This window comes from Lathamus discolor, chromosome 2, assembly GCF_037157495.1.
Source record: "Lathamus discolor isolate bLatDis1 chromosome 2, bLatDis1.hap1, whole genome shotgun sequence".
NCBI lineage: Eukaryota > Metazoa > Chordata > Aves > Psittaciformes > Psittacidae > Lathamus > Lathamus discolor.
In genome coordinates, this window is record NC_088885.1 from 11,990,309 (window position 1) to 12,445,956 (window position 455,648).

A 455,648-nucleotide genomic window follows, 5' to 3' on the forward strand; every position below is an offset into this window, starting at 1 on the left:
TGGTATACTCGTAGGTCCAATAATCACAGTATTTTAGGAGATGTTTGTCCAATCAAAAGAGAAGCCACAGAGATATGCTGTCTTTAAAGGAAAATCAATTCACCTGTTACATATTGCAGGTGGCCCACCTTACAATTCCCAAAGGAGATTCGGTGGGTTTCTCTATATCCTGATTGCTTAGTCTAGCCAGTGGTCACAGCAAACACCTGGAGAAACACATCCTCCTACTGAAGAGGACAACAGGGCAAGCATCAATACCAGATGACATTAAAAATAAAAGCAGAAGGAACAAAGCACTACCACTGAAACAGTCCATAGTGAATGTAAAACCCAAAACATCCTCATCACTTCTCGGCCTGTCCGCTTGTTTTCAGCAGAATCTCAAGAAATTTCTTTGGCTAGCAGACTTTGGAGAGAAATTGCTTCAAACAGAACCATAATAGAGATGCAGTACTGTACCGAGTGTGCAGTTTATAGTTATACTACAAAATGAGTTTTGGTAACCTCTCCAGGTTCACGGCCAAAGGACAGAGAAATCCCAAGCTACCCATTCAACAACAAGCACAATGTTCAGCGTGGGCTGACAGTTCATCAGACATAATCCTAATCCTTCTTTGTCCTCTATTGCATTTCAGCATATCAATATAAAAGTGTTCAGATTTCACTTTTCCTTTTAAAAATCTTCAAATAGTACTGAGTTATGTGCGCTTGGGGGGGGGGGGGGGGGGCAGGGAGTGAGCTGGGAGGAGGAGGCAGCGAAAGAAACCAAAGAAAAGGAAAAGAAATGGAAACCAGGACACACACCCTTAGAAGAGAAACACCAAACCCTGCAAATCACAATAAAAACAAATTAATTTTGGCACCCAAACACCTGGAGATTGCAAAACCAAAAGAAAAGGAGGTGACCACTATGGAATGGCTTTAACCCCTGTTTGTACACACCTGCAGGGGGTGCGAACAAGGAAGGATGAGAGAAATTAATCCTGTTGTTTTCCTGTTTGCAAAATACAAATGTAAAAATTCATAACACAATTTTACACTCATAAAAGAGTAGATTAACAATCTAGTTTGCAATGCCATATTTCTGACTTTGGTTAATAGTTTTCATAGTGAATCAGCACTTGATACCTGAAAGGCTACAATCACTCCTCCAGGTGGCAGGCTTGTATTCTCTTTTAAACAGATAAAAGTTTTTTTTTTTTTTTGTCTTTTTGATTTCCTTTTATTTTTGTTCTTTTTTTTTGTTGTTTTGTTTTTCCTTAAAATGTGTTCATATTTTCATAATATACAGAAAAAAAGTAAGCAGTTATTTGGTTTACTTTAAGTCCATTTAAAAAAACTGGCTTTTTTTTTTTAGGAGGGGAGGAACTAATTCTACGACACACACATACACACACACACACTGAGTGTTGTGTAGTTTTTCATTTTGTTTTTTAAATAGGAAACCCCATGGACATTTATAAACTGTTCTGTCCTTCTTGTAGTTTTCTCAGTCTTTTACTTACAAGGGTGATGAACAGGTATTTTCACAGAGTTCAAATGGTTACGTTTCTGTTGGTGCAGGGGTTTTGTTTTGTGTGTGGTTTGGTTTAGTTTTATTTTTAGGAGTTTTCTTCCAGAGAGTCTGTTAAAGGCTCCATAGGAACTGCCGTCGCAGGCTCGTGTTGTTTCAAACGTTTAATTGTGTTCTTCAGTGCTTGCCTCTTATTGCAGAACCAAACTCTAACTACTTCCCGGTCATAGTTCAGTTTCTCTGCAATCTCTGTCATTTCTTGCCCAGAGGGGTGCGTGTTCTTCTCAAAGTGGGCATTCAAGATTTCAAGGGCTTGTGGCGTGAATGAGGTGCGCCTCTTGCGCTTTTTGGATGGTTCGCTTCCAATAAACTCGGTAAGGTTCTGCATACCTGCTCGATGGCGGGCCTCAGCCTCAGCCATCCACCGCTCAAGCACCGGCTTTATCTTCTGGGCACTTTTAGGGGTGATGTCCAGCTTTTCAAACCTGGCAGGATACAAAAGGCCAGGGTTCAGTTTGGCTGTCAGACTGCTAGCTATAGTGTTCTCTTGGGCTTCCTGTGGTAGGAAAAAGTGGCTTCTCAGGATGGTGTGTCTGAGGGAAAATTGAGAAAGAAGAGTCTTACACTGATGCTCTGCCAGGGTGGGACTTCCTGCCTGCCTGACTAATTGACTGGCAGAGGTAATTTACAATGGATTACGAAAACTAGCAGATAGGTTTATCTTTAAATATATATAGCTAGATATTTAAGCTAACACAAAACGAGCACTACAACAAAATTCTAAGTATAGTGAATAATACAGGTTATGAGTTGCATTTTCATATTTCATATTTCTATGATCTCCAAAACCCTTAATGCTAAGCCTAATTACAGGAAATGACATCAAAGGCAATTGCTCTTTCTCATCTTGTCTTTGTGATTAATCCTTTCGTTTCCCCTCCCATCCCACGTTGTCAAGAAGCCACAGCTTTAATAATACAAACCAATGGCAGTTACTAGCTTCTCAATATCAGGTTTCTTTTCCTTTCATTTTTCAGCAATTTTCACTGTTTGCAAGTTAACACTACATCCCTTTTCTGGGTCGGAAAAAGATTCCCATAGCTACGGTAGTGTTCAGCTGAAACAGCTGGACACTTTGCAATTATCTTGACTGCCCCCACAATGTGCAAAGACAGACTCATGTTTTCCGGATGAAACCCAGCATAATAGTCTACTAATATGCTGTGGCACCAAGCTGGGTTTATTGTGGGATTTCTGCAAACTGTACCAGAATGATATCATTTCCTGTAAATGAGGTCTCCTATATATCATTTTGCCATCAAAAAGTCTTTTGCCAAACCAGATTTTACAAGTATTATAAAACATCTGGAAAAGCAGACACACAAAGCTTTAATCCTTTCAAAAACAAGCAAAGAGCTGAGTTCACATTTCAAGTCTTTTAAGTACTTGTTTCTTTCATTTACCGAGTTCATCCTCTCTTGCTACACATTAAAATAGTCTTAACCCAAGTCCTCTGACGCCGCCCATCCGTATCTCCCCACTTCGCCTATGTCCACCCCTCACATTGTGGTATTTAATGTTGTGCAAGGACAACAGTTGCTGTGTGGTGCTGCTGCACTCTCCAGCCCAGCCAGTGCTGAAGCACTGCCGCTGCTAATCATGACATGCTCTGGAGATGAGAACAACCAAATCAATGCCTTTGCACAAAGCAACCCAGTGACTGGAGTTGGAAGTTTTTAGTATCTCTATTTAGCACATGGCAGCTGCAGAAAATACTCCAGCAAAAACCAAAGCATTTCTTAAAAACAAAGAGTAAGATAAGGAATACTTTCAGATAATAACACTCCAAAGAATTTGTGTCTGGTGCCTGTGATCCTAGCGTAGTTTTGACTTCAAGGTGTCCTTCTTTGGTGCCCATGATATTTCAGGCTGAAGCGTATGTTTTAGAACACATGGATTCAAGTAAAGAAAATGCTGTTATTTGCATGCAGAACACATCAGCAAGGTGGTATATTGCTGATATGACCTGCACAGGCCACCACGAGACTCTATTCCTGTCTCCAACTTGGCCGTTCCAGTTGCTTGCCTAACTGGCCCTTCCATTACCCTGGAGTTCGTATTGAAACTCTGTGGTTACCACTAGGAGAAAAGTTAAACCTCCTGTTTCTGAAGAACAGCATACTGCCACTGAAGCAGCTTGTCTTGGTGCTTAACAAGTCATAACTTGTTACCACACCCCAAAAGGATATCCATTTGGGGCAGTCAAAGGACAACCCTATAACCTTGCAAGTATTTGAGACCAGCTTCTACACCCAGTCCTCATGTTCTGAGCAACTTGCCCCTCTAAAGAGCCTTCCGTAAAAGTTCTCCACACTCCGGGCTTTTGTTAGTCATGTTTGTACCCCATCTTTTTGGGGGGGTTTCATGATAATCCATTAGTGGGGAACCCTTTCTCTTGGTAAAAATTCGAACCCTCCCCAGTGGTTTTCTCAGGGGTGAGGTAGCTGGAGGAAATGAAAGACAGTAAACTAGACAAAAGCAGAGGAAACTGCAATTGATCACTTTAAAGCATCACCTGTTAAATAGCAATTTAAGGCTATACAAATTGGCAATTGCTAAAAACTCCACCCATTTTAGGTATTCTTCACCAACTGACCACAGGGAAGGAAAAAAATTAATCCTTAGCAACAGGGAGCAACAGCATTCATATCATTGGCATCGCACGTTAGTGTTGATACTGCAGTACCATGTTGTTTGGTATAACGATATACAAGTCCTGAAACAAATTTTCCAGCAGTAGTATCCTTGTATAGACTGAATAAAGGTTATTTTCTACAGGGAGGTATCTTATAAGAAAAAACAGTAGGGGAGACCATAGAAGTGAGAGGATCCTATGGAGCTTTTTGTATTTAACAACAATCAATGGGTTTTATGGAAAATCATTGAGCAAAATGTGAGCTGCAAGCTCGCTACCCCATACTGATGTTATTTATAACCTTAGTCTTAAACTGCAGGAAAAGTACACTTCCGTTCTATGGGGAATACATTAAAAGTATAAAGAGCAGATAAAAAGACAGAGCATTTCATGGATCACCAAGAACAAAATCCACTTAAATGAGCTTAGAGCTGGTTTCTTAGCTTTCACTGATGGAGAAGAACTATAAGGCATTGCCCAAGAGGAAAAAGCTGTTACCTAAGTGTGTTTGTTACCTCATGCATAAACATGGGATTACTGTAATACACATACATGCATATACGATGTTTGCTTCTATCTCTGTCAAGACTGTGTTATCATTTCTTATGATTAGGACAGATTTCTCCTTCTGCTTTGCATATATGAGTTGTCTGGATTTTTAGTAAACATTTGGGCAATAAAAGATGAATAGCAGCTAGTTTGCAAGACAGCAGGAAGTATATTTTTTCCCCTTCTGTGTTCCGTAGGTATATCATCATTAACATCCTATATGTGAAGTGCTAACCACAGTAATATAGGTTTTAACTTAGCAGGGATGCAGCCATGAAATATTTGTTCAGTAACCCTATCTGTAGAAAATGGCACAGTATGAAGAGGGTCAGCTGGTGCTTATCCAGCATCAGCAGGGTCTCCAGCTCGTCTAGTGAATTAAATCTCAATGCCAGGAACATTGTTTCTCGCTTGTTTAAAGAAGAAGGACAAAAAACCACAACCAACTAAAGTACTTTAGGGGTAAACAACAAGAACATTTTATCTGCCAGTTACCAACATCATTGGCTAGTATAAGTCCCAGATCAAATAATACATTCTAAAGACATGAGACTCAAACACAAGCATGCTCCTTGCAATAAACTGAATAATTATTAAGAACAAAGGAGGGAGAGTTTATGATGTAACTTGTTACCTGCAGATGGCAGACTGGCTATAGGCTGGGCCTTCCGTGGCGCTTAGGGCTTGGCCAACTTGAGTCTGTGTCAGGCCAAGGGACAGGCGCCGGATTTTAAAAGCTTTGGCAAACTCTCGGATTTCTTCCAGATTCACCCCATCCACCTCTCCCGTGGCTGTCTGAGGATCTGTTGGAATATTTGTTTAACCATGTCAGTCCTTCATGTCACATAAGAGTGGGCTCTCTGGGTTTACACCAGCTTCCATCGTCAAGACGTTAATCTCTTTTCCTCTTAATATTTATCCCTTTCTCTTCTTCCCCAAACAGAAATAGGCTTGCCTTCTTAGGTTATGAGGCATGTTCAGATTGCTAAAAATGATAACTAGTTCAGTGTTTCCAGGTACTTTATTGTTGAACTCCTGAAAATGGCCAAGTCACCTCAATGAGGGGGTGCCTGGGCTCCTCACTGCCATTTGTGCCTTGCAAAACCTTCCCCAGCTTGACATGTCGTATTCCCTGTTTCCCCTTCTTACCACATACAGAAGGGAGGCTGGTGTTAATGTATGTATTTGCAGTTTGTGGGGAGGGCTAAATACATGCACAAAATGCTTGGGTTTTTAATCTGCAAGCAACAATTTCTGCTTTATCTACAAATAATGCCAAATAATGAGATTCACAAACCTTCCTTCCCTTTTCCACAATACCCAACCCAAACTGCCAGCCAAGCGTACAAAATAACCCAGCAAATGAACAAGCCCAAACAAAAAGCTGCCCTTAAAAACTCCTTAATTTAAAAATAATCTTTTAAAATATGCCCTTCTGAGAAGCAGCCTTTCAAGCTTTTCATTCTGCCTCCCATCAGGTTGATAATCAAGGAGCAGCAACATCAGCCATTAGGTTTTGGATGGTAATGCTCCACAGTTTTTTACTTTTATATTAGCCCCTCCGAAGATAATGCTTATGATGCTGTGAGAATAAATCTGTCCTTCCTCTCCATAGCAGTTTACTGACACAGAAGCCTTTGTCCCTGAAAGGGCACATAATAAAGCATGTCTACCACAGGAAAGCTCCTTTGGTGCTGGATAACTCGGTCAATTTAGGACTTATCAAGGGAAATGACACAACAGCTGGAGAATGGAACTTTTTTCCCCCTCCAAGCTACTGATCCCTGGCTAAATGAAAGCATTTGCCAAGTCGGAGACAGCATGGGACTGGGATGGTGGAAGATTTCAAAGTGTTGTGCAATCCTGCATGTAGTGAAGCCGTTCTCCCAGTGAGACATCTCTATTGTTCTTCACCTCATTCCTCAGACTTCTGAGGTGAAGAGTTTGCAGCACAATAACCCGTCAATTTCTGTAAATGCAAGCAGTTGTCCAAGGACAGTGCTAGACTACATTACTATTCTGAACCCTATATGAGAGTGGCTCCTGCTACTACTGCTGTAGCTAAGGGCTTATCAGCATTACAGTAACAAAGCTTTTATTCTCAGGGGTTTATAAACTTGATGTAAAATTCCCTTATAATGGAAATGTCCTATGGAACATCTTTCAGTCCAATAATAGAGAGAGGGAAGAGGTTTTTCTGCTATATAAATTTAAGCCTGTATCTATTTGTAGCTTGAGTGTAAGAAGCACATATAGCAATAGTATTTTAAAAATACTCATGTATGCAACCAGGGACCACATTAACTATGCATACAGGTAAACACACACATAGGCTCAATCTAGTCTTGACAACGCTTCACACTCAGAATCATCCCTCCTACTGTCAGTGCTGTGCTTGAGCTCACCTGTGCACCACACGTGCATACACTCATTCAGTGCAAAGCCAGGATGCGTATGGTTTGCTTTTAAGTAGTCAGTGCTGTGACAGGGGACACTAAGTCTGGAAAAGTAATTGCCTTTAGGGGTGTGAAATTTTCCTACTTACCACATACACAATCTACCTAGCATCCCAGTTCTGATTTTCAGGGACACAGAATAGAGCTGAGTATCTGCTGGGAAAGGGGCTTCATTCTTACATAGCATCTTTGGGAAGAGGAATGTACTTACAGAGGTGGACTGAAACACTAAAGCCTTTTATCCCTGAACTCTAGGGAAAACAGCATTTGTATCAAATCAGAACCACTTCTACTTCAGGTGTGATTCAAAGCCCTTTGAAATCTATAGTAGTCCCTTGATTTCTGTCAGCTCCATAAAACTCAAATAGTACCATGAAGACCACCATGATCATGTAACAGCACTGGCCTGTTTTACTCTATTGCCTTACAAAATGCCATCAATACATAATCTTGGACTCTGTGGACTATTACATACACATACATAAGCATTTATGAATAGATAATGGACTTTGTTTAAATATGTTCTGAGCTCTCAGAACACTAGAGTGTATAGTACACTTCACATTTTAGGAAGAGTAACTTATTGAAGACTGTAAATAAACTGGTGCTTTTAGAATTTACTGGATATCCTAGGGAAGGCAGCACAGTGCCAACAGGAAAATAAAGAATACCAATCTCACTGAGTGGTAGTAATCTACAATAAGAAAATTTAAAGACATCCAGTGTACATTGTGGCTGTTGTGTCAATGAAGCTACTGGGTGCTGGAGAAAGTTGTCTGAGATCATTTTAGGGGATAAGTGTACATATCCCCTAACAAAAGGGAAGCACCTAAAATTCCCCCAGATATCCTGGTGGATGGTGAATGTGGATGAGCAGAGTGGAAGAAACAGAATCCACAGGCTCTCCTTCTGCACTGAAACTCCCTTTTTCCTGCTGAAGGGAATAGTACTATCACTTTTGAATTCTCCTGAAAAATCCCATATGAGTTTGTTGGTGACTGCAAATATGCTGTGATTTTAATAGTTAGGGGAAAGAGTTGCTACAAAGAAATCAGTGCACCCTGAAGGAGAAAGCAAATTTCTGTTGCACAGAGTTCTGCTATAGGAGGGATTACAGGGGATGATTTCCCCAGTCACACAGGAGGAGAAATAGTTGGCAGAGGAAGTCCAATGGAAAGTAAATTGGATAAAAAAAAAAAAAGGCAGGACAAAACACTGTTAATGGAAAATGGACTGGAGCTCAGGGGAAAGGATGAAGAATAATTTGTTTGTGGAAGGCATTTTAATTTTATAGTAACAGATGACAGTAAAATGAATTTGGAAGGAAGAAAAGAACTTCATGGAGACAGAAGTGTAACAGCACAAGGGGAAAAGAGTGATTTCCACAAAGAGAACATCCGGTAGAAATGTTAAAGAAACGAACAGAGGGAAATATCTGAGAGGAGGAAAATGAACTGGAAAAAAGGAGGAATAATAATGTAGAACTGAATGAAGAGAAAACAAGACAAAAGAGAACAGAGATAGAATGAGACAATATGAAGAAATCATACAAAAGGGACAGGAAGAGGAAAGATGAATCTTGCAGTTCATGCTAAGGCAGAGCTTCTTTTTAAACGTCAGTCCTTTGCAAACAACCATGAATTTTTGTCTTTAAAATAACTAGCACTTGTTGCTGGGGAGGGATGAAGGGGTGAGGATGAGATAAAAGGAAGAAGCTATAAAGAATACTGCAATCTGGAGGGGAGGTGGGGGGCAAGGTGAGGAAAGAAAAAAATTGAGGGAAATTTAAAAAAAGGAAAGAAATGCACCTTTTAAAAAGAAGGAAACACGTTAAAGAAAAATGTAAAATCATAAATAAAATATGACTCAAATGGAAAGTAACACGAACATTGAAGTTATTTAAGCCCAATGTGATCCCTTTGTTATTGTACTTTAGTAATTTCCCTAATGTTAAGCGGCCTTTGTAAAGAGAGTTACTTTCTTTAGAGTAAGTGTGCAGCACCTTGCACCAAATAATTATCTACTGAAGTTATTATGTTGCTCTAAGCAATTCCATTAACAGAGTAAGGCAGCTGAATATGCCTGGTTTTACTTATTATATATTGTATTTAGCAAAAAATTCTGGAATATGGCAAATCTCTACCAGGGTACTCTACTCCAGGGCTTCATCTGAAGGACTGGACTACAGCTTTGGAGCAAATGAGGAAAAGGAAACGACACTATTCCTGCCTCAGGAGCAGAAAAGCAATCGAAGAGATGTTTGGGAAGCCACAAGTTGTTTCTTGTTGCCCTCATACCTGTGGGTTTCTTTCCCAACTACAGACCTGTTGAAGGCTTCATCCCACTAAAAGACTTTGAATGGACTTTGGCAGACACTAGATTTAAATTGCAGGCCTGTTAGACAAAGCTCTGCTGGCCCATGTGTAGGAGATGGGACATTGAGAAGGCTTTGCACAGTTATGAGCCATAGGCTTGAAAAAGTGGTGCTCCTGTTCCTTAGGGATCTGCACCCATGGGCTGAGTGGATTCTGCAAAGGAGCAAAACAGGGATGACTTTCTGTGTATTTATTTCCTTGTGAGCAGGCGCAGTTGTATGCAAATGGATTTTTAGTCACTTGAAACCATTTTCAAATTCGTGATGATCAATTAAGACCATTTGTCTAAAAATATGGTGCTACCAAAGACAATGAAAAGCCGCAGGGGATCCTGTCTGCCTTTTCATGGTTCATTACACATTACACAGGTGGTTTGATCCTTTCCCGCTGAACTGACCATACTGTATTCCTTCTTACAGGCTCTTTGGAATGCTCTTAATATCTGGATCACAGTGGGTTAATTCCCAAGTGCAACACCTTCCTCAGTCTGACTGTATGGGAAGTATTTTATTTACTCTGAGTTCCATGCTTGGTTTAATTGAGCTTTCTTCTTTTTTGTGCAAGGGAGAAGTACCCAAACAATCTTCTCTGTGTCATTCATTATCTTAGGTAGGGTACTATGGCTAAGAAGTTTCAGTTTCCTTACAACTTGAAGCATTGCCTTGATAGGTATCTCTTGTCAGTATTGGGCTTCTTGGCATCCCAAGTTAAAATCTGACTCCAACAAATCCAAGCAGGTGAGCCTCCAAAACTCCTATCTACTCAGTGGAGATTGGCTACACCTCTGTGTGGAATTTTATTTAAGATTTTGTCTGTACTGAGGATGCTTGAGCCTCAGGCTGAAATAGATGGCAAAGAACTGCCTTCCTATGGTTGTGGCTCTGGCCTGCTTTGCGCCAGGGCAGCAGTAAAGACAGATACTGACTCACCCCTCTTCTTGGTGATCATTTCCCACACTCTGATGGCTTACAGGGAGGGTGGGAGTGGTGTCTGCATGATGTGGATGCAGAGGGGGCAAAAATTAACCTTGTGTCTGAAGAAAAAGAAATGTTGGAAGGGTGAAAAAAAACAGCTGAAGACTACTAAGGAACAGGGATTTGAGTTTGGAGTGGAGGGAGAGAGGGTCTGACTGTGCAGAGAGTAGTAATTACTGTGGTAGAGGACAGAAAATAGGGAAAAAGAGGGTGCATGAGTAATAAAATAGGGTATAAGAGGACAGAAACTACCTAAAAAAGGCTGGTAAAAAGGCCACAGATACAGTCTGAGGACAGAGACTGACTGGGAGGTGGAGGGGAAATGAAATGGGAAGAGGCGTTGAGGAATCATGGACTGCGGGGAAAAAGACTGCAGGAGGAACAAAAAGCACAGAGGCAAAGGGAGTGCTGATTATGTGGAGAACAGTGTGAGGATGCAATGGGACTAGAACAGGAGTGGTGGAGGGATCCAAGCCTGAGAGGAACAAGTAGAACGTCTGTGTTAAGTAGTGTATCTCCCCTCTTGCACTAATTGATATTCCTGTGCTGCATACTCCTCTTGCTCTCAGCCAAATACATGACCACAGCATGTGTCTTACTCCTTTTAGAGCAGGACCAACATCTTGTTGATAACTGAACCTATTAGTTTTTCTACCTATTCAGCTGACAGAAGATCTCATACTTCCGACTATGAATATAAGCATTATCTCACCACATGACTGACTGACATTGCTATCCTGCTTTGTTACAACCTTGAAATTTATCCAAGCAAAAAAATGGAGCTAAAAAAACATCCTTAGAGCTGCACAAATAAACACTCAGAAGCTACAAAATGTTGGAGTTACAGTAGCCCAACACAGTGTAGCACAGACTTCAAGCCCTTGATTACCAGATCTTTTTCCCCAGACTCCTGGCTTATCCAGTGCATAGGATGAGTTGTCTTTCATTACAGAGGAACTGATTGATGTATTGCCTTTTTACTTGTTCAGTGTGTGGCCCCAGACCTCTATTAAAGCTCTTCACCAAAGACACTTCTTCTTGAGCTCCTCTGTTTTTCTAGATCTTAATTTATTTTCTTATGTTTCTACAAGATGAGGGTCTTCCCCTTCTCATTCACACAGAAGTGGACAGATATTAAGGAAAAAGCATTTTTGGGTGCCCAGTCTAGGTCAAGTAGCAAATTGGTTTTTTTAGACGGTGTTTTTAAATGGTTCTTTATACAGTTCCACAGTGAAAGTGCACTTAAAATTGTGAGTACCAGGTTCTTCTGTAAATTAAAGTCCAGAGTCTCAAGCTGGGTATTAAGAGAGTGCTTGTGAAAAATCTGTTTTAAGTGACTTGCCTGCCATTGCACTGGAATCATGTGGCAGACAGAAAGCTTCAGCTCCTGAGACCTCTACCACTTGAAGCAAGACCATCCTTCACCCTGCCACAGCTCCCTACCTCAAATGTTATGCAAACTGCAGAACAGGTTAGTGTATGAGAGAGGGAACAAACCCTGGGACAACAGCCCACCTGCTGCATTACTAATTCTGATGCAACCCTAGAAAAAAAACAACTTTGAAAGAAGGATGAGAAAACCATCTTGATTGTGTGATTTTAATCACAGTGTATATCGTTATTATAAAACACATGTTCTAAAAGGAACTGCGTATGGTTGAACAAGTAACTGTTTTTCTAGCATCTTGTAAATGTTGATGGAGCTACTGTGTAAACCTGAAAGGGCTTCTTCCATGTTACTTTATTGTGTAGTGGATTTATTCACATGGGGAAACTGACTGGAATAAGTAGTGTGGGGTAGGGTACCCCTCAATAGTTACTCTAGAATATTATTTTAATAAGAATGTACACAAGGGAGGCTATTCTGGACTAGCTTTTGAAAAGTAACTTATTCTGCACTCGCTATTTTAGTCAATTTTGCCATATAGACAAGGGGTAACTTCATGTATTTTTAACATAAAGCCTCTTATTTGTTTTCTTCCTACATAGAATGCTTGTCTACATGAGAAAATTTACTAGCAGAGCAATAGCAGCATATTTATATCACTATAATTACATCTGTATCTATATATTTTATGTACTCACAGCTACCAATGCAGGTATTTTTATTCCAGAATAGAAGTATTCACACTGGGAGTTATACCAGCATACATTTACCACTACAGCTCTGCTAGTGATTTCCCCATGTAAACAATCTCTGAAATAATCTAACCAGGATTTTTTTCACATCTTCCCTTGCATGACAGTTTCTCCAAGCCCTTCATAAGCTTGCATCAGTCATATATTTTATATTACCAATGTGGCATGAGCCACAGCTTTTGTTTCCTTGAAATATGTACATAGAGTATCTTTGAACGAGGTCATCTAATACACTGGGATTCTTGCAGTGTACAAGAACTGTTAATGCTTCTTATATGTACTTTTAACCTGTTGGGTTTTGCTATGTAAAAACTGAAGTTAATGCTGATAAAATAACAGCAAAGACTCTGAACTATGTAATCTGGAAGAAAGGGTTGCTGTTATAATCCTAACAATGAAACTCAGTTATTTCACAGCAGAGCGTGGTGTCTATCCTCTCACCCGTGTTACAGTTCGTTCTTGTTTAAATTGTGCAAGCCTTTCCCGGCACAAAAAGTCTCTTGCTCTAGATTTGTGTAGTTGTAAAATGCTTTGCTACACTAACTGCAAGCAGACAAGTAGTAATGAACTAGCAGCCTAACCACAAGAAGAAGGATCTGGCTGCCCACCAAATTCTGAGCGCTATAATTTGTTATATTGACCAATTCAAAACCTTCTCATTTCCAAAGAACATTAACTACATTTCAGTTATAAGAATTGCCCTCGCAAGAAAATGGACAGTTGCTACCATTTTTATGACCATTTTTAGCATTGATGACAATTTCTCTAGGCATGTTTACCTTAAGCCCCATCCATGCCAGCACTTAGCAGTTCCCACTGGTTAAGAGTCACTCTACTTAGCAACATACAATCTACTATATGAAACAAAAAAGAAGGAGGGAAAGCAGATCAGGAAACTCATAGTGATGAGGACAAACAGAGGGGAGAATTAAGGAGAGCCAGGGAGCAATACTTACTGCTGACTAACTGGCCAACACTCAAAGCTGAAGAGGAGGAGGATGAGGAGGAAGAAGAGGAAGCCTGACGCACTGGGCTTTGAGACATAGATGCTTGACTGTGAGCCAAATGCAGGAGATTGGATTGTGAGGCTGCTTGTCCCACTTGCGTCTGGGAGGGCTGATGGAGCTATATGTTAAAATGTAAAAATAGGTATTTAGAAAATGAAGCAGTAATAGGAAACTTTCAATGCACCATCTCACTCATCTACTTCTGGGGAACAAATCTCACAGGAGCATTAAATACCATGGACTTAGTTCAGGTGACAGAGTTACAGCAGGAGAAATCTGAGCTCTTTTGTATTCTGGCTCTCCATTTTCACTCTGTTTAACCAGATACTTAATCTAATTAGAAGGTAAGTATTTGTTTGCAATAGGTAATAAGAGACCTATGACATTCACAGCAGCATTCTGATTTAATAAACATATGTCCTTACCTGTTTTCTGACTCGTGGAGTCAGACTTTTATTCCCTACATGGATTCTCATACAAATCAGCATTGTTTCAGAGAGGTCCTTTCATACTGCAGGACCAGGACAAGGAAGAGCAGATAAACTGGGGGAAAATCCCTTTCCTTCAAAAAGGAATAATTTGGTTTATGACACTAGATCTAACAGATAACCAAACAAAAAAAAATTCTTATTTCTCAATTGATAAATTGTCCTTGCCTAAAACACACAGTGAGCCCCATTCACATCAGGACTGTGTTGAGTAAGAAACACCTAAACATTCCAACAGGTAGGACGGATGCAAATGATACACCTTGATACATGCACCTGCCTTTACATTTTTTCCTGACAGATTTTACAACAGTGTAGTCTTTGGTTGTTCATTAGGGAAAAGGAAAGAACCATCAATCAGCTTTCATGGGGGACTGAAAACAAGGAACATTCTCTGGTACTGTCTGTTACATAAAACTCCCAGCAAACTCAAAGGGAAGTTTCTCTGCAGAATGAAGGTACACAACTGGACATTGCAGTATTGAATTGGCTTCTAGTAGTCCCGTCCATCCCTTTCAGAGCTTAATGATACAGTAATACAGTCTTGATACACTCAGGTGACTGCTACTTGTTATACCTTTATTTTATGTTGATTCTTGATCAAAAAAGACTGCGAAAATGTACTAAAAGGCTTCACTTTTAAGTGATAGCTGTTATCTGCATTCGTAGAAAGGGGGAAAGATAAAGGCCTATTTGCCCTTGCTGGAAGTCAGTAATTTAAATCTATTTCTTGAATTCTAAGGCGTATGAGTTTTTCTCTTTTGATAGTTAACTGAACAAATGACTTCAGAGAAGGAGCTGAATTCATTAGTAATACTCAAATTATATATAATATGCTCCCAGAACACATAGAAATGCCTAAGTAGACAACAAATTGTATGGCACTGCAGATAAAGGTATGTGATCACGCTGAAGGTGACACTTTTCTGTGGAATACATATGAACCATTTTAATGACAGTATTCCTGTTATGGGTCTGTTTAAGAATGGAAGAAGTTACTACTCCTTTTTCTGCCTCCCACATGGAATGATATAGCAGAAAAACAAGCGAGAAACTTTGAGTTACCCTCAAAAACATTATTGACCTGACCAGTACTAGCCTATTCTGACTTCCCTGGGCATTGAGAAAAAAAACGCTTTATTATCTCAAGCAGCTTCTTGGGATCAAGCACATTTTCACAAAGAAAACCAGCATTTTATCAAAGGAGTTGAGCTGACTGAAAGGCTTCCAGATTTCAGACTTGTGCAAGCACTGGGCATTTTTAAAAAAGATTTCACTGAGGGCTGCATTTTATTCGTAGAGAGCTCCCAACACAGAATGTCTACTTTGATAATATCATCTCCTAGGGAAGCAGCCCACTAGGAGGGCTGGCCTCTGAACACTGCAGAAATGGACTGCACATCCATTACACCCACATTACTCCAGACAGCAGCTTTCAGAAACAGGCATCTGGGCTCTGGGCCTGTTGTGCTAAGGAATCTCTGACAACACTGAGTATGTCAGCCTAGGCACAGGAAGAAAAGTACTGTATTTAGATGAGTTAAGTGCTTTTGCGCTATCTGGAACAGTCTGAAAGATGCTAGTGCTTATCTCAAGAGAATGGAGGAGCAAACTAGTAGCTATCTTTAAAAAGAAAGATCTGCAAAATTATAGTCCAGTCAACTAAACTTCAACCCATGGAAAAGTACTGAAGAAAATAATCACACAATTTGTAAGAAAACAAGGTAGCAACAGACAACACGGATTGTTAGGAACAAACTGTGTCAAACCAATCTGATCTCCCTCTAAGACAGGGTAATTGGCCTCGCGGACAGGGAAAAAGCAGTAGGTGGTTTGACTTTACAAGTCTCTCGACACTCCCTCGTGTGACATTCTTTATAACCTAGGGAAACATAGTTTAGATGAAATTGCTACAGAATGAATGCAAAAGTGGCTGGAAAAAAAACCCTAGAGGACAGATACCTATCCTTGGAAACAGAAGTGTGCATGTATGGTGCTTCACAGAACTCTGTCCTTGTTCTGCACTACTCAATATTTTCTTAATGACCTGGGTGATGGAGAAGAGAATATGCTTAATAAATTTACATGTTGATGACATGCTGAGAGGGACTTCTTATAGGTTGGATGCAGGATTAGGATTCAAATGATGCTGTCAGTTTGAACATGCCACCAGCAATCCTGGGGTTGCAAAAGAAACCGCTACTCCCATACCAAGCTGCGTGAGCAGGAGTGACATCTGCAGTGCTTGTGAAGGATCTTCTATTCTACTAAGCACTGGAAATACCTCTTGGGAGGGTGGGGGGGTGGGTGGGGGTGGGGGAGTAGGGCACCATTGCCAAAGCTAGATGCCACACTTCAGAAAAAGTCTGGATCAACTGAAAGAGTGGCTGAAGGCCTGGGAGTTAACTGAGGCTTACGAAGACACCTGGAAAGAACTGGTCATGTTTAATATAAAGAAGGGAAGACTAATTGGGATATGATGCCTGCCTCAAATACAGGCAGAGCTGATGAAAAGAGGAGAGAATGAGTGTCTTACATATCATAGTGGAATGAATGAGCTACAATAACCCAGAAAATTCAAATTAGATGATGGGAAAAGCTGTCTAACATGCCAATGAAGCACTGGCATCAACTGCTGGGGGAACCTGTGGAGCTCCTTAGAGAGTGGTTAAGAACAAGTCTGATAAATACTGGAATAGCTGCTGTGCCTGAGAACAACAAAGTAGACTGGATAATCTCCTGAACCTTGCCCTTTCAGCCTTAATTTTTCACAATTCTGTGCTATTTGCCATCAGTATTTCTTAGGGAGAAATACATGATCATGTAAGAGAAATATGGCAAATCCAACATTTTCCAGCCATGCTACAGCTATAGTCCCAAAACAGTTTAACTGCTGAGCATGTGCACAATAACTCTGAAGCTTCCAGGAAGCACCAGAATGAGAGGGCATTCTGCATCTCCAGTTGTGCATGCAAAGTGTGTACACAGCCGCTACCACTCCATGGCGCATGCACAGTATGCTGGTTAAGTCTAGGAGATGTTTGATTCTCTGCACATGCATTGCACAATGCATTTGCAAATATATTTTTTAAATAGCTGGGATACTCAGAAGCTTGGCAGCTTTCTTGTCAGAAATCTTTGGACAAATAGGGGTATGGCTAGTGACGTCCGGATGCACAGTGACCTTAGGTGCAGTAGGGATATTTACAGATTGTTGGTTTCTACCTCACTGCTTGTGAGGGAAAAGGGATCAAATCGGGGTGGAAAGGCTGAAGTCACGGTAATGACTGACCAGGGACTGAGGGAGGATTTAATCTTTAACTCCCTGCATAATTTCTAGCACACCCCCTGTTTTACAGACATGACTGTTAAGCTGTAAATGTCCTGCTTAAAGAGCAATGATAGTTACCTATGACATAAAATTGCATTAAAATACTCTCTCTCTTTTCATCCACTATAATTTCCACTCCAGAAATAGCCTTAAGGAGAGGTGATGATTAGATTATGAATTAGATTCTGGATGACAGAATCAATTGAAACTTGCAATAGCTGACTTTCACCAATTTTGGACACGTATATATGATATGAATTATATTTATGACTGTTGTGCATTTTCCATCCAAAGACAGAAGGAGGCACAGAAATTACAGAAGCAGTTGCTGTAAGTGCCATTCTGTGTAGGTGGATATAGTAGACGAGCTGAGAATGATGACTGTATGCAACACTGATCACTGTCTGGCAGGAATACATGTATGCACACTCCAGCTAGAGGAATAAGATGAATATGAGAAGCATAAAATGTAGTATAATATTTTATAGGAATAAGCTGAAAAATGCAAAAGGCCTGATTCTTACTTCTTTTACATCAGTTTTACATGCTGCTGTCAACAGTGAATGTAGTATCAATTGATAATTGCAGAGGCAATGCATGAATTAGGTCTGTAAGACTAAATTTTGTTCTTAAGCTATGTATATAGGATATTCCTACACCCGGGATGGTTGACTGGAGTCCTGTATTAAGGTGGTCTTAGGAGATCAGGGATGTTGTTCCCTGCATCCAGAAAGTTACATGATAGTGATAGAATAAGAAGTTATTTTGCATAAGATAAGGAAAGAGAAAGAAACTAAGTGGAAATAAAGAACAAACTTTTGGGGAATATTGCCCTGTATCATAACAGAACTGCTACTGGTTTTACAGAGAGTCTGGACAAACAGCAAAGGCAAGATACAGCCATAATGGAAGGGAGAAGAAAGTAAAGGTTTTAAATTGCGGTAAGGGATGCTAGGGTCAGGCATCAGGAAGACATTTCTAATGCTAAGGAGAGTAGCCTAGGTTGCCTAGGGATGTCAGGGAACCTCCATCACTGCAGGTTTTTAAGAACAGGTTAGACAAACATCTGTCAAGAATGATACAGGGACAGTTGATCCTGCCTAGGGGCAGAGGATGGACTGCATGACCTCTTCAGGTCCTTTCCAGTCCTATTTTTCTATGATTCAGTGAAAAGAGAATCTGAGAGATGAGGAAACACAACAAATTAGGGAAGACAGAGGTGAAAAAGACAAGTATAACAAAAAGGACGGAAAAGATGAAACTAAGAGGAATGCTACAAAGAGCAAGATACATGTTTTAAACAATCCCCTTTATGACACAAATAAAGATTCTCAATTTTTTTTCTGATGTCAGCTAGTTCTTCCTGGGAAATATGGACATTAGTTCCAGTAAAGACTAAAGTCCATGGAAGGAGCTGAAAAATAAATACCTTGATATAAAAAGACATTTCCAAACACTTTGAAATGCCATGATAATGCCTTGCAGAAGTAGTAGTTTATATGTTTTGTGCTTCCATTTTTCCTGTAAATGTAGTTCTCTGCTCCATCTGTGTTTCCTAAAATGTGCCATACATTAGTTCTTGAGGAGTGCTGGTGTGCATGTGGAGCACTATGGCAGACAAAGCCTGTCTTCAAACCTACTGATACTGCATGACCAGGCATAAGCTTCCAAGCCATTTTCTTAAATCATCTGCCAAATAGAGAGAATGTTACTAGGCATATCCACATACTTCATGCCCAATCATGCCAGAGTATTTCCCAAATACTGTACCCCATCACCCTAATTCAGCTTACTCAACTAAATGCAAGTAAGTGAATATATAGAATCATAGAATCATAGAATAGTTAGGGTTGGAAAGGACCTCAAGATCATCTAGTTCCAACCCCCCTGTCATGGACAGGGACATCTCACACTAAACCATCCCACCCAAGGCTTCATCCAACCTGGCCTTCAACACCGCCAGGGATGGAGCACTCACAACCTCCCTGGGCAACCGATTCCAGTGCCTCACCACCCTAACAGGAAAGAATTTCTTCCTTAAATATGAATATGAATCTGAATATGAAAGCTATTGATACTTAATAAGTATCTTCTCTCTCAGTATACTATAACGTAGCATATACAGTATAACGGACCTCTATACACACTGCTTAGACTGACAGAAGACATACATCTTGAAACTAGTATAAAAAAGCTCTTTGGGTTCACACCGGCTGTGCACAGAAATGAAGACTACAGCCAAGAAGTGCTGGTGTGCTGTGGACATAACTCATGGCAGGACTTTGACAGCATCTGCTGAAACTCTTTCAAAGCCTTTCTGTGGGATCAGAGCTATGTTCAAAGTATAGGCTGCAACTGAAGGTCTCTCAGCTTGCTAAATGAGGTTGAGGACACAGCCAGGCTTCTGTAGAAGAAATAATTGTATATGCTAATCAGGTGCATCGGTCATCTTTCTGTCCCCTATAAAGACTGATATAATGTCAATATTACAGTAGCAGACTTAAATATACAGGTAAGTCTATAATTCAAGGGCAGCAGTAATGTTTCTAGCAGTGACTAGTGCTTTACTTTCTCTATGCCTCAGATTCTTAGAATGACACAGGTAGTGTAGTGGTATCTTCCTATTCCCAATGGTTTCGTGCAGTTATATTGACTTTGTGAGATATCCTATTCCTACAAGGGCAGATGCCATAAAGAAACTGGTCAGGAAGAGATGTAAATTACAAGTCAAGTATTCATGTTGTTGTATGGAAAATGTGATGTAGTCCCTTGTAAATAGTCTGGTAATCTTGACTTATAAAAGCTACTAATTTTATCCATGGATGAAATGGAATTATACAATACTGATGTTAAAGGGAAAGAGAAAGAAGTGAGAAAAATTGTCAGCCTCATTGCTGCAAGTCATATATAAGGCAAAAGGAAACCAAAGCTGGATTTAGTGGCTGTATTCAAACACAGAGAAAGAAGGGTGCATTTTTCATAAAACATGACAGCATTAAAGCAGGAAGAACACCGCAGAGAAAAAAATATTGAGAGCTGGTTAGATTTTAATGGGAGAGGATAACAAGGGATTGCATGGAGTTGTGGTAATGAGATGGAAGGGTATATGTGGTAGGTTGAGAATACAGAAAGAAAATGTCTGGCATGAAATTTGGAAAGCAGATGCACAAGAATGACCACAGATCCATCTGAGAGCTATCTTTGTCTTTTCAGCAGTTAATCTGGAGCATGATAGCCAATGAGAACAAAGATGGGGAACTGACTATGTAAGAAAATGCTGCCTAGTAGCTCATTTTATTGTGTTAAGAGTTGGCAGAAGCCCAAAGCTGGTAGTGCTATAAGACACGATGAAATATGAAAAGTTCTGGCAGGCAGTGTAGATAAAACAAGACTGAGGACAACTGGGACTACAGGCCTGATTTAATGAGTCTGGTATGTAGAAGGAAAGAACCAGACAACAGCAAGAAGGGAACCCACTTGATGAGGTACACAGAAGCATAACAGAAAGTGTAGAATTTGCTTCTGTGTGGGCAAGCAAATAGTTACGTAAACACCAGTTATTAGGAAAGCTGATTAAGGAATTTATAAACAAGAATGTGTTTTGAACCCCAGTAACCACTGGCAGCTGGATTCTTCTTACCTAATTTCACTCAACTAAGAATTAATCTTCAATCCTTAAATAGGTACCCTAGCCCCCTGTCACATCAATGGAGACAATAGATACCTTCAAATAGCTATTAGAGATTCAACCTATCTAAAAATCATTCCATTTTGACAGCTTGAGTTGCCCATTAGATATTCATATGTCTCCTAGTTGATGTCTCTTTATTTGCACAGGAAATCTAGTTAAGGAGCATCCGCCAGATACCTAACTGCTCTATGATTAAATTAAGCAAGATGACTCCTTTCCTAAATTTCTTAAAACTCCAATTAATGGTTAAAGTTCTTCTGTCAGTTGTGTTGGTATTAATGTGTGTTGTTAAAGAGACGAAAGAACACCTTAAAACAAGGTTTTCCAATCTGATAGCAAATGACAATGCTAACAAGTTGTTACCACAAGCTCATCTGTGCATTTAGCCATACAACCTGGATTTTGACAAAATCCCTCCTTAGAGGCATGGAGGAAGTGCAGAAGTTAAGGTTACAACGTACTCTTCTATAAAGAGATATAAACAGCTTTTAAAAAAGGAAGAAGCATAACATTAGGAAATACATTGTCCTTTTCCAGGGAAGGAGACAGCAAATAGAGAGTGAAGGACTGATACAAAACTTTTGTAATGGTTTTAGCAAGCAGTAAGACAAGATGGTGAACAATAGTGAAACTGAATCAATAGAAGGAGCACATGAATTTCTTGAAATACCATGAACAACTTACAGATCCTGTTTCCAACATGCGGGGGGAGCATTCTAACAGATGAAGTAAAGTAGATAGGTGCCAAGTGATTCACATTAAAAAGAACCATTTTAGTGACTCACACGGTAACAATCAGGGAAGCAAAGATGTACCATGGTGGATACATCTGCTTATTGAAAAACCTGCTCAATGAGCAGAGATAGAGAGAAAGCATAAAATAAGATGAGATAAAGACAGAAAATAATGCTGAAAATAGAATCTAAGGTTATTTTGTAAAACAGTGATGCATCCTCACTGTGTTTGTGGCATTCAGTTCCGATCACAAAATCTTGAGGAGATTAATGTGGAAAGTGAAATGGTTGGGAAGATGGGCAGTAAAAACTATTAAAGGCAAAGAAAAACTTGTTTATGGACAGAGATAAAGAGGACACAGACTGCAACAGGAGTGCAAACAGGGGCCTACTTTAGAAAGCCATTACAATTTCTAGAAGAATTCTCGGTGCGTGCATAGATGCTGCTGCTTAAATTAGCTACAACTTGGAAAAGAGTGAAAACACTGAAGCTTTAACTACTCAGGGTAATTTAAAGAGGAATGATCCCTACTGTGGGTATTTTAACATAAATCAGAAACATCTACTTATTCTTAAAACCAAGAGGAATAAGACTGCAATAGGATTGTTTGTGTACATTAAAAAGCCACCTATTTACAACACAGAAAAGAAGCAGTGCTTTACATTACACGAAAGTAATGTACGAACTGATTTCCATGAAGAGACATTGAGGTTTTAGTCTGTCAAGTTTAGGAAAGTTGTATGAATAAATAACACGTAGTGTACCTAAGTAAAGCTGACTAAAAACAGTATCTGAGGAATTTAAGTCTTCAGTCTTCAGGCAAAAAAATAAGCACCAGCACACATTACTTAGCAACTGAAACACGTTCAATTACTGTGACTAAACTAACAAGCAGCAGCTTACTACCATTGCTTGCAATCACTTCTCTTTCTCCTGCAGTACTTAGTTTCCAAGCAAGTGACAAGTTGAAAGTTAAACTGGGATCATCTGCAGCTGGAACATTTTACTACATTATTTATTTCCTCATTTATTTCTCTGGTGACATTCGCAAAACTTCTCCCAAACTTGTCTTGTACTGTTCTTTCCCTCTTCTAAAGCTTCTTTCGTCAAGTTACAAGACATCAAATGCCATGTGACACCATTTAAAAAATATTTTGAATTCCTGAGCTTGAGCACTCAGTTCTTCTGAAAACAAGGTTTTAAAGTTGTGACTAAATATGTTGTCATTAGCCAAACATTACTTAGAGTTTGGCTAAGTCTTCACCCAGGCAATAAGATAAATTCAGGATCTCCTTATCCTCTGTGTAACTCTATTTACTTTTCAAATGACATGGCAGTTTGTATAGTACTAGCTCCACTGCTTCTGACTCTCCGTCAGCACGATTCTTGTGAGGAATATCTGGTTCTCACACCTCTTTTCTGCTCTCACTGAAACAAATGGCAAAATTTCCCGACTTCTTTCAGTAAAAGCAGAAAAGCCAGCAGAGGGAGCACAAATACACAGAAATAATTCTCTGTGGTTCCTGTATAAATGATAATGTCTACTATTTTTTCCTATAGTATTTGCACTTTTTTTTTTTTCCCCCGATCAAAAATGCTGTCTTGATCAGGCTCCAACAAATGAGTGTAAGGATGTTGTTCGATGACTCTTCCTGCAGCCCCTGGGATCTCAGGACTCTTGGACATAACAAGAGATCTGCTGACTGATGATCTCTGCCAGCTGATCATTGCACAGGAGCACACAGGATGGGTGAATCAGTACAATACATCATAAGATGACTAAACACCGACTTTCCACCTTGAACCCCTGCTCATTCAGCAAGCTGCAGCCTTCAGCAGCAATCTGAGCCTTTATGTGAGCCCAGTGCCACTAGCTGTGCAGAGAAGGGTCACACCTCTGTCCCCTCTCTGTCCACTGATACTACTGTTGGACGCTGCGTGGAAGAGGTTGCTTTGCTGCAGGACTCAAAGTGTGTTGCTTTGCAGCTGAGAAGGTCTCAGGGAATAATACAGGATCTCTATCCTCTTCTTCAAAAATTCAGGAATTTCAAATGGGATCTCAGGATTGCTGTGCTTGTTGAGAGCTTCCCTCATAAAGGAGGGAAAGATCTAATCTCTTCATGAGACTGACTCAGAAAGAAACACCTCACACACCCCTAAGAAACCAAATGTAAACTGCTGAGTTTCTTCTTCCATTGTCAGGCTTTTCCTGTGCTGGAGAACACAGAGCCTTCCCTCCCCTCCATCCTGCTTTGTTTGATACCACGTACATGCAACAATTGCAAAAGCACTTGCCAGTAGCATAAGTCTGCTCCCATTAAAGAAAAACAGAGTTAGATAAATGACAAGTGCTTTGGAAAATGCTACACAGGAGAGGATAGAAAAAAAGAGTATGTAAGCACTTGGATGTGAATCATTTTCAAAACAAACAACAAAGTCATCTTAGAGATTCACTGGCTCTACTAAATTTGGGGGGGGGAAGTCATCAGTTTGGAGTTCAGGGAGGCTGAGATTCTCAGAAACGTAGGAAAGGCTTCTACTGTGACTGGAGGTGTAGGCAGGACTAGCAAACAGGCACTATGAGTAATTGGAATGCTAAACTGAATGTTTAAGTGTGCGACATTAAGTGTTAAGTACCTTTTTGGTAATCACATTTGATGTCTTTTACATCCTCAATTTCCCCTCTTACACAGTAAAAAAGGTGACATGATGAGTCTTTGCTTTTGCTCTACAGACAAAACTAATGCATTTGACTTTAGAGTACTATGAAGAGTACTATAAAAAGAACTACAGAAATCTTTGTGGACCTTGGTGAAGTTGCCGCACCCATCCTGAAGTCTGACACCTACCTGGTGCCTTACATTGATTAATAATTACCCTAAAAATACTTTCTGTCTGCAAATAGAATAATATAATACAAATGGCTATAATATAACCATATCTAATATTCCATTGAAGACAACTTTATATTTTTTCTTTCTTTTCTATGCATGTTCCAAAACATATCAAGCCCCAGCCTAGTAGATGACTGCTAACCGAGGAACTGAGCTGGACAGGCCGAACGGCCCTCTCCTGTCTCATATTCCTACTGTGTTTTCCCTGCCCAAAAGTTCTCAGTCGGCCCTATACGGACCTTTAGAAGAAAAAAGAAAAAAAAAAGAGTAACTGGATAACTCCTGAATGTACAAATAAGTGCTGTAGTACAACATTAGATAATAACTACATATATAGTATGCACCAATATACCATGTACGATAGAATTCATCTTTTGTTATTGAAAATGATAAAGAGGGATTTTTTAGAAAGAGTCCATGAGGAGTAGAAGATTTGCGTGCATCTGTTTTGATAATCATTCAGGCTACAGACGCTTTACCTGCTGGCCTGGTTTGAGTGGTGATAGTGTTATTCCCTGGGTATTGATCACTGGGAGTATCTGGTTGCCAATGACGGTAGCGATGATCTGACCCTGGGCATTGGTCAATAACTGTGGAGTTATCGGCTGCACCTGAAGTCCCTGAGCTCCACCTGCCGCTTGGCTGGAGGGGACTGGGTTAGGCATCAGTGGAATTGTTCCAATAATCTGGAAAAAAAAGACATAGAAGGGGAAAATGCATACATACTGCATATACTCACCATATGTGATTACTTGTTTCGTGCACATTACATCAAACTTGGGTGAAATAAGCACAGAGAAACAGATATGATGGGCTGAAGGCCTCATCACCATGTTCCTTTATGGGGGTGATGAGGACTTTCAAGCTCATTTTGTGTGTCCCATATCACCTGTAGGCTTTACCACTGTCCACTGTTATCCCCAACAAATCTGCTGTCGCTGAGAGTGTCTGAAACAAATGCTGGGACATGTTCTGGTCCCTGGACGATGCTTTGTTCCCACCTCTCATTTGAACACAGAGTGGAATAGATGCACATACCAGTTTGTTCATCTTGCTTTCTTCATCTCATCCATACGACTGTGATCTTATGGTGCTTACGTAATTTTCCTTGGTTAAGTGATGCCTAGTACTCCCTGACCACCTATTACTCCCATGTGATCTCAGGAAGGATCAAAGAGATACTGGTGCCTTTCAGGATATGACTTATTAAGATACGTTCATAAAAATGTAGCTGCTTTTTGGTGACAACTAAGTAGTACAACACAACAGGAGGGCTGGTGTTAGATAAAACAGCTTAGCTAACATTTCTGGGGCAAGTACTTGCAGAAAGAGACATTTGTGACATCTCAGACTTGACAATACAGTGATTTCCTAAAATGTGAACATGCCTGTAAAACTTACATTAGGATGAGATGTCAAACAGATGCTGTAAGAAAGCTTGTCAGTCAATAAGCCACTAGGCTGAAGAAAGTTCCACTGTTGGAAGACTGTTTTTACAAGTATTAGAGCATCTGAAACAAACTTCTGATGAAACTTTGGAATAAACACAAACTTTTTGTTTGGTTGGTTTTGCAAACAATAGCCAATGAAGCTACAGTCACAGGATTATTGCAACAGGAAAAGGAAAAAACCCAGCAGTACACATCCCCATCTCCTTCACTACATCTCTGACTTTATCATAGTGCCCCAGAAAGCATCTATCCCATTGTAAGGCTTTCAGTCTTCCCTCTCCAGAAGCCTTGCTTCCTCCTCTTTATCCTCAGCATCCACCACACTGCATGTCCTTTTTTCCCCCCAATAGTAGGATCCCAGTGGCCCTTATCACATTCATTGACGAGCGTAGATCTTCTTGACTGCTGAGAAATAGGATCTGTAAAATGATATCTATAAAAATATCACTTAAGTTCTTCTTATTAAAAGCTAGACAGATCGATAGAGAATATTATCCCTGTTTTGCAGAGCAGGAAAGTGGAGCACAATGGAACATACTCAAACAGGTGGTGATTTAGCCTTCTAAGCTGGAACTTTTGCGAGGTTCTCTCTGCAGGTCAAATACTTCTGTTTCTTTTTAAGGTGTCCCTAGCTGAACCGCAGCTGCTTTGCTGTCCACGTGAGAAGGTGGTTCTTCACTGAGGAGGGAGGCGTTTATTTAAATCATTATCAGATTTCGGAATGCTCTCTAAAATCTCAATTTCAGCATGAATTAAACGTGACTTTCACACAGTGCAACATGTAAATTTCTCTCAGTTTTTGGCAACCTAAACTATTTATGTGTCACAAATATATTCTTTTAACGTATCACACCAAACACAAGGAATAATACTTTTTAAGTTTATCAGCAGAAATATAGCAAAGGCCTCTCCTTCCCTTGCCATGTCAGTAAAGGACATGACCTTGGAGTGTCATTACTCCAATGTAACTTTAACTATCAAGGTCCTATTCCCAGCGAAGCAAAAAATGCTGCGCTGGTGTTATCAGTAATAGAAATGTTTGCATTCACATTTAAAATGCATTTCTTGGACTGCAGTTGGACATTTCATAGAATGACAATGCTGAAGTGGACAGTTTGTAAGGTCAGAAGCAGAAGGCTATCTATATGTATTAATGTGTGTCACACGCCATTCTGTACATGGCATGCTGTACATGCACACAGGCAGAAATGGAGCAGGGGAAACACAGCTGGGAGAGATCTTCCACAAGGACAAATGAACAAATGCTCTCAGGGTGTTACCACAGGAGCCAAGGGTAAACCTGAATGGGAAACAGTTTTTCTACTTTCTGAAACTTACTGAGATTTCAAGATTTTATTTTTTCCATTTTATACCAAAATAAAATCTTCTCTGGTTGAAAAAAACAAAAGAGACAGGCACTTGTTTCTACTTAACCAATAGGGCTACTCTTTATGGCATGTATCTTTGATACGGCTAAACCCAGATTCAAGTTTTCTCTTTCAAGTTCCACCTTCTCCAAGTACCTTCTCTGAAATAACCTAACAGCTCCCTGATTCACACACAGGGAGTAGTACTGAAATGGGATCTCCTCCTCAAACCACATGCCACTGTCCTGATGCTGAGCCAGATCCCTCTTCTGCTAATTTTGGTATGAAATTTTACCCTGGGCCTTGCTAATCTGTCCTGTTGAAGTATGATAAAGGCTGGCACTTGGCCAGGGTGATTTATAGTTTTGATACATTTAAATTTTCTAAAGAAATAAAACAAGATCATGCCACAGGCTTGAGACACTGATGTGCCACAGTACTGAGTATTTAATTGCCAGTGGTTTTCCTTGTGTTGAAGCATTGGTCCTTTCTAGCAAATGCTGCTATTTCAGATTATAGTTAAGGAATATATACAGTTCAGGAATAGCATATGACAGAGACTTATCCCACAAGATACTTACAGAATCATACAATCATAGCATGGTTTCGGTTGGAAAGGCCCTTCTAAAGCTCATCTAGCGTCAAATAATCCCCTGCCATGGGCAGGGACACCTTCCACCAGACTAGGTTGTTCCGAGGTCTGTCCAACCTGGCGTTGAACACTTCCAGGCAAGTGGCTGCCACAGCTTTGAGGCATAGCAGAGGCTTCTTACTCTGTCAATGTTTGGACTCAAAGCCATAAACAATCCTACCTGTCAAACACCTGGTTGTATCTGTTGGAGGTACAGGTTCCAGATATAAGCACAAATTGTAGTGCAGATATGACACTGGAAATAGTACCAAGATATTTAGTGGAAGTTCAGGCCCCAGCTTCTTTTACAGAGACATGGTTTTGGTCCACCACTAATTAAAACACCAAGACTGTAACTGTGACCATGTTCAAGTGATAGAGTGTTGTGAGAAGCCTTGGTGGATTCAGACTTGCACTTCAAGTATTTAAGATTCTTTCATTTTGTTTATGCATTACTAGATGCATCAGTTGCATCTTGAGGGGCTTCGAGAGCAGTGTTTACAGACATTAATTTAGGTTTTTATGTTTCCCAATGTTAACTAAGTTTGTAAAATTGGTATTTGTTTCTAAGTTCAGAAGACATCCAGGGTGATTTTTAAGAGCATCTGAACATTTTCCATTGATTTACCTGTTAGCGTCATTTTTTCACCCTAGGATTTCAAGATATCTCAGATCAGGCTTCTCAAATCTTACAACTGACATTGCCAAGACAACTTCCACTACTGAGTGTTATTAATATGAGATACAGTTATAAGGCTTGGCTTGCACAGGAAGTTAATTTGTTGATCTGCTCCTACATACCATCTCTGGGCTCAGTGGTCTTTGCCTACATAGTCCTGCAAACTGTAAATTCATCTGCAATGAAAGAATAAGCACACAATCAAAGTGAAGGTAAAATCCCAAGTAATGGAGCTGACCATGGAGGGGAAAAATTCAAGCCCTCTGCATATCAACTGTATTTGTGTTACCCCCAGTGACAGGGTAATGTCCTAGCACTGATGAAACGCTAGTCACTGTTGTGCTGTTAAACAGATTTTGGTCCCTTGCCTTGCTCAATAAAGGTTTCTTCTCAGAAAGGAAATAAAAACATCTGAGCCCTTAAAAATGATCCTTTAAACAACAGATCTTTAAGAAAGAAGAAGGTTAAAAAATACCCATTCTTATGCTTTCTTGACTGACAACACATCTTCATATTTAATTGCCTTTGTGGATTACTTTTCTGTAACTCACAAGCTGAACCTGAAAGCAGAAGCTGAGCAATTGCTCAGAACTTCTGGGGATAAATGCCTAATTGTAGTCCCATTTGTGCCGTAGGTATAGAAACCAGATGCGGCATAACTGTAAGAAGGACTAATTGCTGATTTTCCAGCAGTGACTCCTTGTGGCTCCTAATAAGTCAAGGGCACCAAAACACAAATGCGTTTTGACATTAGGTAAAGTTCCTATGATACTCTAAAATAAAGCACACAACTGTTTTTTATTAAGTTCTTTTTCCTCTCCCCTCATCAGAAACAGGGACACTGCCCTGCTTCCTTGTTTTCTTAGCACAGCCAAAGGAATCTTACTGTATCCAAATGGGTGGTTCAACAACTGCCTTTGTTTCTGCTGCGAAAAGGCTAAGTAAAATCAAAGACTGACTACGCCAGGTTGTTTCTATTGTCAGCCAGGGCTGACATAAAGCAAATAGTGCCATTTTATCTTTATAGTCTTTAACTATAAGAAGGAAATGGGGTTTTTTTTCAGTATAATCAAAATGAAAGTATCTGATTTTATCAGTGCTGCAGCCCTTTAAATATTAAAGGTTAATTATTTCAGTTTTGAACAACAGAAGAACAACATAAAAATAAAATAGAAAAAAACCCAGGGAAGAAGTAAAAGGCACAACAGAAAAATTGTTCAGTGAAATGAGGCAAACCACCATATACACATAAGCTAATTTAATATCTCAGACTGTGAACAGAATGCATGGAAGTTGTACTCCTATGTAGCAACCCAAAAGATCACTGAGTGAATGTCTGCTGATTTAAATTTGCTTCACTCATCTTCATTTTCTAGTCTTCAGAATATAATCTGAAATAAAAGCTCACTTTGGCTGCCCCTTTCTTAATCATACGTATATATACACACAACTTCTATAAATTATAAACACAGTCACATATTTTTTATATATATATATGATTTATTATCTACCAATATCAATAAACTCAGCTGTTTTATACACTATACTATATATACTACCAATCTACGCACTGCTGGGAGCATTAATACAAGCTCCATTTGCAGACTACTTCTGGAAGAACTGCTGCTCCATCTCATTCTTTGGAGTAGCAACAAAATGATTCTTCAACCTCAAGACAGGATGAGGCTAAGGCTGCCTGTGTCTTTCAAAGTAAAAGCAGTATTAATTTATGTAATGCTTGCAAATTTCCTTTGCTGCATTATACTTCCTGATGAGAACTCAAAAATACGGCACAACAAAATGCTATTATGAGAACAAGGTATCAAATAGTGATATTAGAAACAGGCACCTATGAAACAGTACTTTTGAGCCACCATTTCATCCACGGGATTCTAATTTTGAAGGTTAAGCGTTGTTCATAGATCACACAATATACTGGATGGCATTACGGTTTGTAGGCATCATAATAGAACACTGACATTCTGCCTGACTTTCTCAGTGCTTTATTTGTTAGAAAATAGTGTTTGTATACTAACATCAAACTATATAGGACTTTATTTGTCATCACTGTAGGAATTATGTGGTGAAATTTGTCTCAAGCAAATAGTTACGTTCTGTTAGTAGGGGCATGTATACAGGCATGAAAAAGAATGTCTCTCTTACCCAACATCCTGAATAACACAACATTTTCTCATTAGAAAAAAACTAAAGATACATAAATAAAGATTAAAATTTATATTGATTGTCTGTTGAATTATTCTTTCTAAGCAATCTACATATCAAATTTAGCTTCCTCTTAAAATCAAGAATTAAGTCAGGCATAGAGACCCTTAGAGGTCACAGTACTTTGAGCTGGGCAAAGCAACTGTTGATTTTAAGTATGTTTAGAGGTCCCAAGCATTTCTGAAAATCACCTAGCTAGATTCTTATGAAAGTGTTCATTATTTAAATGGATGATTTGTTCGTTATTTGATGGTTGAGTAGTACGAAGTATATTAGCAATATTTTTGTTTGTTGCAACACCAGATCCCCGATACTATGTATGACAATAGCGCCAAAACTGTTGTAACAGAATTGTTATGACAAACCAACCATAATTCCTAATAATGTTTGATGATCACAAAAGAAATCACAACTTAGTGGTTTTAGCATTTGACTGCACAAACAGCTTTCCTGATTGCTGTGCAGATCTTTTTAGGGTGTAGACAAGCAAATACACTTTTGGATGTATGGTCTTGGTATCTTTTCTTTCTGTAATACTCTTGAAAACAAAAATGCTTTGGTTTTCATTTTCTCAGGAAGCAAATACAAAGCGACTCAGCCACCAGATTTAGTTACAACAGAAATACTTTGGTAAATATTCATTTGCCTCTATTTTCTTTTCATGCAGGCTGAGATTTTCATAGTTGCCTACAGAAGTGTAACTTCTACTTGACTTCTCTGAAGCTTTCAAGTATCAAGCATCTCAGAGACAAGAAATCCTTGCTCTGAAATAAAATTTTTCAACATTTGCCAGCTTTGGATACAAGCTGCATCTGCAAACCCTACCATTACTTTGTGTCTTTAGATTACAAACCATTTAGAAGAAGCATTGTCTCTTTTGGGCATTAATACAATATAAATATATACTTTTCCTTCTTCCTCATAGCATAAACAGTGGACTTGCTTTTAGCCGTATCAGTATCTACCATACTGGCCATACAGCAAAAGCAAATGTAGGCATCCCTGCACTTTGCAATACATGCCATGCTGAGCCATTCAGGGCTAGCTTGAGAAACAAATTGTCCTTTCTCAGCAAGCCTAATTAGGCCCAGCACAATGTGTGCCAAGGTGATTAGGTTGCTTCCATGCTACGGGGACATTATTGGCTTGTTTAGAACAAGCTTTGCTACTTGGTGTTGTATTGCACTGTACTGGCCTACTACGGAGATGCTATCTAGAGGTCAAGAGCCAGAATAAGGCAGGGTTTAGTAACTGCTCTTTGATCCTGTGGTTTTTAAATAAGAGCGGCTACTGAGACAATCTTGTGTAAATATGAACAAGATAATGTTCTGTACTGCCACAACAGTGCTCACTGAAACAGTGCTGGTTTCATTTTTCAAGTTGTAATATTACTCTTTTAAAAAAGGGATGTTGCACATTACTGTCAGTGTATACGGGTGAGCAGAATTTCTGGTGTTCAAGTTTGATTTCTTTCTCTTGGTTACTCCTTTCAACTTGTTCTGCATGGACAAGAAGGTTGGTTACGGAGATGGCATGCTTGTAACTGCCTTCAGTAGGCTCTCACTACTGTCAGTGCTTCATCTTCTGATGCCATTCCTGAGAATGTTATTCCAGCAGAAGTATCCACTTGCAAATACATGTTAAATTTAGAATCCTCAAAGAGTTATTTTTCTTTTTAATTTTCATTGATGAATTTTCATTGTTCAGTGATAATTTTCATTGTTTCCTGAGAAAACAGAAGCGTATTCTGGACAAACGACTTTGAAGGCTAAATGATATTTTATTCTAGCCTTGCCTTGTGTGTTTAGAATAACAATATATATGTTTTGTCGGACACCTCCCCATGATAAACTGGGCCGAAATCATTAACCATCAAATAATCTTCAGATACAATCTTTAGGACCACAGTTCTTTAATTAGATTAGAGGTCAAAGAATTTCTGGGCCATCAGTATATTCTTGAGTAATCTCCTCTCATCTTCTCACTATCAAATTACATACACTATATAAAATATTTACCAGAGATCACTAGATTTCTCAGTCTGTAAGTCTTAAAGGTGAAATCAGTCAGGTACGCCGATTCATTCAGTCCTTTAAGACTTAGCCAAAATTCATTACAAGAACGCTAATAGATATTGCAATCAATCAGTAGCAGCAATACTCAACATTGTTGTTAGACAATCAGATTTCTCCTAATATTGTGGGAAACCTTGAACTTGCTGCCCAGATGCAATGACTATAGATGATGACACAGTAGTTGTCTGTCAACCCACCACTTCAACTTTGCACATGTGCAGCAAGACATTATTTTAAATACAAAGTCATGTCCTACTTCAGCTGGTGTTTCTACAATTTTAGATGATTTAGACTTTAGTTAATATAAAACATAAAACTGTTGGTCCTATTGATTAAGAATTACAAGTTTTAACATGATAGTCTACAAAAGCTGAAGGCAAGGCTGAGGTGAATCACTGTGCAAACCTGGCCAGGCAGAAGTACTACTGAAACACTTTTAGATTTTACAGTGCATGCATTTTTTCAACAAGTGATTTTCAGACTACTGAGAATTAACCACAGTGCTGATTACCACTATGACTATGGTGGAACAAACCATCCTGGATTACCTCCCTACCATGGATAGCCATTATGGAAGCCAGTATTCCAACCTATAAAGTGGAATTTTGTTACAATGCAGCACAACCATATGGATGTTTAGGAGAAGAAGGAAAAATTCCTTTCACCGAAAGGAGGTGGGAAAATTTAGGTGGGTTATATACAAGTGCTTGGATGGAAAACGGTCATGACTCTAACTCTGTAGATATTAATCTCCAGGAAAGAAATCCTTCTTGAGATCAAATATAACTTCCTTTTGCCACAAAATCACCAGAAAAGTGTTGATTGTTCATTTCAGTACCAAGGCCTCCTCAAAAATTTGCCAACCAAATGTAGCCAGACTTGATGCTTCTTACCTTGTGAAATTTGGTATGGCTGCTGGCTCCATGTCCTGCTCTGCCACTCAGTTCACCTTTGAATGTCATTAAAATCCCAGTCCTCCATTGAACCATCTGTAATGTGTTTGTATAAATACTATTTATCTCCCTGCCAGTACTCCTATGAGCCTTAAGTAATTTTTGCAAGCCTACCTTAGAGCTATCAAGAAACGATACCACATAAAGTAAGGGGGGTTATGTCAAAGGTGGCTATCTCACTGAAAATGCCCTTAGCTGGTTCTTTTCTTGAATGTTAGTAGTTGGAGTATATGCTTCACTGCATGTAAGTGCAATAGCTAAAGTATCTCCCATTATCAACTGCATCATTAATCCATTTCACCTGAGCTGACAGATAGAAGGGAAAGAAAGGTGTTCTGCTCACATCTTCACAGCTTGACTTAAATTTCCACTCTGGCCACCACCTGATACAAATCATTATTACAATAATTAGTCCTGTGATACAGATACTTAGTATGTGTGATGGTATCTACCACAAATGACTGGTCCTAGCACCTCTTTCAGGACAAAACATTCTCCTGATGCAATGGCATATAACTCAAGAGGTAACTGTCTGTAGATATGGTGATGAATATCCAGCACTCAGTCACTGCTCCATTTCCCTTGGCCAAAACACATTTGTTTTTGGTAGCTTACATACAGATTTGAGTTCCTCTCAGGGCTATCAATTTATTTTTGTATATTCAAGATGTCCCCAACAAAGTAAATACTCCAAACCTGACAGTTAAATCTAAGTAAATTATTCTCAAATTTGGGGAAGATGTAGCAGAAGATGGCATTACATGAATCTGTTAGGAGAACATGCTGCTTAATTATCAGTTTCATTCAGGGCTGGTCTGTAAGTTTGCTTAAGAAGAGTTATGTAACTATGATTTACTTATTAAAAGCAACGATGGACCCAAGGTAATCTCATCTCCTACATTAACCTAAATGTAATCCCAGCACTTTACCAATGTAAACCCTACATTGTTACTGTACTGATGCAACATGCTCCTGACAGAGACAGGCATAATGAAATTTCTCTGTATGTATTTTGATATTAATTCAAATTACTTAATCTTTCTCTTCTGCTGGCAGCAGAACCCCTGCCCTTGAGACCAGTTCTGTGGAAGGTGGAGGATCACAGACACTGTGCATTTTCTGTCTTTGCATGTTTGTCTCTGTATCATTCCAAAAAGATTTCTTTTTCAACTGTGAGCTGCAGAGGACCAAAGGTGAGGAGCTCCTTTACCTTCTTGCCTCTAGTGTCAGGGGAAGATAAGAGCAGAGATCAGCTCTGTCCAGGATCCCTTCTCCATCTGTGCATTTGTCACTTATTTTACACTTAAAGTTTTTTTGGGCAGGCTATTGGTTTTCTTTCTATGTTAGAGCCAGGCTCTAGCACAGTATTCCAGTCATGATTACAGTGGTTCTGTAGACAGTAAATAGCAGCAATCATATTTGTTACTAAAAGAAAAACTACATTATGTAATATTCTCATACTTCCTCAGCTAAGGTAACTGAAGACTGTGATGTGCTCTATTAAGACTTGCAAGTGGGATAATATTGCTACATTTTCTGGTAATGTTTACTGGGATTACAGGTTCCCAAGGGAAGAACTAAGGGAGTGCTACTTTACCTTCATCGGTACTGAAACACTCCCAATACAAAAGGAAAATACATCAAGCTCATTTTGCACACTGTGGAGGATGTTTAAGAAGATGGCTACAAGAAGGGAAAAATGACACGATAATGCTAAGAAAGACCCTTATGCTTACAATCTAATTTAGGTATTTCCCTAGAGCTATTGATTTGCACACCTTACCCCAGCACCTGTGGCAGCTGGGGTGTCAGTGGACCTTAATGAGGTGCACTGACTAAACAGATCCTTCCAAAGTTCAAAGGACATCATCCACAGTTACATCTACAGCCTTTCTCTTCTCTTGCTACCCCAGATGTTCCTTACCCCTTATGTTCCTCGCCAGGAACATCCAGAGCACTTCCACAGCTTGGCTTTGCCAGTCCTCACTTAGAATCGTAGAATCACTCAGGTTGGAAAAGACCTTTAAGATCACTGTGTCCAGCTGTAAAGTTAACACTGCCAAGTCCACCAGATTAAGCCTCTCTCTCCTGGCATGTAATACCTTACTGTGGAAATAAGCCAAATGAAAAAAGAAGGCTCCTTATGGAGTGATATACTATACTCAGTGCCTAAAAGAACTGGACAACCTAACCACAGACTTCTTTAGTATCTGAAAATTTAGAAGTATTACTAAAGACCATTAGATCTTGCTTCTTTCATTCAGGCTTTGCCTTACTTTGAGTAGTCTCCCTGATGCCAATCCATGGAGCCAGATAATAGTTAATAAGACTAAAAATGGTGGAGTCTTCTGTAAGAACAAAGTTAATCTCAAAGGAGGAAAGAGCAAACTGAAAGCTAGTTTTAAGTATTGCCAAAATGCATATTGCACAAATGTCCTTGTAATGCATTATTTTAAAAACAATGGAGTCTCAGTAATATGAACCCTCAGTAAAGCACTTTTTAAATCTTGGAGCAATAGTGGAGAAGAATCCTTGGTGTATGTGAATTACAGCACAAGAGGATGAGTGAAGTGCAAATGCCACAGTGTAATTTGTATATGGAACATTTTAATTGTGTGTAATGGCAGATTTTCAATTGTATAAGTCAAGGAATTGTGCTCATTTCTGAGTCATAACAGAATATATTAACTGCCCTTGAAACAGTATCAATATTTCTTCCTGTGCAGAGCACAGCATAGTAAAATGCATTAAAAGATGAAAGCTCTTTGATCCTTTTGAATACTTAAAGATACCAGAACAGTGCCAATAAGTTTTGAGGAAGAGCCTAGACAGAAAAGAAATATTATTAATTGCCAAGATAGCACAATATCCCAAAACAGTGACACTGAGTGTACTAAGGACTACAAAAATATTTATTCTTCATAGTTCTACCCCACTGAGTCTCTCAGGACACAATGGATTCCTTTTTTTTCCCCTCCATTCAGGTGAAGTCATTAGTATGCAAACATATTTGATCTTGACATACACAATAGCTCTATCTTTTTAGCCCCCAATATTAGGGGAAGAAAACTGTCTGGGGTTATATCAGTGTCGATCTTACGAGTGAGGAGCAGACTGAATAACTGGAATCCCAGACATCATTTACAACAGCCATTGAGCTTCACTCAATAGCCTGCTGGTTCTGCTGCACTCAATGGTTTGCCATGGAGCTGCTGCCAATTGCCAGGTAATATTTTCTAGAAAGATTTCAGCTCTTGGCTTCTCATTCATTGACAATGATGCCAATTATCTCTGGACTCCAGTTTCGAACGACATTTGCGCAATATTATCAGGCTTCTCTCTGACTTCCACTAATAAAAATCAGAAGTAAATCCACTGACCTGAATGCAGTGGCCCCTGGGACTTGAATCAGCACAGGCTGATGCTTGGGTCTAGCTGCAGCCCGTAATTCTTTTTAAATTATAAATGTCTCAGGCTAGCATGTACCCTGCACAGCATAGCTCTGGTTTTGACTGGTTATCTTGGGCTTTGGTTTCAGCTGAAGGTAGAAAAATGCAGGGATTCCCTCTCTTTATCCCTGTTCGTACGGAACCCATTTTGCCCAATGGAGCAGCCCCATGTAAACTCTGAAGTTGTTCTGGAAAGAAAGTGGGGAATTATGTTAATTTTTGTTTTCACTTTAAAATGGAACTTCTTAAATTTGAAATTAAACACATCTGAAAAAACCTCTTTGGGGTTGATTGAGCCATTCTGATCAAAACTGAAATATTTCATATTCCTTTTAACCTTTCTAAACTTGACAAAAACTCCACTAAATTTTCAAACAGAACATGTAAAAATGAGACACTTAAATCATACCCAGACACTATACTTAAAAATTTTACTGAACAAAATTTGTCAAAATGACACATTTGTATTTAGATTAAATACCATTTTTCCATCAGGAGTCAGCAATGAAAAAGATGTCATTCAGTTCTGCTCACAATGCTGCAGGAATTTATACTAAAAGATTGATAAATGAGGTAGTAAAATGTAATTATACCTCAGTCGTTAACATAGGTTCAAATGCAACACTAGAATCCTGAGGGAGGCTTCTGGATACATTATAATTTCCTTCTTTAGAGCCTTTTGCTTTCATTGTTGATACAGTCTCCAACAGCATTTGCACTAGGGCAGGTTCCCAGAGCTCAGAAGCCTGATGTGCTAGGTACTGAAGAAAGAAAAGGTTGAGGTAGTCCCTCTTTTGAAAAGAGAGAACTTTTAACAGGGAGTCTTTTTTAACCTCTTGGGACACGGACAGCCTGGCCCCAGTTTGAGAGTTGCTGCTCAGCAGAGGAAAAGGTAGAAGACTGTCCCTGTGCTCTGAAAATGCTTGTGTTCATTTGTCACCCATTGCCCTGTCCTGAACGATGCTTGGAAAACTCAGCGATGTCTGACATGACAGTTAAAAGAGTCTGTGCATCTCCCAGGCTCTCCTTCCTTCTTTCCCCTTCCCCCTCAACCCTCCCCCAAAAGAAAAGGAACCCATTCCTCAGATTAAAAAGAAAGTTCATCCAGGCTCAACGTGCATAACATTTGTCACCCAGGCTGCTTCGCTCAGAAATGAAAATGTGAAGATGTGTAAACAACAAAGAACCTCAAAAAAGAAATGAGCATCAAAAAAAATAAAAAGAAGAAAGTTATCAAATATGCATTGGTTTATCACAGTCAAGTTTCATGATTCAAACCTGATTCATATATATTTTATGAAGAGAATATCCATTGTGGTGGCAAAATTAAATGTATTTTGAAACTTGTATGTGACATTTATCTATCTGCTCTATCAGAAAAAAGTTGTCATATTCATTCAGACATATATTACTTTTTCAATTTCCTGTCAGTAATGTTTTTTTAATGTTCTTTAGGGTGAGACCACAGGATTTCTCATTTCTCACAACAAAGACAAACATTAGAATTATGTTGATGAGTTTATACCTTAAAAAGTTGCATTAGTTTTTTTGAGGTGACCAATTTGCACTCTTCCCCATGAAAATTGTCTTTTTTCCTTTGTTTTTTTCTTTATAGATACAGAGTCAGTTAGAGAATTGTTGGCTCTTTATTTTCCTTCTTTTACAGAAGTTCATCATATAAACCACGAAGTTATGGCGCAATTTTATGGTGATTCAGGTTCTATTGTGAGCCACAAGAGATAACAAAGATAGCACAAGTATTGAAACTCCTTATCACATATCTTCCCTTCCAAAGGGATGATTTTGATAGAAAGTTTCATATAAACCCAGTGCTTAAGAATAAACAGCGCTGTGCAGCAGGCAAGGCCAAAGGGTCATAGTTAGACAAGAAACAGAAACCAATTAAAGTGAGTTAATTGACAAGATGCTCCAGCTCCCATGCAGAAGACTGGCTGGAGAGGTGCAAAGTGGAGATGGCAACTTCTTTCTTTAAGTTGCTATTAAAGTGACTCCCTAATAAAAGCCTTATCTTGTGTCCCATACGCTCAGTGCAAGTCCTGCGATGGATGTTGAAGTGCAGTGGGTCAAGCCCTGGGTAGAAAGGCCATTTGATTCTTATGGGGATTTTTTGACAGGCTAGCAATGACACCATCCACAATACAGACTGAAATATGCTCTTTGTTGGTATAAAATGAGGAGAATTCCATGATCAACATTCAAGTTTCATTTCTGAAAAAAAGCAGACTATTTGGAATCAAATTAAAGGATGTGCCTCCCTTTCTAAGCAGACATAGTATTTTGGATACAGCTTTAAATAGGATTTGGTAAAGCCAGCAATAATTATAATGGCCATCTTCAAAAGGCTGTTGATCAATTTGGCTTCGGTATGTACCTAAAATCACATGAACGCTGGCAACTTAGGCTACTTTGCAGGACAGAGATTCTTTTGTGATAGGACTTTCTCATGCCATTTATGGCACCTGCTGGTTGGAGCTGTGTTGGAAATACTTTCAAACTGGCCTGTGGTCTGAGGATTTAGTGCATCCCTTTCCTATCCTACCAAAACAGCAGGGTAAATGCCCTGTAAAAAGTAATCTGCCCCAGGGAGGGATTTCTTCCTCAGTATTACAGGCTCAAAGGGTTTTTTTTAAACCAGAGAACCTCAGAGATGTGAAGTCTTCACTTATGCACAACTGATTTTTAAATAACAACAGAGATGGAATACTAATCTTACTTGAAAGATACTCAACAGAAAGACCCTCCCTTCACATTGCTAACTGTCATTTAGTTAAAGTATCATTAAAGTTGAGTACATTTTAAATAATTCAAACAGATACCATTACCTTGGTCTCTGGGATGCTAATTCCCTCTTTATTTGGGAAATCAAAGAAGCAATTAAGCAAAACAGGAGCACAATTTCACAAAGACTGAAAAGCGCCTTTAGCCTTATCCCAAAAGTAAGGTAGGTCAGTCGGTGCTGAGTTCTGCCATCATCAGCTGCACCCAGGACCTGAGTTAAAACTCCTGTGACTGCCATGGGGAGCTTAAGGATAAAATTATCGAAAGGACTCAAGTCCCATTAAAAATAACTGGTGTGCGGTTATTCTAAGGATGGAATTTGTCATTTACCGTTAGCCACCCAACATCAGAAGTCCAGTAGTAGACTGCCATTCAAGCTCTATCTAGTCAACATAGAGAATGAGGAACCTCTGCAAGGTGATTCATCTCAGCCTAAAATGCATCACCGAGATGTTTTATTCTTCAAGAGTGCCTGTTTCTTTCAGTGATGACAGAGAATGCTAAGCAACTAGCTGAGATTTGATGCAGCTTCAGCTAACTTTCATGTGGTTAAAATTAGGGAAAAGGAGTTTGAAGTCAGGAGTCTAAAGAGATGTAGGACTCTGATGAGGACCAGTCATTGACCTACATTGACCGACAGCCTCTAAGTCATCTGGAAAACTGTTGCCTTTTTATTGACCATCTGAGTATCTCAGCTGTACAAAAAAGAAGGATAAAATAACTTCAAAAAATCCCACAAAACAACCAAAGTCACAGTTACTTTTTCAACAGAAGGGGCTAAATCTATTTTTTTTTTCTTCCTTCATAAGTCACTATTAAAATAAGACGAGGCTTTGAGAAGACCTCATTGGTTGAAAAGCTGTTCAACACATGCACAAAATTAAACCTGTCTGACCATGCCTGTCTATCACAAACATAAACACAGAGGCAGAGATGATTCACTTAAATGACTTCAACTTGACTGGTAATATCTTGACACATTTCACTGGGGAGGGTATAACTTACACAGCTCTTAAAAAGTAAGTTTAAAAAAAGGACACAGCAGTGACTGGACTGAAGATTTATTAGAAAGATTCCCTAACCATCTCTTGGAAGTCAAATTTCCATGTTCTGTGCAAACTCAGTGAGAAATTGCTTTCTTGACATGATACTCATTTATCTCCCCTCAGTCCGTGTTCTTTGAGGGCTCCTTTTGCATCATTCGTTGGGTAGTGTAAGGCCGATTTAAACATTTCTACATTTGTGCTGTTGCCAGAGACCATAGTGATTTAGTGAATCAGATGTGCATCATTCATGTTTCTTCCCTGTTTTCACTGCATATGATTTTAAGGAGAAATAAAAGGCAAGAAGGAGCCAAGTGTACAACCTGCCTCAGTAAATGCTTTTTAGGAGGGGCCCTTCCCATTGATGGATCAGGCTATGAGAATTTTAGCTTGACTCAGTAATATTAAACATATACATTTTTAACTATATTCAGAAAAAAAGGCTTTTGTTGTAGCATGTTTACTTGTGACATTTAATTCTCAACATATGGGATGTAATACATTGTTAGTTAAGGACTTCCATGTAAGCAAAGCTCCCAACTATACATTATTGTATGTAACATAAGCATGAAGGTATTTGAACATGCAAATGATTCTGTTTATTACTTACAGTATTTCTAGGTCAGTACTCTAACATTCAGATTTTGAATAATCACCCTAACTGAGAAGCTGGAAAAAAGTTTGTCTATGTTTTGTCCTGTACTCCCGTCCAATGCCCCATGATACTTTGATGAAAACATAGCTTGTGATTGCCATTTCAGAACATTTTCAATCAGCTCTTAGACTTCATGGATGGGAATCGTATCTGGGTTTCCTTTGCCTTTCTGTATCTGGTGAACTGAGGGTAGTTTTGTTCTCTTTGGACCTTTGTTAAGCAAACTTAAAAATCAAAATCTTAACTTTTCTAAGCAGTCATTAAATATTTAATCACAGTCTCCAGGCAGGATTTTGCCTTGGCTGTTGTGGAAAAATTTCTCTGATGTGGAAGGGAAGAATGTGGTGTTCTTTGCTAGTGCCAATTACATGCTATTCTCAAAAGATGAGGACCTTATGATTTATCTGCCCTCTGTGCCCAGAGATTCTTAAACTTTCTGTTTTAGCTAAAGGGATATCTCTCAACAATGCCCATAAACAACTTCTGTTTTCAAATTCATGTATCAGCTTGAGAGCAGAGGTAGGTGACCTTCTCCTCCATGTGTCTCTATCTGAACAGTTGGTGTGGTAGTTGGGGCATTTCCCTGTATCAGAGTTACAAGAGACATACTCCTGGGTATAAATATAGACTACCCAGAAGAACAACATATAGATTTAAACATACAGAGTAGTGCACTGTAGATGCTAATAATAACAGTGCAAGACTGGACATATAAACTCCATACATCAATATCTGTACAATTAAAATTAGCAGATGCATAGTGCAGATCCCAGAAGATGCGATTTAAACACCTAAAAATGGAAGTCACTTCCCCACACTTCAGGGTGTGTGTGAGCGTAAGTGATGTTCATCAACGTAAGAGACGTGTCAAGAAGCAGGCAGACTGTGCCATCCTATGTAGCAGGGGTTGGGAAATCTTTCCTATGCAGTTCTGCTAACAAACCTTAGTTTTCTTGACCTTTTAAATACTTCACTCTGGCCTCTTGTGCAGAGCTGCTGACAGTACCAGTCTACATGGTACCTTCTGGTAGTGAAAGGATAGAGGGATAGTGTTAACACACAGTATCCTTTAACTCCCATTTTGCAGTCATTCAGTAATACTTACATCTTCGTAAGAAACTGAACCCTTAGGAAAATACAGCCTAGCTTTATTTCCCAATTCCTAGACTGCAGCCTATGGCCTGTGTACAGCCATGATCACATACTTCTAACATTATACTAGAGACAGATTTGAGGTACAAGAGAGTAAGTCCCTGACGACTTGTGTCTTTCCTGAGGAGATAATCACAGAGGTCCAGGTAAGTGAGTGTTCAATTGTGTATATGTGTATGTACACACGTGCATGTGCTCACGTCAGTGGTGAGCAGTTCAGTTGAAAAACATGTAGACAGCTACTCTATTTGAAGTGTTTTAGGATTTTGTCAGGATATGTCAATAAGACTTAGAGGAAAAGCATGTTTCTGCATTGGCAATGGAAGGCCTAATGGAAATTGTACAATATCTACAATGGGACTAAAACCCTATGTCTTTAGGCTACTGAATCCCAGAAACAGCACGTGGTAAAGAGCTGTTTTGTCAGGAAACAAAAATGGCAGAGACAGGGGAATAGAACAGGAACATGGGAATGGATACCTTGAGATGTCTGGGGATCTGTTACCAACACTACCACCGGGGATCTGTTAATCCATATTCATTTCCATGTGGTTTTGAGCTTCCACTTATGGAAGGAACCAAAAGAGCAAAACCAGGACAGGTGACAAGCTAAGACTAATAAAAAAAATTGAGAAGGAAAGAAATAAGTTTAGCATGGGAAATGGTGCCGATTCCCCCTCAAAGCTAGTGCACTGCATGAGCCTGATAGCATCTTTTCACTTTGAGGCTGTCTATCTATGCTATCAAATAAGACATATCTCAGCTTAACGCACAGCCTGCAACGGAGGGAGTGGATTAGGCCTCTGGAGATGATGACTAACAAGTTAAAATTAAACTTTTTTTTTTTTTTTTTCCCAGTTGGGCTGCAATGACCTATTTATACAGTTTCTTTCTTGCTAGCTAGCTTTTTTTAACGTTACGAGATGTACCTGGCCTCTCTCATCTCTCTCTAAACTGTCTCCCTGATGTCCTGATCACTCTCTGATCTATTTCTCTATCTGCTGGGTGGATGCTAATATGACATATCCAACCTCTAAAACAAACCATTTATTTTGAAACTTGGCTATGTCAGAGTATTTGATGCGTCAAACATTAAAATGAATGTATATTTGGATATTGGGTACATCGTGCCTTGATATTAAATTATCTCCTGAAAGTGGATTCATTCTTAAACTGGCAGGATATTATGTATTGCTTCCTTGAATCTCTAGCACAAAGCTAGACATGAGGGGAGACTGAGAAAGGTTGTCTATGAAGCAGAGACAGAATTGGTCAAGGGCTATGAGTGTTTTCTTTATATTAATAAATTCTTTTTTGTGCTTAAGGAAAGAGATTCTGTCATTCTCTTCCATTATTATGTGAAAATAATACATTAATCTTCAATGAGAGATACTTATCCTAGAGATAATATTTAATTAATGTGCAAAGAAGGAAGTTTAAGTGAAAAAGGTACTTTAAAAATCATATATATTTAATTACATTGGCGTAGATATTTCAAAGTCCTTTTCTTCTTTTTGATATCTGGGCCATTTGCATACATACATGCTGAAGCCTAACACTGTCAGTATCTGAAAAGAAATTACAAACTGAAATAGATACTTTTAGAAAGACAGATTCAGTGTCCATTCATGGTTAGGACTGTGATTTTTTTCTGGTTGAACTTTCCCTGCCACTGTTCGTAGATCAGCACATACAAGAAGACATTATACAATTCTTTTTAGTACTCTAGATTCAAACTACAAGGCAGAGAATCCTTCCTCTTACAGGACAACTCCTGTTCAGTGTGTTACTTGGAAGCTTGTGTGTCTGCATGCAGAAGCCCACAGCCCTGCATCTGGCTGGTTATCACTATGAACGCTGCACAAATGCAACTCAGCTGTTGGCTTACTATCAAATGAGTCCATCAAACACTTGTACAATTTTCTTCTCTTCATGTAAAAACTGTTCAGGGAGGACATATTCTTTCATTTTCAGATTCTTCACAAGATATCGCTAAAATATTTCAAATCATATACTTTGTGCACTGCAGACACAGAAGCCCCAAATCCCCTCTTCTCACCTGTATCTTGAAGACATGCACATACAGATGTCAAGATTGCAGTCCAACAAGAAAGCCAATGCCCTTCATTTATGCATGAAGACTTACGGCTTCTAAGAAATTCCAAATCTTTCCAATACAGCAGCAGTGCTGTACCAGTGACTCAAGGACCTTAAATACTCAGCATTTTGCATTAACTTCCACTTTTGACAATGAATCTGGCTTTTTTCCTTTTTGCCCAAATAGCCCTTTTTGGTTTCTTTTTTTTCTGGTATCAATGTCAGTTGAGCAGAAAATAAAATTCTGACATTAGGTAAAAGCATCTGACATACAGAGGATAAATGTAATAAAATGCATCTAAAACTTAGCACCATGCTACACAAAGAACTATAATCTGTGGCTTGGTTGTTTTTTGGTTGGATTTTTTTGGTTGATAAGGCATGGAAAGATAATTCTGATTCTCAGATTTGGTCCACTATTTCCTCTGCTTTCTTACAGCCTTACTATACTCCAAATGACAGAGCCATGAGATGATCTCGGACAGTTTAAAGGAGTAATCCCGAATTCAGTATAGTCATGGATTCCTGTCTAATGGAGTGGAATCTTATAGAGTGTCCTGGGTTTACCAGTAGCCATTTTTCTCCTTAGTAACTGGTGCAAGCTCTATGTTTTGACTTCCAGCCTGGGCAGAGAGCTGATAACACCGATTGTTTTTAATTGTTGTTAAGTAATGTTTATTCTGGCCAAGGACTCTGTGAGTCTCATGCTCTGCTGGGGACGAGGGGAGGCCGGGAGGAAGCAGAGACAGGACACTTGACCCAAACTAGCCAAAGAGGTATTCCATACCACAGCACGTCATGCCCAGGGAGGGAACTGGGAGTTACCCAGAAGGGCACACTCTCTCTCTTAGGGGGGGTCAAACTCGTTCGGCGGTGGTATCGTATTCTCTTGTTATTTTCTCTTATCAACATTATCATTGGTGGTAGCAGCAGTGATTTGTGTTATACCTTAGTTACTGGGCTGTTCTGATCTCAGCCCGTGGGAGTTACATTCTCTTGATTCTCCTTCCCATCCCTCCGGGAGCAGGGAGGGTCGGGGTGGGGGGCGGTGTGTGTGAGTGGATGAGCTGTGTGGATTGGTTTAAACCACGACATAGAGGAATCGCATAAAGTGGGATTTCCATAATCTCTGTTTGAACAATGATATGGCCTCAAACTGTTGTTTGTCATCTCCTGAAGGCATGCAGTGATGCAATAGTCCTGAGTATGACACACTATTTGGGAAACACCAGCAATTTTAAAAGCATATTTCTTGGCACCATTTACATGCGTCAGCTCTGTTCACTGCTTTGCTTATGTTGTCTTAAAGAATTTTCAATAAATTTAGGAAAAACTTCAGCCTTTGCATTCAAGTTCCTCTGTGGTCTGGTTCCCAGAAATCTAAATGGCCACCTAACGCTCCTAGATGAAATCTGTAATTACCCAATTCAGTCTTTCACGATACTAATGATGAAACCTTCTCTTTGCGCAGCAAAGTTTGTTTCTAAAGGAAAGTCAAAGACTTGGAATGAATTCCAAAACCAGCTGGGGAACATTCCTAGGCTTATCACCTCTGGCTTCACCACATTCTGCTGCAAAAGCGAAGTATATTTCTGTTGTCTGCCTTTCTCTACTGCAAATACAAGCAATATGCATCCTATAAAACCCTTTCATAAGAGATTTTTAAATCTAAGTGAAAACACAACTTTAAAAGCAAAGTGAAACAAAGAAATTCCTAACAAAACCAGACAAACCCAAATGCCCTTATCAAACATGTGACTATTCTACAAGCTTCTCCTCAGAGGAAGACCAATTTCTGACAGTCACTAGTCATGCTTCTTAATGCGTTACTGGAAGGTGATAAGATATGATGATAAGGAGAGCAGTGTAAGAACCTCCATAGAGCAGAAAGATTTCATTGACTGTGATGTATGTCACTGGTGATAACAATGAAAATTTTCCATGCTTATAACCACGTCACAATGCGAAGATGAGCAGATTATAGGAGTGGTATTTGCTTCTTCTATTTACTAGGTAGCTTTCATGTAAATGGTAGTTGAGCTGAACTAGTACTTAGTTTGGTTTTCTCCTCCATGCAAAAGTAATCAAGAAGGCAATGACAAAAGGATAGGTATGTCCTGTATTTCTGACTTGAAAGAATTAGCTTAGTGAATAACATTTTCAAAAGTACCTAAATGCTTCAGGCTTTTAGGGCTGTCTTCAAAGTATATTTACTCCACACAGTGCAGCGTGCTACCAAGACCCCAGAGCTAGTAAGTAATGAGCTAGATCATATGTCACCTTGTTGAGAAGCAGAATTAATTAGTCAAGCCATAGCACCATACTACCAAGGGTTTGGCTTCTGGGACTTCTGCTAGAATGGCACTGAGACATATAAATATATTGTATATTGGACTTTGCTTGCAATGCTGCATTGCAGTGCATAGACATGCCTCCAAGCACTAAGACTCACAACACTGACAGAAGGAAACTCAGCTCTTACAGGTATATAAGTTGCTTTTGGAAATAAGACTTGGGCACCTCTGAAAAAATCTGCATTCAAGGGCAGAGATCCAGGCATGAGGCTGCAAATCTGAAATGTGAAGTTTAGTACTCAAAGTAAGATTTGTTGCAAGCTAGATGAGAGAAACTTCAGCGGCCTTTCTGGATAGAGGCTGATTATTTTCAAGATGGTAGAGATTTCAATGCAGTTATCCTTTCCTTGGTAAATCTGTTTGGAGATTTCAGTTGCGGTCCAGTAGGACTCCAGTATGTCTTTTCCAATGAGGAAAAGGTTCTGTACTCTTGGTAAATAATGGTGTTCCCCTGGCAGTTACTATTTGCAACAAGTATCATTTAACATGCCAGCTCTTGTCTTGGGAGGTTTTTGGGAATATCAAGGGTTTCCTGCATTAGAGGTTTGACTTTGGCTCATCAGCTATTCTGAACTTCTCCTTCCTAGTCATTTTTCCTGGGGCTTTGGAGGAAAGTGGCCTCTGTCCAAGCAGGCTGTGAGTCAGTCATACTGGGGTGTGCAATGTTTTTGCAATGGCTGTTTCTTTGGATAATTAATTGCTGAATCTTTTTTACACTGCCCTTATTTTTTTTTCCTGCGAGAAAGTCAGATCCCCTCTGTTAAATGTGGTGGTACCACAGTGGTTCTGAACTTCTTCTTATGAACTGAGTACCACTTTTCCATGCTACAGATGGTAATTGTTCTAAATTTCACCACTGTTTTAAGAAATGTGGATATATATTTCACAATTGTGGATATCCAACATTTATCAGTGATCTCTGCCTTAAATATACAAAAGAACCTAGCTGGCTCTTGTTATGGTATAACGAGCCTCACTCTCTGCCCTGATCCATTTCAATGAAACTACCAATTTGCATGACCTGAGAGTCTGGTCCATACATTTTTACATTTATGCCACTGTGGCTAAAATTGAGGTTAGAGAAACAGAGCAGTAAAATAAAGGCACAGTCAGCAAAAGTATGTTAAAAGAATTACTTGTCTTTTGATTCAAATCCACCTGGGAGGTAATTAAACAAACAACCTCCTCGATGTTTAGCTGTGGGGAGCGGAAACCAATGGAAAATAGCCCCTTGCCTTATAACTGACCTTTTCTCATATTATGTGCCCTTTTCTTCCTGCAAACAGCAGAACTACATGTATTCAGCCCGGTGAAACTTTGAGAGGGAAAAAAGAGAGTCAGGCTCCACCCAGCAGAAATTCAAGATATTAATATGAAGGTTTGTCAAAACAGATTCTCCTGGCAAAGGGTTTTCCAAGGAATGTTCTTAAATGCCAGTATTATTTGAGCATTACAATCCTTCCTCTAGCCTCTCCCTCAACATGTGCCTCTTATTATCTTGGTCTTGCGTGAAATTCCCTTACTATATAACATTGTGATACCGTCAACTCAGACTTCTGTCAATCTTAGCCCTGGGAAGACTCTGTTAGCAGTCATTACTGAAACAATTATTGTTTAGATTTTTGTGAACACTGTTAGATGTTGTGAGGGCTAAAACGCTAATGGTTAGCACGGATTAGAGCTGCATAGCTGAACAGATGGAGCAATGATAACAATTTGTAACAGAAAAGGCCAATGGACATCGCACGATCATAACAGCACAAATCCCACATACTCAGAAGGACTTTGAGAAGTGTTACAACGTTACATGGTTTGGGCCTCCTAGAACTTCTGGGAGAGTTGAAAAACCCCAAAGAAACCCAACAAACATCCTACATTATCTTTTTAAGTCCCATGAAGAGGCTTGCCTTGCATTCCCTGTGATAACTGCCAATTTTACTAGTTGGTGTAAAAAAACTAGCCTAGGTTATATACCATTCTCAACGTATCTTCTTGGAGATGACTGCTAATATGATAATGCTAACTTTGTATTTGATCTGTAGCAAAGCAAGAAAAAGGAAGAACAATTCTAGAGCTGAATAAGAGTAATAAGAAAAAAACCAAACCCAAACCCAAGCAATGCATTAGTCCCTTTGTACCCATAAAAAAACTCTATACTACTGACAGTGACTATGTACTTCAGTGATTTAACATGAACAGTGTGAATCCTGTATTTCTATTTAGCTAAAACCTGCTCATAAACAGCTGAAATGAAACTGAAAGCAAAAGTTAATAAATAAATAATAAAACTGGGCTCTCCGCTCAGTTTTTTCTCACTTGCTTAACTAAACTGCATTAAAATCCACCTTAGATTTTAAAAGTGTATTTTCTTTTGGAGGGAAGATAGCCCCAACTGAATGTCATCAGAATAGACAGAAAATGGTACAATCACCTTTTTGCACACCAGTTTGTAATTAGCTCGCCCTCCAAAAGAAGGCAATGGCCTTGTCGATGGGAACAGAGCAGTCCTAGCACTGTGGTCTATCATGTATTTTCCATATTGTAGCCTTGGCCACTTTAACTGAGAGGGAACAGCTGCTATGCTTGGAATTATAAACTAATACACCAAGAAAAAGGTAGTTACAGAAAACAGTAACAATAACAGTACCTACATATATACATGTAATAGGTGGGAAGAAAGACATTTCTTTTGGAATGAAGATACTTTAGCACTTTCCAAGGCAGTCCACAATGAGGACAATGCTGTTTTTAAAAATCCTATTCCCTGTTTTTATTGCACATGACATATTACATTGTATTGTACAGTGTGTGGTGCTGAAAAATTGCCTGCTTATTTAATTGTGATCCTTCAACGAATCTGAAAGGGAGCGCTTTATTTCCATTTCTTTAATTTACTAGTTCTTTAGCTGATGATTTTATTAACTCTTGTGTTTGAGAACTGATGCTTAACAAAAAAAGAAGAAAAAAAAGGCCCTTGGCAGTATTGTGAAGGCCTGGAACTGAATAATGCACTTTAATAATGAGGGATAGAGCTATGGCTTTTGCTGATGGCTGTGACCGGCTCTGTGACCTGATTATGTCGCAGAGTGTCAGCAGCTGAGACACTACAAAAGGGAGCGCATCCCATCAAATCTATCTCCATTGTAATCACTCGCACTGCTGAGAGGCTTGTTAGGAACAGGGAATCCATCAGGCCTCATTAGCACCATTTACCATCAAGAAGCTCAAAGAGCAAACGTGTACCCTCTCATCAGAATAATGAGAACCAAAGTACTCCTATTATCTAATTGGATCAACAGTGCCTCTCTGTCTATTTAGTTTCTTGAGCTACTTGTGGACTACAACTCTCAAAAAGTAGTTATTTTTGTTAATTGCCAGGGTGGAGCTATATTCAAGGTTTTTTGTATACAGAAGGTTTTCACATCTAAAGAGCAAGTCACGGGCACAATGAAGCCCAAGTTCCTCCATTCTTAGATTATACTGATGCCATCCCAATTAAATTCAGTGTTCAATTAAAGTATGCAATGTACAATTATACCATACTTACTCAGTTTTTCCTATGAACTAACCAGTAAATGGAATGTACTGCCTCTTTAATCACAAGACAGTTTATAATACCAGCTCTCATCATGCTACTTTTTTACTTATTATTTTCCAATCACTGAATTAGGATGCATTTTTATCCTACCAGAAACTCCCATTTTTCCAAAAAAAAAAAAGCATCCATAGTTAAAATGTATTTGACACTGCTGAAGTTGAGGGACAAATGCAACTGATGACAATTAAGTGCCATGTTTTAGACAAGCAGAAAGCTGGCTTGCAGGTAGCACTTACAGAAACCAGAAGCATCAACCTTGCTTCTGTATATGTGGGGCTCATCTCCTTACAAAGATTAAGAAAACAGCCAAAATACAGATTTCATGTATTTAATAGACATAATAAACCCCACTCAAAACTTCTAATGTGTTTGGGTTTTTTTTTTATTTGCAATAACAGAGTGAAAAAGAGAAATGTTGGGTTGTTCCATCTCTGAAGAATCCAAGGGCAGCAATGGCACCAGGATGCTACCTGTCAAGAAGGACAGGGAATTGCTTGAAGGAGTCCAGCGCAGAGCCACAAAGATGATTAAGGGAGTGGAACATCTCCCTTATGAGGAGAGGCTGAGGGAGCTGGGTCTCTTTAGCTTGGAGAAGAGGAGACTGAGGGGTGACCTCATCAATGTTTACAAATATGTAAAGGGTAGGTGTCAGGATGATGGAGCTAGGCTTTTTTCAGTGATATCCAGTGATAGGACAAGGGGCAATGGGTGTAAACTGGAGCATAGGAAGTTCCACGTTAACATCAGGAAGAACTTCTTTACTGTAAGAGTGACAGAGCACTGGAACAGGTTGCCCAGGGGGGTTGTGGAGTCTCCTACACTGGAGATATTCAAGGCCCGCCTGGACAAGTTCCTGTGTGATGTACTGTAGGTTACCCTGCTCTTGTGGGGGGGTTGGACTAGATGATCTTTTGAGGTCCCTTCCAACCCTTGGGATTCTGTGATTCTGTGATAAGGGCAGGCTGAAGTCAAACAGGTTCTCTTTGAAATCAGTGAAATCTACTGACAGGGTGGAATCTGGCAATTCTGCTATCCTGGCCTTTAAATTTAAGATATGAAGCCCAGTTCTGCAAATGCTTCCTGGAAAGTGCTGAGGGCAAACAGAATGTGAGCAGCGTTACATGGGCCAATAGCTCTTCATAATATGCCTCTGAAAATGAAAATCTGATTTAGAGTCCTCTACCTGAACTGTATCAAATTAATCAGGTGAGCTAATCATATTGCTCCAATGGATTAGATCTCTTTGCAGCAGTAGTTTTGGGGAGCTCTGGTATTACAGTTCATATTGCCATCCAAAGCAAAAACAAATTAAAATCATCATACCATAATTGTGAATTCAAAAATTAAATTAATAACAAGCACACTATATAAATTACTGTTAATATATATAGCTTTGTTATTATGATTGTAAGAACTCCCACACTACTGGGAATTAAGGCCATGCCATATGTCCTTTAACAGATTATTTCCCTAAATTTGCCATAGGATCCTGGATTTGACCTATAGCTTAATGTCTCCAGGGAGTCCTGATCACCACATATTTAGCTAGACAGACAGACATTTACCAGCCCTGAATTTCTGTAACAGAAGCAGTGTATAATTACGGAGGTTGCACATAAAACCAACCTGGTAAATCATCCAGCCTTACATTTGCAGGAGTGAATTTTGGGTGTCCCACGTACAATTCCCTGAAAGGAGCAATTTACAAAAGGCAGATTCTTAACGTATGATGGAAATCTGGCTCCTTAACGAGTCCAAGCAGATCTTTCAGAAAGGAGTATCCCAAATTACTATCCACTCGCACCCCCACTTTTGAAGAAACATACCTTTCAGTTCTTGTTTAGGTGCTATAATTTTATCAGTTTGCAGGCAATGGAATTTAATTTCTGGAACGCAGTTTAGTTACTCTGAATAGTCCTGTTTTGTAGACAGATAGCTTCAGAACTGTGCTCTAAGCAACATGGGTTTCTACTGAATATTATAAAAATGGGTGTTATATTACACACTTATTACCAATATTTATCTGTATTGTGGCAAGGTCTGCAGTGCTGATTATAAACGAAGGAACATTTGTAAAAACAAGTAATAAAAAGACAGCTCTTCTTTAAAAGACCTAGGCAAACAGATAGATTCTGTAATTTTATCCAACAACAGAGAAGATTCTTCCTTTCTCTTCTCTTCCTCTGCAACCTGTGGAATTACTGGACTTTTTACATTATGTGTGGAATAAACGAGACTTAGCCTGAGGGAATGTACGGTTTCATTCAGTGGCATCTTTACAGTAGTATTTTTTTGAAACATACAATGAATGGCCACACTTCACTTGCATTTTCTGTGGAGAACATGTAAAGGATAAACTATCAAAAAACTAGTCTGGGTTTGTATCTTCAGTGCTTACAATGAACATCTTTGGTGCCAAGTCCCTCACTTGAGTGGCAATTGTGAACTATTTCTGGAGCACAGATAGAAACAAGCAGGCTTCTAGGTTGGAGCTGATCTGACTATGAGTTATAGGTATTATAACCAACTTTTCTTCCAAACCAATACCCCATCCCTCCAGAAATCTTAATAGGCTTTTGAGAGCCTCCATTTAAAGCTGGCTGCATAAAATGATCCTTTGATGAAAAGGGATTGAAACAAGGGTTAAAGTAGACATTGAAAGGTTATTGTAGAGGGCACATTGTTCATACAATCCTCCTTTAATATGTGTGGTGTGCACCTGCGATAAGATGATTCATTAGATAAGGCCTCACTTTGACAAGCTCCATCGTTCAACCCTCAGGGTAGTGATGGAACAATTCTGCACCCACCCAGTAAATATAACAAGGTCAGCATTTTTTTTTTCCTGGGACTTGGATGGTGATAGTGAAGCTCAGGATGGATCTTTGTTTACGTGTTATGATAAAAAAAAAGAGGGCTCCTATAAAGTGTTGTCTTTTATTTCTTAATGGGCCAAAATAAAAAATGTCACCCCTGTTCCAATTAAATCACATGGAGATAGAAAATGACCTGGGGGAAACCTGCTCTTCATGTTTTTTCTCCATAGTAAACAGTAAGAATGGAAACTAAACTTCAGACTCACATATCACCCAAGCTGCATCATTTCAATACCCGCTTACCGGGGCCTAACATCCACGTATCACTGGATATCACCATACATCCAATCTGTAGCATTTAGAATAATGATGTTCAAATTACTCAGTTACCAGGTCTGGTCATAAGTTATATTGACAGATTTGTTGCAGTGACTTTATGTGAAACAAGTAGTTGTGTTAATTCTAGTCCTAGTAAATGTAATAAAGAATGACAGTGGATACAATCTGAAAGCCACCTAAGCAGGCTGCATCAATGGAATTATTTATATACATATATATATATATATATGGCTTCAGATACATAACTTTCTCCATCATATTAAGAATGAAACAGTAACAAATAAGCAGCTCCCAAGTGCAGGTAACACAAGCTCTCTCTCTTAGACACACCATAAAAATTGTACAAGATTCTATTTGGAAATTTTCTTTAGAGTTTCTCCCAGGTTTGGCACTACAGACAGGCAGATTCATTGCAAACTGCTTAAATTAATCACCAAATGAACAAGCCACCCAGCTAAATCCATCCCAGATAGTTCATTACAATTTGTGTTCCTTTACTTGAAACATTTAATACTCTTTTTAGAAATTAAGTAATACAGAGATGCTACAATTTTCAAAAAAGGGTACTCTTAATAGCACATCAGCGCTTTAATATAGTTGTCTGTTATTGGGCATATGTAAATGGAAGAAGCTGCTATGTTTGTAAAGAATCACAGGGTTGCTGGACTTATAAAATACCAAATTATTGCACTATTTTGATCTTTACTAAAGGTTGAATTAAAACAAAACAAATCTAAGCTTTTTCTGGCTTGAAAACACCTTCAAACAGCTTCTAACTTCCTCCCAGTTCTCAGCCTTTCCATTTCTTACCTCGTCTGGCAAATCAATATTTATTTATCTTCAATATGTGCGCTTTTAAATTGCTGTCATACAAGCGGAACTCATTCTTGTCCCAAGATCAGCCTGCCATCAGAATTCACTGTTTGCTCCATCTTCTACTCACCTGTCCTTGTGCATTAGTGACGAGTTGACCTGTGACCCCCTGAAGACTGGAGAGGGCATTGCCAAAGGCTTGGGAGCTCGCTATTGAGCCCATGGCTGCTGCTGCTGCAGCCGCTGCTGCTTGACTTGCTAGTGGATTATTAACCAGCTGAAAAAGAAAGAAAATAACATGGTAAAAACCCGATAAACCCAGAAACACAGAGTGCTAACTGGATGACATAAAAGCGATTGTGCTAATGTGGGTAAAAACCTGCCTGCTCTGAGTGCTTGAGTAGTTCTGAGAGGCTCTTATTGCTGAGGCTTTGGTGTCTTTGACAAGGAATGGTTTTAAGAAAGCCAGAGGAAATTCCATGTTAATATTGAAGAACAAAACTCTCCTTTTTCACCCTTTATTCTTCCCTTCCCCCCCCCTTTTTTTTTTTGAGTTACGCTTGTTGTGTTTCTTAAGGCTCGATATGCTAATGCCGCAGGTGTAGCAGCCTAATCGTGCTGTAAACAGCAATCAGTGAAGGATTACTATTTGATTTAAATGGGAATGGGATATTTACCTGGGGATACTCAGAACAGAGACTACTTTACTAATGACCCCAGAAATGAGAAAAGCCTGCAGAACCTTTTAATTAATATCATTAAAGTATTGGTCTCAACATCTAGATAAATCACAACAGAGGACTCAACCCTGGGATTAAGTTCAGTAGAAACCAATTAATAATTCAAAACTTACTTGCAAAATATGATACTAAGCAATTTACTGCTTCTCAACTGCCACTGATTAATTGCAGGACTCTCTCATTTTCAGGAAGTGAGTTGTACTGCCCACTTCAGTCAGTTCTACCTGAGTGCTCCAAATAAAGCAGAGAGCACAGTCATGGCTTTCACCTTTGGAGACTATGGGAATCCCACAGAGGAATGCTCCTATCAGCATTTGGGTTTATCAGACACACAAAATGTGTGTTCCTCTGTTCGAATGAAACATCCTCTGGTAGATGGTTTGTTCTTTGGATTATTGTGAAGTTTATATTTTCTCATACTTTCTGAGAATGGCCAGACTTTGAACCAAGCACACAGGGATGACAGTAAAAAAAGAAAACCCACCAAAACTAAAATGCTGGGAAGCATCATGACTGGGACAGCTGTCCTCAGAACAATCAAACAAACTGGGTTCAACAGGCTGAAAATGAATTTTAGAGTGGGTTTGCCCCCTAAGAATCACCGCATTTTAGCAGAGCTTGCAAAATGTACGTTAGCAGGGTAAAACAGTCTGAGACGGAAAAAAAGTCTGGGGAGAGCAAAGGCATTTCTTCTTAGGCTGAGGTGTAAATGCTGAAGCTAACTCACAAAAGCCTAATGCTTGAGCTGGAATTAGTAACTCCTTAGATGACAAGTAAATTATCAATCCTATAGAAATGAAGAGTCACAGACACCCATAAGGGATGTACTGCACGGACAGGCTCTGCTTCAAAATAGGTTATAAAAAATTAATCAGTGATTAGTAGATGTTTTAAGCATGTTACAGATATGAGTAGTGTGTATGCTATAGATGTTTAGAAGCCCATCAGTAGAAGATGTCAGATATGGTTATAATCTATGCTTATAAGAAACCTACTTGTCTGTTGGACATTGCAAAATCTACAACAATTGATTGGTCATACATTAAAACATCTATTAATCATTCATTAGCCCTTCATGAAGTATTTATAAATGGAACCTTGATATAAAGTGTTGCCTAAAGGGGCGCCTTGGGCACATCCATTCCCTCTAGAAATTGCAAAGTAAATAACTAAATAAAGATTAGTAGCAATGCTGGAGAGAAAAGATGACATTGTTGGAGGAAATATTTTGATTTGGAAAAAACTGTTATATGAATCTCCAAAAAGGGTCTGTGGCATCCCATGGCAAGAAAATCAAGCAGGAATAAAACAAAAGGAGGAAATTGCTTGATTAGCAGTCCTGGTGAGCTGTGAAGAGAGTGGAGACAGGTACAATGACCAAGCTGAAGCTCAGTCCCTGAATGCAGAGTGGAAGCAGCTGCACTGACTACACAAGGTGTGAGCCCATGTGTAGTTGCATGCACTCCTCAGTGACGTAGGTGGTGATGCCTGAGCACGGCAGCGTAATGCCAGATAAACTTGTAGATAAACTTGTCAGTTTTCTGTTCAAAACACCAACATGTCTTTCTTGTCCAGATCAGAAGCTGGCAAACCTTGCCTTTCCCCACAGCACTTCACGGGCAGCACCTTGACTTGGAGTAATTCTCTTGTAGCTGTAAATACTTGGAGAAGAAAGGGGCAGCAGCAAATGTAAGACTTTCAGAAAAGGCTTTCTACAATCTTATTAGGAATCCTACAGCACCTGTCTGCAGGTGTAACTGATAATCTTTGCATGGCTACCTGACATCAGCTAATAAACCACAGTAGCTGCTACAGCTTATGGCTTCAGTTGTGTATAAGAACAGATGCTTGGGAAGTATAAGTAAGCTTGTAGATCTGGAAACTACAAAGGGTTAAAAACCTCTAAAAATCAGACTATCACCTCCTAGAATCTCCTTTCCATTTTTCTTGCTCCAGTTTTCAAAACCTGTACATTTTCAAATACAACAATAAAATTTAATTACAACAAACCCTGGAGACACTCAGGATTGCTTTTAGTTGCATCACAGAGATAAGCTACTTATTAAAAATGATGGCAGAGGCTATGATATGCATAGGTAGCCTGGGCAGTACCATGTTCCAGGAAAAATCACAGTGAATGGGCCAACTCACAGGGTAAGAGACTTTCAAGTGCATGTAAAAACATCCCTATCTATTCAGAAGTCTGATTAAAAAGGAGAAGATGCATCTTTCTTTGAACACTTTGGGAAGCTGCTGACTGCAGGATACACGCTGTCAAACTGACCTCTTTTATACCACATGCAAATTTGGGTTGGAGAAATAAACCTCACTGCATTAAGTCTGGACACCAAGGTAATTTCTAACACATTATATCTTGCTTTTTGTTGTAAGAATAGAGTCTCTGACTTGAGAGGTTTATGCCGTTTTTCAGTGCAGGCTGGATCCTGAGAACACTTATTGGAAATATTAGAAATATATTACGAAAGATCCCACAAAGGGCTTTTCCCATTTTGTTTCTCTATTTAAATGATGATTTAATTTGGAATGCTGAGACATTTGGGGCTGTCCATTCCAGTGCCCAAATTTCTGATCCCACTCAAAACACCGGCCATAACAGTAGGTAACAGTGATCTTAGTTTAACGTGACAGGCCAGCCTCTCAAGGATGTCTCTGCTAATGACATGATTATATGAGGAAGTGGATTTTATGAGGAAGAATCCTGCAATAACTGAGTAGCTTCAGTACATCCTCCTGACATCCCAAAGCTGAACTTTGAAAGGAAAAGCATTTGAAAGTTGTTCTGCCCTAACTCAGTGTAAAGCAGGAGCCGTCCCACTGCAGCAAACAGAACTCACACAAATAAAAGTCACCTGTAAAATGATGGGGGATGAAGATCCTAAAACTGTGTAATGTGAGGCAATTATTTCTAGGGTTAGGAAACAGTCTGCAAAAAGAATGATTTCAAGACAAGTGTGGTAGAGTCCATGTTGCAAGCAGCTTTCTTGAGAACCACAACTACTTTTTTCTTCTGGAAGAATACTCTCTTCCTCTCTTGTTTTTTCAGTACCTCAGTGAACTTTCAGTGAGAAACTGATCAAGCATTCAGGTATAGCTGAATACAAGATCGGATGTGATAGCCTACACAGTACTTCCACTTTTCTCTATAAAGGGCATATCCCACTGAACTGTCATTCCCCTCATCTGGAATCAAAGAGCCAGTTTTACTCATTACAATATCACCCATCCAACAAATACAAAGAAAAAAACCCAAGTGGTTTAACCGATGAAAAGCCAAGACATTTCAGGATGCCACAGCATCATATGAAAAAAAAAAGGGCCTGTAACCTGAACGGTAAGGTCAGTTTACGTAGTGCCAGCATAAGAATGAAGTTAGATGGTGTGTGTTTCCTAAAGGGCTTGTGGGAGAGGCTAAGAGTGAAGATATGCTATCTGAATGCAGCAGTGGGGATGGAGGGACATACTGTGGAGTAACAGAAGGCGTAACTTCATATTACAAAACAGTATTAGTGTTTTTCAGGAAGGCTGTTTAAAAAAATCACATTTCTGGATACCTCCTAGAGATTAAGCAGTGTAGAAAAGCAGTATATTTGATTAGGGACCAACAGATCCCCAGTCACCTGTGTTCTGAGACAATCCTATCTGTAGGGAGCATTACACTACTGGATCAGCTACTGATCAGCTGAGAGTGTTTGCCTAAACTAATGCTTTTCAGGGGAAAACAGAAAAATCCTTTGATTTCAATAACATTAAAAGTTGAGAAGAATTCAGCAATGGCTCTCAATCAGAAACAGATGTTTTCTTTTCAATCCAGACTATGTGAAAAAATGATCATAGAAATGAAAATTTTAGTAGTATGGCATTTGCTTTTGTAGGAATTTTTAACTGAGAATCTATGTGAATTTTATCTGTGTTAAGATTATGAGAGAATTGCACAATAAAATATAGTGGGTTTTATTCCCGTGTTTTCGCAGTGGTTCCTGAGACAGATTCTGAGCAGCTGTCACTTGGCCTTAATGGGAAAAGACCATTTCAAACTGAGCACAGGCTCCTGAGGGTATTCTGATACTTTCTTCATTACTGTGATGAGCATTATCATCCATACTGAGTGTAAATGGCAAGGTATTGTTAGCAGGAGAGCTGCAGAGAAAGGGGGAGAAAAAAGAGTGAACGCAACAGGGGGAACAGCAGGGTCAAAGAAAGGAGGAGGAGGAGGAGGTGGTCCACAGCACAGCAGGAATCCCCACTATAGCCCTTGGAGGACCCCACACTGTAGCAGATGGATATTTCCTGGTGAGAACTATGATCCGGGGAGCGCCCATGCAAGAGCAAGGGAAAAGTGTGAAGAGAAAGGAGCAGCTGAGAGGAACTGTTATGGACTGGCCATAGCCCCCCGTACCCCTGCACCACTGGGGGAGGGTAGAGGAGTCAGGACTGAAGGAGTGAAGTTAAGTCTGGGAGATTCAGGAGGAAAGTTGTTTTTATGTTTGTCTTTTTGTTTCTCACTACCCGAATCTGTTTTAATTGGCCATAAATCAGTTATCCCCAAGTTGAGTCTGTTTTGCCTATGACACTGGTAAGCAGTCTATCTTGATCCATGAGCTTTCTCATCCTATTTTCTACCCCATCCCACTGAGGCAGGGAGTGAGCAGCAGGGTGAGCATTATGCTGTTTGCCAAAGCTAACCCAGCCCACCATCCCGTTACAGTAACTGTAGACTATATCTAACAACAACAGTATGCAAGTGCCTTCAATACCTTGAAGACACAGAGCCAGACTATTCCAACCTAGATACCCACATGTTTGGTTTCTAAACATGAACAAATTGGTGCAGAACTGTTTTCCCTGAAGTCTCTTGTAGCTCTTCTAGGAAATTCTTTACATAGTATTAACTGACAGAGGGGAGACTGAGATCAGACATTAGGAAATTCTTCCCTGTAAGGGTGCTGAGGCGCTGGCACAGGGTGCCCAGAGAAGCTGTGCCTGCCCCATCCCTGGCAGTGTTCAAGGCCAGGTTGGACACAGGGGCTTGGCGCAACCTGCTCTAGTGGAAGGTGTCTGTGCTTGTGGCAGGGGGTTGGAACTTGATGAGCTTTAAGGTGTCTTCCAGCAGGAACCAATCTGTGATTCTATTAATGATTCTATTCCTAGTTGTCTTCAATACACATATATACCTCATACCTGTTGATAGCTCCCTGGACCTACACTGAATCTCAAAATCCTTGAAGGCATTTTTGAAAAGACGCTTCAACTTCATCCTAGAGAAGCCCCTAAATATCACAGTGATGAGTGCCAAATCACAGAATCACAGAATCCCAAGGGTTGGAAGGGACCTAAAAAGATCATCTAGTCCAACCCCCCTGCAAGAGCAGGGTAACCTACAGTACATCACACAGGAACTTGTCCAGGCGGGCCTTGAATATCTCCAGTGTAGGAGACTCCACAACCCCCCTGGGCAACCTGTTCCAGTGCTCTGTCACTCTTACAGTAAAGAAGTTCTTCCTGATGTTAACATGGAACTTCCTATGTTCCAGTTTACACCCATTGCCCCTTGTCCTATCACTGGATATCACTGAAAAAAGCCTAGCTCCATCATCCTGACACCTACCCTTCACATATTTGTAAACATTGATGAGGTCACCCCTCAGTCTCCTCTTTTGCAAGCTAAAGAGACCCAGCTCCCTCAGCCTCTCCCTCATAAGGGAGATGTTCCACTCCCTTAATCATCTTTGTGGCTCTGCGCTGGACTCCTTCAAGCAATTCCCTGTCCTTCTTGAACAGAGGGGCCCAGAACTGGACGCAATATTCCAGATGCGGCCTCACCAAGGCTGAGTAGAGGGGGAGGAGAACCTCTCTTGACCTACTAACCACTCCCTTTCTAATGCACCCTAAGATGCCATTTGCCTTCTTGGCCGCAAGAGCACATTGCTGGCTCATGGTCATCCTCCTATCCACCAGGACCCCCAGGTCCCTTTCCCCTTCGCTACTTTCCAGCAGGTCAACCCCCAACCTGTACTGGTACATGGGGTTGTTCTTCCCCAGATGCAAGACTCTACACTTGCCCTTGTTAAATTTCATCAAGTTTCTCCCCGCCCAACTCTCCAGCCTGTCCAGGTCTCGCTGAATGGCAGCACAGCCTTCTGGTGTGTCAGCCACTCCTCCCAGTTTTGTGTCATCAGCAAACTTGCTGAGGGTGCACTCAGTTCCCTCATCCAGGTCATTGATGAAAATATTAAACAGCACCGGTCCCAGCACCGACCCCTGAGGAACTCCACTAGTATCACCTAGCATTTATATAGAACTTCACAGCCAGATGTTTCAACTGTGGGTACCTGAGCTGTGCTGCTTTAATTTATTTTTAGGATCTTTAGCAAAAATAAGTCAAATTTTCAATAAACCTGCGAACATGCAGATCCCAAGAGAGCCAAGAGAGAATCCATAGGTAACATAAACCAAAAGAAGCCATTTTTATCCCAGAAGATACTATGGTCAAATCTTTTGGAAGCCCCGTATGGCTTAGACGTCAGTTTGAGTTTTTTTTTTTTTGTCTTCTGACCTCCCCTCCCTTCTTTTTAGTTTATGCAATAGGCTAATTACAACATTTAACTTTCATAAATGAACAGCAGGGTAAAATGTCTAATAAAATGGCTGTCATAGAGTCTAATCATGCATAACTCTTTTAAAACATGCCCCAGCAGGCAAATGGTTGAAGCTGATCCCAAATTATGAATAAAAAATTAAATCTGTCAGCATCTGTTTTTTGTACGGTGCTAGGATATGAGCAGCCTATGAACTATACAATGAATATCCAGACCTCTCCAGGAATGTCTGGTTATTTCAAAACTGCACAGGTCTACATTCGCAAATGGCTGTAGATGGTAAGAGTTCCAAATAGGCTGCTTAGACAGACATTTTAGTATATGCACATACATCAGAAATTTATGTGCAGAATATAGTGTAGAGACAAGGATACTGGAATATCATAAAGCACCAACCTGCCAGGGACACTTAAAATATCTGGTTCTCCCAGATACTTAATCTGCTCATTATATACATTTATTGTGGCTGAACTATTTGCTGTCTAAATCTATGCTGAATTTTCTATCAGGAATAAGTACTGATAGTGGTATCACTGATGCAACATGACTTGATTCAATGCAAAGCGACGCGACCTGAGGTGATGGGAAGCCCGCAGTGCTCATGTATGCCTTGATATGACATGGATAGAGGAGGATGCACAACATTTCTCACAGTATCTTTGTAAACAAGGTGCTGCTGGTCAAATTGGAACCAGCCTACAAAACTAAGATAACAATTTACAAAATACAAAGAGGTGTATTTTTAATAGAGCCATGGCAAAGCAAATAAAGAACAGACACCATTCCCAGGTCTCTAGGAGCAAACTGCTGGAGACATGAATAATGAAGAATGCATTAGGGCACAGCAAGAACTGAGTGGAAACCACCCCAGCCATTTTCATTTCTGCTCTATTAGTGACAGATAGAAAAGAGAGGAAAGGAAACTAGAGGAAATGGATCCTGCTTGGGTCTAATCCTACAAGATAAACTAAATCGAAGGTGTCAGCATGTCTGAGGCTGGGTCTTGTATGTTTGCCAAAAAGAAGAGTGGACATATTTGAATATATTGAATCTATTTAGATATAAATAACCACAAAGAGTATCTGAACGACTCCTTTATAGTAGGTCAGTACTTAAAGATTACCCAGAGACTTTAGTCCTGTGGGTTCCTAGCTGTCTACATTTATAGCTTACAAGTATGAAATGTTCCAGATCTGTATGAGTGGCACACACTGTTCCAGACTTTAATTAAACAGAGGCATCTTGGTTTCATCTGGCTTGTTACATTTATGTTTACGTAGCCTTTAAAATACCTACAAGTGAATCCACCTGATACCATGTGTTTGAGAAGTTCCCTCTCCATTTTCCAGGCTTCATGAAGAACACACAAGATATTCTTTAAGGGCCCTTCCAACTGAAACCATTCTGTGATTTTATGCATGATGTAAACATACTGTAAACAAACTACCTCATCTGACCTGATGGAATTTTGCATCACTGCTAACCATAAATTCTATTGGTGCTTATAAAAGAGGAAAGAGTATCAAGCAAATTATCTGAATTCTCCAGTTTTCCGGAGTAGTTCCCATGTGCACCAAGAATGAAAGCAAACAGTATTTCCCAAACTTTCTGAAAGGGGCTGCAACTCCACTCATTTCAGGTTGATTAGTTCCTCGGTTCCTGTGTTTGTCTATTTTAGAATGATTTATCTTTCTGAAAGATGCTTTCCCCACAAGAAAAATGGTTACTTCAGGGCTCCCTTGCTGCTAAAAAAATGAACTCTTATCAAAAGGAAATTGCCATCTGTCTTCTCGGATAAGAGCCTAGCACTTGGGTCTCAGTGATCGAGCCTCTATAGAAAGTGTGTCAACTGTGAGACACACTAAATTCATCTCCTTAATCTAAAACATTTATTTGCCTTCCTTTTGAATGTGTGAATGGCATGGGCACATGTAAATATGACCATTTGCATATATAGATGTTAAAAAGGCAATGTGAGGTCACACCATGACAAAATGACACTTCATGTTGGGTATTGGAGAAGATATTTCTGAAACAGTTTTGTTTTACAGTACATTATGCAAACCTAATATAAATGCCTGGAACTGTTTATTTGAATATTTGTATTAAAAATCAGGCTTTTGGCTACAGACCTTCTCTTCTGCCCCTTCAGAGAATAAATCCTACTTAATACTTAGGGACACATTGCTGATGGAAAACTTTTTGAAGCTGGAAATACATCTGGATACTTTAATTTACTTGTAATAATGTTAAGTAGCATCACCAAATAGGTCTGCTTCCATGTTAGCCAAGTGCTTACACTGTACTCTCATTGACTTGAACGTGAACAAGATCAGATCTAAAACTGGAACTATGTGGAATATTTTCACTGCTTTCAGCTCAAAACTTGACCTTACTTGATGTAACTGTCTGATACAAAGTTGAAGAATGATACACATGACTCCTGAGTGGAGTGGGAACGTAAAGGTTAGCCCTGAATCCAAATCTGGTTCTAAGTCCAGGTATCTAGGAAGCTGAACGAGTTAATCCTCTGCAATTATGTCAGTTGGGCCCAAATTCAAAATGACATAAACATCATAATTGATACCATGAGTTTGAGAAGTTCTCTCTGTTTCCCAGGTTTCATGGAGAATCCATGAGTAATCAAATCAGCTGAGACACTGACTTTTAACTAAACATTTGAGATCTGCTGAAATCTCTGCATACACAGCGAGATTTGAGAAGTGTGAACTAAGTTGAAAGAAGCATTTAGTTTTAAGACCTTGAAGTCAAACCCACAATTCTAATAAATATAAGAAGTGAGTGATAACTGCTAAAACAAGAAACCTGAAAATCAGTGTGAGAGGAAAGGGCATGCAAAAGAGGATGCTGGGGTCCCTACGTAGGATACTGTTAACATCTTCTTTGGGGCACGATTTTATTACCTTAGTACAGTGGCCAGTGGTGGCCAGGGCATGTGACATTCTTCAACTGTTTGCTGTCTGTGTGTCAGTGGGCAGATTACTGCTGCTACTCCTTTCCTAAAGATAGAGTAATGAATGCTGAGGAGCCCGTGCTCCCCCTTCTTGCACCAGCACCACGTGAGCATATTGCATCTCAGATGGTAGCAACCTCCTGCTGCATTCACCTTTAGAAGGCTTAATTTGACTGTAAACATAAAGAAGCCACCAGTCAGCCACACAGGGCTGACTACAGCACTTTAAAGCGACTGTTTATACGTAGGTACACCCACTGGTCTCACCAGCAGCCCTGCTCTGTACATAAAGCTACATATAAACTGGTAACAGTTGTGCATTTAACATGCCAAAAGTTGTGTCCTCAGTGCAGCTCCAACAGAAGAGGAAAGGCAGAAGGTAATGCACACACGTAACATCCCCACAGATAACTCTCTCTCCTTGCAGGCACTTCCACCTCATCTAGTGTCAGCAAGAAACCTGCTCCCCTAGAAGCAGCAGTGCCAGAGTTTGCTTATGCACGCTGTGTGTGGCTGGGCTGAACAGCATCAGTGAGGCGATTCCAGGTTTCATTTTGTTAAAGTTCTTCTCAGAGGTGTACCAGTAATTTTAAATGTAACGATTGCTTTGAAAGCTTTTAAAAATGTATGTATTTATTTATTTATCTATCTATCATAATCCAGCCATAATCCTACCTTTTCTGGGTTTTCTGGGGGGAAAAAAGCCATGACTGACTCTCCTTCTGCTTTTACCTACTTGATTCCTTTTCTCTGATCTCTTCTCTCCAGTCACAGCCACCTTGCTCATGTCACTCTGGATCTGGTCACAATAGGTTTTCCACATGGGAGTTCACACAGAGCTGCAAAAGCAGTAGTAAATCTACTGTGTCTGTAATGCTGCCATATTAATTCCTAATCAATTTCAAAGCTGTATTTGAAGCTCATATATTTCACCCCAGCAAAATCAAAATAACGTTGAGTTGCCAACAGCAAATGAAACTTGGAAATATAATTAAAAACATATGGGCTAGGAATGTATTGTTTCTGAGGTCTTTGCAATTGCCACTGTGCTAGGCACTATAAATTGATGGCAAGAGGGTATATGAAACCGAGATCCTCTTATAACAAAAGCATAGCTCCATATTGCTTGAGGTAACAGAAGAACTGTTAGCTGAATGTGAGTGATGACTGCAAGTATAAGCCAAAGAATTCCTTTTTTTTTGTGCTGCAAGGATCAATTCCAAATTGGTCAAAATCTGAGGCTGAGATGCTGCAAGGACTGCTTAAAGTTAGGCGGCGTGCAAGTCCTACCCCAGTCCTGGGTGAACTCGAGAGGGTTTGTGTTAGCGTATTCCTGTGACTATAATTTTTCTGCCTCACAGACAGAGATGGGCTGTGACATACCACACACTTCACTTGTCATTACATAAAATCACATGCAAATATTAATTTACCTCTATGCTGTTATTACTGCATTTTTAACAAAAGTCATGGCAAGGTTTAGCTATCATCATCTTTTTTTGTGTGTGGAGGCAGAATGTCAGAAATAATGCCTAGGTTATTAGTCACTATCTGCTACTGGCTGAACGCATAGCCTGGGGAAAGTCTAATTATCATTTACAATAAATAATTTCCTCCATATTTATTATCAATGGAAATCTCATAGACATTCAGCCAAGGAATTCTGCTATATGGGCAAAACTATGTACTATCTTTTTCAACAGCAGCTCAGCTTACAACCCGAATGTCTGTAGCTTTTTCATTAAATTCATTATTGCCTTATTGTACCTAGACTCTTGTTCTTCCATAAGGCACTGTCAATAGACAGACAGATGAATTTCTTCATGTTCTAAGTATTTTCTACTTTTATCTGCTGACCAGATTCACAAAATATTTATGGGCCCTGCAGCAATTCTTGTGCTGTACAAAACAAGGGATTTTTTTTTTGTGCTAAAAATAACATAAGTTCTAAGTTCTTGGTCTGATTCTGCTTTCTCTCCACCAGAATATAAATCTGGTACAATTTTAATGGGGTCAGCAGAGTTGCAATTGGTTAAACCAGAGGTAACTGTTGTCAGAATCAGTCCCTTCAATTTCTTACAGGCTTCAAATCTGCAATAAGGGGGGAACTTTGTTCTCATTTGAAATACTGGAATTAGCTAATTACAACGATACTTATTTAAATCAAACGGGCTCTTCAAAGGCTTACTGTAAACTAAAGAATCTATCCCCTGAACTCAGCAGTCAAAACATTTACACCTGCAGTTGTGAAACTAATGGATATTTCATCTGCAGACTGAAAAATTCCCTCAAAACATCTTACTCAACCCCTTAAAAAAAACCCCAAAGAGTTACAAAACACAGCTCAGGCAGTCCCGGAGTGAAAAAGAAAAAAGGGAAAGAAATAAATGTTAGGTCCCATGAAACATTTAGGTGAGACCAAAACGATTTCCTGAAAGGAAATGTAAAATGGATCACCCCTACAGATGGGTGTTTTATAAACTGCGTCAAAATACTTCATTTCAAAGAAATCATTCTTATGTGCCTTCTCTTCATCTCACCCATTTTGAGGTGGGAGGAACATATATCTGTTCCCAGCCGTGTGCCAAAACACACCTCTGGAAAAGGTGCAGCTGCAGACCTCTCTGCAGCCACTGGTACTGGTGGGTGCCACTGGTAATTCTGTCAGTAAAAGGGGTAAGCCAAGGGTCAAAAGGCAACCCACTCAGACAATGTCGCGGTTCTAACGCACTCCCAGCAAGGCAGAAACCAGGATGAATCCAGACAGAGCGCAATTAAGGCAAGACTACACCTATCACATGAAGGCAGGCACTACACCTATCACATTCCTATTACTTAAACATGCGATAAAATAAATGCTCCCTACAAAATACAAGCAATGTGCTGTATTTTATCCAAACTTAGAGCTGACTATATTCCCTTGAGAAGAGAACATTCACGGAAGGCACTCATATGGTTTCTTACCATGCCAGGTGATTAAACAGATCAACATGCATGGCCTGGCATTAAGTACCTATTAACTGACCACAAAATGAGAGTGCAGTCATTTTGTGTTGAGTTTTTTCCTCTTTCAACAACAGCAGGTAACAAACAACTTAGTTTCACTTCAGAGAGAAAGACAAGGACTCTGACTTGCAGAAGACCTGGTAAACATCAACCAGCCAGAAGAGGCAAACAAATCAACAGCCTAAACTAAACCTGAAGTTGTTATTTTGTGTAAGTCCAGAAGCCTCAAAGGTTCCTTGACATTTCTGCCAGTGAACCCCACACTATGGGATATCAGAAAGCTTCTCCTCCCCTCTGGTCTGATAAAGACCTAATTTAAAGCAGATTTACCTGACATACTGTTAGAACTCCAAAATATTTTCTTTCATGAAAAAAAAAAATAGGAAAAAAGGCTGCTTATTTAAATCAATGTCAGTGATAACAGACCTCTCTCTTTGTTCCTAAGTAATACACATCCAGTATCAGTGTGACTCTTCAGAGCCATCAGTGCAACAGGTCAGCATAATTGCACCAGCTTAGAGCAAGGCAGAAGTTAGTGCGCTGATGCTGACTTGTGAGAAATAAATCAGAAACTTTATGGATATTAAACCCAGTGTTAAACCAGGGTGTTTTATACAGTAATTATAAGGTTATTTCTCAGTAATTCAATCTACTGAGGGTGAAAATATCTTTTTTATTGTTGCCTATGATGGTAATAATTCTCTCTGGCATCTGTAAAAGCAACAATAGCTTTTCATTGATTTTGCTTAAAAGGAAAGTTCAGGGTTAGAAAATTAGTATTTCATGTGGAAACATGAAAAACTTTCCAAAGTGTATGCGATGGAAATAGCAATAATTATGTTTGAGGAGGAAGGAAGTCTTGTGATTAGGGACCCTGCATAGAGATCTGGAAATCTCACCAGGGGTCCAATTCTTCCATATATTTTCATTTCTTTAATTTCCTGTCTGAAAAAAATGAGAATAATAGAACTCCCTTTCTTTCACTCTGTTTGTTTGTTTTCTCTTTCGACAATACACCTGAAAGCCCATTAGGACTGTATGACATATACACATGCAGCAAAGTAAGGCAAGACCCAAATTAAAACCAATTTTCTTATTTCAGGGTAGATCTGCATGTGGAATATTTCTTCCTTTTTGCTGCACAGTACCTACTGGTTTATGTATTTATCCACTATTTCTGTAAGTTGGGCACTTAAGCCACTGCCATGATATATATACAGGTAATATTAATGTAGGCCAAAAAAGTGCTCTGAGGTACAGAAATGAATGAACATCTAATTGACTAGCAAAGCTGCTCATAAAACATAGGTCTTTAACTGTGAAGCACTAAAATGATAAAAATAACTACAAGGGGCTATTTCAAAGTAAAGGCTGACTTTACACAAGGAAGTAGCAGATCCAGGAGAGCACAGTATATATGTCTGGGTCTGCTGCTATTCATAAATTAACTGCTTCAGCTTTGTTGGCTTACATTATCAGAACACCCTGCATAAATAAAAGCCTTGTCTTCTCCCTGAATTTGTGATCTGACAACATACATATTCCTTAGAAAACACTAATTTTACCATTAATGCTCTGGACACTTTTCATAAGATGACTCAATTACTCAACTTGCCACTGCAGTGGAGGGGAAAGCCCAGATGCATCCTACTATTTCTTCTGGCTTTCTGTTTATTCACACTCTTGTAGTAAATGTCAATTATGATACCCTGTTTTTATCAAGTCCTATTTTAAAATGAATTACAGTAACTCAGATAATGCTTACTTGAGCTCTAGAACTATCACTCTATCTTATTATGCAGAAAAGATGACTCAGTTGTATAAATGACCCTCATCATATAGCTGTTAAAGATAATAAAATCAGGGGGAAAATTGTATGTCAAGCCACAAGAGCTGTACTACAGGACCCTTATTTATGATTGGCAGTAACTGGCCTCCACGTTAGTAGGAGAGATTAGTAGTCATGGATGCAAGGCCTCATCCACTCATCTCTAGAAGTAGCTCTTGTGCAAAAAGAAGGGTTGATGGTACAGTGGGCAGCACTAGGGAGCTCTTCTGCCTATCGTCTATCACTGCTGGGACACAGACAGTTTTGCCTCCAGCTGGATTTACCCTGGTGGCAGCCAGCTCCCCACATCACTGGCAGTGTCTTGGGGCCAGCTCCTGTCCCAAGGAGGACAGCTCTAATTGGTCTAATTTGTTTTCTTGTTTCTTGTTTTGTTCTGATGGGTTCTCTGTGTGTGGGATGGCTGAGCAGATAATTTTTCAATTGTTAGCAATCCTACCCCACTTCACAGTATTCTTACTACCCAAGATCTACTTTTGCTTCCTCTTGCCATTGCCTCTTCTTTCCTTGGGGAAAGAATCTGGAGAGTCAGTAGAGACCATATACTACTCCATGCTATTCTATGGAGTAGTCTCAGTACAGGGTGCCTTTGAAACTTCAAAATACGTTAATTAGCCAGAAACAAAACTGGAGGTGGTGCTTTACTCAGGGGAACTCTACAGATGATGTTGCAGGGGCATCTCAAGCTAAGATTCTTTTCTCACACTGATATTTATGTCTAGTGTTTACTACCTATTCTTTACTAAATGTCCTGGATTGGATATGTAGTAATAAAAGGAGTGGGAAAGGTGTGTTTAATTAAACTATCCTTGGGCTGACCTTTACATCCAAAAGGGTGTAAAAGCTTGGTAAAACTCATACATCTGGAGACCTGCTCTTTGCTTACCCCAGTGTAAGGCAGGTAGGAGTCAAGCCCTAACACTATGAATCCAGACACTTAAAAATAAAAGTAGACGGACAAATAATCACATTACAGTATTACAGAACAAACATGCAGTAATAAAAAGACAGAAATGCCACAGCAATGTTGTACGAGGAACATATTTGCCAAACCTGTATCAAAAATGTCCTTGAAACCAAATTACAAATGACAACAGGCATAAGAGGAAAACTGAGGAAGAAAAGAATACAAGAAAGAAATCAAAAAGCAATCACAGGTGAATTGGTTGCCTTTGGGACTGAGCCTTGGAAGTCCACAGCTCTGACGGTGTGTGCATGTATAAGAAATGCACAAGAGAAAATACGTGAGATGCAGGGTTGCTCCATAAACCTCAATGAATAAAGAACAACCTAATATAGGCTACAGTCTAATACAGGTGATATGCTATATCAAAATAAAACCATGAAATATGTTATGTATGCATTTTGGAACGTTTCCATTACCCAAGCAGAGCACAACTAAAAAAGTGCATATAGTGATTAATCTCACCAAGGATAAAGAAAATTACAGGTCTTGAATTATATTTACAGAACCAAAGCACTGCTGAGCTAATAAAAGAAATAACTAATTCTAACATATCAACACAAGAGTGCTGAAACATAAAAAAGTGGAATCACAAGAATGACTATTGAAATAATTATTTTAAATCAGACACATGATATATAACACATCATAAACCCACTAAATCCTAGATTAGGAAGAAAGAAGACTATAGGTAAATCAAAACACTTATGTATTTCTGTCATCTTTCTGTATCTCATGAAGCCTATACACCAGTCCTGCTGTGCAGAAGATCTAGGAGAAGAGATGATAGGCATACGTAAGTCATTGCATAAGAGACGAGCCTTTAATCTACATGTGATGATCTTAGGAACATGCAGTCTTTTTGACTAGCGTTCTTTTTAGTTTAACAAAATAGTGCCACAACTATTCTAATATACTTTACAGGAGAAAAAACCTTGCAGTAATGCTCCTCTCAAGCCCATATTCTGTCACAAAGCTATACAAATGGCCTTTGGGGGAATCTGGTTTTGCAGTTTTCTCAGGTTTTGGTCACACTGCACACCAGGCCTTGCTGCCTGACTTTGGGCACATCTGTGTGCTCCTTAGTGACTTAGATTTAAGCAGAGAGGTAAGAACCTGCATTAAGGGCCGGTCTCTGAGCCCTGACTATATAGGACTATATAGTCTAGCTCCCAAATGACACACTGAAGTCAAATAATCATTAAGTGACAGTGTGACTATCTCTGCATCTAAAGCAGAATGACAGTCAGGGCCTTGTAGCTCTCATTTTTGGGAACCTGTGACTTGTCTCTAAGTCTGTATAGTGACTACTTCCAATGAAAACAAACTACCTAGAGCAGCAACATAGAAGTGCTTGTCCAGGCCTTGAAACTCATTGACTGTGCTAACAGGACTGTCCCCTCCTCCCTGCTTTTCATTCAGCCTAGTTATCCTGGGCACAGTGTTAACAAAGCCAGACCTCTGCACCAGCTTCAGTACCAGGTTCTGTGTTGCACAGGGCAAGAGCCTTAGGCCATGGTACAGAAAATCTGCTGTTGTGCTTAAATTACTTTTCTATTTAATCACACACTCATTTCCCATGGACAATAAAGGTGCTGTCCTGAATGTACTCCTTGTACTCCTTATAAGGAGAATGCCAGTAATTATGCCCCGGTTTTATCAAATAAATACATAACCCCCCAACAAAATAATGAAAAATGAATCCTTAGATTATTCATTGGTGGCTGTTCTTCACTGAGTATCCCAGTTTGACGGTGATCCTGTTTTCTGCAGCTGTTGTACACTGCAATATTACAGTGGAAGAGAACGCGCAGAAAATCCTGACACCCCCTCCCCATCTTTGCTTTTAAACTCTACTTAGGCCTACACAAAAGTAAAGAAAATGTTTCATCTCCTAAAAAAGAACAGCTGAATTTATGCCCATTACGGTCATCATTACTAATAGCAAGACTGCTATTGGTACGTATCTTCTCATCACAGACTTTTTAAGCGGGGGTCAATAATCTCTCTAGGAGTTCATAAAGTGCTCAAAAGCAAAACAACAAAATTACTCCATATAAATCAGCGTGATGCAGATGAAATCACATTCCATTTCAGAGAGAATACAAAACAATCCTACAATCTTCTGAATGTTGCTTTAATGTAGACTTCTTTCAAGAACTTCAGAAACTAGCATTCAGACAGTAATAGCCCACAGAACATTGTAAACAGCTTATTTTAGATAGAAATCACATCACTTCTAAAATAGGGTTCGTATACTGACCGGCAATCAAATAGGGTGAACCAACTGAGTAACACTGTGGAAGTTTTCCCCTCTGGTTTCAGCTCTTTTTAGAGGATTAAGGTCTGGAAACTCAATTTGTTCTACTGTTATATTATCTATAAAGGGTGGTCTCTTGCTAGGTGGCTCACCATCTTGCCAAATCCCAGCACTTTAAAATACACCTATTTGATACCTAGAAGTTATAGGCCAAAAAAAAAAAAGGGAAAACAAAATCTACCTGGAATTAATCAAAAGGTTTTTTCCCCATCATTACTTTCTGAAAAAAAAAATCCTCCAAAAAACCCCCACACCAAACAATGATTCAAATATCCTATATTATAAAAGGAACTTGCGTTATTGTTGTGTTGCGAAGAATCCATTAATCTAACTGAAAGGTAAAGAAATTGCATTTTTACTTCTGTAACGTTTTAATACGAAATTCTTTTATTAAGAAACATAGCTTAGGACACTGTTTGTCAGAGTCTGATCCTTCCTTAGGAACTCAGAAAATCTAGGTCTGAGTTCTGTGCCTGTCAGGCTCTCTGAGTGACCTTGGACAAGCTAGTTAAATCTCTTACTAACTCATTTCTCCATCTGTAAAGTGGAGATAATGGTAACTCCTTTGTCTCGCTTGTCTGCTAAGACAGGAACATCTTTGGGAGCAGGAAGTGTTACAGACTATGTGCTCGCACTTCATGCAGCCCAGTGGCCTGTGATCTTGGCCTGTTCTTCTAGATCCTTTGCTAACACCCTCTCCAGCTCTGCATCTTTTTTATCAGCTTCATCTTTGTTTTACAGGAGCAGATGGAGCTGTGACCTGCTCTAAGACGGCCAGTATGACTGCTGATCACTGCGATTTGGTTCTGACACTCTGGTAAGACACAGTGTGATGGAGGCCAGGCAAAACTCCTGTGCTAAAATACAAACTAAGGCATAGGATAAGTCTGGATAAGGAAATCTTTCAGAAAGATAGTTTTTAAGGCTTTCTTTTCCTTCGTCTTTTCATCAGTAATACTTTAAAGCATACTCAGCAGAATTGGGGCAGTAATTCATACTAAATGGATTTATTTAATGTATTTTTGTTCTCAGTGTTGTCTAGATTGGTGAAAAGGAACTACCTGTATATTAAAAATACTTCTTTAATGACAGAATGGATAAAGCAGCAAATGATACTACCTCCTAGCTACCTTGAAGTGGAGTAAGTGCTGACAGCATCTTTAGAAGTTCAGAAATCTTCAAATGCCACAAGAACAGTGTGGGACTGAAAGTGAGCCTGACTATGACCAGAAGCAGGTAATACAACCCCATGCTATGCATACTACTCTTTCCTACCCAACCTGGGGTTTTATAATCCCCCATTTCAGCTGACTTGGTAGCCTGCTGTTTTCTGGAAAGACTGGCCTGATGGCTGCATGCGCCTTGGCTCTTTGGAAGGAATTCAGCTAATAAAAAACAATTACTGGAATAGCAGCAAATATGAGATTCCAGAGGGTATGTGTTGGGATGCAGGAAATGGGCTGAGAAAGGGACCCTCTGAACAAAAATATGAGGAGCAAGGTTTAGCTCCACAAGGGCACTCTGCCTGTGAATTTATGGCCAGGGAGGCACAAGCTGGCACTATACATTTATGGCACACATTCTTGGACGCTTGTGTGCATCGCTTGTTCTGCTGCTGTGCCAATCCTGGCTGGCAAATGGAGAGGGAAGAACCTTAAAATAACTGTTATAAACATCATTTGCATTTATGAGATCACACACTAAAGGTTTCTGTAGAGATGCAGAGCAGAGAGCAGTAGTGTCCTGGCTCTCCACAGTTTTCAGCAGCACTCCACTGCTTCCTGCAGGCTACAGCCAGGAATGAACACCATTGCCAATATTTATATATTGCTTTTATTTCTCCTATATTTAGATACTAGTTTTATTTTCCCTGGCTGCTCCTGCAGCCTCTGAAAGTTTAAGGAATTTGAGTGAATTCCTAACAGGCACAGGGAATGTGAGGACTCAACCTGTGGGGCCTGATAGGATGCAGGACGTGATGCTCCTCATCCTCAGTTTGGCAGCCTGGTGAGATTCAGCTTCTGCCACTTGCCAGTGGCAGACAGGACAGTCACAGCCCCTTTGTGCCACTTGTGTATCTGGGACCCTATATACACACATCTCATGTTCCTCCTAATTACAGCAGCCCACCCATAAGGTGTTCTCAGTATTAAGATGACCCCAAGTTGAGCATGACATCAATACTTAATGTACCCTAGCAGGAACTTCTCCACACATCTTAGACACTTCTGTCCCTTGCTTAATAAGCATAATTAAATCTTATCCCACTGCTTTGAGACTGGCCTACTGGCTGATGTGTTTTCACACATTTAGCTGGTTACATACAAAATAACAATGTTCCTTCATAATACAGAGCACACCAGGGAGAGAGATCAGGAGGTAGAACACCTTTCATTCCTATCTGGGTATGTTCTTAACCCAGTGATTTGTCACTGCTATCTAGGAGAGAAAAAACAAACACAAAGCTGCCAAGTGTATAATCCAAGTCCCAAAGCACTTGATGTGGAGACACTGCTGTTATTTATAAAGTTGGAGTATATCTTGTCTTGCATGCTAAATTTAATACAGCTTATGCTTTCCCACTCTAGTGAAGTCAGAAATGCTTGAGGGAGTGCTTCTCTCACCGAGAGCTGCCAGTATCAGATGCTGGTTTACCAGTCCTGGAACCAGGGTAATGCTTTTCTGTTTCTAGGATCAGGTCCTGCCTTACCGAATGAAGGTCTTAATGTGGTGAGGCAGGGAAGGCTCTGAACATGGTGCTGTGACAAGAACCCTACTGTTTCCCATGTGCAGAGGTTTTAAGGGAAACTCAAGGATGAAGACAAGTCACCATCAGAAAGCTTTAGTTGTGCTGTGAAGACAAACTTCCCCTAATTCACAGTCACTAAGACGAATCTTGCTTACGCTGCTTTCCTGCTGATGTATCGCACTTGAACTTCTACTGAGTTGGTCCTGATTTACACTGGCATGAAATGAGTATTAGAATTAGAGTTTGATTTGGGACTAGACACAAAATATGACTAAGGAATATTACGTGTTTGCAGTGGCTTTGCAATGAATATTGATCAGTATCGAACATCTTTGATTAATATGCTGCCCTTTTATGAAGTCTTCATAAAAGTTAGCTATAGATGGAAGTATGAATCAAACATCAAGCCACTGCAAACAGTGAACAAAGCAGGGCAGTGCTAGTTATAATAAGTGCTTCAAATTAGCAATCTATTTTCTGTAACTAATTTAGACAAAGGCATTATCTGAGCTCTGATTTATCAAGCACTGTTTGTGATTGCTGCCTTTCTCTACCACAAGACTATCTAGTTTCATTCATTTCACTTCCGAACGATCTGACAGATTTGGCCAGTTGTATATGAAGATGGAGAATGAGGGTTTCCTGAAAAAGATTAGATCCAAGTGTGAGGGCAGTCTACGCTCTTCTTTGCTCCTTTCTCCACTGTGTTCTCCTTTACTAGAAGGGAAGAGCCAGCAGATGTCTCGATCCACTCAGATTTTACTTTACCTTATTTCTATTCATTTTAGGATTGAATTCACATGATTCCAACCTTTCTTACTCACAGTAATCATGTATGTAAAGTACATGGAGTAAAGGGAATACAGACAGAAAGCAACACTGGCTAAGAAATAGGCTGTTGAGGGCTTCAAGAAGCACCTGCCTTGAAAGACCGGAAGAGAAAGGCAAGTATGATTGCCAAACAGTTTATAAATTAAGCCTCTTGTAATGCTCTATAGCAATGCAAAGGAAATGTTCCCTGCAATTTCAAGCATTTTTGCCCCTATTGACCTCATTCATAATTGATGAGCTGCAGACATACAGATATTTCTGAGTGAATGAGCAGATTAGAAGAAAGTCCTGTCAGGGCTACAGCATGCCACTAATGGGGAGGCTCCGGTGTGCCCCCTAACTGCAGTTAATGAGATATTGCACTCTTAAGTGTTACAACATCATGATGGAATTTAATATTCCTTCACTTTCCCCCATATTTTGGGCTATTAGCATGGAATTAAAACAATGTCCTAATATCATGGCTATAACATGGAAATATTAACTAGGAAAACGTAACTCCAACTTAATGAAATATGTTCTCCAGGCCTTTCAGATACTGTAAAGTTAGGAGTACAGTCAAACTGTTGAAAGTTTACAGTGTATTATGCAACCTTCTTCTAGAAATAACCATGAGACCTTCTACTCCTCTGTGGTGAAAAAAGGTGAAAAACTGTCTCCTCTGTGATATTCTGATATTTCTGTAGACTGTCCTAGCTATAACAAAGCAAAAAATCAAGGAAAGCTTATTAATTCCCTGAAAATACCTCTCAGCCTTCATAGCTGAGTGATTTGCAGGCAGAGATTTGATTCAGCTTGTCTTCTACTTGAAATGTTTTCACCTGTGCCATTTCCAGGAACTTCTGGATATTTTACCAGCACAGAAGTCAAGTGGCAGATAGGTCTACACTAGAAGCAGGAGCAGGTGGAGTCCAACCCAAGCCCATGTGGTTTCTGCCAATGCCACAATGAAGATGCAGCAGTATGGATTTCAGAGTAGGCTGTAAAAGCGTTCCCGGGATCCTACGTGTTTGCTTGGGTGGCTCATTGCATTTAATGTCCTGTCGTAGTGCCTTGACTCTTCCTGGCACTGAATCTTGCTTCACAAAACCTATCTTGGGTATATCAACACCTCTGCAATGCTACTTCTGCATTTGTAGGGCAGACCTTGTGTGGACCACCAGGCATTGCTAGAGGCCTTGGATTGCACAGGGAAAGAGGTTTACTCTGACACACCTAGAAAGAACCAGGAAACAACCTGTATTTCTAGCCAGATGTGCTGCTGTTAGAGACTCTTTGGACATAGCACTGATTCGTTTTGCACGCTAAAGCAGATTTTTCTCATCCTGCTCCTAAGAGATATATCAGCATCGTAGTACTGTAGCACAAGCCTCACAAAGAACACTCTGCAGATCCCTGTCCATCTGGAGGCTCCTCCATTTTCCTGGCCAGCAATGAATCTTAAATTTTCTGAAGATCATTGCTCATCACCTGAACAAGTACTGAAGAGTAAATGAAAATAGCCACCCCATGAAAAAAAAAATCATTTAATGGCTGAAACAAAATGCCATCAGTGCTGTGATAACAAAAGGTTTGGAGTGCATTACTGTCAGCTCTCTACACACTTGAGGGCTGGCTACTGGGTCAGATGGTGCAACAGTCCATGTAATCTCCTGAATGGAAAAAATTAGGCTCAAAGTGCCACATAGACGCCCACAACATAATATCAGGTAAAACAAACACATTTCTTCTATCCCCCCTCCTCAAATGTTAGAGAAATAGAGAGAAATTCCAGTCATTTCTCATTACTGTGAAGGTCAGCCTGGCTGGGAAAATTGTTTCTGCTTTACAATTCCCCAAACTGTAGAAAGCAGTTAGAGTTCTGGACAAAAACTAATGTTGCATTCAAAGGGAAAAGAGGCTGATATGGCATTGCTGCAGTAATAAGAGAATTTTTTACTCTTTCCACTTCCCTGTGAACCTAATCAACTGTGACATGAGAAAATATACTGGGCTCACCCAGCCAGAATCTGACTGCCACCTGAAAATGTCCTCAATATTCCACTGTTTGGGACTTTACAATGATCCTTCCGACATCAATTTTGTACATGTACATCAAAATGCCATTAGAAATGCTTACAAACACCTCCTGCTCACAGGCCTGCACTCAGACTCCAATCGAAGCCAGGCTGTAAAGACTCCCCAGTGGTTGACTAAAGGTTTCTTTCGATTACTCATATGAAAGCATCTGGTTATGGAAAGGCATCTTGGGGGAGCCTGGGGGATCTAAAGATCTCCCCCCTGACCTCCTATTGCCCTTGAATGTCATTAGGAGCAATATATACTGAAGGTACTTTAAAAACTGCCTTTAACATTTAATTAATATCTGTTGACTTATTAAGCTTCCTCACTCTTCTTGAGATTACCCAAATAAGCCATACCTTTCCAGGGTTGCAACTAGGTGGCAGGGAGAAGAAAGGTGCAACTGAAAGGAGAGAATGAGAACACGTGGCACGTACATCCTATCACACTCGGTTACATGGATGGGTATGTTTCTGCCTTCACATACATGAACTAATGTACACATACAGCACATACATGATACAGCTGTAAATTAATTTAGCCTTGGTAGTATTTAATGCAATTCTTGGTGACATTTTTATTATTTTTCAGTGATGAAAAGATGACTAAAACTGATGCAACTGAACACAATATCACCCTCTTCTTTTGTTCTAATATTTACAGGGAATATTACAAGTGTTTGACATATAAATTGAGCATTTGACTGACTTTAATAACCATGTGATCAATAAGAAGTGATATTTTTACAGTCTAAGTTCAATTTTTAAAGGGCCAGGGGTCATGGATCCTTATCAAAGCACTAAGGCTAAAACTTTATTTTCAGACCTTGTAATTCCTCTTTTTCTAAAGTCTGCATTGACCTAATATCATTAAAAGTCAAATTTTGCTCATAAAGTGTCAAGCTAGCATTTAGATATTTAGGGATCTATTTTAACTGTACTTTCTAGAACCATTTCAACATCTCCTTATATTAAAAGTAGTGTTGAGTGATAGGAAGTTACTCAATACCTACATCAGAAATTATTCCTTATCCTCAAAAGATTCCGATTCATCATATGTTATGCTCCTTATGTATCTTATATCCATCTTTCTGTATCAATCATCTTTCAAAAATGTCCTCTTAAAAGAGCTCAGGAAACATCATTTGCATGATTGCAAAATGAGAATCAGCCAGACACAGCCCAAGCACCAGGCAGCCCTCCCAGGAAAAGCAGTGCTCATGCCATGCTGAAGTGGCAGCTCTCCCATCCAAACAACTGAGAGAATATCATGTAACCTACACATTCAGCCCCTCTTCTCCCCAGAGAGAACAAAGCCAGACGAGTCTTGGCTTACATCTGGAATATTTACAGAGCTCCTTGTGGGTCTGTCTAGTACTTACAGAAATTGTTCATTAAAATTTCCAACAGGCAGTTCTCTAACTGAAAAGACACACACACTTAGACACAGTTAGAGGCTCACAACCTGTTTCTGATGCTATTTAGAAACGTTTCCTTTGTAAAAGCAACCATGCATACTGGGACATGTAGGAGGGTAAGTTTTCTTTCAGGCCTGATGAACAGCAAACTATTTATATTCCAAGAAGGAAAAGTAAAAGCCCTCAAGTGTTCATTATTCTGACAAATCAGTGCACTCAGCAGCATGTGGAGACCCTGGTGGAAGCCTCACATCTGATTCAGGAGCTGTGAAAGGGTTGAACCTGGGCCTGAGATACTGTTTCACGAGATGATTTCACCAGATGCCATGAATATACTTGCTTTTCAGTGAATATACAGTTTTCAGGAAAAACTAATGAAAAAGACATCTTCAGTTGTCCAGCTGTTTGAAAGAAGGATGCTAGGCATTTTGCAAAGGAATAAGTCCAAGGAAAATGAGGGTGGTTATTGCCTTGATGATTGAAAACCTCAGTCCTTGAGGTAAATCTTTGCTCAGTGCTGGACCATTTCACTGGCATGGCTGACTTTATTTCACAGGGCGATCCCTGGTCTGTCAGCTGTCAGAAGGGGGAAGTGCACTGATCTTTTTCTTTCTACCTTGTGAGGAGCCTCGTCCGCAGATCATTACTCCTGTTGCCTTGATGTGCTGAATCACCCCCTGGGAAACTTAAAAACAGCACCCTCATGTGAACATTATATTCAACAGTGTGCAGCTTTCCAGTTTACTGGAGAGATGTCAGACTTCGCTTTGCTAAGCATCAAGCAGTATTTTTGAAGCCTGCAGTGATTTCTAAACTAAGGATTAAGTTCAAATATTTTGTTACAATTTATTTGCAAATAGGTTCAAAAATTCTGATGGAAAAATTTATTGCACCATTATTATTTCCACTGGAAATGAAATCTGAATAGTAGTGGGCATTTTGATGGTGTTTAAGAAGCTTCTCTTTCCATAAGCTCCCAAAAAAAGTGTTTTGGTAGTACTGAAATCTCCCTGTCTGGGGCTCTTCATTTTGAAACCAATCTCTCAAATGGCATAGGGGTGCATATGGTAACCAGATGAAATTGGACTTCCCAGTTTTATTTTCTCCATGTAAACCTCTGTCAGCTACCCTGGTTTTTCTGCTTTCTTTTTTCTGGTTTGGAGTCCAATATTTATTGAGATCATGGAATATCCTTGGGTTTGAGTTTTGCCTAATCCTAGCAGTAAGACTCCTGTCCAGAAAAAAATCCACAAGTTTCAGTATCTGTTGGTCAATGAGGGGCAAATCGTATCTGAAAATAAGGTAGATCTATTGGACGGTTCTCTGGAAAACAGAGCAGCCTCTGGCTGGCCTCCCGACTTCCAAGTGAGGCTATAACCAGGACTGTGATCTTACTTTTTACTATCTGGAGTAAAGGATATTGTTATCCTAGAGAATCAGATTAAGACTTTCAAAACCACACACTGAAGACGAGGCCTGCATGTCCTTATTGATTCACAGAGGTAAGTGGAGATGATGTATACAAGTGTTGAAGCGTTGAGCATTTTGAAGTCCTGTTTAGGTTGATGCTTGTCTAAGAGTATAATGCCAGAGAGCTGGGAGATGTTTCCACATTTCACTAGATGGTTTGAGGTTTCTCTGGAGGTTTTTCATATAAATGAATGCTGTGCAAGCCATGGTTACCATGAAATAGGTACATGGTATCTAGTGCAAAACGGCAGTAATGACTTTTTTCATAAGTAATGGCCCCACCAAATGCATCTCACATGTATATGCTGACACTTCCAACTGCTATCCTCATTTTTATTTTGTGAATAATTGCTCTTTCTCTATGTGACTGCTTCTTTTTCTGCTGACTCCATTCCCCTTTTGACCTGCAGACCCCTCAGATAAATATCCCAAGGATATCCTCTTTGTGTTCCAAAACATAGGGTAGTTTAATGACTTGTGAAAGCGTCTGTTTCAGCCTTTAAATAATTTACATGTTACTGTGTTTTCCTCAGTAAACCGTGGTAATGTCCCTTCTAAAAATAATAGGTAAACCCTTCTTGTAACTTACACTTTATACAGCACTGCAGTTAGAAAACAAAAAAGGAATTATCACCTGCTTGACTGGATCAGTGATCTTTAGGAGGCACAGCCATCTCTGCAGGAGAAAAGAACTAAGGTATTTTGCTAACCAGCAACCTAAAAATTACTCCTATGCTTCACTCAGGTATGTGTGAAAAACAAATACGAAAAGGCAGGCTCCTCACTTGCCCACCTCTCTTAGGTAATTGGGCTGCTCTTGGGACTCTCAAGCAACAGCGCACCCCAGGGCAAAGCACACATGCATTTGCCTTCAGAAGCCTTTTATTTTTCTTCCACTTGCTCACCTGGGGCCTGGACAGAAACTTCCTATGGGTCAGACCTGGCTCACAGACCATCAGCTGCATGACTTTGATCTAAATGTGCGTTACTTCTAGCTTCCTTCTTGCTGGACCACTGACTGACGGTCTACACACAAGGTTTTGTTCTTTTCCCACTATTTTCCTTAGTGTATTTTTTACCACTGCAATCCTTAGTGTTATTAAACTAGTGTAAATACAAATTGCTTAGAAGACATATAAAGTATTTTTCATAATGATGATATATTAATATGCCTGTCTGTGAAGTTATACATTTAAGAGCTCAGTAACTCATATGAATACAGGATATTGCATGAAGCTGGCTGGCTTGGTCTGAATTTTGGCATTTGCAAACTGTCAGTTTCCTGGGACATAACCTATAGACACAAGCAAGGTTTTTCTAAGAAACCCAGGGGCTGAAATCTGTATTTGTGCTCCTTCGAGGGCTAAGTAATAATTTCTACAGTTCACATCAATGGGAGTGACTCAACCCTTCTGAAAATTAGATCAATGCCTATTCAAGAGACTAGCGTTAGACTTGCACAGCATTATTTAGTTGTAACTTGTCTACACTCCCTTTGTCCAAAGGCTAATAGAATATAATTACAGTAGCCTAGGAAAAATTTGATAATTCAAATTATCAGGCAGCCTCACATTCAAAACTCCCTATTGTCACTCTCCCCGATAGCTCTGTCAGTGACATACTGCTCTATCTCTCACTCATAAGCAAGTGAGATAAAATTATCCTGAAAAGTAAATGCATGAGCAAACAGGAGGTACACATCAACACAAAGGGTGCAATGGCCCACACTGTGCGTACTAAAGCAAAGGTCTTCACTGCATTACTGTCATAACCGTTGGCTTTAAGTCTTTCACAGATGTCAAAGGACATTTTAAATTAGCTTCAACCATTGCATGATGAGGCTTGATTAAAAGAGATGGTTTCTGCTGGGTCTCAGCATGCCAAGTAGTGCCAAATCCGGGAACAGTATAATGGAAAGAAAATGGACAGGAATGGGAATGCATTTGGTACTTCATGTCTAGCATGTCCTCATTCTCCTCAACTCTTGATGTAGTCAAATACCTTGATATTCACTTCTGAACAAGATTTAGGCTACAATAACACAACACAAAGGTATATGATAAGCATATTTAACCAGCACAATACTTTTACACAGATCTCAAAGCAGTGCCTCAAGGAGATGCAAACTTTTAACTAAATCAGTCCTCTTCAACAAAATGTTACAGTGGAATAATTTCTGTATATATACATAAGCCCTCCATAAATACTTTACTATGCATTTGTTTCATGGCATGGATTTAAGTTTGAGAAGATTCTCTCTCTTTTTGAAAAATTAATGTGCACATTTTAGAAGAAAAGAAAGAGAAAACACACATAAGGACCATTAAAATTCTGACTCTCCAGCCTCAGGAGTTGATCTTCTACACTTGTAGTTAAGTATGTAGCAACTCTCAGCTGTTTTCCATTGCCTACAGATTACTGATGTTGCTACAGGTTAAGACTGAGTTCTAAAGCTGTTTCTCTTACTAGTGAGCGCTTGCTTTTCAACATTTTAAAGTGAAGATGTGAACAAACCTTTGAAAAGTGACTGAATATTTCTATGCCAATATATTTTGCATGTAAAATATAAAAATCTCTGTGTGTTGCATTTGAAATCTGATAAATATTTATTATCAATGCTGTTTGCTTTTAATCTGTTCAGGATATCATTCCTCCAGCTCTTTAGTACTTAAACAAAAATGGCATTTACATTACAATATTGCTTGCCAACAATCTCATTTTCTGGTTTAGTCAGCAGCCTTCATGCTTGATTAGTCTTTAATTATACAAATACCTACATATTAAAAAAGTTTTCTTTTTTCCATACTTTGAGCATGTAATTATTTTCTCTTGCATGCAATAACCTTTAATTTTAGGATTAAGCAACTGATTCTCTTTAGTATGGATGGATTTTTTCAAGTGTTAAAGCAAATTTGGTTATTGTATTACGAGTAGGAAAATTAACTTTAGGAAAACCTTTCATTAGCGCATTTGACAGCACACTGAGCAGCTGACAGAACTTCAAAATATTCAATATGCTTGAAAACAAAATGGATACCAAGCCTGTGTCCTCTGAAGTCAACAGCAACACTGCTCTGAATTCAGCAAGAGAGTGACGGGGGCTACGCATCTTCCTCTTTTCAATATTCCTTGCTTTTGTAGTATTAGTGTTACAGCAGTACCTAGAAGCCCAATGCAAGATCAAGGCCTCACTGCATTATACCAAAAACCTGTAAAAGTTTGCAGTCTAAAGAGATCAAACAATGGTGGGAGAATCAACAAAAGAACAGAAAGACGAAGTGACATGCCAGACAGTGACAGTGCTGGGACTGCAGTCTTGTGCTCCTGACTCCAACAACCCATTTCCTAGAGCACTTCGCTTCCAGATGCAAATGAACTTTTCAAAGGTGAATTCAGTAAGCAAAGGCATAACTTGATAATGAGATTAGAGCTAAATATGCAGATGGTATGTGGCAGTAGCACTCCCTCCCCTCCCTTCCCTGCAGACTTCACTCATGAGAACATGGACTGCCAAGTTTGGGTCTACAGGACTGACGTATGTTATCTCTATACTTGCTTGTACATTTGAAGTACCAGTGATTTCCCCCTAGACATACTCTTTGAATGTCTATGGGGAAAACATCAAGGAATTTTAGAATGGCTTGGTTTTCTCAAGTTTTGTTTATTTTTATATTTGTTTTACACGAACTGAAAATTCTGTCAGACACATTTTGATTGCATGGAGAACATGTTTCATAGTCAGAAGACAGTTAAAAAAACAACCAAGGAAGCTGTAATTCTATAAAGTTGGGGAGGGAGAAGAGGGGGAAACCTTCCTAATGGCATACTAAGCTTGCTCCTGTCTGACTTGAGAGCTATAAGAAACCTCCTGCCAACTTCCCTAGTAGTGCTGTTAAGTCTCGTTATAAAGTGAAAAGTTGCAGACAGAGGTAGGACGGAAATGCACACAGCATCTCATTCTAGAGTGGTGATCAGTGATACAAGTTCAGCCTTTCACAATGCCAATCTCATTTTCTGTCTCTCTCTCACAGTGGGAAAGGTCAGTAGGAATAAAGGCTCTGTGAATAACAAAGACATTGTTTTTCTCCCCTCTCTTCCTCACAACATTTTCCTTTTCCTGCCTAAAATTAAGCCCTGTCCTTGAGGAATTCTATACTGATGGAAGCTGCACCCTCAGATGAATCCTGGGAATGAGACTGTTCCTTCCTGGACCTTAATCCCAGTACATCCTTAATCCTCACCATCTGCCCCACAGGCCATAAAGCACCCACACTGGCAGCTCTGCTTGGCACTCTGCAAGGTGTCAGCCATCTCCTGGAAAATTTCAAGAGGAGATCAGCCCTCTACCACCTCCAGTCCTGTTCCAGATGGAGCCACCAGTTCAACAAGCACAGCACTGCCCCAAATGGGAAGAGAGCAAGAAGAGACAGAGACAGCACTCTAGCTGAGGTTACCTATCCAGCAGGTTGAAAATGGGATTATAATGTTACTATAGTGAAAATCACAAGAGCATTAGCAACTAGCAATTTTAATACCACTTGCTATCACATTCATTCAGAATAACCTTCTGATATCAGTTTACTGGCCATCCCTACGACAAAGTACTGCTCTGTACTTTGACTGGGCCCATAATTTAGGGTTTTCTTTCTAGCATCTGTATTTTTTGCCGAGAGACGAGGATCCTCCAGGTCTGACTGCTTCCCTGGTGCTTGCTGCAAGCATGGAAATATTTCTTAACAGGTGTGCAAAGATACTGCAGCAGCAATTGCTGCTTTAAAGATTCTCAGCTCCTTGAAGAACCAAACTGTACCATCATCATTCCTTTAAATCGAAGGATAATCCCAGCAACATAGGATATGCTATTTTCATACATCAGTTTTTCTCTTCTCAAAACTCAGCTTTGCCTTCCAATCTCTTCTGGAGAACAGGCTGGTTCTCCAGCTGGAATCCTCACAGGATATTTGGTCATGTCTAAGCTATAAGAAATAAATCAAATTCTTGTCCTAATTTAAGATGTAATTTAATGTAATTATTGTCCTAATTGATGTAATTCCTGACAAGGATGTAATTCCTGACCTAATCTAAAATGTAATCTTGTCCTAATTTAAGATGTAATTTCTGTTGAAAATGCAGATGAAATATGGAATATTGAAATGTTACAGCAAACAAAAACTTGCATGCGAAAATTATGAAGTATTTCAGCAGATTTCACATCATCACCACAAATAAACTGTTTTGATTTCTTTTGTTAATTCACTCTGTTTTAGGCAATTTAATGTAATAAACTGTTGATATACAACTGAAGCTGATTTTAAACAAAAGCCATCTTCAGTTCTTTCCATTTCCCAGGCCTAAAGTAGAAAATAAAAATGGAATTTTGGGCAGGGGAGAACCCAGCTTTATGGAGTTACATCATTGTTGGAGAGGAAAAATCACTTAGAAAATGCCTGATCAGTTTAAGGTACTACAGTATCAAAATAAAAATTGGGTGTACTTCAAGGCTAAGACAATTTCTGAGGCTGAAAGTGTTCATCTGTTTCCTTCTTCTCTTTCATTTACTTCATTTCCTTTCCCAGCTGGTGGCAAATACTTTCATTTCTTGACTTTGTCCTGGATCAGGAACAAAAAGCGCAGTGGTGCTACAAGACATGTTGTCCTGAAAATCACTCAAACCTTGCTGGTCAAACTACTAGTAGGAAGCCTGCAGAAGATGTCTTTATGGTGGGACCCCGGAAGACCCACAACCTATCTCCTTCTAACACGGATTCCACCAGTGACTTTTATTTGTTTTTTCAAAACGGTTATAGCAGAATGTCCCATATTACAATACACAATGTACAAATTATTTTTAGGATCATCACATCTGTTATTTCCTACCTACTGGACATGCCTTCTCATGTGCTGCGATGTACCCACTGGCTTAAATGATCCTCATTTCCTTATATCCTTGTATCCTAACCCACTAGGAGCTCTTAGAAATAAACATTTTCTGACTTGCACCTGAAGTGGTAACCTCTGACTTCTTAATTTTCCATTTTCCACATAATTAATTGTTGGTTTCTTTAAATAAAAGCAGAAGGTGGCTGAAGAGAGGGGAAAAATGAAACAAGAAGGATATGGAAAGCTCATGTATCCAGTGCGACCCACTTGGATAAAAGGATATTTTCTTTCCTTTTCCCTAATTTGTTTCTACTTGCAGCGCTAAGGTCAGAATAAGCCAAGAGAATGAATGGGATAAACGTCCTGATGGGCTGCCCGAAGCTGCCTGGTGTTACGGATCAGCGTAAAACCAGCTCTCTTTCCTCTGCCTGGGCCGATGTAACTCACTGGAGTGGCAAATTACATCAGACCTACAGCTGTAACCCGACATTATGATTAATTTGATCAGTAATTTCTCCTGTTTTTCATTTTAATCGGTGTGACTATTCTGCTGTGGCAGGTCTTTCAGATCTAATTAAGATAAATTTCAGAGTAAAAGACTTGGCAGAATTTTCGAGTCAAATCCGAGCGTCAAGTGTGAAGACCTGCAGCACCAGTCAATCAATTTCCAGTAAAGACGGCAGGCTGTAACTCAGCAATCAACCCATTAACACTTAAGCAAATTTCATAATCTCCAGGCCTGTGCTTAGTCACTCTCTCAAAACAGTCTGGTTATCAATACAAAAGAGAAAGTAGTAGTATTTTTTAAACACCTGCCCTAAACTGCACCTGCTAAAACCACCCCAAGAGTCCGAAAGTGGACACTCGGATAGATCCCAGCAGCACGGCTGAAAAAGGCAGAATTTGAAACTTTAAAACACAGCCTGGAGTCGCCTTCCCCCCCCCCCCCCCCCTTTTTTCTTTTTTCCTTTTGAGGCAGTACCTAGAAGCTGATCAGCCTCCTTCAGGTGCTATTTGTAACAAGGAGCCTATAATAACATAACATCAGGGCTATACCCTTCCATAATATAGCTCCTCAATCAGATCCAGCGAGCCCACTAGCTTCTCTGGGTCCACTTGGTCCACTTGCTTGCAAACAGAAGAATTTCTTTGTCTCACAGAACTAGAAGCCTGTGGTGACTTGCATTTTTTTGGGCTTTATTACAAAGGTGTGAGTGGTATGAAAAATAGGGGAAAATAAAGTCATGCTTTGGCAGGTTTTTTTATCCCTATTTTTTAGAAATATGAGGGAAAATAAGAGGAATAAATGCTAGCAAAACAGATCCATTGGCTTTCAAACAGTGTCTGAGGGGCTGTGTCAATTTTTCCTGTTCCTAAGATCCCCAAGGGTCCTCCTCTCTGCCTAGAGAGGCTCTGGAAATAAAAGACCTTATGGGATATGGATCCTTTCCCAAATTTATCCTGGGAGGATATTATTTATTTATTTCCCCATTTATTAAATACTTAGGTTGCTTTAGGGAGTTTATTAAATGCTCCCATTTCAGAACCCAGAGCTTGCTGGGCAAACAGCTTCACTTTCCTCTCCTTCAGAGAATTCTCTAGCAAATGGTTTCCTATATTAGCCTCAGCTTCTGCCCCTTGGGTGCTAATAATGCCAGTTGTTTTGCTGGAAGATTAATTTCCTTTGCTTTAAATGTGAGTCAGACACCAGTACTCCTTGTGCTTCTGAAAATAGCAACACCTGCAGAGTATATCTGGATGGGCCAGGCAGACAGTGCTCCAACTGAGAGAAGGTTTCCTCAGGGAATGAAGAGACTTGCTTATAAAGTCTTTTTGAGAACCCTTAAACATCCCTTTGTTTTGTTTAAATGCAGTATTCAACAGCTTTACAGTGTGAAGTCCCAATGCCTCAAACCACCCCGCCACCCCACCTCAAACAGGGAGCTTCTGGGAGAAGAAAGACATCTGAGGACATCTGAAACTCTACTTGGTCCTGTGGATGGATGCAGTCCTACACCTCACTGAAACTTGCCTTTCTGTGGAAATGATGCCTATGCCTACCCAGGTACACATGAAGAGTGGAAGTCCTCAAATAAGCCAAGCCAGGAAACCAGCTGGCATGTCTGTGGACATGGGCACTGTGCACCTGGACCAGGGAGCACAGTAGAGCACAGCGCAGAGACACCCAGGTGCCCATCTATGGCAAATTGCTACACTGCCACATCAGAGTGGCCTAACTGGTGGCAGACCCAGAAGGGGTGAGAGAAAAAAGGAGGCACTGGATGCACTGAAACTCAAAGCAAATAATTTCTCAAGCAGGGTTCAATGCAATGCTTGTGTAGTTCACAGAACTACCGTACTGGCATAAGTAGCACAAACACGAGAGGAGGGGAATCACAACAGTATCTGCAGTGGGTAACAGGCACATGTGCGTGTGGTATACCAGTATGACCTTGACTTTCTAGGTAGTGGAAATTTTTACACAAGTATTTGCCTCTTCCTCTCACGAATTCACCTTTATCAACCCACAAGAAATCATTAAAATACTGTAAGACTACCCAGAAATCCAAAACTGTCCACAGAAAAAGATGTTTTAAACTGTCTGAAATGAGCAGAGGATGAAATATGCAAAATACTCTCAAGAGTTCACCAAGCTCAACTCACTTCAGCTGACTGCAGGGGAGTTCCCATGCTATTAGTTTAGAGCTGATACCTAGGTCTTGCCTGTAGCTCCCGGAAACCCACCTAAGATCAGCACTTCAACAGGCTCTCACTAAGCAGGTGATGGGCATGAATAAATGTCCACTGTACATATCTATATCACTTGTTGCCTTGCGATGTGCAATATCTCAATCCCTGTTGATACCAAAAAAGAGGAAATTCTGGAAAATGGATCCAAAGCACAGCATTTGTTCACCATTTATAAAAGATTTCTTTGTCAAACATTACCAAGTAACTTGGGAATAGATTCAGGCAGTCAGACATTGCACAGTGTTATATACAGGAAGAAGGCTGGGTGATTTTAGCAAAACAAGAATCCTCCTCAGTGGTACTTCTGGTGTCATAGTCTTGATCAAGATTTTTTGATCTCATGATTCAGTAAGCACGAGAAAAGTACAGCAGGTCTTGGCTGTGAACACAGACATAAAGACAGCCCGCGACAGTAGTCCTTGCAAGCTTATCCCAGATGCCTTTCTCAAACCAACAGAGACTTGGTTGTTTCTTCTGTATCTTACATGTATGTAAATTTATCAAAGGGTCAGTAAACACTGAGATTTCTGTAAGGCAGAATTTTCCTTAATGAGAAGCTAACCAGTGAATGAGGTGGGGGGGGGGGGAGGGAAAGGGTGGTTTTGGTTTTGTGACTTTGTGACTGTTGGAGCCTCAGGCATCTGTGTACACATTCTGCCTCATTTACAGCTGAGTGTTTCAGGCTTTCTGCTTTTCTTTTCTCCTTTGTTATAAAAGTGTTGAGGTTCCAAATACATTATTTAAGATTAGTATGAAAAATTAATCTGAAGGAGGTTCTGGTTTTGCTATCCTGGAGTTTGCTATTACTTGGAAGATTTTTCTGCTGTTGTCATCTCCTCACTTCCCTTCTTCCCTCCTTTTATTATTATTTTTTTCTCTTCATCATCTTCCGCCAGCTGCAGTTACTGCAGGCAGGCTTCTGTGACAAAAAGGTGCTTGAGGAAAGAGTTCTGAAAACGGCCAGAATAATTTTACAGTGGGGCAATCCCTGGGGGATTTCCTGTTTGTCTATTTGCACATGAACAGGGAATTCTTCTATACCTATAGTGTAGCTCTCCCTTTATAGATCTGGCTGTGGGTACATTCTTCTCATCCATACTGCTGAAAAGTACAGTGAGTGCCAGCACCAGAAGCTAACCTCTGTTTGGAGCCAGTTAAATATACGTTGCTGATAAAAAACGCCTTATTCTGGTAGTCAAGCAGAATAATTGGCTACTTAGTACTTGGCTCATGTGATTTTATACAGCATATAATCATGATATTGTAGCTCCAGAAATTTAATTGGATGGAAACTCCGTAAGTGGTGGTAACCATGCTTTGAAGTTGCAACATGCTGACCATTCAAGAACCCATATAGTTTGCCATGTAATACCATTAAACATTCACAGCAGAAGTGGATTTTCCCAGAAGTAAAGGGTTTAAAGTGCCCGGTTTACAACATGCCTTTCACCCCTGGGTTCCTTTGTCTCAGCCCATTGACACAATGGAAGTAAAAATCAGACTATGATTATCTGTATGAGGAATGTCACCATTCTAAAATGAAGGGATGAAATACCATCATCTACCTGACCCACCACCTCCTGAAACACAGCTCTGCTTTGGAAAACTCTCCCCTGGCTTGTCACCTTTTGCAGGTCAGCAATGACCCTGGTTCTGCAGAGGTTTGCTTTTACCAGTGTAAAACTGGAGCATCATTACTAATGTGAGCACAGAATCCAGGCCCTGGAACCTAAAGTGAGGCTTTTCATCTTTCTCCACAACCATTAAAAGACTTCCTAAACATAATAGTTTTGTAGCTACAATCCGGCCCACTGAACTGAGTAAAGCATAGGGATAAAATTAGAGCAGAGTATTGCAGAACAATCTGTCATGAATCATTCTGAGACTTTTAGCTGGTGTATGCTGCACAGGTATTATTAATTCCTGATCAGCCAGCACAAGTACCTCACCCAGGTAGACCTAAGCAAGTCGCTTTCATTTAATTTGCCTTCTGAAGGACATGACAGCATCTGTACATTTTCAGATGTAATTGCTGTTATCCTTCAGAGTTTTTTGAAACAAACACAATCATCCTCCTGAATTACTGACTTTCCATGACAATTTTTTGAGGTTGCATTGTTCTAAACTAATATCTTTCAGACAGATCCTGAATAATGTAAGAGGATAAAGCCCACATGAAAAAATCAAGAATTCAGAAATGAAATTTAAGCTGTCAAACTTTAACTTAGTTGATCTTTATTCCCTTAATATTCTTCAAACAAAACCCATTTCATTCTAGTTCATAAAGCACATTACCTTAGAGGCCATAATATTGCTGAATTTTGTTCTAGGTCGATTTTTAAGTCAAAGCATTAGACATTTAAAAACTCCACATTTAAAGCAGCTATTATGAACTGGCTCTACGACCTGCTGCCAAATGTGCGCTCCCTCCTTTTCTTAGTGTTTTAGTTTTTATATTTTTGTGTAGAAAAAAACCCCAGTTTCAGATCCAGTCTTGAAACCAGACGTATGGGGGTAAAACAGCTTTCCTCTGCAGGATTTACAATGGAAAGACAAATTTCACAGAAGGGATCTTACCACCGCTCTGCTTTAGTAAAGTACCTGAACACATCCTTCAACCACATATAAAGTGCAACAGCAGCTCCTTTGGAAGTATTTCGGAGTCTCGCTGGTTTGCATATAGAGAATCTCACCACTCTCTGCAATATGACGGAGCATGTTTCAAGTTCTTAAGTATTTCTTTGGGAAGCTTGAGAAGTGTTATACTTGCTGTAGAAATACTGCAGAAAAGGCTAGAAGGCCAAACTGATGGCCCTCCACACGCTGCTAAGGTGAGGCCTGAAATACTGTGCTAAATTGTGGCTTCTCTTCTGGATGTCCGCACATGGTGCATTTGTATCTGTCAACAAACTTTGGGGCTTCATAGAATCATAGAATAGTTAGGGTTGGAAAGGACCTTAAGATCATCTATTTCCAACCCCCCTGCCATGGGCAGGGACACCTCCCACTAAACCATGTCACTGAAGGCTCTGTCATGGCTATTCATGGCTATTTAAATGGTGAAGATCAGAGAGGAAAGAATGTTATAAATACTTATCCTCCAATTCCTAAGTGACTTCTTAATGCTGAGCCAGAGCTGACAGCTAAAGACTTTTAATTCCTTAACAGCTGCTCTGAAAGTGTCCCAGTCACGCAGCTGACTTAGCAGTACTGCAGAACTCAGCCGGGGGAAATGCCAGACCTCTCGTGCTTGTGTCTTTCATTAAATGTAATCCCAATTCCTAAGAGGTTTCATAGAAGCTCAGACTGGTTTGGGTTGGAAGGGACCCCAGAGCTCATCCAGTTCCAGCCCCCAGCCACAGGCCGGGACACCTTCCACTAGAGCAGGTTGCTCCAAGCCCCTGTGTCCAACCTGGCCTTGAACACTGCCAGGGATGGGGCAGCCACAGCCTCTCTGGGCACCCTGTGCCAGCGCCTCAGCACCCTCGCGGGGAAGAGCTTCTTCCTAATATCTAAGGAGATGCTCTCCAGCTGACCTGCAATCCCTCTCCAGGCTCTGGGCATCTATTTCTGGCATTGGCATCAAACTGGTAGGACTGGGATGGATTGAGAATCCCCTTCCCCTATCAACTTCAGTTTAAAGCCCTTTTCAGCAGCTTGTCAAGTCTTTGACTGAAGATGCTCTTCCCCTTTTCTGACATAGGAATAGTGTTTGAACTAAAATCACCTCAGAGTACTTGGTTCCCTCCTTCCATTTCTGTTGAGTCTACCACATCCAGACCACCTTCAGAAGTGAAGCTGTAGGACAAGCATGCTTAAGAGAAAGATGTGTCATGTATGTCCATGAAAACTGACACTGGCACCTTCCATGCAAGGAAATACTGGTTTTACTTACTTTTATTGTACTTCTGCAAGTGAGGTGTGACCCTGGAGAGCTAGCATTAGAAAGTGCTTCTACTGGCCTGTACCTGTAGGTCACAGATGAGACTGGAAGTACTCAGGTTCAGTTGAGATTTACATTAGGGTCAGAGGGCACATGAGAGTGAAGGCTTCAGATTCAGTGTTAGTACAACCCTCTTGAGGTGTGTGGACTGACATAATCCCTCTTTCTCCCTACCTATGTGTGCGTTTTCTTTCTTTGGAAAACTGAATGCCTTTTGAAGCATAATATACAGCAGGCAGTTTCAGCAACATACAGTGTACACAGTTAGCATGCATACATCACAGCTGCACCAAGACAATAAAATCTAACAGAAGCTCCTCTGGAAATATTCCTGTCTCTGTATGTCAGTAATCTGCATACTAAAGAGTCCCAAAGCACTCACTAGCATGACAGACTGGGCATTAAGTGGTGCCCAAGTAGCCCTTCAGCCAATACACAGAAGAAGAGCTAGAAACATTATGCTCGACTATAAGAAAAAGCTCAGAAAGCAAGGACACATCTCTTGTGGACTTTTCAGTCTATTATCTAAACCACTAAAAAATCAGATTTGATGCAATTTAGTTGAAGCTTAAATTAATGCAGGCTTAACTGACCACATGGCAAACACAGCTTCTTGTAAACCAATTCCCTTAATTGTCCGAAAAAGGATTTTTTAATTATTAAGCTAATGCAGTTTTATTTCTGCAGGAAATGGAGCCAGACCATCAGTATGGAGGAAACCTTTCAAGTCAGTCTTAAAATTTAGAGAATAAAGTGACTAGAGACTTTGCTGGTTTCTAAGTGCAGTTGAACACCAAAGTATTAGAAATTAGGACCACTGGATCAGAGCTCTCCTCTTTCTGCCCAGGAATTCTAAGACAGGCAGAGCCCAGCATAAGGGTGGGTGCCACAGCTGTAGGTCTATTAACAGGCATCCAGGCATTAACTGCATTCATAGCTTTGGAGCCTATACTGAGACTCTTCACAAAACTATTTGATTCTTAGAAGATAAACATTTGGATTGTGAGGAAGAGGATCCACCCCTTGCACACGACCACCAGCAGAAGATCTGTGTTTTTTTAGGAACAGTCGGGATTATCTACCAACAAACAGCTAACTTTGCTGTCCTTGTAAGTTACCATAAAGGGTGACAGCTGGGCAAACACCATTTGAGAAGGTCACATGCTGGCAAAAATCAGATAGTTTTCTATGGGGCTTATGATATGGACTTCAAGGGCAAAATATGTTTACTCTTCAGAAAGCGGCAGACTAGGACCATTATTAATTATGCTCTTCTGGTTTATCAGGTCTTTTAGCTGTTCTACTCTGCATATCTGTAAGGATTAACTAAGTCAAGGTGGAGTTTCTCAGCCTGTAGGGTCAGAAAGTATAACCTTCACTTGACTTCCCCTTGCAGTGGAGGGAGAGTGTGCATTTTCTGTTAGTCTTAGAGATTTGTACACAGCGTCCTACCTGCAATGGATTTGGTGAAGTAAGAGGAGATGGAAGGCCATGTCCTGGTGACTGGCTGGGTTTCTGAGGGGAGCTGGAGGACTGTGAGGCCAGAGGTGGCTGGCTCTGGCTCTGGGACTGTGTTTGGTTTTGCTGCGGTGGTGCTGATGGCTGTGGCTGCGGCTGCTGGGTCTGCTGGGGTGGCTGTGGAGTCTGTGCCTGCTGACCTTGCTGCTGCTGCTGGCTTTGCTGCTGCTGCTGTTGGTGCTGGAGCTGCTGAAGATGCTGAAGCTGTTGAAGCTGGGAATTCAGGGATGAGGTAGCTGTGAATTGAAGAAAGGAAAGAGAGTTATGTAGGTTTCAGTAATACTGTGTTAAAGATAACACTGGATTAAATTCTGGTTCTCTTACATTGTGGGACACACTGCCCATGGAGGTCAGCTGGCCTCACACTTCAGGCTGTTGCAGGAAACACATTCCTAACAATAACAGCCTGTAAGTCTGCCAGTGCAGTCCTGTGGTGAGAGTAGGACTTCACTGGGGGCAAGGAAGGCAAACCTTGGAAAGGCACAGGACGGGTGCCAGAGCTGACCAGCAGCCTGTGCTCAGACAGCTTACCAGTGAAGCCAATGGGAATTTTGCATGCCTAGAGAAGAGGCAAACAGGATATCATGGCATAGAGCATAGCAAGAACTCATAACATGAACTGTGTGCTGTTAAATAAAGGAGGAGAAAATCAGAGTTGTAAAATAAAGGATGCTCTGAAAAGAGCTTTGTCATGTCTTTACACAGCAGGTGTCAGGAAATAAAACATTCAGCTGTGAAATTCCTTGTGCAATGCATAGGTAACAAAAATACCCAATAAAACGTGTGTTTGTCTGAAATTAGAACTCTTTGTATCACTCACATCTAAAAGCTATAAAGTACTCTTGTGAAACAGGGTAGGTATCCTCTACGCTTGCACTGCTCACATCTGGTAGTAAAGGTCTGTTGTACTTTGCTAGCATGTGCTCCAAAGCTGAGGGTTGGAAATTGGTAGCTCACATCAACCTACTGGCACAGAGGAGGAAGCTTTATTTCCCAGAGACACTCTCAAATTGACTAGGGCATTCATTAAGTTCAGGAAGGCAAGAAGTGTGCCACAAGGATGTCAGTAAGGAACAGCTTTAAGCAGCAACCAGAACATCACAGGAATCTGGGGTAATGCCCTGAATAAGTCACATGGGTCTTTGGCCTTACCCACTGTAATCAGCATCTTGGGGGCTGTGATAGATGGCTGTAAGATCCCAAAAGGAACAGCTTACAAGGTCATCGCACTATTCTGCACTCTGTATACTGCTTTGCCAACTCTACTCTGTATTCTAATTTCTATCAGCAGTAGCCAAAGTAACCTGGGAATGAACCAAATTTATTACTTCTAAAATGCCATTCAGGTTTCATGGCCAGAACCTCTGCTCACCAAGTTATTTGTGGATTGGCAGATATAGCCAAGCCATCTCCACTTTCTTTCTATGCCAACTGCCCTATTTTAGCTTTCTAGATGTCTATGCCATGGGAATGAACTTGAGGTCTTGGTACAACTTATGAAATCAATGAGCTATAAACTGGAATAAGCAAAAGAAAAAAGAAAATAAAACGGAGAAAGATGAGGCAGAATGGATAAGCCAGAAAAGGCTGTATGAAGGAAAAGCAAAAGGCTTGGTAGGAAGAGCTGTTGGTCATCCATTCTTATATTCACAACTGCTCTAAATTTTCTCTCACCAGAGGCAGGAATCGTACCACAGATGTGCCTTTATTAGAGTTATAGTCATGTGTATGTGACTTCAGCAAAGGACCTGAAAAACGCAGGGAAGGAGGACTGGTACCACCAGGATATTCCATCAATAAAGCTACTGTGGAAGTTTTGTGTTTCAACACAAAACAGTAACCATCAGATTAAAAACACATATGGTATCCCACGCAAAAGAAATCAGCCTGGAGAAATAAGGGTACGCTCCCATCAATCCCACAATCAGGACTCATACCTAAATATCCCAGAGTCAAAGGTGAATGCAAATATAATCTAAGGAATATGAGAACTAAGAATGGAGAAGGTTTGTATACAGAACAGCAACTGCATAGACAAATATTTACCATAGCAGGAAGCAACTCAGACGGCAAGCAATAATATTCACCAGTTCTACCCTAAGGTATGTGCGCAGATGTCGTGGTTTAAGCCCAGCCAGCAACCCAGAACCACACAGCCGCCTGCTCACTGCCCCACTTTCCCCACCCTGCTCCCAGAGGGATGGGAAGGAGAATGGAAAGAATGTAACTCCCACGGGTTGAGATCAGAACAGCCCAGTAACTAAGGTATAACACAAATCACTGCTGCTACCAACAATGATAATATTGATAAGGGAAATAACAAGGGAAGAGAATACAACCACTCACCACCCGCCGACCGATACCTGGCCCAACCCGAGCAGTGATCTAGCCCTTCTGGGTAACTGCTGCCAGTTTTACATCCCGGGCATGACGTGCTGTGGTATGGAATACCTCTTTGGCTAGTGTTGGTCAGGTGTCCTGTCTCTGCTTCCTCCTGGCTTCCCCTCCTCCCTGCAGAGCATGAGACTCAGAAAGTCTTTGGTCAGAGTAAACATCACTGAGCAACAACTAAAAACATCGGTGTTATCAGCGCTGTTCCCAGGCTAAAGTCGAAAACACAGCACTGCACCAGCTACTAAGGAGAAAAATGACTGCTACTGCTGAACCCAGGACAAGAGTGGAAAGACCCTTCCCATTCCTATGAGGGAAAATCAGACCTAGACCAGCTCTTTATCTTGTGCAGGCCATTTCCTTACTTGTGCTAGTTTAGCAATCTAGACAAAGCATGGATAACCAGAACCAGGCCTTCAAACACAACAAGCCCTTACCGCTGCCAAGAAGCAGAACCTGTAATCCACACAGCTCAAGGACAAGAACAAGAGGTCCTTTTATATCCCATGTTCACAACTGGACAGTATGAGACAAACCTTCTCTGTAGTAGATTAGATACAGTGTTGTTTTTTTTCCTACTGTAATGGTCCTCAAACCCTTTTTCTCCTACAGGGCACTCTTAAAGGCCAAGGCTTGGAAGAATGGCTTTGCCAGAATGCCATACATTTGTATGTGGGGCACTGGGTCATGTAGTAAGGGACAGTCAAAAAACATTTGAGGTGTAAGTGAAGCCATCTATTGAAACATTTTTGGAGCACAGAACATGCTTAGCTCCTTGAGGAACATCTTTCAGCTAGAATAGGGAAAATAGAATCATAGAACACTTAGGGTTGGAAAGGACCTTAAGGTCACCAAGTTCCAACCTCCCTGCCATGGGCAGGGACACCTCACACTAAACCATGTCACCCAAGGCTCTGTCCCACCTGGCCTTGAACACTGCCAGGGATGGAGCATTCACAACTCCCCTGCACAAAAATCCACGCTTACTGAAATAACAGAATCCTAGAATAGTTAGGGTTGGAAAGGATCTCAAGATCATCCAGTTCCAACCCCCCTGCCATGGGCAGGGACACCTCACACTAAACCATGTTACCCAAGGCTTCATCCAACCTGGCCTTGAACACTGCCAGGGATGGAGCACTCACAACCTCCCTGGGCAACCCATTCCAGTGCCTCACCACCCTAACAGGAAAGAATTTCTTCCTTATATCCAATCTAAACTTCCCCTGTTTAAGTTTTAACCCGTTACCCCTTGTCCTGTCACCCCAGTCCCTAATGAAATGTGGCTTTACTAAATTTCTGAAACTACTTAACAAAGATTCCATTGTTGCACGTTTTGGGATTTACTTGCTAGAAGAGTTATCCTCATGGCGTAGGCCTCAGTTCTATTAACAAGTCATGCCTTTGATCAGCTGCTGAATTACATTCTTAAAAATTAAATCTTCATTAAGCTTCCATTTTCCACAAGACCAATACTTTGCTGAATAGGCATTTTGATTTGAGCATTCTTTCTTCTGCCAATACATCACCCAAGGGACAGAATCCAGACAGTTAAGCACCATCTAGCCAGTCACTCACTCCCCACTGGCTGGGATGGGGAGGGAAACTGGAAGAATGTAAACCCCACAGGTTGAGATAAGAACAGTTTAAATAACTAAAATAAAATATAGCAATAATAGAAATAATAACAGTAACAATATTAATAATAGTGAAGAACAAATAAGGAGAAATCAAAATCCAGGAAACGCAAGTGATGCAGAACACAACTGCTCACCACCAGCTGACCGATACCCAGCCTGACCTGAGCAGAGATCGGTTCCTTCCAGGTGACTCCCCCCAGTTTCTATGATGGGCATGACATGCTCTGGTATGGAATACCCCTGTGGCTAGTTTGGGCCAGGTGTCCTGGCTCTGCTCTCTCCTGACTTCGTGTGCCCTTCCTCACTGTCAGAGCAGGAGAGACTGAAAAGTCCTTGACTGGGGTAAGCACTACTGAGCAACAGCTAACACCAGCGGTGTGTTATCAGCATTTTTCTCAGACTGAAGCCAAAACACAGCACCGCACCAGCTACTAGGAAGAAAAATAACTATTCCGGCTAAAACCAGGACAAGAGGGAAAGAAAAGGGGAAAATACGCCTCAAGAGCTTTTTATCTTTAACCTAAAATTTTACAGGTTCAGGTCCTAGTGATCTGCTAATGTTGAATGGCCACCTCCAACATACTTCTGTGCACTGACAATGTGTGCATGTGCAGTCAGACAGGCAAGCTGACTTGTGTGGTGAATGAAGAGCGTCTGAAGCTGACCTGGAAAACACCAAGCTTATAAATTCTGTGGCTATGTCCAGCACTCTCAGGTAAGAGCTTGATATGGGGATTTCGTTTTCATTCCCCATCTAGGAGTAGAAAGCTTTGCATTCAGTACCGCTTAATACTTGAACGTCAGCCAATGCAGGAATAACAATATCTCTACCGTTCACTTTTGTACTGGAAGTGCACACATCCTTGATGGGGTGGAAGGTTGTCCCTCAGGGAAAAGAATTGTTGATGGAGAAAAGTTACTTTATGGAAAAGTTTCCAAGTTCATTGCCAGCAACTGCACAGAATTATTTAAATAACTTGTCTTTTCACATAATTCCTTTAAAAAGTCTCTCTGGAGCCCACTGTCACGCTGAGCTATAAATTGCATTGAAGTGGCTTAGTAAGGTATGACTGTTTAACATGCTGTTGCTAAACAAACAGATAGGAAATTGGTAGAAGGGCTGTTAGGTCAGACAAGGCTTTCCCAAAGCCACACAGTAGGTGTACTGCAAAGGTGGATTTAGGGCTTGGGATCATGCCTGCAGTCCAGTGTTCCTGCTGCCTGATTGCACTGCCTCTCACAATGTGTGTACTAGCCACAGCAGGGGTTGTGTCATATTATTGTTTGCAATCAAATCCAATCCAACTCCCAGAGCTTGCTTGCATAGCTCATCCATTATAAATCGTATACCTGTCTAGCATTTGTCACTTTCTGCAGAGCTTGGAGCCTGATGGAATTTCAGGTGGTACAACAGCGCAATGTCTGCATGTATAAAAGATAACATGCACTGCCTACCTCACAGGAATCTTTTTATGACTTACTGGCTAACAGCTGGGTAAAACTTTGACATATTTAAGAGAAAAGTGCCTACTTGCTTTCAGAATTGCATTCGAGAATTAAAAAGGCTTGTAAAAAAGTTGCAGAAAGTTCTTTCTGTGGTTAAAGAAGACAACATAAAGCGCATCACCTTGAAAGAGAGATAATTAACCAAAAATGCATGCAAGCTATGGAACACTGCGAGGAAAATCCACAAAAGCTGTGTGACATCTCAACTTGCCTTAAGAAAAATACATGCTGAATATCTACCCGGTATCCAAGAAGACAGTAAGAAGAACTAATACCTACAAAGAAACAATGGCATGAGGGTTCTTCAAACTTATGTTTTAACTGTTGTTTCTTGGTTGCTGCGGTGCCAGGGCAGACTTCCCAAGGGATCACCTCATGTTTTATGATCCTACTTTAAGCAGATTATACTTAGCCACAGTATTGGACCATTTACATTAGAATAAGAGATGTGGGGTTAAGTGATGCAAATGGATGGTCCAGATCTCCCCAGTCACCTGTTTCTGTCATAGACCTCAGACGTCTTTAAGGGCTTGGAGGAAGTTATGATCTAAGGAACACACATCTTCCTGACTCCTTCTGGGGGATGCCTTAGGCACAAGGCTGCCGTGCATTTACAGTATTTACATAAAATGTATCTTTTCACATTTTTCTTGTATCTTCTGTTCCTCTTCTGGTTACCTACACAGGAATCTGAAACAAAACTAAAATGCCGAGTGGTGCAATGGGAAAAACTTACCTCTGCTGCAGCCATGCTGAAAGAAGTAGTCTGATTCATGATAGGGGTAAAGATGCATGACTGGGCCTTTCTTAGTGGCAAAACTGAAAAGGCAAATCCCAATCCTGATTGTATTGACTGAGAGTAGTATCAACTGCCTGGTGCCTCTGGCTAACATTATCACTTAAGTGTGGGAATGGATCTGGCTGTATTTTAAGTAAAAATATACATTTTAATCACATTTCTCCAAAAAGCAAGGACCAGAAGAAAGCCCACAAATGTTTAGATAATGAAGAAATGTAAAAGAAATTGCAAATGTTTATATAATGAGAAAAATTAGGACTCTTTCACCTCTCATTCACAACATAAACTCAGACCTCTACAGTGCTTGGCAGAAGATCAAATTAATGTTCAGGGATTCAATTTGTATCTAGAATCTGCTCTTGTGGATAAGCTTCACATAATGTCTGATTTATTTCATTACTGTTTTGTGCATGTTTGTTTCTGTGTAAAGAGGAAGAAAGGGCAGGAGGAATGAGAAACAATTTTAGCCTAGAAACTATTGTGCCACTTTATCCTCTACCCTCTTATTTACATAATTGCATAGATGTTCTTCAGTGCCTTCTACAATGTACAATGGACTAAAAAGGAGAAACTCATACATTAAACCTTCTCCTGTTTGACTGAGCACAGAGCTTGACTCTTGCCATTTCAAGGGCCTAATGCCTTTTTCCACTTCCCCAGTAATGGAGAATGCATTTGCATTGCCTTAAACTGAAAAGTGTAACTAACTAAAGCATCTGGGCTTGTGTTCAAACTGACATGGCCAGCTTTTCTCTTCCACTCTGTTGTTTCTCTTCTAATGAGGTTTATGCCTTTCTTTTCTTTCTAACAGATCTCTAAGGATTGAATGCACAAGCTGAACAGTCTAATGCAAGCCCATCTTTACACTCTCTCCCTCCTGGGTAATGAGCGGTAGGTGAGCCAAATACCCAGTGTGGTCTTGCAAATGCTTGGATTTTCTTTTTGAGAGAAAAATGTGAGTTGCGTTCAAGCACCATCTTTGGGGGTGAGGGGGAAGGAAGGGTTGGACTGCTGGCTGAAGAGATTAGTAATGGGATACAGAGCACCTTACTTCTCAATCAGTGGTTCAAATCTAGTCTAGGTCAATACAGGGAACAAAAGTCACTGCACTTTAATAGTGCTTTTGAGTGCTTGCTACCTAATAGAAGATTTATTAGATGTATAGGATATGTATTCACACACAGACACCCACAGAGAGCCAGCATTGGAAGCAGTCTGTCACACAGTCAAGGTAATAAACTGATGGTCTCCCAGTACCTACTAGAAAGATCACTACAGCTTTGGATGGCATCAATTGACATCTTTATTTGTACTTTCAGCAGAGAGGCTAAGGATAGGAAAAGTAAAGAGACCAAGCATCTTCTCCTTCCTAAAGGTGATCTTTCAAGCTTACAGCTGCAGAACACAGATGGGGTTATGGGGAGATACCTGCATTGCCAAAACTCCTCTGTACCAATTTTGCAGAGGAACAGAGGGCTTTGCGTTCTACTGTTGTCATATGCAACATCTTTCATGAGCACTAAATTTACTTTAGAGAATATAGGCAATAAAAAGGAAGTATTAAGAAGAAAACCATCATAATTTATATGGTGCCTGTGGTGTCTCCACATTTTGATGAATACTGAAGCTTCCCTGAAAAATGATCCACTGCATGGAATAAATCTGACATTTTTTCCCTTATCAACCTTAAAATGTACAATAATCCACTAAAATCTTAAGGAAATAAAAAAAAAGTGAAAGGAAGAAAAAGTTGTGCTAGGTAAAGAGCTTGGCTAAGCATCAGGGAAAGCATATTTGGAATACTTTCCATTTTAAGATAATCTAGGGGCTATTTTCCTCTAGTTTATGACAACACTCTGTGAGTAAAGTTCCCTGAGTGTACTGTAAAAATTGCATTAACCTATTTAAAATGCCCAAAGGCAAGAACAAGCTGGAGAAATTAGACTTTAATAAGCCATTTGCTTCCTCAGCTCAAATGGGACCTTAGGCCTCATACTGTACAGATGGCTGAAACATTAACTGGAGGCAGGGTATCATCAAGACACAGGGGATCAATCAAGGAGTTGTCTTGGGACTCTCATGCAAAGACAGGCAATTAAAACCCCACCATAACATAGTCTGAGGGCAACGTAAGTATCTGAATGCCAAAGGCTGGGTGTCAAGCAAGCGATTATCTAGATCTGGTAAACTAATTTTACCAGCTTATAGGGTTTTTTGGTGAAAACATGACTTTCTCAGAGATCAGGGGCCAGAATCTTAACATCAAGTCTTTATACCAGACAAAAGTAGTTTTCTAGTTACAAAGAGAAGGAGTGGTCCCAGATTGTCTGAGAACAGAATAGTGTTGGACTGGAAAATCAAATAGACTGCCATAGTATTTCTACAGATTGAATTTCCAGGCTCTATTGAGCCCAGAACATTCCTATGGATGAGAAATTAAGATAACTTCCCATTTCTTGAGGAAAAAACCTGCAGGAGTCCTTTGAAAGAAACTAATTGACAGAGAAAAATTATCATCTAAATGCCAACACAGCCTGATATATGATTTCACAGGCAAAGGGATGTGACAGGCAACAGAAATTAAGTTTAAAACAAAGTCTGCTGACTCAGAGAACAATGGCCATGACTCATAATGGACACCAGACAAAGGCTGGGCACTCTCTGCACATACAAACTTTAATAAGAACTGCAGCTTATTTTTTTCCTCCCCTTGTCTCTTTCAAATGCTCTGATATTGATGGGAAGCATACTTTCTATGGAACTTATGCAGACTAGGTGTTTGACGTGCCTTGAAGTAGCAATGCTTGTAAGAAAAAGCAGTGCAATGACATACAGCCATGGAAGAGGCAGAATCCTGCAGCTCAGGGAGCCACGGGTCCCCAGTTCACCGGGTGCCCCCCACCCATTTCTATTGGCAAGGTGGCCATGCAAGGATTTGGGGCAAAGTCTTCTCAAGAGGAACTGGTTGAACTGCCTGGTGGCTTCAAAGGGTGATTTTGCATTCTTTCAGATAAAAGATCTGCAGTTGCATCTTCTGTAATTGTTTATGGCAAATGGCTCTTCTGACAAAGAAATATTTATCCAGGTATAGCTTCAGCAATAGTTCTTTGAAGATAAGGAATTATTAGAAGTCTCTTCAAAGTGTCTTTGAAGTGAGTCATGTTTCCTTAACTAAAAGTGAAGTTACTGTAAGTGAAATGTAGTGGGGGGGGTTGGTGGGGTGGTGGGGGGTGCGGGGAGGAGGGGGTGTTGTATATGTGTGGGTTTGGGCTTTTTTAAACAATACAATTGAATAGTGGATCAAAGTGCTTCTGGTTTAAAAGGTTGGCCTTGATGCTGAGCTTGTGGAAGTGTCCTGAGAATGACAAAGGACAATGTCACTTTCCCCTAGTCTCAGCTGAGGGAAGCGGCAGAGGGTACCATGCCCACCAGGTGACTTGGTATGACTGGTTGCTTTCATCTCTCAGACTCTCATTATATCCAAGTTTCTATCATTTTCCACTTCCAGTCTATTCTGAAAGCTGGCAAACCTGAGGCCACTCTTTTTTTATTAAGAGGTCCAAGACTCAAGCAGCTGCAAATTCTGTTCCCAGTGTGCAATTCCGGCTAGAGAAGTTAGCGGAGCAGCAGTAAGGCCAGGCCACGGAACGATTCAGGAAACAGGAGTGTGTACACTATGAGAGAGGGAAAAAACACAGCCTAGTCCTTTCCTTTACAATCAATAAAATGACAACAGCAGGTATGAGAACCAGGTGCAAAAGTGGCAGTTATAAAATGGATTTATAGAAACACAGAACGGTTTGGGTTGGAAAGGACCTTAAGATCATCTAGTTCCAACCCCCCTGCCATGGGCACAAAAATGCTCTGGTGGAGCTGTGACTTAGACTTCAACCTTGCTAATGGGCCCCATTATCCTCAATGTAGCCTTCAACTTCTGGTTTTACCAAGCTATGAAAAATTTAAAATGGAAGCAACATGATGAAAAAGGTGGGGAAGAGAATGAAACAGAACATGTGGCCTGATCCTGCAACGGCTGTAACGTTCTCAGTCCCTATGCAGTGCACAGGACCATTCCTCGCCAGCTAGAACACACACACAGTACCACATTGAACATGGCATTCTTCATCAGTCACTGAAGAATAAAAACGGACTAAAAAACTTTCTCTAAGTGACACGAGATATTGCTTGATAGCCGTGGTAAAGGAGCAACCTCAAGCACAGGTCACTGGGTTGGTGAGGAGTGCTGTGCTGGTGCTGTAACCTCAATATGTGAGCAGAAGATGGAGGTATTCTTCCTTTAGATAAGGGAGCAATGCAGAGAGATACACAACACCCTCCATATGAGAAATAGTACAAGAGCTAGGAAGTGAACTCTAATTTGGTAATCTGTCACACGAGCCATTCCTGAATGTATGTACCACTATCAGGGTTCATTATGTTTGCCTGCTGTTGACTCACAGTAGCTCTATTTTGCTGTCTTTGAAAATCTTCCATTATTTTTATTTGGTCTGCATAGATAAGAATGGCTGTATTTAGGTGTGTGCATTTTGAAATACACCACAGTATCTAGAACTGTTTTCTTTTTGGAAGCTTTAAGCTAATTCCAGGTGATCTGCCTAGATTCCTTCTAGTTTGATAGTTTTACTTGCAGAGAGATGAATACCAAAGTTAAGCAATAGGTGAGCAGCAGTTCTGGACTCTGCTGCTGGTCATTTGCTGTGGAATGACTGACTGTCCATTTTAATTTGCAGTAATATGAGGGAGGCTGAATATCAGATTTCTCTCCTGTCCCTATAGCTCATCAGCCAAACATGTTGTTGCTTCAGGTGCTAAGCTTAGTTCGGCTGTGCCTGGCATCTGTCACCTTCACAGAGCAAAAGTGAATTAGCTGCTCTTTGAGTGCTCGTGTTCTTCCACCTACTTAAATTTCCCTCTCATCGTTGAAATAAACAACTTGATTATTCACTATGAGGGTGCTGACGCACTGGCACAGGGTGCCCAGAGAAGCTGTGGCTGCCCCATCCCTGGCAGTGTTCAAGGCCAGGTAGGATGAGGTTTGGAGCAACCTGCTCTAGTGGAAGGTGTCCCTGCCCAGGGCAAGGGGTTGGAACTGGATGGGCTTTAAGGTCCCTCCCAGCTCAAACCAGTCTGGGATTCTATGCTTATTCACACAGGTAAAATGCCCATCAGTAGATTTGGTTGGGAGACTTAGGGAGAAGACTTTATAAGCACTCCTCATTCATGGACTCTAAAGTCAGTCACACTTCTGTGTTAGGATGAAGCTCCATCCACAGCTGAACGGAAGAGCTGAGGAGTGCAGCTGCAGTGCTCTGCCCAGTTAATGCACTACCTACTTCATGGCTTTCAAAAGCACACAGGAACCCCACGCTGTTAGATAACTCATACATATTTGGACACTGCAAACTAGTTATTAGCAGGCCCTTGAACAAATGGCATCTAGTTCTTACTTTAGCTATTAAACTGCTTCTTCAAGGTTAATTTTTTATTAGAAAGGGATACACAGCAAATAATAAAAGAAATTCCACTTCAATAATGTGTTTGCTTACATGGAGGAGTCCCAAGTTATAGAAAGGGAGCAGAATCCAAAAGATGAATTTACAATTGGCCAAAAATCTACTTAAAAATCATTCACTATTTCTGTCCACATATTCAGTCAGAACAGAATGTTCTTGCCCTTTTGATGCAGTAACTAGTACCTTATTTCCCTTATCAGGAGAAATACTTGCTTTTTCAGAGCAGATACTGGAAGAAAAACTGAATTTGGTTGCTAACCAGTCATTCTCAAAAACCCCCTCACAAGAAGCTAGTCTTTGCATTCCTTAATGCAACACTGCCTCAACTTTAATATTCAGAAAATGAAATATCATTTTAAAGAAGCGCTTAGGTCTCATCAGATGCGTATGTTTAGCTATACCAAACCCGAATGATGCTATAAAACATTCTTTACATTCTTTGCCTTCTTCAGGTTCATCAGTCTTTTAAACAAATTCAGCAATGTGTAAAAGGCACACACACACAAGTGTTTACCAATACACCAAGGCTGTTATAAATAGTAAATAACTGCTCTTAATGTTATCTTGAGAATTTCAACATAACGTTGCAGAACTTGCTCTAAAAGCACAGAAAATTCACAAGAGAATGTATCCTAATAGGTACATTTTATTCATCCTATAGAAACATACCAGCAGTGATGTAACCAGGTTGCATAGTGCTTACATACAACAATTATCATTTTCTCTTAAATATTTTTTCTGCAATACATAACCCTTCCCTAAAGTAATGCAAAAGCTAACTTTGAACTGTAGAGAACTGAGAAAACACTGTTGACGATGAAAACACTGGTCATCACGTGAAATTGGTTGCTAATATATAGGCCATAGGTGGTGATGTTTGGCTAGGGGGTAAGGGCAAAGGGAGAGAACTTAACTGTTCACAGTTTCCTTGCTTGTGTAATCACTGCACTTCCCATCCTCATGAGGAAGCCCACTGAGAAGTGCAGGTGAAAATACTACATAAATACCGGGCAAACACCATTACTAGATTTACTGCGGTAACTCCACTGTCAATTAAATGGAGATTAATTTGTTCCAGAACAGTGTATTTAAATGAAAAGCCTGGACCATTCAACAGTACAAAATAAAGAAACGCATGTCGGTGCTGATACAAGATCTAGCTTTTCACTTAAATTGACTTCTGATTAAAAAACTTACAGGAAAAAATGCTTCTCAAGTGGTATGAACTAGCTATCATGGCAACCCTGAGAACAAAAGTTGGCACAGTTATTGAACATGGAAATCTGAAACCACTGCTTTACATACGTTTTGCCAAGTTTTAACTAAGTAGATGCAAAAAACTATTCCTTTCATTTTCAGTGCCAGGTATTTTGTCTTTACTCTGTTGATTTTAATAGCTCGCTCAGAAGCTGGAAATGAATGTTTCTTCCATCATCAATTTAAAACTTTTCCATTTGCCAACTAGGGATGTTTTTTCTACTGTGTGTTTTCAATGAAGCTGAAATTAATACGGTTCCTTTTGATTTTCCACCCAAGTGCCAGGGAGCATGGGGTAAACTATGCTTTCATCTCCATCTTGAGACAGAGCCAGGCCCAGCACCACGTGACAACGCTCCTTTCTTCCCGTCTCTCCCACAGTCTTCCAAAACAGGCAATTTTTGGACTCCTGTTTGTCTAAAGACTACCTGGAATGACCACCTCTGCAGTGGTTCTCCAGCACTCTATAGGGGAAGGCAGTTTCTACGGCCATCATCTCCAGCAGTTCAACTGCTGTTGTCTCATAGAGAGCCCTCACTTTGTGCAGATACGGCCCCATCAGCTTCTTTTTCCTACCAGCTGTAGACATTTACTTCTTTATAGCTGTGGAACTATGGCAGCAGCTCAGCAATCCTTGCCTTTGAACAGGGGACTGAAGAAAATGCAATTTGGCTACACATTATTGTCAGAAAGTTATTCATGTGATTGTGGGCAAAAGCTTATGTAAATGCCTGCCTTTCTTTTGTCAGGAATATTTAGGGAATTGGGGGTTTTGCCACTAGCTACTCAATCATTAGAGCCGATGAGAACTGCATCAGAACACCTACAAAGATAAGACCTGTAAGTGAAGGCAAGTGCTCTTTAAGCAATCATCCAGTGCAAAACATTTTATTAGGAGGTTTGCAGCATACGCTGCTGACCATTTTATGTATTTGGATTATGGATCCAATGGATTTTCAATTCATAAAGAAACTAAAGCCAGAAAAGCACCATATGCTTTGATGTTTTGCACAGGAAAATTAAGAGGGGAAGCCAAGAACGTAAGACCTCTGATGTCCATCAATCAACACTGGTCCATGGACCAGTACAGACAAAACCAGAAATCATTTCCATCTCTTTCTTTTTTTAAAAGCAGTGTTACCCTTGAATAGATTCATTCTAATAGCCCCAATTATCCTGCACTGTGAAATGAGGTCTGACTTGTTGCAATCAGAGTGCTAGAGGCATTGCTGATTTAACTGATGCTGCAATGATTTTCAGATTTGATCACAGTATATCCACTAAATAGATAAGCTTTAGATGCCTGCATTAAATTCTGTCACTTCTTTCAACTCTAAGTGGGAGCAGCCTTTTTGTCAGGTGATGTCTGATGGGTGCCGTACAGACCTGCATCTCACTGGGCTGCAAGGGCTCTGTTTACGCCCTGCTGTAAGAGCACTCTAAAGGAACAGCCCCAAGAAGACCATGGGGAAAACGCATGAGCCAGCATGGGTATGAACACAGACTGCATGCCAGAGAGCAGCTCCTCTGCTGAAATACAGCACAGCGCCCTTGGCTTCTGTACTGATCTGAAACTTGAATCCCCCCACGGAACATTTTAATCAGAAACCATTTTCATAATTTGTAAGCACTGGCAAATGTTTGATTTCAGGCTGCTGAAGTGATCGAACCTTCTGGTGGGAAATGCAAAAAATCACAACCCAACCATCACACAAAGAAAGTAGTTATAAATAATTAAATATGCTGTACTGAGAAACGCTATTCCCACCTGGGTGCTGTGCTTCCGAGCCGCAAAGCACAGTTTTCCTAATTAGAAAAAAAAAAAAAAGATCCTGTATGACAGGACAAGTGAGATGAGAAACAGGGAGTCAGGACTGATTGTCTTGTGGATGAAGATCAGCACCTGAGAAGCCACTTCCTACAATGCCACCTTGGGCATGGTAATTAAATCTCCTTGCCTCACTTTCCTGTTCTATAAAAGAGGAGAGATAATAAACTTCACTTCACTCACCACAGGAAGCTGAATTAGTGAAGTACAGCAATGTGAGCTAAAATCCTCAAAATGGAGGGGGTCAAAGATACACAAAGTTTTATTATCACGTGCAAAAGATTGTTACAGAGCCACCTCCTACATCGTGTTAATGAGAGATAGATGGTTTAAAAGCACCCATTCATTTTCTTTTTGATAATGCCTGGTAATAGTTTTATTCCCAACAGCTCATAAGACTTTTTGAGCTCTCCAATAATAAGGATGTCTTTTAAGATGAACTTTCAGCTCAGGCACATTTTAGGCTCTTCTCTCACACTGTGTTTAAAGGATACCTCAGAATGAAAAACAATCCCAGATTTCCTGGAGGACTAGTACTTAGAGTTCATTGCACACCACTGTGAGCGCCTCTATCATCAGAGACACGCTGATGGAGCCAGCTAAACCAAACTAGCTAATGATAATAACAACAAAAAAATCCAGACAAAAATGTCACCAACAAGACATGGCAGGTAATAAAGCAATTCCTCCAGAGCAGTACACCAGGCCAAGGAAACAGGAGGCTGACAAGGAAAATGAAGAAAGGAAAACACATTCAAGGACGATAACTATAGGACCCCGGTGGGCTTGTTATGTGAATAGACTGCAGGTAACCATGTCCTGCCACTGTGATGCTTCATAAATTCTACTGTCTTGTTAAGAGGCTGAAGACTACTGACCTCACTTTATCTAATAATAAGACTGCACTGCTTTGTGCCTAAACTTTGATTATGCTTATGGAATTTGAATCATCGTGTGAGCCTTCTCGCTTCCTACACCAGTGACTACTGCATTGTGAACTGCAGAAAAGCAAATGGGAAATGGAAACTCCTTCGCTTGCTCAACAGCCCCTTCGTTCCCTCTTCCTAACCCCTTGCAAACTAATTCTCAGGACCAGGAATGCTAAGCTTTGTTCGGTTTTGTTTCTGAACATATTACAAGTAATAATAGTAACAAACCAAGAAATCTGAATGGATTTTATGATGTTCACATGTGTGACATTTATACATGCAAGAAAGACCTTCATGTGTTAAAAAGCACATGCAGGCAACATTCAGCCATTCTGTCCACTAAGAACACATAGCAACAGTCAGAGAGCCTGAGAGAGAGCAGCCATGTGAGGTATTTTGGAGGTATTCCCCAAGCACGAAGCCTACGAGGGCTCTCCTTGCAGCTTAAAATAGGAGAAAACAGCTCTCCTCTAAGCTCTCACTTCTGAAGAGCAAAATGTGCCACTCACAGTCATAAAAATTCAAGGGAAAGGCAGGCCTGTGTCTTGTCCTGTCCATATTCTGTATCCTTTTCTTCCCAATCTAAAAAGGCACAAGATGAATCAAGGCAGAGTCATCCCTTCCTAACATGACAGGGCAACAATGTGTTCACCCTGTAAAAATCACAGAAGGCTTGTACATGAGCTGCTACCATTTCGTTTGTTCACCCAGCTAAGCATGTACCAAGGATGTAACTTTAAAAGTTTACAATATGCAACTTTAAACAAGGATCAGTCATTATTTCTTTTGCCCACGCAACTAGCACCTTCACAATATCACTGATACTGAGGAGAAAACTCAACACCCTCATACACCACTCCTTTCCCTCAGTCAGCCTGTCCTTAAAAGCTATAAATCTCCCAACGGTCACCTCTTGCAGCTAGTGAACTACATTACAGATGCACTTGCTGACTAGTCTTACCTGTAGTATCTCAAAAATGCTGCCAACAAAATGAACCAATGAACATGGCTGATGAGCACAGCTGGACAAACTCTCTTCTGAGCTTCAGAGAGCCATGAGAGAAGTGTCAGTGAATTTACACTTCCAAACACAAGAGGAAAACATGACCTTTACTTAGTTCTAAGGGCTTTTTGTCTTGTGGATCTGAATTTCTCTTTGCCTTAGTTGTGGCACTGACACTGTGACTTGCTTTTCCACCCAGAACAGGTAACGCAGCAGATGCCTGCTGTCCAGACATACTGTCCTTTCCCATAATGAGGGTATGCAAACTCTTAATAGTATACACAGCAATAAAACTTAAAACTGTAAAAATCAAAACAAAACAAAATACCATAAGAAGTCCAAAAATCCTGGTTTCTTGCTGGCTTTCCCATAGCTCCTGCATGGGATCATACTTCACCTTTACTGTGTTGTTGCTCTTATGAAGCAAAGGCAGCTTATATTGAACAATTCCGTTACTTCTTTTTCTACATTACACAAGACCACATTAGGAGCCTGCTGTGTGTTTTCAGGCAGAGCCAATCTGTTCTGCCTTGCACAGTCCAGGCATTACCTTCCAAAATGGCCCTGGGGAGCCTCAGACACCACCAGAGCTGCTCCACGTGGCTCTTAGTGCCAGGAACGCAGCACTGCGCACAGGGCACTTTGGAGGAAGACGCCAAGCTGCTGTTTACTCATGTCATCCTCCAATGCCCCAAAGATATCACAGGCATTTATGAATTGCATGTACAAGCTGGTTTAGCACTGCATTTCTTTTAATCCCACCCTGCCCCGACTGCCCATTTCCCCCATCCTTTTTCTCCCTCTTTTTTTCAAGACTACCTTCAGAGGTCTTGCACGCAACAAGCCCATTGATTCTTCTTGGACTACCTATTCAACAAAAGGAAGGAGGGAAGGAGGGAAGAGAAGAGGGAATAACAGAGAATGGTAAAAATCCAGAGCCAAATGTGAGTGGCACAGCTATAATTCTTTATGAAGCAGCAGGTAAGATTGATTGTCAAGGGTCAAAAGGCTAGGTCAAACTCCGCTCATTCGTCAACTGAATGTCATTTTTGTTTTCCCTGCCACCAGATAGCTTTAAAAAAAATTGCAACTCCTTCCTCATTATCTGGGACTTGGCTCCTTTCCTGCCATCCAGTATTAATGAAACTGTGCTTCAAGCCTGGCCTTCATCTTTGAGGTTCTTCTTCATGTACTTCCTCCCTTTCTTAAGTACTACAGAGCGAGGACAATTTTAAAGATCGTTTTCTCGCCCAGAGAAGTTGGAAAATTGCCGCTACAGTGAGAGTGATTTGAAAACATACATGCAATATAAACGTCTGAATGAACAAAAATGTAATTAAATCATAGCAGGTCCAGAGCCCACATAGCGATGTAATTGAATCATGGTTAAATCCGTGCACCTCATATGGAATCCATAAAAAAAAAGCCAACACGAGACCATATTTTGAAATCATCTATGAGAAAAAAAAAGTAACTTTTTGTTATAATTACGAGATGTGCACCACTGGAATAATGCTAATACTGAAATTATCCATTGATTTCCTGCGAATGTGACTTATATTTGCCTGATTCTGGGAAAAGCATAGCCGATAATTCCCTTAAGAAGAACTAAATGTCTAAATTAGTTGATGTGAAATTACACCTATGTGGTGAAGTTTCAGATGGCCTGAAATGGGATGCCACTTCAAGCCAGCAGCTGGTGACCCAAAGACGCTTCCTCAAACTAAAACATTTGGTGCCAAAGGTGAGTTTAGGTGTACATACGCTCTTGTCCATTTATATAAAAGCAATACTCTCGTGTTTATTGAGTGCTTTTCACAAAGGGATCTCAGGGTAAATGACACAAATAATTAAACCTCTTCTAAAGCCTATCCATAGGAGGACTGCCTCTGTGTTTAGAGAATCAGGAACCCTTTGGTGACAGAATGAGAGGATTTACTAAATTAATTTTCATTAAACCCTTTGCTGCACAGGGTGATTTAAATATGTTGACTAATTGATATAATACCTCCTCTTAGCTAGAAAATGACCTTTTAAAATATTTATAATCACTCTTGGACAAAAATATCCTGAAATCCTGTGCTAAATCTGCGTGGAATAACATTTCACACTAGTTTTATTTCCCTGCCCAAGCAAACGTGGTGACTTCAAGTGAAACTATCTGCATGAATGGCATCTCAGACTGGAGACTGAAGCTGTTTTGTGAAGACAGATCAGTTTTAATGGTGAAAAGAAGATAAAAATAAATGACAAGTCAAAAAGAAAAGGTTCTGATTTCAAAATACTTAGTGAACTCTGCACCTTTAACTTGGGTGCAGAGTTCACTATTTACTTTAACTATTATACGAGGCCTGGCTGCTGCAGGAAAACAAGCAAGTCTCTGCTTCCAATTGCAGGTGGAAGATAATACCCATTTAAAATGTACAGAATTCAGCTCGCAGAGTAGTGGATCACAGAATTACTTAAAGTAGAGGCAAGAGGTCCACATGTTGACAGTAATTAATTAATCCAAATCCTGGGAGCACCAGGCTCTCCTGTGATATTTGACAGCAGTGGTGGAGTTTCGACCTGTGTTTTCAGAGCATTAAAATTGTCATGTGCTTCTAAAATGTTAGCCAAAACAATTCAGTTTTGCCTAACTCTCAATGAAGACAGAATTAGAGGAAATTTAAACTGGAGAAAAGAAGCAAAGTGAAGGGAAACAAAGATAAAATCATTCCTATTGCAAAGCTAAGCTTTCCTTCAGGATGTTGTTCTTTACTTCAAAATTCCAGTGGACACACAATGTGAAATTTCAACTTTGAGATCAGATGAGGATGTCAACAATTCAAACTTAAATAGTAAGCTTGTTGTTAAACTAGCTTTGCTTATAGCACTGAGCTTGTCTATACACTGTTTTTCTAGCCATGTTACAGCGTGAACATCCTTCAGCACGTGTGCTGCAGTGTATTAGTTTAAAACCTGGAGTGACTTTACATCACTGACATGGGAAGCAGCACTGTGGGATCAGTCCAAGTGCATGGATAAATGTAACTGGAAAATAATAAGAGTTGGGTGCTGTCTAGGAGAGGCTCTTTTTGTTGTGTAAAATGACTGACTCTGAGAGCCCAGCTGGGTTTTGCATGGGGCCTTGTTCACTGAAATATTAATAGATGACATTTAGCTAAACAGTACATCAGAACCATGATACTGTGCTGAGAACTGCCACCATAAACACATTTTACTTGCTCAAATGAATACTAATTTGCAGCAAGCTGCTGCTAAACTGCCATGTTTCCTCCTGATAGCTACAGCCTTTTCTACTACTCACAGCTCTTTGGAATTACACAGCTTGGGTTTTTGGTCACAACTAGCACAGAAATCAGTTGAGGAGGCAGTGAGTCCTCTGCTGCTCAGGTGGGAGCAGGGAGCATAGAGAAGCCCCTGTGGATATAACACAGGCAGCTGCTTTCTTCAATAGTGATGCAGCATTGAAGAACGCAGACTTGCTTCTGGCAATGATGCACATTGTGAAGCACTACTTCAGGTGTGGTAAACCCTAGCTCTGTAATTACCATTCAGCATTGCTCCCCCCTCAGTTAGCTGAGGAACATTTGTTAATTATGTGGATCCCAATAATAAAGGCTAAATTTTTCATGAAGGAGAGCAGATGCTATGTGTGCCTCCACTGAAAGCCAGCCAGTTTACGCCTAATACACTTTGCTCTTTCTTACTCTGAAACTTTGCTCCCTCCTTTCTCAAAAAAATTACCTTTCAATTTCCTTTTTGCTTATATTTTTTCCACCTCTTTTTCCTTTCATTCTGTGACTCCTCAGGGTTCCCTGTACAGATTCACTGTAGACCACCATCAGACAGCCTCTTTACAACTCATTGCATGAAACTGAACCATATGAGTGAATAGCAGTTGAATTCCTCTCAATTTTGGCAACAGCAGTTTGAAGGCTGCCCACTGAGATGTATTTTTAGAAAATTTCAATGTTATTTTGAGCACCAGTTTTACAGGGAAACAATGAGCTAAATTTTTGTCTCATCTGCCTGAGGACTCCGACATGCTTTTTGGCCTTTCAATTGTATAACTAATACAGGAGAAGACTGTAGTAAGCTGGTCTATCCTTGAATAAGATACTAGTAGCGCTTTGTTCATCACTGCATTAATCAGGCACCAGTGACATTTCTCCTGCAGGCTGACCCTACCTGCCTGGTTCTTCCATGTGATTTTTAACATTGATGTTCATGTAACTTAAAACCATTTCTAAGCAGAGTTTTCCTTGCAGAACTTTGCCCTCTCAACACCACTTTCTCTCTTTTGCTGTTTTCTGCAGTATTATGATGAGTCACTAACAGCCTTGTTGTTGCAACATGAACTTTTTTATTATTGACTTTATTCTTCTACTTAGGTGTGCATCAGCTCTACACATTTTGCAGATCTGCTTAACACAAAATATCTTCTCTTTCTGCTGTCATCAATGATACGCTGAGCCTGGTCTTATATGGGGTACCATTTCACCCCCTCTGCATATGGCATCCCATCTCATCTCCAAGCCCCTCCTCCTAACGCACATCTGATGTGTTTTTCTGCTTTCAGAATATTTTGAGGTTTGGAACCTGCGCTGACATTTCTATTCTCTCCTGACTCTGCATTCAGTTCTTCCAGGTTTACATTTTCTTCATGAAATTTACATAAACCTGCAGCCCGGCATTTTTACAGCTCTCTTTTTACACTCATTACTTGGGCCTGATACTATCTTTATGTCTTCTGTCTAATAGCCCATGATGAACCCCAGGTTTATGGCAAAACAACATAAAAAGACATATATATGTTCTGATCATGCTGATTTATCTTTCAGTAGCTCACTTCCTTCTGTGATTGTGCTTAGGAGTCCTCAAGACAGACCTAAAATTCTACATCATGAATTCTGCAAATGAATCCAGAAGTGGACTTTTCTAAAAAAAATCAAGGAACCAACAACCACGGACTTTGCAAGACAGGCTCTAGAAAGAAACTAACTTGTGCTGTGAGCAGCCAGCAACATAGAACTATTAATTGTTTGCTGTTAAAAGAGGACAGAAGTATGCAAAAACCCAACAAAATGAGCTTTGATAGCAATATGTGCCCTGAAAAGGAGGTGTTTAACAGCCCCCCTCTAAGCCTGGCTTTGATGAAAGCTCCACGTATATAACCAATGGTTGGCAAACTTGAAGCTCTTCCCCCAGCCTCACAGCAAAAAACAGTATACAGAAATTAAAAGATCTAAAAGGCAAACAGAGATCCTTCCTGCTTCAACTTACTGCTGCTCCTCAGATTCTCCTGTCTGAAAGCAACTTCTTCCTATGTGTAAGAGAAAAAAGCAGCTCTTTCTTGCAGCTGCAGGATGTGGGGTAGTGCACAATAGGGCAGAGGACCACAGATATCGCTTCAGCGCATTTAACATCATTCTATGGCACTGAATTGAAAGATCTCTAAATACTGAAACCGTGAGCCAGATGATGCAATTATCACTTGAGCGTAATTCTTATTCACTGTAGGAAATTTGTCTGAGTAAGAAGTGTAAAAACTTATAAGCTTCCCTTGTTACAAGATTATTCTTTATGCCTCACGTGTATCATGAGTAGCTGTGGCAGACAACTACATAAAAAATCATTTAGAGAAAGATCATGGACAGAAATGATTTCTTAGAATTAGGGTGCAAGGCTTTATAAGAACTTCAATGTAGACAGCTGTGAATTGTATGAATTTGTCGCTTTCATTTTAGCATTAAATGGAGATTTAATATGACTGCTTTCATTTGTCACACATGCACATAAGCAAGGCTGAAGGACTAATACAGAGATCTGAATTAAATTTCTGCAACAGGAAGCTTTGCATTTCTGCAGGCGTAGCAATACCACTGTTTTAAGAAATGAGGATCAAATTAAATGTTTGCTGCTGTAACAGTGTTGCCAACAGTGTCAGTAAATTTATGAACAGTTTATAGTTCTAACTGTCCTCCTGACAGTGGGTCATGTGTGCATTAAAGTAGTCATAATAACCTGTCAGTAAAAATTTCCTGTAGCACATTCATAGGAAGAAATGTTTGCAAGTTGAGCATCTCGCTTATGCACGGGCAGAACAGTTTCTCCTATGAAGTGGTACAGCCAATCCCTCCAAAAAATAATTTCAGGTTGATCTGATGTGCTAAGTGGGATTTTAAGGTTGTTTTCTTTTATTTCCAGAATTCACCAAATACCACCTTTAAAGCACAGTCATTGGAAATAAAATTGCTTGCTCTTGCCCCTAGATCTTGCCCCTATTTCTTGTTAGAAATAAACAGCTACCTATATTTGACTTATGTGTTATTATTTGTACTGGGTAGTATAGATAATTAACAATTCAGTCAACATTCCTGAAGACTGCCAGCCAGTGCGTTGTCATTGCAGCTGCAGCTTCCTCAGGATTCATATGCCCTCATGTTCTCTTCCTCTGTTCAAGCTGCTCTTGCTCCCCATGCAGTAAACTCATCCTGGTAGGACCAGGCCCACCATGATGCTCTCACTGTTTAATCTCAACAAGCAGAATGGTTTCTGAGCATGAGTCCACCCATGAAGTCACCCAGCAGAGTACTGAAATCCCAAATATCCTTCAGTCATTCCTAGTCCCACTTGTCCCTCCTAGCAGGGCACAGCACCAGCAAGGGCAGCAGCAATCCTAAGTGTAGTGCTCACTTACTAAACAGATCTGGGGAAACATCTTGCTTCTCCCTCTTACTAGCTTAAGAAACACAGAAAATGGGAGGGAAAGCATTCACCTTAGAATGTTTCTGCAGTGAGACGTCACTTGCTGGGATTTTAGGAGAGAATGCTTCTCTCACATACACACATTGGCTAAAGTATAAGTAAGATTGGTGTGTACCTTTGAGAGGAAGAATTGCCTCAGTTTACTCAGACCATTACACAGAGTGGATTAACACAGTCACACAGACAGTCTGTTGATGCCTTATTTCAGAAGGCAGCATTCATGCTGTAGTCAAGGCAAGCCCAAAGAAGGTGGCCCCAGTATCCCTGCTAATGAGCATCCCTTCTCATACTAACAAAATGAAGGTTACATGCTTCTATTTCAACAAAAATGATGCAAAAGTACTTTTCCCTGTGCAGTGACCTTCTGCAAGAGACAGGCATGTAGAGCATTTAAATGAGATTTCAAAAGTTACAGGCTGAGTGCCTGCCTTTCTATGCCTTTCTTTAAAAATCCCAAACAAGTCCAACCTGAAATAGCCACTGATAAGAGACCCTTCAAAGACAGCTAGAAAAATCAGCTAAATGTGTATAGACAATTGCATAAAGTCATGTAAGGGGAAGGTATTTCTCTCTTAACTCTAAATGGAAGTTTATTATGTTGGGAACAAAACAAAAAGACAAGAGTGTCCTTGATTCCAGTCCTACAGCTAATGCCTCCATTAGTCAGACCTGTGTTTGCTCAGGACACCAGAAATTCAATCCACATAGCCAAGTACAAATTAGCTAACTTCATATCTAATTATTGGTAAAGTTATTAAGCACATATCCTGGCTATAAGAACATGAACCCCAAACACATCTCCACTGTGTTTAAACAGACCATTTCTAAATTTAAATACATGTTGAGTAACATTCTGGATAGATGTTTAAAGACACCAGTGACGAAAAAATGTGGCCTTTGTTTCTACTGAAACCAAACTTCACTCTCAACATGCTGTATATAAATTCCTCTTCCTTTTGTTAAATGGCAGTTCTCTCATTCCTATGTTCTTGCTTGCACTGTGCATTAAGTACATAATCTTTAAGCTACATGGAGTGATTTCTAAATGTTTTCATGTTACATTTAATTTAGAATGTTTTATCCTCTGTATGTAGTTCAGAGTTTTATACCTTATTATCTTGTATTTACCTATATTATCCTCTGGTGCACTGCCCAGTTACACAGTTCTAGTAGCAGTGATGGGGCAAGGAGGAAAAACGAGACCCTGGAGCAATGACCTGCTATAAGTGCACTCTAAATAACTATTATTATCACTTTCACAATTATGTAAATGTAAACTTCTTAGCATATTCAGCAAAACACAGAAGAAAAGCACTTGATAAAACACTGAAAAAACATGTCAAGTTTAAATACAGAGGTCTATACAACTTTTATTATTCAAGTTTAGGTTCAGTCTGTTCTTTACAGAACTGAACTAATGCAATATAAAACTTTTAATTAAGAGTGTTCTCCAACTGGGTATTGTTGGCACACAGATTTCTATGCAGCATGTACCTGTTGATCAGAATGATACCCATATCCAGGAAGATAACTATCGGAACAATAATGGATAGGCCACGGCAAGAGACAGTGGAATAAAATGTTTTCATAATTAAAAAAAAAAAGAAGTATCAATAGTTCCTCTATATTCAGGACAAAGTGGGGGAACAGAACTATGCTAATAATTATTCTGGGAGGCTACAGGATACTTGGTGTTGATGAGCTTTCTGGCCTTGTCATGCTATGCTATTCACTGTATTGCATATCTCATGCTATCCAAACCATAAACTCATTTACCCTGCTCCTGCTACTCTAGATAGAATGGCAGGCATCAAGCCTTCATAAAACAATTGTTTCCTATTGCTTTTTAATATTTTGTTCTTCTCGGAGCAGCCGCTGGGAGAGATTAAATGGAAAGCTGACATATCTAAACTTAATGAAAAGGACTGTCCTTTCCTGTGGCAGTTGGTGCTGGGGAGAGGGTTACAGTCTACAGAACAGCTTAAACAGATGTTGCAAATTTCTGCAAAGCAGCTGATGCTTCTATTCAAACACCAACCTAGGGCCTACCTGCAGGATCTGATATTGCTCTTTGCACATGGAAGCAACAGACTTGTATATCTCAGCTGTTTATTCTTCCCCTCCCTCCTTTTCTCCCTATTTACAGCACTTACTAATCTCAGGGATTTTTTTTTTTCTTCCTGGTCTCTTCTGCGTATCCTCCTCCAGAGCAGCTGTATCTGCTCTGAAACCTATCTGTTTCTGCCCCTGCACTGTTCCTCCCTTGCTGCATGCTTTGGGTTGTAGATGTATGTCAGAAATGCTAATAAATCACTAATAAAGATACATCTCCAAGTAAAACCTGTCCACTCATGACAATGAGACATCCTTGAGCAGCCCCACTCTGCTACATCCATCTGCACAGCTTCATCCATTTGTACATCCTGTGTTTAGGGTCTTATCCTGCAGTCAATTCTTACATGAAAAATTTATCAGTGAGATTACTGTCAGACATCATTTTCTGAAGGAGGTCAATGCTGGAGACTGGACATTAAGGTAGATGGATTTCTGGCCCAATGCAGTGTGGCAATTTCTGTATCCTTAGACTCACAAAACAACTCACTTTTCAGCTGGAGTGGTGCTTTACTGCCACGGCAGTCTGCCAGGCTGAACTTATGGAAGTTGCTGTCTTATTGCATGTGACTGAAAATGCTTTAGTATACTACATACCTAACACCAGTGTGCACTTAACAGAAGAACTATGGTAGGTCTGTTCCCTGCTTCATCAGACCTTGGCTGATGATATAAAGGGTTGATGATATAAAGGGTACAGCCAGGAAGCTGTCCCAGATTTACTTTTTTCTCTTTCCCCACAGAATTTACCCTATGGCTCTGACCATTCACATAATAGGAATTATAGCGATCATATGTAGTCACAGTTGTTATGGTACACTGAGTTGGTCAGCTGTATAACCATTAGAGGGCTTTATGACTCCTCTTCCAGGCATAGAAGAATTTCACGTTAAGAAGAGATCAGTCTCGTTGTCCTTTTTCAGCTTAAAAGTAACAAAGCCACATTTCTAGTATATTGGAGAATAGCTGCATTCCAAGAAAAGCCCAGTAACACACAGTAAGTAAATACCTGAATCCCTGCCTTCTATTATTACTGAAAATTATTCCCTGGGAAAGTTATTCCCAATATGAATACTTCCCAGTGCAGTATTGTCCTTGCTGAGAACATGGATATTGTATCAACAGGAATGCTGCAAGAGACTGGTCCAGCAAGGATAAGGAAAAAGCACAACGATCTTGCAGCTGTGATAATTCAGTCACCTATGGAGCAGCACCTGCAGCATCCCTTTTGCTGGCAGAACATTAAGAACCAGTGCTTGCCATATAATTTTGTGGCTATGAAATCATTCCCTGGATACAGGAAAATATTTACAGCAGCAGCTGAACACAAAGCAAATGATCCAAGCTCTTCAAGCAGGTGAATTCCCTCCAACTTGTCTGTACGGACTAGCACAAATGATACATCGCCTGCCTGGTGCTGAGACACATTAGGTGCTTGGCAGGTGGAAGAAGGCATGCTGGTTTGCATGGCGCATTGGAATTGACCCTTCAAAGCTTGAAACTATTTGTTCTTTGGTTTACAACCCAACCTAGTAATGAAATAGCGACTTGTGGGAGACTTTGCTATATTAATCATATTTTTGTGTGGTAACAGACACTGGACGCCTGATCGCTGCTGTATTATGGCTCAGGCTGGTATTAAAGCAAAAGCTCAGGGATCTTGATCTACTGCACCAGCTTGACACAGCTGATAATTTTCTCTTTTTCCACACAATATTCCTTGGCTTTGCATCACATTCTGTTTCCAGCCTCCTTCCCAGGGCACAAGTCAGTGTGGTGGTTGAGGACCTATGTTAATTACACCAACGGAGAAGACTGCATTCTTGCATTGTGGCACAGAGCTATCACCTTAATTACTTGCTGCTTTCCATATGTTCTTACTGTTTTTCTTTCTTGCTTCTAACAATTTTTCATGTCTTACTGTTTTTCTTTCTTGCTCCTAACAAATTCCATGGTTTTTACCCATCCCTTTTGGGTTGGTTGCATTCACTGTTACACCTTCAGCTATAGCCTCTAAGCTCATGATTCCTGAGGAGATTTCTCTCCGGCCCTGTCACATTCCATTCAATCTGCCCCTTCTTCCCTCTTTTTGGGACCCCATTTGCTCTTACAGGCTTACTATCTGCAGAACATACTATTGATCAGGAGCCATAAACAAGCATGATGTTTGCACAGAAATAAAAAGGACAGATTCCTGCCATGAGGAATTTACACTGTAAAAATTACTTCCCTATTTCTTCTCTTTTTCTGTCAAGATTGACAATATCACCACAATCCCTTCTCCTCAGGCCCCCAATGTAATCTCTAATTGTTCTCTGCCCTGAAGATTTTGTTTATGACTGACCTTCATAATTTGCTTTCATCCTCAGCGGGCACGAGCACCTTTCTTGTCTGTCTTTCTGACTACTCATAACCATGCGCTGGACTGCTTCACCCTCTTTATTTTCCCTGAAGTTCAGAAGGATGCTCCAAAATGAGCTGCTGTTGCTCTCCCCTCTCATGAATCATCTCACTTCACCTCTCTACTTCCACACCAAGTTCATGTCTCTCCTTATTTTCAAATCTATCCTTGCGCTTGACTCAAACGTTAAACTTGTTTTTCTCCAATATCTTCTATTCAAGTCTTGCCATCTAGAAATCTTTTCTTTTTAGCCTTTTTCCCCTCCTAGTTCTGGTTTCTCACCTTACTGTCACCTACCCTGGTTCTGGATCAGCTACCTAGTGGTTGTTGTGCACTGTTTCCTGCTTTCACTCAGGAAACTCCTAAATACTCCCCCACTTTGTGAAGCTACAAATGAGATTGTCCATACTTCACCCCATGTCCATCCTTCTTTACTCCTCTACAAAGGTCAACCACTTGCTGTAACTACCATATGAACTGTACTGTACAGATCTGTGGATTTGTCTTTTCCTGGAGCTGCTAAAGTTGCTATGGTTTCAAAACAGTTAGGATCCCTCTTCCTTTAAATGTATGGTATCTCAATCCTGCTCTTTGTTTACTGCAGTGCAAAGGTTGTAAAGTGCTTTACGAAAACAATGCTGCATAACACAAGCAACTAAAAATGACAAGCAAAAATAAGCAACAGAGAATATACTTGCAGCTGGACAATGGTGGAAACTTCATGTATAATTAGTATTAGTCTTCATCATAGTCATGATGTCATTAGAGAAACACATAATTAAATCCACAATTAAGTGATACTGGAGCCTGAATCGCAATCAAGTATCAGCAAGTGCTTAACTTCAGTTACAATTTCCTTGTACCTTCAATTTCCATGCATTGTGGACATCCGCTCATTATAAAAGCCCTGGTAGGAGTCTATTGTAAACCAACAAGTCATGGCAGGATGCTTTTGCCAGGTGTATTGACATTTAAAATATGAAGGGAGGGAGGGAATGGAAGGAAAAAGTGACAAGGTACAGGATAAATAAAGCACATAGGAAAAACATGATGAAAAATCACCATTTGATGACAAACAGAGATTATTAAGAGAAAAAGACAGTTTTGACTAAAATACTGTCCCTGTTTAACAGAAAATCAAAGAAAGGAATAAGAAAAAAACCCAAATATATATCAAATGGGAAAAAAAATAAAAGCAATTGGTCTAAAGTAAACTTGTTTTGTAAAGAGTTAGTGTGATAAATGAGAATACCCAGGAAAAACTATGACAGGCCTATGAGCAACAATAACATGATTTTTATCAGGAGTAGAAAAAGTCCAGTAATGTACCAGGCCCATTAGACAAAGGTACTTAAAATGGTTAAAATTAAGCAGAAAAAAACTGTTCTGTAAATAAGAGAGATGATAACCTGACTTCAGTCCCAAGAAAGATAATGAAAAAGGTGGTATTGGATTCTCTTAATTAAGAAATGGGAATATAAATAGTGCCAATCAATGCGGCTTTATGAAAAACAGGCTTAGTTGGACAAGCCTGACTACAGTCTTCAAGAGAGCTGCAAGTTTGCTGGACAAAGAAATTGTAATGACATGAACTTCTTAGACTTCCATTTTAGAAAATCAGGGGTATACCATAACAATACAGCACATGTCAAATGGATTAAGAACTAGCTAACTGACAGTTTGCCACTTGGGCATACATCTCTGAAAGGGGCATTTTTAACAGTCTCTGCGTGGATCAAAAGTAGATACAGAGGAATATGACTGCTGCAATGCCCAAAGGGGTTTGCATTTTCCCTTATAACATTTAATATTTTAATCCCACAAGTGAATATATAACCACTGACTCAAAATGGCAAATATTAGGAGGAACTGAGCAGATCTAAAAGGTAACCTGACACAGCTGGTAAGCTGGGTCCAAATCCATTTTAACACAGTACAAAATGTACAAAGGTATTCCAATAGACAAGGTAAGAAGACGTATCTCCAAATGGAGAACTGCCTCTTGCAAACTAAAGCTGTTTGTTTTAATGCACTACAGAGCTTCCAGGGCACAGCTGCATCCCAAAGAACCATAAGAATAAGAAACATGATACGCAAGAGGACAAGAATAACATCACTGCCGTATCAAAGCCACTGATGAGAAAGGTACTGAGTGCTGACTTAAGTTCCAGTGACCAAACAAAAACACAGTTCTGAAGAAGTTTTTGAAAAATCGAAGAGGTATGGTGAAGAGCTGCTAAAACTGCTAGAGAAAGTACACTGTGAGAGGCTGAAAAAGCTTGGCTTCAATTCGTCTGAAACAAACCCAAGCAAAGAGTGAGTGAGGTCATTTGGTTTCACAAAGAGATCCCTTGAGGTAGGCATAAGAACCTGAATTTTAGGTATATACAAACAAGGAATAAAGCACCCTGTGAGTAATGAAGGCCACTGCAAAAAAAAAAGATCTCTGGAAAACAGTAGATATTCCCCATTGTTTTGAATTCAGTGATGCAAGAAATACACCAGCTTCACTCCAGAGTCTGCTGGGTGAAAAGTAAGAATACATTGGACAAATAAATATCTCTCTTAGTTCTAAACACCTGAAATTATAAACCAAAATGGACTGTGAAGTACATTTCTTGGATAAGAAAGCATATACCATGTGCACCCAATGACAAAATGCAACACAAGCAACATTTTAGAGCAGAAAAGCAAGTCTCTTCAAAATCTAATGGTGTGGATTTTCTGTTTGCTATACAGTTTTTGTGGAAGAACTTGAATATCAGTTGGTGGAAATCAGAGTGTTGTAGAAATCAGGACACTGAGACTGTTCTACACTTCTCCTTGCTGAATCACTGAATTAACTTCATAGAAAAGAGGTTTTTCCATGGATTTTGGAGTAACCATCATGTTATATCTCTAATTCTCTATGCTTATAAAGTGCTTTGAAAATTGGTAAAACCTAGCACACATCACTTCCTTTTCTCTAAACTCCTTCAGTTATGGGATAAGGCAGACAGGACGGGGTGACTTGTGTGTTCCTGGATGTGCAGATATATTATCTGTTTACCTGCATGTATTGCTTCCTCTTACTCCTACTAAAATGCTGTCTAACAGTTCAGGAGCTGATTAGCACCTTCCCTTCTTAGTGAGTATCTCCTCTTCACTATAGGCCCATGACAATTATCTGTCGTTTAGCCTGCTATGCTCTCCTGCTTGACAGTCCCCGCATTACCCTCCTAATGTACTGTAAAGTTGAATGCATTGCAGGATTTTATTGCTACAGTTTTGTGGGGAAAACCAAGAACTGACTAGTTGCTGAATATAAAAGCAAGCAGTATACTATTTAAAGCTTTGAGTACTTCAAAAGCATGGGGAAAGAATGAATTTAAATCTGCAGCAATCAGTTGCCATTACAGGCTGCTAAGGTGGTTCTTAGACTGAAGGCTTGCCGTCATGCTGCCTGGTGTAAATATGTGTGTATTTCTGGAGAAAAAGATGTCTCTTCCCAGCTGTACATGTCTGCTGAGTCTCTATAAAGAAACCTAAGAGAAGTTTGCCATGGGGTTTGATTCCAGGGGACATCCCTTGTTACTGTGCTCTGGCTGACTTTGGTAACGCCTTGGGTTGTTCTCCCCTCAGAAGCTATGCTGACTTTACAGCTCTACAAATGAAGTGTTTGCTGTACCAGGCAGGGGGATAAGAAGTGAAAGGTCATGAAGAAGTTCACTTGATGTAGACCAGTATTCATTCCTGGCCTCATAATTGCATCAGCACAGGCACACTTTAAAGTAATGGGGGTATCTTATTTTGCTAACTAATTAATTCAGTAATCACACCTTCTTTGATGCTATAACATCAAATAAGATTGTCTAGAGAATAATATTAATAATGATGTGTGCAAAAATTCAGACGGACCTTAGTGGTTGAATCTTGTATGCTTATCCAAAATAGGAGCCTATTATCCCAACAGTTTCTGTATTACTACATAGAGCAAATGCCATATAGTGACTTTGTTATAATCTTAGTGTGATATTAACATTAATATTTGATATAAATTCCACAATTAATCAGAGAGCAGAAAGAAATAAAAAAATTACCCAGCCTTGGCTTTTTAATTAAGAATTGAGATTTGCAGTAAAATTCAGCACCATTACTTCTCACAGTGCTCGCTTGCCACCTGAGAAATGCCAGGCTGCCTCACTCCATTGTCTTACCAGCATTTACTTAAAAATGACTTGTAGAAAATCTCTATTTGGTACCTGAAGAGTTAATCAAACCTTAGCTGATCTGGGGGAGTTCTTCCCTGCAGGTCCTCAGAGACAGTTGTAATTAATTTGATCTTCTCCAGTCATTAACTCAGATTCATAGTGAGCTCTCCACACAGCGCTCTATTAATTCACTGGAGATCAGTTCTCAGGATTCATTTAGTTAAGCAGCACTGCTGGATTACATTTTAAAACCCTTTAAACTGGTTGTAATTGATGTCTGTTTATAGAAGCTTACTTTAATGGAGTCAACGTGAGATGAAAATCTACCATACTAGTCTAAGATAGTGCCTCGCTGTTTAAAGCCTGTCTCCAGAGGCATCCAGTTAAATAAGAGACTGCAAAATAAAACAAATTTCTCATTAATCACCAACCTACTCTTGGCATTTTTGAAGTAGTTTTTGGTCCTCCTGACTGCTGGTACCTTGGAAACGAATCTAAAGTACATCTTCACTGTGCAACAATATACGCATTTGTTAGGTATTAAGACTTGATCCTGAACCCAGCCAACAAAGCTCCTGTTGGCTTCAATGTAAGTCAACAAGGGTGAAAATAAAGAGCAACATTGTCTTCCATTAAAATCTCAATGCAGCCAGCACAATGGCTGTACTTCTCATGCTCTTCTCAAAGTCCTGGAGCAACAAGACACGGACATTAGCGCTCAGAAGACAGCATTCTGCCGCTGTACAGCAATTAAAGCATAGGTCGGATAATGGCATTACAAGCTGAAATAGCTTGAGTTTAATTTCTGTCTTCCAAGTATCAGCAGATAGTTACAGTAACGGCATTTAAAATGGAAAGTCTGAATATAAAGTCTAGTCAAAAATATACAGCTTGGAGCCACCTTTGAAGCAATATAAGATGAAGAGTGTTATTTATTATATTTCATGCAGAAGACTGGAAATTCAACCGATCCTCTGCGCACCATTAGCTTTATGCATTCTGCTTCCACACTTGGACTGTCTCATACCTGGCCATCTCAAAGCAAAGATAGAGGAGCTTCGGTCTTTCTATATCTATGTGGCTGGACCTAACCTGTGTAACATGAGACAAAATACATCAGGTAATGTTTTTTGAAGTAGCTCATTGACCACAGAGTCCCTGTTTATGAGAAACTAATTTGAGACCCCAAACACTTGATTTTCTTTCCAAGCACTCAGATATTTTGGCCGAAATGAAGAACAATTTCAGGTGTTCATTTTCTCTGAAAATGAAACCCAAGCTCTCTTAGTCTGCCATCCAAAACCTGCAAGCATCACAGACTAATATTCATCCATAAAATAAAACAGGGCTTTGTGTTGGTCTCGGTGACCACAGAAGAAAGATAAACCTACTATTAAATTATCTCCTATTACATCTACTGTTATCTAGTGTTCATTTGTAACTTCTTCACAGGGCTGTTGTGAGGCTAAATTAATAGCTTTAAAAACTTGCAAGATCTTGGGTGGAAGATGTTATTTAAATGCAAAATCAAACCATTGCATGACATGGGGAAGAGATTCCTATCTTGCAGCGCCCTTTTCTAGAATAATGTGCTTCAGACATCCCTGTTTTGTACACACACTGCAAAGAAAAATCAGAGTTTTGGTAGGTCTGTTTAGTAATGACAGTCTTAGTATTCACAGGGCCAGATTCTCTTTTGTTTTACAGGCAGCAGTTTTGTGTTCTGCAGGTAAACCGGTACAGAAACGTCCCTCAATATGATGATTTTTTCCAGGCTATTTTATCCGCTAAGTTTTGCATGTACAGGGGAAAGATCATGTATACCTTTTATACTCAAATGGTAAAGGAATGGAAAATACTGGATACACTCTTTTTCTCAAGCCCTAATTGCAGCAACATATTTACTCAGCATTGTTTAGGTCCACTCAGTCTCTCATACTGGAAGTATGGCTTGAGCGCATAGGGACATCATGTGCTTTCACAAGATGAGACAAATTGCAACAATCTTCTTTAATGTGATCTCATACCAGATGAGCTGAACAATACTAGCGGAAGCCAATGGCAAACCTGACTGTTTTCTGCCAAATAAAAGTGAGGTGGAAATGGAGGTCGGTGATTTTCTTGTTCTTGGTGATAGTGTTCTTGTCAGAAGTGAAAAGGAACTGGGGTGCTGCTCACAGCAAATGCAGTGGGTAATTTTGTTAAGTATATGTTATTTACTGCAGCTTACAATATACAAAAAAACCTCCAACAATGTTGTTTGATTCTCCAGGATGGGGCAGAATCTACAAGTAAAGCACAAGTAAGAAGCTGTAAAATGTAAGGAGTTGGCTTGCACTTTTCGGTATTTACCTTTTACTTTGGTGGGATATGTCACCATATGATCTCAGCATCACAGAGCTGTTAATAACTGAATTCTGCTAATGGGTAGGGGATGATGCATCCCATTTTACTGACAGAAAAACTGATGCACAGGATGTGTCTGTGGCTGGCTCAGTGTTGCACAGTATGTCTGCGACACATCAGGAAAGAGAAAACAAACGTCTAGCATTCATACCAGGGACTTGAGCACAAACTGTCTTCTTCACCTACCAACATTAAATGAAAATTCTTCAAAAGGTCAAACAGATACCTAAACAGTTGCCTAACGATCTCCTCTGCTTTTGTTGAATTTGGTGCCATTACTCACTATGCTTTACTGGCAATGCTGGAGAGGAAACAACTTTTATCCCCTCCATACTCACTACATTAAGGGCCTTACTGCCACCAGCGCGCTTCTCTTCCATTGATGTGGAATTATTTTCAGGATGCAAGAATACTTTGAGTATCAAAACAAATCTGCTCTCTGAAAAGAGGGACAGTTTTACTGGTACAAGGCACCAAGTCCCAGCAGACAGGCAGGTGATGGGCAGTTCCCTCACGGTACTGGTTCCTGTACTGTGAGCGATGCAAATGTGGTTCCCACATTGAGTTACACCACAGGACCAGGGCAGGGTGTGAGCCATTGGGAAGTCCAAGCCTCTGTAAGGAAGGAGTCTTCCAGGTCAGCAGATGGCACATGGACCTTAGCCCGTCTCGCAGCAGGCCCCTGGGGAAGCACTGACATCTCCCCTGTTTATGAACCATTCCAGGAGCTCTGATTTCACCTGGCCACTGATGAGCTCCCAGGGTCATGAACACTGGCTGGCAGGCCTGCACCAGAAGACAGTCTGAGACTGGAGGCTTTCAAAACCTTTCAGGCCCTCAGTAATCAATACATTACAACATTCATTTACCACACACATGCTTCCCTCAAAGGACTGTTAATGGAAGCATTCCAGATACAAGCATCCATGTGAAGGTTCAAAAGCCTCATTCTCTGCCACTCTACTCTTTACTACAGAAGAGTAGAACCTTTAGCGTTACCCAAGTGCGTCAAGCATCTATATTGGACATCGGCACCTAAATTTTGAGGGCCCTGAATGTCTTGTCTGGTAGCACAAAGCATATTAACTACATGAAATCTTTCCTTGTCATCCTCAGGAGACTTGACCAGCACAGTTCAGCTCAGAGAAACTGCTAACTTCAGTGGATTCATCTGCATATCTTCTAGGGAGTCATTTGATATCTATCACACTCCTACTCTCTTGCTGTGTCTATACACTGCCACACTGGGAAGGAGCACTACGTTTTCTCCTAGGAATCAGTGACTTTCAGTCGCATGCAAAAAATGTCACCTCATTTCACGTGAACATCAGCTCTGTAAGCAAGTGAGTTTGGGTATAAACTAACTTTCTATGTTAGCTCTAATGTGCTGTTTCCATAGGGGTGTGGGACACATTTCACATATCTGCATGTAAATATCTGCACTATTCTTCCTATACAAGGACAGGTGAAGACCGAGCGCATCCCTCGGCTGGAATACTCTTGCTGGCAAATGTACTGCTGTGGTCTGTGACATTTGCTCTGAGGCCTCAAACCAAGAGAAATGACTGGGAGAAAAGAACATATTTTTGTCTGTTTTGTCACGACAGAAGAGGAGCCTTTCCCACATCTGCTTCCTGAAGAGCCAATTCAGTGAGGCAACACCAGGAATGGAAGAGATATTTCTTATGAGATTAAAAATGCTGATGGTTACAAGAAGGGTGGGACAGAAAAGGAACAAAATCATTTTTGTGACACAATCAAGCTGCAGTTACAGCTACAAGAGAGGCCACACATTACTGAAACAAGTGCGAAATATCTTTGCTATTTACTTTGGAGAACAAGAGGAGTTACGGTCTGCAAAAGAGTTTCCCTTTTCAGAAGATATAACACAGTGTTATACTGAAGTTAATATAACTTCTAAGTTTCAAATGTGTAAAGCAGTGCCATTTACTGCCCACAAGCCATAGAGCTCTGTGCGTAATAACAAATAGTTCTGTCTTCATCAATCCATAATGTTCTCTACAATCCTGCCCAAAGCTGCTGCTGGGTGATGATCAGAGCTTGATAAAGTGATTACTAGATAATGCTATCAAATAACTATCATGATTAAACAAGTTACATGAGTCTTGAAGCACTGGAGCACTTTATGTAAGGAATGAGTTTCTCCTTCAAACCACGTAATAAAAATATATTAAACAAAATGGGTTTTGAACGGTGTGTTAGAATTAGGTCAAGAAGAATTAAGTTTGCATTTTCTGAAGAGCTACAAATATTACAAACTACTTTCCTATGAATAATGCAATTGCTTTAGGTAGCAGAATTGTTTTCCAGTCCCCTTTCTTTGGCATGTTGTTTTATTCTGCCTGTGAATTCTGTAACAAGGTTGCTATACCTGTCACTATGGCTTTCTGCACACCTGGGCTACTTTATGACATTACAGATCTCCTCCTCTCTACACAAAGTACAGACACACAAATCAGCCAGAAAACAATTTGCAGCTATTCAGGATTTTTACATCCCAAATGTCAAAAGCTGTTAAACATAATTTGAGCTCAGAGCCCCCATGTAATCCTGAAGTGGAGATGAAAGAATTAACAATCAGTCAGAGTGCTACTGATTCAGATTATATGGGAAATCAGAACAGCTACTGATACGAACACATTTCGAGCAGCTGAAGCACATGAATTGATGGCAGTGTTTATTATGTGCAATTCATAAATAGAAGGCAAAAGCTTTACTACAGTACAAACATGATTACCCTGAAGACGGGAAGGACTTAGAATAAAGTCAGACAAGAGAGCTTCTAGGTCATCAACAAAATCATAAATATTTGATAGCTATCCCCCCTGCAACTGTCCTCCTGATGCCATTCCTACACAGGCCATTTAAGATCTTTCAGTACAACTTCCTCTGTAAAATAGACTAAAGATTGATAATCTTCTTACAGGACAGACTTGCTTTGGCTTCCTTCTTTCTGAAGAATTTAGTGATTTGTGGTCCTCTCACACTTCCTTCAAGTTTAAGTAACTCCTCCTTCATTTCCAGGATCTTTATAACTGTGCCCCAGGCTGCAGTTCACACCTTAATTCTTATCACACATGCCCATCACCCTGTGGCACTCTATCTTTTTCATGCCCTCCTCTGATTTCTGCTCCCTAACTTCCCACATCCTGTCCCTAACTTATCAACTGTTGTTCAAGCCCTGGTTATCTCCTCTTCCTCCAGCCCGTTCCCTAGATCCATGCTCCTGGACTCAAGCACCAATCTATTCCTGAAACAATCATGCATTGTTTCTGAAGAACCAGTACCTTACACCCAAGCTATTACTCCTCTCTGCCTTCCACGCAGTAAGTCCTACAGGGCATAGACTCCCTTTATATTTATGTCTTGTACAGCCCCAAGCACACTGTAAGCATTTAATGCATAAAATAAATAACAAGAGACATGCAGCTCTGCTGGAGACAAGAGGGAGCATTGAAGCCAGATTCAGCTAATCAAACTTGTATTGTGTGAGGTGGGGCTTCAACTTACAAAACAATCAGAAAAGGTAACTGGGGCAGGGAGGAGGAGAAAGATAAGTGTTCATATTGACCCTGCAAAGATTCTGGCATGTCTTTAATTTAGAGACCTCAAATAACCCTTCAGAGCACAAAGGCACTTCCCATACATATGCAACAAGTGTTTTGGTACTCTTGTGAGCAGCACAACTTCCACATGCACAAGATAATATTTTGGGTATCAGAGTATTGTTTTAAAGACTTCAAGGAAGGAGAAATTTAACACAGTCCTGATTACTCAATGGTTAATTGACATGGCTTTTATCAAAATGCATCTTTTCACCATGTACCCTCAGATTCCTGTCATACGAAGCTATAGCTCTGTCTGCTAGACTGATTTATTGTTAGTCTTTTACTGTAAGCACAAAAGCTTCTCTCATTTAGGCACTTGTAGGCTGTGATTAATTTTCTCTTTTACAGCTAGAGACATCAGACTTCTTAAAGTTTCCAGATGTTAAGCAAACTTTCCAGGCCTCCAGCCATTTTTCAACCTCTTTCCTGTATCTCTGCCAATGCAACCATTTCTGATGGACATCTGTCAAAAGTTGGTAACTGTTTTCATGAGTGTCCTAGTAGTGCTATATGCAGTGATATAAACTCCTTTCTTTCATCCGCACGTAGAAATAGCTCCACTCACCAGTTTGAAGGCAGTTTAAATAATTTACATTGATTTAGTAGTTCCCAATAAGCTTTCAGTTCCCATTTCACCGTTTGGTATGACACATGCTCAGCCTCGATCTTGGCTAGTATTAATCATGTAAACAACAATGTGGCACAATGCAAAACTAAATACCTTAACCCAGATGTGAGACTGTGGCTTTGTGCTTGCTTTTTCTGGGGGAAGCGGGTTTGTTTTACTGTTAGCACCTGTATACATTAGCCATCACATCTTTGTGCAGGCATGGAAAGACAGCATTAACTGTGCTGAGAGCAAGACAACCCAGCACTCTCCAACCAGGTATGAGCCGGTTTAGGGAGGTGACATAATGTACACTCTGGTGTCCACCAGTACATTACAGAGCAGCAGCCACTGCATCTTTGTGGTCTCTCTGAAGAAAATGCACCTTTTCCAGCAGGACATCAAAACCACACTTATCCTATTGACAATGTCTTTTTGATGACTAAAGTTCATCAAAATACCAGAGATGTATCTCCAACAAAAACCAGCACCAGTTCGGAAAAACTACATTCCTGTGCTTTAGTTGTTTACAGGATTAGCTTTGTATTACTTTATCCATGATTCTATCTTGATGGATAAACAGGATAGCACAGTGAGCAGCCTTAGGCTCTGAAGTTGTTCCAAACAGATTATTATGCCTTAAAATCCAAATAAAAAAATACATGTATATGTAGAAACCTCAAGCCTCATCCAAATACTTCCGTTTATACAGGTGTGCATCTTATTTTTCACAAAGTTACCATCAACACGAATAAGAGATATGGGGATTATTAATCAAAACAGTCCTTGCTTGGATCCATTTTGACACCTTTCCCATTTGACTGATGTGGCTCAGCATTTTTTTATTATTAATATTATTTATATATCACCACAGGTGAACCTGATGCTTTACAGAGAACTAGAATGACAAGACCCTACCCTGAGGTGCTTACAATCTAAAATAGATGTACACGGAGAAAGATGACAACAAACAGCAAAGAGAGGTGTGGATTAAGAGTGTTGCAACAGGGAAAGAACAATACGTGTCACTTCACATTTCTGATAGGTGTTAATGTCTGCGCTTTCTTCCATTCTTTGATTTGTATTTCAGATGATTATATAAACCAAATACACTTACAGACCAGGAACTAGAGATGTCTAAAAAAGGATATGGGGAAATATATGACTTAGTAAAGTCCAACAAAATAAGGGAAGTTGTCTTCCTGTCTTCCCCTCTTCATGTTCTATGCCAACTGAATTAAAATGGGAAGAGAGTTAAGCGAAGGAAACCACAGTGACTTGTCTACAGAAAGGCTTCATCACTCACTGATAACATTACAGCACATGGAAGGCCTGTTTAGTTTGCATTCTCTAACAGCCAGATGGAACCATTTTGGAACCCATTTACACTTCGGCAGAAGTATCAGCATTTCAGAACAAAAACCACACATTTTTTTTCCCTATGAAATTAAAATGAGAAGGGAAAAGAAGGGGAAAAGGAGGGGAAAAGAAGAAAGGGGAGAAGAAGGGGAAAAGGGACCACATGAAAACAAAGGGGTCCTCAAAACACTGCACTTGAGTGGTTTTGTAATTTCTTTGCAGGGCAAGGAATCTTACCAAGTCTTCATAATGTCTTTCTTCTTGAGTGGGATCACTGGATGCTATAGAAACAATATATAACTGGATGCTATATAACAGTAGGCAGGAAAACCACACAACTGTATGTTAGGAATCCACCTGAGACATACTATGCAAAGGCCTATATTTATATCATTACTGCTGATACAGATTTCCCTCTCTAAGTTGTGATTCAGAATCTGGGTGCTTCAGGATATTCATATAAGGAATAAACTATGCAAATGGGATTCAGGGAAAAGGAGTCATGGTCTTTATTTCACAGAATCTTAAGATTTACCATATGGAGTCACACCTATTTCACATGCTATACAGTATCCAACCAGGCCTGTTGGCAGACTTTTATGATATTTAAGAGTACTGCTAGTGTGATCTTTCCCTTGGTGCATCATCCCAGGATCCAGAAATCAGCAGTCAAGGGACTTCCTCAGTCTGAGGTTGCATCAAAACCACTGACTGTAATTACTACGAAAAACCACCAAGCCAATCCTTCATTAATTTATCTAGTTCTGGTTTGAAGTCATTTATACTTTTTTCCACAACTCCCTGTGGCTACAAGTTCCACAATTAAATTACACACTGTGAGAAAAAGTTCTTTTGCTTGTTTCAAGGCTATACTCTGACAATTTCAAGAGGCAGCCCATGCTGGATAAGTCTTTCTTGTTTAGTTGCTCTGTGCAATTAATGATTTACAAACTTCTATACCCGACTGTCTCTCTTTTAAAATTGAAGACAACTTATCTTTTTAGTTTGCCCTTGTCTAAAGCCTGGCATTCACTTCTGAACATCTCGGTGTTGTGGTTTAACCCCAGCCGGCAACTAAGCCCCATGCAGTGGGATGGGGAGGAGAACAGGAAAAAAGGTAAACCCTGTGGGTTGAGATAAGAAAGGCATAATAATTAAAGTACAATATAATACTAATATGGAAAAGAGAATTACAAAAAGAGAGAGGAAAAAAACCCCAACAAACAACGGTGATACACAATGTAATTCAACATCCTCATACTAAAGCCAAAACACAGCACTGTACCAGCTACTAGGAAGAAAATTAACTCTATCCCAGTCAAAACCAGGACACTTGGTCAAGCTTCTCTGGGTCTTTCTAGTTCTATTATGCCATGTCTGGGGTCAGTAACCAAAACTGGGTAAGCATGTGCGCAAATTATATATCTGAAAAGTAGCATCACGATGCTTTTTGCTTTTCGTCTCCTCATTTCTTTCTAATAATTGCTAACATTTTAATGGTCCTTTGTAATCAACTGATTCTGATGTCCTACCTCACCAAAAACTCTTCATAGCCCTCACAAATATTTTCTACTTCTTTAATTTGCCCATGCTCTAGGATGTGGTGAGATGGAGGACTAGTTGAGCCATCAAGGTAATTTTGGGGGTCTTTGCTATTACATTAAGAGGCATCTTCACAAATGTTATCATGAGTCAAAGAGGGCTCTTACTGAAACTTGTAAACCCCTTTTCTGAGATTTCTTCTTGCTCCTTACATAATAGCGCCTTTATGACAGGGAAGCTGCAAAACAGGGAAACAATAAACTGAAGTTTGCATTTGCAGATGGTTTGCTCCTGTTTACTGTTCTGAGTCCTACAGCAGCATACTATGATTTCCTTTTTTCCCAACAAAGGTGAGTCACTTCGTGACACTAGGTCCAGATTCAGAACCAAACACGAACTGTTCTTCAGTTCCATGTTCTGTCTTAACCTGATGAGCTCAATCTTTACTGTCACACACATATGATGGGGAATTCAGAGCAGTATTCAACTAACAGATTTCTCCAAAGCTTACTTTTAATAGATTAAGTTCTGTTACTCTTACTAAGGTTACATAGTTCTTTAACCTGACAATAGTTCACTGATAGCAATGAGAATATTTAAGAAGTAATGAATTTTGCAAGATAGGTAACTACGGAAGAAACAAATTTTGAGTCTGTAGATTGAAAAGTGTATTCACTTCACAATTAGATCATCCTCTGTGAGAATTCTCAACTGTAAAACTGGAATTAACAAGACTCAAACACCTCCTTTTTTAAGAACCAGGTTGTAAGAACTGTTTAGCAAGCCCACACACATTCAATTATTTTAATCTCCAGTCATAAGTCAATACTTGCAGCACTTTAATCATTTTTGATTCTCTTCCTTGAACTCCCTTCAATTTATCAATGCCTTTTTAAATACACATTCTGTAAGACACAGTGGAGTCATTTTTTATAAAGAAATGAGCAGTCATTAGCAATCTGGTGAAATGAAAATAAATGTTAAAGATTAAATACATTTTTGAATAAAGAGCAATTATTATTTCATGTTGTTGAAAATCTGCTTTCTCCCGTTCCTGAAAACCAAATAAATCTTTCATTAGAATAGCATTCATTGGACTTTTTGAGGCATTCATATGGATGTGAGATTTTTGTTCATGTGTATGTGATCGGCTGTATTTTCATCTCAGAATGCTGGTTAGCGTTAATGCGAAACTGATGAAGCCTTCACTATGCTCAGTGTCAATGACAAGTCAGAGGAAACAGGCCACAGTACTCCTGATCAGGGGATATATAAGCTTGGTCAGATCTGAATTACAGTATAACTCTGCCAAATGGTCAAACAAATCCTAGCTGCAACAGGCTTTAGGATTCTGTGTTATTTTCTGCATTATTTACAGGCTGGCTAATGATCAAATCAAGTTTGGGATATTAAGAGATCCAAAGCAGCTAAGCAAATTAGTATGTCCAACTTGTGCATAGTGGTCTGTGCACATTCAGGCAGTTCTTTACTGTTTATGCCGTGGTTAGGAATATCTTGTTTCTGCAGGGTGTTAAACTATGCAGTCATTCCTCTCAAAGAAGACACACTGGACAGTTAACTCATGGGAACTGCTGTGAAACAGCAGGTGGGTGAGGTAAGTACAAGACCAAATCAGTACCAGCAAACGCACACAAACAACTCTGCATTGTCTTCCAAAGTGATACTGATGGAAACCAAGCCCTAGTTAGGATCTGCAAAGGTAGCTCATTGCCTTCACCCACTAAACATGGGCTCCAGCATACGTAGTGATAAAGGACGAAATACAACCACCTCAGATTCCTTGAAAAATCAGACCACGGTGGTGGAACTACCCCAATCACATGGCGTATGAGACGACTATTCTATAGGACTTCCAAGTACTCAGAATGATATATCTGGACATGTATATGTTACTTGCATACTCCTCCCTACCTCTTGCTTAGAACAGGAAAAATAACCCATTGGAAGAAGCACCAGTGGTTCCCCATTAGAGTGCAGTATTTGGAGCTGGTTATACTCTTAACCTAGTTACTGGCACACCTATAACCAGCAATATGCCACCACTTGAGGCATATCTCAGGCTGGTCATCTAAAAATTGAGGCATTTGTGGCTTTCACTTCACTGTCCTTGTTTTCCTATATCCAAAGAACTCTGAGAGTTTGGGAGAAAAATCTTTGGCATGAAAGGACCGGCTACCTTTGTACTAAGTAAAAATATCTCTAAAATATATGTTGGCACTTGAGGCCAAATTCACCCATCTAAACCTTAATTCATCTTAGATGCTGTTGGTAAGCCAGTGGAAACTTACAGGCATTTCTTCTGAGTGACACAGAACTCAGCTTATTCAGTTTATGCAGGTGCCTGCCTCTATGTGTGCATTAACTCCAGATGACACTTAGGGGGATTATGCTCCCAAAATACATGTCCCAGGTAAAGTTAGGTGGGAAAAACTGAGACAGTTATATCCTGTGAACTGACTTGGGAATTTCAGCTCTCTTTCAGCAGGCAATGCAAGGCTGCTAGACTTTTCAACCCAGGAAATGGTTGTAGTGGCACCACCTTGGGGATTACGAGCCTTTCTGGAGAAGCCATCTCCAGATATCAGAATGAGTCGAGGTTTTAGCAGAGGCTAAATGTGATGCTCACCTCCAGCTTCAATTCTGGCACTCCCCTGCCCTCCTCAGCACTCCTAGCAAGGGAGAAAAGCACCTCCTGAATTCACTCCTGTACCTCAATCAGCTATTCCCTCTAGTGTGAGGTGGGAAGATGAATTTTAAACCTGGCACATGGGAAAGAGGCTCTCTTTAAGCATATATCTACTTACCCAGCTATTGCTAAAGCCACTCAGGCTTCCTGGAAAAGACTTATTTCTTTGAAGGTGGACTATGCTGATCTTAAATTGGACATGCCTATATTACTTCCTGCAAAACTGCGTATCCTTTCTGAGGGGCATAAATTTCTTTTTTATGACTACGACGATGCAAAGCAATTTTAAATGCCCGGAGGAGAGAACTAGAAAAGACGAATGAAAAGGAATTGAATGATTCATTAGACTCTGAAGAAGATTTGATGAGGAATTCTATAATTCTGGACTTTTAATTTAATTGTGTCTTTATTACTTTTCCTCCTTCTTTACCTTCATGGACCTTCATAAAAATACCATTTTAAGAGCTCCTTATCTTGCAGCACATAGTAAGAAATATAACACTGTTTATTTTGTTTGGACAGTATATTTGGGGTTTGAGGTTGGTGATTTATCAGTCTTCTCAGGTACTAACTATACCTGTATACCTGGAATGTCCTGATTCCTGTTTCAGTAAAATTATGCCTTTGACATAAATTTCTTACTGCTTTTGAACTTTATAGCATTTTCTGTAGGTAGGAGATGAGTGCTATGACCTCTCTGCTTATTTGCTCAGGTATTGGCTAAAATCTCTCCTCACTCACATTGCTCCGAGGCACAGGAGTGATGCTGAAATCAATGGAGATGTTTTGGATTTACACTGACTTGTAAGCACAACCTCACTGCTGTCTGTATCTATTCTTGAGGATATTGTCATGGTTTGGAGCAAACCATGAACTTTCTCATATAATAATCTGTATTTTGGAGGTCTGAGATTTTTTTTGACACTATAACTCTGCATACCAGGTGCTCAGTTGTTACAAAGAAAACTACTAATTTACATGAGATGGGGTTAGAGCCTCCTAATTACAAATCTGATTTAATTCCTTTTTGTTTCAACAGGCTTTGGTTCAGTCTGGCAGCATTCCACTAACCTACCTTTTCTGAAACCTATTCCCTTTATTCTTGCTTCAAAGATTTGGCTGATTTATGTGTTCACCACTATTCTAGGCTAAGGATCCACCTGCAAACCAGCCACTCAAACCAACTAGTCAAATGCTAAGAGAGACTTTCTCAACACTGGACAAAGTAACAGAAACTTAAGTATCTTAATTTCATATGTATAAACAGTGAACAGTTGAGCATAAGTATGAATTATTCACATGTGCAGACATTATATGCATAAATTATCTGGTCTCTGCCAGACCCACCAGCACCTCAGAGGAGCAAGATGGGAAAGATTTTTCTTTCCTGTGAGAAATGCAGAGCAAGAAAAAGCTACACAGATGCACTTCCCCTTGCATTACCTTCTTTAAAGTGACTCTTGCTACTCCACGCTGAGTTTCTTCAACAGGTATCAACCGTGTCTTCTCCTCATTGCTTTCTCACTCCTGTACACTTTTCCTGCATTTTCCAAGCAGCTTTTCATCTCGTAGAGAATATTTCCCTGAGCAACTTTATTATTAAAAATCTTTTGATTTTTCCATAAGTCCTATCACCCGCACTTTCAGAGAGCCAATGCCACTTGTCCTTCCTCCTCAGCAAACAATTTTACTCATTCTTCCCCCTCCCAGTCTACAGGTAGCATGGCCAACATTTGATTTCAAAGAATCATCTCCTTTGAGGGCTGTACTCTACTTGCACTACACCAAAATGCAAAGCTTATGAAAAGAACAGTGCTTAGCAACATACTGCACTGCTAAAGTTCCTGTAAATTCATTAATAATGTCAAAGCAGCTAGGAGGAAACAAGGAGCAAATAGTTACAATACTTCAACAGTGACCCTTGGTTTCTGAAACAGTCCAACAATAGCCTTGTTTTTTTGTTGCCTATTTTAATGTCAAACACTGAAATTTAATCCCCTCCCCTCCTCCCCCCACTTCTCCCTCCCCATTACTACTTAACTGTACTTTGTAATTCAGGAAACCACTGACTTGGCAATTTCATCTCAGACCCTATAAATATGATTTCTCAGCATGATTCAATAGAATTGCCCCTCTCCCTACTATTAGGTACTTACATGTTTGCATGATTAAGAGGGTGTTAGTATGTCTGCATCTATAGAGAGACATAGCTCTCTAGGTACAAGTATAGGAATAGGTATGGCTACAGACATCGTTACATCAAATAAGTGATGTGAAAGGAACCTAGGATGTAGCTCTGGGACTTACCTATTTTAGGTAGTGATTACTGTCAGAAATTTAAAAATATGTATGCTCTTATTTACTGTTTTAGAACAGACGAACTGTTTGTTGCTCTTATATGCTTCCAAAACACCAATAAATCTGGGAGAAATCTTTCAGTCAGTCAACCAAGAGGCAATTTAATAATTAAGCTACCGAAAGTTCACTTAAATCACTGAAAAGTTCCTCTCCAACAGCGGTCACTGTTATTCTGCTACACCGTGAAAAAGCTCAGCTCTGTCTATAAACAGGGCACACAAAGTGAAGCCTAACGTCTAAATGAGGGCACAGAGAGGGAAATGCCACAACATACAGAGGCACAATATATGGTTAGCTAAACAGGATCATAGGAAATAGCCACAGGGATACCAGGATTAAAGCTGGATTCAGAGGATCCAAGTCTTATCTCACATGTACTAATGCATCCGTATTTTTCACCTAAACTATGCCCACTGGTACAAGGGCCACAGCATGCAAGCTATTCACCTGATCATGCACCTTAATGACTCAAAACCAACAGCCGCCACACAAACATCCTCTGCTTCTGCCTCTAAAAACCTCACAAACAGGCAGCCTATAGACAACCATAACCCAGAATCCTTGCTCTCTCCAGGAGCAGCAGCACAATGCAAGACCCAAGAAGCCTGCATTTTGCCCTTGGAAATCCAGTGTTCGTGAAGGGACCCAGATTTCCACCCTACAGAACTGGAGCTGGCTAGAGCTATGACATTATGGAGAGTCAGTGTTCAGGTGGTAACCTGCTGGGCTGGTGTCATGGTTTAACCCCAGTGGGAAGCTAAGCACCACATAGCCGAGTGCTCACCCCCCGTCCCCCCCCTCCCGCAGTGGGGTGAGGAGGAGAACTGGAAGAAAGTTTAACCTGTGCATTGAGATGACAACAGTTTAATACATATGGTATAATATAATACTAACAATGATAACAATTATTAAAAGGGAAATAACAGAGATGTATAAAACAAAAAACCCCAAACAAACAGAGATGCACAATACAATCACTCACCACCTGCTGAATGATGCCCAGACCGACCTAAGCAGCAAAATGGCCCCTTCTGGCCAACTACCCCCAGTTTATATACGGGGCATAATGTGCTGTGGTATGGAATACCCCTTTGGTGTCCTGTGTCTGCTACCTTCCAGCTTCTTGTGCCCCTCCTCACTGGCAGAAGATGAGAAACTGAAAAGTCCTTGATCAGGGTGAGCACTACTGAGCAACAACTAAAACACTGGTGTGTTATCAGCACCATTCTCAGACTAAAGCCAAAACATACTGCACCAGCTACATGGAAGAAAATTAACTCCATTCCAGCAGAAACCACAACAACTGGTATGACTATAATGCATTCCAGAAGACAGTTAACCCCTCTGATGTGTCATCAAATGCTTCCCAAAGAGTGGGACCATTGCCTACACTGGATTTAGGATGCTAGTTTATCAGAAGATACAAAACTCGTATCAGTAAAGCTAGGGTCTTTGCCTTCAAATTTTCATTTTCATGGTACTTAGCTTTTTACAGAGCTTTTCTACAGCAAAGATATAGACACAATCTAACTCTTTTTAGCTTTTTGCTTGGCAAATCAGCCAAGATTCTTCAAACATGCCCATTGCCTTTTCTCAGTCTGCATACTAGTGTTTAAAAGCCAGCCTTTCAAAGTGTTCAGGGTCATGGCTTCCACTATGGGAATACAAATATCTTTGCTTAGGGAACTTTTAAAAACTGACCATGAATTCAGATGCCTTAAGATTTATTTAAAAGCCAAACACTACTCTACATTTGAGAACTATTTCTGTCTCTATTATCATCCTGCAATTCTCTGTTAGAACCGGCAGGTTGTATTCTTTTTCAGTGCAACTTTTAATGCTTTTCTCATCTAATCAGATTTTTGCAGTGTGAAGTATAGTAGATATATTTGCATTTAAGGGAACCTGTGAACCTACCTCTCACTCCCAGTACTACTAAAAATCCCAAACACACCCTTGTTTTAGGCCTGCATTTTTTGTTACCAGTTTCTATTAGTCTCACTTAGGTCTGCAGTAAAGCTTATGTATGTCATTATGCTCCTTGTCCTTCTGGAAAAAGCTCAATTCAGGGAAAACAGTTCACAGTAATAAAGTCATTCCTTTGGTTAAAACCCAAACAGAACAAAAGCACACCCACCCACCCCCCCACCCTCCAAGATATGCTCAACTTGAAATAAAAGTAATAGCGATTTCACAACTCTACCTGTTAGGGATAGGTAGCACTTACACAGTCACTGTATTCAGACCAGTATGTTGGTGTAACCTCAAAAGAGGAGACAAGCAGAGCTGGGTAAGGAGAAAGAAAACAGATCTAAACTACTTCCTCTGACCAGGGAGGTCAGGACTTTTTAGCCCTGGCAGGGCATTTGCATACAAACAACTTGAAGTTGTTTCTTTTAATGCACTGAACACCGATCTGCCTACACTACAGATTAACTCCTGCTATTTAAACACTAACCATTTATCTGGATTCTGCATAAACAGAAACAGAAGCACTGTTTCTAACATCAGGTCATTGCTGGAATATTCATGTTGCTGTGCAATGATTATGTTGGGATCCTTTTACAGAATGAAAACAGAATTCATTACCAATTATTCACTACAGCAGGGCCCGCTCTCCTCCTGTGCTTGTTATTTAAGATGAAACAGCTCGCTCGTTTTCACTGACTAAAACACGCTTATCAGTGAACTTTTTGCTTACAGATAAATTTTCATCTGGGTCAATTCAACTTAATAATAAGAGGTTGCATTGCATTCTATTATAAATTAATTACATCAGTTTAATGCACTTTAACGAATAGTTAATGCACTGCAGTTCTAGTGAGAAATTACTCCTCGTCCTGTTATTGCAGACTCACACCGGTTAGTATTACTCCTCTGTCTCATGCCATTGACATGATCCCATAACAGGATGAATGTATTTTACACTAAACATTTCAACAATAAAAGAGAGGAGAGAGAAAGAGTGACTGTGGGAATATTAATGAGCAGGGTAACTTCAACAGGGCAGCAATGAGATGAAAGCAATGTTGCTATTAAGGAATGTTTTCACTCCTGCCTGTCTATCACCAGACTGAATCTTAGATAAGGGTTTTTCAGCATGATACAAGATGTTATCAAACTGCTGTACAATATTTAGTCTCAAGGGCTGACTTAAAAGAAATGGCATCAACTATAAACCAAAACAACACACCACCACCGCAGAAAAGTGGAAAGTACAGCAAAGGGTTCATGTTTGATGCACAGTTATTATCACAGCTCAGCTTTTCCATTGAGCTGATTTCTATCTGGACTGGATATCACCGATAAGTATACTTTATGTCTATACGTATTTGTGTGTGCATGTGTGTGCATTTCCTCTCTGAAAGGGGAATGTGAAAGTGTAGGGGGAGAAGAGAGAGAAAGTATAAAATTGAATGCAGGCAGCCAAGATGGAAATGATATTTGTTTTCTATCACACCAGAGATGCACCATTCCTGCTTTTGTCCTTCAAAGCTGTGAGAGACCACGCTTTAATGCCTGCAGGTTGACCATGCATTGTTATTATACAGTCTTCATGTTCACATCATGTGTCATCTGACCAAAGGAGAGTCTACAAAGTGAAAGCCTCATGCAAAATTTATGCTTATATGGCTGTTTCAGTCAGTGGAAAAATCAATACTGCAGGCTTGATGCACAGAAATGACTGAGTGCTCTCTGACTGACACTAAAAGCACTGGGAGATTGAGGGGCTGCATTTGCTGTTGAAGGAATTGAGTGTATTAGAGCTCTTATAATAGTCTGCTCACCTTATATTAGCCTTTCCTTGGGATTATTTTTTGATAACAATTATGATTGTGGGGTTTAAGGCAATTACACTATTACAAAGAAAAAGCTGCTTTTTATGTCCTGTAAAGCTGTCATATATTTCACACCACAACTGCCTTCCAATTATTTTGCTACAATGCACTTTGGAAGCAAAATGTCCTAACTGATATATATTAGTCCTTTATGTTTTATAAATAAAAATCAAAGCTGTAATGTAATCCTTCAAAAGAAGCTTCTTGGTTTCCCAGATGTTATTTTAAAAAGAGTAAAAATGCTCTGTGTGTTGTAAGTCTTAAAAGAGACATACATAGTATCTGTTTTTATATGGGAGGACAACATAAGCCAGGGATATTGCACACATTGTGAAGGCTGCTGTAAGTCAAAATGCTAATACAGCCCATTAACCATGGGCAGATGTGGTGCAAAAAGATGGAGTTTAAAATAAAACCCAGAAATAAAACACCAACCAAACAAAACCTAGCTCCTCAAACGCGTTTTAGAAAACAGGTTTCAAGATGTAGTTCACTGTTAGGGTGAGCATCCTGTGAGAATTTTTAAAGGGGCAAGGAACACTTCTTTGTTAGACATAGAGGAGGGTGTTGGAAAATGGATGAGGAAAATTAATGTTTGAAATGAGAAACAAACTCTGGTAATCTCTTCAAGAAAATGATACATATTTCCTCCATCAAAAATACCTCTGGTCAGAACAGAACATTTGCACTGCGTTTTTGTCACTGTAAATACACAGAAATATTTTATTAGATGGTATTACAAGCTGTTCATCAACGTCCTCTACTTTTGTTATAACTCACAGGTAATGCATAAAATGATTAATACAGATTATAAGAAGGGATAAAGAACTGCACTGTAAGTTGGTTTAGAAATCCCTAAATTCCATAGCAACTGTTATTTTATTATTGCAAAATATCCTTCACTCCCATATTCGGCTTTTTGATGCCTATGCACGTATTTAGCTGCGGCTTGCAGTTTTAAAACATTCAGTAATGCTGATTAATTACAAGAGGTCAAATGGGTGACTTTGTTTCCAATTTAAAACCATCAAACATCAGGTGGGTAAAAAATACAGCCCTTTCTAGCCACAAACTGAATAAAAATTGATGGAAACAAACCACACAAATTACCTTGCCAAACACTGGTCGTTTGTATGCTATAGAAATATAATGAATACCACCCATGTTGTCCGAAAAGTGGATTCATACTCAGCGTGCAGTAAGTCAACCTCACACTTGCAGGAGACATATGTTTATTCAGGCCTGGGTGCTCAGTGGACTTTTCCACAAATCAAGCACACCAACAGTAAGTTTCAGTGGCTTTTATAAGCAAAAATACTGGATTAGAAGATACCTGCTACATACTGATTGGTTGTTAACGGGTTCAAACACAGGAGATTTAGGTTAGATATAAGGAAGAAATTCTTCACTATGAGGGTGCTGAGGCGCTGGCACAGGGTGCCCAGAGAAGCTGTGGCTGCCCCATCCCTGGCAGTGTTCAAGGCCAGGTTGGACGGGGCTTGGAGCAACCTGCTCTAGTGGAAGGTGTCCCTGCCTGTGGCAGGAGGTTGGAGCTGAATGAGCTTTAAAGTCCCTTCCAACCCAAACTATTCCACAATTCTATGTAATTCATTGTATATATTGATGATGATACATATATAATATGATGATATTCGTTCATATAACTACAATGCTCAGAGGAGGAGTCTTCACCCAGGTAAGAGTCCTTTTGACCTGTGGGTGTGATTTTTAATATTATAATAAGGGCAGTTTGCTTCAGGATGCCTTAAAAAATAGTTTTATTGCCAAGCTGGTTAATTAGATAGTCAATTTGGAAGCTGTCAAATAACTTATTCTTGATACTATCAATCCCAGATGTTCTCTGTTCTATTAAAGAGAAGAAAATCCTGGTTTTACTCAGTAATTCCTATTGTTAATGAAGGTCGTCTTGACCCAGGTTCAAGATCCTAATACGTACAGTAACCATGGCTACCCACAGCACATGTAAAATATATTATATATACCTAGCTGAGATCTCACAAACTAAATATTACTACGTCTGGAGCTCCTGCAGCAGAGTCCCAGCCACCTCCATATTTGTAGTAATACTAACAAATACAATATATTTCCCAAAAAGTTTCACGAAGCAGCTAACAAATAGTGCCAACTGGAACATGCATCCAAGTATCCTGACTACACTATTCTAACCCTCCTCTAAACCTAAATAGAGCTTGTGAATTTAGACTAAATTTGAATTTAGACTAAATTTGCCATCAAGTTTCTGTGTTTGTGTATGTGTGTGTGTGTGTGTGTGTGACCCTTTTGAACTCAGAACCACTGAGAAACAGCTGCCATCCACAGAAGCTAGACTGGAACAGCCATAAACCAGCTCTGAAGCCCGCATCATTCAGGCACCACTTCAAAGAGATGAAAGTATCTGCTTGCAATGGTTTCATTAAAAATGCTAGAATGGCCAACATTCCTCGGATCATGGTCCCTATTCTGTCTTCTTGTTATGCTAATGCTCTGCCTGAAGTCAGTAGGAAGTTAGTCTGTGGAATAACTGCACCCATCAGGCACAGAAGGGACCACCACCAGGGCTGGGCTCATCATATAACTGCACGAAAACTACACAGGCAGTGGAAAGGAGATTCTATGAATTATTCTTCTTCCACATCCCTGGCAGAGTTCAAGGCCAGGTTGGACGGAGCTTGGAGCAACCTGCCCTAGTGGAAGGTGTCCCTGCCCATGGCAGGGGGCTGGAACTGGGTGAGCTTTACAGTCCCCTCCAACCCAAACCAGTCTGGGATTCTAGGATTTCTGAATTTTCATCTGCTTGTTGTGAAGAGCAGGAGGGAAGAGGAAAGACACCTGCTGACTCAGAGAGTAGATAGCTGATTGATGTCTGATAGGAACTAGTCAATGTAGAGTCACATTGTAGCTCTATGGGAGGTGCCTGTCAAACCTTGACTACGGTGTCTCTGAACAAATGCTGAAAATGACTTTTTTTGTGCTGATTGAAAAAAAGAGCAACAGCAGGGAACACAGACACTGGCAATACACCTTAGACTACGGGTGCTGTCACATAAATCCCCACTGGCCTGTTTTTTCCACTACCATAGGGAGATGTTATACACACATCTGGCAGGGCAGAGGAGCATGTAGGTCAATGCACATTTCTACCTATGGAAGTTATAACCAAAAAGGCCTCAAAGTTTGAGGGTCTCTTGTGGTAAACTAGGTCTTTGTGGTTTTAAACTCTCTTCTTTTTGATTTTGCTGCAGTGATACATCTCTCCAGTAAATCATTCAAGAAAGAAACAAAAAAAGGAGGAAGAATCACAGTTTCCATGATAAAATCTACTGATCCTTTGGTTTTTTTTTTTTTTTCCCCCGTTTGCCTAAATGGTAAACTGTGAATAGGAAATCTTCATTAGAAATAAAAGCACAACAGCAGTGAAAACAGACGGTTTCTAGAGCTGAGCGAAACCATGTGAAGACTGAGAAGAAAGACTGATCCTGGAAGGAATCAATACAACCCTATTTAAATAACTGGTGTATTCACCTTTATTAGCTTGTATGCCAAATTAAAGAACAAAGTCTATGCAACAGGACATTCTTGTAAGTTAAAGGTGTCTCACCATCAGACAAATGCTGAGCTGAAGACCAGCAGCTCTCTTCTCAGCCCTTTCCTCCAGCAACTACTCCTCTGGCTGCACAGGTTTCTCACCACCTTAGGAGACTTGGCTTAAGGAAGATGGTAAAACCAAACTGGCCAAAAGTCCCCCTGAAGTAAGTCCAGACTTCTGGGTCCAAGGTAACTGATGAGAAGTCATGGCTGACTGTTTCTACACTGTGGCTATTTCTTCCTTTGTCCCACCTTGAAAAACCATTCACTATGCCCATTAAAGAAATAACTACAATTTTCTTCTCAAACCCAGTTCTCTCTCTCCTAGTCTTTCTCTCCCCCAAATGAATGAACCAACAAAACTGTGACATTAAAGCCATACTAAAATCAACATTTTAACACTGTAACACCGAAAAGTAACATCAACTGAGGCGAAGGTTACTTGCTGAGCATTAATATATTCAATAATATACAAGATACACAAGTTTTGCTTCAAGGATCTTACAGTTCAGTGAGAAAGTTATTCTGACCCACAGACATGGAAGAACTGTACTAAAGTACCCACAAACCTATTCCATTACCCCCACATTTATAAAGCTTTATTAGCAAAGTTTGGCCAGGCAGATGGTCAACTGAGAACATAGCTTAATACACAGCAGATTGTTTTTCTTCCATTTCGTGCTGCTTTCGTGCAGCATATCTTATCATAGCTGGAATAGGGAACTGCCCCAAACAAGAGTAATTGGGTTAATGTGCATTTGAGAAGTTTCCAGCACATGAGGGTTTTGGTTAGTGCCTCTGAGCGCTACTGGAGTATAAATCAACCCTTCCTTCACCAGCTCTGCTCAAATAGCTTAACTTTACCTAATGTGAAGAGCTCTATGAAACTACGAAGAAAAAAAAAAAAGCCTGTGAAGTGTGAAAGGGCAAAACTTCAGCAGGAAGCAAGGATAGAAGGAAAACAGGAAATTGCAAACATGATGTACTTCAGCCTCTTCAAATCCTGATGACATTTTCAAAACATTTAAAAGCATGCATATACACACAGTGAAATTTAGAATCAGCTGAGGTTAATGTGCATCCCTGCCACTATGAATAATCATTGCCAATATGTCTCTGGAATGGATATGAGTAAGCAGTTGCCCTAAGAATGAAGGCAAGAATAGCACATCCATGCACACGTGACAGCTAATTCAGAAGATGCTTGATACTTTTTACTGAGGTAATTTTAGGATACATGAGTAGATTGACCAAAAGAAGGGAGAAAATAGAAAGAAAATGACAGTGATGAGGCACTGGCACAGGGTGCCCAGAGAAGCTGTGGCTGCCCCATCCCTGGCAGTGTTCAAGGCCAGGTTGGACGGGGCTTGGAGCAACCTGCTCTAGTGGAAGGTGTCCCTGCCTGTGGCAGGGGGTTGGAACTGGGTGAGCTTTAAGGTCCCTTCCAACCCAAATCATTCTGTTATCCTATGAGTCTATGACATGGAACACAAACACTGACAACAGATTGATAGCACTGCAAAGCTTCCCAAGAGATCAGACTGAAAAGTTTACATCCTAATGGTTGATCTTGAAAAGACAAAGAGCTTTAACAAGATATATTAGGAAAGGGAGAGGGGGAAAGGTCAAAATAAGACAAAAGATGAAAAAAAGTTTTGTTAATGGTAGAGAGCAACCATTAGAACTATTTGGAAATATCAGAATGGTAAGTTTGGAGGAAGGCTTGGATATGCAACTGAAGAAACAGAGAAGTTAATGACAGGTTAAATGACAGACTAACAGAGCGGATGTTGTCAGAAGTGACAGTGGTGAAAGCTGAAGCATCTCTGGGAAAACAAAATGTCAGAGAGACAAACCAAGACAGCTTTAGGGAAGTCAGGAGCAGATGGATATACCCAAAAGTCACTACTGTGAAGACTCTAGGTGAAAATACATTGAGGGATGACAAATCAGCATAGCTCTAACCTAAATAAAAACCTGTAATTTAATACTTATGGAATGTTTCATGCTATCTGTGTAAGAACAACAGTTTCAGATCCTCAAGGCAGTATAACTTCGGTGTTGACTTCTTCCCCCTAGCAATGTAGTATATTTATTGTTTAAAACATGAGGTTTGAAGGAAATTCATTAAGAATCAGTCGAACAGGTTATGGCGCTACTAGTACAAATACATTTTGCACAGTTACAAATGTGGGCATGACTAGTCAGAAATGTGAAAATGACTCCTCTAACTTTCTCAGCTACTTCTTCCTGTTCTATAATTCTGTGTTTAGAGAGTGAATGCAACCACCTTATTATTCTGCATGAGCTTACCCATTGGTTTACTTTGTATTGTTCTCCAGCTTAAGAACTTCATTGAAAAAATGCTTCCTTGCCAAAGACCACTGACAAAGCCCTCAGCTGGCAAACACATCTTCCAGCTTGGTTCGCTTATGAAAATGTGTGATGTATAGTCCTATTAGACTATTATTTAGTATTTTCAGCTTTTCCACAGTAATATGTTAATTGAAATGTATTTTTCTTTCAAACTAAGAAAATACATATTGGAGTACAAAAGACCTGAAACTGCCAACTTTAATTACGCTGATTAGTATCACATAGAAATTAGTGGGATAATAGTATTGTACATGAAAGTGCAACTCAACATAGTAAACACTGTATTCTAGAACAGGCATATCCAACAGATGGCACAAAAAGCCTCCCCAACCTCCTTAACACCTGTGAAATTAATACATATTTTATAATATAATCTGTGACAAGACTAAACAAGAAAGAATGGAAAAAACACTTATTAAAACAAGAAACTTGCAGCTGGAGAACAAGCTGGATTGCACCCCTAGTCTTATGTCACCCATGTTTCTGAATTCATAGTTGGATGTACACTCAACTACCAGAATTTTTGATGTCAGCTATGTAACCCGAAAACATAACACACACACAGTGGTGTATGCTTGTTGATCTAATGGATTTAGCAGGAGCAAGTTGAAACAAGGTTCTATGACTAACTGCTTATACAATAAAATGCAGATAATTAGATGACTAAAGATTTTAAAGAAGTCAACAGATGTGGAAAGTCATTACCCACTTCCCTTCCACTGCTCTTGTAGTTGGAAGGGGACAGTGACAACAGAGATGAGCTGCTGTGGCACTCCTGAAAAGCCATTTGCTTTTGAAAATCAATATATTTCAACAAGTTTGAAAGTGGATGCTCCCAAAGATAAATTACGAGTAACAGTAAGGCAGCAAAAACCTGAAGCTACTGTGGTTTTTCCAGATTTGCATTCAGCAGTCGAGGAATTTGTTAATTTAATGCTGAGCATTTCTTCAGAGGCAAAATTTTAAATACTAATTTTCAGGGAGAGAATTAAAGTGATTACATTACTCTGCCTTCCCCTCTTCAACTGTTTTTAGAATACACAGTGCATTTCTGAGGTGACCAGAAGAACATGTGATTTGTTGGCACCTGAGTGCCTCAGCTCTGTTGCTGCTGCTGCTTTAAGAACTATCCTATGCAGAAGCCTCTGCTATCCCACTAGTGCCCGACCCAAATTAGCTTGTGGACAGAGTGAGGTGCTGCTCCCTTTCTGTGGTTTCTACTTTAAATCACAGCATTGTCCTTTTCAACAGGCCCGCATCTAAGTCTTCTCTCCCTTCTACCATAATACTGGTGTCTCATACTGACCCACATGTTTCTTCATGAGGAAACCACCAGATTCCTTTTATATTCTGCTTTGTTCACTCCTCTTCCCACACAGTATGGCTTTGATGTCTTCCAAGAGGAAGCAGACAAAATGCAATGTAATTACAACTTTCTCTCTCCAGCCATCGTCTTACTGGTGGTGCCACTAGTCCCAGTAACTATGTCCTATCTCCTCGCTGGAGCTACCCTCATTGCCTTTTGTTAATCTCCACTCATGCCCTGCAGTTCTTCCTTTTCAAAATACTAATTTGGTTTAGTTTTAGAAAAATAAATATATCAGCCTTAACCTTCATCTTTGACCCCATCTAACACTGCTACCACTGCTCCAGCTGCCTTCTTCAGCTAATTAATAATTAAACATATACCCCCAGTCACAGCCTGAAGTTCTTTACTAATTTCACCACATACTTCTACAACCTGTCTCCCATCACTTGCACTCAACTAAACCCGTTCAGATTCAGTGCTCCATTCTGGAGCACTTCGCATCTCAGATTTCTAACTGCTTCATTGGCATGCCTTGCAGAAGATCCTTCTAATCCCTCATTCCAGCTTTTTGCAACTTTTTCTTCAGATCCTTTTTCTGGTCCTCCTAATACTTTATCCAACTAATCTCAAAGACACAAATTCAATTCTGTCTATATGCTGCCAGCAAACAAATCTGCCTGTCAACTCCTAAATCACAGTTTCTTTACACATAGCCTATTTTAAGGTTCTCTCTGTCTACATGCACAGTCAAAACTCTTGTCCAAACTCATATTACAACATCCTTTTTTTGCTCAGAGGGAAAGAAACTGGTCTCCTTTTACCCATTTAGAGTACTGCTGGTTCTCCAAGACTATTTGAGATGTCTCCTCACATCATTTAGCTTACCCCTTTTTCATCACACTAAACACAAACTGCTGGTTTTCATTTTCCAGGATCTGCATTGCCCATCTCTGCCCTTCCTCTTCCCTCACTGTCTCTCATTTATTTTTCAAGGATAGGCATTGTATACTAATACCATACTGACCGCTACTGCTTTACTGCTTATTTGTATTCCCTATCTGACCATATTAATCCTGCCTTGCATGCAGCTTTGGGAGCCCTTCTAGTTGTGTATTTTTTAAGTGTGCAGCACGATGGGATCGCAGTCTATTCATTAGGCACCAATAGAAAACAAATTATAAATAAGCAACCGAACAAAAATAATCATATTTTTGCAGCGATACCTCTAGGAAGTCTACCTAGAGCAGCAATAACTTGAGGGCAAGCTCTGCCCCACTGCTCTGTAGAAAGAGAGTAACAAAGAGATGTTGCACACCTCTGGGTATTTAATAGCTACCTTCAGGATTCAAAGGGAAAGCTTGTATCCTGAACCAAAACCAACAACCTTGAGAAAAATTGCCATCAAGTGTACTGAACCACAGGAAGTTAGGACTCTCAGTGAATCATGTTTCTCTCCCTCTGTCCCCTCAGCCTTCCAGTAAAGCACAAAGGAGTACAACTACCTCTGACTGAGGGTGTTCTCTGCCTGAATACTTCTATTAGGACTGCACCCCATTGCCCTGTGTTTGCCAAGGAGCTCTGCAGTAAGAGCATAAGAAAGCCCTTTTCTGAACTTGAAGAACTGCAAATATAAGGCATCAACACAAAACACTCGTCCCCTTGATATATGTTTCTGGAGACAGCAACTAAAATCAAGGTGTTGCTGAGGAATACGTAACAGGGAATGAGAAGTCTACATCTTCTTTAACGCGGGTTTCTATTTCTAAAAGAAAGAATATTGCCTTGTTTTTTCCAGGGATGCTTCCTATCTGTAGCTGTCTTTAGACTCCAATCATGGAAGGGAAGACAATACTGTGGGGCAAGTAAAGGAATCATTGCATACAAAAAGATTTGGAGCAAGACCTTGGCTTCTATTGTTCCCTGACTTCTCAGCATCTTAATTGCTTCAGCAATTAAATTGGTATAACATTACTTGAGAGATATTTTGAAATCTTAATTGTTGTAGAGCACGTTTAGATGGCAAGATGATACAACACGGGCATGTAAACCATTATTTCTACACAATAAAGCCATACTTGCCTTTTTTTTTTCCCCTTTAATGTAGCACAGATTTTCTTCAAAGGCTATCTTTAAATCTACAAACCCACCACAATAAAATCAACTGTTCTACTAACCAACTTTGGTTATCTTTCAGGAAAACAAATGACAGCATCATTGAATAAAGTATCTCAACAATCTCTCCTCCATAACACACAGAAGTTTTTTTCCTGTTTTCTATACTCATATTAAATGCATTGCATTTTATCAGCAATTTGAAAAAAGCAAAGTGAATGAGCATCTTTTCCCACTTTAACAGCATAAGAAAGAAGCTGGCAAGGCAGAGAAGGTGAGGCATGTTCAACGTGAACAGAAATTATTTCCATTCTAGGTTGATCCTTCATTGTGCTGAGCACCATCTATTTTACAGGGGAAAAGCCATGGCTGTTTACATTTCAAACCCTTCTAAAGCAGGACACATGTCCTGTACCCGAATTGGTTCTCGAAACCAACTGCATGACCTAAACTTCTATCTTGGTCACCACACATCCCATTGCTTTCTGAAAACTAAGTGCATCAAGTATTTACCTCCTTGCATTAACCTGAAATACACGATCATGAAGAAATCTAACTGTATTTTTTAATTGTCAAGCTATCTGGTTTTGTGCAAAGTTCTTGCATAAAATGGATTCCACCCCGAATCCCATAATTAAAATATTACAGAAGTACATCAAATACAGAATGACCCTTTTATCCGGTAATATTTTTCATCCATGAGCTGAAGGAACAAAACGTAACAATGAATTCCAGCTATGACTGTAGATGTAATCTCCTTCTTATAGAGGTAAGCATAAACTACTCAAACCTAAAAGAAGCCCTTGATTTCAGCAATTCTGTTGAAGCTCAACAAGTCATCCAGCTCTGTAGCAGAAACTGCCCCTGCAGTCTCCTGGCAACTCTAAGTTAATCTAAAATTCTAGAGGGGGATTTGTCCTGAATCTGCCTGAAGTTTCAACCTCTTTATCACTGAGTTTTAAACAGGGAAAAAAATACTGTTATGTTTTGAAATAAACCTTGCAAACTTCTTTATTAATAAGCCAATCGCAGCTATTAGTTTCAAATTCAGAGCTGACAGGGCATACTGAAATTGACTTCTTTGTGCCTGTGAAAACATAGAGATGTGAATGGTGGTATGGATCTCCTTGACAAGAAGTTTTGGACTAGATACACCATTTTGTACAGGCCCAATTCTATTTACTTCCTTTCCCATTCAGTATTTATAATATGTTACAATATTTTATCATAAGCTGCTTTTTACGTCCAACATAAAACAATCTACATCTTGTCAAGATGTTGCATTTGAAATTTAGATAATCCTGTTCTCTTCATCTGGGTGAATTTTGACTGCAACTCAACAACAGTTTTCATATTCAGATCACTTAAATATCAACATTTTGTATTTCACAGGCCAAGCATGATCAGTTCTGATGGGGACTCTGGTGGAAAAACTCTCAACTGAAGAAACCCTGTTTTGGAGATTCTTTTCTACCACCTTGCCTGGCATCTTTCCCAAAGCCAGTGATTTCAAAAAGTCAAAAGAAATGTAATGCAGGTACCTTCCTCCTCCCCGATGAGATGCGTGGCAACTAGACCAGCTTTGCTTTTTTATTCTTCTCTCACTCCCACCTCTATTTTCCCCAGACCCATCTGTATCAGCTCTGATAACCTAGTCAAATTACAGCTCAGGTAATTAAACTCCATTTAACAAATCCTTTAAGTCCAGTTCAAAGCTAGTCCAGTTCAAATGCAATGTCACTGTGAGCCATTAAATGCCTTGAGTACTTCCTAGAAATGGATATATATGAGAAGTAGCTGAAGTGACTCTTTTCTGTACAATTTTTAAAGGATGCAGGATGAAAGGTGTAATATAAATGTAAGATACACTTTTTCATAGTCCAATGTCTTAGTGAAAGGTTGTAATTAGTGTAAGCACTGCTTAACATAGATCAGAGCTTTGCATTTAACATTTCAAATGAAACACCTTGACAAGATGTAGATTATTTTGTTGGACATAGAAAGCAGCTTTTAGTAAAATATTTTAATGATGATTTGAAAAAGCTTTGAAATCAATAGATGACAAGTTACTGAAATTAGGGAGGCCTGACCTGCTCTGCTAGGAACAGCTAGTACATCAGATAGACTTGGTTTCATTTGACCTTAAATTTCTTGCAATTGTTTTCTTTCTGATGAGTTCTAAATTCTTTAAATGTTACAGAATTTTGTTGGCATTGCTGTTCTGGTTGGTTTTGGAATCTAATTTCATTTTATACAAGATATGGTGAATGTTTAAAACAGAGAGAAATGCTAGGAGAGCAGAATGTTCTTAGCACTGCTGGGGATTTCAAGCCTGTGATTTATTTGCAATGTAATTCAATTATTAAAAATAGACAGTATTTTTATATCTTTCAATTCTGCTATATACGAAATCACAAAAGCCAGATATTTTCTATTAGTGTTTGATAGTATGTGGTTACTGAGGCCATAAAAAAAATAAAGGGCACTTACAGTTTTAGTATAAACTATGATTAATTTTTATTAGGATGATACATTTATATATTATAAACTGACAATTTATTTGTAGATTTTTTTCCCCTGCAAGTTTAGCAGTTTCCCTTGGTGCAGAACGTAGAATTGTATATGAGATATTTGAGTGTCTAAAACGATGTATGATAAATGAAGTAGCATGCTACTTATACGCTTATCATGTTCCCTGACTAGCAACAGGTTCAGCAAAGGGCACAGCCAGTAAATGAAATTTTCCACCAGGACAATATATCATCACAAGAAATGTATGCGTTGGAAACTTACAAGCTTGCTCAAGATGCGGACAAGGTGTGAAATGGTAAAAAATGAAAAGCAGAAACAGCATATAGTAAATTTCAAATTCAGCTGTATTTCCATACTGGCTGAGCCCGGTGCTTTAACTGTTTGAAGTCACGTAGTTTAGAAAATAATAAACCCATGCACATGAATCTAGCTCAGCTTTAATGCTAGGATCAAATTGCTTCATTAGGTATCTTATGACTTCTTTTGAGAAAAGAAGCGGTAAAGCATCTAGTGAGAATGCTTTTTTTCAAATCCCCTTCAGAGCCTAAGTAGAAGACAATGTCTTTAAATGCATATTTCTTCCTCAGAGTTACAGGTTGAAAATCTGCTCCAGGAAATGTTTATCATAACTTTCAACACTCTGTGGAGAGCACTAATTAAAAATAATAATAAAAAACCCAGGGAAAAGAAAAAGAAGAGAAACGGTATCTGGATATTTCCCAGTGGAATTTAGTTTGTTTACAAAAGCAGTTCATAATGAAAATTTCTGACATATAACCATGGAATCCTAACACACTATAAATACTCCTCTTTTCTTGCAAAAAGGTACACCAAATACCAAGGAAAAACTTCTTGGCATTCTGGTAGCAGGTGGAATCCAGGCTAAAAATACACTGAGAGTGTCTGGTTTTATGGCTACCAGCTGTACAGCCTCACTGAAGAAAGATAAGCTTTGGGAAAGCTGATCAAATTCGGGAATTCTCTCTGAAAGGAGCTTCTGAAACTTCCTGACATTGAATTGCTACACTGTAAGGAATCTAGAATGATGACTTAGGCTTGTGTCTGTCCTTTATAGTGGTGGCTGCATTTAAATGCTTAAAGAATTATGTAAACTGAGTAGCAAATCTTGCTCTTTTCCTTACATCCTTACCGAATAAAAGGGTCTGGAGAGATTTGGCTGATTTAGTTTTATTGTGAAAAGCAATTTTAAAACCAGCAGAACATACTTTGGCCTATAATGTCTTTCTATTGCCTTTTTTTTTTTTTTCTCTACCAGAAAAGCCTCACTTTCTTATCTTTCTTCATCTCACTTCTAACTAGCAACCCTCCTCCCACATCCCACTCAAAACTAGGAAGGAAAATATGTTTACAGTCACACTCAAGTATTTATTTCATAAATGCTCTATTCCCAGCCAACATGTGGTCAACGAACATCTTGTTTCCATGGGCTGAATTACTGCCACTCTATTCCAAACATGTTAGTGACAAAGAGTCACAAACAGACACATGCAAAGGAGAAGTATTTCCTTCACGAACCAGAAGTAGCCCCTCTTCTGGAAGCAGACTTGCCCTGTTCACTCTCTAAGCTATATGGCCTTTCCTAATGGCAGTGCTGATGTGATTTAGACAAGCATTTTGACTGGAGAGCAAGAAAAGACTCTCTGACACACCATGCCTGCAGAGAGAATCTGTCTCATGTTCTCAGGTTGGTTCTCCCAAGTGCTTCATTTTTCATCCCATGTGTTCAGGCTTTCTGTCTTCCCCCAACAATGACAAAATCTTGCCTGACTGAAATAAAAGGAAGTTTTGCTATTCCATTCAATGGGGCCACAGTTTCTACTCACGTTTTTGCCTAATTCCAGGCTTTCTTGATTTATGTTCTTTGGCTTTATACTTAACATTTTTGTGCCTCACCATCTATTTGGATTTACTGCTTCTCTGTCCATATAAAACCCAGATTTAGTTTTCATTTTGTGGTTTTCTCTAACCTTTTATCCTTATAATACTAATTCAGAACCAATCTTTTCCTGCTTAGACAGGCTGCTGTCTTTTGAAACTGACTGAATCAAAGTCTAAAAAACAAAGAAACCAAGACAATGAGATCTCTTTGGGTTTAAACACACATGGACCCTGTTACCTTTTTCAGACTGTTGGTATCTCCTGTGCCAGCTCTTTGTGCCGCTGTCTGAGTTCACTCAAGCACTGATCTGTAGTTCTGAAAGCCAAGACCTCTTATTCATTCACAAAGTCATTTCTTTACTACTATTCCTCTTTCCCTTTCTTGCTGTATATCCAATTTTTTTTTGATAATTGGCTTATTTTCAGTACCAGCTGTTTCATCCTCCCTTGCTGGATGGGTTGTGACTTCCAGGAATGCTATCTCCATGCAGTTTCTATTCTTTCCCCCAAAGCCTTCTGTTGCTCAGGATTGTTTTCTTGTTCCATAATATTTTGGTATTCTTTAAACTTTACAGAATGTTTTCAGGATGTGAATGTCAATGTACATAAACACAGCAAAATACAGATCTCGTTAATTTTCTTCTTGTTTTACAGAGGACAGGCAGACCTGCAGTGAACCCTGATACCATCTTGTTATTTGCCGCCCTTCTCAGAAGTATCAATGAAGACAAAACCACGTGAGTTTCAGCCCTGTTGCCATGGCATGATGCCACATGAACAACCCAAAATACTTACAATTTCACAACATATTGCCAGAGACAAAACCATCTGGAAGGACTGTAAGAACTAATGGTTTTAGTTGACAAAGGAGTATGTTTCTTTACCTGTTTTGTACCTTTTCGCACTGACGCTTCCAATACCTTTCTATTAGTTTCTTCCTTCTGAGATAAGTAACATACTTACCATTAAAACATACTATTCCAGAAATGGCCATATGGGAATCATGGGATCTTAATTAAGGGAGATAGCAATGATTTAACTTTGATATCTTGTTTCAAAAGCCTGGGGACATTTTCCTCTCAGTCTGCAAGACACTGTGGTCTCTAAAAGAGCTATTTAATACCTATGTGGCTCCTAAAACTCATTTTGCTTTCTTCCATAAAACTTCAGCATTCTTGTCTTGTTTTGGCACTATGCACACTTGCCTTTATGGGTGTAATTAGTAACTAAGACAAAGCAAAAAAAAAAAAAAACAAAAACCACAAGCCTATGAGAAATAAGTGTTGAAAAAAAGAAAAAGTTTGCAAAATAAATTCTCTGTGGCAGACTGTATAAAACGAATGAGCTGCCCATACAAGTTCTGTGTTTATTCCTGCTTCAAAGTGCTGTACAGACACAAGGTTTATATTCATAGAATCATAGAATACCAGGTTGGAAGGAACCTTAAGGATCATCTGGTCAAACCTTTCCAGGCAAAACATAAGAGCTAGATGTCCCAGCACCCTGTCCAGGTTCCGTATTCAAGGCAACATTCAGGCATGGATTTTTCCAATTCTTCAAAACTTCCATAGATTTTTCTCTAGGCAGTTCTACCTAACTAAAAATGACTAGAACCTTTCTCAACTAGCAACTTTACAGTTCAGACTAGGACAACTCACACTGGCCTTAAGGAACAATCCTGTCCATCTGGAGGGCCATGGGAAACCATCAGATTCAGCAAACGCAGCTAAGAGATCAATCTTTACTGTCTCTTCTAATTCCCTGAAGACAACATGAGGAATCATCACCTAGTAATGTAGTAGTGTAACCTAGATTTATGATGTTACAGTATTACCTTTCTGTTTAGACAAAAAAAGGCCCCAGCATGGGGCAGCACTCAATCTTTTATCATTCCATCTGATCAAAGGCCGAGGACTAATATTCCAAAGTATATTAATATCCCTTCACTCACAGACTGCAAGACCAAGAGAAATAGAGCTCTCCTCACATTTTCCTTTGTGCTTCATGACTATACTCTTGATTTTACTGGAATTCTTCTGTTGCCCTTCTGAGATTAGTCAACTCTTGATTTTAATGATACAAGATTATCCCTAATATTCACCCTTAGAAGACATGGATTATATGCCCCAAATTTATGGATATTACAGGATCCATTATTTATTGGGGGGTGGAAGGGATGAAAGAGAAACAGAGAACAGAATAATCCAAGGAATTAGGCCCAATATCCAGTGTAAAATAAACTCCTCAGTCTTTAAAAGCCTACAAAAATCAAACCATGTCAGTAAAGATTTGGTAGCATTTTAAATTAACTCCAGCAGAAATAAAGTCCATTCAACTAGGGTCAGGAGGAAAGACAATAGAAAAAAATGGCTTTTGTGGTTCATTTAAAGCACAGCCTCAAAAGTAAAACCTGCTGATTGCAAGTGCTATGAGTCTGAGGTTACATGAACTTAATATTAACTTTACAAATCAGGAACTTTATGATGAAATGGATCTCTTCATTAGAAAATCCCCAACTACTTTGTGGTCTGTGGAGACGTTATCTGATCGTTCAGTGATGTACTTGTGGTTTGTAAAAATGGGGACCCTTAAAGATCATCAGAGCCAAAGTCTTTTCCCTGGGGCCTTTTTACTCTGCTGACACTTAGTGAAAATCTACCAGCAATACACTCTCCAGAGCAGCAATCATTAACTCATTCAAAGTCACAGGCACAAGGGTCTGGGGTTAGCAACTATTAATTAGTGTAATTATTCCCAGGATGACAATTACCAGCTGCAGGATCCACTTAACATCTATTCTCAAAACTTGTCTTTCTGCAATGCTAATGTTTCTAATAGGTTCATTTACCACCATTTACTGATTACATTCACTATGGTATACTGTTTCAGATGGACAGGATGGAAAGCCAATACCTAATATTGACCTTTAAAGCATCCTGAGATTAGAAAGGCTGCTCCTACCGTCATTAGCCACATCATTCCATTGAAAAACATATATATACTGTTTGTGATAGATTCGTGATATTTCTCCTCTTTCAAATATACTCACAAAATTAATTTCATGGAAAAATAACATGGAGTGTTTCAAACTATGTTATTCAATAGCATTCTCATTCAAACTAATACATTGAATATATGAATTGTACAATTTGATGTTTAAGAATATTTCAGTTAACAATGATATGCACATGGCAAAATTTCAAACCTGATTCTCCAGACTTCATTACAAGAAAGTAACAATGAGAAGAGGCACAAGACTATACAAGTCTACAGTCTGTGTTTGCTCAGCAGTGTCCAAATCCGGCATGGTGCTAAGCCATGTTGAAACCCTGTGCAGTTCAAAGCAATTAGGATGCTTGTCACACATTTAAATAAGACCTACGTATTTCCTAAAGGAAGAGAGAAAAATAAGTGACATAAATGCAGTTTCACCTGCCTAGGGAATGTAACACACCTCTCCTGTGAACAGGGAGATAAGATGTCCACAACAAACAATACTTTGATAGGACATAGAGCTATTTCATTTAACAGTAGATGGAAGTAAGCCTTTGATGGGAAGATTTTTCTCTAGATTTTGAAAAATGAATGTATTTTAAATCCATGATGGGACTAATTTTACCCAATGCTTTAATATATCCTACTGATTCCAAAGAATATTAATCTTCTGAAAATCAGAGCCCTACATTTCAAAGCACGTAAACAATGATAAATCAGAACTGGTCATACATGGAGACTACAGAAAGAGGAAGATTATCTGTTGAAAGGTAATACAAGAGTTCCTCTTTCCAATACCAGTACCGTCTGGATTACTGAAACGGGAGAAAGATTTTCTAGTACAAAAGCAGAAGTGTGCAGGGAGTATGGCATCACGTTATTCCAACACATTTCTCTTTCTTCATTCTCCATGAAGCTGACAGCAAATGCAATCAGGGATGTCATACACTGAATATCAGAGTTCAGAAGGGGCAGAGGAACAAAAGTATTGGAGGTACATTTTCTGGAGAAGCTTTAATTCTTTATTCTTACTATGATAATGAGTCACAAATCAATGTTCTTAAAACTATGTTAAAAAACTGCGTTTCAGAGGAGTAACATGCTATTTTAGCATATATTTTAAAGGGTCTCCTGGACAGCGCCTCGACTATGCAGGAGTAAGTGGAAGCAGCAGTGTTGCTTTTAAATGTGCTGCTAGATTGTATTTGTGAGCATTTGATGTTCTTCTTTAATAACATCAAGTAAAAGGCTGAATGAATTCAACAACAGTAGCTGAAAAAAGTGCAATGAGTCATATTATAGGAAAATGGAGAAAAGGATACAGGACTCTCCACTGAGCACAATCCTATATTGTAGGCAATCTGTGATAACACCCTTTTCATTTCAGTTCAGTCCCATAAAATTACCACTAACATTACAACTCATGCAGAACACAGATAAATGTAAAAATGTCACAGAATTCTTCCAGATGGGACTTTTAGTTCCACTAGATCACCATCTACTTTTTTACTTGTCTAATATTTCATTACAACCTTCCATAAGTTAATTTTCTTTCCACTGACCATGTAAATCACAAATCAATTTTCATTTAAAATGCCTGACTACAGATTGCTCCTGAAAGCTCAAAGCACATGCTTCAGTGAGCTCTCCAACATTCCTAATGCACATTAGAAAAATGTTGTGGTTTCTTAAAAATCTTTTTAAAGGAATTAATTTTACATTAAAGTCTGGCATCAGACCCAAGGAGTGATACTCCTCCCTTCCATCTCTTTCCCCTGCCCGGACCCAAAAGCAGGTACATTTTGGAAATGTAACCCTATGTAGAGCTAAAAGTCTTCCATGACAATGACATTTGTTCCTTAATCAGAAATTCAGGCAAAAATATAAACTGCTTTAGATTTGCAGAAAGCAGATGTGATTACTTAATCCCAAACCCCTTCTGCAACCATGTACTTGTCTAGGGGGAAGAAGACAGAAGAAAAGGAGGAAAACCATTCACACTTCAGCCATTGGCTGTGCTTTATTTGAACCATTCTTTTTCTCATATTCTAACAGAACCATTGCTTGGACTAAAATATGACTATTGCTAACTGTACTTAAGGAGGCAGCCACCTTAAAACCAATGGGATACGCCTGTGAGGCAAGAATTCAGCCTTTAAAACAATCTATGAGAAATGTGTTATAGGAATGACCAGGAAATATCTTGAAACTGTATTCTCTGTTCTTTGCTCATGTTAATTTGAACATAGTATTCTCCCCCTTCAAAACTGTAAACACCCATTTGGCCAACTGAACTTGGGAAAAATGGTTTCTATAGCTGGTTTTGCTACTGTCCTGCTGAGAAACACAGGGTGGTCACTCCGCTACTCTGTGCCTTAGTTTCCCCACCAGTAAAGAGTGGATCATTAAAATGACCCTTTTTTCATATTAAACAGGAACACTTAAATGCCTGAGCTGACATATGCATAAGCATTTATTGAATCAGTAAGAAGCAGGAGCAATCATGTAGTCATACAACGCTTTTTATAGGTAGACTACGTTTCCTCACACTTTCTGTGCTCTTAAATCTTAGACTGTTTTCACGCATTCTTGGTACTTGAGAATCACAGCATGAAACTTTGAAGGACAAATACTCCATCAGATCAACCTGGTGTGGTGGAAAAAGGAAGGGTCGTATCTGCTCTTGGAACACAAAGGAATTGCAACCCTTTCTAATGGCATGTCTCCAGATCACTGAAGACTTATGAACTGTTTAACTGCAAGGGAAGAGAGAAGCACAGGTCCGCCAAGTTTCTCTCCTGATCTGAATCCACAAGCCTTCCCCTCACTCTCTTCTCCTCTGCTTACCTAGCATATCCATATTTACCATGTCTCCCTCCACCTTTGGGATTGTCCTTCCATCTCTGAAGTTCAGTTCTGTGCTGTTTTGCACCGCTCTATCATAGCTCTTAGCAAGACAGAACAGCTTTGAATCCCAAGTTCTTGAAGCACTCTGACACTGGGATTCTAGCTTGGGGGTGATGGAGAGGGTGTCAGTTTAAATAAGGCTGAGTGCTCATGACAATTGAAAGTAGCTCTGCGTTAAGTGGGGCTCTTTCTCATAATGCAATATGTCAGTGCTGACCGCTGAAATGGGGGAAGGGAAAGGCTCTTGAATAGTCTCTGTAAATAGGGTCTTGCCAAACCATTTGCAGGTTATAGTCAGCCAAACCTTGAGGGTCTTCACATAGGGGTTTTAAAAACCCAAACCCCCAAATGTCAACAGAGCCTCAAGCGTCACATCTAATGTGAATCTGCCTCACTAAAACTGAGAGTTGAGGGCCTCCGGATTTGGCTCTGTGCTGGCATATCACAATCACCACTTACAGCTGACCACTTACTTGTAACAATCACATGGAATTACTTCAGATACGAAGAGGTGTGGGGAAAAATGTTTACTTTGCTTCCTGATGTAGAGAAAACCCATCATCTAAGAAGAAAGCTATTCACAAAAGGGAAGCATCCGAAAACACGTCTATTAATAGTCACTGGAATTTTTATGCAGTAGGGATTACTATGAAGACAACCTGTCTGCTGCTCTAACAAGACTTTTAAAGTTAACTACTTAAACTAAATAAACAAGTAGTTGGTTGGGTATCTGACCAGTCAGTAAAAGGCTCACAAAAATATTCCGTGTGGGAGATGCTTGTGAGTTGGTTCAATTAAGCGGCTAGCTAGATTTCTGTTTCCCATTTGCCTGGCCAGCTCAGGGCCAGAAGGCTGTGGTTTTGTGGTTTTACCTCACTTGGGTTTTTTTTATTTTCCACTCATATTTCCACTACTGGCTTTTTGTTCCATCAGCAATGGATTGGCAAATGCCTCTAATGATGCAGAGGTGAGCATCCGAAGAGGAATCCCAATTACGGTGGCCAGAAAGCATATAGATACTTGAACGTCCTTCCTTTAACTAGATCCTCCACCTCTTGACATTACTTTGTGAAATTCTCAGAAGCTTCTATTACACAGCCTGCTGGAGAGACTGGACGAGGCAGCTAGCTGAAGCTTAGAGGGGCAGTAGAGGTATATGCACACGCTCATAGGTACAAGCTGGGATGTGAAAAATAAAATATCCAAAGTTGTATTAGAAAGAAAAGGAAATCAAAGATTTCTCATGAAAACCATGCATCCTCTTGAGAGTCTTTTAACTACCCATATTTTCATGTAATTCTGAGTATTTCTTGATGAGGAGACTAACACCTATACCAAAACATGACACTTGGGAAGCCTGTGGTTCCACTGTGAATTCCACACTAGCAAATACAGACCAGAACTTCAGTTTAGATGTCTACATACCCATTTCAGTGCCTGCCAATAGATTTATATACACAAACATTCAGGCATCCCATTTTCAGCATTTTGTCTACAATTATTAAACAGAACATTACAGCTACTGGTGGCTAAAATCAGAGCTGCCAAGTTAAATTTAAACTCTGCAGGTGCTGATGGCAGAGAGTTCCTACATAAGCTGCACAAACCTGCAACCTAGGCACTGAACAGAAGCCTCTACCTAAATAACATTGCTCTGAGTAATCAGCAATGAGGATGTTTTTATTGTATATTCACCAGTCACCAACTACTTCTTCCTGAAGTACTAATACAGGTTTTAAGGCTACATCAACATTAGAAAGCAATTTGCTGCAGTACAAGAGGATCACTAGACAGAGGCAGTCCATTCTGAGTCCTTCAGAACTTCAGCAGATGCAGCTTGCTATACAGTAGGATTTACTTCACAAATGATGGCTTACCTCCTACCTTCCTACACTACTTCAACAAAAATATTTCCCTTATGGATACCAGGAAATTTAGGTTTCTTAGCCCCAGGTTCTAATCTCCACAATGCCATTTATAAAATGGAGAACAAAGAGAATGCAAGTGTAATGTAACTGTGTACAAATTGCTCAGTATTGGAAATCTCATCTCATTCTGTTATTTACTTTTCTCCAAGTGAGATAATTATATTTGTATAGGTATAGGTATAGATATAGATTAGATGTTACATTACAAAGCCACAAGGGTTCCTGATCTTGTTAACATGATGGTTGTCATAGTTTGTTTTGTTTTGCATGAGCAAAAGCTCATTACTGAGGACCCTTGTCATTCGCATTGACTTATGTCTTCTTAATGGAGCATTTCTGAAATGAATGGCAGAACATTTCAATTCCAACTGTACCTTGGAGTCTGCTCCCACTGAAGTCAATGGGGTTTGAGGACAAAGGAAGCTTATAGCTTGTGTTTTTACAGGCACACCCTAGCCTCTTGTTCAGTGGGCTTTTAAGGAAGGACAATAGTGATTTTCAAATCATTTTGCATTCAGGAATTATTTCAGCATGTCAGCTGGTCTATTTGGCTACCTTTTGTACTAGGTGACTTGCACACTTACACTCTTCTAGGCCCAAAAGGTGCTATAGTTCTTTATATTCCTTGCAGTGCAGTAGGATGCCATGATGCAAATACACAAGCCTTGCCCTGTCTCAGTTAGCCAGAATAGGTATAGTTTGCTGTGCAAAAGAGGTGAACTAAAATCAAGTCTCACTGCTGGGGAGGGTAATAGCAGCACTGCTTTTGCATCAATCCCCTGCCAGGCAATCCATAGACTGGTTGCTCTGGAGGGAATCACTTACCCTTCAAGCTAGAGGTAAGATGCCAGATAAGCAGCAGCCTGTAAAAAGGGATTAAAGGAAGAGATAAAACCAGGGGGAAAGATTAAGATAATTTACCCTTGTATATTGTATCCATCATGAATCCCATTGTCAGTATCTATTGTTCAACTGCCTGACAAACTTCTGCTTCTATCCCCTCCATAAAAGCCTCTATCATATGGAAAGTTTCGTACCTTTCACGGGTTTATAATAAACTGGAAGTGAGTAACAGTGCGATATCAAACGAAATAAAACTCCAGTTGCTATTGCTGCTGGGGTTGCCTTCTGAATGTGGCTTATACAATATTTCATCTGTGCTGACACCTTTCACTCTCAATTATTTGGCTGCTGTCAAAACAAATCAATCATATTATAGCACTGTGTCTTCATGTTACCATTCCACTGCAAGTTAGCTGCATTAACTTTGAGATATATGGAAGTATAAAATTTATCTCTATTATTTATTTCATACAACTTCCTCCCCTGTGAATTATCTCACAAACATCGCAAACTCAAATTATCAGATGTCAAACGTTGACTAAATATAAATACCACTAAGAAATTTTACAATAATGGCACTCATGGGAACATAAATGCATAAAGATACACTTGATAAGCTTTACACTTACAACCAATTATATTCTTCTGACAAATGGAACAAACAGTGTATGTTTTTAATTTCAGTTCCAATTGGCTAAGGTGCTCATATTAGATACATGTAATTTCATAAGACATAACATTGAACTGCCACTCCTGCGAAAGCAGGGTAAACCAACGATTTATAGAACTGATTTTGTCACCAGTAAAATGAAAAGAGGAAAAAAAGCTGGGAATATTCTTTAAAGATGATACAGTGCTGGGAGGGGAACACGGTTTTCCTTTACTGCTCACAAGCATTGATCTGGGAAAGGAAAAGCTAAACTCCTGAACAGTCTGAAAGTGATTGGTGTGTTCAGACTGCTAGACTTCAGAGTTTTCAGAGAAGATGTACAAAATCTGATCTTGAGAGGTTTTATCCTTTTAAAAATAAACAAAATAAAAGAAACAACTTTCAGGTTGCCACTAAGTGAATTTCCTGAAAATTTACTGCTATAATTTCCTTGATTTTTAGACAGGATTCATGTCCTGTTATAACTACATCTTCTAAAATACAGAAGCCAAATATATTGGGAAAATCACAACAGGTTTATCACCTCCAGGCATTTGCATCTTCTTCATTTATTACTGCCGATGTAATGGGAAATAAGACAAATATACATTCAGGAATATTTGGGTTGTAAATAGCTTTTAAAAACCAAGCTGAAATATAAAGGATGGACAGAAATGACACTGGATGAGGAAAAGGACAAGAGACTGAAATGCGATCTGAGAAACGGAAAGGGAAAGATATTCAAGGATCAGATTATGTAAATCTAAAGCATCATCACTGACTCGAATAGAATTAATCATGGAAGTAAGATGAAAAACTTGTCTTTATGCTTAAGATTTATTTTTGGCATAGTATAATTTATCATAACAAAACACAAGTAAAAGAAGAGTCTGTAAGGTATGTCAAGTCTACAGCTGATAAACTTTAAAAGCAATATCCATGTTAAAATAAATAAGCAAAAAACCCTACAGCAGACAATAGCCTAAGAACCAAATTGTGTTGGAACATACTAACCTTGGTGAAAACTTCTAATCCTTCTGTGGGCTGGAAAAGGTCACTAAGTCCCAAGTAAGGAAAATTCATGTTATTATTGCAACTACTGAAAAACCTAATCTCTTTTAGGTCTATGAACCAGAACAAGACTTACGAATTTAGGACATTTAGCAAAGGTCTAAATGTGTCTGAGAAGCTCAAGACATCTAACAGCAGCGATTTAAGCCACTCTGTAGGAAAGCATAGCACTAGCTATCAGCACATTCCTTTACAGGTGGGAATAGAGTTGCAGAAACCATGGATGAATTGCCTGCCATCACATGGGATGCCTGGGCTGGAGTGCAGAGCAGAACATGGGTCTCATGTTTGGTCTCTCTGCTACATCTGTCAGAGCAATAGACTTGTAAAGACCAAACATTCCAGGAATGGAAGCAGCTTCAGGGATCAGCAGCAAAATGAGACCAAGGCCTGAAGATCTCCACGCGTACAGATTTCTACCCAAAGGACATAGAATTGCAGAGAGGTCTGGGGATGGAGAAACTCAAGGAAGTTTCACTTTCATGATTTCTGATGTTACCAGACAGACCCTGTTCCCATTTTTAGAGCAATCTCAGTGGTAGACAGATGTTCCAAAATGTTTCAAGGTGCATAAACGGCAAGATTTGCGTAAGTCGTAAGACTTCATAACTTTCTATGGCAATTAAAAGAATAAAAAAATGGTAGATTTCCATCAGAAGAGGAGGTGTGTGGTTCTGTGCTACAGAGTCACACAGACTTTAAAGAAATTTCATCTAAAAAATTGGCTCCTAGGTGGTTAACTTGTATGTTCCATGCATTCGAAATTCACACTATTAAAAATGCCCCATAAACCCACTTGGTCAATAAAGACTTTGTTGTTTTTATGAGTCCCTAAATATATATGTGCTTGATTAGAATCTCACTGGTCTATCAGGAACAGAAGTTTGTAACAAGGGAGTTTTTAAAACATGAATCATAGGGATGTTATTAATACAAACACCACGGAAAAACAAAGGAAATTAAACCACAAAGACTATAAATGTCTGACTTAAACCCACTAAGGCAAGGAAATTAAGTGTAAAGGCTGCAAATCCATCCCGGTAATCCTTCTACAACTCACTCTATTGTAGAGTCTTGGATCAGCATACAAGTCATATATGCATATACCAGACGAATGTACCTACCTATTAGCATGTGATCTACCAGTGCATGTAGCATGTGTGCTACAATGTGGAGGTGAGGAACAGAGTGACAAACACTGGCTGGGATTTTCACTTGCATTTGAAATTTCTTGGCTTTTGTAAGATTACAGTAAGTTAAGTGCTTCACATTATTGGAATGAGTTTTCTCTACATTAATTTAAATTGTCACGGTCTAAATTCAAGAAGAAGATTAAAGGCTCCTGGAAACAGGTGCAAAGATACACTTTAAAAGCAGCATTAAAATGCATCCATGTTCTGGTTGACAGAAATTTCATTTATATTCCTGCACACAGAATATTCCTGCCAGGAGCAGTATCAGTCAGCGTCACGGCTCAATAAAGGGGTACATTCCCAGAAAAGTCCATGTCTTGTGTACCAGTCACACCACCATTCCCAGCCTAGAGGGTAGTTAAACAATAGGGTTTTGGTGGAAAGTCTGGGGAACTGCAGGCTACTCCCGTCTTTCCCATCTGCTTTTTGGCATAAAAGTCTGGAAACTGAGACTCTGCCAAAACACGGCCTGCAAAGTTTAAGTAGGTGTGAAGACTTTGATTTCAGAATTAATCTGAACTACATCACATCATTACTCCTCACTGATGTTGTTCCATAACCATCAGTACCAAAAAAAAAGGCATGTCTGAAGTCTATTTTGGGTGGAAGTCAACAACAGAGCACATAAGCATGAAGACTACTGCATTTTAATGCCTCTGACGGTAGGCCTTTAACTTATGGGGCAGAAAATTCAAACAACAAATAGCTAACACACTAGGAGTGATCAATAAACAACTAGTAACTAATAAAGCCCTGAACCTTTCACATTCCCTCTGTTAAGGCAGCAACTTCCCACTGAACAAGATGAGCAATTAACATGGGGCCAAGCATTCCCATGGGAGAAGCCTTGTATGGTGGGGGAAAAACAAGCAAAAAAACCCCTAGTAAGTTTCTTTCTGTACTACCCTCAGAAAAACAGGTTTTGCCCTTTCTCCCAAAAGCAAATGTTAGGCTTCCCAAACACTACATTTCCTGGGAGACCAGACGGAGACACAGAACTTTCTACCTACCCCATCTTTAGGGATCTCTGCCCATTATTTCAGTTACCCTGCAGCATAGTTTAGATGACATACATCTGTTAGACCGAGGCAACCTGCTGTAGTGGCTGCTAATCTACAGGCGCTCTGTGCATGCCACAGCATGCTTAAGGATGCATGGATTTCTCCTATTTCTTTCCATGTACTAAGTACAGAGGTTAGTCTTTGGGGGTGGCTAACCCCTGCTTTGTGTGAGTGAGCCCTTCACAGTGACTGCATTATGTGCAGCATTTATACAGTGATAGGGGAGGTATATTAGGTTTGAAGTCTTCACAAATGAGTGCAGCTCCTTTTCTTGGTTCTTGTCATTCTTGTTCTGGTTATGTTAGTACACTGCAGAAGTACCTGGGAATAAACTACTCCTCTAAGTGAAACATCATTTTGATTATTACTGACATTGGTGCTCATTAAAATACATAAGTGAAACACTGCCTTTCTGTAGACTCTGAAAGCTATTTCATGTTACTTGAAGGGGAATACAAATGAATAGGGACTGCAACACTTCAGTTAAAAGAGGAAAACGTTCTAAAACCCTGGAATTTGGACTCTAGATCAGTAAACAATTGAGGTTTGTAGTTTACTTTTCTGTCTCTTTTTTGTTTTTCATCTTTCTCTGATTTCTGGTTTTGAAGGCGTGTGTACATGCAAGAATGGAGACAGCATGTTTATCTGTTACACAATTAATAATACAAATCTATGCTCAGATGAAACAAGAGCTAATAAGTGTAAACACCACATTTTTTGCTTTTTGTTACCATTATCTTTACTTAACATGCATTTTGACTGATCTCCACATATGAAAGCCTTTTTAATTTTTTACCATCATCTATGTCTACTGCTACCCGTATCAGTGCATTTTAATGGCTGTCTCTTAGTTCTCAAGATGCTTAATACATCTCCTCTTTCATTGTACTGCAGCTAAAATATGACCTGTCGCTGTTTAAGTAATGTAATTTAATGATTTCACGGTTTTAGCCATGCAGAGCTTCCTTTCAGCATTGAAGCCTTTCACTAATGATCTGGGGAGATAGTTTGGTCTCATTTCTTTGAGAACTCCAGACTAAGAAACTCTGACTTGGAAATAAATTACTGGCATCCACTTTAGGAACAGTACAATGCTCAGTGGAAATAAAACATACAAAGATTCAGTGCCGTGAGGCCAGAACTTCCAACTTGTTGATTTCTTTCAAGGTTCAAGTGTCATTCTAGCTCTGTATCAGCAGATACATCATCTAAAACTCTTGTGCCATTGCTATGTGATGTAATATATTCGGGGGAATCCTTTGCAGAGACTCCCCCATTGTCCTCCATAGTGCACAAGTAGCCAGCAGTGAACTGACAGGCAACACTGCGGTAGTTTCTTCTCGTTTCAAACATGCACTCCATACTAAAAGTATAGCTAAAATACCTTAGCTTTTTTGCTAAAACTGCTTTGGCTGTCACGGAAAAGTGAACAAAAGGAGAGGACAGGTTTCAGAAACTTCTTAGGACTGGAATACATTCCCATTTACCAGCGACTTCAATGTGGGTTAAAAATTACATTAAGAAATCAAGACAAAACAAACTCAGCCCCCCAAGAGGTCTCTTTCTGTTCAGATACGCAGAAATATCACATTGAGACATAAAAATCAGGTGGACTTATAAAGATTATGTCTTTCAATGAATATCAGCTCCCAGGCATTACTGAGTACTCTGAGATGAAGCAACTACTAGTTCCTTGGAAAAACTCTTGACAAGGATAGCTAAAATTGAAAAAGGAAAACACTCCCCCCAGAACTTAGAGAAACCTGACCTGGCAAATGGAATGCAGAAGCTGAACCTGTTCAGCCCAGAAAAAAGATTCCCAAAGGTGGAAATCTGAATACTGATGAACACCAGTTTGGATGCTAAGAGGGAAGCTGTCAGTGTTTTCTGCATTAAGTCAATGAGGACAGGCAAAGAAGCAGTGGATTAAAAGCAAAAGACAGACAACACATTGTCTGAAGAGAGTGCCTTCCTCACTTGTTAACTCGTTACAACCTCACCATTGGTACTGACTCCTCCAAAAGTTCTGCTGGTTAGGAGAGCAGGGATGTGTTCCAACAGTAGCTCTAAGGTTTGGTGAGAGGAAAACAGGTATGTAAATCTTTTTTGGACAAAAGCTTTCCTGGACTGCTTTTAAGCTTTTAGCTTCAGATTTTTAGTGGATTACAGTAAAAAGTCTTAGTTGTTGATTTCACCATTTTCTTCAAAGAACTGTTGGTGGAAAGCCAAAGTTCCATAGGTGAATCTGTGTCATGTTCAGGGATTTTTGTTTAAAGTAGATGTCTCTGTTTTGACACCGCACCTCTGGTATCTCAGTAAGTTGTATTATCTGCATTTGAAATTTGCTTAATAGGAGCCAGGGTAAACATATTTTCCTAAGTTTCACAGAAGGAATTTACACGTTCACATTCCTTCTATGTGTTCACACGTGCTTTTTTTGCTTAGGGAACAGACATGGTATAGCAATATGTATGGCAAATGACATAGTGTAATGAACAGAAAATAATCAAGTATGTATCAAGAAAAGCAGTTTTGAAAGAGGCTTAGTCTAAACCTCTTTCCATCTACAACAACAGAATTCCTGTTGGCTTAGTGGTGGATCAGGACCATATAGCAACTGAACAATTTTACACAAATAGATTTGGAAAAAAGCTGAAATCTTATAAGAAACTGACAACTGCAGAATAGGTAATTTCACTGAATAAGTTACACTGTGTGAGTAATTTCCATATCATTAATCGTTCCGTTTTACCAGTGTCTTGAATTTTTAAAGAAACTCTTGTTTTCTCACTTTAAAGACTTAACAGATCTCCTCTATGACTCCTATCGCTGAATGTTCTTTTCTTTCCACAAGCAAGGGTTTTCATTGCTTTATCCAGTCACCCCGAGGTCTCATACTTATCACCCTGAACCAGACCTGAAAGTCCCCAAGAAGAAAATCAGTTAAACACAGATGTGGATCACACAAATATGGTGGGATTACTCCCTTGATGAGTGTTTAGTATTAATTCAAGTAAACCAGAACTTTTTCTGAATTCTTATATCATTCTTTTGAGTTACCCAGCTGGGGGAGTCTGTGGTGAAGAGATTTATAAGTTGACTGGTGAGATAAGGAAAAGAAGACAGGAAAAGACCCAGAGCTGTGGACATCTATGCTTCACTGCACTGGAAATTCAGGGACAGGAGACATGACAACAGGAGTAATAAGACAGGTTAGAAAACTGCATAAAAGCATGTCACCCGTTTGTCCAGTTTGACCATGCCGCAGTGAGGTGTTAGAGAGATGGAAGTTGATGAATATGGTCTGATTTCACCCAAAGGGCCAAATTACCAACTGTGTTGAAGCATGGTCTCCTAGGAGTACACCTGTAGAAGTGCTGGATACAAACCAAAACATGCATTCTGTAATTATCTTTCAATTATCCACAACAGGGACCAGAAGTCAATCAGGTTCAATTGAACTGATGACACCACACAGCTAGAGATGTTCTCTAGAAACACAGCACTCTCAGCTGATTCCCACCTTCATTCACAAATGCACTGCGTAGTGGAAGCAACAGGAGCTTACAACTGTTATTCAGGGCTTCTAAAAGGTGTCTTGACCGAGTTATTTCATTTCCCCATGTATCAGTTTCACTTCCAAACAATGAGGGCAGTGGCATTTGCTTAGAGGGTCCAGAGGGAAGGGTAGATAAGATGATAAAGAGCAACGCAACTAAGTGCGTTGGGTTCTGTTCCTTTACGGAGAGTGTGACTGCATCTATATACAGGGAACTGCACCTGATGCTCCAGCAAGTCCCCATTTGATCCCATACTTTCATCTACCAGTAAAGATTATGGAGGAAACCTTTTCATCTAGTAAGGTCATTGCTTGCAAAATTTATTTGGCAGCAGAGTTACACCTTTTAGCTAGCAATTAGACACCCATGGCTAAACTAAAGAGCAAAGGTTACCTGCCTTAATCCCTACCCTCCAGCTTCACAACACGGGGTGAATAAATGACGTAAGAACTGCATGAGCTTATGTTTATTTATAATACTACATACCCAGCAACTATAACCTGGAGCACTCCAGAGTGGAAGGATACGTTTTTATAATGCCTGTTTCTTCATTAAGATTTCATCATCCACCTACGCTAAAAAGCCACTTCCCCTTCACTTTGTTATATCTGCTTTTACCCGCTCCTGTTCCTGCATTATTTTTTTAATCTCCAGTTCCCTACTTTACATGCACTCTCAAATTTTAAACAAGCAAAATTTGTGCATTAGTGTGTCCTTTTCATCTAAGATTTATGAATGACAGGTTCTTTGGTGCAGCTTAATGGTATGAAAGAGACATTATTTTAAACATTAAAGTGAAAACCATTTACAACTATGATAAGAGAGGTCTGTTGACATTAAACTTTAAAACATGCACAAGGTAAAGGCAAGTAGTTGCACCAACAGGTGAGAGTACTATGCACGCAGTTTGTAAGGGAGTTTGTTCAACACATGAGCTGTCTCTTCCTTTTCCCTGTTTCACAACCTGTAGGATTAGGTGCTTCAAACAATTCATCTGGTAATGAGCATCCACCAGAGTTTAAGAACTAAAAAATACATAAGGCACAGCACAGAGCTTTCATTCCATTCGAGGAAGACTTTTCCTAACATTTACATCCCAAGAAATAATAATAAATAAATAAATTTAAAGGGCTAAAGCTTTATTTTGGTACTTTCTGCTTGCACCTTGATCACCTTCACACTGGTCAATCACTTCCTTACCATCCTCTTCCATTAAAGCTGTACTGTTCTATTGTAAAATACTGACTAATACCTTACTACACTTTGGTCAGTTCAGTAGCAATTGCTTTCTGAGAAGCAATCAACGTAATTCAGAGTAGCAAATAAATACATCCAATCAACATACTCCAGAGTAGTAAATAAATACATCTACATTTTACCCCATATGTGTTTGGATTCAGTACTGCTTCTAACGACGTTAGAGACATTGAACAGCAGAAAATACTAGGGAAGAACAGGGATCTTGCAGAACAGCTTTTCAGTCTGATTTTAGACCACAGGGAGAATGCAGAGATATCTTAGGGTAGAACTGTTGCAAACATGGTATAGCTCAGACAATGCGGAGGGCACATATAGAGATGAAATTTTTGCTTGTGACTTTGGAATCATGTAACTCTCCCTCAATAGCTTGGATGGGGATGGCAGAATCTTATTGATAAAGCAGATGTCCCACAGCAAGAAAGAGAATACATATCCAGAGCACTGGTGGCAGCTGAGAAAACACTGATTTCAAAATAAAAGAATGGGGGGTTTAAGTGGTTTTCATGCAATACTGTGGTTTTAGTTGCCCCTATTCATTTAGCTACCCTAATCAGCAGTGGTGAAACAGAGTACTTGTCTTCATGCTGTCATCTGAAATTTTAAAGTAAACTGTGAGTAGGGAACATTAATCACTGATGACAGAAAAGCCTAGTGCATCATTCAAGCACTTTACTGATCCATGGAATCCAAGACCCAACCTCCAATCTTTGTTTATAAAAATGCAAACATCTCTCAAGTATTCAAAAACAATCCAAGTATTAACTTCAAATACTCATCAAGAACAACATTTCACTGCAAAAAGAGATTGCTTGGTTTAAAAGACAGAGATGCTGTGAAACAAACAGGCAAAAGAACCTATTAGAAATGACAAACATGCCTTACCTTGTAGATTTTGCAATGGCAAAGTCATGATGCCTCCTGCTGCAGCTGCTGCTACCAGCCCTTGGATATTGGTGAGATTCGCGGTAGGCAGAGTTAGGACGAGCCCTTGTTGGCCCCCCAGCTGCCCAGCCATGTTGAAAGGAATAAGGATCGGCTGATTCAGGGCTGGAGTGCCTCCTGGCATCACCCCCGCTACTGCTGAGGCTAACTGTTGGGCTGTCAGGAGTGGCTGTAACAAAACACACATAGCAAGCCTATTTTGTTGTGCATAGCTTGGTATTACACGCCTATAACTCTTCCGGCTTGGGATCATTTGGAATTCCATTACAGATATACACTGCTTCCAGTATCTTCAGGCACACACAGAAAGTTTTGACAAACCTGACAGGCTGAAGCTGTAAACCTCACAGTCATGTAGCATGGGAGCAATCCTGGTTGAATCTGGACTGGTAAAGTCATTACACATGCACTGAAGATAATTTCTGAACACAAGAAGGCCTTACAAGTACCTAAATGCAAACATTTCCCAAATTTTCCCAACTGTATACTGATAGGAACAATTACCAGAAGCTATGTGGACCAAAGCTGTCCTGCAAAGTGGAAGAACACTGAGTATCCCTTTAGAGTATGGTTGAACTTGGATAAAATTGTGAAGTGATAAAGGAAATGTTTTAAAAGGTTACAAAGTGCCATGCTATTATACCTATGTTTTGCTGTAAACAAAATAAATAGCTGGCATAAAAGATAATGAAATGCCTTTTTTACTGCAGGAGCTGTGTGTGACAGGCAGAACTGTCAGAGCCAATAGGTTGCATTAAAATTGCACAAGCTTTTTAATATTAAATTATGACATGTATTTAAAAAATAACTTATATAGGAAATTGAAATAATTTAACCTCCTAAATATGAAAAACTGCTAAAGTTTTATTTTGGAAAAAGATACAAAGAGCTGATCTCTCCAAACAAGTAACTTTAAAAACACAGACGATACATACATGCTCCCTTTTTGTAACACTAAATGATTCCAAACAGAAACACCTTTCCTACACTACACAGATCAAAGATGACCAACTGCAGTTATTTACTTTTCACCATATTGCAGGTCTCGATTAATTGAAATGAAAGATACTGACCTGAGGCCCAACAGGGAATGCAGGATGGGACTGACTGGGTTGGTGCTGGTCTGCTGGGCTTGTGTCAGGCAGCACTGCGTTTCCTCTGGCCTCTGAAATCCAAAGAGCAGATTGACTTTAATATCAAGCCTGGGGACTGCCACATTACCTTCTACTCTGATGTCACATAACATCAAGCTGAAAATGATATGTTAAAGTGCTTTATCAATAACTCAAGCACTCAAATCACTTATCAGCTGCATAAATTATGCTAACATTCATTCAGACCAGCCAACTCATTCAAGGAGCTACAAAAATCTGACAGCAGTGAAACTGAAGCTATCATCAACCCAGCTAATGTGGGTTGCATTATACATCAATTTACATACAGTACATGAGCACTCTGCGAGTGTGGGAACTGCATTTTTTACGCTTAGGTGAGCATCAGCCATTCTAATTTCTGAAAGCAAAAATTATCTGGAAAAACAATCAAGTCACATCTACTTTGTATCTTAATAAAGTCTTTTCTTTTGTCAGTTACTGAGGCAGCAAAGGCTGTACGAAGTACATTAAAAAGGCACTATGAAAACTGAAACCAGGTATGCTTCCAAATGACAGCTTGTTTGCTAAACTGCATGTGGGGGGCAAGCAAGATTCTGTGAAACCAAGGATTTCCAGCATTTACTGAGGTGATCAATATCCAACAATCGAACTATATGCTGGGCACTAACGACTTGCTAAGCACAGAACACAGTCCAGCCCTACCAGATTTTGCTGAAGTCTGCAATACGGATTTGGAAAGGAAAAAGAGAAAGGAAAAGGTCCTATCGGTTGTAAGAAAGCACCAAGATGCTTTCAAAACCACGTCCCAATCCTCCATTTCCTCTGGGTGAAGGACTCGCATCGATTCACAAGTTTTTCAGGCACAATCAGGCCCACATTTATCTTTGAAGCTGGAAGAATGACAGCAAATATCAAAAGAAGCTGCAAGAGTACTGTGGTCTCTTGGAAAGAAAACCCTGGCAATGGCATCAGGTTTCCTGGTTGGTACGATAGCTAGCTCCTGTTTTGTTAGTGGTTTCTGATGAGTGGTTGAAATTCTGTTTTAAGTAAACCTTAATGAGATGCTCTTTTCCAATGTTTATCCTATGAAAAGCAAGTGCAAGGTAATTCAGACTCAGTTTATTGGCACATTCTGGTGCGGTAAGGAAAAAGGATATGATTCTGTCACACTTATAAATTTTAAAGAGGGTATTATCAGCTCATTTAAAACAAATTCTTCTAGATATTCTCCAAGGGGACAGACTTATAAATAATGGAAATGTGGAAAAAAAACCCCACCAAAAACCTTCAGCACATTAAGGTACAAATAAAATTGACTGCTACATATTATTCAATTGACTTCTACTCTACACCAAGGTGTCAATCATAACAGCATTTTAGAATAGGATTAAACAATAAATGTGCAGAAGAGTTGTTATGCAGAAACCTGAAAATCTGATTAATTTGTAATATTTTTGTGTGCTCTCAAAAAGCCAGAAACGGACATTGCTTTGGGAATACTTACAAAGAGTCCATTGAAATACTTGATTTGGAACTAATAAAAATGTAGAGACTTGCTGACATTTTATAAAGCAAATTCTATACAAATATGTTCGGCATTTTAATGGCCACTGCCCTTTAACAATGATAATCTAACCCACCATAATCGGTGAGGACTCCAATTGCTTAAGAACGTGCAAAAAGAGAACAGTCATTTACTTTTTACTGTGCAATTTACTCATTCGAGTTACTTGAAAAGAAAGAAATGTAGCTAGATGTGTGAGAGTCAGTGAAAACTCTTTCTTTCAAACACATGACAACCCCTGTGCTGCTGCCATCCCTAAGACCAAAGAGAGGTTTGCTTCAGTATGGTTTCCTCCTACACAAAATACAGTGCTATGTTACTAAACACACTTTTACCTTTGGTAATTTTCACACATTGTTATGGGTTTTTTAATCTCCTCTGTATGTGTCAAGTGATATTAGATCAAAGGCTCAACACCAATGAATACATCATTATTCCCTTAAGATCATATCTTCTAAGTCAGTTTTATTTATGCAATTTTAAGGGCTGAAAATTTTGTCTTCGTGTGTAATTAATATTAAAACAAGCTCTTGATAATCTGCCACATCATTAAATCGTCCTATGAAAGCTTTGGGAGAAGAACAAAACTGGACTCAAATATTCACTGGAATTAGATTTAATTGCAATTACCACAGCTCGAGCTTTCAGAAAATAAATAAGTTCTGAAGAAACAGCCCTTTAATATTTATTTTTGCATGGTGCAGCTATCCTAAGAACCACAGTTTTCTGTTATCTGTACCCTAAGGATTTTGCAGTGTTTCATCTCATAACCTGTATGTAGTACAAGGACCATAAAGCCAAAGTTAATTATGCTGCTTTCCTTTTGCATTGCACTAATTGGAATCACTTAGAATTACATTCCTTGCACACTCATCACAGCTAATCCATCTTTTTATTTAAGTCCTTGAATCCTCTGCCTGCTGCTCCTAGCTCACTTCTCACATGATGCAGGCAAAACAGCACACACCTTCACGTGCACGAATGTGGTCTTACATGGCACCCTGTATGAAATTATGCATGCCTATTCTCAGGCTGAGATTCTCACCTTTACTCTCATGCCCCTGCTAATCCACCTGCTATAACAGCTACTCAAGAGCCAAGATTTTCTTCAAAGCACACAGGAAAACCTGCCTGCTGGGCTGGTGGTAAGTACAGCAAAGCCAGGATTTCTGAGTTAAGTTCTGTTGCCTCACACACACTGACAGCATTTGTTCCTCGCTGTATACTATCTTCGGTGGGACACAAAGGTCAAAGTTCCCAGGAAGACAAAGCAGAGCACAAAACACTGGTAGAACGCTACTTTTCCTTATAATGTTGACCATGTTGATTCCTGATTTCAGAGGATCTGAGGAGTCAGGAGAGCTGTGTCACAGCAACTATTTCTGATTCACAGATTCATTGCTATAATTTGGAAAAATACCTTCAGTAAAACCATTCTCCTAACCTGGCACTGCACAATCCCCTGTGTTGTTTTTTGTCTCTGCTTTACCGCCTTTGTTTGGGAGTTCATTAGTTCCAGATGCTGGAATGACCTCTGCAGGTAAATTGTTCCCCTGTCCACATTCCAGTCCTCACTAATAAAAATGGCCTGTCAAAATCTAGCCTAGATTTTCCACTTGTCCAGATGCAGGCTATTACCTCCTGTTAGCCTACCCTCTGATGCTGCTCAGCTTCCTATCAGTGAGGGATATGGCAGAAAGAAACCAGGACTCAAAGCAGTCCCTATGGAGCTGGGAAGTGAGCATCAGCACCTTCTCTGTTCTCAGCTATGTTTTGGAGAGTTTCTGCTTTCCTCACAGCTCCAGCTGCTGGCACACAACGGACAGGGAGAAGGCAGTAACAGGGCACCTACCCTGGAAAGAGAAGTAATTCCCCTTAACACCATTTGCCTAGGCAGGGAGCTAGGACTTCTCTAGGCTGTCACAGCAGTGCTCAGTTCTAAGTTTATGAGTCTGCTCAGTGGTACCATATGAACAGGCAGGAGTGCTATTGCCAAGGTATGGCCATGACTGTAGACAAGGCTTTAATATTTAATAAGCAGTATTCATCATACGTGATTCATCATAAATTAATTATAAATTATATAATACATACACACACCTCTCATCCCACCAAGGGGCTGGAAGGGCATGACACAATAAAAAATTGAAGTGCACTGTAAACATTGTAAAATAACCCTCTTGAAATAAAATACTATTTAAAATAAAGCCAAGTAAAAAAAAAAAAAAAAAAAAGGCAACCTTCTTCTCCCCTTATCAAAAAGGAAAAATATCCCCCAAACCAAGCAAAAAACCTTGTTCAACAATACCTGGTTTAAAAAGAAGAAACCACAAGAGAAACATCAGATGGAAAAAAAATTCCACATCCCAAGGCCTCCGAGCCTCATACAAAATTACAGCTGTAAACGCATTGGTTATAAACCGGCTTTCCACAGTTTGCTTCCTTTTGTTTCTTACACATCTCCAGCAACACAACAGGTAATTCAGTTCTAAAATCTTCATTTCCCAGTGCCCCACAAAGGAGGGAATGCTCTAATCCTCACTTTATAACTAATGAATACAGGGACTCAGATCTGGATTCTCAAACCAGCACCATTTAGGCACCTAGATGTCTTCAGCTGTAGTTACACTGGGCTGCAGTTACACATGGGTAAGAATACAGAACTGTGACTCCTTGGGTAGTTGCTCCAGGGCTACCAGCAGCTCTGGCAAGGGGAGCCTGCGTGTGCTCTCCAGCACCCTGAGCTCAGATGCACCTCCCATCCTCATGGTTCTTGTCTCTCCTGGTGTCTGATGCTCACCGGGAACCTGCAGCTGACTGCAAGTGTGACCATACTGAAGAGCAATGCAGAATATACAATGGAGCGTGCTAAACATGTACATCCAGCTCTGTCCTGGACCTCCTAGTTCATCCACAGATGTGTGCCTGTGCCTGCTCAAAGGCATGATGCATAGTGCCATCTCCTCTCAAACTGTACACCAAAGATCACTCAAAGCTCAAACCACAGCACAGGACGAGCCTCAGTTGATGATCTAGACATAAATAAATTCCTCATTATCCTCAAGAATGAATTCAAAGCATCTCACATTTGTATCAGAACCAGAGAGATGCTGGGCTACTACTCTTCAGTATTCAGTGCTTTGAAAAACAAGCAAGATCAAATTTAATAATACTAGATTTTCAGTAATCAAAAGAATACATAAATCTTTCTGAGACACCCATTTAAGCAAATATTTCAAATGAATCAACATTAATAAAAGAACACAGCATTTCAAGCAACTGTTCATATTAAAATCCTTAGACACGGCTCCACAATGTGACATTAAATTACTTGTATTTATCTCTCAGTAACTGTAACTGTAAGAAATCAAGAGCAGACTTTTCTCTTACTGAATCAACTCACATTAAAGATAGACCTTTAGGAATGAAATCATTAAAGTGAAAATACTGCCTGTGAGAAAAAAAAAAAAGTCTTACATTTTTAAAACTAATAAACTCACATTCTGAGCATGTAATAGAGCTGCATTTAGATCGTAAGCCATATTATGAGGAGGAAAAAAAGATAACTTTTTAAAAAGAAATTAAATAGACTGACTGATAATATTCAAATTATCGGGTATGGTGTGTGGAAGGCCATCATCTCCGATTAAAGTAACTCAGCTCTTCATTAAACAAACCCTTAATTGTCAGCAATTACACTAGGAGCAATCTTGCTGAACAGAATAGCTGAAAGATGCGGCTGATAATGAAAAAATGTGACATTCACTCCAAACAATCCTCATTCTGCCACAGAGCACCATATTGTGGCTCTTAATTCACTATTTTCATTATCCTGCTGCCTAGGATGTTGGGCGTGTAGGTGGGAAGCTTTTCGTATCACCTCATCAAACCTTATCAATCAGATTGCTACACAGAAATTCACAAACACACCTACATTTTACAATACTTGTGGGAGAGAAAATTGGGATTTTATGCTGAATCTGGTTACATTGTATTATCCTACGGTTATCAGAGGGGATATTCCTGGGACCTCAGCAAAGAAAATCAAGCTCAGAAGTTAAATAACAAATTGCCTGCTGAAAGGTATGAATTTAAGCTTGGACTGCTCATATTTCATGTGAGTAGTCAGTTGTCTTCTTCCAATCCACAACAAAGAGGTGGCATAAAATTCACTTACCTGGGTTGTATGAAACTTCTCTAAGTATCAGGTTATCCCCCAGATCATTAAGCAATTTGCCTTTCCCTGCTGACCTCTACTTAAGATTCTAAACTTTTATTTTTAAGCAGCAATTTCAGCCTCACAAAGCAAACCAAACAAGAGAGTTGGGTGTGTGCAGAATTACCATGGGCACCTGTTAACTCTGAAACCTAACAACGTTGCAATGTTGGTATCATCATTTTACTGTCCTATCATTTTAGCACAACATGGAAGTACTGCGCTTATCTTCTACAATGTTAGACTGTCTCAACTTACACAACTGTCACTCTTCATTTTCCCCTACCTATGTACAAAAACCTTCTAGTTTGCCTTTGAAAATATTTGTGGTGTGATAAGAAAATGCTGTATCGATCTGCCATATTGACGTATGTGTCAATGCAATATCCTGTACAGAAAAGCTAAACATCCTGCATGCAGAATGGATTGAATTAGACAGCAGAATGAACACAGCGGATTCGCTTTACTGACTGGATCATTCAGTACTGAAGTAAGTAAAACCCCGCAGTTAGATACTAATATTAAACTGTCACACAGTTGCTACTGCAAAGCTACCAAAATCACTGCAGAGCTCACAGTCATTCTGCCAGTAGAGCACAAAATATCTCCTTTGCCTGGTCCCTGGGGATATTTGCTCCTGAAGGATCTTCTCCTGCAAGACATGCAAGGAATCACTGTCTTCACTACCCATATGCACAAACTGGCTTGCATTTATGCACCTGCATCTTTCTTGATCAGGACTGGTAACATTAAAACTCCATGACTGTTTATCATGAAAGTCAGGCTACGAAAGTGATTCAGGGTGGGTGCCCTTCTTCGGGGCAACCACCAGTTATATCTACCACCAAACAAAAGAACTACCATACCAAAGCACAAAAATCACAGATAACCCAGCTCTCCCAACTGCCTCCAATATTCTTCTTTCCCATGTTTCATTTTTGCTTCTCTTTCATTGCCTTATTTTTTTTTCTTTCTCTTCTCCCCAAGTGAAATCTTTTTCTCATTGGTGCCCATATGACTATCCTTCCACTTCAGATACTTCATGTGAGAAAGGAAGCATCACTACTACAGGAAAGGTGAAGGGATATAATTGCAAAAGTATGTTCTTTTATTCAAAATAGACTCATTCTACTTTTCTTCACCACCTAAGTACAGTGCATAAAAATCCCTTGTTAATGGTACATACATTTTTTATGAATTGGATCCCTTCATATTGAGAGTTCTAGTTTCTTTTCTACTGCATGCATTAGCACAAATATAATCACATTAAGGTCACAAAGACCCTATCAGTTTTTCTTGAATTCATACAACATTTCATACTCACCGTTTGCTGTTAGCGCTGGTGAATGCAACGATGATAAAGGTTACTTACCAGAAGATGGACAGTTGAATGCATTATTATTTCATGTTGGGCAGCTGATCCCTAGCTAAGAAGGGCAGGAGGCTTCTCCAAATTAAACTTTGCTTTCTTTCCATCCCTGGAAGCTTACTAAATGCCAAAGAGGAAGCACATTAAAGAACATCTATTTTGGAACAGCCGCTATGGTTTCCATCTTTATAGCTAACTAAGATTTCTTCCTGGTTTTACAGCATTTTTCTCTGCATGTGCTTTTATTCCTAACAGTGTAGATGGCAAGCTTTCCACCAAAAGCTCAGTTCCTAACACTCACCCTCTCCACCTGACTCCTGTACCCTCCCCAAAATAAGGTAGCCTATAATGACATCTGATAACGAGACACAATTGCTGTTAGCCTGGGGAACCTTGCACAATTTACATGTTATGGGCACGGCTGCTGGAACTGCAGGCTGCTGAAAGACAGGCAATACATGTGGACAGCTCCTGGTGCACCATAATTCAGGCTTCTGGGTGGAAGCAAAGGGTAGCATGTCTGACATCTTTCGCTTTTTACAAGTTACACTGATAGACGTGTTTTCAAAGGATATGGCACAGGTAGGTGGCTGATGACAGAAACTGAACTCGCAGCTTTTGTGCCTTCCAGTGACTGGAAAGAAAAAGCTGTAAGGTGGGGAGTGGCTGAACTTAGTGTGCTACCAGTCCTATAAGTCTGTTTAGGGATTCAAATCACCCAGTTCAGTGAGTGGGAAATATCCAGCTAAGGGAGAAAGCATTCAATCAAACCCGGTAAAAGCCCCTGATACTTAGATCTTCAGCAGAGCCAGCATTCAGCAAAATGCACCCCAAAAGATATGTAAACACCTACTGGAGCATCCTGACCAGCACGTATGGTCAAGCAACAGTGGTTTATCACTCTTGCTACTGAGTTCACTGTCTGGTTTCATCCCTGTGGTGTCTTTAACAATTTCACAGTCTCTGCTGTGGTCTTTACGCAGCCCTGTGGGGCAGCTCCATAAAGTGTCTCATTACAGATTGTTCAGCAGTTCAGACTTTATTGAGACTCCTGAAAGAGCCATCCCACAGAGCAGCATACTGTAGGAGTCCAGGCAAGATATCCAAGAGGAAACCTTAACAGTGACAGCAACTCTGCATGCAGGAGGCCACACTCCTAGATCAGACTAAATCACAAAACTGCTAAGTCTACATTATAAACCTATTTAGCTGCACACGTACCTTCAGAAATATCTAGCTACAAAAATTCAACAGCCCTCCCCCTTCACAAGCAGCCTGTGCTGTTTGATACCTCCAGCAAGTTCTCATGATGTGCTCAGCAGGGTGAGCCATTATCTCAAATGAAAGTGTTGGTCGGGAGCTGCAGAAACTCATCCTATGCATGCCTCCAGATCTCAAAAATCCTGAACTGCATTAACTTCTGTCTCTTTATTATTGATTGAAATCAAATGTGGTGACTATTTACAAGGAGCTTTTGCTAGGAGTTCCCAAACACTTTAAATTTACCTGTTTTTAAAGAGCATTCAGTGCGCTCGCCAGGTCTTGCAAGCTATGTCAAGCCTGACCAACTAAACCAAGTTTAAAACACATAACAAGGGTTTTTGGTGTGTCATGTCGCTCCCCCCACCCCCAACCCTCCACACCCACTCTTCCATTTACTCCCTCCCCTGCAGACCAAAAGCTAAAAATATTAAAAGGACCTAAATAACTAGTAGTCAGCACTACCATCCTGCCTCCCTCCCAAATTTGAGCAGCTATTTAACAGATAATGATATTGAAAACACTCTGCAGCAATCACTAAGATGGTCTTTTGCAAAATAAAAATACCCTAAAACAGATCTGCAGGGAAATAACCAAGTGGTTTACAAACACTTGGATACTGTTGCCTGGGGCCCCCAACACAACTACTTGAGCAAGTCCTGAGGAGGGCCATGAAGATGCTGCGAGGGCTGCAGCAGCTCTGCTGTGGAGCCAGGCTGAGATAGTTGGGCTGATTCAGCCTGAAGCAGAGAAGGCTCCTTAAGGGGAGAACTTAGAACAGCTCCCAGTGCCTAAAGGGGCTACAAGAAACATGGAGAGGGCTTTGGACCAGAGCCTGTAGGGACAGGACAAGGGGGAATGGCTTTAACCTGACAGAGGGGAGATTGAAATTAGGCATTAAGCAGAAGCTCTTCCTGTGAGGGTGCTGAGGCACTGGCACAGGGTGCCCAGAGAAGCTGTGGCTGCCCCATCCCCGGCAATGTTCAAGGCCAGGTTGACTGGGGCTTAGAGCAACCTGCTCTAGTGGAAGGTGTCCCTGCCCACGGCAGGGGTTGGAACTGGATGAGCTTTAAGGTCCCTCCCAACCCAAATCATTCTGTGATTCCATGACTATGGTGATCTTGCCTTTATGTGAGTCAAACTCACACGTGATTTCACATGTGTCGGATTAGTTCTCTAGGAAAGGTTTAAGAATACAGCACAGGTTAAAAGAGCTCTACATGTAGCAGGCACATATCCCAGCACAGTCATACTGCATGAAAGATCTGGTTAGTAATGCCTTGTCATGCCAAGACCTCTTTGCAACAACATGCCACGCAAGAAGGAATAAAGTAAAAAGAAGCCACACTAAGACTTAGCCTTGCCAAAATAGCAAGTGCCAGGCAACTTTGAAAGAGAGAGGGCACTGTGATACACCCTAACAGGATTATATCATACAGGATATACAAACTGTTTCTAACCATGAGAATGCTTGTGTTCATATATATGTATGCCTCTATATATAGAATCATATTTTAAAACAAATTACTTTCCTACATGCTTTTCATTTTTATATTATTGTTCTGCTTATTTTTTCAGCATTACACTAACTGAAAAATATCTACTGGTAAAAGATGCTATTAATTTAAGTGCATTCATAGTGTGTTATGTCACTAATAGACTTAGGTAACATTATTCTTTCATCCTTTTTACAAAGCATTATTTTATTGTCCTCTCATTTCTAAGATTTTACTTCCACTTAAAGTCAAGTAGAGTGAGGGCTCTGCAGAATTCTATTATATTATTGTCCTGTCATTATTCTAACTCCATTACACAACAACGCAGAACCAGCATCAGCTTCCATTTGTCATAGTATTCATTTTGAGGATTATGTCAGATCTCAGACTATGTGTACGTGCCTACTAAACATAATTTGGAGTTGGGCAAGAAGTAATCACTTATTCCTTCTAAAAATGGTTTTCAAGAAAACATTTTTTAACTATTCTGTGTTTTGGGACAAGCTCTGCCACCTGATTTCAGCTTTTTTGTCAATACTTCCCAGTCTTTGCCTTCTTAATGTTTTCTTTTAGCCTCCTGGCTTTGAGAATACACAAAACTGGCAAAACACGACCAGTTTTGGTTTGAAACAGCCAACACTTCCAACAACTGTGCCTTATGGCTGCCATAAAGAAAAGAAAGATCAGGTGCTAATCTGGCAAAAGCAAGATTTAGGCTTAATGCCCAACTATCACAGAATTCCTGTGAGACCTTCACCAGCTCTTTTCATTCCACACAGAGTAAAGCTGTGGTAACAATAAGTCATTCCATTAACCATCGCCCAGATTGTTCCCTTTGTTATTCTGTAGGGCCTGTTGATTATATAGATGGTAACACACTAAGCAGATTTCACTCAAAACTCAATTGAGATCTAAAACACACTAAAAAAAAACCCAAACAACAAAATAATTATACTTAAGCATCTTCTCAATTAAAATGATTTTAAAAGAGCTTCCAGGGAAAATCCAGCCTTTTGCCATAATATGTAGGATTGACATTCATAAGACAGCTGCATACAGAAACCATGATGGACTAGGTTTTATTTCAGCCACAGGCACACTACTTGCATGTGTTACTGTACTCTGCACATGCATTGCTATGATAGCATAGGTTTTACATAATGTTATTCTAATGACTTTCCTTCAAAGAGCATTTGTGGACACCACAACTCCCTAAATGGTAACAATGGATAAATGTCAGCTTGAGTAATGCAGCTCTATATTATTTATGAAGCTGCAATTCTCCTGTAAATAACCCAGTTGTTAAAATAATATGTATCTATGTAATTGAGTCTTCTGTATACAAATAAATAAGGCTTTATTGCAATGTCAGAAGTTAACAGACAAGTCAATAAAATCAATAACTCACTTTTTCTTGCTTATATATCTAACTTTTCTCCACCTTTCCTATGTCCTCTGTTTGTTCTGGTTACATATTAAGACTCTGAAGGATGTATAGGTCTTATGGTATTGTTTAGTAAATGGTGGTCTGAAGAAAAGTTTGAAGAAACACCACCTCAGCAATTTAATACTCTGCCAATTTATCGTGTACTTTAACATACACCTGTCCGGTACAAATCAGGGAGAAAGAAACTGTCTTGATCTATACATCTCAATGCTAGAGATTTTTAATGTGAATGACTACATTAAGGTCTAAGTGAATTAGGTTCATATTGATACATTTAGCTAAAAGTGCTCCAGGCCTGGACTGCATTAGTGTATAACCACTGTCAAAACAGCACTGCCAGATTATAACACTGTGCTGTTTATGCCTCTATGCTTAAGGTTGTGTCAGCATTTCCATTATGCTCCTCATTTTTCAAATATTTATAACCTGGCTGTAAAATTTGCTTGGTCCTGAAATCTGGTGAACCAGAATCCAGCCTCTACAAATCTAAATGGTCACCTCAAAAAAGGTGACCATGTTATTTCAGTGGGTGTGTTTCCATTACCTGGGTCCTGCTAGATTACAATGCAGGGTCCAGGTTTATGAGCCTGGTGATTTTACTTTCTTAATCAAATGAGGATTGGGTCCCTTTAAAAAAAGCTATGGAAGGACTGGAAAATAAGGCTTGATTCTGTGATATGATTAGGTCCCTAACTTGATAATCTCTTGTTTTCAGTACTTCGAAGAGGAAGAAAAAATAACAGCAAAGCTGCTGCAATGTAAAAACTAGCCGAGGGGCATATGCACTAAATTTTATTCCACTAATTACATTTTCTTGTGGGTTTTCATCTGGGATCTAGCACACCTTCTAAACAGCATAAAATTGGGAGGGCTCCAAATGAGCCATTCTTGTCTATCAGGAATACAAACACGCTCACAAAAGCTATCTTATTATGTATGCTCCATGCAGGCTCCTCATTCAAAAATATTTTAACAGATGTCATGCTGGATAAACATAATGGCTCATCTGAGGCTTAGAAACACTTTAGTCACAGTAGAAACAAATTTGGGCAGCATTTTTCAAATTGAGTTAAGTCCTTAATACACACCCACAGGCTTACTTAGACTTATAGATACAATATCTTTTCCTTTCGTCGTCCTTCTCTAGCTGAACACATGATCTGTTATCGATGAAAATGTTCGTGTTCTGGTCCTGCTCTCTTGGTTCACTGCTGAAATGTCCTCACTCTGTATTTGGCTTTTGGATAAGATTACTGCGGAGCACTGGGCAGGGGACAAATGCAAGCCCCTTCTGTGTGGCTCCAGCAGCCTGCAGGTTACCTGCAGAGAAGCACAGGAGGTGCAGCTTGTACAACAGCATCCTTTGAATCCTTTCTTTTGGAAAACTAACCACAGGCAGGATTGCACAAGACAGCAGAGAATAGTGACACATTCCTATGCTTTGTTAACCTAAGCCAAAAAACCACACCATTTTAAAACAGATTCAGAGTATAAATCCAGCTGATGAGCACCATAAGACTATGCAGTTAGGGATTCATTTTAGAGTTTCATTTGAAGGAGAGACACACTTCTATTTTCACTGTCCCTAGTGCAGAAGAGTGTGTTGCAGTAAACTGTATTTGGCTCAATATTATAAAGGTCTCAGTAACCCTTATGAGCACATCCGCTAAAGTAACATAAGGCACTCGTGATGCTTCCTTATGCTCTTGGGGCAAGACCCTCTGTGTATAGAGTGAGCTTGTGGAACTGCCCTTAGGTCTTAGAGACACTGCATGTCTGCTGTCTTAACTGTCATTCATTTCCTTTTGAAGCACATGGTTCTAAAGGGGGAAGCAACAATACTCACTCTCTATTTATTTACAATAATAAGGTTTTATAGTCACAACACTATGAAAAGAAGTGTTGGGGTGCAAATCTATAATTCTGAGCTCTTTTTTACCCACTCTGATGATCTGTGACAAACACCACAGGGCAAATCACACCATCCCGTCTTATACAGAAAAATCTTGATGGTCAATCACATAATGGTTTTAATCACCTAATCTCATAGATACCCTGTAATCCTTAGAAGATTCCAGTGGATATCTGGGACAAAAGCACTCTTACAGCAATACCTACATTCTTCTCCAGGGATCATCACTGGAGCTGCACTCTCATAATATACATACAACTAAGGTCTGACTGACATCTGACATACCTCTTCTAAGAAAGAATCAGTCTCAGATGCTATCCCTGGCTCCCCTTTCCTGCACAGCTTCCCCTTTTTCTGTGCTGTTTTCCTCCTCTTTTATGAAGATTCTTGGACACAACCCCCAAATCAGTGACTTCAAGAACATGTGCTGTTAATTGCTTACAATTTTAAAGGAAGGGTGGCTCTTGGAAAAAGAAAAATCTCAACTGCAGTATATAAGGCAACTTTTAAACCCATTGTTTTCTGAGAATAACTTTGTATTTGGAATGACAAAGTATTTTGCATTAAAACAGGAACAGTGGAGGAAGTCGGAGTAGATGGGTGACAGATCCTGCCACTAACACAAGGGTTTAAAAGACATCAGGGAATCCCTGAGGCTGAAAGCCCTACACACTTCACCCTCTCATGCTGGAATAGAAAGTAGCATTTCCCATTAGGAGCAGCTCATCTTCCAAGGATACTTTCCTCCTCTGCAAAGACAAACATTTTTAAGAGCTATACCATACTCTGTACTTAGAGAATATGCTCTTCTCTCTTCTTCTGCTCTTCTCCTGTACTTACCAAAGACATAACTAACTTAATATTTCAAAACTATAATATAATGCAATAAGATTCAGCATAATAACATACATCAGAAAGGACAACTTGAAAGAAAAGCATTGCATTTTCGGTATGAAACGATATATAATGACCATTGCCTAGAAATGGATCAATGTGGCTCCAGTGGAGCAGCTGCATAAGCATTCAAAACGGCAATAACTACAAGCTCTGGTGAGGTACTTTTCTTCCCAATGTCATTTCATTCCCCTGAGCAAGACTGAAAGTCATGCTGAAGAAAAACACCCAAAGACAGCTTTGTCTCCCTGCCCCCATTCCTGCGTTCTGGATTTTACTAATAATTCTCAACTGGGGAGCAATTTTCAGCTGTAACACATTGTGCTGAGTCCAATTGCAACCACCACAAATCCTGTTTTTTGGGGGGTTACAGAGCTTGAAGGGGGGAAGTACAAATTCTGCATGTGTCTTTTTGTCCCCAAGATTTTTGGTTTAAACTGCTTTTACCATTTAAATTTTATCTGATTGATAGGAATAATGCTGGTAAACAAAAGTGTCATTGTCACCGTTCTCCTCTATTAATATACTTTCAAATCATATCAAAGGAACAAAAGAGCCAAGACTGAGGTTTTGTATTTGGAGGCCAGATCTCACTGAATCGCACTCCACAAAGAACCTAATAGAGTTTTCCACCGCATTTCTACCCTACACTTTGACAGACAACTTGATCCCAAACCAATATCTGAATTTAAATAACCCTCAGCTTCTCTAATATGCACCAGTTTGTGATTATTCTCAAGGGGTATGCTTGTAAGTTGCCAAAGGTCATGACAGGAGCGTCACATACCAAGACAAAGGCCAGAGCCATGCTCAGTCAGCTCTCACTCCTTATGTACCACAGTTTTTTTGGTTTCTGAACCTCCAAACCTTTTCCGGAGATGTGAAGTCATTTACTCAATCTCAGCCTAAGTACAATAGCTTGTTTTTCATGGGGTCCCAAGTGCACAAACAAGAAGCTAAAACCCCTTTCCTACCTCCTCTAGGAAATTCACAGGTTCTGTGTCCATTAATTTTCCTGTACTCATTTGACAGCTTTTACTGATGTCGCAACACAAAACTGGAAGGCATTCCTGCAGGAATACCAGTGAATATCAAGGAATTATCAGTCTCTATTAATAAATGACAAGAAATACTAACGGTGTGGTAATGGAAGCTGACAACATTATTAGCATGAATTTTTTTCTGCTCAGTTTAACCGGGGGGCCAATTTCCCAGAGCCAACGGAGGTCAGGAGGAGTGAATTCCCATCTCAAACCGAGCAGTCAAGTGCAGCCCTTGATCAGGAGCTTTGAACCGGACTCAACTCACCTGACAGACCTGCACAGTCGTCTCTTCCGCAGAGGGAAATGCCTGGGAGTGCAGTGGAAGTGACAGCCCTCATCTTTCTAACCAGGACTGTTTTAAACAGCCCAACTCCACAGTCAATTTTATACCAAACTCCTGTCTTTTACAGGTTAGATAACAGCAGTGAACACTAAACAGGGGGATGCATCAGAACAACCCTTCTGGTGAGGATTTTCCATAGTCTGCCACCTCATCCAAAAGACTGCAACTACACTTCTAGGTGGATGTTGGAGCTTCTTAGATCCCATCATCACCATCGTAAGCACACTTCAGTAGTGCAAAATGCCTCACTACTGTCCCCTAGGCTCAAAAGTTTTCGCAACCACTTTACATCAAGATTCCCCAAAGTCCATTTCTGCGGCATTCCCTACCATTCATCCAGGCTCACGACTATTCCATCTAGTCCCACTGTGTCACCAAGTAACCCTCTACTTTCACCCAAAAGCTCATCACTTGTCAGCTGTTAGGGGCCATTCACACAAAAGACCCAGGATGGTCTGCGTTGGGAACACACTGCCTTGCACAGTATCTTTTCAGACATTGGTCTCAATTATTTCCTGCCCAATAAACCATGAATAAAAATGACAAAAAACCAACCTTTATTAGAACTACAATGATTAGCTAAGTATTAACTTTTATCCCTGTCAGTCATTAATGGAAGACCCGGGGAATTACAGACTAGGCAGTCTCACCTCTGTGCCTGGCAAAATCTTGGAGCACATTCTCCTGGATGGCATGCTAAGGCACATGAATAACAACAAGGTGTTTGGTGACAGCCAGCATGGCTTCACTAAGGGGAAATCCTGCCTGACCAATTTGGTGGCCTTCTATGATGGGGCTACAGAACTGATGGATAAGGGTAAAGCAGTTGATGTCATCTACCTGGACTTGTGCAAAGCGTTTGACACTGTCCCACACCACATCCTTCTCTCTAAATTGGAGAGATATCAATTTGATGGATGGACCACTCGGTGGATAAAGAACTGGCTGGATGGCCACACACAAAGAGTTGTGGTCAATGGCTCGATGTCCGGCTGGAGACCAATAACAAGTGGTGTCCCTCAGGGATCGGTGCTGGGACTGGTCTTGTTTAACATCTTCATCGCTGACATGGACAGTGGGATTGAGTGCGCCCCCAGCAAGTTTGCCAATGACACCAAGCTGTGTGGTCCGGTTGATATGCTGGAGGGAAGGGATGCCATCCAGAGGGACCTTGACACGCTTGTGAGGTGGGCTGATGCCAACCTAATGAAGTTCAACCACGACAAGTGCAAGGTCCTACACCTGGGTCGGAGCAATCCCAGGCACAGCTACAGACTGGGCAAAGAAGAGATTCAGAGCGGCCCTGCAGAGAAGGACTTGGGGGTGCTGGTTGATGAGAAAATGAACATGAGCCAGCTTCAGTGTGCGCTCGCAGCCCAGAAAGCCAACCGTATCCTGGGCTGCATCAAAAGGAGCGTGACCAGCAGGTCGAAGGAGGTGATCCTGCCCCTCTACTCTGCTCTTGTGAGACCTCACCTGGAGTATTGTGTGCAGTTCTGGTGTCCTCAACATAAAAAGGACATGGAACTGCTGGAACAAGTCCAGAGGAGGGCCACGAGGATGATCAGGGGACTGGAGCACCTCCCGTATGAAGATAGGCTGAGGAAGTTGGGGCTGTTCAGCCTGGAGAAGAGAAGGCTGCGTGGGGACCTCATAGCAGCCTTCCAGTACCTGAAGGGGGCCTATAGGGATGCTGGGGAGGGACTCTTCGTCAGGGACTGTACTGACAGGACAAGGGGTAACGGGTTAAAACTTAAACAGGGGAAGTTTAGATTGGATATAAGGAGGAAATTCTTTCCTGTTAGGGTGGTGAGACACTGGAATCGGTTGCCCAGGGAGGTTGTGAATGCTCCATCCCTGGCGGTGTTCAAGGCCAGGTTGGATGAGGCCTTGTGTGGGATGGTTTAGTGTGAGGTGTCCCTGCCCATGGCAGGGGGGTTGGAACTAGATGATCTTGAGGTCCTTTCCAACACTCACTATTCTATGATTCTATGATTTTAGCAGCAAGGATGATGCTCCATGAAGGCTTGCCAGTAATTTACCTATTATGGCTTATATTCTTCCAAAGACTTAATGTAGATGCTTCCTGTGCAAACAGTACATAATTAATAGCACACAAAGCTAATCTGCATTATAGAAAAGGCAAAACCCCCTGCAGCTATTTTTTCTCTCATAAGAGTTCTCAGCAAATATTTGCTTTTCCTTAAAAGAACAAGTCCCAGGGCAACAGACTTCTTCCCAAATTTACATCCAGCTGGGAAAATTCTACTGACACTCACGCAGTTTAGCCGAACATAGGAAAGTTCCAATGGATCTCTCAAAAAGATGAAACCTGTGAAGGTCTGAGAGTCCTTCAGCTCTGCTGGGAGTTTACATATCTGGTCCCAACACAGGTTAGGTTAGGCAGGCATGCATCAATATCTTTTACTGTTTAACGTTTAGCCTACACATTTCTGTTTAACTTCAGTATAACTTGTCACATGCCGACAGGTACAGGCATGGGGATGAAGTGACAATTAAACAAACCCCCTTCTGCATGCGTATTTTTTATGCTTAAGCATCATGTCCTCTACAAAGAACATGAAGATGCAAAGGCATTTCTGCACCTGGCCCATGTGCATATGCATCTGCTACAACATGATGTGCTGGCATACCTTTCCATATACCTGTGTGGTACCTCAGCTGGGGAAATGATATTGGCTGGACTGCGGAGAACAGAAGAGAAACACTTTTCAGCAGGATGGGCTCCTTCATCTGGTTCACCACATGGGTTCAGTGCAGAGGGCAGAGTAGGGCCAAGATGGAGCGAGGAAGCTTAAACAGCAGGAGCACTAAAGGTGTTAATGGCTAGTTCTGCAGAAAGGATTCCTCTTTGGGCAGCTACTGATGCAAACAGTTCAAACACATACAGGGACTTACACTGGCTGTATACTGGGCCAGTTATTTTATTTAAAACACAGTGCTGTGAGATTCTGCTCTGGCAGACAGAACTGGAAATGCCTTCAAGCAGCAAACCAGACTGAAGACCTTTCAAATGTTTGGACATGCACATTGTAATACAGTTGAAACATCTTTGTACAGTATCTGCTTTGGATTTGCCTATGTTCACTCCAGAGGGTAGGCAAGCTTGGCAATCTAGGTTTTATTCAAAAATTCCTCTTCTCAAGCAACACTGCTTTCCTCCAAGCAGCACAGCAGAGCAGCACAGAGGGGTTGTCTGCCTCTCACAAAGACAACAGCATGCATCTCACCAATAGCAAGCCAAGCTGGTACGTCCAGATTCACAACGGCATAGATTACTCAAGCTGCAGTGTGAAACATTGAGCTTGGTAATGAACCTGGCAGCAGGCCAGGAGATGAGATCCAGAGTATCTCTTTGTATTCTAACACATGTCTGAGTCAATACTCGAACCAACAGACTCCCTGACAATCTGTTGACATGTTGCTCAGCTCCATGCTGGCCAACACGTGCACTGCTCTCAGCCTGGGCTCCCAGGGAGCTCGTCCTGGTTTTTAGGCTTTTAGCTCAAGAGTTTTTAGGCTTTTCAAGCTCTCCTCTGCTGATGAGAAAACCAAAGCCAACCAGACACAACCAAGAGGATCTAGATGATTTAACACATGCCTGTTGGGGAAATTGCAGTTTTAATCTTGAATTGGAGACATCTGCAAAGGGAACTTGTAGCTACGTAGCTAAGAGATTTGCTACGTCCTGGCAGCCAGGGATGTTCTACACGGGAGGTGAACTTTTGAAGGACATGACACAAACTTAGCTCATTTCAACACAAAAGACATTCACTGACTCCATAGTTTTGACCCAGCATGTCAACATCAAGCCACCTTCTAACAATGACCAAGAGGAGCATATTCAAACAGCAGTGTTTGTCAAGATCCCAGGAAGTGCTGAACCACTCCTTTTGTGCCCTGCTGGCAGCATCTGCCATTTCTGACTTAAGCATTTCTTCAGACCTGTTCCCATAGCCCCTGGAACCTGTCAATCCCCTCTGTTGTAATTTAGACCCAGCACCATGCGGCCGTTCACTCAACCTTCCCCTTCCACCCCTCTGGGTGGGATGGGGAGGAGAACTGAACGAATGTAAAACCCACAGGTTGAGACAGTCCAATAACTAAAATAAAGTAAAATATAGTAATAATAAAAAGAATACCAATAATAATAGGAAACAACAAGGGACAAAATGAAAGCTCAGAAAACACAAGTGATGCACAACACAATTGCTCACCACCCGCTGGCCGATACCCAGCCTGACCTGAACAGCAATTGATCCCTTCCAGGTGACTCTCCCCAGTTTCTACACTGGGTATGACGTGCTCTGGTATGGAATACCCCTTTGGCTAGTTTAGGTCAGGTGTTGTCTCTGCTTCCTCCTGGCTTCTTGTGCCCCTCCTCACTGGCAGAGAATGAGAGACTGAAAAGTCCTTGCTCAGGCTAAGTGCTATTGACCAACATCTAAAACACTGGTGTGTTATTGGCATTATTCTCAGACTGAAGCCAAAATACAGCATTGTACCAGCTACTAGGAAGGAGGAAAATAACTGTTACAGCTGAAACCAGGACACCCTCCCATCATGAAATCTATGTTATATATACAAGTGCCTTAGTTTTCAGATCTATTGCAGACACTAGCACACAATTCAAATGAAACAGAGGAACCACCATTGTTTAAAATCGGCCTAACATGATGAAGATAACATACTTTCTCATCACTGTTAGCCACAGTGATTACTCCACAAAGCAACTCATGTGTCTGGCATTACCAAACTGTACAGATTACTTCACCACCCTGTTGTCGGTACAACATTCTTGTGTGCCATTCTGCTTGGAAATTTTGTTGTTATTTGTGATCCACAGATGAGTTGGTGGAAAATGGTCCCCATGTCCTGGGAAGGTGGAGGCCACCTCATGGATGCAAGTCTCCCACAATTCCCTCCCTATCTTGCTAGCAGGAAGATGAATTTATTGTTTGTTAATTTTTCAGGTGCACTTAATCACACAAATCTAGTTATAATCACTGAAAACCCATTCCCTGGGTGCCAGAAGGCCTCCTATTGGATAGTAACGGCCCAATTCTAACCATGCTCAGAGAAAGAAAAGGATACCAAAGCTTATTTCTCTTTGGCTACTCAAGATCTGTGGAAGTGCCCCACAAAACTGCTAAGGCCTTCAGATTAAGACTCATCCATTTGGTTTATTCCCAAGAGAAGCCAGGCAAAACTTGAAAAAAATAAGGATGCATGGCAGAACTATTTTCTCTCTTTACTATATATCTCCCACCTATGGAATCTACATAGAAAAAACCACCCCGAAATAACAAAAAGAAAAAAACAGGAGTTCATAGAAATATTGGAAGTTTAGAAGCTCTGCAGTCAGCCACAATATGATACAGTTCACATCCAACCTGCTGTCTGAGGGCTTAGCTCTCGCAACTTGAAAGAACAGAAAAGTTCAGCTCTCTCCTGCATCTATTTGTTTAGACCAGTTAAAAAGGAGAAGAAATAAGATGTTCCCCATCTATTTCAGTGATGGGGAAACTTAGGCACAGGAAGCAGATTGACCGCGATCTTGCCGAAGATTGACCTGTCCAAGATGATGCAACAAATCCATGTCCGAATTGGAACTGACCTTTCCTCTGGAGCTGTTTTGTGCCTAGATCTGAGCTCAAATGAAAGCAAAAATAAACCGCAGAACAACGATAAATGCTATTGGCAGCTGGAAATGTAGAAAACTGACTCCCGGTGGGGGGGAAAGTTGCATGAGATAAATGCAGGAATTCTTCCCAAAAAGCCTAAAGAAAACTAAGTCTTAGAAGCTGAGAACATTCCACACAAATTGATGAGAAACAGTAAACCAGATATATTTAGGTTTTTAAAAATAGGTGATAATAGATGCTGTCTCCTAGAAGGGCCAAGCGTATCCTGTACTGAGATCCAGCAACCTTTCATACGTTTCTGAGTCCTCCCTGTGTTGCCCCTGTTCTTCCCTGCAGATTATGTGAGATTCCTCTCTTCTTGAGCCATAGAGCACTGATTGGATTCAAAGTCTTTTCACTTCATCCCCTCTCTCTCCAGTGAAGTGCATGCAGCACTGATCAGTGGACAAGATCATTCTGTAGTCATCCAAGGTATTTGTCAAGGGCGGTATTTAAATATGCATTGTTTGCAACAAAGGAATAAAGCTATGACTTTATTAATTAAATGCAGCTATAAATTAATTTCTGTCATTTATAAATTAAATGCAGCTATAAATTAATTTCTGTCATTACTACTCATTAATATTTAACATACTTATATAAAGGATAAATCTCCTTCATTCCCCAGGCATCCTGCATTTAATAATGTGGAAACAGCTGATCTCCTTCCGGTTGCTGAGACTGGATTTGTAATAACTAGTAATGTTAAATGCGTTTTTTTTTTTTTTAAATCAATAATAAATAAATACATAAACACTTCCCCTCAGAATGCTCTTGATGTTATTTACAAAATTAAAACCCACAACTACAGAATGCCAGGGGACTTCATAACCATTTCATTACTGCCTTCCTAATTGTATGTGGTGGAACTGCATAATCAGTTTATTGAAATTGAAATCTTTGGAACTGATTCTCCCTACAGACATTAACAATAAGCATCCAGTGCAATAACACTGTACTTAATGTAATATAAACATTATATGTACCAAGCTCTAAACATCCCTTGGCTTCAGCTGCTGGAATTGGACATTTTTAACACTCCTATGTTCTGCCACTGCACTGAATCAAATATCTAATTTACAGACTGCAAAATACAATATTCCTATATTACAATAAATAAAGGGAGATACATTTAGAAAACACACACGCACAATTGGTATGAGGATAAGCAAGACCACATTTAATAAAGTGGAAATCAAGCAGACTCTTCTAGGAAATCTGAATGGATTTTGAGGCACAATATGAAAGAAATTGCTTCTGCTTCCCACTGTGTCCCTGCAAATAACTAGGCTGACACTACACAGTCCGGACCAAACTTCTACTTAGCAAGAAGACTTTACTCTTAGCTCCATTCATACAAATATTTTTAATCAATTGTATACCCAGATATCAATAGGATTGCTATCTGAAGAGGTTCATATTTTAGTTCACAGGATTTAACCTGGTAGCAAGTAATGATAAGACTACAAAGCATTCACCTACACATTCTCAAGTCAACATTAAGTCCACACAAGAAACTCAAGCCCAAGAAAAATGTTGTACATTAACCAGCTTTCATTTTCAAGAGCAAATAAAGAAAAGCTGAGATTTTATTATTATCTTAATATTATTATTATTATTATTATTACCATTACTATTGCAAAGGGGTTTGCCTTTTTAAAGATCAGGAAAATGGGTTTGTTTTAGCTGGAAAAAACTGTCATTAATGTGTCCTTCAGATGCTTCAAACAGCATATTTAGAAAAGTCTTTACTAAACCAGGGTTCAGTGCTTCATTACAGAGAACTAGCTGGTTCACTACTATTTCCAACAAGTAAAAGAAAGTAGAAATAGAAAAAAGTCCTAAAATAGCTTTTGACATCATAAAAGGAATTAAGCTGTTTCTTCTTCTCTATATCTCTGTCATCATGTGCCAGCAATGGCACGTGGACCTCCTAAGACGTCAGTCACCTCATCTCCATAAAGTTTTCTAAGACACTGAAAAGATGATTAAGGGCTATAAGATCTTGGGGCTGTTCATTTCTCTTGTAGCTTTCCTATATATTCAATACTGATGGTATGTAATAGCATGATCTCACAGCCAGCATGGGACTCCATAACCAGTGCTAGCCAGGAGAAATACCAGCTCTGCTTCTAGACAGAGGACTCTACAGCTGAGCACAGCATTTTGCAACATCATTTTCTACTTTTTAAGAACATAACAAAGAGGTTCACCAAGCTGTGCAAAGCACCAAACAGAGCATTTGGAGTCAGCTCCATGCTCAAGCAAAGGCTCACAATAGGCTTGCTCCTACCACAGGTTTAGACATCACATCATCAGAAAAGGAGATGGCTGGTGTCCTAACAACTGAAACATCAAAATAAATTGAAGTTAATTTTAAATATAGAGGGTCCCAGCTAATATCACTCAGTACTTTCTGGTGCCAGCTCAAGACATGAGATACAGCACTGTCATTTTGGAAGGACTGGGAGGAAACCTTCTTCCATAGACTTAACAAGAGTGTAAATGACTGCAGAGGGCGTGAGACAACACAACATCTTGCCTTCAGTGTGATACTTTGATTACTTAAACCTCAGCCTGGCAAAGCACTTGAAACACATAAGCTCCCACCCATAGACAAGGTAAGCAGACAGACTCTCACTGATTGGAAAAATAATTGTTGCTCAAGTTCCATTTGGCTATATGTGAAGCATTGGTTTATAACAGGAGGATTTGTGTGCCACCTTTAAAACATTAGCATGCTAAAAGGAATAAGAAATGAAAAGAGAAGGGGAAAACACAGTAAACCAAATTTAACTACAATTCCTCCATAACAGGTCCATCTTCAGTTAAAATATGAAACGGTGAGGAAGCACTGTCTATCTGTACCAGCTAAAAGCCCACTGAAAACAACCTAAGAAAGAAGCAAACCAAAATGGATGTGACAATTGAAATATCACAAACAAAACAACAATATTAATGCAAGCCTAATGCAAAAGGGATGCAATTTATTCTGTTGTTCATACTGGCTTTTCTGAATATGGCACAAACCCCTGGAAGTAGGCTGGATGCTTTTAAGAAGCTTTATTTTATTCAACAGAAGTTTTATTTATTCAATAAGTTTTGGAAATAAACTGTTTGTTGTAATGCATATACCTTCCCCCTCCCCTTTCCTTTTTGAGTAAAACTATCCTCAGATCACCTCATGCACAGAAGCGCAAGCAGGCTGATTCCTACACAGGTAGAAACAGAGTTCCCCTCTGTGAGGGTTAGCTTATGCCTCAGCATCATTCTGAAGGATAAAGAATGACAATAGAAATACTCCTCTAGAAGTCAGTCCCCTCCACTGTCTTATCTATAAGTAGAATTTTGCATCTGCAGTTTGCAGTAGTTGCATGTAGCTACTTGTAAAGGTGAATTAAAGTACTCCGACTACATCGGTAGATTCCCTTTAAACACCTATTTACATTCTGTAAACCATTCACCTCAAGAACGTGAAACATTTGCAGGGTCAAAGCAGATTCAAGAAATTAACTGAATGGGGAGCTGCAATTTTATGGCTTATTTTTTTTTTTCCTACCACTTGAGAAATAAAGAATAGGCCTGAGTTGCAATTCTCTCTTTTTGTTTTAGTATAGCCAGTGTTTTCGGCCCAATCTCTTAAAACCTAACGCTAAAATATAAAGATATTCAGGCTTGCACCACAAATCAGTGCATTTTCTGTAATACATGTACTGGGTGGATGAGGCGCAGAGAAACAGTATTTAGGATCAGGAGGATCACATCTATCACTGGCATAAAGGTGAAATGCATGTGGTTTAATCTTGCCATGGCATGGAAAACCTGTAAAGAAATAAAATTCCTATTGAAGAGCACTGCATTCACCACTGAACCGCCATTGAAATACTACACACAGTTTTTGGGAAAGCACCTGCAATGCCTTTCTGTACATAAGTAATATGCCCTGCTAGTGAACATGGACTCACCAAGCTGGGAGAAGGGGCCAGCAAAGAAACAGCTAGCCCTGAATTAGGGGCATGATGAACTATGTATTCAGCTGCAGACGGGTGAAGCACACAAACCTGAGCCAGAAAAGGAAGGTTTTTGACTTATTTGCTATGAAACCAACAGGCAACTGGCACAGACTGCAAGATAAAGCTTGTTGAGGAGTGCCAGTTTGTCATGGAGGCAACCACAGGGTAAGTCACCCCTGAAGGAGTATCTGATCGCCTGATGGGAGCAAATCAGATCAGCACCTGATAACAGAAAAGCAGAAGTGCCTCTCCTCTTCAGTTCGCCTTGCCGCAGGAGGACACTGAGGCAGGGAGAAATACTTCCTGACTCACCACAAATTGAGTAAAGAGGTCTCCCAAGGGAAGCTTGAGAGTAGATTGGGTTTGGAGCTTGGCAGCAGAGCTGCTAAATAGAAAGAACCGCATCCTTTAAATAAAGCAGTGATGTGCTAAAAATCCCTGTGCAAAGCCTGCTTATCGTGTTTTATTTCTCTCACTTTCTTCTCACTACCCCTCCAAAAAAGTAGACTTGAAGACAGAATGCAAACCTGACCAGACTCCAAAAGCTCATACAACATTCATACAACAACTGCTACTCCTTTGAACTGCAGTATGGTGACTAACAGGGCTCGGCCAAGCCACGTGCTAGCACAGCACTGGATCTTTAATGATGGATTTGTAGCTGAAAATGATAACTATGGGAAAAAACAAATTGTTAGAGTACTCATAAGACCCTAAGAAGATTTTAAGTAAGAATATAAAAGCAAACAGGTCCTTCCCATTACTCCCATGCTTGAACTCGTTTGCAATAAACCGAGAGAAGCTCCAATAAGCATCAGTAGGAACGGATGTATCAAGCCCCATGTCTTACAAACGCAGATGCATACTCTACTTCAGAAGCACTTTCTTGACACAAATGTAGTCAGGAGATGACAAAGAAAATTATGCCTTTTTAAAGCTGTAAAACAAAGCTGGTTAATACAAATGTTTTCCTCAGGTAATCTAGCTCTTTAAGTATGATACACTCTGTATTCCTCTGTATCTGCTCACTTCTTTCTATCCTTCTTAGTCAGCATGCCCAAATTGTCAGGGAGACTGGCAGCACTTCGACAGGAAAGGCCACTAAAGCTGCTTACTATTATCTATTGTCATGATGTACAGCTACGTGACTTATTTTTCCTACTTTCCCTCTCTCCTGAAAGAGACACAGGTGAGGAGGGAGGAAATCAGGACCAGGACTTGGTACTTAGGAAAACTCCATTTTCCTAGGGAGCCACATGCACTAACACACCACTTACCTTTGTTACTACAGTGACACAAATACTACAAAGCAAAAAAATGCAAGTGTGAAAGGGACAGTCATGGATCAGAATAACAGGCGGCAAATTTTCTGCACATATGACATTTTAAAATCAGTTAAAATGTCCAGCAGATACTTGACACCAGACCTGTAAGACAGGCAAGTATGAAGTATCTCTCTGGTCACAGTAACAGTTAGGGAAAGCAGGTAAAAAAGTCAGGAGTGTTTTACCCAGCTTATGATATGGAACCACCAGTCAATACTGTCAATACCACCAGTGGTAATACTGTCAAATATCTACATGTTACTCCTTCAATGCCTGGACACATTCCAGTGCAACCTGCTCTAGGTGGCCTTGCCTTGGCAGGGGGCTGGACTGGATGATGTCCAGAGATCCCTTCCAACCCAAACCATTCTGTGAGTCAAAACCTACCATCTGCCAGCACACTGTGATTGCTCATTTGGTTAAATCTTGCAACTTCAGCAACAGTTCCTCTGTATGTCAGCAACATCAATAAAGTGATGCTGAAGCTACTGGTTGCCTTCCCCTCCAGAGGGATTTCAATCAAAAGGGAAGAATAGCACTAATATTAATCACTGGGCAGATTGGCTCCCAGGCATACAACAACATATCTTTATGCGGGACATGAATTCTTTCTTTAATGCCATGTGTGCACACACAGCTGCTTCCATTCCTATATGAAGTGTCACACATGTCCCATACATACATCATACAGTACACAACGTATCATCTGTCAACAGGCATTTGTAGAAGTTAGCTTCCACTGCTCTTTACTTCAATTTATTATAGCCATCAGGATACATATCCTCTTCACTTTTCTGACAATGCTTACAAACACACTGTAAAATAACAGGCAAACCTTTTTGGAGTTTTAGAAACCACTGCCATACAAATAATATAGTACTACTAAGTCTAGGTAAATGCTTTATTCATATGATATTGCAAGGCATGACATGCATCTGTCATTCAGGTCTTGCTGTGTCACACACAAACATTTCATTAATGCATCTTGCATTGATTTTTTTAACCTTTAACCCCCTGATTAGCTGACTGAGTCAATGGGTAATTATTTGATTCCAGTGTCTCTGCCACAGCAACATGTTCTCCTTTGTCACTCTCCAAAACCATTAGCTCAGGATATAGGAATAGAGTACCTTGCTCTAACGGTAGGTTTAAGGTGGAAAAGTTTCACAACACTCTTACAAAAAGAATTAAGAATGTTACCCTAAGAAGGAGAGTCTTGGCTTCCCACAGCAATGCATTTTCTATATGAGAAAGTCTCCACTGAAAACATTTCAATGCCATTACAAGTTTATGTAGAGAAAAGATGTTTTAAGATATTTTCCCCCCAGAAGATTTTATGGATCCCTCTGAGCCTTGTTCAGTTCAGCTTGATCCAAACCCACCTGAGAATCAAAAATCAACTGCAGTAAAGCGAACACTGAGCAGCAGCAGCTCTGATCCTGCAGGCATGTTTGTGTGCGCTGTCTTTTATCTTGGAACTCATTCAGTGGACAGAGACGTGGCAGAGTGGTGAGGGGGCAGCAGCCCCTACGAAGCCCTCACATGATGCAAGTGGCAGCAAGTCCTCTCCTCCCTGCCCACTCTGCACTTACTCTGCTGCCGTGGACTGGGGTGGGGAGTTCTGCTCCCCTGTGTGGAATTACTCACATCAGTCAGGCTATGGACATAGAGAAATCTGTATGACCCGAAGAACCCATAGTATTCCCTGCAAGAGAAGTGTGGCACACAGATAATTAGGCCCATCCTATTGGCCCATCCATATTTCACCATGTCAATAGACTTAAAGATCCATTGGAGAGAGAACAACATGAGTGAGAAATTCAGCTGAGGCCATTAAGCACAAAATGTCTAAAATGGTCTTGGCAGATCGTCATGGCTTTATCTTACACACTCTGTCATGCCAAGTTTCTCAGGCTTTCAGTTGAAGGATTAAGACTTTCTCCTAAGACATGTCAAGGCAGGCTCCCATGAATTCCAATTGCAATGCTAGGGACTGCATGGGACTTGGGATAATTTATTATGAAGCTGGCTTCATAGGTCTTTGATAATTTATTACAGATCTCTCAGCCCCGCTTAAAGAGCTGTCCTTGATCAGCCAATTGTCTAAGTTAAGGGGAAAAAAAAATGCAATCCTAGGCTGCATAAGTAAGTGGTAATAAAAGCCAACCACTTTATGGACACAAAAAGATAAAGACAGCACAGAAACCTCACTCAGCTGGCTGCACTGTTTAAAGTGTCTCTAGTGACCACGATACATCAGTGCAAGTCTATCAAGGGTATTTAGTTTTAATTCTCTGTTCAAGTGTTACACAATAATAGAAGTGATGAAATAACACTGATGTGAAGGTTACATGTAGCTATTTAGCTAGCTCCTCATTTAAAATTAAGCACCGTTATTCTAGCACACAGGAAGAAATTCAGGACAGAGTTTGCCACTGCTACTGCATCCTATGAAGTCAAGAGAAAGTGAACTGATGTACATTTTGAGCAGCTGTTAAACAGAACTGCTATTTGCTGATAAATGAAAAAATCAAAGAAAAAGACTGCAAAGATGGGCTTGTGGGTCTAATGGCTAGATTTGGAGATTTTGTCAAAAATCTCTGATGCTTTGGAACTTAGAAGGTAACTAAGTCCTTAACCTTTATCTTCGAATAGGGAAAGGTGCATCAAGTAAAAATGAAGAGCTTTGTATTTTCTAATCCATTTTATTTGCAATAACTGATGAAATAAGATGAGCATTTCTGAGTTTTCTCTAAGAATGCGGCACAAAAATGCCACTGAGATATATCCATACAGTCTACTCACCTTAAATTGAGCCGTCTTTTAATTTTTCCTGGCGAGAAAATGCCATTAAGGCCTCTTAATGAAAAAAATGCAACCCTATGTCTTATAAAAACATCTTGAAATCCCTGCCACAGGTGAGCACAGACTCTCCAAAATCACAGGCACAATTCAGATGTGGATCCGGCCTGAAACATCTGAAATTCATTTCATATAATTTGTTCTTGCTTCAAAAGATTTTGCAGGTGCTATAAGCACCCTAACCACCTAAGCGCAATTGCTGAAGAGCTTCTATGAAAACTACTTCAACCACTGCATAGAAAGATGAGAAAAAGCAAGCCTCTGTGTGCACACTCTTTCTGTTGCCACCATACTGCAGTACGATGTTTGGTATTCTCACACTGTTCATATTCTTCCTCGGGGCAGTTAATGAAACCATCACCACATTGTAAGCCTTTTAGACCACTTTAGGAAAAGAGAAGGGGTACAACTGAGAGAGAAGTGAAGACAGCATTTGTATGGAATGTGGCCACATCACATCACTGCCTTCTTGGTGGGGTGATCTTTCGTGATAGAGTTCAAAGGCCTGGCCACAGCTATTTCTCTGAAGATACAGGAGCTGTGTCCTATTCTTTTCCCAAGATGTACAGGTTACCACTTCTGTTGTGCAATTATGTCTCCCTCCTGACATCCCATCTGTCAGTAGGGTTCTTTAACCTCCGGAATGAGCTTTCAGCGTTCACACTGAGACTTCAGACATATGAATCCACTGAGAATTGCCATGATGGGCAATTAGCTTTTGACTTTGGCATAGAGTAATATCTTCTAAACATCTAACATTTCCAGTTCAGATGCATATACCATCAACAAACTGGGATTTCATGATGAGGATGTGGAGAAGGTGAATTAGCACCACCATGGTGCCCCACAGAGCTTCAGACTACGAGAACGCAATTACTGCGCACAGGTATCTTTCCTCCTTTCCTACTGGGGGAATGTCTTTCCACTAACAATCTTGGAAAAACTCATATTCCACTCAGAAGAAACCTGTCTGCTCCTGTAATGTTGCCAGAAGTGCAAGTAAGCAGCATAAGTCTTTCCTGGCTCTATCCCCCCTGTGACTAGGTTACTGTGTACATTAAAGTTTTTTCTCCCTCCCTCCCTCTCTACACCTTTGTAAGGCTTGTGAATTAAAGGTAGGAGCAGTGGAGGTGTGATAACTTGTCTCAGAGTCCCTAGGCTGCATACAGCACAGCAAATCTTGCCATTGCGGCTGCCACAGGCAACAACAATCCACCAGCAATATCTACACTGAACTTGGGTGGAAAGCTTTTATTATACAGCTGTAACAACAGGAAAAAAAAAGTAAACAAAACCCCTGCAAACACAGCTCCTCCTCGTGCTCTCCCCTCAAACTGAGGTGCGCCTTTTGCTGCTGATCCCCTTGGGGTGCTCGGGCTGCCAGGAGCACCCATGTTGGCACGTGCAGAGGCAGAGCCTGCTGGCCCCATCACCAGCAGTGCCTGTGCTCTGCAGCAGGCAGATAAACAAAGCAGCAACACCGGCTATCAAAGTGTCAAATATCTATAACCTCTAACACAACATAAAGATTACAGCAAACAAAATAGCCATCTAAGAGGCAAAGAGCTGTAGGAGTGGAGGAGAGAAGTGATTGTGAGTGCGGAGCAGGTGAGAATGCCTTTCCTGACACTGCGAATGGTGCAGAGACACAGGGCTGACATGTTGTGACTACGAGTTACCAGTAAGATATGCTCTTTACAAACCTAGGCTCCTTCCTCTTATGGTACTTTAGAAAACATTATCAGGTTTGCAATCAGTCTAAAAGCAAAGCGTGACTTGTAGGTCAGATCGGAGAACTCAGCAGCATTAAGAACAAGTCTCGTGCACACAAGCCTCTGCAGCAATTTGCTCAGATATTTCAGGCACTCATTAGGTGTTTGCTTCCAGCATGCATGGCAATTATTCCAGCTAGGTGAAGATTTCATAACGTAAAATCTTTTGGATTCTGACAGACCAACAAAAGGCCAACAGCAAAACTACAGATGCAAAGCTGGAGCTCAATAAAAATGATTCCTGAAACGCAGACTATTTTCAAGTGACATTAGCAGAAAACCTCTTAATTGCTGTCTTTATCAGTATTTTTATCCTCTGAACTATAGCTGCTACAAGACAGCAGGCTATACCCTGCACCAGCCAAGATGCTGTGTACCAGAAGGTATGGGCCCAATTCTTCTTTCCTGATATACTCCCAATTTCAACATCAGTAACAGTCTGTATTCCACTGTTTGGGTTTGCCTGCTGGCAGAACTGCTGATCTGGATGACCATGTCCCAGTGCTGACCAGCCTCCTACCACTTCCAGCCTGAGAAAGCTTCCCAGTACTTGGAGTAACTTTAGGGAGCATTTCACCATGCATGCAGAGGGCGGGCAGCTGTGCTGGGCAGGTTGTGACCACAAAGGGGTTAAAGTCCTGTGTGAGTGTTTTCCAGAATGAGGAGTATTGTCAGCAAAAATAAAACAGAATATGTTAGAAGCAGATGGAGCGAATAATTTCTCAACCTTTGCTACATAAACACCGAGTCTAAAGGCTTCGGGCGACTTTTACCCTGGACTCTGTTTTTGTCAGATCAATGACAAGTCACGTTAACAGCGGTGTTTAATTCTATCAATATGTGACCAATTGTGTTAGATTGTTTGGCCATTGATTTCACTTAGTGCTACAGTTGAGCTCTGAAAGGAACTGCTTTCCCCTGCATTACCACACACGGTGACAAATGCCCAGTGCTGCCTTTCTGTCTGGCATGCACCGAAGATATGCTTTAGGAAAAGGCAGGCTGCTTCCATGCCTGAGGAATACAGCATGAGAGTCAGGTTTGGGTTATTCCTTATCTATTTTCTGAGTCACCAGGCCATCCTGTGTAATTTTGTTTAGGTTTGAAAGAGGACATCCACAGGAACAGCGGAGTGGACAATAAGACACCAATTTGGCGGCATGAAAACAATAAAGCCAACCCAGGAAGCTGCACAGAAGAGGAAAACAAAACTGAAAAGGCTAATTCATACTGTCATATTTACTTTATATTCACTATGAATGGGCCACATCCTGAAATGCCTGCCTCAGATTCTAGCACCTCTTGCTGAGGCAAACTCCCCTTGTGCAGAGTTTTGATCAGCAATGACTTAATGGTAGTGGCCTTTCATGCATCATATTTGCAATTGAAACCCTCCACACCAAATTCCTAATAGGGATTTATACAGGGCTTGTACATCTCAGCCTGAGGCTTAAAAAACCTCAGGGTTTGGTGTCCCTTTCTCCTGTACAATGAAAAGGTTTTTTATAAAATACTTATTACACTTGAGGGGAAAAAAAAAAACACCAAACCCAAAACATAGCAAACCCACTGAAAATCATATAAAACCCCTATTTTTAAGCATTATTCCTCCTGTTGGAATTCTCTGAAATGACATAAAATAACACAGAAATCCTGAGGTTCTCACTAGCAACAGGGTAAATCACTACACATAAGATGAGGCAAATTCTCACTTAAGCTACTTTTGATAAACCCCTATTATTTAAAGCAAATAACCTAATAGAAAGATGATATTCCACATGATCAGGGTTTATGCTTCTTAGAGGAATACTGCACCTTTCAAGAAAAATTATGTTGCCTCCAGGCACCTGGCTTACAATTTCACGGCCACCTACCCAAACCTGCTCCCAGTCAGTATACCTGTAACAGGGAACAGAAAGCCTCATTCTTCATAGGACCATAGAGATAATGTCTAAATAATCCTATCTGCATCTCTCTCCTGAGTCATCTTAGTGAATAATAAAACTGCCTTGACCTCTTAAACCCCAATGCACACATTTTCATTTAACTGTTTTCTGACAGTTTTTCTTTTCCACGTAGAGACGAAGTAACTTAAATGGCTCTTGTAGCTTCCACCTGCCCAATCACCACCTCCAGAGGTATTCCTGGGGCACAAGCAATGGGATGTGCCGAGCCTCCGTGGGGAGTTCACAGGGCTTTGCACAGGGAGCTCAGCAGGCAGTGTCCTGGGCTGGGGACTGTTCTAACGCTGGCTTGATGGAGTTCTGCATGCCACCAACTTGTGGCATACTGGCAAGTACATGATACACAAATCCAATAACTTCTCCTGATTCACAGCTTTGCAGTTATGTTGCACATGGCGGCTGCCACCAAGACTGTCAACCCAGGTGTTCCCAAAAACCAGGAGTTAGGCTGGAAGTCTTGAGGAGTTAACGAATTAAGCAGTTTTATGGAAATACTACGTGACCAATTCTTTTCTTCTTCAGATCATTTAGATGCTGTTTTCTGGCATTTGTCCCCAAAATAGAAATATATTTTATATTCCTCATGAAATTCTTCTGTGAATCTAAGGAATGATCCCACATAGCAAAACCCAAACCCAGATGAGAATTGTGATAACATTTTACCTTATTTAACTCTAATTTTTGCCTCTTGCTCTGACTAAAGCTATGCTTCGGGAGGTTTTTATGGCATTCCTCCTTCTTGGGGAAGAAGTATTTGGCTGGATAACAGTTATCACTGGGTCAGAAAAACAAATACGACAAATTCTGTGGACCCCTCATCCACACCCTTTATGTGGCCTCAATTGAAACCTGACTTTTTGAGTCAGGAAGGCATTACAGAAATCAACCAGGATGAAAATTAATTTTACCTGTCTAAAGGAAAGAGGCTTTATTCTCTCTTGCTGAATTACCAAGCAAGGATTTGTTGAAGAGCCCACCTTGGATGAAGCTAAATATAAGCATAAGGCTTCTCAGCATGGAAAGCTTCAGTGGGATCTGTTATCTGGACAGTCTTTTCCTTTGGTAACTAAGTTAAAGTGGGTTACTTTTTACAGGACCCTTACAAGTGCATTGTAAAATTTGTGCTGATTTGCTTGTGATAAACGTATTCTTTATATTATTTAGCTATAAAATATTTACCAAAAAATGAACAAAAAAGGATGAAAATAAATGTCTGCCACCAGCTGATTTAAACGGAAAGAACAAACCTCAACTATTTTTTTTCACCACCACCCCCTCCCCAAGACATCCCACTGAAAGCTACAAATGACTATTTGGTGCAACCCAGCTCCTAATAACATACATGCCAAACACTCTAAAAGCCGAAGTCAAAGGGAGGGTAGATTTATAATAAAGCCCAGAAGCCTCATAGGGAGGTTTTCCTCTTATGTCAGAAGTCCAAGATTGACCCCCAAGCAAAGACAGGCATTTGAAACACCTTGCAGCTGCCTTCATTGAAAAAAAATATGCAAATAGATACATTCCGAAAAAGGACTCAACTCTGCTCTCTCACGGACCTCTACACCGCTATTAAAGGCAGAGAGAACAGCTCTCCAACCTCAGCTGCATCCAGCTCCATTGATCTCAACCCATCTAACAAGTTTCTGATCTAACAGTGTTCGCTTCTAAATCTAAAAGAGAGGTGTACTTGTTCACATCTATTGCACCACTGCCATGAGACAGGTACAGCAGAGAGTTTAATCTGAGTGTATTTCCCATCCTCTGACTCCTCCTGAGCCACAGGCTCTATAGGAGCCGGGAGGACAGCAACCACAGTCCACTCTTAATTAAGATGGTCAGGAGGTGTGCGTGTATTAAAACAGCACAGTCAGTGGGCTGTTGTGTGCAGCTTCCTAAAGCCTTTAGCCCTTGTGCGCCTTTACAGCACTCAGCTTATCAATCTACTTGCAAATGGCTCCCTGAAGTATTAACCCAGGTTAATTATTCGTCAAATATGATTATGCAGTGGTAATGTAAAAAATCGGAAATGCGGGATGGAATTTTTCACTCCAGCGGTTTGGCAATTGTGGCAGCTGGTGGAGAAGCTGGAGTAATTACCAGCCCATTCCAGCTGGTGGATCAGCACTCTGGTTCAGGGCGGGTGGGGGGAAGAAAAAGCAATAAAGAACCAGAGGAGCGGGAATATGAGCCGTGCCAATCGACGTGGGGAAAATTTCACAGCTGCTGGTGGTGATAAATGAGAGACGGTGGCCCTACTTCTAATCAATACATGTAAATGCTACTCATTACAGCTTTTATACACACTTCTCAATTAGCCTTTCCTCCCACTGGTAACAAGGAATGTCATGCTTTCTGGACTGTGAAAGTGGTTCGGCAGTGAGTTCACCTGCATCGGTGAGACGCGGGAACACCGCTCGCAGCTCAGCCTGGCAGCAGGTGGTAGCAGTGGAAGGCTAAATTCCTCCTGTAATGTGAACTAAATGAAATCCCAAGTGTTGTCATTTAATTAAATGGGTTTTTAAATACCATTTTCTCTTTCTTGCAGCTAGAATAACCTGGGCCCAGACACACTTCTTTGCCTACCCCCCAAGTCCTTCAACTGGGAGGGAGGAGAAAAGGGAGCGGGAAACAGCCAAAATAAGCATTTTGACCTGTAAGTCCAACTAAGTTCACAGACACATAAAAAGTTTCCTCATTTCATTTCCTCCTTGTCAAAAAGATTATTTGCCTGCCATCCCCCCTCCATGTGCTATTTAAAAGGAGGAAGACAAGTGGGATGACACCACACAACAGCACCTCCTTGCTTTGCCGAGGGAAAATCCCCACCATCCGCTATTTTCTGGGAGCTCAGCCTAGCAGAGGCACTGCCCAGGCTCACCACAGGCATCCTCCTGCAGCTCCTGGTGCCAGGCTAAGTATCTCCCCACAGCTTACCTTGCCTCTGTGGTGGCTGTCTCTTGGCACAGGCCAGCAAAGAACTGAGCTCTAAATGGAAATATATCAGTATGTCCCATACCCAGGATATAACTTTCATACAAGACCCCCGGAGTCTCTTGCTTCTTTATCAATCCTAGAATCTATAGTCCCAAACCAAAAAAAGGAATCAACACATCTGCTAATTTTTCACAGGATCCCGTCTAGTGACCACAGGTAGCCTTGACAGTCAATGTGCTTCACTGAGACCTATGGTATTTAATGCTTTTCTAAAGACCCTGCTGTGGAGTCAAGTGAATACAGATGAGTTTTCTCTCTTCTTCCTCCCTCCTTCCTCCCCCAAGAAAAAAAGAACAACCCTCTGCTTTTCATGGTTGTAGAAAATAGAAATGTGAACACAAGGATCAGGGAGCTTCCAAACCCAAGACACATAAAATTAACGTTTAAAAATTAAAGCCCTATGACCTTCTATATTCATGAGTTTGGGAGTTGATGGTCCCAAAGTGATTCAGCTGTTAACACATCCTGCTCATGTAAACCAATACAGAGTATGTATTTTAAGAACATTTTCTTAAGGTACACAGCCACTATATGTATCTGAAAATGTGCCCATACATGTTCTCCTTCAACTTAAAGAGTAAAGTACCCCCAATTTCACCACATAAGGCCTGATTCATCTGTCATCATCAACTGGGTTCTTCATGCACATCCAAGAGCAGCATCCGACCCTGCAATTTTACTCACACATGTAACCTTTCCACTTGAAAAAGTGGACTTTGGGGGAAACAATGTGCAAAAAAGACCACAGGACAGCATCTTCAATAGGTCCTTAGTAGTCAGCTAAGTTTTCCATCTCACAGAGAAATCGGAGGTGAAAATAAAATTAGAAGCACCATTATGTACTATTAGTCCATAATTTCAATTAATGTTGAGTATTATAAGTTCACAAATTTAATTAATTTTGAAACATCTGCTTTGTAGACTTCTGAGTGTCACAGACAGACACTCAAACATATCATGCTATTTAGAGCTTCAGAACTCAGGCTGCTTATGCATTCAGCCAGAGATGTAAGACACGTGGTTGGGTGCTTTCTTGCTTTACTCCTGAACACAACATATTGCAGAAACACCATGTAGCTGTGTAAAACTGAATTTTTCCAACCAAGCAGAGAAAAAGTATGACTGGAGGTATATCACCAGGCACAGTGCTAGTCTCCCACTACTAGAGATGTGCCTGATTGAACCAACATGTGATGGTTTGGGTGTATGTGACACTAATCGTATTCAAAATGTCTGTCTGCATACAGGTGTAATTCTAGGTTCTTTAATCATAACTCACTTAACTGGCTTATTTAAGTTTACTTATTTTTTTTTTCTCCTTTGCTGATAGGTGAATAGGCTAAATAACCTCCATGCAAAGGGTTAATTTTGCCGTTCGCACTAGTTTAGCTACAGAGACTTTTCAAAGCAGTTCTGGAAGTGGGACATGCCCAATCCCACACTCAGACAAGCCATGAGGCACCCTGTGCAAGAGCTCCCTGGCAAGAGGTTAGAGCCTGCAATAAGGACACTGTGAAAGCAGGGAACCCTGCCAAGCCATTGATGTTAAGCTCTTATCTAGAGAAGACGCTGGATATGCCAGGGCTGCATAAATCATCTGCCTCAGCTAATGCTGAGCCACTCTTCTATTCCTCTAGTTGCTGTTCTTAGAGAGATCGCTATGCTTAGTCCTATCGTAAGGTGAAAAAGTTTATTTTTTGGTAAAACTTCAAGTCTCTGTACTTGCACTAGCAGCTTGCCACCTTTATGAACACAGGCTTCTATTACAATACAGCCCCTCAAAGTGTTTGGATTCATGAGGATCCACCATACCTTCCGTCTATTAAATGCATCAATATATACTTAACCACTTTTCCATCTTCCACAACATGTTTCTGATACACACACATTTAATGCAATATGATGCACACATTTGATGCAGTAATTTTTTTAACTCATTGATAGTTTATATATAGCCAACTGGCTTCTTTTTGTACACCATATGAATGCATTTTTAATTATACATAATCCTATTTGTTTCCCTAAGTGTATGAGCCTAAGCACTGAGCTGTGCTTCCATTCCTTATTAAAGGTGTATGTGTGTATTCCTTTTTACATACTGACATGTTTCACACTAATAGAAAAATGAGTGAGGAACAAGAAGAACACTGCAGATACAAACAACAGGCTATGAGCAAGGTGATTTACATAATGTTTTAGATGTGTTTAAATGTAGTTTCACTTGTAAAAAAACACTGTCAGTATTGACAATATATTTTTATTGAATACTACACTATACATCTGCTATCCTGAATAGGTTATCCACACAGTTCAGTACTTCCCCAGTGATCCCATTCTGTACTGCCCTAAAACCATGAGATTCTGGGTTTCTCTCTCCCTGCTTGCTACAAGTCCTGTAGGGTACTGGAGAGTGTCACTACTTCCTTGTCACTACAAGTCACTTAGCTCTACACTGCTCAGCTATCACTGACATTGTTGCAACTTATCTACTTTACAGGCCCAGGATTTGTCCTTTTCTCATCTTCTGCAAGAGGGAAAAAAGGAAGAAAAGAAGTTCCCCAAAATGGAAACTTCCACCTTATAACAACTGTGCCACATCTTGCAGCTTTTTGTTAACTCACACATAAGCTCCGAACATAACTACATCTGTTTATCACATCATGCTAACCCATATCTGATGCTATTTCTTTCATGCATGAATGTAAACTTCACATGGCAATTAGATGGCAATTAGCCCCACAACCAGTCAGAAGCAAAAACTAAAGAAAGAGCTTAAATGACAGTTACTTGCAACTTGCCTTCCCTTACCAAGGCAAGGTACACGCCACTCTTCATCCCTCCAGATGTGCATGTCAGAGTCAGGACTCAATGGTGACCTGTTTCCCCTTGAACTTTCCAACTTCTCACTCAGCAACTATAAACACCACCTTCAGCAAAGACCCACAGAATATGTTACACTCTCAGTTCTGAGTTTCTTATAAACACTGCAGATGTTGAATACCTTGAGTTTCATGAAGCTGAAGAAGGGTTGATAAAAACCTCTACCATTTTAAGTTATTCAGAAATGTCCTCTGAGTCTGCTGTAACTCTGTGCTTCTGTTCCACTGCTCTTCTGTTCCACTGTGTTTGTGTTCTGTGATATGCTCAGATCCAAGATGCTGACACAGAAGCACCACAGATATGTTCCCACAAACTCATCTAAGGACACTCAACATTCTTTATGATTTGGGACACTCTTCCAGGGTTCATCAGTTATGCTGGAATTACTAAACGCCAGCTGGGCAGTTCTTGCTCCTCTCAAAGGACTGAAGGATGAGGGAAAACCAGGATGCTTCGGACATATTCTACTATTTTCCTATTCAACACAAAGGATCCTTCTGGAAATAGAAAATTCAAGGCTTTTCTTTCCTTGCTTTCAGTGGATTTATTTTTCTAACCAAAATTATTAAAATAATAAACAAAAGAAAGTGGCTTTCAGGCCTGCTAAGCCAGGCAGTGCAATTTTTCCTATATACGTGTATGCTGGAAAAATAAACACTCCTGGATAAATGAAAGCAAGATTTTTCCACTGATTTTGAAGATATTGAAGCTAGCTACAATTTCCTAGTGCTTGCAAAAATACACAAACAAAACCAACCTAACACAACAGAAGTTATTCTAACTTTGTTGCCCATGCTTGAGACACATGTCCTGTTATTCCATGTGCCTTGGAGAATTTGAGAACTTTCCCTTAATTTTCCAATTATTTTCTTGAATTGTCTCCTTATTCCTCTTCCCCGTCAACTATCCTGCTATTTCCTAAATTTCCTAGAAAGCTTTCTTTGTTACGTGCTCCCCGCTCTTCAATACGTTATTGCTGGTCTTCCACCGAGCAAACAAATCCCTCAATTTTCTCAAGTTATTCTCAAGTATGGACATGAATCGTTCTGCCCCAAGACAAGTTTAAATATACTGTCTGCTTTCTCCAGGTATCTAAGACACTGCATTTATTATGCCTGCAACTCTGCTATTTTATAACTTATCCAAAGGCTGAATTCTAGCTTGCACGAACACAGATCACTGGAATAGAGCCTACGTGAAGACACGGGGCACAGTAGCTTTTGCAAAAGCTGTTAATGAGCTGTACTGAAATAGTAGCTGTCACTTTGCATTGGATCAGAGCAATCTGTACAATGTAAGGAAATTAAAAGCTCCCAGTGGCAACGGATCCTGTTTCAGTCATTAGCTGCTAGGGAGTGACAGAGACCATTCAGAGGACCAGCCCCCTGTGAGGTTCTTTGGTCCTCGGGGGATTCACTGCTAATGCTGTTTTATGCCCCACTTCTTTGTGATGCAGAGTGAGCACAAATGAATTACTATTTAATTTATTTATTTAGCTGCAGCTAACATTGCAGGGGAAACAAAAAAACATGGGGGGGGGGGGGGGGGGGGGGGGAGAAAACTGCGTAAAACATGGATGCATTAATCTAACAATCAAGGTGGCCCCACAAGCCATTTGGTGAATGCCTATAAAATACCTATGTGGGTGTATGTGCAGTAGGTATATTAGAATACAATGAAAGCCAAATATATACTTCCCAGTCCTTAGCTATTTTCCTTTAAAGTAAGTCCACTGAGACTGAATTAGAAAAGCAAAACCTCCATTAAGTCTTCTTTCAGTGTAAGACATAGGGGAGAAATATCTATCTATCTATCTATATTTTAACAGAGAGCCTGAGAATATTTGCTTCAATCTTTGTGTTTCAAAAGAGAACGAATCAGGCAGAAGGACAGAAGGTTACAGATTAGTCCTGGTCATTGCTCAAAGAGTGTGGGTTATAAATAATAAAGGAGAAAAGGGTGAAGGACACTAAAATATAACTTGGGACCCACAATGGAATAATCAAAGCAATGAATCTAATTTCAGCTTAAAAATACCAAGCAACTTTGGATTGTATGTCCCTGCGCTGCTCTCTTCTGAAATACAGGAACTGATACACTAACCCCCATTTTTAACAACTTCCATGAGGAGAATAAACTAAAACATGTTGCTTTTTCAATGCACTGTAGATGACAGGAATATTTGTGTGCATATGTGTATGGATGCACGTATGCATATATATATATTTATAGTCCATAAACAGTCTTTAAAAGTTCCATGCTAAACGTAAGCCAGTAAACTGTTTTTTAAATTGTCTTGTTATCTAATGTGCATGAGATATGGTCAGTCTGTACATATCAGGTGCCTGGTATGTATACAGGCACATATTACATGTCTCTATATGTAATATAGACATCTACAGATATATGTGTATACAGACATATATATGTAATATATGTATATATTACATTTATATGTAATATAGACATATCTATATATGTATAGGCACACATAATATGTGCATATATACATTCACACATGCAGAATTTTTCTGTCATTGCTACAGAGCTGTTTCTAAAGGGCACGAGGTGAGGCTAAACTTACAAACCTGCCATATGACAGTTACTGATCTGACATACTTGCAAGATGAGGCATATTACATGAATCACTGCAAGGAGCTGAGAGGCAAATATCTTCAATACACAACTCTCCTCCCTTGTGTGAGAGGGCTCTTGCACTCCTAAAGCAGCCGTCGCCCTCTGGCAGGATCAGCTTTGCAAGGGTCTTTTGCAAGATTGGTTTTTAGCCAGATAACTCAGTGTCAAAATGAGGCAAGGAAGAAGTGAATCACTCAATGAGGACCTTTAAAATTATGAAAGGCTCTGAGAGATAATTTTCTCCAGCCTCTTGGTTCAAAAGCTTCTAGGCCTGACCCCTGTATCTACTGTGGTAATGGAAAATCCCACTATTCCAGCAGGAGCAGGATCAGGCCATCTGCCATACTGCCAAAGTATAAGCTTTCCTAAAAAGGACCACTGACAACAGGAGATGAAATTTACAGACAACCCCAGGGCGAAGGTGATTTTCCTCCTTCATACATCTCATGAAAATATGCTTAGTGCTTCATGCGCTCAAAGTGAAGAGCCACATCCTCCATCAGATCACTAGGTCAAAAGAAAAATGAGATTGTGTAATCAAGCACATAAAAACAGGGATACACTAATGTTAAATTTATCTGGGCCTTAGGGGTGCCATCTCATAACCCTGAAGCAAGCGATGGTGGGATTTTAATGTCCTAACAGAAAAGCAAACTGAGTCAGTGGAGACAGGATCACCCCAGCTCTGAAAAGGGCCCACAGTGGGACTGGGACTTCTTAAGTCCACATGCAGGTGAAGTGAAAAGGCAGCAGGGATCCTCTGGTTAGCCCAGTCACTGCCATGTGGGCAAGATGCATTTTTTCTAGGGGATTTTCAAATCATTCATTCCTCAGAGTAGTTTCTGAACTGTAAGAAGTTATTTTCTTCACTTACTATTGGCCAGCCTCTTCTGTACCTGTTTTATCTGGTTTTATTTCCCCCAACTTATCCCTCACCGAAACTGCTCTCCAGACTCAAGGCTTCACGCCAGAGCCACCACAGAATCACAGACAAGCAATGGCAATCATCCTGATCAGAGTCTGTGCACTGGAGATAAATCTCACTGGTGGATGCAGACTACGCTCCTCCAGCGATTTAGTGGCCAGTGACTAACAAGGCTCAAGTGTGAAAAAGTGACTTTTCCATGATAGAAGAGCCAAATTTAAGCAGATTCTAAAGGAGAGAGAACACCACTCTGCCAAATTTTGTTCCAGTATATGCAAGAAGAGCCATAAATAAATTAACAATACTGAGCAATACATATTTCTGTGCTGTTAGTTCAGGAAATGGTCAAATCATTACTGTTGCAAAATTTACCCTCAAGCAATCATATGACATGGTAAACTTAAGTTTCTAGTTTAAAAACTTATGACTGGAGCTTAATAAAGTCATAAATTTCTAAAAACATGCTCTTTCAGTTGAAATTATTAGGCAAGCTTGGCTGTATGAGTTCCTTCCAATTCTTATGACATAAAAAAATTCCATAGCCATTCTTAGCTAAATTTGTTACTCAGATCAAACATATGTGTACCTCTACACCCACTGCTATTATGAGTGGGTCTTGTCCCCTTGCTGCAAGTTCTAATTGCATGCCATAATAGATAACAGAAGGCAAATCTCCCACATGTACACACACACATGCACACAATTTAAAACAAAGTCTGAAAAAGAAAATTGCCAAATTTCTTCTTTGACAAATGTGAAATTGTACAAATGTCAGTATGTGTAACTGTAAATAAAATAGAGAAGAAAAAAGCTCAAAATAAAGGTCAGCGAAAGCTGAAATTCTCCCTCCTAGACATAATACAGTATATAAAGTTATTACCAGGCCTTCCAGGCCTTGCGCAACTGCCCCTTTCTACATCTCATCTCCAGTTGTTCATGACCTCTGCTTTGCCATTTCAACTTACCTTTCCACTATCTAAGGTGTTTATAGAGCCCCCATTAGTGCAGTACTGGAAAAAAATCTCACAATCTTTTAATGTTTTTATCACTGTGAGACAGGGACAAGCTATTCTCCCTACTTTATACAGGGAAAACCTGGGTAAAGCCAGGATAAGGCGTGTTTTTAAAGTTCTTAGAAATTAGCATTAAGCTGAAGTACTTGGAAACTCTTAGGAGAAAGTCCATATAGACACAACAAACTTGCCTTAATTTATGTCCCTCCTTTTCTTCTTTGACCCTCCTCAACTATTTTGAAAGTGCCCCGTTTCATTGCTACTTAATCTTTAAAATCTCATGACCCACAGTTTTGAAGGTGTTTAAGTATGTGGATCTCACACCTAAATAATCTGGACTTAAGTCACTGCCAACAAAACAGCGGAGATCCTGCCATGCCTACAAGGCTATGTTTTAATACCCATAAAATTTGGGCTGTGCCCACTGGTGTCACAAGAAGGGTGGAAATTGTGAAGAATCTGCAACTTGAACCCTGGATTCTTAAACCCTTCAGGAAGACCTTCTTTGAGGCACCATCTTCTCACTGTTCTCTGTCACAAATCAATTCTGAAGCAACTGTCCAAATCTGGGAGCTCACTCATGCATTCCTCTATTAAAGCCCCTCTATACTTATTTCTGGCTAGTCAACTGCTACTCGCTGTCTCTGGAACTTTACTTTGGGTTCAAGTGAAATAACATCATTTTACAAGTTAAAAATTAGAGGTTGCATGCTAATTACAGCTTATATCTTGTCTGTATAACAAGCTCTCAGTTTTACCCTAGATAACACAGCTTGGTCCCTGGCTGAGCCTGCCTAGCCCAAGCTCTGTAGTAGGAGTCTGAACTCTGCTGTTCTCCCTTGGAGGTACCAGAAATCATCAGGCACTTCAGTTCAATTTTAAAAGTAGCTGAATTAAATATGACCATAAATGATAATTTTTTTTCCTCCTCCTAATTTATTTTAATTTTCCTCTAAATTTTTAGCAGCATACTACACTTATTTTTTTTTACCCTTGTCATGGATCAACACCACCAGCTTTGACAGAGCAATGCAGAGGTTTTAACTACAGGCACAGAACAAGGTGAACACATTTGGTGAGCCAGAAGATGCCTCCAGAGTGTGACACAAAAAAAAAAAAAAAAAAAACCAAAATACAAAGATTCCAAGATTCATCTCGAAGTGAGCCAATTCCACATCCCCCAGCCAAGGCTAAGCAGATTCACAGACCTCAGGTAGATATTAGTGCCTTGCTTTCCACCCTGTTCACATTAGAGGTTTACTTTACAGCTAAGAGATATTAAGAACTTTTGCTTTCTAGTACTTTATAAAAGCTCAGACCTGGTATTCACTATGAGCAAAACGCTCATAGAAGGCCAAACCCTCCTAATGACATGGCAGTTTTAGTATTAAGTGTTTAAAGGCAGCAACCCCCCCCCCCCCCCCACCCTCAGTGTATACCACAATACTTTCAAATGTAAAAGCCCAGAATTTTACCATGCAGTGTTTCCATTACTTTCTTACCATAGGGAAGAAAAGACACTTTTCTAATGACAGGTCAAGGAAACATGATAAGCAAAGGTCATACCCCTATTTACAGTCAACTAAAATCCCCTTCTGCTTCTAACTAAAGACGATGTTCTTCAGCCCCTATCCTGAATTACTTTCTAAACCTGTGAGCTATTGAGCAGAGCAAGTGTTGCAGATGCAAACGAGGCGAGACAAGTGTGTGGCATACAGGAAAATTTATAACAATTGGACTTTGTGTTAAAGTTTTAATTTACGAGTGACGCATTTTCCTAAGAAACGCTAAATTAAGATCTCACTTGATGCTTGCATGGCTTGCAAATTTCAAGGTAAATAATTCTGTGTACACAAATAACTGATTAACGAAAACTGGGATTAAATGAGGAGGCAGCAACATAAGAAATAGAAAAATGGTTGCCTTTAAGATGAATGCTCCTAGAACACTGGCTCAAAACAATAACCAAAGTGCCTCCTGTTGGCCTGTTGTAGAGATCCACTTCCCCAAGAAGGATTTAAATGAAGTATTTCCATTAATCTGCTCTCTACATCCCTAACTTGTGGGGATGTTGTGTCTGAAACACGGTTTATGGGGAAATGTAGCCTGCTACTTGATTTATATTAAAAAAAAAAAAAAAATACTAGTACAGGATGTTGTGTGCAAAGAGGCTTTATTAGAATAATCTCTCCCTAAAGATGCCTTAAGACTAACCCATCCACTGACCCATGAAGGGTAAATGCTAAATTCCTACAGTCAAATATTCATTTGACTGTTTGAAAAAGATGGATGAGCTGTGGCTCCTCTTTAAATTACTGTGAGATGGATAAGTAGGTACTATCATCTGGAAGGTGATCACCATCACTAGAAGCATCACCTCCCAACTGTTAAAGATGACTGAATTCTGACAAAGGAGGTTTGTTTACATCGCCATAAAACTGCTATAGTATCTCCCTTCTCTGTCTCACTGCATGTATTTATAACACCGCTCTCATGAGCAGGTAAATTGCACATGTTGCAAAGGCAGCTAGAGAGGAGACTTTTATTAAGCTGGTTTTTTGTAAAGCAACATAAGCTAATAATTATTTTACAAACTGCCAAACCTCTAATCTTTAATCAGGAAGGAATTTATTACAAAGTAACCATGAATGCTTTGCAGCAGGAGGCTGTTTGAAGGTCCACAGTGAGTTTCCTTCTGCTGAACCAGTGACAACAGTTCTGTAGCTTCTGGTGGCCAGGGCCTGGCCCCAGCAGCACATGGCTGAATACCTATAGCTATCATGGAAGACCAGTAGGAATTTTGGTCTCCTGATCCATCCCATGGACTTGAACTGAACACACAGAGAGTCCTCTGAACACTGGGAGCTTAATTTGAAACTTAAGGAGCTCAGAGACTAACGCTTAGTGTATTGTAACTCTGCCATGGGGGTCCATCAGTGTACAGGATACAGAACCCACCAGAAGAGGGAACCATAGTTCTACTGCATTAATGCTGAGTGGGGAGGGGAGCCAAAAGCTACCACCTCTCAAAGGCATAAGACCTTGGGCAAAATTAAGTGCTAGCCTCTGTCTCTCTCTACCAGTTGAGCTCTAGACAGAGGCTATAGACACTGCCACTGGATTTGGCCGGAACCAAGAACCACATAGCAGCATGGTCTCCACCGCTCTGAAAACCACAAAGAAACCCATCACCTTCCCACCATCGCCACTGCCATGAAAGAAGTTCAGATAGTGCAAAGATACTTGGTGGATTTTGTCAAGATTGTGGGTTACTGCTCATGAGCTGCGCTGGTCTGGCCCATAGCTTCATGCAGGCTTCAAGGCCGAGAACTACAGATACTCCCTGGACCAAGGACAACACCAGGTACAAAAGATGTTCCTTAGACATAGGAGAAGTGTCCCACACAAAGCATGTCTAAACAAAACCTACTCTTAGTCCGGTAGCTGATCTGTCATTTCAGTAGGATTGGTACTGTGGACCAATACAACACAACCTTCCCCCCTCCAGGCTGACCCAGCCCAGCTCTCTCAGCCTGTCTCCAGAGCAGAGCTGCTCCAGTCCTTGCAGCATCTTCATGGCCTCCTCTGGACTTGCTTCAACAGCTCCATGTCCCTCTTGTGGTGGGGGCACCAGAGCTGAACACAGGACTGCAGGGGGGAGTCTCATGAGACTGGAGTAGAGGGCAAGAATCCCCTCCCTTGACCTACTGTTTTGGGGTTCTTCGGGTTTTTTTGAAGGTTTTGACAGATTCAAACCATACAACCCCAATACTTAAGCTTCAGAATTACAAGCTGATACCTTATTAGAAGATAGGTCAAATCATGTTTCTATTGCAGTATGCAAAAAAAATTATCAACTACACTAATGATACAGAGTTGCCTTTAAATGATTAGCACATGTGATTGCAAGTGTCAGAATCAGGATGAAAACCACGTCTGCCTGATAAACCCATGACTGCTCCTGGTACATATCCCCAAAGCACCTAGTTCATTAAGAGCATAAAGAAATAGGCAATCATAATCTACTGCACCAGAGCAGACAACCCCCAGACACATCACCTTCAAGTCCTGCACTCCGGGAAGCTCGCAATCTCTCTCAGAGCCACCCAAAGTGGTTTAACTCTAGTTTTAAATAGAGAGCTCAGGTAATACGAGGGGTATTGTTTGTAAAGTATGGTACAGAGAAGAATAATTAAATCTGACAATTTTACATAAACAACCAACGGGTGAAAAGTTCTTCCCTCATTTTGCTGGTCTTCAAGGCCTGTGTGTCTCACTATATAAAGTAAAATCATACCCAGGGATGTTCTGAAGCGTTTTTTTACTTTTCTTTCTTAAAAGAAAGCTTCAACCTGTACCAGTATGTTGTAATATTACAAATACGATGCGCTAGAACTGGGAAAAGGATAACATTATTAAAACCTAAAACACTGGTGGTCAGTCCAGAGTGACTTGAAATGAGCATAATACCGGATAAACACAAACAAAATTCAGGAAGAATAAGTTAACTGTTTTAAAATTGTAAATACTTGTATTTCATGGCATAACCTCAGCTTGTCAAAGTTTGCAGCCACACTTCCAACCACAAGTCTGCTTTCCCCGTCACTGTTTTCCGAGTACCTGGATTTAACCTCCAAGCTGTGCAACACTCACTTTTTTAACCATAGGAAACCTGGAGTACACTAAGTGCTTTGCCTTTACCACCTCATTTTGTTCCCTCTTCTATATGACCCCTGGGTGCATAGGTTATAATAACTCTGTTTCAACTCCTATTACAGTTAGTGCAGCTGTGGGAATCTAGCAGTCAGCACCTATGGTGTCACTAAATATTGCATTCTTAATCAGGATGAAAAAAACAAAGGGGATAAGTAGCTGAGGAGATTAGAAGACTTCACTGCCTCCATCTTAATAAACAAAAGTAACTTATGTCTCTCACCACAACGTCCTAAGAGCCACGTAAGCACGTGCATGAGAAAACAGCTCACTCTTCGTTAAAATATAAGCATCTGAGTTTGAAGTTGGCTTTTGGGCATGTCCTCAGAGAGCAAATCTAACTTCACCCCTGGAAGATGTAATGATTTCCCTTATTCTTCTGTAAATATTGCATGATAGTTACAGTTTAATAAATTTCACTCATCACTTTACACCACAGATCTTATTCATTCACAATTGATTTAAATGGCAAGTGTTTCACAAGTAGTAAAAAGGAAACAACTCCTAAAGATACATCAATGCTTTAGTTTACATTTCCCACAGCACAGCTCACCAGCCCTATAATGTATTTTTCACTCTCTAGTGTTTGCTCAAAGACTCTCAAACGCAATATAAATTCCTCTGTCAAACCACACAATTATTTTTACTAATCCATTGAGAATGGCAGAAACCGAAGCGCTTGAACTGAGGCAGCCTGGTACAATAATCTAACAGTTCATTCGAGCAGGTGCAGGAAGTGTTATGTAAATTTCAACTAACTTCTGTTTTTTATGCATGAGCACCTCACATTAATATTCCTCAGGCATAAAATTCATTCCTTTGACAGTCGCCACTAACTCACCATAGCCAGTTATCACCAGAGCGGTATCAACCCACATGTGCTGCAAACGGAACATGTTTTCCTAACTACTTTAGCTGAAAGGACAATAGCTGTAAAAGACAACCCGGCTTTAACACACAGAGGTAATAATCAGAAGTAGCAGCATGATGTTTCACAGACACCACCAGCAGAGATACTTGGTAAAGTGGTCCTGCAATTGAAAGCTGCATACTGAAAAGTCTCTTCAGAGATAAGTAAGCTTAAAGGGCCTTCCACAAAAACTCCAAAGACCAGGAATATAAAGATCATCATGCAATTTCAGTTCATTCTTATTTTAATTGAAAATATCTATTAGAAAGTTTGTCCAGGGTAAAAACCTATTGATTACAGAGGCTAAAGTCTTCAGTTACACCTGTTACACAAGGTCTTAACACAGACAGTGCAGTCTTCACAGTTTCATAATGCTGAAGTAGGACGTGAGAAGGTGGCTTTCCCCACTGCCTCAGGTTGTGGGGGATAAAAAAAAAGCCCTTCTACAGGTCCAAGTTCAAAGTCCATTGAAACAGCCACTATGGAGAAGTTCACAAAGCATCTTCCCTTAACTCTGGGCTACACAGATTGTGAAAACAGCATAATCCCCTGGACAAAGTAACCTTCATGTACACCACAAAATCTACCCCACTGGGATCTTACCTGCCTGGACCAGATGCACCTCATTACAGGGCTCCTACTAAGTTGCACATTACAAAGTTATAAACACTTCCTAAATCAGCTCTAGCTGCCACAGAGAAAACAGTGATGTCAGGGCCATAAGAGCCTGTTCACTGACCTATCCTCAGTCCACCGATCTGGGGCTTCTCCCTAAAATATGCTGCCCATGGGTCAGGGACTCCTGGAGCATTCAACCCTTGCTTAAGTTGCATTTCAGCTGTACCAGTCACCAGACGTGTCTCTTGCCCTGTCTCTTGGACAAGCCTCAGATCTAACACTTTAAGTAGCTTGCCTCCTGAGCCAAAGTCGTCTTCATATGTCAGAACCTTGTCTCTAGTCCTGTCTTTGCCCCACTTCCATTTGTTCCTGTCGGAGCTCCCTGGGTAGGCCTTGGAACTGATTTTAGACCACATTAAACACCCTTCTCCATCAGTGGGGGTCACACTCCAATTCTGGCTAGTGGAGAAAGATGTCTAGTCCTCCAAAATTATTCTTATTACCCTGTCTGCAGCAGAAGACTCCAGCAGAAAGCCCAAACCTCATCCCGATACTGTGTTAACAGCTGTACCCCTCTGTTGTGCTCCAACCCACACTCCCATCATCATAGACATCACATGCCATTACTCTTCCACAAACACTTCCCTTCATTAGCACAGTTCTAAGCATGAGTCCATTCATCCCCAATAAAGATTATTCTTATCCAACAGAAACCCAACAAGCCGGTGGAGAGGACCTTCCACCAGTATCTGTACTGGATTGCCCATTAGCAGCAGAGTCACACCATTGCCTGGGATAACAAAAGAATCATAATATCCATGAAGTCCAACATATAGGGTCTAAACTGCCATCTGACTCTCCAAAGACAAACTGCAATCTGGAGAGGGACTTTTGACAAGGGCCTGTAGTGATAGGACAACCAGGAATGGCTTTAACATGACAGAGGGGAGATATAGATTAGACATTAGGAAAAAGGCCAGGTTGGACGGAGCTTTGAGCAACCTGGTCTACTGGAAGGTGCCCCTGCCCATGGCACTGGAACTGGAGGAGCTTTAAGGTCCCTTCCAACCCAAACCAATCTGTGATGCTACAGAAGTTACGGGCAAGTGCAATTGGTACTGTCTGAGGCGCACAAGTTAAGGCCAGAGTCAGAAATCAGTGCTTTAAAAGGGATGATGAAGATGAATCAGAAAAAAAAAAAAAAAAATGTCCTGTGTTGAGTAGGATGCTACACAAAAGTATACTTGTGAACAAATATCAAAATGTTTATTGTTAGACATTTTGAACACTTTTTAATTATCTAAGCCCTAGTTTTCATTTCATCTGTGAATGTAATGTATTGCATTCAACTTAACAGCAGCAAGAGCAAAGTATTAGTTTACAAAAATCTCACAAAACAGGTCAATAAAGAGTAAGGAATGTCAGCTAAAACTGTGACTTACAGCAACATATGATTGTAAAAAATAAATGCGTTTATGGGTTTTTATATTGCTGTGCTGCATTTGAGATAAAAACATAATCCCAAAGTAAAGTCTTTCCTGCTTTGCACCATGGGTAGATCTGTGTTAAGTAGGCATAACACATTCCCATTCTGTCCAGACAGCATCTGACACACACTGAGTTTGCGTGTAAATGACCTTAATGAAGCTAGGTAGAAATTAGCCAGATACACACAATCTTAGCCAGATACACACAATCTTTAATAAACTAGCATAAATGACTATTCCTTCTAACAGTAGGAGCTAATTCTACCCTATATAGGTAAATGAGTGAACAGAGAAGAATATCACCCAACACGTTTTCATTGGAATCTTCCCCAGGGACAGAAGGATCACACCCCAAAGAACAGGATGGCTTTATTAAAGGCTGTAAATATTTCTTCAGTTATACAGCCATTGCGCTTCCCTTAACACATAGTCTCCAGCTACGTCTAAAGCCTTGTGTGGGTTTCATTCATCTCCCTGCACCTCTTGCTCTCTAATCCCCGCATCTGAAGGTGCTGCTTGGGGCCCACCTCAGGGTGTGGTAGGATGATCACAACACATCTCCTGGGGTCATTACATATCGCCACCCTCCTAGTCAAACCTCCCTTAATATTTATCTTGACAGTTCATCACATCCTTAGAGTAAAGCTTCTCTCTATCAAGTTGTAGGCCACATGGCCCCATTACACAGCCTCAAGTAGGAGTTTCCATGAACTGCAACTAAGCAAACTGAGGTGTGTTTTAGCATTTCACATGACTAAGCTTAATTTTTTTGCTTAAGATCCTGTTTAAAAATTTTAAGCAATGCAGCATTGTATTGCAACAACAATTGAGGTATCTTCATGATGGTTTTGGTCTCTGCTTTATCTAAAATGCATTAATATGCTATCAATTAAAATAACATAAAAGAAAAATAAAGCATAATAAACAAGCACAGCTGATGTAAAGCACCACGCTTCTTGCTGCTAAAACATGCAACACTGGCAGCAGCTAATGTGCATCACAGGTTCCCTCTTTGGACAGTAGCAGTCCAGCAAAATGACCTACAAAAAAATCATTTCTAAATGACTATTGATTGGTTTAGAAGCACTACATTTATAAGTTGTAATTTCTAGCAGGAATACACATTTTTATACGTTCCATCTGAATCCACTGTCATTTATCACTTCTCATTAAACACACAAATTTGGCTCTAACCTGCACTTACATAACAATTCCACAAAAAACCAGATTGTACTGCAAAGACTGGAAAGTTATTTCAGAACTAATATCCTAGCATGTGACTAGGAAAGGCCATTGAGCACGCTGCCAGTGTTGCAACAGATCTTACCCTGTATTTTATGGCACACTAAGTAGTTAAACCAAACTGTCTTTCTGGAAGACAGTCTTTGTTGCTTCTGCCTCTACACTTCACAATTAAAGAAATAAAACAAAAGAGCACTAAAGACATCCTCTTCCCTACATCTCAGTTAAGAAACACCTACATTCAAAATGCTACAAGTTCCGTCATCCCATTGGTTTATACCAGCACCTGAGCTTCACTGTACGTGAGAAACAGCCCATCTCTAGGCTTTCACATGTCTCCCTCTAAATCATGTTGGAACCCAAAGAACCCTATAACCAAAATACAACCAAAGAAATAGTTTTAACTATTAAAGAGGTTTTGTTTTGTCTGACCAATTCCAGCTGCTATCCCTTAAGCCCTTGCTTCCCACAGACTGACTTTCTAAAGCTATACGAGTCACTTCTTTTTACTGAGTTTTAGCTGACTTTATTGTAACATATTCTGAATCATTTAAGACGAGAGTGCTTCCTGAAGACACTTCAGGGTTGTATTACACACTTGAAACCTGCAGAATACATTCAGAATGGACAAGCCACCTCCAAAAACTCATCTTTCCCATCTTGTAGAAATTGTGGTTTGTCTTCCTACACATACAAAAGTATAGCAGAAATGTAACACTGCCAAGGAATTCCAGCATCCACTGAGTTATTCACAATTTGCAAAGTACAAGTGAGAGAACAACCTGCAACACATGCTACTGTACCTAACTACTATCAGCACATGGTTTCTCCTACACTCAGAGCTGTTAAGTGATTGGTGAAACCAAGCAGCTCAGTACCTGGGGTTTTCAGAGATGTGTGACTTAAATTCTAATATCAAAGCCTGGCTTTTGGGGACCAAAGAATGCAATGACAGAAGGATTTGCAAAACTAGCTCCCGTTGCTTTTTTTGTTTGCTCCTGCTGCTAAGGAAAGAGCTGGTGAAAATCTTGTTAGGGGAAAGAAAGAGATACACTTAATACATACAGTAATGATCTTAAAAAATGCAAAAATGTTCTTGCATAGCTATGGGTTTCATTATTTATTTAGCAGCTTGTTCAATAATTTCAATAATTCTACTAGGCCTGAACAAAAGCTCCACTTCAAAAGAAAACCCACAAAGCATTCACAAAGCTGGGTAAGAGCAACTTTATATGTGTGTGTGCATGTGCTTGTCAGGGACTGATATCTTGTGTTATCCAGTGTTTGTTTAACAGAATCTTATCAATGATTTAATGAGCTGTTTGTTGGGCAGGAATTTTCTAAGAGGAGATGCCACAGTCAGACACAGTTTAAAAAGAAAAACAGTTGAACAGTAACACAAAAAGGTTGAATTGTATCTTCAGAAACACATTTATGCATGCTTATTCACTTCCACTTACCCATGAAAACAATGCACAGTCAACTCATGTTAACACTAACCCAGAAGCATACAGAATTACTCAAAGTGTCATTGTGCAAGAGCTAAATAGGCACTTACTTTACATGAGTGCATGCTCCTCCCAGCCTCTTTGAATATTAGTGCAGGCTTTGGGTGAAAGATGCCTTCATGTACATTGAAAATGAAGAGCCAATGTCACATTTGCCACTCCAGTTTTCTCAGTTTGTTTTGGAATTTTACTAAATATTTAAGCTTTAGAAACACTATATTTGTGCCCACCAACTGCAGTCCTCCTCACAACCTTACATGTGAACTTGGCCTATTGCACGATGCTCTCTCAAAAGTACCAGGTAATTCTTGCCAGAACAGCTTAGAGAGTGGTTCGTGTAGCAGCTGGGTGCACAGCACAGAGCAAATCAATATAATTATGTTAGCAGAAGCTACTCCCCATCCCTGTTACTTTTAGGAGGACAGGTAGAAAGATAAAAATACATTTCTAATGCCTTAAACATAGTAGCTTCTCTATCTTCATCTATGGGAATTAATTTGCATTTCCTGGATCCTACTGTGAACACTTCCAATGGACTGCACAATAGCTATGGCTTAAGTACTTTTTAAGCAGAGTTGTTGCTCAACTCAGGGATGCTCAGTTTGTTTGTCAGCAGCGAGTATCTGCATTAGCTTCCCTGCACGCATCCCTACAACTTCCACAGTCAGGTCCGAGAGCAGATGGAAAAGGATTTACAGACCTATAACAGTACGTGTTACTAGTGTTGTTTTCTGCACATTCATGCATGAGAAGAAAACTACCAGGACAACATCCCCAAGCACACATGAAGAAGCCTCCTAGGGCACCAAGGGACTGAGTAAGGAAGACACACAAGCAAGCTAGGACAGATTCAAGCATTGCTGAACTTATACTGATGGTCCTGTGGCTTCACAGTCACTCTTCTTCTCCCTCCCCATGTACCATGGGATTTCAGGACCTGATCTTTAATAAATATAAGTATAGGGGAGCAACTTCCCCAAGACAGTGATACACACATAGCAACCAGAGTCTATATGAGCCCATAAGCTCATACTGAAAGACATGATAATGAAACAGGCCTAAACTAGCCCACAGATCTGGTAAAAGCTTAGCAAGTAAATCCTGTCCTATCGGAAACCAAATCCTGTTCAGAATACAAGTCTTTTAGAAAGACCACTTTCACTCTCCGGTGGTACTAGGGATCTTGCACAACTACATTCACGGTGCAAATTTTGGTTATATTTGCCTTTTGATCTTTGTCACTCCTTAACGTTTTGACAACATGAATTTTGCATATGCAGCATCTCCCTGTCTCCCCACTCAGTCTTGGAGGATGCTGGTTCTCCAGTGTGGAGCAGAAGTGGATGCACAGAGAATCACACTGATGTGAAAACAGCCATAAGTTCTCCTCCAGAATAATTCAGGAGAAAGCAGACCAATATCTGAATATAGATAGGCCTTATGAATAAAGCAGGAAAACCTTTTCAACAAGAGCAAAAAATGCTGTTTATTCTGGACATAACAGTCTGGCAGTTTAAACATCTGCAGCTGTTTAAATGCACACTCACTTCTCCTTATAGGTTCCCTAGAAATACTGCACACTACATTGATATATTATATACACAAAGGCATTTACATGCGTAGGAGAGCAAATTCCTTTGAGAAGTCACTCTGCACTGTAGCATAAATACCATACCACTGAGGTGGAAGTTGTTAGTGTATCTTACCAGCAGGTCAGTCAGCGATTCCATCCGTCTTCTTGACACTTCGTTCACAGCTTCCCAAATCCCTTGCAGTTTCTTGACCAGTGAAACCCTTTGGAATGCACCATGATTGCAGGTTACCTTTTCTTCAGTGTTGTGCAAAGTCAAGCCATAGAGCAGAGAAGTTTTTTCTTATGAGTCCAAAAGCACATACCTTCACAGCTGTTCCTATCTGATCTGATAAATTCATGATTCAAAATTCAGAGCTGACTCCAGCTGAGTCTCTCAGCAGTGGCTCCTTTTTAAGAGAGGTTAAACAGCCTCATATCCCCTTGGTTTCAATGGGAGATGAAGATGTCTGCCCCCCCATGTTACATGGTCCATGTAGAGTCTGTATACTAGAGCCCCTCTCACGTACCGATACACTCATAACACAATCCAGTCTTTATTTTTGTTGCTTAAATCAAAGTCGTCAGAAATGAGGAAAAGTTTTACTCCATCCCACCTTTCTGTACCTCTCCCTGTCAAATCCTCATGTTCCTTGTTAGCAAAAAAGAGGGGTGTAATGCTAAGACAAGAGGCGGCAAGATCCAGCTGACATTAAAATAATATGTACTACAAAAGAAATGCTCAGAAGTTTCATTCATGACTTCCAATAGAGATGCCAAAAAAAGCTTCCTAAAGCACCAGTCTTATTTTCTTTCCTGAAAAGCTAGAAGCCTGTACAAGCAAAGTGACTGCACATTTTAAACAGATCCAGTACCTTTCTTGGGACTTGACTTTACTTAGGCAGCTGGAATTGCTGAGATCTAAATTCTGCTCTCCCTCGTCTTTGGGGGACCCACACAATTCTTTAAGACAGCAGATGTGAAAATAAATACAGCTTACGGCCCACCTATTTCAGTGAGGATTTTGAGTATAGGATGGCTTGACAGGCAGCTCACTTATTATCATTTAAATTCCTGGTCCACTGCAACAGTGCTTTCCAACATAGGGTGTGCAAAACAACCCATTGAGGTGCTGAAATAAATTATTTTGTACCCCAATAAAGTTAAAGCTATTTTTAAAATTGTGTTTATTTCCTCTTCCTTTAATATCTACTTTTTGCGTATGCTTTATGATGTACATATTACTAGAGCAAATATATATATTTTTTTATGAATATACATATATTGGGGGTACATGCTCAAAAGCTGGTTACTGATAGAGGCTTGCAAATGGTGACCACTGCTTTACAGATGTTATGGTTTACTTGAGAATGCTGCCACACCAAATCTTACTAGGATTACTAAACTGCTTTGCAAATGCTGTCTCTAGTAATTTGTGCTTTCATCACTATCCTAAGCCCTACGAAAACAACCACCAAAAGAATTCCTTTGGCCATCACGTTGTCCTCTTCCTTCCTTTACGAGTCTCCAAAACACAGAACTACCACCCCTCCATTCTCTGAAAAAGTTACCTTGTATTCTGGCATTAAATGTGCTGTTCATGTTTGCAGAACAGAAAGGAGAAGGAAGAAACTGGAAATATGTCCTCAGGCAGCACACACTATCACAGCTTTGGTTTCCAGAAGAAGATGCTCCGAACAGCTGCCCACACAAAACTGAATGGGATACAAATAGGGCTCAAAACACATGTGGCAATTCAAAGACCACCTGTGATGTATTATTTAAAATACATCACTAGATTTACATCTACATTTAAGAGTCATCTCTAGATAACCCTACTGGTGCTGTACTATTTTAGCCTGTAGTTAGGTGTCCCTACATAAGCTGCTGAAATTATTCCTTTTATATTGATATTATGCTGAATTGAGCCTCTTAAATCTTTACCCAAACAAAACTTCCAAGGATGAAATGACCAGTGAGTGAAATCCTGATGAGTTCAAGAACTCCTGAATATCCCACCTACAAAGGGGAAAGGGGGAGTGAATGCATTTTAAGGTTATATTAAGACAACACCATTTGGAATAGTGCACTGTTCAAAATATTTGTTAAATAATAAAGTGTGTGTTGTTTTAAGCAAAGTTGCCTTTTTTCTTTAAAAATATTTTAACGTTTCAACAGTGTATTACTAAATAAACTGACAAAACATCTCAGAACTAACAATTTTAATGCCTTCTAATCACACAAATCAGCACAAGATTTTTGTACTTGTGCATGACCTTCTTCAAATTATCCCCCCATTTTGGCTGAATCAGAATGAGTGTGGGCTATTTGATAAAAAACACTAAGTGTGTGAAATGAGGGGCCCTCATCGCTTCTGCCAGACTCCTCTTGACAGAATGATGATAGAAGCATCACATCCCTGGGAGAGTAAATGCAAACTGACAAGAGATGAGCCTTTAGATGTTGAATATAATCTTGAATTGTGCTTGAAGTGTCTTATTATCTTGTCTTTTGATGTCTGAAGGGGTGGCTCATTGTTAGAAAAAGGAAAGCCCTTGCACATCTTTGCCATCTTTAAAAATTGTTTGGCCTTTAACAACTGCTTTTCCAACTAATGTCCATTTCTCCTGACAATAAATATGGCAGGTCGTCAGCTAGTGACAAACAATTTACTTTACATACCAAGCTTTCATGGGTTTTGAGAGCTCATGTGGAAGCATATTTTAAAAAGCAGTAGGCAATTAGCGCTATTACAAATGTTAAGATGGCTGCGTGCGTGGAGTTCACGGTGTGGTTATTTGTTACCGCTGCCTTTCTGTTTTAAAGTCCTGTCCCCAGCATTCAGACTGCTGTTAAAGTTCTTCATTTATCGTTGACTAAAAATAGTCAATGAAAAATAAAGAGCAAGAAGCAATTTTCTTCAGCTCTAAAAAGAAAAAGTACTACTATAGATACGCTACATACGTAATGCATAAAATCATATTTATTAATCATAACAAATCAATATCAGGAGTAGTACAGCACAGTTTACCTGTATTGCAGACCCTTGCAATCACATCACTGTTTTTTTTTTCCACCTTCAACCAGCTGACTTTTTCCTTTTCCCCTCAAACTTAAAAGTTTAATGACAAATCAGATCAATATGATTCCTTAGCAACTAAATCACAGGCGCACTAGTTTTTCCTGTCACAGCACCAGTTGTGCTAAAGCAGTCAAGTTCTTTTTTCAGGTCTCCGTCACTCTGAGAATCCATAAGAATTCTCAAATGGATCATAAACTGTTACAGGGTTCAGGTTATTGTATCATTATAAAAACGTATTGATACAGTACAGATGACAAGACATGCAGCTCTTGTGCTAGTCTATTACAACCATCTGAATACCACAAGAAATATCAGATATAAACAAAATAAAACAGTCAGCAGTAAGCTGTCTTTTAGGGAAACCATTTCTTTTTTTTTCTTTTTTTTTTTTTTTTTAAAGTGTTTTAACCTGGTGTCAGCTGCAGCAGCTACAGGAACCCACAGAGAAGAAACTACAAAACCAGAAGAATGGGTTATTAAAAACAAATAACCAAACACCTGACCAGAGTCTGGAGATTTAATTTCTTTATATTTTTTTACAAGAATCTTTATATTTTTTGCAAGAAAAGGCCTGATTCTGTTCCTCCTGATAAGCATGAATGTTCCGCTCCCGAGTTTTCAGAGTATAAACCAAAACCTCCCCTCCGCCTCCCTCCCAGTACAGCCCCACTGCCAGAGCTGGGAGGCCACACCATGTGTTGTGACACATCACAGGGGTCTGCTGCCACATGCAAGCTTGAAATATGTAAAGTGCTATTCAAAACACAAAAGCCATCATTGCACACAGATGAGAGAATGGTGCGAGAGAAAGGCTCAGCCCCCAAACTCAATCCCTTGAAGGCCCAGGGTCACAAGCCGGTGTCCCGCAAATCCAAAGTTGCTCATTGAGTAGGACATCTCATCTGAGTAAACCTCTGCATCATCCAGTCCTGCTCTTATTCATTGCCTCATAAAAGCAAAGGGATGTGGGGGCTGGGGGAGAGGGAGCAGGACCAGCTGATTGAAAGATTTTTTTTTTCTCCTGTCAGCAAGTGTTATGAGAAGGTTCACTGTGCTGTATTCACGCCGTTAAAATCAGGAGACTCTAAAAGCAATGCATCAAACCCAGCAACAGAGACACACAAGAGTTCCCTTTGCACTCTTCATAGGGGGGTGGGGGGTGGAAAACACAACTCAGATGACTTATGCAGATGCTTCTCTTGCTGGATATTATAATTACAGTTACTGTACTTATGAAATAGAGTATTTTCAATAAATAGAAAAAATATTTTTAAAATATTCTTTTTTTTTTTTTTTTTGCTTTCTTCCAGTTGTAAATTTCATTTTCCCTTCAGAGAGATTTGTGGCTTGCAGTCTCAACTATTTATGATTTCAGGCAAGGAAGCATAAGAAAGGAGGAGAAATATCCAGCCTGTACATTTACAGTCACCTTCAAGCTCATCTATGCCTCTCTAATCCCCTCCCTCATTTTAATCACTGATTTTTGTTTCACTAATAACTACCATTTATAGTCCATAATTATTTTGAATGCCTAATCATGATAATCCATCCTACCTGTCCCAGAAACATCCCCTAAGAACTTCTCTGCCTTTATTGGAAGCTTTGCACAGGTTCCAACACCAGCACATCATCTGTGCCTGCAGCAGGTCAGATGTTTCCCCTGTCACAGCCACTGCCTGTTTCCCCGTGGCAAAGCAGCAGAGGTGGAGTTGTAGAGCCTTTGCAATACATATGCATACCTGCACAGCAAAACAAACCCACAGCAACCCTGGGACTGGTTCAATAATTCATCTTTTGTCAAGTATGAAGGCAGCAAAATTATAGAGTGGTTACTCCTTCCTGTCAGCATGTTCGCTTAGCTGATTTTAGCTCCAGAACATGGGAAGCTGTAGAGCAGTGACCACGTCAGTGAGGTAGCGGCCACAGACTGGCATGCAAGTATAGATAGGACAAATGCCCTGTTGAAATCTATGGTCTTCCTATGTACATGATGGACAGTCACATGAGACCTGTCAGATTCCAGCCTCATGTTTATTCAAATCACTGAGCTAACATGACACCTCTACACCACATGAATAAATCCTAATTGTATGCAAAAGAATATAGAAATAGTGCCCCATACTGTATATGCTCAAGAGATTAGACTGAATTCCAATCATCTTTCTTCTTTTCCAGTTAATAGTGTGCTATCCCAATAAATAATTGCACATACTTAGTTGTACAACATATTAAAGTATACATTAACTGAAAAGCAATTCTGGCTTCTTAGTTAAACACAGATTTTAGATCATCCTCTCAGAGGAAGAACCCACCTCCAAACACCCAAGCTTCAACCAAAACAAGGAAACCTAAAGCAGACCTCAAAAGACAGAGGCAAAATGCATTTGAGTAGATCTGAGCAACAACTGCCCCATGCACAGCTGTATCATTTCCAGCTGTGTGCACACACCAACAAGCAGCAGGAGAGAGGGGAACTCAATGCTAGTTTTTAAAGAAATAATCTAAAGGTACACTTCTGTAGCGAATACTGCTCTTAATATAGGAAAACCTTTTTTTTTAGTTTTTTTCACTAAATTTGAATCTAAGAATTGTTTCAGGACTTCTTAATTGCAATAAAATAATTTATATCATATTCCAGTCACACTGGTTGATAATATATACGAAATGTACATTTAACTTTTGTAATCACTTTCAAGTACCATGACTGCTCTATTTTGATACATAGCGTTTCCCTTAAGATAACTTCGAACTCCTCAGCAATTATCATTTACCTTTCTGAAAAGAAAGGACAACCAGTAAGAAAAACAAAGCTCCTGCTCACCCAACAACTCTTCTTGCATTTACTAAAATAAAAACAGAAATCCAAGCTAGTTTTAGGAATAGACAAGCAGTAGTTTAGTGTTAAACACTTCTTAGAGTGGCAGGGGTGTGGGTTGATTTGGTACATGTAAATATCCCTGGACTATCTAGAGAATGAAGCAATTTCATTGTGTCTGAAAACAGCAGGGTTTCTTTCTCCAGGCAGGATGAGGTACTATTCTTCCCTAGATGACCTCTGCTTTCAAAGTAAAAGGGCTTAGTCCTGCTTCCCAGAGAATCAAAGCAGTATCACAACATAAAAGAGGACATGTCACAATACAAATCTTCCTTTGTTTCATACTGATATTGATTTTGATTTTTATATGGCGGAGAAAGAGAAATGAGACTTTACGCTAACAAATATCAAACCATTTCCACAACAAAATAATGTTCCTGGTGAAGCCCACAAATTATAACACATTTAATTTTATTCTGCTTTTGCCCCTGTTCAGCATTAATTTCCTCATTTAGTTGTCATTTTAATGTAACTGCTACTACTGAGCTCATCAGAAACGACTCTGTAACTAGCAAAGTAATGTTATTGTGGTAGTGCTAGTGGTAGTCATGTAACGAGTCAGAAAATAAACCATTAATGGAAAAAAAAAACATTATTACACTGAATATGCAATTAAATCAAAGCATAAAAAGCCACAAAACTGATTCACCCACCCTCTGACCTTCTCTTCCCAAATAAAGGGGCCACAGGTGATGGATGCAACAGAAACAGCAGTTTAGCAGGGAAAGAGAATTAAAACAAAGAACCACCCACAAATGCCAGAAAGAACAAAACCCAGGAAGACAACACAACAAGGAAAACCAAGCGCTACATAGGATATTAAAGAGAAAAATGATCCACAGGAGAATGGCAACTGTTACTATGAGCTTCCTACAGCTACCTCTGCCTTTGGATATTTTTAAAAAATTTATTAACCTGACAGCAGGAAACTTTACACATATTGCCCCCTCACAGGGGGCCAGCTTGGTATAAGCACTTGCTATCTCTTTGTTTAGCATAAGGAAATCAAGAGAGGTGTTAAGTGGTGCCAGGTGCACATTTGGGCAAACATAACTTCACCTCCATCTGCCTCACCCTCACATTTCCATGGAGAACTTGCTTAATTGTGTAAAGTCCAATAGAAACACCCAATTCCCCTTCCTTCTCTTTTCTACGTTTGCTTGCTTTTTAATGTGCAAGTGTCTGATCTATTATTAATCTCAAAACACAAACTGGCAAGGATCTCAATCAAAGTAACAGTTCTTTCACAAATTACCTGTTTACTGTCTAGTAGCCAGCAAGTCCCCTTTGAAACAGCCAGCCACTAACATCGCTCTTAAACAAGTTTGTTGTTATTTTGATAGCTTCAAAGACAGGCAGAAAAAAGATTAATTAAAAATGAACTATTTGTCATTCAGTCACACCAATTACATCCTAGGATCTCACTCTTTTTTTCCTTCCCTCTGATAGTTGTTCTGTATCGACATAAAGAGAAATCATTTAAGAAACATGTAACATTCACTTAGCTCAAAAGAATTTTGCTAAGTCATAATTAGAAATTCATGGGAACAAACAATTGTCTTTAAAGAACAAAAAAAAAAAATCCCACAATTAACTTCCTCCTCATTCAAAACAGCTTTTGTTGTTTGTTTGCCTATTTTAAAATAGGCTCTCTCTGCCACAGTTCAAAGACAGCCACAAGAGGCTCCTTTATTTCCTTATGAGCAAGGGACTTCATAAGTGGGGCTGCAATATTTGCCCTTCATCAGCCCAATATTGCTTTCGCCAAAGGTTAAAGGAGGCAGAATTCAGTCTCCTCAGAGTTGGAATATATGTGCTACCATCAGTACCACCACTGCCTGAGCTACCTGCAATACCTAGGCACAGCAGGAACGCTGAGCCAGGGATGGATTTTCTGTCTTACCACTGCACTGTGCTTTGTGTTTAAATAGTCATAACATCTTTTTAGGCCTTAATGGGCATTTATTCCCCATTCACAAATGCATCCCCCGCTGACTACATTAAGAACTCTGCCAAGGAGTCAAACAATAAGATTATTCAGAGTAGTTATTCAAGTCCCTAACTGTTTGCAAACACTTACTTAAAAATCCTCAATCCTCATGTCAAATATATCCTTCATTCACATAGCCAGATCTTCAGATTCTTTCAGAACTTGTTTGTTACTTGAGTAAGACACCACTACATTTTAGAAAATAGATTTACAGTCCTATATAATTATCTGGTTCTGTAAACACGCCATCCATTAATGTTTCTCATTGACATAGTCTTTGTAATGAAATAGTGCTCCTAATCCACAGATTACTTGCTCTAATAAAAGTATCACACATTCAAGCAGTAGCAAGATCAGTGCTACAGCCCCTTATGATGGCATGGATAACTGATAGTGTCTCAGAACAAAGCCTCCACATTGTGGAAATTACTGAATAAGATTATATGAACAGACAAGAATTTTTATATGCAGGTTAAACCTTTCAATGTTTGCTGCCTCTAAAAGATGGCTCTGATTTTAATATTGAGACCATTTGGGCCATGAACTTCCCTATTCAAACAAATATTCACTAGAGCTTTAAAATGCAGCAAGAGCAACAAACACACATTGCTTTGTCACTGAATTTACCAAACCTTATCAAAGTGTTCCTCATGAGCAGAGCTCTTACAGGCCTCTAAAATTTGAGGATATAGCCAAAACACTGAGAATCAGCCTTAAATACACTGATGAAAGGAAAGCTCTTCGTCAGAAGGCCTTTCTTCCCCCCACAGGCTAGATGCTGTTAATGACGATAATGCAAGCTTCCTCTCAGCAACCTGGCAATGACCTCTGCTCTGACCTGCAGAGACCACTGTCTCAAGAGGTGAAAGACAATTTTGTCCTTTATCCTTTGTAACTGAAATGGTTCCAGTGCCATAAATTCTAATCAAGGCAAGTCCAGTTTAAAAAATAAAAATAAAAAAGGATAAGGTATGTTCCCTCAAAGAAAAATACACGGGGTTTCCCTGCAAAACACAGTCAGCTAGGAACAACTTCTGCCCTGTTCTGCTGCAGCATACACGGGTACGCTTATAGAGAAAGACGCATGCAGTTCTGAAACATGGGTAACAATATGGGAAAAGAAAACAAAACCCCAAAGCCAAGGCAGGGCTTTGAAAATAAACCCTTGTTTATGGAAATGTGTGCAGATTCATTTAACTCGCATATCCCCACTTCAGACTTCAAACACACACAGGATGATGAGAAAGGCAAAAAAACCTGGTAGTGAACCAAACAAAACCACAGTCTTCAGATCCAGTGCAGGAAACCTAAGATTTCATTTCACTGGAACAAAACCTTGCCAGCAAAAAAGCCAATATACATATATATTTAAAAAAAATACATAATATCAAAAAACAAACCGCCCCAAAATACTAGCAGTTAATTTCTTGCTATCCTGCAATTATTAAATAAGGCACACTTGTGCTCCACAGTTACAGGCTTGGTCTTACATTCACTATATACTTAACAGCTTGCTTTATTTCAGCAAGTTTGATGCATAGAACTACAGGGTCAATCTCAAAGAGCAACTTTTAATAATACAGTAGAATTACCTTACCACGCAAATGCATTCCCAACTTTCCTTATACCACCAGCTAATTATGCCACAAACTACCTGCAATTAAGGATGAATTAAGGATTGGATCTAAATCCAGAAAGCTGGCCTCAGCCCACAGAGGCTTTTGGTACTTGGACTAGCCACTTCTTTCCTAAGATTTTTACAGTACACAGAACTTTATGCAACTCATACCCATGGTGCCTGCACCAGCTTTTGAATCCCAACAGTTTAAAATATTACACAGATAAATGTGAAGGGTTTTTTTTTTTTTTATTACTAAGACTTTTTCAAATCAATACTTTGTAAGTCATTCTAAACTTGTTTAAAGACACCATATAAAATGGAAACTTGGATTAACTAACTTCAGATCAGATCCCAGTGTATTCATTCAAGTGAAGCTACTACTTAGCATTAACAAACACCAACTTTTCTCGGTAAGAGCCTGGGTTACTACTTTGAAGCATATTACAGAGTAAGACAAGTTCATCTGCAAGTAGCACCACCAGCAATGTCAACAGCCAGACTCGGTTTCTCCATTTAAGTATATCATATTATTAAAATAGGAGATTCCGCTTCACAAATAGTTTAACTACAAGATCTCTGGCAAATCAACTTGGCCTCATATTCTGCCCAGCAAACCCGTGATTTCTTTAAATGAAACACTGCAGCTGTGCTATCTCCACACTTCACAACTGGACTTCGGAGCTAGTGTGTTTCAGAATAGCCCTTTACCAACATATCACACTTCAGAAAGTATTTTTCACCATGCTTTTTATTCCCTTGTTTTACGTGATTTCAGTATCAAAATTTGGTATGCAGGTACACAGATTCCGCAAGTCCACTGGCAGAAATGTACCAGTGGAGGATTAGAGATGCAAACCCTCAGGCTACAGGACAGCCTTTTCTTTATAAAAATCCAACCCAAACACCACCAGCAGGAGACAGCAAGGAGGCAAACAAAAGCAGCAAGTACAACCTCTCTAACCACAGCTGTTCCTCCCGTCACTCACAGGTGACAACTACACTGCAGTGACAAAGTGCATTTTCCCAGACACTTGTGCACCAGTTTCAAGGGGTGTTTCAGATTACCAGGAATTCACACAGCACATGCTAGTATGTCTGAGACCCAAGGAGCTGCAGCTTTCACTTGTTTCATCACTTACAGCAAAGCACCCAGAAGAGAAACACTAAGTTTACTGTGTGTCTTCCCAAGCCACAAGTACAATTAATTATATTCCTGCCCTTTCCTGATATGTAGCAGGGACCACTGTTGGAAAGGTACCATTCTTATGGTTTAGTGCTACGTGCTACCAAACAGAAAATAAATGCCCAGTGTTTCTATGGTATGCAGTGAAATACCAAACCAAGGAACTCTGAGAAAAAGGAGGCGGATTTTAGGAAAAGTTAAGAGGTGAGCAAAGCAGGTCCTTGCAGAAATAAACCCATCTATCAAGACAACCTAAGCAGAATGAATCTGGTGAGAAAGAAGAAAGCTCTTCACATATAATCATTCAACTCTGTTCATCTATATGAAAATAAGACTGGTGAAATACTGCTAACATCAACAACACATTCAAATGCTGGTCCTCCATCCCAGCTAAATCAAGGCATCATTTTCACAATTTCTTCAAAACTCATGAAAGCAGCAGCACAGAAAAACTTTGTTCTCAGTGGACCTGTCTCCTCCCCTTGACTCCCCAAAATGTTCCACCCTCTCCTGCTAAACATATTTTGGGCAAATTGTCACATAACATGTATTAAATGGTATATGGTGAAAGGAAAACTATTATCTCTGATCACATGAAAGAAAGTTGGAGAAAATAGTCAGCCTCTGTGCATCACACCAGTAAGTCCACAAACAGTTTCATTTCAGAGACTGCAAAAGCCCAAAGTATGCATTCTTGTTTAATGCAATGAGTAGTATGATAAAAAGAAACAGCTACAGAATAATGCTCCATATTTAAATATCAAAGCTGTGAACACTATACTTAATTATTTTCAATGTTTACTGCAAATCTACCTTAAGAGATGCATCTGTGACATAAAGACTAATCATCTTGATTTTAAATTTGCTCAGTTTGATCCTCAAATGTATCTAAACAGCCCCACTGTCCTTTCTTTTATGTTCTCAAAGTTACTAAAATTAACTTGACGAGGGCTGCTGCTCAAAGGTCTGTAGCATCCATCATAATTGTAAAAGAACCTCAATAAATGGTACATAAGTTCAGACTGAGTTGAACTATTTCACCTACTTTTGTTTACTTGGAAACCTCTTTTTAGCAGTATAAGAATCAGACAAGGAAACCTCTTACCCTCACCAACAGAAACAACACAATAGATTAATTTGTAGCTTTTTCATTAGTGCTTTTAGGGATATAAATTACATTTGCAGTTCAGAAGGAGACAAGATATTGTTGCACATCATTTCTGTACCCCACACGGCAACTCTAATGAAAAGTGCCTGTGTATATTTCACTATCACCGAGGAGCATCCAACTGACAAAGCCTCAAAAAATATCCTCCCTTTTATTACAAGACTTGCCCAACCTAAGAACAGACAGACATTTCACTGCCCTCAGATTAAAAAGTCTGGTTTTTGTTTTGTCCTTAACTCGCTGTATTTAACAGATGCACCCTGAATATTTGAGCAAATTAAATACATAAAAACACAGATGAGGATATTCGTACTACTCCAGACAACTAACAGCCCTCTGAATTTTATACGTTACAATCCTTTCCTGGGTGAAATAGACTAAAACAATTATTCTATGTTTTTTGAACATTCAAAGTACTAATGGAAATCATGCTTCCCATGGAAACAATGATTACTAAGAGGGTGCTTAAAAATAGATGCGATATTCAGTAATGGTCATTACTGTAGTCCAGAAATTAAGTTTTAGGATTTTTAAATTATTAGCATTCTTCCATTTCTTTAGTGAAGTTGTTTAATAAAATATTTTTGTGCCATATCTTTGAGAAAGAACATGCTCTTAAGCACTTTAAAAGAAAATTGCATGTATTCTTTTGTTTAGAAAAGATCTTGCAGCTCTTCCTGAGCTGGAATACTGAAATCTAAACACTGTTACAGATTTCCTTATAGACTACAAAATTAAAGCTTGAATCTTAGAAAATGGGCTCTCACTCTCTGTCCCTTAAAGCTGCATTCCCTTTAAACAAGACCTTTTTCCCTTTAACTTCCACCTAGAGGATCAGGTAAAATAAGGAAATGCTCCATTTCTATTAAGGTTTATCTCAAGTCACAATTGGAAATAATTAAAAGGAACTCCTTCAGGAGAGCAGTCCCTCTAAATCCAAAATATCCCATTGTGTACCACATAGTGCTGCTCCAGCTCAGACATCTATCAACATCTATCACTCAAGCACGCGCCTGAACAGCCCTGCTCCCTTTTCTGATTAGAGATCAGAGTTGCTTGAGTTGGTTTACAGGGTGTCATCCGTTTGAATGACAGATGTCTGTGTTGGAGTGCCACTCTTGCTGCTTTTGTTTTGATTGGGAAAGGCTGCACTTCTCTGGTACAATTTAGACTACTGAATAATAAATTAAAAATCCAATCGGTAATTTCTCTTTGCAGAGGCTTCAGGAGAAATATCTCTAATTTAAATTCTAAAACCATTAGCTCCATGTGCAGTACCCTTCGTAGCCTTTGTTTACTCAGTACAGAGTGTTTTCTACGGGAATGTTTCAGCTCTCTTCAGCCAGCTTTATCTTTACCATATAAAATCTTAACTTTGCACTTTAATCCATCCTTAGAACAAGGCGCCTTAGAACCAGCACCTGACCCAATAAATGTTAATGAACTACTCCAAGAGACTGATCCCCCCCTCTAATTTTCTTTTTTTTTTTTTTTTTTTTACATGCCAAAGCAAGCCTAAAATGTCTGCAACTTGCATAAAATAAGTTCATTGTTGACAAAAGTTTTCAAGGCTGACGCTGTCATTCTGGTAGCCAGTTGCAATGGGAGCAGAGGGCTGTATGCCTGCATGCTCCAAGCTACTCCTTCGTACTTAGAACAAAATTGAGCGAACAACGAAAGAGAGGGGGGGAGTCAGGGTGGGGGGAGAGGGAGAGAGCAGGGGGAGATTGCTCTTCCGGACAACATGGTAGCAGTGAAATGAAATACCTAGACAGACTTACCGAAGAGCTTGCTGGGAGTGTCCTCGCTGTCATTTGATTCCACAGGCGCAAGCAGGGGCTCATTCAGCTCGTTGTCTGAAGTAGCAGCCTTGTCCTCACCTCTCAACTCTGCATTCATTTCACTCTGCAGTGACAGCAAGGGCTTACTGACTTGTCCAGCTATCATTGGATCCTAGGATGGGGGAGAAAAAAAAAAAGTGAGGGGAAAAAAAAAAGTGGCAGCTTTGCTGTGCGTATAGTCTCTGTTCCACTCCCTCCCTCTCACACACACACACACACACTCACTCTCTCTCTCTCTCTTATCTCTGGCTGCTCCTGCTGTTATTGCTGGCTGCAGTCAAGTGAAGAGCTATTACAGATCCAATGAGTTTTCCATTACTCCCCACCCTATTAAAGCTCAACTAGCATGTGAGAGATTCAGGATGCTTTGGAGAAAAACTTCTATGAAAGCAACATAACCAACACAGCTTTAATTATGGGATGTGCTTTTTTGTGTGTACGTTTTTTTACACCTCACCCTGTCCTTAACATAGTAAGAAAAGAAATTCCTGTATGCTCCAAAGCCATGGAAGAGGAGCACTCCACAGTGATTTAAAGAGGCATCCTCAGCTGTACAACATTACCAGAATCAAATACAGAGTTTCCAGCATTCCATTAAAACACTCAGCAGCAAATAGGCATTGCATCACATATATTCAACAGAGATACACAGATTTAACTATTCCTGCCTTTGGGATACTATGCTCCCAAAGTCCATAAGCACACACAAACATAATTTTTTCTTTTGAAAATAAGAAAATCACACAGAAAGCATGTTTTAAAAGAAGATAAAATAAGGGAAGATACTTACACACACAGTTTGCAATTATTCTTGTGTTTGCAACATAATATCCCCCATAAAACATTAGACATGTATATACATTGAAAATATGTTCCTTGCTGGTTTGGATCTGTTTTATCTTCTGCTCATTGAGGACATTTGGGGGTCAGGCATTATTTCCAAGCACACTCTATTATTCTGTTTGCAAATTAATAGGCATAATATCATGACAGCTCCGAAACCAGAGTGAAAAAAAGAGGAAACTAAAAAAAAAAAATAAAAAGAGAAGGAACAAGTGACCTTGTTGCGCTCTCTGGCAGCTATTTATTGCAAAGTTCATGCCTAAATGGCTCTTATGCAGAGAACAGGTGACCAGCGAGCAAGTAGGTTGGTTAGCATGTTCCCTCTGTCCCGTCCTCACATTGGTCAATGTTTGCCTATGGGTTTTTTAATGTATTCATGTCTGAAAAGTGAATTTGATATGACACATGATAATCTATGAAAATGTTAATCAATACAAATAGTTTAAGCTGTCATCAAATGCACTTCTTTAGTCAATACTTATATCGCTGAAAACAATGTCACTGTCACCAGGGCTTAATTTGCACAGCACTTAAATATTGGACTCTGTGCATCAATGCACTCCTCTTCAAATACTGTAGGTAAACACATTTTCTCCCTATTTAAGGCTGAAGCACTCAGCACGCATTTAGCTGAGCCGAATCCTCCCTTTTGAATACCTTGATAGGTCCACTGGAGGGCAAAATTAATACTTAATTGAATCTCACAGTCATCAAAATAATCAATACTTTTTTATTATTTATTCTTTACAGTCTGTTGACTGTTTCAAACCTCTGAGGGAATGGTGGAAAGGATTCATGGCTTTGAAACACTGTCATTTAACAAGGTAATTTTCAGTGGGGCATTAGGGGTTGTGAAACATATAATAAAACAAAAATGGTGGCTTATAATAGGAAGAAAGAAAAGAATTATATTTCTGCCATCTAACAAAACAGGATAAATAAAAAAAAAAAGCAAGTGCAAGAGGGAGAGGGGAAAAAGGAGGGGGGAGAGGGAGAGAAAGACTGGCTTTTGAAGGGTTTTATCATATCAAGAGCAGAGCTGAGCTTTCATAATGCTGACATTTCTCATCCTGACAATCCTAAACAAGTGGAAAGGATGAGATCGCAGATATCATCTTTCATCACATTCCCCAGCTTAAGAACCAACATGACAGCTTCTCTCCCCTTTACACTGTTAATTACTAAATAAAATACTGCTCTCTGTCAGCATTAGATTATTGCAGATAGCAACCACAAACATTACTCCATTGTTTTGACTTTCCCCCCCCCCCTCTTTAAACCAGTGATACCTACCTTGAACTCTTCAGAAAATAAATTAGGCTTCTGTCTACATATTAGAAATATATGAAACATAATCAATTTAATCAATGTGGTCAATCCCTGTTATTGTCAGGCTAAATTGCTGGTGATTTATTAACATTTCATTCACTGTATTTATTAGCCAGCAACAATCTCAGTGTTTCTTAGATGTTTCTGGGGAGAAAACAAGTTAACAGAGTCCTTTTGCAGATGCTGGGGAAAAACTCTGTGTCATTTTGCCTTTTATTCCTATTGCTTTATGGACAGTCATTTACTGAGGCAAAAAAAAATTGTTTCTTTGCTTTCATATACTAAATAATGTATTTTAGCAGATTTTCCAGCTAAAGGTCACTGTGAACACAAGCAGCATTGTTCCAAAGCCTGAGCTGCTGCTCTCAGTTTCAGCTGTTCAAAACTAACACCAAGAGTGGTTCTCCAACAAACGTGAATCAGGACATAATTTGACCCTTCTCGAAGTATTTTGGGGAAGGAAGTAATCCTGTCCACACAGCTACACTGCTAATCTGAGGAGTAACAGGACTTTAACGGAGGATGCTGCATCGTTACGATTCTAGATTAAAGTCTCAGCTGCCAAATTTGAATACATGAAAAATGGGAGATAGAATAATGCAGGAAAAGTGACAACACTAGAAGAAACCTTCACCCTTAGATGTCAGTGAATTCCCAGCAACTTCAATGGGGCCAGGTTTTTACTGGTTACATACATCAGTAATTCAGTCTCATCTGCAGTACTTCATTCATTTCTGGTTAGCCCATGTAAGAAATGTACATCAGAAACGTGTGTGAGAAGAATGATAAAGAGATCAAAAAGACTGGGAATGTTTGCACGGGAAAAAAGTGAGCTAAAATGAGCATGATAAAGTACACAAAATAATAAATAGCAGGGAGGAAACACAGATCAGGAACTACTCACCCTACCTCATCTGAGGAGAAAAGGGGCCTCCACTGAAACAAAAAAGTCACAAAGCTAGTAATAGTAAAAGATACTTTTCCAAACAGTAAGCAGTGAAAACTTGTGGAACTCCTTGCTGCAAGATGTCACCAAGTCATGCACTACAGTAAGCATCAACATAGTTGCTTGCATGGCTGGGTAGACTGTTAGCAGTGAATTTAATACAGCAAAGCTGTATTAAACACAGAGGTAAGTACTAGAAAAACTGAAATAACATCAACTGCTGCCTCCTCCCTCAGACAGTACCAGAACCTGTAGTTAACTCTAGGATAGCTTTCTATCAGGTGGTGAATTAATAGCAACTTTCTCTATAAACAGATGGATTAGATACTGTCTAAAATTCTAGTCTACATGAAGACTAAATAACTCACTTAAATGATGGGTTGAAGGAAGGTTTGTTTCCTTCAAAAACACACTTTTAAAAAATGGACATTTATTTCAACTTCAGGTTGCTTCCAGGCCTTCAGTTGCTTTCCCTACTCAAGTATCGTGCCATTACTGCAGTGAATTATGCACGATTAAGAACTATTATTTTTTACACTAAGTATAATAAATTCTAATTCCAGCTCACAGCAAGTAGCCTAGTCTGCAAAATCCCTTGTTGAGCAGAGGGGCTGTTCCTGTCTTTCCCAATGGCCTCCCTAAGAGCAACTCAGGAGTAGTTGCTATGCCAGCTGCAAGATCAACAACCTTCTCCTCTGCCCACATACCAAGTCCAACCCAAAGAGGGCCCTTGGCACCGGAGAGGTGCATTGAGGCAAGGATCTGTTTTCCTCCCTGCCCTGGATGTCTGTTGTATTGACACCCAGAATGTGCCTTCCTGAAGGTGTGAAATGTCAGATTACATGTTGCACTCTAACACAGGATCTTCCATGGACCGACAGACACACCAAAGCCTTAGCTTTTCATATACAAAAACTGAAGTCTAAGAATATTTCAAAACCAGACAGATGAACTTTGCAAAAAGGGTTTAATATGCTTTGAGTAAGAGGCAAGTGTACATAAAAGGGATATAATGCTGCAGAATTTCAGCTGGCATAAACACAAGAGTAAAGTTCTAGTTATGCGACAAGTAAGGAATTACAATCTCCTTACTCAAAATATAGCTGTATATACCACACATGTAGTGACAAATTTTACACCCATCTCTTGCAGATACTCATATAACTTGTCATCTATTTCTCGTCCAACTATCACTAGTATTTCCAGACTCGCCTGTTTTCTGGAAGATTTCTCTGACAGTTTTGTGCAGTGAGTGGTCCTCCCCGCTGTGTGCCTCCCTCAAGGGTGGCTTTACCTCCTGTAATTCAGTTGCAATACCTGCTACGCCTCTGTTCAGCTCTACCTGCCTCATGACTTAAAATAAGCTGCTGGACTTAATTTAACAGCCAAGATCATGTGGATTTGCAAACGCAAATTACAGTTCTGGTTATACACCCTCTTTTAAAAGCCAAAATCTTTACCTTTTCCTTATCTGCAGCACTGTATGAAGTACAGGAGACCATTTATCACTGTGCTAAAAGCTTTGCCTTTGCACTTTAAGGGTAAAGGTGCAGTTTCTAAGCAAAACTATTTAATAATCAAAGACAGCTTTTAAAGGAAACTACATGGGTTTTGTGTGAAACATGCCCTAGGCAGAAGTCTAAAAATGGGAGAAGGAACTAATTTTATCCTTAATGTAGGACTCGGGTGACATAAAGGCTTCATGCACAGATTTAGCCACTGGTCTAAATTTTGTACTTACTGTACTATAAACATTATTGGTCTGCATTTAATGACTTTTTAAAGTTTTCATTAGAAGAAAAAGTAAGATATTTAGTTTGCTTTTTTATTTTGCCCTTACTTTGAAGTTGCTTTGCACACACTTTCTCCATCTTAGAAGTATGGGAAACTAATTTTTTTTCAAAGCACGAAATAAATCCTGCCTCCCCTCTAGTCTTACAGAGACTTCTGTTTGGGACATACATCATACATATGTTTGAGAGTAAATGCTTCAATTATACTATCACTAAAAGTATTTACATTGTTCAATACATTATTCTAATGACTACACCAAGTACTCAAACTGTAATCGAAACAAAACATTACCCTAACCTTGTATAAAGCTGTCCAAAGACATAACTTAGCGTATAGCTTTTAAGTGAGGAATACATTAAATAGACTCCACTGGAAAAGGATTGGATTTGTGTCAAACACCTGTGAAATTTCGGATTACCTTCTCCCTTAGCCCTCTTACGAACTAGTCTTTCTACCTTCACCTTATTGCTTTTAGAGGTATCCAGTATATTGTTTTCACCATAAAATAGAGATTTCTTACAGACAACCCTCTTTGATTCTTTCTTCTTTAAATGTTGTTTTATCCCCTGTCACTAATGTGCTGATATTTCCACCCCAATCTATCCATAGTCTGGTTCATGCAAACTACTTGGAATGAACCTTTTGTCCCCTGCTAGGCTCTGACTATTGCTACCTGCTGGCTGTCACTTCCCCAGAAAACTTACAGAGAAAAATCTTCTCATTTTCTGCACAGCCACCTGTACCCACCATTCTTAGATGGATGTTTCTATAAGCAAAACAAACAAGACTGCTGATGGATGATCACCGATCTCCCTTCACTACTTTGATCTTGTTCTTTTATTTACTGCATTACATATCTACTTATAGTACCTATATTACTCATATTTAACTTAAGATCTTCAGTATTGTTTCCCCTTCCTCTTAAAGCAAAAAGCTGACATATCCCCTGCTCTTCTCACTCAATATGAACCCCAAAGAGTCTCCACTTTTCTGTGGGTAGAATGGTATTTATTCTCCTCAAGAAAAATCTTTGTAGCCGAGAAGATAGTTATTTTCTTCTCCCTTTTCTCAATACTAGTGTCTTTGGACATTGTATTTTTCCACTGATACTCATCTTCACATGTAGTGTCCAGATGGCAGTTAAAAGGGAGAGTTTTCTCGATAAAAAGTAATGTAGCTAACTAACCAGTGCCTGCTTATATTCATATTATTAACAATATTGAGCTTCAAATAATTTAATTTGGAACATTAGACAGACTATCACTGCACATAGTGCAAGAAATGTGGAAAGGGACTTTTCACAAGGGCACATAGTGACCTTAGTGGAGTCACTAAAGGAGACTTAAAGCTAATGGCTTTAAGCTATAAGAGGGGATATTTAGATTAGACATTAGGCAGAAGTTCTTCCCTGTGAGGGTGCTGAGGCGCTGGCACAGGGTGCCCAGAGAAGCTGTGGCTGCCCCATCCCTGGCAGTGTTCAAGGCCAGGTTGTACAGAGCTTTCAGCAACCTGCTCTAGTGGAAGGTGTCCCTGCCTGTGGGGGTTGGAACTGGATGAGCTTTACGGTCCCTTCCAACCCAAACCAGGCTGGGATTCTTAGGAATCTTACAGTTCAGTGAAACATTGTGGTTTTTAAAACAAAACCAACTAAGCTTTGTGTGGCAATGTCCTTGAATTGCTGTGTCTTAAGACTGAGATAGTACAATGCACTTTCAAATCATAAAAACATCTCACTAAATATATCTCCCCTCTATCCCTACCCTCCTCCCTGTTTTCCCTAATGAAAATGTTTCACCTATTCCTCATGCCTACTGAGAGCAAACTGAACAGTTCACAGGAGAAGTTCTAGTCAATTTGCTGGTTGGGTCACTCTGCAACATGCTGACTAGAGGTCTCAGGTTGGGAAATGCACATTGGGAATACGCACGCAGCAGCTGCACAGCCATAAATAGCTAGGTTGCCATTTATTTTATAATCAGCATGGGTTTGTTGCTCTAAACATACCCCACAGCAGACACACTGTGTGCTTCGAACAGAAAAGAGACAAAAGATGTTGGTTTCACCATACAAAAAGTGAGGAGCTATGTTGTTGTAGGAGACTGCTGCATCTCAGGTCCAGAAATGGCTGTGCTGGAAAAGAGACTTGCATGTATGAATCCAGAGTTTGTGTTTTTTTGCAATCCACATGACACGTGGGAATCACTAAAGCCAAAGTACACACAGCATAGAAGCTATACTCCAAACACTACTGGAATTGACTTTAATGATTCTGATACAATTATGAACCTGATAAGAATCATTCTGCTCTTCTTGCAATCCATTTTGTCTTTGGAGTTTTCTACCATGTACAGGGTGAAACTATATAAAACTCATTTATTAGGATAACAAGAGTTGTAACTTTGGCCTTGGCCTGATTATAATGATTCCACATTTAAATGACAGTCTGAATTACTGGATAGGAGTTTGTCCATCAGTGGACATGCAGCAAAAGTTTATATGCGTACAGAGGTCAATGGCCAGAGAAGCTACTACGCTGGGAACGTACCATGATCCTCAAAACACATTTTAGATAAACAATGAACAGTCACCAGGAGAAATAATAAGAAAGCAGCCTTCTAGTTAAAGATTCTTGCAGCCACACAAAAGCCAACCCCAGTTTTAAGAAGCCAGACGATCAAGCCCTATACATCATGACAGGACAAAGGTGGAACATTTTTTTGGCTGGGCCCAGACATGGTGGAATAAGCCTTCAAGAGAATTTTCCACTTATTTTGTGCAATCATTTAGGTGGGATCAGCAACTCAAGAGATGTCCTACTCTTCTGCCATCTGGTCTCCCAAAAGGGGATGACATAGGAGAGCAATTAAATCTGAAATGAGAAGATGATTCCTATCAGGAGTAAGACTCTGACACATTTTCTTTATAGGAGTAGTGGATGATTCCCACTGCTCTGTCAGTTTTATTCTGCGGGGAGCCATGTCAAACATAAGAAACCATCTAGAAGACTATAAGCCTGGAAGAGTGACTAGGATTATTTAAAATCTGTATACTGTGGGGCCAATTTACCATAAAAGTTAAAAAAAAAAAAAAAGAAAAAAAAATAATCTGTTACAGAAAGGAAGGCATTGTCTTCCATTAAGAAAATAAATAAATAAAAACATCTTTATAAAGCTATTCACCACTGTTAGGGGGAATATAATGCCATTCTCCCCTGGTGTGATAAACACGTTGGAGCTGTCTAAAGAATCTTTCTTATAAAACCAAAAAGTTCTTAATCACCCCAAAAGTTATTTCATATTGGGTTGACTTATTTTCCACACACACCACCTAAAGGAGACACAAACCTGTTCACCAAACCATTGCAGTTGATGCCAAGTCTTTACAAACCTGCCAGTTCCATAACTTTCATCCTTTTTTTAACAAGTATTTGAACTATTTCAATTTTGAAGGTGCCTTAAGCACAAAGCTTCTCTTTACACACAATCTTCTACCTGCGTTTAAAAGATCCTTTTAGAACTTACAGCATCCCATTATCAGCGTAATCCTTCAGTTCTCCATGGGGAAGAACAGGCCGTAAACGGCCTCTTTGGAGCTAGGAAATGCAGTCAGTCAATGGGATTCTCTCAGTTTTTCCTAGATGAAAGATGCCTCATAAGGATTTCCACCATGAGGCATACAAATGATATTAATTTGGCCTAATCAGAATATGGTATTATAAATAATTTTCCTGTATTTTCAGTTGTCAGGCTTTATCTACCATGCACACACCAGAAGCTACTTTGGCAGAAAAAATATGAAAGCCAGAATTCAGCTAAAATTGCTTTTAGAAACCAGCACATCCAGAACCACACCAAAACCAAGTTTATAATCACTTGTAAATGTTGATCATGTAAGAGAAACTTGACTAGGCAGCGCAGAAGGGACTCACAGCAACTGAAAGAGGTTTTCCTCTTGTTAAACAAAAACTTAATTTTACATAACATGGCAGGATTTGCAAGTTGTGAACCAAGGAAACCATTAACTTGATTTTTTGAAAATCAGAGCATGGGTTAAACAGTAACCAAGCTCAGCAGTTAATTTTATCCCTTGCATTTGGTCTAGGAAAACCCAAATCAAGATCTGTCAGCAGCTAGCCATGGATTTGGCTCTATCAGGAAAGTCGCTTTCGGTTTCAGGATGGATCTTCCCAATCTGTCACCAGAAATCCTTAAGACCTTGGAAAGAACATGTTGAAACAGGGACATAACACTTTTAGTGCAATAAAGCAACCTTTTCTATTGGAAAAGTTTTTTGGTGAAGATGTTTGAAGTAGTTCTAATTTAACTGCACTTTCATCCAACTCTTGGTTTGAATGCCACTTTTAAAAGCAATTGCAAACTATAATACAATACACAGTCACAACCTAAACCACTTTAGAAATTGGGTATGTATTTTTTTTGAACCTTTCAAAATCCTTTATAAATAAGGGTATAATACTTAAACAAGAAAAACACATGAGGCAATTCACAATTTGTCCAGAATATCACAAACTGCTGGATAATCTTCATTTCAGTATCAAATTGTTCTCTGTCAGCTTGAAGCAAGTGAGGTCTGCCTTGAATTCTTCTTGCTAAACACAGCTGAAGGCTTCCAAAACACAAATCCAAACTGAGGACAGCTCAGCCTTGGTTTTATATATTACATGCTTAATAAGACACCTCTTAGAGGTGCTCTTCAATGTCCTTACTTTGCCATAGCATACTTGAACTCTGTCGACAAGTATGGCACATAACTTTTCTCACAACATACCTTCTAGGGGTGGACCCCTCAGATTTCCTTTTATCTGCTGTATACGTTGAATAAAATATCAATAATGCTTATCTGTTGAAGAAACTGAAAGCCTCACCTGAACTGAGCCTCACAGACTAAAATGTTTTTTTTCCCCCAGATATTAGGAGATGTATGTGCCATAAGATGGGCAGTTCTGAGGTCAAGAGTTAGAATCCCAAATAGTTTTTCAAATGGTTCTCCTATGCTGAGATCATCTGACAGCCAAACTTGCTGTTATAACTGCTAAGTATATTCAATGCTACAAATACTGTAGAGATCAATGTTATGTTTTTTTGTATTTTCTATGCCTTTCCTGTTGATAAATGAGTGCAGTTGGATTTTTTTTTTTTTTACCATTACAGACCATCTTCAGGGTTACTCTTCTTCTTACTAGTTCTTCATCAACACCTGGGTACCATATCTTTCTTTCCACATTGTAGGTCATAATGTATTAATTCCTGATTAAATGTGTTCCAAATTCAACATGCTTTTAAGTATCACACAGCTTCATACTTCTAATACAATTTGCCTAAGGACTTTGTTTTCTTCAAGAACTTGAGGCGTAAACGGTGCTTCACCATTTTGCACTTTATTCTTGACATAACAAAATCAATAATAAGCAAAGCATAATAAGCAAAGAGACTTAGGCAGACAAAAAAAATAAACATGGCTACATTTAGGGTGAGTAAAACCAGAGACATAAACCTTCCCCTGTTCTGCTTGTTTGCATTTTAGACCAAATTCTTATTCCTAGATTTAATATCAACTTTCTCATTTACTTTAACCCATATTTAATTAATTCATTCATTACTTGGGTTATTTATTTCTCAGCACTATAAAGCCTGAATGCTTAATCACATCCTTTGATCTCTACATTCTGATGCAGGCTAGAGTGTCCTCAGAATTTGTGTGCATATTAAAATGCTCTCTTTGGCCATAAAAATCAAGTTGGTGGGCAATTACTTCAATGTGACACCTTGTATAAGCTTACCATCATGCCTTCACTTTAAAGTTTGTAAGTCAATGAAATTATATTGTAGCCATTGACAACACATACAATTTTGCCTGTTTGATATCCCATTACTGCAATAGCAGCCACAATGGTTTGGGGAAAAAGCTCTTTTTCCATAAGAACGTGCTACCATTTCTGCACTCACAAATAGGGCATACTTGCAGGGAACACAATAACACCAATTAAATCACTATCAAAATATTTGCTTGCTTCCAAGAGAACATAAAGTAATGCACAAACATGCTTATCTATTGAATTGTTAGTAAATTATGACCAACAGCTCCCAACACAGGATCAAATCATTCACACAAAGAATTAATTCACCTTTACAGTCAAAATAGCAAAAGCATTAAATATTCTCAGACTAAATACTTTGCTAGGACACAGAATCAGTTTTGTAGCACCAGGATATACACACACATCTTCCCTATAAAGCATGCAGAACTCTAGCAGAAAAGAGAAACTGTAACCTCTACATATATTATGCTATTTGTACAGTTCTACTAACAGTTCCCAATCTTCCCTCTTCTGCTTATCTCTCAGCTTCAAATCCTGGGCTCAAGCCTACCTCTTCATGGGGGAAGCCTAGAAACTCAGAAGCCCAGGAATTCTGAAGGGAATACACTTCAAGGAAGAAGAAAAAAAAAGCCAGTTTTAGAGGACTATGAGAATTAAATACAGAATATCACTTTCATTATCTTTTAAGACCAAGTATTGTATGGAACAGCAGTTAATAAAACAAGCAGAAAAATCTAAATCCACAATGATAAAAAAAGCTCAACTTCTTTTCAGTTTGCTAGGATCATATATTAAATGCAAAGAAACATTGAATTCTGTTCCATGGATCAGTTAAAGAAAAGCTACTGAGGGGCTATGCTATAACCCACTTAGATTAATCAGCAACTTACCAGGGATCGGGGTGCATTAACATGAATTGCACACTTAAGTAGCAAGTCCCTGGACTTTATCACATCAAAATCCGCCTTATCTAGTGGTTTGAAGCCTTTATGATCTTAGTCCCACATGGCCACATGCACAATCCTTTACTCAGAGAAACATTCACAACTCTAGTCCTCAGCCTGATTCCAGCACCATCCAAGAGTACAATTGATCAAAATTACCAGGCTTGTTTTCTGAAGGCATCTTCCAGCCACAGATTTCCACTGTATTCTGTTTTCAGAGACATCAGGAAAGAATAAAGAGTGAATGAACACATACTTGGGATGAGAAATTGGTAAGTAACAATTAATTTCACCTTCTCCCTCACAACAACACAGGTAAAGTAATCCTTTCAGAAGTACCTAAACACATAGTACCTATGATAACAAAGTGATTTGGGAAGACCACAAAAAGATGATGCATGAAACTGAGAAGTGAAAACATAACTGAGTACTTATACTGGGATTCAGACCTGTTCTTAATGGTCTCATCATGTTACCCCGGCATGCAGTTACACTGTGGCATTTCTTTCTCCTAGGTGACCTGTACATACCTTTAAGGGTCCTTAATTAGAAGATGACAACGTACTGGACAGCATTACAAGAAGCCCAGCCAGATGTGTTAAATTTACTGCAACAGAGGAAAATTAACTGCTGTCATGAAAACAAAGTCATGTTTATGCTGCAGTTAAATTATGGCTTTAAGATATGACAGTCATTTATCTATAGCTGAAGGGTATAAACTGGGCCCTTCAAGAATGTAACCTGCATGAAGTATACATGCTGGAATCAATGAGACCACTCTTGTGAGGTTGGAATGCAGCAGTGGGGGCAAATTGCTCAAAGGTAAACACAAAACTAAGTAGGAGGAAAAGGATGAAAATGACATAACAGAAAAAGGCAGAGAAAAAAAACCCAAACCAAACAGAAAAGAGTTTCCTTAGACTGGAACCTTCTCCTGAAAAGACAAGTAGAAAAAGCTCTTCAGTTTGATATTTGAAGTTCTACAAGACAGAGAAATGCTTAACGCAGGAATGCACATGGTTATGGTGTCTTCTAAGCTCTATCACCTAGGCTCAGCCTAGGATCTCACTGTCAAAGCGGGTTCCCTCCTGCCTCGCACACCACATTAACATCATTAATAAATTATGACCTTAGCAACACCTATTTAATCCTATTGCTTTCAGTAGAGTTCTGCAAGTGTCATTTAGCACTTCATTTAAGGCAATGAGATTGCAAAGGCAGCCTGGAAAGCAGAGCACACTCTATAAGGTTGCTGATGACAATGCACAGCAGAGTCCCTTTTAGTCTCCCAGTCGGTGTCACAGATACAACAGTAATAAAGTCTGACTCTGTTTAATATGCCTGCTCTGCATGTACATTTACACTGACAGGACACTTTTAACAAGGAACTACAGTCTGCATAGATATTACTTAGTGAACAATCTTATTTTAAATATGAGCATGACAATTACAGAATGTCATAGCAAGGTTGTTTTTTTTTTTCTCCCTGTGCTGCTTCAAATCCTACTGCTTTGGCTTACAACATTTCTTTGCAAGAAAATAAAAAATGCCAAATAAATTCTGAAGACAGAAGAACCTTACATTAAACTTGAGGAAAATTTGCTGCACTATTCCTTTTAGCAACTCAGCAGCAGGGGAGAAGAGCATGTGCTCTGAAATTTTTCACTATGAATAATGTGCCTCCAGTATCCTTGTAGTTGAAGAAAACTTATTACCAACCCTGAATATCTTTATATAAGGTGGAAATATGTAACATGTTAGAGCTTAAGTCTACTGAAAGAGATAAGCTGTGCGTAACTGACATTATAATTGAGTATCACTAGTCTGTGCGAGAGAAGTTCCTACTTCCTCAACAAGTTTTCGGGAGCATTCAGGTCAGGTACTAGCAATACTAACACCCAACTCAAGAAAAAGCATCCCCTCGATGTTAAACAGCTGTAACTTACAACAGGGGTGGAAAAAGGAACACAAAACCTTGAAAACTCCGCAGCTGGAAAGGAAATTTTCTGTACGTCTTCATCTGAGCATGGAACCTCCAACCTTGAGGCTTCATTTCTTATATCAGATTTTAGAAGCTGGAGGTAAAGACGAACTATACCAGGCTGTGAGTAAATGAGACAAATTTACAAGATATGCATTTCCTAAGAGAAAGCTGGAGGAACTCCAACCCATTCACAGTGACCATACTGCCATCCTGAGGCTGCAACTCCAGAGCAAAGTCTCAACCTGGCATGAAGCAAAGACCTCCCTTCAGCCCACATGGCAGAGTCCACTTTTCAGGGAGCCATACAGCTGATGGGGCAGTTCAGTTCTGCAAGGACATGAGGTTTATCTACTGATCACACCACTGCCAAGAGTGGATCTGGTGCAGAAGCACCTCCAAGCAGGTTATTCCAGTTTAACTTCTCAGAAGGGGTAACTTTGTACGAGCAGTCTCATTCTTCAAGACAGTTAAATGCATGCACACAAACCTTCAGGGAGCAAAGTATTGCTGGTCTGGAAACCAAAACACCATAAAGCCCCCACAAACAACACAAGCAACAGCATGGCAAGAGAAGTGGGGGGCTTTTATAACAATGTCCAAGGCAGTCTGAGGTTTAGTTTTGGACAGTAACCTGAAAAGACACAGAGGTCTTAGAAAATCTAACCAAGAGATCTGGTTGATGGAGAACTCTGTAGGAAGTAGTACTGGCATTCAGACATCTCGCTTCTCGGCTTCTGTGGTGAACATTTCAGTTTATAAGGGGAAGGCAGACTCACTTTCTTTTCACTTCACTCAACAAGTAGAAGCAACTCGGCTATAAAATGTGAGAGATCATTTAGACCATAGGAGGAGGCAGAAGTAAGGTAGGATAAGCAAAGCGAACTGCTTATCAGCTGGTGACTGTGATCCAAAACCTGACCTGCAAAATGCATTCTGTGAATGCACCTCACACCAGCAAGTGAGGGGAAACCAAGTAGCTTTACCTAAATGAATACAAACACATTCTTAACTCTTCACCTAAACTGAGAATAAATGGTCATTGCAGTAAACATTTAGGGTTGAAACACACAGTAAGGTATCTTAAAGTTTAACATTACAGATCAGAAAATGCACAGTTATTTCAGTATTTTACTGCCTTCTTAATAGAGAATTTTGCATGCTTGGAATTCTTAAGCATGAAGCATTGATTTTAGGTTTAATTTAAAAAGTAAAAAGGGAAGAAGTTTTGTCTCATGAAACAAACAGCACAAGTCACAAAAGACATTCCTGCTCCACGCAGCGCATTAAGTTGTAATCGCGTTATTCTGTAGAACCGAGGATTGACATATCTATACTACTACCAATGGTTTATAGACGCTTATCATAAGAAGCATATCAAATTGCTCAAGTAGATATAGCAAAGGGCATTGAAATGATTACCTGGAATCCTAACACAGTTATACACATACATAATTATATCCTTCCCTCAGAATGCAATCTTTTGCCTCCATGCTATCCGCAGCCAATGCTAGAAGACTCTGGAGAGATGGATAAAGAACTCAGTCCGGATGAGGACAATCAATCAAGATCTTCTCTGGAACCAGAACTGCTGTTATAACAGATCAATAAATGCTACCTGTTGATCTACAACAACAGAATCCTGAACTTGTCTACTCAAAATGATACATATATACATTAACCACTGCATGTGTACATGTGTTTATTTAAATATGAATTCTAAATAAATTTGAGGGTTTTATTAATGGATGCACATTCATAAGCTGACACTGACCAAGATGCTGTTACTGCTCTATCAGCCTGAAATTCTGCAATAGGAAGAAACAGAAGTGAAGTATTAACAGAAAGTAGGATTTTCCTTGCAATAGCCTCAATAAATATGTCGGTCAGAGGAAAAAAATAGGTCAAAAATAGAAAGCTTATATCTCCAATAGCAAAGAAAAGAATGTTTGTGTCAAACCCATTGGAGAAATTGCCATGAATGGCTCATCTGTGTGAAAATATGATCCATGTAATGCTGCTAAGATCAGCAAGATCTAGGATGATATGCTGAACAAGAGCTGGTTGCAGAAGTTAAAGGCGTCCATTGGAAATTAATTTACATGTCTGTTTGCCCAGCATTTTAAAAATGGGTAGGAGAACAAAGAATGAGAAACTGCTTTGGGGGTTGGTTCACTAATTAATACAAAAAGGAAAGATTTAGTACGAATATTGAGGTGAAGTCCTTATAGCAGCGTTCCACATTTTCCTCATGTACAAAATGTTCCATTTGAACTCATCTGTTTGTCAGTTTTGGATCATTTGTACTTCTTTTCCCTGTGACCCATATGTCTCTGCTATTGTATACGCAGTTAATTTTCCACCCTTTCCTAAAACACTCCGAAAAATAAAGTACAATGAAATATACAGTCCCTTTAAAGCAGAGAATCAGAAAAGCACCTTTTTATGAGCCTACTACACAAGATCTGCTCAGGGGAGGAGCACCTAATTCTGCAGCCATCCTCACACAGAAATTCAGTTGCCTCTGCTCCGGATTCTGCAAACAGATAATTCACCATAAACCTCAAACAAAGTTTTTCCTGAGTGGAGACATGGGAACTTTACCCTGTTGGGGTTGGCTGGAACAACCAGCTCATCTCTCTGGGGAGGCCAAGAGAGGCTGCATACTCTTAAAGAAAGTACCTTAAAGGGCAGCAGTTATTGAGTCTCCTGCAAAACACATAATTTAACTCTGACTCCTCAGTGGGAATCACGTCAGGTCTCGTGTCCCCGAAACCCTAAAAATATTGGCTAAAAATAAGACAAAAAATAAAAAATGGTTTTAACACAAATGACAATGACTGAATTTGTATGTGCCATGGTTTACCACCTTCCTGTGTTCATAGACAGAAAGAGATAACCAGCGTGTGTCCAGAGAAAAATGATACACATGTTGCAATATTTTGTCTCCCCCCTTTTCTTTACCACCATCTGATTTTATGTTACACAGAGAATCTGGTGGCTCATTGGGCTATTGTTTGAGTTTTATATAATCTGCCTGCTTACTCTTTCCATTATCTGCCAGAGACCTGTTTTACTATGGAACATTGCTACTGCAATGGGCTGTTACTGCCAATATCTTCACATACAAAAATTCAACTAATACATTTCCTTCTGTGCTTTATCCAAAAGACTTCGCTGGAAAATGTTTAACATGTGTAAAAATTCAAAACTAAGGACCTTTAAGAGAGGATGTTGAGGTGGAGGATGTTTTGCTTTTTAATGAGAATAATATAAACTGAAGTGTTCTTACTCAGGGCATACACAAAGCCACAAATAAATCATTTCAGGTGAGCATAAATTCTGCTTGAATTGTAAATGACCCTGCTAACACAAATTAGATAGAGACAGAAGCTTAAGTTCTCTTCACTACATCTGCTCTTCTTTGGGGCATTTTTCAGATTCTGGCAACCAAATTTAGACTTGAGCTGTACAAAATCTGTGATTTCTAATGCTCTTTTCATAAATCTTTAATTACTCTGTATGATGTTTAAACAAAAAAAATACTGACAAGGCCTTGTTTCTCTGTTTTGGGATTGTTTTGTACCTGTGCTGAAGAAATAATTGCATTTTATTTACTGTAATCAAACAGCTATTTTTAATAATAGATTGGAAAATACAGGGGGCTGGATTCGCTGCTCCCCCTTTTCCTCCCTCCTAGCCTCTGGTGGACACTAAACTTATGCAGTGATGTAAGATAAACAGTCCTTCAGACTGAATACTTACATTTGTGAAATGGAAGCTCAGAAAATGCAGGATGAAATCTACTGGGGGGGAAGACATGTATTTAATAGTTTTCTTTTTAAAAAACAACCAATCAGGCCATTTAAATCCCAGATTTAAGTGCCTTTCTTATTCACAAAGTCGAATCCAATAGCTGACTTGCTTTGAAATTGAAAACCACGTCAGGACCTGTGTCTGTTAGGTCATGGTAAATTTGGAACAGCTCCATCGGCTGCAAAGAAGTTAAAATCATATATAACTGTGATTAGTAATTGCCCTATAACATGCTTTAATTTCTTAACCATTTCGCAACAGAGATAAACCTCCTCCATCTCAGTCAATTATTCCCTGTTGCCAGTGTTACAGCTGTGTCAGTCTCACTGATCACATTCTTCCTGATTGCTTCCCTCATACTAGAGAGATAACTGCACACAATAAAGGCAAAACAGCACATGATCTTTCAGCTGCCTGAAAACTTTAAGGATAAAATTACCAAAGCAGTTCTGTCCCAAATGCCCACTTGCTACTCAAAAGAATGAAGCTTCTTCACCGAAGGCACATAAGAACTTGTTTTGATCTATGGAAATTTGAATAATTTTCAAATAAATTAAGCAATTGGCTATAATGAGCATAAAGGACTAAGGAATTAATAGCAGCAACTGTATTTTATAGAGCAGCTAAATCCCCCGATTTTTAACTAAATTATTCAGTAATTCTCTAAGTACCTTTTAAGGGTTATCTAAATGCCACGCAACTACAACTCTACAGAAACAGAATAAAAACTCAGTGTAATTAACATTCAAAGTAGCTTCTCATTTGTCCATTTATTTGCAGCTCATGCAACTTCATCCTAGTTTGTCAGACTAACCTGTTCAGATACACATTTCCTTGTGCCAGCAGAGTTGTTAAAACAAACAATACATTTACAGTGCATATTTCTCTCAATCTGCTGAAGCTGAGCAAAACCACATTTGAAGCTCCGAGACTCGCACCCAGCAGTGTCCACTTTAAATAGAAAAATCTCATTGATTGCATGAAATTCAGGTCTCATTTTTGTCCATCGATTCCCCTGGTGACCTTCTACAGCATCAAAGCCCACAGCGAACCCAATCTGACCCCGACTTTATGTGCATTATTATATTGAGAGACAGGAGCTACTTACAGTCCATGCCATTGTCTCCGTAGATATGTAATAAAGTATTCTAGGACTGCTCCTGCAGAGAACACTTCATGCACTCGGCATTTCCTTTTCTCTGTCTCTCTCTCACTCTCTCCCCCCTCCAATCTTAAAATTCTTCTCTTCGCTGTGCCGAATGTTAGTTGTTTCCCCCCCATCCCCCCGCACCTTTCCCCTACAGTGGACAGCTCAAATGAGCAACTTCAGACTTTGACTAATACTCACATAACTCTCAGTAAACAACATCCTTCACACAGATCTATAACTAATAATAATGCTCTTTATTAAGCTCTCCTGTGAAACAATATGTCTAATAAAAGCTGCTCTCCATGCTGTTTTAATTATAATAAATCACCTTCATTATGATGCATACTTCAATATAACATGCCTAATGCTTAGCTACCTAGGATACTACAATAATGAGGACAGAGAGTAGACACATCTTGAAGAAAGTTATTTACAGACACTGAAAAATTCTACAGTACCCTACTGCTTTGCAACATGAATTTCAACTTTTATCTTACCTTACTCTTCATAACATCACAGCTGAGAAGAAACATATCCCCCCCCCCCAAAAAAAGCACTGTTTACACAAATAACAGGACCTTGAATATATCCACTAGCATAGAAAAGTAAGTCCTTGCAGTGCAATCATTTCTCTATAAATGTATAAAAAGTATTTTACCACCCCGTGCAACAAATCGGTGATGAGACTATAGGCTGTTGTGCACCGGTACCTAGGGATTTCATGTCAAAGTCAACTTCCTTGGCAATCCCTAGGGAACTGTGCTGTGCACATTCTCATGAAAGGTGTGAAAATCTGATTTTCTAAAATGGATCAGTAATTCTCTATGAAGGGGAAAAGGATCAATAAATCTTTGCTAAGTAGATTGTAAAGGAAAAATTATTCTTTCAGTGACAGTACATTAGGATCCTCCAAACAATCTCAATAAACTAAAGACATAGCATTTCTCCACCAGCTACTTTTGACTTCTGATATATTTTTGTAATCTCAGATCATTCTGCAATGCACATACATTTATATTTGCTAAGCAATGTTCAATGTTGATGTTGATTTATGAGTATATGCCATTATAATGCTTGGCTGCGAGTAGAAAAAGAAAATTATTAGCTGCTTGTAACCTGATAGATGTGATACAAGGAAATGTCATTACACCCATGCACACATATATGTTTGTTACTATATCACTCTCCATAGTTACACAAATATCCTGTACTCTCTATATATATACACTAATATTTACTACATTGTGTGTGTATGATTTTTTTGCTACATGAGCATATATAGGTCCATTTTCAGGCAGTGAGAGTTAAATATAACATTCACAGCAACTCTACTAGGTGCTTCACAGACCTGAAAGGTACTCAGCCAGTTACTGAAGTAGCACACACCATCTGGCATCTACACTACCAAGTCAGATAGCCACATAGTACTGAAACATGCGATTTTTACATATAAGCAAAACCAGCATCTGCCTGAAGATACTGTGATCATCTAGCTTACAGCAAGCACTCCAAGGGTACTGTCAAGTCAGAAGTGGACTACACATGCAAGCAGAGGAATTCAGTTGTCCTTTTTACACAGTCTCCTTCTGCTGCAGAGAGTAAGAGGATCCGGCCAGAAACGTCTGTAGTGTTGTTTCTGCGGCAGTGATAATATGCACAGTGTGGGCACTTAAATGTCCATTCCAATTCTAAATGCCAGTGCCAGTATGAAACATAACACGCTGGGTTGCATTTCTATTCCTGGCGCCCCAGCACAGAAGTATTCTGGGTGGTAATCTTTGAGGGGATGCATGCTGAGGAAAGGAAAAAGAGCTCTGTCCCTGTCCCTAATGCTGAGAAACCAGAGAGAAGAGGAGACAGCTTCTGCTGCCCAGTGAAATCTACAGTCTGGAGAGCAGGCTCCCTCTTGCAAGTTGGTTTTGGACTGAACAGAGAAAAATCAAGTCTAAGGAAGCCCAGAATAACATGAGAAACCAAATATTTACAGGAAGACACACACACACACAAGAAGCACCCCTGAGTTCAGCACCCTGTTTCACATTTGACTGAGCCCCCTGCAAAAGGGACACAGTTTGAATATATTAAGATGCAAAACTGTAATGGAGCCAGTGACACCCTGAAAAACAAACTGTGCATCTGAATAAGTTCCTCTGTCATTTTCCAGATGTGAAATGACGGTAGAAGTTACCATTTGTACTCATGAGATCCAATACTTGTATACTTCCACAGCTCAAGGAACCTGCTTGCACAATTTCCTTAATCTTTTCAGCTTGTCTATTGGTTTGCATGGGGGGTTTGGTTTTGTATTGCCTTTATGAGGAGGGCAATACGAACAAATGCCAAAGAACAGATGCTGCCCTAGGTCCTGCTGACCTGAGGGGTGAGAATGTACCTGGACTGGCTGGGCCATGGCAGTGTTTAATGATTGAGGAAGAATATAGTTAAAGTTCTCTCTTTTCCTCTATTTTACCATCCCCATGTCCATGTCCATCAGAACAAACGAGACTGGTATAAGTGGACTTGCAGTGGACAAGATATATATATATATATATATATATATATATATATATATATATATATATATATATATATATATATATATATATATATATATATATATGTAAGGGAGAGTAACAACAGCAGTGTATAAATACCTGATAAAGTCGATTCATGTAATTGTCATAAGGGACAAAAAGGATAGAATTGAGTTCTCTTGGAATGACAAGTTTGACTAAGGACACCATGGTAAGTATCCTTAGTCATGGACACTTGATGTGGATCCTGAAGATCCATGTTAAGGGATCCTTGGGCACCCACTGCAGATTCCCCTCAGTCGTATGTATTTTAAACCCTTTCAGTGGAGCACGGCAAAGCACTTCATACATTTCAGATAATGAAGCTCCACATAAGCTTCTCAAGCTATGAAAGGGAACAGAAATAAGGTACACACACACAGGTATACACATGCACACACAACCTGGGGTACCACAAGGAGGCAGGGTCATCATTTTACAGCTCAATGCTTTACCTACTCTAGTCTCAAATTTTGACTTAACTGACTAGGTGAAAATCACACCAGAAACCAATGCCAGACTAGTCCTTCCCTCTTACCCTGAACACATGGAAACACACTGGAAGTCAGAAAGACACAGTCAGCCCATGACTCAAATGGGAGCTCAGGTCCCTACAGATACAGTAATATCTATACATGCACTCATCTATCACAGATACCTGGAAATTGAGATATCTCAGAAATATGACATAGTCTTCTTTTACCATAGATTTTTGGGAGAGGATACCTTCATTGCAACCACCATATAGAAGCATTCAATCTTCCTGCAGAATCACAAATCAGAAACAAAAACAATACAGAAAGGCATAGCACTACTTGTAAAGCAGCACACTGGTGCCTCACCTGCTAAAGAGGAGCATACCTTGCTAAGGTAGGAGTTCACAATCTGCCCCACCAGCAGAGTGTAACAGCTGTATTCCAGGCTCGATGCCCATGTAGAATTAATCTCATTCTTTCTATGCCAAGGTGCATCTCTCACCACACTTCTGAGGATAGCCCCCTGTGGAAGTGGCAGTTCAGAGCCATGTCCAGTTTTCCAGCTGTGACTGACTGAGCCAGAGTAGAATGAGTCACCCGGTCTGGTGTGTAAGCTTTTCTTCAGACCATTCTCTAACCTTGACAACCAGCACCTCTTTGTGTTTGGTTTCCTCTGCTGTTCGTACAGAGTTTAGGGTTTTTTTGTTCAGTGACATGATTTTCTTGGAATGCAGGTAGGACTGTTTGCTTAGAAAAAAAACCAAACAAAAACCAAACCCAAACCACTTCCTCTTCTTTCTTCAGTTTTTCCAGTATCACAGATTAAGAGAGCAGTGAATGCACGATTACATACTTCTCCCATATGTGAAATTTGGGAAGTCTCCTCACAGAAGAAACAACACTTACAGCTCCTTGTCTACCTACCCAAGATGGGCTTGTTACTACTGGGCAAGAGCTGTTTGCATCAGGAAAGGGATGAAGCATTTGTAAGTTTTGTTTGGTGGTGTTTTGTTTTCAATTTTTCACCCCTCTTTACTTTTCTCCTATTGAGACATGATGTAGATTTGAAATCAACAGAACTGTAACTCTTTGCAAAAAAGGTTTAACACCTTTTATTCACCCATTTTTAGCTTTTGACACTGTGCACTCTAACAGACCATAAACAGAGGAGGATTCAGAATACCTCTGTCGTCTCCTCAAATAATATGCAGCAAAGGCTAATCCCAACTGTAGGACACTGCCTAGCAGGAAGTGTTTGCATTAGCAGAGCCAAGACAAATCATGGTTGTGTGTACTTACCCCTTTGAGACTCCCTATCTGTTGCTCATCTGCCCTAGGACAATCAGACACTGAACAGTATGGATCTCTGATTAGAGATACTGCCTAAACTGCTTTAACACTAAAGGACACATACACCTTCAAAGACCAACATTTTTAACTGCTTTAGGTGTTCCTGCTTGAGCAGAAGGTATGGACTTGGTGACCTCCAGAAGCGCCCCCTCCTACCTCAAGCACTCTTATTCTGAGGAGTTATAGCTTTTTTTCTCTTCCATGGGACAGAAGCAAAGGGAAGAACAGTGAGAAGAATACCATTAACCATATAAAAACTGATAAAGAAAAATTTACCTTGTTTTGTTTGGCTTCAGATTTTCCTATGTCTTACCTAACTGAAGAGGGAACTAAAAATGCTGGATGGGGTACCAAAAAGGGAGACAGGGAAAATAAACCCCATATAGAAAGGCTCAGTTGGGAGGGCACAGGAGGAACAGCAGAGGAAAACAAAGGACCTGGAATGACATCCTGCCTTGAAATGAAGTAATTTCAGCTGTGAGCATAGTGAAACAGTGTAAGAATGGAGGAATGTTGTTTCCATGTACTTCCATTATATATTTTACAAATTGACACCTTGGAATCTGCGGGACAACATCTGCCTTTGACAGCTGGTGAGCCTTCCACTCTTTCATTCATATTAAAGAAAAACCAACAAAATTACTGAAGGGGTTGAGTTCAGACATCTCTTCAGTGCAGTGCCACTGTCACCCTGAAAATCTCTAGTTATTTCTCTAAGTTGTAAAGAATAACAGTAAGGCGAAGAGTCTGGGAAGGAATCTTCTGGGAAGGAATCTTCAGGGTTTCTATCAGTTTCTGGAAATTCTGCACTATTAACTGCTACTATCACTTGCTTGTATCAATCACCTTTTGTAGTCACTCTCAGGTCTGGCTAACCTAGTAAACATACCAAGAACATGTACTAACTCCTGAAGCCCATATATGTTTTCTAAACCATGTATCTAGGCTACTTTTAGATAGATGCACTTGACCCATCTTTCTGTTGCTTTCACAAGTGATCTGGTTTAATTCTACCAGAAATTTAAGCAATTGCATAGCATGCAAGTCATCTGGAAACACACCTTTAAAAATCCCTGGGAACTACAGGTTGCAGAGCAGGTCCCACCACTTTAACACAGTGCTGTTCACATTAACTATAGCAGACTGTTGGGGCTTGATTAATGCAGATGAACAACTAGGACCTGACCCAGGTCACTGACATCAGTAGGAGCAAGTTTACTGTACCCTGTACACAGATTTAGGCAGCATTCTTAAAACTTCCACAAGTAACATTGTTATTTTAATAAAAATATTAGCAGAACCTCCACAACACAGCCCAATGAGCAAACTCACTAGACACATTTGTGAAAAGCTTAGATGGCAAACAAATGCGATATTCAGAACCATTTGAGACTGGGAGTAACCATCATTGTCTTGTTCTATCCACTGTCAAAATTATCTTAAAAATACAGCAAGAGTAACTTAGGGCCTTCTTTCCCTATTTCCATTCGTATTTTACCTAACCTTCTAGTATTATAACCAAAAATCTTCACACAATGTTTGTAATTATGTCACTAGCTCTACCCCCTCTACCCAAAAGCCACCCAAGACTTTTAAAGGCACAAGCAGTCATTCCCAGGTACAGATGAAGCATTTCAAGAGCCATGACGAAGAGCAGGGAACTGGGTAGAGAACATATTTCCTTCTAGGAAGACAGACACCAGCTTTGCAGCAGGCTCCCTGAGGAGAAAGTTCTTCTCTACTGAGGCCAGAGAAAGTTTTGCTCTACTGAGGCCATCTATGACAGTTTGGTAGCCCTACTGAGCAGCAACCCTAATTCCACCCTAATAAGCAGGATGTGCTTGAAACAGGAATGGGACCAGTGGAAACCTTTTTAACAATTTAACTTTCCTTAGCTACCTAGAATACCACCACTGTATTGGAGCAAGGTACAACTTGAGAACAAGCAGAGAATCAAACTAGGAAGAGTGGGAAAGGTTAGGCATTTTGTCCAAAGGAGGATGAACATTCCATACTAAAAGGAATGTAAAGGCTATTGGAAAAGTCTTCACTGTTAATCTTTCCCTCTCGTCTTCCTCCGTGGAGTGGCAGCATGAACAAAACAAGACTTGATAAACCAGACTGAAACAGCTCAAGTGTACTCTATTGACCAAGCAAAGCAGGCAGACAGAGTGAAAAGTGAACAGTATGTTTTTAAATACTTTCAGAAGAGGAAAAAGTAGTTCTGTTGCTAGCAGCCATGCAGTTCATGCAAGAAGTGTCTTTAAAAAGCAGGGGACGTTCAGGGAGAACAGCCTCTGCAGAGCAAAGCAGCATCACAACACACTTCAAGATTACATCATGTGCAAGGTTGACAAGTCTTTTAAATATTAAGGGCCATGTTCTACTCTAATTCCACACACGGGACTCCCATTAATGTCAGTGGGTGTTTCACACAAAGCACAAGAATAGAAAACAGCCCTTGGCATCTTTTAGTATTAAAGAAAAAAGATTTCAATAAGTTTACTTAATCCATCAAACTGGCAGACTCCAGCATTAGCTCATGTGATAGTGCTGTCAATGCTTGGTCAAGCCTAAAAAACCTTGAAGCTTAAGCAAGTCTTGACACAGCAGAGAAGCAGAAGCTCAAGATGGCCAACTGTAGGAAGTAAATAAACTTCTAAAAGCAAAGAGAATAAAGGATTAAAGGATAAAGAAAATTATTTTCCCCCTTTATATCAACTTTTTCCAGAGAAGAAATACATGTTTCAGAGAAAGAAACCCTGAGCTTGGCAGGCTGGGTAGAAAAAGAAAATCAGAGGCAATTTTGGGGGTTAAGAGGAGAGGGAAGTAGAATGCAGCTGCTAATCCTGCTAAGGGAGTTTTGCATTGACTCTAGTCTCTAGCGTACTAGGGACATACAAAATTTTGACCATGCACTAGCAGCTTCCCTTGATAGCCTGGAGTTAGAGGGCTCAGTGTATGTCTTAAAGTCCAGGAGAAAAGTGGATTTGTGCTTAAGAGAGTTTTGCTGTCAAATGCCGAAATCAGAGCTTTATCAAATGCTGCTTGAAGGGGACATGCATGCATAAGGCATCTCTGCTAATGCCTTTCCCCCATTGCTCTCCTAACCCCACAATCACAATAGGAACAATCTCTTGGCCACTAACCCCAGTTGTGTTTTTCCTGTTATTTTTTTTATGTAGAGATCCCAGAAGCCCTATGCACATTTCAGCCTGGGTTTTTGTTGCTGTGGTGGCTGCCATCTTGGGTGGAGTGTCCTTGGCTCTGGGGTACCAGCCCTTGTTACAGCAGCAAGCAGCCTGGGTACTTTGAAAGATGGTAGAGCCAAACCTGAAATATTAGGTCCCATTCTCATTGCCCTGTTTAGCAACCATCTGGTTCAATTATCAGTCAGGGCTGCACTGTGGAATTTCCGTAACAGAGAAACTGACACAGGTATATGGTCTGGCTGCCAATTTAGCTAGAAAAGCCTGATGAAATTGCTTAAGACTTAATGGATACGTGGCATTAGTAGTGTGACCTTGGTTCATGAAATACTTGAGGCAGCTTAAACTATTGCCATCACGCAAAGGAGACAATTCAAAGAAAGCAACAGGGTAGATGTAGTTGTTGGATGGTGTTATGCAAGCTTCTCTCCCCCTAGATATATTGATACACGTTATTTATAGCAGTAAAAGCATCTGAGCGCAAACAGCATTTGAAGACAAAGTTAAAAATATTACACAGTTGGCTGTAGGGCTCTTCATTCGGTACCTAACAAGTCTGGTCTCCCTTTATTTCCTTCTTCTAATTCGGTACACTGCTGACTTATTTGCACCCACCAGTTCAGCACATGAGTGGTAACAAAGCATAGGAGTCATGTTCTACTCCCTCCTTGTTCCACTGCTCTTTGGGATGAGCTCCCTCTTACTCACCACTGTCTTTCTTCCCTGTGTAGTTACATCAATCTCTCCTTGGATTGCTATAGAGGAAAAGCAATTGTCCAGAAGTGGAAGTTACATGTAGCTCTGAATGGGGCAGCTTCCTAGTGTTCATTATAATCAATGGAGTCTCTTTCACTGACTTCTGTAAGAGACAGATCAAAGCAAGACCCTTTATTTAAGGTCCTTCTGAACAAATTTCACCTGAAAATGCCAAGATGCTTCCTGCCAGGAAATCTACAGCAAATTCAAGCAGAACTCTGTTTTCAGTTTCACAACAAACTCAGATTAAGTGAATTGCCTTCTGTGGTTTTCCAGTGTCAATTCCAATTATGGCTAATGCTGTGTAAACCCTAGGCTTAAAAAAATGCATCAAGAAAAGTAGGGTGAAGGTCAGCATGCACGTGGGAAGAACCAGGATTTCAGCTTGAATTCCGTTTGGGGTAGCAATTCTGAAACTTGCTTTTGTTTACAATTCATGGAAGGTGGAAAGGTTACACCGGAAGAGGTTTGAAGAAGTCTTCATAAGAGGCAGAAGGACAGCAGAATACATAAAGTGATTCTAAAAATCACCCTTAACTATTTCCTCAGTAGTCCACCAAAGAGACTAACACAAGCACATGCTAATTCATGTCCTCTGAATTCAGGGGAGGAACTGAGCACTTCAGCATCAGTAGCTTCTGCTTAAACAGGCCTTACATTTGCAAACAGACCCTGGAACAAATTTCCAGCTGCTTCCAATGTGGTCTGAACAACCACAACTTAAAAATAGAAATCCACACTAGCAGAAGCTAATTCATTTGGAACACTGAGGACTCATCGCTGAAACAACCTTTCTCTCTTTGGTGCTTTCACATACATAGCCCTGTCAAATCCAGAGGTACCATTCCCAGTTCTCCCATAGGAGGAGAGCCTATTTTTTTGAATGAAAGTTTGCATCATTACTCAACAGCCATACTGGCTCATGACAGAAGAGTTTGATCTAGCTAAATCCTACCAGGCATAAGCTTCTTAAATGATGTTGAAGTTTCTCCTTATCTAGACTCTACTCACTGCTTTGGGGGGGGGGGGGGGGGAATAAATAAAGAGAGGAATGAAGTACCTAAGGTACTGCCTTGAGTAAGCAAATTAAATATATACATTCTTTATAAACAGGACTCCTAATATGTTTAGAATATAACTTGCACTTTTGCAGCATCCCCATGGAGCTCATTTTAAAAATCAATTAAATAATGCTACTGAGACTACAGAATTTCTCCCATACCTCTCTGCAGTGGCTTATCTAGCTTTAATGTCTAGGACTTACACAGTTGCAAACTACAGCTGCTTAAATGACAACTATTGTTCACTGCATGATATTTGATGAAATAAATGCTAAAGTGTGAAATCCATTAGTGCCACATACACCATACAATGCATTTGCAAAGGCTTAGTTCAGGGAGGAGGGAAATTCCTCTCCACAGATAAATATAGCTTTTAAAGGTGTTTTTTTTTTATTATTATTATTTGCTTCCAACAGATTTTTTTTCCTGCAACATCTCTATCTGTTGGTATCCTGAAACTCAATGAAATACCTCAAGGCAAGTATTTGTTCGCTATTTCCTGTTGGAACAGCACAAGAATGTTCTTTGTGTTATTTGAAGCAAGCAGCAAAGATGGCAACAACACATGGGTGACTTCACTTCCTTGGGGGAAGAGAAATTCCAACATATATTTAATATATATTTATATGGTGTATAATTAAAAAGGTACCCTGAAGAGAACAACGGGCTTGGATAAGCACTTGTTATTGAGAAGGGCACGTGAAACTAAAGTACACACCAAAGTGCAGTGGAGCAGAATCAGAAGTAAGGTCCTACCAACCAGCTCCCATAGAAACCACTGAACAGGCAGCTCCAAACTAGGACAGCAATCCTGTGGGGTCTGCCCAGTTTAGCTTCCTATAGATTCTAGTGGCTGCAGACCTTGTGCCAATCGAGCCAAATAGGAAGAGGAGCAAATTTTGTTTCACTGTGGTCTTTTCCAAGCAGTTCAGAAACCAATTGTGCTACCACCTGCTATGGAAAAAAGCTGTCCTGCATTCCTGCCACCGCTGGAAACTGAATAAATGGTAATTTGGATGAGGACAGCTTCCTTTCGCAATGCTGCATTTGGTCTGTGATCCCAAACCAAGATAGAATCAGGCCAATTATGTTGAGTACAAACACATTACAAAAAAGCATCACATGTTTTAAAGAAAACAGAATAACCTTCATGTATTTATGAATGATCTAGCCTGCTTTTGAATGAAAATTCAAACACAGGGAACAACAGCAGTTTTAGTAAAGCTATACTCTCATTCACACTCCGTAAAACTGTGATTTCCTCTTTTCCCCTTCATGGAATAAACTACTACTCCTTTAAAGCCAATTTGCAAGAGCCTCAGCTTCTAAAAAACCCAAACCTCCCCCCTCCATAAGGACATTCAAAACAAACCTACTAGACAATAGGCCCAGTTTTCCTAGTTCTTTGTGTTAGGGTGGAAAAAACAGTTGTCTGCTACATTAGTGAGAAATAACTTCAGAGACTCAGACACATGCTGAAATGTTTCAGTTGAAATCAAACTCTGAGAAATTTTTTAAATGTTTTCAACACATCAGCATGAAGCATCGACCTAGTTGGAATCACTTAGATCTAAAGCAAATGCACTGATTGTTTTCACAGCATGCTTTTCTTCTTCAAGTTGCAACAGGCAGACTGGCAACTGCTGTTCGGAAAGGTTTTCAGCCCCCTGCCTTGGTCTGCTGTAGCCTATGACACAATCAATACCAGGGTTAGAAGGCAGAGGAAGCTAAAGAAAGATTATGAAGATGAGGTGAGTGACAGAATTGCCTTACAGGATTTGTTCTTTCTCTCACCTTGAGTCTTTTCTGATGGAAACAAAGATGGAGAATCATCCCAATTCTTTCTCCGAAAAGGGGCAGATATGGTGGGGAGACCACGAGGCATGAGCGGGATCAGCACTCAGTGCACTTGGAAACATTCTGCTCTACAGATATGACAAGGAAGAAGAACCCGACTCTTTTTTTGTCAGGGTGGGATGGAAATAGTGTTAGAGATATTTTTTCTCTCAGTAATCAGTTTAATTAGCATGCATGGGGAGAAAAAGTTCACCAGGAAATAAATTTTGAGCATTCTCCTTTAATCATTTCACCTGAGCCCAGCCTGCACTATCTGCAGGCATCTCTGCTCCAGCCCAGAGTATGGGGACCATCATCTTTCAAATAAACCGTCTCCCTTTGAACTGGTGCATAATGGGAGAATACTTCAGACACCAGTCCCACTTAATATGCCACTGCACAGGACTCTGTTTCTGCCATGTTATAAGGATCTTAACAGCTTTCAGTTGTTCAAGTGCCACATTAATAAGGACTTTCTACAGTATCCCTAAGTTTATTATGGTGCAGCTCTTTAACGGTGTTCATGATGTAAAGTGTGATTTGAAGCCACTTACTGGAGATGCCGTGCTGTTCTGCTGCTTTATCCCACCACCAGTTTATGAAGATAAGTGACTTGGCTTGAGCTTACTGCAGTAGTGTGAGAAAGGATGGGAAGAAACAGTCCAAGGAAATTAAGAGAAGGCCCAGTTTATGACACTGTCCTTTTCAGTTAAGCATAGCAGAATCCCAGGAGAAAAGCATATTTGGATATTAATAGCATGCAACAGTCAGAATATTATTGGGATTCAGTGAATCCACATTTATATTTTAATATGTTAAGAAACAGGAAATGGGGCAGAGAACAAAAACTAAGCTTCTTCTCCCCTTTATTGACATGAAGTTTAGATAGCTATTCAAGTGCTCTATAGCACACACAAACTGTTTACCATAAGTTGCATAAACACTAGTTCAGTACATCAACCAGGATGGAGGTCCCTAGACCCATGCCATGGGCTGTGTACACACCACTCCATAGCAATAATGCTGTTAACCCCGCTGCAGATCTTCCGTTTGCAAACAGTTACAGCATCATTATTTGTGCTGTGCCTACAAGCATGACTTTGTAATTCTTCACACCCAAACAGATAAACAACTCCCAGTTCATATCCAGACAAAAACACAAGCTAGCAATCAATAAAGAATGAGCTCTCCAATGTGCATCATCATATTTCAGTTTGGCCTCAAACACAGTATTAGCAGAAGCTACAGAAGTTGGACACTTTAGTGTCCTTGAGAGTAGCTTAGTGAAAGCAAACAGCAGAATATGTAGAAGAGGGCTTTTCTTTTTGTTTAACACAATCACAGTAGAAGATATAATGGGTAGAACAGTAAGGGGTCACAGCAGGGAGCACACCAGCACGGAGATGCATTCCCAGCATAAGCACCCTGGCAGCACCAGAGCTGGCTGTGCCAGGCACTAAGGGTGCCAGCCGGGCACCACGCAGGCCTCCTGCAGCAGCCACATAGCTACAGCAAGGGCTGGTGGGCCTCCCTCATCCCGCAGCACTCACTCCTATCCTTCCCTTTCTTCCACAATAATCCATGAAACATCATTTCGCTTCCTCAAACAGTACCTCCAGGATCCACTTCCCAAGAGCTTTTCAAAGTACACCCAAGCAACCCCCTTCTTAACCCTTAACACTGTCCCTAGGTTTGCTCCTGCACTCTGGGACCCTGAATACTCCAGCCCCCGAGGCTGACTCAGGGAATCACCCCAGCACCCCACTGCACAGTGCTCTGCAGGTCGCCAGTTCACAAAATTAGTTAGGGGAAAAACACACCCAAAGTTTGCTTTTTTCTCCTCTAAATAAGAGACAAAAAGACTCATCTGCAAGAAACACATTGTCAAGCTGCCATCCACACTTCAAGAGGTTCTTGACAGGAGACAAAATATATATTTATCCATCCCCATGAAGTTAAGGGCTTTTGGGGAGGGAGTTCCCTATGGATGAGTCTCTCACTTGACAGCATAGCTCATAATATGGCAATATATTTGGTAATTGTGTCATACTGACACCTGAGGTTTCCATTAATGCTGCCTCACAGTAAGAGAGGTTTCATATGTCAGCATTTCCTCTTATGTTGCACTGAGTTGCTTGGGCTTAGGGCAGAGGGAGTCTCTTGTTTCTTGGGTTCATCTTCACAGCAACCATCTTTTAGGCCTATAACATAACATGTAGGCCATAGACATGAACTGAACCTCTTGGTTGCATGGGGCTTTGCTAAGGTTTCGAGATCTTTAGGAACCAACTATGCAGGGTTAATACAATTAAAAAAAAAAAATCACTGAGAAATTGTATTCACCATCACCTAACAGTTAAACATGCATGTATTTACTTCAACAACCTGCTAAATACCAGGCTCAAACCACATCCCCTCACCACGAAAGGTATGGAATTTAACTGTCTCACATGGAAGGATAACTACAATGTCTACCTGGACTGGGATCTCCCAACTAGCCCATCAAAGTAACACATACAGGTAGTCAATTTATGAGATGTTTCTTCTGCACAGGAATTAACTTCATCTTCAAAAACTAGACCCACCAATTCTCAGTTACAACTCAGCTGCTTCCTACCAGATGCAAGCTGGACCTCAAATTTTTGCTTGCAGCAGGACAATTGGAAACAACATGCAAAACAGATCTGTAACAGCCACACTTTTTGTTGTTGAAAATTCGCATTACATCATAAGAAGATAGAGAGGATAAGCCTACACCAAAACATAACACCAGTGTGAATGAAGGGAGGGAGAAGATGGCAAAGCATCCTGCTCCACAACAGAAACACCACCTGCTCCTGCAGTACCTGGGTCAGAGGCATGCTTCCACCTGGGGTCACTTACACAGGCACAATTTTGACATGTTGGATAGGGCTTGGAGCAATCTGATCTACTAGAACGTGTCCCTATCCCTGGGCAGGGGGTTGTAACTGGATAATCTCGAAGGTCTCTTCCAACCCAAACCATTCTGTGGTTCTAGTCTATGTTTCTAATTTCTGTTTTCTTTCAAGTGACTGGCTCTGACACTGACATATAATTTCCAAGAAGCCTAAATCAAAGCAGATAAATGCCATATGAGAAATTAACCATCAGAAGACACAGACACACATTTTAAGAAGTCTAACCATAATTATAGGTTGGAGGAAGAAAGTTACTGACTGACAATTACAAGATTCATAAAACATGCAAGTACAACTGGAAAATTGGAAATTCTTCAGCAGTTTCCCTAAATTATGTAATTGGAGGTGTGCCAGGCAATTCTTCCATTAAAATATAGAATTGTACAAAATGCAATATCCCTCGAGTTACCAGAAACACGTTGCAGTTTTCTATTGGGTCTCCAAATCTTTGATTTTTGAAATTAAGTCTCTCATTTATTAGATACTTGTAATGATTTAAATTCAGGAACTAGTTGCAACCATTTCAAATCCTTTCAGGTAAATTAACTCTACACTAATTCCTAAAAATTGGGATAAGTGCTAATTCCTGTTTGTGCAGCAACAATCTTATCATCAGACAAAAATGACTAGCTTCAGATTTAAGCACGTTTTGATTTTTTCCCTTTCTCAGATCTTGAAAAATAAGTATGTTTCTCTTCAGAGGAACTGAATCACCACATTAAGCTCTAATTGTGTTAAACTTCAGCAAGGACCGTAAGCATCCTGAAATCCATGTGTGTCTAGAGGCTTATATGAATACATCTCAGCCAGCATCTTATATGAATACTTCTTAGTTTTCATAGGTTGAATAAGACAAACAATGTTTTGCCACTGCTCAATCAGTGAGTAGTTACATTAAAACATAGGTACTGCCACAGAGCAAAATGGAGCAGTGTACAGATTCATCCTTGGAAGATGGGATTCTTTAGACCACTGACAATGAACATACATTCAGGTCTTGGAGCAGGTTTTTCTTCATGGTACATCAGCAATTAGTCAGTACATAGTTTTTGGAAGACAGGAATTTCTCCATAATCTCTGTTCACCAAGATGCTTAAAAACAGATTTGGAATTGTTCTGTCCCCAGCATAGACATTCTACACCTCTAACTACCACACATCTTCCAAGTGGTTAATGATAAAATCCCTGTTGACTCCATTGAAGCCAGGATTTTCACCCTTTTTTACACAGACTTTTTTAACCAAGCTTAACAGAGTTTGTAGGTTGACAATGCAGTCGTGTTTTGTTTATAAAAGTGGCATTCTTTATTCAGCAAGGTAGTGTTCTCTGCTATTGCTTCTCTGCAGTCCATTCATACTTGTTAAGATACCACGTTATTTCCACAAAGGTAAGAACAGGAGAGCTTTGGAACATGGGAAGGCTCAGGTAAACAAAACTGTTCCTCCTCAACAATGTTATTTTCTCAATTACAGAGGCAGAACTCTGCTAAAACAATGATTTATTTTCTTGCGACATGTCTAAAGAACACCAAATCTTGCCACAAACTCAGATTTTTAGATTAGGCCTTAATTAGTATTTACATTTGGTCTGTGTTCATGATGGACGTCTATTAGCAATACTTATAACAGCATGTTTGCAACAATATCAGAATGTGTCCATGTGTACACCATGCGTTTTGAACAAGGTTCTGTAATAAAGTCAAAAGGAATAAATTTTCGTGCCATTCCGTACTCTGCGTCTTTTTACTTTGGTACCAGAACAGAGTGGGCTATTTTATCAGATTTTGCTAGGAACCAGCAACTTCAAAATTAATTAATGCCTCCTGTGAACTACAGAAAGAAGGAATATGCAGTGAGCCCAGTACACCCCATCTCCACCTTCTGATGCTGTTACCCACCCAAAATGGAGCTGCAATACTGGCAAAGAACCTGAGGGAAGAATCTCCTAGACTGGAAAAAATACCTGCTGGAAACACAAAGGTAAGGAGGGGAATAGGTGTTTTAAACCCAAACATTACCCCATGTGCCTAAGCACACATTAACATCTGTGATGTATTCTCTAAGTGATAAACATGGTACAACACAGCCAGCACAAGTGCAACTAGAGAGCTCCTTTTTCCCCCCATTTTGGCCTATTGGAAGGCAATGGAAACCTCCCATAGAGCACTGCTGATATCCTGCCCAATCTCCACATTGGAATTGGTGCATTCCTTTAAATTCCACTGGTAACACATTCTCTACTTCCCTATACACACTACCATGTAAAATCACTAGACTCAACTACATAATTTTCCATTTCATCTTATAGGTAGCTGAAGGGCTCAGAAGCAGGAGAATGTTGCATTTGTAAAACACTTCAGAATATATAAGTACACTAAAGAGAGATTCTTTAAGAAAGCTGCAGATGCACTGACATAATATTATCCAAGAATAAAAGCCCTTTGAAGTAGAAGTCCTCTACAAGTAGAGAGCAAAAAAGCAGTCATAGTGAATGCCAATTGTAGTAAGCCTAACACTTTCTGTTGGGAAGAAAGATTGTTTGTAATACTGTAACACAATTCTTGATGCAGTACAGCAAAGGAGAGATTCTCAAAATAATTCAGTTTTTGCCTGACTGTTGCTCTGGTTTAGCTTAACAGCAACTTTGCAAGCGGTGGTATGAGAGCTGAGGTATGAGGAGGCACCTGTAAGCCTTTGCTTTCTCATCTTTGCTGCTTAAATGCCAATACCTTCATCAGACTGTCGGGAAAAAGAACCCAGTATTAAAAAATGTAGGGATGAAACCCATACCCTTGTATGCAATGGCAGAATAATTATTTCTTTGTTCTTCTTAAAAACAGCTTTCAAAGCTTTCCATTAATGTTCTACTTTTTCATCTCTGGTATATCTTTCCCCTTTGAAGAAAAAGATTTCCACCTATAAAAAAAAAGCCTCCCAAAAAATCAGTCTTGAAGCTTTTTTGGGGGGCTTAGTTTCTGGTTTTGGTTTGTTTATGTTCCCCCCCAGCTTTTAAACAATAATCCATGGCAAAGTCAGACACTATCAAAACCAGAAAAGGAAACCAAGCACTTTTTCCAAGCTGGAACTACATAGTGGGAAACAGGCTACATTTTTATCTTGCATCTCTCCAATCTGTGTTTCATAATTCTTATCTAGGAAGTAACTCAAATAAATTAGAATCATAGAATAGTTAGGGTTGAAAGGACCTTAAGATCATCCAGATCCAACCCCCCTGCCATGGGCAGGGACACCTCACACTAAACCATCTCACCCAAGGCTTTATCCAACCTGGCCTTGAACACTGCCAGAGACGGAGCACTCACAGCCTCCCTGGGCAGCCCATTCCAGTGCCTCACAACCCTCACAGTAAAGAATTTCTTCCTTACATCCAATCTAAACTTCCCCTGTTTAAGTTTTAACCCATTACCCCTTGTCCTATCATTACAGTCCCTGATGAAGAGTCCCTCCCCAGCATCTCTATAGCCCCCCTTCAGATACTGGAAGGCTGCTATTAGGTCTCCAAAATTACCATCCTTTAACAACCGTTTCCCAAATATTTCCTGATCAACAGCTGTTTGCAAGCATGCAGCTGCTTACAGATTGCCTACACACCACATGCTATTAGCTTTTCCCAATGTAACAAAGATAAATTCAACTTCCTAATTTCCTCTAGCATTCCTTACATATCTAGTGCAAAACCTCCCCTGCAAAATTAAGACTCAGCAATTCTATAACCATTAATACTTCAACTGCTTTTACTGCCTTTCAACTTTGACGAAACCTGCAAAAAAATCCGCTCATTTTACCTCACATTTGAGACCAATCAAAAGGTCCATTTATCACTCATTTCAGCTAGGAAACACATTCACCAAGCTGAATACAGAACACCAAGAAAAGTGACCTATGTTTAATAAAGATTGGGCAAATAAGTTCTCTTATCGGTTCCTTATTTTTTATTTGTAACTTCCCGGGACATTCTCTAGCTACCTAGGTCTATTCCTGCGCCATTTTAAGACCTAAGCCTCAGCAGCGGGTCAGTCATGACAAGATGGATGCCCTTGGCTAAAAAGCAGCAGCACCCCTTCCTTTGCCCTTACCTAGTTTTTAAATGATTGCAACACGAGATTTCAGATGAACATATATCGCAAACATGACCCTATTACAATCAACAGGATCTTTGCTAGGTATCTCATGCATGCTAAGAGATAGCCCACAGTCCAACAATATTGGCATGAACCCAGAGGTACATAAGCAGCACCCACCACCACAGCTACAGTTGTACTTACATGAATTGGAGAGTACCACGATCTGCAAGAGCCTGGAGCACCTTCAAGACATGGCAGTGGAATCAAGCCTCTGACTGTGTACTTGTAGGTCCCAGGACTGGAGACAATGCTCCACCCCTCCTGAAGGCATTCACATGCAGAGGACACTTACGCACCTCCTCTACTCCCTCAGCCTTTCTTCCCTCATCCTATGTAGACTTCCCCCCTCAACCCCACCAAACTGATCTTAAATCCAAGCTCAATACAAATCCAGATCTTAAGTTTAGAAGAGCCTAAAAGCAGAGGTGCTGCCTCACACAACTCTTTCTTCACAGAAGAGGACAACGGGCTCTCCTCAGGGAAATGCCCAGCCTTGACTGCGGTGAACAGCCACACCTGTGGCCTTCACACCCTGCCCACGGTGCCATTGAGCCCAGCAAAGCCTCAGCTGTGCTGACCTCCAGCTCCCCACAGCCCTGATCCTGCATAGCCTCTGTCCTGTCCTGTTGGCCTAGACCCACCCGTCCCGCCTTGCCATGCCAGCCTACCCTATGCAGGGGATGTGAGGACAGGCCCTGCTGCTCCCCAGACCTCAAGGGCAGTGTCTGCCTTGCACTTCCCTGTGTAAAGGTGCTGCTTGATTTCCACCACAGGCGCTTGTGTAATTAAGGGGCAGCTGGTGTCCTCTGCAACTTTTCCATCTTCCGTCTCAATTTAAAAGGATTGTACATGTGGCTAAGCTTGCTCATGACTGAGAAGTTGTAGGGGAAGTGTTCCAGTTACAACTCTGGTTCCCAAATTTTACAGCGTTAGAATGAAGGCAGCTGGGTGGTAAAACTGGAGGTTACCAGTGGTAAAAAATAACCCTCATTAGAAAATTTGCTGTGTATTTCATGGCTCATTCCCCACTGTATTGCATGATATGATTGCAATTACACATCCTGTATATGCCACCCTTGGGCTAAAGACCCAAATTTTGGCTATCCCTAGCTGGCATTTGCTCTGTGTGATAGCAACAGCAGCTATCCCTAGCACAGTGGCACTGGTACAGGACTACAGCATAAAGTGATTTAGTGATACAAATTCACACCCCAGATGCCAACGTGAACTTATATATGAAACCCCTTCTTATCAGATCGTTTGTGAAGAAAAACACATAATAATGTATTATTTTAGTAAAACTTAATCAAATAATAGTAGTTCTCTTTCTGTAGCCTGAAGGGGAAACATTTACCAGATGAAAGCACGAAAGGGGGGCTAAAATATATACTTTATACCCCTAGCCTTACTTGTGCTTGAGACAGCTGCAGATGCAGTGTGTCCAAGGTGGCATTTACCAAGCACAGGCTGATTCAAAGCAGGAGGATACTGACCAAAAAAATAATGCGTCTTTTAGAAAAGCAATTTCAAAAGAATCATTAAATCACATTGAGGGAGGGGATCGGTACCACAGCCAGCAACACCTCTGCTAATAGAACAGCTCTGGACATAAGTCACTTGCAAGGACAGCTACATAGACTTGTTCTTGGTTTTGTAACCTTTATCTGAAACATTGTAGGCCCCAATTTGCAACCAGGCAACTTCTATGCCAATCTACCTTCAGTTAAGGCATAAAAGTGGAATTTCAGAGATTAACATTAGTGGTGGTAACAGCTGAGGTTTTGCAAAATATCAGTGAAGAAGAGGAGGGTGACGGGATGAAGGCCTGGTTTTACACTTCTCAGTTGTTACTGCACCACTACTGCAAGCATGCCTTCCTGATGCTTGGTAAAACACATCCCTGAACTTGCATCTGAGCAGATGCTGTGTGGGTAAAGGTGAAGAGAAAGGGTGTAACAATGAAGTAGTTTTACTATGGTCAGCCTTCCTAGACACAGCTGTTTCCCACAGGTCTCCACCGCAGCCTAACCCTGGCTACTAGTCCTAATCTTTGAAGCTTTTTTAAGTCCTTATTACCACTAGTTCAATACATAAAACTGTAACAAACTTATTAAAAAAAAAAAACCAACAAAAAAACAAACCACAATTAAAAAAAAAAAAATCCACAAGAAAACCCAAAACAACCTGCATTTTTCAGCCTTATCTAAACACCTTTTCTCTTGCTGCTGCCATGTCCTCCTACACTGCATCTCCACCATTCTTCACACCCTGCCTTTTCCTAACCCTCATATTGGCAATTATTCCTTTCCCTTTGTACATCAGTCTGTCCCACATAAGTGGATTGTATTAGCTACCTATTCTCAGTTCTCCTTTGGTACGATGGTATGTTCTTACTAAATCATACATTAGATTATAGTCGTAATTGTAAATAATGCTGAAGAAAAGCTAAATAAGTTTCAGTCATCCCCTCCCGTCAGAGATAAAATTGGAGTAGTACAGGAATTAAAGTGACTTCAAGCTGCTGAAAGCAGCAATTATATCTGTTCAAATGATAATCCAGCATTGTTTCTTTGTACTAACCTGAAGCTTTTACTTTGCAATAAAGGAACTGTATTAGACGCTTGAAGCAAAAAAGCATTTGCAATGCTTCCATTCTGAACACTGTAAATAACTAATTGAGGCTGTGGAAAATTAACAGCCAAGTATCACCTGTTATAAGGGTTTCATGTGCCTACTTTGTACAAAGACCAGAATCTGTATATATCCAGAAATCTAGATGTCAGTCACTGTTCTAGCAAAACTACTGGATAAGTTGATAGGTTTTGTCTGTTGAAAATAGTAATGGCAAGATCCCTGTGGAATTTTTCATTCAAAATGAAACTTCAGGTGTGTTAGAACCTTTAATCCTACCATTCATATTAAAAACAAAGAAAAATGGTCATATGTTTCAGTCTGATGTTTTGTAAGCAGAACAGTTTGAGACATTAATTCAAAGTTACTATTTCTTTAAAAAAATCCCCTTTTTTAATTTTCAGAAATTCAAATTTTTAAAGATTACATCCAAAATGACCAACCCCCCAATATTTAAAATCAAATTTGACTTTTCTGGAATTTGGCCCAGAACATATATACACACACATGTGTATATATTTGTGTATACGTATATCTACATAAACTTTCTGCAATTTCTAGGAAGCCAAAACCCATTATATATAAAATATAGTATTCAGAAAGAAGTATAATAAAATATTTTCTATATTGTCAAATACTACTATGGGAACAGAAGTGGAGGTGTGGAAGAATAGAGGTCTAAGAGTGAAGGAATCTAATCTCTGCAGCATATGTAGTTGTTTACATAATTACGAGGTCTATTATTATACATATTTACAAGGAAAACAAATTATGACTGTACAAATACTTCATTTGAATTATGTGGCTCAGCAATACAAACAATGTTTTTCACATTTTGCCTGTGTAGCTTCAGATGTTTTAAAGGAAAACTGAGATGCTTTGCCAGTGGGATTTGCCAGCAGAAATTCCTGAACAGCGAGTAAACCTGCCCCATATGTTTTCTGTTTCTGCCTTTATCCCTAGCTAGGGCCAGTCCCTTCTCCATCACTCCTCTCAACTCAGTTTGCCCACAGATGAGGCAAGTCCCCTTCCCTACTTCCCCTCACAGTTCCCAACCTCTCTCAGACCTACTGTTCCCTCAAGCTCCTGGTTTTCCTCTTCAGCCCTCGCAAATCTCTGTTCCTGGTTGACTCCTTGTGCACTCACTGGTTCAATCTACACCTCTATATTCTCTGGCTCTTCTCCTGTCTTCATCCGAATCACACCTCTTCCTCCTCCATCTCCCCCAGAGTGTAGTCACTGAGTACCTAGAGGAGTAAGGGTCCCTGCTGCCATCTCTGCCATTCCCCATGGCAAGCCAAGTTAGAAGGTAGGCCTTTCAAGGGAGGGGACAGAAATAATCTGATAGCCCTAAAAGAGGGAAGAAAATACAGGTCTAACTTGGAGCAAGAAAATTTCTTTTTGCCACAGGGAAGCTTTCCAACAGTGGATTCTAAGTCAGGGATAGTTAAATTCAGTAAACAGCACAAGGATACTGTGGAATTGGTGCTGCTGGATTTTTTTCAGGAAGCACTTAAACAAATGCCTGTCAGGTGTAACTCGGATAAGCAGCTTCTGTCTCTGTGCAGATGACTTCCTGAGGCTCCTTTCACACTTTCCTTTTCTGCTAAGCTTTAGGGGATGTAACTGTTTAGAGTTGCCAAGTAAACATGTGCCAACTACATTTCTCAAAGGCTTAGAACATCATCAAACATGGGTGGGTTGTCACAGGATACCAGAAGAGGCATCTCAGGCACAACCCTCCTACTCCTCACCAAATTCAAAGTTTTGCTCTTAAATACAGGGTACCTTTAAAATGGGCAAGACTTTCCCTTATTTCCCTATCCTCGTTGGGAACCACTGAAGTATTTTACCTGAAATTGTCTTACAAAATACTCAGGAAGAGATAGCCACCAGGTGGAAATGCTAACAGCAGCAGCAGCAGCAGCAGAAAAGGTCTTAAGGTAGGAAATATGAGGCTACTTCAATTACAGAAAGTTCCACAAGCCCCACCAGTGTTTTTCTCTTGGGCTCTCACAAAATGGGGAAGCAGAGTGAGAAATATCTCACAACCTTCACAGAATCCCCCTAAATCTCCTATGTGCCTGTTTAAAATATATTAGGAAATAAAATGGAGTAAGAAGCTTCTCAAAATATCAATGAAAACTCCTGGGTCAACCCCCAAAATGCTATTTTAATATTTTTTTCCCATGTCTGACTAAATTTTAAGATGTTTTCCATGAGGCCTAACTGTCATTCTTTGCTTTGTTTCTTCTCTCTTTGCTGTTTTTATTCCCCCTTTGGCTTGGAGTTGAAGAACTAATCTGAAATTATAAAGTATAGAAAGAAGGAATTTAACTGACATTAATTCCTCTACTTTGTTTTGGTTGTGTTGTCAGGTACTGACTACTATGGCCTGACTCGTGCTCACTTCTCTCCCTTTCAGGTTTTCATTACTGCTAGCAAAGGTATGGATGGTGGCCCCTAAAACAGGATTTAGCAATTTTATCACGTCTGTTTTTCAGTTCAGAATGGATGTTAACGAATGCGTGTTTATAGCTAAATAAGGCTTAGTCCTTCCTCTCTTCCCCCACTCTGATTTATGCCTCTGTCTTTTTCATTTCTATCTGAAAAAATGGAAATTCCAGTCCATAGTCCACCTATTTGGGCCTGATTCCCATTTACACTGTGGTGGTTTTCCACTGTTTTGGAAAAATAAAAGAGCTTTGAAGTAGACACAAATAAATAACTCTTACACTCACTTTACAGCTGGTTTGTGCTACCAGATGGTATAAAGGGGTCTCAGCATAAAGCAGAATGAGGCTACTATCTCCAGGGGCTGAGCTTTTTGAAAAAGAACAATGACCAAACACAAGCATTTAAAAATGAAACAATAATAGCTATTTTTAATAAGTTTTCTCTTTTCAGGTGCCAATTTCAGCCTTGGTTTCTCCAGAACTGAGGGAAATTACATGAGAATTTTTACAGTTTGCCTTGCAAGAGTGATTGGGGGGAAAAAAAAGACACCAGTTTGCATAGAGTATAATTAATATCAGTCAGGATGGAGCACACTGGGCTCAATTTTAGTGTCCTCTTTTGCTTTCTGTGCCTTCTTGCGGATTAGCTTGGGAGTCACATCACACTCTTCATAATTAATCAAGCATTGTAGACTACACTGGTAAATTTGCTCATGTAAGGGCTTCTGAATATGATGGAACAAGCTTAAAGGCTTCTGGTGACCATGTTTACTCAAATGTAACTCTGTTTAGCTCCACAAAGTCAACTGTGATAACTCCTGGTAAATATCAGATCAAAAAAGACACTAAGAACACCTCCTGAACAAACTCATGTTTAACATCTGTCTGAGGTTTAGTGTGTTTTTATTTTCTTAGGGAAACATGGGGCTACTCTGGCATTTTTTTTAATTTAGAGAGTAACTGAAATTCACCTCTGTACCTTAATAAATGTCTCTTGTATCAGAAATGAATGACAGCATGATACCGATGAGGTAAAAAAAATTCTCAACACACTGGCCAGATGAAAAGCACAGGTCCTTGTGCAGTTCTTAATTCAATAAAACACTGTGGTACTTCATGGTCAGAAGGAAAGACTTTCGGCAGCATGTGTTTCTACTGTGTCCTTCATGAAAGAGTCAAAGGGTACTTTACAATCCAATCCAATGCTGGATATAACCTTTTAAATAAATAAACTGTGGTTTAAGGATTTAGAAAGCACTAGATCAAAGAATGTAATCTTTGAGATCTAATAACTACAGTGATGGGTCTAGCATAAGGACATGAGCAGAATAGAACAAAGGTTTGCTGTGTACCCACAGTGCCTCTTGGGTTAAAATTCTTATTTCTCCTCTTGCTAAGAATCCAGCATGAACTTCAAAAAAAATAAACAGAAACCAGTATATTCAGGGGAATAAACTCTAGCCTTCAGCATTTTCTTGTTCTTGTTTGACTATTCAAAATCCAGGCCTTATTTTCCAAACACCTACTAATGAGTCCATTGCTCACCTCTCCAAGACTTCAGATGTAGCCTCCAGGTTTTTGCCTACAGACACACACCTCACCCCACCCCGAATCCCACTCTCCAGGATTAACTGAAGGCAGTTGAGGAACTGGCTTATTTTTTTTTAGCTGTACATGTCCATATCCCATTAAGGCCAATTGAGATCCAAGCCTTTTATTCTGCATAGTCTAATTCACAATGCAGTGCTCATGTGAGCTTCCCGGATAAGTCTGTGGGGTTACCTGCGGATGTGCTTAAATGGTTTCATGATCACCTTTCAAATAAGCAACAGCACTCAAACAAACAAACAAAAGGATAACTGTGTTCAGAGCCACTGCAAACCCTCCCACTGCTGTTTTACAGCACTCCAGTTTGTCCTCTGTCAGGCTTTGAAGTTGTGAGCTTTGCTCACCAAATTGCACACACAGGTTTACTTGCCTACTTTGGTGGGGAGCTGGAGCAGGTGTTGAATACTGCATCCAGGCTTCTGGAAAAATCTTCTTATCTTTCTTTATTTCCCACCACAGGCATTACAACGCACAAACCATCACTTCTGCCTACTGTTCAACCAGCATCTTGTCAAATCTGGCTGCAAGATTAAGCTTCCCCAATTCTGAATTCAATATTGCAACCCTAAGGATATAAGAACCAAGCTGGAACATTCTGTTTTTGGGGGTTGTTTTTTCCCTCTTAATGGCCAAAATTGTTTAGCTCCAAGATCACAGTTTACCCTGGCTATAATGATAAATCATTGCGACTGACACTAAGTGAAATGAGTTTGATGTTCTCTGCTTTATTCTTCCACATTAGAAGCCACTTTTACATTGCCACAACTCTCAACCTTTCCTTCAAAAGAGGGGGAGCTTCTTGTTTGCAGACATTATTTCTGCTTTGTATAAGCCATTTGAAGAATGTGAAGCACATTTTGTACACAGAAAGGGATGGGCACGGTGAAGGCAAGGTAAGACCTACGGCCAGGAATCCTGCAATAGCTGTTTGTTTCCTAGATCCGCTTTATGCTGCTTTATTCCAGACTATTTTATTTCACTTTAAACAGAACCTTTCCATTTTCCCTTCATTAACAATGCCTGAGTAGGAAAAAAAAAACCCAAATGAAAGATTTCCCCTCATGTGCTTGAAAGCCTGATCCTGCCTTCAAAAAAACCTGAAAACATTCAGGTCTTGCTGGAACAGAGTCCTGTCTAACAAAGCCAGGGGGAAGTCCAGGACTCTGGAAGCATTCAGTATTTGGCAGCATCTGGTTCCAGTACCAACAGCTACAGCCATCATGATAGTACCTCCGAGTTGTCAGACTTAAATATTACCAGAGTTATTTGCATCTTTAGCCTTTTTTTATTTTCAAAGGTGGATTCAATAATGATCAGGCACAGTTTTCTATCATAATAAATTTAAAAAATCAATGAGTACAACAATTTAGTAATTAATATTGTTGCTTTAGTCCTAGTCTATGCCGCAATTTTTATCATTATTATTTATTTCCCACTCCTCTTCCAAAAGATGACTTCTAGAGATGGGCTAAAGCCTCCAGCTTTTGAAAAATAAAAATAGAATTAAAAAAAAAAAAAAAAACAAACAAAAACAAACCATAAAGACCCAACCAACAACAAAACAACCCCACAGACTTTCTATTCCGGTAAAACTCCTCCATACTTCACTGCGCATGAAACATGCGCAAAGCTCGAGTAAAAGCCTGGTTATAGCTTCCCAACTTGGCTCACTAAGTGGAAAAGCAGTCAGAGATGTAAACAGTTTAGTGAAAAGAACAAGGTGCTGATACAGAATTATTTCTCATGATATGTCTAACAGCAGCTATTGTGTCATACTATTAACATGGCTTTCACTAATCTGCTTGTAAAAACCTCGTGCTCTGTTATTTTCTATTGCTTGAAGCTCTTGTTTCCATAGCAGGGGGTGACTTAAAAAACACTTTTGTCTTTTACTGTTGCCCTTATATTATTTCCTTTCTGGAAGTGCCATTACACAGCTGGATCATGTCTTCTAAACACATGCAAGTCTGAGATCCTTGCAAATGATAGAAACTAGTAAAATAAAAATTGCTTCGTGGAATCAGTGACTGAAGTAGCATAAAGTTCCTTTCCAACTTTCGGGTTTTTGCTTTTGCTTACAGTCCTGTTTCTCTTTACAGTGTCCTTCCCCATCTGTGGATTCAGAGCCCTATCCTAGAGTTACCTATAGGAACAGATCACATTTAGCAAGTAATTGAGGTAACACTCACTGGAAATATCACAGGATCAAAAGTTACTCTTGCAAGTAAGATTTTGCAGCAGTGCTTATCAAATTATTGGATTTCTTTTGCAGCAAGGTGGTACAAGAAAGCCCATCAAGACAAGACCTATCTGTTTTGACAAGAACAGCTCTCAGTTTCCTACCCTCCAAATCCCCACTCCCATGAGCAAAGAGCATTGGACATCTGTGTGGGGCACCAGAGAGCAAGATCCGTTTGTGAAGCTCTCATCTCTGAAACACATTCTTCAACTGTAAGTATGTGAACCAATGTTAATGACATCCATTAGCACGTGAGCAGATGGAAGACTATGCGTAATAGTGTACTGGATGTAGTTTTGCTGTATTACTGTAAGGCATGTACAAATTGCACCACTCTTAGAAAAAACAGGCCTAAAACAGGTATAAAAACAAGATCTAATCTAAACACCTTAAGAAAATTTGTATCATTCCCCATGGAAGAGTGGCTTGGGATAAAGACTTTTGGGTCCCCCATTCCTCCTCTTCTTTGTTTTTTTGTAAACTTGCTTCCACTCCCACTTTTGAAAATGGCTCAAAATTTAGAACAGCCTCTTGATCTTCAACATTTTCTTTTGATCTAACAGTTAGATGACGCTCTCCTATGGAACAGCACTAGCAGTCAACAGAGAATCAGCAGCAAATATCAACAACTAATCTTTCTCTTTTGAAGAAACAGTCCTACATATCACAGAGGTTTCAAAGCCAATGATGAAACAAAAACCCCGAAGCTATAGTCCATTTACCTGTAGCCCTGACATCCTTGAAGAATAAAAGTGCTCAAGAGCCCTGAGTTACTATCTTTAATCCTAATAGTCAGTTCTAATTATGAAAAAGTTTGCATAGCAGTTCTTTAGCTAGCATTTTAACCAGACTTTGTTATGGTTATTAGCAATGACAGTTACTCAATGGGCAAGTAGGACCAGATCCTGCGAAGTGTTATTTATGTGAAGAGTCCCCCTGAGTTCAGTATTGTACTATGCACCTAAAGATTCAGCAGTTGCAGACTTCTTCCACTGGCTTAAGTGATTTGCTGACCAACTTCTAAGCACACCTTTAGGTCCTGTTAACTTTAATGAGAGATAAACATATCTCTCATTATATATTCAGAACTGACTGATCTGAGGTTCTTCCTGCCATTTTTATAATGTCAGAGTAAGCAGCATTACGAGCAAATGACGCTGAAGAGATGTAGATCACAGGACAAAAATAATACCTTGCCATGTCCTCATCTAATGCTGAAAACGCTATATACAATTTGTCTTCAATTGTCCTTTTATTTTCTTCCATTTGAGTTGCAGTTCAGATCAGAGAAGAAAAATAGAAGTCTTGTTAGAGCTACAGGTCAGTGTAAGATAAGAGGCTCGGCGCAGTCACTTCTATGTACTGTACATACAAAAGTGGCCCAGGTTGGTATTTAGTTATCAGTCTAGAATCTAGGAAACACAGGAGAGGTACTTGAATGTAAATGCATTGCCAAAAGATAAAAATCTACATCACAGGACGAGTGTCACTTGCCCAGCAATTTAAAGGTCATCTGACATACATAATTTTTCTCTTACAATTAGAATAATAGTGAATATACAGAGTATAAATCACAGCTTTTTAAAGATTTGACCTCCTAACTGGCTTGGCCCACAAACTAACGCATGAGAGAGCAGAACAGCACAGAATGGAAAAGAATAAAGGAATTCAATAAGAAAAAATGACTGAAGTTTTTTTTTAGAGGGCTGATTTCAAGTAGAACCTGATTTTGGTGTGAAAACAAGAGAAATATTTTTAAGCAAGAATGAAAATGATAAAAATCCATTTTTTTCTGCTGTGAAAGCAAAAGTCAACAGAGAAATGCATTCTTTTGCTGGAATCCAGGCCTAGGACCAAAGAATTTACATATATTAAATTATCAAGATCCAAACTCCTCTACGACAAATATTTATACTGTGAAATATTACAGCCACATTCCTGCATCTCCTTACAATAATGATTTTTAAGGACACAGTATACTAGGAGCATATAAAACAGTGGGTTTCTGCAGAGATGGAATGCTTCATTATCAGAGTAGCAGCTTGTTCATAAATATTAAAAAGTACAGGTTTGAAGTTTTTCAAACATGATTCTTATTGTTTACATTGTCTCTCTACTACTGAAAACAACAGTCAGCGTGTACCTGTCCATAAGCCTCTCTCACAGCCTTGAACTGCCGAAAACAACTGCTGATGACTGTAAAGGACAACAGTGCCTGTGCTGGACATATACTAAGCAGAGAAGGGGACAAGCAGTCTGACCTTACCTATGCAAGTAGTCATGCTTACAGTGAAGGGTCTAATTCTTGCTAGAGAGAACAGGATTTGTCCCAAACTGTGCACAAATGGGCACAATTCCCTGATGTATTGTAAAAGTAAGTTTTAAATGTACAGGTAAGATGGTTCATTTCTGTTTGCATATGATATAGGCACTTCTGTATATTAGATTAGAGATGGCAAAGGGTATGCCAAGAGAAAGAGACATGCCCTACTACTACAAGAAGAATCCGTTAAAGATTGCTCATGACAAATGAACATAATAGATCTGATCTTCCTTTGGTAAAAATTAAACTCATGGATATGTATTGATCTCCATTGCAAAACAGCACTCACCACAGATCAAACTTCAGAAAAGTGGCCCATGAGTTACAGAAATGAATGGCTTCTCCCAAACGTTTATCCCCTATTGCTGTTAATCGTGGGGAAGAACACAAAACAAAATCTAAGAAAGCCACAAACTAAACAGCAGAACGCGAAGACCCACCTTGGCTGCAGCAATGTATGAGTTTCCTAAATGGGGCTGCAGGGCAGAACTCTCTATGGGAAAGGAGCGCATGTTTACCCTTGCATAAATAGCTTTTACTAGATGATGAGATCACATGGAGGATACCATTGAAATATAGAAAATAAACACGGTTAACACGTGGAAGGAGAACTCAAACATAGCAATAATGACTGCAAATGCCTGCTTATTTGAAGAAGAATGTTACCTAATTTACTTCCTCTCAGTTTACACAGCTCTAATTTAAGCTGCCCCCCCTCCCCTTCCCGTTTTCCTATATTTGCAAGAACCAGTGAACACAGAAATGTGCAGCCAGCCTGGGCCCTCAGGCCGGTGGATCAAGATGGCAGGCTGGCCTGGGATCCCCCGGGGATAGCAGAGCCAGAAGGGTGATTGGACACAGTGACCTGTCTGCATGAGATGAGACAAAAACAGGAGGGCTGTAATGCTGATGAACTAACCTGTCACTCACAAGCTCAGGTCTGGAAAAAAATAAAAAAAGGGGGAAAAAAAGGGGGTAAAAAATAACAGAAAAAAAGAAGAGAAAGGTACAGTACAGATTGAGAAAGCACACAAGGGGGAGAAAATATAGCACAACTGGGATAATTACATGATGCGTTTAATTACCTATCCATTTAGATGGGCTCAGGATATATAAGGAATAGGGCATAAAAATCCAGCTAATAGTTTCTGTAAGAGCAAAACACATGTAAAGAAATAATGGGTATTATGGTTCAGCGTGCAAGGAAGGATGTTACAGACTATTGCAGACAGGGATCGGGGTTTCATTCCAAACACTCCAGTTATGAATCAAAATCACAATGAGCAATGAGCTTCTAGATCTTGACACGCTAGGCAAGGAGGTTGTTCTTCAGAGTACTTGGCTGTTTTATTGCTTGCTTGGGGGAGGAAAAATCCAGAGGGAAGGTATACAAGCAATTCTGCACCTTGGAGCCAGTACACCCAGGTACTAGGTAATGGTCAGGATTGTAGCGTTCTGGCTACCATTGCTATCACCAGTGGGAGCTACTGTGGACACTGCTGCTTGGAGAACAGATGAAATATATAAAAAAGAAAGTGGAAAATGCATTTAATGATGTACAAGTACTTGCTGTTGAAAATGCCTTTAAATCAGCATGCTCCTGCTATTACTTTTGTGTCATACACAGACTAGTGTTTGAACTACAAATAACTGCTAGTGTTTCTGATCTCCATTGGAGCAGAGATATACATGTATAGTTTGGGGTTTTAATTAGGCAAGTTCACACTCCATCAGTAGCAAACAAGCCTGAATTTAAAGCTACATCTGCAGGATTAGTCAAAACAAAATTTAATTCTCACAGCTGAAAAAAAAAGGCAATTCTGAAATAAAAAAAAAAAAAAAACCAAACAAATGATAAGCATTTATTTCAGCTTCTGCTTTTGGAAGGTTGAAAGTTAACAAAGACTCTCCAGAACTTTTTTGAAAAAAAAAAGTGTCAGGAAATGAATGTTTCTTCTAAAAAACTACAAATGCCAAATATGCAAATCTTCAATCCTAAATATAGTCTGACACTGTGGAAAGATTTTACAGCATAGGGTTTGCCTTTTGATAGTTATTTTCTCTTGTCAGCTGAGTATTAGAGTCCATAGAGAAGTCTATTTCTATTTTCAGCAGTATGGTAATTACATTGATTGCTCTGTGCTTCCCAAGTTTTAACTAAACTCTTTCATTCTACAACTGGAAATCACATCATTTTTAAACTTTCTGTTCTAGCTTCACATGTAGCTAGTAACAACCACCCCACTGGACAATGAATCACAACAAAAACATACTTGAAAATGTGATGGATTTATGAGCACATTTGGATGCGCACACTTACACGTATGATATACAAATAAGCACACATACAGATCTAAAAAGAAATGTTTGCAACACCTGACACGTTAACTTGCACGCTAATAATATCCATAAATACTGCCATTAAAAACCCAAAGAAGTGAGTCACCTAAAATAGCCAAATGCATTTTTCTTTGAAGTCCATGCCCTTTTACTGATTTTAGGAAATAAAATAAACTAACACACGATAGAAACATTTTTCCAGCCAGGCACTGAACTTTTTTTTTTAATTGATGAAATATGGAACATTACACACAGAAAAAAAAACCTCAAGCTCCTACCCTTTCCAGCCTCAAAAGCACTTTCCGAGAGCCAGCAAGCTTTAAACATAAAATAGCTAACTTACACTTTTTTATATGCCAAAGCAAAAGTTACAAAAAAGAGATATTACAGGCTTTGAGATTTATCAAGGTTTCAGGGTATGTTTTCTGTCAAGTGTACTTGCTGAAAATCTTGCCATTGTATCTGCCTTAGAAGCATTAAATAGATTTCCCTAAGACTGCACAAGTTTAGACAAAAGGTAATTAACCCGCTCTAAAATACATATTTTCACAGAGGGTGATACTGGCAAACATGCCCCACTTTTTCAGTAGAAGCAGCCTAATAGAAAGCTGTTAATGTTTTGGGGGATTTTTAATAAAAAATGTATCTTCTATTTTTAAAATATTTAAAGCAATAAAAGTCTGTGGTAAACATGGTATTACATATTTGACATTTTCCGCCCAGAAATGCATTACTGTGTACGATGGTATTAATAAACCATGTGCTTTGAGGGACTTCTGTGCTTTGCCATAATTTAGTTGAAAACAGTGCGTAGGATGCGTATTTTTCCACCATTGTATCAACATATAGGAAACACAAATACTATGTCATCACCTCAGCAGCATGCGTTCACTACACTGGAAACATATGCAACAAAAAAAAACCCCACGAACTTTTGAGAGTTCAAAAAATACCCTTTGCCAGAGACTGATTTACAAGTCAGTGGTTAATGAGAAAGTGTGGAGCACTTAAAATTTTGTTAGAGAAAGGAAGGCAGGCACCCTCCTCTCACTCCGGCTGCATGCACAGGAAAACAGCCCTCCCTGTACAGCAGGACAGAAATAATTTCATTTCTTTCCCCACTTCAGGTTATTATTTGAAAGCTAATGAAAAGGCAATGATTCTTCTCTCTTCTGGCTAAAGCTCGAAACGGCACGGTTAACACACACACATAAAAACTACAGACTTATCAGAAATCACAAAACAGAAAGAGAAGGACTCACTGACCCATTTGGAAGACAAAGACGACAAAACGGAAAAGCTCTAAAAATCAGCTTGTGAGGCCTTTGAGAGATATTCTTCTGGCATTTCATCACAGCAGCCCCAGACCAGTTCACTTCCCTGGATACAGGGAGGGAGAACTAAATAGAGCTGTTTATTAAAGCTGTTGTGCTGGATTGCATTAGGAAGCACGAGCAGACCACCTGGACCTTTCAGATTGTGGCAGTGTTTAATTTGCAGGCTGTCCCTCTGCAGCAGCAAAGACTACTACATTTACCAAGCTCAATCACACATTATCTGGGTTAGGAGTAAAAGAAGAAAAAAAGAAAAAGGAAAAGAGGAAAAAAAAATATAAAATCCACAGCCTGTAGTGCAGGAATACAGTCAATATAGAAATAATGAACAGCATTAGAAATAGAAAGCAACTCCCCAACAAACATAACGCTTGCACTCCTCGCTTCTTCTACTTTAGCACATTTAAACAAAATACAACAGCAAATTAACAAATAGCTTGATTTGGCAAAGCTCAGACTAAATTATAACCCGGGTTTATTAGGAGAAAAGCACGGTATTTTAGGCTTAACTAGTGATTCCCTGGCCAGATTATTGTGGTTCTTTTGCCTTTCTCACTTTCAGTCCTACACTCGCTGGTAGCTGAAGATACAGATAGAAAGATGGTACTGTAAATATGAATTATGTGAATCATATGGTTAGACCCTTGTGGAAAAAAAAAAAAAAATAAAAGGGGAGTTGAGAAATGGCTGACTCCATACCTGACCAATTACAGCTTGCATGGTCCCTGTGTCCTGCTGAGCTGAAAGATCGCAATCCATCATATGTAGTCTTTGAAAAGGAGAATGGGGGATTCTGGCATGCATCTGTCAATCAACTTCTGCACTCACAACCATCACCAAAAGCAAGGGAAAAAAAGTCAAGCTGCTCCACCAAATAGGATGAAACAGTCATGTGACCTTCAGCACACTCACACACATACATACTTCCATAGAATGTATGAATTTTCTGCAGATATGAAATGACATTGACAAATACCCAATACCAAGTAAATAAAGTGAGACAAACAGCTACTCACCAAAGACAAAACACTTGCTGTAATCTTCAGCCTAAAGATTTAATAAACCTAAAAGGTGTTTTAAACTGAGGCTTTTCTTCTGAGCCTAAACTTTTCAGATAAGGTGATATAATTTTATACATGCAGCCAGTGGTCAGAACTTTAACCCCTTGCATCCTCCTCCAGCCTCTGACTTTTATTCCCCCCCTTTGTACTTCTACTTTAGAGCCATTCGAGTGCCTGATTTTTTTTTCTCATTAAGTTTCTTTTGTGTCAAAATGAAGAGGCTCGTGTTGCCTTCTTTGGATGTGCGCAAATTATGAGAACTTGAGAGAAGAAAATTACTAGCACGGAAAAAAAGGAGCAAAGGCTGAGAAACCTGTGTCTGTACTCACGAGCCAAAACGTGCCTCGCTGCTTTACTCCACCACGAGTCAAATGTTTTCTTTATTGGAAATATATATATAAGTATTAGTTTATGCAAGCTGTTATGAGCACTCAAAATATAAAATATTCAGACTATGTAAATCCTACTTACGGAATCCTTTCCATTTTGAAGGTTAGCAGAGTTTTGGTTCATTCACTGCTCCACTGAACTGACATAAAATGTTGTTACTTATGAAGGCAAACATTACCATTTTTTCTAATGGAAGCAGTTTGTTTCATATATCTTCCCCTCTGAGTTAAGATTTGCAAGAATTCCTAAGACTATTTTTTCTTCTTGTCAAAATACATCAGCCACTTGTCTCCAAAACCTGAGTGTCGTGAACAACACGCTGCAGCATTGATTGCTGATACGTTATTGGCCAGTGATTGCTGAAGGGTGACATTAATGTAACCCGGTAGCACTTTAACCCTTCGAAGATCAATACAGTCTGCTGGCAATATAGTAGCATAACAGCCCGTATAATTTTGGCTGTATTACAGCTTCATATAAATATTAGGGCATCTTTCTGCCCTCCTAAAATTGCATTTTTTTTACTAGTGCAAATAACTGGCTTTTCAAAGACTGTCAGAAGCAAAAATGCAGGCAAAAAAAGCAGGATAGTCTCTAAGCATAATATACTGCACCCTTTCCATTCTCAGTAAGTTTCTGGCAATACTTTGAAGTTATTATCCCTTTTTTAAAGGTATTGACAATATTGATCTTAGCACATGACAGCCAAAAAAATGTGAGAATATCAACAATATTCCAATTGTAAGCACAGCACTTGCCAGTCTAATATTTCCTACAGTATGATTTTAAGATCCAACATCCAGGAGTGTTTGGATTATGATGGAGTATATGTGCACGTGTATGTGTATGTGTATATTCATGCATGTAAAGGAGGGAAAGAGTTTATGTTGAGGGGAGTGAAATGGGCAGGGAACAGCAAATTTACTTTGCATTCTTCCAGGTTTTATAATACTGGGGTTTTTTAATGGCTAAGAAAAAGGTTGAGGAAGTTTCGGAATGTGTTTCAAATATCAGAAACAAGAAAAGAATTCACAATCATGCCCACGGACCCAGAAGTGCTCCTAGGCCAATGAGGTTTCTTTGCTTTAAAAGTTTTTTCAAATCAAGGACTTGCAGATAGACAATATTAACACTGAAACGTTGCCTCTGGGATGAGGAAAGACTGCTTAAAATGGTGCTTTTAACATCTGCTCTGCATTTCACTTATAAATGTAATTGAAATGCACCATTTGTGCTGAAATCTTATCTGCTTCTTACTCATGAAAGAAAATACACTGAACTAATACATTGGGCTGCCTTTTGGTCAGCTGAGAATTTGCTGCGGTCTCATCCCGCAGGACGATTCTATGGAAAAACCAGGCAATGTTGTGAAGGCCATAATCAACCTCCATATCATCACAAGCAATCCAAAATACAACTGATAAATGGGGGCGGGGGGGAGTATAGGAGATTACCTTGGCTGCCTCCAAGGAAGCAGACACACTGTAGGCAAATACTGGTCTCAAAGTGCGATTATATGCTGCCTCTTTCTTACCACAGTTAACCTACGCTTCCAGGAAATGCCAATCTACTCTGTAAAACATGAAACCATTCCTGCAGCTAATGCCTCTGCCTAAGCCCTAAGAGTCCCCTCTGCTACCTCTGGAGCAGCTCTTACCTCTGTGGAGCTGGAGACCTTTTCCCTCAGCTAAGTCTAATTGGTCCTATAGAGGCTGCATAGCTGGTCCCTGGACACCGTATCAGATTCACTACACACCCTTTGGGCCTTCCACTGGCCATCCGCCAAAGGTGTCAGTCCAATACTGTCTTCACTCATTGTGAGGACTTGTCTCCCTACCCTCTTCCAAGCATCCCCTTGCTTTGCAGCTCAGAAGGTGATTTAGCTCTCCTGTCAGCAGCCCAAAAGTTGAGGGAGTGAGGTAGCTCCTAATCTGCCATAGGGCAGGCTGGGGTGGAGAGCAGGGTGCAAAGGGGAACTCGGCCAGCCGGGTTTGTTCTAACACTGCCAACTTGAGGAAAACTGCTGAAGGACAGAATGACAAACACTGCTTCCCAGCCAGCTGTGCTGCATCTCTAGCAGAGACCTTCTGGTCTCCTTTAAAACTTCTTTATCCATGTCTTTTTCACAGCATACCCAAGAGGAAAATGGTTATGGAGCCACAGCAATATACGGCAGCTAAGCCTTCCTATATGTCACTACAGCACTCAGCACAAAGGTCTCAGTTGGCATTATTGTACCTAAACTTATTGAGAGGGGGGTATGATCAAGGCTTACACACGGAGGAAGCTCCGTTGCACTTAACCAGGGAGAGTGTAAATTCAAAGGTGTACAAAGCCTGTGCTGTGAGTGATGCACTGGATCTGTGGCATCCAGGAAAAGTGGCAGTCTGCAGGGACACTGAATGCTTTCCCCCTTTCTGCTTCTTTCTCTGGTCAAAACTGCAGTACACTTTCCCTGTTTAATTGAAACAATAAAAAATTAAAGTGGGACTTTTGAATAATGTGCTTGAATTTACCTCTCAGCTACAAAGCTATGAACTTTTGGAAACAGTATTACTGTATATAATACTTTCTCTGTTCTTCTTCCAGAATATGTATTTCCTAGGTGAGAAAAGCAGAATTATGCAGCAATGCAAAACCAAATTACTTAGCTGCTAAAACGTGTTAAAATACACATAATGCTCGTTATTTATGGTTCCTCGCTTCAAAAACCAGAAGCCTTGTGATCAAGAGCACCCAGGGTTTTACTACACCACCTCTCCGCGTTTGCTCACACGCCATAGCAGAACTGGCAGCAGATTCAATGAATCGAGAGCTTCTCCTGCTCCTTACAGCATTGGTACACTAGGGGGACTATTTTTCCTCTTTTCTGGAGTGACGGATGCACGGCACTGTCAGAGCAAGCTGTTGTACCTCACACTACAGGTCAGTTACTCACCGGCGCTGAACAGGTTAAACACGCAAGGCACGGTCATGCACTCTTTGAAGATAAACAAGCCTAATTCTAAGCTGTCAATGGTTCTTCCTCCCTCTCTCCCTCTCTCTATCCGTCTCTGCCACCCAGACACTATATTGCATTTTGCATCTTGATTTTCATGGAGTGGGTTTTCCGTATGAGCAAAATTCTGCTCTCATTTATGCTAATTCCTAAAGAATTGTTTTGTATTAGGAGGCACTAATGAATTACCTTCTTTTTCTGTGCAAGTCCATTCTGGTCAATCATTTTTGCTTTTCAAAGGCAATTTTGCTACTTGAAAAACCCCTGCTGCTTCTAATTCCTGCTCCTCCAGATTTTATTAGTGCTTAATTCCTGTGTCCCTTCCACTCCCCCAGAGCTCCACATCCCAAAAACTGTGCTACCAGGAGGACATACTCAAGGACTGCACTTCCTTCCCTACACAAGCACTTGGCTGTATCACAAAAGGGAAATTCAGCAAAAAGATGATTCTGTGCCTAAATTGCTAGAGCAAGGCGTAAGCATAATCTACATCTGACACCTTCCTGTGCAGCCAGTGGAACAGCTCCATTTCCCACAGCACTATCCTGCACTGGCTGAAGAAGAGTTCTGCAAAAGAACTTTCTTTCTCTTTGTTATTTTCAAGAAAAGAGGCTTCCTTTCGTGCTTTGCATCTTTGGGAAGATGGGAATACACCCTCCCCCTTTCCTGATACATCTGACCAACTGGCTTGGTTGACAGTTTCTTTTTGTGTCTCAGGGAGGACAATGTTCAATAGGTCTTTCAGGCTCCTGATCAAACTAGAATTTATATCAGATGGAGGGCACCCCCTAAAAAATCCCTAGGAAATGGGATTGTGGTTGCTCCCATCTACATAGTGAAAAGACAGCATCCTCCTCCTCTGCTCTTATGTGAAGTGATGGGAGGTGATTACAGCAATGATGCTGGTACCTAGTTAGATGACAGGCTAATGTCACACCTCTCCCAGGTGGAACGGAATTGTGGAGGAAAAACATGCAAAGATGCAAGATGGATTAGCAAGAAAAGGTGATATTGACTGGGTAAGGTTTAAGAATATCCTTCTCAGATGCATTACTGACTACATCAGCCTTAATAAAACCACATGCCTTGTATCTCATGGTTTCTTCTGTGGTATCTGGCACAATGGGCTTTTTAAGCCATCTCCTTACTGGATACAGCATGGACGATAATGTAGAGTTACATCGTGTGAAGAACAGGCTATATTTGGGTGCACTAACATCATTCAAGCAAGGCAGCCAAAAAGTATGAATGAGCAAAAAGATGATTCTTACAGTGAACAGTCTTTTTCCAAAATTTTCCAAAATCATTGGCAGGATTTAGAATGTGGCATTGACAAAGGCACACAAAGTATCCAAAAATCAAAAACTAAAGTGTAGTTTTCTGATCACTGCATAATAGGAATTTATTAATGAGTCACAGCATTAACTGTATAACTCTTCAGAGCAGTAATGCTCTTACCACCCCAACAGAGGAAAACAGGCAGTCTCACAGTGTGTGTGATGATGATTAACTTCTTATTCATTGATGTATTTGCTTTCTTTTATTTGAGCTGTAAATGGCTACTAAAGCCACTACTCCCACTTCAGCACAACCCAGTGTAGTGTTGGCATCATCAGAGACAAAAAAAAAAGAGTGAATATGGATGTGGATGTGGCAGGAGGGATGGGTAGTGGCAGTGAAAGTACATCCTACATGCTACATATCCCTTAGATCCTCAACTCCTGAGTAGATGCTTCTCTCCCATGAAGAAAAAAGAGAAGCCCGAGTAAAATAATGTATCCATATACCTGTGCTACTCTTGCTCCAAGCACTTTAGATGATGTTTGAATATTTCATGTGTCAAACAAAGGCATGCTATATACAGAGAGCTACTTTCTGGCATTACATTAGGACATCTTGCAGTGAGAAATGTTTGATCTTCTGATAGTCAGTTCACATCGTTTGGTTACACACTTTATATCCTGCTGCGTATTGCACAGGATCAGGAATGAAAATATGATGGGTTAAGCTGCTGAAAGAGCTGCCATGTATTAATTGTTCTGGGTTTGTTTCATCTACCAGTAAACTGTGTTAATTGCTTATGCATATAGGAAAGTCATTAAGTGATGATAATTGTGATAAATGCAGTTAATAGCAAAACCTATCACAGAATCATAAGTCTGTCCAGTATTTTCTTGCTTTAAGCTGTTTGTAACTCTTTTCAAGCCCTTAAAGCTTGGATGCCTGCTGAGGATCAGGTTGTGCCGACACACACTAGAAGCTTACAGAGTGAGGCAGGGTGTGCTCATGGAGGGCAATCTCCTGATGGGCTGCTCAGTATTCTGACACCCTCTGGCTTACGGAGTGCCTGAACTGCACCACTTGTCAGGGCTCCTCTGGTCCATCCTGGCTGCTCATGCACCACGAAGGTGCCCCCTTGTGTCCTACAGTTGGGAGAGGAAGGCTTTTTTTCCCCATGGAGGCCTGCAAGTGTTTTTTTGCCTTCCTCTGTAGCAGTGAGCGCAGGTTTTGACAGGGCTTCTTTGGGCTACTGGGGCCAAAAGTTTGCTGCTCCTGCTCCATGCGGGTGACCCCTTGTGTCCCCCTCTATAGGAAGGAATCTTTCTAGACTCCCAGGGTAGCATTTGAGGGTTGCTGCTTGTCCTCTGTACCATTGAGCACAGCCCCTTGTCAGGGCTCCCCTTTGGGCTCGGTTCTTGCTGCTGCTCTTGCATCTCCAAGCAGCCCTTGTGCCTTGGCTCTTTCTGGCTCCATTGTCCAGTGCAAGACTGGAGCGGGAGTGAGCTCTGCTCTTCCCTTGGCTCCATTCCCCAGGGGTTCCAGCTTGTGCACACCAGCCTGTGCTTGGAAGGGCTCCAGCCTTGCTGCCCATCAGCAGCTGCCACCTTCCAGCTCTACCTGTGTGCAACACCAGCATCGGGCAGGCACAAAAGCACTTTCTATGCATTCCCGGCAAGGAAGCACAGCAGCCGAGCAGTGTTGGAAGTCAATAGCACACTTGTCATCAGTCAGTGTCACAGTTTGGGAAATAGCCCACGGTACCACATACCTTCTTTCGTGTATGGTTGGTCCTGATCCTCATCCATCACGTTCTCACTCTTCAGGAGACAGGGACTGCTTGTCCTGTCTTCCTGCTGCTGCTTTCTGTTGCTGTAACTTGCCTTTGCCAGGCTGCAAGGGGTGGTTTTTCAAGCTGAAGAATGCATCAGGGAAGGAAAATGGTGGAAGGAGAAAATGGCAGAAGGAAAAGGGCAAAAGAAGAAAAGGGCAGAAGATGGAAAAGGCAGAAGGAAAAGGGCAGGAGAAAAATCATTCCGATCCTATTTCACAGAATGTGTTCTATGTCTCTGACCCAGCATGATCACAGCTACCCAGGCTGCCTTACTGGGATATCTTTGGCTTTAAATTACCCTGTCAATTAGAGTTAGAGGTATTAATGTGGCAGTCCAATGATACAGATTGCTCACGGGTTCTGTTCTCTACTTGTTTGCATTCATCAGTCTTGAAAGAGGAGGACTTTACACATCGTCTTGACATGGATGCTAATAAGCCTACAATGAGAGATTCACTGCATCAGATAAATAGGTGCCAGCAGCCATGAAGGGTACAAGCTGAGATAATGGCACAAAGCAGTCCAGAAGTGAAAAGGTGGACACTGCAGGCTCATGGCTAAGGCAGAACAGTCCATTATTTTTCAAGGATGAATGGATTTAGCCAGTGAACAGCATTTAAGAAGAGACGACTGATGACAAAAACAGCCAGATGTGAAGAAAATGGAGCATAGCAAAAGTGCTTTGTATCAACATATGCTCTATGAAGCTACTGAAGTAATTTAAAACTGCATACTAAGTAAATGGAAGTAATTTCCAGCTGAATCCTGAACTACGGTAAATCAGATTTACTGATTCAAATGTACCATAATCAGTACCAGTTCCCCTGCAGACCAAGGCAGCAGATCAGTTTAAAAGCACAGATTCTCTGAGCTAAGGTTAACAGTCCTCTGTGTTTATTTCAAAGTATATGAAGCTACGTATTCTCCTGAAAACATGAAGAACCAGACTAAGACCCACGTTCATACACAAAGCATTTTGGATCGAACTTTTTAGATTCAAATTATCTGCATTAAGTTGGACAGAGCATAAAAATGAGAACTGTTATTAATATTGTATGCAACTGGATAAATCAACTTGTATCAAATGTACCTGGTTTTGTGCAGGCCAGTACTTGCTCAGTGCTTTCAGCAGCTTTAGTGGAGCAAATGCCTATGTTGTCCCTGAGTGTTTAAACTACATTTGTTTTCGAGGTAAAGTAAAACATGCATAAAGTCAATGCACTTCTAGAGTATTTCATTGTGTGACTTGTAGAAGGCATATCACGCTGTGATTTTAATGAGTTCTATCTTCACATGTTCTTACTCCTGGAAGACCTTTATGGCCCTGCTCTGTAAACTTATTCCCGCAAGCAGTTTTGTACACAAAATGGAACTATTTCTGGGAAATTGTGCTCTAAGATCTCAATGGATATATTTTGGTGGAGGTAAAAAAGTGTGAGCTGATGCTGCCAGCCACGTCAATAATAAAATGGAGAGAATCCTAAAATTCAGAGTTGCTCTCATTCTTTTTGATTTCAGTTTATAGACTATGATTTTTCAGATTGGACAACAAATACAGTACTCTCAGTTTTCAGTCAGTTTCTTCTGCCAATTTTAATGCACAATGCTTCAGTACTTGGACTGAAAACACAGAAAGGAGAATGATAAGAATTTATACTATGGAATTACTATTACATAAAATCATTAGGTTTTATAATCACTGTAAAAAATGCATTCATTCCCTTTTCAAAAGTTTGGGACCTAAACTATCTCTCAGCAGTCCCTTAAAGAAGGACTGTTATTTCCCTAATGGCCCATCATACCAGTACCAGTTCCCTCAGAGATCAAGGGCAGCGGATCAGTTTAAGAGCATAGATTCTCTGAGCTAAGGTTAACAGCCCTCTGTGTTAGTCTCCTACACTGGAGATATTCAAGGCCCGCCTGGACAAGTTCCTGTGTGATGTACTGTAGGTTACCCGGCTCTTGCGGGGGGGTTGGACTAGATGATCTTTTGAGGTCCCTTCCAACCCTTGGGATTCTGTGATTCTGTGTTTATTTCAGGAAGACCTTCCTGATTGCTAGAGGTGCTACTCTGGGCCATGGTAAAAACGCTATGAACCTTCTGAGGGAAGGCCATTTGGGACAATTGCATAATACATATTAAGCTAGTACTTATTGCATATGCAACATCTTGAGGCTAAGACTAGATTTTACAACCTCAGAGTTAAAACTGTAAAGACTGACTTATTAAAATTCCCTGCAGATTGGTTTTTGGGTGTTTTTTTTCCATTCTCCTTCCTCTCCTCTCATCAGAAGTATCTAGCATAGCATCTTCCCTAGTTTCTGCTATAGGACATCTTGGAGAGCTGGAAAAAGAGGAAACAAGCTCCAGCCGCCAGGAATCTCTGTGGACAGGATAAAGCGTTCTGCATCTATCCATATCCAACCAGCCATGATCAGCATCAACAGCCTATTCCACAATAATCAAAGAACACAGAGGCATTAGATGTTGTGATGGGTACCAGGTTGATGGAAACTGGGAAACTGTGATGGGCCTTCTCTGTTTCATGCACAGACTCCCAACTCCAGTAAATCTCACACTGTCTTAGGATAAGTACTCTTCCTTCTGAGACAGCACTTCATAAGTGAGCACCATCACAGGGTGGCATTAAAGGTCTATATGGGGTCCACCCCATCTATATAAGGACACAGCTCCTTTTACCCAGTACACTCATAGAATCAAAGAACCAGAGTGGTTTGGGTTGGAAGGGTCCTTAAAGCTCATCCAGTTCCAACCCCCTGCCATGGGCAGGGACACCTTCCACTACAGGAGGTTGCTCCAAGCACTATCCAACCTGGCCTTGAACACTGCCAGGGACGGGGCAGCAACAGCTTCCTCTCTGTCTCTTGCTCTCTTTCAACTACTTTCCAAAGGTAATTGACTTTATGGAAGAAACCATCTCTCCCTACCTTTACTCATGTAAACTTAAGGACCTCTTTACTCCTTTCTGGGACTCACGGATCTTCTTTGCTCTCACATATACTGCAACTCTGCTATGCTCCAAGATGATTTTTTTTTCACCATAATGGGAAAGATGCATGTGATAGGAAAATAGGATCATGGTCTTTCCTCTCTCTGAAATGTAAAACCCCTTCTGCTGGCATCATCCATGCTCTAGAGAGGGTAAGGAGGTAGCCTGCACCATGGTAAAGGCCACAGCTCTGACGGGCAGCACAGAAAGGGGCCTGGGTTCCAAAGCAAGTGTAAAGCATGTCCATCTGATCTGGCATACATTTTGAATCCAGATAGTTTCCTCGTATTGGAATATTACTCTTGTTTCATCTTCCGTCTATTCTGAACACCTCACCCACCCGCATGTGCCTTTATTTCTGTTTTGCCCCAGTTCAATAAGCACCTGCTATCAAGACATCAAAGAAAACAATAGCAACTGAATAATGTTAGCATTTGATGTTATAGAAATAAAATAAAATATCTGAAGCAGAATAAAGCCACAAGATAAATGTCTTCAGAGTCAGAAAAAAAAAAAGAATGTCATGGCTTTAACCTGTTTACATGAAAGTATTTTCTCTGGTGGGATAATCAAAGTTTCAAAGATCTTGTCCTATATAATATCAAATCCTATTACTATTCAGCAAGGGAAAAGCTATTCCCTTAAAATCAAGGTCCTCTTTAAGAGCTTCCAGCAGCAAAAACCTTGTATTGTGTGCACAAGCACACACAGAAGGCATCTCAAAGGGAAATGTTAGCCTCAAATTAATTTCTGTCAGATTTGATTGAAAAACTCACACATATCTGTCCATTGGACGTTTGTGACCTGACTCTGCCTGACTGGGATTTGGTAATCAAATAGAGACTTCTACAACACATTTATCAGTTTTGCTGTAGTCAAGAAACACCGCTGTAAAAAGTGCGTAACAGCAGCAAAAGCAGAACAAGGCAACTTTGTTACATTATCACGGAGCAGCTTCATTTGTTCATTAACCGAAGGGGTGCCTATAATTAGAAGAAAGCCAAATACAAATCAACGTTTAAAATGTTATGCTAATATTACTGCCCCGTGTTTGAACCCAGTTGTATTGTTACAGCGTAATGCGCTTGAATGGATTTTTCCTACAAAGCCAAGGTCAGATCCTTAATTTCTTGTGCACTTGTTGTTGCCGGCGACTATTGAAGCTACTCTAAAAATAGGCAAGACCTCGATCCTTCCTTGTGTGGTGAGTTCTGAAAAACTCTATCATTAATCCTTCACTCAAATTGTCAACCAACTGCTCGACTTTCCCATATTTCCTCTGAATTTCTCACTTCCAGAACGTCAACGTTTAATAACAAAATAAGCGAAAAAAATAAATCCCTTGAGAAAAGGTTCATTTTTTTCAACAACATTAATAAATAGGAGGTACCTGAACGTAAAGGCAGCAGTTACAGCGGTATAAATGTATGTGTGTAAGTGTAGCTGACATGACACCAGATCCAACCAAACCCTTTGCTGTGCTGAAGCCCCCCACAGAACTGTAGAAGCACAGTACTTTTTGACACAATAAACCCATACAGAATCCCCATCTGCTGTCAGCCTTTCAAAACAACAATCTCGAATTGTATGGTCATTTATATCAGGGCTGCACACCATTTTGAACTTTGGCCTCATTATATCACTTACTTCATTATGAGACACAACTTCTGAGGCACAACTTCTAATCCAAATTGCTCACTATTTAAAGAAATGGTGGACAAAAGGAAAGACATTCACCCAAATTAAACAGACTGAGGCAGCTGTGAGAATATCCCATTAGTTGGATCTATCTTCAGGAACTTTATTTAGTTTATATCGTACCATATCTCATTTAAACTTTCTTTAAATGAAGGAGTTTGGGGAAAAAAGGCAAGTGGGGAATAAGAAACTGAGGGGAGGGAGAAGAAAAAATTAAACAGAAATGGGTAGAATGGAGGATAAGAAGCAAGAAGGCAAAGAAAGGGGACATGGACAACTGAACAATTGAGGGAACGGGATTTGGACAGGAAGAAAAGGGGCAACAGCGGTAATTAGCAATAGAAGGTGAAAGGCTGAGAATGTCCAAGTTTCAGAACCAGCATTACAATGATCATCTCAAGAAGATTCCCTGGATTCCCAGAGCTTCTGCATAGTGGGAAACAAGTCTGCTAGGTCTTATGTCTTTGTAGATCCAGCCTGAACAAGAGGATCAGCAAAGAACGAAGAGGTCTCACTCTAAAAACTGAATAATACATATTTGGGATGGGAATCGAGATAATTTCCCTTATATTTGTCCCTTAATGCTCCAACCTTTTGGGGGCTGATGAGGAGAAAACAGGGTCATTTACAGTCTGGTAACTCTAAGTACAACAGAAACATCACCTCCCTACTATCCCTGCCTCCTTAATGTAGATCTCTATAAAAATGGCATGTTAAAACCTAGTAGAATTAACTGTTTCTTTCCTCTACTTTTACACCATTTTCTCAGTCTATCAAAGGAGGTGAATGAAGGGGAAAACATCATCACAGGGGCACTTTTACACTGAATGAAACCAGAACAAATGTGCAAGAACTGAGGCAGCAGAACTGCAAGCAAACATCCAAGACTGTAGCTGCTCAGGGCTCGCTGGCAGTTTTGGGTTTAATTCCCTGATGCCTCAGTTCATGGGTATTCATTTACTCTGAGGCATTGTACAACACCACCATTTTGATTTGTTGTAACATTTTCCATTGTACATTCCTCTTTTATCTTCTTTATCTACCACCCAGATAACAGTGTATTTTTAACAGGCATCTCCATTAGGGTATTGACTAAGTGGCTCCCAAGTCCTCTGTCACAAGTCACTGAAACGACAAGATAGGTAAAGTAGTTATTTATGTTTTCTACTGCCTCGGTAGCCGACGCTATTCCCAACTATTTTTGGAGAAGGAGGAAAAGAGGGAGTATAAAAATAAGAGAAGAGGGTCACATCAGAATCTATCTGCAGTCAATTGCAGACACTTTCCAGTCCCCAGAAATTATTGTGGTTCACAAACGTAGTTTCCTGGCTATGACACCTTCACAGCTCATCACATTCTTTACAACATATTGAAGTTGCAATGCCTTTGAGATAAATGATTTTTGAGGAATTATGGTGGACACAACTGAGTACCAATATACATTAATGCTTTCATGGAGTAAGGTGTCTTAAGGATCAGATGCCAGAGGTATGAGTTACAACGGGAACTAGGCCAACCAAGACAAGAAGGGATAGAATACAAGAAGGGAAGATCAAACCCGTGTAAAATGGGGACAACCTGAACGTAGAGTGGTTGGTCACTGTTTCTTACAATACAAGAGCTCAAGAAAAACTAGTGGCATGATCAAATAACATAGTTCAAACACACAGAGATACTTTAAACAAATAGCATGTAATTACATTATGGAACTCACTACCACCAGATTTCATGAAAGCCAGAGGTACAAGATGCTATAAAAATTCCATCCTAGCCATGGTCTGATTTAATTATTTTATTACAATTGATTAATATCAAAAGGCAATAAGCAAGCAGTGCTGGGTGCGTAGGGGAGTCTCTGCTGAACCAAGATGCACGCTGGAGTCTTTGGGGTTCAGTCTCTTATACTTCTTGGTCTTGGGTCTCAGACAATGCCAACGTGGCCCCTTTTCATTGTTCTTTTCTTGTTGCCGAGGTCTGCTTTTTGGTGAAGAAACTTCTTGGAAGAGGTTCTGAACCCCTTGGTAATTTATTAATAAAGAATCGTTTATCACAAGCTTAATCACAGCCCTAGTTCTATCCTTATATGGTGTTTTAGTCAAAGCATAGGTTTCACAAACCCCTTCCTTAAAGCATTCAGGCAGTAAAACAAAACCTTATTATTTTAACAGTCAAAAATGATTAAAGACTATTCTATTTCCTTGTTTCTTCTTCTCTCCCTTCATTATATTGAGAGCAACATTTATTACAATCAAAGTCATTTTTATACATCCCGCACATGGTACACTGGTCACAGGTGCATTGGTAACAATGATTCCCAAGTTCTTGACACGAATCATTCTTGTATTCTTTACAAATATAATGGGTATGGAACACAGTGGTCTGGTTGCAAAGCCTAACCAAGTTCTTCATTGTAGGAAGTCAGGAGGATCACGTTATATGTACCTTTTTTTTACACTATTTTGCTACACACTTAGGAGCAACTACTGCTGAAAACACCTGTAGTGTCAACTAATATGGCATTTCCTATGTTCTTCAGGAAAGCAGAATGATGGCCCACAGACAAACAGAATTGCTAAGCCTTGCAATCATAAATTTCCCTTAAAATTCCAGTTCCAGGAGACTTTACTGCATGGGAATCTCAGATTTCATCTAAAAACTTAAATTTCTAATACTGGTAAGAGAAATAATGGTAGATAAAGCTTAAAAAATATGACCTCATTGTGCTATATGGCCTGAAAAACAAATGAGATAAAACATATGATTATATGCACATTTCATTTCTGCAGTTGAAGCCAGTCTTGTAGTCCTGGCTTATGATTTCAGAACACTTTGGGGACATGCAGTCTTATTCGTGCTTCAAACTTGTCAGAACTATTCTGTTAGGCAGAACATTATCAAAAAAAAAAAAAAAAAACCCAAACCCACAAAAATCCAACATATTTCCAGCAACTGGTTCTATAAAATATTGCAGGGTTGTTTTTCACAACTTCAAGTGAGTTCTGTCAAATTTACTCACAACTTCTCTGAAAGTCTGCTCTAGGAGCCCTTCAAGAAGAGCCTTGTGTATAACCATCCTCACTTCTACTGTGTACCTTGAATACCAACAATCTTATAACAGGCCAAGAAACACACAGATGTATTCAGGGTTTGAGCAGAAGCACAGAACTGTTCATTTAGAACTGGTGATGGTCTGGTGGACTCACCAGCAGGATGAGGGGCAGGGAGAGGAACTCAGCCCTTCTTTCTTTAACAGGATCTGTAAGCTGTGTTGACAGCACTGCTAATATTAGTCCTCTGAAAGATATGCTGCTAATGACCCACAATGATTTTCAAACACTGCAGCTTTGTAAGTCTCCTGGAGGAGAAATAAACCCTGCTCTCCTTCAGAAAAAATGGTAAAGAAAAGAGGTAAATGGTAAAGGAGGTAAGTTTGGGGGGGGGGGGGGGGGATGATGTGTGTGTGATTTAAAGCTTTAGAAAACAAAGAAGACAGCACTGACATCGCTTAAGCAACAACAAGCTGCATCCCACCTTCTAACTATTTTATGGGTGATTTTTAAAAATATCCCAACGTTTGATATTACAGTAAATAAAGGAGCCTGCACAGATGATCTTTTCTAACATTTCTCTTCCAATACTATCCCCAGAGAAGGGTTTAAAGAAATTGCAGCTATGGAGCCTAGTTACTGTCCAAGACACCTGAACTGAAGGGTGGCATTTGCGATCACAGCCTGTGTTGAAGCAGTTAAAAGCATTGAATCTAATCATGCCAGTTACTTGGGAAAGATTTCACTAATACAAAAGCACAACAGAATGAGGACAGTAAAATGTCTCTTGACTTTATATAGCTGCCTCAACTGCAGTATTTAAACATTAGCAGAAAGTAACAATTCAAAACCCAAAAGCATTACTGAAACTAAAATCGCAGAAGTCTTAGAGTGAAAACATCAGGACTTTTGTTTTCTAATTCTTAGCAGCATTAGTGAAATATATTCACTTTCAATTGCAGGATTTTAACTTTCCTGAGTGTAAAATCTATTTTAATTTGTTCATTTGTTTGTACAATTTTTCTGACTTTTCAGTGGGTTGGGGTTTTTTTCATGATATTTAAGTGACAAGTTTCTCTGCTTGCAAGATACAGTAATTATTTTTATCAAGAAAAGAGGTAAATGGCAGAAGAAAAAATTAAATACTCTCTTTCCACAGGCAGAACAACTATCTCATATAATTGCTTCTTGTCTCTGTAACAGTTTAACAGCAAGATTCAGAATTATTTGAAGTTTTTTTCACATTCTGGAATCTGGTTAGAGTCTGCAGAAAACACATTATCAGCCCTGCACCAGTTCTGCACTTAGTACAGAGTATACCGAGGGAAAAAAAGATTCTAAAATGGATGTCTGAACATAAACTGCAAATGGTTTGAAAGTTTCTTTTGTTACTTCAGAACACGAATCATGTTCTTTTCTGTCCTGTGGACAATACCCATTTTTTAGCTCTAAGAGAGTCTTAGTTTTAGTGACTACCCAGGCTGCTTCCATAACATAATAGTGTTTCATTTTGTCACTTCTCAGAATCAGAATTTTGGCTTTTCTGCTTCTGCCCCTGTGTTTGTTTAGCACCTACAAACTACAGCATCATTGATGACACCTTGCAATAAAAGTGGGCTTACAGATACAGAGGCCTTCCCTTGTTTCAAACATGGCCTTTAAGTCTCACTGCAGTGCAAACTCAGAGATCTTAGAACACAGGACCAACTAGGTTGGAAAAAACCTTTAATATCGTCAAGTCCAGCTGTTAACCCAGCACTGCCAAGTCCACCACTAAACCATGTCCCTAAGCACCGCATCTACAGGTCTTCTGAATACCTCCAGAGATGGTGAGTCAACCACTTCCCTGGGCTGCCTGTTCCAATGCTAGAACCTTCTACCTGGCACCGGGCTACTAAAGCTTATTTTTCATCATTTTTTACAGATTTTGAGTGCATAACCACATAAACATCTAGACAGATATAGCCTAAAGCTGAAGTCAGCAGGAGTTCAACATCTCACAGTAGTTCAGATGGATGGGCTCAGTTAGCCACCCCACCACACCAGTGTAATCTTTTCACTCAGACTTGTCCTCCTCACTCCTATGTTTCATGAAGCTTGCTGAGTAATGATCAGGGAAAGTATATGGGTCTCCTGCTCTTCTGGAAAAGAGAAAGCATTTCCCTGGCTTATGGGAACAATTTTCCCCAAAACGTCCTTTTGCTTTTTGAGCAGTATGGTAAGGGCTTATGCTCCTGCAAAGCATACTTTATTCAACATATGATACCACTGGCTCACCTGCTGACAAAACCCAGCAGAGTTGGCTTCTTGTAGAGCACAACAGATGGAGCACAGACTGCCACCTCCAGTTGCCAGGACTGCGCTCTGGTTTTGTTGAGACTGAAAGGCAAAATAGAGTCCTCAGTCTAAAAATCTATCTATAAATTGCTGGGACCTGTGCGGAAAGAGTCCTGTAGAAATGCCTCTAGATTAATAACGGTGTTATTTTTAATTCAGCTGCCATTAGCCACCATCTGTTGTCATAATTCATCCGCACTGCAATGTTACTCTAATGAGTATTGCTGCAGAGCTGTTCCTTCTCTCCAGTCTAAACCAACGGGCCAGTGACACGGCACCAGAAAAGGTATTTCAAATAAATTAACAAATGAGGCATGCATTTTCCAAGTGTCCTTCTGTAAACTACGGCACTTCAATGCATGGATGCTCAAAAACGGAGAAGAGAATGCAATTTTCAGAATTAATACTCAAAAGCCACCTCATCCCACTGCATTGGGAATTTCTGAGTGGGAGAAGAGCGGAAGAGAGTAACACATTTAATGCATAATTTAATTGTTTTCAGGGTTTGTTTTACTCAGGCTAAAAACCTAACAAATTAATTCATTATTCAGAGTGGAACTGGATAGGAATTATTTCTATTGACTTCAATGGACTTGAGATCAGACCCAAAGAAAAGACTCATCTTGCTAGACTTGCTTGACTAATGAGAAGAAAAAAACAGAATACTACAGCACTATATAGAAATAGGGCAGAAATTCTGGCCCTTGATCAGCAAAAGCACAAACCTTCCCAGACTTCCACATCTGACCTTCTCTATGCTCAGGCATACACATCTGGATTGTGTTACTCTGGAGCACAGTCCTCCTTGCACTTATCAGACCTTGGCTGGAAGCTGGTGAAGGGACAGAATCCAAAGTACCAGAAGCAGCTCAGTGCTGAGGAGGGAAGAAGGCAGACTGAACGCTCCAGAAAACCAGGAGGTAGGAAGAGGTTTCTGCCTTCAGCCCCGAGTAAGGCAAAAAGAAATGCCTTTGGAAGCTCTACTAACCTGTGGATTTGTCTATGTTTTCTGTGTGTGTTTAAATCAGAACACAAAGACTGAAAGACACAGTTTTGCTTGGGCTGGTGAGCTCCCCATTCTCTCTCCTCGGCCTCCTTGAGGAAAATACACAATTTTCATCTGAGAAAAAAATGTACTGATACAGAGCTTTTTAGAATAGCTATTCTATAATATGTTTGGTTGTTGGGTTGTTTTTCAGAAAATATCTGTTTAGAAAAGCTGTGGGGATGTCTTCCCCTGAGGCCCAACTCTGTGAGGTGCCAATGTCCCTTAACTGCTCAGCATGTTGGAAGGAGGCTCTTCATATGCATCTGCATTGCTCAGTTTCTGTTTAATGTACCTCCAAGACACAGAAACAGCCTATAATTCCTGAGAGGCTGAAACAACAGAAGCTTCCTGTGGTCCTGTATTAACGCTTCTGAGGGAAAAGCTGCAGGTGGATGCTCACTCATTGCAGATTCTCATTCTCCAGCATGTGTCTGTATCAGTTATCCTAGTCGGCTGGAGATTTCCTGCTATTGAACTTGACCTTGGAAGGTACTTTGGTCATTGTTTTGCTTGGAAGAAAGGTCTTAGAAGAAAACATAGATGCTAATCTCAGTAAGCTTGTATCTTTGGTATTCATTCACTAGCAGACATGATTTTGTGCTTTAGAAGAAAACAACTTTCAAAGGATAGTACTTGTGTTTATTACACACTGTTATGATCAGTTTGATAATACATGTAGTACTCTTTATGGGACCAGAAATAATGCAAGTAGGATGCAGCAGGAAATCAGGAAAAAAAAAAGCTATGCTATGTGCCAATAATTATGACTGTGGATATAATGTTAGCCCATCTGGCTAACATAACCATGTGTCTGCAACAGATGCAGTACAAACGCAAGGGTAAGCAGTATAAAAAACAGGGCTTGGTAGGGTAGTGCTGCATAGTGCCCTGGGAGACTTCACCTTCATAACACTAAAGGGTCTTTCATTCGCATTTCCTGAGCCATGTTCATTACAAGATCAAAAACTTAGATTTTGAGCCATTAACCATGATGTACCCAATTTGTTTTGTCAATAGGGAATGTGGCATGTGACACAGAAAGCACGGTAAGAAGGATGATGGAATTATCACTTTTTTGGTAAATTTAAGGAGCATGAGGTTCACTACTATATGTTTTGATATCTATATGAATTGTTTTCTCATCTATTACTTGCCAGGGAGAACCTATTCCACTACAGATTTTTTTTTTAATATATATATATATATATATATATATATTTTGGAAACAAGATCTGTCACTACCAGTTTTCCTTTGCTCAGTCTGATATGCGTTCAACACACCATGAACAGGAACGATATTGTACATTTTGCTAACAAAGCTATTCTGCCCCTGACATTAGCATTAGATACTTTCTTCCTCCCTGATGATTTATTCAAGCTCTAAAAAACTAAGTAACCTTAAGGACCTGTAGAGTGAAAAATGAATCCACTGGGTATATTATTACCTTTTGTTCTGATGCAACATCAGTTGAAATTGATGGGAATGTTTCTAGTACTTTTAACAGCATTGGATCATGTTCTTAAACATCAGTAAAAGTGCAAAATTCTACATACAAACAAACCTTAAACAATAATTGGAAGCAGAGAGGGTTGGCTCCTAGTCTGAACAGCCTCAACTTGTAGAAGAGTTCGGATATAAAGTTGGAATGTCACATTCTTCCCTGCAGTGCCAGCGACTTTCCCCTGTATTTCTGTCAGCTCAGATCTCACAAAAAGAAATGTGCCCTTGTATCATTTATGTGTTTATCTTAAAGCAAGACTGTTCACTTTGGAGCTCATAATAATAATGTAAAAAATAAAATAAAATAAAATAATAAGATAAAATAAAATAAAGAAAAATAACCCCCCCACATATTTACAAGGCAGATACACCAGGAAAGGACATCTAGGATAAAGTCCAGTCTCACAGTATCACATACTACTATATCATGTATTCCCACTTATATATTCATCTTTATTCTACTACAGTCACTTTTCTGGACTGAGCTTGATTAGTAATTAAATGTGAATCCAGTGCAGTTAAGGACATAACTCGAAGTGTTTATGAGTGAGAAGTGAGCTTCTATCTACTTTTAAATGAGTTACCAGGTTTGTGATACAGGCTCAATTAAAATTGTGCACCCAAACTGATGTAGGATTGAGTGTAACTAACTTGTAAGAGGATTGAGAGGCAGGTGAAGAGTGCACAGAGAACTTTGATAACATGGGAGAGGGATGAGAGAGAACACTGAATTTTACAAGCATACTGGAATTGGGCCCAATAATCAGGCAATAGTTGTCCAAGTTTCTCCAAGTGAGATAGGTGACAAATGTAGAAAAGAAAGCAATCATGATTTGCCATTTATTATAAAATCTTGCTTTCTGATTGGTAATCAAGCATAAAAGATAGCAACAGATATTTTATTGTAGGGCTTTTCAGTAGCATCAGCAGTTTCAAACACAGTTTTCATCACACTGTTCTGGCCAGAGCTCAAGAAATAATAAAATATCTAAGGCTCTATTTTGATGTATGGTCTACATCTGGTTAGGGGGTATACATTCAAACCCGTTGATTAGTGTTAGATCTGGAAGGAGGGCTCCAAAAAAAATAGCGTTGGGGTAAATCCAACAGTTCTCAAACAGTCAAAATTGTGATGGAAATCAACTGGAGCTTTGTACTCCTGGAATTGTAAGCCGTAAGTTTGCGATGGAAAATAATGACCTGGCAGGAGAAGAGGAAAGGGTTCTGCGGAATGACTAGCTGGCATCATAAGGTTTAGATGTAAATCACTTCCCAGACTCTTTGCATATTTTCTATTCTAAAAGTAGGGGGAAAAAAAATTGAATGTTAAATTATTATTTATCACAGAAAGTTTCATAAAAATAAATGTAAAAGTTTCCAGTAATCACCAGGCTTCTGAAGTGGTCAAGAAAGATACATAAATGTCCTTAGGTTATTAACTCCATTTAACAGATACCTGAGCTGAAGCAGAAGGAAGCTAAGCGGCATGTACAAGATGCAGGGAATCTGTGGCATAGCTAGAACAGAATGTGTATTTCCTGGATCTTTGACTTTAACTAGCGTGTGGATATTGCTGCTTTGCCAACAGCTAATTCTTTCCGCTCCCAATTATATATATACACACACATACATCCCAAGAACGTGATACAGTACAGAAAAATGTGCCGAAGACAAGTAATGCCCCATCACAGTTAATAACCTTTGAAAGCTTTAATGTGAACAATAGCATGTGTCTGTTCTGCAGATTTTTCATTAAAGTACACAGACCAATCTTGAGGAAAAAAAAACGAAGAAGAGATTTGAGGAAGTAATAACCCAGAGGTTAAAAAAATATTGATTAGGAAAAAAATATTTTCTTCATAAAGATAATATTTCTCTTTTAGCAAAAAGAAGCTGCTTAGTCTCCAGAAACAGAAAACAAAGTACGTTCTGAAGGCAGCCATTTCATTTGTTGTGAGCTTTGTTGAATAATGAGCAAAACTGTCATTCATCTTACAACCTTCTCTCACCTTACCTATCACAGGGAAGGATTTAAAATTCTTCTGGAAAGTCTGTGCCACTTCATTTATTATATTGAAAAAAATTAAACACCAACTTTTAAATACTTTTAGTGGTGTTGTTTTCTTCAATCTAGGTACCTGCCCTTTGGTGCCTAATAGCTTCTTAGAAGATACAACCTGGTAAATTTAGTATGGATTACCACAGACTGCATTTACTTCTAATGAGACATAGTTTCTCCTGATCTTTTTCATCTATCTTCAGAGAAGAAAGATAAAGAAAAAAAGCTTGTTTCTGTCAGAGTTCGTTCTTTGGTGTCAGGGAAACATGCTGCGTTTTTTCTTTCTCTATCTTCAACGTTTTCACCTTGATCTTGTAAAATATTACAAATAATCCAAATGCATATATTGCACTGCTGTTTTGTAAATTCAAACTGAATAGTCAAATAGCCAAAGATAATGATAATGATTACTTGAGAATGTATTTTTCCATCTTTGAGTAATGCATTGGTGGTACCTTTCCAAATTTCCGGAGACTGGTGGGTGACTTGCAGACTAAGGCAAATGCAAATTGAGAGAGCTGAATCTAGGGCCTTCTGAGGACTTCAAAGGGCTTTGGATCGAGACTCAAGTTCTTAGGACTTTTCATCTCTAGATATCAAAATACTTCACAACAATCAGTACATTTCATTACTTCTATTTCATTGATGGGGAAACTGAGGTATAGAACAGTGAAAGAATTCTCCCCCTATCATTTCCTGAGTCTGTGGCACATCACAGGATAGCAGTCAGCTCCCATGGCTTTCCCTATCTCCCATCTCGATCAAGTCTCTCACAGAAACTGCCTTAGGAAATAATTGTTAGGCTTTTTATTCCAGTAATTTTGCCCCTCTTCTGACTAAACTCTGAAGTAACATGTTATGTATCACTTGACATAGGAGATCTGTACACTGATCCTTCAGGACTAGTGCTAGATGTATTAGTAAACCTCCGAAATCCCAGTGTGCTATGCCTGCTACCACCAACTCTCATCATGGCATTTCACTTGCATCTTTTCCTATCACCCTTTGATCCTCCCCATCTCTTACTAATCCCAGCTACTTCAAGGGGTTAGATGGAATTCAAACGAGATCCTGTGTTGATTTAGAAGTCTCTTCTTGCAGAAAGAAATTGTATCCTCTCATCAAAAGTAAGTACCATACTATCATCACCACCACAACATAATAGGGCTAATTATAATAAGAAGCTGGATGTTCATAAAATAAATAACAAGATCTTTGAGTGCCCCTATCCTGTTTCTTCTGAGTCATCTGTTTTATATGTTGAGGGCTTTACTGTCTGCAGGATGTTAAATAGTTAAAGGGAAAGCCTGGCACTTCCTCATGGAGAAGCATTCTTAATAGCTGCTATTTAACACATACCATGGGAAAAAAAGGTTGTGAGTGCCCACTGGATGAGCAACAGCAGTTAACTAATAAATACTATTCCCAGGTGATTCACAAACAATGAAGTAACCAAAAAGAGCCGTGTTAATTTCTAGTCTGTTTTCAAGCAGGAGAACAAAATCAATATTTGCTTAATGGAAGAAAGCAATACTTGAGGCACTAGGGCCACCATGGGGTAGAAGGGCTGTCCTGTAGTCAAAACCATGAGGCTGGGAATGAGGAGACAGAGATTTTCCTTTTAAGTTGCTTAAAATAAGTTAGTAATGCTCTTTGCCTCACCTTCCCCACTTGAAAACCAGGGAGCTGCTCCTCATCCATGCTGCAAGAAGCAAATGGATTGTAACAGTTTTCAAGCACTATGGGCATTTTCTGGCTTGGCAGTGAACACTGTGGAGAAGTGTTGCTGGTGACCTGTCACTAACTGCTGACATAATCCAGGCACAGGTAACACTGAGGCTGCTCCTTAGCACTGTACTGAAAATCTCCAATGAGTGGAGAAGTAAGGACTGGCATTCCGGGCCTGCACACTTAGCATGCAATGGGTAGAGCTCTTCGATATCCAACCCAACAGCTCATAAAAGTATTATCCACCAAATACCTTCATGGGGGCCAAAGAATGAGAAGAATGGAAAGAATTTATTTCAAAAAATATTTTCAAATTTAAAAAATGGGGAGGATCTCACCCTGTGATTGCCATGTGCCAGCTCTATTTATTCACATCCATCGAGCTAAGACTTAAATAGTCTGTATATTAGCTCAGGCACCACTTACAGGCACTGCCTTGGACCCCAGGGATTTGGATTTTGACTCTGACATTGCTTCATAATCAAGGATTGTCCCAGGGTGAACTATCAGACTTCAGCTATGTGGTCTAGGGTCAAATCCTAGGGGATGTAAGAGGATAGGAAGAGATGGCAAGGAAAATATACTTGTGCAAAGAAGCAGGTTGGTACATGCAGCTAAAGATGTAATCAAAGAAAGAACTGAGTATAAAAGGATTTTTATAAGCTAGGTTATGAGTAGAGTAACAGAAAAAGAACAGACAGTGAGGACTGTGCTTTCAGGAAATGGAGAGCCTTTCTCATAGGTATGGGAATTTGTGATTAAAATGCCTGGTGGCAATAAACTGATGGCCTGATCCTCAGTTGCCCTGAGAGCCTGCTTTTCCTTTAAGTTTCCTGTGAATGTAAAAAGGGTCTGAAATGTAAATGGTTATTTGTGTGAATGTCATACACAGCTGGAAAGAAAAAGGAGCTCATTGAGACAAGAAAGGATATATCCTGCTGGCCAGAATCCATTCTGCACCTCTGTTCAGACAGTACCACCTTGGTACGGTGGAAGCACCAGTTAGAAGGGATAAACAGGCTTATGACACCTTTTAACCTAATGTTTTGGGCTGCAGGAAAGTTAATTGGACTTCTCTCATGAATAAAATTGCAGGATCTGTGCCCAAATTAAGATGGGTCAGTTACACTGTAATAACTGGGAATGAAGGCAACTTAGCATCATCAGAAAATACACGGGCTTTTATTTTTTCTCCTGTTGTAACCAGCTACGTGCCTCTATTTCATGTGTTCATAACTACTGAATGTTGCAGTCCTAGGTTTAACAGGGAATTCGGAATATTTGGGAGAAGTTTTAACGCCTTTTGGATGAACAGCAAACCCCTTATTCAATTTAGTGGCACCAGAATTTTATGTCACATCTGTCAAATGGCAGTATCAGTAGCTATCTGCGTGGCATGAGTCTAATCGTGCCTTAATTCATTTTGTTGCTTCTCCTCCCTTTCCACGTTTTTTAGTTCTTTCCTTCTTTCTGCTCTCCAGATCTCAGCTAAGCAGTATTACAGAATATATATACAAAGATTGTGAAGTTGAGAATTCACTTCAGAATGTTAGTGTAATATGCTCTATGGTTATAACCGGAATATTATGCATGGAAAGCATACAGTATTTCTGAGGTAGGAACTCTGATAACCTCATCAATCATTTCCTGTACATTATGTACACTATTTAAGTAGGTGGAAAGCTAAGTATTTTTCCTTGAGGTTAAGTGTATGTCAAGAAGAAGAAGAAAAGTGGTTTTGATTGTAAATACAAAATTTCCAATGTTCTCTTTAATACTGGCTCCATTAAAAACCTTCAGTAACAGAGTGGATCAGAAGAAGTGAGGGAAAATACTTATCAGAAATAACACTTGTGAAGAAAAGGAATAGGAGAGAGCTTTACAAGGCTTTGGTGATTTGACTCCTCAGAGTCAAAGGCAAGCTAGAACACAGCTTAAAGAAAAAGTATTAAGAATTTTCAATACTTATTTCTTATCTATTCATTAGTTGAAGAATAATGGTTAATACTTTCAAAAGCATATAATGTTGGTCTAAATCTCTTCCTACTGAAATCAATAATAAAAGTCCTATCAACTTCACTGGCAGCAGGGATAAGCAACTGCTTCTGAAAACACTGCTTTATAGGGTGGGGTTTTTTGGTGTTTAGAGGCAGAGGGTTATTTTAAAAATACATGTAATCTATAGTTCTTTCACCTTGAAACCACACAAAATACAACAAGTTCAAAACCAACACCACTTTTGTTTCAGGTGGAAAGGACTTCCAAAAGAACTCCAAATCTTTAACAGTGAGAAGATGTGGCATAAACAAACTGATTTACAACACACATGTTGTCTTTACAACACAGCAAGAGAGGCAGCCTAAGCCAAATACAGAGAAGCTTCATACTGCAGTGGTAATTCATCTATCCACTATATATACAAATACACCAAATTACATTTTCTTCAGGATTGTTTTTGATGAAAATGACACTATTTAGGTAGCAATCTGTTCCTGGTTTTGCAAAATTCTTCTCTAAGGTACTTGAACAAATGTTACTACCTCTGACCTTTTTAATGAACAACTCTTAATTAACAATGGAAGAACTTTCATCAGGCATGAAACTTAAGATTAAAGAAGAATGGCTTATGTTTCATTAATTTTATTCTATTGTATCCTGAAACTTCAATCTTCTTTAGATTAAAATACAAGCAGACCAATGATATGTATCCAAGGTATATCTGTGTATCACTTTAATACAGGTTATATATATGTAGAATGCCATTAAGATTTGGAAAAGAGAGATTTTTGTGATGTGTCAGTTTAGGTAAGCCATTTGGAAAGCTGCTTTACAAATAGGTGGTCTTCTTTAACAGAACACACACACCACACAGAGTTGTTGGGAAACTTACTACTACATCATCATCTGGTTACCCAAGATCAGCATCTGGAAGCAGCTGCGGGTATGAGTGAAACAGTAAATTACTGAGATTCACGCAAATTTGTAACAGCCTAAAGAAAATAATATCAAAATACCTGGGTAATATCACCTGTACATAGAAAGACCACAGGAACACAGAATTATTCTATTCTAATTATTCTATTATGTATGGGTCCATACTGCCAAATTGGCTCGCTCATCTCCAGTGCCCTGTTGCCCTGATCACCAAAACTGTGCACGCGGCTGTTCACATCTGGGCTCCCTCTGCAGCAAGGAAACTTGTGCCTTCTGTGACAACTTGCTCCAGGGTCTGCTATAGGCATAATACCATGGTAAGCCCCACCAAGTGCGGCTCCTTCCTCTTGAAACAGCCCTCCGGTGCTACCCCAGAAGGCTTTGCGCTTTTTCATGTTCCTTTTGCATCTCCTTCCGGGCCAAGGAAAACCTCAGCAAAATGAAAGACACCTACCCAACAGACAGAAAAACTATCTTCACACCATTGCAGGTACTTAGAATTGGAAACTCACAGAAAGGAATGCCTCCAGACAGTCTGCACCAGTCACGTTGGGAAACAGGAGTCTCTTGCTGGTGCGACCTGTAACAAGAATATAGACGGAAGTGTCAATAATTCAGTAATGACAAGGACTTCATTATGCCTGTAATGTACACAATAAAGTTGGTCATAAAAACCTGATACACAGTTCTGTAGGAGTCACACTGTAAGACAGATAATTTGTAAGAATTATCTTAACCCAGACTAAAGTTTTAGAAAATACGATTCTGTATTTTCAATTTCAAATTCCGGAAATGTTAATAAAACTATTGAGTCCGAGAGTCAAGATTTGGGGTCCTACCTTAATAAGTATTTTCTTTTAAGACTCAGCCTCACTTACAAAAGTAGACAACAGTTCTCAATGCATAGGAAGAAAGACCAATTGCTAAAAGCTAACAAAACTTAAACACGAACAAGGGGATTAAATTTAACCTTGCTGTAGAGACTCTTGGACCAAACAATATCTTTAGACTATTCTAACCATTATGCTTTAATTTTAAATTACATCAAATCTGGGTGCTTTCTTTGATGAAAATGCTCATTACTCATATTACATTTATGTTTGACAATGGAATATAGCTCAGACTGAAGACAAACAGTAATGCTGCTTTTAAAAGATGAAACTGATGAATAACCAGCTACAAGGAACATATAAATGGGAATTGAGAACTCCTAAAAGAATAGTGAGGACTCTACAACAAGACAACAAAACACAAAATATCCTTGAGGAAGATGTGAAAGCATCCAATATAGGTTTATATCTACAGGCTTTTTTTATTGTTTCAATGAGAAAAAAAAATCAGTGGCTGTAACTGTAAATTAAAACCTGGGATTCATAAAAATGCATATTATATGAAACAGCAAAAAAAGGAAGTCAATGTTAGAAGAACTAAAGACAAGGAGTGCTTTAATTCTATTAGCAAGAAGAAGAAATCCTTAAAACAGAATGAGAGTTGGAAATGGTAGAGTTATCCACAATAGTAAAATAAGGGATGAGTATCTTGCATTAGTTTAACATTAATAGAGTCATGTCCCACTAGGTACGAGTTACGAAAGATGGTAACAGACTTGAGGTACAGCAGACAAGAGTCATAAAAATTATTTGCAGGATGTAAACTGTCTTTTGTGAAAGAATTAGTGGCATCTTTCTATTTAACTTAAGAAATGACTGAGAAGTGATTTCATATTAGGCTACAAGTACTCACATGGGGAACAGAACTCTTTTAATGCAGAACTTTCAAAAGTTCCTAACAGATGATGTCATAGTGAACATAATGGAGGGACTCAAACCTGAAGGAAGACAAATGTAAATGTGCCACAGGAATAAGGAAAACCCATTACATAAAGTCCTGCAATACTAGAACTAAGGGGCACTTCTCAAAACTGGTAGGAGAGCCATAGCGGTTTAAAAGAGAAAGAGAAGAACGAACTTTGAGCATCAAGCAGAGAACTTCAGGGCTTCACTGCCTCAAGAGATTGTGAAGGCAAGCATTGTCTGCAAAGATCCACAACAGAGGTCCAAAAAAGACAAACTCATTGACAGCACCTTTGTTAACAGATAAGAGATGGAGCAGTCAGGAATGTGCCTTCTAACATCCCTAATTCCACACCACTAGATGCCGGGGAAGACCAGGGGAGTGGAGCTCAGAGGTAGATGCTCTCCTCAAATAGCATCTCTTAGTGCCATGGTTGAGAACAAAGCACTGGGCTACATGAACCACTGTTCTGACTGAGTAAGAGGACATTTATTATGTGTTTTTTATTTTAATAGCAGTGAGTATAACTGCACTTGAAATTACTTACCAGAAATGCAGGGAATTCTGTGTAATTGGAATTGTTGCGTCAAGGTATGTTTTCTTTACGAAAATTGGTAGAAAAAGGAATTAATACAGGCAAATCCCATGGCCCATGTTAGGGAGGAGTTCAGATTAAATTACAGTGCTATTCCCATCTTGCTTCATAATCTATAAATCTATGGAATTTTCCTGTAGCTTGATAATTTTTCAGTTTCAGGCTTGCTTCTTCTTACTAGGCCTTTTATATTTTTAACTATAAGGTTTTTAAGAGGGTCCCTTACTACCTTTCCCCTTACGTACAACCACTGTTTATCTTTAGTAAATGGATAATTGTACTGGCTTTATACTGTTTACTGTTCTCCACATTTTTTCATCTTCTCTGTGTGTGATACCCAGCACAAGAAGGTATCTTTCAGTAAAGACTGCCTGAGAGTGGAGATAAAGAAAGGGAGCAGAAGAAACAAAGACAGGGAGTCAGGGTCAGAGGAAAAAAGAAAAGATGAAGGGAAATGATATTCTTGAAGGATCTGAAACTAATTCACTATAATTTGGAGAGGTTTCTAAATGTTGGAGAACACAAAACAACTATTTTAAATAATTTATAATAATATTTCTGATAATATTACCACTCATTTTTACAAAACTAGCTGGTCATTTAAATTTAAATATGCTGCAGTGGTGGGATATATTGGGAGTACCAGTTGGTAGTAATGGTGGTAATGGTATACTTCCATTCCTTACCTTGTCTTTTTGTTGCTATCGTAAATTACATAGGGGTAATTTTTAGTGCCAGTTGAAGAAGGCAGTTACTATGATGTTCATATGACACTATGGTTAACAAAAAGATATTTCTTTATCTTTGTTAATGATTATCCCATGAAGAATTGCATATGAGCTTAGCTTTATAAGCACGGTTTATCTAACTCTAAGCCATTAAAGCGTGTTATTTGGGTTTTTTAAATTTATAATTTAAATTGGTTTTATAGTTATTTTTCTGATAATTTCAAGAAGAAATGTGATCAACTTTAGAGGTGGATTAAGAAGAAAAAAGTAAACAACTGCAAAACAATATAATGCTGGCAGTTGAAATAGGATCTTTGTTAAAGCCCAAAGTTCCTGAACATATTCAAGATTATATTTGTGGAAGCTATGGTACAAACTGAAAGTATCTTCGCAGAAATAATTCTTTGATAGCAAGGGAGGAAAAGAAAAAAAGAAAACAAAAGCCTTTACAAGTTTCTTCCTACAAAAAAACAAACAAATAGAAGAAGGAAAGCCTTTGAACTCCTATTGTTCTGACAACATTAGCTATGTTTCATCCAGCACAGTTTTTAAATGCTAGTAACTTACAGACAACACCGTTTAGGTTTTTTTTTTTACTGTGGCAACAGTGGTGAGAGACAAGCCAGCTGAATATTTTGTTGGATGAATCAGTCCTACTTGAAAGCAACTGAGAGCTCTTGGAGGCTGAAATACAATAATCTCTACCAAATGGCATGGATACTTGCTACTTGTTATGTTTCACAGTAGTCAGGAAGAAAGAGTGTTAAAGCAAGAGATAAAAATTCTAACAGTATTTGGAATCTGAATGTTGGTCAAGGTCCAAGCTTCAGTGATAATTCTGATTTCTGTGGCAAAAGATAAATCAGAAACTCCTGACAGACCTGAATTTTAGAAAGCTGGATGGGGAGTGTCAGCATCCTGTTAGAAGTGTACTGGAGATTTCCCATCAACTGGAAGCACTGCATTAAAGCAGGCACTATGAACACTTGAAACATCATGGTATGGCTAAAATCTTTATTTTAAAAGACTTATGAAGACTGCTATTTTTGGTGAACCATGTTTAAACGATAAGGTAGAGCCAGCCTGTCACTTGAGAAGGATCAGAGCCAAAATGCTCTACCTAAAATTCAAAGCCTTCATAATCTCACCAGGGATCCCAAACCTCTTCCTTTGTGCAACTGTCTTAATCCAAACTTCAAACCTACGGCCTGGCAGGCAGTGAGAGACAGTAGTTTTTAAGGTTAGGACAGAATATTTACTTTCCTTGGGCAGCACTATATCTTTCACTAATGCTGAACTACGCTTAAGCTTGTCATCTCCAGACGTTGACTGGGATGTTCTCGGGCCCAAGTCAGTAGGAAGCTATGCAGGAGGTGCTGAAAGATTTTAAACCCCATTGACGTCACTGCTTATTGATGGCTTTCAGCAGTTTCGGAAGGCGGGTATGGGACGGGTGGCAGAATCACATGCCAACATATTAAATTTTCCTGACACAGTAAAAACCTATAATCACTGCAGATTGAATTCATACCTTAAGTCTAAACAAGAAAAAAATTAGTTTTGCCTGTTTCTGCCAGAAATAAGTAGCAAACTGTGAGTAAATCACATTGTTTATACCACTTACTCTATGTGCAATGGAAACAGGAACAGCTGTTCCTTGACTGCTCTGTTTGTAACAAATGTGCACTGTTAGCTGTTATAACAGCAAAGTTTACAAGATCTGCCATCCGTTCCCTTACACTCTGTTTTGGTTGGCATTTATGAAGTCAGTTATTAATGCTCATTCCAGTTTAAGAAGTGCCACAAAAAGAAAGAAAACCAACCCTGAAACCCCAACCCTTATGCGGGTCTTTTTTTTCCCCCTTAAAGTGTGAAAAAACACCTCATATCAGCCAAAAAATATTTCACTAGATATATACAGTCTCCAAGCATCAGGTAAGATAGTTTGTGCACTACATATTACAGTTCAAATCCTGACTCCATTGACAGCAATGGTATGTTTTTAATTGATTTGAATAGGACTGCAATTCAAGGAAGTCAGAATGGGACCGGAATTAGTTGTCTGGGTAAGTAACACAACTGCAAACATCTCTTACAGTCTCATATAAGTTTACTAAGTCTCATCTTGAAATCATTTAAATTTCTTGCCAGCAAGGTTCTTCTGAGGACCATGTGTGTCCGACACATGGGAATCTACTTCCCATTTCCAGCGTAAAATGCACTGAAGGTAGCTGGTACCTATTTGATCTCATAGCTTGTACTTTAATAGCTCTTCTTCCTCTTCAGCTCTTTTTTGTTTCTAAACTGAAGAAGCCAATCCCCTCTTTTTTTCAGTCTTCTCCAATAGAACAGACCATAAATTCCTGTGATTCTTTTAGTGGTCCTTTGCCCCCTTCCAGTTTGATTTCATCTTTTTTGCAACAAAGGTGACTTGAAATACACCATTATACCTAGGTGAGGTCTCAACAATATTTTGTACAGCGACAGCCAAATATCTCCCTGTTTGTAGGTTATCTCTTGGCTTACATGGCCAGGATGACATCTACACACTCCTTTGCTGTGGTACCCTGATCCTCCACAGACGTCTAGCAATAGACAGAAAAAAAAGTTGTTTTTTTTTTCTATTCCATCATTTGCAAATGAAATATATTCATGATAGCTATATTCATATGCTCTTGTACTGACACTGTTAACTTCGATAGCTCTTTCTCACCCCAGTGTCAAGCTCGTAGTGCGATTTTAAAGGACAGATCTATCCTCAGTGAAAACTATCACCATTCATTTCTAAAGGTATGGCAATGATATACATGATTTTCACATCCAAGGTAATACTCTCTGCAATTAAATTTAATTGTATGGCCTTATGGTCTTCTAGTATCATACTCCAAGATTTCTCTTTTATTGCCGGCGTTGACCTGCGCATTTTTAAACTCTTGGCTTTGATCCCAAGGGTAGAGACTTGATACATTAACACTGTAGCTCCACCTTAGACTTGGAATAGCTCCAAAAGCAAGTGATGAAACATACTGCCTATTGCTCTTTAGCTTTGGTTACATTTTTAACATATGAAATAACTAATTTGGGTGCAACAAAGGCATTCAAGTTTTGTTTTTAAGTTAGGAAAAAAAAAAAAAAAGAAAGACAAGGCATCAGCTCCTAGAATTGTACAAAGATATTTAGGCTTTCTAAAACCTTTCTCCTGACGTTAAAGCATGTGGGCAATTTTAACATTGGCAAATTAAGTACAAATACACGGAGGACAGAGGCTGCTACACATCTTACCAGAGGATCTAATGGAAACCAGAGCTGTACTCAGATGTGCGCCAACAAATGGGCCTCGTCCTGGAGAACTGGCAGTCCAGCGCACAACACGTCTGTGGGCACACTGGAAGGGGATCTCAGCTTCAACTACACCCAACCCCTTGCAAACCCTCATCATTTACCACAGCATCCGCCTTCAGTCCATCACAGCTCGGTGGAGTAAGGTCTCCCCGAGGAAATCGAAGGAATTCGGTTTGAAAAGAAACCATCTCGCTTGCAGCTGAGGAGGGCAGATGGGGAGCCCAGCTGGGATGCACTGTCCCTGTTCCTGTGGCCTTGGTGTAAGTTGTAAGACAGCACCGCCATGGCCAAAGTTCGGCAAAAACCACCCCCCCCCCCAACCCCCACCAAATACAACAATAAAAAAGGAGGAAAAATAAAAAGAAAAAAGAAAGGAAGAAAGAAAAAAAACCGAACAAACAAAACCAAGAGTAAAACACACCCCCCGGGCGAAACTACATTTCCCAAGTGCCTCTGCCCTCGCCAGCTTCCGGCCCCTCACATGACAGCGGTTTGGCCTTGGCATGGCGGAAGCCGAGGAGAAGGTAACGCCGTGAGGGCATTATTGCAGCCGGACGGGCCGGGGAGCGCGGCGGCGCGGAGGGGCAGTGCGTGTGTGAGGGGACAGGCGGCTCAGCCAGCCCGGCGAGAGCCGGCGGCTGTGCGGCGAGGCCCCCGCTCCTCCTCAGCACTGCGCGGATGGGGCTGCCCGCCGCGGCCTGTCGGGGTTTGTGTAGAACAAGCAGAGGGAGGGCTGGGAGGCAAGCCCTGCGGGCTCTGCTCTTTACACAGCCCCCGGTGCAGGACCCTGGGGCTCGGTGGCTGGGGCGGGTGGGTTAGGAATGCAGCTGGTGCCGCGGCACAGCCAGGATTAAAGAGCTGAAGGGTCTGAAATGGTGGAGAAGCTGCTGTTTACCGAGAGGCGTGAGCAAGTTCATCTCAACAGGGGAGTCTTCTCCTGAGACAAAATCCGAGAGGTTTCGTGCTTGTCACCCGTGGTTCTCCTGGAGCTCCCGCTGCTTAGACTGCTCCTTCCCGAGAAATACATAAAGTACAAGCAAGAAGTGAAGTTTCCCATTCTTTTAGATGCTTTCTCAGGGTCTTTTTGCTGAACCAGGGCTTTGACATACAGCTAAAAATGATCCCTGTGGTCCCTTCCAACCTGGTATTCTGTGATTCTGAGCTGTCTGATGTTTGTCTTGGATGCTTAAAGGTGGGAGAGTGTTAGAATTGTTTCAAGGGAATTGGCCCGAATTGGAGATGGGCTTCCCTGCTGCCAGGGGTTTGGTTGGGAAGGGCTGGCTTCCTTGGGGGGGAGGCTTCGTCCCCTGGTGTGGTGGGTTTTTAACTGTGGCAGCGTTTGAAAGGGCTCTTGGGATAAAATCCGCTCTGAGAAGTTATCTTCTGTGATACTGCAGGAGATGAAAACAGCCTGTGTTTTTCTGTCTTTGGATTATGGGAGGGAAGTTACCTTATTCATTTCTGTTTATTTCCTTTGGGGAGCATGCACACCCCTGCTGAAAGGCATGTCTGTTGTGCATGTAGGTTTCTTTGAAACCCAAGTTTCATGGTTTTCCTTGCCCAACACCTTTGAGTTATGAGCCTAAACATATAGTGGTTAGCAACTGATCTTTGCTGAGGTGGGGAAGGGAAAACCCTATATCCATCATACTGGAAAGCCAGCTTAGGTTTTATTGAGAAGTTATGTTGGATCTGCTAAGTGAGAGATTATAATGGCAAGAGATAGCTTCACATTTCTGTGGTTTGCTCATCCATGTTCCTTTTATCCATTCTTAGGCTGCTTGAGCAACTGCATTTGCCAGCTGGCTGAAGTGTACTGCTGATTTTCCCCTAGAGTCTGAGACCCACCAATGACAGCTCTTCCTACATGATTTGGGATTCTGGTCACCTACAAATCCCAGCTGAGGGATTTCCTTTTCACAGTTACAAGGCTACTGAAAAGTAGAAGTGGCGGATAATCCTTTTGGCTCATGCATTTGGAGGGAAGGGAGAGGAACCTAACAAAACCTCAGGGCAGTCATAACTGCAATTTACTCTTCCAGTTTGTTGGTGCAAATGGGAGAACTTAGGCAAAAAGCATTTCATATTAAGTTGCTAGTATAGTGAGTTAGTAGGTGTCAATTGTAAGCACCTTCAGCTAAGTTCTTATCAGAGAACAAATACAGTTTCTGTATTTCTTTCCTAAGCCAAGTCTCCCTCTGAATTTTTGCATGTTATTTTCTGCAGTAAAACATAAAGGCCATGAAGTATTTGCCTGAGTTTACATGCTGTTATGAAATGTAGTAGCTGCTGTTGCAGTGGCTCCTGAATGCAGTAGGGATACCACATGTCCTGAATCAAAGCAGATTGATACGTTATTGATTCACACTGATTGATTATTTGAATCAACTTCTGGTGTGCCCTGGTTCTGTAAGCCAGTATTTTCCAAGGATGATCTCGCACATAATAACTTGCAACTCAGTTTGATCTTTATTAAGTGTTTTGCGTGGATGTAAGAATCAGCTTCTGTAAAAGCAAGTGGGTTGTTACTCCACCCTGCCTTCATGTGAGTCTGTCTGTGGGGTGTTAAGTATTGAGCTTATACCTACATTTGTGTTCTCCTGAAGCCAAAGCAATTAGAACCATGAGGGAAAACTAATCTAAGTAGTGTAGCTGTACTATAAAGTCTCATGTGTACAAGCAAAAATGTCACTTCCTGTAATTGCTTATTTTATTTGGGAGAAAGATTCAATTTTTACAACACATTCTCCTTTTACAGAGTGTGAACTGTATCAAAATATCTAAATGGTGGTGCTAATAGTTTTGGTTTATTGAAAAGCTGAGTAAAAAACTCTTGGTATTCAGGAGGAAAGGCTGGGGGGTTTGTTAGGCACCTAGCAATATGTTGCATTGGACTTCATGAGTTGCTTTAGCTTGTTCAATAGGCTCGCAGTGGTACACAACAATATTTTAGTTCTGTCCTCAGGTACCGTTAAGTAGCATTTAAGATGCATAAAGACTGTATGAAACAGAATTCTTATTTCCTCAAAGGTAATTGTGAGTAGAGACAGACTGATGGACAAACAATTGTATTTGCAAAGTCAAACCCGAACTTCAAAGGGTGCCAGGCTATTCCTCCCTTTTAAATCTTCCCTTAACTCCTGTGTGCTTTCTACTTGCAATTTCCCAACTTAACTCACAGTATATAGTCAAATACACGTGTATTTTAGAGGTGGACCTGGTTGTAGTACGTAAAATGGACCAAACAGAACAGAAGTCAGTAATCATGGTAGCACCTTGCACTGAATTTCAAGTAGCCAGTAGAAATGCTGCTTTTCTTCTGCCCTGTCTTTGTGACTATGGTCACTAAAGGTGAACCTCCGCTAATGCAAAGGAGGCATTTACTTTTTGTCTAGAGGTCACCATCAATGATTTTATAGACACAAAATAAATAAATGTGTCAAAATAAAAATGACACTGGTTGTCAGTGTATTACTTTTTCATCCCTTTCTATTTCTCTTTAAACTGCTGGTAATTGTCTCTTCTTTTTTAACCTTCTCTGGTGGAATTCTCTACCAATTTATCTTGCTGTCCAGATACTACTTCATGAGGTTTGAAATGCTGCCTTCTCTCTTACTTGTTATTTGTATAGTATTTTGTTGTTCAAATGCTTACATTCACTGTCAGTGTATTAGTTGTAATCTTTTATTGCTATTGATAACGATAAATACGTTAGGTAAATCTTCATTCTGCTGACCTCTTTGAGGAGGTGTTGCATCAGCAGATTTTCACAGTGGACAGGTGAGAGATTAGGAGGAGTTGACTTGCAACATTTTTTCTTTTAGGACAGTAAGAATTACTGCCTTGCCAGAGAGATGTTTTAAAGGTGCAGTTGCTTCAAAGGCAAGAGGAAGCCCCATGGCATTGCTTTGACATGGTATGGGAAGGAGAAAGTTGTTAAATGGAGAGGGACTTTTGAAAAGGGCATGTAGTGACAGGACAAGGGGGAATGGCTTTAAGCTGGCAAAGGGGAGTTTTAGATTAGACATTAGGCAGAAGTTCTTCCCTGTGAGTGTGCTGAGGCGCCGGCACAGGGTGCACGGAGAAGCTGTGGCTGCCCCATCCCTGGCAGTGTTCAAGGCCAGGTTGGGCAGGGCTTGGAGCAACCTGCTCTAGTGGAAGGTGTCCCTGCCTGTGGCAGGGGGTTGGAACTGGATTAGCTTTAAGGTCACTTGAACACAAACCATTCTGTGATTCAGTGAAATGCTGGGTTTCTGTGGAAAATGGTTTGAAATTATTGCAGTTTAAAATAACTTGATTATCAGCTGAATAGTTGAATACCAAAGCTAGTTTGTGGATAACTTGCAAATGCTGTTCTGCCTTGCAAGTCAGGGTGTAGGGAGTTGCTTTTCAAAACTTGGTACCGCTTCTGGAAGGAGGGAAGCTTTCACAGGCATGGAATCCCAGCTGATACAATCACTGTCTCTTTAGGGTAAATGACAATAGTATCACAGTCAACTGGTGCCACTGAGTGTCAGTGTGGCACTAGATTGCAAGTGTAAGGACAAACTGGGTCTGAATGGAAAGGATGGAAACTGAGTTGGTTCCGCTTTGTCATCCGTTTCTTAATAAAGGTTTAAAAAGGGCTTCTTAAAGGGAAATGCTGCTCAGTTATATACGTACTTAGTTGATTTCCACTTTGTTCTTTGTGTCATTTACAGGAAACCAGGTCTACTGAGGAATCTACAGATGAATCTGAGGTAAGTCTGCTTAAAATGCTTCTCATTTGAATCTGTGTCAGGACTAGTTCTTTTTCACTACTTGAAGGAAAAATGCTGCTTTAGTGGTTGTTTTTAGAAGTTTTGCCAGTACTGTGTAGCAGGGAATGTTAATCTGGGTTTAAATGATTAAAAAGGAGCTGTGATTCCCTTCTTTATATTTAAAACCCTAACAATTGCCCCATTATGGAAAAAAGAATAGTGTCGAGAGACATTCAAGTGCATGCACTTCTGTTTTGATCAAATGAAAATTTAATTATCAGTATAATTATGTGTGCAGTAATACTACATTCAGGTAATTGCTGTGTTATTTTAATAGCTTCAGAGTCTGTATTTAATAACGTTGTGTAGTCTCTGTTCTTGAGGTGGCATTTTGTCAGAGACTGTCGTGTGCTGGAGAGATCTGCCTACCCTGCTGTAGGTGCTGGAAAAAGCATGCTGGGGTTGTGGAGAGAAGGGGAGCTACACAGGGTTCAAGAACTTGTCCCCAAACAGCAGTGTAATACAAACCTGCCATCACTGAAGGAACCCTGAGAGATCTGGAAAGAGATACTTGACCTCAGTGTTTTCTGGGATAGCTGCAGGAAGGAAGAAGTAAGGGTGATTGATCTGCTTCAGTTGTGGCCACCAGCAGGGACAGGTGGTGCAGGGCGGGATATTACCTTGATAGGGTGTTTTCATCTGTTATGTATCTAAGTGGAAGTGGCTCCAAAAAAGGCGCTTCAAAGCTTTAATGTATTTGCTGTTAGGAAGGTGTTCTGTTTTTTACCTAGGGACTAATCTTCATGCTTGGGTTCTGGGTTTACACACTGGGTCTGAGTTTAATTAGGCAGCAGTCCCAATTTCCAAGACGGTAGCTATTGCAGAGACTGCAGTGGTGGATTCTTAAAACCAACCAACCGACCTTTTTGCAGAGGATGGTGGCTTTGTTTCTTGCGGGATAATTTTTTTCCCCTCAGCCTTTCTCTGCAGTGGCACACTAGGGTGTTGTTGGTGAGAAGCAGGAATTTCTTTGGCCCTTTAACGCTGCTGTGTGCTCTCTGGACCAGGTTTTTTTTTGCCCAGTGTGAAATGGTTTCATTCTAGATGTTGCTTTGTGATGTGAAGTGCTCCTAGACAGTGACTGGGCAAGGACTCAGTATTTAGTAGAATAATCATCTCAAGGGTTGACATTCACAGGATAGTGAACAAATACTTGCCTGCTGAGGCAGTTGGGTTTTTTCCTTTAAAGTTTATTTCAAGTGAGAGCTTGTTTTAGTGGCCTTTTTAATGGCCTTTCAACATTTCAGCCTGTAGTAAATAAGTATTTACAGCAGAATTAATCATAAATGGGTTGCCAGCTTGTCAGGGTTTTATTTAGTTTTACCTTAAGTAAAAGTAGGCATCATGCAGCTTTCACAAAATTAGAAGTCATAAAATTTCGACAAGACCTCTGTTACAAAGTTGATGCCTATTTTTAATGTTAATTTCACGTGTGTAGAGAGGTGAAAAGGAAATTTTCATGTTGAGAATGCAGATGCTGGATCTAAAGAACAATCTAATCATCATTCTAATGCCTGTGAAAACACTTCTTGCTTTTTAAGTCCTACCTGTAGTGTCTTGACACTATGCAAGTAGTTGATGAAATCAAACTTGGAAACCATGCTTAGAAATTACTTAAAGGCAGTAGTGAACAATTGTCACGATTTTAGTGGTTGCATCACTCGTTGGACTATTTCTGGTGATCATTCAGACCCAGAACTAGTGCTAGAATCATGAAGTCTAAATGTTGTCAGGGCTTGCTTATATTATTTGAGGTATGATCAGAGATCAGACTGAACTGATGGCTTCACTCTTAAGCTCTTGCAAGCATAAAATTGTACGATTTCTCTTTCGTGGCCCAGAGTTTGAATGTCATGATGAATTAAAACTCAGAACCTTCCTACTTGAGGGAATCAAAGCTAACTACCATCCTGGAATTTTGTTAGTTGTTTGTTAGTATTCTGCTTGTTAGTATTCTGCTGGGGCTATGAGCAGATTGCCCTGGTCCGGGATGTATCCGTTTTTACAGGGATCACCTTTTCAGGAACAAGTCTCCCTGGAATCGTAAAATGAGTGCTATATCCAGTGAAGTGATCCTTTTTTGAGGAGTTTCACTGATTTTTGTAGCTGCAGTGCAGGGTAGCTTTTTTTGTATGGTTGGCCTGTTAAAGGGAACCACCTGCAGCTATGGGTGAAGCTGTTAATTTTCTGCAAAAAGTCATTAAAAGTCCCATTTAAAAAAGTTGCATTAGTATGTGCATTACTGGTTTGGGTTTGTTTTTATTTTTTACTAAGTTTTTGTGTGTGTTAGCCATTATTGTTGCATATGTTTTCATCCTAACATTTCCATTTTTCTCTCTCCTGGTCTTATTTCTTTGGGTTTTGCCTGTTTTGATCACTGCTACCCTGTGAAAGGGATGCATTTATTAGTTTAATTTATTCTTTTAGTTATTTAAACACTTATATTAATAAATTTTAGGAGAGTTTGTAGAGAGAAAAGTGTTGTACAAATTCTTGGCTAACCCAGAGCTCCATCAGTTTATGGTGTATTAAAAGTATCCCTCACTGCTATACTTTTACCACTGAAATTGATAGTGGTTTTGTTCTTTGAGGTTTTAAAGACTGATCAGAGCAGGAACTCAGCTGGGAAACATCTAAGCCTTAAAAAGAAACAACTAAAAATCCTTGCTGGTTTCTTTTCCTTTTCAGTGCACTCCAGATCTTAGTCTTGTACTTTGGGTCTGGATTAGGTCAAAGCAATTAAATCATTTCAAGTAAATAAAGCATCTGGTAAAAAAGGCTTCTTGTCATACTCTGTTTCCATCAAAATGTTCTTTTAACATGGAGCGTTGAGCATTGGGCTGGAAGAGATGAGGTCTTCTGTGGCTAGTAGCTTTTGAAGGGGCATCACCATTGCAACAGAAAAATGGGTGGTTGAGGAGCAGATTTGGCTACTGTACCTCAGTCCAACTTGCATTTTTTTGTCTCCTCTCTGACCTTTAGCAGGATACTTCTCATCATGCCACTCTTCCTTATTGTTGAGTGGCTCTATACTAGGTGACCATTTTGCTCTTCCAGTTGTTTTAAAAATACAAAATGGGCGAAAAATGCGCAAAAAGCATATTCTGTTTCACATAGCTGAGCAATCTGAAGAGAGATTGCTTCCTCCTGCATGGCTTTAAGTGAAATTGGCCTTTTAAGTGGGGAGAATGGAAGGAAAAGATGTATAAATTCCAAACGGAAAGTTCTTATTGATGAGAAAATGTATCATGCAAATAATTTATCAATTTGAGTCAGTAGGATGAGCATAGTAAATTATTTATTGAGGTTTAAATGGAATCTTTTCATAGATTAATTTGAAAACCAAGTTTGCAGTGACTAGTAACTAACATTATAATATACATCATTAGAGGATTGACTTGCAGGAAAAATGGATTATTGCTATATTCTTTTAATATCTTCTGATTTTGAGTGAAAATTAGATACTTCATTTAATGAGCTATTAATATTAACCAGAAGTGTCTGTTCTATCTGTGTGTTGTGGAATACATAAGCAGTAAAAATGCTGCTGTGCGAGCTACATAAATTAAATGCAATTGAAAAGCTACTGAACAGAGTATGGAGGTGTGGCTTTTCCAAAACGCTAAATGCATTAATCTGGGTGGAATAACACTCCGGGCAGCAAAAAGGGAAGTAGTGGGAAACTTGCTTGTTTACCATCTAGCTCTTCCTCTGAGGGGAGTGGGTGAACTTTAAAAACTGATGTTTCCAAAACTGTACTGTCGAGTTTTCATCTGCAGTACATCACAAGGTGGCAACCTGGCTGCTTGAGTTGTGTTCATGGGGGAAACAAATGTTAGGCCAAGTTCCTTACTCAGCAAAAGCAAAATGCAAGTAGAAATGCATAGTTTCATTGAGGCTTGAACTGTGTTGGGATTTTTCAGTGTTGGAACTGGATTTAGACAGGGAAGATAAAACAGCCTACCCTGTGCTGCCTCTGTATGGTGCACTTGATGTGGATGGACTGATGCTGTGCTTTTGAACACTGAAGTGGATTGGAAAGTTTTCAGGTGTTCTTTGCCAGGCACAAAACTACCAGTAAAATAAAACAGATTGATAGGAGTTGAAATAAAACTAAATTGTATTACATGGACGTCTTACTAAAGGTTTTTTTTTTCTTTAACGTGCCATTTCTGATGATTGCTCATGTGCAGTATGTCATCTGTGTGTTACTTCATCTCTGTGTTACTTCTGCTTCACAACTTGGCTGGTGCCCAGCTCCTTCAAACCTGTAGAAGTGAATCTTCAATTGGTGTTCTGCAAATGTAGTGTGACATTCTCCATAACACAACAGTTTTGAGTAGAAATAGAGCGCTCTCTGCTTTGCCTTTCATCTGTGTGTCATTTCATACTGTGAATGCAGCCCATTTTGATACATATTCACAGGCAGCCATATCATCTTAATTCCTTGCTCCTGGTGTATATCTGCATTTTCTCAAAGAGGTCAAGGTATTAAATAAATCCCTGTGGAAAATGCATGGGGAGAACAGAAAACTGCTGTGTGAAATTTTACCATCCTAATCCTGATTTACCAATTTTACAGCCAGATACTGGGGAAGTATTGGTGATTTGCCTTATGAGGAATCATAAAAGAACTGGATGGGAGGTTATTCACTTTCTTCACTTAAGTAACATTAGTGTGTTTGTACCATAGAATTATAGAAAGAAAATGTTTTTTAGCAACATTAGTCGAAAACGTGTTTTCATGGTTTGGGAGTTTCAGTCTTTATGGCTTTTGTAGTCTTGTGTAGCAGTAGCTGCAGAATAGAAACTAATTCTTGTGCAGGTTGGAAATTTGAACATGGTTTTATTATTTGTTCCAAACTGTCTTAGTTCTCACAAGACCTGTGTTTATAGGGGGGTCAAAATACAGCAGCCTATGCTCTTTCAGAATTTTTCCTGATTTTTTTAATTCACTGACCATATTCCCATGCATTGCAAATGGGCAGTGCGTTCACTTGGGTATATACACCCTGAATTAGTAAAATAAAATAGCCTTTTCCCTTCATGTATTTGAAGTTATGGAAACAGGACATGGAAATAGAGGATGGTAACTGTATTCCAAAATCTTCCTGCTCACTGGTCATTCTTGGTCTGTGCCCCTGAGTGTCTGTGAGTTGGCATGGGTGTGCTGCTGGGATGGGATTGAGCTATGCGCTCTGCTTTTCCTTAGATCCAAATGCAGTGTTGGCTGAGCTGTTCATGCTGAGTTCTGTTGGTATCTTGTGAGCATCCGTTTCATGTCAGTCTGTGAGCAGTCATTAAAACCAGTGCATAGGAAAGCTGCTCTGCTGTCAGGGTTGCCTGGCTGGAAGCAAACTTCCAAGTGAGAATGTGGTGGCTTTGGAGGGTAAGGAAGTGGGGGTCTTTGCAGGCACACTGGAAGGTGTTGAAATGGGGATGAGAGCCCAGGGTGGGAGGGTTTGGTAAGTGAGGGGTGTTAAGGTGTCAGCAAAGGTTGGTTTGAGGGCTGTCAGGGGACAAAGCAGAGCAGGTTTGGAAGGGGGAGCTAGGAGAAGGTGAGGCTGCTCATGAGGGTTCAGGACTCACAGTCTTAAAAGTAGAGATTGTTATGTTGGGAGCCAGCACCCTTAAACTGTTGGGTTTGGTTAGTTGGACTATAGGTGGGACTGGCTGGTGCTTTGAAGACAGACCACCGCTTTCAGCCTCTGTCTGATGTAACATTGTGGTGAGCTGAGTCGCTTGGCTCCTCTTCCGTTGGCATCCCAAAATCCAGAGTAGGCCAGTCAGCAGACCCAGCCCTGCAGAGCTGCAGTAAAGAATTGATGTGCCTGCATCTTGCCTTCCCTTCCGGAGCAGGCTGAAGGAACTGCTTGTTGCCCTAGCTGAGCAAGGGTGTATAAACTGAAACATTGTTCCAGGGTGGAGAAACCACACAGTTTGTCAGTTTTGTTTCTATGTAATTACTGCCTTAAACTCAGGGTTTAAACATGCAACTGTTAGAAAAAGTAAGTATCTTTCCATGAAATTTGCTGATGCAGGAAGTGCAAAATGGATATTCCTGGAGTGGTACTGGGAATATGGAGATTTGTGCATGGTCGTCTGGGTTACCAGATTGTCTGGGCCACATTTAGCCTAAGTACGATCTATGTAGAGAGAACTAGAGATGACAGGTCAATGGAATAGTGAACCTGCTTGTCTGAGGACTCGGGATTAGGTGAGTATTTTCTCTGAAGTATTTGGGGAGTGGGGTTTGGCAAACCTAAAGTCAGGTTCATTTATAGATTGGTGCTTCAGTATTTCTTGACCCTGAGCCAAGGGAGATACTCAGGTCCTAAGGAACGTCTGGGGTCTGAACTGGGAGGAGAAAGACTGAAAATAATCATAATTTCTTTACCAGGCCAGAGCAGTCATTCCAACCCTTGTAGTGAAATTCCCAGGTGTGGTAATGAGGTGAAGGTTAAATAAAAAGAGGTGAAGCTTAAAGAAAAGGTTTTAGCTCTATCTGTTGTTGGGTATTACTGGCTTCTTCATGCAAGTCTTGTGACAGTCATCCTAAAGTTTGTAAGGTGCTTGTTGGGCCTCCATGTCCAAACAGGTTTGTATAGCTGCCCTGATGCAGTTCTGCCCTCCCAGGCAGTGCTGGAGGTAGGAAGGGTTTGTGGATGGCCAGGAGGGTCAGGCTAAAGTGTAAATCCCCACTGATGATGTGCCTTTTGTAGCAGTGTGGTTAGAAATCACCCGTTGCAGTCCTCAGCAGGCTGCTGGCCACTCAGATAAGTGTTCATTGCTTGCGTGTCAGGGGATTTTTAGAGGGAAGATCCTTCCCAGCCTGTGGCCCCACAGGCTCTCAAAACCAAAACTGAGACAACCAGTCTGACCCCCTGATTAACACTTCAGTTCCATAGAAAAGTTAACAGTTGCAGATGGTGATGCTTTGGATCAAGTCAAGATGTCAAGACCAAAAAGGTAATGCATGATCTTGGTAACTGAGTTCTGCTGGGTATTGTGCTGCACTTTATGCTTCTCTAAGTATAGAAGAGAAGTAAGAAGTTCTCCTTGGAGATGCTGTTCTAGGGCTTGAGGTCTTTTTATGTTTGCTTTTTTATATTTGTTGCTGAATGTCTGTAATAAGTGAAGCTGCCCCCAGCAGAGCACTAAGGATGTGTTTACTCAGTTTTGTGTAACAGAGGGTGTTCTGCGAACCTTTATTTTGACTCAAAAATAAACTCCAGAATAAACTTCTTTGGTTCTATTGCAGATGTTCATATAGTTTGTACACTAATAACTCTGGTTTTTCTTCTGTGTGATGCTGATGATTGGCTACATGAAAATGCAGAATTCTCGGTAGGTTCTATGTGGGTTACCAAAGATCTGGCCTGTATTAAATGTCAACAGAAGTTCCACTCACAAATGACTCCTCACTTTTTAGCTGGGTTTGTACTTCAGCGGCAGGATGGGTTCTTTTTTTCTTTTTCCTTTTTGTTTTGAATGAGATTTTAGAATGTGTCCTACATGTTACCTATCCAGATACAGAGGCAGAGTAGTATTAACGGCCGTTAGGCTAGGAGGAAGCAAGCTGATTTAATATTACTGTTAGAATGTCTGAAATCAGCAGGAACTTGAAAGAAAGCCCTTTTAGGAAGGCCTATGACACCGGGGCTTGTTGCAGTAGGGTGTGAGATTAGCTCCTGTGAAATTGCTTGAGTGATAGACCTCAGGTATCTTTGTCTTTGAGTTTAAATCCTTTGCAGGGTCAAAGCTTGCAGCTGTAAACAAGGCTGGGATGGCCACCTATAGTAATGGGAATTCTAGCTGGGACCGGTCAGAAGACATGCAGCAAAGAGGGAGGGCACTTGCCTTATAATGTATGCACCGTTTATTTCCATAAAGGCTTTGAAAAACTTGGAGGGCAAATTGCGCAGGAAGGATGACCCTTGCTGTCAGTGCCCCTAACGTAATTAGAGTATCCGCAATCAGTAGAGCATGTAGTTCATGTGACAGACTGTCCTGTGGGCAGATCCTCTGCTGCAGGAGCAAATGTAGACTAATGGAATAACTCTGGGAACTGCCCACAGGTTCCTTCTGGAAATTTTCTTCACGAAGACTGATTTCAGATTTATTTTTTTCCCTACTCGTGATTCCACCGCAGTTGTTCCTGTAGGCAAAGCTGGGAAAGATGAGGCGAAATGTCTGAAGAAGGTTATGAACCTGCATTCAGAAGGCAGATGAGCATCTCTTGGAGTGGCACTGGCCTTTTGAGAGCTTATTGCACATTTGTAGCTCCCCTCGGTTTTGTAAGTCTACTCCAGAAGAGTTCATAGGGCGTTTTAGATGTGCTAGGTGTTAGGTGTGGGAAGAGGAATGTGGTTTCACTCAGGAGTTCAGCAATAACAAATGGAAGAGCTCTTGGTAGGAAGGGATTTGTGTTAGTTTTACTGGTTAACTAGACTAGTTCAACTGGAAGCATGCTTTCAATGGAGAATGTTTATGGATACCTGCTCTTTATAGGTTCTTTGCAGGTTTTTTTAGCAACTTTACTGCTAGCTTGAGCAGTAGAAGGCAAGGGATATGAGTTTCAAATTAGCATTCCTGTGGTTGAAAAATGGTCATTATTTGTTTTGCAATACCATGAAGGCAGCTTCCTCTTGTCAGCTCCGTGGATTTCCTTCCCTTTCAGGATTTAAGGCTGCCATGTGTGGAGTGCTTAGCACATTTTCTGCAATATATGTCTTTCCCTCGTAATACATTTGTCAGGAAATAAAAAATTCAGTCTTGTTGGGCTTGTTTTGGTATTATTTTGAGGCAGAAAATACAGAAGTGTTAAGCAATGGTACAAAAAGCAGTGCTATGAAATTTATTTTCAAGTGTTTAGAATCCTCTAGGATGGTTTAAAGGACTTTTCTTTAATTAAAAGTGCCATACACTTAGTAAAAATCCATGTTAGTTGAGCAATTGATTTTTTTCTTTTTTTTTTTTTTTTTCTTTTCTCTTAAGAAAGGAAAGCTGTGAGTTTTCTTGTATGGAGTAAATGTCACCCTGTTTATATCTTAGCTTTGCTGCAAGTCAGGACTTGTACTATTCCTCTAGGTTGTCATAGAAACACAGCTAACTGTCATTTCAACTCAGGCTGCTGATGGTTTTATTTGTAGGTTTTCAGGATTATTAAAATTTAACAAAAATTATTGATTTGTCTTTTTATTAACACTGCCTTGTGTTTACTTTAGAAGTTCAGACTGCATAAGAGCTTTTCCTGACAAAAAAAAGTACCTTTAGAATGATTAAATTCTGATACTCTGACTAAGAGCTCATCAGGTGCATTTAATATATCAGACAGAGTTTAAAGGAGCAGAGAAATCTTGCATTTTTTTGCAAATCACCTTTTTCATTTCATTTTGTTTACAGCAAAGTGCCCCCACCACATTTCAATTCACCTTTCAGCTTGACTTTTACTTAACATAAAAGATACCTGTCAAGAAAGCGTGAAATGGGTACATCATCGTGCCCAATATTGGAAGTTTTCATTTTATTCCCTGTTTTTAAAGCCTGGCAGAATGCTTCAATGCACTGACTTTTGAGGTATCTATTTTTTGTATATGCATGTGCAGGAAAAAATCACTTAGTTTTCACTCATAAATAAGACAGGCAAAACTTATTTACAGTAACTTTATCTAATGGTCCATGGATGAATGCTTTTATGCAAACCGCTCAAGAGACTAGAATTAACTTTTCACATTGGTTGCACATTGGATGTCCAGACTCCAGCAACATGTGGGATCTTATGAAAACTAGGTGACTGGAGTTCAATTTCTACTTTTCTGAATTTATTCAATGGTTACCCATGCATTTCAAGTATAATCTTTGTAAGCAATGTATAAAGTGCAGTAATGTATTAATTGCATAAAATGGATGCATACTTCCTTCCGCCCTCTTTCCATCACATGTATGCTCTTTTCTTTGACTTTACCTCCTCCCTCTACCCTGTAGTCATTTATTAAGGATCTGTAGGTGCAAGGAATTTGGCTGATTTATAAACAGCCCTGTAATTTGACATTGTCATTCTGTCTGGTAACAACTTTGTTCAGTGTTAGATTTACTGAATAAATTGTTTCTTGGTGGACATTTTGACACCTCACTTCAGACTTCTACGTCATGGGCTGCTGACATCCCTACATTAATCTCATTTGTATTCTGTCATAAAACTCTCAAATAACATTTTAAAAGGGCCTCTCTTCGCAGCATATTTATATAGGCATTGGGCTAAATACCGAGTGTTTCCATAGGTCGGGATGGCTTTTTTGTGTTTTGTGTGAAGGGGTGTATGTGTTACTGTGTGCGATGGTAGCACATGTGGTAAATGGCTGTAATATTTAACTTGGGAAGTACTCCAAAGGCAGTTTAATAAACAAAATGCATTTTCTTAGCAAGTTAACATGTTTCTTCCAGATTTATTTTTCACGCCATTAGCTACTAGAAAATGTTGGACAAGTATAGTTCTTCTGCCATAGACTGGCACTGTGCATTTTTGTTCCCTGTTCTAGGGATTGGAAAGCAGTGGTTGGTGTAGTTTGAAGTAAAGGGTCTCCTTTACTAGAGCGCTGCAATGTTACATTCTGGTTGCTTAGGAATGAAAGACATGTTTTGTGTGGGAAACACACTCAGCATTGATGTGTTCATTAGAACTAATAGCGTAGGAGACAATGGTTGCAGGTGTACTGTTTCCCAGTGAAGACCAAGGGATATATATGGGTTTGTGTACGTCTGTGTGTGCATAGTATTAACAAAGGCTTACTGAAGCTTATGAAATCTCTTTCTGGCATTGTAATTCAGTAGACCATCTGTTACAGATAGATGCTGATGACCAAAGTACTATTTTGACGTCTCTTTTCTTAAGAGAGAAACATTTTGGGTCTTAAATCAATGAATTCTCGGCTTGTGTCTTTGAGCTCAGTCTCCTTTCTCTTCACTTTCTGCCACTTGATGCATCATGTTTCTTTGCAGCTAAGTAGTGATTGGGTGACAATAACTAACATACCTGAGAGGATGCTTTGGTATTTACCAGGAAAAGTTCCTAACATACAGATGATGAAGGTGATCCATAGGAATATGCTGTGTCTGGATCTTTTTCCCAGACAGTTTTGCCACAACATGGTTATTTTCTTTTGTTGTTGTTGTTTTGGGTTTTTTGTAACATAAACCCATTGGTGCATTTTATACAATTAACTTATTCCTAGTGGATTCTTTTTACTTTTGTTCACAGCACTTTGCCTCTAGCCTTCCCACAGAGGTGCAGCATCTTGTGAAGGTCTTGAAGTTTCTTATAACCTGCATGCTTCAGCTTAGAGTTAATTGTGGCTACAGTGGCACACTTTATTTTATCATTACCCATTTTTCCATATCCATCCCATTTACATTTTTCTTCCGAACTGTGAATGACTAACTTTCTGTAACAAAGTACACATGTACATTTTTCCCTGCCTCTTACAGCTGAATTAATATGCTGCTGTACAGTCTTTGTTTGCACCCAGAACTTTGGAGTAAAAAGAGAACCCAGTAACAAAAAAGCACAACCCAAGCCCCCTCCAATAATAAAAATGTAAAAGTTTGGCTTCTGATTGTAATGGCTGCTGTTAAGAGATAGCAGTGACCCATCTTCACCTGTTGCTGTGTTTTGGGGTATCATTTAATTTGGCTTTATTTTAAAAATGAATTTCTTTTTTTTTTCTCTTGTTCCCTTTTCCTTGTACCCTTAAAAATTTAGGAAGATGAGAGTGAAGAAGAACCGAAGCTGAAGTATGAACGGCTTTCTAATGGAGTCACTGAAATTCTCCAGAAGGATGCAGCCAGCTGCATGACAGTACATGAAAAGGTATTACTTGACTTTGTAGCAGAGAGAGAGAAGTTGTGCTTCATTTTATGTATTTATCTGTCCTTATAATGCATTGGTGGATCACGTGTGTGGAGAAGCTGCCAAAATCTAGAAGTGCAGCATAAGCCAACACCAACAAAATTCATGGTAAACTTGTGCTGAAGAATCGACACTTTCATAGTGAGAAAATGAGGTGGGAAGTCAAGGTGCAGTGGTTTGTTAGATGGGATGTTTACGTCAGCTACTGGGAAGGCGGTCACTTATATGGATTATGGACACTACTCTGAACAAAAATTGGGATACAGTCCCAACTTTTTCCTTTCTTTCCCAGAAAGGAAGTTGGCATGTACTGTTCTTATTTGTTTAGCCTGAATCCCTGATGACAGACTTGGTCATGCCAGGGGTTGACTTAGGATATATTCCACTGTAGAATACAGCTGAGTTTGTGTTAATGCAGTGTAGAAGGGAAGTAATAAGAATTCTCCTTTTTTCTTTGTTTGGTTTTTTTGGGGGGTGTCATACTAACACTTCCCTGTCTCCCTTCCCTAATTCAGCATGTTAAAAGGGGAATGCGCATGCTCTAATGCTGCTAACATTTGAGACGTACAAGGAATAAAATGGAGAAAGTGATGGACAGTGCAAAGTGAAGAAATTTTATGAAGGTTCATTCCTTTGTTCTGACAAGGAAGAAACTTCATACGTTTCTTTAGTGATTTGAGCAATTACTTTTTATTTTCTGAGTTCTCTGCTGTAAATACTGCAGAACATTTTGAAATATTAAGGAATGCTGAAGAGCATCTGAAAGTCTGAGTTAATGATTTGTCAAGTAACTATTAGTATGTAAAACATAGTAGCTATTTTCTGAATGTATAATTTTTCACAGTCAGTAATAGCTCTTTAACAGCTTTTGTTAAGGGATCTATCTCTGTTATTGGCTATATTTTTAGATTGACTTGTGCTGTGTTTCTTTTACTCAAAGGACTGTTGCCATGGCTCAGGAGGCTCTTAAGATGAAGCTTGTATTTTAACTGTGAGAATGAAAACCATAAGTCTTTTAAAAATGTTTTTTGACAACTTGGAATTACACAGATATTTGGAAAATTGGCAAGCCTTTCCTCCTGCTCTGTGCCCTGTTTGTGTCACTGTTTTTTCCCTGAGCCTCAGGTAAATTTTGAAAGCTGAGAGTTGAACAGGCTTTTTCTATAAGGATGTGCACCGGTACAGCTTTAACTATAGTGTCACAAAGAGTGACAATACAGGAAAGCTGTTTAAGTATCGCAGCACTTTTAGTTTTCCAGCAAACTAGATACACTATTTATAAGAAGGATCAATATTGTTAGAAACCAGGTGCTGGAGTCTTTTAGGAATAGGTCTCTTACAACAGAGAGTCAAAATGAAGCTGGGCTGTAGGTTTTGTGAGGGTTTTTTCTGTTTGTTCTGGGTGGGGACTTTTTGTTTGTTTTCCCTGCAAGAGCAGGAAAAAAAACACGAAAGACTCATCATTAGCAAAATTACACAGTACTATGTAAAATATGCCTCTGATTAAAGCAGTTTAACTTTGCTGGGAATACTGAAAATCTGGCTTCTGTATTCAGATTAATTTCCCCCCAGAATTACTATTTTTTTCCCCTTTTCACTGCTAAAGCATCGTATTTTCACCAGGCTTGCTGTCTGCACTGGATGACTAATCGTCATGGCACCTGGTGCATTCAAGCAGGCCTGTGCAGTGGAATAGTCATACCTAGTTATGTCTGCACACCTGATGTTTTATTAACCAGTATTGATTTTTTTACCCGGGGGACTTTTTTCTTCCTGAAAAAAGGCAACCTTGCAGGAGTGAAAGGCATTGCAGGGGATGAATTTCTAATGAACCCCTTCTTTCCCTTTCTTGACTCCTTTTAATGTAGCTTCATATTTTAAGTGCCTGGACTGAAATTTCATTTTAAGCAATTCCATTTTGATAAATCCTTTTAAACCTTGACTTTCTGTAAGGTTATTTTTTAAAGATTGTGCTGCCTGACTGACACGCTTAGCAGTGCCTGTAAATTTGAGCATTTCATTATAGGTTGCAATGAAGCATGCTCACATGCAGTGAAATACAGAGAATTGAGGAGCCTAGACTATTTGAGTAATGCTGAAGGGGGGGGGGGGTGTGGAATAAAAGAAACCACTGTCATAAATCAAGTAGTACCGAAGTTCTTCCTTTTCTGTTTATGTGTAGTTCACATGGTTCAATTAACAGCTGTTCTTTCAGAATCAATTCCCTTCTTGTTTGTATCAGAGTAAGTTGGTGATAGCATGTATTTGTGTGGAGTTTTCTCTATTTTTGCTACTATTTTTTAGAATGGAACTCCTGAAATTTGTAAGGAAAAGTGTATTTCTCTTGTGAGTGTTCGATGCAGGAGTGTTCCTGAGTGAAGGAAAGCAAACCCAGTGGTTATCTCTGTGCTTAAATGCATACCTTCCATAATTCAGCAGTATTTTACCAGTGGCTTACCACTGGCCTTTTAATGTGTTTGAACATTTGGGTTTTATGTCAATTAGCAAGATAATTAAAAATAAAGCCCAAAGGAAACCATTATGATTGAAACAAAGCTGCAGAAAGGATCTAGGAATTATTTCAGGTCAGTGTTGGTCCTTGCTTTCACACTGCATTTTTAATTTGCTGCCACAGTCCATCAGGCAGTGTGTACGGACTGCAGACACGCCATTAGTTGTCAGTGGATGAGGGGCCTCATGACTCATTCTGACAGCTAACTTGCACTATCACAGTAATGTGGGCTTGAAGCCCTGTTTTATACCTAAGTTGCAGTTGAAATAACCTTTCTTTATAGAAGGTGGTGGTGTCTTTTTTTTTTTCCCAGGTGGTGCTAATCATTAATCTGCTAAACATCCCAGAGGCCATTAAGAATTGCTGTAGTTCTCATTGAGGTGTCTTTGTGTTTAGGTAATCGGTCTTTTTCTTTTACAGTTTTTGGCACTGGGAACACATTATGGCAAAGTTTATTTGCTTGATGTCCAGGGGAACATCACACAGAAGTTCGATGTTGTAAGTATGGCATTACTCAGAACACATCTACTGGGATGCAAAAATGCTGTGGTGTACTAGGTAACAAATGGGTTAATGCTCTTGTTACGCCTGAAATTTTACTAATGCATTTCATGAACTCCCTCCTCATAACATAAGAGCGAGTATATGCTGCTTGCAAAAAGAAATTAAACTGGATGGTTTTGTGATGAGCACATCCTGGTTTACATACATTAAACTTTCCTCATGAAGACAGAAGAGGAAATACGTACTTATGATTGTAAGTGGCTATTATTAATTATGTAACCCAGAGGCTTGCGACTTCCAGAAGGCATGAGCCTGCTCATTAGGTGACTATTGTCAGTTGTTAGTGTGTGCACTATCACCTTATCTAGTTGCCACAAGTAATTGAAAATTGATTGATGGTCTTGCTGGTTCAGTTTATCTACTGCAAATATATAACGCTAATATTTTATGTGAATGTTTTGAAGCTTGGACTCTTAAGGGATTGTATTGATTGAAGGAGAAGCAGCTTTTTCCTTATTGTGGTTCCTGATATTAGCAGATGAATGAAATGCCAAATTTTATGCTCTGTTCTAGGGTATTAAATGTTCCTTGTAATTGTGGCTATTTGTTGATTATTTTTTGTTTGTAACATCCCATTTTCACGTTCCCTGTCTTCCACGGGTGGTGGGAGGAAGAGAATTAGCAATTTTTTTTTTTCTCCTGGCGTTGTCACAGAATCTAGTAGCCGAGCATTGTTTTTTCATAGCAGTGTCAGCACTTGTCAGAGTATCCATCACAAGATGTTGGCATGTTTGCAAAGAGAACATATGTTCTAGGGCTGACACAGCTAGCTGCGTGGGAGGGGTGAAAGGATTTGTTTGTATTTTTTAAACCTAATTATGCAATTGTGCCAGGAATGGGGTGCCCGGAATGTCACAGCCTAAACTCCTAAGCACAGACTCTGGAGGAAATTTTGTGTATAGCATTGGTTGGATTGACAGTGACCGTATTAATGAAAGTCAAGCTAATTACGTTCTTCTATTTCTCTTAACTTTGAATGGTCATCAGCCCCACAAAGGAGGTGCTGACTACATTTCTAAAGAGGAAAAGCTTTTGGTATCTTTCTTACAGTTTTGATTGCTTTACATGTATTCTACATACTAAAGATAAAGTTTCTTTCTCTCAGAATTCATCTACGTAGGACAGGCTCGATTAAAGTGTACGTGAATTCTTCTCTTCCATCTCTGCAGTAAAAGACTCACTCGAAGTGGGGATTTTCTATTGAATCAGGCATAAACTGTCTTACACTTGTATTCATTATACTCTGTCAGGTGCTTGGAAGAGCTCTGCATCCTCTTTACGTCCACCAACCCAAATCTATTCTTTTCCTTAACAGAAAGTCCTACCAATGCCTGCTGGGAAGGTGGTTTCTTATGATGAAGTTAAGCTTGGGCTATGTAAACCATGTTCTGCTTTACAGCGCTTGTTTGGTTATCCATTTTTCAAACTTGATGATTATTTTTGTGCCATGTCTTCTTATAGAGATGGCAGTGATTTCTTTTAAAAGTATTGTTTGACTACAAACTGCTTTTAGCAAGAGAATAGGAAAAAGAATTTTTTCTTCAATTCTGTTCTTAATGTTTCTGTCTATTTTTTCTAGTGCACGTCTCCAGTGCAACAGAAAAATTATATCATGAATATGATATAATTGTATCTGGTGGAAAGGGTGCTGCTTTTTGTTTCTTTTCTATAATTTGAAAAAAAAATTATTTTGGTCTAGGATCACTTGTCTTTAAAAGAAAAGTTTTCCAAGGAACTACGAAGGGTTGTAGGACAGAATGGGCTGCCTATGTGAGAAACAAAGCAGCTCTGTGACATCCTTGGCTGCTTAAACAGAAGTTTCCTGAACAAATGTTGTTGGCTGTTAAACCCATAGACAGTTTAGTCTGGACTGGTTGCTGTATGTCAGAGTATTTTCCATCTAACCTCAACTTTTCAAGGTCATGGACTGCAGACTTAGAGGTATCACTATCAAAGCCTTTGGTGAGGTCTTCCTTCTGTTCTGTCCTGCCTGTGCTGGTTTGCAGTCTCTCCTGGAGGATTTGCATTAGAGCATCGCCATGTTGTAAATCCCAACTAAAATGTACCTGTTTATTGAGAAGAGGATCGCTTGCTGAAGTGTTAAGGATACAAAGCATTCCTTGTCAGTGCGCTGGGGCAAAGAGTATTCTCTCCAGTGGTCCCTGGTTCTTTGTTGAGTCAGATTCCTCCTGAAAAGCATTTCATTGGTGAAATGGCAGATAAGGTTTTACCTTAAGGTTCTAAATAGAAGTATCTGTTGTTACTAATTTTAGGAAAGTAGTAGTTTATAGCAATTGTTCTGAGTAAATAAAATGGTCTCTCATTAAACAGCAAGCAGCGTTACCACTGAAATGTTTTAATTCTTTGCAGTAAAAAGTGTGCCTGGGGAGTGACTTTTAGAAGTTTTCTTTCTGAAAGAATCTTTTCAACAGACAATTTTCTGTCCTGTGTGATAACAGAAATGAACAAGAAGCCATTTGTCTGAGAGAAAGAAGTAATTCAAGGAATTGTTCTGCATTCGAGTCTTCATCTGTATATTCCAGGGGGTTGGTTTTGTTTGTTATTTTTGAAATGATTACTTATCTATACATCTAAGTCTGTTATATGTGTAAATAGAAAAACCAAAACGTACACAGGAAAATGTAAACATCGCTAGATTTAAAGTAGTGTTAGTATGTGGAGTACACCAGAATGGAGAGAGAGGGTTTTATTTCAACCTTTTTAAAAAGTTTGTTTTAATGCGAGGTCATATTAAATATATGTAGAAAACCACCATTGCTGCTACCGTAGTCCTATTGATTTCCATGTTTCTTTGCTAATCTCAGGTAATCATGTTCAGTAATATAAATGGGCTTGGAAAGTGAAAAAATAAGAAACTTGTTTTCATAATAAATCATTTGCTTTCCATGTTGACTAACATCTTAATTTGAATCAAATTGTAAAACAGAAATAGAGACTGCTCTCAGAGGATTTGCAGCATAATTACTGTGTCATGTCTCCAACTCCTGTGAACTTTGAGGGAGAAAACTCACAGGTATGTTGCATAATCTCCAAGTTGTTTAAGGATGGCCCTCATGTTAAAGGCTGTGTTCATTTAACATATTATATTCCTAAAACCAGCTGTTAGAAACACTATAATGTAAAGGCTGGCATCCTTGTAAGCTCTGCTATTATGACATGCTTCTTTGTTGTTTAAAAGAAACCTTTCAAGACTTCCCTCTGTAATGTCCACAGCAGCAAATGAATATGAGTAACCTGAATTTCAGATACCGGCCTTGGGCTGCAAAGACTTCATCATGTGATCTACTTTGACCCATAAATATTCACCCAGGGTTCTGTGAAGCTAATGTAGACAACTAAGACTTCTTTTCAGAAGAGGATCTTGCTCTCATCCTGCTCAGAAAATACCTGATGCTGGATCCTGTGCCATGTAGATGACTAGTCTTTTCAAGTTTGCAAGTCCTTTTGTCAACAGCAGTGAAAATGTGTGCTTTGAAACTGATATGACAGACTTTTTGTTTGGGGAGAACTGAGAGGCAGGAATTTGGGTGCTTTGGCCTTGAGTGGTGCTGGTATCTATCTCGGCAGCCATGCTGTGCTCTTGCGTGATCCCTCTTTCGTCCTGGCCTGTTGTGTTTTTATCTCTTGCCAGTGTGGCTGTCTTTGACAATGTCAGCCTTCTAAGATTAACTGATATGCATCCTCAAATAACGTATGTTTGACAAACTGGTGTTCTCTTGTATTAGGGTTCAGTGCATTGAGTGAGATGAAATGTGTCAAACGTACTGAAAATTATTACTAAAAGGCAACAAGAAAGGGAGAAAAAAAAGCCTGCTAATGCCACTGACAGAGGATGATTTAGGACTGATTCACAGCATGTTAATTCAAAATGCCTCTCCATCTTTCTTTTCTTCTTAGCCTGTCTACAATTTATTAATATAATTATTGCCTCAACTGACATCTTGTGGATTAAGGACTTGTAGATATGAAGAAAGCTGTACAAACATGTTTAGTTAAGTAACAAATCAAAAACCTTTCAAAGGGCAAGATAACCTGCCCTCATTCTGGTCTTCTAATAGCGATCAAGCTTGTAGCAAAACTAGTAAGAAGTCTTGGCTGGTGGCAGCGATACTCTTTGAGAAGGGGAAACGTTGTCTATTTTACAAGTAGGAGGAATTTAAATGTTTAATGCATTGGAGGTATTTCAGAGGTGATGCATGAGCCTAGAAAATAGTCTAAATAGCATTATAAAAGCTTCTGTTAGTGCAAAGAAGTTAAAGTCCCTTTTAGCATGCAACATTTGTGAGCTATTCAGAGATGGCTGGGGTTTCAGAAAGAATGAAACTTTAAGTAGAGGCCCCTTCTTGCAGCATTTCTTCTCACCACATATTTCTTTGCTGGCCTCACCATTTTTTTTCTAATTGTCTCACACTGTGTAGCACTAAATGTTCCTTTATGTTTTTTAATTGGAGTGGCAGAAATCCCAAACCACTAGGTCATTTCTGCTACCTTGAAAAATGAAAGGGGAGTTCCTTCTGTGGTGGTATCGTTGCCCTTGCAAGCGTGTTGCTTGCTTGAACGTCAGTCGTGTGCTCATTTTGCTGGTAATTCAGCAGGTTGCAAACAAAATGTCAGAGGTTTCTGTTGACTTGACTTGCTTTTGAAAGAGTATTAATTACAAGAAGAGCATATTTCTAATGAGGGAACAGCAGCTGTTAAGCACTAAATGCTCTGGCTGGAAATGATGCGGAGCCCACTAACTGCTGTGAGAGATAATGCAGCGTCTTTCAATGGGGAAGGTAACTTTAAGCATTTGACTGTATAATGAAGAAGTTACTTTGAATGGAACTTTACATAAGTTTAAGAGTAAGATGATATAAACGTCACTTATTTTGACAGGCTACTTAAAATTCTCTGTTTATTACTTTAACTACATCATTTTAGTTGTCACTGTCAGACTATGAAAGAAGACTTAGTTGGGAAATGAAGTGAAGCAACAGAATTTAGAGTAAAGATCTGGGTAGCTGTGTGTTAGTATTTGCAGGGTGTCACTGAGCCTGTTAAATTTGAAGCTGAAATGCTGTGTTTTGTACAAAACCAAGCAGGCTGCTCTACATGTAGGCTCTAAGAACCAAAGTAAAAATGAAGGTTTTAATAGGAGTGAGTGTCTATGCAAGGGACAGATTTCCTTTCTCTCTGTGGAATCTCCCACCCAAATGGCTGATGTAGTCCTTTGGCTTAAATGCTTTAAGTTAACCCCTAGATCTGCCCAGTGGAGAAACTGGAGAAAAAGTGACATCTTTTGGGAACTTGCTCATAAGACTTAGATGTCTTCACCCAATTTAATAGCCCTTCTTCTGCTTCTATTTGCTTGTCTTCTCATTCTAACTGCAGAGGGTTTGGAAATCCAGAGGTTTTTACAGCAGTTGTGGGAGTAACTCAGATGGGTTTCTGATTCTGGCTTTTTGGATGTTATAAAGGCTAGGAGGGAATGTCTTGCTATGTGCCAGTACTGTGCTTATTAAGTTGTTTGTGACCTGGGGTGTTTCCAGTGGGAACTGTGGAGCTATTGAAGATTAAGACCCTTCCCTGGCAGGAATCATGGTGTACCTGGGTATCAGTCACTGGAAGAGAAGTAAGGTAGCTTGCTTAGACAGTTAAAAATGGTGGTGTCAGGGCCGGTATTCCATAGGTCTAGATGAGTTTCTTGTCTGACACAGCTGAAACAAGATTACCCCTCTCACAGATACTTTGCACATGCACCCACTGCACGTAACCTACCTTTGAAGGGGATGTTGCTTAAATTTTTACTTAAGCAGAGAGATCAGATGAATGTGGAAGGGAATAATTATTGCTAGAAATCTTGCTTGGAGTATGGATGAAATATGGGAATTTCAAACAATTGTAGTATCATGTGTGATTAATTTTTATAAGCTCAAAACTGAGGAAAGCCTGACCGTTTCATTCAATTATTCTTTTAAGCTTGTAGCTTCAGTAACTCTGTAGCTTAGTGCAGAATAACCTTAAGTTTAGTTGGAAATGTGGATTCAGCTACAGAAGGTTTTTTATGGTCCAGCCATTTATTTCTTGAATGCTTTTAGCTCATATAAGTCAAATACATGCTTGTGCAGTAACAGACAGTAACGCGGATGGTGTAGATTGAATTTGTTTCAGTTAATGTATGAAAGTTATGTACTTTATCAGCTGTTTCTGGGACAGCAATTTTTTCTGCCTTCTGTTTTGAACTTTTCACTAGCAGCTGTGTTGCCCATGTACATTCTTTTGAGAGGTATATTCCGCCCCATCTTTAGACTGAATGATTGTTCTACAACTTCATTACTCTCCAAATGCATATTGTTCCTCTATTTTTTTAACATAGAAACGTAGCAGAAGTTTCCTTTCTGTTCTTCAGTATCCATCACTTTTCTACGGAGTAGGTATCCTATTGTGTATCAGTTGCATTTCATGGCCAACTCTAAAGGTATTACATTTAAAGTACCTTAGCAAGTCTGTTTCAATGTCATTGATTTTGTTAATGTCACCTCTTACTGAGGTTAAGTGTTGTGATTGAATACTGTTATGGTACAGTCATCTAGACATAGCAACTAGTTCAGGTTCTCTTGACTTGGTTGGGTCCTATCATATTCTTTGTGTTTTCTCAAAATTGAAATCTGGAAAATTCTGAGGTGTGTGTGGGGAAATATCTCATTGTGAGAGAATGCTAAACATGAAGGACATGAATACAGCATCATTGGTCAATGGAAGGTCAAAGTTTCCAATGTATTTTTCATTTTTCTTCACCAGACCTTGTAGGAGCCCTGAGTCTATTTTTGTGAAAGATCAAGTAGAGGACCTGCCTGTAATTCTGCTAAGTGAATTTACATGTGGCATTTCAAATATCTTTGAACAAAATTATTTGTGACATTATGCAGAAACATCAATATTGTCAAAACAGTAGTTTGGGTTTTTTTCTTCTCTTTCACCATCCACGTTTGGTACCATTTGAATGCATGCTACATCTTGTGATTATTTAGAAAATGTAATTTGTGTTTGCAACTATTACTGACCTTTTCTCTGAAAGAATGCCCTATGCACCATAATTGGACAAGAGTATTAAGCAACAAAATTTATTTGTTTTGAAGAAAAGCACAGACAGACAGTTTCTAATTTCAAAGGCATACAAACCAACCATGCACAACAATATTCTTTTCATCTCTGACTTAAGCAAAAGATTACTTTTCTGGAGTGTAATCGACACTTTAAAGAGAGCCTGAAAAAACTCCCAACAAATTTCAAACAACTATTAAATAAGGAACATATGTTTCTGTGCCTGCCAGAGCTTAGTCCCTGATAAGAAAGACTAGATGCTGTTAGGTTGTTTTGTCTTTTACTGCTTGTTGATATTCAAAGAGCCATTCTCAAGAACAGATTCTCTGTCCCTGCCCTACTGGGAAATTTCTGGTTTGACCAGGTGATGTTGACTGGTACTAGGCATATGTTCAGTGATTTGTCAGTCATCTCAGAAGCATCTTGTGCCACACCAGTCTCATATGCCCCGTAAATGCTCTTTGCTGACACATAGTTGGACCACTGGGCCAAGTTACTCTAGATTTTTTATTAGGAGCAACAAAGCAACTGATTTCAGGTAGCCCTGATGAAGTTTCTTCATAAAAGACTGATAACAAAGACGTGCATTTTCTAAACCCTAGCAACCTTTAAAAGCACAGGGAGGATTTGGAAAGGTTTAATTCCTAAGAAACTAGTATACTGCTGATTCCTAGAGTTGTTTTCCTTTCAAATGGGATATTATGTACCTAGATGGCATTTTCCTCAATAAGGAAGGCAGGCACTTACATGGACAAAATAATAGCAGTTTGCCTGTCAGAATTATTCAGCATTCTGGCATTAATAAAATATTATTTGCATTAGAAAATGTTTTCCTAGTTAGAAAGTCCAAAGGAACAGAGTTCTGGAGGACAGTGTTTTTTATACAAGTTGACATTAATGATAGAGCTACAGCCCTTTGTTTCCATTAACAATATAAAAGCAGCACTATTAAAAACACAGAATGACATAACAGGGGCATAATATGATGAACGAAACATGAAGGCAAAACTAAGTGTTTTTCCAGTGGGGTTAAGATATTATTGATAATGAACTTTGTAGAGCTGATAAAGATTCCTTTCTGAAGTATGAGACTTGTTTGTTTTAAAAGACATGACAGTGTGTATAGCAGTTGTTTATTGCATTTCTGATGCTAAAAGTGGACAGTCCAGATTTGACCAGGTTTAGGTGTTAATACCCTCAGAGTGGCTGCTGACAAAAGTAACTACTTCCAAGCTGGCCATCTCCACTGTAATTAAGTATAAGAAGTTTCAGAAATCTTTATTTTGGTGGTGGAAGTTTCACCACTGTTAACCCTAAACTGGTTGCTCCTTGAAGTTTGTAGTCGCTGCAGGTCTTGGCAGTTTTGAAGATAGCAGCTGTGAAGATGAAGGAATGAATGAATCTCTGCTTTTTTAATCTACTTGAAATAAAGTTTTTTAATAAGCAATCATGTCTACACTTCACTGGCATTGAAATAGAACCTCTTTGTATGTAAGTGCATCGAGGAAGATGCATAGGATTAATTCATCCGCAGGTTTAGCTTTCCCTATCTTACTGTCACAGTGAGGATATGGCATGCAATATGCCACTGACACTAAGTTACCATGCACTTAGTGATCCATAGTTTCTACATATGAGAGTACTCTCCTCCTTCCCCCCCAATTATTTTTGATTTGCATGTCTTTAGCATCTTGTTAGGAGTCAAACACCAAACACTGACCATAGTTGAGCATCTCTGGTGGGTTTGTGCGACTTTCCCAGATGATAAAATTACAAATAAAAGAACTTCCAGAGTTGGTGTCCAAAGAGAATACAGTGCTTCCAGTAAGGAGAAAATGTGTGCATTATTGCGTATAGCTCTGACTTGTGCCAGTCTATACCACGGTTGATAACCACATGTTTGCATGGAAAATGGTGATCTAGCTGTTGTTTGAACTTCAGCATTGATCACCCAGTGTAGTATTTATGCCAGGGATGTGACTAGTTACGTCATTTTTAGTCAGGAAGGGGAATTCATTCCCTTACAGTATTTCTGCTTCTATCTGATTCCATGGGTGAGAGATGTTTTTCACTGATGTCAGTAGCTATCAGATTGGAAACATTGTCTGTAGTGGAGTGGTTGACAGGCTAAAATAACTGGAAAAAAGTACTTAGTGCAGTTTTTCATTGCAGGAGCTGATGGAAGGAAGAAAACTATGCGGTTGTGGAGAAAATAATGGCTATGAAATGGAATGTATGGAGAAGCAGAGATGCTAGGTTCCATGTGGTCATGTCCTCTGTCCTGTCTTAGGTCAGGGATGAGGATGAGCATCATGGCTGTTGTGAACAGCCTTCCTGGAAATGATGTTAGGCCAGCAATGCCTGACCCCTGAGAAGAATACTCAAGAGACGTTGCTTCTTTAAAAGTTGTTTGGTCAAAACACCAATAAAATAATCTTTAAAAAGAAAACCTGTCCTGACAGTACCTTGCACTGTATGACCTGGTTGGCCTTTCTCATCAGTCATGTCTCTGAAATGTGGCTTATCAAGAAATGGAGAAAAAAATCTCATGCTTTCTACTTCAGGGGGTAGAATTCTACAAACTCCTGTTAAATACATTAATGATGGTGGTGGTATTCTGTTAGAAACAAGCTGTGAAAGCGCCCCAGTAAGTTTCTTCCTCAGGGATTTAGGAATGTTTTCTGAATTGTTCTTCAAAGCCCAATTTATAATTCAGTAGCCTGTGTGGAAAGTTAATGCTCAGTGATGAATTCTTGAACTTCATTGTGCTTGGGGAAGCATTCTGAGAAGAAAGCAGTAGAAGAAATCAGTGAGATGAACCTCCAGATTGCCTGGGATAGTCTTCTCCCACTGTTTTGGGCCTTGTGAGTAAGACATATGTAGTCATTGCCTGCAGCCCTTTCTTAGCCCTCAGCCCTCCTCATGGATGTGTGATGGGAATATTACTTCATATTCTCAGATGGCTTTAATACACTGAGAGCAGAGGCAAGCTTAGGACATAGCATATTTGAAGCCCTACAGTTACACAGTGGATGGTGAAGGGGACTTGAGGAGAAGAGGAAATGAAAGTAGTTTGTTTGGTTTGGCACAGAGCTCCCAGGAGGGTATCTCCTTACACACCAGTGTATTAATAAAGAAGAGATTCTACTTTGGATCTGTAAGGAATTGGCTGACAGTTAAACTGTCCTAGGAAGCAGTGCAGGCTTCCAATACAGTTTTGTTTTCAGTAATAGTTTCATTGTTCCTAGACAATCGTTCTGATTACCTAGCAACTACTGCAGAATTAAGGAGATCCCTTGTTAATTTTTTTTCCCTTGCATGTTTCTTTTTCCTCAGTCCCTGTAGTTGACAAACAAGATTAAGGGATTTGCTGGTGTGGAATGTATTGAAATCACTGTGGGCTTTTCGGTCTTTCTCACTTTCTCAGACTATATCTGGGAAATTTCTTGTCCTCATATTCCCTTAGTTTTAGGCAAGCTTTTGAGATCTTTCTTATAGACAAGGTCTGCCTTTCTGCAGGCAAAATAAAAGTTAATGTTATTGTTCTGTGTCCCAGACCTTGTTACTCTCTCCAGCTTTGCCCCCTCCCTTCTAACCAATATATTCTACCATTTTTCATTTGGAGAATGACAGATTCAGGAGTGTTATAGGAAAAGCACTGGAACAGGAATCCTCACTTACTTACCTGAATTTCTCTGCCAGTACTGTTGAACAAAACCTCTGGTGTGGATATTAGTGAATTTTTATCAAATGCAAATTTTCATTAAGATTCATTAAATTTTCATGAAATCAAAATTAAGTGTTGTAAGTTCAGAGTGTACTGCTTCTGTCGCAGGCAGTGCTGAACAACTTACCCTGTGTCTTTTAAAGTTGCCTTTTCGGTTTAAACCTTTGTGTTACTAGGTTATGTTTCTCAGTTGTGTGTGCATGTGCTTTTACCTTGCTATAGGTAAACCATGGTGCAGCATCAGAATTGGCTTTCCTGTGTTGCTTTTCCCTCTATTTTATTAGTAAAACTCTACAAATATGCAAAATATTCATAAATCAGTGCAGCACTGCAGCATCTGAGGCAAGGAAAGTGCGCAGGTTCAGTGTGTTCTTTTTAAAGGTAGTTCCTCAGTGCCAGACATCTCTGGGCAGCAGTGTTCTGAGGTCAAAACAGGGGAAAACAACATGTAACACATTTGTACTTAGCTCTTGCACGCCTTCTTTTCTTCTTCTTTTTAAATAGTTGAAGACTCTCTCACTGTCTGGTTTATTTGCTGTCACCTTGTATCACTTCCCAAAATGAAAAGGCTCTGAAAAATAGAACTCCTTTTTTGACAAGTTAGGTAAATTAGGCTTTCTTCTAGGTGGGCGAAGGGTATCATTTTGGATTGGAAAGGCACCCTTGGAGAAAGAGAATATTTATACTCACCTGGTTTTTCATTTGTTTGTTTCCTTTTTTCCCTAGTAGTATTAAAGGCATTGTCTGTTTCTCATGATTCAGTGGTGCTGATGTGTACAGAATGTCTAATTTATGGATAGAAGGGCTGAATTTTTGGGGCTCTATTCAAGGCCTCATCCTACCTAGAGCAAGGCTTGTATTTGAGATGATCTTAGCTTAGTTAGGGCATTAATTGAAGCAGTTTCTGTTTACACATCAGTATTTTGTACTCAAGTGCTTCCACCATGGTGCAAATAATACCGACATAAAAATGGTTGTCCTTACGCCAGAGGGTAACATTTTAAGTAGCGGGTTGGTTTGGCAGACTGATGTACATTGGAGTTTTACATGCTTGTTTATGTGAATGCCATGAAGATGGAAACATGAATAGATGAAAAATAGGCACTTTATTTTGTTTTCAATTACAATTCAAGCTCAGTTTGAATTAGTATGGAGAGCAGCGACACGTTGGTTATGTAGATCCTGATTGATATTAATGTAGCAGGGAAGACCTCTGGGTGTTTTTCTTCTTTGGTATGTATATGGGTGTGTGTATAGATAGACAAATAAAAATGTTTGGGTTAATTTAAGAAAAGTTTCTGAAAATTCTTCTTAAAGGTGGGTGAAAACGCTGCTTGAGGGGGGTTGTATTAGCAATGAGAACCTCTAGAAGTGAAATGAGGTTTGCTGTAAGTATGATTGAACACTGCTTTGCTTTTTGCACTCCTAATGTGCATGTTGCTTGCCTGCTAACCGTGGCTAAAAGGCATGAAGTCACAGGCAACTATTAAAACGTTTAGATTCCTAGCTTGTAAATATTGCATTTCTCACAGATTTGAAGTGAAATCCAGTCTTGTGTTTCTTGTTCATCCATTTCATATCCACTGGGATGCAGCATTTGTGAAAGAATCAATTATCCATTTGTTAGTCAGAGGAGCTTTACAAATTATACATTAGCAGATTGATTTCTCAGGTTCACCACTGGGGGACTGATAGCATAAGGTGGGTTGATGATGAGTGTCAAGGGAGGAGGAGTTGCCACAAAGAACACAATTAAAAGAAGCTTTCTGAGTGGCCGTGAATTTACTTCTAATTGAAGAGCTGACATAATCCATACTGAGTGCCTTTATTTCAAGCATTTTACATTAGGTAATTGATTATCACATGAGGTACTTTTGCTTGGAGGTACTTGATTTTCCTTTCCTTTAAATTCAGGAGTTTGCAAAAGCCTGCATTTAGATCTTTGTGCAAGGTGCCTTCTAGCTTTTTCTCCCTCTCCCTCAACTTTTCTTTCTTCCATTAAGGTAACATTTTTTTGTTCTATAGTGTCAGCTTGACTTTATTGATTTTGAACAGTCAAACTTACTTATGTTGTCCAGAATTCCAAACATGTCTCCATCAGAAAGAAAACTGCAGCTAATGGAAATTCAGCTGAAGGTGTTTCTTCCCTCTTTGCCTGAACTTCCGCACTATAGGAAATTCTGAAGCTGTTTCCAGGTTAACCGTTCTGGTTTTATTTCCCTTCCTAACTAACAGGGTCCTCCTTATTGCCAGATTTGAATTATGTTGCTTTAGAAATACTTTGTGTGTTACTGTCATTGATGCAGTACTGGAAGTGTGGTTGTGACCACAAAGAAGTTGTGTGTTTTCACTTGTTTGCCTAAAGCTAGGCGTTCTCATTAGGTTAAGAAAAGATGACCCAATGTAGTGCTAATTAAATAATTATTCATAATTTCCTTATCATCTTATATGCAGCTGCCTATGGTTTTATGGTGTGGGGTTTTAAGATTAGATAATCTCTTAATTGAGTAATTTTTGCATGGATTATATGTTCTTAATGAACTTTGTCCCAAGATTGCTGTTGTAATTCTTAATGTTTTTATTTTTAATGCTTTTTGGTAAAAGACCACTTTGTGACAGGCAGTAATTGTGGCATTTCCAGGTAGCATTTAGTGATAACACAAAGTGAGACCAAGAGTGGTGTCTCCTGCACAAAAGGAAGTGGGAAAGCACTGGCTGGAAGCATCCTTTTCCCAACTCAACAGGCGAGTGTTTCTGTGCAGGCTTAGTTGTTTTGCTTTGATTAGAAAGAATCTCTGGAAAATGAAATATGATTTGGACATGCATCCTCTTCAAGGTGGAAGAGAAGAAAGCTTCATTTCCCTGAGATGGATTATTTTTGTGTGTGAAAGATTGTGGGGAAAAGCTTTCCAAAGGCTTTGAGAAGACCTCAGTTTATCTCGAGTAGATAGTCCATCTGGACAGTGTGTTTTTAATATAACATTTTATGATAGAATCATAGAATAGTTAGGGTTGGAAAGGACCTCAAGATCATCTAGTTCCAACCCCCCTGCCATGGGCAGGGACACCTCACACTAAACCATCCCACACAAGGCTTCATCCAACCTGGCCTTGAACACTGCCAGGGATGGAGCACTCACAACCTCCCTGGGCAACCGATTCCAGTGTCTCACCACCCTAACAGGAAAGAATTTCCTCCTTATATCCAGTTTAAACTTCCCCTGCGATAGCATATATAGGAAGCTATGATACTTTAGACACGATTGTGTAACATCTAATGTGATCCCATGACTTCAGCACTGTTCCAGTGACACTTTCTTTTCACACAAATACGTGGTGGCTTTCTCTTTTGTCATGCTCAGAAGCACAGAAGCGATCTGTTTCGTGGTTCAATCAAAATTTCATGAGAGAAAGAAAAGTTGTACTTAAATGTAGGAGAGACTCACGTGGGCGAAGATCCTTCAATGATGCTTGAAATGGTATTTGTTCCAGAATGTGAAATCAGGATCATGGTATATAAGAAGGTTCTTGGTACTTGAATATAATTGAATGGGGTTTGTATGCAAGAGGACACCCATCGTATTACCCAAATGATGTTGTAAGGTAATCCTTAGTACTTAAGGTAAGGATAGATATTTAAACTACAGTAAGCAGTAGCAGATGCGTATAGCATTGTGAGTAGAACCAAATGTATATCTGGATAGGGAAAGGAAAATTCATTAAATCTGGGCAGTTTTCAGGATTTTCTCAGCATTTGTCTGAGAATGAATACACCTATGTTGTACTTCAATACTTCCTAATCTTTGCTTCTGAAAACACTATTGGAGGCAACACTGAAAGAAGCAGAAGGGATTTAAAGGAAGAAATAGTTACCAGTATAGCCGTCAGACCAAACCAGAAGAATTTTGAGGGGCATTGTCATGGTCAGCATGTTTTATGCTGACTTTCGATAGCAGGAGAGGGTCTGTGAACAGCTGTGGTGCACAGGCACAGATGCTCAGGCTCTGGGAGCCATTCACTTCATGAGAGCTCCAGAACACTGAGGCATTTAACTGCAAAAATACCAACTTTCTGGGTTAGGCAAAGGGCTGGAAAGAAGGCTGTCTGTTGGCATTGTCATATAAACATCTATTCTGTGGGGGATTTTGATTCATGCAACTAAACATTACACAAGACACAACTCTCAGGAAGGGGGCAGAGTTAAAACATGATTGGTGATATAACTTTAATGATCTTTAGTAGTTCTTTTCTTTTCTTTCCCTAGAGCCCAGTGAAGATAAATCAGATCAGCCTGGATGAAAGTGGAGAACACATGGGTGTTTGCTCAGAAGATGGCAAGGTACGACAAACTGGTTCATACCGTTAATAAGGTAGCATGTAGTCCTCAGTATTACACTTGAGATAATTGTGATACCTCTGGAGTTAATTCCTACATTTAACACAAGCACTTTCACCATCCATTTTGAGAACTGAGCTCACCTCTGAATACTCAAAATTAAAGTCAAATATATTTTGCACAAATGTGCCGTAGGAAAAGTAATTACAAGTATGTCAATAATGTAACTGGTATTAAGCTGATTAACAACTGTGGCAGGAGGACATGTCACCTTAATCATTACTGCTGTGCCAGTTATACTTCAGTGACTACTCTGCTGTTCCTGCAAGACAGTAGTTTAATGCCTTTCTGCTATAAATCCACAAAATTGGATTTTGTGGGCATGATTTCTGTGGGCTGGTGGTTTTCATTTTCACACACGTTATGAATGTTTCTCTTGAATTATAGAATCTTTTGATAAGCAATCATAGTTTATCAGAAGAATAAAGTGTCTTACAACAGCCACATTAAATAAATGTAAAATCAATATACGTACAGTTTCCTAAAAAACTGGCACCTACTTCCTTGACTGAGGACATATATCATTTGTGCAGTGTATAACTAACAATTATCAGTGCTTCTCTGGAATGTTGAGCTGTGACATTTAGTGGTTTTGGTGATTGATTTTCCACTTATAAGAATGTCTTTTTTGTTTTAAAGTCAATGGCAGCCTTTTCTAATGTTGGTTTGTAATGATAAAATTCTAATGCATGGGGTGTATTTAAGCTTCTTTTTAAATATAATGCTCATATACAAATGCAGTGCATAAAATATCATTTAAATCATTTCTCTGTATCCACCTGACTTACTGAGGAGAACATTTCTTACAGAGTAGACTTGGGGGAAGGAGGAATGTTGGTGATCCTAATGCATGCATCCCGTACAGCTGAAGTTCTATAAATTAAAAACAATATAGCATTTTAAAGTAGGCAAAATGGGGAAACAACCCCTTTAGACTGTATGTGCTTGGGTTTTTTCCTTCCAAATAGGTGGGTTTTTTTTCCTCAACAGGCAGGCAGCCAGTTTATGTATCCAAGCCTTTTGTTTCTCTGAGATATCTTGATGTCAGTATCTTGACACAGTAATTGGGATACTAGTGCCTATCAAAGTGGGTTGTAGAATTTTACAGCCTGTGAGAAACACAGCAAGAGTGTCCTAATTGTTTGAGCAAGATAAGGGAAGGGTCAGTAATTGTGCAAGGTAATAAAAATGTTGAGCTAGCATTGTTGGTTTGGGTGTTTCAAATGCTGGGAGAAGCAAGCATTTGCTGTAAAGGGCCCCTCAAATGTGACTGGGGGTTACTGACTTGAAACATGTATGTGGCAGTGATTATCAGGCACATTTTTACATATATTAAATACATATTAAAAATATATTATTTCAGAAACATTAAAAAAATTCCATAATCCCTACTCTGGTGTGGCTGCATTTGAAAAGACTCCAATACTTTAAATAGTGATTCTGTCTTCACTGAGTGAAATCACTAATGTAGATCCAGTATGTGACATTACATGCTATACAAGGCACTGTAAACTATGGTTCCCAAGCCAGGGCTAATTCTAGTAATGGTTTTGACACAGGGCTGGAGTATTGCAAGTATGATATTCATCATATTTGTGTTCATATAGTCCAGGGGCATTCATGCTTCACCGTATTCTACTCTGAAAAGCCCATTTGGAGATTTGACAGATCTGTATGTTTTAGAAGTTAGACTTCCCACTTGACCCAAAAGTATGTTTCTATGAAAGAATCCATCCCTAAAAAGGGTGAAAAAACATATTGTATGTTGTGCTGCTGTGCAAGAAAATGGCAGAAATTCCTGGCCAGATAATGTAGCACTTTTAAGGTCTGGATCATAACAAATGTGTCACTTTACAGTCTTTCCTTACAGTGGTACAAGTGTAAGAGTTTAAACACTTGTACAAGTGGTTGTCAGATAGTCATTAACTCAGATAAATATGGAAAAATATTGAAATCCTTTTTTTTTAAAGAAAGAAATAAGGAAAAAGCGCAACAGGTTGGATTTCTTAAATTGGTTTTAAACAACCAAAAAGCAAGGACGTGTAACTTTTGAGCCATTTGGGTTGATGCAAGTATTTTCTACCAATTAATGAAATTACATCCTCTAGACCACTGTGAAAGATTTTTGCAATAGGCAGGGAGTGCATTTTCCCCTATCAGAGTGGATCCCCTGTGAGGGAGATGGAACTGTTTGTCTGCTTGAAGGGAGGCCTTATGATGAGAACACCCTCCTCACCTCTGTACTGCAGTCTGATGTATTTTGTTTTACTACTTTTTTCTTTCCTTTCCTACTCTCAAACTAGTTTTGAGACTGGGAGGGTAGCAGAGCAGCACAGTGCAATTCTCTAAGCCTCTTCTTAACGCTCTTGTTGGGCAGCATCCAGACCTAACGTCAAGACCTGGCACCTGTGTGTCATACGTGGCCAACAAGTGCTTTGTTGGCCAGAAAAGCCACTTGCAGCTTCTCTGCACTGCACATTTGGCTCTTTGAAAATCTTCCTTGCCAATGAACTCTTCTGCAGTTGGTCACCACTGGCATGGAAAGGAACAGAAATCAAAACCACAGCCAATACTCTAGTCTGGCCGCTTGCTGGGAAAAATGGCTGGGTGTGTTGAAACATTAAGGTATAAAAGGAGAATGCTGGTGCTGGAATGAATAGAAAGGGAAGCAGGCTTGCAGCTTGAGAGTTGTGGAGGGTGTTTCAGGCTAGTTTTTTGACTATTTGTATGGTGTCTTGAAAAACCTGGATCTGACTCCCAGTTTTGCTAATGCTCTTATGCGATTTTGTAACAGTGATATAATTTGCACCCTTTTCCTGGCTTTTGGTCACTGACAGTTAGCTGCTTCTTCCACATGTGGAAGCAAAGAAACAGCTAAGTCTGGATGCACTGCAGTGGTGGGTTCTGGATATTTAAAATGAGACTGGCAAAATATAGTGGACTCTCACTGTGAAATCCTGTTTCCAGCTACCCAAAACCATCACGATCTGAGTGGGCATAGAAAGTAGAAATAGATAAATCCAATATGGGTTTGTAATATCAAAAGAATCACTTTCTCTCTGAAGAATAAAAGACATTAAGAAGTAATAAACTGTTATATGGTGTCCCTAGAGTAGATATGATAACATGTATTTTATGCTGAGTTGTTTTTTCCTCCTTAGTTAACTGGCTCCATTTTGTTTTCATGCTCTGAAAGGAGTATCATTGCCATGTTTGATGCACTATTATGAAAATGTTGAAGGCGCCGTTGCTTGTGTTAATTTTTGTTAACGAGTTCTAATTTGGGAGAGGTGTTTTGTCATTTTTGAGGATTCTGCTTCCCTGGAATTTTCAGTGTTGTGTTTTAACCTTATTTCCATGCCTCTTCTTTTTTCTTCCTACTTTTTCTTTATCTCTCTATCTTATTTGCTCTTTCCTCTGTTTCTTATTTTGTTTGGTCTGTTGCATTGGATGTGCTGTGCCAACTGATGAAAACAAAAACCCAGAAAACAAAATCCTCTACACATCAGCCCGAAGGTTTTCTAGGCTTGCAGCCAGGCACAACTCAAATACAAGCCTTTGGTTGGCTTTACATAATCACAGCTTTGCGATACATCTCACTGTTTCCAAATATTGATTTTCTAATCCTTTGGAGCAGTAGCTCAGCCCTACACAGTGCATGCAGCAGTACTTTTAAAGCGTGTTGTTAGAAGCAGTATATTCGCTAATGAGTAATGGGCAGAGCTGATAATGCTGCTTAGGAGATGTATCCAGGAGACAAGCTTGAAAGGGAGATGAGGTGGTTTGAGATGTTTTTAACTCTGCTGAGATGGTTGAACTTTGAGCCACTCTGAGGATGGCTTAGTTCCTCACTGATGGCTTAGTTCCTCTTGTAGTTTACCTAAAGTCTAGTATTTTTACTGTCTCCTTCACTGTCTGCGGGAAGTTTGGGGGTCCTTGTCCTCTGAACAGATATTTTTAGAGCTATTAAACCTCGCTTTTTGAGGCCTATTAGTTGTATTTAATGACTTTGTTTTGCAGATCTTCGTCTAGTGGTTTCTGTGGGTGTTTTTTGTTACTCTTATTTTTTAGTTCTCCCCCTTCCCTTCGTCCCAAAAGTATCATGAAGGGAATGTGGAAAGAGAAAGAAGTAAAGTTAAAAGATCTCTTGGATCTTAGAATCCAAGCTGTTGAACATGCAGAGCAGAGTTACTGAAGGGGTTATCTTTTCCAGAAAGTAAGGATGACTGAGTAACCCTGAGAACCCTTTAGAGTGCATTTGCTATCAAGTTTTCCACCAATCGCTCCATGGGATGCTCTTTTTTTTTCCTCCCTTCTCCCACTTCCAACAGCTTCTGGCAACCTGTGGAAACCTCTAAAATCACAATCAAATGGCAAACCAGTTGTTATTCTTCGTGGAAATCATAATTAGTAAATCAGCCACTAATTCCTGGCCATAGGTCTTCAGCCCTATTTTACTCCCTAAGTTTTGCAGGAACTCAGTTGTCAACTGACTCATCTGAAAACTGGCAGTAAGAATGTTGCCTATTGGATAAAGAAGCTTGTATTTAAAGCTTGAGAAAGCCTATTCCATAGTCAAGAGTATCAAAAGTCTCAATAATATTGCTTAACACTTGATACTTTTGTGCCTGTTCTATAAGGGAAGAAAACATTTAAAATTGTGGAATTCTCTTGAGAGTAGAAACATACTTGGGGTTTTGTTTGCTGTCCTGGGTTCAGCAGTAGCAGTTATTTTTCTCCTTCTTAGTAGCTAGTGCAGTTCTGTGTTTTCAATTTTTGGCCTGGGAACAGTGTTGGTAATGCCTATGTTTTTAGTTGCTGCTCACATGTTTGGTCTGGCCAAGGACTTTCTGAGCCTCATGCTCTGCCAGGGAGGAGGGGAGGCTGGGAGGAAGCAGAGACAGGACACCTGACCCAAACTGACCAAAGAGGTATTCCATACCGCAGCGCGTCATGCCCGGGATGTAACTGGGAGTTACCCGGAAGGGCTGGGACTGCAGGGTTGGAGGAGGTATTGGTCGGTGCTCGGCCGGGGGGCTTGGGGCGAGTTATTGGTCGGCTGGTGTTGAGGTGTTGTATTCTTTCCTCTTGTTATTTCCTTTATCATTACTATTATTGGTTGTAGCAGTAGTGATTTGTGTTATACCTTAGTTACTGAACTGTTCTTATCTCAACCCGTGGGAGTTGCGTTCTTTTTGATTCTCCTCTCCGTCCCTCCAGGAGCAGGGGGAGGGCAAGAAGGGGGGGAGTGAGTGGACGAGCTTTGTGATTGGGTTTAAACCACGACATTTGCTCATTTTGGTTTTGGTTTTAAATGTTGGGCCTTCTTCAGATGGATTAATCCTGGTAGATATTCTGATGGCCCATGGTTACAACTTATGTTCTGACTATTAAATGTATTGGGACATCAGCATAGATGGGAAGGGAGGAATCTTCAGAGAAAGACATTTCCAATGGTCATGGAACAAAATAGCACTGAATACACTTGGGCAGAGGAAAGAATGCCGAGAAACATTACAGGGCTTGGTTGTCAGGCTGGTTTTGCTTTATTGTCACAAGTTTCTTTTTTCTTATGTAAAGCCTGTATTGCTTGAAGCGGAAAAAAACCCTACAGTTTTTTCTCAGAAAGGAAGTTTTTAATTTATCTTCTCCTGAATGTTATTATGTTGCTCTTACCTTACTTAGATCAGTATCTGTTAAACAGATTTGATCAGCCTAAAGCAAAAGGAACTTGTAGGTTTTGCTGTCTTTGCAGCAAAAAGAAGAAGAGAAAAAGATTCAAATAAATACTTTTGCACTGCTGCAAATAGTCAGAGATGGGCCATAACAGAAGCCCAGAATGTCTCAATTTAACTCCGAATTGTGAAATATGACCTTTTTTTTTTTTTTCTTTAGGGAAAAAAGATGTAACTTTAAGCATTCAAATTAATCTTCTAGTTTCTGATTTACAGACGCCTTTAATTGTCAGGTGGTTATTAGGTAACGATTTTTGGCTTTTTTTATACTTCCTTAGGTGCAGGTGTTTGGACTGTATTCAGCGGAAGAGTTTCATGAGACGTTTGACTGTCCTATTAAAGTAAGTGCTTGTTTTAATCTTTAGTAATTGTGTTGTTGTCATCTTTAATAACAGAAAGGTCACATTGAATCTAAATGAGAGAGAGGAATACCGCTTCCTTGTAATGTTATTCAAGTCACTGGGAAATAGTTCTCTATCTCAATATAAAAGCTTTTGAAGCTTTTGATCTGGTTAGGCAGGAAGAAAGCCAATCTTGGTTTTGTAAAAGGTATGATTGAGTTTTTCCAATACAAAAGGCAAAGTTAAAGTATCCTGTTTCAGCTGTTACCTGCCTCAACATATTTATTTCTTTGTACCTCTGTGGTAGAAATTCGGAGGGTTCTGCTAACTGGGAGGTCCATAATTTGGCAAGCAATTCATACCTGTTAAACTCGCCTTGGGATAAGGGGATGGGTGGTGAAGCTGATGTACCCTGTCCGAAGGGAAAACTTCAGTTACACCCTGCTCGAGAGAGATGTGGCTGCCTAGATGTTGAAAAAGAACTTTCTAGTAGGTATATGGGAAGATATAGCTTTTTTAAATTAGAAATGTTTCTTGCAGGATTAAAAGTGGCGTGGGTAAATGATTGCATTTTGCTGCTTGGGGTCTTCCATGGTGCAGCTGCTCTTGGAGGGGGAAGAAAGGAATGAGGTCCATAAGTTTTCACACACATGCAGTGTGACTCGCTTCCTAGGGCGTTACTGCTCTTGCATTTGGATCTCCCACTCTTGACACATAACACAGAAGGCAAAGAGGCTGTTTAAGTTCTGCTTATGCTACAGAGATTGTCCTGCCACGGGGCTGAGGTGTGTGTGCCCTCTGGGCAGGCCTGCAACGAGACATAATCGGGGTAACCCTTGCTCGCAGCTGTCGTTTGCTGCACAGTCCTAATTCTGCTACCTGCTGTGCAAAAAAAAAAGTAGTTATTTGGTATAACGTGGCCCTCAGTGTCAGGTGTGTGACTTGTCACATGCCATATAATACAGAGAATTTTCTTCTTTTCTAGGAAAAACAACCAGAGATGTCTGAAACAGCTAGGCACTATTTCAGAGCAAGAACTCAGATGTAATACTTGATACTTGCCAAAGGTTTATTTAGTTGAAAAAGTGATTTGGTGCTCCCTGTAAACTCTTATTTAAGCCACAATCCTCTTCTTTCTTTTTTTGTTCTTCTCCCTCCTCCCCCTCAGATTGTTGCTGTTCATCCTCATTTTGTGCGATCCCACTTCAAGCAGTTTGTAACAGGAGGGAAAAAGGTAAGCAGCCATGAACTTAGGCTATCTTTAAACAGCTTTTAAAAATAGCTCAGGAAGTTGTGTGTGTGATTTGTAACACCTAGAGGAAAGAATTCAGTTTTTTGCTTCTCTTTATACACTGTATTCCAAAACATTCTTGCTTAATTAAGACTAATTCTGGGGGGATGGGAGGGTGGGGAAATGCACTTTTTAGGTTAAAAACATATTATTGCAGCAAATTGAGCTTTAGAGAAGAAATACTGCTTACATTGTCCAGGCTTTCTCCATTCATTTCAATTTATTGAAGTGGGAGCAGAAGTTAGACCTTATATTGGTCTTTTCCAATGCAGGTTGGTCTTGGTATTTGGGATTTTCTGTTGCTTTACCTATGATTTTTTTTTCTTTAAGTAAACAGCCTCAGGTATCTTCATCATTTCTAGTTCATGGTGTGGGTTTTTCATTTGTTTGTATATGAAGTAATTCAGGGCAGCTCTTGTTAGACTATAGCTCCCACTTTTTTACGTGCTTGCATCTGTCCAATTAATGTCTTCAACTTGGGGTAGTTGTTACTTTAAATGTGCGTGAAGTGTCTTATTGGCGTAAGGTACAAGTCTGATTTCCGGACTCCAGCTGTTCCCAAGTCCTAAAAGTATCTTGTACGCCATCGTATCTTTTCACTCAAAATATGAAGTTTGAGTTGGAACTCTTTCTTGAATTTTCCTGTTGCCTCCTCTTATGAATTAAGGATGAACAATCCTCACTTACAGATGCATCAAACCGAATGCCGTGGCTCTCCCTTACCAGTGTGTAAGAAATATAGACTTCTAGTGCTGAATACAACTTCGTTTTCATTAACAGTTCAGTATGTTTCAAAGCATAGCAGTGTTTTTATTTTGCTTTTAAGTAGCATGTGTGCTTGACAGCTTTTTCTGGCTGGTCAGAGTTGGTGTTGTCCTTAGAATAATGCACAGTCAGTGTATGTCTTTGTCAGCCACCAGTTTGTGAAGCTTTTTAGTGCTGATAAAAGGGTATGGAAAGAGAGAAACAGGGAATTAATAGAACAGGGCTCCGTCAGGTGGTAAAAGAGCTTACATTCACCTGATGCCGAACAGAAAAAAACATCAGGGAGTTAACATATTCTCTTTGGTTATCTTTGATTACTTGACAGGTTGTTTTATATTCTGTCCTCTGGGGAATGGTATACCCGGTCTTAATGCATTCATTTTTTTGCTGAGGAACTTTCTTTTCAGGAAAACTTTAATTGACATCTTAACATGAGGTATTTAGCATTGAAATGAATGTCCCTTGACACTTGTAATTAGGTTTTATTGATACATAAACCCAACAAATAAAAGCTCTTAGCCTTGTGGTAGAAACCGTTCCCCTTTTTCTCCTTTCCTCCAGAAGGAGCGTATGTGCTTGTATGAAGGCAACAGCAAAATGCTCTGTGAAAATTCAGAAAGTTAAATTTCACCTGCTTACTGATCAAAGATTTTTTTTCCTTTCTGGAAAGACAAAGGCCTTAAAAAAACATCCCTGCTTTTTATTTGCATCTCTCCTTAAGTGTGAAGCCCAAGAGCTGTATGGGGGCAGCAGGCAACAGGGAGTTGGTCTGCAAAAGCGAAGGCTGAAGCATACCACCTCAGGCTGTGATCTTGCATCTCTCCCTGTGTCTGGAGTTTATGTAGTTGGGTGAGCAGCTTCAGGAAGGGGAATGGGACCTCCTGTGGCTCCTGAGGTCTTTGCAGTGACACACCGACTTCATAGTCAATAGCAGGCAGGGATGGGAGGCATGCTGCGTGCTTCGCCACCTGCGCCAAGATAGGACAGCAGTAAGGATAGAGGTAGCCTAGCCTCAGTTTGGTTGAAGCTTAAGAGAAGAATTTGGCTTAAAGCCTTCATGCTATGCTCCTTGTCTGAGCTGCATTCAAAAACAGAGTGTGAAGTGTGTAAACTCCTCATCAAAGGGTTTTAGGGTCTGTCTTTGTTTCTAATTATTCTGGGAGGTGGTGACATAATGTAAATTAGCATCTTAAATGTTGGAGTTTGTGGGTTTTTTTAATTATTTGTAAAAATTACTTGAGGAAATAAAAGAACCAAGAAAGAAATGTGGTCGTTTCCTCAAACGCCTCTAGTTGTATTATGAACATTGTCATCTCAGAACATGAGGAGATGTTCATAGAATCACATAGAATGATTTGGGTTGAAAGGGACACCCCCCCCCCCCCTTGTCCTGTCACTACATGCCCTTGCAAAAATGTTCTTTATTTCTTTAATTTCATGCTGATTTTGGTTTACAGTGGAACAAAATGAAGAAGCCAAAGTACACACACATGCACACATGAAGCAAGAACTTGCCTCCTGACCTTAACATTCTGGTTTGTCTCATCTCAAAAAAACCCACTTTAAGATATGCTTAAATTTATTAATTTTACAGCCATGAATCTGTTTCAATAGGATTCTTAATGACTGAATGGGGGGGACTGTAGCTGTCAATTACCACTTCCCCAGTTTTTTGAGAAACAGTTCTTCATACCAATATAAAATGTCTCAACAATACACTTTCCAGTTTAACGACCCTCTGCAGAGCGTTTTGCACATGTTCAAGGTGTAGAAAAGTCTTTAAAAAGATAATGTAGAGATAGAGGGGGGAAAAAGGCTAAGTGACGTGCTTCAGGGATAGCGGTGCAGCTCCTCAGGTCTCAACACAGGTGGGTGTTTGGAAGTTGGGTGAATGGTTGTGTGATGCTGCGATTTGCCGCATCTTAGAAGCTCAGCCTGACCTAAAGCTGAATTAAGAGCAGTGCTCCTTGGGGTAGCTGTTTAAATCATTGCAGACTGTTGGAAGCTTAACTCTACTGTGCATGTGCTTACACGGTTGCTTAACTAGGTATGTACTAGAGTCTTCTAAGAGCAGTTTTCCCCTAAATTGTATTATGAAATAATTAAACAATTTAGTTTATTTACTAAACAAATTTTCAGCCTGGAGAAGGCTCTGGGGAGACCTGAGAACAATCTTCCAGCACCTAAAGGGGGCTTATAAGAAATCTGGAGAGGGACTTTTTATAAAGGCATGTAGTGACAGGACAAGGGGGAGTGGTTTTAAACTGACAGAAAGGAGATTGAGATGAGCTCTTAGGCAGAAGCTCTTCCCTGTGAGGGTGCTGAGGCCCTGGCACAGGGTGCCCAGAGAAGCTGTGGCTGCCCCATCCCTGGCAGTGTTCAAGGCCGGGTTGAATGGGTCTTGGAGCAACCTGGTCTAGTGGAAGGTGTCCCTGCCCAAGGCAGGGGGTTGGAACTGGATGAGCTTTAAGGTCTCTTCCAACACAAACCATTCTATGATACAGCACTAGTTTTTAAAAGTAAAGAACTTTCATTAAGCTTGGGATAATATCATTGACTTCTGTTTTGGGCTGGTTCTTTCACATCGTTTTTTTTATTGAATGCATGTTATCCGTGACTAGAAACAAGGCAGCTACTGTGGAAATGTTGACACAATCACAGTGAGAAGCAAGAGGTATCATCCTAAATAGAGGTGTTTCCCTGTTCCTCTCCCCTTTATCTCTGCAATTAACTACAGCACCATTGATGAGATGACTTGACAGATGATGGTAGCCCTGAAATAATACCGTATATTGTAAATAACAAGGCATTCCTGTCCAGAGTAGACAGCAGAACTTCAAAGCAAGGGAAGAATCAAATTCTATGCTATTGAAGGCCATAACCTTCTACCTTGTAAAAAAGGGTCTAATCTTAAAAAATAACAGGGTAAATCCTAACTAAATGAGGGTGCTAAAGCTGAAAACAAGGTGTTCTTCATTTAACTGTTAGAGTACTGTTTTTTCCCAGCACATCAACTAAGTGAACGTTATTGCAAAGTCCAAGTATCCATTATATCCACAGGGTTATAGATAGAACTAGCAAAGAGCTTCTCTGGGCAATCTGTGCCAGTGTTTCACTACCCTCACAGGGAAGAGCTTCCTAATGTCTAATCTCAATCTCCCCTCTGTCAGTTTAAAGCCATTCCCCCTTGTCATCTCAGTACACACCAATGTAAAAAGACGCCATATACAGAGAAAGGACAGCAACTGCAAAGAATGCACGAGCAGGAAGAGAAACAGCATTGCTGGGGTCTGCAACTGCTCTTAGGAGTGGTGGAATCTGTGTGTTAAAGTCAAGTCTGCCAGGGAATGTCTCAGACTTTTTCCTTTCTTTTTAATTGTCTGCTTTTTAGTGTCAGCAGATGCACTTTGCTTTGTGAGTAAGTAGATGACCTTTACCTCTGAACCCTATGATATGTTCTTCATAATAACTGGTTGGACTACTTTGACAAATTATTAAATTGTCAGGATGCTGTTTGCAGCACAGTCCATTTTTAGAAAGCAGATAGTCAGCTGTTTGGCATTATGTTGGGTAGAAGAGTACCAGACAAGAAGGGCAGATTGCTTTGTAAGCTATAAAATGTCAGTCAGTAAATACTCCAAGGTCTGGTTTAAGTGAAGAAAGAGTAAATACTGTGGCATTTTTTTTTTACATGCATTGGATAATTTACCATAAGTGCGAAACAAAACTAGCAGCAGGCAAGCCACAGTGATACAGGTCTGTGATTTGCTTGCTGCAACGTATGATGCCCAGATGTATCCCATATTACTGAACAGATGAGACTTTGATGTGTAGTAATGTGCTGTTTGTTTAATAAGCAGATTACTTGGCTTCTATTTCTTCTTTATCGTTACTTCTGCGTGCATTTCTTCTTTACTGCAGAAAACAAAGCATTTTCCTTGGCTCTGTAGCTCACAAATTTGGTTTGTGTGAAGAGGGGATGGATCATAGTCCTGTGTGTGTGTAATCTATAGTTGTGTGTTTTCCAAATGTCTGTGTCGAAAACTTTTCATAGCCTGAGGTGACAAGCAAAGAGGATCTAAACAGGTGAAATGTGTGAGAACTTGTGTCTCTTCCTTCAAGGCGGCAGGACTTGCTTTCCAAGTTGTTAATTCTGTAGTCCTTTGTGAATAGGCAACAGCTGGAATCTAGCAGTTGAGTTATTAAAAGTGCAATTTAATGAAAGTCCTATGGCATTTGTTTGTATTCAGCATCTCAAAATGTTTAGCTTCTCTATCCAGGAACTACAGCAGCAGCTTCTGTTTTGTATCTCAGTTTCCACTGCGTCCCAGTGCTGGTGTTGTCTGCTGCTGCCTCCTTGCTTGATTTCCCTTGACTGCACATACTACCCTTCCCTCCATCCACCCCCAGCTTCTTAGCCAGCAGTGCTTTGTGATGGTACTTTGAAAACTCATCTTCAGTTGAAAACTTGAGGCTTGCATTATTCTCTGTCTCGTTTGAGCTCATCGAGTCCATTGGTGTTCCAAACAGAAGTGATAATTTTTTACTGTTGCTGTATTTTTTCCTAGGGATACATGATTAAACAGTAAGTCTTAGTGTAGCATTGCTGTTCTGTATTACTCCTGGATATTTGTTAATCTTGTCTGTGCCTGTAAATGTTGGTTTTATGCTGAAAACAATAAATACCTGTAGTGATCACTTGTCACCATGGCAGTAGCATTACAGAGCTTTTTGTCATCTTGCCTGGCTAAGGGAGGAGGTTGGTGATACAGGCGCCAAAACCCAGCACAGATGCCACAGGTAGGCACATCTTCACGCTAAGGCAAACAAAAAACAGGACAAGGAAAATCGTTTGTTCAGAGGACTGAGAATTCCTGTACATAGTTGAAAGACTGGGATTCATGTAATTAGTGTTAATGCTAATTGCATGAGAGGCTCCATTAAATCCAAGCGCTAGTCTAGTCGCTTTAGCGGATGCACTCTGAAAGAGTTTTGAGCTCTGTTTGGAGGAGGTTAATCTCCTGGTAGTGAAAGATAGAGAGATGTGCATTCACAAATCCAAGAGAATTACGTCCACTTGTTTTTAAAACCAAAAAGTGCCCTTCACCATCCTCTTGTCTTATACATCAGTGTGTCATTTTCCTTAATGGTCCAGTGCACAAGCATAAATATGTAAGAAGAGTGGCAAAATAATTAGCGTACGATCAGAAGATTGCAGTGTACTATGAAGGAGTGCAAAGTCAAAGTTTGTTGTATTTTAGCTGTGTTACGTTGTGGAACGTGCAAGAGATGCTAGAAGTGTGTTCTAAGCACTGCTGTATTGTATCAAAGGACTAGAAAGATTTACCAGAGCAAATCATAAAGGGGGAAATATAAACTGTATTGCAGAGAATGAAAGGAAGTGATTTTTGTGGCTGCTGTTGAAATATAAGTACTGTGAATGCTGACTGCCAAAATATGGGATTTATGAGAAGTAAAGTCCTAAAATATTCTTTCCCCTACCAAAAAGAGAGGGAGGTGGTAGGAGGAGCCCTTCCAGAAACTGTGGATTTTTGTTATGTGTGGACCTTCTCTTGAAGTTTTAAATGGTTTTCTGGTGCAATAAACATTTCAATGTGAAGACAGAAAGGAAGTCTAAGAAATAAATTAGGCTGCTTATTTTGAGAGAGATGGATAGCAGTTCCAAAACACATAGCAAAGTTCTGGGTTCAGTAATTCAGTTTCCAGGTGTCATTGCTGTAAGAAATTAAAGGTAAATCACGTTATGCGTATCAATAAATTGCAGATAATTGCGTGGCAGATAAATTAGTAAAGTGCCCTTCGACTTCAGTGTTGGACCTATTACTTTGCTGATGTATATGAAATTCTGGGTGCTGCAGTGGTCCACATTCATTTCCCATCTTTATTACAGGCAATAGCAGGCTGTTGTCTTCTACTGCCTTGGTCTAAGAATTGAATTAAGTGCATGCTTACAGCTGAGCATAGACTGAAGCAGGATTTTTTTCTAGTTTCCTTTTCTACTCACTAGTTCTTTCTCAGGTAATTTGTTTTCTTTGTGGTTTCTCACTCAGAGTCATGAGAAAGCATGGTGTCCACAAACAAGGAACAGTAACAGAATAGCTGCGAAGTGTCATTCTGAGCTCACTCTGCATCTTGTGTGTAGTAAACAAACTGAAATCATGATTCAGTCACAAGAAGAAAAGATTCGAAGTCCAGTTAATATAATCAACATCAGCCAGTTTCAACCTTTCATGTCATCTGCATCCGTTTTCTCAGGTCTTGTCCAGTAAGTCCAGGTGAAAATGCGGTGTATTTTGCTGCTGTCCATGGGGTGCTGGTGAGAGAAGCATCCAAGTGGCAGAACTAGGAAAAAAATTAGAGTCTGGATCAGCACAGCACTGTTCCTAACGACATCCTCAGTTTCTGAGTGGAGCTGATTTGGGCTGAGGGCTTCTCAGCCTGTATTTCCTGTCCACCTACCATCCTGCTAGTGGAAATGCCTCTCGCCCTGCCTTATGTGCATAGATGTTACCCCTGCTTTCAGTCTCTTGCCTTGGTTGCTGTAAAAGATCTATTCAGTAGCCTTTTCATAGGTGGAAATGTGAGCTATGTGAAGGACACGGTTATTTTGGGCAGGGTTTAAGTGTCTGGATAGGCTTAAGTGTGAAGTTTGGTGTTTGCAGTGCATTTAGGCAAAACTTGTGGATAGATTATGGTGGGTAGTGTCGCTTTTAAACTTTTGGGGAAAATACTTGTCTTTTGGTGCATTGGTGCCATCTTGTGGCTTTAGGAGAGAGAGGCAGTCTATAATTGCTGTTAAAAATCTCTTACTTAGTTGAAAGGTATTATTCTAAACAGCTAGTGTCTTATCATTTCACACATTTATTCATATACAGATGGTAGGAAACCATGTATAAAATAGGCATGTCTGGCTGGAACTCAGATGGGAAATACTAGCAACACAGGTACTTGACTTATATTTATTGTGGTAAAAGTCCTTGCAGGTTTTACATCTCTCAGTGGTCATTGCGCTCGTGTGAGCTTAGGTTCAGGTTGTGCGCGTATTTGTACATGGGTGTACTCATGCAAAGCACTGGTACCTTAGAGCATGATCTTTGTAGGTGCTTCAGTTTACTTGGGTATCCCTGTGAGCACTGCAGTCAAAGTGATTCCATGTTATAATCCTACTATATAATTTCCTGAAGCCATACAGGAACTGGTAAAAGAGGTGGGCTTTTGAGCAAACTGTCTGCATGTAGCTGGGTTTTCCTTTGCTGCTGCAAAGCATTTCATAACATCTCCTGTGCATTTAGATACTCTAAAATAACTTCCTTATTTGCAGAACCCGGGATTCCCAATCATACAAGTTTTGCAATCAGCAGCGCCTGTGGTACAGTGCAGTTTGCATGTGTGGGACTAACACATGCCATCTCTAGAGCCCTGTGGAAGGCCATGTATCTTTAAAATGGAAATAATTATACTTCCTGTTCTTCAGAGAAACTTGATGGAAGGTCTGTTTGTTAAAATTATCACTGAAGTAGGTTGAATTGTGTAGTATACAAGATTTTCAATGGCTGTGTAGTATATGAAAATGTTTGACTGTATTTGCTTCTCTGATAGGTGTGTATTTTTTATTTGCCTTGAATCCAAGAAGAGTAAGGGATAATGAAGCAAAAATTACCTGCCATGTTTGCGCACAGCGCTGTGTCACAGAAGTATTTCTTGTTGCACTTCCTTCTAGTTGCTGTTATATGAGAGAGGCTGGATGAATAGATGGAAGCCTTCGGTTTTACATGAAGGGGAAGGAAATATAAGAAATGTAAAATGGAGAGGACACTTGATTGCTTGGGCCAATAATATGGTAAGTATTTGTCACCTCAGTTAAATGAACAAAAATACCACTGTATTTCAATGTTTATTGCCAAAATACTCCATGGAAAAATGGTGCATTTGAAGAACGGAGTATAAAAAGCATTATAAAAAAGATAGAGTTTTAGATCCCCTTTCTTCATAGATATTTCTTCTGGTCTTTCCTGTGGGCTAGGCAGTGTCCTCCATGTGATTGCCACTTCTGAAGAAATTAGGAAAAGTAGCTCTGCGCATCACTGTTGGAGATGGTCACTACTGTGCGCTCTTGTAGAGTTTTGACCAGTGCAATTTATTGAAGTGAACTATCTGAGGAAGGAATGCCAGTTTATTTCTTCTCTATATAAACAACAGAACATCTCTACCCCCTGCAAAAAAACCCTAAACCTGTCTGGATTTTGTAATCGGTACTGAAGCGACAGTGGGTAGGCCACTAGGAAAGGCGAGACTTGGGAAAAATAGGCCCTTTTTGCTCTAAGTGTAATTCGTATTTTAAAGGGAACCATTGCTTTGATGCTGAGTGTTGCATTTCATCCATCACTGTATATCTAATTGATGGGTCAAGGTCTGTATTTTAAAGCTCAGCTGTGAGGGATATGTTTTAAAGTGTGTATCACGTCTAAATTCCAAATTCTTACTTTAAAATGTGGTAAAAGTACTTCTGAAACACTTGGCTTTGTTCCTTCTCTTGTTTTTCCCTCCTGAAGGGAAGCGTTTATTAAAATATTTCAAAGCCATTGTTCTTTTATTCCTTTCAAAGCCAGTTTGATATGAATTGTTAGAGGTGGACTTGTGTTTATTTGCTCCCCTTTAATAACTGCATTAGAATTGAAAGTTCAGTGAGTGCTTGGTCGACATAACATTATCCTTTTTGAAGGTTTTGTTCTTTTCAGAGCTATACAATTAAAATATATATTCTAGGTGAATCTGCTGGGAGCGGATAGGACAGTCGAGGAGAGCTATCCCTAGAGATAACACAGAATACTAATAAAATGTTGAGAGCCATCTGTCAGAGACAAAAAGCCATGGTCAGGGCCTATCTTTCAATGAAAAATGAAATGACACTTGCCCTCCAAAAGATTAATATATTTGGTTATTGGCCTTTCCCTTCCCCCTTTACTTTTTTAAACATTCCTACATCCTCTAGCAAGGTTTTGTGTTCCATTTCTTTTCTTTCAAATCTTTTGTAGCCTTGCTGCTTGCTGTCTTTGTGTAGCTGCCTAGTTTTTATTTTTTAATCCCTTTTTTTGTTTGTTTGCTTTTTTGGCATGCTTTATGCTTTTTAGACATCGGGTATTAGGAGGTTATATAGGCAAGGTCTAATTCTGCTTGTCAGATGCTCAACTAACCTGTGTTTGCTGCTGTGCCCTCTTCCTCGTCCATGGCCAAAAGTGTAAGTTTTACAAATGGAGACACCTGAGGTGCAAAACTTCAGAGGCATTTGGCTGCATAACCTCTTTTTTAACAGGTTTTAGGCTTCTTCATGATAGGAAGTTGATTCTGGAAGCCCTTTTGCTTCATGATGCACATGGCATGTTTACAACCATAGGGGTTTCTATGGTACTGGTTTGAAAAGCTAGTCTATCTCATATAGGATTTGCTGCCTTGTAGGAAAACAAGTTGTGATATGGGTCACTTTTATCTGAAAATCATCCTTGAAGACAAAGTGGCAAGATTATTAAAAGACAGCTTTATGAAAATGCAGCTCAAGCAAGACTGCAAAATTTTATCAGATGAGCTTAGACAACACAAAACATTAAGCTCCTTGTTTATGTTACCCAGAGACCTGGGCTTTGTATGTTGCAGTGCTTTGTGCAAGTTTTACCTGAAACATTGGTGGCTGTTAACCAAAGAGATGCCAATAGGAGCATGTTGCATGCTCAGAGTTCTTCAGTGGCAAAGATCACTGGAAAAAGGAAAAAACAGTCCACCCCCATGCCACTTACTAGCCTTTTGACTTAAAAAAGTCATGGCTTAGACTCTGACCCTCATGTTTAGACTCTTTGACTCAGCAACAGTTGAATCTGTACAGCTGGGGACATAGAAATTCACAGTGGGGGGGAACAGAAACAGGCATGAGAGTCTTTTAAATCTGTTTTGTTACTAGGGAAATCCTAACATGGGATGGCATCCTGGACGCTGACCTTTAAAGGTCCCTTCTATCCCATTTTCTGTGATCATTAGAGTTGTTCTTTAAGCTCAGTGAGCAGAAAAGAAATACCTACTAAAAGACTTTGTTTTATTTTGGGGACTTTTGTTTTTAAATCACGAAGAACAAGTCATTACTTAACATGCAATTAATATCCATTTTGCTATTGCAGAGGCTATAGCTCACCTTGTCTAAATGGCATAGAAAAATCTCATTAATGGCTCCTTTTTTTACCCTCCCTCTCTCAAATGACTTTAATCTTCCTTTCTTTAAACTTTCTGTTCTGCTAGTTTAGGAGGTTCCCCAAGGAGGCAGTAAAAAATCACATGATACAAACCCAAGCATCATTTAAATAAGCTTGGTTTTGTGTTTTAATGCAAGAGTAGAAATGTATTTCTAGAGAAGTACAGATTGGCTTCAGTTATCTTAACGAGTTGTTGCTTCACATCCTTTTTTTTTTCCCAAGGTGGAAATTTCTGCTTCTTTACAGGGGCTGTTGTGGAAGAGCTGGGATTTTTTTCACTTCTCCAGTTGTAGCACCAGCCCAACAAGCTGACCTTCTTCATGACTCGAGTTGCTTATTTGGCATATGAATTTAAGATATCTGACTTACTCTCATCGCTTTGTTCTTCCGTCACCTCCTGGGTTAGATGGGTCTTTGTATCCACAGCTTTTTCTTTTGGGACTCTCAGGCCTACCCTGAAATTTATGCCATAAACTGCTATGATTGCTTCAATAATATGGGATGTCATGTAGAAGTTTGTCATGCTGAATGAAGTTCTCTTGTATTTAAACTTTCAGGGTGTGAAGATACTTGACATGATCTCCAAGCAAAGAATTACCAATGTGCCTCGAGATGACATAAGCCTCCGCCCAGATATGTATCCCTGCAGCCTTTGCTGGAAGGATAATTTAACACTGATTATTGGCTGGGGAAATTCAGTAAAGGTGCGATTACCTGTCTTTGTAATAAATGCTTGCTGTTATCACAGAGAAACAGAGGATTATTTCTGAAAAGCAAAGACAATCGAAAAAAATAGAATTTGGTTTGACTACAGTGTGCAGAGCTCCTGCTGCCATAGAAATGTCATTGGACTGACCCTCATGAGGTGAAGGAGTGATAGACACCCAGCGGTCAGACAGATCTCTGTGTGTGAGCAGGCAGCGAATGTAATCCTTAGGGACACCTCTCTGTGCCTTGGAGAGATTGCCTCTTTTGAAAGCTTTTAGTGGGCTGTTAAATTAATTTCTTTTGATTAGCAGTAAGGAAGAACAACTTCCCACAAGGTGTTTTTGGAGGGGGTTGTTGTGGGGGCTGCGGAGGTTGTGACTGCTAAAACAGCCACATGATTTGGGTCAGTCACAGTGCAAAAAAGGGTAGGGGGCCAGGCTGCTTGGGGTTTTGTTCTGCTTTCAGCAGGGAACTGGCATTACCAGCTTGCGCATTGCAGGCTGACTTATTGTTCAGACCAGCTCCTGACATGAGTTTGTTAGAAGCCTGTTAGCTGTTTTCTAATAACAGCCTACTACATCACTGCACAGTGGGAAATTAAAAGTGCTCAGTAGGAGTAGATGGAAAGGGAGGGTAAAGTGAGGTAGGTGAAGTGTAAAAAGCTTTTGGAGCATTCAACTTAAGAGTTTTACAAATGAGAAGGTTTGCCTTAAGTTTGGCATCTGTCTGCCTTGTATTGTGTGTGCTTCACAGTGTTTGGGGATTGGCATTTCCTTGTATGTACACACTCTCCTCCTGTTACTGGCAGTTGCAATAGCATATTGTTACTGACATTGTAAGGTAATGAGACACAAGGTGTGAGAAGATAGCAAAACCAAAATCAAATCTATGCTACTATGAAGAAATCACAGTGGGCTGTTGTTCTTAGATTTCTCTGATGTGGTCCATCAGAGTGGACCAACAGAGGCCAGCTGTGGACTACAGATACAACCTTCCTGTCTGATTTTCTTCTTCAGTAATGCGTTGTCACTGTTGTACAGCCAGTGCTTTTCAAAATGCAGAGAAGTATGTCTGAGAATTCACAGAAACTCCTTATTGAGGCAAAGTTAGTATCATTTTAGGAATTAGTTTGTTCGTCATAATGACCCGAATCTCTGTTTCCTAGATTTGCTCAGTGAAAGAACGGCATGCCAGTGAAATGCGTGACCTTCCAAACCGCTATGTGGAAATAGGTATGATTGCATCAATGTGCTCTTTTTCAAAATTATATAAGCTTTAAAGGTCTGTTCTCACATTCTAGCCTGAAAAGCTGTTACAGTTCAGAGGCAACATGTATTTGTAACATAAATGTCTCCTCATTTTTAGTTGATGAGGTTGTCATAATGTCCTCCTGCATTGTGAGGCTTTTGTTTTATTTATTTGTGGAGTCTTAAATTCCGTGATCATCTAAAGCCAGAGATCCTTGTGTGAACAGTGGATGTCTTAACTTACCCTTCACACAGATTCCTGCAGAGAACTTGGTTTTCATCTTGGTTAAATGGTGATCAGTGTAGTAGTAAGGAGAAAATAGATGCTACTTTATTTGATTATTTGTTGTTTGACTATACTGCTTATAATAGGTTTTTCCTCTTTTTTTTAACATCTCTGCTATAGTGCTAGAAAATTGATTTTAATTCCTTCTCGTTGTCTTTTATGCTTCTGCATTTTATGTTGTCCTTCACTTTCTTATTTCTGTAGCTTGGGTAACATGAATAAACTTAGTGCTAATAATGGAAAAGGTCTTGACAAAATGTGTATTAAAGCACAAAGTGGAATTTAAAGGAAATTTGGAGGGGAAGAGGGACACAACTGAAAGGAAATACCTGTGAAGAGGTAGTGCTAGGAAGATGAACATGTCCTCTGAGACTCTGCAGACCAGAGCAGACAACAGTTTGTAAACTTTGGTGCTTCCTTGCCTGGGCTGTAATGACATGAGACAAAGACTGTTCAGGCAAGATCCTGACTCATGTCAGGTTAGTCTGGTGCATGGCGTAGCTCTATACTCTGATTTCAGCAACGAAATGTCTTAAAATAGTGTCTGAAAATCATCTGGAGGACTTGTTGAATTCTGTAGGAACTCAGGATAGTGAGAGATGGTGGCATGCCTGACAGTTAACTGAGACCTGAAAGCTGCTTTTGCTGTTTAAGATTGCATAGTCCCAATAGAATACTTAGCTGTGGAATTCTATGATATTTGAGATATTTTTGTCAAGTAGACTTCAGTCTTCAGTATTAGCCTCAGATCTTTTCTGTACTTTTAAGTAGCTCTTAGAAAATAATTAAATAGAGATGTTTAGTGACAAGAGAACAGAGGCAACTTCTACTTCAGCTGTAATGTGTCTACGTGGAGGGAGCTAGTCTTGTGTGACTGTCTATTGGAACTTCATTTAAATAAAAAGTAAATAGCTCCCCTCAGATATTCAGGTGTGGACCTGAAGGTTAGAGATTTTTGTGGAAGTAACTTTCATCTTACAACTTTTAGCCTAAATTCTTCTCTGTGTTCTTGATGACTGGTGTTTTATCTCACTTAACCTGTTAACCACATGCTTCAGGTTTTTTTCGTTCTGATTTCAGGTCAAAGCACTGAAAGAGCTCTGCCAAATGCACTCGTTGGAATGTAGGTGTTAGGTTGGGAGGGAAGAGAGATGCACGTTAGTTGTTCAAGTCTCAAGACAGATTTCGATAGCTTTTGATGCAGTCACATAGAAGGTCTTCTTGAGAGCTGTGTGTCATGCCATAGCATCTATTTCAAACTTATTTCAGCTTTTCAAAGGCATAGATGGGAAGTCTGGTATTATTAATGGGCAGGCAAGCAACCACTGCAGTTTTTTGTGAGACCATTAATATCTTAAGTGGATGCATAAGCTGAAACACTTTCTTAATGTAAAGAATTTACACAAGGCAAGAACAGCCTTCAGTGGCAGAATGGCCGAGTATCATTCAGATGTTTTGACTCATAACATCTTGGCAACATACTGATGAAAAATGAGACCTATAACATAATATAACTTGTGTCGTGGTTTTGGGTGTTTTTCCTCCCTGCTTGTACCATATTGCACCTGGCCTGAAAACCAGAAGTGGAGTAGGAAACTTAATAGTCTCTTGTCTGCTCACCACAGTAATACATATGAAGTCTAGGATAATACAATGTTTTCTCATGTCTTAACAGTATCAGATTTATGCTCTTTTAGAGCCATTCTGCGGGCCTGAAAGTGCCACAGTAGTATCATAGTAAACTGTGATGGCATTAGTAGATCATAAATGTTTCCTCAGTGGTTTGCAGCTCAGTGAATAAGGAAACAGACTATTTCCTGCATTGCAAGTCAGGTATATAGGATCCTGTGTAACAAGGTCCTCCTCATCTTCTGATTCTGCCTTGACACATAGCTATACTTAGACAGGAAATAAATACAGTGTCTACTGTGATGCTTAATCTGATGGCCCATAATGTGGGAAAGTAGCACCACTGCTAGCAGTTTGATTTTAAAGAAGATAATGCTGTGATTACCTATAACGGAAATCAGGTGAATTATACAGGTTTCATACATGGGGATCCATATGGCATTGCTAATTTTATTTACATCCTTCAGTATATAGATGGTGTTTTCCTTCAGTAATCTTTTCTGTTGTCTCTGGTTATATGTTACAGTTCGTTGGCTCTGTGGGTCTTCATTCAGTGTCAAAGATAAACTACAGTGAAATGTTTCTATTTAGGTTTAATGTACGTTAGCTGAGCAGATCCTATCAGTTTAGCTCTGTCAGCTACTGCTGTGAAGTTAGTGTATTGATTAGAGAGTATTGGTATTGAATTACAGGCTTAACATGGACTAAATGCTGTTGTGATCCTTCTTAAAGAGTGCTTGACCTCTGTGCTCGCTCATAATGCGTGTACAAAAGCTGTAATGCTGGACAGCTTCTGGTTGGAACTAGGAACTCTTCCTCAAGTGGAGCCCATGAGAAAGCTGGTTGTTAAAGAGCTAATTAGCACTATGCAGTTAATACGATGCCTTTTCAAAGTGAAAGGGGGCATCTCATCTTCAGTGTCCTTGTCAGGTAGCTTGGGATTTTATGTACTTCTGTGGAGAAGTACTTTATCTCTGCCTCAGTTACTCACGTTGTTAATGATAGCAGAAAATACGTTAATACTGGAAGTCGATTAAAAACTTTAAGTCAGTCAGAGACTTCCTATTCCATTTATTTTAGCCCAGATTTTATCTGAGGAAGCTCAGCTTAATTCCAGATACCAACCAGCCGGCAATGCCTCGTGAGCACTTGGCTTCCCTCTGCATACCCCAGGTTCTCCACATAACAGAACTCTGGCTTAAAAATGATGTGATTTGTGCGTGTGCTTGTAACAGAACATCTGTATGTTTCATGAAGGAATTGTTGTATAACTGCATGGCAGGTTACCACCAAACATTGAGACTTACACATTTATATCTGAAAAGAAAACATGGGAATATGTTTTGGTCTTGCTTTTCCAGTGAGATACTGAGATATACCTTACCAGCATCTTTATACAGAGTTTAAAGCTTAGTTAATGAATGTGATGAGCAGGAAAGTAACTGTGACTGAATGCTGTCAACTTTGCATGCTGATTTATGCAAACATTTCATTGGAGCAAGCCCGCTACACTCTGAGAAGCAGATTGCCAAAAAAAAGAAGAAAAAAACCCAATCCCTTTATAGAGCTGATTCCACTTAGACTTGTGCTCATCTTGGTTTGCCACAAGCCAAACGGATCATTTATAAATATCTTGATTAAAATTAGTCCAGACTGTCAGACTCACAAATATTTTCCCTGTTGGTTAATGAAGGTTTCTGAGTTCACTGTGTAATGGAAGAAAGAGGTTTTCAGAAAATCAACTTTGAAGCTTTGGAACTTAAGCTCCTGACTTTCCAGTTGTCATCAAGGTTTCCACGGGATTTCCTTAAAGGTTGTGTTTGTCTGTAACTAGAGTTGCACAGGCAATTGCCGTATTTCTAAAGATGATTTTTATTGCTGTGTGAGATGGAATAGGGGTAAGGCGATTTCAGCACCATGGTAGCATTTCCATTACTCACAACCTGACTGTGCATAAACCGGCAAATTGTAACACTGCTTACAGTAGAAAAAGCATTTCTGTAATTGAATTGAAAATGTAGACCCCACTGGATGGATGATTACTGGCATGGTGAGGTGGTGGTTGCTTTTAAGCCTAGGTGAGGTTTTTTGTTCAGTGATTATATTCAATTAATAATACCATTTTCATTGCCCTGCTTTGCTTTAATGAAAAAGCTCATACTTTGTTGTGTGGCATTCAGTTAGATATAGAATGATTGATTGATTAATGGTTGCCAAATTTTCTCTGAAGCTTTCCTGAACCTTCAACACTTGAACAACAATAAATTTGAATATGAGTTTTCCACTTATTTTGATAACAAATAAATAGTAGAGAGTGTGAACTCCAAGTTTGGAAGCATCAGTTCTTGTTAATCGTTGGTGTATTGGACCCACTGTTGATTTTAGTCTTACCCTGCTGCTCCTCCTACTGAAAATCAAGGAAGAAGGTAAACCCATTAAAATGTCATTGCAATATGTACGTGGTTAGGTAAATAGTTGCTTGCTTTCACATGAGTTAGTACAGGCTGCAAATTTGCAGGAAGTTCTGAGGATACTCAAGGGCAAATAAAGGACCATCATATAGGTTGCTTCACTGCTCCTCCCCAGAAATTTATAGTTCTTTGTGAGTCGCAGTTGGTATTTCTTTAAGTGGGCACATCCGCCAATTTATTTGATTAAACAGCATAAACTTCTTTCAGTCCACAGCATGTTTGTATCTTTAAATTCCAGGGGAATTTGTTTTATCGAATCTGGGTAAATAGCATACCTTATATTGGCTTATTTCTGTGCTGTGGTATGTTTAATACATTTTGTTTAATGAACAACAGCAACAAAATATTCTCAGATTTCTTTTTGCTTCCTGGTAATTTCTTTGACAGCTGCAGAGTAGATCCGCTGTCAGCGTATCTTCCATCTTCTCTCATGACAGGCATAAACATGTATGACACATGGCCATACCTCGGTCGTTCCCATTTACTTCAATCCTACGTTTGTTTTAATTGTTTTGGATCCTTTTCAAATTAACAGCATTCCTGCAGGGCCTTTATGTTGGATTTCTTTCCCCCCTCTTGATCACAACAAAGTGTCCAGAGAGCAAGTCAAATTAACCTGTTAGTGTTCTGTGTAGCTATAGCTTCTATAATATTTTTTTTAGTAAGACTTTTTTGATTAGCTGCATCAAAGGTTTTTATCAGGTCAAGCAGCACTGTCTATGCCAGCCATTCTTTGTTCAAGGCTGTAGCAGCAGAGCTAGAGCATTGTGTTTCAACAAGGCCTCTCGAGGAGCATGAGCTGAGATAAAGCTGAAAGTGAAACCAAGGAAACCAAACTCTATTTAAAAACAAAAGTTGAAGTGATGATTTCTGTTTGCTTGTTTTAGTTGGGCAGAACAGTACTACTGCTTGATTCCAAATGCACAGTTAGGTGGATGTTACATGCATTTTCACAGGCAGAGGAACCGAAGTTCAAGTCAAATCAAGGAAACACCCATGGCTTTTCAAAACCGTCCCCATAATCTTTATAAATGTATCAGTCACTGTGCTGTTTTCTGCTGCAAATTCAAGGCACAATATTTTATATAGCTTTGAGAGCCTTCTCTTGTCACTTTTTAAAGCTGAAATGAAAGTTTCTTTGCTTGTTCTTCTAGCCAGCATCGTGGATTTGACTGGTTTTTCCATGTTTTTTCTCCTGCTTTCCATATTCTTTTCAAATGCCAAATACTAAATTGTAAGCAAGCAATAATATATATTATGTCGATGTTTGACATGGTTTGTTTAAAATCATCGCTCAGAGCAACATGTGACACAGTTGAACTAATCTCATCGGTCTTGCAGCGTAGAACAAAATAATTATGTTCAGGATTGCAAATGTGAACCCTTTTTCTTCTAGAATAGGTCAAGTGCTCTACCCTTGTGCCATGCTTTGGTCCCCCAGTGATGTCAAAGTGTCAGGAGTCATTAAGAGAAAACCAGTATTTGCTTATTCATTGAGACACAGGTGGCAAATCTGTACTTTACTTGGCGGTGTTATTGGTTCTCCTTTAGCAGGAGGATAATTATTTCTCCTGTTCCTCCTTATTACCTTGGTTAAAGAAAATCAGCTTTAGTTTAGCATCATAAGGTTGCGTTTTTTGTTTGCTTTGCTAAAATAATTAGTAACTATTTTAGTAAACAGTAGATAATTAGTAGTGGAACATGCTCACCAGTAAGCAAGGAAACTTCTTATTTCCTCCTTATGCTTAGATTCTCCTAAAACCATGTTTTGGGGGAAAATGATGATGTATCTGATATTTTTGTAAAAGATTATAGGTGGAAGTTTTTCTAATGTAAGCACTTAGGTGATTCCTGGTTTGGGCCCCATGAGAAAAGTGCCCAGAAAAAAGGCTGCGCTGTAAATCCAGCAGAATAAAATGAAATAGCTGTTTCTGTGGCAGGGGTTTGCTTTAATGAGGTTTTTTGTAAATCCAGTTCAGCTCCCTTTCTCTTTCTCAAAATAGTCACATGAATACATGTATTCAGGCTCAATTTCAAGACCAGTTTTAGGAAATTACATTTGAAGTTTTGTGCACAAGAGAAGACACTATTTAACCACGTGTTTTCTTTATAACAAAGGTATCTGTAAATCTTCCTGTGATGTTTAGAGTGATGATAAATAAATAATGATCTCTGTGTTTTCATATATCATACCAATAGATGCTGCAGATGTGATTCTCATATGGCCACATGAACTCATTGCAAATATGCAAACAAATGAAATTGTTCTATTTATTGCCTATTTTATGAGTTTGGCTTTGGTTTTGTTTCCTTTTTTTCAATGTGATTACTGAAAATCAGGGTGACCATTCATTTCACATGTTTCATCTGTACCATGTCCTGGAGCACAGGCATATTTTTCTTGCAAGTTTTAGTGGAATTTAGTCTGTTAAGTATAACTTTTCATCTTGCTGATCCAACTGGGAAGTCTGTAGGTTTGTTATGTACTGAGGCTTCATTTCTCTGAAGTACTACTGCATGCTGTTGATTGCCACTGAAAATAAGTTGTGTGTTTTTTCTTAGGGAGCAGTTCGTACTCATTCATTTGTGTAACAGTCTGTTGTCTTTCCTGTGTTTCAGTTTTCCAGTTTGACACAGAATTCTATATCAGTGGACTCGCACCTCTCTGTGACCAGCTCGTTGTCCTCTCATACGTAAAGGAGATTTCCGACAAAACGGTACTTGTTTTTATGGTAGAGTTTCTGCACAGCACTAAGCTGTGAGTTGGGCCTGAAACCAGTCACACAGATCTGATTATCTGTGAAAGGAATTGTTATGTGCTGATAGTGAACAGTGCTCAAAACTTCTCTGACCTATGAAATAGTCAGTGCAGGTCATGTTGAAGGCTAATGTACTTACCTTTCAGAAGACCTGTCTGGGTTCCTCTGTTTCTTGCAGAAGGCAGAGAAGATTTCCTCTAGATAGTCCTTGTTAGATTCCCACCCCACCTTCTCTCTCCTTTTCTCTCTTTCTTTCTGCTATTTCTGCGCCAAAGGAGATGTAGAATCTCTTTCTACATATACCATAGGAGGGGCTTTCTGACACTTGCATCTTAGAAGTGAGAGTCATGAAGCTGGACCTGGCAGGGGTAACTGTTGGACTTGACAATCTTTAAGGTCTTTTCCAACCTAATTGATCAACTTTGATCAACTATGATCAACTCAAGCAGTAACAGTCACTGTGGCTGGGAGGGATGCATGACTGCGGGCAAGTGGCATCATGGTCTCTCTTGCTTCCAAGACCTTTAGTTGTGTTCACCCCAATATGTGTGTAGATAGATAGAAATTAGAATTCATGTCAGCCATTCTGACTGCACGCGGGTGAGCACCGTGTCTGTCTCCAACATTTATTTCATATTGCCAAATAAAAGGCGAGGCAGTGGAGGAAATCCTTGAAGTTGCAATGTGAGAATGGCAGATGCTCTTGATCATCTCTTTGATAGTATGTCTGCGTTGGGCAACCATCACCATAGTAACCTTAAGCAACTGGGTGCACAAGTTGCTAGGCAATGAAATGCTGTAGCTTCAAACAAATGCTTGAGCCTGTGGAAATCAATAGGGTTTGCTTCTAGCTCTGCTGCAGGATGTCATAGTATTATTTCTTTATTTATATTAAGGAGAAAAATAATGTCACAGCAGTGTTTCCCGAGAGAGCCAGTATAGTGGCCCTTGAGTGTGAGGAGAGTCTGTGAAAGAAAAGGAGGCAAACAAATGGGTGAGGGTTGGGGGGAGGAAAAAGTGCATTGAAATGCAAGAAGCAGGGAAATTGGGAAGCTGCTGTTAATGAAGTAGCAGCATGGGAAGGAAACTAGTGTAAATAAGGTAGTGGCTGATAAAGGTTCAAGTCACTCTGGCTGCTTCAAGAAAGAAAGATGAAAAGAGAATTTCAGGTGATACAACGGTAATAAAACATAGGAGAAAGATTCTTTTTTTTTCCATGTATTTGTTGTTAACTAGCAGAATTCTGGACTCCTCAGTCCTCTGCAAGGAAACAGGCACTCTCCTCCCTGACACCGTGTCTGTGCTCTGGTGTGGTGGGAACCCCGCTGTTAGTGTCTTGGCTCTGTGGAGCCTGAGCTTGCAGCAGAAGTGCTGCTTGCTACAAATGCTGTTGGGTTGTGAGGAATGCTGTTCTGCCTATGCTTGATTTCACAGCTTTCAAATGGCAGCTTCCTGCTTGTTACAGATTGGAAGAGAATTGAACTCCTGGCTTGCTTTGATATTTTTCTTTATTTTTTTTTTCTTCCTTCCCCTCCTTTCCCCCCACTTGCACTAGAACAGTTGAATTGAGAAAAGACCTAAGTGGTGCTGCTGATGAGTGGGTAGGCTAGAGCCATGTAAATCCGCTTTGTATGTCTCCTTGCTCTTCCATTCTGTATTCTCTTATAATTCACATTCAGAAGTATGAAATAAGGGATTGTTTTGTACCTTGACTTAATTAAAACTCCATCTCATTGAAGACAACAGTTTTCCTTGGATTGAAGATGAAAGTGCATGATATCATCTTACCATAACCCTCCTGAAAATTCGTCAGTGTAGCAGGGAGCTTTGGATTATTCTCAGATTATTTTTTCCCTACTGCTTCTGGACCCTTAAAAGTGCAAAGTTAAACATGAGCTGAAAGAGCCCAAGTTCCTCTCGGTACCAGAATATCATTGATTTTTAGAGCTCTGTCCTTCAGGGCCTGAACCCAGCTGAGATTTTGTCTGAAATTGTACTGTTGCTTGTTGAAGGCAATGGTTGATGATCATCTGTGATAGCCCTGAAAACTTCCATGACCAAGAGCAGAAAAATAGTGAGCAACCTCAGGCGAAAGGTTAGACCTGTGTCATGTCTAAGCCTCCTTCTCCTTGCCTCTGTTCAAGGGAGGCAAGCGAACATTAGGAATAACTCTGTGTTTCAGACATGATTACAGCTACTCTGAGCACAACTTCGCAGCTTGTATGGTTCACAGCTGAGTACCCAGTGCAATGTAATGGACCTTGGGGAATGTTTTGAGCTGCTGAATTTCAGCCTTGTTTGTAGGTGACCATCAGTTGGCATTGCTAAGGTAAATCATGGAGATGCAACTAAGATGTTGGCATTTTTCTAGGAAGTGGAGTGTTGTGCAAGGCCTAGACTGGATATCGTACAACCCCTACCAGAGTCCTGTGAAGAGATCTCTTCTGATGCCCTAACAGTACGAGGATTTCAGGAAAATGAATGTAGAGATTATCATTTAGGTAGGTGCTCTTAATAATGTTTTGTTTTATTTTCATAACTTGGTTAAAAAAGACCTGATTTGGGAGAACTGAGCCTCCTTTTTCATTTTTATGTCATCTCCTTGAATAACTGCCTCAAACTGCTTTTAACACAGAAGTGTCAAGTGGAAATCCAATAGAAACAGTTACATGAAAGAAAACAAACGTATGTGTTTAAAATCATGATTTGTAAAACTGTCTATTGTGTCAAACATACTGGGGAAGGCAGAAATAAAGATCTCATGTAATGTCCAGTATTGTGGGAAGCAACATCTTTAATAGAGATGTATTGAACATGTGATCCATATGAATTCTTGTGTCTCTTTGAACACAAAGGGCTTCAGGAATAGTGAAATGAGTGGTACAGCATCTGGAAAAGCTGCTTTAGAGATAAAGAGGGAATAAATGTCATTTCAAATGTAAGATGCACCTGGATCAGCTTAAAAGGGGCACACTGATATTTAGCTTCCCTGTACTGACAAAGCTGTTGGCATATAGTAGACCCCAGAATGGTAAAATGTATTGAGAAGAAAGGATGTTTTCAATAGGAGATTGGCAAGTTCAGCCTCAAAGGTAGGTTTAATAACCTAACAGGCAGAGAGACTAAGCCAGAGTCTTTTAAATAAGATGGGATGGTTTTCTGATACATGTGTTGTAGTTTAGAAAGATGCATGGCAAAGCTGATGCAGGATTCCTTGGTGAAGATTATATAGCCTGTGTTATTTCTGGCTTTTAAAAACCATGAATCTGATGTTTAAACATCTTCTCTGGTGGCATACTTCGAATCATAGGCTTGGCAGGCCTCTTTGTGTACATCAGTGCCCTTAAGCCGCAAGAAACAGTATATCTCCTGACCTGCGAACATGTCAGCTACTATCAATAGAATTGGAATTTCTTTATACCTATCCCTAAGCAGAACACTGATGTCCACAGTTGTACTTTTATGCTTAATGAATATTCTAGCTAATCTGAGAAGTCTAAATATTTGATGGCTTTAAAACAAGCATCATTTTGTGAATTGCCAGTTCAGTAGTGTATTTGTATGTATATAGAGATACAGATAAAGGATAGGGGGTGGTTTTGTTTTCTGTACCTACAAATTGCTGATGGTGTTTCTTCATGGCTTCTGTGGAAATAGTAACTATTCTGAACAGTCATCTTCTGTGTTTGATTTTACCTTGAAGTGCATTTTTACTTCCAGTTTTCTCAAAAATAAAGGCTTATGGTATAAGCAAATGCATTATACATATAACCTTAACTTATAGCATTGCAAATGCATTGCTGTAATGATGTGCTGTGTCCCCAGGGGTTATGGCATCTATCATTTATGCTTTTGATGGCCTTGACCTTGATGGGGAGGATGAGTTTATTGCAGGCTATGTAGTGTAATAGTCCTCTAAAAGTATAATAATGTGTTCTAAACCATCGTAAAGTTTACACATAGTGGATGAATCAGAATTTGCAATAAGCTGTAGTGATTTTTTTTTTTCCTAAGATATTTTGCCATTTAAACCAGTTTTAATTTATTGGGGAATACAGCTTCCCAACAGGCATGTTTTGCAGGAGCAGCTTTGCTCTCTTCCTTGCATCTCCTCTTTTAAAATTCCCCTCAAGGGTGTACTAAAAAGCAGGGGTTTACTTAAGGAAAATACTACTACTAATAATAATAAAAATAAAACTATGTATGCATTTGCAGAGCATTCGGAAGGGGAATCACTCTTTTATATCATCAGCCCAAGAGATGTGGTTGTGGCTAAAGAGCGGGACCAAGATGACCACATTGACTGGCTTCTTGAAAAGAAGAAATACGAAGTAATCTTTACAGCATTCTTTCCTTCAGGCTTTAATGGTTTGGAAATTGGAGTGGGATGAAGAACTTTGCTAGGTTATTTGGATTGGATAGTTTGTTCCTACAGTCGTTGACTAAATGCTTGTAAAAGGTGGGAATTGACTCTCCATCTCTCTGGAGAGTTAGTCTTCCAACTGAAACAGCTCATCTGAATTGCACCCAAGTGAGGTAGCTGAATTACATGCTGCGGATACTGCTCTTGGCATCAGATGTGAAACGTATTAGCTGTCACTGAAAATTATTAAAGCTGGGTTTTGGCTTTAAAGCAGCAGAGCAGTTAACTAATGAACTATGTGGGTTAGAGAAGGGAAATGGACTTGGTGGACAATATTAGGTTTTTGCCATTCTATATTGCTTCTACTATAGAACAAAAAGGTTGTGTTAGGATACTGTGCTCTGCTCCATGTTACTTACCTTCAGTATTGAAGCTCTTACAAGTAAAATAATATGGGCTCAAACTGTAGGTATTGGTGCTGAAAGTAGTGTTAGAAGAAAGCAGAGTCAATATTAAAAACCAAGGGTGTACAACTCCCTTGGAAAAAGCAGCTCAGTATTTGGCTGCTTAAATATTGCTTTGTTTAAGCATGTATATCTAAACATCTAAACCAATAATAAATTCTTACAGATGATACCAGCATGCACCCAGTGTTCTGGCCTCTGATTTCCTGCAGTGAATGACTTAGAGCGCTTGTTATGGTGCATAAAGTAACTTGCAAATTCTTATTTCCATGGTATTTGTTGGGCACCCAGTATAAGAAAAAGAAAATACACATGGAAAAGGCATTCAGCACGTGTTCCTTTTGTTAATGCAAACATGATATTCTTCATGCGTATTTGTTTAAATCCATGTGGATGCTTTTGCATCTCAATAGCAAACTCAGATGATGAGTGCAGTTTTGCAGTTTATGTAAATCACAGCATTTGGTCCCTGAAGACTCCAGTAATTTCCAGCTGACAGCTGTGCGTGTGCCTTTATGAAAGCCAGTCAAGGTAGTAGATAGCTTGTGTGTTACCATGTATGTTAAAAGCTTTCATTCTGTTTGTCAAAGTGCCAGCTTTGTTTCTGTACATTTGAAAGAAGCAGAAGAATGGCACACTTAAACATAAATCATTCTGACTGGAGGAGACTTTGGGGCTGGAGAAGTGAAAGGTAGCCTTCTCCCACCCCCTTTGTGATGATTTTCACAGGTTTTGGTAGCGAAGGGTTCTCATTTGAAAATGATCCAATGCGATTGCATTGTCTGTTTCATTGTAATCTTGCGATTTGATCCTAATATAGTAATGTGGAGTGAACCCAGATGGAAACAAAAGTAGTTTTCTCTTTGGTTGACTGCTTTTGTTGGAGAATGGATTCAAAGCTGTTCATCCAACCATGGCATTAAAAATTCTAGTGCTTCAAACACGCTGCTCTGAAATATAGTTGATTTATGCAGTTCTAGAGCTTTCTGTATTGAAAGTTGGTGTATTTGGCTTGTATCTGTTTTCTGCTTTCTGAACATAGGAAGCTTTGATGGCAGCTGAGATCAGTCAGAAAACTATAAAAAAGCACAAGATTTTGGTAAGTCTCAAAACTTCTATTCAAAACAAAATACCTGATTTCTTTTAGAATGCTGTGAGATGCTACAAACACATTCCCTGTTCTGTATCACTTGAGACAATAGCTGTTAGGCATACTTCAACTAGCATTCGATTTCTTGGTTTCAGCTGCACAACAGGAACGTTAATATGTGAAACACGAAAGGATCTGGCTTTTAGGAAGGTGCCGTTGACATTAAAAATAAGAGAATTCCACTCTTGATTGCTGATAGGGTTTTTGTTTGCTTTTACTTTTGTATTAGGTTTGCTGTTGTTTCAAGTAATGCAGTATTTCAGTATTAGAGATTGGGTAGGGGTGACATATTTCTCTTTAACTTCTACCTTGTGCATGTGGCAGGGTTTTGGCAGGAGTTTAAAAGGTGCAATCCAAAGACCTTTTAAATGTTATTGAAATTCAGTTGCAGTTTCACATACAGCTCTCTCATGTTGCTTTGCAATTCTTACTACTTTACATAGTTAAGCTCCTTTTCCCTTGTATAGTTATTTCCTATGCTTTATAGTCCCTTCTCAGAGCAACAAAGGGTATTGATGTTTAAGGCAAGAGGGGGGGATAACTTAATAGTCACAAGGGCATTGCTCGTTTTAGCTCTTTTTTAGGTCTTTGTTTAAATTGACCTCGATGTGAACATGTTGGAATTTCATTAATACTGCTGCTTCTTTGAATGGAAGTTTTTATTTAAGTACAGAGTGTTAAATGCGTTTAGATTTTAGCCAGATTACTGCTAAAATATGCACACTGTATCAGTATGTCTTAGAAACTCTCTTCTTTTTGTGTAGTCCAGAAGTTGAATCAAAACCTAATGGCATGGCATCACCAATCACAGAGTTTGTATGATTTAGCTGTTCTGTGGCCCTTGTGAAAGATGTGAAAGGAGGTCCTGGCAATTCATTAGTTAAAATCAAAAAAGCTTTTCTCCTGGTTTGCAGAGATTAGTTCTGCTAGGATGAAATTCAGTGTGGGTATATACAAGCAGAGTTGTTGAGTGTTTGGTCTCTAATGCAAAACCCATGGAATGTGTTGAGGAAAGAGATGTTGACATTGAGCCTTAAGTGAAGGATTAGTGGTACAGGGATTTAAACCAACTCATGCTCTCGCTGCCCAGCAGCAGTTAGACCAGTGACACCACACTGACAGTCTGATGGTCCTGGGGATATTTTAGGTTGCAGTGATCATCACTGTTCCTTTACACCACTTGAGCAGCATGCAAGGGTCCTCAGCAACCACAGATCTCCAGCTCCTTTCCGTATACTGTCTTCTCTGCTCACTGGGGAGCTGGCCCACAGGAGAAGGAGGCTGCCAGAGATCTTCACTCTTGCGAATGGTGAAGCTGAAAATACGAAGGTGGTTCCTAAAGTGAAATGAAATCCTAAAATTTGGTGTATATGCATGATTTTTTTTATTATTTTTTAAAAACTGTGTGATAAACTTCTGAGAAGGGGAATTTAGTATGCAATAATATGTAATAATCTTGCTCAGTTCTTGGTAATTCCTTTACTTTATGGAGCAGCACTAGGATTTACGTTCTCAACCAGTATTTTTCCCACCTGCTAACTTGGTGTTGACAAAGTGTCTCATACAGTGGGTGGTGGTTTTCTTTTTGATATAACTAATGTGAGCACTGAGCCATCAGCTGTGTGTTTGGAACAGTCATTAATATGTAGAGGTGACACGGTCTTCCCAGCATCAGTGAGATGATGAGAGTGACTTAAACGAGTATCTTAAATTGCACCCATGAGCAGTCTATGCAGGTATTTTGTGTTGACTGTTCTCTGGGCCCTACATCTAAAGGAGAACTTGGGGTATCCATTTAGGGCCTGCAGCAGTGCACACAGTTGGAATGGTAGTTATTGTAGCGGTTAAGTAGTAGACTTCCAAGCTTTTACAACTAACTCTCTATTCTTATACCTTTTAGGACATTGGCTTAGCCTATATAAATCACCTCATGGAGAAAGGAGAGTATGACCTGGCTGCTCGGTAACTTATTATTATTAATGAATTTCTTTGCTGGCTGAAGCGTGTCTGTGTGAAGCAAATTGTTCATTCTGAAGTATTTAGTGATGTTGATTTTCTGTGCGTTCCAGACTTTCAGTACATACAGATGTATTTCTGTGCCCTATATTTGCTTGCCTTCAGTGACCCAAAAGTTACTCTAAAGTTTGACTAGTATTGGGATACACATATTTTTGGAAGTCACCCTTGGTCTTTCCAAGTCATGCTAGATTTTCAAAATTGAGGTTTTCTTTGGATTAATTCAGTTTACTAGTGTGTCATTGGCCTGTAAGACCATCAGAAAACAATGTGTGGTTATGTGGATGTAATGTAAAGAAAAATGTCAAATATGGGTATCTAAAATAGGGATCAGAAATTACTTAAGATTTGTGTTTTCATGTATGTAGGCATATCTTTTTAAGTGCAGCAACACCTTCCACTGGAGCAGGTTGCTCCAAGACCCATCCAACCTGGCCTTGGACACTGCCAGGGATGGGGCAGCCCCAGCTTCTCTGGGCACCCTGTGCCAGTGCCTCACTGCCCTCATGTAGAAGGATTTCTTCCTAATGTTTAATATAAATCAGTAATCAATAGGGATGAATGCATAGTAAGTTGTTTAGTCTTCTTGGACGCAGCAAAAATTAAGATCTGAAAGGAGGAGTACCTAGCATACTCTGCTTGAAGCAAGGGTTGTCAAACTAAGTCACCTTTGAAAGTATCTTGATAGGGAGAAGAAAGAGGAAAGAGGATCCCTCGCAATCGTGCTTCACATTTGTATTATTCTACGTACTTACTTTTGTTCTCTCCCCTTTTCATCTTCCTTCCAGAAAGTGCCAAAAAATTCTTGGCAAAAACACAGAACTCTGGGAATTTGAAGTTTACAAGTTTAAAGAAATAGGTCAGCTTAAGGTAAGTTAATTTCTGTCTCTGGACTCAAGTCATTGGCATGCTGTACTTCCCCTGTGTTTTGACTAAGTGTGTAAAGGATGTCATTTCATGGCCCCATTGTGGTAGCCATGGTTTCACTGCTGCCTTTGAAGTTCCTGACCCAGATCTCTAGTTGTTCAGTTGTCTTTCAGATTGATGTTGATATGTTAACATGCATCAAAACAAGAGTTGGAGGCGTAGCACATCCAGGTACTCAGCTACCTATTTTTAACTTGTTGACAGCCCCTAAGTGAAAGACCCATCCTCAAGGCCTTTAATTGCAAAGATGCTGACAGTTAAATGCATCTTTTCCATTTGCTCTTCACTGTCTTCTAGCGTTTTAAAAAATCCTACCCTGACTCTTAAGGAAAATAAGAGGGTGGGTGCCAGCCTTTCCAGAAAATCCAAGCTCCTTGTAACAAAGCCACAGCTTTAAGTGTTAAAGAATAGTTAAACTGCAAAGCAGCAGGGAAAACCTATGCTGTGTGCTAGAAATGGTGGCAGGAAAGAGCAACCTGTTCTGTCCTGTGTTTTCCCTGGTCACGAGCCAGGTACCAGAACAGTACACATTTAATGTGAGTTTCTCAGTTAATAAATTGCCCAGGACATAAGGCTATAGCATTGTCACTGCCAAACCAGTAGAAAACATTATGCACACTCCCTTTGGTAACACATGTACATTTATTTCTGAATTTTATGTCTTCCTATTCAAACTCAATGAGCCAAAAAGGACATATTATTAAGATCTCACAGCATGCATCCCTTGCTGGTTTTGAGCTGTTTAATTCCGTTCAAAGAGCTAAAGTGTTTCAGCATTAGGTGTTTCAGGATATCTAGCTTTTATTTTAGAGCCACTCCAGTGCAAGAACTGCCTTGCCTTTTGTGTGAGTTCTTAGTGATTTGGTGCACTCTTTGCCACCTTGGAAGATGAAATCTCATATTTCTGTCTCTCTATTTCAATCCAATAAAGGACTCGAGTGCAGGTACAGGTGAAATTTTTATACACTGCTTCCTAGTCCTTTTGGGTTTACTTTGTTCGTTGGATGCAGCTGTCTGGAATGGATATTTTCTTGTCTCCACTTATATCATCCAGCAGACCGGAAAATATAAAAATATTTGCAGGTTTACTGCAAAAACATCTCTGTTAAATTACTACCTTTCTAAACAGTTGGTTGTTTTCAGCCCCTTGAAAGTGGACTTAGAAAAGCATAAGATGAATCCATTATAATATTCAGCTTCAAGCTACAGTTCTAGAAGATGCTTTCCTTATTTTACTATTTCAATCACATAATAACTTTTCCTAAGTTCCTTAAGATACCTGAATATCATAAAGGACGAACTAGGTTAAGCCAGATCAAAATGAAGAGGTTCTTGTAATGCTTGGGGTCACTTGGGTGCTATTTGCAGTTTTTACCTGTTTACTTAACCACTGGGGTATTAAACACCATAGTCTAACGGAGCTGTCATGGTTTTAAGCCCTGATGTGCGGACATCATTTGGGATTTGGAGACACAGTGTATTTTGAAAGGGAATTTTCCTAAAGAATTTGCAGTGCATATAAGTGGTTGCCTGAAATCTGATGTTTCCAATCTAATGTGATTTGACAGTAACTAAGGTGGTGGTAAAACTAAAGGTTTAAACTTTCCTTTCTGCAGAGGGGTTAACTAGTGACACCCCAGTGTCAGAGCCTGTGGGGTGAGTGTCTTGCTTGTGGGTTTAGGAGCTTTTTGAGTGTTCTGTACTGGAAGTTACTGTTTGGCTGCCAGAGGCTGCGTTTTGGTTGCTTGATGTCCCTTGTGTCATCAGTGAATGTCCTCTAGAAAACCTTTTTATGGCAGTTTCCAAATTTTAGAGCCTTGCAGTGATCTGCGCCTCTCCTCCAGCAGCAGTGGGTTCATGGAGTTACGTGCTTGTCCCTAAGTTACTGCAGTGTAAAGTCCAATGTCGCAGCTCATACAGTTAAGGAAGGTGGATTCAAAGGAAGATGCCACACTCTTGTGTATGGCACAAGGGATATGTTCCATTCTGTTGACTCTGCTGCGACAGCAGTGACTTTCAGCAGGGGTGCGGGTTGATCAGCCAGCAGCAGTAATGCTTTAATACCCAAAATGTTGGCTAGAGGACACATGAAAGACTTTACCTGTCTCTGTTGAGTGTGGCATACAGTAGCATTATCCAGACAGCCCCTTTCATCTCATAGGTATCCTCTGAGGAATAAATTATTGTCATTCGGGCTTATTGGTGAGGTGGTTTAAGCGATCTCATGGCAACTTTTATACGAGTTTTGTTGTGTATGCCCTGTCCTTATACCTACTGATCAGAAGTCTGAAGGCAGGCCTTCAGAAGAAATAAAGGAAGAAAGTATTTGTGTGTATAATATCTTTATTTAAAGTCACTTTGGCCGCATGATTCAGGAATTGATACAAAGGCATCTGGGTTCTGGAGCTTTTTGTCTGTTCTCATTCCTTAACTACTGCTTAGAAATCAAATGGACAGAGCATGTAGCCACCAGCATGGGTCCTGGTTCACCTTTGTGCCTAGGCTTAAAAATAACTCGGGTGCTTCTCAGTCTTTCCTGAGCATGGGAGCCATACTGCAGGAGGTGGTTGTGCTTTTGCTTCAAGCAGTGGGACTTGAGGCAGGAGAGATTTCCTTCCCAAGGCAGCCTGGCCCCCATGCAACAAGGCAGCTGCACTGCTCCACAGCTCGCTGTGCGGCCAAGCTGCAGCCAAGAGCTGCAGCAAAGCGTGTTGGATGAGGCTGTTCGTTTAGGAGGTAGCAGGAGGGTAGAAAGCAGGAATGAAAACAGCCCTTGGAAAGTGCCCTCTGCCTTCAAGTCTTCAGATGCTGTCCGGCTTGCTTGCTTTATGGTCAGAAGAGGCTTTTTTTATGGGGGGTCAGGAATATGATTCCCTAGGGCACCTGGCACAGCCGTGCCCTGAGTTAGCTGTTAAATTCCGTGACAGATGGTGGCAGCTGATGTTGGCAGTGCGCTGTGTTTCAGAGACTGGCCAAGCTCGAACATCATGGGGAGAGAAGAGGACTCCTGTGGGCAATGAACTTCTGATTTTTGCAAAGTCATTAACAATGCTTTTTTTTTATTGGTCTTTTATTTTTACCTCCTGTTTCCCACAGATGGCCGACTTGAATAAAATAGGTAACTGGAGCAACTGGTTTGATTTAAATACCAGGAGAATTTGTTGTGGATACCCAGTGTTATCTCTAAAACTGCAAAACCCCCAAAAATAAAGATGTAGTGAGGCGTTATTTTTCTTGCTTTGTTCAAGCAACTTCACTAACAAGATGCTTCTGTACCATGTGCCATTAGTGGGCAACAGGCAACATCTCTTGAGTATTTGGAGGAATTTCTTCAGTGTTGGGCCTTCAGCTACAAACCCCAAAGTCCCAACACAGCTGGCAGCAATCGGGTTTACTTTGGCAGGTAATAATCTTGGCCTCTAGTTGTGTGGAATAATAGTGCTAATAAGATGCTGTGCTGAAATTCCAGCATATGAGCTGATTTATTCTGGCAGGTTCTTGTCTCTTGCCTGCCAGAATGCAGTTCCTTAACACCCCCTATAGAGCAACAGATCACACACCTTCTTCACCTTTTCCATGCAGATGTGTGTTCTCAGATTAGTTTTCATTTGGGTATGTAAAAATAGCTGGCAAAAAGGAACCCTGCATCACATGTAGTCACCCCACAGGAAGACGTAAATCAAAAGTACACAGTTGTCAGCTAATGAATGCTGATACCATTGTACAAGATACAGGACTGAGAGTGGACAAAATGGATTCTGAAAACTTTCTTCTTTTGAGGGATCTTTTATGGGCTTTGTTTTCTAAATGACTAGCAGGAAATAATCAGACTTCTCTTAGTGCAACGGCTGCTGCTTCCATTCTAACTAGTTTCTTACCACCTACCTTTCCAATGAAAATACTTTCAGGTAAGTAATGCATTTGCAGTGTGTGCAATCCTAAAGTAAATAGCATCAGGGTACTGCTTACAAATATAAATAAGCAGCGTTTCCAGAGCATTTACCAAGAGCCATGTTATGCTCATAGCTTTGGGTTTTTGCTTCATAATTCTCTTTTCCTGTCATCAGTGTACCAGGACGTTACATGTCGTTCCCCTTCTGACGCTTTGTTCTCTTCGTTCCTATAGGCAATTAGTCGTTACTTGCCCAGACGGGACCCAGTTTTGAAACCTCTGATCTATGAAATGGTCCTGCATGAGTTCTTGGAGAGTGACTACGAGGTACTGTAGCCTGACATGGGCACGTGTAATAGTTACTGCCACCCAAACACCCTCAGCAGTGTAGAATTCTAACAGCAAATTCTCTGTTGTATTCCAATATTTACTGATGGACAGTTCCACAATAATGAAAAGATCAAAAAGATGAATTTTGGGTTGTTTTAAAGAGAATAAGTAGAATGTTCTTCAGAGCACTCAAATACTTCCTCTATTATCACTTAGAAATACTGTTATTTTAGTTTGTTTAATGTAGCGTAAGTGGTTGAAGTGCTGCACAAAGCCCATAGCACCCGAAAGAGAATCAGCTTCATGAATCTTAATAACATTGCCCTAAGAAGGAAAATCAGTGTTCTGCACTATGCACATCTGTGGGCACATAAAAGTGGCTTAGAGGTGAAGCCAGCAGGTGTCATCTCAGGGGCTTAGCTGAAGCTTTGATGTTTTGAATTGTTCCTTAGGCAGTTCTTTCTATTTCTGTTACAATCTCTTACACTTTTAGGGGTTTGCAACCCTGATAAAAGAGTGGCCTGGAGATCTGTACAACAACACAATCATAGTTCAAGCTGTAGTGGATCACCTGAAGAAAGATCCACAGAACAGGACTTTGCTACGAACGCTTGCAGAATTGTGAGTATGGTTTTAAACTCCTGTTGCAAAAAGTAAGCTTGAAATAGTGTGCTGTACTTGATAAATATTTGCCTAGCTCTCTTTAGCAGAAATATGCCTACAGAGTATCAGCTTTCTCTCAACTCCACTCTGCTGATTGCACAGCTTGCCTGTTTTTCCCCTTCTTGATAAAGTGTATGCTGAGTATGAAAGCAAAGAGTTCAGTATGTGATTGGATATGCTGCTCCTCTTTCCAAAGCAAATAGCTAGCATTCAAATAGGAAGCCTCTTTTGTGAAGTGTGCATTTCAGAATTGCCCACAGGAAAATCAAATAGTGGGTTTTTTTTCTCCCACAATTTCACAAGTAGTGTATTTAGGTTTACTGTGTGGCTGGAAATATGGGACTGGAAAATGCCAAAACTGATCTGGTTCTAGGCTCCTTTGTACCAGGTTAAAGCTGTTTGGTTTTCTCAGCCTGATCAGCATCAGTTCCTTTCATACCACTTCTCTGAAGAAAGTGAGGTGACTGTCTATTACTGTGTTGCAGTCTGTCCCCAGGTGTTAAGAAAACAATGTTTTTTAGCTCTGAAGAGAGTTCCAATTAGTTTCCAAAAGCAGAAAAGCTAGCATTTTGTGTGGCTTCCCCTGTGGTTTGAAAATGGGGAAACAAAAATGCAGAGAAAGAACCACTGATCAGAACACAAATGTGGTAGCTGATATAAACAGTTGAAAGTAATGTTGCCCAGTGTTTTATTTCCCTTTAACAGAAATGAGTCACAGCAACTCTTTAGATAATTATCAAATCAAGTAGCATCCTAAACAGCTTTACATCCTAGATTTAAATTTTCCTTTATGAGTGATGTTCCTACACTTAAGATATGTAAGATCACATGTATTACAACATTGTTTTCTATCAGGTATACTTACGACCAGCGCTATGGCAGAGCCCTTGAAATTTACTTGACTCTGAGGCACAAGGACGTCTTCCAGTTGATCCACAAGCACAATCTTTTCAGTTCTATCCGAGACAAAATTGTCCTACTCATGGATTTTGATTCAGAGGTATGGTCATCCTAATGATTTTTATATTCTTTTTCCACTAGAGATAGTTCAATGGATTAAAAATAAATGAGCTAAACGTGGTGTTGAGGCAGAGAGTGTGTTTCCTGTGTCTGGATACATTCTGAGGTAAGGAAGAAAACGTTTGCCTAGAATGCAAAGTAATTTCTTTGTATTTCCGTTTGAACGTCGCTCGCTGTGAGAAGAGTGCCACGTCTGAGATCATTGTGATTCTCAAGTAAACTTTCACCATGATATTCTTTCTGTATTCTTAATAAAGTAATGCTGTTAATAAGCTAAAGAAAGGAGGTAGTGCATTTATTATGAGGCATATATTAAATGTGCCTTCCACGCATCCTTGACTGCAGTCAGTCTGCTTCTGAAAGTTTGCAAGATTATTAACCTAAATTCAAATAACGAGTAAGTGTGCATTTTATACTGAATTCTATGTTCTGTCTTCCCAACTGGCTATAAAACCTCATCAGATAGTATTTGCTATGATCCTTGGCGGGGAAACCAGGTAGACATGCTCTTTTTTCAGTGCGATGCTGGTTGTTCAGGCACTGGAGCTAAAATGTGGAGCCATGTCTACCAAAGATGATTGGTATGGCCATTCTAAACTACATGGGGAAAAAAAGAGTATAATTCTTTTTTTATTAAACAGAGTAAATTGTATCAGGAATCTGTGGCTTTGTATTTTTTGAGCTTGAAGCAAAACTTCTTGTAAGAGGAAGCAGAATTGGAATCCTGGTGGCCACCGTGGTGTTTTCTGCTTGTGTTACTCTATCAGTGTGCAGATAGTTTAGAGGAATCCGGTTGTAAAACAAGCTGCTTGTTTCCTGTACAGCCATCACCCTGCAGTTCTGTTTGGCCATGGGATAAATAGTATTTCTGTATCATTTGGCAGTGGCCTTCTATGATCCATGATTCAGTGGGCATGCTTCAACTGCAGTAGAAGTGCCCAATAGACTGCTGTTAGCATGGAAACTTTAGGAGAGGTATTCTGGAAGAATACATGATGTGCTCTCCTGTAATGCTGTGCTGTTGGGGCATGCTGATGTTATGCAAAGTGCTCTCTGAATTACTGTTGCTGAAAAGAGTAGGCCTGCAGTATCTATCTGATACCCATCAGTGAACAAGCATAATGCCATATAGAATGTGAGAAGATGTGTGTGCTTTTGTATTAACTGAGTTCTTTCTCTTTACTTTAGAAAGCAGTAGACATGCTTTTGGATAATGAAGATAAAATTTCTGTGAGTACATCAAGTCTGTGGCTTGGCAGTCCACTGTTTGTTTTTATTACCTACCCTCCTTTCAGACTCAGTGCATGTGATGTTTGTCACAGGTTTGCTGATCCATTGGTGTTTATTTGTTTGATTTCAGATTGACAGAGTTGTTGAAGAATTAGAAAACAGGCCTGAGCTACAGCATGTTGTAAGTATTTGTTGAGCTGAATAAACTCTTTGCTGGGCATGTGTTTTACAAATATGGTCTTCCTGTCGAAGTGCACATGGCACTGAATTATCATAAATCATCAGAGCCAAAGCGGCTACTGATGCTAACCTATTTCTTAACATGGCCTAGTGCTTTTACAACAGTAAAATAGTTTTAAAATGTGAACTTGTGAGTAGTTGATCACACTCTGCTTATTGTTAACACGCTGTGAGGTACTCCTTATCGCATTGCAGACACTTGTGTTCTCTGTGCAATTAATTCTTGCTTGTTTCCCTCCTCTTTCCTTACACAAAAATGGTGTTGGGAGCAACTGAAGCACATTTTGCTGATCTGTTGAAGCAGGGAACTGCTTGTCTTTCTAGAGCTGTAACTCCCATATGCTGCAGGATTGTTCTTGTTTGTGCAGAATTACAATATCAGTGTAAGGCTCCACATTGCTATTCCAAAAGCACCTCTTTGGTTTGAATGGGCTATCAGTGGAATGTGTAAGGTGTAACCCTGGGCTTGGGCTGATTCAGAGAGGGAAGTGTAACTTGCTACTGTGTATAGGTGGGGCTCAGGGCATTGATCTGGTTTATGTGTTAGAGACCTGATTATAGGAAGCAAATCAAGTGTGCAGCCCATAGCCAACAGCTTTGGGAAGATGACTGAAGGTCAGTTTGTGGAAGGGATGCATCAATTTCAAAGTGTGAAGCATACTTCCCTTTGAAAAGAAAGTGACCCTCAGAATTAACTCTCAAAGCTTTCCTGTGCTCATCTAAGGAAGGAAGGAGCTTTGCCACAGGATCTGTACTTCAAGGTGCTTTGGTTAAAACACTTTGTGGTAAAACTTTGGTCTGTAGTTATCTGTAATGGTCAAACTTATCTAGATAACCAAAATGTTTAATTTGACATACTTCTCCAGGGTTTTCCATAAAATTCATCAGCCAGTAGTTTCCTTGAAGGTTAAAGGACAGTTACTTAAGTCTTGCTGAAAACCTGTTTTACAGAGCTGGTTTCGGAGATTGCTGTGATAAAAGTACTTCTGTGTGAGGATTTAATCCCTGTACCTTCTAGTATGTGTTAGCACATCCCTGAAGAAATCAGGAGGAGTTTTTATTAGTGGAGAACAGATAATATTGTATAATCTGTATCAATGGCTTTGAGTTCTGATTGCCATTTTTGATTCCTAGTATTTGCACAAGCTTTTCAAAAGAGACCACCATAAAGGCCAGCGATATCACGAGAAACAGATCAGCCTTTATGCTGAATACGACCGTCCAAACTTACTGCCGTTTCTCAGAGACAGCACACACTGTCCGCTAGAGAAGGTAAGCCCAAAACCTAAACAAAGGTCCTCGATATTTGTGTTTATAGCTTGTCATGTGTTTGTAACTGTGTCTGGTACTGCCCTCTACTGCTAAAAGAAGGGATCCTTTGAGTGTGCGACCATCACCCGCAGGAGCCTGGTGTGCAGAGCTGGCTGATAGCTGAGACCTTCCTCTCTCTGCTCACAGGGCAGGAAATAGTGGGGATATTAAATGGAGAAGTTCTGAATTCACACTTGATGCATACCTGCAGTGTGTCTGCTAATCAGTGCATGGCCTGGCTGAACAGCAGGTTCAGGTTGCAAGAAATCAACCATCATCTTGCCAAATCCAGGATTGCTCAGTGCTAGATCTTGAAGACTGAGTACCTATAACTGGAGTTTTTCTAGCTTTGTATTCCAGGGTCCAGAGTTGCTTTCAAATCATATACACAGTATAACAGTCACTGAAGTAGCAGAGCTAGAAGTATTTTGTCTTTGTACTTCTGCTAGTAGACTTGGGGTTGTACAGAGAACCATGTTTCTACCTTCTTTAACCTTTTTATATTTTCCTTTTTTTCTCTTGTGAAATGAAATATAAAATAAAGTGAAGGGCAGTCGTGGTACTTTTCCCCCTTCTTGAATTAAAGTAAATCGCATGGAAATTAATTTTTTCCTCTTTAGCTGGGTCAGTTTTTTGTTATTGGTTGCTGTTAATGGCCAGGCAAAGCAGACTCTGTGAATGGATGGCTCTCTGCGTGCAGCTATAATGGTGACACCAGCTGCAGTAGTTTTAAATGTAATGCTGAATATTGCATTTTATGTGGTTGATACTCAAAAGAGAACTAGTACTGTTCTTGGCATTTTTATGCTCTTGCCAACTTTACTGTGCAGCAGCGGGAAACACTGGAAAATACTTTTGTTAAGGTTGCAGGTTTGGTGTTTGCAACTTGCACAAAACTCGGTTGTCTCAGGGGACTTGTGCCTACACTATCGGCTTATTTGTTTGTAAGTCTCTGATTCTCTTGTAGATTTTGCAAGTTAGTTTTAGTAATTGCGGATCCAGCCAATTATCTTCAGTGATGGATGGTGCAGAAAAGTGCTGTGTGTAAATGATCCAAGTATGTTGCTGGCACTGCTTTGCTGAAGTTATGGGCTGTGAGAAAAATACGTCAGAGACCCAGGAACCTTTGGAAGGTGTGAGAAGCAAAGTGAGGAAACAGGATGTTAGAAAAAGTGTCATTGTAACGTTGAATTAAAATGTTGTTATGTTTCAATAAGAAGCTAAGGAAGAGAGATGCCAACACTACATAAAACTTGAATTTACTGTCACTGCTAATTCTGTAGTTACCCTTCTTACCATACATATCATATAGTAACACTTTTTGCCACATAGGAGTCTGTGTTCTAAGGAAATGGGGGACCAGAATTTCTCCTTGATCCATATTTTCAGTTCCTGTGAAGCAGATTCCAGTGCAGTGTATGAGCTGCAAAAAGCCATGGTTATTATGGCTTCAAAAAAATTATAAACCTGGCAAGAAGAAATAATTCTTGTTCTTTAAAAGTGCACTTTATTCAAGTGCAGTTCAGCAAATGTTTTACAAAATGAACTGAAAGAGAAGTATGCATGTTCCCTGTTTTCCTCTAGAGGGAGCATGACAGCCAAGAAACGTGCCGAACTACTGAGTACTTGGTACGTTGTAGTTCAACTTCTGAGTGGGGAATAAAAAAGGCTGTCAGTTGTGTTTATAACTTATTAGTATTATTCATAACTTCATTCCCCTGAAGTACCCAAGTGGGTAGGTATTCACCTACCTCTACCCCCAAATTTGTTGCCCAGATCTCTAATCTTTGTAGTAACCCATCTGAAATAATTTGAGAATGGAAGGGGAAGTTCATTCTTACCTACATCTTTAGCTGTATCTTAAGTGTTTATAGTTTTGATTTCCAAATATGAAAACCTTTACTGGTGAATAGTTGTCCTTACAGGAATGCCATGCATCTTGAGTTTGCTTTCTGCTTCCAAACTGGAAGCAGACTTGGCATCATTTATGGCATACCAGCCCTGCCAGTTTTCAGTTGGTAAAAAGTTGTCGGTAATCAGTTTGGCAGTTTTGGCAGTTGTGTCAGTGATTTTCAGCAGCACAGACTCTGTAACCACTCATGAGGGTTTTTAGCCCTCAGGGCTCTAAACCAAATTTCTGAGAAATGCTTCCTCCTTATTCTTTCATATTTGCATTGGGTTAATTGTCTTCTTGGAGGTCACTGGTACAAAATTCGGAGGGCCCTCTCTGCTTCCCAAAACCATTCTGGTTGCCCTGAGGAGATCAGCAGTCCTGTGTTGTGAGTGAATGTTAAGCGGGCCTCCATCACTAGAGACCTCATGAGTCCACCCACGGGAAGCAAGTCTTGACAGCAGATAAATTTAATGCATTTGGGTTAACCAGCTTTTGGAAGCAGAAGAAGGAAGTTGCCAGTAAGCTGAAAGATAGACATTGGCATAATCCAGACTGAAATTCCAGTCCTGTCTTCAGATTTATTTAATCTTGGAGAAAAACCAAAGGAAGTGCCATGGAGTTTCTCCTCTTCATTAGTGCCAGAGAACCTGACAGTGCATATTAAGGGAGCTCTATTCCTATCAAAATGAGTAATGCAACTTCATTGAAAAATATCTTTAAGCCTCTTGCAGCGTTTGTGATCAATAAAATATTGTGTAACGTGGTTCCCTGTGTTTTCTTTCCATCCTCCCTTCCCTCAAATTCAAGGCTCTTGAGATCTGCCAACAGAGGAACTTTGTAGAAGAGACAGTCTATCTTCTGAGTAAGTAACACTCAGTATGATAAATTACAAGATCCTTTTAATCTTGTCATAAAGCTTATGCAGAAAAAATGTATGATGTATTACCTAATACCATTTGACATGCTTTCCCAAAGTCAGAGTTGGTATGGAGTCAGTACAGCCAAGTAACAGCATTTAGAAACTAAAACCACTGGCTTATTCGTATGACGTCTTAACTCCATATTTTGTGTTATTATGTTTCTGATTTGGTGTTTTTCTGGGGTTTCAGAATCTCCAATACTGTCAGTTTGAAGAGAGGGGAGAAATAAAACGTGTTTTATTCTGAGTACCTCTCAAACTTAGTGTTATCTTTTGGTGAGGTGGAAGATTTGCTTATATTTCCTGTCTTGTTTTCTCTTTTCTTTTTTTAATAAAAGTAACTGCAATTAACTCCAGCAGCCGGCCAAGGAGTCTACCTCTGAATGTCAGACATGACCCATGAGCAGAATGGAAAGCTTTTCTTTAATCGGTCTTTGTTTTAATAGGAAGAGTTATTTGTGGAGCGTTTGAGAGCAGAGCTGGATTTACACATGGGTTCATTTAAAGAATATTTCAGCATTTCTACTACTCGTTCTTCCTCTCTCCTCTCATTTTCCAAGGGTGTAAGCTGTGCTAGAACTGCAAATTAAGAGTGCCCGTGCAGGCTCAGAAAGGGGGTGTTTAATGTCATGTTTAATGCATGCATGTACACACACTCCCCCTTATTTTAGATGTTGCTGCAGCTTAGAACCCCTAGTATGACCCAGCGCATCCTTAAGCAGGCCCCAGGACCCAGTCCAGCAAAGCATTCCAAGCAGTTGTTCTGATTATACTGGTTGCTCTGGGTTTTGCATTTCTGCTTCAGATTAGATTAGATTTGCTCTTGGTTTAATGAGTCTGAGCAGCTTCACACTTATAAAATTCCTGTTGAAAGCTTCTTAAAAGCATTGTACATTGCTAAGTATTTAGGTTTTATGATCTCTTTACTCCTTTATTTCTTTCCTTGTAGGCAGAATGGGAAATAGCCGCAGTGCCTTGAAGATGATAATGGAAGAGTTGCAAGATGTAGATAAAGCTATTGAGTTTGCCAAGGAACAAGATGATGGAGAACTTTGGGAAGATCTCATTTTATATTCCATCGACAAACCACGTAAGCAGGATAGTTTCTCAGGAGCTTTGCATATGTATTTTTTTGTGTGTGAAATGCCAGAGGAGGGCCATGAGGATGATCAGGGGACTGGAGCACCTCCCGTATGAAGATAGGCTGAGGAAGTTGGGGCTGTTCAGCCTGGAGAAGAGAAAGCTGCATGGAGACCTCATAGCAGCCTTCCAGTACCTGAAGGGGGCCTATAGGGATGCTGGGGAGGGACTCTTCATCAGGGACTGCAGTGACAGGACAAGGGGTAATGGGTTAAAACTTAAACAGGGGAAGTTTAAATTGGAGATAAGGAGGAAATTCTTTCCTGTGAGGGTGGTGAGACACTGGAATCAGTTGCCCAGGGAGGTTGTGAGTGCTCCATCCCTGGCAGTGTTCAAGGCCAGGTTGGACAAAGCCCTGGGTGGGATGGTTTAGTGAGAGGTGTCCCTGTCCATGGCAGGGGGGTTGGAACTAGATGATCTTGAGGTCCTTTCCAACCCTAATTATTCTATGATTATATGATTCTATGATTCTATTGCAATTGAAGGATTGAATTATCCACGTGCATGTTAGAGAAGGTGTTAATGGATGGCCAGGGAGGTGTTCTGGTTTGTGGAGCTGTGCTACTGTGCATAAAAACCTCCAGTAAGGCAGCATGTTGGCATACTACAAAATGAATACTCAGGATTTAACATTTGACTAAGCTCTGCGTAGTTAATGTCCTTAATGACAAATCAAGGGAAGAATGGTGCTTTTAATTTGGCAGAATGAGGCTTTATTTTTAGACTGCATCAAGACACAGTCTGCAGGCTTGATGAGGATGTTGTGTGTCTGCTTATTGCAGCTGCTTCCCTTTGAAATTCTGAAATTGAAGAGCCCACACCTCAGTAGAATAACTGATTTGGTTTGTTTCTGGGGTACAAAGGTGAATCAGTAATAATGAGTGCATTTTGCCTTTCATCTGTTATATGAACAGCTACTCAAGTTTAAGTTTAGATGAAATCAGAAAGTGGCAGAATCTTATAAGCAACATCAGTTTGCTTTTCAGGAGGCAGATTCAGAGGAGATCATAGGACTGAGAAAATAAAGAATTATTTTAACTATTCCACTCCATTAGTTTTGCAGCCTCTTCAGGGGCTTGAAACCAAGGCATTAGAGTCTCTTTTGGGATTTCTTTTCCAAAGGACTGAATGTCTTGTAGAATTACTGTCATAAAATGTATCTCTTCATCCCTTGGATGCTAATTCTTAAAGGAAAAAGCAACCAAAATCTGTTAAGTCCTTTAGAATGGCATTCTCAAGTTGTCCATACTTACCTGCAGGGTGTCACTAGAGAAATGCTACAATTAATGACATCTTCAGAGCAAAAGGGATTCAAAGTATATAGAATTCTCTCAGTTTCATCTGTCCGTATGTAGAGCAACTCCGCTGATGCTCTCAATTTTGGATATTGAAGAAAAGCAGAGTCTTGAGATTCATCCTTCCAGTGTTTCATTTACTCAGGTGCATGTCAAAAAGCAGAAGACTTCTTTTGTGTCACTCTCACCAACGTTTAGAAACATGCTGGAGTTGGGTTAAGTGGTTGAGGATTTGGTTTTAAACCCTGGACCTGGGAATGGAGCAGTCACATAACATAGTTAATTCTCTGGCTCTGTTTGCTCAAGTGCTCTTTTTATTGAATTCAAATGCATTGTTTACTTGTGGGTTTGTGCTGGTTCCTCTGTTAATCTGAAATACCCTGGAAGATCTGTGAATTGCCAAACTGTATCTTCTGCTCTCACCCAAAGGCCTGCATTTAGGTAAATACAGCTGCAAGAAACATATGGATGCTACGTAAGAGTCTTAATCTCTTAGCAGAGGACTGGTGCAGAATCTGCCAAAGCCTGTATCTTGTCACCAAAGCATCCTTTAATCAGGTATTTTGCTGGATTTTTTTCTTAATTTCTTTGCCTTTTGGTTTTCACAGCTTTTATTACTGGTTTATTGAACAATATTGGAACCCACGTTGATCCCATTCTGTTGATCCACCGCATTAAGGAAGGCATGGAGATTCCTAACTTGAGAGACTCGCTAGTGAAAATTCTTCAGGACTACAACTTGCAGGTAAATGTTGCATTCTTCCTGTGATGCTCATTTTCAGAGAGACAGCAAGACCGCTTTGCCATTGAACAGCACAAGAAATGGCTGTCATGAAGGTTTGTCTGTTCTGCTCAGACATCTGTTGACACTGTGGGATGCTACAAAACTAGGACAGAAGGGGTGGAGATTTGTTAAGACAAATAGTCTCTTGATGGCTTCTAGCACTTATAAATCTCTCCCACGCTGTCATAAGCCTAGTGGAAAAGTAGAACTGGAATGATCATGAGTGATTCCGACTATTTTATACTGCCTGACTGTCCAGTATTGGAAAGTCTCATGACCGGTTGTCATGGTTTAAACTTAGTCAGCCATAAATCACGCAGTCGCTCTCTCACTCCCCCCCTTCTTGCCTTTCCCCTTAGGGGTTGAAGAGGAGAATCAGAAAGAATGCAACTCCCACAGGTTGAGATAAGAACAGTTTAGTAACTAAGGTATAACACAAATCACTGCTGCTACCACCAATGATAATAACGGTAAAGGAAATAACAAGAGGAAAGAATACAACACCTCAACACCAGCTAACTGATAACTCGCCCAACCCCACCCGACTGAGCGCTGACCTGTACCTCGTCTAACCCTGCAGTCTACCAGCCCTTCCGGGTACCTCTCTGTTACATCCTGGGCATGCCGTGCTGTGGTATGGAATACCTCTTTGGTCAGTTTGGGTCAGGTGTCCTGTCTCTGCTTCCTCCCGGCTTCCCCTCCTCCCTGGCAGAGCATGAGGCTCAGAAAGTCCTTGGCCAGACCAAACATTTGAGCAGCAAATAAAAACATTGGCGTTATCAGCACTGTTCCCAGGCCAGAAATCAAAAACACAGCGTTGCACCAGCCACCGAGGAGACAAAAAAATGGCTGCTCCTGCTGAACCCAGGACACCAGTACATTTCGTTCTGTTTTACATGAGGAGGCAGAACACAATGTGCGGTCACTAAAACAAGCATTCCAGGTATTAGAGCCATATACTAAGTGTCATACTACTTAAAGGAAAATGATCTTTTAAAATCAAATTCATGTCTGTTGTGCAGAACATGTCGATATCTCTGCATTTATATAAAAACAAGACTGCTTGTTGCATTGTGAGAGTTTTTATCCCAGCACAATTACACAGATACGTGCAGTTTCCTCCATAACTGGTTCTGATTAGTGTTTGTAAGAACTTACAAGTGTGCCCATCAAAGTAACAATAGGTAGAGTTGCATTGCATACTTTAAATCTCCCTGCTACAAAAAGAGGCTCAAATCTGAGGTTTCTCTGATGCTGCTCTACACCATTTACTGAGAGACATAAGGATACAGAGCAATTTGAGTGCCTCTAGTGCGACTGTGTAGAGCCCAGAAAAGCAGCCCAGTAAGCAGCTGAAACTGCCAATTTTCTGATCCTCATGAATGTTTGTTTCCAATCTGCTATTAGTCTTTGGACATCTCTAGCAAATAGACAGGCTTGGTGGCTTTCAGTAACGTCATGGTTGGTCTCTTACTAGGCCATATAAAGACTGTATCTATTAGAACCTTCAGTGATGTCAGAAAGCCTTCTAAAAAGGAAGAGTTTAATGCTTTTTCCCTTATTTTATTATCATTTGGGCTTTGCATTGTAACTTCTCAAAGAAGCATTTTATGTGTCTTGTTCTCCTATCACTTGTTAAGTGCAAGGAGCTACCCCAGATAAACATGTTTGCACGTGGTGCAGGTTGTAACATGACTTCCAGTTTTTGCTTGACTTCATGAAATAATACCTTCCCAAATGATACTAGCTAAATAGCATCCTACGTTTAAGCAGCTGCCTGTGAATCTTGCTGCTGTCAGTGACCTGCAGCTTGCACTGTTGATCCTGCTGTTCCTGCCTTCAAATGTATTTTTTGGGGGTGTCTGCAGCAGACTGAGAAGGTGCTGTGTGAAGAGCTGCAGCTTTACCCTGCATGCAAAATATATTGCATGGCTTCAGACAAAGCCGATAACATCGTTTTGGTCATGATGGGGAGGGAAGAATAATTTTGTCTTTATATACCTTTTAACAAAATTACTTTGGGATTAAAAGGTTGTATTTAACCTTCACAGTAATATCCGAAATTATTTGCTGTTAGCACTGAAATGCTTCATGGATTTCAAATTAATTCATTTTGAAGTAGATTTGGATAGCTCTAGGGCTAAAATTTAGATCTCACAGGAACAGTAGAAATTAGGGAAGCTTGATGTAATTTGTGCTTGGCTTGCTTGGAGGATAGCAAGACAATATAGCCAAAAAAAGGGGGACTTTAGAGAGATGTGAGCTGTAGCTTAAAATAAGACTGTTCCTGAAGTATTACCGACAATGTAAAGTACAGTTTATGAATAGATAATGTATCTACACTGGAAAGTAGAGATGCAATCGCAGCTCTTGAACGCTCACCCAAGTAGCCTTAGACTGGTAAACTCAAAATTTAGAGCAGGGCTGTTTCTGCATCCAGCAGTTTCATCATGACTGCTGCCTCGTTACCTGGTTTAAAACTAGCCTTTGGTGTGTTTGTATGATGCCTGGTCCCACCTTTGCATCATGTTGCATAGGTTCACAGTGAGAAGTCCATGTCCTCTGTTTTATGCTTATGTAAGTATATGGATGCAAATTTCCTAATGCATTCCTATCTCTGCGTTAGATGTGATGTGAAACATGGGTAGGAGCTAAAAGCAGTGCCTTTGACAGACTGTCTTTTTGAAAACAATTCTTTACATCCCAGCAAAACCAAGTGAATCAAATTGAGTGGCTGCCATATGTGGCTTACAGTGTGCATTAGAGAATCCAACAAGGAATTCTACTGATGCAACAGAGTTTGTTGTTTTTTTAATCTGGGATCTTCCCTGAATGGTTTAAGTTGTTATTAATGTTGGCATATAGCAGACAGGTTGTTTCACATTAACAAATTACCACCCATTAGATGAACTGCTGTAAGAGTTCTGCGTGATACTCCAGGCTCACCTTAGCTCTGTGTGGTTAACTTACACCTGTGAAAAGGAGTTAATATCTGTTCACTACCAACCAAGCTTGGCACTAATATAGAATTAGTTATTCTACTGGGTAAAAATAAAGTGTAGATCACATGAGACTTTGTTCTTAGGCTACAACTTCATGTGAGGACTGTTAATTTGCTTTTTCTCTGGTGTTACATCTCTGCTTTACAGGTAGAAATCTCTTTAAGCTGCATTATCACTCTTCAAGAATACTAATTTTTATTTTCCCACTTCAGGAAGTGCAGTCTGCCATGAACTTCAATCTGAACACACTCTTAGGTGTTCCCCTAAGTAGGAAAATATTTAAGTACTTAAGTGGTTTTCTGAATTGGGATTAAAACTCCAACTGATTATTCTTTGTTTGGTTGCTTTTTTCCCTCCTGAGGATCATTTATTATAATGTTTCCTCTTTGTCATCATCTGAGTTAATGTATTAAAACCACAGCACATAACTGAGTGGCACTGAAGTGTTGTAGTGATGAAAGTTTATTGCTGAAATAATACTGATTTTACTGTTTATACACATGGTATAGGTATGAAGACATAGGCAAAAATGACTAAGTTCTATTTGTCTGCATTTTAGCTGGAGTATTTATCAAGTGTATTGTAGTCTAAATTTTTTAATTAGATTTTATATTGAACTCCTGAAATCTAGTTCTTTAGTGCCATAAATCTATAGCTGAAATAGACCACAGACTACTTCCTTTGAATTTATAAACTCCTGGAGATGTGTTACCTTAAGGAGAAACCTGCTTATTTATTAGAAATTGCATATTCCTAGCACAATTTTTACTTAATAGCAAATAAATCACTGTTCTTCTGTCAGTGTGTTCAACTTAACTACATACCATTTAAACCTGCGATCAGCTAACCAAATTGAGGCCAGTCATATTGATACCCTGACAAAAGCTTAATTGTTTTCATTTTTACTGCTTGCATTTGCAAGTGTTTTCTAAGACTGTCGTGGTTTAAACCCAACCACAAAGCTCATTCACTCACTCCCCCCCCCCTTTTTTTCCTCCCTCTTTCTTTCCTTCCCCCCCCCCAACCCTCCCCACTCCCGCAGGGATGGGGAGGAGAATCGAGAGAATGTAACTCCCACAGGTTGAGGTAAGAACAGCCCAGTAACTAAGGTATAACACAAACCACTGCTGCTACCACCAATGATAATATTGATAAGAAAAAATAACAAGAGAATACGATACCACCACCGAATGAGTTCGAACCCCCCGAAGAGAGACCATGCCCTTCTTGGTAACTCCCAGTTCCCTCCCTGGGCATGACGTGCTGTGGTATGGAATACCTCTTTGGCTAGTTTGGGTCAGGGGTCCTGTCTCTGCTTCCTCCCGGCCTCCCCTCATCCCCAGCAGAGCATGAGACTCACAGAGTCCTTGCCCAGAATAAACATTACTTAACAACAGTTAAAAACAATCGGTGTTATCAGCTCTCTGCCCAGGCTGGAAGTCAAAACACAGAGCTTGCACCAGTTACTAAGGAGAAAAACGGCTACTGGTAAACCCAGGAAAAAGACACAGCCAAAACTCAGTGTTATCTCCATACAATTGGAAAGTTGTTGTTAGTGTAACTTGAATTTGGTTTCCATGCATAGACATTGCTTCTGTGAGGCTCATGAGGAACCTCTCTTCCCAATAGAAATTACAGTGTAATTGTTCTTAAAACCTCCCTTAGCCAACACGATTAGAGCAGTAATGCTCCTATTTGAAAACTGTAGCAAAATCAGCATTTATTAATATTTCTATGCAAAATATAAATTCAAACTATTGTATTTTTTCAGTGAAACCATTGCTACTGACGTTGGTTTTATACAACTTCTGTGGACTGAAACTCATCAGTTTTACAATGGTTTGATGTTAAAGACCTTCTTTCTGGAATATTTTGTTGAACTTTTCATTTGCCTTTCGTAGTCAGTTCCTTGGAAATGAAACAGTTCACGTGTTTAATTCGGCCTTAACTTATGAGTGAAGAATGCAGGAGGCTCTCTTAAAATAAGAAGTTGCACAGGGTGCCCAGAGAAGCTGTGGCTGCCCCATCCCTGGCAGTGTTCAAGGCCAGGTTGGACGGGGCTTGGAGCAACCTGCTCTAGTGGCAGGTGTCCCTGCCCGTGGCAGGGGGTTGGAGCTGGATGAGCTTTGAGGTTCTTTCCAGCCCAAACCAGTCGGGGATCATGCTCAAGGTTTCTAAAGCATTGTATCACATATCTCACAGAGAAGGCTGATAGAGAAGTCCCCTTATTTGTGCACTTGTGAATTACAAGTTTGTTACACTTTCCAGGTGTATAAAATAGGTGTCTTTTCAGCTTTAGTCTGTACCTGAGTGAGCTTTAGGAAATGCTTGTTATGTTGGAAGAGGTTTAAATACTGCCTTTGTTTCAGAAACACCCTTTGTATGAAAGTTGTTAGAAGAAAACTTCAAAAGATGTTGGTATTTTAAGATTTCTTTTCCCCTAGTTTTAAAATACAAAAGCAATTTGTTTAGATGCACTACCTCTAGATCTTGTGGACTGGCCATTTTGTTGACTTACGAGTTTGCAGTTCATTTGCACCTTAAGTAACTCTGATGGATAACAGCGATTCATCCACTCACAGAATTCACATCAATCCAGTCATAACAGAGTTCATGAACAAAACCGATGATCATTTGGTGAATGCTTGAAATAGAACATGGAAAAATTGTTGGATCTTGCTCCTGAACTTGACTAAGCTGCTGTTCAGACACCTTGGAGGCACTAGAGGGCAGGTGACGGCTTGAACACAGGGACATCTGCCTTTTGGTTGTAAAGACTAAAAACTAATGTGCTTTTAATTGTGGCTGGTTCATTGGCCTTGAGAAACTTGGACTTGTTCGAGTGCTAAACTGAATCAAGGCCTGAATTCATTCCCAGAGCTTTGAGTACATCCTTTCAAATTAACTGCATGCTGCAGTGATTTCCTTTAAAGATAATGTTAGGCATTTGTAAATCAGAACTTTTAAAATTAAACAGAAGTTTTTATGGCTTCTGGTTTTAATTATTCAGTACCATCTTCCCTAATGAAGTCAGAAAATGAAGTAGGGTTCTTTTTTGCAGTAAATGTTTTGGTTTCAGCAGTTTTCATTAATTTGGTAAAAAGCAGCATATCTGCCTAAACATTTTCTGTAGATGTATCATGCTGTCCTGCTTGTGCTTACTGCGATGTGCTTGTAAAGGGGGCGAAAAGATACCATTTCATCCTGAGTCTTATTCTCCTCAGAAAGTGGTTTCATTACAGATTGATGCCTGACGTCAGTTTAAGCCTAATCTTAGGGTGCACATTTATATACTTCTTCTTTTAATGTAAAGAAGTTAATTCAAACATTCTTTCTCCCTCTGTTTCATCTCCAAATTCCTTTTCCTGCTTCTCTTTCTGTAACTCTTGTATGATTCATCTCATCATTGAGCTCTTCAAATCTGTTTCTGCACAAGTGTTGAGATTTATTACCTTGAGATTTGACATTTTACATTCTTTGCTGTGACTTTTCCTTTTATAGAACAATAGCTGCTTACTGTATTCCATTTCTAGCAGAATAAGGTCTGATAAACAGTCATTGAATGAGGTATGGAAAAATCTCAGGGGGGTTTAAATAATGAGGGAAAGATAGTGCATGTGTCTTAAAAGATACTGCTGTTACTTCTGGTTTTCAAGGCATCAAACAGTATTGAGGTTTTCCAGTGACTTAATGATGTTTCCCCCTTTATTTTTCTGTGTTTAAATGAGGCTTTCCTATTGTCACACTGTATTTTAAGTAGAAAATAGTAAATCTTACTACTCTTCCCATTGTATCTCTGTTGCAGCCCTCTTATTTAACATGTTTGCTTTACTCCTTTTACTTAAGCATGGGATTTTTCATCTGTTTGTGCTGAGTGCAGCTAGCAAAGTATATAGCCAAGACCTCATCCACTCTAAGTTACTTACCTGTCTTTGGGATATGATTTGCTGGTTGATAATATTTTCGTCTAGCAGGCACTCATGCTGAAAAACAGTCTCGTTCAGTTGTCCTTGCAAAGAGTTTTTAGTATTTTTTCTTTCAAAGCTTTTGACATTTTTCTATATTTAAACCAAAACTGAACATTCTCTGTTGCCCTTGGAAAAAGTTGGAAGGGGAAAGACATACATAGTTCCTGATATTACAGATGCTAAGGATTAGTTTTATAAGCATTTGTCTTGTAGAGCTGCATTCTGTTTCTGGTGTTCTGAGATGTTCTATAGCTCAATGTGTCTTAATACTGTGTAATGTCATTTACCCACTGACATGCCCAGTTTGAAATGCTTATTGCTACTCGGTTTTCATTTTCTTAATGTATTTCAGATTTGCATATCATTCTTGGCAGTGTGTCCTTGTTGCTTCACAATACGTATTCAAGAAGATAGGGGTTTGAACAGTGTTTAACCGGCTGCAAAATCTATTATTCTACTACTTTTTAGGTATTTGCATTAGTATTGTGGACTATATTAGAATGCTGAATTGCAAATAACCTGGAGAAAGGAATGCACATTGCCTCTTTATATGACTTTTCTGGTGGGGTGGTTGAGCTTACAATTGGCTGTGAGCTTCATTTCAGAGGAATTGTTGTCTTGGCAAAGAAATTTCCAAGCATCAATTTGGGAGGAGGAAGAAAAATCCCACACGACTGATTTGGGTTTGTCATATTGTCAGACTTGCTTTGTTAAAGTATTGTGAAATAAGGCTCTATATCATTCTGACGCCCTTGATTCTTTTTCGTGTTTCACAGCACTGTCAGGCAATGACCTGTCAATCTCATAATAAATACTAAATAAGTAGAAAGGGGGCTGAGATTTCTTCTAAAGAGGAAAAAGTTCTGGACCTTTGGTTGTGTGGGCATTTGGTACTGCTTCCAAAATGACACTTCAGCTGGAACAAACTAGATTTTGAATTTCTGTGTCTACAGTTGGAAACCAATTGTGAGGGGCACTGTAAAAGTTTGTTGTATTTTGTTAAGACAAGTTCATAGCATGCTCATAATTTATGACAACAGTGTATTTGTAAAGGGCATTTTATAATGTGGGGGTTTCATTTAGGTAGAGGTGGTGGCAACTGGAGGTTCCTCCTTTCCCTCCTTTATAATAGCTTGAAAAGTCTTAAACATTCCCTGTGCTCTCTTTGGCAGTGGAAACCCAGTGGAGGCATCCCAGGGTAGCTGATATCCTATCTGTTCAACAACCGCTGTATTTTGTCTTTGCACCAACAGATCTTGCTGCGGGAAGGTTGCAAGAAGATACTTGTTGCAGATTCTCTTTCGTTATTAAAGAAGATGCATCGAACTCAGATGAAGGGTGTTCTAGTAGATGGTGGGTACAGAGGAAACATGGCCACTTTCAAGGTTTTGAGGTCTTGGTTTATAGACTGAAGCCACATGACTTTCTGCTTTGGAAGATGCCCAAAGCCTGAGTATCCTACCTTATTGGTAGAGTGTAGTAGGATATTAGTGCTTTCCTCTTTGAGAAGGAACTACTTGTATCTCAAAAACTGCAAGATCCAGCATGCAGCTTTTTCTCTTAATCCATCTCTGCATAGCCAGTAACACATGGTGTCCTGCAGTTTGTCTATAAAAGTCAAAAATGCTTTTTTTAGTGCCAACATGGGTAGTCAGATGATTAAACATCTGCAACCAAAGCAAAAGCTACAAGGTAGTTTTCAGAAATAACTGAAAATTGCAAGGTGCTCATGATGTGTGTGTTAGTACAGAGAGGCAGAAACTGACAGAAGGGCACAGGATCAGAGCTTCTGCTACTAAATGCTGCAGAGATATTGTGTACCCGTCCTATGCTTCATTTGTTCCAGTTTGCCTTGTGCCTCTACAGCGCTGATCCTAAACAGCCCCACTCCTGCAGTTCTGCCATCATTACAATCAAAAGATCTCACCATTTCTCATGCTGTTAATAGAAATGCTGCTTCAGTATTGCTCTTCATTCTTTAACAGACTCTGTTAGGGATCTTAAGTAAATACTTTAAGACCAAGCACCATTTCTGTACTAGTAGTATGTTCATGCCTACTTCATAAAAAAGTAAGCATGGAGTTTGTTAACAAAGCTGTTACAAGTTTGTTTTGTTTCTATAGAGGAGAACATCTGTGAATCATGCCTGTCTCCAATACTTCCTTCAGGTAGGATGCTTTTTTAGGAGGAAAAGAGGTTGTCTTTTTTTCTAATTACTCTTACAGGAACTGCTGTTTGCTTTTATTCATAGAAATGTGTAATAGCTTTCCTTGGTGATCCCTGTATAAATATCAGTCTCCCGTGCAAAGCTTGCTTAGGAGTTCTGATGTGGGAGTAGAGTCAAGTGTGAACTATTTTTGTTGCATTAAACCCAGATTTTCTTTGACTTCCTTATTTTCTGCTTGGAAGTACATGGCAGCTTTAAAGTCCATCAACATACGTGTTCTCAGAAATTATTAGAACCACAAAACTAAGCGGTTGCACCAAATCTTGTCCAGCTCTTTTGAACAATTTAGACTGAACTTGCAGATCATGACGTTTCACGGAATACACTTTTTGTCAGAGTTGTGGAACACTCTTGGCTGCAGTCACTGCTGTCGTGTTTGAAACAACTTACAACAGACTGTGGTTTTAAAATATCTTCTAAAGTGAGCTTTGAAACTGGAAAATCAGGGTATTATTTTGAAGTTGCACGTTCTGCAAGGCAGCTGTAGCTCAGATACACCAATATAGTTGTTGGGCATCTTAAGAAGAAAAAGGAGAATCTCATGGCATCTTCAAACAAGAATGTGTAAGACAAGAAGTATATATATGAACCTATTTATTTTTGTTTGCCAAATAGAATCAATTCGTTTTTTAATCTTTCTACCATTTTTCAAATTAAACCAACTGTCCTATGATCGTATGTGCCAACATACGGACCACAGCAGTCACATGCTGATAAAAAACCTGGCAGTGATGAATGTGCATACCTTTTGAGGTACGCATATTGAGGGAGTGGAAGCCAAGGAATTGAAAGTTATAGAATCATAGAATCAATCAGATTGGAAAAGACCTTTAAGATCATCCAGTCCAACCATTCCCCAGCACTGCCAAGTCCACCACTAAACCATGTCACTGAGGGCCTCATCTACACAGTGTGTGTGAACACTTCCAGTGATTCCACCACTGCCCTGGGCAGCCTGTTCCACTGGAGGATTCTGATGAGTAAGACAGTTGTTATTTGGCTATGTGGACATATGTGGTATGTAGGCTTATAACTGGGCTGAGTATTCATGTGGGAATCAAAAGGCACATCATGCACTTAGGCAGCTTCTTGCCAAATTTCAAGATCATGGCATGCAGTGTAGGCACTAGAACTGCTTAATGTTCTGGTTCTCCCCACACTACTAGCACAAGATCTTTTTTGCTAACTTTGCTTCAAAACGGCTAAATTATTTGGTGGTAGTTTGCTGCTTCTCCCTCCCCAGAGTTTGCATGTAGCACAGACTAACATGAAAAGTTACTGGTGCAAAGGTATACAGCGTTTAAGCCATGGAATAAAATTGTCTTCTAACTCCGTCACTGGGACATCTTACCTGAAACCATCACTCCCCACGGTTTCTATAAATGAGCCAGAATAAGTTGGAAATCCACTTGAGAGCTGTTACTCGATGTTTCTGTGTGTAGAGCACATTGCAGTTATATACTGCTCTAGCCACTGAATTATTTGTTTTATTGCCCTGTTGTAATGCATTTACCTTTCTCTTTCCTAGATGCATCCAAGTCCTTCAATGTGGTAGTGTTCCACTGCAGACACATGTTTCACAAGGAGTGCCTCCCGGTATCTAACACAGTAAGGAAATAACTTGATCTTTCTGACACTTTTGCCTAAGATAAAAGGACATATTACTTCCTTTCGTTGACTGTAGAGAAGTACATGGCTCTATCAGAAATTACAGTGTGATTACGCTGATTATTTGTGATGATAACCCATAGCAGTATGTGACCAAAGAGAGGGAGTTTAGGGCCACTGCAGTGAAAGTTCATCCAATTTAGAAAGAGATTGCTGCTGTTTGAGAAGTACTTTATCACTTTCTGCAGTCTGAATATGCAGTGCACCTTTGAGACATACAGGGAATACAACCTGTTTGATTTCTTTAATTAATTCCTTTCCGTTGCAGCTCTCACTTTAAGTATGTTTAATTAAAGACAAGAATAAAGATATTTTCTCAAGTGAAGTGTATTAAATGTTTCTGACTTGGAAGAAAAAGATCTCACATTTCAGATTTAATATTTAAATATCTTTGTAATCATCTTTATACCCAGAAAATGCTTGTTTTCATTAGGGAATTCCCCCCCCCCCCAATTAAAACACATCAAAATTTAGATAGATCCATTCTTGAATTTACAGTGGAAAGCATCAGAGTGGTAACAAAATCACCACAAAAATGGAATTTAATCTGATTCTGCATATGTATCTGAAAATGAACATCCAGTGAAAAAATAACTTTGGTGAATCACTTAATCTGCAAGTAACCAAGCAAACTGCTTGTAGCCATATGGTACAGCATGTCTACTTAAACATGTCCTGAAAATCTAAATTAATTAGATCGTTTGCATGAGAAAGCCCAACAACTAAATGCCTAAATGTGACATGGGTATTACAGTATATATATTCTATAGCATGTAAGAATATAAAGGTACCTGCATGTATCTGGGCCAAATTCTCCAATGTATAGTATTTCTTGGCCTTGAGTAATCAGTTGCGTTACTGGTTGCTGGTGACATACTGAAAGGGAAATAACACATGCATAAAGCATCACAGAGCTAAACTCAGTAGTAACAATAAATACCTATTTGATCTCAAATGGACAGTATTCCTGCCATATTCTCAGCTGCTGGAAATCTGTTGAACACTACCTAAAGACAGAGGTGTAACTAAGACATAAGTGGTCAGTGGAGCTGACCAAAGGACTTACTTTCCTCTTATCTAGGAAGATAATCAACAGTGGTTTTGACTTTGTTTTTTGTTGTGGAGGAAATTGGACCTTACTCTCCAGGTGGTGAGGTGTACTGCCCTCTGACTCCAGAACAGCCTGCTTTGTTACATTTCTTCTATATTGCCTTCCTATGCCTGTCCATGCTGATGTTGATAGCCTGACTGTGAACAGCAACATTGAGAAAGGCATTAGCAGTTTTCATCTTCCCACACTCCAATGTGGCTGCATTTCTCTAAGAGATTCTTTTTTTCTCTTTTTTAATTTCTAGGTGTCTTCTGTCCAGTTCTGCAACATATGCAGCGCCAAACACCGAGGGCCAGGAAGTGCAATCCTGGAGATGAAGAAATAGCAGTCCCAAAGCTCCCCATAACAGTCTGTGACACCAAATCTGTAGGACCATGCTGAGCTATTGTAGTTTCTGTTAGTTAAAATTTCTGTATATAAATCTGATTGTGCTTTAAAACTTGTTTGTGTAAGTTATTCAGCTTATTGAACGTTTTTGGGAAAGAGAAGATGTGAAAATGTTTCCTTAGTAAGTCTTTGTTACACAATTCATATGCCACTGTTCCTTTGCTCAGCTCATTACTTATCTCTGGAACAGAAAAGAGAAATAAAATGGGAAGGGAAAAAAACAGTTTGGAGACTTGTGCTTGATATCAGTTAATGTGCTTTACAGTTTGGAGCCGTATCAGGCTCCTATGGTTAGATATTGTAAAGGAAGATGAATTGCTGTGTACTCAGCTCCCTAAACCACTTGAGTCTTGATTTAGTCTGTTACTGACCTGTTTAACTTGAGACCCATAGGAGTCTGACTGCTTTCAGTGCTTCAGTCCTGCTTCAGGACTGCCATTAAATTAACAAACTCATTAACTGTTTCACACATGGACAATTTACCTTGGTTTCGTGATTACACATTCGTCGTTTGCTATAAACTTGTTATTTACTCAATTGATGTTCATAATGCAGTAGTTTAAGGTGAGCTTTTCTCCTGTTAAAATCATCCAGAAACCTTAGTTTTAATTGTTAGCAACAGCTCTTTACACTTATAAGTGTGGTTCTAATGTTCGATTTCATTTAAGTATGGGGAGGGGAGGAAGGGAAATCTGACCTTTCAAAGATCTCTACAAGTTTATTTTGGCCTTAGGAAGTGAATAGTGAAATTAAATCAGTCTATTTGGATGTTAAAAAAAAAATATTTATTTTTCATTTAAACAGTGTTCTCTTTGTTTATCCAAAGGAGGTTATCTTTCACAGTGTCTTCACAGTGATATAATCTCTTTATAATGTTCTCTGATTAAATGAAATACAAGCATCTTTTTCCTAAGGAAAAAAAATGTTTCAGAACTCCCAAGGTATTTTTCCTCTTTTTAATAACTGGAGTTTGAGGGTAAAACTACATTGTTTTGCCATCAAATTGTGAGGTTTAAACCAGTAGTTACCACCGTAAGTTCTGAAACAGTGGTGTGGTGATACTGCAGTGTATCTGTAAAACTGGAAAATGCAACACCACTAAGTCCTTCTGTACTTTACTCCCATGTAGGTACACCTTAAAATCATTTGTACTGTAGAAACCTGGATTTCCAGTTTATGTAAATTCATTACACTCTTTTGATATCTTCTGGGCAGTTGGCTGAGCTGATCTAGCAATCTGAACAGTGATTTTTGTTGTCCGCTGAGTAGATCTGTTATATAAAATAAAATACAATTATATATAAAATAAAATTATATTTATATATATTTATTTATATATATTTATATATATAAATATATATAAAGTTATATAAAAATAAAAGTTGAAATGTATTAGAAATAGTAGGATTTACTCTGCGTGGACACAGAGGCAAAATTATCATTGAAAGGGTAGATCTCAAAAGCATAACAATCGTTTTATTGTGATAATACAGACAGCTGAGGAGAAATAGATAATGGTGCCGATGGTTTATGGACATGCAGTAGATAAATAACAGAAGGACAGGAGCTTGTTAAGCTTGACCTGTAAGAATTACTGCCTGGCTCTGTAGCAGTTCAGTTCACTGGCTAGTACATATTCTCAGGTATATTGTTCATTTATCCATTCATTTATCCACTGATCAGGAGAGCTGCTTTGATTCCTAGTAAACGAAATGCTACAGTGAACTCAGGGGCTGTTTCGTCGTCATATATGAGCTGTTGCAATAGACTAGCTTAAAAACATCTTCAAAACCCACTTCTTCAGTAGCTATAAGCAGCTTTTCTGTGTTACACCCTAAGAATGCACTGTGCAATGCCACAGCTGTCAGCTTGCAGGAGGAAAAGGTCAACTTACTTCTATACAGTTATGCCACAAACTGTCTGTAGCTCAGAGTTACATGCTAATTTAAAGTAGGTCTGTTGTTTACTGCAGCTTGACCTTAAATTCCCTAAAGCATTTGAGCGTTCAGTGACTCAGTTTGCCAGCCTGCCATTCCTGGCAATCATACTGCATTATAAGCTGGCATATTCTTTGCATTATGCAAGTCATTTTAAATGACTGTATGAAAATCTAATCAAAATCTTCTCTAAATCCAAAGCTTCTTTCATTTGGGCTTCAGGGACTACTCTTTTCATGTTCCTGAATTCTAAATTTGCTCATTAGGATTCCACAAGAAATACACAGTCCTGACTTTGATTCAGTTTTCTTCGTAAGAAACCTTCACATCATAGGAAATGTCTGAAGTTAAAGTCTAAAATATTCAGCTACCCAAGAGCTTTTCTACTGGTGAAGAGTTCTGACTAAGAAGTAGCCTTAAAGTTGCACAACCCTTCAGAAAAGAACAGAATAGCACTTACCAATTTCACCAGAGCTCATTTAAGGTATTAGTCCATTTATCAAACTGCTTGTGCTTCTAATGAAAGTAAACTTAAAGTAAACAAGGGAAATACTGTTTTTTTCACTGAGCCATCCAGTTCTGTGTGGTTTCTACAGTAATGACCAATAAAGCTAACTGAGAGGATATGTGATGGATCACCTAAGAATGTGTTGGTCTGCTATATCTAAGAGACAAAAGTATTTTGGTTATATGAGTCTTTTGATGGTTTTTGTCATCTGTCTTTGGTTTATGGTTTTGAGACAGTGCTGTGTGATAGGCTTGGTGGCATTGTTGGGCCCATAAGGAGTGAGAAGCACCCATAAGGAGTGCTTGGTGAGCATGAGGCTCTTTAGCCCTGCTGAGATGAGAGCACAGGGAGAAGTGACAGCATCAGGATAAAGGTTGACTTCTGCACAAGGCAGAGTTTATCTGTTCCCTGCAGACCTGTGGGGCCTGGGACACACCAGGAGTGAAGCTCCAGCCAGCAATTTGGGGGGCAAGTAAGAAGTGCCTGTTGGACTTGCAAGAAATTATTTATTGCGTGATCTTTTAATGGCTGATCCAGACAATGTCCGAAAGGGACTGGGAGAGGCTCTGCAGATCTTTTGGGTCTCGTTGAGGTTGAGAGGTGCACAACTGGCTTTTGCTGTCTCCTGCTACGGCTACGTCTCATGTATTCACTGGCTAGTAGCTGTGTTTCGGTGGGCTTGAGGCAGCTTCTCTACCAGGTGAGTGATGTGTTGAATCAACTGTGTTTAGTGCTTGAGCAAGAGTCTGCTGCCCAGCATTGCATGAATCAGTGGGTCAGTGAATACTTCAAGGAGTCATTCTGTACACAAGGTATGTCCTCTACATGGAGCTGCATGTGACAGCTGTGGAAAAGATGAACATGGGGGGTATTGTGTGATGAACAGGAGTAAGTTGTTCCTCATCTGACCCTGATCTTGTGTTACAGAGCCAGAGTGATGACAAAATTAGTTATTTTCCCATTTTTAGATCCACATCATTTTCCTATTTGAAATGAGTGTTTTCGTGGACAGTTGCTGCCAAGGACTTGACTGCAGATTTGTCAAGGACTTCTGTGAAGCAAAGAACAAGAAATACCCAGTTGCCTGCTATGTTTTGTAATGTATTTTTAGTAGGAGACCATGCTGCAGCATCTTTTTCCAGATTTTGGCTGATGGCAGTATAGAGGCTGTCAGTATTCTGTATAGACTGCACAGGTTTGCTTATCAAGTTTTCATTTTAGAGTATATCACTTTAAGACTATATCACTTTAGAATATATCACTTCAACCACTTTAAATGGTTATGCAGCTAAAGTCTTCTAGGCAGGCACCATTTTCCTCTTTGTATACTCCTACCACAGTGGTTTTCTCCTTGGTCAGTAGAGTTCCTGACTGCCGTTCAAGAGAACTGGAATTGCAAATATCCTCTTCAAGGAAAACCTCACATTGGATTTCCCATTTGTGAAATGTTGTAAAATTAGCATTCAAGTACTGTATGCCTTGGTCACCTTGGAAAATACAGTGTCATCTCCGCAGGCTGGTTGGACCAGTCCCTGCCTGCATCATTTGGCAGCAGTCTGGAAAAACACTTGCAGGAAAATTCTTACCTAATGCTGAACAAGGACCATTATCTGAGTGAGGGAAATCTCTCAGAGAAGCCTGTTTTCCTTGTCTTCAGTTCTGTTGTACAGTTCTGACTTCATACAGACCACTCAGTCTCACCTCTGTGCCTGGCAAAATCTTGGAGCACATTCTCCTGGATGGCATGCTAAGGCACATGAATAACAACAAGGTGCTTGGTGACAGCCAGCATGGCTTCACTAAGGGGAAATCCTGCCTGACCAATTTGGTGGCCTTCTGTGATGGGGCTACAGAACTGATGGACAAGGGTAAAGCAGTTGACATCATCTACCTGGACTTGTGCAAAGCGTTCGACACTGTCCCACACGACATCCTTCTCTCTAAATTGGAGAGATATCAATTTGATGGATGGACCACTCGGTGGATAAAGAACTGGCTGGACGGCCGCACACAAAGAGCTGTGGTCAATGGCTCGATGTCCAACTGGAGACCGGTAACGAGTGGTGTTCCTCAGGGATCGGTGTTGGGACCGGTCTTGTTTAACATCTTCGTCGCTGACATGGACAGTGGGATTGAGTGCGCCCTCAGCAAGTCTGCCGATGACACCAAGCTGTGTGGTCCGGTTGATATGCTGGAGGGAAGGGATGCCATCCAGAGGGACCTTGACACGCTTGTGAGGTGGGCTGATGCCAACCTAATGAAGTTCAACCATGCCAAGTGCAAGGTCCTACACCTGGGTCGGAGCAATCCCAGGCACAGCTACAGGTTGGGCAGAGAAGAGATTCAGAGCAGCCCTGCAGAGAAGGACTTGGGGGTGTTGGTCAATGAGAAAATGAACATGGGCCAGCTTCAGTGTGCACTTGCAGCCCAGAAAGCCAACTGTATCCTGGGCTGCATCAAAAGGAGCATGACCAGCAGGTCGAAAGAGGTGATCCTGCCCCTCTACTCTGCTCTTGTGAGACCTCACCTGGAGTATTGTGTGCAGTTCTGGTGTCCTCAACATAAAAAGGACATGGAACTGCTGGAACAAGTCCAGAGGAGGGCCACGAGGATGATCAGGGGACTGGAGCACCTCCCATATGAAGACTGGTTGAAGAAGTTGGGGCTTTTCAGCCTGGAGAAGAGAAGGCTGCATGGGGACCTCATAGCAGCCTTCCAGTACCTGAAGGGGGCCTATAGGGATGCTGGGGAGGGACTCTTCATCAGGGACTGTAGTGACAGGACAAGGGGTAACGGGTTCAAACTTAAAAAGGGGAAGTTTAGATTGGAGATAAGGAAGAAATTCTTTCCTGTTAGGGTGGTGAGACACTGGAATCGGTTGCCCAGGGAGGTTGTGAGTGCGCCATCCCTGGCAGTGTTCAAGGCCAGGTTGGATGAAGCCTTGTGTGGGATGGTTTAGTGTGAGGTGTCCCTGCCCATGGCAGGGGGGTTGGAACTAGGTGATCTTGAGGTCCTTTCCAACCCTAACTATTCTGTGATTCTATGATTCTATGCATCATCACTTCTATCCTTATTTACAAATGCAAGACACAACATTAACAGGGTCTCTTCCTCTCTAGAACAGCTTCTCCCTCGAGCAGATCTTCGCCAAACACCAGCTCTAAACCAATTGCTGTATTCTTAAAACACTTTAAACAAGACTTGTAAGGAAGTACCACATTTAGAGAATAACTCTTTAATTATATACTTTGGGGACTGTCTTCTTACTCCACTGTGCCATGAAAGATTAATTTTCTCTTGGCATTATAAAAATCCCTAGATAATGTTTTTTTCTGTTCCTCAAGACAATGTGTGCTTTCTTTTACTGTAATCAAATATTAAACTATGCAGAAAACAAGACATCTGAAGCATCTGAGGCATCAAACACACAAGAGAATAGGATGTGTGAGAAGTTCTAAGAGAAGTCAATGAGTCATAGTGGGAGTGACCTACATTCTGTCTTAAAAGGCTTCAAGGAATGGCGATCATAGGAAGTTTTTTCAGTAGAATGGGTCTTAGGGGCTTTGCGACATCCACCAGATATTGCAGTCTGAATGGACAGGGCTGCCAGTGGCTTCTGCTCCAGGATTGTGTTTAGGACCAGTCGTGATGCTGCAGCAGCAGGAGTTTGGTGGGACGCCATCCTGGAGGAACTGCCAGGAGTAAAGGTGTTGGGGAGCAAAGAAAGCACAGCTAGAAAGTGGCAGAAGCTGCAGAGGGCAGTTGTATTGCTGGTTGGGGTTTTCACCTTTGCTTTTAGTCTGATCCCAGTAGGATTTAAGTCCAATTAGGTTGACAGGATAATGGTATCTTGGTGTCCGATGGCTGTAAAACTGTATTTAGCAAGATGTCAGCTGGATAATGTGTTCCAAATAGTGCTCCCATAGAACACAGGTTTATGTTTGTGGTGGCAGTGAGGGATGAGAGCCACAATAAACAGTTGTGGATTGTTTAAAAATCAGATTAAGGGAAATGTTTTTAAATATGAGCAGTTGTCTCACATGTTACCATGTCTTGCACACAATATAGTAGCAGCACTGCAAGCTGCAGGTGACAATAGTGGTTTCACTCTGTAGGACCCATTCAGTAGCAGCTGGTTTTGCACATGCTGACAGACGAATCGCTGAAGCACTTTTCAGTACGTCCAATACCAGCTACTAAGAGTCTTCATCTGGAATTTCTGCAAAGTAATCGATATCTTTAGCTAAATGAAACCAAAGTTGGGAAGCATTTTCTTTGTGCAGTCTGTAAAGCTGAGCCAAGAATGTATTTCTGCATTAACTCTGCTCTGCACTATGCAGATTTTCATCCTCTCTTTGGTGTCAAAAAGCTTCTGAAATAGTGTGCCTGCATATAGAGCACTGTAATAGTGGGGATATATTGTCGGCCCCCTGACCTATATGGTAGCACGGTGTGCTAAGAGGCGAAGGCAGAAAGAGCTGCCAGACTCTGGCACTGTCAGACTTCAGCCATGCCTGTGTAAGTCACAATGAGGCATCATTAGAAAATGACATTTTCAGTGCTGCAAAAGGCCTTGAAGCACCTCATCAGAGAGCACAAAAGGAGAATCAGTCCTTGAGTTTTTGCCCTGGGAACTGCACAGAACCTGAACGCTACAACTGAAAGGCACTTAGTACGAGTCCTTAATGTGGTCAAATTCAATGTCCTTCTAAGATGTAAAAGAAAGTCATCTGGCACAGTAAAGCTTAATTGTTCAAAACCAACAACAACCACAACAAACAACTAGATAAAAGTGAGGGAGCAAATTAGAAGCAGTAGGTAAGCGCTTGCAAGTGGTGTAAAAAATAAAGCGGTAAAATCAAGGTCATGGACTTATCTTAAGAGCATTTCCCCTTTCCACAGCAAGCCTTGATATGCAGTAAAGGGACTGCTTACACATAAACAGGTCTTCAAAAATGCACACTGTTTCTAGAGAAGGAAACCAGAAAAAGAACATTATATTCTGGCAAGTCAGTGTCAAGCAACAATAAAGTGAGAAGCAATATGCTAAAGGTAACAATAAAAACCCCATCAGCAAGCTGTATGTAAGTCCACTTGTAGGAAATGGAAGCAAAAAAAGGAATCCAAAAAAAAAAAAGGGATCCCAGGAGGAAAAGCGTTAATTCTTTGAGGTAAGTACTGAATAAGTATTTACTATGAAAGTGGTCAGGGAAAGCCTAGAGTGGAGCCTTTTTCAATATGGGAACTGTGACATGCGGTTGATCTCTACGGTCCCTTCCAACCCAAACCACTCTATGATGGTAAGGGGAAAGGAAAGCTAAGCTGGAAGCGGCCTGCCACAATCACCTTGTCCACCTGCCTGACCACTTCAGGGCTGGCCAAAAGTTCTAGCATGGTATTAAGGCCATTGTCCAAATTCTACCATGGCCTGAGAGAAGATTAACAGCATGAGGTTTGTCCTTGTGGTAAGGGATGCCCAGCAGCTGAGTCCAGTGTGTGGTACCCAAGGGCAGGGACAGCCTCGTGGGCATATGGGCTGCCTCAGGGCCAGCATCCCAAAGGCCTTCCTCCAAAGGATGCTGGGCAGAGCGGCAGCTGCCTTTCTTTGCTCTGTGGAACTAGAAGGATAGAAAATAGTAAATATGACCCTGATACATTCTGAAAGGCTCCATGACAAATCCACAATAACTGAAGGGTAAATTGTGACGTGGGAGAGTACTTTTTGGAAAGTAGATTACAACTTCTAAGCTCTAGGGAAAGTCTTCACTATTTTTAATATTATTTTTTTGTATGTGAGAAGCATCTTTCCAAAAATACTTTGTGGCCAAAATGTTTCCTTACCAAAACTAGTAATCTAGAGATGAAAAAACATGAAGTCACTTAATCCTCCCTCCTGTCACTGAATTGTTACAGGACGGGCATGTTGTCCAGTGGTCTAGAATCTGCACTTAGGTATTCCCAAGCAATGCCACACCCTCTACGTCCCTTGAGGGTCTACATGTAAGGTGTAATCGATCATACCATTAAAAATGTACACTATGTGAATTTCTTTTATCTTCTTTTGTCTCTCACCTGATACAGAGACAGTTGTTCCAGAAAAGGACGAGCTGTGCAGCTGTGGACACGAGATAGCTACAGCATTTGCTTCCTCTGACTGTAGCCTCTTGTGCTCCTGCTTCTCTCTGTTGCTGCCTCACACAGTGGCTAACTTTTATACAAGCTTCACAAACAAAAGAGAAATGATGCTGGGATTATAATGGCTCCATGCAAAGGTTCATTCAGACCTTGATGAATCTCCTCTGCTGATGTGCTTTCAGCAGGTACAATGTCAGTTTTCCTGTGATCCCTGCAATGGGAGAAAGAGGTTTCCATGTTAATCACAGAATCACAGAATCACAGAATCCCAAGGGTTGGAAGGGACCTAAAAAGATCATCTAGTCCAACCCCCCTGCAAGAGCAGGGTAACCTACAGTACATCACACAGGAACTTGTCCAGGCGGGCCTTGAATATCTCCAGTGTAGGAGACTCCACAACCCCCCTGGGCAACCTGTTCCAGTGCTCTGTCACTCTTACAGTAAAGAAGTTCTTCCTGATGTTAACGTGGAACTTCCTATGTTCCAGTTTACACCCATTGCCCCTTGTCATTTTTCCGTTCAAATATGTTCTAAGGTAGCAAATGTAATTTGAAGCAATTTAAAATCAGTTAATATGTTTTGAAGAAGGAACCTCAGCAGGTTCTGTTTGTGGAGGTGAGTGTCCTGTGTCCAGGTTGGTGTGTCCACAGGAAGCCTGTGTTTGTGCATGTCTTTGGTAGGTTCTATGTGAGCACACTGTAACAGGCTTCCTTCCTTTCCCCTGATGTCAGATGTTGCCCCATCTACCACAGTGGCAGCTCACTTAGGGCACATGTGCCAGCTTTGGCTGAGGTCCCCTGCGCTAGGCCATTTGATCTCCTTCATTTGGCACAAGCTGTGCCAGGATGGTGAACTCTCCCTGGTGAAGGAGACAGTAAAAACAATTCAGCATTCCTATTCAAAGCATGAAGGAGAAGTGAAACAGGATCCCTCACTTCATTGACTCAGTGTGGAAAATTTAGATCCTTCTTTCTCTTAAGCCAGGACCTGTCTCAGGGTTTGTCTCTTTTCTACCATCCCACTGCATCTCACTATAGAAGGCTTGTGGCTGGCTGCTGCTTGGGTTTTGGCATGAGGAATGGAGGTAACATAATATAATGAAGCATTACAGTTCTTCTGAGGTGGCCGTCCTTGTTCTGCTGTTATTAATCCCTCCTAAAAGGTTCATTGCCATGAAAGGAAATAGAATCAATGATTCACTGGGCCAAAATCTGTTGTTAAGAATGTCACACTGCAACACTTTCAGATCCCCAGGCTACTGGGTGGTACAACAGAAGCCCCTACCTAATGTAGTCCTGAGAAGTCAACAGTTGAATTCCCAGTTCACTTCAAATGGCCAATAAATCTCACTGAATGACAGATGGTGAGGTTTCAGAAGGAGGATGAAAGAGAAAATTCATAGCTGCTGCTATTCTGAGAACCCTGGGCACCACAATGGCTTGATACACACATAAAGGTTAAGATGATCTTGCAGTTGAGGATGAGATGGCTAGCTGTTTGGATTAAAACAAACATGTGCTTTTCACAAAGAAATTAAGGTAACTCTTTGCATTTTTTATTTAATTTGTGTTGTGAATCTCCCTGTCAGATGACTGAACTATAAAAATAAAACCAGAAATAAGTCAACCCCCCAAAAAATCCCATGAGAAAAGAAGGCAAAAATACCCAACACAAAAACTTCCTGTGATGAAAGCAAAATCTGTGTCTCACACTCTGACCTTGGTGCAACCATACCAGAGTGAGGTGGCAGAAATCCGTTTTCGGAAATGATTTCTTGCTGATGAACACCAGAGAAAAGTGATCTTTTACTATGTTGGCATCACCAAGCAGCATGGTGTGAGTGGAGCAAAGCAATTAGTGCTGAGCATTTGGTGTCTGTGTTACAGATGCTTTAGCCCCCTGGCTTTAGAATCACAAGTCTAACACAGGTGAGTGACAGTTTGTGGTTGTGATCTCCACCTACAAGAACAGGATAACAAAACTCAGCCACAGTTGCACAGAAACTTGGTTTGGTGGATTTCTAGTGAGTTTTATGAACAAAAGGTAAGGGTAGGTTTATGCTCTATGTGATAACACAGTTAATTTGGTTTTTACAGGTGCTATCCCTCAAATGTATTCAGTTTTATGTCTGCAATTTCTGTTATTCTGGACTCCACTCAGATGACCTGTGTAAAGGAAGAATTATGAAAGCAGAACCTCAGCATAGTGATAGTTAAAATCACTACAGTAATTTTAATCATACTCACACATTCATCCTTCTTTTCAATATAACATTTAAGCCTAATTGTACTATGAAAAGCCAATGGTGCCATCTTATTCAACATTTCTTCTGATTGGCTGTTCTTAGTTACGTATTTTAAGAAGCGAAAAGGGTGGTGCGTAACCAGCTATAGAACCTCCTCTTGATGTTAATCTGTTTATAAGATTGCTTCTTGGTGTCTGCAATACCACTTCAAGCTGCCGTTAAGTATTCTGCCAGTGTGGAAATAGCCCTGCTTTGCAAACGAAATCAGTTCCACTTGAATAATTTAGAGAGCACCTTGGAAGGAAAAAAAAAAAGGGAATAAAAATGTTCTAAATGTTCTGGTTAGACATCTTGCACGGGATACGTTTTTCTTTGCACATAAATCCATGTTTTGTTTAGTCACTATTTAACTTCATAAATAGAAATGAGTGAGAAAAATGTCATAGTACAGGCATGATCTTAGTTTCCAGCATTTTAATCCTATTTTATATGCTCAGTAAAACTGAGGTTGAAATCAAATGCCAAAACCTGGGGCCCCTCCCTGAAATACTTCCAACTTTTGCAGTTTTAGCTGCTAGCACTAATGAATGTATATTGTGCTTTTGCTAGAGCCAATGGTTTGTTCCAAAGTGGGCTTGTTTTCTCTACTTATCCTGTCGTTAGCAGTCCCTCCCTTGTTACCTGGTGATAAGTGCTACAGTGCTACACATACTAAATATATTACCATCATCAGCTTCTACCAGTACATGCCATGTGTCCTCAGAAAACTCACTGGATTCTTGACTTCAACCTAAAAAAACCTGTTTGCTCAGACAAGATAGTTGAAAGGGTCTCATTGCCCTCCATAAACTTCAGACCAAATTCACACAGCTCTGGCTTGATGATATAATCTTTCTGATCATTCACCTTTTCGGTTTCTCCATCGGCACATGAATTAGCAAAGACTGGTAAGAAGATTTTCCTAATTAAGTTAATTATGCACTTCAGAAGGATCTCTGTAGGTGTAGAAAGAAACCAGTGGTGTTCTGCTTGCTGCCTTTTGTTGTCTTTCTCTGTTCTGAAACTAAATCAGTCCTTGGGCAGCTGCCTTTCCTTGCTCTGTGGTGAGGTATGCACAGTGTCTCTTAGGGTTAATAAATGGCTGTTCCTAATATGTTCTGAACCATTCCAGTGACCATTCTGTGACAACCATTCCAGTACAGTAGTAAAGTGCATGACCTGATTTATTAAGATATTACAGTAAAATACTCAGACTGCTTCTGTGAGTACCTCACAAGGAATGTACATCTGGAATTTAAAAACGCAGTGGTGTGTCACGTACACAGTGGATTGCCGATGTAGAAATGGTGGCATCAAAATTATGTTGAAATGAGTGAAAAATATTTTAAAAGCCCCCAAATTTCTGACTTGATGATCTTGTATAATATTTGTATGGTTTCATATTGACACCAGCATTACTTCTGCTTCTTTAACAATTCACCTGCTGCATCTCTTTAAATATTCATCATGGCCATCTGCATGAAGCATGCTGGCCAAACTAGGTACCAGAGCATCATTTGGCATGCATCCTAAACTCTTCTCCTTCTTTCCTTTCCAGCTTCTGGTCTTTCAGGCACTAAGCAGCATCTACCTGGCTAGAGTTTTACTTCCATCTTCTTGGTGGCTTTTCTTGGTGATGGCTTTGATTCATCAGTCCCAATTTTATCCATTAAAAATGTTAGCTTAAAGTTTGTAGCATGTGAGCCATAGGCAATTGCTGTCATTCGCCTTAGGAGGAGAGTGCTTCCACCCATTTGTCTAAATAGAGCCTGATTTCTATTCAGAGGTCTAACTTGCAGAGGGCTGCAGGGACAGGAGATGAAACCCAGCCTTAGTGATTACCGTTAAAGGTTTACAGAGGAATCTGATTTCCTTAACAATCTTAAATGCTGGCCTCATGCTTTGATTTTGTTCCCTCTAGGATGTGATACAATTAGAGGGATTAGGCTTGGACTTTTTCCATTTCAAAAAGAGCATGTTTTCGCTTCCACCTAATGACACTTGCCCACTAAGGAAAATGTGTGCCTTGAAATACACATTAAAGGCAAATTAAAAGTAACAGCTGCAGTGAAATTTCAGAGCAGACCTGTTCATTGTCATTGCACAGGCAATTGCACATTAAGGTTGGGTAGTACCAAACCCTACACTGCAATTAAAGTTGGTTTGTGTTGCACAGAGCCAAAGGACATGGATAGATGCATCCTCTGCCTCAGAGTATTAAATCCCAAGCCAAAGTTTATTCAAGTCAAACAGAAGTTTTTATTGGCTTTGATAGTAGCTGGGACACGCCTTGAAGCCCCAGAACTTCAAAGGAGCTTTGTAGTTCTCTGTGACTGTACTTAAAAAAGGCATGAAAAATGTAAGCAATTCCACCTGATCCTCTACCAAGGGCTGTTTCTTAATCATGTCAAATTACAAGGGAGACCAACATTAACTGGGCATTGATCTATTTGTGGGAACCAGGCAATATGTTTGACACTGTTAATTCTCATTCATGTGGTCCTTTAATTCTCATTTGACGTAGAAGACTGACAGTTTTTGTGTTATTTTCCTGTCTTTTTTCTTTGCTTCCTTCTAAAGCTATTTTCATAGTGTACCTAAGTTAAATGTGCTCTATCCTATTTATAAAGATGATAATCAATATAGAAATTAGAGTCTGTTCATTTGCCTCGTGCTATGCTTCAATACGAGCACAACTTCTCCCTCTCTCTTGATGAGTGCTGTTTACCAAATTCTTTATATAGGGAGTTTTTCAAAGTAATGAATGCTGCAAAAGATGATGAGGGGTTTTGTTGGTTCATGCTGTTGAATGATCCCATCTTACTGCCCTTCTGACACCAGCATGCTAATTTTGGAGCTCGGGAATTGGCAGCACTGCTCTTTTGGATCAAGGTTTTGAGCTATATCTCAAAGCATGTGGAAATGTGTCACGTAAACTCAACATGTTAAGCAATATTTTGATGAGTCATGTAATATAAAGCATGACTTAAAATATCTTTTCACATCTATACTACACCAATCTGTTTCAATCTGCTGCTTCTGCTCCTCTTTATCACATCCCATTGCTCTCTGCTCACCACTGCATCTCTGTATGTCTCCCCCTCCTTTCAGCTCCTACCCAGGTCATTAGGCCCAGATGCAAATGAAAAGCTCAGCAGCTCAGTCCTGCAAAGCCTACACTGCACTGCAGAGTTGGGTCTAGAGGGGCTGAGAGACAGGTTCCGAAGTTTCCTGAGCTCTGAAGAGTGGGAGAGGATGAAAAGATTCGTTAACTGTGCAAACCATAGTCCCTCAGCCACTTTATTCAGGCAACTCTTACCATGAGCAGATGGAAACTAATGCCAGGGTTTACACAGTGTATCCCATGTACACATAACTCAGAATTGCAGAGCAGTTCACTACTGTCTAATAGCTAAGACTGGTGAGTTATTGAGCTAATATGCCACCACCCCAGCAAGGCACTAGATTGCAATGGGGTTGAACCTTCATGTTGCTTTTCTTGTTTTCCCCTTAGATTTTTATACCTTTTCAGGTCACAGTTTTTTCTGCAAAATTTCCTCAATTTTCTGCCTATTCCAGTCTCAACAAATTTGTCTCTGCCTGCTGTTTTATTTTCCATGCTTTGCGTATCTCTAGCCAACACGCTTTCTCACAGCATCCCCTCACATCTCAGCTGCGATCTCAGGAGCCTGAGCCCTGGTTGTGCAAATGCGCTGAATCAAAACAAGCCCTTTGCTCACTTATGGCCACAACCTGGGGATTGCAAATAGGCTCCTTGGAGTGACCCCAACTGAGGGCACATTTCTACCAGCTGCTTTGAAACGCTGAAGACAGGGATGTGTTTCTCACATGAAAGTACGTGAAGCTAGGTATCTTTAGGAATCCAAGGCTCAGTGCCTGACACCTTAAATCATGATATTTCTTCTCCGGGTGGGAAGGGTAGGATGTGAGATAGTTACCACCCACTAGTCTAGTAATAATCTAGCATTTGGAGCATCTACTCTGCTGTCAGAGTTTAACCCCAGCCAGCAACTAAACATCACGCAGCCACTCGCTCACTTCCCCCTCAGTGGGATGGGGGACAGAATCGGAAGAATAAAAGTGAGAGAAGTCGTGGGTTGAGATAAAGGCAGTTTAAAGGTAAAGCAAAAGCCATGCACAAGCAAGCTAAATAAGGAATTCAGTCACCACTTCCCATGGTCAGGCAGGTGCTCAGCCATCTCCAGGAGAGCAGGGCTCTGTCATGCATAACCTCCAATATGGGTGTTGCAGCAGGTTCAGGTGCAGAGCTGGACTTCTGCTTGTGATGTGGAGTGCCATATATCTCACCCCAGCTCTCCCTGCTGCTAGCAAGGTGGAGTGAGACAAAGCCAACCTCACTCCAAGTCTGAGGTGTTGTAATAAGTAAAAGACTTTCTAAGAAGAATCCTATTCTCCTTCCCCAAAATGCCCGTATCTTTTCATCTTGGTTTTGGATTTTAGAAGCTTTTTAGCAAATACTGGCTAACAGGAAAAAGGGGGTTTGGCAGACGTGAAGAGAAGGATCAGAAGAAACTTGCTTCACGCTTGACATGCAGAAAGCGGAGGCTTCAAAGATTTGTTCATGGGTACATATCATTTATGCTGAAATAATTAGTGTTGTGTGTATCACTGCTCTGACCCATGCCTCTCAGCAGCCCCTTTGAGCTCCTTGTTAAACTTCGTGTCAACCGGTGCACGTCAGCCCTGGCACACTGAAGCTGTTGACACCTGCACTTATTCTACTAACACTCTTAAATTTATTCCATGCTCATCTGCTATTCCATTAACCTTGATCAGAAATTCTTCCCTTGACTTTGAAGGGGACATGACCAGGTCTTTTGATTCAAAACTAAAGCATGAGGGTACCTGAAAGTACTGGTTTTGAACGATGCTATGCTGCGATGAAGACAGATCAGTGCCTATATTCAGCTCCAGGTTCTGCTCATGCCTTTTCTGCAAATCCTTGCCCCATCCATTGCAAATCTTTATTCTTATTTTGAGCCTTCAGTCTGCTCTCTGACCTTGCTTCTCATTTTTCCTTAGTATGACAGTTTTACAGGTGCTCAGGGAATACAGGAAATATATGAAGCCCATGACCTCTCTCCACAGAGCAATGCATTCATTATTGATTATACAAGATGCATTCTATTCATCTAAGGGCATTTGCAGGTTTTTTAAATTTAATTGATATGTAATAGTAATGAATTAATTGGTGATTGAGATTTACTAAAGGTTTTCCTTCTAAAAGCACCGTTTTCAAGAGCCAAACAATTAGAAGATAACATTACTGTGTAGTTATTTCTCTTGTCTTGCTGCATGCTGTTTCTGAGACACAACAGGGAGGATGGTAGCAATGTGTGAACATTTCTCAATCCCGTTTTGAAGAGGTGAAAGGGAAGGGAGAAGGTGTTAAATTTTAATTTGGATTATGTATAACTTTAACTTTTACCGAGGCTGCTTCTGACAAAAGATGCAAAAAGCTGCAAAAAGACGCTTCTAAAATAGGACCAGCATAACATTATTAGCTAAAGACTTCTTTTTTTCCCCCCGCAGTGTTAGAAAAAATCACTGTCTCGCATGCCAAGGACTAGGAAGCGTGCAACAGTTGGAGAGTTTGGTTCCTATAGTGACTGTTAGAGCAACTGTTAGCATCCAAAGTGTCTTTTCATCTAATGATTGAAATAGTTCAGAAAAAATCTCCTTTCAGAGACAGTTGCTGGATGAGTGTTTATTGTCATGCCTACATCTATACTAAGGTGATACAGATCAAAAATGGACTCTGTGGCAAAGCAAGTTTTGCTGGGATCTGGATGTAAAGGTTACCTGGTCTCTAAATCCTGCCATTTGCTTATACTGTTTTAAATGCTGCAGAGACATGTTTCTGGGAAAAAAAAAAAACCAAACCTGGAACGCTACTTTTCAAACACATTGAATAATACACTAGCCACAGCTAAATAACAATCTCCTAAACCAGGCAGGCCATTTACAAGTAGGACTGTTCTAACTGTCTCCAGGGACTGCTTCCCCCTGCATCACCTTTGGGATGAATGATAATATGAATTAAAGGTTTTCTCCCTGTAAACAGAAATGTATGTATGTTGGAACTTTTCAGTGTGCTGGTCTTATTAATTTTGATGAGAGAAGTGCATTCCCAAAGCTCTGATACAGAGCACAGGCATGAAACTCAGTTCAGGATTCCTTGGAACAATTTAGGGAGTATGGTGAGAGAAATCAGGACCAATCTAGCTCAATTTAGAACAAATCATGTATCAAGAAAGAAGAGTAGAGAGATTTGAATAAGGATCCCTGACAATCAAAAGCTGGGGGTATCTTCAGAGATTCCATAGATTTAAAACCTGACTTTAGACTTCACAAGTTAAAGTAGCAAATGCTACAATTTGATAGAGTCTCAAGAGGTGCCTTTTTGAAGTTTGGATCAATATTTTCCTGTGGTTTATCGTCTTCATAATTTAAGTGCCTCTCCTGTGGCCAGAGATCACATCATTCGCTACCGAGCCTGGCTTTTTAGGACATGCCTGATGGGTCTAGGTCTCGTAACTTCCTAGTGCTGCTCTCACAGGCGATCTTCTGTATCCCTGTAAGCAGATCCCTGGTAGCTCTAAACTGTTATCACTTTCTTGGAAGCAGTGAGTGTCAAGACGGGAAAATCTGCTGCAGGAGAAGAGGCTTCCAGCTTCCATAGCTGAGCTCCAGGTGATTAGAAAGAAAAACATACTGATACTTGGAAAATGCTGTGTCAGATATTAAACCAGCACAATTAGTCCACAATGATTTATGAGATTCCGTCTTCTTGAAGAAAAACAAATCCTATGACCTTTGTAAAAAAAAAAAAGTATTTATTATTTTGCATGTTTATATTATCTTGCATTTCATGGCCTTTTGAAATCAGGGGCACACACAATCACAACAGTTATGCCAGTCATCTTTCTCCAGTTTTAAACACTACAGGATTAGGATTACACATCTTTCACAATGCCACTCCTCCTCCAAGCCCACATGAACTGTAGAAGCAACGGCACTGTGTAAATGCGCATTAGCACCAGGAATAAAAAGAGAGACTGTATGATGCTATGATGTGCTCATAATATCATTATCAGCTAATTCATGAGCAAAGAGTCATTTATGGAATAAAATTGATGCCATGCAGCTGGTCCCTTTACAAGTGCCTAAATTGTGAGATGAACACACCACTGGTGAAGTGAGTGCCCCAGTGAAGGCAAGATTGTGGTGGAATGGTTTAAAGAAAAGAAAGAGATTGTGTCACAATATTTATTTTTATTGTTGTGCAAACGGGAGATGTGGTTTTCTAGGGAAAATCTGTGAAGTGCAAAAACTGTGAATATCACAAATACATTTGATAGGAAAGAAGAGGGCTATGGAAAATTGTGTGTGGAGGAATACACTTTCAAGCAAAGAGGTTGCCTTTTCTTCCAGGAGAGATCTAAAAGGTGTCCTACATAAAAGCTTTCTGTGCTTTTAACCTGACACTTAAAAGGGCAGGCATTTCTGATTCTGGCCAAGGAAGATGGAATGTGTATCTTGAAGATGAAATATTGTCTTCTTAGTCTTCTGACTAAGAAGAAATGTGTCAAGCACATCTAGCCCCAGATTTCTCAAAAGCAATTTTCAATCACTTCTGAATGCTGACCTCAGATAGAATAAAGGAGCCTGAATTTTGGCTAAGAGTGGTTGGTACTTAGCAGAAAAGTAACACCATGCATCTAAAGACTTAGTTTGGGAGAGTTGTTTTTTTTTTTAATTCTACTTCTTTTTTTTTCTTTCTGTGTAAATTATGTTCTGGATGTTTTTCCCACATAAGTGGGAAAGCTCATATGCTGTCAGCACAATTCTCCAAAATTCATCTTCTGTACCACTCGCTGTGGCTTTAATTTAAAACCTGACACATTAGGGGATGAGGCCAACCATAGCACGAGTATCCTATTCAGCATTCATTTCTAATGCCAGAAATGGCACTGGGTACACAGCCTATCAAGATACTGTTTCCATCTAAATTATAAAACATAGAGCAAATTTCTTTGCGCAGCCTCCTTCGCGATAGGTGTACGCCTGTATTTATCCTCACCAAGGGATGGAGCTGCACATCCCTGCAGTTCTAGCCTTGCAGAAGCTCATTCTTTGATCTCAAGAAAAGCTTTTCCTTCTCACCGCTGCAGTCTTTTCCTCAAGTTCCTATTTTATTGACACTGCAACTGTGTAAAAAGTAGAAATGCCTGGTATTAATGGGTACTTAATTCCTCGTTCCTACCCCCACCTGCAAGCCTAAAGGATTTGGATCTCTGTTATGTCTTCTGATCTACTTGCACAGCCTCAAACCCAAAGATTCACCCAAAGGCAGCAGTAATTCTAGGTACTTCCAGGTTCAACACATGTTGGCATAGTAATGACTGAGAGATGTTAAACTGAAGTTAGGATAGTGAAGGAAGAAGTTGGAAAAAAAAAATCTGTATTTTATTATGATAAGAATTTTAATTAAAAATAAATGCCTAAGTCTTCAATTATAGAACATGTATGGCTATTGAAAATTTCCTCTGGATTAGAGCTTTACAGGCTTGGGCACACATTTATTTTATGCAAATACTCTTCCTTCGGCATTTATTTTCCACTGTCTTCCTTGCTTTCCGTGTCTTGTGATTCTGCCAGGCAGCTCCCCTCTCGGTGACCCACATTCAAAAAGCAGCAAGACCTGCAGAAACCCCTGATAACTAAGCTAGTCTTTTACTGCCCATTACATGCTTACCTAAATCACAAGCATAGTGCCAAGCCATTGTTTATAAAAGGAGATTTAAACAACGGTTTGATGATTCAAGATCAATTCAGATCCTGTACACTTTAAGTCATTTAACTTCTCTTGTTGCTTTCCCATGATTGCTGATCTGTCTCAACTGACAAGTGACAATTTGGGTCCATACATTCTGCCTCTTCAAACCCTCAGTTACAGTACGATTTCAACCCTGGGCTGTCCTGCAGCTTCATTTGAACAATCTTCATTTCCCACTCCATTTTGCCACTGCAGAGAGTATTAATGTGGTATGCTTGTGATGGGTATGTCTTGTCTGTCATTTCCGGTGTGTGAGTTGTGTCTCCGTATACTGCTGTTTGTATTGCTCTGTGAGGTGAAAGTTGCTGTGTTGCTCCAAAGCAGGTGATAGCTGTTTTGTAATTATCACTGCAATGGAGATGGCTTCAATACATCCAACAGTTTCTGCTCTCACGACTCTCTTGTAGAATTGGCTCCTATGGACCAGTGTCTTCTAATTTTATTGCTTTACAGGAATTAAGAGTGCACAGAAAAGCAGAAATGTGTGATGAGGAAATCTTGTGTCAAAAGAGATGCAGATGTCTTCTTTTTCTGACTAACACTCTGAGCAAACAGAGACCACTACCTGGCAAAACTGGTGATGTAGCAGTAGTTGTAATCCTTACCTTCTCCCTTCCCCTTAGAGATTTTACATTCAAAAATCACCACTGATTTAAGAGCATGTTTCTATGAATGACTGATCATCCCTGCTATTAAAAAATGAAACTGAAGTGAGATCTCATTTTAAAATACCAACAAATAAATAATAACCAAAGAAATATAAAGGGAAATCAAGCAGGTAAACTATAAGTGATTCTTCATTTTTAAACATTGTCTATTTCAGACTAAGGCATCAGAAACACAGAGAAATTTGCTTTAGAACACGTTAGTGGAGAAATTTTCTCTGAAGAGATTTACAATAGATGTTATGTGACGGATAGGGAGTATGGAGAAATTAGCCCGATTTCTTGATGATAATTACTTTCTTAAATCAGGCTGATGGAGAGCAACACACACGTTGGTAAACCTGTCACTGAAAAAGCCAGTTCTGGCTGTTGTCCAAGGCTGTTCAATGGGGCAAAGCCAGCTCAGGTTATCTGACCGGAGAGGAAGAGAGAGGTTGTATGACGGAGTACAGCCCGTACATCTTCATGCTCCTCATCCACCAGCACGAAAATGCATTTTTGGGCTTGGTGGTGGTGGATCTCCTATCATTATATCAGATAATGGGACAAAAAAGGCATGGCAGAGTGTCCTCCTTAACAGTCCAAATGCAACCAAATACATTCTGTGCTGCTGACATGAGTTATCTTGGTTATTATCCTTTAATGAAGAAAACGCATGAGTAATCAAAGTTAAGACCACCTCATTTCATGATTTGTTTGTTATTTAAGTGGTGTGGTCCTTCTGGATTTAGATGCCAAACTGGCCAGAAAGAAAAACTCTGAAGAAGATGTGAAAAATTACTCCAAAGCATTTGGGAGCCCTGTGCACACTGGGATTTTGTTTTGATCTTTCACAAAGCTTAACAGCATTATAACAGACTGCCTGCAATCTTTTGGATGCAATCATTCCTTGGTTGCTATGATGTATTTTCTTTGTTTTCCTGCTTTTGCTTGGTTGGGTTTTTTTAAATTATGATTTTAAAAGATGCTTATGTGAGAATTAAACAAGCATCTCTTTTTATGTAGGTCACAATTTCTTCGTAAAGATTGTTACTGCTGCAGTCAGAATGTTAAATCTAATTCCTAATGCTGCAGGAAAATGTGTTGTGCAGATCCGGGACCAGGCAGATGTCAGAAATACACGATCTCAGGAAACAAAGCTGGACTTACAAGGCATGCGAGACAATCTTCTTTTGGCAGGTACAAGACCTTCTGGCTTATGCTTTGTTCCAGTCTGAAAAATAAATGAAAAGCATTACAAACATAGAACAACTTCCTATAGAAGAACACAGGCACAGGCTCAGAGTCTGGAGTTCCAGGGTTTTGCTTCACATTGCTTTTGTTTTTCTTCTCAGCCAGAAGAGAATTAGGGGCTGTGGTATCTAAGCAAGCCAACTTTGCTATCCTTGAGTGACT

At 39.9% G+C, this 455,648-nt stretch overlaps 2 protein-coding genes across 3 annotated transcripts; one reads left to right on the forward strand and one right to left on the reverse strand.

Annotated features, from left to right (window-relative positions):
* Window positions 1–1,331: 1,331 nt before the first annotated feature.
* On the reverse strand, window positions 1,332–287,428 carry POU6F2 (POU class 6 homeobox 2). Its single transcript, XM_065669184.1, has 10 exons — window positions 287,166–287,428; window positions 249,979–250,150; window positions 180,555–180,646; window positions 179,422–179,650; window positions 96,363–96,664; window positions 55,472–55,618; window positions 25,327–25,533; window positions 13,658–13,826; window positions 5,392–5,560; window positions 1,332–2,106 (listed from the first exon to the last, which is right to left on the reverse strand). The coding sequence occupies exons 2-10, from the start codon at window positions 250,142–250,144 to the stop codon at window positions 1,602–1,604; spliced, it is 1,986 nt and encodes a 661-aa protein (XP_065525256.1). The 5' UTR covers window positions 250,145–250,150; window positions 287,166–287,428; the 3' UTR covers window positions 1,332–1,601.
* Window positions 287,429–335,803: 48,375 nt separating this feature from the next.
* VPS41 (VPS41 subunit of HOPS complex) lies at window positions 335,804–434,066 on the forward strand. 2 transcript variants are annotated; one of them, XM_065665739.1, is made up of 29 exons: window positions 335,804–335,862; window positions 340,039–340,077; window positions 351,899–352,006; window positions 354,978–355,055; window positions 370,220–370,294; window positions 376,365–376,427; window positions 377,596–377,661; window positions 386,225–386,344; window positions 389,300–389,446; window positions 390,616–390,682; window positions 397,703–397,800; window positions 400,214–400,343; window positions 402,058–402,173; window positions 403,712–403,768; window positions 405,720–405,781; window positions 406,624–406,705; window positions 410,889–410,981; window positions 411,478–411,605; window positions 412,503–412,647; window positions 413,856–413,897; window positions 414,028–414,078; window positions 415,272–415,409; window positions 418,150–418,204; window positions 419,211–419,351; window positions 421,305–421,441; window positions 429,704–429,803; window positions 430,574–430,618; window positions 432,206–432,285; window positions 433,701–434,066. In XM_065665739.1, exons 1-29 carry the CDS (start codon window positions 335,842–335,844, stop codon window positions 433,779–433,781), a joined length of 2,565 nt encoding a protein of 854 aa, XP_065521811.1. In that variant the 5' UTR covers window positions 335,804–335,841; the 3' UTR covers window positions 433,782–434,066. The 2 variants fall into 2 exon arrangements, with proteins under 2 accessions (XP_065521811.1, XP_065521812.1); XM_065665740.1 differs by lacking the exon at window positions 335,804–335,862 and adding an exon at window positions 339,161–339,254.
* The last annotated feature ends 21,582 nt before the right edge of the window (window positions 434,067–455,648 follow it).

Bases quoted from the DNA above. Each gene is read 5' to 3' on its own strand.
- VPS41 (XM_065665739.1), top strand. From the start codon at position 335,842: ATGGCGGAAGCCGAGGAGAAG. The intron at 386,345-389,299 runs GTAAGTATTTGT...TTAAACTTTCAG, and splicing joins TTGCTTGGGCCAATAATATG to GGTGTGAAGATACTTGACAT. The intron at 400,344-402,057 runs GTAGGTGCTCTT...ATGCATTTGCAG, and splicing joins ATGTAGAGATTATCATTTAG to AGCATTCGGAAGGGGAATCA.
- POU6F2 (XM_065669184.1), bottom strand. From the start codon at position 250,144: ATGATAGCTGGACAAGTCAGTAAGCCCTTGCTGTCACTGCAGAGTGAA. The intron at 55,619-96,362 runs GTAGGACGCTGT...TTTCTTTTTCAG, and splicing joins CTTCACCAAATCCATTGCAG to CTGGTTAATAATCCACTAGC. The intron at 5,561-13,657 runs GTAAGTATTGCT...ATATTCCAACAG, and splicing joins TGTTGGCCAGTTAGTCAGCA to ATCCTCAGACAGCCACGGGA.